Raw genomic sequence first — 576,716 nt, forward strand, 5'->3', positions numbered from 1 at the left:
TGATAGGAATCCATGTTGATTTTATGATGACAATTGAAAAAAACACTGATTTCCATACAAAACCATGTCTGTAGAAGTCTGGCCGTGGAATATTTAATGTTGAATCATATCGGTGAATGTGAACATTCAAAATGTCATTTTGCGTGTTACGAGTGTAACTTCCATGTGACTGTATGACAGCCGGTACTCTCCTCCTTATACTCCCTGTCAGCCTCCTGATCCTCTGAAGGGGCAGTCTGCGCCATTCCTCGTGTAAAGCAGCTTCCAACTGGGCCAGGTTTTATACAGGGGGATCCCTTTGTTGCACACGACGACCAATCATGTCCCAGATATGCTCCAAAGAGTGGCTCATTCAAACGTGGTGAAGGTCCGGGTTAGAATTGATCTTCAGTAACCCATGCTTGTCGTGAGAGGCGACTAACGGGATAGGGTGGTCAGGTTCGCTGGCATGGTTGACACATGTCATCGTATCCCAATTGCGTAGAATGATGCTCATGCTGTTGATCACTGGATTTTTTCTGCGAGTTGGTGAGTGAGTTTAGTTTTACGCCGCACTCCGCAATATTCCAGCTATATGGCGGCGGTCTGTAAATAATCGAGTCTGGACCAGACAATCCAGTGATCAACAGCATGAGCATCGATCTGCGCAATTGGGAACCGATGACATGTGTCAACCAAGTCAGCGAAACTGACCACCCGATCCCGTTAGTCGCCTCTTACGACAAGATAGTCGCCTTTTTATGGCAAGCATATGGGTTGCTGAAGACCTATTCTACCCCGGATCTTCACGGGTCGGATTTTTTCTGTAAACTATATTTCTTACAGACACTAGATTTCAGTCTATGGTTTAACAATTCCTGGTCATACATTTTACTTGTGTTTCATTCATTCCGAGACTAATTTAAGAGTAACCGCCGCTACCTGGCTGAGACAATATCGATGCGACGTGACCCGTGAAGATCCGGGGTAGAATAGGTCTTCAGCAACCCATGCTTGCCACAAAAGGCGACTATGCTTGTCGTAAGAGGTGACTGAGGGGATCGGGTGGTCAGGTTCGCTGACTTGGTTGACACATATGTCATCGGTTCCCAATTGCACAGATCAATGCCCAAGCTGTTGATCACTGGATTGTCTGGTCCAGACTCGATTATTTACAGACCGCCGCCATATAGCTGGAATATTGCTGAGTGCGGCGTAAAACTAAACTCACTCACTCGATGCGACGTCAGATTTTCATCCAAGTACTTTTTTTTATAAAATTGGTTTAACTTCAAACAGAATGCAATGTCTTTTCTTTACCCGTTAACACGCGTGTGTATGAGAATAATCGTCTCTGCTCGTCCTAGTTATTACTAGTGCATGTATATATAGAACATCTGGCTGAACTCAAGTCACGCATACCTTAACCTGTATTGTATTACATAGCGAGTTCCTGGTTCACACATACACATGTTGTGAAGGAATTTTCCAACTGACTCACATGAAGTTGACAAATCATCTTTCAGAGAGTAAAACACATTGTGGTGCACGTCGAATAATCCCTCTTTACAGTTACTTCAGGTTTACTCACTGCGCGCGCACACACACACACACACACACACAAAGACGAGACATGTATATATAAATATATGGGATGTTTGATTCCAGAACGTCAAACGTCACTTCCTTCTGCTCGTGATAAACACCTGGCTATATAATACATAATTTCAGACAAAGACGCAAAATGACAAAAGCCCTTTTCTGTGTTTAATTGTGTATGAGACTTATTGTCTTTTATGGACATGCAATAATTATAACTCAAGCACATGCTGAAAAACGCCATTCCGTGCTGCATGTGCAGAATCTTTTGTATGAACAACATCCTGGTTCAGTTGACAATATCATGACGTAAGGTGGACCTATATATCTCGTCAAACCCTATTTCTAATAATTGTACGTGTTGGTTTGTTTGCATCAGAAATTAAATATAAAATTTAACAATGTGTCATGACATGGCGTAGTTTGGATGTTATCTAAACAAGAATTTGTATACTCTCATTGTGTCAGAGTGTTCGCTCAAGTTTACTCATTTCAAGTTTCCCGACCAATAAAGCTTTTACACTGACGATGGCTGCCTCAACCAGACCGTAAGACAGGAAAAGAGCTGTTACAGTGTTTTACGAAATTCCACTTCCAGAAATCGTCTTCAGCAACCCGTGTCTGCCGCAAGAGGCGTCTCGCCGGATAGGGTGGTAAAGATCGCTAACTTGGTTAATGTCTGTTATAGTATCTATCCCAAATGAGTAGATACAAGCTCACGTTGTCGACCACTGGTTATTCGGTCCAGAGCTACTGACCGACGTTACATAGCTGGAATATTTCTGAATGCGGCGTTACAAAATCAGCTATCTAGAACAAGTATATCATTGAGATAATATGCTGCTCTTCAAAAGTTTAGACTCACTTAAAACACTCACTATGTGTGTGTGTGTGTGTATGTGTGTGTGTGTGTGTGTGATGACATCGAAGATGTATTTCTCCACTAACGTGGGGGATTCAACTGCAAACTTTATGCAGATGAATTGCACGAGGATCATGCATCAAATTGCTGAAAAACATGTGCAAATATCGTGCATGTAAACAGCTGCTTTATGGTGTAAAGTTAAGATTTCGCCAATTTTCACTGATTTTCATCATTTACTGAACCTATGACAATAACCTTTTCAACGTTACGAATATGTTTTACAATACATCAGTTCATGTGTAAACAGTACTCCTAATTAAACAGTATGGAATACTTTGCAAAAGTTAGTTTAGAACAGTTGCCTGAAGTAAGTGGCTATATTTACACTAATGAGTCTAAACTTTTGATGAGAAGTATATATACAAAATACACATTAAAGAAACTGTCTTCTGTTATTATAACTTAGGTTAAACGATGTTGTAGTTCAGTGCACGTTTATCTATGTGCAAGCCCTAACTAAAAAGTTAATGTAATTTGGAACCTCAAAGTCGTTATTTTCTGTTCAGCATTGGAAGCACTGACACAGCACTGTAGCCTCGGGTAACGGTAATCAGATTACGAACTTAACCGAATCAGTCATTCAATTCGTCACTACATGCATGTTCCAGTAACCTCACCTTGTCCAGGAATGGGACAAGTTGGTCACTAGTCTGGTTCTCCTGCTCCAGAGCGCTTGCGCTCCTCTCAGACCCTTGTGCCAGTCTATAAGTTGGCTGAGAAACAAGCTGAACCGAAAGGTTACGGAAAGATGTAAGCCGTGACGAGTTATGCCCCTTAGTTTCCACCAACTGGATTCGAACTGCTGTAGGTTTATGATCTTAGACCTTTGAAACGTAGACACGTGTTTTAACCAGCAGTGGCGAACATCTAAAATACGTGTGGGGCGGTGGGGAAGCCTAGTGGTTAAAGCGCTCGCTTGTCACGCCGAAGACCCAGGTTCGATTCCCCACATGGGTACAATGCATTCGGCCATTTCTGGTGTCCCCGGCTGTGATGTTGCTGGAATATTGCTAAAAGCAGCACACTAAACTCACACACTCACTCTAAAATACGTGACGCTTTGATTTCGCCCCCACAGAAACCCTAACGGCATGAGTGGATCGATATGGTATTATGCGTGCTTCAAATTCCACATATACAACAAATATTATGTTTGCCACGGAAACAACACTTATGTCTGAATAAAAAAAAATCATATCCTAACAAATAAACACGTTGAGTTTTGGTAGAGTGAGTGGGTGACTCTGTTTTTTACGCTGCTTTATAATTTTTAAAATGTGTCATCCTTGTGTGTGTGTGTGTGTGGAATGGGGGCTAATGCATGTGGTAGGCGTTTGCCGTGTAGTCGAAGTCATGAGCATATGGTGTTGAGAAAACAAGAAACATAATTAGGGCGGAAAGGGATTCGAACCCTACTTACTGGTAATGCTTAAGCTCTTAACACACACCCGTGAAGCTCCGGGCTGGAATTGATCTTCAGTAACCCATGCTTGTCATAAGAGGCGACTAACGGGATTGGGGGGTCAGACTCGCTGACGTGGGTGACTCATGTCATCGTGTCCCAATTGCGCAGATCGATGCTCATGCTGTTGATCACTGGATTGTCTGGTCCAGACTCGATTATTTACAGACCGCCGCCATATAGCTGGAATATTGCGGAGTGCGGCGTAAAACTAAACTCACTCACTCCCTCTTAACACACACACAGAGTTGGACTGTGTGCACAACACTTGGTTTTCGTCCACCTACACACACAATGTTAATGTTGTCAGTCCCACGGCTCATACGGACCCCACGCGAGTATAATGGCTCAATGAGCGTGATAAACAGCATGTGTTCGTGTATTACACAATGGTGGGACTTGAATCGACATTAAGTCGCATGTGGTATGCTTGTTTATCAGAACGCTCATTTTTCGTCAACAAGAATGAAACGAAGACAAAAAGCCTGATATTTCAAACACAACATTAAAGAATAAAAAACAAACAAAAGAACAAATACATTGAAGAAAGTTCATGAAACAAATGATGCCTTTTCATCAAAATCAGGTGATGTTAATCATGAGTGTTTGTTGTCGATTTAGAATGTAGGCTTTCGCGATACTTCACGCATGTAAACCAATATGGCTTCATAATTATATAGGGCGGTGTTCCTGTCCTCATTCAGAGGCTGTGGGGTAGCTTAGTGGTTAAGGCGATTGGCCCGTCACGCGGAATTTAAGACCCAGGTTCGATTCCCCTCATGGGTATAACGTATGAAGGCCATTTCTGGTGTCCCCCGCAGTGATATTGCTGGAATATTGCTAAAGGCGGCGTAAAACCCTACTCACTCACTCTCATTCACTCAATGCTATGCACTCTTAGTTAACGGTATCTCCCATTTATATCCACCATACTCTACCTCTATTGTCAACTGCTCCCCTTCAAACAGCTGAATCACTCTTCATAGCGGCTTTAACCGTAGTAGATATAGTAGGTTAGAAGTCACAACGTGATTTACTCTTCTCGGTTTTACGGATTATATGTATACACTATATATTACATCACACTATTTGAAACCCTGTTTTAATTTTTAATTTTATTTAATCGTACTCTGATTTTACGGGCGCTACTCTCAATACAGTGATTGAGGAGCAAGTGTCTATTGTATACTAACAGCATATATATATTGTATATGTGCACCACACTTTGTTAGTGTTTACCTCTCCCTGGTAATGTGTCGTAGATTCTGGAAAGTACGTCCCATTAGTGGAATTTCCTCGTGTCTAGGTTACGTCAACCCAAAGTACTGTGACTATGTGTCCCAGTCCACCCAGCTGTGAATGGGTACCTCGTAAGGATGGAAAAGCCGCAATAACTCGGTGCGCCTTGTGGCAGCAAGAGTTGTATGCTACCCAGGGAGCTGAGATTGGTAATAAGACCTGCCGTTGATATTGACATCCATTGATCGAGGGGAAAATACCAGCGCCTTGAGCATGTACTAGTGCGTGGATATGTGCGCTATATTAATATCCTATAATAAATAAACCCACATGGTATAGAATGTATGGATCGGTGCTTCGACAACGTACAGAATCTGAAAGAACACATTTCCTGGGAATTAACATGATTCTAGTGTAAAATATGAGGAACTTGTCTACAATCATAGTACAAGCATGATCAGCATTGCGTTTCCTATTGTCCTATTTATATAAATCTCGCACAAAATGTCCAAAATAGTACATATGTTCAGTCATACATATCAGATCGATAAATAAAAACAGAATGCCTTTTTCCCCAGCTGCCTATATAACCTCGTTGTATCCCCAGGGTGGTAGGGTAGCCTAGTGGTTAAAGCGTTCGCTCGTCACACCGAAGACCTGGGTTCGATTCCCCATTCCACTGGGTACAATGTGTGAAGCCCATTTCTGGTGTCCCTCGCCGTGATATGGCTGGAATATTGTTAAAAGCGGTGTAAAAACAAACGCACTCACTCGTTGTATTCTCAATATAAAGTCGTCACCATTGACCATATAGGGAAATCAACTTTTGAGTGAAGAGACGGGAACACTTGACATTCTCGAAAGTTCTACCGAAACACCAGATTCGTTTATGTCTAAAGACTTTAGAGTGTGTGTTTTATCCTTCATCGAAAGTTGAAACTGTTCCTTATGGGTTCACACGATACCCATGTTGTAATTAAGCCAAGGTTGAAATCCCCCGACACCGACCTCATCATGTCCTACAGGGAATATCAGAATAACTTGTTGAAAATTCTAAATTCCAGTCGGTAGTCTCTGGATATAAATAATTTTGACAGAAACAAATAATTCCTCTAAACTTGAATAGGGATTGGAGATTCAGAACTTGATTAAATCTAGACTTGCTTCAGTTAGGGCCTTGGCACTTCAGAAAGGGCTGAAAATAACACATTTCAGGGACTGTGAGACAGGCTAATTGTGGCATGGAGACCACTGGAGACGACTGTGACATCGTTCATGGGAGTTAGATTGACTTAATGAGAATGTGACCATGATCTGCCTTTCAGGTTATAGTCTTTGGTCCAGGGTATCATTGGCTTGCATGTGATGAGATCACATCTTTCCAATACGATATCACTCTGCGCGAGAAATTAATCGCGGTATTTATCGGAATTAAAGATACCATTTATTTTGAATACAATGAGATAAATGACCTTGCTCATTATTTACCCGCCGCCATGACGAAGGTGGAATACAACGTAGCGCCATGCTGGATTTCAGTTCGGAAGGAACGACACTGTTTAAATCTTTCCTGCAACCTTTCAGTAAGGAAGTACAGAATTTCTCTGTTCTTTGAAAATGATTTGACTCAAACATCAAACGAGTGAGTGAGTTTGGTTTTACGCCGCTTTTAGCAATATTCCAGCAATATCTCTGCGGGGGACACCAGAAATGGGCTTCACACATTGTATCATGGGTTGGATCCCAAATTCACCTTGATTGTGATTCTGGGTTCGTCATCTCCATATAAAGTGGTCATGAAGTGTCTGATATTAGCATCACTTAAATAGATCACTATTGCTGCTGTAACTGCTATCTGTCTATAGTCACAACCTACACTATTCCGCGATATATTTGAGCAATATTCCAGGAATATCACGGCGGGGACACTAGAAGTGGTCTTCACAAATTGTGCCCATGCCCATGTGGGGAATCGAACCCGGGTCTTCAGCATGACGGACGAATGCTTTCATCACTAGCCACACACACACGCACACGCACGCACACACGCACACACATCCCAGGCTATGCAGCGAAAGGGTATTTGTCAAAGTTGAATAATAACTTCCATAATGTGGAGTGAGTGAGTATGGTTTTACGCCGTTTTTAGCAATATTCCAGCAATATCACGGTGGGGGGACACCAAATGGGCTTCACATGAACCCATTAAGGGAGTCGAACGCGGTAATTTAGCTTCACGGGGGGAACACTTTAACCACCCGGCTAACCTAACGCGTCCAACTGGTAGGAACTTACACAAACTCAGCAAGTTATAACAGCGAAGAAATACAAGTGCACAGCATCTCGCTACAGGCTATCGGTGAACAAGCCATGAGGTAACAAGTTTCACTTTGTTTGAAACATAACACTCACCTCACCACTCGCCTGTTTCCGTAAGCTACAAAGGCGTGTACCGGAATGACACGAGTGATCACGTTTTAACTGTGTGATTTAGTTTTTATATATATTTGAGACTAGGTCGAGATAAACTGTTGATGATGACTAAGTGGCCCATGTGCACGATCTAATAACGTGGACTTCAATTATTTAGGTCCGTTGTAATAATGAATACATTGTATGGAGACAGGCGTACGTGGGGTTAAAGAATATAGTGGCAATTGACACTGTAAATATTCAGTCATGTTTATTATTGCACTTCGGTGTCATGCTGTCCATACAGTACATTTGTTGATGAAGAGAGAGTGTTTATTGTTTAACGCTTCAGTAATATCCAGGGTATATAACGACGGCCTGTGGTGAGTGAGGTAGTGAAATGCGTTTTACGCCACTTTTAGCATTATTTCAACAATATCTCGGCGGGGGACACTAGAAATTGGCTTCACACATTGTACCATGTGGGGAATCGAACCCAGGTCTCCGGTGTGACGAGCTTACGCTTTAACCACTAGGCTACCCCACCGTCTGTAGATAATCCAGTCTTGACCAGACAATCCAGCGATTCAGAACACGAGCGACTATCGATCAGTGTTATTGGATACAACCACATGCATCAACAAGTTAGCTGGCTTGAACACCTGATTCCGTTAATCGCCTCAAGCACGGGGTACTGAATCCCGATTCTAATCCGGGTCTTCACGGGTGTTAAAGGGAGTTGAAGACAAGACTTCTCTGACCTCTTTGATGAGTTTAGTTCACGTGAATAGATACCAAACATGACTTTAAATATCTGTCTATTAGCCACCTAAACGTTACAGCTGTGGTACGAAATAGGCTTAACGTTTAATTGTCTAAGGCGACTTAGTGGATTGGGTGGTCAGGTTCGATGGCATGGGTAATGCATGGATTCGTTCACCTGGTGTCAGTCGTTAGACGGACCCCCGACAGTGGTAATAGTCTACATATGTAGAGATTATTACACTCGAGAAAGTGTGTCATACTACTTATACGAAACGAGTGTGAAATTTGCAATACATAATTTTGGATGCGTTTCGTATAAGTCATATGACACACTTGCTCGAGTGTAATAATTTCTTTATTATCCATTTTATTCATTTACATGTGTGCAGTAAAACACGGTAACCAAGTGTGACGGCCCTCTGCATTGACGTCAGGTTCAATGGTTATCTCCCAATTCGCACCCATTTGACAGACACCCAATTGACAGGTGAGGTGAGGTGAAGATGGGTTTAACGTCGTGCTTGAGAATATTTCGCTCATATGACGACGTGCATGCGTGTGTATGTGTATGTGCGGCTGCTTGTACTAGCCCAGACTTAAGCTGGTTTTATAGTGCTAGCCCACTGAGATACCGTGCCGCAGTGAAGCATGAATACCCCACTCAGACACATTATACTGACTCCGAGCCGACCAGTCCTTGTTGTACCCATTAATGCCGAGCGCCAGGCAGGGACCAACAAGCACCATATTTTAACGTCTTTTGGTATGACGCGGTCGGGGATCGAACCCGCGACGTTCTGCTCTGCGGGCGGACGCTCCAACCACGGAAGCGGTCCCCAATTGACAGACACTGAACTAGAAGGTTAATTAGGGTAACACCTACGGGTATAATGGAACACTCCACTGTCTAGTGAGTAGAGCAGGGTGAGCCTGAAACATGTTCGTTACTTCGAAGTTTGATTGTGGGTAAATAGAACTTTTTTGTGATTAAATGATAAATGATATCTCTTCTCAAAATTGATTTTACTATCAATTATTATCGAATATAAAAACAGGTTTGTCACTGAGAGGTTTGATTGTGTTTATTGATAGAGAAGACCCCTCCCAATAATAGCATATGTACAACTGAAGTTAAACTGAGAAAACGACTTGTTGGAGAGATATAGATAGGTACATATTTGAAAACATTCTGATTTGCAGACTATTCCATTATAATATGTAGGTAACAGGTAGGAGATAATCTGTTCACTGAACCATAAATGTTGTTGTTTTAAGGTGTCTGCGAACTGGCTGTCTGCGTAATGGGAGGACACCCGTTCAATTGTTTAATGACGTCACACGGTCATTCGGGCAATACAAAATTTCACACTCGTTTCGTACAAGTTGTATGACACACTTGCTCGTGTAATAATCTCTATTTCCGAATGCTACGTAAACAGATAATGCATCTGTAGGGAAATGGACCGTAACAGTATCCATGTGAGGACAACAATCTTTGAATGTGACGTCATACAAAATATGACGTCATTTACAGATCACGTCAACAATGGACACTTCATGAAGCCAACAATATTACAGGGCGCAACAATAGTATTTATCACATATTCCTTATTATTGGTATCGATTTATGCTTAACACGCCAGCGGTTAATAAATAATGTATTGTAATATCTCGAAGGAAGACGGAGCGTGCATGGCTGTCTATACAATGCCCGTTTCTATAATTCTGTAAGTGTGACACACTTGTGTTATACAGTGTATATTGTGCATACATATGTTAACATACTTACCCTAACCAACACTGACATGTACCACCACTATTATCATGTGGTTGACACCATTGTTTATATCATTAATAAACACGTGGCTTGACCACAGAGATCATAGGGTCATCCGTACAATCAACAAATATTATGCAAGAAATCGGGATACGCTGACTTATACATAACATGTTTACATCCGAAGTATAGTTAAACACAATTCGGTCAAGTATCGGCTTTGTCTAGATAGCTGTGGCCGCTTTCAACAGGTTGTTACCAGTTATATCTCAATCTGACCCAGACCGAACACTGCCGCATTCCACACAATGAAGTCCTCATAGGCTTCTAATGTTAAACATGTGACTTTCTAAATGCACGTACAAAGACTGTATATCTTTAAAAATATAGGTTTATCTTTGAAAGTGTTTGTTGTATGACATTTCCAGCTATATGACGCGGTCTTGGCTAATCGATCAAGTAATTGATAATTTGATGAGCGATTGATGCCGTCAGGCTTCTGTGGCACGCAATGTCGCCGAACCTGACCACTCGACCCAGTTAGCTCAGATACCCGTGAAGATCCAGGTTAGAATTGGCCTTCAGTAACCCATGCTTGTCATAAGAGGCGACTAACGGGATAGGGTGGTCAGGCTCGCTGACTTGGATGACACATGTCATCGATTCCCAATTGCGCAGATCGATGCTCATGCTGTTGATCACTGGATTGTCTGGTCCAGGCTCGATTATTTACAGATCGCCGCCATATAGCTGGAATATTGCTGAGTGCGGCGTAAAACTAAATTCACTCACTCATTATGCTCAGATGCACAAGTTCTAAGCGAAGCAAGTCTAGATTTCCCTTAGGTTCATGATTCTGAATATCTTATTTCACCGGGAATCATCTTAATAGTTATTTGTTTCTAGCAAAATTATATGTATTTTCAGAGACAAAGCCTTAGGTAAGAGCGGTAGGTTTAATAGTGACTATCCATCGAGTTTGTGTTGGAAGCAAGATCGACAGCTGTAGCAACAACAACAGTAGTAGTAGTAGTAGTAGTAGTAGTAGTAGTAGTAGTAGTACAAAGTTGCAGTAGTAGTAGGGGAGGTTGTAGTCACGACAGGAGTACTTTTTGATGAATTAATAGCAGTAACGCAGGCAGCAGGTGTAGTAGTGGTAGATTTTGTTTGGTTTGTTTGTTGTTTAACGCCGCACTCAGCAATATTCCAGCTATATGACGAGTAGTAGTAGTAGTAGTAGTAGTAGTAGTAGTAGTAGTAGTAGTAGTGGTAGTAGTAGTAGTAGTAGTAGTAGTAGTAGTAGTATATTGTCGGTGTATATTTCTGTACAAATCGAGCACTCCTATTGAATGTAATATTGTGCCAAGGCTTTCAGTCGCTCGCGCTGTTCACCATGAAGTGATAAGGTTTTATACAACCTCATCTGTTTCAATAATGGCTTGGCCCAGATTAAACACCGATTTGGGAAAAACAGAAGCCAACGAAGAACGTCTATATTTCACCCAGAGCAACCTTGACCGACATTAAAGACTGACAAAAACAACAGACGGGACACACCTGAAGTGCATTGAAAGTCGTTCAAATCAATAATTAACTTCCCAGACTCCTAATTAATTCTAGTTATAAAAGAACAAGGCTATCTTATAAAACAATGTCGGACAACGTCAAAATTTACATCATCTGATCAAATTTACGAACATCGGCGGGCTTTCTCCATGTGACCACAGGTCCACTTGTTTACAACAATCTCTGGGAATTGCGATATAGGGCAGGTTAACCCGTGCACTGTCGATACACACTGATTGGTTGGGAGTAAAATGGTGTAATACAATTGGCTGTGTGTAAAGTGCTGACACCGTTTTCGACCAATCATGAAATAGCATGGACACGAGCATGTTATTCAACATTTCCACAAATTATGACATACCCCGTGGGGCCTGTCAAGTCGCGCTCATGCCATAGGGACCTTTAAAGTGCATAGGAAATATTCGTTATCAGATATTCATAATGTATTGTCTTAGAAGATCTGTTGGATCCCGCGCCCCGCTCCCCGCGCCCACGCCAAATCGCTACAGAATGATTGTGTCTCATTCAGAAAACCGCCTGTTATTATATACAGGAAGATGCTATAACAAGCTATAACACATCTGTTAGAATTATATTTGTTGGTGCTGAGGTATATATAGACTAACGCTTAGTCTCTGAATACATATAAGTTTGGTAGTAACAAATAATCCCATTTAAACTGAAAAGAGCCCCCAGTGAGATGGGAGATTGAACCTGAGGAAATCTAGACTTGCTTCATTTAGGGCTTTAGCATTGCAGGGAGGGCTAGGCAGAGGGTTAACTAACGCTTAGTCCCTGAATATATATATAATTTTGATAGTAGTAAAAAGCAAAACATTTAAATTGAAAAGGAGTGAGTTGGGAGATTCTGGGAAAATCTTGACTTGCTTGATTGATCTAGGGAGATCTAGACAGTAGGGGAAATAATGTGGTTCAGGGACTGTGGGACAGATTACGTTGTATACAGAGTTAAAGTGAATATAACTTCTAAGAGGAATTCGTGTAAATAGTAAATAGATTTAAGGTATCCGTTTTCACTACCCTAAACAGAAGGTCAGAATCTAACAAAAGTAAGCTTGTTTGCATCACTCCAGCACTTCCTGTAACAAAGTCCCACATCCTGGTTCTCTGATTATAGAGCATGACAAGCATGTTTGCTAAACGTGACTCCGATTACGTTAACACATTGGGACAAGCCGCAGATAATGCTGCGCTGTTCATACCCTGTGTCATTACAATGAAAGATTTCCAACGAGTTACGAGGTCGTACGGTATATTTATCTCGAGTGAATGAAGGAGTTGGTCACGAGCTGCTGGCGATCTCATTCACCTAAGTTAAACAAAAAATTCACAGTTCCGAGTTCAAGCCCGTGTCACACATTGTATCATGTGTTGCAATCCCAAATTCACCTTGATTGTGATTCTGGGTTCGTCATCTCCATATAAAGTGGTCATGAAGTGTCTGATATTAGCATCACTTAAATAGATCACTATTGCTGCTGTAACTACCATCTGTCTATAGGCACAACCTACACTATTCCGCGATATATTTGAGCAATATTCCAGCAATATCATGGCGGGGGACACCATAAAAGGGCCTGACACATTGTACCCATATGGGGAATAGAACCCGGGTCTTTGGCGTGACAAGCGAACGCTTTAACCACCAGGCTACCCCGCCGCTCCTGATCTAGCAGAAGGTGTTCACGAACATCTACATCCATACAATGGAACACCAAACAAAAACTGTAATCTCTGATCCATTCAAAACATATTGTGTCATTGAAGAACAGCCAGATCATGTATTAGTATCAGTTCAGACAAATGAGAGGCGGTGGCGTAGCCTAGTGGTTAAAGCGTTGGCTCGTCACGCCGAAGACCCGGTTCGAATCCCCACATGGGTACAATGTGTGAAGCCCATTTCTGGTGTCCCCCGTCGTGATGTTGCTGGAATATTGCTAAAAGCGGCGTAAAACCAAACTCAGTCAGTCAGTCAGTCAGTCAGACAAATGAGTGGTTTCTGATGACCGTCACTATGAGCAACCGCCATGCACCTAGTTGCCCATGTGCAGATGGTGTATTCACGTTCTGATTATTTCAACTGCAACCTATAAGATTAGGGAGATGTTTTCGGAAGCTGGTTGTGAATGGCACCTTTAGTGCAACATCCTTGACCTTACGAAGGTCAGGGCGCCACGACAACCAGACATAGAATAATAATATATCTCAATGGAAACCGCCACCGCCCACCTACGTACTTTATGACAGCTGAGTCTGTTGTGAAATAATGGTAAATACAGCCATTATCGTGAGGGTAATTGTTTATTTTTGTCGTCTTGTTGTGAGGTTTATAATGTCTGGAGACCAGCACGACATCAAACCGCCTGTTGACACAGCTTCCGTCGAGCAGTTCCCATTTTCAGAAGATGCCATATGTATAAGTTTCCGGATGTGACGTCAAGAGATGTTATTACATGGCTAGTAAAAGAAAATACACAACAGTTACTGTTAATAATTTGATTTCTTCGTTTAGGACCAGTCAGAGGTGACATGTCCATGGTACCTCTGTCTGTTACGTCACAGTGACGGACACTGACACAGACATGTCCATGGTACCTCTGTCTGTTACGTCACAGTGATGGACACTGACTCAGATATGTGTATGGTACCTCTGTCTGTTACGTCACAGTGACGGACACTGACTCAGACATGTCAATGGTATCTCCGCCTGTTACGCCACAGTGACGGACATTGACACAGACATGTCATGGTATCTTTGACACCTACTCGCTTCACAGAACGCATCGGAGAGCTGTATTTGATGGGAAACTAGTAATATTGAGATAGTGAGTGTGTGAGTATGGTTTTATGCCACTTTTAGTAATATTCCAGCAATATCACAGCGGAGGACACCAGAAATGGGCTTCACACATTGTACCCATGCGTGGAATCGAACCCGGGTCTTCTGTATGACGACCACTTTAACCACTCGGCTACCCCACCGCCCCCAGTAATGTCGATAACAATTAATGTCAACCATTTCAGTACAAATCAGTCTGTGACAATATCCTTTCTCTATAGGTGTAATATATACACCACGTGTCCACGCTCTTGGCCACGTGTAACATACTGGCGTCATACTCTCCCACATCAGCCCTCGTATGTCACGTCAACATATTTTGCCTAGCATGTTGTTTCGCCCTCAGTGCGTGTGCTGACATATATACAGGGACTTCAACACTTGTCGGTGTTGCCACCAGAGTGGGTTGTAGCCGGAAGGGGTGTGAGTGAGTGTGTGAGTGAGTGAGTGAGTGAGTGAGTGAGTGAGTGTGAGTGAGTGAGTGAGTGAGTGTGAGTGTGGGAGTGAGTGAGTGTGAGTGAGTGAGTTTAGTTTTACGCCGCACTCAGCAATATTCCAGCTATATGGCGGCGGTCTGTAAATAATCGAGTAAGGACCAGACAATCCAGTGATCAACAGCATGAGCATCGATCTGCGCAATTGGGAACCGATGACATGTGTCAACCAAGTCAGTGAGCCTGACCTCCCGATCCCGTTAGTCGCCTCTTACGACAAGCACGGTTTACTGAAGATCAATATTCTAACCTGGACCTTCACGGGTTGTAGCCGGAAGGCCCCCTCTGTCGAAGACAATTAATTTCACAACTAACAGTATGCGATGATAAACAATTGAAAATCCAGAACAAAATCCAGAGAAGCAGATAAACGTATGTATATCGCTAGGTCAAGGTCGACGTGCAGATTTCCAGAACGTGTTGTTATGGGACCCGTAGACTTTCACACGTCTGTAAGGTAATAATTAATAGTTAAATGATAACTTCTAAAAAATATAGATATCCCTGGAGTACTGTCCGCTTTATATCTAGATTTGCCTCTCTAAAGGATAGAATTACTATATATTCATGATATAGCCTTCAGTACAGCCTTGGAGCAAGGCTATGAGCCCCGGTACAGACGGACCCTAGTCCATTTGGAAGTTCTGGGTTCGTTCACAAGAAGATATGGCTAAATTCACAAGTTTTATTACAGAAACGAGTAAAATAAGGACAGTTCTAAGAGAGTTATCATTATCAAAGTTCAATCATGCATGGTTGCATATGGTTGTTTTTCGCTCAGTGCTTTTGGGTTCAATTTCCTGTTTCGACAGCTGACGCAGATAGCGCAGTAACATTGCGTCAGAATGAAGGAAACCGGGCGTTTGCGTGTAATAAATATGTACCAGTTTCACGTCAAGGGATGTTTAATGGACTTTGCCCTAAGATATGATATAAGTCAAATTGCACTTTACGTCACAATATCTGGGTTGACTTACTCGCTGTTCACGACGGTTCAACGAACTCGCTGTTGTTGATGTGGGATAGTATGGGCCGTAGTCAAGGTCACAGGGCTTGTTTTGACACTTAGTCTCTGAAAATATATAATTTTGACAGTAACAAATACACCCATTTAAATTGAAAGGGAGCCCCAGTAAGATGGAGATTCACCTGAACCTAAGGAAATCTAGACTTGCTAGATTCATTTAGGGCTTTAGCATTGCAGGGAGGGCTAGGCTGTAGGGAAAATAATGTGGTTCAGGTACTGTTAGACGGGCTAGGCCTTGTTACCCAAAAACTGGCAACGAGGTATATATTGTCACTGACGGGGTCATAGCACTATATCCTTTTATAGACTAGTGTATATTTTAAACAGGGTTCTGGTGTCCAACGGCGTGATATTGCTGCAATATTGCTAACAGCGGCGTAAAACCATACTCAGTCACTTAAAACAGGGCACGTGTCCTGGGGCTATCAGTTCAACATGACGTCACAAACATTACGTCAACAATGAAGATTGTATTACGTAAACAACCTGTCGCATTGCGTCATTTAGCACATAAATAAGTTACAAACTATGTCAACAATGCTTCACAAACCTGGGTTTGCAAACCATTATTACAACTTCATTGTCTATATACATAACATATATTTTGCACACAATATAAATCTTATATTCAGGGGTAAACCTACAGTCATTAAAATATATGTTAAATTGACCTAAAAACACATGTGTTTTGAGGTCAATTTAACTTTCGTCTTGACTGTGAAGGGTCAGGTTAAGATCCTATCGGTTGCTTCGATCCCTAACCAGTTAGTCCTCTACGCTGTTACGACATGGTGTTTGAAGGACTATACGCTTGATCCTGGAATTTGGAACTCGTTATCACTATGCTGTTTCCTTGACCGGAAATTCTACGAAAAGAGTACATATATGTACTTTTGATAGTGGAAGATATATCAGTTCGTACAGTTCTCCCAGATGCAACATTAATATAATATCTCAGTGGGTACATAGTGTCATATAGTCGGTCTCACAGTCCCTGAACCACATTATTTTCCGTACTACCTAGCCCTTTCTACAATGTTAAAGCCCTAAATGATGCAAGTCTAGATTCCCTCAGCTTCTGAATTTCCCATCTGACTGGGGCTCATTTTCTATGTAAATGGGTTTATTTGTTACCATCAAACTTATACATATTCAGAGAATAAGTGTTAGTCTAAGTTTTATAGTTGGTTGGTTGTTGAGCGCCGCTCTCAGCAATATTCCAGCTATATGGCGGCAGTCTGTAAATAATCAAGTCTGGACCAAACATTCCAGTGATCAACAGCATGAGCATCGATCTACGCTGACATGTGTCAACCAAGTCAGCGAACCTGATCACCCGATCCCGTTAGTTGCCTCTTACGACAAGCATGGGTTAGCTGAAGACCAACTCCAACCCGGACCTTCACGGGTTTGTCTAGATCCTGGAATTTGGAACTCATTATCAGTATGTTGTTTAACCTTGACCGGACATACTACGAAACAGAGTACATGTTTGTACTGTTGATCGTGGAAGATGAATCAGTTCGTACAGTTCACAGAGATGCAACATTAATATATTATCTCAGTGGGTACATAGTTTTACAGGAATGTGTTGATAAGGTGGGAAGATGGTGATGGGGGGATCCGTTTAGTAATAATTACAATAATACTGGTATTTGATAAATCAAGCCATAGCGTTGCTGCATGTCCTTTGCGCGTCTCGTGAGCCGCATGTAGGAAAAACTGTAGGGGAGACCGGGGTCAATTGTAACACGGGGAAATTGTAACAAGGGCGATTACTCTAAAAGTTTTCGCTCAAACATAATGTAGGTGAGTAGAGTTATTTCCCTTTGCTTTCCTGCGGTACACATCCGGGCGTTTTTCAGCTGCTCCCTCATGGCGAGATACAGAACACGAAAAATCCTTTTTTACATAAGAGTAAATTTTTCACAAAACGTAATAAAACGTTCTTAATGCAGTAAATGTTGCTTGGTATGAAATTAACTTTTCAAGTGTAAAATTGAGGTATAACGACACATTTTGAAGTAGAAATATTTGATTAGCCCAACGTTGTTAACATGTGACGTGGCATGAAACATGGCTACTAGCATCGGGGGCAATTGTAACACTGTGTTACAATTGCCCCCATGTAATTTTCCATTATGTTATGATAATGAAGCAAATGATGTCGGTTTTATGTTAGTTCTTTACTAATTTCATCATAGTAGAACATTTTCAGTCTTATGTTGATAGTGTCAGCCCTCGGGTGAAAGTTTTTGGTGTTAGTCTTTGTATTGTATTTTGTGCATACGAAAACAAGAATTTTAAACTAAAAACATTTTTAATGTCGATGGTGACAAAGGTTTAATGTTAATCCATATCCACCTCAATTGATCAAGGTAACATCTTTCCACATTTCATTTGATTTTATTTGGAAAATAAACAAATTCTTACATTCGAACCTTCTTTGTTACAATTGCCCCATCCACCTGTTACAATTGCCCCGTGCTCGGGGTCAATTGTAACACCTGCAGTCATTGCATTTGATACGTTATGACTTGGTAACGACATGATCGTGAACTTGAAAGGACTCCGAGGTTTAGAGCCAAGATGCCAATGTATTAGTTAGTACCGATAAACTTTGTGAGCGGTCGACTAATATCGAACACGGGCGGATACAGCTTTTTGAGAAAGGGGGGTGCACACTACTGAGAAAAGGAGGGGTGCACACTTCATTTTCACCCGAGTTTCAATGGTCATTTAACAAACTTTCAGCACAAAAGGGGAGGTGCGCACCCCTGCACACACACACACACACACACACACACACACACACACACACACACACACACACACCCCCCTCTGGATCCGCCTATGTCGAATTACAAGAACTTAAGTAAAAAGTGTTACGACCCGGGTCTCTCCTATACGATTTGTGCTTGGATAATCGCCGTCTTAGCTTAGCGAGTAGCCTCGATCCCTTGTTGTAGCAGACGACCAAAAGGTTTTGTGAAGGATTTTGATGATGGTGAGGTGAGGTGAAATTGGGTTTAACGTCGTGCTTGAGAATATTTCGCTCATATGACGACGTGCATGCGTGTGTATATGTATGTGCGGCTGCTTGTACTAGCCCAGACTTAAACTGGTTTTATAGTGCTAGCCCAGTGAGATACCGTGCCGCAGTGAAGCATGAATACCCCACTCAGACACATTATACTGACTCCGAGCCGACCAGTCCATGGTGTACCCATTAATGCCGAGCGCCAGGCAGGGACCAACATGTACCATATTTTAACGCCTTTTGGTATGACGCGGTCGGGGATCGCACCCGCGACCTTACGCTCTCCTGGCGGACGCTTTATAACCACTACACCACGGAGGCGGTTGATGACAGTGAGTAGATCTGTAATAAAGATGATTAATGAATTATGATACCAGAGTTTTTATATCACATGCATTCTACCTGTCCATCTGACAGGCCGGCTATTAAAGGTGAGTGAGTTTAACATGCGTAACATATGTTATATTTGGGATTATACTTTCTGAGGAGAGTACCACGTCTAGTTATTCTGCTACGGTGTGTCCCACCCGAATTCGAACCCACACTTTCAGAGTCAGGCAGCTGAGTTTCGAACCCCCCTCTGGCTCAGCCAATGAAAGTGATGCAATTCTTTGGTGTTTACAACTTTGTTGAACAACGCGATGATTATAGTGCTGATGAAACAGAAACACAACCTGGGCAAAACTAGGATTCAAACCCATGCTTATAGGTTTCTGGCATGCATAAGGGAGGTAACTCTGGGGGGTGTATTGTGCCATAGATGGGCCTGTCCTTACCCAAGGATGTTGCAAAATGTAAAAGTTGGTATCCAAGGTTAGATTACTGGTTCAATAGCTGATGTGACCATTATGCATTCAAACCCTCAGGAATTTATTCCCCACATGGGTAATTTTGCGAAGCTCATTTCTGGTGTCCCACGCAGTGAAATTGCTTGAATATTGCTAAAAGCCGCGTAAAACCAAACCCACTTACCCAGGAATTTAGTCATAGGAAGACCTGCAGAGAGGTAATTATATATTATCTTATCATAATGACAAGATGACCCAGGAAGATCCGGTTAGAATTGGTCACCAGCAACCCATACTGGTTGTAAGAGGTGAGTAACGGGATTGGGTGGTCATTCTCGCTGAATTTGTTGATGCGTGTCATCTTTTCCCAATTGTGTAGATTGATGCTCATAGTGTTAATCACTGGATTGTCTGGTCCAGACTCGATTATTTACTGAATGCTGTTAAATAGCTGAAAATTGCTGGGTGTGGCGTTCAACAATAATCAAAACCGACAATCATTCGTGCTGATGTTGTTAATCACTGGATTGTCTGGTCCAGACTCGATTATTTACTGAATGATGTTAAATAGCTGAAAATTGCTGGGTGTGGCGTTAAACAATAATCAAAGCCCACAATCATTCGTGCTGATGATGTTAATCACTGGATTGTCTGGTCCAGACTTGATTATTTACAGACTGCTGCCATACAGCTGGAATATCTCTCTGTGGCACCAAACAACAAACAAACAAAACACATGTACAGATTTACATTATATTTCAACTTTTTGTATGAAATTGGGAACTGAGGGGTTAATTATTGTAAAATATATATAATTGCAAATATGTGACACATAGACCCGTTCATCTGTTGAAAGACCACCCGTTACCAGCTTCTGCATGAAAGCCCTATGTCAGCAGTTTGGTAAAGACTTCACAACTATTCAGCAGTTGACCCTCTCAGATACAAGCAGCACTGGTAGTATATTTACAGGATTTCATACCTCTGAGAGAGTCAACCACCTTAAATTTAGCAAACAATGAAATGACCACTTTAGTTATATGGACATATTTCTGTCAATGATGCACCATGAAAGCAAGCAACCTTTGGCATTGGAAATCGTTACCAAACTGACCATGTTTCATAAAATAATCTCTTATTTACACCATCTGTTTCTCTTTTCACAACTGTTCAACAAGATACAAACAATACATAAGGGTGTATATATATACATGTGCAAATGAGGATAGGTAAACACTGAACCAAGGTAGCCAAGGCCACCTAGCAGCCCTGGATGTCTACAAGCAGATACATGTACAGCCATGGTGTACAGGGACCCTTGGCCATCCAGTCTGGGTGTTCTCTTCCGTCAAATTCATTTGAATGTGTCCATTCTGAATTTACGCTAACCATGGTTTTGATTGATTCCACCTTTCTGGATTTTCAAAGATCCACTGTCTTTACAGAAATGATCTGATGAGATGCAAGGACACAAAATACAATAATTCAGTCCTAACAAGATACTGTTAGTCAATAGAAGTGTCCACAGTGAATAATACCTAATTACACTACCTATATTTCCTATCCTGCTCTGTACAAGTTAACATTGCCTTCCTGTCTTTACAACAGTGACTGTGTTTATCATCTTGGTATGATAAACAGTGACTGTCTACCATTCTGATCTGAACAACAATCCCTGTGTCTCCCATCTCAGTCTGAACAACAATCCCTGTGTCTCCCATCTCAGTCTGAACAACAATCCCTGTGTCTCCCATCTCAGTCTGAACAACAATCCCTGTGTCTCCCATCTCAGTCTGAACAACAATCCCTGTGTCTCCCATCTCAGTCTGAACAACAATCCCTGTGTCTCCCATCTCAGTCTGAACAACAATCCCTGTGTCTCCCATCTCAGTCTGAACAACAATCCCTGTGTCTCCCATCTCAGTCTGAACAACAATCCCTGTGTCTCCCATCTCAGTCTGAACAACAATCCCTGTGTCTGAACAACAATCCCTGTGTCTCCCATCTCAGTCTGAACAACAATCCCAATCCTGTGTCTCCCATCTCAGTCTGAACAACAATCCCTGTGTCTCCCATCTCAGTCTGAACAACAATCCCTGTGTCTCCCATCTCAGTCTGAACAACAATCCCTGTGTCTCCCATCTCAGTCTGAGGAACAAATTCACATTACTTACAACAACAAAAGCTAAACGTGATGAGCAGAAGATTTTATCCTACCCACCCCGAGAGTATGCAAAGGTCGGACCGTAAGGGTTTTCTTGTGGCAAGGGAGTTCACTGATCAAAATTCCTGCTTCTACTCTTTCCGAATTAGACTCATTTCAGCTTGATCATAGTGTCACTGGTGGCTACTACGACTTATGTCTCTCCTAGTGACCAATCAGATATAATATATCATATCACTTGCATTTGCTTCAAACAAAATGACATCTCTGTCATCAACAATCAACATCTTTTGACTCTACTCAGCCTTGTGTCATATTTTCCGCCCCACAGTAACAAAACAGGTCTACTGCAAAATGTACCAAGACACTTGAGCACCTTGATTCATAATGGACCCAGAATTTCCCAAGATAACAATGAGAGATACTGGAAAAATGGATGAAATATTCACAAACCATAAATAATACTTAACCCTACTCAGACGGAGGCACATATAATACATAACAATCCTAAGTTTGATTGGAAGGCGACAAGGTGTTGGCATTCATCGTATAGATCAAGTCTACACACTGTACATTACCAGCATTATATCCTACATAGTCTAACAGTTAAGAACACTCCATACAGGGAAACATGGATAGATGGAACAATTATGAAAACAATGCAAGGCAACACTGTTGTTTTAAATTGGTTTACAGATCCAACAAAATTACAAAATATAGGTGAGATCGAGAAGTGAATCTGAAAAACTATTTTACACTTCTTTAAATGTCTCTTATTTTATTTCCACCCCCTTCCAACAAGGATTTTTCACAAAACAAACCTGTAAACCAAGAAATAAACAGTGTGGCCTCAAGGATGTCTTCTAAACACAGCTGGTATATATTGATATAAATGAATCCAATAACAAAACTTAAACCAGTCACAATGTTGGCATCTGGACCCAAAGCAAGCAACATTGATCCAATTGACCTTGTTGCTCCCTACTTCCTCCCACCCTGTACAATACCCTCTCAATCTGGCAACATCATCTTATCAACTTCCCATAGTCTAAGACATATGTTCAAAATTATATTGTCTCTTGCAGTCCTTTTGCCTTCCTCCTCCCAAACATAGCCTACTTATCACGCAGTTGGTGCCAGTCTTGTTTACATCACAGATTCTTCTGACAGTGATACAAAAACATACAGTATTCATATATTTCCAGCAGAGTGGAACCCTTTTTATCTGGACAACTGCTTTTTGGAAATCAATGTCTGCACTGATATGGATATCTGAATATGATTGATGCTGACAGTTCAAAACTTTTGAAGACTATTACGGACATGTTATCTTAATGATACACATTCTGACACTGACTTATTAATCAACTTCACGCTTCAATAGCCTAACAGTTTCTACTTAATGTGAAAATACTGTGTTCTATGAACACTAGCTCCTTTCATGTAGGATGCCAAAATATTTCAAAGAAACAATGTCAAACATTTCGCTGCTTAAATGGACCAGTTTCACACTAGTTAGAACAATTTGCATCCAAAAACTCAAATTGAAAAGAAGAATTAGTCACTTTAAATAGTACAAGCATTGTTTTGAAGTCATATTGTATTGAAAATTATTGACTGTGAAGCAGTGACTGAAAAAATACCATGGCCTTTATCACCCACCCAACCTTTATCAAATGGTGACACCCACAGCTACAACCACGGGGGTTCAAATTACATAATGTGTATTTTATGTAAGACCAGACCAATTTTATTTCTTGTTTTATGGATTTTTGTACTCAAAAAACCTGAAGGCAGGAGGGAAAAAAATAAAAAAATAATATAAATAAATAAATAAATAAATGCTAAAAGTATTTTACTTTTGGCAATCTAAAAAGTGTATATGGGGCAAAACACAATCTAAAAAAAACCTTTTCCTGTAAATTTACATTTTTGACCAATAACCCAAACACCCATAAACATTAGGATTTTATTTTAAGAACGGGGAAAATCAACTTTTATTTTTTTTCTTACCGGTATTCTTGAAAAAATACAACAGGTGGATCCGTGAAACAAGAAATAAAATTGGTCTGGCCTAATGAGTGTTGTGGTAGAATTTTCTAAAATCTTTATTTCTTCACCAAGTTTGTTCAAATTTGAAATATATGTTAATCATAACATATAAAAAAACAATATATGATCGCAAAAGTCTAGATTTTTTGATTTTTTAAAATAAATTATTGTCCGAACAGTGATTTGAACCCCTGTGGCTGCAACCCTTATCCAAAAATGCATAACAATTTCTCCCACTATTTATCAACACACACAATAATCACAACAAAGTTACTTGTGATACACTGTCATATTAGGAATGACAAATCCAAATAAATTAAAATCACGTCTTAATAATCATGTGTAACTGGATAAGAGAGAGTAATTTAAAATGTCTGCTGAAAAACATTTTTTGGTATTCAGTTCCTAAATCTGCCTACAGATTGATAGGTTGTCAGTGAAACAAAAATAATGGACATAAATTGTGAAATTTCTGCTCTTTTTTCAGATATTATACTTCTGGCAATCCCTATTTTTCTCATATTAAAAGAAAGTATGATGTTTGTCCATTTCACCAGGTGTAATGCTGTCTCAGTAAGATCTCACAACACAAGAACTATTTATACATATGTACATATAGCCACATGAGAATACAAGATGAACTATATATTTCAAGCATACAATAATAAAATAAAACAACAACAATCAACAATAGTCTGTACATACTTTTATTGAGATGCATCACACTCAGTGTTTCTTCTTCAATTCAACTGTGTGAAACACTGACTAGTGACGATTATCATAATGAAAATGCATTTCTGTGAAAATAGACGATATTGACAAAACACTTAAGCGCACAATAGATGATATCAAACATACAAATATATCCATACAAAGTTATGTCACAAAACAAATAACAAACAAATAATGGGATTTCATACAAAAGAGGGTTACAATTAATGTTCTTTGGATGGAAAAACATGACCGAAGTAAACAATGCATGCAAGTTCAACATTGAATGAAAAATATTTGTTACCATGGTTACCTGAACATTGCTTCCTTTTGTAATGAAAGTAGCAATTTCTAAAATGGCCAGGTGAATCTAGCAGTTTTCCCATAAAGAGCAACTGATCGTTCCAAATTACACACAAAGTTTATGATACAATAGATCAATAGAATTTTAATAGAACAAACTAGTTATCTAAAGGAGATTGTGTAAAGATCACCTGAAAAGGTACAAAATATATTCGTTTGTGAGTCAGCTGAAAGGATTTAGCCAACTCAACTGACTTTGTCCAGTTGTCCAATATCCTACATAAAAATTAATATTTTACAGAAGGTATTAACACTAAATACTTCTGGCATCGTGATAGAAGATCTACAAGCATTTCACAAAATATCAATAGCAATTAAGAAAAATAATTGATAAAGAAGACAAAGCTGCCAAAATTTCAGATAGGGCATATCAATAAATGCATTGAAATAAATTATGATTACAAATAAAGTAATACATAGCAAACTGCGTTTTGCTTGAGTCAGACTATTATTGAATCGGAGATGCGACTATGCCGTCGATGAAATCACAGCTATCCTCTGCTGACAACTCTGTCAAGTCAACCTGTGGCATCAAATGTCCTTGTTTGAATAATTCACAATGTCAACAGGTTCACATGCTCATTTCTTCCTAATGGGAAGTCCCCCGGACGGATCCCCTTTCTCATAAGTGGCAATCACTTTGTTGACAAAGTCAGTTGTATTGCCGGCAATCATTTCTTCTGTAAAAGAAAATAAACCCATTATTATTTGGTCGTTCTTGATCAAATTCCACTATGTACAAAGAAAGCTGCATTGTCTGTTACATATCTATAACTAGACATTAAAAGGAAACCATCCTGAACATAGAAATGGTGGAGATGAAATTAAAACCAATATATCTTATAATCAATGAACTGAAAACATAGTTCATATCTTCAAGTGATGTGGTGTGCCCCATAAAATTTCTGATAGTCTAAAATCTTCAGTTCAGCATCAAATTCTCTTCATCAGTTGAGAAAGGCACTGGATAAAGAATATAATCTTTGTCTCTCATGTTGACTTTTCTTTGTATTTTAGATCAAAAGACATTCTTCTGCAATTCATCACATCCAGATGCTGCATTTCTTGTCAACAATTTCCTGAATGATTTTCTAAGAGGCAAAATATTGCTTGTTTTATATTTACGATATTGATTCCTATGCTAGTCAACATCACTTTTATTGCTAAGGTAAATGGCACTTTGACATTTAACCAGCAGTTTCTCTAAATAGGTTAGTAGTAGCTCAAACAGATTTGTTGTAAAATGAGAGCTTATCGGACAGATCAAGACAGAATAATTAAATTCTGTCACGATTTCCGAAACACTTATTTCCTACAGCACAATTCCTCCCCCAGTTTCCAAAATTAGTCCAGGTGTGACAATCACAGACGATATAATTCCATTTTGAAATCATTCTTGAAGGACAAAGATTTTCTACTCCTACAGATATTGTGAAATAACAAATACCGATACAGACAAATATTGCGCAGCAGCAGATAGTATTACTTCTCATACATGACTAGTGATAACTACTGAATAGTCATGCTTGTTTGTTGTTTGTGTAGTCTCAGTACCCACATGGTTTAACTGCTATCACACACAACCCCTCTCCCCAAACCTTGCAGTCACTCAATACAAAAGTAAATACGATCCTGTCACCAAAATGGTTTCTTTTGAAAAAATAATAATATGTTGATTCAAATATTGCAACAGATATTTTTGTATGATTTTTGTTATAAATGCGTTTTTAAACACATTTTCACTGTGATGACATACAGAGAAGCACTTACTGAGATGGGTTTTGATGAGTTCTTCAAGTGTCTCGACAAGTGATTGTTGTGGAGTTATCTCCTCCTTCTCTAGGAGGCGCGCTTCTTGAGGTCTGCTTTTATGTGCACCATCACCTCCATCAGTTGTCCTGTAAAACACACAGGTATATAGTGCTTGCTTCACATCAGTTACCTGTACCAAATAAGGGGCGGTGGGGTAGCCTAGTGGTTAAAGCGTTCGCTCGTCACGTGGGTTCGATTCCCCACATGGGTACAATGTTTGAAGCCCATTTCTGGTATCTCCTGTCGTGATATTGCTGGAATATTACTGAAAGAGGCATAAAACTAAACTCACTCACTCAGTTCCCTGTACCTAAATAATGTAATTATGATTGGTGTGTTGTATCAATCTGCATAGAGTCCCACCATGACACTTGAGACTTATAATACTGTGAAGTTCTTTTTCTTCTTGTTATTATTCACAATATTTTACAAGCAGCAATTACAGTTTCATAATACCTTCTTTTTCAAGCTAATTTCATCAAACACAAAATCACTTTTGGCATAATTGATTCAACTCAAGTCTAACTTTTCACTGATTTAATTAAGCAGTGTATAATACACTATTAACATGATCCAGGAGGGTTTGTAACTTAATCAGTTGTCAGAAAACATTTTTCTGAGACACTTACCGTGTTCTTTTTCCAGACCGAACAACTTGACTTTGTTAGCTTCATGCTGTGCCTTCTTTTTCAACCGACAAGCCCTGTAAAAGACAGAGTTACATGAAACAAACAGAATATTTAATTATACATCATCACAAGTGACAGGCAAAGTTTATAATCATATTACAATATTGTTTGTCCCCACATTTTGGCTGATTCTCTACTGTTTATATATTACCTTGTTTACATACTTGACATAGATAATGATGTATAATCCTGACATGTCACGTGACACCACTCACCTTGATGCCAGCTTATTTTTCTCCTTCCTTGACTGGTTCCTTGCCGATGCCGTGCTCTCACCCAGCGATGTCACTTCGTTAATTTTGCGATTGAGTCGCTTGATCTGCATACCGATCTGGACGAGTCGTTTGGGGTTTGGCTGAACATCATTCCCATCTCCCTTCCTGGCTTTACCCCCATGGCGGATACCGGGCCACTTGAGTATTATTGGGGTCAAACACAGGGTCCTCGAAGTTCTTCAGATGGTGTGGATCCGAGCTGTCCAGCTCCAGTCGGAGTCTTGTACCTTTAGGTCCTTTTGATTGCACGTTGTACTGCCAGAAATACTGCTTCTCCTTCTTCTTGCCGTTACCCATCAACGACTCCTCAAGGGGAGACAACTGACTTAGCATACCCTCCTCATCTGAGAGGTCATCGTCAAGGTCGGAGTCTCTGTCACTGAACACATCATTGTCTGAATCCTGATCTTCATTGGATGTCATTGCTGAGCTTCCTGAATCTGCGATTACAAAACATGTAAAATAGAAAATATACTAAACTGCTGAGTAAAACTCAGTACAAGCCAAATTAAAAGTGTTGTTGATGTAAATTTGAGCAGCAGACAGATAATGTTTACTCTGGCACAACGCCAAGTATTCAGTCATGCATATGCCATACCAAGTTACCTCCTCATTATATCACTAACAATCAGGCTATATATCAGACATTATAGAAATTCAAAATATGCAATATATTTTCAGTTATAAACAAAAACTATTTTAATTGGTAGTAAAATATAATACAATTTGTAGACATATGATAAAACTAATTCAAGTCAGAAAGACGATACAGGCAAATGACAAGTTATCCCTGACAAACATCAATGGGTTAAATCGTGACGTGTTTTCCTTTGTCGACAGCAACAACTGGACACATGTTTATGACTGCACAGCTGCAACCTTCACCTTACTCACAAACAACATGCTCATTTAAAGTCTTTTTAAGCCTGAAAGAACCTGTTTGCTCAGTGTTTGCCAAATGAAAAATCCATAAAATAGGTTTATCATATATAAATCTTGGACAGTTCAATACATCAAGGACAAAAACAAAGTCTACATTTTGTACAATTCATAGTAAATCCTTTCATGATAAGTAAGGTATATTTCATAACCTAAAGGGATTAACGTATACAATAGGCTATTTTTGTTGTTTTACTATTAATTTCAAAGTGTATCCTTTATTGAGCACCAAAGTGCTTCATTGTGCCTCTCCTGTTGCACATAACTTTGTACTGTCAGTGTAGACACACAGTCTATAACTAATCCTATTCTGTGGGTGAAAATAACATTCCAAGTTTGGACCATCATCTTTTTATGTGATGCTTTCACTTTTGTTTTGTATGTCTAGGAAACAGCTTTGTGTTCCACTGAAGTCCAGTGCGTCTGATGTATTCAGAGCAGCACAAGGAACAGGTCCCTACTTTCACTTTCTGTTCATTTCCAGAACGGGGATGATTACTCCATCTCATTTCTCATAAAAGCCTGCTTCCTTGAAAACACTCGGGTACAGAAAGTAGGGTTTTCCCTGACTCGTTATTTTGTATTACAACAGCTGAATTCAGCCCATGTCTGTATAAACAAGGCAAATCAACCAAGGCACATATAATACAAGCACATATAAACTCCAGTCACTATTTGGCTGAAAAAATGCTACTGCAAGCTTACATTTTCCACTCACTCACGCACATATACACCAACTTTACTTTTCATGCAAGCATTCTTTGATGCCAAAGTCAACTAACTAGCATACTTATCAATTAAAACAAATATCTGACATTTTCTGCCAACAACTGGATATCATTAAAGTGTTTTAACTACATCATTAAAATATTATTATCCAAAAAGGACAAAACATTTTGGTTGAGATGTTGCAATCTGCCACGACACCCACCTGGTTGCCCATGTTCAAAGAAAGAAACGTCATCAGACAGTTTACCATTGTGAGTCTGTGACCAGGGAGGGTTATTATGGGGATAATCACGTGGCCCGCACAAAACAGTACGTCTTTTCATACATTTTTAGGATTGTAATGAAAAATATATCACTAAATTTGAGTGATTATCATAAAGAATGTTTAGTCACAGGGTGTGATTGAGACAGTATGTTATCTTTTCTTCATACACATAAAGATTGTGAATAACTGATGACTAAGTAGACTAAAGCTTCTCTTACCATGCCTGCTCCTCTTGCTCCGTGCTGAAGCTGAGGATTTGGAATCTTCAGACTTCTCGTGGATGTATTTCTCAATTTCCCTCCATTTCTCCTCCACATCCTCACCAAGTTTGGCGACTGTTGCCGACCTCTTGACCCCTGTTTGTACCCCTGTTCTGCTGGGAGTCTGCGGCGACTGTGTGGGCATCGATGACTGGGGTCTACTGAGTGGGGCCACAGAATTCCGCAACAAAAGTTTGTGAAGTGTGGACTTGTCATCAACTGGAAGCGAACCCGTGACTGTGGACGATGGTACTGAGGACTGGACACTTGAAGAGACGAGTGTTGGTGCTGGTTTCTTGACCTTTGTGCTGTCAACTGCCCATGATGCTTGGCTCTGAGAATATGGTGGAGTGAGGTTCATCTGAGAAGCACAACTGGTTGCCAGCTTTGTCACGGGTTGCTGTAAGTCTGATGCTCTGGGCACATTTGTGGACTGGGTACAAAGCAAAGATGACAGTGACACATTGTTATCTCCCTTTGAACACAAAGCACTGTTTGTAGATGTTGCAAATGCTGAATCAGCGTTCACCAAGCTGACCACCTCGTCCAGTAGAGATTCATCCATATTCAACTCGGCCAGTGTTGGTCCATTTGACATATCACAATTTTCCATTGACATTTCCGGATCAAACATTTCCGACTTAACCCAGAATTTGCTTGAAGAAGGTGTCCCTGGATTTCCACCAGAGTCTGTCAGTGACAGATCCAGACTGTTCATCTCATACTGTGGCTTTAAGTCGAAGTCCTCCTTTCCGTGGGTGTAGCTGGAGAGTGAAGGACTACCTAGAGAGCCGTTGATTGAGTTCTGCATGTCATGCTTCTCTTGTTCATACATGTAGAGAGAGTTTGGACTAGCAGCGTATGCTGCGATGTCGGCAGCAGGGATTGTGTGGTCACCGTCACTGCTTGAAAGGTTGTAGAAGTCAGGACCTGGAATAGTGTCCATACTTCCTTGTAACTTTGCCTGCAAAATTGAAAAGAATAAAGTCTATGGAGCAACACACAACATAATTATCACATGAATCTGAAACAAATTGTCTTATGGCTATTGGATAGTGCATGTGTGATTCAAGTTTGCATTAAAAAATATGGCATTGGATCATTGGAAATTATCAGAATAATATTAGATAAATATATACATTATTTAAAAATGGTTATAAAAAACACCAAAAATACCTGTTTGTTTTTTAAAAATAAAGGTAAACATTATCAAACAATATGTAAAATAGAAACAAAATTCAAAATTCAAAAAATAATAAAAAGGTAATAGCAATAAGAAAGGAAACAAACAGATAACGTCTGAAAAACACAAAACTGTTGTAACAAACATGTGCTCCTAGCTTAGGCCCCCCAGACAAGGAGAAGCCCATCCCATGTTTTTCACAACACATCATATCATTTCCATACATAACACTGATACAAACAATCAATACCATGTGGCAAGCAGAAACAGTGAACTGTAACACAACAATCACTACAGTTCATTAAAGGACCCCAGAATACCTAAATAGTCAGTTTCCATTTTGAGCCAGCCATGTGATGGTACAGCCATACTGGCAGCTGAATGCTGGTCCCTGAATAGCTATGACATCACACACAGCTCCATGTGTCACTGGCCAAGAAACACTCCTTTAATTTTCTCAGTGCTTATTTGGGTCAGCCTGTCTTCATGTTCAACCAACCCTTAGGATTATGGTTACTGACCACAAATATGCAGCTTGAATTTTTGAATTTCAAGAAATAATATTTGAAATAACAAGGATGTATTTCATTTAGATATGCAGTGTCATGAAGTTGCAATAAGGAAGACTTGTTGGAAAATTTGAAGAACAGAGCATTCCCAGGGATTTGTACTCTAGTAGGAATAAGTAGGAGAACAGTAACAGTAGTAATGTATATGTCTATACTAAGCAATGGAGTTAGTAAAACAGCAGAGTCAGCACTTTTCATATCTAATGATTGAAGATTGAGCAATCAGGCACTTTTGTCAAAGATTTATCAGTCAATGAAGTAACAGTTTTTAAATGTTGCAACATATTACTGCAAATTTCAGCAGATAAAATAATCTACTTTCATTAGCCTATTTACATCATCATGATAATGCTTGTAAAACCAGTCACATTCACATTCATCTATATTATTCTTCATTACTTTGTAAAATGGCAAATGCCCCTCAAAATATGAAATAAAATTACAAATGATTTTCTTACAACCTCAATCATGTTAATACTAAATAGTTTTCAAACTTCCGATTAAATCCTTGATATCTCATTACATTGATTGCAGGTAGATTCCTACAGGTACTGTACAGGTACATCAATATTTTGAGACAATCTATAAATTTGACAGACAATGATCAGTTGAGAGAAAAACTCCTGAATGCAAGAATTAAAAAAATCAAGTAAAACACCTTAGAATGTTTCAATATTTTTCTACTTTTGTAAACTATGAAGTAGGCTCATACGCGACAAGAAAAATACTAAGTTTTTCAGTATAGTGGTATCTGATCAGCACCACCTGGCATTGTGTAACACTCTGTGTACCAGCAGACACTTGGACCTTGAACTTCCTGTAGCCTCACACACCAGTCTTGTGTGAATCATACCTACAGAGCCCCTCACAAAGAAGCTAAGTGAACCTACATACACTGTCTACTACAGTAGGCCAACAACTTCCTAGTGGCAAACCTGTTCCTAGTCCGTTGTTGACATAACCACCAGTTCTCAGAAACACACCACCTGCTCATTCACTAGAACAGGGTTGATGTTAAGTACAGCAACACCAGGACGTCCTACACAACACTGCCTGTTTTTATGACTCAGCACTTTTGTCTTCCTAGTTCTAATTCCTGTTAGGAAAATATTTGTAAAAGACATTTAACCATGTTTAGGGACCGTTCATAATTTATGGTATGTGTGTGTGCGTGCGTGCGTGAGGGGGTGATGATGATTGTAAAGGGGTGGGGGGTAGGGGGTCATCAATTTTGTACACATGTACTAGGGGGGTTGGGCAGCAATTTGTACATGACATGCAGGGGGGTCACTTACTTTGTACATAAACTGGGTGTGTGTGTGTTCACATTGTACATGTTTCTCCTTAAAATTCATCATCATCAGCCCCCGCTCCCCACAAGCCATAAATTATGAACGGTCCCTTACTAGAACTCAATTTTTGTTTGTAAAATCCATTTAACCATGTCTACTTGAGTAAGTGTGCACTTAGATTTGAATAAGAAGTGTAATGGCAATGATGTCTGTGTCATAGGAAGCCCCACCATCTTCCAGACAGTATTGCTCAATATACACCATTCCTTAAACAGCCTACAAGCCTCGCTCCAAATGTCAGATCAAATTACCCGTACAAGTATTTTGTAAGATAATATTGTGACTTGCTCCATCGTGGGAATGGATTTCACAATTCCCACATAAACCAGTGCAATATAAACTAACACCATAGTAAACAAAGAGTACATGAGTTCAGCAATCCTGTTAAATGTCACCTCCATGCCTGAAGCAAACACCATACTTAAATTGATGGCCATGACCTTTCCCCTGTCCTGGGCACTAGTCAGTGCTGGGCACCGCAGCATCCGGGCAGGTGCCCCGAGAAGTTATGTCTTAGCAACAGTCTATGTTAAAGTATGGGAGTTATTATCACTGTAGGACTAAGATCGCTTAGTACAATGGGACCCTATGTACTCTTAACATAGTCCAAATAATCTGATATGCCCAAGGCTATTAGGTCATGTAGGACTGACTGTTACTTCATCGTGTTCATGAGCGAGTGGTTGATTATTGCTTAACACCGTAACAGCAATCTTCATCTCATATTACTTCATAAACATACTTATCTGTAAATAGACAATATGACTGACATATGTGTAGAGAGTCATATATAAGACCACACAATTTTGTAATATGACAAAATTAAGAGTCAGTCTTTAAAAATTGATTTCTGTGTATCCAAATTGCATAGATCGATGCTCATGCTGTTGATCACTGGATTGTCTGTCCAGACTCAATTATTTACAGCCAGCCAGCATGTAGCTGGAATATTGCTGAATGCGGTGTAAAACTAAACTCACTCACTCATTCATAAAGTGACACATATAGACACATTTTCATCATGTTCATAATAAACAGAATGCATCTTTCCCTGTTTTCTGCCCTCCTCAGCTATGCTTGGTATGTCAAACAGAGCCTCTTTGCGTCTGGCATCTAACATGTCTACAATCTCAATAACGAACCCTTGTCAACAAACACCCACATTCTCAAACACTGCATCTACTCACCCTTGGGCCGTGGGGGTCAATCGTCATCGGGAAAGGATTTCTGGGAATCCTTGTAAACCCCTGTCCCACCCCCTGATGAATACGCCTCTGTGAAAACGTGTGACCGGGCAGCACTCGACAAACACCAAATTTGGTCCTCACAGGATGGTTGAAAACTTGTGAACTGAAAAAAGAAAGACCCATGACGTTTAAAGCATAACTTAACATTTGATCCATGCGTGACTGTTTCTACCGGACAAAACCCCCAACTCTGTGTGAAGTTTCCTGGCTCACAAATCTGGCAATAGGAATAATAAGTATTCCTAAAATGTTTGATAGTCCTTTCTCAGAAGTTGACAGATAACAAAATAAACATCATTTATGGATAAAAAAACCTTTCTAAATAGTATATTAGAGAATTTGTTATCCATAAATTGTGTTTACCTCATAATGAATCCTGTACAGTCTGAAGATTTTGTTCTGAACCCCTATGCAAGCTAGAGTTCATGGTAGCTCAAACATATTATAGTCACAAATACTACTTCATATTTCACACCTGGTTTGGGTTCGGCCAAAATTCCCCGTAAGACTTTGTCCTGTGAATGTTCTACGTCTTACCGCATATAAAATAGAGAGGTATACATTAACTACATTGGAGGAGAAAATATTCATTTAGTGTTGTACAGTCATGCAAAAAGACCTTTATCATTGGATATTACATGGGTTATTCCCAATCTGATCTATTTATAGAGCTGACTTAGGAAATATTTCAGCTGCCAGAGCAAACGAAACATAGTATGAAATGAGATTTCCACCCACACAATTTAAATCCACTTAGCTTAAACACAATTTATTGATAACTTGAATTTAAACAATAGTTATGAGAGAGCCACTCCTCTAACATTCCTATTGCAGTGTGTGCCTCAGCTTGTTGAACCAGCTGATACTGTGTAGGGGAATCCCCTGATCAGCTGTGGCGGCAGTGCACACTGGCTCATACTCGTACTGGCTTGGCAGCCACCAGCCTACAGCCTTCCCATGTCAACTGAACTCTAGTTTTCCACACAAAGCAATGATTGCTACACTCATGCTTACTAATCACCACAGCCCTCTGGCTCCGGGACATGAGGATCTGATGACTGGCAAAACTGCTACCTAAGACACTGTTTAGCCTAGTCGATTTAGTTTACGTTAACTGTATAATAAACATGATAAACAAATAAACAGAACTGATATGTATAGGTTTTCCCATACATGAAAATAGGTATTTCTTCACGTTCTATGAACATGGTCATGATTGTCACAGTGGCTGCCTCCATAGAAAGAAAGCCGGGCAATAAAGTCATTTCAGCAATAACACTTCATGGAAACAGATTTGAATAGATTAAACAGAATCATTATCCCAATATTTTTAAGTATTTCAATTTCATCTTTTTAAATAAAAACCTTTGTCAGTAATCATGATATGCTATCATAATCTGGCAGCTATTTCATACAATGTAACAGAAAATAACACACATCAAACAGGATTGAAAGATAAGATCGATTATTAATAAATTATTGAGACTTTGTCATGATCTTATTGCTCATCCAGACAAGGAAAATAAGTGTGTCAAGTCCCCTTTGTCCGACAGGCACGCTTTGCTGGCCACTATACTGTGACTCAAAGACTTGAACAATCAGGATCCCCCAACTTGACAAAGTCTGCCTTAGATCACCGGTAGCTTTCCGACATGCCATGTGAATCATGTATCCTGCCGATACAGACAGCAATCTTTATAAATGCATTCATAACTCCATTGCTACAGTTTTCATGATTTAACATAAACGCTAATGGGTGAATTTTTCAGGGTGTTGTTAACATTCTGGGTGTGGGCAATTTTCATTGTTCTCGAAACTTTAGTCCTATCAAACTGCAACAAGTCATGCGTGAAATACCCTTAAAATCACATTATATATTTTTAAGTACTGGGTTTGAAAGGAGAAAAGGGTTTCTAAACATTTCAGGTAGCATGACTTCCTGTGTCATTTCAAAAGGGTGGGTTGGGGTTTGGCACTCCCTGGAGTACCTCAGAACAACTGATTCATAGAAATCCTGTTTCAACCAAATATTGTATTTTGAAAATAATACATAAAATAATATATATTTAGGACAGCCATTTGTTTCAATTTTAAGATTTAGCATAAAACACTTCATTACCTTAGACTATGATTGTAAAAATAAAATACTATCCAAATATTCTTATAAAGTTAAAGTTCTAATTTGGTTGTAGTTATCTTTGAACATGTCAAGTTATCAATATTTTTAAAGTGTTAAAGAAATAAGGATCATATCACATAATAAATATGAATCTATAAATTCAAATGACATTTTCCTTAAACAGGTGATTCCGGGGCAGTCTGACTAACAACTACTTCCCTAAAGCCCCTTTACATGAGTGCCTGTGTGGGTGGAGTCAAATGGGTGGAGTTGAGTAATAAACTTTATTATCACCCACACAACCCATGTTTGAATGTAGTTACACCTTGAAGTAGGTCATGCTTGTCACAGATGTTACCACTAGTGTCTTCCTGGTAAACAACAGCTACTGCTGACCACAGATTCAATCAGAGCAACGCTGTTACACTCTGTTCTCAACTGAGCAGTATTATATACAATGTTGATTTAGACAGTAAATATAGTGATTTATCAAGGATTCAACATGTTGCAGTGTAATGCTCAAAATATGATAATTTCCATGACTCATTAGTCTTTTGATAGTCTCCCTGGTAACATGCAACATTAAAAAATTACTCACATGTGTTATTTATCTAGCAGTGGTATATTGATAATAAAATGAAACATCACATTTTTCAAAACAGGGTCCCAAAATATAGTACGAAAACATGTGACATCACTTACAAATACAATGAAATCATCAATCAAAAACTAATTACTATCTGTGGGAATAATCACATGCGAAATACTATTTTCAACATCCCGATTCATACAAAATGAGAAAAACAAGTTAAAAACACTCTTCGCGTTAGTTTAGGACACCTGGTTAACTCTGATTGAAACATTCAGGTCTATTATTGCTTGCATTCTATTTTATAGAAACTAAACACTCCTATTAGTGACTCATCTAGTTTTAATTCAAGTACTACATATATTTTGAACAACACGACGAAAGATCAAACTGTAGAAATTGAACATTAATTCCAACTCCGACAACAACACGAGCATCTGTCAAAATATGACAGTATGGCCACGTGGTTCCATGCACGTGATATATCTTTAGGAAGAAATCAATGAAATGGACATACCCTGGCAATTTGCCCATATTGTTGTGTCTTTGTCCTAGTACTCTCGAATTGTTTATCCGATATGAGTGAGATTTATCCATTCAAAAGAAAATCCACAATTCCGTGAAAAGATCATATGAATAGTTCCTTAAGGATTATCCACGTGATAATGGTTCAAATCCTGGATAAAATTAGAAACACAACCAAGTTGGAAATCCCAAGCGTGTGTCTCCCTCCGTACTGATCACTAAGGTTGGCTGTGAAATCTGTGTCCCTTATTCCTATTACCACTACTGTCACCCACGGTGAGACGATGTCGACACGACTGACTTCGGACCGTACTGATTCATCAACTCTTTACGGCGCCCATCATAAACTCCCTCGCACTCGTCAACGATGCCAAGGTCAAAGTTCACGCGAACGTAAACAACCTGTCGAGAGGCTGTTGTTTTCCTCGCCATTACCACACTCGACGTGGTGTCTACAGACAATCTGATGTTTTGACAACATGACAACAACGCCACCCCCATCCCTTCATCCTATTTACTGTCATTTAATCATCCAATTTAATCAAAGAAACGGAAGTAGGAAACCACACGTCAGAAATTTCTATGACGAAATCAGGTTTCCGAAGACACCATGTAAACAACATATTTCTGCGAGAAATATCACAAAACGAAGGATTCCTACCTTTATGATGGTGTTCCTTGATGAAGTTAATTCCCTTGGAACACTAATACAGCCAGTTAGATAGTCCTTTTATGAAGATATAATCCAATAATACGTGTAAAACACTATGTCCTTCGGTGACAACGCTGGTTTGTTTTGGTTCTGAAACGAATGCGGGCTGATCACATGCTATGGTGTAGGTGTTTACGTATTCGCAAGGCCAACCAATCAGCGTTCGAGACTCCGCCCATGCGCAACCTGTTGGATAGGAGAACTTGCTAGAAGGGTGTTATATAAAACCACAATTTAGTCCCTTTATTAAGATTTACACTCGGATAAATTACTTTCCCACCATAGTAAAGCATTCGAGTGGTCAACGGTAACTTAAAATCTTCAGGGGATTGTTGTACATCCATTATTTTCAGTATCAGAGAAATGGAATCCAAATCATGTCACGAAACTAAAAATAGACCATGACGTACTTGTCACGTGATCGTGACTCGGGTGAAGGTTGCATCACTTACTGTCATGGAAAATACACACGTTGAATTGTCATGAAAAATATGCAGTTCGTGAAATATCATGAGTCATCAATATAGTTGTTTTTCTAATGACCGAATGTGATTCAAGCAAGTGCCTTTCTACCAAATTTACCTACTGGATTTGGATTTAAAGCAGCGCTATATGTTTACATAATATTGACCTAATTTTCCATCGAGAGGTTTCTACAATGAACAGGCAGAAGAAAAACCGTTGTGGGGAATTGCATTAATTTTGTCAGGCCCAAACACTTTTAACGTACTCTTTGATTATCATATTAGAATCTGGTGAGTTATGTGATCATCGTTATATCAATATCTTTTGTTAAATTGTTAATCCCATTCATGCATATCCTCATACTGTTATTGTTAGTCCATCGATGTTTGAAAGTCAGTATGGTGCTGTCTTAATTAATAACGGTATAAAGATCTAACCCAAATGCCCATCATAATAGAATAAAGAAACTGTCATCCATAAAATATCTTACCTTTATTTTCAGTGTAAATCAGGACGATATACAAACAATGTTTCTGTTCACTGATATAACATTTTCATAAACTTGTTACGAATATACTACAAATGTTCACCGACACAGTATAACACTTACGGGGAATAGTAATTAATTCCATTACTTTGCTTGAAATCCGAAACCTATTACGAATTTAGGACACTTAACAGCACAGCTTGAACGCCTAAACTTTCGATTATTTCATAAAATCGAAACTGTAATAAAGATTAACTACTATTATGTCAAAGTTAATACAAGACGGAATATTTTAAAAGGAATTGCTTCCAAACAGAAATACTCACTGACTGTTTCACTGCTACCCCAATACTGATGAAAGCATGACATTGCACAATTGACATGAAACGAAACCTAAAATAGACCACGTGTCCACGTCCACGCTGTGGCAGTGTCTTGATGAGTGGACAGCACCTCTAATTACTAACATAAACAGTCCACATTTATAAAACAATCTTTGGTGAGAGTTGACTCGGATTAACAAGTACTGAGGATGGACGAATGTATCAACTGTACAATAATGTATTGACCGTACCCCCTTGTGGTTAACCTCGCGAGATCTGTACCCAGTGATGTATCATTATGTATATGCACTAAACCGTTGTTGGGTTAAAAGACTAACACGTGGTGTCTGAATATATATGATTTTGAAAGTCACAAATAATCTCATATAAATTGAAAAAGAGCCCAGTGAGATGGAAGATTGAACCTGAGGAAATCTAGACTTGCTTCATTTAAGGCTTTAGCACTGCAATAAGGGCTAGGCAGTACGGGAAATAAAGCGGTTCAGGGACTGTGAGACAGACTAGGTTGGTAAATTTCGAAGGTTACTTACCTGTTCTCAGCTTGGTTCTATACAGCGATAATGAAAGCAATGTCCAACTTTTCGTACGGTTATTCTGACGAGCAATAGAAAAATCACACGTTATCACTGTACGAGTGCTGTTTATTGAGTACAATTGTGTGACACATAACGTTACACTGATATGTGAGCTGTTCTGCATCGATACTGACAATTAACCCAGCTGATTCATATGCACGTGTACATTTATATGGGTTAAGTATTTTGTAATGAGGCCGTGAACAGCGTTCAGTTAGTATTTGTTTGTTTGTTTAACGCCGCACTCAGCAATATTCCAGCTACATCGCGACGGTCTGTAAAAAATTGAGTCTGGACCGTGGAATCCAGTGATCAACAGCATGAGCATCCGTCTGCGCAATTGGGATACGATGACATGTGTCAAGTCAGCGAGCCTGACCACCCGATCCCTTTAGTCGCCTGTGAAGCCAAGCATGGGTTACTGAAGATTAATTATGATTCTGATCTTCACGGGTCGTTGAGTTAGTGGGTGGGTGAAGGAATGTTCCTTTTCTCCAATATCAGCAAAAATCCAACTTTACCACATCGACCATACCTGCAACGTGACCACTGCGTCAACCTGGGTGTATCGCATCGAGTGTGGACGAGGTGAACCGAGTGACCGATAGCATGAACAACGATAAACGTATTAGGTCAGGTAACACAGGGAATAATGTATAAAGGTTTAATGTTCTTCACGCCTGAGGTCCTGCGGTGCTGGTTGTTTGCAAGAAAATGCTTTTCAAAGTGACGCCAAACGCCAGAACAGTGTTACGTTTTGTTTCTTTCTTACTGAAGGCCGCCCTCGGCAATATTCCAGCTATATGACGGTGGTCTGTAATAATCGAGTCTGGACCAGACAACCCAGTGATCAACATCATGAGCATCGATCTACGCATTTAGGATACGATTACATGTGCCAACAAAATCAGCGAGCCTGACCACCCGGCCCTGTTAGTCGCCTTTTAAGACAAGCATGGGTTGCTGAAGACCAATCATAACCCGCATCTTCAAGGGTAACAGTGTTACGAAGAAATGAATATGACATAAGCCATTGGGCATGAGTGTGAGGGGGGGTGAGTATGGTTTTACACCGTCTTTAGCTCTCTTCCAGAAACACGACAGCAAGGGACACCAGAAATGGGTTACACCTTGTACTCATGTGGGAATCGAACCTGTGTCTTCAGTGCGACGAGTAAACGCTTCATCATCCAAAACTGTGTTCCACAGGAGATATTGCTTGTGCGAGAGCAAACGATATCACCAAGAAGATATCATTTTGACAGTAGATTTTGTACCAAGTCAAAACATTGATTCACAGCAGTCTCGTTTCCTGCTGACGGGGTTCCGTCCTATTGCGCACCTTTGTACTATAACCAGTCCAGGATTTTTAGACCAATCCATTCCAATGGATACATAAATGTTAATCAGTATTATTTGATACATCTAAGCACTTGTATATTGCAACACTACGCTCCTTCTAATCCTTGCAAACACGTCGTGCAACGTGCTCTGGCGTACAGCCTGCTCTGACAAACGGAAATCTGGAAATCGTGGAAATCTCAAAACGAGGCTCTGGCGCTAGAAAACATTGGCGGTCTGGTACGGACGTGATATTATATCAATCACATTGTGCGTTACAAACCTACACTGGATAAGCGCAAAGAATACATAGCAGGTGTAACCAGTGAGCCAGATGAATTCTGAATCATTTTACAACCTCATCGAACAGGGGCAGTCTGTGACGTCTTAGTTAAGGTCATGCTGCCTAAACCTCGACACGAAATATTGAAATACGATGTTATTAAAGTTTAAAATTAAAATGTACTTGTAAATACCATGTTGTTATGAAACAAGGAATTGGAATTCAGTGTAACCATAGTTGTTTGTGGTGTCTCATTTTACTTTCACACGCGAAAATTCGGATCGGCTGAAAAGTAGGTCATTGTCTTAATAGGTTAATGAGACTGATGTTTCGGTTTGATGCCCTGACAAATGCTATGACGTCATGAACTTGAAGACGTCACAATGCTATGACATCGCTGCACTGCAAGTCTAATGACGGAACCGTGTTTAGAGAAGTACATTTTTCATTGAAAACTAATGAAGAGTGATTGGTGATGATAAATAGAATCTCACCATCGTGTCTTCTGATATCAAATATATCAACACTCGTTAATAAAAGTAAAAATATCCTCGGCAAGCCTTGGATATTTGTAACTTTATCAACTCGTGGTGATATATTTTATATCAAAAGACACTCGGGTGAGATTCTCTATTTAACCACCATGCTACCTCACCGCCGACCATTGCGCATGTTTTCCTCAATTTCGTACAACAAAGGGACGCTGCTCCTGAAGGGTTTTTGAATTTTTGTAAGTATGTAAATATTTTTTAGCGCAAAGACTTTTGGAATGTTTCTCTGTTTGTGTAATTGTTTAATGTCATCATTTATACGAGAAATGGTTTTGAAATATTTTACCGATGTGAGAAATCGAACCCCGGGCTTCGGCGTGATAAGCGAACCCTTAAATCACTTGGCTACGCCAACGCCCTCATGGTAACTGTAACATTGAAATGGAGGCTACATGTTAATTATTTACAAATCATGCTTCTGTTACATCTATATTATAAAAGAAATTAAGTTATGTTGCAATGAAAAACAGAAATTGCATTCGAAAGTGTTGACATTATATATAGAAATACCATAGGATGGTATCGTTGTTCGAGAAGTACGTCACACTGGAAGTGGCGGTGGAGAGGATTGTGGCTGACGAAATTCATATACAAACTGCGTCGCAAATCAAGGCTGAGGTATAGAGATAATACATAATAGGTACATTATTGGATCTTAATACGTGGCTACCGTCATACCTCTCTCCGCTTTGGACACCAGATTACAACCTCGTAGTCTTGAATGAATGAAAGACTGAGTTGTATCATGAGGACTCTACAAGTACCACAGTAATTCGTGTTTCAGTTATGCCACGACGACTTAGTGCTGATGCTTTCGGGTCTGGACCAGGCACACCTGTTCGGTCTAGCGCATGAAAATCATTCCATATAGTGAGTGAGTGAGTGAGTGAGTTTAGTTTTACGCTGCTTTTAGCAATATTCCAGCAATATCACGGCGGGGGACACCAGAAGTGAGCTTCACACATTACCCTTGAAGGGAATCGAACCCGGGTCTTCTGCGTAACGAGCAAACGCTTTATCCACTAGGCTACCCCGGTGACCGCCCCCATTCCATATAGTCGTTGATGTAAAGCCAGTCAGTGTGTCTGTTTTGGCTCAATATATTCAAAAGATAACTCATTTGTGCTAATTTACACACGCTCACAAGCACGCACGTGCACACACACATGCACAACCCCCAAATGGCACATGATTGTCAAAGTACAGATCATATTGGTAAACTCAGTGAACAACAGAGATAGATTTAAGGTTATTCAACTTTTTTATTGCAATGGATGCGATGTTTCGGTGTAGTTAGTAATACCTTTTAAAGCAAGTCGCGTTCATTGTAATAAAGACGTTGTGCAGCCATAAAACTCCGCTGTACATCATAGCACCTTCTACATGCCATTTAAAGGATTAACCCATTACAGAAAATAACGAGCAAGAGAGTTCTACTTCACAGGAGGAAGTGAAATACAGATCACGTGTTCATATTGTGGAAAAACGTCACCACATTGTAAGTGAAGAATCGAGTGACGCCGTGAAACATTCTAGTGACGTCATGATGCGGAGGTTTCGAGATGTCACTCTTCTGCGCAGGGAGGCGCAAATATAGGTTGCGCAACAAACCGGAAGGTGGGCTGTTTTTAGTGTCGCAATGGCGGGTAATTCAAAATGTATCGATTCGATGCTAAACCTGAATTAAGATCGTTTCTAATGGCAGGGTGCATGACTGTGTCAAATTACACTTTGGCACAACTGCGTGAGTTGGCGAATAAGGCAGTTGAACTTGGTTTACCAGTGCTAACGACTCCCGATGATACGGCTTAATTCCTTTTGGAGAGATGTACGGTATTTGTTGACAACGAAACAGTGACGTTTCCCGTGGTTGTGTCGCCCAAACTGAAATCGTGGACTGATAACCTGTCTTCGCTTCCGATGTTCTGTCAAGCTGACATCCTAGTTTACTTGCTGGGGCATGCAAGTTGGAGTAAAGAGAGACTGAAGGGGTTCAGGAAGGAGAAGGGATATTGACTGCATGTCGATGGCCATGTCCATACAGTTCAGCTTCATATTATAGTTTGACACACGATCATATCTATGTACGAGCCCAGTGCACCCGTGAGACATCACAGTCTGAGAAGGCCTACTTAACCTGGTGTCTACTGGAGAAGGAAAATGCTTGTATTGTGTCAGCAGGATGTGAATGTACAGGGTAAGTGTTATTTTTATGTGTAGTTTCCTACTAATTATTGAATTTCGTGTGTGTAGTCTACCCAGAATCAGTTGAATTATGTCAAGTGAAGTGTTACAAAAAAACTTTCAAAGCTACAATGTTTTTTAAATCTTTTCCAAAATTCATAATATTTATTAAATAAGTTCTGTTTCATATTTTTTTCAGTGATGATGGTGCTTGTAAGCACGTTGTTGCCCTACTGTTCAGCTTAGTGGATTGGTCTGACAGACATGTGGACAGGAGTACAGAGACTTGCACAGATGTCAAGTGTGTTTGGGACAATGCTAGGAAAGAGTCTTTACCACTTAAACTAGCTGACATTAATACTTCACTACTCCACACAGATACAATTAACAATTATCGTCCTAGTAATGAATGTTGTTTTGATGTCCAGAATGCATTGCATGAATTAATTAAGGACACAGATTGTCAAATGACTGAAGTCTTGGATAATGAGCATAGTCAAGTTAGCATTTCACTTCCCAAAACTATGCTTGAATTTGGCCTTGAATATAAAACTTTGACAATTTCACCTCCCAGTTTCATTGATTATGTTAAGTTTAACATGACACATGACACAACATGATGGTGTTGTACATTGTAAATGTTGTGGTAAGGGCCTTTTAGAAGTTAAATGTACTTACAAATACAAAAATTGCAGTGTTGATGAAATTTGTTCTGAGAATTACAATGTGTATAAAAATGAAAATGGAGTGATAAAGCTGAATAAGTCTTCACGTTGGTTCAAGCAAATACAGTGCCAAATGGCAGTTGCAAATGTGCAGTGGTGTGATTTTGTTCTCTATGTTGAAGGTACCATAAAAACTGGAAAGCATTTGATATATATTGATAGGATTTCTTTTGAGGAAATGGAATGGAAAAAAGAATTTCAGAAAATAACCTCTTTCTATGAATCATTCATTGTCCCTAAACTGTTGTCTTAAATTGATCTGCAGTTGTAGTCTTGTAAATTATTCATATATGAAATGTATGTGAGAGGTGTAAAAGGTTAGTAAGACATGCATGTACAGATAGTCTCATCCCAGTGTCATTTGATGTATGATATTATATCACCACAAGTCGATAAACATAACAAAACTCAGAGTATAACCAAATACTGACTTAATTGTAATACTTACTGGCATACATAATAGTATGTCAATTGAGGAACAAGACATTATGGAAAATAAATTGAAATTTATTTCTGTACATTTGTGCAGCTAATATTCATAACAGAGCTTGGGATTTCAGCATCTAATACTGTTACATCCATCTTAAACAAGTACATGTACATGAAAGAGTAATAAGTATTATTACTATTGTTATTATCATGTATTACTATGACTCCAGGTACTCTACATTTGTTGTATATAGACTTACCAGTATTATTATGATTTGACAACAAAACAAATGTAGGCTACTGTTAAGTGAATTAAATGGGGATAACTGTCATGTAAACAGTTTGCAATCTTTAACAGAAAAAATACCAAGGGGCACTTAATGACAAACATCAAGATTACATTTAGTAACAGGTTTTCTACCTAGCATTACAATGTATTTTCAGTATTTGTCATCTTTTACTCAGAGCTCCAGATAAGATTTAGCTCATGTGGGTACTGTGACGTCATGATGATGTCATGAAACAATTGGATTCTTAGGCCCCGTTTCACAAAGCGATGGTAGGACAATCCATGTAATGGTCAAGTACATGTTCCAACTTGTTGCTGGGCCGAACATGGGATATGATGTTGATTTTTGAGGTACCCAGATAAAAATGCCCGTGAAATAGCGAAGTGTCACTGGCTTATAAAATCTCTTTCCAATTGTTCTTTGAGCCTTCAATATTACATGAATAACAACAGAACAATGTTGAGAGGTCTTTCCGACGACATTAGATCACTGGATTGCGACACTAAATGAGTTGCCAGCTTTGTTAAATATTGTTATCAGTTGCTCTTTATCCCTTTCTTTATATTGCAAACTAAAGTTTCGATTAAATCAGTAACTGTTGTATTGTTTAAATTCAAGCAGTTAAAATACTGGGACCCGTTCCTCAAAGCGATCGTAGCGCTACGACAGTCGAAACTCCCATACTTTAGCATAGACTTACGACTGTCGTAGCGCTACGATTGCTTTGAGGAACGGAGCCCTGGACCCTGATCCACTAAACGTTCGTAGCGCTACAATCTTCGTAAGCCTATATGATAAACTATTGAGTTACATTACGAATGCTGTAAGGATCGGGACCCTCTTCTTTATTATTTTAATGGCAGAATTCTGAAATAATAACTGAGCAACCATATTGCGGTTGGTCTCGTCACATTAAAATACGCCAAGACAGTCACGTTATCCGCTTTTAGTACGTGGCCTAGATATGATTCCGCACTGGTCCGCGACCTGTTACGTCATGCGCTTGTCATGTGCTACAAGTCACTATCGCACAAATAGATCCACAGACACGACTTGGCGAGAGAGGGACACGTTTGGCTGATTCTGCTGAGCCATGAAAATAGGTTTAGTACGACCACTGACGTCAAACCGTCACGCGTGACGTACTACTGGTATCAGTTGCCATGGAACTAGTATCCTCCCGACAGATATCTTGTCGCCCCTGGATATAGCCCGATAGATGTATCTAAAAATGAGCTATTTTGTGAAATATATCCGACCACATGATATAAATTTGAATATGCCTCATGAGTTAAAGGTCACATGCAACCAAGAAATCAAACATAATTAAAACACAATTATCACTTATTTGTGACATATAATATACATTGCTGGTTATGAAAAAACATATAAACAAAATTATAAGCGTACAATCGCAAATCAAAAGTGCAATATTGTGTACTTAGGTTTACTTCCCAAGAAACGAAGCAGCCGGGATACCGAACCCAGTCAGAGCGGGTGGGTGTGCACTTAAGTGTAACGGCTGGTTCATTTGCGTATGCCCTCACGGCTTATTGTGTGTGTATATGTAGAGATGTTGGGTTTTGTAAATACATGCTCATTTTATGTGTATAACATTTTGCAATCAACAGACATCATAAAATGCCAAGTGTTCAACTATCACACCTGCCTGTCTGTGTAATTACGTAATGTGACAGAGACCGAACTCGGGCCATAAATCAATGCATTTTGTTTATGGTGTATAGCCTGATTGGTGTTAAGTTCAAATTGCATGTGGTCAGTGATAGCAGCTGTGTATTAAATATTGTCAATAGCAGACAGGCAGGCAGACACACAGGTGTCAATAAAACAAGACATTGAGTTTTGTCTGTGACAACGACATATCTATATCACAGTTAGAAATTCTGTCAACGCTAAATAATGACATTGCTTTTAAGTATCGAACTGAGAAAGTGACTCGGTAAGAAGAACGTGTGGTGAAATTATATAAACAGTTAATTTACTGTCATAACATATAAAAAGCTCGCGCCTGTGAGATATCAACAAAACATTAGAAAAATAGCTCACACCAAAGCCTTCACCGAGTATTCACCGGACAACCCGCTTCCAAGCTGTGCGAACCTATTTCACCGGCACGTGCTATGAGCGCAGCCCAGCTGTTGAAACCCGTTTTCCCCAGAAAAGTCGGGGGAAAATTAGTGAAACGTTTGAACTCCGATTTCGCGCGTTTTTTTTCATCGCGTTATTTTTCAACTTTATAAGTTGAATTTGCATTTTTGACGATTTGTTTCGGTAAGTCCATACCGAAAGGTATCAGAATCTGCAAAGTTGTGTTTTACGTTGCATGTGACCTTTAAGTCACTCATTCCTGGGTTGAAGAGTGACAGTTTTGTAGATATGTCCCGGTCGATATATATTGCATGTTTTCCATAGCTAAGCTTTATTTGAGGTTATTGAATTGGTGTTCACTTCTAACCTGTACATCAATACTGGTAAATGTATGTCCCCTTATCATCTGTTGTATATTCCGGGGCGGTGGGGTAGCCTAGTCGTTAAAGCGTTCGCTCGTCACGCCGAAGACCCGGGTTCGATTCCCCACCTGGGTACAATGTGTGAAGCCCATTTCTGGTGTCCCCCGCAGTGATATTGCTGAAATATTGCTAAAAGTGGCGTAAAACTGAACTCACTCACTCACTCACTCTGTTGTATATTCCAATAAGTATATCTTTAGCCATAATTGAATAACACGTCGAAAGAATAACTAAACGCTAAATAAGAACATACCATTCAGTGTTAAAAATGTAAGTATGTATTACAATAATTATTTTGTACACAACACTCCACTGTAATTCTATATTACCAACACGTCTTACAGTATCTTACTAAATATGACGTAATCTCCTGCAACCCATGCTTGTCGTAAGAGGCGAATAACAGGATCTGGTAATCGGGTCATTATGGGTAATGCATGTCATTGTATCACAATTACGCAGATCGCTGTTCATGCTGTCTATCACTGGATTGTCTGGTCTAGACGAGATTATTTACAGACAGTCGTCAAACAGCTGGTATATTGCCGAGTTCAACAACAAACAAACTTCAGATGACAATTATTGAAATAGTCTATACTAAAGCCTAATGTCTCTATTTGCAGTATAATTTATAATGCCTAATGTATGAAAATATTACTATTGAAAATGGCAATAACGATTATACAATGTGTGAATTGTATGACACGAGTTTTACAACATAACTGCTATAACTTCAATATAACAGCTCTATTGACCCGCTCACCCGTGAAGGTCCGGGTTAGAATTGATCTTAGTAACCCATGCTTGTCGTAAGAGGCGACTAACGGGATCGGGTGGTCAGGCTTGCTGACTGGGTTGACACATGTCATCGTATCCCAATTGCGTAGATCGATGTTCATGCTGTTGATCCCTGGATTGGTCTGGTCCTGACTCGATTATTTACAGACCGTCGCCATATAGCTGGAATATTGCTGAGTGCCGCGTACGACTAAACTCACTCACTATTGACCCGCTTACACATGAACTTCAAGCTAAAAATAGATAATGTGCGTCCTGAGCGTTTCGGCTTGTGCAGAGCATCACTAATCTGGAGTTATGACACTGGCCATTCAAGACCGAAGTTTTTGCGCGCCGTTGCTTAAATACGCAAACGGAAAACGTGAACGCCAACTTCGAAATTGTTCTCATAAACTGTTATAACGATACAGGCTGTACACAGAGCGAACAGCATATTGGAGCTGGAGACTGAGAAAGGCGGATGCACATACATACCTAAAATATGAATACCATCAACTTTTCAAAGTTGTTACTTGATATGCATGTGTGTATTGACAACAGCAACTTTTTGTCACTGTTCGTGTGAATCTTTGGTACTGCATGTTTATACTGTGTGTACACTGTCGTGACTGTGTATGCATGTTTATACTGTGTGTACACTGTGTATGCATGTGTGTGTGACAGGTGTATCTTGTCAATAAAACTGAATCCTTTCTTATGTCTTTTCCTCAAAAGAGGGCAAGGATTTCCGTGGCAACCACCATGTTCATTATGTTAGCTACATATACACCAATGATTTACATGTTCTAACATCTATATGAAATCCCATGTCTGCTGTACCATATTATATACGAGTGAGTGAATATGCTTTTGCACCGCTTTTAGCAATACTCCAGCAATATCACGGCGGGGGACGCCAGAAATTGGCTTCACACAATGTACCCAATTGGGGAATCGAACTCGGGCCTGCAGCGTGACGAGCGGACACCTTAACCATAAGGCTACCCCACCACACCATACGAAACATGGCAGCCTGCAATAAACGCATACACTCATGCTTCATGTTGGCTGACAAATTAAAACAAGCAAGAAATGGTTATTCGATGACCTATCGGGTGATATAGTCTTTCGGCGTTTGTTTTTGTGTTTTCAACCAAGTAGCGTTTAAAAGAGGTAATTTATTTGTCAAACAAATTATCAAGACCTCTTTTTTACCTCCATTTTATGCAATCATTTGCACTCACTGATAGCAGTTAGCTGTTCCCTCCCCTCTTCGTTCAGCTATACTATGCATATATAGCATGTTGAGCTCTCATTTCTTAGGAATTGACCGCCTCTGTGGTGTAGTGGTTAGAGCGTCCGCCCGGAGAGCGGAAGGTCGCGGGTTCGATCCCCGACCGCGTCATACCAAAAGACGTTAAAATATGGTACTTGTTGGTCCCGCCTGGCGCTCGGCATTAATGGGTACAACAAGGACTGGTCGGCTCGGAGTCAGTATAATGTGTCTGAGTGGGGTATTCATGCTTCACTGCGGAACGGTATCTCAGTGGGCTAGCACTATAAAACCAGCTTCAGTCTGGGTTAGTACAAGCAGCCGCACACACATACGCACGCATGCACGTCGTCATATGAGCGAAATATTCTGAAGCACGACGTTAAACCCAATTTCACCTCACCTCACATCTTAGGAATTGATTTCAGTATTTCAACACAATAATCCACATTTTATTTTCAAATCTAAATCAACTCGAAAATAATATATGCTTTACCCATAATCTTTAAGATTGGCTCGCCAGACACGCATGAAGAAGAACAAATGACACAACAAATCAAATAAATACATCATTAAGCCTCGGGTCTCAGTGGATGACGACTGGAAACCACGTATCCTTTACGTCGACTGAAAGAAAAATAAATTAACTGATCTAAAATTGCGATTTCGTCAAATCTGTCATGTCTTGAGCGGCTGAGATGTGACCCAAATGCACTAAGCCTTGGGTCAAACCGCCCTGACCGAAAGGGTCCCTCATCATAACTAGTCTGAAACAACAGGGCTTCTGACGTGTGGACCGTTTTTTTCACTTTTTGCAGTAATGACACCCCAGACCTCTCCCCCACTAGCCTAGTTTCATGTGATTCAGCAAAACGTTGTCAGACAATACACGAAGTATCCTAAACATGCATAGTTTGTCTGGCGTCACGTTTATTAATAACCAGTTCAGACAATAGGAGGCTAGGTGTTGGACACGTGTTACATTGTGATGTGGATCGAAATTACAATCACAGTGTACATATCCTTTATATATAGAGAATATGTAATCACAGGTTGATGTCGACATTCTGTGCCTTGGTTTTTGTGCATGATGTATTTGATAGTGTTTTCCAAATCTAGCATCCGGTTACATAGGCAACCATCCAGGAAGTCATCATAATGTTCCCCTGGTAACGGGTCACGTGATGGATGGGCTGTGTTTTGATTAGAGTAACTGTTATAATAGTCTCTGTGTTCAGGTATTCCCATACCTGCATGAACGAGAAGGGGAAGGGTCAGCTAATTGCTAATTGTCTATTCCCATACTTGCATGAACGAGAAGGGGAGGAGTCATCCAAATGCTAATTGTCTATTCCCATACCTGCATGAACGAGAAGGGAAGGGGTCAGCCAAATGCTAATTGTCTATTCCCATACTTGCATGAACGAGAAGGGGAGGAGTCAGCTAATTGCTAATTGTCTATTCCCGTACCTGCATGAATGAGAAGGGGAGGAGTCAGCTAATTGCTAATTGTCTATTCCCATACCTGCATGAACGAGAAGGGGAGGAGTCAGCCAAATGCTAATTGTCTATTCCCATTCCTGCATGAACGAGAAGGGGGGTCAGCTAATTGCTAATTGTCTATTCCCGTACCTGCATGAACGAGAAGGGAGGAGTCAGCTAATTGCTAATTGTCTATTCCCATACCTGCATGAATGAGAAGGGGAGGAGTCAGCTAATTGCAATGATTCCCATACCTGCATGAACGAGAAGGGAGGAGTCAGCCAAATGCTAATTGTCTATTCCCATACCTGCAGCCAAATGCTAATTGTCTATTCCCATACCTGCATGAACGAGAAGGGGAGGGGTCACCTAAAAGCACAGAAAGGTGAAGATACATTGCTGTAGAGATATAATGGTAATTAGTTGCTGAATATTGGGATGAGCGAATTCCATTTAAGATTGAATTTCTCGATTTGATTGTTTCTCTTAGAAATAAATTTTTCTACAGAAAATATCTCTTTTAATACCTTTTTATAATTACTGAATTTTGGAATTGATTTTTTTATATTACATAAATTGATATGTTTTTTGGCAGAGATAATGATTTGATTTAGTAATACATGTACATCATTATGCAATGTACCAAACCAAATCAAATATTTTGTGATGTTTATTTTTCGTGGTTTGCAGTTGGTTCCCCGAGTTAGTGGAGAAATTCATCTTCGATGTGACCACATATATATACATACCATATAGTGAATGCTTTAAGTGAGTCTAATCTTTTGATGGGTAGTATAGAAATCTTTAGCTTTGAGCAGTTATCCACAGCTTCGTCTGCACGTAGTTTATAATTCACAGTCATGTTTTGATGTGATATTCCAAAATGCTGTTTGGAAGGCATGTGGAAAACAACCTCTAGGTCCCTTGTCAAAATAAAGAAAAGAGTGGAATGTTTAGGGCGACGTGTAAGGAATGTTCAGATACATGTAAAAGATGGTTGGTAAACGAGACCACGTGCACTGAAAAGTGCATGACGTAGCCACGTGACTGATGACATACAGGAAGTGACACCAACTTCCGAGGTCAAGTGTTACTTTCCTTCAATTGACCAATCAGTGAACGCTTTTGTTTCGATGACGTTCATCAACAGAGGTCTGACCCAGATTGTGACCTCGTTACTTTCGTAGCCAGATTTCTCCGAATTATTGCGTGTTTTAAGCGGTGGGTCAAGTAATGCGGTCATGTTATTGCTTTCTATAACCAGACAACGAGCTATTTAGTATACCACTTTAGACGAGTTATATATTAACATTCAAAACAGAAATGTCCGCGGCGAGCAGATGTCGTAGGCCTAGTTTTTGTCGTACCGCAACCAGCAGGTTGCTACAAACTTCCGATTGTAATAAAACACAAACGTTTACGTCACCTCAAACTTGTCAATCAGCGGTCTTAAAAATTCCTTTCAGGCATTCTTGTTGTCGAAGTGACATGACTTATCACTGTACAATTTATTATAGAATAATCATGACAATAACAAGGTGTACTTTAAAACATATTTTGAAATAATTCTGTCAATAACAGACTGATACACTTTTTATTTCTATTTTAATTGAAGTGTGTTTATTAGTATGGTTTAGCAATATTCCAGTACTAACGAGGCGATGATCACCAGAGGCACGTTATATATATACTGAGGGAAACGAATAAGGGAAAACCACTTCATGGAAGTGTTCCACCTGTTCAAAGGTGGAGATGAAAACTGGAAAATATTACAGGAACGCTTGAATTTTCCTGTGTTCCTTTATTTGTTTCTCTCAGTATATAGGAACGGGTGTGTGTGTGTGTGTGTGTGTGTGTGTGTGTGTGTGTTTCAAGACGAAACCATATCTACCTTACCATAACTACAATTTTCATTTTCATTTTCAATACTTTTCATAAATTAGCCCCCCACTCTGAAAACCGCTCCTACGCCCCTGCGTGTCCATATGTGCGTCTTAACACCCATGGTACAATAGTGAGTGCATGAACGTTTCGACATCCAACCGATTCGGAACGTAATCCGAAGTCAACTTTACCCAGCTGTGGTATTAAGAGTGAGTGAGTGTGCGTGCCTGGTTTAACGCTGCTTCGAACAGTTATATAATGGCGTGATGTGGAAGGAAAACCCGAAGTGATGCAGGTCTTACAGACCTTTAAATTACCATCTTGCTGACAACCGGGCAGGCGCGTATGGTTCTGGCGCGTATGGTTCGGGGCGAAGCATAGGTTGCTGGCATGCTCAAGGGACGCAACTCTGCACATAAAATTGCGGCGCCTCAGTCGACTGAGCTACCAATGCGCTACCCTTAACTATCCAGTGTATGATCTCTCTGTGCCATTATGATAAAAACTCTTGGCGTGGGAGTCCGGAAATGGGCTTCATAGTAGTCCCAATGCAGGGAAACGAAACCAAGGTCTTCATGGGCCACGATCGAACGTGTTCACCACTAGGCTATATCCCCAACGCCCCTTTTGATAGGACTGGGGAGAAAGCGATGGTGATGTATTATGTATTTATCATAAGGGAATCGGGAAATTGTCTTTATACCATTGCTTTAACTCTTCTCAAAACACACACACACACACACACACACACACACACACACACACACACACTCCTCTCTTGGCTATGTCATTATATTGTTATCTTTGTACATTCTCCCATCTTGCGTTGTGTATGCCTGTTTCATCTCCATATATTAACCCTCTGCATTGACTCACCGCCTCCGTGGTGCAGTGGTTAGAGCGTCCGGAGAGTGGAAGGTCGCGGGTTCGATCCCCGACCGCGTCATACCAAAAGACGTTAAAATATGGTACTTGTTGGTCCCGCCTGGCGCTCGGCATTAATGGGTACAACAAGGACTGGTCGGCTCGGAGTCAGTATAATGTGTCTGAGTGGGGTATTCATGCTTCACTGCGGCACGGTATCTCAGTGGGCTAGCACTATAAAACCAGCTTCAGTCTGGGTTAGTACAAGCAGCCGCACACACATACACACGCATGCACGTCGTCATATGAGCGAAATATTCTCAAGTACGACGTTAAACCCAATTTCATCTCACCTCACCTCTGCATTGACTCAGTAGTAACCTGGTGAAGGAGCAAGAGTTAGCTCTGAAACGTCGTGAGAAAGAATATAAAGAAGTTATAAAACGTGTCAAATATTCATATCATATCCTGGACCCTGGACGATGCTTGTACCCAGTGGTATTTACAAACATAACCGGACCTAATTTCAGTTCGTCTAACAAACATCAGCGTGACCAATAAATGACAGTTGGTTTTTAACGACATTTTCTCCCACGAGAAACAGTAGTTCCGGTCATAATAAATAATGTCTGCTTGTATGATTAGTTTTACCCTTCAAGCTCATCACACGTTACGTTTTTCAATGTGTATTTATTGAATGGGAAACAAATGGTTATGCTTGTTAGTGACCACTCAGTAACATTCCATCACGTGACATTCCATCACGCCGACCTAAAAGTTATAATAAAACAGATGGTTGATAACACGAGCACAGATAGGGGTACGAGTGAGTGCATGAGTGAATGTAGATTTACGCCGCACTCAACAATATTCCAGCTATATGGCGGTTGCCTGTAAATAATGGAGTCACCAGACAATCCAGTGATCAACAGCATGGGCATACGAAACCTGCATGTGCCAACCGAGTCTGGACCAGACAATCCAGTGACCAACAGCATGAGCATCAATCTATGCAATTGGGATACAATGACATGTGTCAATCAAGTCAGCAAGCCTGACCACCCGATCCCGTTAGTCGCCACTTACGACAAGCATGGGTTACTGAAGATCAGTTCTAACCCGGATCTTCACTATAGTGATAGGGGCACGATGACACACACATAGTGCGCAAGTGCTATAGAAGACGCCTGCACCACCGGGAAACCGCGCCTTCCATATCTCATTAAACGTTTGTATAAACTGCCGAGAACTTAATGCATCCAAGCTGCAAATAGAAATCTGGTAAGAGTTAAAATTTGTCATTGGTAGTGAATCTGCAGCAAATAGAAAATAAAAAGGTTTCAAGGCCAATGCTTGGTGTTTTGAATTTGGGGCTGATATTAATCCTGAAACGATTCTGTAGTCCAGCCATTGCACTATAGAAGCAGGGCGAGTGCGAATGAATGGACGCCTGTGGAGGACTAATCTCCCGGGCTGGACGTTCAGCCTACACCAGTCAAACTAATGTGTGAAATAACGAGCAACGTTACATGCAGCACATGTTGCCACCCCCAACCCCCAACCCCCGCCACACTAGACCCCCTTTCTCAAAAGCATGCAAACCCCAACCCCTTCTCAAAAAGTTGTATCCGCCCCCGCACCTCATCGTATCCCATACCTGCCTATCGCACACCTGCCTGCCTATAGTCTTTGCCTTAAGACTCACGTTTTTATGACTCATGTCACGCTCTCACGGCAAAACTGATAAATCTCACGCCAAACTGGGTTCATATGAAAACTAAAACTAAAAATCCGGTTATACATCGTCTTCAGCGACTTTTCTGAGAAGGGTGCAGTTATACGTTGGCTTCAGGGGGCCTGCATGTGGCCCTTGGTACCCGGCATCTCAAGTTGGTTTTCTTGCACTGCTGTCGATCACTGGATTGCTTGGTCCAGACTGGGTTACTTACAGACCACCGCCATATAGCTGGCATATTGCGGCGTAAAACAACAAACCAACCAACAGCCAGAGTCGACCAGAAACTCAGTTTCAGACCACTGGAGAAATACGTTTACTTCCGTTGTTTATTTGTCGGGCTTATTTAAATGACATTTTCCAAACAGGAAGGCCTTTTCAGTCATGTTTTATCATTGAGGAGAACTTTAAGACGCATTCCTATGGTCATTTCAACACCTCACAAACCAGTTCTAACCATCCATCGTTTACCATCCATTGGTTGTTTCCTTCATTGACATGTTCCAGTGAGTACTGCACTGACATCGTATTTTGCAGTCTTAACGGGATAACAATTCAGTGGCAGATAACGTTAACCCTCGAGTGAGTGAGTAGGTAAGGTTTTACGCTGCTTTGAGAAATATTCCAGCAATATAAAGGCGGATTCGGGGACACCATAAAGGGATTCACATATTGTGCCGATGGTGGGGAATAGAACCCTGCTCTTCGCCTTGATGGGCGAACGCCTTAACCACAAGGCTACCCCACTCCCCCGTAGATAACCCGTCTAACCCTTTCTGGGAGTGTACATGTATCTCTAGACTAAGGCTTAGTCTCTGAATATATATAATTTTGATAGTAACAAACAAGCACATTTAAATTGAAAAGGAGCCCTAGGGAGACCAGAGATTCAGAGACTAAGAACATCTGCATTGGGGGTGTGGGGTTGGGGTGTGGAGGGTGGTGACAACCATTATTGGCATGAGTATATATGAAGGGTTGCAAAGCAAAACCGCCTATGTCATACTTAGGTCATTTTTGAATAATAGCACAAAATGATTGCTTAAGTTGGCAGCTACCCTTTGATCCAACTGTGGTCTTCATATGAATATTAGTTTTTGAAATATAGCTCTTCAAAGTTTCTTGAAGTATGCTAAAATGGCCTTAGTCAGACTTAGGTTGTTTTGGCAGGAACTTATTTGGCTTTGGTCTTTTTGCTTGGTAATGATTACACAACTCTTCAGAAGGAGGTATGAAAGTGACTTTGTCGACATGTTTTTGGATGCAGAGCTGCCTTGAAGAATGTCCGACTTCTCCATATTCTGGAGAATTTGAGGTGAGTTGTTGTATGTAGACGACAAAGAGCAATCCCGTTTCAACAAAACCCAACCACTTTTGATGTAAGATTAACTTCCAAATGAGAAAATTGGTTTAAACAGATCTTTGTGACTTAGGTTTTTCTGCATGTAATTTCTTTTTCATCATTATTTTCAATTTTATATGGCTACACCTTGATATTAGAGAATCCTAACTGGGAAATATTTCAATGGGTAATACTTCAACTTTAGCTGTTAAATATGATATTGTATTTACTGAAGTTAAACAGTGAAAATGGATTTTAGTGACAAGTACCTTTATTTATCAATGTTAAGATTTTACACTGTAGGTTGGATAGAAAACAATAAAAGAACCATCAAAGCTTTATTTCTCTAAAAAACCTCTTATATTGGAAAACTACATGACAACATTTCTTTTATTATTTCAGTTCCCAAATGAATAGACTGCCTTCAGAAGTTTTGGTTGAGATTTTCCAGTACCTCTCCCCTTTTGAGATTGTTAGGGACGTTGCCTCTGTCTGCAAATATTGGAAACAGATAGCTCATAGCAAATCCCTATGGTCGAGACAAACCTGGTTGGATCTGCAGTTGTGTGATTGTCGCAAAAAGTTGAACCATCACATTGACCTAACTGAATACCTACCCCTTTGTCTGAAAGTTGAAATACTTCTTTTAAGCACTGTACATCTAACATCATTGCACAGTGTCAGTTTACTGAACAATTTGAGGAAGTTAACTATCTCTGGATGGATCGGATATGATATCAATGATGTATCTAACAGTTTTCAGTTATGTTCAGGAGTAACCCACTTGGTAACCCATGGATTGCAAGATCTCAAAGAAGAGGATCAACTCAAGATTGTGAAGTCCATGCCAAAGCTACGGTGTTTGGAAATATGCAATTCTTTACCAGTTTCTCCATCAAAAGCACGTCAAATGTTGGTTCACAGTACATATTTGGCTTTTCTTGTTGTCAACCCAAATGGTGACATCAATCAATGGTCACAATTGGTTAACGATTATGATGGAGAAGTTTGCTTTGGACATTGTATCCTTATCAGTCCTTATCAGAGCCCCCTTTGACACACCGCAGGTGGGTTTACTCCATATCTTACCCAACATGATCCACTCTGAAAACTGAGGAAGGCACAAAATAGATGTAAACATGGAAAAACTTTCTACTGATGATGTTGTTCGCATGATTTTTTATGATGACAGTGGAAGTGATCCGGATAGTTTCTCAGATGTTTCTGACGGCAAAGATCCTGAATATGTGCCGGATACTCAGGACTCATCAGAAGAAGATGAACACCCTAATTGTGAAGAATGTGAAGATAAGGCTCTGTTGGTGGTCGACAGTGATGTTGTTGCTGCCCAAGTTGATGTATCTTCACTTGATGGTTTTGCTGTTACAACAGTGGTTGAAGATTCACAACCATTAGATGGTACTGCTGTTACAACAATGGTTGAAGATTCACAACCATTAGATGGTACTGCTGTTACAACAGTGGTTGAAGATTCACAACCATTAGATGGTACTGCTGTTACAACAATGGTTGAAGATTCACAACCATTAGATGGTACTGCTGTTACAACAGTGGTTGAAGATTCACAACCATTAGATGGTACTGTTGTTACAACAGTGGTTGAAGATTCACAACCATTAGATGGTACTGTTGTTACAACAATGGTTGAAGATTCAACCATTAGATGGAACTGCTGTTACAACAGTGGTTGAAGATTCACAACCATTAGATGGTACTGCTGTTACAACAGTGGTTGAAGATTCACAACCATTAGATGGTATTGCTGTTACAACAGTGGTTGAAGATTCACAACCATTAGATGGTACTGCGGTAAAAGTATTAAAACCTGTCAGTGGTAATGAATGTTACAATCACTAGATGCATTTTAAGTCACATTTTGACAAAGACAGGGGGGCACTTTGGAAGTATTAAAGATCAAACGTAACCTTGGCTTTTTTGGCATAAAACTTTGCTGACTAAGGTCATTTTGCTTTGCAATTTTGATGTGACTAAGGTGATTCTGCTTAGTACTGCACATATGAAATAATCATTTTCTTCATTTTCTGTTACATTTTGGGGAGAATCGGATGGTCAGGTAAGTAATTGCCTTTGCTTAAAGCATGGCTAAGGTTTAATAATGAATATTGTAAAAAAAATGCAACAGATTTAAAAACTCGATTTTTTCGTTCTCCTGAAAAGTTTGAAATTGTGACTAAGGTGTTTTTGCTTTGCAACCCTTCATATAGTGTATACATATAATCCGTAAAACCGAGAAGAGTAAATCACGTTGTGACTTCTAACCTACTATATCTACTACGCTTAAAGCCGCTATGAAGAGTGATTCAGCTGTTTGAAGGGGAACAGTAGACTAAGGCTTAGTCTCTGAATATATATAATTTTGATAGTAACAAACAAGCCCATTTAAATTGAAAAGGAGCCCTAGGGAGACCAGAGATTCAAAACCTGGGGAAATCTAGACTTGCTTTGTTTAGGGCTTTAGCACTACAGGGCAGGCTAGGTTGTAGGGAAAATAATGTGGTTCAGGGACTGTGAGACAGACTAATGTATCTCGTATAGTCCGTGCAGCACGATCTCTCACATCCGGTAATATATCAGCTCAGTTACCAGTTGCCAAGGGGGGTGGCAGCTCGTGCTGCACGGATTAGTGCCAGGCGGAAATTTTACGTGTTGGTAAATACACAAACATGGTGAGCTTCATTTGTGAACAGAATTAAGAAGGTTCGTTTTCAGGCGCTTAATTTGCTAATGTTGGTCAGTTCACGGGGCTTGGTTGTTAGGCATTGAACCAGTTGATAATTGTTTATAGATGGTTGGGTTTTTTTACGGACAGAATATTATTTTGTGCTATTGCGTTAAGATAAACTTTTTCTTACTATAAAGGGAACCTAAAGAAGTTAGGGCACATCAGTACATGTCTTTATCAGGAAAGCAATCATGTCCATTGGGCAATGGTATTTACATGTGATATCGAATTATACCATGTCAAACATCGGCCATAAACACCATACATAATAGTTCTCTAATTAACAGTACTATTTACACATACTTTGTATAGTTGTGCTTGTGTGTGTGTGCGTGCGTGCGTGTGCAGACGCTATGCAAACAAGTCGAAGCGAAGAGTCACATCAGATTGGGTAATGTGTCCATGGCAGAAGTGATGTTTCTGCAACAGACTATTTTGACTGACCGAGATATTAACTGGCACTGTAGCCAGGAAGTCCGGCTCCACAGCGACTCTAAATCCTGGCCATGTCTGGTCCATGCCGTGTGAGTGACGCCTCAAGTGTGTGAAGGACAGCCATTAACAATGCACACGCTGACAAGTGGAAGGGCAGGGACACATGAAATATTCCAAATATACTGTTTTTGCTAAATTTGTCGACGCTGGCAAAATATATTTACACCCAAAACTGACAGAAAATATATTGGGCACCATCCACATGTGAATCAAATTCTTTCTGCACCCTTTGATCCTGCGATGAGCGGAAGGGAAATACCTCGCTGCCAGTACATGTGCACCTGTCTGTTGAGAACAGGATAATGTTAAGATAAGCAAATGCCAAAATTATCAACGCCCTTCGTGGTCTAATTACGAAACGCCTTTCATTAACTGGTGCGTTAATTTGTTCGTGATCAACTCATTGCGAAGCTGTCCCGTTAGTGGTGTTGTTGACAAAAATAAACTGGCCCAAATGAACGCCATTACGCAAAATTATAGTAAGTTATAAATAAACAATAACGTGGTTTAAGTCGAAAACATCACTCACATCGGTTAATTGTGCTTCCAAAAGAGATTTTCATTATCTCTCGATTAGGCAATAAAACATTTCGTCGATTAGGTCTTTGTATAAAATATAAAAGGATGTTGTGCGTGGAGGTATCACTTCCCGATCATGTCCTGGAGCGAAGTAGACCTTACGTTATCACGATTATTCTTGGAAACCATCGGTCTGGATCTTACGTAACGCGCACGTTCTTTCAGGAACCGGATATAAGGCACATACTTTAGCTGATGTGATCACTAACATCCTTTGCGGAATAGTTCAGTTCAAATAAATAACAATTACTTTTCACGGAAGTATTGGTGGACGTGAGTTGACTTGTTCGTCTGTGAGACAAACACATAGCGTCTGAAAACGTAGTGGGGAATGGGGGTGTTGCATGTCGCCTGAAGGTCGCCGACTGGCGCAGTGGGAGGCAACACTGAGTTTTGTTGTGACACGAACTCTCAGACAGTGCCTCTAAACATCTATCTGTCCCCAAACACATGTTCTGCTAAATCAAGTAGGTTACTATCAATGCTTGAAGGAGCTGTGAGATCTGATCAAGAGAGGGTGAATATCTATGCTTGATGCCGATTCTGAGTGAGTTTAGTTTTACGCCGAACTCAGCAATATTACAGCTATATGGTGGCGATCTGTAAATAATCGAGTCTGGACCAGACAATCCAGTGATCAACAGCATGAGCATCGATCTACGCAATTGGGATACGATGAAATGTCTATAAGTCAGCGAGCCTGACCATGCACCCTATTCCGTTAGTCGCCTTTTACGACAAGCATGGGTTACTGAAGATCAATTCTAACACGGATCTTCACGGGTCACTGTATCTGAGTCGGTGAATATCACTGATTGATGCTGTATCTAAGAGGGTGAATATCAATTATTGATGCTGTATCTGAGAGGGTGAATATCAATGATTGAAGCTGTATCTGAGAGGGTGAATATCACTGATTGAAGCTGTATCTGAGAGGGTGAATATCACTGATTGAAGCTGTATCTGAGAGGGTGAATATCACTGATTGATGCTGTATCTGAGAGGGTGAATATCACTGATTGAAGCTGTATCTGAGAGGGTGAATATCACTGATTGAAGCTGTATCTGAGAGGGTGAATATCACTGATTGATGCTGTATCTAAGAGGGTGAATATCAATGATTGATGCTGTATCTGAGAGGGTGAATATCACTGATTGAAGCTGTATCTGAGAGGGTGAATATCATTGATTGATGCTGCATCTGAGAGGGTGAATATCACTGATTGATGCTGTATCTGAGAGGGTGAATATCACTGATTGAAGCTGTATCTGAGAGGGTGAATATCATTTTTTGATGCTGTATCTATCTAAGAGGGTGAATATCAACTGATTGAAGCTGTATCTGAGATGGTGAATATCAATTATTGATGCTGTATCTGAGAGGGTGAATATCACTGATTGAAGCTGTATCTGAGTGGGTGAATATCTATTAGTATTTGTGACAGTATTCATGCAGTTCATGTTCATGAGAGCATGAGAGGGTGAACATTGGTGCATGTGAAGGTAAGAGTGCAACATCAGTGATCAAGACGTTAAGTGACTGATTGTGAGTTGAATTTGAATGATTTTATCTATCAGTCCAATGAGAGCATGAACCTCAATTACTGTATAACTTTGTATTTTAATAAGTGTATGTGCTGCCCTGGTGGAAATCACCACAGATGCTTGTATGGCCTATCTTAAGAATTCATAAACAAACATCGAGGTTACATCAACCCATGGGCCTTTGGGCTGAGGGAACATAAACAAACATCGAGGGTACATCAACCCATGCCCCCTTTGTGACCAGTGAACAACTTATAGTTCAAGGACCAACATGTACAAGTACTCCCAGTCTGGTAAGTCTGGATGTGTGTTGACATGACAACCACCAAACCTCATGTCGGGCATCTGTAGGCATCTCCTACAGGGATGCATTAGAAAATGTCTGGAGACAAATTTGAAAAAATAACACAAGTCTGAAGTACAAAAAATAATGTATTTCATCATGTTTTTTTAAAGATATTTTTTCAGTACTTGAATATTGATATAAGGAAAATCACACAGGAACTGGAGTACCGTTGTATATCATATCACTCCTACATATATAACAACATATCAGTATATGGACAACCATTGGTGTATGAAATGTTTAAGTAAAATATGAAACTCATATACATACATACTATTATACAACCTCCAAAAGAATCATCCGAACCAATCACGTCGACGACTGGTGTGAGGCAAGGATGTGCCTACTTTATCCTACTGTTGCTTCCTAATATGTATTTTATTAAAGACTTAGTGGGCAAGATGGGTTTTACACATGCAACACCTTGTTCACATGCAGGGAGTTGAAATAAAGGTCGTTCATAATTTATGGCTAGAGGGAGGGAGGGGTGTGGGTGTGTGTGTGTGTGTGTGTGTGTGTGTGTGTTTGTGATGATTTTTATGGAGAAGCATGTACAATGTGAATGACACCCCCCCTAAAATTTATGTACAAAGTAAGTGACCCCCCTCCCCCTTTCCATATATTTAAAGCATAAATTTTAAATATTCTTATGTACAAAATTGCTGACCCTCCTAGAAGCATATGTACAAAATTGCTGACACCCAGTACCTCCCCAGAACAAAATGGATGAAGCCCCCCCCCAAATCACCATTCAAACAAACACACACACACCATAAATTATGAACGGTCCCTAAAGGTTGTTGGTGTAACAAGGTAACACTTCAAACCGCAGCTACCCTGGCATCTTTGAAGTATTTCATAATACCTTCAAAGGTGTAGCAAGGTGCAGCATCTTCTAATATGTCTAAGCGTGACCACAGACCATATAGCATGTAACAGTCTATGGTAAGACAGCAGGAGACTGAAGATCTGAGTTTTTGTCTCTCAACATATTCTTTATCCACTGGACTATGAAGGCCATCTTGTAAATTCCAACCCAGGATTTTCATGACAAGAAGCAAACTGTTTCTAGTCAGCCTTAAAAGTATTCTCATCCATACAAAAATAAATTATGACTAAGATTTGCCAAAAATATTTCGACAACTTTCTGTTGTTTGATACACAAAACTAAACCTGTGGTCACATTCCTGGTTTTGATTGTTAGACTATTTAACGTTTCAATGTAGCAGCTTACTGAGAATGTCATGGTAACAGAACACAATAACTTTGTAAACAATAAACTACATCTCTTCAATCTGAACTAATCTGCTTCTCTCTAAGTTCCACCACATGTCTATCAACTAAAACACATATAAAGACCTTCTTCTAAAGCGACCTTAAAACTTTCCCAAAAGGGATACAAATGAACCTGAGACAATAGTCTGGACCTGAGTACAATGTGACCTTTCCAGTAACTACACATACATTCAAGTGTAGGTGAGGTCTCACTGAGATAAACAAAGCATATTTTGGGGGGTCAAAGGGTACTTCGTCTTCAAACCCTCCACATTTCTTTTGATATGCTAGTGTTTAGCCTCTGAATATGTATATAATTTTGGTAGAAACAAATAAATCCTTATAAATTGAAAATTAGCTACAATGACTTGGGAGATTCTGAACCTGAGGAAAACTAGAATTGCTTCAGTTAGGGCTTAAGCATTGCAGAAAGGGCTGGACAGAAGGGAACAAATGTGGTTCCGGGACTGTGAGATAGACTATTACTTTGGGGTCAGTTTGAGTTTCAAATGTGAACACTTCTGAACAGTGTGCAAAATAGCCACTGGCCCGCTAGCCCGTGGCTAGTAAAAATTCACTCGGGCCAGTAAATCTCCACAGTCGGAGTGAATTTTCATGGGGTTATTTTGTAAATATATCACTCTCTCCCGAAGTTATAAGACACTTTTAAATCATGCAAGATTATTAGCAGCTTAATGATGAAAGCTGTGCCATGCTGACAATGTCATATTCTCATCTATTTTTTGTAATCTTTGCTTAGTTTCTACATTCAAATTTCGGGCTAGTGAATTATTTTGTGGGCTTGTAACTTTCATTCATAGCTAGCCCGACTGGCTAGCAAAATATGGAAACTATTTCGCACACTGATTCTGAATGTTGAATATTCAGTTAACATTTCTATACATTGAATATTTAATGAACATTGAACAATGAACTGACATAAAAGCATTTTCCAACCCGATTGCAGCCCCTGGGTCCCTATCCACAAAGCCTTTGTCATGTTATGACCCGTCGTAACTCTATAGTTTGCCATAGGCTTACAAATACCGTAGCGCTACGAATGCTTTGTGGATTGGGACCAGAATCCATTTCTTTTGGAATGCCAAACACTACATATGTCTAGGAACCAAACGTATGTTTCCCCAATCACACAACAATTTAACAAAAAAATGAGCATGTTGGATCGTTTCTCTAGTCTCTGATCTGACCAACCTATTTGACAAGAACATAACTGGTATAAAATCGATCAATGTTTTGATGCACTGCAACTGTCCATAGTTATAAATGGCAATTCATTGACGACAAAAAGAATATCAAATTAAAAAAAAAGCTAATTGTTCAGAAAGTGATTGTCAACTGGTCATCAATACGGTACACCTCTAAACAACTTGAACTTCTAATCTCATTTTCATAAGGAGTTGCTTGTAACTACAAATTTCATCACTTCTTACATTTCTCACACACTGAACATGGATCTGTTCACTTCTAGAGATCCCCCTCAACAACTTGGATATTTCACAAATTTGCATATAATTCAAGGAAATTTGAACCTGGTGTGATAACTTGACCTCTAGTGTTCTTGACCTAACATGAAGGTCACCAAAAAGTTGAATCAGTCAAAATACTGCCTGTGATCTATGTAACTGATTATATTACCCTGATCAAGTTATTTTGAAGAGAAGCTATTTTGAATGACTTTTAAATTGACCTTGACATCTGGCACAACCATAACAAGTACTGGGTCAATTCTTTAATTTATAAGGTCTGGGGCTGGTGATTCTTACCACCAGCAAGTGGTGTATACAACCTCAACCTCATCATTCACCACAAACATTCCTAAATGACAGTTTGAGATGGCAAAAGACACAAAATAGATATCACACACTCTTAAGTGCCAAAAGACACCTGAAAAATAGTTACAGATAAATGAAACAACACATAAAAATATATTCTCAGAAATGCATCAGTTTGAAACTTGGGTGAGGTATTTTTCTGTAAAAATAACTTTTGTAACTATTCAAACATCAAAATCCACTGGCCTAAGACTCAGGTAAGCATTAATGATTACCCACAATGCCCTGTCTGAAGTATTCCTGAACTGATAATTGTTTATCTGAAACATTGGTACCCTAAAGACTGTTTGTGTGAAACATTGGTACCCTAAAGACTGTTTGTGTGAAACATTGGTTACCTGAAGACTGTTTATCTATAACATTGGTACCCTAAAGACTGTTTGTGTGAAACATTGGTTACCTAAAGACTGTTTATTCATCTATAACATTGGTACCCTAAAGACTGTTTGTGTGAAACATTGGTTACCTGAAGACTGTTCATCTATAACATTGGTACCCTAAAGACTGTTTGTGTGAAACATTGGTTACCTGAAGACTGTTTATCTATAACATTGGTACCCTAAAGACTGTTTGTGTGAAACATTGGTTACCTGAAGACTGTTCATCTATAACATTGGTAATCTCTGGATTAATCAGGTAACCTGCAGATTGTTGATTTGAATACGGATTAACTGAAGATTGTTAATATCTTAAAGGGTCTGTAAACTGAGGCCATTCTGAAAGCATTGTTAAACTAAAGCCATTTATTTTACTTCAAGCCTTGTAGAAGGAGGAGATTCTATGTAAGATTTAAATGCTACATTTATACTGTCTACTGCAAAAGTAGCAGAAATCTAAATTCTATCACGGTGTTGACAATTCCATGATGTACAGAACAGGGCCCTTATTCTAGAAATGTTCATAGCCCTAAGAATTCTTAATTTTGATCGTAGTCAATGTGTTAAGAATGGGCTTAAGAAGTTGGTAGGGCTACGAACGTTTCGAGAATAGCTAGCCTGTTTGTTAAACTGTTCAGATCCCCCCATATATATTATGTTTTCACATAATGATTATCATGTTCAAAAGAGGGAGTGAAGTAACAATATCTGAGATATGACTGCATCACTGTACTTCTATACCTAATAAAAACCGAGACAATATCATGCAATTATATCAAATCCCAATTTTTAAATAGTTTTTTATTTTTTCGATAATGCCCTTCTCTTGCACTGAAATTGGTGGCCTCCTATACGGAAAGTACAACCCCACCCCCTCCCCGAGATCTCTAGCTCTGAAGACTCATCTTAAATCAAAATGAAGTGAAATCGTTTATTTGAACCAGAAAGAGAGGACTGACCTATATATATATTATCTTTTCACATAATGATTCACATACTGAAAAGAGAGAATGAAGTAACTATATTTGAGAAATGACTGCATCACTGTACTTACATAACTAATAAAAACTTGAGACAATATCATGCAATTTTTTCAAATCCCAATTTTTTAATATTTTTTTCTCGATTATTCCCTTCTCTTGCACTGAAATTGGGGGCCTCCTAAAATGAAAATACAAAAATTGCGACATCTCTATCTCTGAAGACTCATCATATAAAATGAAGTGACGTTAAATCATTTATTTGAACCAGGAAGAGAGGACTGACTGTTTTTCTGTGGGTACTGGTTCCTGCTTTGCTGGATTGTTTTTCTTCACTTCAGACAACCAAGTCATGAAGAGTCTGTTCATCTTCTGGCGACTCTCCGGGTTAGTGTTGTTTACAGTGGCCAGTATTCTGTCTGGGCGGATGAACTGGGTGAAGCGTTTCATCTCCAGATAGCTGCTATGTTCGCTGTACGGAATACCTGGACAATATAGTGCCAACTCAGTACTCACTGGTATTACAACATTGCTTTCAAATTCAGGAAGAAAAACGACATCAAGATACCACTTGTTAGAAAGTTTTCTCCCACAATAAAAATCATGAAAAGCAATCAAACATACTTGTCAGTTTTGAACAAGCATAATGGGCAAAACAGTAATATTTGATTTAAATAGGCATTCGTTGAGTATTTTATGCATCAACATTGTAACTACAAACGTCATGTCAGTGATGTTTGGCAGAACTCTCTTTCTGCATCAGTTTAAGCAGGCAATCGAAAGCCAATCACATCAATTGATAGAATATTTCCAGCTTTGTTATTTGAGTAATTCTAAAGTCAAAAACACTAAAACTGAATAAATAACTAATTACTCAAGAAAAAGTTGTGCAAAAACTGAAGTAAGAATCCTCAATGGAGAAATTAATGTATATATATATATTCATCATTTAAGAAAACAAATTAAAATTCAATATGGATAAGAGAAGTCAATTGAAAATCATTTTACTTTAAAAGGTAATGGCCTGGGCTTGTGTTTTGGTCAATCAACCTAGGATATTTCGAAACTGAACACTTGACTGTTTATCCTACACATGCTAGTCATTTGACCAACACTAAAAACACATCTGATGTTTTTGTTTACATGCTTGTGGTCAGCTTACCATATATGGTAATGCCATTCCTGCTGTACTTGGGCTTAATCTGGTCAAGGGAGACAACTCTGTTACTGTGCGACCACCCAGTAGGTTCCAAGGCAAGGATGCTGTTGAACTTGGCCTGATCACTCAGGTAGGCGCTGAGATCCTGCACAAAGAGACATAACCTTAGCATACACTTACATCCTGGGATGTTGATCATTCGATGATGACCTTAGACTGACTTTGCCATTGCCACTCCAAAACATGGGAACCCTGTACTCACATTGGGTTTTAGTTTTCCCATGGGCAGAACATGGACCCTAGCTTCTTTGGGGTCAAGAGTGACCATCTTCTGAAGATGTTGGTCCTCCAGACATTCGATGATGACCTTCTTGTCTCTCTTCACACACACTTTGCTCTGTAAGGCATCCGCTATTGCTGGAAACAGTATGTACAGAAATACAGAGTCCTGGCAAAACAGTGATACACGTTGGCCACAAGATTGAACATGTGAAAATGTCGTTCTCATAGTCATAAATGTGTAGCAACTTTGGCATCCAATAAGTTACCATATCCTGAGTAAAGTATCATGATGTGTATGGATCTGAGAGGGAGGGACACCAAACCTAAGATATTCCTGCACGGAGCACAGAGACCGAGAGAAATGTCATCTGACTCGTCCTGAGAGTTTGTACCTTCATAAACTTGTTCAGAATTACAGCCTCAAATTCTACTGATCTGCCATTTATGGAGTACTATTATAATATTTTCACTTTTCCTCAGCACATTTCAGTTGTCTCAGACTAGCATCATTTGACAACAATTCTGCCATATAACCCCTAAAGAGTTATCTCCCTTACTCCTCTAACCCTTCTGCAGGGTATTTCTGCACACTTAAACACATTTTACTGGAAAAAAACCCATTCAAAATGTCTTCCAAACATTGTTACCCCGACTCCTTCATAGCTTGCCTATTAATCTCACTGGTTCACGCTCCCACATAATGAATGACCAGCCCCTGATAAGAGTTCTCTCCCTTGCATCATATATGCACAATACCCCAGACGACTAGAATTTGCCCATGACCAACGGATTTACAATAGTCTGGACTAGTTAAAGCAGCTACCCACGCACATGTATGCTTGTCATATAAGTGCTATAATTTGAATAATTTGAAATCCTTACCTCACCTTACCAGTAAGCAAACTAATATCTTCACTCACCATGTGACAGTTTACATACACAGGTGTTGGCACTTGATGCAACCACAAGATTAAAATGTACATTTGGCATGTGAAAACCTTATCAATTCTTAAGTGGGCATTAGGTAACTTAGTGGTTAAGCGCTCAATCCTCATGCTGAAGACCTGGGTTCGATTCCCAACATTACTGAGTGAGTGAGTTTAGTTTTACGCTGCACTCAGCAATATTCCAGCTATATGGCGGCGGTCTGTAAATAATCGAGTCTGGACCAGACAATCCAGTGATCAACAGCATAAGCATCAATCTGCGCAATAGGGAACCGATGACGTGTCAACCAAGCCAGCGAGCTTGACCACCCGATCCCGTTAGTCGCCTCTTACGACAAGCATGGGTTACTGAAGGTTCCTTCTAACCTGGACCTTGCTGTAATATTGCTACAAGTGGTGTAAAACACGACTCATGTACTCACTAATTATCAAAAGTTAGCTCCCTCATAATGTGAAATTTACCTGTTCATGTAAAGATTGCCTACCACAGAAAATTGGAAAGAAACATGTTGGCACCTCATAACATCAGGCCACCTAATGTGACCGACTATAGCCTGATGCTGACCTGAAAACACTCTCTCCTTCCCAATGGTGTACGTCCCACACACAATCAGTGTGTTAGGACAAGCCTCAACATGCTTCTTCACGAAAGACACAGCAAACTTGATCACCTCCGACTGAGATGGGAATGTGTAGACAGGATCACAATACCTGCAATAAAATCAAACACTTTAATATGTTTAAAACGACAGTCAACCCTGAAGACAAAACAGCCTTTTGGAAACAGACATTCAAAAACTGACATGACATGATTAGATTTGTTATATAAGGGTACTACAAAGTTGCTCTTACATGTAAGAATACAATCGTATTCAAAACTACTTCTATAATCAAAGTTGCTCTTGCAGGACGTTTGATGCCACAACCCTTCTAAAAGATCTGACGAACCTTGAGGTTGCCTCAGATGAATTTTGTACTCAGCTTAAAGTGTCAATTCTCGCATCAATGATCACAGCAGTACAGCTTCATGAATATGATGGGAAATTTCCAATGGAAAATAATAGAGGCAGTGATTTATAGTGAGTGAGTTTATTTTTACCCCGCACTCAGCAATATTCCAACTATATGGCAGCGATCTGTAAATAATCAGGTCTAGACTAGACAATCCAGTGATCAACAGCATGATCATAGATCTGCACAATTGGGAACCGATGACATGTGTCAACCAAGCCAGCGAGCCTGACCACCCGATCCTGTTATTCGCCTCTTACGACATGCATGGGTTACTGAAGGCTCATCAGTGATTTATAGCTCTAAATGTATGAATAAAGTAAATATATAAAGTTGTAATCTTAATAATTATTTCAAACAGTTAAGATAATAGACTATTCTGTAGGACTACTGCATCTGCCCCATACTGACGTGGTGTCGAGGTACAGCTGGTGGATCTTGGTTCCGACCAAGGGTGGGTACAGCTCCATTGCCGGGTCAGCTCGGAAGTCTCCAGTGTGGAGGTACGTCTGTCCAGACTTGAGACGAAACAAGATGATGACAGCACCCGGACAGCTGTAATAAACACAGGAGGTTGAGTGGTGAGGGAGTGTGACAGTTGGTCTAGGAAGTGTAAGAGTTAGTGGCTTGAATCTGACAGGGTGGTGAGTCGGTTCAAGAGGGGTGGTTGGTTAGTTGTTTAATGCCACCCTCAGCAGTATTTCAGCTGTATGGCGGTTGTCTGTAAATAATTGAGTCTGCACCAGACAATCCAGAGATCAACAGCATGAACATTGATGTACGCAACTGGGATACAATGACATGTGTAAACCAAGTCAGCAAACGGATCCTGTTAGTTACTTCTCACGACAAGAATAGGTTGCTGAAGAACAATTCAAACTTGGATCTTCATGGGTTTCAACAGTGGTGGTGAGTCACGTGACTAGGTGGCAAGTGAGGTGTGGTGAAATTGGGTTTAACGTCGTGCTGGAGAATATTTCGCTCATATGACGATGTGCATGCGTGTATATATGTATGTGCGGCTGCTTGTACTAGCCCAGACTGAAGCTGGTTTTATAGTGCTAGCCCAGTGAGATACCATGCCGCAGTGAATCATGAATACCCCACTCAGACACATTATACTGACTCCGAGCCGACCAGTCCTTGTTGTACCCATTAATGCCGAACGCCAGGCAGGGACCAACAAGTACCAAATTTTAACGTTTCTTGGTATGACGCGGCCGGGGATCGAACCCCGCGACCTTCCGCTCTCCGGGCGGGAGCTCTAACCACTACACCATGCAGGCGGTCCTAGGTGGCAAGTGGTAATACAGAGAGGGAGTAGGGAATGAGATGGGTTTCTCACTACCACCTGTGCCCCACGAGTATTGAACTGAGAGAAATGCGTGTTATGTGACATGTCTGTGTTGCTACTCACTGATTGGCTTCCATCAGAGTTAGCTCCACCCCCTCCACATCACATGGCTGGTTCAGGGGAAGGGTGTGTTGTGTGACATGTCTGTGTTGCTACTCACTGATTGGCTTCCATCAGAGTTAGCTCCACCCCCTCCACATCACATGGCTGGTTCAGGGGAAGAGTGTGAATGTACCGTGGATCCACTTTGATCTTTGTCCGAACCAAGTTGCCGGTCACCTAGGACAACAAGAGGCAACTGTAATTGTGCAATTGTAATGTGAACACAACAGTCCACAAGAATTTACTTTGCACATGACACAGCAGCACCTGCATAAAAAAATCACAAAATATTAACTTGACACGAATAGTTCTCCTACATGTTTCTGTATCTGCCGAGAAAGGTAAGGCTAAAACAATCATCCCTAAAGATAAAACTGAAAAATCACATGTATCAGAACTATGTGCATTATGTATGTGTTATAGATAAAGAAATTCAAATGTCATGTCCCCATCCTCCCTTTGATAAGGTGAGTGAGTGAGATAGTGAGTTAGTGAGTGAGTTTAGTTTTAGGCCTCTTTTAGCAATATTCCAGCAATATCACGGCGGGGGACACCTGAAATGGGCTCTAGACATTGTACCCATGTGGGAATCGAACCCGGGTCTTTAGCGTGATGAGCGAATGCTTTAACCACTAGGCTACCCCACTGTCCTTCATTGACTAGTGGCAAGAGGTAGCCCTGAAACACATTATCCATAATGTGTGATATGATGAAGAGAAGAAATTGTTTGCTGACATGTCTGCAATAAGTGCAAGTGTTCATGCTCACACCTTGCTACAGTACAGATGTTGCTTGAAGTGCTTGGTGAGGCCCCCATAGTGGTCGTAGTGGAAGTGGGTCAGCAAGTACGCCTTGCAGCCTGGGATCACACCATGCCTGAAGGCATCCACCGTCAGCATAGTGCCTGAAACACAAGTCTAGTTTTAATGCAGCCTGGTCCAACATTCAGATATGAACACTGTGACCAACAAACCTGAATGGCATCCACCAAGAGTTTTATTAGCTTGTTTTGTTGTTCAGGTGAGAATTACTTTCAGTGAAACACATTCCAGCTCTATGTTTTAATGATAATTATTCAATATTTCTAAAAGCACTTTAACCTGCTTCCATCTCCTACATGGTCCAACATTCAGAAATATATGAACCAAGAATGTCAGGTGTCAGGTATACCCAAGGGAAGCAACTCTGCACAGTGAGTTGCAGCACAATAGACAATTAGGCCACAATCCAATAAAAGACATGGTCCATTAAAACCGACTGGACATGATAACTTATCTACTATCATTCATGGATGTTGGGGGCGGCGGGGTAGCCTAGTGGTTAAATCGTTTTCTCATCACTTCGAAAACCCGGGTTCGATTCACCAAATGGGTATAATGTGTGAAGCCCATTTATGGTGTCCCCCACTGTGATATTGCTGGAATATTGCTAAAAGCGGTGTAAAACCCACCTCAGTCACTCATGGATGTGGATACAGGGCCAGGGCTCCAGATAATTTTTCAAGTGTACATTTATAATGGACGCTTAATGCAGGGTAATGTGTTTCAAGCTTTCATATATCATCTTCATGTTAAAACAGGTTAAACTGGCAGATTCTCTTGATTCTAAGACCGCGGGGTGCAGCTTCTCCCTCCTCCTTTGCCAAAAGGCAGTCTTCTATGGAGCCCTCACCAGAAAATCTTCAGCACCAAGAGTCTTTGATCTTTTTAAATCAAACCTATTCGAAGGCTTTGAGTTACCAAGCAGAGGGGTTGAAGCAATTCTCTCCAAGCCATTCCTTAATTCTTGAATATCAGAGTTAGGATCAGCTTGACTGGTTTTTGTTGTTTCAACCTTGTTACATTTAATGCTTGGTCGACTAAAAAAATTAAATATTGATGTCTGTTTTCTTGCCAGAGAAGGCACTGGCTCTTTTCCTGAGGTCAAGCTTGGGCCTGTGGTCAGTTTGTCTTCAATTGTAACACTGTTAATGCTCAGCTTTTCATCATCATTTATTTTAATATTATCACATATTTCAATGCTTTCTCCGACCCTTGCGTCCCAGTCATCATAACTTGAACCATTGCAAGTTTCATTGTTGTCACTTTCATTCTGATCCTTGTCAATTTCAGATTGCTCCTTCTGATTACAATCAATTTCATCATTATCCTTGTTGATATCGCCTCCATCTTCCTCATCTTCTGATCCTGCCAACAACTCTGTTAACTCTTTCAACGACTCTTCATCACTGCCATGTGCCACGATGAATCCACCAGCTTCATCATCATCAGTCATGGTACTTAATGTAGCGCGCTTTTCTCAGGAACAGTGATGTTTTTCCTGGGTCGGTTCCCACAACTAGTTTCTCCAACCCCATGGTTGACATCCTCTGCCACCTCGTCACTCCCAAGACCATCAATTTCAGTGTAGGCTCGTGAGGTTGATGTTGATGTCACCTTCGACAAAGATGAGGTGGAGGCAGCACTCTTCTCGGAGGAGGTAGATTTGGGTGTGGCTTGCATATTGGATATGTGGAGTTTAACATCTTCACAGCTACTCAGTTCTTGCTTGAGATTGACAGGTGGAAACTCAGTACCTTGTGCATACAAGAAGATACAAATTACTCATATGTAAACAAATCCGGGTTTATCAAGTTAATAACTTTGACAAAAATATGGCAATAAAATAGTCGGAAATTTACTTCTGAGTCCATGATTTTTCCACAAGTTTAATGCACAGCAATAGGAACACATCAAAATTTGTAATTAAAAAAAAATTAGGTTTCATTTCCTTTACCAAGTTAACAGCTGTGATGTAGCACTGCAGCAATAATGATAAAACCAAACACAACAAAGTCATAAGGGGCTGATCATTCATTTTATCATCAGGTGGGTGTGTGCAAGATTCACCACTTGGGTACAATGTGTGTGGCCATTTCTGGTTTCCTCTGCGGTGAAATTGTTAGAATTTTGGAAAAAGCAACAAAAAAAACCCAACTCAGTCACTCATAATATGTCACTCACTCACTATTTCAATCGTTTTAGCTCAACTCATCAAATGTTCACTCTAACATGCCATCTATCTACTCTGGAAGTATACCTGCTGACTTCCTGTTGTGAGTTGTGTCCCTTGATTCTGCCAGCAGTATATGAGTGTACTTCCTGTAGTGAGACGGGAGGCGACTCAAGCAGCACACGCCATTTTTGCATTCTGTAACCATGGGAACAACATGAAAAACACTCACATTCATGTTGAGATGATGTCCACATTCAGGGTCTCCTAACAGGCACCATATTCATTCCTGACTTAACCAAATCGAAAATCTTCAATCATTAAAGTTATTTACAACTTTATTCAATTCTCATAGCCTTTGCTCATACAGTGAAAGCTGACTAAATGATTTTTATCTTTTCATTAATAGTCAGAATATAACTGATTATGCCGATATCCTTTTCTTGCCAGTGTAAGGCTGTCTGTATTTTTCTGTGTGTCCAATCTTCCATCTGCCCTGACATTTTCATTCTATCATTAAATATCAAAATGTTCTCTTATCTCAATTTTCACAGTGGAAATGTATTTATGTAAGAGAAATAAATAGTTTTACCCACTCTTAAAATAGTCAGCTTGACCTTTCTTCATCTATATCAACAAAAACTTTGCTTCCAAATCACATCCACTGGATCTACTACATAGATTAATTTGAAGACTATTACCAACTGATCTGAATACAAATGTAGTAATATTTCATAAAATAAGCCGAACAGTGGGTGAAAAACCTCATATGGACCTGTACGCTTGAAAGCCAGATTTCCTGAGCACTATCATGACTGCAAGAATAGTTCTGCTTCACTTGTCCTGAACCCATAAACTAACCCACAAACTATGTTATCAATCAAAACAAGATTTCCTGTTATCCGCACTGGCATTCAAGGTGGCCATGTCCATGTTCTGCTAAGATATTGAGAGTGTCACAGATAAACATTTTGATGGGGCGCTAATATAGGTTTCAAAATTTGACCATTTAAGTTGGTCAAATTTATCGCATTTTCCAATAAATGAATCACAATGGTGAGCATTCTTTTGATAATTTTAGTCATGCCGCCAGGGCCCATTGAAAATATTTCATCTGTGCCTTTTCAATATTCCCCATGTCATGGCACTCAAATGAAGCTCTATTTCGATCCCTGATGATACTTAAAAATATGAATAGCCTAAAATAGTACTGTTGCAACTTTATTACCTTTTTTCTGGTGTTAATTATATTATTTATATGTAATAACTTCATTTTTCAGTTTATTCACATACAACACCTACCTTCAGTATCAGACAAAAATGGTAAGTCCATGCATTCCATTGTATGAGCATTTGGAGATAAATGGAGCAGTGCAGAAAATGGAACTTGACAAAATGGACAGTATCCTCCAGAGCTTCGACTTGTCTTCTCGTCTGTCTTTGCCTGATCTTTTCTCTTTGTGGTTTTCTTTCCAACTTTCTTCACATCTGTTTTAGCCTTATTTTTGGTTTTACCTATTGTCGAACGTTTTGTTTTCACATTTGTAGTTTTTTGTGATAAGGGAGATTTTAAAGCTTGCAGTGTCTGGCTTGAATCACCTTCATCTACACCAAGCTGCATCTGTACTGCCATAGAAGATTTACTTAGGTGATCATTTGGTCCACTGGATGTCAAAAATGCCCGTTTCCGACTCTCTCTCATATTAGGGTCGTGGCCTTGTGAACTGACAATCAAACAGTCACTGTCATCGCTGTCACTATTATCTATTTGAGATTGTAGGCGCTGTGCAGCAACTTTTGATACAGTACGTTTGGGTCTCGAATCTGCTGAATCAGCATTGTTTTTCTTAGTTGGTGCCTTCTTTGAACGCTTCAACGACTTAAAATCCCACAAGTCATCTTCTTCCTTCATTTCCTTAGCGCTTTTACTTCGTTTCATTATGATGAAAGATTTGCGGTCTGGCGACTTTAATATCTGAAATCACGTCCATATTATCAAGAGACTGACATGGTCAGCACTTTCGTGCAGGTGTACATCCCAGTTCTGGTCGCTACATACGATTACCAAGTTTAGGGGCGGTTTAGTGGATTCCAATTTGATTATGACTAAAACATAGACTACTTAACATAGATCGTCGTTACAATCTTGACCTTAACTGTCGACAGTCCGTTTTAGTTATTTGCCACTATAACTTGCTTTCATAAATCGTTTGTTGAAGTTGCCTACATGTTACATAGGTTCTAATATTGTCCGCCACTCACGCGACATAAACTTCCTGTCTCAGACTCGAAGCACTATTTATCTATGAATACTATGAGGAGCTAAGTGGTTGGAGCTGATTTTTGTCGATGCAAGGAGCTTCCCTGGTATGTGTACAAATTGAGAAGCATTGTTGAAATGAAATATGATTGTTATTTAATAACATTTGACACTGACGTCTTCTTAGTATTTTCTGAGTGATGGATTTATTCAAAGCCGAGAGTTACGTTTGATAGAATATTAACTTCCACCCCTCTCAAATCCCATCTCAGTTCTAGCAACATTTCCGTTATCACCTCTGAGTATTTTGTGATGCTTCCATATTACTGCGAGTTTCTAATGTACTTAGATTTAATTAACCTTGTAGATAATCTATTTCAGAAACTACTGAGTATATTGTTGTCGTCTATATGTAATATTCCAATTCTTTTCGTGTGTATTTATATTGCACTGACCTGCAAGCCAAAGTTCAAACCAGTCATGCGTAAGTAGGGGACTAAAGCACCTCAGCCTACAGGCAATATTCGCATGCTTGGCAAATAACTTATCAGCTTACAAACACTGTTAATCTATATATGGGATAATTTCAACTTCACTACATAGCTTTTAATAATGTCATTTATATTTTTATGTGAGATAAACCTAAACTATAATCACATGCTCCACTGCTTGCGGGATGCGGGTTTATCGCATGGAGACGTCACGGAAGGGTTCCTTTTGCGGTGCAGAGCCTTCTGGCGACACAATCACGCTGTCACTTTCATAGCTTCTACAACAGCACCATTGCGGATAGTCCACACATGCATGTTCGTGGTGACATTTGTGAGGTAATGTAAAGAGGCATCTCTTCCATTTTTGTTTAAATATTTAACCGTCAGACGGAGAACACAACCACAAACTATTAACTCTTAACAGAGACCATATATCTATTATATGGTCTCTGCTCTAAAGTATAGTATATTAGTAAACAAAGTGCATTGTCCAGTGGTGGATGACTAAGTGGGTTAGATGCACATGTTCCTAAAATTCAAAATACGCCTTATACATTGGAAACTTCTGCACATCGGTAAACGGAATATATATAAAAACACGAAATTGAATTTATCGTTTTTTAAACCGCCCAGTTTTGTCGCGTTTCACAAAATGCCATAATGGATGTCCTCTGTGTTTGCATTTGGGATTTCAGTAGTTACACACACGCACACGCACAAACCTGCAGTTATCAATGATACGTCATTGATAACTGCAGGTTTGTGCGTGTGCGTGCGTGCCAACAAATTGCTTAGCAACAGATTAGTATTCTTGAATATATATTACTCAAACGTGAACTTCGCGAAGTTCCGATTCTTTCAAGAAATAATTTCATATGTGTGTGTACGTGTGTGTGTGTGTGTGCGCGCGCGAGTGTGTGTGGTTCCATTTTCGGAGCCGTATATACCAACATAGTCACTTATTCCCATTATAAAGGAGTGACTGGTCATGCCTGTTAGATAAGGGCACTGGCCATCACACTTTGCCCCCATGTAGAGAGACCCGTGAAGATCCGGGTAAGAATTGACCTTCAGTAACCATGCTTGTCGTATAAGAGGGAACTAACGGGATCGGGTGGTCAGGCTCGCTGACTTGGTTGACACGTGTCTCGCGGAAATCGATGCTTCAGCTGCTGATCACTAGATTGTCTGGTCCAGACACGATTATTTACAAACCGCCACCATATAGCTGGAATTGCTGAGTGCGGCATAAAACTAAACTCACTCACACACTCATCAATTTTTATGAACTCTTTTTGCGTAAAGTGCATGCACCGCGATTCGCTCTCCTGCGAATTTGCCAAGCCGTCTTGGTATCTTGCCATGATAGTAAGCACGTCTAACAGCACGACCATTAAGCCGCTAAGTACTGGGATATATACAGGCCACTGGGAAACAACTCTTTCGGAGAGTTCTTACGTAATGGATGCATTGTTTGTTAAAATCCAACTGACTTTGAACATTCATGTGTATATCTGGTTCATGGTAAAATGTCCCTTTCAAAGGGTCTCGCTGTAACTTTGACGCGGTTGAATTGGCAATAGACTGGCAAGTCTCTGAAAATATCCCTGAATTTTGTTGAAAGAAAATAACTCTATTTAAACTTGAATAGAGCCTCTGTGCATGAGACTGGAAGCAAATCTGGACTTGCTTCATTTAGGACGTTCGCATAATTGCATTCAGGGTAAAGGATAAGGTTCATGGACTGTAAGACAGACCAGATTGGTATACTGCATGGATCTCGGTTTGAAGGTACAACACAGTAATATCCCATAGCTCTTCAAGAAGCAGGATACACAACAAGACAGTTGATAAGTATACACACCTCGTGATCTATACACAGCGCGGGGTGTCATGGTAACCTCACTCGTAAATACATGGAAAGCGACCGGTCCAAGGAAAGGTACCGGTGTCGGCGATGGCTGACAAGGATACAGGTGAGTTGGTCATTCAGACAGTGTACTAACGATCATGCAAGAAAACATGCTCAAATGTACGCATGCAGTCATTGTATATTCAGTATCCTTATGAACGACGGTGAGGAGAGGTAAAAATAACTTGAGTTTTGTGAAGGCTGTTAACGGTGCAGCCGCCATTACAATGTTGTTTTATTGTTAGGAGCATTCGGTTAAACATACTACACAACCACGTGGAGTATACCATCTCCGTGCACAACGTGTAGTCTGTATATGAGAGAGGTATTGCTGTGTTAATGTACAGATTTTCCAAGGTGTCAGAGGGGAGAAATGCAGCACAGAAGCAACATGTCGATTCCTCAAGCAAGCTATGCTGTGTGGAGCACCGCAGTGTATAGCTGATCGGGGCCCTGCTTCAAAAAGCGATCTTAGGGCTACGACTGTCGTAACTCTATATGTTAAAGTATAGGAGATACGAATGCTACGAGAAAACTTACGAAATCATAGGCTTACGAGAGCTTTGTGAAACGATGCAGTTCATCAAAGCGACCGTACCGCTACGACAGTACGAGAAAAGTTACGAGATCATAGGCTTACGAGAGCTTTGTGAAACGAGGCCTTCGTAGCGCTACGACAGTCGTAAGTCTATGTTAAAGTATGGGAGTTACGATCATCTTAGCTCTATACGATCGCATTGAGGAACGGGGCCCTGGACTTCGTTTAATTACGATACCAAATCAATTTATCCTGGGTGTGAGTGAGTGAGTTTAGTTTTACGCCGCAATATTCCAGCTATATGGCCGCGGTCCGTATATAATCGAGTCTGGACCAGACAATCCAGTGAGCATTTAATCTTGGGCCCCGTTTGACAAAGCGATAGTGATTATCGAAAGAAAATTAATACAATATATGTGATCCATTGCTTGATTACGGTGTTAGGATCTACACCGAAACGTTGCATCTATTGTAACAAAGAAGCTGTCTATCCATGAAATAGTGTTCCTCTTCAGCGACAAAAAAGACGATTGGCCAGAAAACCTCAGCAAACTAATGACGTTGAGGAACGTCAGCATTCACGTCAACGACGACAAGTCCTATGGAAGACACAACCCTTCTCAGATTCACAAGACTTCCTTACTTCATGACTTGCCGCGTGTTAAAAACAGTGTGGCTTCCACATAATCTTTTGTCCAACAAAACAGTCCAAAATCGCCAATAGATATAGGTTGGGTATAACGCCAGACGACCTATCAGAGGTCCGTTGATATCCCCGGAGCACAAAGCAGCAAGGTTATAGCTTGGTGTCCAGCACGACGTAACTGGAAGTTTGAGGTCATGGGGAGGGTTCACTGCTCCGACGAAAGCCGATTTCTTTCGTTCATGTCTCATATGCATGTACACAACGGATTATCTTCCATTGATGGTGTGGACGTATCTCTCACCAACTTCACCTTGCGATGATCAAACAAAATCTGAATGGATAACGGTACATCACTAACATCCTAGACTGGGTTGTTGTATCACATTTCTTTGACCATCCTCTGAGCACAAGGCCATTCGTGGTGGACGACAATGCTAGGCCACGCCGTGTCGTTCCGTTGGTGATTTCTTACGTCAAGAAACGGCAGCAACTCCGGCATGCCCCCATGAGTTCAGATCTCAATCCCAAAGAGCATGTTTGGGCATTATGGGCCGCAGAAAACTCCTCCAGTACACAATTTGTATGTATTGGGACAATCCCTCCATCAAGAATGGAACGTAATACCTCAACGTCAGAATCAACGTCCGATAAGGAGGTTGGCCAGGGATGTTATTACAGTTGGCGGAGGTTACACCAGACATTGACATCGTGCTAGGTAATTGATACTTATGTGATTTCTTGAAGATTGTAGACCAGAATCTTGAACATGACCGCACTACAAATATGTCCATTTTTGCCATGTTTGCTTCTCTGAATAAATTACAGTTTTTCGTTCTTTTTGCGTTTAGATGTACCGTTTAATTATTAACCGAGTGTCCGTTTGTCCAGATAGTAAGTTAAACTGAGGTTTGTATAAGTTCCTTTTCTATAGTTAATGGCAACTTATAACTATGAAAGATATGGTGTGTTGCGATACTTTTGTTCATGTGTATATATCGCCGCCAAAACGACGGGGCATACAACAAGCAATCAACCGAGTCACACGACGTGCTTTATCAGCCGATACATATTGCCATCTCTTCATATCCGCAAGTAGGTCGCTGGGGACCCTAAAAGAAAATAAGTAAACAAGAGAAGCTTTTTAAAAGACAATGTTAGACGCACCCGAGTTAATTAAGAAATTTAGTGAGAAAGACTTGAGATGATTTGGGAGTGAATCTGATTTCAAGAGCATCACGATGACCATACCTCCGTCTATTAGAGACCTGCTTCTATTACAAGAGCTCGGTATACTCGCATCGCAAATACGGTACACTCGATCATCTCCACTGTATGACATTTCATATCAAAGGTCTTTGTCATGTCTAATCAAATCTGGAAGTGAAGTACTGGTGACAGGAGGAAAGATGGTCGTGTATATTGCTTCTAATCTATTTTATGGCGGATGGTAATGAGTCATCAAAAGATGACACATCCCTCCGGCCCCGCTTACTTGCAAAAGTCATGTGAATGCTATCTCTTCAAAGAAATTCACCCATCTCCGCACTCGCTGGTACTGTTAATGAACACGCCTCTCGAACCGATTCTAGGAAACCAGTCGTCCTTTCGCTAAATTCTAGGGAAACCTTTTGGGCGCTACTAAAATACAAAGAGACTATAGTATCTAAAGTTCATTTGGCTGAAAGTTCATTTTGAATAATCCAGGTGTATAAAGTAGAGAGAAATTTCACCTGAGAGACAAACGCCTCCAACCAATAATAATTACATTTATATGGCGCTGAACTCCACATCGCATAGGGCATGCTCTAAGCGCAAACATGAAATGGATGAACAATTGTCAGTGATTATTAAACAGATGGGCCAGATATTAAAGTACTCAAGGAAGGGGCACATCTAAGGTGAAGGGGAAGAGCGTTCCATAACAGAACGGCCGAGTGTTTGAAGGATCTGGCACCAAATGTCTTTAACGGGCAGGGAGGCACAGAAAGCTCGAATTTGTCAGATGAACGAAAATTTCTGGAAGGTTGATACACTGCAGTAAGAGTTGGGAGATATGAAGGAGAGATTTTGAAGACTGATTGGCAGGCAAGACATGAGACTTTGTCCTCGTTCCTGGACTTGCAGCCAATAAAGAGATTTGATTACATGTTTGATGTGTTCTTTAGGCTTAATCTTAGTCACTAGCCTTTACTCGTACTCTTTGCAGGCTGTGAAGCTGATCCTTAGAAATGCCATATAGAGGAGGTTGTTGCAGTAGTCCAGGCGGGAGAGAATAAGTGATCGCATGAGTGTTGCACTGGCATATTTAGTGAGAAAATGCAGAATAGAACCAATGTTCCTGAAGGGATGCAACCCGTCGAATGTAAGATCGGATTTGAATAAGAATTACGGGGACCTATGCTAACCCGGAGTCTAATCGGTATTTGATCCGTGAAGATCCAGGTTAGAATTGATCTTCAGTAACCCATGCTTGTCGTAGAAGGCGACTAACGGGATCGGGTGGGCAGGCTCGCTGGCTTGGTTGACACATGTCATTGGTCCCCAATTGCGCAGATCGATGCTCATGCTGCTGATCACTGGATTGTCTGGTCCAGACTCGATTATTTGCAGACCGCCGCCATTTAGCTTGAATATTGCAGAGTGCGGCATACAGTTAAACTCACTCACTCACTCTAATCGGTATGTGATATTAGAGACGAGTGGCCGAATTAAGAATGAGACGAGAGGCCGAATTAATAATGTGCTACAGTGAAGTGTTATCAGAGTGAATTAAAAAAAGTAACAATAATCTCTTTCATCTTATATCTCAAAAGACATGTACCTGTGAACATACTTGTGTCATGCATGATATCATATACACTCGTCTACAGCTCAGGGCAATTCTATACGACTTAAATCAGCAGCGTCTATTCATATATACTGATCAAAGTTTTACATTACCCACGGCAAGATACAGGCACATGATATGTGCCACGTGACCCGGATCAGCGATCATCTGGGACCAGGCGACTGATAGCCTTGCTCCAAGGCTGTACTGAATGCTAAGCCAAAGGATGTATAGTAATTATCCTTTAAGTCAGTCGCGGTGGCTGAGTGGGTTAGGCGGCTGACTTAGTGTGCTGGCAATTAGGTGCCTGACCTTGAGGGTGTGGGTTCGAATCCCAGGTGGGAGTCAACCCAACAAAATTACTAGAATCTGTACTGAGAAAGTGTAATCCCAAACATAACATGTGTTACAAGTCTATATTAGCGGACAGTCTAAGGGCGCCAGTCTGTTAGAGGAATATCTATATTTTTTAGAAATTACCATTCAAGCTATTAATTATTACCTTAACTATTTATGCAAGTCTAGGCGACCGACTGCACTTGATACTCACAAAGCCTGTCTGCCAGATCCTAGATATTGCATTAAATAGGAGTCCAACTCACGTCTAGACTGACTGTGCAAGTGAAGGTGTCTGTCTGAAATTTGGATTCATTTGGATTTTTATATTTTGTAGATATGTATTTGATAATATTTCGGGACCCAATATTCTACTATTAAAATCATAAATGAAGCCTTCAAAGACAGGATTGTCGACCTGATGTTTTAGATAAATACTTTAAATACTTTCTAACAAGGATTGTGGATGCCGTTTAAAATTCATAAAAGCCCATTGAATATTGACGTGTAAGCATAGAAGAGGATATAGGCGGTGCACAATTGTTGTCCTGTGAGACGGAACGAGACAATGTACAGGTCCTTATTTTATGTCTGTCACGAAGTCCATGGTTCAGTGGATTGCAAACTGTTTGCTATGCAAGTGTTTAGCTTTAGTATTTAATACTATGTATATTTTCATGAATGTTTCATATGCAAGGTCAGACATTATTTCGAAAAGATTCCGAGAACTGCAGATAAGCTGATATTCTCTTAGATCTGAATGAATCACGGGGAGAGGTAAAGCGAGGCCATTAACCCTAAGGTTTTAGATAGTGTACGAAAGATGGGTTCATCCAGCAAAAAAACATAATGCGAAATGCCTTGGTTTATTGAATGCAATTACTTCTTCCGATATTCCCCCAAATATAGAAGTATAGATCATGAACTTTTTAATGATTATTTTACTGAAGTTGTTTACTTGATAAAACACATTGTTCATTTTATGTTTTTTCGTGTGTGTGTTTTGTTTGTTTTGTCCCAGTTTTGGGACAGAGGTAAATTGTGCTTTTACAATTTGTTCTGAGAGATATTTCCGGCAAGTAATCCCTTATATTATCTTAATATTTGTATCTGTTCATCATCAGAAAATCAACCAACACAAGTGATAACAGAAAACAATGAAGGGGTCTGCTTATAAATAGTTTATTTTGCATTTGCACCTAAATCTATCCTCGTATCACAGAAAGGGTTAACAGATAACATCAGTTGTTAAAAGACTGTGATACCTTGTTCGTATGGCAGCGTCGACAAATAACCTTGTAGAAAGAAATTAAACACAGTGACATGTAAAATGCACCTTGTTGAAACCAGAAGTAATATGAACGGCAGTCTAATTAGGCATGGTTAATATATAAAGTACATGATAAAGACAAGGACAGGGTTCTTAGCCGTCGACGTGGGGTTCAGCTGTGTTTGGGGTTTGTTCTTAAAATATTTTATGCGCGTCTTTCTAAAATATTGAAATGAAAATTAATGTATTGTTTGTAATGTTCTGGAAATAAACAATTCTTTGATGGCGATTACAGCAGCTGGGGAACAAGTAGATCGTTCTAAAAAATATCACCGTGGACAAAAGGATGCTCCCTCAGATTAACTTATTAACCATAATCTGGTAATATATAATTTAACTATAGCATTAATACGAAAGTCAGTATTACACCTTTCTTCCAGGAACACCACCACTAACAACAACAAATTATTCTGGGTACATGGGATGTATGTTTATGCGTAAATATTATTTGTAACGACTCTTTGTATAATCATTAGAATATTTTCGCTTTTCCTATTCCGCTGGCAAAGCCAATACACATTTTTGTATCTCCCAGTCTTCGTTTGCGTTGTCACTAAGTGGAGGCCACAGGTGTTCCAGGGGATACACGCCGACAGGTAAACTGTCCCCGCAACGCGATTGCGGGCAATCCTTAGATATTACTCGGTGTGAAGCTAGTGCATGTACTGCCATTGGTGCTAAGGGTAATTAGAAGTCTGTAGTTTGATGATCCATCGAAGGATATAAGCGCAGTTGTAATGAGGTGTTTTCCTTCCGCAGGTTCAGCGTTGTATTTCATACAGGAACTAACTTGCTTTCAAATTCACACTTAGCATTTCATCGTTGAATTGTGGTTTTATTACATGCTTACCGGTCAATGCAACCCCGGTGCATGAATACGTCAATAAGTATTACAAAAGACTGAGTGGAAAGTCGTGAAGCTTAGTTTTTATGGAGACCGGTTGACAATGAAGTTGATTTACCTGTGCCAGAACGCGTGTTTACATCAGTACATCAATTGTTGATGTAGGGATGGCAAGGTATCACTCTCATGCAAACCTGAAACATTGTACCTGATGAGTGCTGACTGTTGGAAAATATATCTACTGACCTCCACACAAATGATGCCCAAATGATTATTTTTGTATGTTTCTTCTGAGTTACATGCATTAATGCACTTGTCTGTCATCTCATAACTCGTGTACCACAAATGATGTACTGGCTAGCGAACAGTTATCACAGCGTAACAGTTATTGCCATTACATCAGTATCACATGTGCACAGTTCCGGTCAATTACAATTCTGGTACTTTTTCCCCACGGTATTTGACAATAAAGGAAAGTAAAAGAAAATTCTTCACGGTAAGTAACATAAGAGAAAAATTAAACATAAAGTAATGAACCCTATGAATTTTTTTAACTTAGTCGGGGGTGATGTCCATTGAACGGGTTGGACACATCAGGGAATAGCTAATTAAGTATCATAATTCATTCTGAATCATTAATTTAACGAACGGTGGAGTAAATTTATAAATAACGCTAAAATATGGCCATAACTGTTCAGTAGCCAGTACAGTGCTGCTCAGTTTCAACTGACTCTCCTCTAGTACTATGGTCCAAATGAGTGAGTAAGTGAGTTTAATTTTACGCCGCTTTTAGCAATATCACGGCGACTGGTCCAATTGATCAATGGATCAGGTTGATAACTTGTTTAGTTTGATTTTGATGTTTATCTCATTATGTTAAGATACAATCCAGCCTAGTACAGTGAGCACAGACTAGCTCCCCTGTACCAAATGATTGTTGTAAGACTAGTAAGAGCCATCAAATTAGAATTGAGGTTACACAGGTAATTACATCAGGTGTGTGTTAGTGAACACTGACTGTTCACTGCAAATCTTTTAAAATTTGGCACTTGAATAAATAAATTTAGTCTATCAGAAGTTGATAAGTCATTATGGTGGCCTAATTGTGCTAATGCCATTTGTGTCTTGCAAAGTCACTCTTAGCTTGAGGGACTGGGAGTCCCTTGCAAAATTTATTTGGTTGTGTGGTGGTTTAATCTCTTTGAAGCTTAGCTTGTCTGGAGCCCTTATGAGTGCAGATGGGCTGGGACGGGTAGAAACATTGGATTTGGGTAACCGAGGTAGCATTATCTGACCCGGTCATGTTACAGCTTAGTTTGATCTTATTTCCTTCCTTACATGATCGTCAGGAAAGTTAAAACAGTGTTGTTTGGTCACATTTTGATTTTAACTCTACAACCAAATGCAACTTGTTCAGTTTTTGAACTGAGCTTTAGAATGGCGGCATGTCCTCTAGGGGAAACACCCAGCTTCCAAACATCCAATCCTCAACAGAATGTTTTGCCTAGTCATTGGCAGCATGGCCAGTGAAACTATCACAAAGTTTGATTTACGGTCGCCATCTTGGATACATTTTTACAACTTGCAGTCAAGGATAAGATATCTTAAAGGATTTTTAAAAAGGTCACTTCTCATTGTTTAGTTTCGCTCTTAATGAACCCCTGGGTATATATAATATCCACAAAATACAGTTAAAAACGGTAATATTTCATTATACAGCTTGTATTAGGAATCTAAAACGCACCTCCCTCGAAAGCATTTTGCGATTACGCAAGATAATGAGGTAGGTGGTCGCGTGACGTCATACCCCGAGAGTCGCTACATCAACACACGGACAATACAGTGGTACCGAGCCTGTTCGCTCACTGAGGTCTGCTTCTAGTTTAGCAAATAAATCAATCCATGAAGTCAAACCTGGATTTGGATGGCATACGGCCAATGGAGAAGGTTCCGCCTCCACGATAAACAGCCAGGACACGTGCAATCAAGTCCAAACACTTTATTGTCGAAGCCAAGGCAACACACACAGACAACCCGAAGAACCGAACATGAAAAACTGGGAAAGCGAGTTTATGTTTAAGGGCGATAACTCTAAGAGTTGTTGTGTTAACTCGCTAATAACTAACTGCCAACTGGCGTAACTTCTCCTTCTTTCGTCTTAATAAAATTTATGGATGGGATCCACACATGTATCCATATGAAAGGGGAATACCAAATACAACGGGCCCATGCGGTAGAATATGATCACTAAAGTTAATAACAGTAAACAAATGGTAAATCGTCGTTTAGACTCTTTGGAACAAATATGTCCTGTAGATGTGGATTATAACACTGACAAACTGAAAAGGAAATGAGAGACCATCACTGAGTAGACTGCCCTCCAGTCTCGGGGATTATTCTGCCCCATCACATTGCATACAAGCAAATGATATATGTAACACAGTATCACCATAAGATGCTCACACACATTAATCTAGTAAAGGATATAGTCTGAGAGGTGGCATGGCATCTGACGAGTGCGACTGGACCGACGCAACTTTGGAGACATAGAAGGTTCTGATTGATCGATAGGAGAGAATGTTGAAGTATCTTCTGGATAGTCAGTGTTGCCAGTAGTGTGATATGGGTGTGAATTCACGTCAGCATAATAGGGGTCAGCTCTCTCTGCAGGTGTAGGGGGCTCCATGATGACATCTGGTATAGGAGGAGGAGGAGGTAGAGACTTTGGGAATCTGTTATGTTCATCTCCCACTGGCAGATATTGGAGATCAGCCGACAAAGTGGATGCTTGTTGCAGTGAAGGTTTGTAACAGAGTAACACTCCGACTTTTTCACTCTATAGGAAGTGTTTCGAAGTTGTGATCCGGTGAATTTACGAACTTTGTAACAGTCATTGTCAACCGCTGTGACAATGTAACGATCATGGGCACGGGACTTGGAGCCATCGCTGTGAATGTAGACTATGCTTCCCACATCAATGTCAGGTGTCAGACCTTGCTTGAGGGTGGGAGTCTTAGACTTCTCACTTGGTAAATGATTGGACACACGTTGGCCATGTTGACTAAGAATTAGATCCATGTCGTGTATAGGCAACTGAGAGTTTGTGTGCTGGTCGCGTTGTGTCCACATTTCCCTGGCGGAGAAACCTCTGGTTCTGATCCGTGAGTTCAGACGTGCAGTGGCAAGAGAAAGGTTGAGGGGCTTAGACTTAACTGCACTGAGGGTCTTGACGCAGTAACTCAGTTATGAGTTCTTGAACAGCTCTTTCTGCAACTGGGTTCTTATTCTTGTTCTTGACTCGACCGATTTCAATAACTACACCATTTTGTTTCATAAACCTGTCATGAACAAGGGCTACAAAACCGGGAGCTGGATCAGTTCGAATGACAGCAGGTGGTCCATCCATTGGGTGAACTTCACTGCACAAAGCAATAATTGAGCTACGGAGTGTGTCGTGATGCTCGTCATCGAGTAGACAGGACAGTGTAAGAGATTACCGGACTACAAGTATGAATTGCCGGTTGCGGCGAACAACGTCCGCTGCGAAACTGATTCCAATAGTATCAGGCGGGTCTCCAGTGGACTGTTGGATCACTGTATGTGGTAAACTGCGAAGTGATTGACATCTATGGCAACTGGCAGTGGTGTCTTCAATAGTCTTGTCAAGATCCAAGGCATAGAAATAGCGCTGTATGACCTGTTTCATCTGGTGATTGGTCGGATGATTGAGTTGAATGTGTAGGGCAGTCAGTAATCCGCTGACAATTTCACGTGGTACAATGATCCGTTCTCTGTTAGACGTGAAAGGCTCCTCCTTGACAACAAGTAAGCCGTCCCGCGCAATGAATGCGACCTGTAGGTAACGTTTAACAACCCTGATGTTAGTCAACTTCTTGGACAGACGTGTACCTTGAGTGAGATGGGCATGTGTGCGTCGAAGATCACTGCACTCTGACTGGATGGATTTCCAGGCAGCTCTGCTTGCGAATGGTAATCTTGACTCTCCAGTGATAAAGTCCTGAATGGAAGTGGTACGGACAACCGAATCTTCCGTACGAGCCACGAAAGAGCAAATTTGACAAGTAGGTTCATGGCAATCTGGTGCATTTCTGCTCGCAAAATCCGAAGGCAGGTTTGCGGCACCTGAAAGGTGACGAATAGATGCTTGATGGTGGCTCACAATGAAGAGGAATGTGTACACTCGCGGACTGGAAGAGAATTCTCCCCTGCACAATTTCTCAATTGCACACAAGGCTTACTGTCAGTGAGAACACAAGTCTTATGCTTTGACTGGATCATGTAAGGGCTGAAGTGTTTGACGGCTAAAGCGATTGAAAGTGCTTCTATTTCACATGGTAACCACTTCACTTGATGACCTCGGAGCTTGGAGCTGAAGAAACTGGCAAGGAGAGGCTTGTTGTTTCAAGTAACATAGAGGGTAGCACCAACACCCTGTCTCTTAACAGAACAATCGGTGACAACCCATAACTGGTCACCAGTACGTGGAAGAGTGAGTACATGACAATTTGAGAGAGCCCTCTGAGAATCCCTGAACAGTTGGATGAGATCTTCAGTCCAATGTATTCGATCAGTTGACTGCTTTCCGGCAATAGCATCATCAAGGGGTGCAAGGACAGATGAATAGTTGGGAATAACTCGTGCCAGCACTTTGTATGTCCCTACATAGGACCGGAGTCCTTTCACTTTCTCAGGAGGAGCACAAGCAGACAATGTAGAGATCCGGTGAGGGCTTGCAGAGATCGTACCGTTTCTCCAGATCCAACCGAGGATGGTTGTGGATGTGGGTGCAGTAATGGTCTTCGATGCAGAGAGATTGAGACTGTTCTTGTGAAGAGTCTCCAGTAGACGTTTCCAATTGTTGTATAGATCATCAAGCGAATTACCACTACAATACAAGTCATCAGCAAGTTTTACTACCACCCCTTCTTCAAGTAGGTCGCCAAGTACACGGCACATCAACTCCTGCAACGCAGTCTCGGATCCAGGCATGCCCATTGCAGATCTTGCATACATTCGTACACCTGTGAAAGGGGTTGCTACACCACAGAACTTCATGGAGTCACGAGCTAAAGGTATCTGGTAGAAGGCGTTGGTGAGATCCGTGGAAATGAGGAATTGCCACTGAGCAATCTGTCGTAGAGTGGAATCAACATCCAGGAGAAGTGATGGTTGGGGCTTTGAATATCAACCAACATCTGCGAAAGCTGTAACTAAGCGAAAGCCGACCTGAGGTTTCTTCACAAGAAAGGATGGGTTAAGGTACTCAGTAGTTACCCCAACATCTTCGGGTCGAACAATCACTCCTTTAGCTTCAAGATCGTTGAACTTGGATTGCAACTCTTCAAGTTTATCTCTGGCATACTGGGGTACTCTACCTTTCCTTTGAGGAGGCAACACAGGGCCCATGTTGACTGCAGCATATACAGTACCAGAAGCTCCATTATAACCTTTGAAGTTGGGATCAAAGACATCGTCATACTCATCAAGTAAGGTTCTGAACTTCTGCAACGTATCGGGGGGTAGGGCATGATCCGGATCCAACTTAACAGCTTGAGAGAAACCACTTTGCTGCTTCTTCTGGAGCGACACATTTTGGCCAGTGATGACGGAGTCTGGGGGGGGCATCTACGACATGTCTCACCTGGCAGAAGTGTGCATGTTTCAATGACAAAGGCTCATCCGTCAGGTTCGGGATGTGTATCCGTCCGCAGACACTGGGAACGATGTCAACCTCTGGCCAGTTTTGTTTCCCGATGGGAAAGTTCTCAACCCTAGGTTCCAGGGCGAGATGGTCATCATGTGTAGTGAACTCCGGAGGAACTTCCAGCTCGACGTAGTCTCCTGGCCAAATAGTGGTGGGACTGTGCGCAGATCTGAGGACTTGAGCACGTCTAACGGTGTGTTGATCAAGCTTTGACTCCCTCCCTGAATGGCTGTAATCAACGATGACACGTTCACCTCGAAAGATTTGTCGCCTAGCAGGTCTGGCATAAACATCATTCAATTCCATAAAGGGAATGCCTGCTAAAATGTCGACATTCCAAATCCTCAACAACAAGACCCTCGAATGTGAATTCATCCAGGCCTCGAACGAAGACAGCACTAACTTCCCCCCACAACTCTGAGGGGCGAAACACCATCTGCTTGCCTGGCTGACTGGGTGCTAATCTTGACGTCAAGATCCAAGTTCTTTGCCACAGATAACTTCACCATGTTCCCGGTGGCACCACTGTCCAAGGTAATGCGTGCCAAGTGATGTTGGTAAAAGGTATTGAGGCAGGAGGATTGAGAAACTTGGGCTCCCATCACACCGACTGGTTCCTCATACTCTTTAACGTCGCAGTCATCATCATGACTATCGTGGGAATCGTCCTCAAGGGCAAGTACGATCTGTCGAGCCTTAGCTAGATAACGTTTATCACTAGCCGGAAGGTAACTGCAACCACTCAGAAAATGGCGATCAGGTCTGTCAGCCAACTTGCACAAAGGACAAGACTTGTCAGTTTTCTTGTGAGGGAAACGGTTTGAGCGAGAGTGTTGTTGTTTGTCCTGAGTAGGGAATGACGTTGCAGTTCTCATAACTTTCATGTCCTGATTAGTCATAATTTCATCCTGAAGGGAGTGCATAGCTTGAGAGATTTCAGGCTTTATGGATGCAAGGGTACGAGAACATAGTTCAGTGCCATAGCGTTGCTTAACCAATTTGGGTAAGTCCTTATGTATGAGGCTAAGCCACGTGAGCACAATAAAGTTCTCAAGAGATGGGGATAATTCTTCATCCTCAATGATTTCTTCCCCATGGTGTGTGATATTACCACCAGTCTTCATCAAGTTATCTTCAACGAAGGCAACCAGACGCTGGTAAAGGTCTTCAGGACGCTCATCTGGTAACAAAGAAATGTTGGCAAAGTCCAGAAAGTGTGATCCAGTTGACTGAAATCCGTAATGTAAACGTATTTCCTGCCAAATGTTGCTGTGAGAGGTTGACTTCTTGACAATGGTGCTTCTAGCAATAACAGGGCAATAATTGGCAATCTGGCCAAGCATAAGTTCAAGCATTGTCACTTTCTGTTCAGAAGTACGACGAATGGCTATATCAACATCATCTCCATCGTTTACAAAACCACGTCGAGGGTTATCACGAGTTTTCTTCGTCCAGGTCACACCATCCACCAAAAAGTGTGCAAAATTCTGGTCTAGTGACAGAGTGTAATGGAGATTTTGTTTCCAGTTCTCAAAGGAATTAACTGTCTCAGATTTTGTAAGACACCATTGCTTCGGGGCTCTATGTGTATGCACCATTTTGGACAGTTACAACGATCACACGTGCTATCCAACCAATATGGATGACTGACTGACTGACCGTTTACGTTTTTAGTAGTTACCGGGAGGCTTAGGTCATGTAGTTAATCCATATCGCTGCCACCACGCCAATGGAGAAGGTTCCGCCTCCACGATAAACAGCCAGGACACGTGCAATCAAGTCCAAACACTATTGTCGGAGCCAAGGCGACACACACAGACAACCCAAAGAACCGAACATAAAAAACTGGGAAAGCGAGTTTATGTTTAAGGGCGATAACTCGCTAATAACTAACTGCCAACTGGCGTACTAGATACAGATAATATCACATACATGCAACCTTTTCAATTTGAAAGTATTTCTAGCGGCAAGACTAAGAGGAATATTGACGACGATTACACCAGTTGGCAACATACAGCCGTGGGACGATCCTGATCCCGACTATGTTTTGAATAGACCTACTGCAGACTGGTATGCAAGTTACTTGCCTGTCACATGTTCATGGAAAACTGATTAGATACTGAATTAATTTTTCCGTGGTCACGGGTAAAATTTGCAGTCATGATAACGGCAATGTTCGATCAATGTGTTGAGCCTGTCTTCCGGTATACATCAGTATGGGAAGGTAAACACTGAAATAGTTACGTTCGAGGTTCATGATTTTATGATGGTTATTAAGTAACTTTCAGCTTTATTTCATAAAATGCGTCTTCTGCTAAATCTATCCGTAAAGGTTTAAGTATGGTGATAATCTTTTCCATGAAATACGTACCGTTACGGAAGTCGATAAGTTCGATCTCACTACTGTATAGAGAAGTGCCCTAAATTCGTTAGTGTATGTTTTCGGAGAAGTCGGTGTATCGATCGTCTCTGACATGGTATATCAAACATCAGTTTCATTACATTTTTAATTTCCATACACGTATAAAGCATCGGTTATATGTCGTGATAAATGTAAAAAGATAAAGACCTGTAACCTCCTTAACAGCTGATAATAGATATAATAAATAAATATAGATGCAAAAAAATAGAACTGACAAATCCTTATCTATCTCTTTAACTGTCAGCTAGTGAACAAGAAAATTCTTCATTGTGTTCTAGTAGTAACGTGTAAAGTGTGATCAGTCCCAAAGAAAGACCCCATGGTCAAAAAACCAGCACACAAAAATTAAAGCAAATAATTTATTTGCATTCAAACTATTTATGACAAAATAATGAATACAGTGTGTACACCAACATCATGAAGGCAAAGACTTGCGTGTAAATTAACTGGATGGACTTGTAAAAGCCTAAGAAAACAACATTGATCTCCAGTAACACCATGTGACACAGTGGTGACTGCAATTTGGAAACATTTACCATCTGAACAAGTCCCAGGATTTAAACAGACAAATACAATAGACCTTAAGACATCAGGCACAACTGGTTTCAGTTCACACCCTAGACACATATACATGATTTCATTATATCTTGATGTCTGTGAATTCACCAGTTCCTGTTTACTAGTTATAAATGAAAGTGCCTGGCAGAATATCCTGGAAAAATAGGCTGTTTGTCCTGCAAGTCTGTAGGAAGGAAACATGTTTCTTCTCTAGAGAATGGCCTACTTGGTAGGAATTCCACAAACTCTGTGAATAAATTTTACATTGAATTAGAGACATTTTGTAACACAATTTCAGTATATTTTGTTTTGGCAACATAATAATTTTCTTTGAAATCTGCACTAAAAGAGTAAGTACTTTTGTCTTAACAAATGCTGAGAGGGAAAATAGATCTGAGGATTAAAAACCAGTGTCTTTGCAAACAAGACTTAATGTTGACTCATTGGTTTGGGAAAAATATGCAGTTATAGGAACAGTGTTTTGTTTTGTTTTTCAAACTGGAGTGCACCAGTTCAACAAGAGATTATCGATTGTCTGAATTATTTTTACCATGTATTGGTTTCTTGTTCACTGGCTTGGCCTCTTGGTTTAGGCCTAGGGGTAGCTGATTGCCCAGTTGGGTTCTCCAGTCTTGGTCACTTCTAGGGTATTTAGGCTGTTTTCATTGATGTGAAATGCTGCCATGTACATCCTAAAAAATAGCATTAAAGTAGCATTTTCACATTTGCCAAAAACAAAACCCACAAAGAAATACATTATCTGAATGAACATATTTCCCTGATTTCCCATGTTTGAAAGTGGGTTAAAAGTTACCTGTATATACAGCTGCCATGATGTTTTGACAAGGGGTCCATAAATACCTAAGTTTTATGCCAGTGCAGCGCAGTCATTTTCATTTTTTTATTGTACATTTCCTTAAAGAGAAAGAATGAGAGTCAACATTTTAATCATGCCCTAACACACACACGCACACACACAATTCACATACCCATTGTAGGGGACCAGTCCCTGGTGGATAATTATCTGATATGACTTGTTATTAAGTATGTTTTAGTAATTATGAGCTCTCTCTCACCACCGCACCCATATGTTGCAAGTTCTCATTTGTCCATGCCCACCCCCCATCCCAATCCCTCCACACACACCCACACCACAAAACACCCGTCTCGGGAAATAGATGACTTGGCCCTACTGGATACACTAACAGTGGCTGTGAAAATATATCTCTGATCGAAAATAGGACATGAGCGCATATTATGACGTACTTTTTAATCAACTATTGCTTTATATAGCTAGCTACTGGAGTGTTTATGTTGCTCCAAAACAACTACAACTTAAAACTCACCTGCAACCAACGTCGCGTCCGGAATGCAACTCTCTCGGTCTCAGTCCCAAGTTGACATTTCAGCCTCTGTATTTGTTTGGAATGTCGAAAGGAATGCCCGATATATAGCATCCTTATAAAGTTTAAGTCGGTATATGGTCTCTGGTTTTGCCTATTCGTATCCATATTTCGCCAGAGGTTAGGTCTCTTTCATAGCACTTCTTCGAAAAGTGTAGCGAACACAGATGACCGTGTGTACTAGAGGGGTTCACAAAATCCGCGCGACGACAGTAAACAATCTATGCCCTTCCTCTCTTGTCAAATAGAATTTCTCAGGAAATGTACATCCGTGTTGTTTACGCAGTTGGATAATCATCAAAACTCGTAGTGCTGTTGTCAGTTTCCAATACATAATCACAACAACGCTCCATTCAAACTATTACGCCTCTTGTCACTTTCAACTCGATGGCGTATACACTACTGAAATGTCAACACACTGAGCGGACTCTCGGGTATGACGTCACACCCACAGACGGCATACCGCTAAAAATAAAAATATGCATACGAGTGGGCGGGGCTAAAGTGGTTTTAGTTTTGGTGAATAATTATAATTTTTACGACTATTTTTCGTAAATGGATGGTGCAGATGTGGTATATATTCATGTTTGAATGGCATTATGTAATAAGAATGCATAGTGTTTAACCTTTTTAAAAATCCTTTAACTCAGAGATCTTAAGATACAGAGAGTATTTCTTATGATGTGTAAAATGTGATATTTTCACGTCGCTTCCAGTTCACAAAATATGTAGAGTTGATCAACGGGATACGTGAAATGAAAAGTGAAAAAACGACTTAAGAGATGACCCTATCAGGCTTCCATAGTTTAAAAAATAGAGCTGGGATTCCTCCCTTAGGTCACGTGATTATTTTTATTGATTACATCAGCTAGCAGATGAGCGATGTTTGGAAAACTTTGAAGCTGAATAAGTTTATAGAAAATGTTTGTAAAGATTGCACAGAAAGTGCATTACGTGCTATACATAAAGTTGCAATAGGTGAGGTGAGGTGAAATTGGGTTTTACGTCGTGCTTGAGAATATTTCGCTCATATGACGACGTGCATGCGTGTGTATGTGTATGTGCGGCTGCTTGTACTAGCCCAGACTGAAGCTGGTTTTATAGTGCTAGGTCACTGAGATACCATGCCACAGTGAAGCATGAATACCCCACTCAGACACATTATACTGACTCCGAGCCGACCAGTCCTTGTTGTACCCATTAATGCCGAACGCCAGGCAGGGACCAACAAGTACCATATTTTAACGTCTTTTGGTATGACGCGGTCGGGGATCGAACCTGCGACCTACCGCTTTAGTTGCATTAGTATTTAATAGTAGATGACTGTACATACGCAAATTGATGAAAGTTTGAACCGTGACGATCAACTAATGAACGGAAAAAATCGATAGGTGGCACGATTTGGTGGGTGGCTCGTGAGAAATTATGTTATTAGAAAATACCACGGAAACGTAAGTACCACGGAATCGTATGACGGCATGGTATAATGTATTATTTTTCCTTATCCTGACTCATGCTCTTTTGCTTGTCTTCTTCTTCTTGCGAACATAGTGGAACACTTGTATCTCCTTAATTGAAGCTCCCTTCAATGTAAAATCACTAATTGGTACTCACCAAGAGTTGCCTCCCTTGCCCTTTGCGCCGGGAACAGGTGTCGCCACCCTCTGGCCTCATGCTTCACTCTCTCCTTCTTCGCCCAGTGAGCAGGATGTGAGAGCGCCTGTGTCTCCTTACACACTATATCCTTTGGTTTTTTTAGTTAGTTACCTCCTATAGGTTACTATAGAGGTATAGGTAGTATCCTTCATTAATTTGCATTGATAATTAATCGTTATTTCTACTGTTTATTCACGTGAGTTCGCGGATTGTTCAGCTAGTATTACGTTGATGAAAATCTGTACTATTTGTAGATTACGCTTTTCTGTTGCTGACCCGCATGTATTATGCCCTAGTTGTGCTACTTTGCAGCGTTTGATTCACGCTGCAGTTACTGCATTAATCTATCTAATTCTGCTTTTCATAAATATCTTTGCGTCTTGAGACGCACCGCTGATAGGTCACGCAAACAAGGGTTAGACATGGCCGATACATCGGATTCCCTTCCAGTCAGCTGCTGTCGATCAACCCTCCCGCCTGGTGTTCCGCTAGAGACCCTGTCGGAAGAGGGCGGGATGCAGTCCGCCACCTCTAAGAAGCGCCCATCCTCCCCAGACGTCCCGGCCATCGCAGGCAAAGTCCAAGAGGACACGCCTTCTCAACGCAGACTTCGACCCCCAGGGCAGCGCTCTACCTCCAAGGGAAAGTCTACGGTCGCCAAGAACTTTCTCAGCCGAGATCGCTCCAGCCGCCCGAACTGGGCCTCTACGATGATCAGCCGATCATCATCCCTGACGACGCCACAAGAAGCGGCCGGTGACAGCTACAGTGACATCAGCAAAGATCGCCATGCAGCCTGATGTCTCTACACTGATGTCAGACGACTCTGAGGGCCCAGCCGCTATCATCGCAGAGAGGGGCACCGACTACTTCGCTGCAGACCATCCCAGACGAAGCTGTTGCGCAGATCATGACCATGATGGAGGGCCACTACAGACGGGAGAAGCAGCCAGCCCAGGGCCTGAGCAACGCAGACGACACCCCAGAGGCACCCCCCCGCCAGCGTAGGCAGCCACGGCACGAAGCCGCCGAGAAGGAAGTCACAGACCACCTCGGCCGAAGGCGGAGAGATCGCCACCTTCCTCGCCTCATCCTCAGATGCGGACTCAGGACCACCAGACCTCCACGGGAGGTCAAGTCGCCGCTCCCAGGTCCGGACGCAGAGGAAGCTTCACGGGCGGCCCACGGCGGACACCTGACCCCAGATCGCCATCGCCCAGAAGGACATCGAGGGACTACTCCAAGAGCTTTCGCTGGTTATCAACATTCTCCTCGCAGATCTCCGAGAAGGTCATCCCATAGACGCAGATCACCTAGACGATCCCCGCGCCGTTCACCACGGCGATCTCCGCGTACATCACCACGTCGATCACCTCGCAGGTCACCACACAAGTCTGCACACAAGTCTACAATCAGGTCTCCCCAAGCGTCACCCGACATAGAGATAGCAGCACACAGTTCACCATCAGAAGAGCATCAACCTCTCATCACCGATGCTGGAACAGAAGATGATGGAGGCATCATTTTCTCAGACGCTGAGATACGATATTGGATGGTAAACAACCTAGATCTCTCTTCACCGTCCAAGAGTGGCAACTCAGCGCAGACATACGGAAGGAAGGAAGGAAGACGATGCAGACGTCGTCACCCTACCTCCGATCGACCCGATTGCTGCGGTGCCACAGAATCTAGATACAGCCTTCCATAAAGCCACGAAAGTGCAGACACCACATCTGCCGAACTTTCACGCCAAGAAGTTCTCCACGCACAATATGGACCCTTCCTCATATACAAGACATCGATGACAACTACAAGCTGATCAGCCATGTTAAGAACAAGAACTACAAGATTGACGATCGCAGCTGGTGCAGATAGAAACCATGACGAGACGCATGTTTTTGGCCTAAATAGATCTAGAACGATCAATGAGACACTTATCACCAGATTTCTCAGAATACGCACCTCTGAAGATGATAGGATGATCTACTCGGCCTACTGATGCAAAAAGAAGGACCAGCAGTTCCTAACAGATCATCTCACATCTGTCTCAGCAGCTGACCTTAGCTCGTCGTCAAGGCCTCCTCGCTTCCTGCAGCTGGGGTGAGAACTTTACAGCTCCACTCTATACAGCCCCGTGGTCTTCCCCATCCATCTTTGACGGAGGAATAGACAAAGTCTCCAAGGAAGTCACTAAGGACTCCAGAGAAGTCCTTATGATCAAGTCGATGGACACGCTTAGCCAGCCATCAGGCAGACTTCACAAAGATACTCAGGGAGATCGGGTTCTCTGACTACAGAGAGCACGGGATAGGAAGATAGCCAGCCAGGGGAAAAGATTCTTTCGTCGCCTCATATGGCAAACTATAGAGGAGGGTCAGGAAGAGGCAGGACACCCAGAGGTTCCCGCAACTATAAACGCTGAAAGACAGGTTCGAACGACTGGAGTCTTCCACCCCCAGCCGCTCCAGTACAACTGTCACAAGTGGGTGAACGCCCAACTACACTGGGAGAACTGGGGAATGTTACAAGACCCATATGTCTCCAACATTCTTCAACACGGATTTCAGATCCCACTACAGGCCACGCCTCGACAGTCAACCCTCACAAGTTCGAATTTACAGGCACAACAACTACCAAAGTTAAGAGAGGCTGTTACATCACTCCTAACCAAGCAGGCCATAGAAGTACTAGATCAAGTAAACATCGAACCAGGCTTCTACTCCCCAGTTTTCCTAGTACCCAAGAAAACTCCAAGGAGAAATACAGACTCATTTACAACATGAGCTTTTTCAACAGGAATTATCTACGCAAAACCACCAAAGTTTCGCGATGATACACCTACCTCAGTTACGCAGTTGATTCGCTTCCATGGATTACATGGCCAGTATAGATCTGCAAGACGATATCTACACATCCCGATGCATCCCTAATCCAGGAAATACCTACGATTTACACTAGATCGGCTACATTACCAATGGAAAGTACTCCCATTCGCATATCATCAGCCCCTGGCTATTCAATGCAGATAATGAAACCTATTGTCACCTATCTACATCGCCTAGGGCTACGAGTGCGCTCTACCTCGACGACGGGATACAAGTAGATCAAGATCCACAGCATCTCAAACTACAGTTAAACTACATCATAAAGCTACTAACACAGCTAGGATGGTTAGTAAACTTACTCAAGTCGGACCTAGTACCATCGCAAGATCTGCAGTTCCTAGGCATTCGATTTATCACGACTCTCAACCGTGATCGTCAGTATTCAGAAGACCGCTGGCTCAAGATCCAACAGACCATTCCGCCAGCTCTACTCTCTCCGCTACCACTACGACAATGGCAGAGCTTGTTGGGTCTCCTCACATCAGCCCAAGACATGACAGTCAGAGGCAGATTACAGTTACGCTCGCTACAGGTCTTCATCAATGCACATCTCAACGACCTCTACAACCTTTCAGTCTACCAAACATCTCAGACCGCATCTACTATGGTGGACCAGGAGGTCGAAATGTCTCATGGTTGTATTTGTTTAGCAGAGCAGGAATTCAAAACCCATCTATATGTAGACACGCCGCCTCCAAGGTTGGGGAGCTCATCTCGCCAACCGGACGGCATCAGGGTTATGGAATCAGCAAGAAAGCAAGCTCCATATAAACATGTTAGAGATGAAAGCTGTAATCAACGCCATACTTCATTGGAGCACCATTCTACAGAATGCGCACTCTACTGATTCATACCGACAACTCGACAGTGGCTTCTATGTGAACAAACAAGGCTCAACGAGATCACTGAACCTATTGACTTTAAGCTTTCAACTGTTCTCGATCTAATCCACGATCTAAACCTACATGTCAGAGCATGTCACATTCCCGAGCCAAGAATGTACTAGCAGACGACTCTCTCGCCACATCAACCGCCACCGACAGAATGGATGCTCAATACAGAAATATTTGCACAGATAATCAAGCAAATAGGAGCCGCCGCTAGTAGATCTATTCGCCACACGCCTTCAACAATCAGCTACCGACATTCGGTGTCACCAGTCCCAGACCCACAAGCATGGGCAACGGACGCCTAAGCATATCCTGAAGGCCTCAATGCGCACGCGCGCTTCCACCGCCAGCAATAATACCTCAAGTGTTACAGAAAATCAGACAAACACAGAGCCTCCAACTCACTTTGTCGCACCTCTACTGGCCAGCCAGAACGCAGATTTCCCATTCTAATTCAAGAAATCGGTCAACCAACACTAGAGCTACCTAAGCCAAATCTATTAATACATCCACACACCAAACAGGTGCACGGAAGCCCAGAAGTATTCCAACTTCACGATGGACTGTATTAAAATGTGTTTAAACAAGAGAGGATATTCTACCAGGGCGCAAAAGCGTCACGCTTGCTCACGCTATAATTCTACACGTGAACTTGTACGCACGGCAAGTGGCACAGTTTCAAAATTACGCAGCAAATAAGGGATTTACAGCCAGAGATGCTACTCATCCACAAGTGGCAGATTATTTGTGTTACTTACGGCAAAACAAACATTTAAAAGGCTCGACATTGTCAACATATCTTGCAGCTTTTTAGTTCTGTGATTACTATGAGAACGGGTGTCAAATTGACTAAGACTCCAGAGTTACTGGCCTTCCTACGTGCTTTTCCGATTGGAGGACCAAAGCGGAAGTTCCACTTCCAGCTTGGGATCTGAATATAGTGCTACAACACCTCACAAGTGAGGCTTATGAACCGTTGGAATCGACAACCTTTGAATTTCTCTCACAGAAAACGCTTTTCCTGTTATCTCTAGCCACAGCAGCCAGGATGTCAGAAATTCACGCTACTAGATTATGAGAGGATACAGTTTGATGACAATCAAAACACAGCACACCTGGGACTAAGATGGGATTTCATCAGCCAAAATCAACTACCAGGGTCAACCAGACAGGTTATTCCATATCCCTGCACTATCCTCGATTCTCGGATCTCAAGATACACTGGACTTATCTCTATGCCCAGTCAGAGCTCTCAAAATCTATTTACGACGCTCCAAAACAAGGCTAAGATTTCTCAAACGATTATTCATCCCCTTGTCGGCAACAACTCAGACAGAAGTCTCGCACCACCATATCTATATGGATAAGAACTGTCATACTTCGCGCCTACAAGGCAGCAGGACTGGACCCTCCAACAGCATCAAATCCCCATGAGATCAGGGCATTGGCTTCCACTCTCGCCCTACACGGTAACTGTTCATTGAATACAATTATGGAAGGATGCTTTTGGAAATCTAACATGGTGTTTGCTAATCACTATCTGAGCGATATCACCACCGAGGACGTCTCAGGTATTCACCATTTCGGTCCCTTGGTCCTCGCACAGCAGTTGACAGTCCCTCGTAAATGTTAACACATAGTCTTACGAGATTAATATGCATAATTGATACATGCATTATCTAGCTTATAACTCAACGGAGTTCTAGCACTATGTATATACTTAGCTTAGGTCTACTCACCCTTAAGCTTTTACTGATGATTATGTTCAGCTTCTCTATCAGAGTCGCTTTGATATTGTTATTTGATAATATCACAGTATATTATTATTGTAAATACCCCAGTATGGCAATATATAACCTATGGCTTATAACAGAGGAAATATCCTAAGTCTATGCCTTTATGAAGTTCCCGTAGGGGGTTATTACAGTTATATCTATATAAATCACTAATTCTATAAATCCAAAGTATTCTGTTTTTTCCCACCTCCGCTTCCGAGGGATTCTACAAGTTAAAAGAGCATGAGTCAGGATAAGGAAAAATATGTAATTTTAGAGTAAAATTGATATTTTATACTTATCCTGACTCATGAGGTAAGCCCTCCCATCCTCCCCATAAACACTTTGGATTTCCTGGAAATTCAAGTGTTGGGCTCAAGAAAATCAGGAGAGAGGAAGCATGAGGCCAGAGGGTGGCTGACACCTGTTCCCGCCAAAAAGGGCAAGGGAGGCAACTCTTGGTGAGTACCAATTAGTGATTTTACATTGAAGGGAGCTTCAATTAAGGAGATACAAGTGTTCCACTATGTTCAAGAAGAAGAAGAAGAAGCAAAAGAGCATGAGTCAGGATAAGTATAAAATATCAATTTTACTCTAAAAATTACATTTTTCTACATACATATTTAACAATTCATAATATTTCATTTATACTACATCATTATATGTTACAACTTACTGTCAGTGATATTATTTGACATTGATTGAATCAAATCCGATGGTGATAAAATATATGTCATTAAAATCAGTAAGGGATTTCCCATGAGATTCAAAATGTTTCGCTATAACGTTCATTTCGGTTTGAAGCCCCAAATAGTTTTATTTTTATGCCACTTTTACGATGTGTGAAGCCTATTTCTGGTGTCCCCCGCTGTGATATTGCTGGAATATTGTTAAAGCGGCGTAAAACCTCACTCACTCTCACACTGTTGATTGACATCTTATGTTACCATCAAATCTATTGCAAGTGAATGAACCAAGGAGAGTTGTGATGCATCCATAGTTTGGTTAGTCCCAGAGGCCCAGGAAGTTACTGACCTGTCCATAATTTGCACATATTAAACATTCAGGATAAGCAATATGCTCAGGATTAGGGGTAAACAGGCTGCATATCTTGTGAATTATTGAGATGACCTAAATAATATATTGCTATGGATTCACTTTGACTGGACCTTCACTCAGATGATTTTGATGGATAATGCAGGTCAGGGTTTGTTAGTGAATCAATATGCTAGTAGCACAAATACCTCTGTGGTGAAATTGTCCAACAGATTAATCATTAAATCAATTCTGGCAGAAAGCTGTGTATGCAATGGATATAATATATAGCAGGTGTTATATTCTATTGAAGCAACTCTTGCAGAAAGCTGTGTATGAGATGGGTATATATCATATTATATTATATTATATTTTATTTTATATTATATTATATTATATTATATTTATATTATATAATATTATATTATATTATTATTCAAATATTATATTTATTATTAGTCAAACTTTTTATCAAACTGTGGAACTCACAGTTGTCATAAAAGTACAAACTTGCTCCCAGCACATTCAGTTTTCAAACTGTTATGAGTAGGCTTCACCTTTGTTGGTGATTTTTGTTTTATGTGCAGTTTACCAACACACCCAGCAATGTACCAGCCACATGACACAAACTTGTAAATAGCTGAGTCGGGACCAGATAATCCCCTGAGTTATGAACAAACTTGGATACGATGACTCGCAATCAGTGAGTCTGACCACCCAATCCTATCTGTTGCCCATTGCCACAAGTATTAGTAGTCCTTTTTGTGGTTGTGTTGAACCTTGGATAACTTGCAGTATTTGTGGATTCCTCCAACTTGGTCACAACAGTGTTTGACTGTTTATGATGTTTTGTCTATATCATATATCATGCTTGTTGCACTCTTATGGTTCATGTGTAATTGTTTACGTATTTTTTGTCCTAAACTTGCTTCCCTATAACAATTTTTGTAAATCATCCTTATTTTAATACATGTTTGTGGGTAAGGATTGTCTAAACTATCAGTACCTATTAGTCTGAAGATCAGGGGTTGAACAGTTTTTCAAAACTCCACTGGACACAGGTCCAGTAAACTTTAAAAATCCACTTGACCAAATATTAATTTCACTTAACCAGTTAACAATTTGGTTTCTTTTGCAAATAATCTTGATCAGTCATAAACAACAGAACAGCAAATACATCTAAACATTGCAAATGGCGATTGAAGAAATACAATATTCCTAAGAATATGTGAGGAAAATAAAGCACAGGCATTAGCTGGTAGCAACTGCATTTTTATTTCATTATCAAAATACATATATGAACACATTTCAGTAGTTTGGCACTTCTGTACCACGGTAAAGTTTAATGTGGATATTTACTTGACTGACTGGAGAATTACACTCGACCTGGGCATTAGGCAATGGTATTTTTCAACCCCTGAAGATCAATTCTAACCCGGATCTTCACGGGTGTTCAGTACCTAGCAGCCGACATGGTTGTATGGCAAGTATAATAAAGTAATAGTTAGTGTTAATACTTTGGTAGTTAAGAGGCCCTTGTAACCTTGTCAAAAGATATGGGTATGCCAGAATAAAATCAATAGGACAGAGAGAACACAAGAAACCCAAAACCCAACAATACTGGACGCTGCTCTGTCAAACCAGTGTATATTGTTATTGATGTATCAAAGTGCTAATAGAAGGATAATCATTTTAAGCCAACAAAAAGAAATGTTTGTGCTTCTGGTTTCCCAGCTACCGGAATGACCATAAACTGATACTCATGACCCTGAACCACTTTACCATGTATACTGTATGCTTGTTATTCTCCAGTTGCATTAAACCTGTATTCACCAGCCTAGTATTGTTTGTATTGTCTGACACTGGAGTGCATTTCAAGCGTTTCAGTGGACAATATCTAGATAAACCTGTTAGTGTTTTTCTTTTTGTCTGACACTGGGGTGCATTTCAAGCGTTTCAGTGGACAATATCTAGATAAACCTGTTAGTGTTTTTCTTTTTGTCTGACACTGGGGTGCATTTGTTGCGTTTCAGAGGACACTATCTAGATAAACCTGTTAGTGTTTTTCTTATTGTCTGACACTGGGGTGCATTTCTTTCATTCCATCATGTTCAGTTTACAATATGTACATAAATTTATCATTTGAAGAAAAACAAATAAAAACAAAATCAGTGCTAGTAGTTTGAACATATAAAAATTTCACACACACTGTTTGATTTCTGATAATGTAAGCATGATAAATGACATGAAAATTGCAATATGACAAGTTCAAAATGTGATCTACAAGGTGTTAGTGTAAGTCAGAGACATTTTTGTTGTTAAGGCCAGACCAATTTTATTTCTTGCTTTACGGATCCGCCGGTCGTATTTTTTTTAAGAATAAAAAAAGAAGTTAATTTTCCCGCTCAAAAACTAAAATCCTAATCTTGTATTGGTCATATATGTACTGGTGTGTTTTGTCCCATATACACTTCATAATTTGCCAAAAGTAAAGTACTTTTAGTTTTTTTTGTTTTTTTTTCTCTTCCTGCCTATAGGTTTTCTGAGTACAAACATCCGTAAAACAAGAAATAAAATTGGTCTGGCCTAAAACAATGTACCAAAGTCATGAAGATAGCCAATACTTTTTGCTATAGTTTTGCTAGGTTGGCAGGTAAGGTGTCTGAAAAAGATTGGGTCTGGCTGTGTAAATAATGTGGTTTTATCATGATCTGCTATCTTGGTTGTGGTGGATGTTTGAGTGAGTATTCATCCTTATCATCATATCACAAAATAGACATCTTGTATGGAGTAACTGAGTGCAAAATCCTGTTTATGTTGTTAAACTAATGTAACGGGCATCAATTGAGGGAGAGGCCATTAAAATAGGTTTGTATAAACCGTTTTATAAGATTGAATGGGTTCCTCACTATATGTGTCATCCATTTTGAATGAAGGATATAAATGTAAAGTGCCCATAATGGACTGATGTCACTCAATATGAAGTGTCGGATACAGATCTAGTGTGTTCAGTTTAAGTAGATTATTCTGCATAATCATAAAGGTATGTTACTACAACTATTGAAGTGCTGAACAGAGATACAGATAAACTGCGTATCTGTGTAAATTATGCAAATATTTATTTGGAAACTCAATTCCTATTAAGTATTGCAAATTTTTGTAAATGCTCAATAAATTTGATCTTACATGGGTACACACAAAATAGATAAAATAGCTGGTATATTGAGAGGTTCTATTTTAGCACATGAACTTACAGTCTTTCTGATCGTTTCTCATAATACAGATCAAATATAAATAACAAACATGTAAACCAACATTTGAACTTTATTATATATTTACAATTGATGGAAAATGGCAAAAAAAACACAGGATGTTTGGGTGCAGATTTGCAGCTTCATTTTAACTGTTTACTTGATCTGGGTTTCAAGTTTCTTCAAATTGTTTTATTTCATATAAACTATACATTCATTTGGGAAATGACTTCAAATGAGACAATTCAAGGAGAAAACAACTATTGCAATAGTTGGTCGCAATAGACTATCGCTATTGTAATAGAATGTTGCAATAGACTATCGCTATTGTAATAGTATGTTGCAGTAGACTATCGCTATTGTAATAGTATGTTGCAGTAGACTATCGCTATTGTAATAGTATCTTGCAGTAGACTATCGCTATTGTTATAGTATGTTGCAGTAGACTATCGCTATTGTAATAGTATGTTGCAGTAGACTATCGCTATTGTTATAGTATGTTGCAGTAGACTATCGCTATTGTAATAGTATGTTGCAGTAGACTATCGCTATTGTAATAGTATGTTGCAGTAGACTATCGCTATTGTAATAGTATGTTGCAGTAGACTATCGCTATTGTAATAGTATGTTGCAGTAGACTATCGCTATTGTAATAGTATGTTGCAGTAGACTATTGTAATAGTATGTTGCAGTAGACTATCGCTATTGTAATAGTATGTTGCAGTAGACTATCGCTATTGTAATAGTATGTTGCAGTAGACTATCGCTATTGCAATAGTATGTTGCAGTAGACTATCGCTATTGTAATAGTATGTTGCAGTAGACTATCGCTATTGTAATAGTATGTTGCAGTAGACTATCGCTATTGCAATAGTATGTTGCAGTAGACTATCGCTATTGTAATAGTATGTTGCAGTAGACTATCGCTATTGTAATAGTATGTTGCAGTAGACTATCGCTATTGTAATAGTATGTTGCAGTAGACTATCGCTATTGTAATAGTATGTTGCTGTAGACTATCGCTATTGTAATAGTATGTTGCAGTAGACTATCGCTATTGTTATAGTATGTTGCTGTAGACTATCGCTATTGTAATAGTATGTTGCAGTAGACTATCGCTATTGTAATAGTATGTTGCTGTAGACTATCGCTATTGTAATAGTATGTTGCAGTAGACTATCGCTATTGTAATAGTATGTTGCAATAGACTATCGCTATTGTAATAGTATGTTGCAGTAGACTATCGCTATTGTAATAGTATGTTGCAGTAGACTATCGCTATTGCAATAGTTGTTCCCTCCTCAATAGTCACCCCTAGTACAGCAGGGTAAATGGTAGACAGGGTAAATGGTAGACAGGGTAAATGGTAGACAAGGTAAATGGTAGACAGGGTAAACGGTAGACAAGGTAAATGGTAGACAGGGTAAATGGTAGACAGGGTAAATGGTAGACAAGGTAAATGGTAGACAGGGTAAATGGTATGCAATCTCCATCCTCACGGGCACAAAAATTTTTTAAAAAAATATAATTTGAATTTTAATGGAGTTCTTTGTTTCTATTAAAATTATGTTTTCACAGACTAAAATCCCACTTCCAGCATATACCTGTAAGAATGATGGCACAGATATGAGATTGTTCTGAAGTGGGTCGCATTAAATTATGTTTTCTGAAATGGGTCAAATATGTCAATCAATCGGCTTAGTGACCCAGGCAATCCGAGGCACATTTATCTGTCACTGCTGTCCCTCCCAAAGGAAGTTAGGAGAGACTCAGATGTTATTCACAAACTTTTGTTTCTTACTTTGTTGTTTAACTGGACCAGACAGTCCAGTGGTTGAAGTCATGATCTATCTACGCAATTGGGATTTAATGAGCTGCATGAACCAACTGATAATACAGTTCAGCTAACACTTTTTTGGCTAAACCATCTGATAAGTAAATATATGTGTATGACTCTAGTAACAACCTGATGAATGTACTGGTGTATAATCCAGATCTTCTGTGTTAACATACTGACACAAACAACTTCATGCCAAATTACTTGAATACCTAGCTATCCATAGCAAGAAAAGGTCTGGCCTCATGTAGAAAGTCAAGTCTATGGCTAAACAAGTGACTGTGCATTGATGTGTTATATATGTCTATATTTTCTTGCAGATATACATGCGTAGACGACACCGAAGTGGAGGAAGAATCATGTTGCGGGGGAAGCCAGCGTTGGTGGTTCTGGCACTACTCCTGCTAGTCGGGACATTGGTTGCATATTACTCCTGGAATCGGGGCTCCTCGGTCACCTCCAACGCTAGGTTTGAGAAATATCGTCAAGTTAGTGGTTTCAAGCAAAGGAACATGGGCAAGAAGTACAAGCCTCAAGATGGCCCTCAAATGCAGGACCCTCCCAACTTTGAGAATCGGATGTTCAAGGGCAAGAACAAGTTCGGGGGGGTCCATCAGATGCCGCTGGAACCGAAACAGTTTGGATCTCAGGAGGAACTTGAAAGAGGATTGAATGATGATTACAAGTTCAGAGAAGATGCTGACGACAGAGATGGTAGAGATTTTTATAAGGACAAAGACGTAAAGGAAGATCCAAGGAAAGACTTCAAAATAAAGGAAGACGTGAAAGAGGATCCCAGGAGCAATTTCCAAGATTTCAGTGAGAAGAAAACAGGAGGTATTCTTTATCCACAGTTGTATGTCAAGCCTGATGCGGTGTTGATTGAACGCTTCAGAAAGATGGAACACATAGTCCATATCGATTTGAAAGGGGCTCCTCCCAAGATTGATTATCTCATTCGTCTTTTCCCCCTAATGTCTAAGCTTGGAGCTACCGGTTTGTTGTTGGAATATGAAGACATGTTTCCCTATAATAATGAACTCCAGATCCTTGCTGCAAATAATGCCTACAATAGAGATGACATTAGACGTCTGCTCGAAGCTGCCAAGGTGAATAAACTGAAAGTCATCCCACTTGTTCAGACATTTGGTCATATGGAGTTTGTTCTGAAGTATCCCAAGTATCAACACTTACGAGAATCAACAGACACACCACAAGTGATCACTCCTGTTATGCTTGGGTCGTATGAGCTCATCAATAAGATAATTGATCAGGTAATGTCTCTCCATCCAGATTCCCCCTACGTCCACATAGGCTGCGATGAAGTTTATGAGTTGGGGAAAGGCTTGTCAGGAGAGTACATGAAGCAACACAACTTCACCAAGTACCAGTTGTTCCTGCAACATGTCAAGAAGGTGGCAGAGTTTGTGCCAACCAAGTTCCCCAAGACCAAAGTTATCATGTGGGATGATGAATTACGTCATATGCCAGACCGCTTGATTGAGGTAGGGTTCTTCCTTTGTTTTTAGATGTTTTCATGTAATAACAATTGGATACTTCAGTAGGGCATAGCTGGCACAATTGGCTGTGAAGAATTGTGTCACTTTGGAATGACAGAACTTATGATTCTGTGTTCGAATCTTATTGTCCTGATTGATATTTCTGGATTTGTCAGCTCAAAACCTGTGCTCTTAGGTTTCACAAATGAGGTACATGATACAGGTACATACGGTACATATCAATCTGACACACCATGTTATAACTGAAATACGGTTCGAAGTGATGTTGAGCAGAAACACATTTACTCCTCACTTACATTTTACTTTCAGTTTCTGGGATAGCCTAATGGTTTAAGTGTTTTCATTACATATACCGTGTCCTGGTGATAGAATGTTTTTATGATTGATTGACAATGTGAGGACTTGGCACAATGTGTCACATTGCACCAGGGACGGTGGGGTAGCCTAGTGGTTAAAGCATTCGCTTGTCATGCCGAAGACCTGGGTTCGATTCCCCACATGGTTACAATGTGTGAAGCCCTTTTATGGTGTCCCCTGCCGTGATATTGCTGGAATATTGCTAAAAGCGGAGTAAAACTAAACTCACTCACTCACTCTTCCAGATTGCATTTAGTGTGCTACATGCTGATATTATTGAGAAACAAATAATTCTTCAGATGCAATTTTGTTACAGCAATCTGGCTTGGGAAGCAAGGTAGAGTTGATGGTTTGGAGCTACACTCCCCATCCCAGTCAGAGATTCCCAAAGGACATGTGGGCCAAGTACAGCAAGCACTTTCCTGGAGTGTGGGCAGCCTCGTCCTTCAAGGGCGCAACTGGGAGTGCCCAGTTCTTCACCAATGTCTCCTATCACCTTGAGAACCACATCAACTGGATTCAGCTTGTGAAGCAAATCAAGGACATTCTGCCATTGGAGAAGTTCCGAGGATTTGCAATGACTGGATGGCAGAGGTATGATCACTTTGCCACCTTGTGTGAACTGTTACCATCATCAATTCCTTCAATGGCTGTCAACCTAATGGCCATTCAAAATGGTGGGTTCACAGCAGACATACACAATGTCACCAGCAAGATGCTAAATTGTAGTCAACTGATTGAGCTTGATTTTCCAAAGAAAGTGAATAATTCATACATCATATCTCAAGACTGCAAGTTCCCTGGAAGTATGTTCTACTATGCTGTGCAGCAGTTGTGGGGAGACATGGACAAATATCACAGCGATGCTGGCCTTCAATCGAGAATTGAGGGCTGGATGACTAACTACCATGTAAAGAACCAGTTCTCAAACCCGGGACAGATGAAAGTTTTGAAGAAGAAGCTTGGCAAGATTCTCGAGAAGCTTAAGAAGCTTGAGGTACCTGTACGTGACTCTTTGAAGAGTGTTTTTGATGCGGAAACAATTGAGGAATGGGTTCAAGTGCATCTGAATCAGAGGATTAATGATTTACAGGACAAATACAATAAGGCTGACATGCTGCTACAAAAGAAAGTGTGGAATAAACGACCTCCGGCAGCTGGAACTTCACTAAAGCCAATGATGAGAGATTTCTCACACGCTTATAGGGAGCAGCAGCGACAACAGCAACAGCAGCAGCAGCAACAACAGCAGGGACAACGTTTTGCCAATGATGTGGCATATAGGCAGGGTCAGTCAAAGGTTAACAGTCAGCTTGGCAACCAAAATGGATACCAGCGACAGTCGCAAGACAAAAGAATACTAAATATGCAATATAATGTTGGAAACCAGCTGAGTTTCAATGCACGGAATGGACTACTAAACAACCCAAGTGGGGCACAACAAACATTCGGCCAACGCTCTCAAGGCAGTAATTTAAATAATCCTTTGGGCAATACAAACCAAAATCAGAAACCTTTTGGACAGAATGCTTTTCGCCAAAATAATCTCCCACAGAATGTTGGAATAGATGGAAAGAGGCAGTTCAATAATGGAGACAAGTTCGACAAAACGAGAATTCTGATAGGAAACAATACGTTCCAGCAATACAAGGCTCAGAATGGCGGCGATCCAAAAGGACCACCTGATGGTTTTCCTGGAAAAGACAAACCCCTGGGTAACATCTACCTTCAAAGAGCTAAGGGCTTCCAAAATGGAGGAAGTGACCCTTTGAAGAGAGGTGATGAAGTTAGAGGGCAGCAACAGTTTGAGAAGAAGGACAATCAGATGAATGGACTAAGGAAAGAAGGACTGGATGATGCTAAGAGAAAGGATGCTCTTGGCGGGAGTAAGTCTGTCCAAGGAGAAAACAAGTTGTTTGACAACAAAAAAACACTGTTTAGGGAGGTCAAGGTGGAAAAGCAGTTTGGGGATGTAAACAAAAGAAGTGTTAATGGGAAGGGGGTTGATTATAATGATGGAGAGGAGGAGGAGGTCCAGAAGGAATTACGGCGAGGATGGAAGTCGAAGTGACCTGATTATATCCTGTGAATATGTACAGTCTCATGTTTAACAACAATCCTTTTTGGAAGGAGAGACGTTGGTTGTCTTTAAGGAATGATGAATGGATTGTATGCAGAAGAAAGATTGATAAAGATGGAATTTGATTCAGATAAATGACTGGTCATAATGTTATAATTCAACAGAAATTCTATGGAAAATTGGGTAGATTTTCAAACACTGGCGTAACTGATAACACTTAATAGCTGTCAACAACAAATTGTTGGAATAATTGATACTAATGTATTACCATTTGGGTGATTTAGTAATGTATGACAATGTGTAGGATTAAGGTAAATGTGTTTCTTGTGATTGTTTCAACTTGGCTTCTGTCAAAAGAAAATTATTCTATTAAATCTGAATATGGAAATGTAAGCATGTTTATTTTTCCTCATATGTTATCATGTAAAAAATAGTTTTATATCTCTAACGCAAAACAAGGAAACTTTGAATGGTATTTAACAGGATGATGATGATGATGATGATGATGATGATGATGATGACTATTCGTTATTAATATGTCAACTTGTGATAGACAGCTATAATAGAAGCAATATACAGAGATGCCAACACTTGGATTTTCAAATACAACATTTGCTCTCTGATTTGTCTTTAAAAACTATGATTTTTTAGAAACTACAAGTATATGTTTATGAATTTAGAATGTTTGAAATAATTTTAGTAAATATCCATTTAAATATGTTAATTTGAGTTATGTCTTGAGTAATGCAGGAAATTGCTTATTTCCACGCTAAATCTAAAGATTTTCATGGGGGCGGCCCCCAGACTCCCACCATCCAAAGGGGCCAAGACCCTCTCACACTCACCCCCAGGTCGCACCTTCAGGGCTCAGGGCTAGGTTTCAGGCAGGAAGGACTCCGCTTTCATTAGATTCAGGGTTGACGTCTCTGAATATATCCCTGTAGGGATGGCTATCACAATAGATAATAGAGATTGATAATTGTTAACTAAATATCGATTGATTAAAAACTAAGTTTGAGCGAAAGTGGCTGAAGGAAATTTTATGAAAAGTATTGAAAATCAAAATGAAATTGTAGTTATGGTAAGGTAGATATGGTCTCGTCTTGAACTGTTGTCTGTCATCATCAGGGGTGTAGGAACAGCCTTGTTCCTACACCCCTGATGATGACAGACAACAGTTTACACAAGTTTGGAGATGTTTTGTCACGATTTTGATCTTTGTAAACTGGGTTACCATCAAGCACGGGAATACTATGAGTACGTGAGAAGTCGAGCTTCTGCTAGAAGTGGCACAACTTATTCATGGGAACAATTTCTTATATGCATCTTGATATTTGGTCAATGTTATACATCAGGTATTATAAAACATCATAATTGTGGAGGTTTAATCGCTCTACCTGTTTAAAACTGACACAAGGCATGTGTCAATCATCATTAGGATAAGAGTAAATCCTAAATGGTGTGACACATTGGTTAAGTGTTTGTGATTGACAAAACAATATATGCACTCATGCAGTGTGTGAAATAGCCACTGGCCCGCTAGTCCGTGGCTAGTAAAAATCCAGACAGGCCAGTAAATCTCCAGTCACTGGCCTGACTGGCTAGTGAATTTTCATTGGGTTATTTTGTAAATATATCACTCTCTCCGACTTGTTAAGTTATAATACACTTTCAAATGCAAGATTATGGCCTGATAAAAATGTTCATCAGCTTAATGGTGAGCAGCTTAATGATGAAACCTGTGTCTACATTCAGATATTGGGCTAGTGAATTATTTTGTGTGCTGGTAACTTTTAGGCATAGCTAGTCCGACTGGCTAGCAAAATGTGGAAACTATTTTGCACACTGTACTCATGTTTGTCTTGTGTTTATAAGTTGTCACCATGATTGTATTTGTAATTAGGGCAAGATCTAGAAATATACGCAGGAGATGTTCATAAAACCATTCCATCCAGATCAGCTGAACATGTTTATGATACTTCCCTCTGTGAAAATATTTTCTATGATGTGCACAATTATTTGTATATTTAGAGATGTTGAACATTTGGTGAATGAAGTTGCACTGTGCAGACAGAGATACAATATATGGCTGAATGTTTGGATGATTGCACAATTCCTGATTCACACTGTTCAATGTTGTACATAAACATCAGGAAGTTTCTCAATCCTGATTGTGTGACTTCGTAGGTCTTCATCTGCTGCCTTATATGTTGTCTTTTATGATGTTTTTTTTGGAAACTAAAATATACAGCATGCTTTGTTGACCTCCGAACTGTCGACCATCAGACCTGTATAGCATGGGTTTTCAATTGACTAAATGGACCGAAAAACACCCTGAACTGAAAATAGCCATGTTTGCTGAAGATGATGCTACACAACAACTTTAATTGGACCTTGTTCACACTGTCAACTACATATCATAGCCTTCCCACCATGGTTGTTGTTTTCACTCTGCATCACTATTTCATGACAAACATTCTTTGCATGAGTGATTCTGCTAGCTACCAGCTGTTGAGGGTTGCTTTTATTGTTTGCAATAGTCGATGTCCAATGTTTGCTTCAAATTTGACTGATGCACATGAGAAAGTCCTGATTTTGAAATGACCTTGATTTGATATCAACTGTTTTTTGCCCAATTGACTGTAAAAACTGCTTTGTTGACAAAACACAAGTGTTTTTTCTATGTGTTTTCATTTCAGGTATTCATTGATATATTTTCTGTATTCATTTGCTGTTTCTTTTAAATGCTGATGTTAAATCATTTGTTATTTGTTTGCTCAAACTGAAAAGCAGCTGATTGAACAAAAACATTTATAGTTCCAAAACTGTTAATTTGCTCATTCATGTAATAACTAGGGCTTGGACGATACACTATGTCACGATACGATATGTATCATGATATTATACCTGCGATACGATATGTATCATGATACATACACCTTGAAAGAATGACAGTATTAAGATTTAAAATGATTTATTTCAAGGTATTTGTGTATAACAATAACACAATTGTAATAGACAAACAAGTAACTCTGTCATACTTTCATATTTTTCTCTAAAAATATACTTTAACATGTTTAAGATAATACTGTTTTAAAAAAATGTTGTGTATCGTTTTGTATCAATACACCAATCGACGATACGATAGCTGTATCAAACTTAAATGTATCGTGATGTATCGGTGAATCGTCCCTGCCCTAGTAATAACAAATTGACTGAAGGCTATAGACATTAAACCTTGCTGTAGGTATATTCACATTCCTAATGAATTACAAATAAGATGTTTACATTTGTTCACTGTGGACATTGCTGCATATAAATTTATTGATTTTCACTTGAAATATTGCATTAAACACATGAAATATGATTTTAATTTCATATTTTCACAGAATGAAGGTATTTTGTTGGAAATGGGGATTTGTCAGAATGTCAGAGATTAGAAATACTGTATACATATCGTACTTGACATCTATTGGGGAGATTGACATCCCTCACTTCTGCCCCGACAGGTAACAGCTGCAGAAGCAGGTTATTCCAGTCTGAGAATGTACTTTGCAGTTTCAATTCATGTCAGGTTATTTCATGGGTTGTCATGGAAACATAATATCTGGCTTGCTTAATATGTTCACACACTAGTGTTTTCCTGAAAGTCAAACTAGGAATTGAATCCAAATCCCAAGTTTACTAAACTAAGAGGGAGTAGTATAAGAGAGGACTGGATATAATTTACACTTGGTTTGTAGTTAGTTGAAAAAATAACTGTTCTCGTCGTAGGTTTATTCTTAATAACAGACCACCAGCCTTTGGCATTTAGACAAGGACAAATTGCAATTCTTTACAAATCCAGACAATTGTTTCATTAAAAGAACAAATATTTTATTCATTTTCTTGTCAGACATCAGATAATTTTTGAGTGTAAGAAAGTAATTCATATTTGGAATTTATATTGTGTGTGATGAGAAAGATAGTTTGGCCAGTTCATGGCCTATGGAGTTGAAATCCAGGGGATGTTTATTTATGCATCCTTTTGTATACTGGAGCTCCTCGCTAAACCCTCAAACGTGTCTGCAAACTAAGGGGTTTGCTTGTAATAATGTTCGAGTCAAAGTCGATTTAATGCAATGTTGCATTAATTCATTTGAACAATTTAATATTGTAATCTAATAAAATAAATTATATGGTAGCTTCCCATAGGGCTGATAGTGTTATTGAGAGAAATGCATTATATATATTCAGAGATGTGTGGCATCAAATGGTGCCTTTAAGAATTCCAGAAGAGTGACCTTCCCTGAAATAAGTTAACTTACATTGATTTTGGTGGAGGCAAACAACATGAGACACCTTTCTGCCTCGAAATTTTAGGTCATTCTCTTAAAAAATTCCAATTTTGAACAATATCTTCAGATATTTTGAATGACAATAGTCAGTGTCATAGAAAATGAACTGATGCAAAACCCTAACTTACAATTGTTTTACAGTATTTGTAAAATGTATTGCAGTTTTGAGGTAGCAAACAAATTGAGCTTGTAACAAATCTTGGTGTATGGGGCCTCACAGTGACTAAACATTTCCTTTGTCATAGAATTATTTATACTGAAGGGAATCCACATGTCCACATACTTGACAGGTTCAACAGGTGGTTGTAAATAATGTTACACTTTTAAACCAAACAATACAATATTATTTTAAGAGCTGGGTAACAATGACTTATGGCTTGTACGATTTATATTGTGTCTGTGTTGGGAGTATTTAATCAAGGGTCACAGAAAACAATATTTGAAAGAATCGTGCAGCTTGTTTGACAAATGTCTAGTTTTTGCATGTGCACATTGATTAAGTTTGAATTTTCATAGTTATACATGTCTGAAGCCAATTAATGGTATGTTTTATATTATTTTCAGGTTATAGTTCTTTCTACCGGAGTAACAATTTTCTCATTCTACTTCATACTATTTTTATGGGTTCTGCAAGGTTTTGTTACATTTTTTCAGATTTTAGAGCACGTGTTTATGTATGTGAGGGCAAGTTGGTTGTATGTAAGATATACATCAGCATAATTTCAAAGTTGGCAGGAGATTTTTAGTGAGGATAATTTTGTGTAGGAGAATAGGACTCATTAGAGAGTTCAGTGTGGGATGATTTTTGTTTTGTTATGTTAGAAGAATGTTTCCAGTAGCATTTAGTTTTTATGTTGAACAATCTGAGGTTTCAGCAGACATCATTTTCTGAGCATGGTAGTATTTCACTGAATTGAGTGGTTGGTAGATTCGGGTATGTTGTGCTTAAGTAAGCCTTACAGCCAATGAGAATTGTTTCATTTCTCTTTGCTAACAACAGGCACACTGTCACAATGTTGCTCCCAGATTGAAGACAAGCACTTGCTCAATGGCAAAAATCCTATACTGAATAATTGGAACATTAGTTCAAAACATGATCTTTTCAGGGATGGCAACAGGAAAATCTATTTTTAGCTGAAAACTTTGACGATTCACAGAATTGATCAATTTGAAATAAATCCGTGGAAATCTGTGGATCAGCGGAAAATTGCCATCCTTGTCTTTTGTTTCAACCTGAGAAATCAGCCATACACTTGCACAGAATACATGGGTCTGACTAGATGTCACAATCCTTTACTGTATGTTCCCTTGATTGAAATCTGTGCTTTTTGTTTTTGTCTCTTCATGTGATCACCTCTTAGTTGGTGTTTTTTACAGTTAATGTTTCACTTGTGTTTTCCTGTTAACATTAATGCCACCTGTGGTGTGAATAATCATTAATGTTTAAATATTCCATCTTATAAGACTGTGATTTGCAATAATTTCTGATAATATATATGTTGTTGAAATTGTGATAATTTCAAAGTTACAAATCATGAAGACTAGTATTTGAACATGAAAGCCCCCCACCTGTGACATTTTGAAATGTCAACCTGCCTTAGATGGTACAGTTACAATAAGATGTTTTGAGTCATCTAGATATGTGTAAAAGAACAAACATTTATTTCGTGACATATCCCTCACAAGATGAAGACAAGCTTGACTTTAATTTACAAACATGAGTTACACTGCAGGAATTACGCCAAGGAGATTATCACATTATCACCAGATGCATAATGTATTTTATTTATTTTTTACATTTAAAACTCAAAATTCTGATTTATCCAGAGCCTGTCTGCTGCAGTAACAAATTGGTTATGGCATAATTATGAAAGAAGGAGAAGTTTAATTTTATATATCTTTGATCAAAGTATTTTTGGTGGACTCCCAATTTGGTTAACTCTCAGCAAAACTGTCTGTGTATAAATTGTGTCGATGGAACACAAGCAGGTGAGATGATCACGCCTCAGCATTAGATGTTTGGCACTTGAAAATCTGAAAATTGTGTTGCAAGACAAAGTTCACACAATAATATCTTTGAAAAAGGCCCAAAGCAAGTGTGAAAATGACTAACCAAAACCAAGTCAGAGGTTCAAGTTAGGGTAATTGTTTTACACACCAGCAGAAGGGTAAGAAACTTTCTCGTTTCATCTGTTTGAACGACCCACGCATGTACATATGCTCATGCAACTTTGATTGCATGCACTCTCAAGAACACCTGTGACGAAACAAAGAAGCTGATGTTGGTAGACTGAATTATATGGGCTATAATCATGACAATATATTCAGTTTAATTAAACAGATATCATGTTAATGTTTTCAGTGTCACATGAAATGTGATTTAGATGTAAATTGTCCAATTCAAACATCTGTCGTGAAATGAATGTTGTAACTAATTCAGCTCTAATTCATGTTTACACCATTTGTGGGGGTATATATTTGCATTGTACAGTTTTGCATTTTCTCTCAATAAAGCTGTGGTTTACATTCTGTTTTATATTATTATTGCCTTCTGTAGAATGATGCTCATGATGTTGATCACTGGATTGTTGACACATGGCGAAGATCACTGGATTGTCTGGCCAAGACCGCAACCATATAGCTGGAATATTGCAGAGTGTGGTGTTAAATGGGAAAAAATTCGTACATTAGCCTGGAGCTAACATTATGAGCAAAGACCGTTGTCTACAAGAAACAATGGCCTCAAACTTTGTCATCACATCTGACCAAATGAGGTTGTTGACAACCTAATCCAAACTGTAATTTGTTTTCCTCTCTGAAAATAGTCTTTCATCTCCATTTTTTGGGCGGTGGGGTAGCCCAGTGGTTAAAGTGTCTGCTTGTCACGCTGTAGATCCAGGTTCGATTCCCCACATTGGTACAATGTGTGAAGCCCATTTTGGGTGTACCAAGCCATAAAAGCGGCGTAAAACTAAACTCACTCACTCGTCTGCATTTTCATCTCAGGACAAAGACTGCTTCAACAAACACTTCCAGCAATGTTAAAATTGTTTATTGAGTGAGCGCGAGATGACAACAATGGAGACAGGGACATAGCATATATACAATGTTAAAACCATTACAACTATTTTGTACTGCGTCGTGAGGGCTCTGATGCTGTGGGTGGGGAAGGGGGGCCCTTCCGGTCTAAGTCGTCGATGTACTGCATTAAGATCTTCCTTCGTTCATCCTCCACACACTCCAAAACTAGGTAGCTCTTGTCATTCTGACAACAAAAAATACACAAATTATTTCTACTGTGACATACCTGCATTTCATACTCTTATTCCTGTTTTGAGGAATTTAAAAATTTATGTGACTTAATGGCGGGTTCTTTTGTTACTCAAAATTTATTGTTGGATTGTTATTGAATGTCATAAAATATTTCAGCTAACAAAGATGCCTGTAAACTGTTTGTTCTGGGTGAGACAAAGTGAAGGTTCACAGCGTAACATACCACAAAAGCATGGGTAACATGACATTATCAACCATGATAGCGTGACATTCAGATCCAATATAAGTCTCTAATAACAATGGGCAACAGAGCACTATAATAACCAGCCCGCACAACACTTACTTGAAGTATCTTTTCAATGTCCTTGAGATGATGGTCAGTATCTTCCAGCATCTTTTTGGACCTGAACAACACAAGAAGAAAAATATGTATGTATTGACAACAACAGGTAGAAAGTTTAAGGATCAGTGAGTTTACATCTAACATCTCAGCAGTGTTACACTTTCATTAAGTTGGAAAGTAGGCCTAAATGAGGGATACTTTTAAGTCACCAAGGATAATAACAAATCTCTGATGTCAACCCACAATTCGCTGTTTGAATTGGCGGGGCACTACTTATATCCTGTGTACATTATTTTATTTAATGCTTTCATCACTCTCCACTTCAATGCTGAGGTAGCTTTTCTGAAATTATCTTCACTTGGGTGCTAGAAAACAGTAACTCTTACCCCTGAATTATTTGTGCATTTAATTTATTAAATGCAAGATTTGCCGTGGTGAAGCTGGGAGAGACTTACCGGTATGTAATGAGTTTTGTTTCTTTCAGAAGTTCACGGAAGTCGCTTTTAGCCTGGACAAACTTCTCATGCATATATTCATTGAATTCTTTTTCGCGTTTCTGAAACACAGACAAACAAAACTTGACACAACATAACAATTGTTCTTCTATGACAATCTTGTCTGGCAAGAGAGGTTTGACAATAACATGTGGCACTTCTAGTTTTAACAAGTGATGAGGGAGCGCTGTTGTAATAATCCTCAAAGTATAATCTTTATAAAGATTCTTTCACTGGTCATGTGACCCAAAGCAGGGATCGATTTAAGCATTAAGAACTTGCACTGGTGCATCCTGAAACTTCTAAGTGCAAACTCATATTTATCCCAGCACACACCTAGTGCTTCAAATTTAACAATTTACACAGGGTCCTAACATGAAATGCATTCCACTGTCAATCAAGTAATACAGCTAAATTAAAGATTATTTATGTTTGATCTAGCAAACCTACCTACATTTCACAATATCAAGATATTTTTAGAAAATAATTTGCATTTTTCTAACTCATATGAATGTAATAAGATTAGTACAGGTTCAGATGTTCCTTACTGAATGACACCCTAAATGGTTGAAATCACCCACAATCTTTCAAGTCCCTTATGCTGAAATTAACCAAAGTCAACAAACTGTTCTTTGTCCTTGCAATTAACAACTCGATTCATAAACCTGTGTTTGTAGTGGAATCAAGACAATAAGTCTGATGTCATCAATGAATGACAATAAGTCTGATGTCATCCATGAATGGTTTGGCAGCTGCCTGGTACCCACCCTATCACTAGAGGAGAACTTGCTGTAGCGGGGATCCTCCTTGATTAGCTTCTTGGTCTCCTTCCAGTGAGACGTCAGTGAGATCTGCAGCACGAGAACATGTGAGACAACAATGTACACTATCATAGAGCAACGTCTGTGCCCATCAGAAATCACTCTTTTCTCATTCCCCCTCTACATTTATGACAATGACATGAGCATGTATTCAGTGAGAGAGTTGGAACACCATTCTGGTTAGTCCTTACACTGGCAGTGACACAGGTCTTAACACCCCCACCCGCTAGAATGAACGAATGTGGATTGGTGGTGACAAACCTCGAAACATTATTGAGCAAACCGGGGACCACTTGCACAATTCGATCTTAATGGATGATGATTGTAACTCCCATTTTCCAATACAGACTTGTCACAGATATGCTAAGGTCACTTTTTTCAAGTGGGTCCAAGACGCCAACCCATGCAAGGGAGGCAACTGTTCACAGATAAATGTGGTGCATTAGATGTCAGTGTTTTATGTGCCCTTTTACCCCATTAGAGAATTGGTTTCTAATAAGTATATCATTACCAGCATGAATCTGGGATTCAAACACATAAATCATATAACAGATGGTAATACAAAACTCAAAGATATTAAGTTATTCCTTCCCAGGTTGGTTTTCAATCACTCCCTGCAACCTAAACCCCTGACTATTGTGAATAATGCTTACACTTGTTGCTTCATTTTCACTATTTCAGCCCATACCTCGACTGTCTCCTCCAGTAGTTTGTGGAACATTTCCTTGTTTCTCTTAGTCAAATTTTCGATGTGTTCCTCGAACAGCTTCTCCTTCTCATCACGGTCCAACTGATCCGCCTGGTCCCAGCGGTGATCCCTCCGAAGCTGTTTGCGGGTATCTCGCCAGCTGGCCTCAGAGTTCCGTACCTGAAGTGCAGAGGGTAAGAGGATGATCACAGCTGTCTATAACCTGCCTCTGACAGTCCATTATGTCTCTACTTTCTGCAAGTCACTCCATCTTACATGACTCCATGCAATAGAGCTGTGGAGGTCCCACGAGAAATACGAACAAATATTTAGTATGGCATTGTTTAGTCATACAAGGGCCTAAGATTGCTGTCTTTAATCTAACCCTGAGGGTCCTTTTGTACAACTACTAAACTGGATGGAAAAATGTTCAATAATTTAACTCGTATTTGGATTTGCATCCAGTTTCAAGACATAAACCCTATTTCCTCCAAATCCATCATCTAACAGACAAAGCATCACCAGGAAACATGAACAAGTTGCAATCCCATCAATTGGCCAGACTCACCAGATCCGCTAGGAGGGCCTTGAAATGCTGAATAGACTCGTCCTTCTTGTGTTGTTCCCGCTCCTTGTCACGCTCGCGGAGAGAGTTGGACAGTGTCCTCTGTACCTCCTTTTCACGTTCACGCAGACTGTTCTCGATTCTCTCCTGCTTTTCCTTCTCCTTCCGGTCCTTCTCTCGCTCTTTCTTCTCTTCGGAGTCGGAGTCCTATCAGCACAAGGGTAACAGAAGATTAACAGAACATCAGCAATATTCTCCTTATCACAATTCCCTGCTTATCATAGCTATGTTAATAACACCTACTGGACAGCTAGGTTAAACACCAGTTTGAAGAGTTTTCAATATTATCACAGCATAATCATAACTTGTCCTGGGGCACATGACCGAATAATCAGGCAATCAATCGATCTGACTTGTGTCAGTGATTATCAATGGGCTCAGGAGACTAATCGATATTCATAAAAAATGGAAAATCAAAGTAAACTTCAGAAATCAAATTTCTTATTGAATTGTCAATATTTAAATTATGGATTGTTGTTAAGGTCAAGTGTTGTCTTTTATAAATTAGTGACATGGTTTATAGTTGTTCATGCGATTAACGATTGTTCCTAAGTGTCCAAAAACACAAGATGAAGATCCACAACATACACTCTTTCGTTCCTTGCATAGCCGGTTTAGACAGCGTCCTGGATTGTCGAGCTGATACGGTTACGTACGACTAGAACTGAACCAGTTTTGTCACTCTCGTAAACAATGTAAATTGTTGTATCAACTCACTAATTACATGTACAAGTATACCCACACTGAACTAAGATTAAATTATCTTTGTCGGCAACCATGTAGCTTCAACGCAGGAGTAATTGGATACGCATGTACGCATGTGCCGGATTAGACAGCGCTGATTATTGTATAAACACATATTGGGGCGGCTCATTTCATGCCGAGATCTGGAATTGACAGCTGCCGGATTGCAAAGCTCTTAAATAATGATAAATGTACGGGTCTGAGATTTTATGTTGAGGTTGACAATAGTGGTGTTCCGATTAACTGAAATAATCGAAGATTGGTCGCAGTGACCAAACGACCAAGCAATTGATCACATTTTCTTATAATCGAACACAAACGATTTTGGAACTGCTGTTTTAGTCTTTAAAACACTTGACGATGGAACATATCTTCGAAGTTGTCGGGGCCTGCAAACTTGTTAAATTCTTAGAAAACTCCCTTCACTAACTGAAAGGTCATGACTGAATATTTCTTGAAGACTCCAGGAAGTTTATGGTCATGATATATTAGTCATCACTTTAAAGTAGCAAGTCGCATCATCTTATACCTATCTGCAATAACAACCTGGATAGGAAAATCTGAAAAATGATGCTAACCAATTTTTTTCGATGATTGTTCGATGGTAAAGAAGCAATCATCAATTGTGAGATTTCAACCAATTCCCAACACTAGTTAACAACATGCCAGATTGGACAGCTTCCATTGTATTGTGACAACAATACAGGAGGCAACTCTGCAGTGAAGTACTGCACGTGAGAGGCCTCATCTCTGTATTTGTAAGTATAATGACATGGTACGTACAGTGTCAAGATTCCGAACATAGTCCTTGAACCAGTCCTCTCGCCTGGAGCTGCTGTCTACTGCTTCATAACGAGAATCAGAATTGATTTTCTTTTTCACTTCACTCCAGCGAGAGTGCCGATCAAGTCCCGATGTCTCCTTCAACAGACTGATGAAGTCGGCCTTCAACTGAAATATCCAAAACACACCGTTCACATATCGATCCCAAACATCGTGAAGCATTACAAAAAGCCCTGAAACAAAACAATTAGACTGGAAACTGATCAATTCCTGATCATAAGTGGAGCACTCATTGGAGAAATGGTTTAGCAGGAATAAAAAAGGTCTTTCATCATCGAACAAAACAGTTATTCATTACAGAGTTGCCATAGAATATTATACTGTACAATTTATTGCATTAAACTGACTTTTCTTGCAAGATTATCATTGCAATAGATGATGTAATGGCATTTATCTGTCCCTAGAGCAATGTTTTGTACAAAATCTACCCTCACATTTGATGCAGAATAAACCAATATTTTGGAAGTATTACGGCATAAAATCAGAGCAACATTTACTCAAATGTTTCATCGTTATTCTGTCTTGAAATGTGAGAGTTAATTTATATGAAGACATATCTGGACGATCTTCTTCAAAGGGTAAGTTGTGCTAAACTGAGAAGCACAGAGCATCAAGGATTACAAAGGACACATATTGCTGAAGACGTGGACATTTAGGACGTTTTCACAATCGCCCAAATATCTCAATCTGACAATTCATCAAAAGAGACGTTAAAACCCTATTTGAAACATTACATTTCATTTCTATGCTGACATTTTTACTGATTAAAATTCTAGACAAAATACTGATACCCACTTTCAGGCTAAGAAAAAACAACATAAACTCCAAACTTATCTTGTGCTTTAATGAAAATGAGTGTTAGTAAATTTGACCAGCAAGGGACAAAACAGGGAAAATCATTCAGCCTGAAAATGGGTTTGCATTTTCAATTATTCAATCATTAGAACTGATTACAGATTCAGATTTATATCTGATATGAAGTCTTTATAGATTTTCATCCATAGGAAATTCCAAGAGGTCCAGTAACTTCATTGTCTCTTTCATGTGTCGCATATCGAACAATGATTTACAGTTTATTCCAATGTATCTGACCATATACTGGCACACATTAAACAGTACATTAAACTCTGTCTCACATATATGTTACGTCTGTGGCCTATCCATGGGTTGTAAGAAGATCTGAAATTTCAGTCAAAATTGGAATCCGGTCACTTGCAATCTCATGAGAAAGTAGAGACTGAACTAAAAAGAATTCCTAAATGTTTTCCAAAAGGTTTGCCACTGTAAGCCAAAATGCTTGAAGGTAAAATGAACTGAACATTTGTTTCTTCACATGGTGTGAACCCAAATGTATGACATGGTTTCGACACTTGAAGACACAATGAAGCAAGACCTTCCATTTGACAGAATCTTGCATTTACTGATTCATTCAGTTGTGTCATCATTGTGTTGAGTGAGACTTGAACCCAAAACTGATCAATTTAAGCATGTTAAGAGGGACCAAAAGAATCATGAAGAATCTATATATGCATGTAACTGGTCTTTCTCCATTTACCCACAGCAAACAGGAGAAAAGGTTAATCATTCACATATTCAGTTATTGTGTCATTACATCTCTGAAATATTGTGATGTGAAAATCATCACTGTGGCAAACAATGAAACAACTGAATGATCATCTCATGATCTGTGTTGACAATGACATCCATAAATTTTCGTTAACAGAGAAGAGAAACAATATACCAGGCTTTGTGCCTCTCACATACTCAGAGTTTTTTGCACCGCTATTGCAAGGTGGGAAATCCCATAATGCATTGCAACTGAGAGAGACAGGAAGTTGTACATCGACAATTTCAACCCCGGGATCTATTCGACTGTGCTGCTCTCTTCTTTAGGTTGGGACATAAATCGACAATTAATAATAGGTAAACAAATACATTCTCTCTTCAAACAGAATGAATTATTGCAATTACAAATTACTTTTCTCTCTCATTTTTTCTTTACCTTTAAGCTCCATATTTTCTAATATAAGATATAACATTAATTCTGAAATTAAAATCAACAGAAGTTACTGGATTTTTATTTAAACTGATAAAAATCAATCTTAAAATAAAAGGCTAGAATGAAATATTTAAATCAATATGAAATCATTCTAACAAATTCAAAGAGTTGCAAAAATAATATATCATAAATATCTGAACATGCTATACTGTCATGGCTGCCATTTGCATTGAGGCTATGAAATATTACTATTTATATTACACACTGTTGACAATGAATATGTGTATTGTCCCTGACGATATGACATACAATTGCATTACACATCATACAGACATGATTATATGCCATTCAAAGCCTCAGTAATTGGCTTTAACATTTTTTATATAATAACACATTTATATCTGAAAGAAAAAGGATTATAAATCTCCTAGTTTTCATTTCCTATCAACATTTTCAAAAAACATGGAGAGATTTATTTTATCAAATTTGAGCTTCCTATCTAATAACTGCAAATAATATTTAATGTTATACAAATAGACTGAAATATTAAGTCCTGAACAGAAAACTTTAAGCAAAACAAATTTTCCTTATTTCTGCAAGATCATTCAGAAAAATCAGGACAAGTTGTCCCATGAAATGCCATTTTATTAAATAGAAAGCTCAAATAGATATGCTGAAACAAAAGGCATTAGAACTTAGTGATTTATCTTCATGAAATCACATTTAGCCACAGAACATAAATATATAAATCTAACAAGTTTATTTTACAGTCTGATGAAGAGATATCACATTCATGTGTATTTTCTGACAGCTTGAAACACAGGATTTAGCAGCCTATGATCAATGTCTAATTTGTACTTACAATGCTGAAAAAAATCCTTATCAAATTATCGATATGGTCAAACACAGGCTAACTTATTTTCTGCCATTATCACAATTTTCAGCTTAGACAGAGAACTTGACAAGACATTAAAACAGCATTTCAAGTATTCCAACGGTGGAATTCTATGAGAGATGTGGCCATTAGCAGTATTTCAGTCACATCATTGCACCGACATGCTACTGATGGAGTGAGCGAATTTAGTTTTACGCCGCTTTTAGCAATATTCCAGCAATATCACGGCAGGGAACACCAGAAATGGGCTTTACACATTGTACCCATGTGGGGAATCAAACCCGTGTCTTCGTCGTGACGAGCGAACGCTTTAACCAATGGGGTACCCCACCACCCTGCTATAGTCCGTTTGGGTTCAAATGACTGACTGACTGAGTTTGGTTTTACGCCGCTTTTAGCAATATTCCAGCAATATCACGGCGGGGGACACCAGAAATGGGCTTCACTCATTGTTCCCATGTGGGGATTCGAACCCAGGTCTTCGGCGGGACGAGCCAACGCTTTAACCACTAGACTACCCCACCGCCCCCGGTTCAAATGAGAATGATGAATGATTAAATATCTCAAAATAGGGATAAGTGCACAAAACATAAATAAGACACATGACATCAGATTTCAGATCCTGTTGGGTACAGAGGTTTCAAGACCATGTGTCATATTTATGTTTTGTGCACTTATCCCAATTCCGAGTTATTTAATCATTTGTCGTTCTCATTTGAACCCAAACGGACTATACCGCTGGCGGAAACCCCCAAGTGATGCAGGTTGCAATCATTCTGTAAAACCTACACCTTGGATTGATGGACCAAGGATCATAATCAGAATGGATCCGGTATTCAACACATAATCAAATGGATTCTGACAGCTAAGCAGATCAGTGCAGCAAGCCTTAACAGACCTCCCTCAACTGGGATTAAGTAATTGTATGTCAGAATGACAGGGAAAATATCCAATCCCAAAGAAATCTCAAGTAAATTGAATAGGTCAGCCATATCACGATGATTGTCTATCCAGCAATGAAAAACACAAAGCATATAGCAGTGCTTCAAGCAACAAAGCATGCTAGATCACAAATATAAGAATTTTGCTGACTTGTCAAGTCTCTTTTAAGCTGAGTTATCTCCCTTAGCCCCCAGAATGATTGAGAGAAACATGTACCTTTTCCTTCTGGTTTGATTTCTCTTCTTTCTCCTTACGACGGAGATCGGAGACATAATCGTTGAATATAGACTCTCGTTCTCTCGCATTTTGTCAATGCCCTTGAATCGATCGTCTTTACCATACCGAGAGGCGAAGTCGCTGAAGGATGACCTGAAACAAACAGACACAAATAACATGGTGGCACGAGAAAGTGTTCCTATCCACTTATTGCTTGTCAATTTGAACCTCAAGGATGTCATGACAATCGGTCAGGCTTCAGGAACTGACCTTCAGACATTTCAATCACTTACAGATTTGCAGACCAAAATGGAAATAATAGCATAATTTGGGGGGAGAGTTGATTTAAATATCTGAAGAGACTGTTGACTAAAATCAGCACAGAAACATGCTGACTTTAAGTCAATAAACAGGGTGTGATTAACCTTTTGGTTTGTCATTCAAAAGATCCTCTTCTCATTTTGGCTTTATTTCAAACAAAAATTTCCGAAAGTTTTCAAGAGTGAGTTGGGTTTTACACTGTTTTTAGCAATATTCCAGCAATATCATGGTAGAAATAGGCTTCACACATTGTACAAATGTGATGAATCGAACCCGGGTCTTCATTGTGACGAGCAAACGCCTTAACGACTAGGCTACCCAACTGCCCTGCTCAATGTGAGACGTCCAAGCCCATGTCATACACGTCTTAAAATATGGTACGTCAAGATATGGCTGAAAATTGCCGACATGACTCTAAGTAGATGTTAACCCACTCACAACCACTGTCTCCCATGGAGTATAACTGATGGAAGTATTTATCATCATGCTTTAAGCAGCCAAGAGGCAGGTTGTGAAATTGTTTCACAAACATATCATTTCACTGTTGGCATCTCTACAGAAACAGTGATCTACTGACTTTCCATGCAGCTTTGCTTCCTCCAACAGCTGCCCGGAAAGAATCCTTCTTCTCCCGGAGTTTCCTGTGCTTCTCTCGCCGCTCCTCCTCAGCCCGCTCCTTCACGTACTGCTCGAACACCTGCTTCCTCTCCTTGGACGTCAGCAGCAGGTAGCGTGGGTCGAACACGATCTTGTGGAGCTCCTTCTCCCATGTTGAGAACGCTGATACCTGGGTGGGGAAGGTTTCAGGTTAGAAAGGTGAGGTGAGGTGAGGTGAAAAATTGGGTTTAACGTCACGCTTGAGAATATTTCGCTCATATGACGACGTGCATGGGTGTGTATGTGTATGTGCGTCTGCTTGTACTAGCCCAGACTTAAGCTGGTTTTATAGTGCTAGCCCACTGAGATACCATGCCGCAGTGAAGCAGGAATATCCCACTCAGACACATTATACTGACTCTGAGCCGACCAGTCCTTGTTGTACCCATTAATGCAGAACGCCAGGCGGGACCAACAAGTACCATATTTTAACGTCTTTGGGTATGACGCGGTTGGGGATTGAACACGCGACCTTCCGCTCTCCGGGCAGACACTCTAACCACTACACCACGGAGGCGGTCGGTTAGAAAGGTCATCTCAACATTCAAGCATATGCCAAGCATGTAATATCAGTGAGTGAGAGAGTTTAGTTTTACGCCACTCAGCGATATTCCAGCTATATGCGGCGGTCTGTAAATAATCGAGTCTGGACCAGACAATCCAGTGATCAACAGCATGAGCATCGATCTGCGCAATTGGGAACTGATGACATGTGTCAACCAAGTCAGTGAGCCTGACCACCCGATCCCGTTTGTCGCCTCTTACGACAAGCATAGTTGCCTTTTGTGGCAAGCATGGGTTGCTGAAGACCTATTCTACCCCGCATCTTCACGGGTCGCATATAATATCAAGTATACTTTCTTGCTATAGATAATAAATGAATATTGTTACATTTTCCCATTGTGTGAGTTTGGTTTAAATCTGTTTAGAGAATGGCAGCTTTTTCACTTGATGAGAGAGAAATAGGGAAGATTTATGATTACAACAGATTCGCTTGTCCCACTCAGCAACATGACAGTGGTCAGGACTAGACGATCCAGTAATTGTCATCATGAGCATTGATCTACGTAAGTTGGACACGATGACAAGCATTAACTAAGTCAGAGAGTCTGAGCACCTTATCCCATTCGTTGCCTTCTACTACAAGCATACAAGGACCAGTTGTAACCCGGATCATCATTAGTTGATTACAACAAAACATGCCTTTCCACAAGACTGACACAGCGACACTAGGACACTACAACAGTGCTCCTACCTCCTTCTCTGCCAGCATGTCGCGGAACTGCTTCATCCGGATCTCCAGGGGGACGATGGCTCTCTGCCTGGCTGCCTGCACCTCCGCCTCGATGGCTGCCTCCTTTCCAGCGTCGATCTTCTTGGGGAAGCCGGTCTCCTTCTTGTCCTCCTCCTTCCCCTCGTCCTTGTCCATCCTACCATGGAGAGGTGCACATGTCATGGCAAATGTATAAGCTATATACAGCAAGTTTGGTTTTACGTAGCTTTTAGCAATATTACAGCAATATCATAGCAGGGGACACCAGATATGGGCTATGTACACAAGGATAAGTTTGACATCTCTTTTACCGTATAGTTTCGAATAATTCAACACATGACATTTTAATCAGGCAAATAATCCATGATCAGTTAAAATGTGATATTGTCTCTATGTTTTATCTGTTAAACATGTAGAAATGAAAGAGAATCTGATCATTATTTAACACAATGCAGAAGGTAAACACATTAAACATTTAGATACTCTGACACATCTGCCACAAGTTGAATGCCTTGATCTGCAAGATGTCTACCATATTTAAAGACATACTTCTTTTTCTTGGATGCTGGTTCCTCCTCATCATCTTTCTCCTCCTTCTTCTTCTCAGCTGAAAGAATATAAATACAGTGAGTTTGGGAATAAAAAAAACAAACCTAAAAAAACTTCCAAAATAAAGACTTGATGTCCATCATATATATTAATCTCATGTTGCTCCGTCACACGTAGGATATTAAGTCATGTGTATGTGTCATGTTTCTGTATCATGTGTATATGTCATGTGTCTGTCATGAGTGTGTCATGTGTCTGAGTGTTTTGTGTCTGAGTGTGACATGTGTCAGTCTGTGTCATGAGTGTGTCATGTGTCTGTATCACAAGTCTGTGTCATGAGTCTGCATCATGTGTCGTGTCTGTCATGAGTCTGTGTCAAGTGTCTGTCATGTATCATGTGTCTGTGCCATGTGTCTGTATCCCGAGTATCACGAGTCTGTCATGTGTCACTAGTAGGGCTCTGACGTGTACTCGAGTACCCGGCAACGGGTCTGGTACGGCAGGACTCGAGTACCCAACAAAGATAGATAACTCTAAACTAAACGTGATCACGTGTCATGGATGATAAAAGGTCGAACGTATAGGCCCATTTTGATCTTGACACTTCAAAACACAAAACCAAGTGTCGCCTTTGCGGCATTATGCTGAGTTATGCAGGGAGCTCAACAAGCTCAATGAGAAAACATCTTAACATGAAACACCGTCTGTCAGTGTGGACGATTCTTCCCAAAATCCAGTCAAAAAGCAAGCAACCTTGATGCAGGGATATTTGGGGGGTTACAACAAAAATAAGCTTGACTCAAAAACATATATGACACTCACAGGCAAGGCCTGATGATGTGCGTTAGAGACCTCAGACCTTGGAACCTTGTTAAAGGTAATGGTTTTCGTGATTTTTGTCACTCACTGAATCCCAGTTATATCGTACCATGTCCAAAGACCATCCATAGTACCTTATGAAGGAATATGCCGACTCCAAAACTCAGCTTAAGGATATTCTAAAGCAGTCCCCTGGCGTTTCTTTGACAACAGATATATGGAGCCAGCTGTGCCACCCTCGGTTACATCACCGTCACAGGGCATTACATCACAGACAATGGGATCTAAAATCTAAAATCTTGCCACTAGATGCGTGGAGGATCGTCCATGATGCACTTTGTTACAATGCTCAATCTTTTCAAAGAACTTCACATTTGATATTTGTTAAACGAAATGTGCTTTAATAAATGTCCTGATTTTGACAATGGCTTGTTTTTTTCTGAGTTTTGATCTCTGCATTATGGGTTGAACCTCATTGTTACCCCAGTCTCAAAGCTTTTCAAACTCTCGATTTTGTGTATTCATAACCACGTTTTGCGACATGTGACGCTATACTTCACACGAACTGGTTTCTGCTATGAGCTGTTTGCGCCAGTGCTCAGTTAAGTAATGTGGCCCTGCTTAGACCGATGCTAGTCAAATAAATCAATGATATTAGGTTCGTATTTCGTCAAATTGACAACCACGCGTATAAGGAAAGAATTCGTGAAAGTTTTCAATTCAATACAGACGTTATAACTTATAAGTGCGGCAATCTTGTGTGAAATTCCATTGAAAACTACCTAAAACAGACGCATGTTGCTCTCACTAAATTGTATACTATATTTTTCGGCTACTGAAGTCCGGGTTGGGTTTTATCCCCCGGGTACTCGAGTCTGCTTTTTGCTACCTGTCAGAGCCCTAGTCACGAGTCTGTGTAATGTGTCTGAGCCATATGTCTGTGTCATGGGTCATGAGTCTGTGTCATGTCATGAGTCTGTATCATGTGTCTATGTATCATGTGTCTATGGCATGTGTCTATCATGAGTGTGTCATGTATCTGAGTGTTTTGTGTCTGTGTCATGAGTATGTCATGTGTCTGTGCCATATGTCTGTGTCATGTCTGTCAGTCTGCATCACGAGTCTCTATCATGTGTTGTGTCTGTCATAGTCACGAGCCCTAGTCACGAGTCTGTCATGTGTCACGAGTCTGTGTCATGTGTCTGAGCCATGTCTGTGTCATGTTTCTGTATCATGTGTCTATGGCATGTGTCTATCATGAGTGTGTCATGTATCTGAGTGTTTTGTGTCTGTGTCATGAGTATGTCATGTGTCTGTGCCATATGTCTGTGTCATGTCTGCATCACGAGTCTATCATGTGTTGTGTCTGTCATAAGTGTGTCATGTGTCCGAGTCGTGGGTTATGTGTCTGCCATGCATCATGAGTCTGTGTAATGTGTCTGAGCCATATGTCTGAGCCATATGTCTGTGTCATGAGTCTGTATCATGTGTCGTGTCTTTGTCATGTGTCTGAGTCTCTGTCATGTGTCTGTCATGTCTGTGTCGGGTTTGTGTCATGTGTCTGAGCCATATGTCTGTCATGAGTCTGTGTCATGTGTCTGTATCTCGAGTCTGTATCATGTGTTGTGTCTGTGTCATGAGGTGGTGGTCTGATTAATTGAAATAATCGAGAATTGGTCGCTGTGACTAATTGACCAAGCAATCAATCATGTTTTCTCATAATCGAACACAAACAATTATGAACACTTGTTTGCATTAACAATATTTTTCACAAGGTTGGTTTTGTCAGTTACATTTCATAAGCACTACAAGCTCGTTCCAAGTCATGATTGAATTTATCTTAAAGACTCCAGGAAATATATGTTACTAACATACTAGTCATCCTTTAAAGATGTGAAATTTGCAAATGCACATTTTGTTCAGTTTGAACAAAACCCTGAAAGAGTTGAATGTTTTTTCTTTATTTTTTGTGCATGAAGAAACATAACCAGGAAAATTTGATAAATGACGCTAACCAATTATTTTCGATGATTGATCGGTTGTAATGAACCAATCATCAATTATGAGATTTTAACCAATTCCCAATACTAGTGTCATGTGTCATGAGTCTGTGTCATGGGTCTGTGTCATGGGTCTGAGCCATATGTCTGTATCATATGTCATGAGTTTGTGTCATGTGTCTGTATCAGGAGTGTATCATGTGTTGTGTCTGTGTCATGTCTGAGTCATGAGCTTGTCATGTGTCTGTCATGTAGCATGTGTCTGTCATGAATCTGTGTCCTAAGTATGTGTTATGTGTCTGTTTCTGTGTCATAAGTCTGTCATGTGTCCGAGTTGTGATTGTGACAGTATTTAATATTACCATACGGGACACTGGCATGATCCGAGACTTGTTCTGTGTTTCCCAAACAAAATCTAATCAAAATCATATAACCAACTGCGAACATTCGGTCTCACTAATTCTCAATTGAGTTCTGACTTCAAGAAAAATGGTGTAACATTAAACACAAATCTGGGTTTACCTTGTTTAGTGTCAGGAGGGCCGGCAATCATCTTGTCTACATCAGGTCTGTTGAGGAGTTCTTCGGGTTTCTCCCACAGTGACTGGCGCTGACTGGGGTTGTAGAAGAAACACCGCCCATCCCCTGTCCACACAACACACCTGCAACAAGATCAGGCTCAATATACAGAGGCACTGCACATAGGTATGGTAAACAATGGAACTGTACATACAATTGGCACACAAATAAACTACCAGGCAAAAGAAAGTTATCACTTTTAAAGTAATAGTATAAAAAACAAAAACGTTGGTACAGGTTTGAACCCTAGCAGAAAACATTTGCCAAAACGCAACATGGATCTGATAACAACACACCTGTCCGAAAACTTTGTCCATTTTTCAATTCCAGAGTGTCCAGAAGGGAGGTTGGGAGGGCTGACCTCATGAATCAGGATAAGTATAAAATATCCATTTTAGCCAGAAAATTACATATTTTTCCTTATCCTGACTCATGCTCTTTTGCTTGTAGAATCCGACAGGAACCGGTGGTGGGTCAGGCCACTTCTGGATTCATCGGTTGTAGATTTATGTCCTGCATACCCCCCGTGGGAACTTATGATGGCACTTGTGCCGATCCTTTTTTGTTCCAGCTTCCTCTGATGAGTCTGGGGGGACCACAACTTGTCAGATTTCTCTGGAACTCTTCTCCTGACATTAATTGTGGATTTATGCAACTCTATGTCTTGATGCTCGCATCAAGTGGAGAAGCGACCCTTCTTCATGTAAGAGTAAGTCCTTTACAAGTACAGGGTTTATCACTCATGCTGGTCTGTCCTAGACGTGCGCATGGACTCTAAAGCTCTAGCTCTCCAGAGCGTTGGCTTTTACAAGTCCCGTGATAAAAGGGCGAGATCCATCTCAGCATCTTTGTGGAACTGTCAATTGTTGTGCTACAACAAAAGGCCCAAACTGGTGAATGCCGGAGACGTCCTCGGTAGCAATGTCTCTGAGGTAGTGGTTGGCAAACACTGTCTCTGACTTCCAAAAGCAGCCCTCCATTATCGTCGAGATGGAGCAGTTTCCATGCAGAGCGAGTGTCGATGCCAGAGCTCTGACTTCATGAGGGTTGGAGGCTCGTGGAGGCTCAAGTCCTGCTGCTTTGTAGGCCCTTAAGACGACGGATCTCATCCAAATGGAGATTGTTGTACGTGAGACTTCTGTGGTTGTCTCTGTGGATAGAGGGATGAAAAGGTGATTGAATTTTCGTCTCCTCGTGTTAGTTCTTTGTAGGTAGACTTTTAATGCTCTGACTGGGCATAAGGATAGATCCTGGATATCCTGTGGCCCAAGGACTGCCGAGAGAGTGCTGGTATGTGGAACTGTCTGTCTGGTTGACCGGGCAGCTGGTTCTTTGCTATGAAATCCCATTTCAGTCCTAGATGTACGATGTTACCATGTGCATCAAATCGTATTCGTTCAAAGTCCAGAGCATGTATCTCCGACATCCGTGCTGCTGTTGCCAAAGCGATCAGGAACAGAGTTTTGTGCATTAAAAACTCGTAGGATGTCCTTTCTAGTGGTTTGTAAGCGTCACTGGTGAGATGCTGCAAGACTACGTTGAGATCCCAAGCAGGCGCCTTAAACTTCTTTTGTTGGTCTTCCCACTTGAAGGAGCGTAGTAGTGCCAACTTCGTAGTGGTAACAGAGAGAGTAGTGCTTGAGATACCATGGCTTGTATGGAGACCCAACGATCCTCTGAGACGACCATGCTATTCTGTGGTGAGGTGAACATCTTCCCAGAAATCTGCTCATATCCTACGTTGTAGGTAAGTAGACAGTGGAACCCTTGCCATGTCCGTAATGGAAGCGGAGCAATGTCCGGTTCTGGAATCATGCCTTGAAGTTTATTTCTTCAATCTTCCGATAATATGTCAAGAAGACTTGTCCCCAGAATCCCAACAAAGTGCAGTGTTGATGCGTCGTCTCTAGATGTACTGGAACTGCCATCGCTATGAAGTCTATTTATAGTAGACTGGCTGCTCTGAGCAGAAATCGTCAAATGTATGTTGCTGCAAATCGCCGGATAAACAATCTTCAATCTGCTGACAGGGAAGGTCCTTATGACCCGTGAAGACAGTCGAATCATGCTGTACCCTGCTAAATGGACTGTAAATGGAGCCTTCCTCCCACGTTGAAAAGTTTTTTACAACTGTAGACGACTTCCTGGCACGTGAGCTATGCCCGACTTCTGCGCAGGGCTTTGTCTTTCATGGACCAATCAAACTGCAGCATTTGATTCATCTCAGATCCCTGCGATGTGACATCACCGGTGTTGCAGGAAAAACATCCTTGTAAAATCTTGTGCAGTCGTTGATTTCTTCATCAACACTCGGCCTTGTCCGTAACCTCCCGGAGTTACCCGAGTGAACACGTGTACAGCAGGCTGAGTGGAAAACACGCGAAGGATTTCGCCACGTAATACCGATGTAGGTAGACTGTCTCCCTGGCTGTTGTGATTGTTTCCTTCTTCACTGAAGATAATGCAGTCGTCATCTTATACAGATGATCAGCTGAAGTTCCATACTTGCTTAACGCTGTTACTTGTAGACTGTAGTCATCGGTCTCAATGAAGCGCCGTAAAATAACCAATTGTGTTGAATACACAAAGGTTCTTGTAGAGTTGATTCTTAACTACGATGACCGTCACGCTGAGGACTGCGACAATGCCAATGCTAGGCCAGTGATAACTGTAAAGCTGTCCCCTTCCTCACAAAAGTCAAGCCCGCTGATGTTGGATCTGTCTGGCCCGAAACAAGTATGTCTAGTGGTTGTGTAAGTTCTGCAATGGGAGTCGTTGATGATCTTGCAGTTCTCATCAATCTCTTGAGCCTTCATGAAGGGTTCCATGTGAGTAGTGGGAATTTCCTGGCGTTGAACATCGGGAAATGTTGACTCTGGAACTTCGTAGCCTTACCAAGGCTACGCTGAGATTCTCCGGTACTTGAGCTATCAGGTCGATAGGTGAAAGGTGAACGTATCAAATCATCGTTAGATATCTTGTAAGTGAGTGCTTCTGATCCACGACGACGTGAGTCCCTGCCTGCCTGAAGACATGTGAAGACATGTGCGCAGGTGAACGGTTGGAATATGAATTTTCCCTTGAATCTTGAGACATATCCCTCTGCCTTCGTGAAGATGTGGATTCTATTCTCCGTGATGAGGAGTGCCTGCAGGCTTGCGACGAAGATCCGCATCTGAGGGTGAAGATGATCCTTGTGACCAACTTCCGCGATACTGCGAAGAACGTCTAGTCCTGCTCCTGCGCGAAGGCTCCTTGGAAGGTCCTTCCTTCACGCAGACTTCTTCCTTCACGCAGGCTTCCATCTTCGTTGGGATGCGATGTGAAGACTGCTGGTCCTTCGTGCAGGCTCGTCATCGTAGATGAGGTCTTCGTAGCAGACGAGGTCTTCGTAGCAGCCTTCACGCAGGCTTCCATCTTCGTTGGGATGCGATGTGAAGAGTGCTGTCCCTTCGTGCAGGCTCGTCATCGTAGATGAGGTCGTAGCAGCCTTCAAGAAGACTTCCTCCTTCACGCAGGCCTCCATCTTCGTGACTGATTGTCCTTCGTGCAGGCTCGTCGTAGATGGGGCCTTCGCCGCAGCCTTCTCCTGTGTGAACTGTCGTTCCATCAGCTCCAACATCTGCTGAGTAAACTGCTGCATGAAGATATCCGGGTTGAAGTTCTGCGACGACGGCTGCTGCTGCTGCAGATGACGACGCATCTGAGAGTGATGAGGCTTCTTCCAAGGACCGCTGCACTTGTGAAGAGCTGCCGTCTCTGGTACCTGATGTCTGCGTTGATAGATCATCTGACTGCGCTGAGATGACTGCTGACGTCACTGTAGAAGAGGATCTCGTCGTCTTCTTCTTAACTGCTACTTCAGGAATGAGGATGGAGGCTCATCATACACGTCTACTTCATCTGGAGGGATGATCTCTGCAGAGAAGGACCCCGACTTCTGCGCTGCCCCATGGGAAGACTTTGTCGAAGTCTCATCTGCAGACGACTTCTTTTCTTAATTAAATTCAATTTCAGATAAATGCTGACAAAGTTGGCAGCGAAAGCTGTAAGAACATGTAGAAGTGCAATTAGAACATAATAGATGAGGATCAGCAGCAGACAACCGGTACCTGCAACGAATGCAAGTTTTTCATCAATTGTAAACAAGATGAAATATCACGTCAACAACGTGAAGAAACAAATAAATCAGACAACAAAAAATCCCAACCATAATGCCGTATACAGCTAAAATTAGTTGTAAAGGCCTAAAATTAAAAATATATAGTGCCATATAGGGGATCCAGGCGCTCTGACAACGGGTCGAAGAAGGGCGAAGAAGGAGAGAATGACAAGCATGGCTGGTCAGGTGACCAATAAGGGCGCCAAAGGGCAAAGGGAGGCTACTCGTAGGGTGAGTGATCTTACGTCCGCTTTTTTTAAGGGAGCTTCAAAAGGGGATTCAAGTGTTCCACTATCATTCGCAAGTAGGAGACAAGCAAAAGAGCATGAGCCAGGATAAGGAAAAATTGTTTACAATGATGCTCATGACAATCACAAATTGTTGTGACCAGATTGAAGTGCTGGTGTGTGCACCGCAAACAACCAAACACACAAACAAGTTATTTTGATGACCTTACCATGGCGTGCCAGGGACAGGTGTACTGGAAACTGGTCGAGCTTTCTCTGCTGCCTTTTGTTCTTCTGTCTTCTCATCTTCCACAGGCTTCTCCTGAAGGTAAGAATAATACATGTTAATAGATGTTAACATACTACACATAAAGATATGCAAGTAACCAAGCACAGGTCTGAGTCCTCAGTAAATAGTTTCGTTGATAATTACAGATTAGTTAATACCCAAAGCATACCTCCTCCTTTTCTTCTTCTTTTACTTCAGTTTCCATAGCAACCTCCTCTCCATTTGTGGCTCCATTTACATGAACAGGTGGTTCCGTCTTCACAGGTGCTTGCAACTGATTGACTGATGCTGAAACATGAAGACCCAAAATAATTTCATGACCAAAATCATAGAGTGTTGGATACACGAGGAACTTCACAGCTCAACATTCTCTTGCTATATAGCTTCCTTTCACATTTTACAACCTGAAGAAATGCTGTCTTAATAATAATAATAATAATAGAGCATTTGTATAGCGCCTTTCCAGGCTAAATATCCTGCTCAAGGCGCACAAAATTTCAATAGAGTCAAGAGAAAGCTTCACGGAAGAGATGAGTTTTTTTGGAGACTTCTGAATTTGGGATAAATAGAGCAGGAACGGATGTGGTGAGGCAGACCATTCCTCTCTTGAGCAGCAGCGTAAGAGAAGGAACGTTGTCCAAATCGAGTGAGCTTGACTTTGGGCACAGTCAAGAGGTTCTGGTTTTCTGATCAAAGTGATCTAGATGGACAATAAGGTTGTATCAGTTCTGAGATGTAGACAGGAGCCGAGTCGGTCAAACATTGATGAGTCAGGCAAAGGATCTTGAGGTTGATCCTGTGCTTGATAGGAAGCCAATGGAGTTCTTGTAACACTGGAGATGTGTGGTCAAATCTGTGACTGAGAGATGTGATGCGAGCAGCAGTATTCTGTACACGCTGTAATCGATCTGTGAGGCATGAAGGCGAAACCGCCAAAAGACTATTGCAATGGTGCATCAGTCTTATCTCATGAAACCCATGTCGGCATTTTCTGCCTACCTTCCTTCTTTGAAATTTTTGGCGGTTCTCCCATCTTCCCATTCAGCCTGCAGTTTCTTTCCAAATTCCCACTCACCAAGAATCTGGTTCTCTCCCTCACCCCCACCCCTTCCCATTCAGCCCGATGTCCGCAGTGTCTCCTTACCTTCCCATTCAGCCAGTGTTGGAGGTTTCTCCCATGTTGACTCCATAGTCCGAGAGTTGTAGTAGTAGCTCCTCCCATCAGCATTCTTGTGTTCCGACCACTCTGCCACCTCTGGGGGTTTTGGGGGAAGCTATGGGTAAATTACCAGAATATGACAACATGTACGCCTATAAACACAGTAACGTCTTTCATACTCAGTTCTTGGCAAGCAGAGTGCCATAATTATACATCTAATGCATACATGATTTACTACATAGAAATGTGAGAATCGGATTTAATAGACAGCACTAAGAAGCACAAGAATTTAAGCATGACATTATAATTGCTCATTCAGATCACTGAAGTTAAGTCTTTACATTTGTGACTATTGGGGATTTTTATACAAATGTTGACCCTCAGTGGGAATTGTCCTGTAATGAGTTCCTGACTCACCTGGGTCTGTGGAGGTTTCTGTACAGAGACAGCCGATTCCTGGGGCTGACTCTCTATGGGGACCTGCCCCATCATGGGGGGTTGTTGCTGCTGCTGCTGGGGTACAGGCTGCTGGTTGAAGGATGGGGGCATCATCCCTGGGTAGCCTGATGACAAGTAAGATTGTTAGACGTCACAAATGTGACCATAAGTTTATTTACCAACCTTCATATACCCTTGGATAATTACATATTGATATTATGAAACACAACACAATCTCATTACACAGACTAAAAAGCACTGATATCCAAGAGTGACATGCCTGAATATATTATAATGCTACAAAGGTACCTTGTGTTGGTGACTGATCTGCTTGGTTTGTGGCTTGAGCTGAAATTCAAAGGAAAAAAAATCAAAACTCAAAATTGGCAAGAACATAGCATCAGCAAGCAAAGGTCTAGAAGATACTCATTATCATTTTCATATTCAAAGTTCAATGAGGATCATCCTTGCTAAACAAAACGCGGCATGTTGTGGAATGTGGAGTAGTTACCCTGAGCCACGGCAGCCTGGGCTGCTGTTGTGGGCCCTGATGATGTAGTGGCTCCACCCTGTGCTGCAGCCATAGCCTCCACCTCCGACTGAGTTATAATCTTCACATTCTCTGGCTTAGTCCAAGCTGATTCCCTTGTTCGTGCGTTGTAGTAGTACATCTGCAACGGATAAGGCTCAGAATGATTACAAACATCAAAATCCTGAATTGCTATGAAAGGAATGAGGCATGAGAAAATCAAACTGGTTCACTTTCATTTAAAAAATGGTAAAACAATTTGTCTGAAGTGTTTGTGCCCCTTTTCAGTGCTCATATTTAGACTTGCACAAATAAAAACCTGTGTCAATTATACTTCTACTATTATTTTTTTCCATAAATTTTCCAAGTCTAATGCCAAAGTTTGGTCAAGGAGTGAGTGAGTGTGTAGTTTCTTTTGCATTTGACAGCAATGATAAAAAAATACGGACTTTAAGATTGGGCTTCACACACATTGCCAATAAGAGCAATCAAACCATTGACCTTCAATGTTGCAAGCCACTAAAACCACTAAGTTATGCCACAATGCCTCCTGGATGAGAGACTTATGTTGATTATCCCCCACACACCTTGCCCTCGGCCGTCTTGGTTTCCACCCACAACTCGGCATCATTCTGTGCTGACTGCTGGGGAGGTCCGTAACCAGGAGGTGGCACGGAGAAGTTCGGGGGTGGCATCCCCGGAGGTGGCACGTTTGGTGGGGGCATCATAGGTGGTCTCTTGCAAAAGTAAAAAGAAGAATAAACATTTCATTCTAATACTTAATTCAGCTTAAAACAATCCAAATCCATCTATACTTTCAAACTTAATAATGTGACATTAATTCTATATCGAATTGTCTCAACCAAATAAAATCACATATTCTTCTGAAACTAGCTTGTTCTCAAATTGCATACCTATCAACATGATGAAATGAAAACTACATGATAGTTAGTGCTGGTATTGGCATACAACCTGCGATACAATACATCGCGATACTAAAATTTTAGTCACGATGATATATTGCCCAAGTATTGTGCACTGCATCTGGAGATAGAATACGAATCCTGCTGATATAAGGGTGGCGCTAAGATACACATCACGATACTAAAATCTTTAATTCTAACACCAACTATAAAATACCTTAAGATCAAAACAGAACAATTTTAAAGTATTTCGTCAAATTCTGCCAGCGTTTGGACACAGTTCTTGACGCAAGAATTTCCAAGAAAACGTTTACTTATGAAGGGAAAATAAGTAAGTATATATTTTCAATCATCAAACAAAAGTCTTTTTTCGTGACATATATCGCAATTCGGCAATATTCCAAGTTCAACATTGATGTATCGGGGCCCATTTGTCGTATCGTATCGGGATATACGACAATGTAAAACTTTGTATCGATTCCTTGTATCAGCAACCCATGGATCGATGCGTATCGATGAATTGTCACAACACTAATGATAGTATGATGCAACCCATAACACTACATGGGTATTAGTCCCTGATGATTATCTGACTTATCAACATCAACTTACCATGCCTGGTGGAGGCATCCCTGGTGGTGGTGGCATACCCTGATGTGGCCCTGGGGGTCCCATGCCTGGGGGCGGTCCCATCCCTGGTGGGGGAGGACCCATTCCTGGAGGAGGAGGTCCCATTCCTGGACCACCTGGGCCGAAGTTGGGATCAAATGGTGGTCGGCCAAAGGGAGGTGGTCCTCTGGGTGGAGGTCCACGCATTCCAGGTGGGGGTGGACCTCTCATGCCAGGTGGTGGGCCACGCATGCCTGGGGGTGGGGGCCCTCGGAAACGTGGGCCTGGAGGTCCAGGTGGTCTACCAAATGGGCCACCCCTGGAGAAACAATCAAGTTGATTATAGGTAGCCTGTCAATGCTACTTTGTCTTTGTTTGACACCACATTCAGCCATTTTCCAGCTATCATGGCTATACAGTGACAATCTGTAAATAACTAAGTCTGGACCATACAACCCAGAGATTGATATCATGAGCGTCAATCTTTGCAATTATGATATGATGACATGCATCATGATCAACTACTCAATGGGTTTGAACATCGGATCCTTTTAGTCACCTGTTACGACAAGCATGGGTTGCTCAAGACCAATTCTAAACCGCATCTTCTCAGGTCTTATTATCCTTCAGTGTCTGTGATATGAAAACCAATATTGAAACACAATTTTAATAGGTCTGAATGCAGATTTGTAGAGAAAAGCAAGCTGTGCACAAGATGAGGTGTTGCTTACACCCCACTACCAATGGCTCACCAAAATAAGTTGCCAACCAAGCTGTGGGGATTCTGGGTTAGAATAGGCCCCCAGCAAGATATAGTGTTAGGCTTGGCAACACAAGTGATTGGGTGTCATCACATATAGTCATGACAGTAGGTGTGGATCTCTGTTCACAAAATCGTGCACCATGATCACTGGATCGAATTGTTCAGATTAAGGATGAAACCAGTTTGTAAACATGACCAGGGTACACTACCCAGATATTAGACAATCCATCGATTGACAGCATGAGGATCTGTCTACGAAATTGGAATGCGATGACATGCTAAAAAAGCAGTGAGTGTCACGGCCTGATCCTGCAAAGTGCTTCTTGCAACAAGAGCATGTTGTTAGATACAATTTTTGTTGACAGGTGGTGTAGTATTCACGTGCACAACATGTCACATGTGAACTAAAATTCAGAGACTACAGTGGAAATGGTTCGTCTGCAATGTGGTATTTCCACGTTTTCTGTTACTGCACGCAAATGTAGGTCATAAAAAAATTATCCATGTTACACGTTTACAACCCCTCCATGTGTCAGGGATTTTGGGTTTAGTTTAACGTTAGACTAAACGAATTAATGCACTACTTTTAACTTGCATATATAAGAAATTCAAAATACCAATCGGGTCGGAATCGTGGTCCACGGGGACCCATGAAGCCACCTCTCCCTCGAGGCGGCCCAGGAAATCTGTTTTTAGGGTGGAAGTCAGGAGGGTAATCGGGTGGATAGTCGGAAGGATAATCTTGTGAATATCCTGATTCATTATATTCCCCAGATCCCTCCATTTGCTCCATTGGAGCTTCTGTTGAAGCCTCTGGGGCTGGTTGCGCTGGCTGCCCATTGTCGTCCGCCATTGTGATATGATGGGGGCACGCTGAAGTCGGTTACATGTAAAACTTATCAAGATTTCGCACCGGAAACATATTGTTTATCCCAGAAAGTACATTCAATTTTTAAACGTTAGTATTAAAATGAAAGGCGGATACAATGCATTAGCTTGATGCGAATAAATGTATGTTTATACAATATTTCGATATGCAATTAATAGCACGTTGTGGTGAAAGGGATTACAATTAAATTGAAACACATTTCTTGTCCATAGCTACTGTTCAGACTGATGGTTTCAGAGGCTCGGAGCAAGATATTACTTTAAAGACCATAATACTGTTTAAAGGAATATTTTGATCTGAAATACCAAGTACGTAATACTGTTATATAAAATAGCAAAACAATTGTGTTCAAAAGTGTAGCGTGTCATATGACTCGGTACACTTGTTCTATTTATGGAAATGTATGCATACACCTTGAATACGTTCACTGGGTTGATATGGAGAATTCACGGAGAATTCACAATATTCTTGTGTGCGTGTAATATCTTCCTGAGTGTAATTTCTCCTTTAATGTAAAATTTGAATCAACTTATTAAAGAAAAGGTAAAATGTTTTCAATACATTTCGTTTACTAATCCGAATTTTGTAAACTCGACTTTGGGCACCTGCAAATAAGCCGTCTTTTGATTTGACTCTTTCAAAACAAAATGCAGTCAGAAGTATATATAGTCGGTACAACTGTAAATTGCATGCAAATACTTCCAAATGCAAAAAAGCTTTTGATAAAAAAGTGCGAAACTTTAACAGGAAGCTAGCACGTGACATCCGGTTTGTCACGAGATGGCTTTTTTATCCGGACCGAATAACCAGACGGTGTTGGCCTTTTTATGAAAACCATACTTCATACGGACACAAACACTGTCAAGAATTTATTTTATTTCCATGCAATAAATGTGCTCTGGTGAAAGCACAGCAGTATCTGATGTTATGTGATGACAAACTGGACTCGCTCAAACACCAATTACTTAAATGTTTCAATAAAGTTCTCGTCCGTTATAGTTACATGTAAGTTAAGGATCGTGGAACGAAATGGATATTTCATTAAATGAACAGGAACGATATGTTATGGATAGGCAACTTCGGTTGCTTGATAACGGTGTTAGTATCTACAACGAAACGTCGCATCCATTGCAATGAAGATGTTGTCTATCCATAGAGTATTGTTCCTGTTCATCATACCAACTTCCAAATGTCACTCAGAGAAGTCATTTAATCAAATCCCAAATATTTCATTGGCAGCAGATTTTCCTGTTAATTTCAGTTGCACAGGTCTATATGTAGCATGATTAAAATAAATGGATAGATACACGTCGATGAGATTGAAATCCGTCAAAAGAGTGTATCTCTGAAGTCGGAAATAATAATAATAATAATCTGTTTTGTTAGATGGGTTTGGCTCTGTAAACGAGGAATATATACACACAGTTTGGCAGAACAGGAAGTGTTGTAATATCACTTGGCTTTCTGTACAGTGTAAATCAGCGCAGAATATAGCACTATTTTGTCACATGCTTGTCGGAACTGAAGATAGACTTGAAATGAACTCGACCGGATTGACCGTTGCTCATTTAAATGCCACTGGTTTGAGAGTGGAACATTTATATACCACAACAACAGATGAAGATACCCAGGCTGAGATTATATTCCCATACATAACAACGTATGGTATGGATTAACAACTTGTAATTATTTACAACCCGACGTCTCTTGGCTACTTCTTGACCATTCATCAGATGAATGATTTACAAGCAAAATATATAGTAAGCACATTAGGCCAGTGAGATGGAATTAAAAATTGAGATGTACAGAGTTCAAAGTGATTAAGTGGTATGTTTATGCAATTTCATAAGTGGCTTCTAATCAATGTATATCCTTTTCACTGTGTAAACGCTCTGTACATACCAATCTATATCATCGCAGTACCAATCTATTGCATAAACATCTCAATCAAAACATGTCACTTAATCTCCTCGATCTCTGTACATTTCAATCTTTAATTCCATCTCTCTGGCCTCCTGAACGTAATATATATTTTGCTTGCAAATCACATTCTGTCATTCCTGACGAAGGGGCAAGAAGTAGCCAAGAAACGCCGTTTTGTAAATAATACAGAGATTGTACCATACGTTGTTATGTTACCTTCCTTATTCTAAATGCCCATCAAGCATCTATTATGTCACATCGGTATTGTTGTACGAATACATAAAAAAAACTTTGGTCAAACGTACCCTGTAAAGCTTTGCTCGTTTGTTGTTTAACATCAATATTCCAGCTATATGGCGGCGGTCTGGGCCACACAATCCAGTGATCAACATCATGAGCATCAATCTACACAACTTGGATACGATGACAGGACTGTGTTGACCAAGTGAGCGAGCCTGACCACCTGATCCCGTTAGTCGCCCCTTACGACAAGCATTGGTTACTGAAGATCAATTCTAACCCGGATCTTCATGGGTCACCCTGTAAAGAGTCGTCCGTAACAAACAAAGGAATAGGTAATGTTTGCAGGACTTTTGTACACAAGATTTGTTCACCACCAAAACCAGCAAATTTCTTTATATCTCGACTTGAACCAGCTAATTTGAACTACAAATCTTAAACTTACCCGAGGCCTTGGATGCTTACACAAGACACCATGGAGCATCTTATGACATATTTCACCAAGTGTATGTTTAACTAATATGCACAAACGAGTGACAGCCATGCAGTTCCTAAGCTGCTTGTAGTATGGGATATCTGGGTCGGGTTATACTAATAATGCTGTATTGTTCGGCCAACAACAAAATCCTGTTAAATATATATGTCTCCATTCACGGTTATAGTGTAGATATACATTTATGACGTAGGCCTCTTCCAGTGCCTATGAAGAGTGCTTTGTAAAGGCTCTGCTCCGTATATTGTATGGTGAAGTGACATGTTTTAGATACTCATTCTGATTCCTCGATGCGTGTGGAAAAAACCCCCAAAACATACAGGTTACAAAAATGGGAAACCCATTAAACTCGACTGCATATGTAAAGCAACACAAATTGCTTTATGAAAGTTTTCGTTATTATTTACTACCCGTTCCACATTTTCTATATAACTCTCGAACCTGCCCGGTTCGGAATTGTCCGGATCTTAAGAAATCCTAATGGTCACGGAATGAATTGTAAGATGTGTATGCGTATTATTATTGTTGATTACTGACACGGCAGTAGTCGTGTGTTTGTGAAATCCCCCCACCTACGTGTTTGTTAATATGAGTCTAAGTGTACACGCTGACACATCATCAGAGGAGGAGATATCCGCGCTTCATCCCGAAGTTACTTTCGCTCCGAGAGAAAATAACTATCACGAGTACAACAGTCATGGTCCTAGGTCTCCGACTAGGGGGACGGGCACCAAGGAAAGCTCCCCCTTACTTGGACCTAAATCAGAGCACCATGACATAGGAATATGGAATAATTTCCCTGATGATCCTAATTTTCAAGAGACAATACGGATAGCAGAAGACTCGATCGAGCATGGGATGCTACCACAGAGAATATACCAGGGATCAAGTGGCAGCTATTTTGTGAAGAATAAGGAAGGGGTTTGTATTTTGTTCTTATCTGTTTTGGATTTTTTGGTTTTGTAAGTCAGCAATGTCACTATGGCGTGTGCTGATTTCATGTATAGTGCTGTTTTGAGGGGAAGTGTTCCAGATTGAACTTTAACCAGGTGATTCATCTTTGGCTGATCTTGACCAGCTTCTTAACAAACAAGTTTACATTGTTTTGAGTACCAGTCTTTTCTTGATTTATGATTGATTTTGTTCATGTATACTAAGTAAATCATGTCAGAATGACTTCTGTATATCCTTTTTTATGCTGTTTGTAAAATTATCTGTTTCTCATGCAGATATATTCATAGCACTTATAGTCAGGGTGATCATGTTATGTGTAATTTATGTCACATGTTAATAGAACTGACAACAACTGTTTGAAGTTATTAACTGACAAATTCTAAATTTTAATTGTAGTACAATTAATCAATACAAGCAATTTAAAACCACAAGTCAATGTTTCAATTTTACTTGTTTAAGAAGTGTGTCGTAACCATGGTTACTATCAACACTTTTAACTGAGCCATTAAATGGCCTTTCGTGGGATAATTCAATCTCAATAGGTTTGTGATTGTAAATCACTATTACATAACATTGCCATAGTTTAATTACTTTAAAATGCTTATACTGTACTATTGCAGTATACAGCGTGGGTACAGGTTGTACAGCTATAATAATAAGATAGTTTGATGAGTGAAAAAAATTAGGAAACTGAGTTAATAGAGTTCAGGGAGATTCCTCAGTGTATTGCCTGATATAAATTTAAGAAAGTTTATCATGTTTATTACTGGATGTCCACAAAAACAGGATGTATTTTAGGTTTTGCTGTTGGGTTATACACATTTGCAATGGATCAATGATTTGATCAATCATTGCGACCCCATTTATGTTTTCTTATGCACATTTAACATTGAGCATGATGAGTGACAATTCCTGACAAGGCTCACTGAGAACATATAAAGGCAGAGATTCAGAGTTAGAATTTGGCCTTGAGAAGCACATGCATGTAAGAAGTGCCATACTTGGTCTGGTAGTTAGGCTTGGTAACTTGCTAGACTCCATGTAATCATACTCTTATGGCCTGGATTGTTGATCATCATATCAATCACTGGTTCATCTAATCTTGGCTTGACTAGTTCAAGGTTGCAGTGATGTGGCTGTGATATTGTTGGGTGCAGCCCTCAAGGATGTCCAACAGGAGATAACCTTATCTGTGAGAGGTATCACCATATGTTTTGTATTGTTTGAAGTGTACCACAATACACTGACTGCATAGATATGTTTAAGCATATCTGCATAGATATGTTTGAGCATATCTGCATAGATATGTTTAAGCATAGTAAACAGAAGTAGGTAAGCATATACCACTCCGTTCAGTCACAAGTCTGTACTCATGATAACAAGGCAGAACATTTCCATTATTCCAGTCCATCACTTGCGTTACTTCTTGATACCTGAACTGTTCACTTAGACCAGTTTCTGATTTTTTTTCTTCAAATTTACATTTTGACACCAAGCCATGAAATATTAATCTTACTTAGGACATTAACAGTGCTTGACATTTGGATAAGGCTGATATGATGAACTCATATGACAATGCCAACATATTGATCGTTTATATAAAAGGAGTTGGTAGACCAGCTGATGTGCTCATAATTACAAAAATTTGTTAAATGATATGTATTGACCAGTTGATTCAGAGCACGGCATAACACCACTGACATTGCATCAATACTGTCACATTCCTCAGGCCACAATATATTAATTATTAGATTACCATGCATATTTGAAGAACAATGCTCACACATGCATGCGCACCCAAATATTAGACTGCACAGTTATAATATGCACAGGTAGCTTGAATTCTGGTTGCAGTATGAATGTGTATCATATATACCTGATGTATGGCATATTTATGGAGGACAGATGTAATGGAGCACACAGAGATATGTTGTCATCTGTCGGTACTTCGGAATATCAAAATGGTGTGACAGCTAGGGATAGAAATCTGATGGTCAGTGTGCCTGATGTTGGGCCAGTTTTAAGGTGAGTGTAAGGTTATCAGGGAGATACACTGACCCTGTTTTATGTGGGCCAATGGACAAATAGAACACCAATTGTTAGTACTTGTAGGTGCAGAGACAACACAAATCAGCCAAGTCATTGTCAGCAAGATAAGATAGTGTTGAGATTCCTCCTGTTCATTGACGCAATGAGTATATTGTGACACAGCATGTCCCCTATAGCCATGCTTGTCACCAGGGTTTACTATACTTAGTATGAGGGGCTTGAGGTATGTGCTTGGTGGTTTGTGTGTCACTGTGACCTAGGTTTCATGGATTGTTGTCTAAGCTGTCAACCACTGGTTTGTCTGTCTGCAAGGAATACGACATTCACTCATCTACAATGTCTACAATGTGCACAGGACCCTAGCAGAGATTTACCTAGACAGGCTCAGAGGCCAGAGGGTGATAATCAAGATCTTTCTAAGTCTGCAGGAAATCCCTAACTGAATTAATAAATTCAAAATTCTTGAACATTTATAAAATATGAATAGTAGAATATTCAAATTTTGAACATTATGTTTTCATCCCAGTTTTTTAAAGGGCCTTGCACTTGGAATTCCAGATCAATCTAAACTGTGATATACCATTGTCTGGATATTGCCAGATGAGAACATTTGTCAGAGTCTGAAACACCTTGTAGACCAAGTCCCTGAGCCCACTAACGAATCACAGTGTGTAAGTGTACCTTGTATTTATTCCACTAAGCCAGTGAGTGAGTGAGTTTAGTTTTACACCGCTTTTAGCAATATTCCAGCAATATCATGGCAGGGGACACCAGAAATTGGCTTCACACATTGTGCCCATGTGGGTAATGGAACCCGGGTCTTCAATGCGACGAGCGAACGCTTTAACCACTACACAAAGCCAGTTATAAATTTGACAAATACCGGTAATCTAAACTAATGCATGAAAATTAAGATCTCATGAGGAAATGATTCATAGTACGAGCAATAGATTTACTTTCAGAAATTGAAAAGGTATTACTGACTTCAATGAAAATGGAGGGAGCAAACCTTCATGATTAATAGAGCTTGTTTTTATCTTCCTGGAAGTGAAGTGACGATCTACAAATTCAAAGATTGATGATTGTCCCTGATGGCACACCTAAACATGATGAACATCTTTAGGCACACCTGGTTTCATAGGGCACACCGAGCCATCTCAATTAGTATCCTGCAGCACATTAATGTCAAAGGGCATACCTCAGTATCTCAGTAAGCATCACATGTCTGTAACTGTTTGTGATTTACCTGCACCAAACACAAGCTGAAACTAATTGGGAGAGATGTGGAAACAATGTGTTTCTGTTTGCTAAAATTATCACCAAAGTTCACATTGGTCTGTTGAGTACATGGTGTAGTTCTCATCATTGTTGCTTTACATTAATCATGTGTATTACATTGAAGAAATGTTCTATGTAATCAGTTCAAAACAAAGTTGGTTGAATTTCCAACCAATTTCCATCCAATAATGATTAAACATTCATCATTAAAGATTATGTGGTGAGTACAGGGGCCACATGGGAAATGAGTTAAATACAACTTGTGTGCAACTAATTTTAGATTTATGGTTGAAAATCGGATGATATGGGCAGGAATTCTCAACAATTGTTGACAGTGTTTGTTTTTGAAAAACAATAATTAATTAGCAATTCCAAACACTTTTACAAACCATCATTGTCAGGATCATCAGGTGCTGGATACAACCGGGGTAATCATTTTAAGAAGTGTTCATCACAACAGTTTTTACCAGATTCTAAGGTATGGTTTTGAAATTAGCAATGAGGCAATGTTTATGCTTTGTTTCTTCTGTAAACAAGATGTTTAGACGATGGCTGTCGTTGCTGTGGACTGTGCTAGCGTGGTATTGCGGCAACTCTCAACACTGATGCAATGATGGTTTTTACCTGACTACAACTGTAGAAGTGTCCCTGTGATATTGGAATGAGGTGGTTACAACCTGTGACCTGTGGATGTTTTACTCGGATAATAAGTGTTGTTGTTGTTTATGCTGTAAACTTGAGGGACATTTAACAAGGTTATTGTCAGCCTATTGTTGCACAAGCCTTGTACGCTTACTGTGTCATCTGCACACAATCCCACAGGCCTGTCACAGCTGTTCATACATACAACACTGGGAGAATGTTACGTGTTAAACAAGACAATATGACAGGCAGAGATGTATTTGCTTTCATTTGCTATGTTTGTTAACTCTCCAATTTGATATTATTATATTTTGTGTTTGTTCTCTTCATTGATTTTGACCCATGGTAGCAGACAAATAAAAACTGAATATTATATAGTGTGTCCCAAAGACCAATAAACTCGATAATGCACAGTCACCGTGATAACAGATCTGAATCTGAATTTTATATTAGAAACATTTTCTGTAGATGAGACACTTGTGATACAATATTTTTTTATTTTTGGTGGCAGTAGGGTAACCTAATAGTTAACGTGTCCGCTCGTCATGCTGAAGACCCGGGTTTGATATCCCCGTATGGGTACATTGTGTGAAGCCCATTTCTTTGTCCCCGCTGTGATATTGCTGGAATATTGTTAAAAGCGACGTAAAATCATACTCACTCAATTACTATTTTTATTTTTCATTTTGAGACATCTAGTACATGAAATACGAAACTGTATGAATTATTGCATTATGCATATCGCTTGCCTCATGATAATGTCGAAACTAGCAGGAAAATAATGGAAGCAGTGTTACTGTCATAAAGGGCTTTTTTTTTATTAAGTCAAAATGAAAGTTTCAAGTGTAGTCATCTTTTTTAATAGAATTGTGAAGATAAAGAACAACATGTTGTTGATTTAGTATATTTTTTACAAGGTTCGAAGTCTATAAGTAACTTGATTCAAATAACTACATGTGTTCTCTTGTATGTGACAAAGCCCTACTTTAGGTGGAAGTATGAAGTTATAGCCCATGCTTGTAGTGACCGTAACAATGTTCCCCTGCAAGTCAGTCACACTGGGAATGGCTTACACTGAAAAAGGACTCTGATGAAAAAGAAAAATTTGACTTGTTGAAAATGTTTCTCAACAATGTTTTTGAAAATAATACAAATAAACAAAAAGATGTGTTGTCATTGTTGCTGATGGGCATGTCATGAGGAACAACAAGTTAATTATACAAGCCGATTGAATGGCTGTACTTGCCAACTTTCGTTTTAGAAAATGTCATCAGAAAGGAATGTCTATTGACACATTTGCTTGATGTGTGTTACGATGTAGAGTCACGATACTGCGGTTGATTAATCTCAGGTGAAATATATATTCATGGGTGCTTTAGTAACTCTGTACATGGCCTGTTACTGGAATGCTGAAAACTTGTTGACAGATATTTTAAATGTGTGTGTCCATTGTTTCTTGGGTTGCATCATGTTCCTTTGGTGAACATTTACTGTTTGAAGCATTCATAAAATATTTATATTTTGTCAGTGTGTCTGTCAGACCAGCACAGTTCACAGGTTCACAAGAGTTTAAGTCTCATCTTTTGTTGGGGATCCAGCATTGTAGAAGATTTCGCTATCCCTTCCTTATTGTATAGACAAAGTAATTTTTTGTGAAAGAGTATTTGTGGGTTTTTACTAAAGTGGTGTCATTTCATACCTACACCATGTTCATCTTTCCTGTGAAAATCAGCTGACACATCGGAGATGATACTCATTTTTTTCGGTTTCTTTAGTTACAACAAAATACACTGAAAACACATAATGACATTCATGTTTCAGATTAACACAGTTTCAGCAGTACAACTTGAAATACATCAGTCAGATTCAAATACATCTTGAAATACATCAATCAGATTCAAATACATCTTGAAATACATCAATCAGATTCAAATACATCTTGAAATACATCAATCAGATTCAAATACATCAATCAGATTCAAATACATCTTGAAATACATCAATCAGATTCAAATACATCTTGAAATACATCAATCAGATTCAAATACATCTTGAAATACATCAATCAGATTCAAATACATCTTGAAATACATCAATCAGATTCAAATACATCAATCAGATTCAAATACATCTTGAAATACATCAATCAGATTCAAATACATCTTGAAATACATCAATCAGATTCAAATACATCAATCAGATTCAAATACATCTTGAAATACATCAATCAGATTCAAATACATCTTGAAATACATCAATCAGATTCAAATACATCAATCAGATTCAAATACATCTTGAAATACATCAATCAGATTCAAATACATCTTGAAATACATCAATCAGATTCAAATACATCTTGAAATACATCAATCAGATTCAAATACATCTTGAAATACATCAATCAGATTCAAATACATCAATCAGATTCAAATACATCTTGAAATACATCAATCAGATTCAAATACATCTTGAAATACATCAATCAGATTCAAATACATCTTGAAATACATCAATCAGATTCAAATACATCAATCAGATTCAAATACATCTTGAAATACATCAATCAGATTCAAATACATCTTGAAATACATCAATCAGATTCAAACCTTAACAGTGGTATTGTTGTTTGTCTTATGCCTGAATACAGAAAAAACTTTAATGTTATTGTGTTGCCGTTTTTATGGATATTACTCAAATTTAAATTCCTGTTTTGTGTTCGTGGATTTCAATCTTTTGTCAATTATCACCCAAGTTCCACAATACTCCCAGAATAAATTTGATTGAGATTGCCTAATGTCGCAGAATGTGGTCAACTATTTGACAACTGTCAATCAATAATAAAGGCTGTCAACCCTACCTATTCATGGTTTTGCTTGTATTCAGGTAGTGGCTGTCTACATTGATAATCTTGGAGAGTGGAAGATAGTGTCTCAATATAACTATAAAAGGATCTTTTTAGGTAAGGAACCTGTGTTCTTAGCATCTAAATTGGGTAAATATGGTCAAAATTGGATATTTTACTGTTCTTATTTTTTTATGTAAATTATAAGGAATTGGTAATTTTTTATTCAAATTGGGAATTTTCGCTGTCATTTACTGGCGACTTTGTACTGAAATATTCACCTTTGAGCAGATGTATATTAATCCCAGGACTGGCCCTGAAAAATGATTGATTGCTCTGCCTTTGCTTGTATTATATTGCTGATATAGACAGACATAGAGGATATCTACCATCTACCTATGGTCAAGTACCATGTGTGTCTGGTTGAGTGACCTGACCTAATAGGAGTGCAGATGAAAATGTCACATGACGAGATAAGCATCCTATTTGAGAATAAAAGACAGACGTTCTATTTTATATCTATTTTTGTCACGATATTCATGGGCATACTATGAAAGTGTCAATGAGCATGCAGATTGAAAGTAGTTCTGGCATTGACTGTTATTTCACTTGAGTGAAATGTGGAATATTTTTTTTCAAACACATATTGTGTTTCATGTGTTTGAAGTAAATTCCTCACCAGGTATATCCACTTGTGTGAGTAATTTGTTAATAGCACAAATTGGACCATTCCGATTTCTTTGTCGGAAACTGTAGCCTTTGATTTGGACCTGGTCTGTCAAGGATGAGTCTGTTACTTTACTTGTTTTAGACTGACGGCTTGAAGTTGACTTGACTGCTTCAGATAATACACTTCACAAGTGCAACTCCCAGTGTCTTCAATACAGGAAGAAATATTTAATTTCCCTTATGTTCGACATGGTGAAAGTAACCTGTCAGAAAGTGTACTTGCTTAAAAAATTATCAAAGACACAAGAACAAAAGAATTTCATTCTTGTAACTTCCTTCATTTATTTCTAATTTGACCCAAATGTCAAGATTTGTTTGAAGAAGAAAATCAATGCCCTCAGCTTTGGTGTCCTGTGTATAAGGAGTTATCTCCCCTGTTGTGTTTGATGTTGTCACATGACTTAACAGGTGGTTTATTTTCCTTGAGCTATTTATAGCAGGCTACTGGCCACGTTTCATGGAGCAGAGAGGGCAGCTCTCACACAGGTGTGTGGAAGTGTTGGAAGTGGCCACAACAAGAGTCTTGTGGGATATGCGTTGACATCTGTTGTAGATTACAATATGTGATCAGCTGGGGGATATCGAGGACAGGGAAGTGATATGGATGATTTCAGATGGTGGTTGTCTGTGTGTGGATATACTTTGCTGGGACTGAAATTGGCGCCTGATAGTCAGCTGGTACTGAAGGATTATTGACACTTTGTTTGGAGGGACAGTGTGCTGGGGCTTAATGTGAGCTCAAAGTGCAAATCAATTGGAAAAGTTTTTTGTTGAGTTGTGCCATTTATTAGAATGATCTAAGATATGCGATATATTTCCTTTTTTCTTTTGCTTTTCTTAGAACAGCCTTGAGGAAAAAGAAACCAATTTCTCAGAAATGTGTCCTAAATGAGTGTTGGATTAACAGATTACTGTTCTGTAACTATACTGGCTTAATACATTGACTTAACCAGTTATGATCACAAAATGACTTGATATTCACATTAAAAGTGAACATGCTGGGTTAGTGTCTGACAAGGAAACGATCTGTACATTTCTCAAGGGTCTACTTGCAGTTGAATGAGTTTCAGGATTTGAGATATTGACGTGAGTATATGCAACAAAGAAAAATGTCAATTTCAAAAGGTGACAGGACTCAAATATTTGAGAAGAATGAGCGCACAGTGGTGAGGAGAGCTTCAGATACATCTGAATATTATGAGGCAATGGAATCTCTACCAAATGTGATTCAGGAACTGCCATATCGAAACACATTTCCCAACGATCCCGACTTTGGGAGACTTGTTCAAGATGTGGAACAAGCAATTGACATTGGAATACCTCCCAAATTAAGCTCAAAAGGAACAAGTGGCTGTTACTTTGTCATGAATAAACAAAAGGTAAGATTCTAACTCACAGGTTCAAACTAAAACAGCTACTTGTATATGATGTTATGCCGTTATGTCCTGTTATAACATGAAGTCTTGTTATATGGAATTTTAGTGAATACATCTATGTTGTAAATAAATGTTTTTTGCTGAGGAATATATTCTTGGGAACCCCACACAATGGCTGTATATCTGGGGGGTTTCAAGGTGACAGTTTCATAACAAGTTCTTCTAATTTTGAACACAATACATGAAGTTTGAAAGCAAATCCTAATTTGAAAGCATGATTTGAGAAAACATATTGTAAGAATGACTTGAGTGGAAAAAATGGACATGTTTTTAAAAATGTAAAATATTTGGTGTTGAGTTCATTTTAGTGCAAAGATTAATTTTTGTATTTTTTTATTTCTATTGTTGATATTAATTTCACTGTATGTTTGAATGTGAATTCAAATTCAGCTGGGTAGACCCTGACATATGATATGGATCATGGACTGAACTGTTTGTATTGTAAACTTAAAAGTGTGGGCTAGGGATTGGGGATAAGTAGACCAGCTGAGTTAGTAAGGTGGAATAATCTTGGGGTAATGGGTGTACAGACACGGCCATATCACCTCACAATGGTTAAACTTAGCAGCAGTGCCTCAGGCAGTTGAGTCGTGTTCCGATGTGACACCCAGGAAATTGAGGAGGTCGCCTGAGGGGCTGAAGGATGTGATGGCGATGTACATTGCAGATATTGACATGCATCCTGCCGATATGTGCCATGTTATATTTCAGAATGACATCGAGGACATTCACATTAAGTGTTGCTTACAGCCAAGCTGTACAGATATAGAGGGTGTTTTGTAATATAGTTCTGTTCAGCAATGTTTAGATTGAGGTTGCAGACTTTTGTGAAAAGATCACTTTGTACAATGAGTATTTAAGCACTAGCACAAATTAACAGGAAAACAACTGACTTGATTTAGGTTTCATTTAGCATGGAACATCTATTAATAGGGCTGGCTGGAATGATCCATAATTTGAAATATCATTTGAAAGACTATTAATGTTTTATTAATATGGAAATTGTGTCATTGATGATATTTTACATTAACTATTGCAATCATGTTTATAGACTGAATACACAACTCGTTTGTAGTTGTTTGTAATCCATGCATAAACATGTCTGTATTTTGGGAGGTATGTCTTATGGGAAGATACCCCCGAGCAGTGATGTGAAATATTTTGATTTCTTTCTGATTTTCCTCATTTTTGCTTAAAGTTACTTCTCCAATATTTGTACATAATCAATAGACATTTAGTAAACAACTATTGATCTCCATGATCTAAATCGACAGCAAGCAGTGGTATTAACACGGCTAGTGGTAAGCAGTGAGGTTTAAAGGTTGGCAATACTTCAAGGTGTAATTATTGACACTGTTATCCCATGGCTGCAGTTCTACTTACAGTTTGTGGTCCATGTTGAAGTGTGGGTATGTGACAGATGGTATGTAGGAATCAGGTGTTGATATGGACATTGTTCTGGTGCCATCAAGTAGAACCTGATTAACATGGCCAGGCCAGGTCATGCTTGTGTCCACATGGCTAGTGTTGAATAGGGACAGAATGGAATAACTACATTTACATTTTCTGTACTGAATTTTATGTGAATTTGAATTTAAAGTGAAAGTGTTTTTGCTTATATGAACATGTGCGTGTTTGAGGTGGATGGTAAATAGACATTGCTTTGTGCTCTTGATAAGATCCAGATAACAGTAAACAGTCACGCTGAGTGAACGCACAAGACTTCTCATGTTAGGGAGACATTCTATGATGAAAGAGAGACTCAACCATTGAACTAATACAATAAGTTTGAGAGATTTGATAAAAACATGGCTTGGGACATATTGTTCAGTCAAAATAGTTCTTTACATGTAACGTGTCCTGATGATAAAATGTTTTTATTAACGAAGACATGTGAGTACTGGCACAAAGTGTCACATGGCACCAGGGGCGGTGAGGTAGTCTTGTGGTTAAAGCGTTCGCTTGTCAGGCTGAAGACCCGGGTTTGATTCCACACATGGGTACTATGTGTGTAGCCCACTTCTGGTGTCCCCTGTGATATTGCTGGAATATTGCTAAAAGCGGCGTAAAGCTAAACTCACTCACTTACATTACACAAGTTTGTGAATCATGACCCCATGATAACTGTGATGTCCAACCGGTGTACCTGAGTCATCTGATTTTGCTAGCAGGTAACAACGAGCAAAATGTTGTAACATGTCCCAGTCGTTCAGCCCCCGGGGCAAGCCCCAGTCAGTATCAGGGGTCAGGTGCTTCTTGCATCATATCCCATCCGCTACTTTGTCTGCTTGTAATTGGGGAGCAAGGCTGTACAACTGCTTTGTTTACCTTTCATATTGGTCACAATGTAAAGAAATAGGCCTGTGTCATCAAAGGACGTTTAGTACGTCCAGTAAAAAGAGCGTTTTGTCCTTGACTATTTGGGAACTGTGACTGATATCTGTCAGAATTTGGTGTGTCTGTGTATAAATATTGGAAGCATATTTAAGTTAAGGCTAGATGGTGATTGCAGTTTCTCTGAGAACAAGAATCAATATGTTATCATGCAATGGGAAGACAAAATCATTTTGAAATGACGTGAGATTAAATAACGTTAGATTAAATAGGACTGGCTGTTAGTTGTAGTGGTCTAATTTGAAATGCAGCAAGCTGGTTCACTCAGTGTAGTGCCAGTGTGTGCAACTATGGAGTGAAAATGTCAGGAATGAGTGACACTTGTAATTCTGTAGTCAGCTGTTGTTTATATTTAAACTTAACCATGAGGAGTGGGTAGTGATGGTGTTGAAGTCAGCAATATTCCTGCTATATATCGTGGTGAGGTGTAGACATTGAGGCTTGACCTCACAAACCAGTGATTGAGAGCATGAGCAACCCTACACTCCGTCAGGGCACTGGGACAAACGGTTGCATGGCTTGACCAGCCAGTTCATTAGCATGCTCTCCAGTGAGTGAGTAAGGTTTTATGCTAATTATTTCAACATTCCAACAATATCACAGTGGAAGACACAGGAAATGGGCTTCACACATTGAGTGAGTGAGTTTACTTTTAAGCCTCACGTAGAAATGTTCCTGCAATATCGTGGCAGGGGACACCAGAAATGGCATTCAAACATTGTACCAATGTGGGGAATTGAACCTGAGTCTTCGGCATGATGAGCAAACACTTTAACCACCTGGCTACCACACCTCCCCTTCACACATTGAAACCATGAGGGGAATCGAACTTGTGTCATTAGCGTGACGAGGAAACACTTTAACCACTATGCTACCCCACTGTCCCTTCACACACTGAAACCATGTGGGGAATTGAACCTGAGTCTTCAGCCTGAGGAGCAAACGCTTAACCACTAGGCTACCCCACTGTCCCTTCACACACTGAAACCATGTGGGGAATCGAACCTGAATCTTCAGCGTGAGGAGCAAACGCTTTTACCACTAGGCTACCCCACTGTCGGAATGTTCTCACAAGTAAGCCATTGCTGTGGAACAATTCTACCCTGATCCCCCCAAATTAACTTTTGATATTGAAGTGGTCGGGGCTGGTTGGGGTGAATATCATAATATTTTTCTTGTCAAGATGCCAGGATGATCAAATCAAGAGACGACATAAGGGGTGTGAGATTCAGTCTGAATTGTTGCAACAACAGGAGTTAGGACAGACATGTGATTGATTGCTGCTGTGCTGTCAAGTTGGACCACATTTTCGTGGTGAGTCAGTATGTCGCGACAATGTACATGAAGACAGAAACGTCATAAACTGCTTGATTATTGGACAGTCTGACAGCTAATGACATACGTGAAGTCGGGGTTCTGAGGGCAAGGTATGTTCTGACTACTGCCATCATTGACCATGGTGATCAGGTCACATTATGTTCAATCACTGAATCACCTCCAGCCATTGGCTAATTCTGATTAGTGGCTGGAGGTGTCGGTGATTACTCTACTTCACAACTTCCTGTCTAAACCCATGCACATCGATTGTGCAATTATGATTTATTTCTTGATCTCATTTTGATTATCTGAATGTATTTACATCAGATCTTTGATATCTCCAATGTTTTGTATGTCAGCAATTCTTTTCTGTGCTTCTGGAAAAAAAGATGAACAGTAATTATTGTTACTGATCTTTGTAATAGCATTGCTATTGCACAATTACGGATGTCATCTACAGTGGGCAGGTGGTTATGTTCAATACAGATTACTTTATAAATGGTTGGTCTCAACCAAAGAGCTTGGCTTGTGATGTTTGTTTGAATGTTGTTCTTATTATTGAGTGTTACAGATTTCAGTCACGATATGTACCTGGTCCCATTTGCAGCCATAGTTGCATATTTAGGTCTGATTTGAATGACAAAACAATGATGAAAATAAGCATCCAATTAACTTACTTGCAAGTGCCAAGAAATATCCATGGGAAATTCCTGATAAGAAGGGCGATGAGATTAGTGAGATGTCCAGTGGTGGTGTGTGGTCCTGTGGTGGCGTGTGGTCCTGTGCATAGAGCCCAGGTCACAAATCAGTTGAAGTTAACTATAGGATAAAGCATGACCCGCGGCCATTACGAAGAAGTAAGGATGTTTTCCCGAGGGCCGTAGGCGCTACCCATGCCCTCCGCGTGCGCTGCCCGCACTACCCGTCTTGGGAGGAACACACTGTTCATGCTGACAAACAATCTCATTCTTCACAGCGATCCTTCGTAGCCTAGTGGATAAAACCGCCAAGCTAGTAAGCAAAGGGTTGCAGGTTCGATACCGGGTGTCGGCACTACATGTTGGAAGTTTTCAATAAGGTCATATTTTACGATTACATTCAGTGATGGCAAGACAAAGTCGTATCAATCTTCAAAACAAGTAATAATTCAAAGTCAAGGGCTATTCCTCAGAAAATCCCTGGGCAGAGGGACGATATAGAAGTAATACCCCCTAATCGACGGGGCATCGGGATATGACAAGAAATGCTGCCTCGCTAGAATAGAGTGACGTCACTGGAGGTTTATAAGCAATGTATCAGCGAGGAGAGTCATTGGATGGGTGACCGTGTTTCTAATAAGTTTGTTCAAAATTGCCGCTGTTCACCCATCAGAGAATGGGTACCCCGGTTGGATAAGTCATGTTACTATTAACCTTTTAGCACCTCACAGGCAGCTTGGGTTATCAGGAGTGATAATAATCAGATTGTGTGCTTTAAGACGATAAATATTCTTAAGTATTATAATTAATTAATTAATTATTATGTAGCATCACATCCCAAACAGAACTGTGCAAGTAGATGTGTCCAGGGTATTTATCACAACAATTATTCAGTGGACAAAAGAGGATGACCTGTTCTTTGTAAAGATATAGGTTGTGAATAATTCCAACCAACGGCCCAGGAATATAAAGCATGGAGACAGATGCTGTTGGTGTTTTATGTGATGGTATTGTCAGACAATCCATTGCACACAGCGTTAAGTGTTTCAAATACCATTTTTTAAGACCATGATGACTCATTTTGTCATTAACTATGCCTAACTGTCACTGTTTACGTACAGTATATTCAGGACAGTGAAATCTGATCAGAAACTTCTATAAAGTTTTCATGTAAATTTCCAAATTTAGTCAGTCAAGCCATTTTAATGTTTAATGTCCTTGCTGTGGTGTATAGCTCCACAATGTTTAAAGGGATATGGCATAGTGAGGTTTGATAGACCAATACAATTTGCTTAATGTTAGGCATGTCCCTTTGGGGTAGTGTTGATTACAACATTTTGAGATTGGTGAGGTAGATTGTTGTCTCATTTCATTATTCTCCAGCAGATTGTCAATAGTACAACCCGTCTCTGTTTAAACACGGAGCTTTAAGCCTTTCTAGCCATGTTCATCATTGGAAGAGCCATTTCATTACTTGGAAGAGCACGCATATTGGAATTTGTAAATATCGATGTTGAGAATGACGCACACTCCGTTCGGGGTCATTGTTCTCATGACAACCGTGGGTCAATGGAGTCATTGTTTTATTCACCTTCTACCACAATACTACTTGCTGTGCACTTCTTGTTATAATTAGTAACAAAGCCAATCAATAAAAACTTGCTTAGAGATTGATTGTATATCCACTACTGACGCAATGATTAATCTTAGTGCTTTATTTATAGGTGCTACATCATGTCGCATGTTTCATATGTTGTATCCTATTTGCTGTCTTTTCTGAAAATGCTGATCCATTCTTTTTGAATTAAACTAACACTAGACTACGCTATTGCCGACCCATGAAGATCTGGGTTAGAAATGATCTTCAGCAACCCATGCTTGTCGGAAGAGGCGACTAAAGGGATTGAGTGGCCAGGCTTGCTGACATGGTTGACACAATTACGTAGATCAATGCTTATGCAGTTGATCACTGGATTGTCTGGTCCAGACTCGATTATTTACAGACCGACGCCATATAGCTGGAATATTGCTGAGTGTGGCATAAAACTAAAGCTACTCACTCACTCTATCGCCCCAGTATATTATATTGCCAAATCTAAAGTGGCATATATTATAATGTGACCTTCTCAGGAAGGGTAAAGTCTATATAAATGTAATGAGAGGGAAACCACCACAGAAATGACACAAACTTTTGACAGCCTCGTTAAGACAGGTAATCACACTCGGCTGCAGTGCTGTTGGACCAAGGCTTTATTGCTTTAAGCCTCAGGTGTACATTAATACGTCTACATGTGCTTGATCCAAAAGGCAATCTTTCCAATCAGTTATCATTGTTATTCAGCGTAACATCACCATGGTGCTAGGATTAATGTCCTGCATGATCATGACCAGGTAACACTTGTCTTGTATCTCTGTGGGGCATAATAGAGATAATCCCCACATAATTGTCCCTAGATTATAGTCCGTTATCACTTGTGATGTAACATATTCATTCATTTATACAAGTTCCACTGCTTGGCAACACGTATACTTGATTTAATACTGAAATGCTCTGACGTACATCAATAATAATTATTATTTAATTTTTGCCGCAATTTTGCAGTTAGTAAAAAATGAATACAAATAGAATGTTTTCCCCAGGATTTTGTTTTGGAGGTTTGAGTTTTAGTTTGTTTGATTTGTGTAAAGCCTCGTCTCACTAGATCTGACTTTTCACTTTTAAATAATGGATTAGAGTTTTAATATTGTGTTATTTCTGATCCACACTTACTTTGACATTATTTTTATGATCAGACTGGTGTTATTACAGTCAGGTGCATAAATACACTTTTCAATCCTGATTTTATTTTTAGCTACAATATTTGTTTTTAGGAGTCTTGGATTATTTGAACATGATGAACAAGCATACTGTAAGGCGTATAGAAACTAGTGTTTAAAGTATAGAACAAAGTTTATGGATAACAACTTGTTTTATTCGTGAGTGCAACGTTTTGATACAGATTCTTGTACCGTTGTTCAAAGTCCTGAGACTTTTACCAGTTTAGATCTAGATGTTATAAACATTTCCTTGTGATAAGGTTTGTTTCTATGTCCTTTTTTAATCATTTATTTGTAGATATATTTTTTAAAACTCAAATAACCTTTTGGCTTACTGGCAGCTGGGGATGTATACACTGATCAGTTGACCTTGGTAATAATGTAGCGACTTGACCATGCTTTAGCCGGTGAATTTGGCAAATTATAAGTATGCACCATGTTATTATTATTTTTATTTTTATTATTAAAAAGAGGATGTAGATAGGTGGAGTATTGATTGGATGACCTCCTTTGGATACAATGGTTAATCATGCTTTTTGTGGAACCGAACCCATTATTGAGATGATTTTAGGCAAAATGGTTTTAGATTTTATTAACTGTACTTATCTTTCTTTTTTCTTTTTTTTTTGTGGACTTAGGTATGTTTTTTTTATCATGATGTATATATTTTTAACTCAGTATGAATGTGTGGTTTAAAGTGACATGCCAAACTTCACTGCCAGATGTTGGTTCTAGATATCAGTGAAGACAATATCTGATAGTGAATCGGTACTTGCCATAGAACATGATACTATGATCTGAAGTATTAACCAGAAATCTAGACATGGCATTGTATGGGGTCAGTGATGTGTGGTGTGATAGAAGTTGGTGTAGTAATACAAGAAAAATCTTATGGATAACAACTTCTTGATTGCCCACCTGACGAAGGGGCAAGAACTAACCCAGAAACGTTGTGTAAAATAAATCAAGAAGTTGTTATCCATAAGATTTGTCTTGTATTACTGAGATAGTATGCCAAAAGAGTGGGCAGGATAGAACAAGGAACATGTCCATTTATAAGTATTGATTGTTTTGTTTATTTGTTATGCCACACATAGAAACATTCAAACATTATGATGTTGGCCCGTACATATTCTTGTCAGGACCAGACAATCACGTGATTGATATCATGAGCGGCGGTCCATGTCATTGAGGCTGTCACATGATCAGTTACTGAATCTGACAACGTGGTGGGTTAGGCCACCTTGTCCAACCAGCGTAGGCTTTTGAGAAACGTTTTTAACCTGGAATGTGTACCACTTAATCAACATGATGAATAATAAGTTGAATGAATGTACAATTTATTGTGGAAGACATTTTTGGGCTTTATATTTGTGTGAGTGGTATTAGTTTTGTATGTATTTCATTGAAACTCATAAGATTGGTATTTGAACCTCATAATTGTTCCATAATGTTCACATGAGCATAGACTTGTGAAGGTCCGGGTTAGAATGAACCTTCAGTAACCCATGCTTGTCGTAAGAGGTGACTAACGGGATCGGGTGGTCAGGCTCGCTGGCTTGGTTGACACATGTCATCGGTTCCCAATTGCGCAGATCGATGCTCATGCTGTTGATCACTGGATTGTCTGGTTCAGACTCGATTATTTACAGACCGTCGCCATATAGCTGGAATATTGCTGAGTGTGGCGTAAAACAGAACTCACTCACTCACTAAGATGAGCATAAGGGAATATAGATTTCACTGTGCACAAGAAATCTACAATGTTTTAACTTGATTGTAGCATGTGTTGTGTGTTGGCTTTCTGCTCAGACATTAATGTGTAGCCTATAGGTTGATCAGGCCACTGTTCAGGCCAAACCAGCTGTCTTGCCAATAAATTGGGGTTATTGCTAAACCCATTATACACTTAAATATAATTATGTTTAATCCACTAATCTGAACATCTGAACGTTATTGGTCATAGAAAACAATAATGCCTATCTTTGATCTTAAAAAGTGAACTATGTAACTTTTTTTCAGGTTTTGTGTAATATGATCATAAATCAATATATAAGTTGGCAGCCAAGATCTAGATATTCATGTAATTACCATGTTATTATCATTCGTACCATTGGTATACAGAATTACAACAACAAAATCTGATTTGATTTTAATAATTTTATCAAATCAGATTTGTTTGGTGTAGGGGACAGAACAGCTGTGAAAATTCCATGCACGAACCATTGATAATTAGTGACAACACCAGGTGATGGCATGAAGGGTAAGCATGTCTTGCCCAACCGATAACACCCGACATTTACACAAATGTAGTAAAAAAGTTAGTATTTTACTGAAAAGTAGCTCTACACCACTGCTATGCGACGGCAGCCTGCAAACAAGCCAAACAATCAAGTGATCAATGAACTAATAAATCCAGTTGTAAAATTTGAATTCAACTAGGTACTATGAAGAAGTTCAGAGAGAACTTTGAAAGCTGGAGATTACAAGACAAACTGATATTAGCATCAGTGGATTGCTATGCTGAAAACCTTGAAAGCTGGAGACTACAAGACAATCTGATATTAGCATCAGTGGAATACTATGCTGGCAACTTTGAAAGCTGGAGACTACAAGACAATCTGATATTAGCTTCACCGGAATACTAGTACTATGTTGACAACTTTGAAAGCTGGAGATTACAAGAGAATCTGATATTAGCTTCAGTGGAATACTATGTTGACAACTTTGAAAGCTAGAGACTACAAGACAATCTGATACTACCATCAGTGGAATACTATGCTGAAAAACTTGAAAGCTGGAGACTACAAGACAATCTGATATTAGCTTCGGTGGAATACTATGCTGGCAACTTAAATAATAATTGCATCTTTCTTAGCAATCTGGAAATAAATTTAACATTTATAAATGAGAGCTGTTAGATGTATGACAGAGGCAAGTTGCAGTGCTTTGCTGTTATGTGCCTATCTTGGATATATCTCTGGCAACCTTAGTATTGTCACGTAGGCTGCATTGTATTCTCATCTCAGGATAAATATACCTGACATTTTGACTGTGTCCTCTGTTCTATTCTAAGCGTTTAAGAGCCTCAAGTTAGATCATCGATCCACTTGGATGTCAGAGAGCATCTGCTCATTGTAAGAGGCTACACACTGGACTCAGGTGCTTCCATGCGGAATCATATGGATTTACTTATGATAGATTATATCCACTTGATGTTGTTACCCTACATAACATCCCACACATGCTCACAACATTGAGTTGATGGACATGATTCACACTTTCCATTTTGGTTTGAGTTTAACGAATCACTAAAACATAGTTTAGCTGTATAATGGAAGTCTGATAATGATTTGGGCCAGATGATCCAGTGATTGACATCATGAGCATCGATTTATGCATTTGGGATACAAAATTGACATGTGTCAACCAAAACACAGAGTCTGACCACTTGATGATATTAGTCACCTCTAATGTTAAGGCTCTTCTTTCACAGTCTTTTGTTAGATTCACAAAGGTTGAAAGCATACCAAAAAAACAAATAAACAAATGCTGCTTTTGATTGAATATAATAGTATTTGGAAGATGTTTTTGTATGTGTTCATTTGTTCAATTTATAAAAAATCGGAACAGTCTATCGTTTTATTGTAATTTTGTATCTTTTGTTCTATAATCATGATCTTGGCATATAGACACATGATTCATTTGGCAATAAAAACAATAAATGACAAAGAAGATAAAGTCTGTATCTAATAATCCTGCATCATATTAGCATGATAATTAATCAAGCATGATATATTCCCCATAGTTATCTTGCAGTGGCATTTTGGCCATGTTCATGACAGTTTCTGAATCATATCAAATCATGTCAGTTTGTGTCCTTCACCAAATAATCTTTGAGGAATACATTATATATAGTATAGCAAATTTGAAAACAGCCAGAAGATTTAACCTTTGTATTTAAAGTGTGTTCCATTTTTGATGGTTTTGAGTTCATACAGTCCAGGTAGACGCCAAGGCAGTATATAGTCAAGGATATTGCAACAGTAGAAATTATTATTATGGCTGCTTTTCATATGTTATGTAACAGATGCAGACAGGAAAAATAAAGGGACACATGATCTTACCTTTCTGGCAGGCATTTTTTTAAAATACATATATGTATGTTTCCATAATTGCAACTACAAAAACAAATTTTAGAAATGGACTGTTTGTTTCAGCAGATCGATGGGAAGCATGAACTATTTATGTGAAATGAGATAATGATCTGAGAGGAAGCAAGTGTTGCACCACGGGTGTGAAATGTTCCGTTTGTCAAGGATGCCCTGACAATGCCCTATATGATAATGATCATGACCTGAGTTACTGGGCCCTCCCTGATGTTACACACGCTGGACATGGTGGTGATAATATGGCCAGCAAACAGTGACCACTTCACACTGGGGTCACTGACAGCAGGCGACATTTGCCATCGAACCTCCCTACCATGTGACAGCAAATACCACGATTAGAACATTGGAATTCAGCACTCTGGATCTCATGACTTCTGACTTTCATTGTTAAAATTCTTCATTGGTTTGTTTAACATGTTTACCTGGCTTGAACATTTCAGGCCTTGCTAAATGAGAATTGTTTTTTCTCGAATTTTGAGGACAGTTGCGTTGACATTGACATGGAGTGTTTGTTGATGGGTTCAGTAGGTGTGGGTAAGCAGATAGATGATTTTGAAGAGAATAGCCAAGTTTGTATCGGACAATGCATCTTGCAGAAACTTATGGTGCAGTGTTTGAAATGAGCCATTTGCAAGTTCCTTGTTTTGTAATGACGGTAATTATCAATATAGATACTATATAGAAATATCCTACACCATGGTAATCAAAATATATACGTTTCTTGATAACAGTGTTTGGTTAGGAAAATGTCGGGTCACAATGACCCTAACAAACATGATATTTTTGAGCGTCAGGAAATATATTGTGTGTGACTAATAACAGGAAATTCTTAGAAGCCAGAACCCGGTTTCATTACGTACAGCTGGGGTCCGGTTTGTAGAAGAGGTTCCTGTACCGTGTGTGCCCTGTGCTTGAGGACTGTGTGATATAACAGGTACAAATACACACCAACAATGATACATATAGTGATACAATCTGTATGTGCTTGAGGACTGTGTGATATAACAGGTACACATACACACCTACAATGATACATATAGTGATACAATCTGTATGTGCTTGAGGACTGTGTGATATAACAGGTACAAATACACACCTACAATGATACATATAGTGATACAATCTGTATGTGCTTTGGACTGTGTGATATAACAGGTACAAATACACACCTACAATGATACAATCTGTATACAATCAGGTACAAATGTGCTTGAGGACTGTGTGATATAACAGGTACAAATACACACCTACAATGATACATATAGTGATACAATCTGTATGTGCTTGAGGACTGTGTGATATAACAGGTACAAATACACACCTACAATGATACATATAGTGATACAATCTGTATGTGCTTGAGGACTGTGTGTGATATAACAGGTACATACACACCTACAATGATACATATAGTGATACAATCTGTATGTGCTTGAGGACTGTGTGATATAACAGGTACAAATACACACCTACAATGATACATATAGTGATACAATCTGTATGTGCTTTAGGACTGTGTGATATGACAGGTACAAATACACACCTACAATGATACAATCTGTATGTGCTTGAGGACTGTGTGATATAACAGGTACAAATACACACCTACAATGATACAATCTGTATGTGCTTGAGGACTGTGTGATATAACAGGTACAAATACACACCTACAATGATACATATAGATACAATCTGTATGTGCTTGAGGACTGTGTGTTATATATAACAGGTACAAATACACACCTACAATGATACAATCTGTATGTGCTTGAGGACTGTGTGATATAACAGGTACAAATACACACCTACAATGATACATATAGTGATACAATCTGTATGTGCTTGAGGACTGTGTGATATAACAGGTACAAATACACACCTACAATGATACATATAGTGATACAATCTGTATGTGCTTGAGGACTGTGTGATATAACAGGTACAAATACACACCTACAATGATACATATAGTGATACAATCTGTATGTGCTTGAGGACTGTGTGATATAACAGGTACAAATACACACCTACAATGATACAATCTGTATGTGCTTGAGGACTGTGTGATATAACAGGTACAAATACACACCTACAATGATACATATAGTGATACAATCTGTATGTGCTTGAGGACTGTGTGATATAACAGGTACAAATACACACCTACAATGATACATATAGTGATACAATCTGTATGTGCTTGAGGACTGTGTGATATAACAGGTACAAATACACACCTACAATGATACATATAGTGATACAATCTGTATGTGCTTTAGGACTGTGTGATATAACAGGTACAAATACACACCTACAATGATACATATAGTGATACAATCTGTATGTGCTTGAGGACTGTGTGATATAACAGGTACAAATACACACCTACAATGATACATATAGTGATACAATCTGTATGTGCTTTAGGACTGTGATATGACAGGTACAAATACACACCTACAATGATACAATCTGTATGTGCTTGAGGACTGTGTGATATGACAGGTACAAATACACACCTACAATGATACAATCTGTATGTGCTTGAGGACTGTGTGATATAACAGGTACAAATACACACCTACAATGATACAATCTGTATGTGCTTGAGGACTGTGTGATATAACAGGTACAAATACACACCTACAATGATACATATAGTGATACAATCTGTATGTGCTTTAGGACTGTGTGATATAACAGGTACAAATACACACCTACAATGATACAATCTGTATGTGCTTGAGGACTGTGTGATATAACAGGTACAAATACACACCTACAATGATACATATCAATCTGTATGTGCTTGAGGGACTGTGTGATATAACAGGTACAAATACACACCTACAATGATACATATAGTGATACAATCTGTATGTGCTTGAGGACTGTGTGATATAACAGGTACAAATACACACCTACAATGATACAATCTGTATGTGCTTGAGGACTGTGTGATATAACAGGTACACATACACACCTACAATGATACAATCTGTATGTGCTTGAGGACTGTGTGATATAACAGGTACATATACACACCTACAATGATACAATCTGTACAATGTGTGTTTTAGGACTGTGTGATATAACAGGTACAAATACACACCTACAATGATACAATCTGTATGTGCTTGAGGACTGTGTGATATAACAGGTACAAATACACACCTACAATGATACATATAGTGATACAATCTGTATGTGCTTTAGGACTGTGTGATATAACAGGTACAAATACACACCTACAATGATACAATCTGTATGTGCTTGAGGACTGTGTGATATAACAGGTACATATACACACCTACAATGATACAATCTGTATGTGCTTGAGGACTGTGTGATATAACAGGTACAAATACACACCTACAATGATACATATAGTGATACAATCTGTATGTGCTTGAGGACTGTGTGATATAACAGGTACAAATACACACCTACAATGATACAATCTGTATGTGCTTGAGGACTGTGTGATATAATAGGTACAAATACACACCTACAATGATACATATAGTGATACAATCTGTATGTGCTTTAGGACTGTGTGATATAATAGGTACAAATACACACCTACAATGATACAATCTGTGTGTGTTTTAGGACTGTGTGATATAACAGGTACAAATACACACCTACAATGATACATATAGTGATACAATCTGTATGTGCTTTAGGACTGTGTGATATAACAGGTACAAATACACACCTACAATGATACAATCTGTATGTGTTTTAGGACTGTGTGATATAACAGGTACAAATACACACCTACAATGATACATATAGTGATACAATCTGTATGTGCTTGAGGACTGTGTGATATAATAGGTACAAATACACACCTACAATGATACAATCTGTATGTGCTTGAGGACTGTGTGATATAACAGGTACAAATACACACCTACAATGATACAATCTGTATGTGCTTGAGGACTGTGTGATATAACAGGTACAAATACACACCTACAATGATACATATAGTGATACAATCTGTATGTGCTTGAGGACTGTGTGATATAACAGGTACAAATACACACCTACAATGATACATACAGTGATACAATCTGTATGTGCTTTAGGACTGTGATATGACAGGTACAAATACACACCTACAATGATACAATCTGTATGTGCTTGAGGACTGTGTGATATAACAGGTACAAATACACACCTACAATGATACATATAGTGATACAATCTGTATGTGCTTGAGGACTGTGTGATATAACAGGTACAAATACACACCTACAATGATACATATAGTGATACAATCTGTATGTGCTTTAGGACTGTGTGATATAACAGGTACAAATACACACCTACAATGATACATATAGTGATACAATCTGTGTGGGTTAATATATTGAGAAATACAATGTATGAGGATTATCTGAAGAGTTCTAAGTGTAACTATGATTGCTGTAGTTGGAGTTGAACACTACCATGGCCACAACTGTTGCATGATTTATGACTAGTGCAGCATGTCTAGGACACATGGTACAGTGAGTCACATCAGAAATATTTACATTGTCTGCATTGGAGAAAACATTTGTGTAAGAAAAGTTGCCATTCATCCCGATTCTGCTGTCACCAACACCTGGTTGCAGGAGGCCATATTTACTTGGGGAAAAAGTAGATTTGTAAATGGAAAAAGCTTTCATTGTATAATTGGTGAATAGACACAGGTGCCCCAAAAGTGCTTTCCTGCTCCAGCTAAAGAGTTGCATTCTTTAGCTGGAGCAGGATTTGCTTGTCACAGAAGACTGTGATCTGTGAGCAGTCTGAAGATCTGTAGCTGGATACCAGCACCATTAGACAGAAGGACTTGTGCTGTTAGCAGCCTCTAATCTGTGACAAACTAACATGCCTCCAGCCATTGTATGGGTAAAGGAAGTGGGGTAGCCTATTGGTTAAAGTGTTCGCTCGTCATGCTGAAGACCCAGGTTCGATTCCCCAATGGGTACAATGTGTGAAGCCCATTTCTGGTTTTCTCCCTGCCATGATATTGCTGGAATATTGCTAAAAGTGGCGTAAACAAAACTCACTCACTCAGTCAATGTATGAATAAAAACTGGAGGTATGTGTCTTGTTGATCTGGCCCCCAGATGATAACCCTAAGGTGATCGTAACCCCCATACTTTAACAAAGACTTACGACAGTCGTAGCACTACGATCGCTATGAGGAACAGGCCCCTGAAACAGTACATTCTGCTGGTGTACAGGATAATCATAGTGTGGTATGTGTGGAACATTATATATTATGGGTTTTTATCACTCATAAAAGCAGCTGTCACTTGAATGTGCTGCATTCCATTTCATATATCATGGCTTTTGGGGAATTGCGGTGATGTCTATCCAATGTCATGTTTGGCACACCACAGGCCAAACCCTGATTTGGCTTCACTGCAGTTCCAACATTGTACCTGTATGTGTGGTAATGACAAAATGGGACATGGTGGTGTGAAGCTGTAAGATACCATCATTCGCTGTGCAGAGTTGTGTCCCTTTGGTGTGAAAGTATCCAGTAGACAAGGTTTTAATGCCAGGATCTCCTAGTTATATGTCTTTTTTTGTCAGCACCATAACTGTGCTTGTGCACATCTACCCTGTCATCTCTGTCACTGTCTGTTTTTCTCAAACATTAAGATTCTTTTCTGACAGAATACATCCAGATATAATACTGGTAATCTCCAGACAGTTAAATGTGTTATAACAGTGAACCCTGTGTGTAATAATATAACCTTCCCTGTCTGGTCCTGACTAGTGGTGGTCCGATTAATTGAAATAATCGAAGATTGGTCGTAGTGACTAAACGACCAAGCAATCGATCATAATTTCTCATAATCGAACACAAACAATTCTGGAACACTTGTTTTCATTAACAATATTTTTCACATGGTTAGTTTTGTCTGTTACATTTCGTAAGCACTACAAGCTCGTTTCAAGTCACGATTGAATTTATCTTAAAGATTCCAAGAAATTTATGTTCCTAACATACTAGTCATCCTTTAAAAAAAACCCCACAGAACTACTTGTTTTTTACCTTATTTTTATGTGCATTAACAAATTTCATAAATGATGCTAACCAATTATTTTCGATGATTGATCGGTAGTAATGAACCAGTCATCAATTATGAGATTTTAACCAATTCCCAACACTAGTCCTGACATGGTACTCTGCCATACACACTGCAAGGTCAGTGACCTGCACACTTCCTGGTTCTGGTAACTTCAGTTTTGTTCAGTTAAGGTTACTTGTAGACTTGCACAAGTCTCTAAGGAAATAATGAATAGTTTACATAATAATTTCTAAAAAATATATAAATAACAGACTCGGATCCTTATCTACACTTGCATCTTTAAAGGATAGAATTACTACACATGCATGGGCTTACCACTCAGTACAGCTTTAGAGCAAGGCTAGGTTACATGCAGCAGCCATGATAATTTCACATCTCAACCATCATGATTTGTTCCTAAATCTGACTGTCTGATGAAAACATAGTTAATAATCATTCCATTTTTTGTTTATTTACAAACAAACTTGACATTAATAAATGACATGCTGGTATCTAGTTCCTAGTATATGTCTGGAAAATTGTGAAATATCTATTTTATCTATAAATAGGAATTTCAAGTTCTATTGATTGACAAAGAATCAATAAAAGTTAATAATAAAATACAGTCCCAAAATTGATGTATATGTGACCCATTACCTTGATCACCTGCAGCTGCCATGTTATGTGACATTGGATCGGACAAGAAGATGTATCTTTGTCTGTTTGCTAAAACTAAATATATTCTCCGAGAGAAATCATAAAATCCAACTGGCGACATGTGCTTTGTTTCATTGGGTCAGTGAATGTGTGGGAATAAATGGTTTCATAGCTTCTGTGCTGTGACTGCTACTCTATACTGCAGCTGTCATTACGATTAGCGAAAACAGAATTTTAGACTAGGAGCATGATGAATTGGGGTGAGCAGAATGAATAGATTAGAGTATACTTGAGTAGTCAGAATGACGTTCTCAACAGATGTTTAAGCTGATTGTTGTTCCCAAGTCATAGAGATGGTTGGAATATTTGATTATTTCTGATTTTTCAAGCAGTCTGTTTCAGATAATTTGTGAGCATGTGAAGCTTAGAGCATGTGAAGGCCAATAACTGACTTGTTTTTACGGCCAGTGTTTATATGAGAATGTTTGGCATGGTGGTAGGGGGATATTTACTTCAGTGGTATAGAAATGTGACATGGCAATGAAACTTTGGTTTCATTCTTGACTGATTGTGAAAAAATAATGTTTATTCATTGTGCAAATTATTTTCCAGAAAACCATAGGTGTGTTCAAGCCAAAGGACGAGGAGCCCTACGGTCAGCTGAATCCCAAATGGACCAAGTGGATGCACAAGCTGTGTTGTCCATGCTGCTTCGGCCGCAGCTGTCTGGTGCCCAACCAAGGGTACCTGTCCGAGGCCGGCGCCAGCGTGGTGGACCAAAAACTGGGACTCAACATTGTCCCCAAAACCAAAGTAAGTCCATCTGATATCAGCAGCCTTCTGGTTTATCTTCCATGTAAATGGTTGCAGTGAGTTAACGCGAGTGGGAAGATTCAGGAAGTGAGGATACACTAGGAGGATAAGGAAACAGAATGTGTTATTTTTATTTGGTCATGTGGTAATGGACAGCTTTGTTTTACTGTGAGTGCAACATGTGTTGAATTATTATTAGAATGAAGGGAAGTAACTCTTCCCCATTTCCAGACATTGTCATTGTTTAATCAATATAATTAAATCAAATTTGTTGGGAAACAAAAACAGCTGTTGAAGAGAATGTAAAACCTCAGCCATAGAGCATTTACTAATGCTTACATTGTGCACAAACTGTGGGGAAGAAATTGTTTGCACCAGATAAATAAACAATTTTGCTGTTCAATTTAATGCAATATTTAATCATTTAACAGTTTATATTTATTTCATCATGATTCCTCTTGGAATGTTTATTGGGTTGGAGCCAGAATAAACCAACATTCGTTGATCTGTAGTTCTTTGCTCGTCTTCTACCCTTCCTTTCCATGCTCCAAGCTTGAACCCTTGCCCTGCTGTGATTGTCACAACTCGACTGTTGCAGGTTGTGAAGCTAGCAAGTGATACATTTAACTACAATGCAATAGACAGGGCAAAAGCAGTCACAAAGAAGAACATCCGAGATCATGTGCCAGTGGTCGGAAAACGCTTCAAAGAGGATAGGCTTGCCACCGAAGGTTAGTTGTAAATACATTGTACTAGCAGTGAGCAGGTGATGAGGGATGTGGTGACAGTCAGCCAGGTATATGATGCGCATACTTGTATTTGACAGGACTTGACAATTGTATGTCATGGCTGGTCTGAAGAATCCACAGGTAGGGAACTCTCTGGCCATTGGTCCACGGACTTGGGGCTTCACACCATAGCATTTGGATTGAATACACAATGCCATTTAGAAAGTGGTCAAATGTGACACATATTATATTTGGGATTACATTTTCTAAGTCATGGCTGGTCTCTGGCCATTGGTCCATGGCCTTGGGGCTTCATACTATAGCATTTGGAATGACCAAGAACTAGTCGTCCTATGTGGATGCCCATGCACTATCTTCACCATTATCATCGGATTTAAGTGCTGACTGTTACTACTAGGTGCAGGTATTGTTGTATCAAGTATGTCCAGACAGTATATATTTCAAATTCTTATTTGGGCATTGTGTATACTAACACTGTGACATTATTATCAATATCAATCACAGGTATTATCATATCATATCATATCATGTCATATCATATCATATCATATCATATCATATCATATCATATCATATCATTCTTTCTTTCTTTCTCCAGAACGGGTCATTCCAAACGTTTGTGAATGGTTTTAAGGACGCAGATTACTGGCTACGGAAGTTTGACAACGAGCCTCTACCAGAAACCACGTCTAAAACATTCCAGCATCTATTTGAGAAGCTGGTTGTTTTAGATTATATCATTAGGAATACAGGTCAGTTTACAGACAGAGTAAGTATGGAATAGTTGAATATTAATTGACATCCAAAACAGCTGGATGATGCACTCAGTGTAGGACATTTAAGTTGACATTTCTGTCAGAGGGAATGTCCCCTCAACTAGACAGCAACTGAATTGTTTTAAGATATCCTCTTTTCATCTGGAGACACATCTTTCAGTAGAGCTCCTGTTTGGGTTTTGGTTTAAGGTCCTGTTTTGTCTAAGATGCTTAAACTCACTGTGCGGAGATCTTTCACTTAGCCAGAATCCTATGATGAATGGTTTGAATCCCAGCAAGTTTGATTTTTGGTCTCTCCGCATCATATCTTTGCTTCAGGTTTTCCTTAAAGGGTCACCTTGTAACATGTCTGACCTGTGTCATTTTAAGCTTACATCCCATGTTAAGCCTGACAAACGTCTGCCTCCATGCTGTAGTGGTTAGAGCGTCCACCCGGAGAGGAGAAGGTCGTGGGTTTAATCCCCGGCCGCGTCATACCAAAAGACGTTAAATATTGTACTTGTTGGTCCCTGCCTGGCGCTCAGCATTAATGGGTACAACGAGGACAAACACTGATTGTTGTGTTCAGACAGAATGTGAAACAGTCTGCACCCTGTCACATGTGACCACAGATCACATGTCTACCACACGTGCTTCAACTCACTGTAAAGTTTTTTAAATATTGTTGGCAGTGAAGGTTCTGTTGTTCAGCCATGTAATCTTTTGTTGTTATTGTAAAGTTTCAATGTCTTGTTTACAGATCGAGGCAATGACAACTGGTTAATAAAGTATGACATAACAACAACAGCACAAGACAGCAGAGAGGTGGGTCTTGTCGATACATACTGGCCCTGTGCAGCAGGTTGTCATTATCATGGTCATTTGTTGTGCTTCTGTCATGTCCTGAGATAATGGCAGCAATGTGGGGTAGCCAAGTGGTTAAGGAATTTGCTTGTCATCCTGAAAATCCACTTTTTTCTATTCCTCACATCCAATAGTTCAAATATTCTGTGGGGGTGGTGGGGTAGCCTAGTGGTTAAAGCGTTGGCTCGTCACGCCATAGACCCGGGTTCGAATCCCACATGGGTACAATGTGTGAAGCCCATTTCTGGTGTCCCCGCCGTGATATTGCTGGAATATTGCTAAAAGCGGCGTAAAACCAAACTCAGTCAGTCAGTCAATATTCTGTGTATTAGAGTGCCAAGGAAACAACTGAAAACATGATGACCCTATGAACACACTGAAGGCAATGTGATTCACAACATAAACACCTGGATCCAGAATATGTTTATCAATCTCAATGGAAAGGCAGAAGGCAACCTGTCTAAATTACAACTGCTTGTAGTGAGAGTTTGAAGGTGGAGATAAACTGTTTTCTTGTTGGCACACATAAATTTCAAAGGCCCCTACCACTGAACATCTCTGTGAGTGCACTGTGGCACACGTAAAATACATGCTTCTCTATCTGTACATGTGTTTGATGATGGATGAATTAAGCCGAATTCCTGGTGTGCTGCAGGATTGCTGGAATATTATGACAGGACTCACTAAAGTACTGTTGGAAATAGAAAAAGACTGTTTTTTTCGCATTTATATCTACAATTTATGTAGTTAATATGTGAAAGTGTGAAATATCTGTTAAACTAAGTTTGGCCTAGCTACAGTCTCAGTGATAGGGAGATAGGAAACGTAAAAAAGGGTCTTTACTGAGGAGAGATTAGTGCAGAAATGAGCAATGCGATTTTTTTCTAAGTCCAAAGCGGCTTATTTGGAACAAACCATGACTTTATGCAAATTAGTGTGCGATGATATTGTATTACAAAGGACACTTTTTAATTGACCATTTTGAAATTAAACTTAGCTTCATTATAAACGATAGCTGACGTAATAACTAATAACTTTGATACTGAAACTATTAAGGAAGTAGCTACCAGTGAGTCTCACTATCACTATGAAAAGGAAACAGGTAGGAGGGTTTGTTTCAAAAGCAAAACCAGGACGTGTGTTGCAGACGGTGGTTGGGGTCGGGCTGGGGGATAGAGATATCAGCTGGGATAACATAACCCTTTGGTGGAATTAAACTGGGGAAGCAAACTGTATGTCTCACCAATTTACAAATAATATCCAGTCCTGTCGATTTTTGGTGGTCATGCCACCTATATATTTTGGGACATTTAATACGATGGCTGATATAAGCTTGTCTACTCTTTTACATATCTGAACATAAACTTTATTAAAGAAAGACGCGTAAGATGTTAATCAATAGATGAAACATATTCAACACACACGAAAAAGCATCAAATATTTCTGAGATGACCCCTTGTGCCTGTAGGCAGCACATGCATTTCATGCCAGGTGAGTCGACGGTCCATCGTCATACCAGGCTGATGACCTAATTGCCATCTATAGTCTGATCTATTGTTTTTAGCAGCTATTCGTAATTTTTCTAACTTTTGCCCAATTTTACGAGTAAACTTGCTCTTCTGTAGATCCTATTACGCATCCTACTGAACGCCCAGTTAGGCCGATGTGGGTTATTTCGACATATGCTATTTGCAATTGTGTCAATTTTAGGAATACAGAGTAACAGCCTAAACACAGTTTTTTATCTATTTCCGACAGTACTTTAGTGATTGTCTCACAAACATAATGGGGAGGAGCATCATTAAGCTGACCTGGTGTCCCTTTAATTACAAACACTGTTCCCCCTAAATATTAGTTACAGCATGGTAGCAAAGACTGCTGAGTTAATTCCAAATTCTCAAAAACAAATTTTTACTCAAATCTTCATCAGAATTCAATTCCAACTCAGCAGTTGAGATTGGTTGGAGATCATTTCCCCTCTCTGACCTAAGCAACCCTGGCACAGAATTTCTAATGTGAAAATTGAGCTGTTTGTTTCAAGAAATGCAATTACTGAGCTTTCCCTATTTGAGTAAAGAGTGTTGTTTCATGAAATCATGTCTAGACAGTTGAGAACCTTGATAGCATTGATCTTGGCTCATTCTGGACGACACAAACAGGTTGACAAGACTTGCTTACTGTTTACTGTGTTTGCTTGATGTTGTTGTAATATGATGTTGTGTAAAACACAAGCTGTTCCTGTGAACACAGTAACACTATGACATTGTATTTTACTTATTTACAGGACTCGGAATGGAGTTTAGTGGAGAACCCTGAGATAAACATAGCGGCGATAGACAATGGTTTAGCATTTCCCTACAAACATCCTGACGAGTGGCGAGCATGTAAGTCTTTAGCTAACACAGCAGAAGTAAACTTGAACAGACTTCGCCACAACAGATGTACATATCTTTCATGGAAAGTTTTAATGTTTGTGCATTCTATTTCTGCTTTGAACAGCTGCGAAAATGAAACCAAAATGTCAGCCAGGTAGAACATTTTAACATAGCACAATGAAGTTTTGTGGCATCTGGTCACTTGAGCTGTAACTGTATGCTATATAGTTTGGGTGTAATTCTGTCAGTGGAATTTGTCATACAACTGTCAATATAATGCTCGTTAGAGAACCACATTAATGTTGTATCATCATGGATATGATGACAGCCATGTTGTGTCCTGTTGTCAGACCCCTACCATTGGGCATGGTTGCCACAGGCCAAGATCCCCTTCTCCCAGGAAGTGAAGGACCTTGTGTTACCTCAGCTGGCTGACATGAACTTTGTACAAGATCTCTGTGATGATCTCTTTGAACTCTTTCAGGTAGGAGCCCAGAGTGTGTGGAGTTAATGATATAGGATGGGAGGGGGATGGACAAGATGGTGGTGACGGATGAGGGGGGTCTGATGTAGTACTGAACAATGAATGAGGTGGTTGGTTTCTGAAAAATGACTTGGGTGGTGGGAAATGGATGGGGGAAGATGATGATTGCAGGACTAGTAAATGGGTGGGTAGTGTAATGCCTGGGAAATGATTTGATAGGGTTTAGAAGTCAATGGAGGTAATAGTGTAAATTAATGGGAATCTGACAGTATGTGTTTTGTGGGAGTCCTTGACTGAACTATGGTGTGTGGAAATGTGTTTTGATGCAGCTTGTGGAGTTCTTCATGTTTGATGTAATTACAGTGTCACGATTAGTAAACCAGTGCATCGACATGGCGTTTGTACAGTGTCCGTTGTAGCAAGATCCTTGTAGCTATCTGCTGCTAAGAGTACGTCTGGTGGTGGTCAGTGGATCTCAAATATTCTCACATGGTTTTGTCAGAATGCTGTCTACCTCATAAGTGTCAGTACATGTGTAACTAGTATAAATTCCCTCTTGCAGACTGACCAGGGTTTTGACAAGAGCACATTCGAGAAACAAATGTCTGTGATGAGGGGACAGGTGAGTTATTTCCCTTTGATTGTGGCTTGATTTTTAGGCAGTTTGAAGTCATTTCAGGCAGCAGAGTGCGTGGTGTGACTTCTGCTGACACCTTGACAATACCATCATTCCCAGACCTGACAGAAGAGTGTACACAGCTGTAATAGTGTCGGGTGGTGGTGCTTGAATTCCATGAAATCTTCTTTTCATTGAAGTGGGCACAATGGACAAGTGATCTTAGGTTCCTCTATTTGGTGAACATGCTTGTCATAAGAGGCGACTAATGGGATCGGATGGTCAGACTCACTGCCTTGGTTGACACGTCATCGTATCCCAATTGCGTAGGGTTGTGCAGGGTTTGTGTCCCTTGGTAATTGCAGGATCCACTGATCATGGGTTTGAATCCATATTGACACCCTGGGGTCCTTAATCTGTTCATTCCAGTGGGTGTCAGCCATATATATCTACGACTTGCTTAACTTAGGCTTTCCTCACACATAGCAAATGTGATCTGACAAAACTGCTGAATCCAAACCTCTCCTTCTTTCCAGATCCTGAATCTGACCCAGGCCTTAAAGGACGGCAAGTCTCCGGTGCAGCTGGTGCAGATGCCTGTTGTCACGGTGGAGAGGAACCGAGCAGGTCTGGCTCGGACACTCCTTGACAGCGACACATTCACGCAAAGTTTTGCTCACCGAGCACCATTCTTCTCCTGGTGCTGACGAAATTGTTATCCTAAAATACTAAGTCTTGTGATAAAATATCTGTCTACATTAAAATGAGGTATACCTATCCTGAAACTATTCAGGAGGTAAGCTGACTGTCTCTGGTTCAACGTGTGGTGATAAGCTGTGTGTGCGAGTATGCTCAGCATGTTTGATGGACTCAGGCTTCAGCAGCAGAAGCAGTACCAGAGCTTGCTGGACTTAGTATTAGCATTGTACATTCTTGTACCTGGACTCATACCTTCATGCTTTAGCCCCCCTATAACACAAATAATATATTTTCTGCATTATGGCCCTCTAGCATCCCTGATTGTCATTATAATATCGCAGTCTCCATGTATGTAATCTGTAATATGAAACATGTTCACAAGGCTACAACAAACTGATTACTTGTTTGTCAGAAATTGTTGAATCCTCTTTGTCAGACAAAAGTGACTTTTAGGTTTAGAACACAAAATATACATGAGGCTAAACAAATGTTCTTAAAATCTTAGAATAGGAGAACCAATCTAATCAATTTGATCACTGATATTCCATGAGATGATATGATGATATCGTCCTCTGTATTTTGACTTTGGGGGAAATTTTGAAAAACAAGTAATCACTTTGGAGTGCTCTAACTGCCATAATAGTACACCATCTGTATTATCTTAATTTTACAACAATCATTATGTCAAATATTTAAGATGATTTCATTTTCACATGAGTGAAAGTTTTCCCTAACACCAGAAATACATGTAGGTCATTCAAAGAAATACAGGTATGCCTGAGATTTTATGAAACCATTGTAGGATGTATTTGCAAGCGATTTTGTTGTTGATATTTTGTTCAGTGCCAATGACATGCCAAGGATAATAACCTCAAGTTTAAGGGAAAACATAGCAATAGTCTAGCATCACAGTTGCTGCTTCTGCCATATAGTTGAGGGATGTACCTTGACCTGCTCAGAGGCCAATATTAGGCCCCAAGTCAACAGCGAATGTCACTAGAATCATATATACTGTATATTGCCGCATATAAAGAGACATCATGTATAACACATACCATCAAATTCAATGCTAATTTTTATCAGCCATCGGACACATGTTGACATCACCGGTCAGAAAACCGTGAGATCCTGTACCCCGTGCATGAGGTGTCCCTCCTTCAAACCCTTCTAGGTACAAGAAACTCGCCTTATACATACTCCCTGGAGGTATTCACTGAAAGAAAATCATGGTATAAATTGAGGCAATATAGGTTGGCCTTTCATTGTCAGAAGTAATTTGGATGTTTGAAAGAGCTGATGGCCATAGGATGGAATATGTTTGTTCAGATGTATCCTATCTAGTGAAATTATAATGCCCAGAAACAACACATTGAGGTGTGATATATCTGTCCTTCATCATACTTTGCATTTTGAGAGTGGAAGCAGTGAAACTGGTCAAGTTATACCAAATCTTATGTTCTGGTTCTAAGTGTTACAAAACCATGTATGGAGTAGTTTGATATTTGTTGTGAACAGTTTACGTTTATTAGATGTAAGACTTCAGCAAACCTTCAGACATGTTTGCCATTCGGTGCGTCAATAAGAGAAATATACACCAAACTAACAGTGAAGCCATATGACCATACTTAAAATGATAGAAAGCATGTAGCCAATCAGACAATTTTTAGTAACCTTGATGGTAGTGCAATTCTTTCAGATTTGTAAGATATGTTGGGAGAATCCTCCCATTTCTCACAAGAGTTATGTTATAGTGGATCTGGTCTGGATCCCAAACCTATCTATAAAAGATGTGTCTTGGATTAGATGAAGCTGATGTTATGGGAGCTGTGCTCCAATAAACTGAAGGCCTCGGAAAGGGCACAGATATAACTTACGCCAACTTTCCAATCAATGAACTATTGCCATGTTTGAAAGTTCTACAATGTGGTATTATTGCAAAGCTTTTGACCAAAAATTTGCAATAGTTGTAGTAATACTTTCACTTTGTGCTTTGCAAGTATGTTTTCATAAAATGTGATTCAAGATGGCTGTCTAAATAATACCTTTTTTCAGTTTTGGAAAGTTTTAATGAGTAACTCTTCCACCCCAGTTTGTTTGAAGCCACCATATTATGTTCCCCTGGTAACAAGAGACTGCCATGGAGACAAGATTTTGTTTGTACATTTGGGTATTGAAGGTTCAATATGTGTCACAGGGGTGGAAATAACTTTAAAATTGCTAGTGTCTTCCAGTACAGTGGCACATGTAAAATCACTTGCCTTGATAATTTTACCACTATACTGGCAGTTTTCTTGTTGATTTTTTACATAAACAACATAATTAATGTTGGAAAGTCAACTGGACACCGGTACAGTGTAATATACAAATTTGCTTGCCCAACAGAAAAAAAACACTGGACTCGGACATCAGGCAATGGGTTATTTCCACCCCTGTGTAACAATATACTGTGATACACAGGCCGTATTGAGATACTTATCACAATACATTCTAAATTCTAAATTCAGAAGTGATGTGAAATATTGCATAAATTGAACAAAACAAGATGCTGGTGATAATTTTTATTCAATATTTATGCAATATACATTGACAAGAAGTCCAGGAAATGATATCACACTGGTCATCCTTTCACCTCATTGCAACGTGGAAACAATGCATGGACACACCGCAATGTTTGGTTCTTTACACATGATAAAAAATTGCTATAAGAAACCACCCAATAAACCAAGCATTTAGAAATAACATTGTGATATGTATCGTGGAAAGCTTGAACCTCAACATACTGTTACACCAACAATACCAGGAACCCTTATTTGGTTGATTGCATTTCATCATATTAATCAATTGCCGTGATTCTAGTCCAGACTTGTTTTTTACTGAACGCCATCATGTAACTGGAATATGGGGGAGTGTGCCAATATAAAACAACAAACAGTGGGGAACTTGAAAACAACTCCATTATTCACATCAGATAACATTACAAACATTGTACTGTGGAAGATCTTTTCTGATCTGGTTTGAATGTGAATTGTTGTCATATTGTCATTCTTGTGATCTTACTAGCATTGTCAGTTGATTGACTGAGCATGTGATTTAAGGCATAATTGATGTAATAGTATAACAGTTGATTGGTGGAAAGAGATGGCTGTGATGTTTTTGTTCCTGGAATGAATAACACATTTGGTTCTTGAATGGATGCTGAGAGGTAATCTGATCTTGTTTTCAATGTAAATGTATGCTTTAGTAAACTAAGTTCTTCAGATATCAGAAGAGGGATCAATGAAAAGACAACTCCATTTGAAGGGGGTTTCAAGATGTACCGGTATGCTCATAGTAATCATCTGTGTCCTGTCAACCATGAACATCAAGCAACAAGAAACTGGCTATTTTGGAACAAAATGAAAATATTTGACATTAATTAATATAAATAGGACACAATAATAGTGTCACACTTTTAATCTTTCAGACGACATGTTTGATAAATTCTTATCGCTTTGTTTTTCGTGGCAATTTATCTATCATTGGATAAAAATGAATGACAAGTTGAAAGGTTTAGATGTTTGGCAGTACCCTCCTTTCTCTGTTGAGCGTTCTACATTATGAGAGTGTTCCTGGATGCATACCCAGTATGACATAATTCAGGGCTTAATCAATACAAGAGCGGTATGGGGCCGGGTGTAAGAAGTATGACCAGGGTGTCACAAAGAGATCTCAGCACAAGGGGATCATCACTCCCATACCTTAACACAGACTTTTGTCTCGGTCAAGTGCTCTGTGCGAATGAAAGATGTCCTGACCTGAATACATTCACAAATAGTACGATAATTATTCAGAGCTTAATCAGTACAACAGCTGTATGGGGCAGGGTGTAGAAAGTAGGACCAGGATGTTGTTGTACAAAGCGAACTTAGTGTGTTCGTAACTCTTGTATCATTAATGTAGACTTACATTTATAACACTGAGGTAGTTTTGTAGAACGACACCCAGAGCATTAGCAGCATGTAGAAACTGCTTGTGATGGGGTTTGGGGAGCCATCCAGCCATGTATTCTGTTGACTGCCACGTCTTTCACAATGAAACATTTAGTTGATGATTGTTGCCGATGGTTGCATCCATCATGTCTTCAGAGAGGGCGGGATTTGTTTATGTTTGTGATGTTTGTTGGCGTCTTGTTTGTATTATAGCTGATATTGAGTAGTGCACATGAAGGCAGGGTAGGGGAGAGGGTGTAGGTCCAGATGTTGAATTCAGACCAGGCAAGGCAGACATTTTGTTTTGTTATCTTTAACAGTGTTAGCAAGAGCTTTTGTTATTGGGTTTGTCCTGTTAGAACTTGACCCCTTCAGCTAGTGAATAGTACAGTAACACATTAGCTGTGTCTTCTATCTGGCGCTGGCTTCGGAAGCATTTTCATTGTATAAAATCAAATACCTGCCACAATGGTAGATGGGAAGTAGAGACAGATCTGATGCTAAACTCTTCTTCCATGTTGCCATTCGTTGATATTGTCTTGAAATTGTCAGAAAGAAACCAGGATTTATTTCATCATGACTTACGATGAAGTAAGAAGTAAGATTTATTATATATATTGTTATATCTTTAGTGTTCAATTTCATGTAAAAATTTCTGCTTTATCCAACAACATGAATTATCACTAAACCTATCCTGTTCAAACAGTGATCTGGCTATCTCTTATTGTTACAGGTAATAATGAACCATTGTAAACAAAAAGTGACATGGCCACCCCATTTTTATGGATGGCTGTGGAGAAGAAAGAGTCGAGATGAAATAGGGTTTTACCATCATATTAAAGCTTATTGCACTGATGAAGTTCTGTGCATGCATGCGTGCGTGCGTGTGTGGCTGCTTGCAATATCCTTTCCTAGTGGCAGTCTCATAGTGCCAGCCCACTGATGTACCATGCCACATACTGACTCCCAAGCCGACCAGTCATTGTTCTATTCCTTTGATGCTGATTGTCAGCCATGGTAACAAGTACCATCTTTCAATGTCTTATGACAAAGTTGGGTATCAGACCCCCAACCTACCTCCCTAAAGGCAGAAGCTCTGAGGTTTACATGTTTAAATATGGCAATAGGACTTAAAAGTTTGATCTTAGGGTTGGTTGTGCAACAAGAAGGATGTTGATAACTTCCCAGCATGTTCCTGAAAACCATTTCAGTTATTTTCCCCTTGATTGTTTCAGTGTTTTTGAGAAATTTTCTTTTTCACTTTTTCTTTAAATTGATGTTTGTGACAGTGTTGGTTGAAAGGTTTCTCAAGAATTAAGATTATGTTTAAATCTTCAAGGGCCTTTAAGTCCTGTTATTTATTTATATCATGGTAAGAGGCATGCATGGTAGTTATAGGTCTTTTTTTTTTTTAATGCATCATTTCATTACAATGACATGTATTACCCCTGTATGGATATGTAATCCAGGTACCTGATGCATAATTCAACAATAGGGGTATAACAGTGTTTCATAAGCATGTTTTCATTCATGCTGCCAAAATATTTAGAAATATACATGTCACCAATTTTATCATTCCAAGCAATGAACAATCATGCATGAAAACATCTTATTTCTTCTTCAATTAAAAAATTAATTTTTGACATCATGGTTTTGCTAATATGTTCCTTTTTCTAAAAGTCTTTACTTGAGAGCAAAAGTTGTAAAAAGTTTGCCAAATTTGTTCCCTCCCTGACTTCATATCAACTCACCTGTTTAACCGATCCTGCTTGCAAATCATTGTAAATGACTGAGCTGATGTATTTGTCAACTCTGGACTTCTGTGTATGGAGGCCAGGTCCTTCTGCTGTCTAATTGCCTTACAGAACCATGTATATACAGGTGTTCCCATTTCATTGTCACAGTGATTGTCTTGAATATTTGTCTATTTTATCATTCCATGAACCATTTATTGTGTATTGATATATGTATATAAGAACTAAAGCTGTAAATACTTATTGTGAATAATATTAAATGTCTTCCTCATTAGAGAAGTGTTGTGTATTTTTTTCATTAAAAAGAAACAACTTCTGAAATATGTGCTTGCCCAAAGCATGGATTAATAATATCAGTAGTATGGAGTGAGCACCTTTCACATTCCTTCACAAAGGTAATCAGTAAGGTAGGTGGCAATATGGTGTATGTGTAGAGGAGGGGGAAGCATTGGTAGCTCAGTTGTCTGAGGCAATGTGATTTGCTGTACACAGTTGAATGCCTTCAGGGTGCTAGAAATAGATGGAATCCCAAATTTAACCTGATTGTGTTTCTTGACTTTTCTCCAATATACATAACCCTGTGGGGGACCTGTATCACTCAAGGCTTTCTTCCCACATCAAACTAACACAAGGATATGACAAATGCTGTAGACAGTGGCATTAGACCCATCTTACTCACTCACTATTGGTTATTCTACTGCGTGTATTTAAGTACCGATTTCCTTTAATAAGCGTCAGAGTAAAGCTGCGGTTTAAGAAATAAGCGCCAGGTACGTTTTGTTATAAATGTATTCTCCCTTGATCCCAAAATAGAATGGTCCCTAACTTTGACGTAACGTTCACTAACAATTAATTACGGTACACCCAGTAAGCGCCGGGCCTCTAATAAGCGCTGGGTCTGGAAGTCCGTTGAAAAAATAAGGGCTCCTGGGGCTTATCAGAGGAAATACGGTACTATCAACATTTCAAAACAATGGTTAGGTTCTCATACCTATTCAATGCACTTCGACAGAGGTTTACTGTCAGCTGTAATGCATTTGACTGGAGCATGCCTTACCTCCTTCAACTGTGCCATCAGGAAACCAAGAGCCATTACATGTAGATCTTTTGGCACTCCGAACATATTTTATTGCCAGAATGAAGAGTCAACTTTATCTTCAGGCTGGTGGAACTGATTTGCAGTAAAGGTACCACAACTGAAAGACAAGGCAATGCCCGATTCTTGTGTTTGCTGCTAAATGTGAATGTTGCTGAAAGAAATATTTTCGTTTACAGTTCAAGAATGACTTATACTACAGATCTACCTAGGAAGACATTATTTCGAATAGTTGGTTATGTAGACACGTGTGTATTAATTCAACGTAACTGTCGCCATACATATTCCCAGTACAACAATAATATGTATGACATAACGTCTCTGTCACGTCTTGTGCGTGTCTGAAGTCTTACCTCTCAACTGAACGTGACTCGACTCGGTCTTCCTCTTGATATTCGTGGTCATCGTCTGATCTCGAATTGAAAGCGGGTCAGTTTGTGTACCGACTACCCTTGGCACTTATTTGGCATGCTGCACGTAGTTCACGTGCTAAACGTCAGGTCACAGGTGCACACGTCGAATTGACACTGCCAGGATTTTGCTTTGGAATGGTCCTACTCATGAGAAGAGGGTCGGTGGAAAATGGATAATGTTCAATACCAATAAATCAACTTTCCTTTGTTCCCTGAGTTTGACAATCTTAGGTCTACTAAATGGTGCCACCGTAGCCTAGATTCAAATTATTACAGGTGTGTGAAAAAAAACGATCGAAAGCATGTATCCTTATATGTGATGTCACCTATGAAAATAGGGGCTCGACCGGCATCTAACAAGCGTTGCACGTGCCACATGATTTTATTGCTTGTCAAGCACTGACATCCCACCTGTCTCGCGTATAGCAATGTCAACTTGAAATATTCGTTGTTGAAGTGCAGTTGTTTATAAGAAAAGACTGAAAAAGATGTTTCACATACATTTATGGATTATCAGTCGGAAGTATTTCTATAGATCCGTCTTGGACTAAAGGCCTTGCCGAAGGTAGGTACACTTTCTCTGAACCGTGAACATAATCAGCCCGTTTGCCATGACAAGATACTTTCAGGATGGAAAGGAAGCATTTGTTTACATCGCGAATAGAAGAACGTAAACCAATGACGTCCCAAAAGACTGCAATGTATTCTGGAGCAAGTTCATTGTAGCTCGAGCGGTATGCCACTTTCAGATGTGACATCCTGTAATAGACCACATTAATTCGTTGAGATGTGACAATGGAAAGCCAGATGCACAGAAAACATACACAAGTTTGTGAAAAAAAACATGTCTTCTCTTTATTGAGGCGACCTATACAAGATTACACACTGAAAACAGACCAGCCGTATAAATCCCGTCTGTTGTGTCAAACACAAATATTTGTGAAACCATTGCCATATAACATATGTTAAACAGATTTATAGGCACACTCCGTATATGCAATTTCTAAGCCTTTAAAGTGTATATCAGTGAGTAAAACTGTTAATAATAGAATTTTGTAATATACCATTGTAAATATCTACAAATAACCGGGTCCAGTGTAAAGACAATGTTCTCTGTATTAAAAATTGTATCAAAATAGAATGCTCCATGAAATGTTTCAGAAAAGATCATGAGAAACTCACATGTAAATTATACAAGTTGCAATATTTGGATATAAAATATTAAGTTACATCACAAACCACTGAATATGCGACACTCAGAAATTATTTCAAATACATTCATTTGTACATTCAGTAAAGGAGTACAAAATAGTACCATATACAGAAAACACGTTGAAATCCACGTAAGGTTACAATGTCATGGCATGTTATATGAAAGTTTAAATGTCTTCCAATTTGATCTTTAGTAAAATTATCAATTTCAAATCATTCACCGAAATGAAACGTCGTATAAAAGCCACATTATGCGGGTTTAATGACAACAGAATAAAACAGATGTATTGCGAAAGGGTTCATAAAAAAATATGTTTTCAATTTGTTATTTGTGTTATTTTCACTTTGAGATCAAGTGAACTGCATCCTTCCGCCATTTTTAATTACTTTCTACTTTGCCGACGTCGACGCCCGAGTCGTTTGACACGTTGACTGTGCTGGTGGTGTTTGTCTCTGCCGGCGACTTGGTTTCCACATTACCTGGGACACAGGTAGTAGCAGGGCAAGTCTTTACACCAGGTGAGCTACTGCTCAAAGAAGAGGGACTACTTTTTGGCCGCGCAACACCACCAGTATACGTGTCTTTATATGTTGTTCGGAAGCACATGCTTTTTAGCTGGTTGAGCCGCCGGTGCTCCGAAATGTGTCGACACAGTTCTGCTCTCTTCGTCTGCTCCCCTGTCAACACAAGACATATACTGATGGTAAATGAAAGGGAACAATAAACAATCCACCTATTTAACCTTGGCTTAAATAGGCGCCCATTTGCCTTTCTGACTGTATGTAGTACTACTTAATTCAGATTTATGGCTTTGGCTCAAAACAGTCACTTAATAACAACCTCCAGATTATCTGATCAAACAAATGCTTCAAACGTCTGTCCCTCATTTCAGACTATCATTATTTTTTTAGTGATATTGGGAAACTTATTCCGGAAGATTGTGTCTTTAGTCTTCATTGATGTACTAAATTTGTTCATTAATATATGTCAAGCTGTATATCAGAAACAGAAATAAACTGGTTCCTTTACAAGGGCATCACAGGTTTCTATCACTATCTGTCTTCAGAACGTCTTCATATAGGTTATTAATTGGTATGTTTCTATCTATAAAGTAAAGTCAGGATCGGATGCAGTAATAGGTAGAGTGAGTGAGTGAGTTGGGTTTTACGCTGCTTTTAGCAATATTCCTGCAATATCACGGCGGGAGACACCAGAACTAGGCTACACACATTGTGCCCAACCAACGCTTTAACCACTAGGCTACCCCACGACCCCCAGTAATGGGTTGAGGTCCATCATTGACAGGGTCTTGTTCTTTGATGGTTAAGCTGTTCATGGACGTTTCCAAGTTTTGAATCCAACAGATGTTAGGGAGTTGACAAAACAAAAGTCGTTGTCAATCTGGGATTCCAATCCTCGATCAGAGGATCACGGCAGCTTAGTTTGTCGGTTTGTTGTTTATGGCTGCACTCAGCAATATTCCAACTATATGGAGGCGCTCTGTAAATAATCGAGTCTGGACCAGACAATCTAGTGACCATCAGCATGAGCATCGATCTACGCAACTGGGATACGATGACATGCGTTAAACAAGTCATTGACCCTGAGCACTAGTCGCCTCCTACAACAAACATGGCTTGCTGAAGACCAATCCTAACATTTTAACCATGATCTTCGCGGCGGCAGCTAAGGGAGCTAACTGCAGTGCGGACTGCGGCACTCTTCTGCCTGAGAACTAAAATTGCGCAGACTATTTTTAAAGAGGTGAACGCGTTCTTTCAGCGTTCTTTCTGGGTACCTATGGTAAAATACGTATCTAGTTACCAACATGTGTCCTTGGGCCAAATAATGAGGATTGGGTGGTTAGATTATGACATGTCTTGGCCCAAGCAAGATGAGCATTTACAGTGTTCATCAGTCTTAGCAAAGTAGCCCGGCGTTGGTGATTATTTGTTGCTTGGCCAAATGCTGCTTTCTCACCCCGATAGTGACTCTGCTGTGTTGATAAATTGGCCATCTGCTCTTTGGGTGCTTCATACTCCCTCTTGGGGGTGTAGGGTGAGGCGGGGCGTGTATTCTGCCACGCCATATAGCTCCCTGTACACAGTGTTGCCGTCCCCACTAGAGTCACCATTCGCGTGCTTGATCATGTCCTGGCCGGCGCCACTCGGAACTCTAGGATAAATATCTACAAATAACCGGGTCCAGTGTAAAGACAATGTTCTCTGTATTAAAATTGTATCAAAATAGAATGCTCCATGAAATGTTTCAGAAAAGATCATGAGAAACTCACATGTAAATTATACAAGTTGCAATATTTGGATATAAAATATTAAGTTACATCACAAACCACTGAATATGCGACACTCAGAAATTATTTCAAATACATTCGTACATTCAGTAAAGGAGTACAAAATAGTACCATATACAGAAAACACGTTTAAATCCACGTAAGGTTACAATGTCATGGCATGTTATATGAAAGTTTAAATGTCTTCCAATTTGATCTTTAGTAAAATTATCAATTTCAAATCATTCACCGAAATGAAACGTCGTATAAAAGCCACATTATGCGGGTTTAATGACAACAGAATAAAACAGATGTATTGCGAAAGGGTTCATAAAAAAATATGTTTTCAATTTGTTATTTGTGTTATTTTCACTTTGAGATCAAGTGAACTGCATCCTTCCGCCATTTTAATTACTTTCTACTTTGCCGACGTCGACGCCCGAGTCGTTTGACACGTTGACTGTGCTGGTGGTGTTTGTCTCTGCCGGCGACTTGGTTTCCACATTACCTGGGACACAGGTAGTAGCAGGGCAAGTCTTTACACCAGGTGAGCTACTGCTCAAAGAAGAGGGACTACTTTTGGCCGCGCAACACCACCAGTATACGTGTCTTTATATGTTGTTCGGAAGCACATGCTTTTAGCTGGTTGAGCCGCCGGTGCTCTCCGAAATGTGTCGACACAGTTCTGCTCTCTTCGTCTGCTCCCCTGTCAACACAAGACATATACTGATGGTAAATGAAAGGGAACAATAAACAATCCACCTATTTAACCTTGGCTTAAATAGGCGCCCATTTGCCTTTCTGACTGTATGTAGTACTACTTAATTCAGATTTATGGCTTTGGCTCAAAACAGTCACTTAATAACAACCTCCAGATTATCTGATCAAACAAATGCTTCAAACGTCTGTCCCTCATTTCAGACTATCATTATTTTTAGTGATATTGGGAAACTTATTCCGGAAGATTGTGTCTTTAGTCTTCATTGATGTACTAAATTTGTTCATTAATATATGTCAAGCTGTATATCAGAAACAGAAATAAACTGGTTCCTTTACAAGGGCATCACAGGTTTCTATCACTATCTGTCTTCAGAACGTCTTCATATAGGTTATTAATTGGTATGTTTCTATCTATAAAGTAAAGTCAGGATCGGATGCAGTAATAGGTAGAGTGAGTGAGTGAGTTGGGTTTTACGCTGCTTTTAGCAATATTCCTGCAATATCACGGCGGGAGACACCAGAACTAGGCTACACACATTGTGCCCAACCAACGCTTTAACCACTAGGCTACCCCACGACCCCCAGTAATGGGTTGAGGTCCATCATTGACAGGGTCTTGTTCTTTGATGGTTAAGCTGTTCATGGACGTTTCCAAGTTTTGAATCCAACAGATGTTAGGAGTTGACAAAACAAAAGTCGTTGTCAATCTGGGATTCCAATCCTCGATCAGAGGATCACGGCAGCTTAGTTTGTCGGTTTGTTGTTTATGGCTGCACTCAGCAATATTCCAACTATATGGAGGCGCTCTGTAAATAATCGAGTCTGGACCAGACAATCTAGTGACCATCAGCATGAGCATCGATCTACGCAACTGGGATACGATGACATGCGTTAAACAAGTCATTGACCCTGAGCACTAGTCGCCTCCTACAACAAACATGGCTTGCTGAAGACCAATCCTAACATTTTAACCATGATCTTCGCGGCGGCAGCTAAGGGAGCTAACTGCAGTGCGGACTGCGGCACTCTTCTGCCTGAGAACTAAAATTGCGCAGACTATTTTTAAAGAGGTGAACGCGTTCTTTCAGCGTTCTTTCTGGGTACCTATGGTAAAATACGTATCTAGTTACCAACATGTGTCCTTGGGCCAAATAATGAGGATTGGGTGGTTAGATTATGACATGTCTTGGCCCAAGCAAGATGAGCATTTACAGTGTTCATCAGTCTTAGCAAGTAGCCCGGCGTTGGTGATTATTTGTTGCTTGGCCAAATGCTGCTTTCTCACCCCGATAGTGACTCTGCTGTGTTGATAAATTGGCCATCTGCTCTTTGGGTGCTTCATACTCCCTCTTGGGGGTGTAGGGTGAGGCGGGGCGTGTATTCTGCCACGCCATATAGCTCCCCCTGTACACAGTGTTGCCGTCCCCACTAGAGTCACCATTCGCGTGCTTGATCATGTCCTGGCCGGCGCCACTCGGAACTCTAGGGATGGCACGTGGCTTGGGAGGGATCGGATTTTGGTAATCCATCTGAAATAAAAATGAGTATTTCTCTACCGAAGTGTTTTTCAGCCCATACTTTACGCTTTGGTCAGTGCAACATCATAAACACGTGTTCTTTAGGTATTTTATTAACTTTATTTTGTTCTTATTGGGCAAAACAGAAGTATCCTCCACATCCTTATTCACAATTAATGATTGCACCCTGACTTAGAATTCTTAAGCTGTATTGCAAATTTAAACATGTTAGAGATATATGGTTTTATAAACGATAATGGAGGAATACTCGTATTTTCAAACACAAGTTGGCACACATTGAATTCTGCTTTCTAATACAATGTCAGATGACTGTTAATGGTCGATTTTAAATGATGCTGGAAATTGAGAAAAAACCAGTATTATGTACAATAGATGTCACGAGATACAAGAATGTGAATGAATAAAACATGCATTAATATTAACTCACTGACCGTATATGTAGTGTTTAAAAGCAGCTTGCCGGGAGGTAGCTTGTACTCGGCCTTCTTAGCCCACGTGTGGTTTTCTTTGGGCTGGACCGGCCACGACTTGTATGTTGTTGACGTCGTAGTCTCTTTCGCGAAGGGAACGTCGGCGACGACGACCGTGGCCTCTGGGGGTCGACAGCTCGGCTCCCGCCTCGCGTTCTTATGCTGCTTGTAGTCGGCCATGAATGTTGACACAGCCTCAAATGGTGGCTGCCTTTTTGGGGTAAGTATCTGGCCTCACTGGAACAAAATGCATTGGTATACGGAAATGTGAACACTTGGGCAGCCGAAATTCCGTTCAGGGTCGCGTTCCACAAGCGTTCTTAGTTTACGTAATGTACAGTTTACGTTAACGTATGGGAATTATGATCACCTTAGCGATTTGTGGAAAGGATCTCAGTAACACATTATCCTTACATCCCAGTATGAAGACGTTTAGAAAATATTAAGTGTTTTTAAGTCCCACTGCTCCGAGGATTAGAACGATATATTTTAGCGTAAAGTGTTCTATGATGTCTATATTGGCATAGTTCTAGAAACAACTGATGCTTACATAACGATTGTAAGGATCAGTGACTGGAGTCAGAATATACTAGGCACATAAAGAAACTGTGCATACAAAATTTAAAATCTAAATCTATCAAACCTGTGTAGACACATAAGGTTATTAAACTCAGAGATTAGTGACATGTATCCAACATGCATGCACGTGCCACGTTCCGTGACGTCAGTGGGTTCGTCCTTGAGACGTGCAATACGTTGTTGCACGTGCATTCCGGGAAAGAGAAACAGAGCAAATGAATGCCACACAATACTGTCACTTTGGAAAGCTCAACCCCTGCCCTTGCGATCGTTCAAAAAATTAAACGGCTATTGAAACGCATAGCATGCCAAGGCTCACGTCTGCACAACGTCATCAGGCCATTGGGATGGTCCGTGGGGCGATGTCTCAAGGACAAGTGGCTGCACATTTTCACTGCCACCGGAACACCATTTCTGCACTGGTGAGACGCTACCAGAACACAAATGACGTCATCGATCGGCCACGTTCTGGACGTCCACGTGTAACAACGCCAAGACAGGACAGATGGATAAGGGTGACCCATCTTCGCCACAGGTTTCAGACTGCAGTGATGACTGCCCGAACCATCCCAGGACTTCGCCGTATCCACCCCAACACAGTTCGACAACGTTTACGTCATCACGGGATCAGACCACGACGTCCCGCCATACGGCCTATCCTGACACAACGTCATCGAAAAGCTCGCCGAATGTGGTGCCGAAATCATGTCCGCAGACCCTTGTTTTGGTGGAGAAATGTTGTTTTCACAGATGAGTCCAGGTTTAACATTTCCCATAGTGATGGACGTCAACGTGCCTATAGACGCGTGGGAGAACGTTATGCACAGGTCTGTGTCTTGGAGTGGAATCGCCTTGGTGGTGGTTCCGTGATGATTTTGGGTGGAGTAACAGCACGCCGAAGAACACCTTTGGTGATTGTTCAGGGCAACTTAACTGGTGTGGGCTACAGGGATCAGATTCTTCGACCTGTGGCAATTCCTTTTCTGCAACGTCATGGCCCATGGTTAACATTCCAACAGGACAATGCCCGCCCTCATACGGCAAGGATTGCTATGGATTTCTTGCAACACCACAACGTTGACTTACTGCCTTGGCCTGCAAATTCACCGGATCTCTCCCCGATAGAGCATGTTTGGGACGACATGGATCGACGTCTACGCCGTCTTCCTCATCCGCCAGATAACGTCCTTGACCTTGCAACAGAACTTGAGAGAATCTGGCGTGACATCCCACAAGCCTTCCTTGCACGTTTGATAGGCTCTATGCGTCGTCGATGCACCGCTGTTCTCAATGCCGATGGTGGACATACCCGTTATTGAGCTTGTGACATGGTCGTTTGACCCCTGCCCCGCTTGTGGACTCGTGACGTCATTGTGATTGACTTTTCATTTGAAATTCTCCCGACTTGTTATGGTCTCATGATCCCTCCATTAAAGTTTATATGTACCTTTGACATTGTTATCATACTTATCAACTGGGATAATATTTTGACAATGCACATTTTCTTTATGTGGCTAGTATATATATGACATTATCTCTGCAACAAGCACATAAACAACACCGTTCGGTGAAGTGGTCTTACTATATAGCACTACGCCCTGTCGTAAGTGTAAGTTACAGTATGGGATCTGTCTAATTTTTTACCTCTAGTTCTCCATGACGAAGGGTTATATATGCCATGACGTCGGTGGGAGTTCTCCGATGTTATAGGGAGGGATATATAATTATGGAAGCAGAGACCAGCCAAGTGGCAAAGTTCGTTGCTTCTTCAACAGTTGTGAGGCTACAAGAAGCTAGGAACTGTAGAGACATCAACTGCATATGAGAAATTCCGTTCATTCTCTTCGGGTAATACCGTAAATTTGTACCTGCTCGATGCGTACGTTATAAAATTATAATTTTATTTCGTGAATTGAAATAAAGTCTAAACGTGATAATCTTTGGGGAGGCCTGAGATAACGTTTAGACTTTATTTCAGTTCACGCAAAAATAAGTACAGTAGTCCTACCGTTTGACACATCGATTTGTTAGAAGACATGACCATTCCTTATCAAGGCTCTCTATTGGAACAGATTTTGTCTGTGTCCTTGCAATCTTTTGTGGGTGACATAGACAACGAATCAATATGTACCTGACAGGCCACTACATCAGCACCTAGAACGGAGTTTTCGTCAATTTATGACGCGGGAGCCGCCATGTTCTCGATACTGGAGGTGAAGAACAACTGACGGGCTGACGTCATAGACGATAATGACGTCAGAGCATGGCGCTCTGAAGAGACACACATCGTCAGCGAGCACAGATTTGATCTGATTTGAACGAAATTGGTGTCACATTTTGCCATATAATTACTGTGCGACATTACTGTGTTCCTGAGTAAGCTAGTTGTCACTCCCGGATACACAGCTGGTCATAGACGTCGTGCTTTGCGTCGACATTCTCAGTCACTCGTTTGTTGAGTTTAATATATCTGACACATACTTTGTCCTGACACTCTATCCTGAAAAGAAAGCGGGCGGTGTAGCCTAGTGGTTAAAGCGTTCGCTCGTGATGCTGAAAACCCCGGTTCGATTTCCCACATGGGTACAATGTGTGAGCCCATTCCTGGTGTCCCACGCCGTGATATTGCTGAACTATTGAGGCGTAAATCTCACTGTTCAAAAAGAAAGTGAACATTGCACGAGAACTGCGCGTGTGTCGTTATTCTACAGTTAGAGTATCTAATTTAAACTTGTGGTTCGTCTGATCCAGATTATTTTGCTGATAGAGACATTTTATTAATGTTTTAAGGTTGTTAATATCAATTCATATGTAGACCAGTAAATGCAATTTACTTAAACTAAAGAAAATGTTTTAATGGAATATTTCCAATGGGACATTATAAAACAAAGTAGAGACGTACATTGAACCACTTTACGGTAGAATATATAAACCCAAACCCTGTGTGTATCATGTGGCCAGGTAGTTTGAGGTAAATTGTTTAATTTCAGTTCCGACACATATATGACCCTCTGGCGAAGCAAATGCGTTGTGTGTGTGTGTGTGTGTGGGGGGGCAATGAAATTGAGTGAGTGAGTTTAGTTATACGCCGCACACAGCATAATTCCAACTATCTTATTTCCTCTAATAAGCGCCGGGACTGGAAGTCCGTTGAAAGAATAAGCTCCCGGGCGCTCATTAGAGGAAATACGGTATATGGCGGTGGTCTGTAAATAATCAAGTCTGGTCCAGACAATCCAGTGATCAACAGGATGAGCATCGATCTACGCAATATTGGGATCCGATGACATGTGTCAACCAAGTCAGCGAGTCTGACCACACGATCCCGTTAGTCGCCTCTTACGACAAGCATGGGTTACTGAAGATCATTTCTACCCCGGACCTTCACGGGTCAATGAAATTGAAATAGCAGTCATGCAGGAGCTTATAGAAACTTTATCTTCGTAGCAGCAATCCCACGTCATGAACCACCTGTCTCATGACACCTAACTGCAGCCTAAATAAAGCTTTAAAATGTCCGTGATACAAAGCATGGTATGTGTGTGTACCAAAGCATGGTATGTCCGTGATACAAAGCATGGTATGTGTGTGATACCAAAGCATGGTATGTCCGTGATACAAAGCATGGTGTGTGTGTGATACAAAGCATGGTATGTCCGTGATACAAAGCATGGTATGTGTGTGATACAAAGCATGGTATGTCCGTGATACAAAACATGGTATGTGTGTGATACAAAGCATGGTATGTGTGTGTACCAAAGCATGGTATGTGTGTGTACCAAAACATGTTGTGGCTGCACATAAACTGCTCAAAAGAAGGAATCAGGAGTTCTGTAACCTCTTTTGAGTTGAATATATATTTACACAGATAACAGATCGCGTGCCACATTACAGGTGCTGTGAAAATTCATCTTAAATCTGCACCTAGCGTCCTTAATGTCCAGTAAACTCAAATGACTGATTTGAAGAAGACAAAGGGTGGTATTGGTGCAAATGAAACTGATAAATATGTATTTATGTAGGTTTTATGGCTTTTGTAAAGAAAGTAAATATTAGTGTCTCACCTCACCATACACGACACGGACGCGGCAGAAATGTACGTATGTGCTGCAATCTAGTATTGTCAATAGCTTTGGGGGGCAGCTGGCCTGTGAGATTTGAACAAAAGCGTCGTGATGGACAGTATAGATCCGTGTCTTCGAACACTGACTACGACAGCGGGCGAATGATTTACTTGTAGGTTTACGACCGTTCGAATATTTACCAATGTCAAGGTCACGTTCGCTGTAAGAAGCTGTCGCACTCACGGTGATCGTTATTGAATGGGGGAAGTTTTAGGACGCTCTATCACGGCAGATGAAGCAATTGTGAATTGACTTCACTCATTGTGCTCATGATGTTACTGGAACCGGGTCGTCCTCACTTGGCGAACGTGTTTTCATAATTTTGGCATAGAGGGAAGATTTATGCTATTAAAGGGCACACGTGCCACTTAAAACACTACCCTGTGATTTTTGAAAGTGGACCCTTAGTATTCCCTTGTCAGTACCATACCAGTGCTTGTCTGTTTTACACAGTATATCTCCGAGACATGCATCACTTCGGGCGTCCCTCACACTCTAAGCTGACAACTTACGTTATTTACTCAGATTATAGATTATAGTCAGCTTGTTAACATGTAAAAAGATCCAGACAGCCCCATTCAACGACCAAACCCAACCAAACCTAAACAATGGTACACATTTTATTTGAACGTAAGTCTTGATATAATTGATCAGTTGAAACAAGAGTGAGATTCTCTTTAAGATTTCGAAAGCGTTGACAGCGTTTCACCGTGCCAACCTATAGCTTTTCGACTGTCGTAAATGTGTATGTTAACGTATTGGACTTACGACAGACCAATAGCACTACGACAGCATTGAAACCAGGCACCTGCGTGTGCGTGTGAATTAATCAACAATTCGCACAGGCATTTGTCGTTTTAGTAACAAATTGGAATTGTGTGCCTTTTTGAAATTTTCGATTATAAAGACAAGAAGAGACAACATTTGGTGTTATTATAACTTATACTCTTGTTAGGTCACCAATTAATGGCTTCTTTGACATACGATATCGCGCTTAACACAGGAATGGCCTTTTAGGTAGCCATTGCGCAAGTCAAATTCTTAGTGAGACCGTATCCTCTGCATTATTGTCGATTGCATTGCACCGAAATGCGACAGGGATAGGATTAGTAAAGATGGCATTTCACGCTTCGTTTATTTACTGCTCTAAAGAGGGGCGGTGGGGGGGAGTCTAGCGGATCCAGTGTGTGTGTGTGTGTGCAGGGGTGCGCACCCCCACTTTTGTCCTCAAGTTTATTAAATAACCATTGAAACTCTCGAAAAAGATCCTTCCTTTCTACAAAAGCTGTATCCGCCCCTGCGGTTAAGCGTTTTTTCGTCACGCCCAAGACCAGGGGTTCGATGGGTACAGTGTGTGCAGCCCATTTCTAGTGTCCCCTCGTTACATTGCTGGAACATTTCTAAAACCGGCATGAAACCATACTTACTCACTACTCGAAAGAAGGTAAAGAACACAAGATTTTTCCATATTACCATTATCAATCTGTGACGACAAATTAACAATAGCCGTTTGGAAAACCGATGTCCTTTAGTGTCTCTTGAGAAGTACCTAGGCTTTTGATAAAGCAAATGACATACAATTCCATTATTTCAATCTGAACTCCTGATACCAGTAGATTCCCAGTCCTGTCACAGAAATAGCCTCGACGTCCTGTCAAAGACACCATGCACACGACGTTAATCTTAACCTTACCTATGGCTTTTCGTGGTGCCTTCGTTGTTGTCTTGGTGTAGTTTGATTTATACATGGTGGTGCTGTCGAACGGCCCGTCGGGCTGGATCTTGTTGTCATCCTGTATGATTAGAGACGGGCGTTCCACGTTCTTGTGCGCTGGGTAGCTGTCCTATAGAGAAACATGGTTTGGGTGTTGTTTACGTTATAGTAAGCGGTTAAATCTTTTAACAATGTGGCTTATTCATAATCGAATCTCGACCAGGACAACCAGTGATTGATAACATGAGCACACCCACTCAGCGGTGTACGATGACATGCAACCGACCAAACCTGGTGATATATTGTCGCCACGTGGGCGTGAAAATCAAGTCTGTGCACGCAGGGTGATATGACAGCCATTTTTGGAGTATGACCCAAAAAAATCAGAGGTACAGATAAGTTGCGTATCTGCGTAAATTACGCAAATATTTATGTGAAAACTCTATTCTGATTAAGTCTATTGCGTACAAGTACGCTTGAATTTATATAAATACTCATTGAATTTGATCATACATGCGTACACACCATAGCTTGCGTACAGGTGCATAGATAAAATAACAGGTATATTCAGAGGTTCTATTTCAACACATGAACTTGGCAACTTGCAGTCTTTCTTATAGTTTCTCATATTTTACAGATCCCAATTAAACATTTAAACTTTATTATATTTTTACAATTAATGGCAAATGGCAAAATACCCAATTGAGTTTGAGTGAGGTGGGTACAATTTATTTGGTTACTCAAAGGAAGACTAGGATACCCAACTGAGATGAATACAAGCGAGTACATAACGCAATGACCCAAAGAGTAGCTCTGAAAAAAACGTAAAGCGATCGTAAGACAATAAATCGGAACGTATTTTCAATAATATGAAAGCATTGTAAATACGCAGGAGAGTATCAACGTTATGGAAATTGTGAAAATATACTGATGGAAGGAAATACGTGAACGGTAATATAATGTAAAACGCGCTGGGATGAACCTCACTCTTGTTGTACCGCTAAGTGCCAGATATTTGATCGACCCGTGAAGATCCGGGTTAGAATTGATCTTCAGTGACCCATGATTGTCGTAAGAGGCGACTAACGGGATCGTGCATGCGGTCAGGGCTGCTGACTTGGTTGACACATGTCATCGGTTCCCAATTGCGTAGATCGATGTTCATGGTGTTGATCACTGGATTTTTTTTATCCAGACGCGATTATTTACAGACCGCCGCCATATAGCTGGAATATGTCTGAGTGCGGCGATATACAACGAACAAACCAGAGACTTATTCGGTAATATGTTATTAACAACACAATGATATTTTTCGGTAACTAAATTTTGAAAATATGAAAAATACTTCTGAGCACAGAAGTAAAAAATATGCAATATTTCTGCAGAGTTGAAGTATCAATTTTACACCGACAGCACCCAGAAAAAGAACAAAGAAAGACAGAACACTCAAGCACATATTTTCGTACCTGGCAGGTAGAGACATTATTGCCATCTGTCGCCTTGGAGACCTCAATACCTTCAACTGGCATGATGAGGGATGGCCGACATGATCGTGCTAGTTCCGCTTCGTAAGCCTCGTACGCACTCTGGTAAACAGACTGACCTCTGAACTTGACCTTCGGGGACTCGTAAACCGGGTTTGGCTTGAACGAATTGGTTGCTGAAAGTTTCTGGGAAAACATAGTACAATGAATGATGAATAATTCTTCTTCTTTTTTGAATAACCTTTTGCAAGGAGAAAAATGACAATTATTATTGATATACAACTTCTTTTATTCTGTGGAGGCTACGTTTCGACATAGATTCTAGATTGTCAACGACATTAGAATCTATGTGGAAACGTCGCCTCCACAAAAACAATCAGTTGTATATCCATAATAATTGTCATTATTCTTCATCAACTCAACTGCTAAAATGCTCACCAAAGAAACCTTTTATAAATTTAAAATGTCTATATCTTCAGCATAATTTGCTTGGTTTACTGTTTACATTTCTGCAGTTTAGCGTGAATGAATATGTTTGTGTTTAGTTTTACATGAGAAAATCCTGAAACCTCTTTTGTTTACGCTCATAATATACATTACCGATATTGGGCCCTTCACTATCCGAAGTGAGTGGCCATTCTTGTAACAGGGTTTCAGCAATAGCATATCAATATTATAAATTGAATAAATCCATAGTACAATGCGCGTCTTCACTATGCAGGTGGCTACCTGTTGTTACCTGTATATATACGCTACCCTGGCACCTGCACAATAAAATTACGTCATGTGGTTTGCACCTGCGCCGATCTTGGTTAAAATTGGTCTTCAGCAACCCGCGATTGTCGTGGGTTGCTGAAGTGGCGACTAGCGAGAAAGGGAGGTCGGGGGCCCGTTTCACATTGCGATCGTAGCCCTACGACTGTCGTAAGTCTATGTTAAAGTATAGGAGGTACGATCACCTTAGCGTTACGATCGTTATGTGAAACGGGGCTCAGGCTCGCAGACAAGCATGTCTTCGTAACCCATTTGTGTACATCCTCATTAAGTCAATTACTGGATTGTCTGGTTCAAACTCGATTATTTACATCACAGTGCTTGAATATTGTTGTGTAGTTAGTTAAAACATTCTAAAGTCAAGCGATTGCTGCCAGGACGACCGAGTTTAGTGTCCAACTTTACTGTTTGTCAAATATCTTTGACACAAAGAATGGCTCTGTTAATGGGAGGTAACCCCTCATACTTTAGATCTGCACATTTTCTTAACCACAACACACGAAGCGTCCTAAACTCGTCATAGATGCTTCATAGAGAGAGCGTGTTCTAAAGAACAGAAAAATATATACATGAATTCATGTGTTACGTTAAGTGGGAAATGACCAACTGATCCAGGTTAATGAAATTATAATTATGAAATCATGCTTCTTAATCCGTTCTAGTTCTGGCTTCACAAGATATTAATACTACTTCTTAGATGTGCCGAGCATGTTAAACGGATGCATCATGGCTTTGTATGAGTGTGTGGAGGGTCTTCATACAACATATGCTACTCAGCGAAGTTACAGAACACGCGATTCTTTCATCAAGAAGTAAATCCGCCGCGACGTCATTGGTGCACGACATTTCGTAAGTGTGTGAAGCGCTCCTACAATCACGTTGACACTGTATTTGTTGTTTCGTACCCGGCTATAGTCCGGCCTGGACCATACAATCCAGTGACTGATCAGCATCGATCTAGCTGGTATACGATGATGTCCCTCAACCAGGTCAGCTCACCATACGAGCACTGGTTGTTGAAGATCAATATTTACCTGGATTCTCACGGAATTAAACATCCCGTGCGGCTCACCTGTTCGGTATAGTCCGACCGGTATGTGGTCCTCAAACGGGCCTTGGGTCGAGGGACAATGTACTCATCTTTCTGCTTGATGGGTGCGCGCTGGAAAACATGACAAGTAATTGATGAGTTTATCTGTACCAACACTATGGATACTGAGTGAGTGAGTGAGCGAGTATGGTTTTACGCCACATTTTAAAACAATATTCCCACAATATCACGGCGTGGGACGCCAGTAATGGGCTTCACAAATTGTACCCATGTAGGGCATCGAATGTATGTCTTTGACGTGACGAGCTAATGCCTTAACCATTGGGCTACCCCACGCTTGCTCGGTGAGAAGGGAGTGTTAATGCTGCTTTAACAGCATTTCAGTTATATTTCACGGCGTGGTGACTTCACGTGGGGGGATAGCCCAATATATGGCGATGTAGACCTATAGGCCTACAGGATAACGATTGGGTGCTGATAGGAAAGGGCAAGAATGGGGAAGAATCTGCGGATCCTTGTGGTGGCGTGTGGTCCTGTACATAGAGCTCAGGTCACGAGTCAGTTGAAGTTAAGCAACGTCGAGCTCGGGTAGTCCTTGGATGAGTGACCGTGTTTGTTAGCTTGACTCCTGAGAGTTTCTAGGACTTCAGTCCTGCACCACAACAAAGCACATGTGATACATGTGGTCTCACCTTAGTCAAGTGAGTTTGTTCAAAATTGCCTCTGTTCACCCAGCAGAAAATGGGTACCAGGTTGGATGTGAAAGTGACTATAACCTTCTAGCGCCTAACAGGCAGCTTGGGTTATCCGGGGTAATAATAATCAGATTCTGATTAAGCGCCGCGAGTAATCACTTGGTGTTTGGAGACTGTGCGCTATGGAAGATGACTTATTATTATTATTAAGGGGGACAAATACACATCTAGGTAATGTGCATATTGAGTATTTGACTATCACCGTCCTGACTAAGAGAAATCGGCTCGAGAAAGAATAATTATCGTACCTTGTTTTGCTCTCGAACATATTCTTCTCGTGTGTGTTTCAAAGTACACATATATATCATGACTTTCAGAGAGCGAACACTATACCCAATAAGTTATATAACACTCATTTCAAATTTAAGCCTGTCTCTGGTTGTTTACCTAAAGAAGAAATATCAGTCACGACATACACTAATCCTTGCCTAGATAATCACACAAACACTTCAACTGGCATGGTTTCAACTCCGAATTACGTTATTAGTTTCTGTTCAGACCAACTTTACAGGGAAACAAAAGGTTGTATATTAATATATTATGAAACAAACCTCCCTCCTGTTTAGTGTTCGCTCCAACACCTAGCATATTTCATTGATAAACACGCTGACCCCGATCCACAAATTGCGACCCCGTGTCCTTGAATATGTAAAACGAACTCCTGGTGTATAGTCAGAGAATACAGAATATTGTACAAATACGCTCCCATTTGACTTAACGCACGATTTTTCAAGCTCTTTCAACAACACGGCAAATAGTGCAATGTCTAGATTATCTTACCTGTGTTACAGAAACCTCTGTAATTCACACTGAAATCTGCCCCCGTGTTAGTGTAATGCAGGAAATATAGATTCCGTTTAGTCTTTGTTTGCACAAGCCCACCTGGCGCCTAAAGCGGCACAATCGATACTACGTCATTGAACACCAAGCTGTGCAAATTCAGGAAATATTCTGTTTTGGAGAAGAGGAGAAACTAGTCTCCCACACATGGATAGAAAAGTAACCTTTTCACTTTTCTTTCTATATGTCTGTAAACATATACTTACTTCCCTGAAACAAGGAAGTCTAGGGCTAGGACCGATATCTGGGAGTGGTGGTCTTTGATAACAATTGTTAGTTCACTCCAGAGAGGCTGGTATACAGGTAGCACTGTGACGTCTGATGACTGTCCGATAACGAGGGCAGATTTTATACCTGCTCATGTTAAATTCACATTATTGGCGTTATCTTCATCTTGAAGGATGGTAAATATTATAACGAAAACACCGGGTGTTGAGCGTGTTTTCTGCAATATGACACCAGTGGATACAGTCATATTACACATGGACTGGCCAAATGGGGTTCGTCTTGTGATAACGTTACATATATTGACACATGACACTGTTAAAAACCGGTGTTGTTTCTTCAAATATCACATTTTATCAAAAGAAAACGTTAAAAAAGAAAAGTAATAAAGCTTTCTGTTTTTGTAAAAACAATCCATTGCTTTAGAATTATGAAAAAACGGCAATGTTGTTTTAATTTTCGGCTAAAAGTAGTTTCAAAAGATTGATCGCGAACAGTATCTTGATCGATACATTAAAGTGACGTGACGTAACGCAAAAACATCTAAGAAATATAGTTGACACGAATACGGCTTCATCAATACACTCGGTATGCTCTCTGTCATGTCGCCTACCCAGTGCATTATATGTGACCCGTGAAGGTCCGGGTTAGAATGTGCATTCAGTAACCCATGCTTGTCGTAAGAGGCGACTAACGGGATGGGTTGGTCAGGCTCGCTGACTTGGTTGACACATGGCATCGTATCCCAATTGTGTAGATCGATGCTCATGCTGTTGATCACTGGATTGTCTGGTCCAGACTCAATTATTTACAGACCGCCACCATATAGCTGGAATATTGCTGAGTGCGGCGTAAAACTAAACTCACTCACTCGCATTATATGTACGTCCTTTGTAGAAATGAGACATACACTGGATTACTGAGGCTGGTAGTTTGTGGGGAACGAGAAGTATAGCTGCGCACATGATTCCATAGCGTTGTTATTGGTGGGACTGGTCATAACTGTCTGTATGCTACCGGGGCTGTGGGGTAGCCTAGTGATTAAAGCGTTCGCTCGTCACGCCAAGACCCGGGTTCGATTCCCCACATGGGTACAATGTGTGAAGCCCATTTCTGGTGTTCCCTGCTGTGATATTGCTGGATTATTGCTCAAAGCGGCGTGACACCCAACTCACTCATTCACTGTATGTTACCCGTTATGAAGTGAAAGTTTCGGCATCAGAAATATATAATAACAATGCGCTTAAAATACATAGGCTATAGAAATACGGGCAATTGCTATCTTGCCGCTTGAGAACCATATCTGCATTTGGCATGCCTACATGTAAAGCCTGTACAATACAGACAACATGGCTAATACATGACTAGTTTGCTGTAAACCACATTCCTACTTTGCTTTCTTTCACTGAATGGGTGACGAAGTCCTTCCTGTAGAGCGACTGCATGTCCGTGACGGCGTTGGTCTCGTGGTTGGCCGTCACAGGCTTCAGGGGATCCCTCGGGGGCTGGAACTCCCACCACTTGTACGCCTGTCACAGACAACATAGCTCACAGAATAATTGTCTTGTCACCCTTTGTGTCATTTCTAACAGACTGCTCTCAACACTTGTGTCAGATCTAACACACCGCCCTTACATCCTGTGTCATATCTAACACACTGTTTACATTCCTTGTGTCAGATCTAACACGTTGTCCTCACCCCTTGTGTCAGATCTAACACGTTGTCCTCACCCCTTGAGTCAGATCTAACACGTTGCCCTCACCCCTTGAATCAGATCTAACACGTTGTCCTCACCCCTTGAGTCAGATCAACACGTTGTCCTCACCCCTTGAGTCAGATCTAACACGTTGTCCTCACCCCTTGAATCAGATCTAACACGTTGTCCTCACCTTGAGTCACTAACCCTTGAGTCAGTCTAACAAACCTCAACCCTTCTGTCAGATCTAAAAACCGTTCTCCTTGTCTAACAAACCTTTCAACTCTTGAGTCAGATCTAACAAACGTTGTCTTTTCACCCCTTGTGTCAGATCTAACAAAAACCTTTCAACCATGTAGTCAGATCTAACAAACCTTTCAACCCTTGTGTCAGATCTAACAAACCTTTCAACTCTTGTGTCAGATCTAACAAACCTTTCAACCCTTGTGTCAGATCTAACAAACCTTTCAACCCTTGTGTCAGATCTAACAAACCTTTCAACCCTTCTGTCAGATCTAACAAACCTTTCAACCCTTGTGTCTTTGTGTCAGATCTAACAAACCTTTCAACCCCTTGTGTCAGATCTAACAAACCTTTCAACCCTTGTCAGATCTAACAAACCTTTCAACCCTGTGTGTCAGATCTAACAAACCTTTCAACTAACAAACCTTTCAACCCTGTCAGATCTAACAAACCTTTCAACCCTTGTGTCAGATCTAACAAACCTTTCACCCCTTGTGTCAGATCTAACAAACCTCTCAACTCGTGTGTCAGATCTAACAAACCTCTCAACCCGTGTGTCAGATCTAACAAACCTCTCAACCCGTGTGTCAGATTAACACACCTCTCAACCCGTGTGTCAGATTAACACACCGCCCACACTCCTTGTGTCAGGTCTAACCTTCACTCACACACGACCATTCGGCGTTATACAACACTCATCCCTTCCCTTCAAGTGGGTACATTGACATTGCTGTTGATGCATCATATTGTGTATTGTCCAGAGTGAAGTATCGGCATATTTAATACATTACTGCAACATCTCCCGGAACTCAGTGTGGCATGAACAGTTGAACCGATCTGAACCAATATACCCCAATCTGACACAACACGTGTCTCGGGTCACGTACATGTAACTAAACTAAACAAACAACGTTGTTATGACATCATACTTTACCTCCTGATATTCCGAGCGGAAGTCTGCCGGATGGGCTTTCTTGTAGGCCTTCGACAGACGCCATGGAACTGGGTTGACGATCCGGTTGTGGAAACTGCAGGAAGATGGACAAAGAGGTGATCAGCCTCATGTTGTTAGTCACAGTCACGTACATAGACACACGTATCACTAGACTAACAACTAGTCTCTGAATGAACATATTTTACTGAAAAAAGTTCATAGTAAAAAAAATTATATATAATGAAAAGGAGCCCTGAGACTAATCTAGACTTGCCACATTTTCTAGACTTGTGTGGGCTTTCTTGGATATATTTGCTTCAGGGTCTGTATGACAGACTAACGTATCACTAAAGTAAAGAACACGAGTATAATCCGTCGAATGCGTGAGTAAACTGGGTTTCATTCTGTCACGGCCGAAACAGATGACATCATCTATATCTCCAGGGCCAGCAATTCGGGAAACCTACAATAACTGTTAGTGTTTGTTTCCCGGAATGCGACTCCTGCAGATATAGAGGATGGACAGATTACTGTCAGGAGTGATCCCAAAGAGAGGCAAGATCGTAAGCGAGCACAAATTTGGCAAAACCTTCAAGCGTGTGTATAATGGCGTCTGACAAACCAAGCATCATTATCAAGATCCTCGTATAACAGGGGACGCAACTGCGTGGTAAATTGAGGAGCTTCATCTAGAACTGTCTGCAGATGTATGCATAATTCATTTGACCCATATATATGATTACTGGTAATGTAAACTCGTAATGTAAAAGATACTTTGACCTTGTTTTTTTTTATCTAAAACATCTTAAATAAAAGGATACACACTTTATTTCCGCAAAATAAAAGCGTTGTGGTGCCGATTGAAATGGTCTGTCTGCCTCCGTACTCAGCATGTATACAGTGCATATTTACCATGCCCGCACATCCCTGTTTTACGTGATGATGATGATGATGATGATGATGATGATGATGTTGATGATAATGATCTACCATCACACTTTTCCTAAGACTGAATATTTCCTAACACCAATGTTTCAGGTTTGTGGCCCTTTATTTATCTATACTGTTGGGCATTGTATGTTCCTTCGCATACTATGATTGATCTTACTGCAGGGCTGTTGTATGTGGCTTAAAATGGAGGGTCTGGCTCTATTTTCCTTTTACTTTGAATTTTATAAAAAGAAGTTTAATATTTAGCATGCGATCAATAATTATTTACGCACTAGAATGAGGTATCTTTGTAAAATTAGTTGGACATAGGGTAGGATGTGAATTTTATGTTCGACGTAAACGGCAGTTGTCAGTGAAATTTATGAGATAAATCATGGTGAATTATTAATGACTGTATCAGGGCGAGGCAAACCATCGATACGTGTTCCGACCTGTATCAGCTCCACTTTTTCCCCAAAGGTGTTGGGTGGGGGCATACTCTGTCCTGATGACTACAGTGCTGGACAAAAGAAAGTGTCCCCATGTTTCATGGTAGCTCACATGAAACCAACAAAACATGGTTTTGTGATGGTGATGTATTTCATACCGGTATCATACCCGAAAGTAGATATGACATGCGTCAACAGGTGACGTGTACATGACACCTGAAGGGATCACATAGGGTTAGGGTTAGGGTTAGGGTTAGGGTTAGGGTTAGGGTTAGGGTAGGGTTAGGTTTAGGGCTAGGGTTAGGGTAAGGTTTAGGGGTAGGGTGACGTGACACTAAACAATATGGCTGGTAGGTATCTGGTATTCTGTAGGTGTACCAATAAGTCTTGCAATTTCACACTACATAGTGAGTGAGTGAGTGAGTTTAGATTTACGCCGCACTCAGCAATATTCCAGCTACATGTATATGGCGGTCTGTAAATAATCGATTCTGGACCAGGCAACCCCGCGATCAACAGCATGAACATCGATCTACGCAATTGGGAACCGATGACATGTGTCAACCAAACAAGCAAGCCTGACCACCCGATCCCGTTAGTCGCCTCTAACGACAAGCATGGGTTACTGAAGATCAATTCTAACCCGGACCTTCACGGGTCCACTACATAGTAATGAGCAGAATGAATGTGACTTTTTAAGTGTATACTGTCTTTTGAATAGCAGGTTATGTACATGTATCTCCGGAGAGTACCATCTCTTAGGGTTGGGCCATTTTCCACACAGAACCCAGATTTGTTCTGAATTAAATGTCTATGATAAAACGTGAACCGTGAACCCTGTAGATGGTACAACACCATATCCTCTGTACTCCGAGCAACCTACCACATTTGTGTTTCCGCTCCCAGATCGCCGCTTGCCGGTTCCTCTTTCATTTATAACGGGAGAAGGGGACTTTCATTTGGGATTTGTATTAGTTCCTACTCCTCCATTGAAGCCGTTGCGAGGTGCCAACTGTGACGTCATGGCATTGATTCGTGTACATTTCCTAGCGACAATGGGTATAACGTCATTGATTTGTGCAACCTCAGTATGACGTCACAACAGCACATAAAATCCAACGTTCTCATTCGTGGCTTGTGCCCATACTTCGGCCGATTGATAACTTGGCATAAAATGTGAACGAATTTTCTCTTGCTTGTAAAACGTTTATTCGGAAATCAGAACAGCCAAAAGCAAAATTTTCTGTGCGTTTTACATGTTGTCTTGCATACTTGTATAGATATGCTAATAAACCTGGAACATTGAAGTGCATGATAGTATGTATTTATTCACCAAAGTCACTGTATAGCTAGCTATTCGTACAACTTCGAAGACAGAATGTGGAACCGTACAACCATTTTGGATTTCAGCAATTTTGTACATAAAATTAGAACATTCTGGACAGCATCATACTTTTGACAGTCATTAGGATTGGCTTGCTCTATCCATTCCAGTTCAAGACCCGTGAAGGTTCGGGTTAGAATGAACCTTCAGGAACCCATGCTTGTCGTAAGAGGCGACTAACGGGATTGGGTGGTCAGGCTCACTGACTTGGTTGACACATGTCATCGGTTTCCAGTTGAGCAGATCGATGCTCATGCTGTTGATCACTGGATTGTGTGGTCCAGACTCGATTATTTACAGACCGCCGCCATATAGCTGGAATATTGCTGAGTGCGGCGTAAAACTCAACTCACTCACCCATTCCATTTCAAAAGGGCGGAGTGATTAGTACTATCAAAATGCATGCAATCAACAGTAGCTTTACAAGGAACATAAATTATTATCTTGAATTTGATTATTGATAACCATCTCGTTTCATGACAAACTAGATAACAAGTTAACTTTGAGGTCCAGTAGTACGTGTTGTATCAAGCTGTACCAGTTCCTGTATGCCAGGTAATTCAACAAAACAACCTCCCCAAACTTCTGCTGCCTATTTTACAGTTGTCTTTATAAAGTGATATAAACTACATGTTCAACAAGGCTTCACGGAAGTACATAGCGGCCATGGGCGCCGCAATTCGATGGGGCACACCAGAAACCTGTGGTCGTGGGTTCGAATCCCTGTCCGCCCTGATTATATTTCGAGGTATCTCAGCACCATACCCCTGCTCATGGGTTTTGAAGTTGTAAACGGCTGAGACCTGCATCACTCGGTTTCTCCCCCACCCCCATTCACCACCATTCACCTGGACGCACCGTGATGTAACTAGAATACTGTTCAAAGCAGCGTAACACCAAACTCACAAGATAGTACAGTAAAACCAGAAATTATTGAGAATTTAAAGATTGTAAGTTTTTATTTTTTTTCACTCATTACTCACGTATTAAATGTGATTATTAGCAGAACATAACTCCAGATTCAAAGACAGGTGAACAGTTAGTATTTTGTCAAGTCACCATGGGAAGCAATGCAGGCTTCAATGCGGCGGGGCATACTACTGATCAAAGAAGTTAGAAAGTCCTGGACCATGCTGATACAAAGGTTTTTCAGTTTGTTTGGTCCAGAATTTCAGTGTATTAGGAAACAACCACACAGAACTTTCATCTGAGAAAATCACATTGTCCCAGTTAAAATTTCTATGCTGTAAGCACCAGTTCAACCTTCGCTCCTTTTCTTCAGGTTTCATGATCGGTGATGGAATTCCTCGACTTTTCTGCCAACCCATTGCATGCAGCTCAGTTCTAATTGTCTCCTTACAGACAGCCACACTTCCTCTATCAATCATATCCAGCCGTAAGTTTTCTAAACTCCTTCGTTTGTTTTTAGAAACAAGAATACCAAGCCGCCTCTTGTCACCGACAGTCAATTTTCTGGGCCTACCTGCGCCTCCCTGGTGCTCAATGCCATATCCATTTGCAATATTTTTCAAAACACTATAAACAGTGGACAAAGGGATGCCTGTTCTACTTGAAATCACTTTAGCTGATCTGATGTCCTTGCTATAATACTCTAAAATCAACTTCCTCTTCTCTAAATCATCCATACTGAGGATCACTGAAAATGTCGTCTGCTAGCAAGTAAACAAAGGGGGATAACTCTTCACAAACTAATGAAAAAGGATTAACGGAGTTGTCTCTCTTGAATGAAACCAAGCACTTGATAGCTGTCAAGGTTGTTTATACTAGAAATCCAATTAAACATATTCCTAAAATTCTCAATAATTTCTGGTCATACTATATATACTTAGGTTTACTCATTGAAGATTCCATTTTACCACACCATATGTTACACCGAGGTGATTGGGGGTATTTTCATGCTCAAAGTGTTGATTATTCTCATTCAAGTAAGCTACCAGGGGTTTAGTATACCTTGAAATTTTGCTAGTAATGTCTGTTCCCGGTCTTCTAGTTGAGTCAAATAGCTGTTAAGATCTTCACATATAAATTCTACACGTGGTGCAGCAACAACGTCTGTTTCAGATAATGTCTTAATTGCCAATCGGCGGAAATGTGACATGGTAGTCATTCCTGCTTGACAACGCTACAATAATCTGTATCGAAACGTCGGACTCACGAAATAAAAGAAGTTGTTATCCATAAAGTTTGGTCAATATTGATAATTATTTCATATTACGTCGTGATCTTCTTGCAAAATTAAAAGCAATGGTTGAAGGGTATATTGGATATATTTAATGTTCAACTACATAGATTATGAATACGATAACAGGATATATATTATTTTGTTCAACTATATAGATTATGAATACGATAACAGCCAATCCGTCAATATACACGGCGCTGTCCGAAGTTAAGCTGACGGAGTGGTTTATTTGCCTTTATAACTGAAGTTTCTCATGTCTTATATATTAATGTATATTCATAGTAATATACAGCTGCACGTATAAGGACAACGGCAACTTGCTGTGAAGGATTGTGTCCCTTTGTCGTCTCAGGATCCTCTGAACTTGAAATCGACTGGAATCCGATATCCGCCAGTTTACGATCGTGTGTGTACGTGTACAGGTCGTCGTTCTTGTGTTCAGAGTGATATATGTTTTTGAATTAAACCTGCACATCGTGACAAAAAATACAAATGTGCTATTGAAAGCGGGTTAACATTCTTGTTGGGACATGTATTGGCAGGGGTGGAAATAAGTTTAAAATTGCTAGTGTACTCCGGTACAGTGGCACATGTAAAGTCACTTGCCCTGATTATTTTCCCACTATACCAACCGTTTTCTTGTTGATTTTTAAATAAACAACATAATAAACATTGGAAAGTCAACTGGACACCGGTACAGTGTGATATACAAATTTGCTTGCCCGACAGAAAAAAACACTGGACTCGGACGTCGGGCAATGGGTTATTTCCACCCCTGATTGGTAGTACATCTCGAGGTCTGGTATCAATTTCTATCAAAATGCAATTAAATGTCTGGAAACGGTATGTTTACTTTGAAACAACACGGAAATCAATAATCTCGCACAAAAACAGAACTGTATTAAAAGAAGGATAACACTGATCTTGACGATATCAGATTGAGAAACGTTTTCACCCGCAATTAAAGAGACAATGGATCAATTATCCCCTTTCATTGAGAGCCGGAGGTAAGCATCACTCCGGTGTTAGAAGTAGACGCGGCGAACATGAAACACGGACTTAAGTAGCCTAACAATTGAGTTCAATTTAAATTCCATTAAAATAATTAATCGTGTTAAATTGTACAGGATTAATTCAATGTACTCTTCATTACGATGCTCGAAAGATCAACGTTTGTACTTCAGATTATGTCGACTAAGTGCTAAAAACACACGCGACCATAAATCCGAATAAATGTAATTAAACGTTTAAGAACCTCGGTGCTAGACAGTTTGAAACAATACTGTCTGCAGAGTCATAATACGTATGAAAAATATGCTTTTGTGGGGAGGATGCCTTGGCAAAATACTGACTCTACCGGTGCGAGTGATGTTGTGAGGTTTTGCTCAGTATTTAGCGAATCAGGGGGCCTTGTTTTCGGAGACCTAACCCCAGACATGTAATTACGTTATATGATGGGTGTAAGTGGAATTATGATGGGGAAATTGGGCAGTTTAATTTGGGAAAAATTAAACATTCCTTTAATTTTAGAACACCTATGAAGCGGATCCAAATATTGAACTAACACGTTTGTTTTATGGGTACTGATCAAAGGGACGGTTATTTTAGTTTTTCATTATGGCCGTCGGTTACAGTTTGTAGTATGAATTATTTATATGTTAGGATGATAAAATTTAAATTACACTCTTGGTGTGAAGTAGGTTGAATCAAAGGATGGGTCAGACACCGTCAATGGCCACTTTTAAATTCTAATAAATTTGACTCAGTTTACTTTCTGTAAAAAATGTTCTTACAAATTGATTGAGAGATTCCCCCTGAAGTGAAATTTACGAAATTATAGCATTTTTATTCAGTCTTTCGTTAACTGTGTACAGTTATTTTGTTGAATACGCAAAGTCGATAAATAATCATTAATATTTGGAATATAACTGTGATTACCTTCCTGCAGTAATTACATGTATACAGTCCTATTTGGTTTACATTGCAAGATGACTGTTCAACGCAATTGGTCGTCAAAGCTTTAATTAAATTATTTTTTTTTAAAACAACAGAACAATGTTAAACACCAAAGGAGATTCAATTACATTCCGTATATAACTGCAATATTTCCACAATCATATTTTGCCTTATTTCGAAATCAACCTAAGTTCTAAACTCCCATATAGAAGACGTAGTATGGAAACAAATATTACCGACAAGGTATCCTGATATTGTCAAGGCTCATTTACGTTCCCGGAAGTTTAGAATCATATCACTAACACAACACTTTTGAAGACATGACACTTGTACGTAGCGTGTGTGTTCAGTGATTGACAGTGACAACACTGAAATCGACACTACTCACATGTCAATGAAATCGAGCAGCTCGTCACTTGTCAGCGGAGAAGGATCTCTGTCAAGTACTAACATGTTGCTTCACTAATTATGAATCTCACTAATTGCAACGTACACGGATTATCGAAACTCCATCGGTGGGAATTAAGATGCAAGATCGCTATGTGATACGATTTAGAATTGTCAGTGTCAGAGTTAAGTAGTTGATATCGTGTTGAGATCTGATCGGAAGTGTGTAGGAAATTAGCGTCAAGGATTTCAGTAATATTCTCGTTCTCACTAGGTGTCGAAGTAGATATTTGATCCAACTAGAAAACCAATGTTATTTTTCCGTTCATTAATTACTTTTGTTGAAACTGTTCTTCTAAATCTACTGACTGAAGAATACTTGAATATTGCGAATTTATGTCAAGTGTTTTAACCCCGTAATTAGCGCTCGTGACTCTGGTATCTATCTAAGCATTATCTAACATAAGCAATACTTTAGTATTTTTTCCCTCGCGAATAATTGTATTATAAAACCAAGTACATCAAAATAGACTCTGAAGTCTGACCATTTGTAAATGGTTTGGCATACAGACCCTGAAACAAATATACCCAATGCAGCCCACGCAAGTCTAGAATATGTGGCAAGTCTAGAATACCAGTTTCTGAAAATGAAGAAAATCTCTGGGCTCCTTTTTAATGTATTTTATTTTAATTTTAAAAAAAGTCTGTAAAAAATGTTCATTTCAGAGACTAGCTGTTAATCTTAAGTTTAAACTATGCTATAATTAGAGAAATGAATGTATTATTATAAATAGATAAAACTTTTCCTTAACCTAACCATTATAGCGGTAAATTCAGAAAAAAATCAGGCCGTTCCTTAAAAAAATGCCATGTAAACAAGAATGTCATTAACTTCACACTTTTTCTGGAGTGACTGCGGTTGTCTTTTAAAAACTTTGACACCATTTTGCCCCGAACAACAAAATAATCAGCTCCTTGAAGAAACAATTAATTTACAACACCACCGCCTTGTACTCCCAACATCAGAGAGGCTTCCACAATGTCATCGGAAGCCAGTACAAGGGTTTTCAAGACGCCTGCACTCATATAGGCCCACACTGGTCAAAACAATCAACAGTTACAATGTAAACAAGCTTCTCGTGTCGGATATGGATGATGAGAAAGGACAAGTGTAAGGTCCAAATATAGGACATTTACAAATGGTCATTAAACGGTTTTCCTGTATTGGTCATTTCCTATGTGTTCCGCGGTCAAGAGGACACCGGACGCTATATGGTGGTCCACGGCAAGCTGCACGTGCTGTGTATTAAAAATGGGAATATGAGGTTATATGAAAGATGAGATGGTGATTTTCCTGGTAAATAAGGTGAAGACTTGAACAGAATACCGTGAGACGGTATACGGTTTAGAACCAGAATCGTGAGAACCGGTATGTCAAATCTGTGTGAGTTGGTTTTTACGCCTCACTCAGCAATATTCCAGATATATCGCGGCGGTCTGTAAATAATCGAGTCTGGACCAGACAGTCCAGTGATTAACATCATGAACATCGATCTACGCTATTGGGATACGATGACATGTGTCAACCAAGTCAGCGAACCTGACCAACTGATGCCGTTAGTCGCCTCTTATGACAAGCATGGGTTCGTGAAGACCAGTTCTGACCGGGATCTTCACGCCTTGCACCGATGTGAGGACAGAACCCAGGTCTTGGGTGTCAACTGCAAACGCTTTATCATCTCAGCTACGTCACTACCCATGTCTTTAAAAGAATTTGTGTTCTGAGTTTCATTTTGTCTTTTGATGTAATAACTGAACATATATAGATGCAATATACGATAGAGGACAGCTTAACACATACTCATGAGATACACGTTTTGATTTTAAGGGGCGAAAAGTAAATACAGGTAACCCTGAAGATTATTGTTGACGACACATTACAAAATAAGACCGGCGAGTGTAGCCAAGTGGTGAAAGCGGTGTACGTCTGGGTTCGTCTCTCTATATCGGTTAAGTCCTATCTTGCTATATCTGTCCTGATAATGGGCGTAGTGCCATACTGAATAATGTCATGAAAATGTCTTATACATAGGTATGAATCAATCGGGAACGGGTTTTGTGATGCTTTTGTTGAACTAATAACCTACTAATATTTAAGTCATCTGAACCTAGTGAGAGTTTTAACCCCGAGCCCACTACAACGTGATGGATATGTAGAAATCTACATGGAAACACCTGCAAGGCGTCTCTAACTGCAATCAATCTCAAGTTGTTATCCATGTACGTTTTCATACTGAAGATGGGCAGTAAACTCTGACTCGAATATTAATGAAAATATCTGGATACAAAACGTTTACTTTGCCAATGTGTAACCTCACTAATTAAAAACTGGATTTTTAATTTAAAACAAAAATCAAAATAAGTCTATGCTGATTTTGGATGTACCGTGGCAGATATAGACATATCCTCGATGCTGATGATGTGGAGATTGGGTTTAAACGTATTTATTCGTGAAACGAATGGATTGGCAAACAATCTACAAGCTTATTAATGCAGCTCCAATACAATTCATAAAAGGTAAATAAACCAAAATTATCCTACAGGATGCTGGTAATCACATGACAAACCACAAGGTTAATGTACAGTCAGATGATAGTTAATAATTCAACAGCAATTTCATTATTACAACCGATATATTTCTTAAAGCTAATAATTCTTCAACCATATTTGGTACCAAATCTACAAGAAGCAGTGATGAAGAGGTAAACTGATTTTAAACTGATTTGGAGATTTAACGTGCGTTTTCCGACATAATGCATATTTCGCACATGGGATATATCCCCGTACATACAGAGTATATATATCTACCTATGGCTGTAATACACAGCATACATTTAATCAGTATAATGGTTTCTACACTTGAGCATACTTGAAGAGGCCACTTGAATATGCCAGCACCTTATCTACATTCAATATAGATGTAAGTCACGTTAGACGACATATTAAAGGATAATACGCAACATGTGTTGAGGACGTTGTACAAATGAATCGTATTGTGCGTATTATGCAGAACTGTAAACATTGACGGAACCTGCAGATTACGCTGCTCTGAAATAGGTTTAATCAAAGCCGATTTTGTGATTCCACTGGATCCCATAGGTAAATATGTACTCTAGTATCAATGTGACTAGTGAAGGCGTTTTGTTGCATTGCGTTGCATTACCTCACGGCCCAGGTAATATCGTTAACTATTGAATGGATGACCATGAGCGGCTTGAAAGAAGAAATCCAATCTTGTGACATGGGTTTGACACGTGCTTGAAGCAGATCATCCCTTCTTGAACCAAGAAGTCATTATGATTGACTAAAGAACAAGCTCCAGAAAACAAACGTTTTTAATTTCAGCCTCTTGCCAAAAACCGCGGGGAAGGGTCACTGGGGCGTGGAGCTACTGGTAGCAGGGCAGTGCTAAGAGGGGATGTAAATATTGCGTGCTGTTGGCCGTTAAGTGATTCTTTCATTCATCAACTTACGCCTTTACATAAACACTAAACACGGGGTGAAAGGATCGCTTAATGAAAGAATTATCAAGAATTAATCAACCCATTGAATTGCATGTCGCAGCTGTAGAACTGTCAAAACATCCCCAAAATCCGCAAATTGGATACGGGAGGCTTGGATCACACTTACTCCTGCCCATTGTGTGTCTAGTTAGGCTAAGCCCCTCCTTAACAATGATCCCAACAATGCTTCCATAAAGACTAATTACTTGTCCATTGTCTTAAAGAACACGACTCCCCGGGTGTGAAGTCCACCCGTATTAAGGCTCTGGTTGGAGGATTTGAGTATATAAGGTCAAGGAAGAGTTGACAGAGGCACTTCAGCCTTGGCCTTCTCAGTGTACACATCTACCTGTATATAACACACGCTTGGATTTCTTACATCATTCTGTGATTCGGATTTATACCATCATGATTCTTGAAGGAAGTATCCCTGTGAAGAGGCATTCATTCTCTATTGAGAACCTTGCAAAGAGCAGTCGTGACGAGGAACGGGCTCCCAGGCCTATGGACTTAGGGGGTCGGTTTCCCATCACCCTGCCTCTCCCCCTCCCACCCGTGGATTGTAAACTGTCTCCTGGACTTCCATATGAACGTGCCTCGTCCCCACAGGATGTGAAGGTCACCACGGACGTCACCCCTGCCACCAGGAAACGCCCCCGGTCGGACAGTACAGGGAGCCCTGATTTCATGACAAGCACTCCCAAGGGAGGTGACAGGTCACCCTTTTCCACCCTCAGCGAGAGGAGCTTCACCCCCTCTGTTTCCGGTATGTACAATATTTGGATTCTTGGATTCACGATTCAATCTCAAAGCATAATTGAACTTTATAAATCTATTGTTATAGGACAATATTCAAATGGTTGTTAATTGTTTAGTTTTGATATTTGATTGATGACAGTTACAATTTTGATTCATCAAATATTTTAACTTAATGTTCTCGACGTTTGTTATTATTTAAGCAAAAGGACTGTAATTTACGGTCTTGTCACTTTCCATAGTTTATATTGGATATTCCACGCTCTTCTTCCGATGTATATTTTATACTCCATTCTCTTCTCCAGATGATGACTCGGATGGAGAACCCTCCAGGAAGAAGAAAGCCCGCACTGCCTTCACGAATGACCAGGTTACTGCCCTGGAGAAGAAGTTCCGAGATCAGAAGTACCTGGCGGCCAGCGAGAGGGCTGACCTCGCTGACCAGCTCCAACTGACAGACCAGCAGGTGAAGACTTGGTTCCAGAACCGACGAATGAAGGAGAAGCGCCAGCTTAACCATCGGGAGGAACAGGCCCGATTCCCCTTCCCCACGGGCGGAGTCGACGTCACCCAGCTTCAGGGACTCAGGTTCCCACCCTACCCCCAGAGCCACGACACCACCGCCAGTTTCTCACCCACAGGACTACCCCACCCTGGGATCAACCTCCGCCCTCCCATGATCCCTGAGCTCCCACGGCACACAGGACTTCTACCACCTACACTGTCGCCCCACCCCCTCGGATCCATGTTCTCACCCCAGGGGAGCTACCCTGCCATGTCGCCACTCGACCACATGAGACAGATGAGGTCTCCTATGATGTTTCCCATGTATTAGGGAGCGAAACTCGACAGCCGTTGCTAGTGGCTGTTCAATGAAATCCACAAACAGTGCCAATAGGACAATTGTGCATCCAAAGTGCTATTTGTATATACTTTGTTTTGCTATGAAACTTTGCTCTGGAATGTGAGGCCGAATGTGTGTACATGCTAAAGTATGATCCATTTGTGATAGTGTGTATATTTTGTTTTGCTATGAGTATCTGATCTGTGAGGCCGAATGTGTGTACATGCTAAAGTATGATTCACTTGTGATAGTGTGTATATTTTGTTTTGCTATGAGTATCTGATCTGTGAGGCCGAATGTGTGTACATGCTAAAGTATGATCCATTTGTGATAGTGTGAATAAATGTTTGACATTTACAGATTTGTGTTGTCTTCATTGACTGAACACCTTGAGATATCGAGGTCATCAATGCAGTATAACAGAGGTTTACCACTCTCTCTGCCTTGATGATTTACTCGGTTTGGGAAGGTGGGCGTTCAAAATCTACATTGTTTAGAGCAATCTGAACAACGAATGCGGGTTCTTGGGTTGTCTTCTATGTAACAATCCAACCGAAATCCAATTTCGCCACAACCGTTGGAAGGACACTTCAAATACATGTAATAGCTTCTCACGTCTGTCTGGAAGGAATCTTACATAGTCCTAAGTTATTTCTGTTTGCCATCGATACTGCTCGATGTCTTTGTTTGGAAATGTTAATTTTGATTGTTTTTAAACATATTAATTGCATAACAGGTCAACGTGATTCTGCACAGTTTGTTTAAGCATCTGTAAAATATGTTTTTTGAGTTTTTGTACTCTATCACCGAGTATCTTCATTAGCAAGACACGCTGTCAGTTGAGAAAAGCGTTATAACCTTTTAACATTCTGGAGGTATTTGAGGTACGATTGAAATTCAAAGCCACACCGCCCACCATTGCGAAATATTATTTTCTAAAAACAAACGCCAGGTCAGTTCAGGAACTGTATCATCTAATTTTTAATCCCTGAATGTCCGAACACACAACAGTTGCAATCATTCTCTTGAATATATTTCTAGTGACTTCCAGATACTGTGTCAACAAAACGCGGTATTTATGGCACAATACATGTTCATCTTGGCGGTCCGCATTTTTGTCTGTGAAAGGTATTTCTGGCCAAAGGATTTTACCCGTGCTTGTAAGAGCCGCCTGATGGTTCTGGGCCCCGTTTCACAAAGCTCTCGTAAGCCTAAGATCTCGTAACTTTCCTCGTAGCATTCGTACCTCCCTGTAACATAGGAGGTACGACGCTCTTACGAGAACTAAGGTCAAGGCTTTGTGAAACGGGGCCCTGGTGGTCAAGGTCACAGAGTTGGTTGATGATTATTATCAAGTTACGCAGATCGATGCTCATGACGTCAATCACCGACCCAGATCATTTACAGACCAAGGTCTTACAGCTGATAAACAACAAACCAACAAAAATACATATATTATGTCGATAAAACCCCTCATGTATGCATATGCCCATGCACAACCCAAAATATGTTGTTGGTTGCACCTCCTTTATGCCATGCAGGTCATATTACAAACAACCACGGTATTCAAGGAAACCAGAAATTGGCTTTTGTGGGGGGCTCGTTGTTAAGATTACTCATAGATTTCCTCTATAAAATACGTCAATACAACAGTGAACGTGCATAATGAAACCGGCCAAATCACGAACATGATATCCGAGTGATAAAAGTGTGTGAAAACATTTGAAACAATTCGTTTCAAAATCGAGTTGATCATACTGTGTCAACCCACACGTTCTTTGGAGCAGGTTAAGAGGAACATTTGCTGCATATATCCAGACGAACACAATGATGAATGCGTACTCCTCCCATTTAATATGACTTTCCTTTATTTGAAGGGAAAACAGCCAATCTACCTGGCTTGGCTGGTCTCTGCATCGTTTATTATATTATGTTATGAAAGCAAGTCTTTAGGTATCATTCTCTGATAAAACACTCCACAAATTGTACTTACGGCAGTTTATTTTGTATAATTGTTTTGCTAATTAGGCTGTATAGTCAGGGAACCAGCCCTCGCAATTTGAAGCTGTATTTATGATGAATAAAACAGTATGCGGGCAATGGTAGGGGAATAGGCTTCCTCGATAGGTGTCTACAAGAAAAAACAAACAAACACACATGGACGAACAGCTATTTCTGATTTCATACAACGTGTATATAATAACGAAACAAAATGCACACAATTAATTGTGTTGACATCCGTGTCCACCCACGTGCTTCCATATATGGTCACTTGGTAACATGGTTATGCATCATAAATAGGTCGGGATATTTCTTGTTTACCGGTTCTCCTCTGTTAAAATGCCCGATGTATTATATATATAAATTCTTACAATACTAGTTAAAACGAAGAACATGCTTTACGCCGTTTAAAGAACCGTCGTTAAACTGTTCCTAGGTTTTTAAGTTTGTAAGCTGTCGAGAAAGCCATGTCTGTCAGTAATGCCCTTACACATACTGCAAAATGGTTACCACTGATGATAGGAACGGCGTTTGATCAAAACAACAACATTCCTTGCTTCAGTCATGTTTTAGGGTAGACGTCGAAGATATTTTCCAAATTTGACGCATTAGTGACAAAATGATGTGCGATGCAATTCCCTCATGTTGTTTCCCAGAACGACTGGTCTGTTTGAGCGTTTGTTTATGTCTGGTGGTGCAGGATATGCTCACTTTTTCATGAACACCTGGTATCATCACTATTGGACAGTGTTTTATAAACAACTGCTTCGGCCAAGGGTTTAGTCGGAATCGAACATAGACTTTTAACAGAGATTTCTTTGTTGCTTTTCATCCCATCAATCCCGTCTATATTACAACTAAAACTGTTCTAAACAATGAAAACAAAATAAGCAGATATTGACACGCTTCTCATATAACGCTTTGACTTTGTACTTGTAATAAAAACAAAATTACTGCATGTTCTAATGAATGAAAATAATGTTATTATTAAATGACAAGGAGAAAGAACACTTCCTTGCATGCTTGCATGTTCGCATCTTTTGAATTTTCAAATAGAGTTTCAAGTCGTATCAGCTCGACATTCTTTCATTGTAATTGCCTTCGAATTAACCTCTGTTCAGATCAACCCTATAGTCAATATTGATGTAAGGTCTTGACTGTCGTTTGAAACAGGAAATTAGATTTAACACGCATGAAAAATACCTTTAATCTCCAACAATCGGAAATGGATTTCTCCTCGTTAACATCTTATGGTCGACAATAGAAGTACTGAACTGTGAAAGAAGTTAAACGTTACAGTATTAATCCTAATCGGCTAAACCTGACCCCAGTAATGAGGTCACACACATATCCTGGGAAGGGTTAATTAACACGGACGCGAAAACAATTGGTGTTACTATTATACTGCCTTATATCACCTAGGTGTGAGAGGGACTTTAACATCACAGTTAAGGGTTCCTGTCTCACACGTAGGGAGAAAATATACGGGAGGCAATTGCTTTGATGAAACTGTAAATGGAGCAGACTCGTTAATTTCAGATGTGTGTTATCAGAGCACAAACATTGTAACAATTGAACGATAATTGCAATCTTTACGTTTTTATCAACGTTTTCGTATTCAAAGATTTTTAAGATGTGCTGCCATATAATTGGTATGAAATTTGTAATTTTGAACCTTTCGAATAAACCTGAATGCATTGGATCTTGTATCAAAGACAGGAAAAACTGACACCAACATGTGTCTATTAGTGAAGGTGTCCCTGTGCTTTCTCATAAGCTTTATTATGTCTACGTGCGTTTTAACTTGGTAACAAAGTAAGAATCTATGCCGAAATGTGAAACGTCCGAATAAACAAGAAGTTGTTATCCATAAAGTTGTATGCTTCATTATAGTATTAACCAGAGAATACCTATTAAATAAACAAAAAATTAAAAAACGTTCGTTTCATATCATACTGTTTCCAAGCTAATATTTGATAAATTTATTCACTTCTAATCTTTCTTGCAGCTGTTTATAATATCTATCATCTATATACATGTATATGCATGTACAGCTGCTTCAATTTATCCATGGATACTTAAATATATGTTACATTATATATACACTGAAAGACAGTACCATTCTCAGTGAGGTAGTACAGACAGATCTCTGGATTAATGAATGTTTAGTTCATAACAGGAATTGTTGGGAAAGTAGTATTCGTGGACCAAGGGATTCTTGACTAAATTTCACTTGACTTTGCAGCATGAAGTCTAACTGCTATATGATCAATGGTAAGGAGGAAGGGAGTTGTGCTTGGGGCTGTTTTGTGAAGTGTTTGTTACATCACAGCATGTAAGCTTAGTTTGGGAGGAAATCCTGAAGTTAAGCAGGTTCCAGATGTTTGTCACTTACATTGTGACGAATCAATGATCACAATGAGGCAAACTCAATGTTGTATGATTCTGGTCCACCAAAAGGGATGCAACTCTGCAAATAAGTACAACACTAAGAGTCTGGGTCAACCAACTCAAAGATGAGGTGAAATAGGGTTTAAGGTCCTACTTAAGAATATTAAGTATGACCACGTGCATGTGTGTGTGTCTGCTTGTACTATCCCAACAATAGTGTTAGCTCAGTGAGATACTATGCTGCAGTTAAGCATGAATACTCCACTCAGACATTATACTGACTTCGAGCTAACCAGACCTTGTTGTACCCATCAATGCCGAGCACCAGACAGGGTACAACAAGTAATGTTTTAATATCCTCTGGTATGAGGCAGCCGGGAATCAAACCTGCGACCTTCCTCTCTGGGTGGACACCAACTCGAAGACATACCTACGAAATAATTACAAACTGCATCATAAAACTTCATTCATGTTTATTTTGGCCAAAGCTATGTTGGTTGTAGAAATATGGATTATAAATGGCAGGCTGTAACAAACAGCCACAGGAGGACAAGGCTATGTACAGACTTACGCATCTTGTAATGTTTCATTATAATCAGTGTTCAACAAGGACGGACAACTCCCTGCAACACTTTTACACTGAAGTTAAAGACTTGAAGTTGTTGGATACATATACCTGACAGAGTGAGGAGAATTCTCATACACACAGTAGGATACCTCTGAGATGTAGAATATTCAGAAATATCCCAGAGTGGTACCGACCAGTCTGTCTCTTCAGCATCAATGCAGGTGAAAACTGTACATTCTTGACCCATCACAAACTCCATTGCATTATAAAAGTGGGAAATTGCAAACATAAAGTAAAATATCACAGCTATGGTTTTAATATGGCATAAAATAATTACTTAAATATATAATACATTAATAAATGGAAACAATAGACACTGCCTTTGGCAAAGTTAGTAGCTTGAGGTCAATGCTGGACATGGAGGCAAGTGAAGCAAACAACACACTAGATCATGTTGCATAAGAAAAATATGTTTTCTTTGATTCCTGTCATCAGTGACAAGGAGAAGTAATATGTGGAGTTCCACAATGGAAACATTTCACAACATACTTTGTTTCCAACAGAGCAAGTGTGATGGGTTTAACACTGTGTTGTGCAGTATTTCAGTTATAGTATGGTGTGTCAGTTTGACAAGGGTTGGTTGGTTGGTTGTTGTTTAATGCCACACTCAGCAATATTCCAGCTATATAGCGGCAGTCTGTAAATAATCGAGTCTGGACCAGGCAATCTAGTGATCAACAGCATGAGCATCGATCTACACAACTGGGATACGATGACATGTGACAACCAAGTCAGCAAGCCTGACCACCTGATCCCTTAACTTACGACAAGCATGGGTTACTGAAGATCAATTCTAACCCGGATCTTCATGGGTCATATGACAAAGGGATGCAACTCTGCACAGCAAGCAGCTGTATTACTGTACTACAGTATTACTGCCTGTGTCCCTTGATTTCTGAAGAACTGTAGGTTGAAATCTTAAACATGAACGGTCTCCAACCAAGTGAAATCTCAAACAGGCTCACCATGTGGGTATAAACAGAGTGTTACTGTAGCACTTTGATGTAATGTACATAGATTGGTCATAACTGTAGTTTCATCATAATGTTCTGAGAATATATCGGCATGACTGCTGCATTGTCAGTACTATGACAAGACTTGTGCAACAAAACTGACTGATGAGTTACCACCCAGATGGACGATGAGTCAATGGACGCACAGCACTTCTAGAACATTGATATTGTTTACTCAAATGTGGATGTCACTGAGACCAATCTTGGTCTGGTGTAAGACACAGAGCAGTACCAGTGTACAGCATATTGTTTTGTAGTTATATGAATGAAAGATGAAAATTTTCCAGGGTGTGTTACTCTGACTCCTCGAGACTAAACTCTGTCCTGAAGCAACCTGCTGTATTGGTTCCTCTAGTATGGAAAGGATTTTCAAGAGCACATATTTGTGAGAAATGCAATTCTGAATGAACCATTTACAGATGGATTATTATCCTTCATTTTCAATGACAACTATTTCCTTGTCTTGGTAAATATCACAACAAATCGCCACAAAGACTGTGTACACTATGGTAAAGTAATTAATGCTGTGAAACTGGTATTATCCCCTGAACTTTTCAGAGAATCACAATGTCAGCAGTAAGGTTCTATAACAAGTTTTATAATATTTTTTAAACAAAATATAATGAATCATTCCATGTTCTGAACATCCTTCTGAAATACATGATTGAGAAACCAGCACAAGGTCAACACATGACCATGAGTGGCCAGCACAAGGTCAACACATGACCATGAGTGACCAGCACAAGGTCAACACATGACCATGAGTGACCAGCACAAGGTCAACACATGACCATGAGTGACCAGCACAAGGTCAACACATGACCATGAGTGACCAGCACAAGGTCAACACATGACCATGAGTGACCAGCACAAGGTCAACACATGACCATGAGTGACCAGCACAAGGTCAACACATGACCATGAGTGGCCAGCACAAGGTCAACACATGACCATGAGTGACCAGCACAAGGTCAACACATGACCATGAGTGACCAGCACAAGGTCAACACATGACCATGAGTGACCAGCACAAGGTCAACACATGACCATGAGTGGCCAGCACAAGGTCAACACATGACCATGAGTGGCCAGCACAAGATCAACACATGACCATGAGTGGCCAGCACAAGGTCAACACATGACCATGAGTGACCAGCACAAGGTCAACACATGACCATGAGTGACCAGCAAAGCCTGATACAGGTTCCTTACAGACCAACATAAGGCCAACAGTGGACCTTGAAGGGACAAACGCAAAGATATCTTTATGGACCAATGCATGGACAACAGTTGAAGTTTCTGGACTTCAATCACAATTGCTTCACAATCCATGATGACAGCACATACAGATTCCTGGCACAGAAACCATGTAGGCTGCCACAGATACAATCCAAACCCTACTCCATATAGGTAAGTTCAACACAAACCCTACTCTGTATAGGCAAGTTCAACACAAACCCTAGTCCATACAGGTACATTCAACACAAACCCTAGTCCATACAGGCACATTCAACCCAAACCCTAGACCATATACGCAAGTTTAATGCAAACCCACAGCAACCTACCTGTGATGAATTGTTAATAAGCAATTTGATGGAGTGGTAAAGCCACAGTTTGTGATAAAATCAATTTATGTGTACTTGGTACATAAAAACCGACCTTGCAGAATATAGACTTAAATATGTAAATAATTTAAATAAATTTATTGGCTTAAATACTTGGATCACGTCAGCCAGTGCCATCCATGCCAAAATGGAAAAGACACATGAGGTTCAAGATGTACATAGCAATGGCTGAAACTTGTGAAAATAGCCCAAATTGTCTCTTAAACCAAACTTGGGTCAATAAAGGATCATATCCTAACTAATATCATCACTTCCATAACAAATTGTACCTAATATTCATAATCATTCATGAATGTTTACACAAGTTTATATTACATACTGTACATATTCATAGACTAACAATGCTTGGTATGATATAAATAGTTAATGCTCTCCATACAAATATATATTACATTCATGATAATACTTATATAACATCATATACTCTTCGTACGGTGACATGTGATGATGAATACTGGAATCAGCTACCTGTACCTATGGAAGTGGACAGACAACACAAGGAGATTTATCGCACAAATTTTTTGGTAAAGGCTGGTTGTGGTAGAGGCCTGACTGGGTTGAGGCGCTCATCATGCAGTGGGGAGCCTGGGAGGGGGTCGAGACGTTGGTTGTTGCCGGACAGGCTGGGGGCACTCGAATGTTTCGCTGGGTTCTTGTCACCCTTCCTCTTCTGCAACAAAATCAGTTATTCATGAATATTTGACACAGCAAGTGCGAATATATATTATGGCTGAGATCTGAATACAGACATGTGCCCCTGGCGTTTAGGCCCCAGGTGATTATTGCATAGCACAAGTCATTGGTCAAGTGTGAGTAGAGTTCAACACATCTTTGAAAGGTATCTCAGTAACATCATAGAGATCCCAAAGGCTGTGGATATTTACCACTTGAGTACAAACCCACATTCACAGGCATGGTACCCACAAACGAAGGATGATATTCATGAATCATGGATCTGAACCAATCACCAGTGGATCAAGGCATGGTTATGAGCTGGAGGACGTCAGTCCACTGGGCCAACATGTAAACAGTTATTCTTCTTTTTCAATGATGTGCCAGTATATTTCAAGATCAGCAATGGGTCATTCTCAACAATATTAAAACACACATAAAGTCCTACATCAATTATACTGGAATTAGACAACTCATGGAGAAACATTATGCCCAATAATTCAAACGCTGAACAGACTTGTGAGATATGACACGGGTATATACACTTGCTGATTAACTGACCTTGACATTGAGAGGGTTGAGGACGCCGACATTAGGACTGCTGTTGAAGACCTTGTTGAAGTTTGTCTCCCTGTTGACCAGCTCCAGCTGATAGAACCGCTTCTCATCCTGCAAATACATGAGACGTCAGCACAACTGCACCACAATCTACTCCAGACATTGTTAAGGACTAGATACCCTGAAGCTACTGGTGAGTAAATCTCCCTTGAAAATCAACACACAATAACCACATGTACTTGTGAAGCAAGTATATTTTATGACTGCTTCACATGATACTAACCATCGTGGCATCAGAGGTTGGATGAGAAGGAATACTGTCTAACAGTAAATTCTGAACTATTCATTGCAGTCTACATATATAGTGACAGCTAGGACAGGTCAACTAGTAGTCAGTTCTCAGCACATTCTTGGAGAGATATAGTCGTATAGTGATACAGTCATCAGGTCATACCATGATCTCCTTAAGGCGCTGCTCTCTCTCTGAGATGGCATCTCTCAGCTGCTGAATCAGCTCCAGGTCTTCAGGGCGAGACTCACGGTTCTCATATCTCTCTTCTGCCTCCTCCAGCCTATAACACAAAACATTAGATTGGATTAAACATGGGAACCACAGAGTCAGCAACTGTAGACAATCATCAGATGATATTCTGGAGAGGAGACAACCCACTAGAGAGAACCTGGACCAGGTACACCCTTGGTTCCTTGTACGAACAATGATACATACTGCTAGACTGCAACTCCTCACAAAAACATCAAAAAGAAGTCACCTGATCATTCTTGACAGCCACTTTTAAAAAAGATCACACCAGCAGATCACACCATTCTAAAATGAGACACCTTGCATGGATTCTTCATGGATCAACATTACATGGCATGCCTTATCCAATATGATGTCAACACAACACACCTAGGGAGTTGGCATTGGTGATGCAGTTAGCTAGAAATGTCTTTCATGGTGGCACAGAGGATGCAGTGAAATCGGTGTAACCTCCCACTCACCATCTACCTTGATGAATGTGAATTACATTCATATCAGTACTAACATCCTTTTGAAGAACCCACTCCTGCACTAACTTTTGAAGGTGATAAAGAATGTTATGTAAGTTTTAAAACAAATTCATTTTCTAGTAAGACTTCATAGATAATACATAAATCAAAACTTCTCCTTTGGCAGTTATCATCCACTATCCCATTCATACATGTGCAGTAGTGGAAGATGTCTACGTGCTAGCCTGTTTGAGTACATGCTCCTCAAAAGTTCAACTAAATGTCTGCTTAAGTGTTAGTCCATTCACAAGGAAATATATTTTTTACAGTCCACATTTTCACAATTGATGGATTCAAGCTGCTTTCATTCTAAACAACAACTCTCCACACACTTATTAATGTTAACAGCAGGTTGGGCAAGTAATGACCTTCACATCCTGGTCAAGAGAACCAGTAACCTGATGAGGTCCTTCAGAGCAATCGAGACTAGGACACAGTGAAGTTTGTTATTTTTTTCAGTTGGTCTACGATCCACTTACATCACTCGTGTTATCAGTCAGATGGATCTCATATTTTGCTTTAGGGCAGAATTACGTCACGACTCACTACTTAAGTCAAGTGACCAGCTCTCACAGAGACTCAGAGGCTGATCAAATGAGTGATTTGTTTCATGACAAAAAATATGTATTTCATTTTATTATTTGGGCTTGTATTTGTTTATTGATTAGCACAACACACAGTAATACTCTTGCTTTCATCCAGCAGGCAGTAGATAAACAAATCTGTCCAACAAATGTTGGTGATTGATATTACAAGCAATGTCCGTTGTGACCGGGCAGGATGACACGCCAACAACCACGACCAGTTCTAACTTGGAATACCACATGATTGAGTTGAGGATGTCAAATATGAAATTAAATTTCAGCTTTATTGATGGTTCTAAATTGCCTTGATGAAAAATGGAAAATCAATGCAATACTTCATGAATGTGTGTGAGCTCAAACTCATATTTGTTCACCAGCCATAAGTGGTCCTGTGGCTCCAGGCACCTCAATCCATTGCAGCGTTGAAAGCATGACCATCAAAAGGTCCTTCTCACCACCCTAATGTTAAAGGTTAAAGATTCTTGGGGTCCTTACATCTTAATACTATAGCTACAAAGCACATAGCGCCCCTTACACTGCACACTACTGGATGGTGCCCAGGATCTGTTCAAATTATAGATTTGCCCTGACAGTGATTTGTGTCAGACAAAAGGAATGAATGTTTACAACTGGGTCAGACTTTCTTCCTACATAGAAAAATATAAGATAATATGATCAAACTGCTAAAATTATGGTGAACCTGACATGTAACTCTCTCTTGGTGTGTTTGAAAACAGATTACTGCCTATGAAGATGCAGCAACACACACCTCAGTACACACACACCAACAACCTGTTATTATGACACCTGCTGGTTTTGAGGCAACAATGTTTTAGAAAGAAATAAACAGAGAAAAGGAGACCTTAAGTCAAGTAAATGTTGAGAAACAGTCAATGTGCCTCACAGTCTGTACCACATGGAACCAGAACTAGATTGGCACGATAAGCGAACACATTAACCTCTTGGCTACTCACAGCCATTAACGTTTAGGAAATGAATCCAGATTCATACAACTGCACCATATGAAATGCTGTTGGCATTCTTAGAGGAACCATGTGGCATTATATAGATGGCATTACATGTGGTAGACTCAGTGAACTCTTGTCATTTGCTGAGATGTAATTTGTCAGAAATCCGCCATCCCTGACTTACTTACTTGCAGGCATCGTGCCAAACAGGAGATGACAGACATCTTGAACATTCCTTCCTAATACAACTAAGACCAGCTCCAATGTTGATATATCTAAACAGACTGGGTGTGTTGGTGGAATCTGACGTACACCTCATGAACTACTCAAGTGATGACACCAAGAGAAACAGCTTCTTATCTGCACTCCAGGTCCTGCCAAGCATCTTTATGATCAGTATTTTAGTAGGGTGTTCAGCTCTAGACCTTGGTTGCCATTTGGGGACATGGTGTTCCTATTTTTAATACATAGACACACATTTGTAATGCAAGATAGCAGAGATAATATGTCAATCATAAGATGAGATTGTGTGTGCTTGTTACATTGCCTGAGTATTGGTTGTCCCATGTTAGTTTCCACGTCCCACTTTCACAGATGTCCTTGATGTCATGAAGAAGTCCACTGGTGCCTACGTCCTTATCAATAAGGGAGGGAGAAGGGTTGCATGAACGGAGCTTTGAACACTATTACATGCAGTGTGAGCCTAGTGTGGGGGGGAAGTTTCAGCTGTCCGAGGTTGAAAATATTCACCACCTTGGTGAAACCTATGAAAAAGGGAATAGCACCTACAATGATAATAAGAAGAATCAATAACATGAGATGAGAACTAAACAACCTGCAACCAGCAGATCCATGTCTTGGTAAGGGAAACAACTCTGCACATGAACCATAAGCTACAATGACTGCTGAGCCACAACACCTAACTCCGTCATCTGAGCAGTCAGTCTCACTACAGTCTTCCCTGCCCACACATCTTCACCTCAAGTTCTGCACTATTATGACTACAAGTTGGTTGTCACTCCTTGTTAGATGAACAGTCACAACACTGTACATTACAACATGGGGCGTAGTGCCACTAGTTAGCTCCCACTATTTAGCTCCGCTTTGTGCATGTATGCTGCTAACCACAACAGGTACTTTACAGTACGAAACAGCCACGAGTTCATAGCAGGGTAAATATATATCCTGAGAGGAAAAGAAACCAATGTAAGTGTTGGTATTTAAGTCATCCCCCTAAAAGTCAATTAGAAGCTTCCTTCAAGCACCTTCCCTTGATGTATTTACACAACGGTTTCCAGTTACGTCAAGCTTCGTCTATTATCGATGCCCCACTAAAAATAGAACCCAGGAGTGTGTGGTCCTTTCGGTACTTTCATGTAAGCAGGACCATTAACATTCAGCAAAATGGAGTTCCCAGTTAAAAAAACCTACAGCATGATCTGCTAACTATGCACTTTCATGCATATGGAGGGGATCATATATACCATGGTCCAGCCTACTTTTTTCAGTTTGGAAAAATACAATCCACCGTTTCTTGGCCAAAAAAGAAAAGCTTCATTGTAATTTACTGATGTGAGACAAACATTATTTTGATCAGCCTAACTATGTACTGTTTGGGTTACTGCCACAGACAACATCATGAAATGAGTCAGTGATCCCAGCCAAGGGCTCTCTGTAAGGTGGTGTGGAGTATTTCCTCTATACAATGGTGTGTGCACTCACTGTATCTGCAGCTCGGAGATCTTATCCTTCAGCATTTCCTGGGCCTGGTTGAACTGCGCCACCATGTCCTGCATCTCACGGATGTGGTCAGCAGACAGGTTGTCCAATGACCGCTGGTGCCGACTCTGGAGCTGCTCCTCTTGAGACCTGATGGAGAGGAAGAGACATGCTAGATGCTATCACCAGTAGCAACCTGCGCGTGTGACAAGCTCGGGCACATGAAGAAACCCTGAGAGAACTTTAACTAAGCAGGAATCTATTGATAATTTCCCACACTATGAATAACATGTGTCATTAGATAGGTGAATGAGATTTTATGAGTTAATGATCATGTAAAGCTCCACACAAAATCTACAAAATGTCCCAGTTAAAACTTATTTACTTTGAAAATGATTGTGTGGTAATTAGATCAATCCTGTAGCCCTCCCACAGTCAACCTTTTCAATTATGACTGTGGCATCAGAATGTCTGTACAGGCTGCCCTAATGACTTTAATGAATTCTTACAATTTCTGCAACTGGTATATAAAGACTACAATTAACACCAACTTGGTGAGTGAGTGAGTGAGTTTAGTTTTACGTCGCACTCAGCAATATTCTAGCTATATGGCAGCGGTCTGTAAATAATCAAGTCTGGACCAGACAGTCCAGTGATCAACAGCATGAGCATCGACCTGCGCAATTGGGATCCAATGTGCAACTTGGTAACTGAGATGATTAATTCTCAGTAACTGTTTTAAATTAAACAGAAATGTTTGTGCTATTTAGCTAAATTTACAGTACCTGAAAACATTTGAGCACTACTGTACCATATCTACATATAGGTGATCATTGTTTAATGTCCATCATCAAGCTTCCATATATTACACAAGGACTACTTCGTGTGAGCTGGCTACCCAACCAACCCTCTTGCCAACTAAGAAACATCCAACCTACTTGAGTCTGTTGTTAGCTTCACTTCTAGCTTTGAGGATTTCCTTTCCTTTTACAGTGATTTCTTTCTTCAGTTGTTCAGTGTCATTCTGCCACTTGCGTATCTCCTCCTCCAGGTTCTTGATATGGCGCTCCCGCTGAGTTATCTCTCCTTGAAGTTCTTCTATCCTCAGTGAATGGTCATTGTCCTATGATTGGGAAAGTCAGTTAGTAGGGTGCGATTTCGTTGTTTTTGCAGTACCTGCACTGAGTGCAACATGGCTTATAGGTTTGGCTGCATAATCAAAATTTTGGCTGCACCCTAAAATAATGTCACTTGTTCTAAAAAGTAACATAAATACTTGTTCAGCAATTTTCATAACAAATCCTCTGTATCAGATACATTCAACAGAACCTGACCCCTTGATGATAAATGATTTATGATTCGGTTTCAATTTTGCCTTACCTTCTACGTAACTCATTTATGAGTACACAAATGTTTATGCTTGTAACAAGTCATGCGAAGAGAAACATATTACTTACTGTCACTTACTTCCCAATTAAAACACATGATGACAGCTAAAAGATGATGGATGATTTATTGCTACCTGCACTGAAGGTAACCTGCACCAGCCAACATGCCCCAGTGCAGGTTGTAAATAGCGAAATCGCACCCTGGTTAGTGAAAGTTGTTCCACCTACAGGCCCTCGAGTCTTTGCGAAGATTAAAGATTTAAAAAATAATAAATTTGGAGATGACCCCGACTCGAAATGCTTCACAGTACAATACATCATGACAAGGCCGGACACTTCGGTGTACCCCACTCGCCTGCTTTGCCGATTGTTACGCTACCATCGATTGCAATCATTTAAAACTTAATGTAAACATAATCATGGATGATTGGCCTATCAATCACCACTTATGACACCTACTAATTCTTTATTGTTATTTCTGCAAGTTGAATGAAACCCGTCAACTAAACGATCTTGACACAAATTGATGACTATATGTCCGGACAAAATGGTTGTGTGGTCGAAGCCATAATATCATAATGTATTGTACTGTGAAGCATTTCAAGTCGGGTTTTTTTTAATCTTTAACTCATTAAGCCCGAGAGCCCCATCACTACTCAATACCTGGAAGCCCTCGCTGATTGCCCACTCTCTGTGCCGAGACTAATTAGTGCTAGTCACACCTGATTTCCCTGGCAGGTTTCGGGGATCACAGGAAACTGTCTAGTCGTACAAACAAGTCCTGATTGTTTAATTGTGTCGTAAAGATATATGTTGAAAGAAATCAGGTGTGAATACATGTCGTGTATTGCAAGCTTTATGTAATTTTATTGCAAGTTTCTCTTGTAGACCTTTTGTCGGCTTGTACATTTATATTTTATCACAATATGCATACACATGTATTCTTTGTATGTAACAGATGAGACACACGTTAACAAATTCTCTCTTATATCATTGTGTGAGGTTTAAATTTACAAATCATCTATGACAATGACATACTGTAAAGAAGAATTTACTTTCATACTTTATAATCTTCGACCTAAAATAGCAGTTTTGCCGATACATTTCTAGTGTTTACTTAATTATTTTAATGAAAGTACTATAACGCTAGTCTGTGACTAGCACAAAGCACATTCATAGCATTGCACTTTATTTCATACAGATTTAATGCAGAAAACATAATGTGACCATACAAACATACATATAAAAAATGTATACTACATATTCCTTGCATAGACATAAAACAAAGAGTCACGTGATAGGGCGTCATCAAATTTCCCGAATAGAACGTTCGGTATCTCAACTGTTCAATGTAGTTGCTCGTCATATGCTATCTGCGACCAATCGTATCATGAGATACCTGTCACAGAGGAAAGGACAGGTGATGGGGCGTGGGCAAAATTTCTGAAGAGCACGTTTGGTTACTCAGCAGCTTGGATAGAGATTGGTTATTGGCTATATCCTTGACCAGTTGATATGCTGGGTTTCGGGCTTTATCAACTCAAACTATCATGTAACAGTTTGTGTATTGTAAACATACACACTGGTAACGATGTATGAAATACACACATAAGGAGTAGATAGGAGTAGATAGTCACTTTGGCGAGTTTATTTGTCCTCATTTTAGTGTTTTTCGATAAGTAAAACAAAGCGATTGAAATCCAACCACTGAGTAGAGGTAGTATTTATTTTCATATACATTTTATGCACACAACTAGTACATAAAACATAATGGTTTGCTGTACATGTAAATATAATCTTCACCTTGATACGAATGACTATCCAAACTAGAGTACACGCATTACAGAATTCACGAGGTGACACTATACTGAATTATTATAGTGTATAAACTTGCAGTTGACACCCCCACCCCCAATATTTATGAAGGTGGGCGTGCCTATATCTTTACTGAATGCAAACGAGGTTCATAAGATTACAGATGTGCATGCATGTATAAACATCACAGAGAGGGGCGTGACTCCATAAAGCAAGATGTCCAATGATATAACAGCGCATCTGTTTATTTTACACTTGTCACGGGACAAACCTTTCAACAAGGACGTAACTACATATATGCATTCTAACGGAGGCTGTTATTTCAAGGTCGAAAGAGGCGTTCAATTATCTCATTACTGTAATCTGCTTGAATGATTATACGCATGTGTATCGATACCGTAACTGATATACTATCCAGCTTTTATTGACGATGGATCAATAGAGACTGAGTTGATTGATACACGTGATAATTGCACCGGATTTGATAATTACACAGATCAAATACAAATTTTACAGAATGCTCATGTAAATTGCACAGAAAACCGACAATTCAAATCAACAAGAAACTTTCAACAGCTTGAACAAAAATGCTTGAAATACCTTTGTATGGCTTACATGTAATAACTTATGATATTACTTCTGTCCATGTGTAACAATGTTTTGAATTACCAACTTACTGTCTTTTGTAACAAACGTAGTAAAACATTTCATTGTTGTAATAACACTGACATGTATATATGTATTCGATGCAAAGGCTGACTTATCACTTTATATTCGCTTAGGTAACATTACGAACTTTAGATTATGGAAAACAACTAGTTACAATTCAGTAAACTTCAAATTAGTAAGTTCAATTATGTTTAATCTATTCGAGCTTGGATGTATAATTACTTGTGTTTATACATTATGTTTCAGTATATGAAACATGACAACGTAATGATGCCTAAAAAGTAAATTCAAACTATTCTATTGTGTTTGAATTCTTTGTATGTCCTTGAAATTTCGTATATTGTTTCCTATTTATTAGGTAGTTGAAGGAAATATAATTTTTAGTAACCTCTAAACCATTACATCTAATTCAATCAAGGTGCATACGAAGTATTTTAGTATCCATTCCCAAGGAAGAGTACCAGGCACTTACCTCTGTAAAAACATCATAATCCCCTTTCTAGCCGACATGCATTCATTTGCTAAACGCTGTACAAGCCTATGATAATGATTAGCAATTGTTATCAAAACACTTTAAATACTTCTTCTGATTGATACTAAAGGTGGGATCTCTCGTAAGAAAAGCTAACATTTGCTCAGTACTGCTAAATTGGTTGAAATAATAGGTACAGTGCGATTTTTAAAAGTACAACACACATGTGCGTCTCTTGCTGAATAAGAGGTGCTTTCTGTTGACGACTGTATGTGGCTCTCGCTGTGAGAAACTGCTAATTACCTGCCCCATAAACACGTCACTCGCTGTGAGGAGCTGATTAATTTGCCCCATATATGCGTCTCTCGGCCTTAATGAGTTAATCTTCGCAAAGACACGAGGGCCTGTGGTTCCACCCTGCAGTGAGTGATATTCCACCTATATGACTGTGGCCTAGTAACCATGGCCAAACAAACCATTGATTGAAAGCACGAGCACTAACCCATTCCATCAGAACACAGGTAGAGAAATAGACACACAGGCAAACATCTTTATCAGCTGGACCCCCACTTATAAACCTCCAGTGACGTCACTCTATTGTCTCGCCAGGTTCTCCTTTCACCAAGTAAACCTCTACAGGCAGTTTCGCGGGCATTCTCCATGAAATCCCGTGGATTTTCTACAGAATTGCCCGCATCCTGGGGATTTTCTGAGGAATAGCCCTTGACTTTGAATTTTTACTTGTTTTGACGATTGATATAACTTTGTTTTGCTATCACTGATTACGTTCGTAAAATATCACACAATTGAAAACTTTCAATATATAGTGCCGAGACCTGGTTTCGAACCTGCAACCCTTTGCTTACTAGCTTGGCGGTTTTATCCACTAGGCTACGAAGGATCGCTGTGGAGAATGTGATTGTTTGTCAGTATGAACCATGTGTTCCTCACAAAACAACCCTCCCCAATTTCCCTCTGCTGCAAGCTTACTTTTTGAAACAAATCCTCGGAGTCGGTTTTGATCCTTTACAAAAAGCTGATCAATCCTGATCGTGAATCCCACATGGGATTGCTACTATTATTACTGTGAGAAAAATATTATAATGAGATTATACATCTTTAACCATTTCTGACCTAGAAAATGAAATGACAAATACTCTCCATAAATCTTATAATACCATTTACTGTTTGACATCAGATATATCATATTCAGCTTTGGTTAACTATGTGTGATCTTGTGTTGTACCTTTTGTTTGGAGATCTCTACAGCTCTCTCCAGCTGCATCCTGGCAGCTGTCAGCTCCCCCTGGTGGCTCAGCTTCAGTTGTTCCAGCTCCTGCAGGTGGGTGCTGGTCAGCTCGTCACGCAGCTCGGCTGTGATGCACAGAGGAACCGGTGTGGTCACCGTCATTGTAATATAAGTGTTATCACTTAACACTACTGAATATGAAGTCCATACTAACACATACTGTGATGCATGGCTCCATCAGGAATATTAAATTGAAACCTTTTGTCCATTGAAACATTTGTCCTCTAAATACAGAGCAATTACTACCAGTGAGAGAAATGTGTGTTTGATTATCAACATAATTTTGTCACATATACTTAAGCAGCAGTGCTAGAAACAAAGTATTTTGCCAAACATATAGTCAGTCCTGTATCAGGTCATGTAATGCTGTTGTAGAGATGTTGTCTACCTAGAGCAGTCTTGTGTTTCTCTGCCATGTCCGACACCTCGGTGAGTCTGGCCTTGTCGGCCTGATCCTTGATGTTTTCCACCATAACCCGGTGAGCTGTTGTCTGGGCCTGCATGTCCTCAATGTGCTGTGTCCGCAACTTCTTCTCTATTTCCTGTAACACACATACAGCATGACATGGAACTGTATATGATACACACGTATACATGACGTACACAACTACAACATGAAACACACCTGTACATCATGATACACCTGTACATTACACACAAGGGTACATTTTGATACTCAGAGGTTCATCATGACACACCTGTACATGACACCTGCAACTACAGCATCAAATACATCTGTACATCATGACACACACCTGTATATCATGACACACACAGGTACATCATGACACACCTGTATATGACAAAAATACAACTACAGCATTAGACACACCCATACATGACATACCTGCACATGACATCATGACCATCATGACACACCTGTACATGACACACACCTGTATATCATGACACACACAGGTACATCATGACACACCTGTACAGGACACACACCTGTATATCATGACACATACAGAGGTACATCATGACACATACAGGTACATCATGACACACCTGTACATAACACACACCTGTATATCATGACACATACAGAGGTACATCATGACACTATTATGACACACCTGACACACAGGTACATCATGACACCTGTACATAACACACACCTGTATATCATGACACACACAGGTACACACAGGTACATCATGACACACCTGTACAGGACACACACCTGTACATCACACACTGTATATCATGACACACACAGGTACATCATGACACACCAGGTGTACACACCTGTACACACACCTGTATATCATGACACATACAGAGGTACATCATGACACACACAGGTACATCATGACACACCTGTACATAACACACACCTGTATATCATGACACACACAGGTACATCATGACACACCTGTACATATCACACACCTGTATATCATGACACACCTGTACATCATGACACACACAGGTACATCATGGTACATCATGACAAACACCTGTACATCATGAACACACAGGTGTACATGACATACACACATCACAGTACATCATGACATCACACAGGTACATCATGACACACACCTGTACAATAACACACACCTGTATATCATGACACACATCAGGACACACACCTGTACATCATGATCATGACACACAGGTACATCATGACACACCCTGTACATCAAACACACACCTGTATATCATGACACATACAGGACACAGGTACATCACCTGTACATAACACACACCTGTATACATGACACACACAGAGGTACATCATGACACACACCTGTACATGTACACACCTGTATATCATGACACACCTGTACATAACACACACCTGTAGTCAAGAGGTACATCATGACATTACATGATCCTGTACATCATGACACACACCTGTATATATATAATGCCAAAGTCAACATCATTCCATCTTTATGACAGCAGCCTATAAACACTCAAGGCTCAACCAGACAAAGTAGTGACTGATGCAATAGCCAGCAGTGTCCCTCACCACCTCTCAATACTTGTCTTGAGTGGGTAAGTGAACTGGGTGAAGGCATGTCAGCTGCATGTAAGTAAAGGGTGAAGTCTTCACATATTTACCACTATGGTGAAGCCCAGGAACACAGGGTATGGTGCTGCCAAACCAAAGATCCTGATCAGGTTCCCTTAGTCAACACGTACACAGTCAGGGCACCAGTTGTCATCCCAGGATGCCCATAGGGCATGACAGAACACTTAGAGTGACTGAAAACCTAACTTAAGACGTGTCTCTCATTTCTGTGGAACATTTTCAGATTGAAAACTAATTCCAAAGATCGCTAATTGATGCAACACTGTTATATGTCATTTTACATGATTAAACACACACATTTATCTGAAAAGGAACAGTAATTCCATTCAACAGTTCCATGCATAAATGTATCTGTCCCAACAGTTCTTAATATCATCTATTTCAATCCCATCCTCATAATGTCTTGTTTCTTACAATGATAAAGCAGTGATAGCAATTTAATGGATGCCTGGTCCTTGAGTTTGCTTCAAGAGTGTTTAATCTAATTACAACCTCCAATTTCAGTTTTCAGATTTACAGGGTTATGACATGGACCATTTCACTCTAAATTTCATAAAATGTTAATCACTGATCAGTATCTTAAAACAGCAACACCTTGTCTACTATTAACCTCAACAGAAAAACCACACCCCAACCACTACATAACTTACGAGATTCAGTTTTGATCTGCACCAAGAAATCTCAAACCACTCCAAAAAATCAATTTTGGATGGACTCCAAGGAACCCAGAAAAAGGCCATGATTATTTCAGAAGCCAACAAACTGGTGGCGAAGCATGTTTCATCAGAGGCGTGTACCTCCTCCGCCAGTGTGGCGGTTACACAACTCTATCTTCTAAAGCAATAACAATCTTACCATTTCTCAAGATCATATTTCATCTTATCACAGTAAAAGAACAATTATTGTCTTGATGTACTGACTATCTCTTCCGATACACGTCTTCATTGGCACATTTTTATTTTTCATTTAGTTTGATATCCTGAAGGCGACTGTTGTACTCTATGTGAATGGCGTGCATGGAAGATAACTCATCTTTGTTTTCCAGATTTAAGAGGACATTCATCTCCATCAGTTTGTGCTGAAGTAATCATTGGTTCAAACCCATCAGTTTGTGTTGAAGTAATCACTGGTTCAGCCCATCAGTTTGTGTTGAAGTAACCATTGGTTCAAACCCATCAGTTTGTGTTGAAGTAATCACTGGTTCAAACCCATCAGTTTGTGTTGAAGTAACCATTGGTTCAAACCCATCAGTTTGTGTTGAAGCAATAATTTGTTCAAACTTAAGAGCTCATGTAAATTAAAATACACATGGTCAACAGACTTCACTGTCCAAACCTTCTTGTGATTTGATGAAATATTTATTTCTACCTTCTTAGATTGTTTCTGACAATGAAACATTTGTCGAATACAGGAAAATGCCAACCCATTACATTGCCATAAGATACACAGTTCATCTATATTAAAGGGGAACACTACCAGAGACAACCTGATAATGATACATGACCTGCTGCAGCTGTATTGAATTATCACCAGGATGAGATGAATGGAGTTCTGCATCATACAAGTATACATGTTGCCACATTAATTCTCTGTGTTCTCGAACATGTGGATGCAATATCGACTGTGTAATTTAATGCACTAGTTATCAACACTGACAACATAATCTAATCAAGCCCTCATAACTGCATTCAAAGTAAAGGAATATCTTTATTATTTCTTAATTTACTTGAAAAAACCATAGATCATTTTTTTCCATCTGGATGCCTGTTGGTCTGTCCTACAGACCGGAAACAAACATATCCAAGAAAGCCCGCGCAAGTCTAGAAACTGTGGCAAGTCTAGATTTCCAGAGCTAATAAAAAGGTTGCAAGGCTCCTTTTTCATTTATATTTTTATTTTTTTACTTTTTTTTACGTTTTTTTCTGTAAAATATGTTTCATTTCAAGAGACTAATTGTTAGTCTTGATGCAGTCTGACTGTTATTTGCATTATGACATGACTGCAAGTTAACACACTGCTTTAGACAGCTGGCAGAGTCGCTTCAAGACATTATACCAGTAATACACACTGTGCTGTCTACCAAAATATATTCAGTTACAAACTGTTCCACATTAAGCGGATAAAAGCTTGAATACTAGATTTTGAGTACTTGCCATGTATTCAGAAATATGGACAAAAGAAACATGTATCTACATAACCCATTATATCTAAGGCTGAATGTGATATTTCTTTACAATCCCAGATAGTACTAAATATTGTAGTCATTAAAGATACAATGAAATGGGCACATGTTCATTTCAGGTATTGTCATATGAAGAGCCAACTGACAAAAGAAAACCTGATGTCAGGATCATTGAAATCCGGCGCCACTTAGTCACACACAGAAACTATATTATTTATCGAAGGCACAATGCAGCAGCGGGACGTTATATTAATTAACATATGCGGCTTGTGCGATAACAACCTTCTCCATAACATTACAAGCATGACTGTACTCATTCAAGTAGTGCAACATCTCTACGGCGCATCTGATAAGAGGCTGCTCAATCACTCCAACTCTCCATGGGTCCTCCCACCTAAAGATTAGTGACATCTCCATTATAGTTTATTTGTTCATGCTAGGACACCAGAAACGCCGTCACCTGGTACATAATCTTGGAAGGCGTTTTTTCCACATTTGGAGAGGATCCATAAATTCTTGAGGTGGCTGCTTGAATGTTTTGAGACCATTTCAACTTTATAACCCCAAAACCTTGCGGCTCAGCAAGGCCACAAAGAATTAAAGGTTAGCCGGTTGGAATTTCATTTTGAATTTCTGGGACAAGATTTCTGGAATCAAGATTATCCCAATTTACGTCCAAGAAAAAGCGTTTACATTTCTTAAGAACAAACCCTAATTTCATATTATATTCTTTTAAAGTCTATTTTGAGTGACGAAGCGGATATCAGAGAGCTAGGAGACCGAATTCCAAGGAGGCTCACTGACATTTCCAAAAGAGTGGGTTCATAAAATTCAAATTAATTTTTCTTCATAGAACCCTCGCATTCCAACATTTTTTTGGAATGTACAAAATGCCATGAAACGTTTTTTCCATGTTCTGTGATATTTCAAACAGACGAGTATCATCACAGACATGTCAAAACGGCTTGAATAATAATTTTTTGTTGAAGTAATCACTGGTTCAGCCCATCAATTTGTGTTGAAGTAATCATTGGTTCCAACTCATCAGTTTGTGTTGAAGTAATCACTGGTTCAGCCAATCAATTTGTGCTGAAGTAATCATTGGTTCCAACCCATCAATTTGTGTTGAAGTAATCACTGGTTCAGCCAATCAATTTGTGCTGAAGTAATCATTGGTTCCAACCCATCAATTTGTGTTGAAGTAATCACTGGTTCAGCCAATCAATTTGTGCTGAAGTAATCATTGGTTCCAGCCCATCAGTTTGTGTTGAAGTAATCACTGGTTCAGCCCATCAGTTTGTGTTGAAGTAACCATTGGTTCAAACCCATCAGTTTGTGTTGAAGTAATAATTTGTTCAAACTTAAGAGCTCATGTAAATTAAAATACACATAATCAACAGACTTCACTGTCCAAACCTTCTTGTGATTTGATGAAATATTGATTTCTACCTTCTTAGATTGTTTCTGACAATGAAACATTTGTCGAATACAGGAAAATGCCAACCCATTACATTGCCATAAGATACACAGTTCATCTATATTAAAGGGGAACACTACCAGAGACAACCTGATAATGATACATGACCTGCTGCAGCTGTATTGAATTATCACCAGGATGAGATGAACAGAGTTCTGCATCATACAAGTATACATGTTGCCACATTAATTCTCTGTGTTCTCCAACATGTGGATGCAATATCGACTGTAAATCCAGAGTGTAATTTAATGCACTAGTTATCAACACTGACAACATAATCTAATCAAGCCCTCATAACTTCATTCAAGTAAAGGAATATCTTTATTGTTCTTAATTTACTTGAAAAAAACCATGAAGTCATTTTTTTTCCATCTGGATGCCTGTTAGTCTGTCATACAGACCCTGAAGCAAACATATCCAAGAAAGCCCACGCAAGTCTAGAAACTGTGGCAAGTCTAGATTTCCAGAGCTAATAAAGAAAGTTGCAAGGCTCCTTTTCATTATATTTTATTTTTTTTACTTTTACGTTTTTTCTGTAAAATATGTTCATTTCAGAGACTAATTGTTAGTCTAGATGCCGGTCTGACTGTTGCATTATGACATGACTGCAAGTTTACACACAGCACAGACAGCTGGCAAGGAATTACTTCAAGACATTATACCAGTAATACACACTGTGCTGTCTGCAAAATATATTCAGTTACAAACATTCCACATTAAACGGATAAAAGCTGAATACTAGATTTTAGTACTTGCCATGTATTCAGAAATATGGACAAAAACATATCTACATAATATATCTAGGCTAGATCTTGATATTTCTTTACAATCTGGTTAGTACTAAATATTGTAGTCATTAATTACAATGAAATGGGCACATGTTAATTTCAGGCATTGTGCCCATATGAGCCAACTGACAAAAAAACCTGATGTCAGAATCGTGCAATCCATGCCACCAGTCACACCAGGGACATGTGTTATCAAGGCACAACCCATGCAACACATGTAGGACCGTTGTAATTAACATGTGCGCTTATCGATAACAACCTTCTCACAACATTACAAGCATGACTGTCTCATTCAATGTACAACATCTCTACACACATCTGATAAAGCTGTCAATCACTCAACTCTCCATAGGTCTCCCACCTAAGACTAGTGACATCTCCATTATCGTTTATTTGTTCATGGAACCCTAGAAAACAATCACCTGTTTTACTCGTCTTGGGCGTTTTTTTTCACATTTGAAGGATCCCATATTGCGAGGTGGCTGTGAATGTTTTGAGACCATTTCAACTGTTATTAAAACCTTGCAGCTGTCTATCCCTGAAATTAAGGTTATGGTGTTCATTTCAGATTTCTGGGACAAGATTTCAAAATCAAGGTATCAATTTCGTCAGAAAAAGCATTTGTTTCTTGAACAAACCTAATTTCTGTTATATTCTTCCAAGTCTATTTTGAGTGACAGCGGATATCAGAAAACCAAGACCAAACCTAAAAGGCTCACTGACATTCCAAAAAAGTGAGTTCCTAAAATACCATTAATTTTTCTTCATAGAACCCTCGCATTCAACATTTTTGGAATGTACAAAATGCCATGAAACGTTTTTCCATGTTCTGTGATATTTCAAACAGACAGTATCATCACAGACATGTCAAAACTGACTTGAACAACTGAAGGAACACTGAATTAGAAACTTATCAGTTAAAGCTCATGTAGTTTTGTGAAAAAAATATTGTTTTGACGTAATATTTCATATGTTGAACATTATGTGCCAGTTGTCACGACTGTTTTAATGGCACCTTCTGATTACTTGAATTACAGCAAGATATTTCCTTTCATTTGCTGATAAAAGAATTTGGCTAATTCAAGACGTAAATAACTCTGACAGAGAGCCCTGATAAGCCCATAGGTAAAATGTGGTTTTGATGGCTTAACATCTGTGCTGAATCATGAAGAAAATATAATATTTGTCAATGGACACAGAATTTCTGTTGTTTTACACTGAAGCAATTTCTTGCAGTGTGAGGCAATGCCTTGCCACATGTACATGATTTAGGTATGAGGGTGTAAACTGTTTCACCTAGACTAACACTTAGTCTCTGAATATATATAATTTTGATAGTAACAAATAAGCCCATATAAACTGAAAAGGAGCCCCAGGGAGACCAGAGATTCAGAATCTGAGGAAATCTAGACTTGCTTTATTTGAGGCTTTAGCACTGCAGATAGGGCTTGGCAGTAGGGAAAATAATGTGGTTCAGGGACTGTGAGACAGACAATGTTTCACCTTCTGATTTGCAAAACAAGCTATATCACAGCAGCCGGCATGTAGTGTCTGAGAAGGACGGGTACTGACCAACTAACCATGAAAACTTGAGAACTTTATATTTTTCAACAGGTCTGCCCCTGCTTATTTTCTGTCCACTACACTGTGACCACAGTGAGCACAGGACAGAAATACTCACAGCTAATTGGTTGCTTTTTTGTGCATATGTTAGTTAGATCTAAAAATGCGCTGTAGAAAGTCTAAGTTGCTATTTTACGTTAGTTTTTTCAGGCGAATGTTTGTAGATTTGTTGATTTAAACAACTACCAGAGTAGTGGTCATTATTTTTTTCCAAATTGCATAGAACGATGCTCATGCTGTTGATCACTGGATTGTCTGGTCCAGATTTGATTATTTACACACCGCAGCCATATAGCTGGAATATTGCTTAGGGTGGCGTAAAACAAGAAACCAAAATCATTATTTTCTTAAAAATACTGTAAATACTTAATCTGAATACAGACTTGATAAGGAAATAAATTGTGCCAGTTATGATTCATATCAATAGTTTTCGTGAGTTTTTCAGGAAATGATCATGTCAAATTCTCAGAAATAATGAGTCATGTATAAACGTTAACAGAATGTCATCTTGGTGTGACAACACTTCTATAAATGGTAGCAGGACAAATTGGAGGAAAAGCTTGCTAACGAAAGTATTGTGATAATGCCAGACATGAGGAAATGATTGGTGGAACAAATATGTACAAACTCCAAAACCAGTCACACACAATCTGTCACCATGAAAATACTGTCAATGCCATCATAATTATGTGAGACCAGTATACCCTTCTAACTGACCTTCCTACCACATACAAATATAATGTATGTAAGAATATCATAAGTACTTCACTAACAAACAGAAAATGGGAAAATCTTCAAGGATAAAAAATACCACATTCACTCACTGTCCGTGTCTTTCCCAAGGAAACATTTTGACAAAATCTTAAAATTCAAATTATTTTTTTGCTGATATATGTCACAAACAACTGATTGGTGAAATGGTAATTATGAGTATGAAAATAACAATGTCATCATTCTCAAGTAAAGTCTGCAAACACCCTCAAGAGAACTTGTGACCTATCCAGGAAGTTGTATGAGCACTGAGATTGTTGTAAAGGTATCACAGCACAAGATCTTATCTGATCTACATTGTACTCAGTCTCTTAACCTTGTCTTAGGAACTTGACAAAAAAAGATGGTGGACAATAGATGCAGGGTTTTACCTTGATTTGCAAACATGGGGGCCCCAGGGACCCCCAATCATTGGTTTTAGGGGCCCCTTGCAGGCAATGTAACGGTCCTGTGAAGTAACGGCATAGAGAACAGTACGTTTTGATCATTTCTTTAGAGCCTGGAATGAATCATGGATCATATGGACTGGTGGATGAAATGATGCATGTAACTTCCATGAAACAACCAAACACTTAGCAAAGTCATTGATATATATGTTGTCGGTACAATGAATAATATTGTGCGTCCTCAGGGTTTGAGGCAATGTTCAAATGTGTGTCTAGTACGCACAACATGACCACTCATTCATTCCAGGCTCTGAAGCAATTACCTGAACGCACATTACATAACACCATATGTCAATACTTACAGGACCCTCATATTACCAGCAAGGACCTGTAACATTTATTGATGGGGGCCCTCTGGATACCCACGTTTGTAAGTCAAGGTAAAATACTGGCATCCTTCAGGATGCAGTGATTTTCTTTTTCTGTGTCCATTGTCTACATTTGTGCGTTCATTTGCATGTCGCATAAAACACTGAGATGTCATGTTGAAGAGAATAATTCAGCAGGATGGGTTTCCTGTGTCAGTTTTGCTACAGAAACCTTTTACTTTGGAACTTTCAAAACACGAAAAAACGATCTTAGAAAAGAAGCCACAAACAAAGCATGGACTGAACGTAACTTATTCCTAAATGTGACAGCATAACAATAATCCCTTACAAAATGTTATGTGCAGCAAGTTACCTTTTCAAACAATTTAGCTGAAACATAAGCAGCATGTTTGTATGTTATTGCAACAATCATGACCCTTTCTTGTCAAGTGATGTAATACTACATTGGCAGTGAGAGTGTATCAAATACATTATGTATGAAATACAGCCATGTGGATATGTATGGGTCATTTAAAAACGTGGCCAGTATTTTCGCAATAAAAACCCCCAAAATGTATGAAATACAGTGTCTCATCGATTGAGCACCTTGTTCATGTATAGCTGGACTGCATGCTGTTTACATGTCAAGTTTATAAATGAATATTCCATTACAAACGATAAAAGAAATAAATGACACTTTTTCTCTCTGTGTTGTGTAAAAAATAATTTGCTGACAGAAACATAGTAATAGTAGAGTGTAAACTGACCATACATATCTAAGATAGTCGCAAGTGCCATACAATAACATTAACTTCGAAAATCTAGGCCCAGTCCAGATGTTAGTAAAATGTTTCCAATTCAAGTCAACTACATTTGCTGGATTTTTCCCTGTGTTAATGAACTGAGATCCCCAGATCCTGAAACAGTCATCATATTAGAGTAAAAGATCTTAGTTTAACGAAATTGCAATATTGTTTTTAAACTCACTATCATATCTTCAAGGGTGCAGGATGTTTTTTCCATGTGACCATACAGATAAAGTGCATGCATTTCATATCCTGGTAGGTGTTTCCATAGGTACTAACAGTTGACAGGAGATAGCTTACAAGATACCACAAGGGCACATACATATGTACAGGATATCTACAAAGTGCTGTTCACTTAGGTCTCAGTGATTTTTCAGTCACAACTTCCTTCAGATTTGTTTTGCTGTTGAAATATTAACATGCTCTAGAAGATATGCAAAAATAACCTGATTTAGTTAGTATTGCCACAAATATGCAATCAACTGTCATAGTGTCCAACCGTATGTTTGTTTTCTTTTAATAAAAAATCAAAATGCATTAAAAAAAACTTAAAAAACATTCATATAAATTACTAATTTGGTGCAATGTTTAGATCAGATGTTGCTTGCATTGAACATTGGTGTGGTGTTCTCTATCATCCTAGTTTTATATATAAATCATTTTAAAGTTGCAGAGGTGTTTTTAAACTGAAAAGAAAAACGACAAAATATGTAACTCTGCATATGTATTGGAACATTAAAACCCACTTGCAGTGTATTCCAACATCCTGCTACTGTGAAGTCAATTATTCAATGCTACCAAAGAGCTACAACAGTTTTGCCAGGCATATGTTTTATAGCTGGCATCTTCCTTTTCCAAAAATACTTATAAAGGCAGTTGCAATTGTAGTGGTAAGTCGCTAAAGTTGAGAATAGGGGACCTTAGTGAAAGGCTGCCTTGGAACCTAACTTAACCAAATCCATGCCAGGCTACCAAACATACACTTTTGAGGGGGTGACCATGAACACATTAGTTTTAAATTCAATGTTTATATTTAATGTTTTCACTTAATTTAAATAAGTCACCTTTCAAGGATAAATCTGCAGGCATCTGATGTCTCCGTGCCCAGTTGTCGGCATCCTAATGGGAGATACAATGAACCTAGGCAGTATACACATCTCCAGTATCTACAAGCTGCACACACATAGATAAAACACTCTATAAATCTCAAAGATCATTTCATTGGGGGAGAGAAGTTTAGCTAGTCTGTCTGGACTTAATGACAATGCAATCATTCTTCATGTTGTTATCATCCTAATTACAGTGTTGTCCCCGGAAACAGGGAGGAGAGGTGTCCACCCTCGCTGAATGACACACTCTAATGGCCAACACCTACACCAGTTTGGTAACACGATTTCATCTGAAAATACAGCATTCTATGTCTGTTTGAAAAGGGTTTACATTGGGAATGCCACCTTGAATATGAACCTTTATGGACATCACAAAATATATATCATACGGAATATATATTGGTTAACACTTCATGATCGATATGATCATGCCAAGTCTGACCAGTACTGATAAAGCTTAACAACATGGTTCTAACGTATCACCAGTGTTTATGTGCCCAATTATTCCAGTATATGATGGCGACCTGTAAATAATTGAAACTGTTGACATGTAACGATGTTGACATGTAACGATGTTGACATGTTATCAGCTGGATCACTGAGCCTGAACATACAATTCATTATGATGCCTCCTGTGCCAAGTTTAGGTTGCTGGGGACAAATGACAACCTGGAATCATTATAGAGTCTTCAGAGTGAGTGAGGTATTAATTTGACACCGCTTATAACAATATTCCATCAATATCACGGTGGGTACACCAGAAATGGAGGAGTCTTCAGAAGGTCCTGATACTAAGTTCCAGCTTTGAGACCAATACTAGCATGATCTTTTCCACAGAGAAGGAAGCGATTGTGTCAAGAGGCTTGTATGCACTCTGCCAACACTTGATTAGTTATGACTGACACACTGACCAAATATGACAATCTAATATATTTACACCTTTGACACATATGGGTAATGATGAGGTATACTTTAGTAGGATTCTTGTGATCAAGGAAATATAGCACATTTTTGCAGCCATAAACAAATATACACACAAACTGAGTATAGAATAGGAAATAGAAAAGTAAAACACTTTAACGGCCTATGACTTAGTTAGTTCTAAGCAGGTCAGGTAAATTTCTGTTTAATCTAGAAGGGAATGCGAGTCTGTATCACAACACAAGACCCTTCTGAAACCAATGTTTATACTTGATGAATGTAGTGGATTGAATAAGTTTTGGCACAAATGCTATTTTACCACCAAACAAACACTTTTGAAAATACTAAAAATCCATTTATTTTGGTACGGTAAGAGATCATGGCAATCAATTGTGATGTAAGCTATGTCATAATCAACCTGGCCTCAAGAACAAATACACCTGACATAGTCTCTGATGTGGTGTATAGTTACCCAAAACAACTCTCCTTCAACATCGCATATCTTGCCAACATACCAGTCAGTACCACCCAACCCACATCACCCAAAACATCTCTCCTTCAACATCGCTTATCTTGCCAACATACCAGTCAGTACCACCCAACCCAGATCACCCAAAACATCTCTCCTTCAACATCGCATATCTTGCCAACATACCAGTCAGTACCACCCAACCCACATCACCCAAAACATCTCTCCTTCAACATCGCTTATCTTGCCAACATACCAGTTAGTACCACCCAACCCAGATCACCCAAAACATCTCTCCTTCAACTTCGCTTATCTTGCCAACATACCAGTCAGTACCACCCAACCCACATCACCCAAAACATCTCTCCTTCAACATCGCTTATCTTGCCAACATACCAGTTAGTACCACCCAACCCAGATCACCCAAAACATCTCTCCTTCAACTTCGCTTATCTTGCCAACATACCAGTCAGTACCACCCAACCCAGATCACCCAAAACAACTCTCCTTCAACATCGCTTATCTTGCCAACATACCAGTCAGTACCACCCAACCCACATCACCCAAAACATCTCTCCTTCAACATCGCTTATCTTGCCAGCATACCAGTCAGTACCACCCAACCCACATCACCCAAAACATCTTCAACATCGCTTATCTTGCCAACATACCAGTCAGTACCACCCAACCCACATCACCCAAAACATCTCTCCTTCAACATCGCTTATCTTGCCAACATACCAGTCAGTACCACCCAACCCACATCACCCAAAACATCTCTCCTTCAACATCGCTTATCTTGCCAACATACCAGTCAGTACCACCCAACCCAGATCACCCAAAACATCTTCAAGATCGCTTATCTTGCCAACATACCAGTCAGTACCACCCAACCCACATCACCAGATTGTCTGTCATGACCGATAGATTTGTCTTGGTCAGTGAAGATATCCTTCAGATATTTGACATTACTCTATATTCCAACATTGGGAACAGTAGCTGTATCACAAGTGGTTAGGGAGAAGCAATCCCTTTTTCCTGGAATGCTAAAACCACATTGATATTTACAAGGAAGTTGGACGAGGAGAATCACATCATGTCGCACCTCTGTCCCTAAGAGGCCTGCATAGAAAGTCAATCAAAAATGCATACAAAAAAATGTTTCTAAAAACAGTTCTAAAACTAGTTCTCAAAATAAAATGACATATTCCCTTAATTTCCTGAAACAAAACAAGGTATCAGGGGTAGCTGCATAATTTTGAGGCTACCTATGATGGCCTGAATTGGTGGAGTTGGATGCTAGTTAATTTTCAACATAGTCATTTCCACAGTTCACACATGCTTGACTGCATGGATCTGACTGGTATAGGAGACTTCCTACAGCTGAAATGACACTAAAATTATTTGCATATTGCTTGCCAATCAGTTGTTTCAGTTTAGGATGAGGTAGAAATCTGACGAATATGGAGTATGTTCAATGAGTTGAAACCAGGTCATGCATTGTAGCCATATCATTCTGTTCACATCTAAACTGTCCTGGAGGAACAGCACACCTGAAGTGAGTTTTCCATGATGTATAGTCTTTGAGGGAGTAGTCCACCAGTAGGTTTCCTTTGGAATCCCAGGAACACATAGCCATCTTCTTGTCAGCTGACAGAACAGACTTTGGCTACTTTTTCTAGAGTAAATGTTTCCACTTCTTCGTCTCTGGTTGACAGTGGTGAACCAATGAATTATCCATGGTTACAGATTGCTCTGTAAAATCAGCTGTGTCTGCTTCGAAATTCTTATGAGAGATGGTGAACTTGGAGTGTTTCTGATCCAGAGTCAGGAGCTTCCAAACAGCATGCTGAAACCTTAGTCATGCCCTGTTCATTCTAACTCCATGTTCTAAACATGAGAAAAGCCTACTATATAGGCTATGTTACATGTGGTGAGACCTTAATCATCCATGATCTTATGCATTTTACCATTGCCTTCCTTAGTGGTGACAGCTGAAAGTCTTCCTGATCTTAGGTCATCTCTGAGGGGGCTTCCCTTCTGACAACATCCATTGCTTCTGGAGTTAGACCTTTCAGCTGGAGATACTTGACAAGTGCAGTAACCAATTTTTGTCATTTTCATCAACAGTCAGTACCTAGCAACTTTGATGCCTGCAATAATATTTGGTGAGGTTGTTCATGTGGTTCCAATGCAGCCTTTAAGCATGGACAGTCCTATACTTGATACATGCAAACTGTTACAGATGTACTATACATCCTTCACAGTTGGATTCAGAACCTTTCAGCCAAACTGTAATTTTCTAGAGGTCTCAAAAGTCAAAAGAAGTCTGTGCCCATTTTTCTTTCTCTAACATTCTTATACGTCAATGCTACAGAACTTGATTCCTTTACTGTGATCCCTGCCAAACACTGCACCCCCACACACCTTCTTCATACAAACCGAAGTGTCCTGTACATCCTGGTACACTTCAGAGAATGAGAGAGCTATTACCAGTAAAACACATGAAGCATGTCTGTTGGTTTCTATTCCCAGTATTCAATTTGAACTAAAGTGGAAACGTTTTCATCTGGACAAATGAATCTACCATAGTGGGCATATTTCTAAGTAAACAAATAAAAACATGCACATATACTTATGTCTGTCAATTTTTAAACGTGCAGCAACATTGCACTGATGACGTCATACAGTGCGATGATGTAGGAAACATGACTACAATTGCGATGAATACAAAAATCCTGCCAGCTGACTTCCTCAATATGTTTGAAGCATGACACACAAGGTATGTGTATTAAGAAGAGTTCCATCCCTAATAGTCCAGGAGTAACGGGAACAAAGCCAGCCTGTGTGGGGAGCAGACAGCATGTGGTGTGTTATGAAGTGTGTACATTGCTGTGATGATATTAGCAGAGTGTCAGTCAAATGTTATGCTCTCTTGCAGCTGAAGCTCGTCAGTGATATCGCCATCTCTTCAATCCCATCCTAATCACCCTGGCATGTCAGCTCACTGTTATAAACACATGGCTGATTAAGCTGATAGTGCAATATACTCCTCCTCAACACACAGACACACCTATACACAAACAGGGATTGCATTAGCCACGTCACATTTACTTGGTAATCAACAATGTTTTACCTATTCATGCACAGATCTACATGCTGATGTGTCGCTGTGTGACACTCCACTGAAAGCTATGTAACACAGAAATGGACAATCTAGCTAATCATTCAAGACTAAACAAACTATTCTGACAAGCTTGTTACCTTATGAAATATGCACTGCGAGAACTTGACAAAAAATGTTCTTCTTGAGATCGTACAGGTAATCTTAATTTATAATTCTTGGCATTTAGCACGCTTAGTTCCCAAAATAAACTCTGCTAAAAATTTATGACTAAATAACAAATGAATAACAAACATACATCAATGTTAGAACTACATGATTCTAAAGAACATACACAGACATTACCATGCTTTGGTTTTCAAACCGAGGAAGGTTGACCAGTACCCAGATTTCAGCAATAACTAGATAATAATATTAATTACCACCCAAATCAGTCCAACAATACGATATAGCAATGTGCTATACCCCTAATTCTGTTAATATTAATTCACCTTCATCACCTGGAAAATGATCAGTAAGGACGCTTATAATTTGAAAGATTTTGTTCATCATCTGTTATTATCCAGCATCATATCCGTTTAACAAGTTTAGAACTTGCTTGCCCTTGTTCACAGATTGCAATGCTATATATGATTAATATCTCTGCTTTTAAAGTACAAATATTGCTTTCTATTTGAGTTTTAAGCATAGTGTCTCCTGTCGTTTGATGCTGACATAAGTATGTTCTTCCAGGTTCACAGGGCTGTGATGTAGACTAACACTAAACCTCTGAATATATATCATTTTGATGCAATGTAGTAACAAACAAAACCATTAAACTGAAAAGGAACCCAAGGGAAACCAGAGATTCTTAGGAAATCTAGACTTGCTTCATTTAGGGCTTTAGCACTGCAGAGAGGGCTAGGCAGTAGGGAAAATAATGTGGTTCAGGGGCCATGAGACAGACTAGGCTGTGACGCAACCATCACTGGAACCAATGGTGGACGAAACACATCGTATGATGTTTTGGCTTACATAATGAAACAGCTTTGATGGTCTTACATGATCAATTATTGTGAGGAAAATATACATGTTCTGTCATGGTCTTACAGGGTTGAGTTGCAAGTATTTTAAAGTTTTCACCACATACACTATTTCGCAATACAAGAAGGTTTTTCTTTCATGTGACATTTCCTATTACACTCAAGAAATTTTCAAATTTCTAAAAAGGAAATATCAAGCCCTGAAATACATAAAACATCTAGCTAGAAGTAGAACATGTTGTATTAGCTGATTTACCAAGTTTATTATACTGTAATGTCACATGAAGTCATGTCCTCCTTTATTCTCTAATTACTGTCTGGTCAACATTCCATCCTTAAATAAAGATAAACCCTTGTTGTCCATTGTTGGTTTATGAATAAGGTATATGAATAACACTAGATGAAACATTAGCCATGCTTTGTGTTTCATCAACATTTTCAGTGAGTGATTAGAGATGAACACTTGAGCAGTACTTCAGTGACACCATGGCCTGTGGGTTACATATACCAGGAAAGGAGGAACCTATGAGCCATGACCATAAACCAAGGGTTAGTATCAATGGAAATTGATAAATTAACCCATGACCAGGTCACTGTTTGATCTTAGCGCTACGTTGATCATATGTCTATGTTTAAGAATGGGAATTGCGATCACCTTAGCGCTATGATTGCTTTGAGAAATGAGGCCCTGGCGATCGTGGCATTTCGGTGGAAAGCAACTGTGAATTGTTGGGAATTTGATCAATAGCCCTTACATTTAACACATTCAAAATCATCATGCTTTCATGCAGTCAATCCCTAGGTCACTGCACACAGTGGTAAGAGAGGATGCAACATCAATCCATCAGATGCAGATCTGCCTACTGTCTCACAACCCACTAATCTACTGGGCAACACTGATGCTGGCCTCCAAACCTTAGGTAGTGAGTCCCCACTGGTGGCCTCTGCAGTCTCCTGATTCACAAACAGGAAATAACTACTGCATGAGAACTGTTTATAAACATTATTACACTAGGCAATGGTGATTTCATCAATTAGGAGATATCCAGCCTGATCTACCTTAGCTGAGGACAGGGGCTGGTTGTGAGAACTGGCGTTACTCATCATCCTTTCATATCTGGGAATCAAATGACTTCAAAAGAGGTCACTTTCACCAAGAGTAAGTTAGGCTGAACGTTTTGAACACCTTTCCAGTACTGTCATGGAATTGCAGTTTTACCAGGAGAAACCTCACTTGATCGCTATGCTGAAACCCATGGCACAGGTATGGATATAACATGGATCAAAGTGAATCTTTGACCAGTGGAAGTAGAGATCTTGGATACACAAATCTCCATAGCGAATTCCAGCCTCTTAGACCCCTTGGACATCCATGCCTCCCAGTGTCAACTGAACTGGTTTTTAGACAAACAAACTCAATATTTCACACAACCATTAATTAACTGTAGCTGTTGACGCTACTGTATTGTTGCCTCGTCTAAAACATCAAATGTTTTAGAGATTTAACACTAAAATAAGTAAAGTAACACATGGCAATTCATACTGATTTCCCACTCTTTTGGATGCCCATCAACATCAACACAAGAACGCATGACTTACCATTGCCTCGGAGTTCATCGTGGAGGTGAGTTTCTGCATCTGGTCTTGGTGAGCTGCTTCCATGACTGCTATTTTGCTGGCATAGTCTTGAGCAGCATCCAGCATCTCTTGCATCAGCCTCTTCTTCTCAGCATCAGCCTCCGACTTGATGGCGTCTAGGGCACTGTTGGACTTGGACTCAGACTGCTGAACACTCTGCACAAGCAGCGCGATCTGAAATCAGGAACAAGAAGTCACTGAAATATGATCATCAGACTGCCATGCTGGGTGGATGAGTGAAAATGAGTTTGCAGACTGTATCCTAGTGGCCTGTATCAAATTAAAGAGTTGGAGCCAGACAAACAACCTGTTGATAGCATGAACAACCACCTCACCCTGTGAGTTTACAATCAGCCATCAGCACTTTGTAACCTCCTATTTCCCAAAGGTTGGTCCTTTTAAAAAGTGCTATCTGCAGTTTGTAAATGGTAAAAATGTTGAAAACCTGTTGAAAAGCTTCTTCACTCTGCCTGCACCCTGGGCTTTTGACCTCACCTGCTTCTGTAGGTCCGATATCTTGGTGTCCAGGGCTGACCGCATGGTGACCAGCTCATCATCTTTCAGCCTGGTCAGCTCAGCCAGAGCAGACTTCTTCTCATCTTCCTTCTGCTCCACCAGCTCCTCTCTCAGCTTCTTACACTCCATCCTACAACAAGATGAACACCTATACGACTTGCTGGTATGACTGCATCCATTGGAGTTCACTAAGTCAACAGGAGTCCTCTACTGTTGATATAAGAAACCATCTTTGCACATATTGTAAACCATCTATGATTATGAACATATTGTATAGAAATTTGATATAAATACAACAATAACTTCATCTTGACAACAAGAGAAACATGCTCTGGCCTGATTTTAAAAATAATTTGCTTGGCCCAACACAGCAATGAAATGAAATCCTGAGTTGCGGTTCAGTAGTTCTGCACAGAGAGTGAATATGTTTGACAGTCCTTCTGTGCCGGAACTTACCTCAAGGTGTCTGCCTACTTCTTGTCCAGCTCGGTGGCCAGTATATGTGTGACACAGTACATTATACCCCAGCTTACCTCAAGGTGTCTGCCTACTTCTTGTCCAGCTTGGTGGCCAGTATATGTGTGACACAGTACATTATACCCCAGCTTACCTCAAGGTGTCTGCCTACTTCTTGTCCAGCTCAGTGGCCAGTATATATGTGACATAGTACATTATACCCAAGCTTACCTCAAGGTGTCTGTCTACCTGTTGTCCAGCTCAGTGGCCAGTATATATATGTGACACGAGTACGTTATACCCCAGCTTACCTCAAGGTGTCTGCCTACTTCTTGTCCAGCTCAGTGGCCAGTATATATGTGACACAGTACATTATACCCCAGCTCTCACCTCAAGTCTGTGTCTGTGTCTTCTTGTCCAGCTCAGTGGCCAGTATATATGTGACAGTATGCAGTACATTATACCCCACTTACTTCAAAGGTGTCTCTGTCTGTCTTCTTGTCCAGCTCAGTGGCCAGTATATATGAGACACTGAATCTAGCGTTATACCCAGCTTACCTCCAAGGTGTCCTGCCTCTTCTTGTCCAGCCAGTGGCCAGTATATATGTGACATTACATATACCCCAGCTTACCTTCAAGGTGTCTGTCTACTTCTTGTCCAGCTCAGTGGCCAGTATATATGTGACACAGTACATTATACCCCAGCTTACCTCAAGGTGTCTGTCTGTCTACTTGTTGTCCAGCTCAGTGGCCAGTATATATGTGACACAGTACATTATACCCCAGCTTACCTCAAGGTGTCTGTCTACTTCTTTGTCCAGCTCAGTGGCCAGTATATATGTGTGACACAGTACATTATACCCCCAGCTTACCTCAAGGTGTCTGTCTACTTCTTGTCCAGCTCAGTGGCCAGTATATATGTGACACAGTACATTATACCCCAGCTTACCTCAAGGTGTCTGTCTACTTGTTGTCCAGCTCAGTGGCCAGTATATATGTGACACAGTACATTATACCCCAGCTTACCTCAAGGTGTCTGTCTGTTGTTGTCCAGCCTCAGTGGCCAGTATATATGTGGACACAGCTCCCCAGCTGGCCAGTATATATTGTCCAGCTCAGTGGCCAGTTATATGTGTGAGTACATTATACCCCAAGCTTACCTCAAGGTGTCTGTCTACTTCTTGTCCAGCTCAGTGGCCAGTATATATGTGACACAGTACATTATACCCCAGCTTACCTCAAGGTGTCTGTCTACTTGTTGTCCAGCTCAGTGGCCAGTATATATGTGACACAGTACATTATACCCCAGCTTACCTCAAGGTGTCTGTCTACTTGTTGTCCAGCTCAGTGGCCAGTATATATGTGACACAGTACATTATACCCCAGCTTACCTCAAGGTGTCTGCCTACTTCTTGTCCAGCTCAGTGGCCAGTATATATATGTGACACAGTACATTATACCCCAGCTTACCTCAAGGTGTCTGTCTACCTGTTGTCCAGCTCAGTGGCCAGTATATATGTGTGACACAGTCATTATACCCCAGCTTACCTCAAGGTGTCTGTCTACCTGTTGTCCAGCTCGGTGGCCAGTATATATGTGACACAGTACGTTATACCCCAGCTTACCTCAAGGTGCCTGTCTACTTCTTGTTCAGCTCAGTGACCAGTATATATGTGACACAGTACGTTATACCAAAGCTTACCTCAAGGTGTCTGTCTACTTCTTGTCCAGCTCAGTGGCCAGTACATATATGTGACACGAGTACCTTATACCCAAGCTTACCTCAAGGTGTCTGTCTACTTGTTGTCCAGCTCAGTGGCCAGTATATGTGTGACACAGTACGTTATACCCCAGCTTACCTCAAGGTGTCTGTCTACTTCTTGTCCAGCTCAGTGGCCAGTACATATATGTGACATGAGTACGTTATACCCAAGCTTACCTCAAGGTGTCTGTCTACTTCTTGTCCAGCTCGGTGGCCAGTATATGTGTGACACAGTACGTTATACCCCAGCTTACCTCAAGGTGTCTGTCTACTTCTTGTCCAGCTCGGTGGCCAGTATATATGTGACACAGTACGTTATACCCCAAGCTTACCTCAAGGTGTCTGTCTACTTGTTGTCCAGCTCAGTGGCCAGTATATGTGTGACACAGTACTGGTACCCCAGCTTACCTCAAGGTGTCTGTCTACTTCTTGTCCAGCTCAGTGGCCAGTATATATGTGACACAGTACATTATATACCCAGCTTACCTCAAGGTGTCTTCTTCTACCTGTTATATGTGACACAGCTTATACCCCCAGCTTACCTCAAGGTGGCTACCTGTTGTCCAGCTCAGTGGCCAGTATATATGTGACACAGTACATTATACCCCAGCTTACCTCAAGGTGTCTGTCTACTTCTTGTCCAGCTCGGTGGCCAGTATATGTGTGACACAGTACGTTATACCCCAGCTTACCTCAAGGTGTCTGTCCACTTCTTGTCCAGCTCGGTGGACAGTTGTTCCAGGCGGGTCTTCATCTCAACCTGATGTTCTGTCAACTTGCTGTTATGCAGTAGCTTCAACTTGTCCAGCTCTGCCTGCAACAACATCAGAACATGAACAGTTTAATGAACATAGAGATTTTTTCTGGGTTACATCTTCTTTCCAATCAAGCATCTAATGAACAGTTTAGTTTGGGTGCCATTACAGCTTATTCCACTTGACCAACTTACGCCTGGCTCTGTAAGGTGGCCCTTGCGATGGGACAAATTTATGATGAGCTATGTAGTCACTTTGCCAAAAAACATGAAACTACAATCATATATGTTCATGGACACACTTTTGTCAGCAAGTCCAATCTGACACTATCAGTATTTCATAACTGAGACATATAGATATATGTCAGTAAACTCACATCAAAACTTTAAAGAGAAGTTAATTTTAAATCAAATATGGCATCTTTGTAGTGTTTATTACACAAAACAACAGATAAGCCTGTGTGACCATGGCTAGGATGGAGGAACTTTCACCACTTTCACATACCATTCACACAGTCCCTAGCCTGTCACATCTACATGAACAATCTGGGATAGGTCGGCTGTGGTGAGCACTGAGACAACCTGCCAGTGTACAAGGGTACCTGGAGATTTTTACAGTTGTTTTTTTGATAAAACCTATACCCTAAAACGAAAATATTTAGATTTGGTTACTGACAAAGATCCTTTGACTTTCCATTCTGTATTTCCAACACAGCTGAACTAGGGGCTGGGTATTTACTACAAGAGGCTGATTGTGTATCATCATGCCATGGGTCACCATGTTGTAGTTTCTATACAGGGCAGGTGGGATGATCTTCACTGAGACATTAACAGCGGCCAAACACAGAAAGGTTTTGTTAAAGTGGCTAAAACAATTCTGAACAAGAACTCTTCTGAGAACGCCATGCTGTACATAGCCAGCAGATTCGTAGCATTTCAAACCTATCCAATTCAAGGAAAAGGCAGATCTTTGCAACTTAACACGAAGATATTGTATTCATGATCACGTTTTCAGAACCATAACAGCCAACAAATGTATCCTACAGATGGATTTAAGTGTGTGCTTTTCCACATAAACATGATCAGACAGAATTCCATAAATTCTCCCACAAACATTTTGCATTAATTACCAATAAAAACATGGATGTATACATGGAAATGTCAGTGTGGAATGTGAAATTTCATGTTTTACGTAATTCCACAATTCTTTGTCAAAGAATCTCATAAACAATATCAATAGGAAAACAGGTTCCAAATCTACCGATATGAGTTGGTGCCAGCAAACAGTTGCCTGGTACAATTCACCTGAGCCCTGAGCATCAAACACTGCCTCCTTCAAACTTCTCAACTGCCACTGATGTGCACTCTGTAGGGTTAACAACTTGTTGTTTTTTGACACTGACTGTTGGATGTTTACATTGCAAGATAGACAAATCTATGTTCAGGTGCTAGACATACTTGCAGGCAAATATACCAGTGATATCAAGCTATGCTCATACAAATACAATCACAAAGTGATCTTGGTGAAATATCTTCTGTAATATTCCTAAATAAACAAATTATTTTTTTCTTTTTTATCATCCAAAATTTGTCTGCACAAACACAGATAAGTGTATGTCTGTCATAATATGCATAATTAGATGATTGAAATACACAAAGAGATTCGTCTGTTTGAAAGAGAAGTATGCAAACATCAGATAAGGATTGATTTTTACAAAAATAGACTTCGAATCACACAAAACATAAAAACTATCTAGCCATTTTTTCATAAAAAATCAGATGAGAACTATCTAGTATGCAAAAGTCTTGCTATGTTTCAAAATAGACGCAGTCAATTAAAACTTATTTCAGTCACATGAAAATTGGTCTAATTTCTTGCAAAAAGAATATCAGTAATTTTCATGTTAGATATGTCATGAAAACAACAAATATCAATGAAGCTCTGCAGTATTCAACCACCATTAAACCAACTCAGCTGTAAAAAGTACATTTTCCATCACCTATCACACATAAACTGTTCTCTTATCATGAAGCACATTGTATTGATGTGACTTGGAATAAGCTTACGTTTGTTTCTGAAGATAGTCAAGAGTAGGTAATAGAAGAGTGCTCAGCAAATCAGAAAGCGAAATTTATGTGTGTGGTAAGATAAAAGGTATAATACTCCTTCTGATTGTGTTCTAGTTGTTTATCAGCTGTTTATCAGAGTGGAAGGAGACACAGGTCGTGATGTAAACCTATGCCGTCAATCCCGCCATGACCAGTGGTGTCAAACGGCTGTGTAAAGAGCTCTGTATGATGTGAAAGGGCAGTATGAAAGGTATTGTCTCAATGTAGCAGCAAGGACAGTATGGTAACAAGATTCATGTACAGTATCCATGTATTTCATTCTGACACTATATCAATAACTGCCAAAGTTGAGAGCAGAGAGGGTGGCTCACAGAAACGAAACGTTTCACTGAGAAACATGAAGCATGATCGCTGTGATAGAGGGAGCGTTTATAGGCCCTGGATGCAATCATGACAAGATGGGACTGTGTTATAGATAACAGCTTCCCTGTAATGCATAAACATAAGCATAATAAATGCTTGTTATCCATAATAATGATACTCTTAAAAATTAATTCCTTTCAATACACTTAAAAGAATGCTCTGATTAAATCTGAGCCCCATTGTCATTGACATAACCTGCAACCAAGGTATCAGATCTACAAGCCTTTGTTATCTGAGACTGTCCTCAACACAAACAGCTGAGCATTCATCTGGTATCAATGCTGTTAACTCAACTGCCATGTGACAACTGCAGGGTTCATTTTGTGCAACCAGCCAAAGAGACAACGTTCAATCCATTACGTTTTCAGAATATATCAGAAGAATATAATTGAACCAAGGTGTTTAGCTGTGCTTAATAAATCGCTGATGTCTTTCTGTACCATACACTCACATTATGTCATTTTCCACCACAACAAACACCCCCCTTGTCTCTAATTAAAACCTTCCTGTTTGATGTCTGTGTTGTTTACAACTACCAAATTTGGCAGACAGGAACCATTCAACTTTGTCTCCAAAATGAAGGATGAAAGAAGGTTCTTTGCTCTTAGGTCCATAAAAAACCATATTACATAAGTATTCTCTTGTAGATCAAACATTCCTCTCCTTCTTTTTAAGGCTGGGCTATTTATAAAAACAAAGAGGTGGGGACAATTAAATGCCAACGGAAATAATTATAAGGGAGGTGTATGAAGTTCAGGGGCTGATCTTGACATGTTTAAGTACAATGCTTTTTAATGAAGAAAGCTGACCTACATGTCTGTCTAATGAGGTGGGGGGGGGGCGTCTCATACTGGAAATCAGATAATAATCTTCCAATGGTACTCAAGGGTTATTGGGCTCGCTCTGACAAATGATCTTGACAGTTGACAAACAATTGACTTTTGAAGAGTAAAATCTTCAATTTTCTTTGAGGACACAGTACTTTGTGTAATTTCAATTATCCATAGTTTTTTCTTTCAATATTTGACACCCAAACAGGCCTAATACAGTAACATTTCATCTTACCGATGTAAATGTAGAAAATGCATGTAGATTGAACTTGATACCACATCAGTGTTTGTCTTTAAGGTGATTCTGGGCTCTCTTTTGAGTATAGAAACCATCTGTATTTTAACATTCAGCACTTTTAGTATTATGGTTCGGACAAGGAATTTCATTCTATATTTTGAAACATATGTACTTTATAGATAATTGTGACATCCTACAAATGTGAAACTATTGGTTTCAACCCATGAAACAATGTTTACATCAAAATCATATTTCCAGAAAACCTTCATGCATGGATCAGAGGAGACAAATCTTTTAAACACACTTATATGTTTCAATAGGCTTCACAGACTAGATTCTTCTTGATATTCTTCCACTATAGCAAGGGCAACAAAACAACATGAGAATGTGAAAATATGAGACAGATAAAAAAGCTCAACATTATTGATGCAACAACTGTACGTCATACTGGCGCAACCAACTCATTTGTTAGGAACATGGAAACGTATTAGCTGTTGGGAGAACTGTGTGATCAATACAACATATCTATAAAAGACTTTGTAGGAAGCAACAAACAGAATTATGACTATATTACGTCCTGGGAGGCTTGACTCTCCTTCTGGCCTCTTTTCATGTTACATGAAGACTAAAATGCCGAATACTGATTCCATTGCCTAAAGAAATGAGTTGATTTTAACTCAGGCTTTGAATACAGCAGTCACCTAACTGCTTCTCTTGTGGCCATCATGAATAGAAGATGTGCTATTAAATACATCAGTGGCTTGTTTGGCCAAGGCCATACACACACATACAGTATGTAGGAGTTGGCTTGCCAGACATGTCTAGAAGCATTGATGGCTTCTGGCTGGTCCTGCTAGCCTGAGGATGTTCTCTTCACCAACAACCTCCCTTAGGGGCAGGCTTCATCATTCAAGCAGAAAACAAAGGAGCAACAAGGCACAGGTTGTTATACCAAAATATCTTATAAACGGAGGAGCACAGTACATGATGGTGCTTACAAATATAGAATCTGGGATTGCTGGGAATATGTTTGGCTTGGAACCGTGAGTGAGTGGGTGAGTGGTATTATTAGCAATATTATAGCAATATCACGGAGGGGACACCAGAAATGGCGTTCACACATTGTAGCCATGTGGGTAATCAAACCCGGATCTTCAGCATTAGGAACGGATGCTTAACCATGAGGCTACACAAAGAGCGCCCTAACACATGAAAAGTATGTAACTTGCCACTGAGACACACAAACCACCAGGCTTGTCAGTGAGTGAGTGAGTGAGCTGTGCATGCATGTGTTACATGGGTTAAAAAGGGTGAGGTGGGGTGGTGAAAACTGCCATGAACAGTATTTTGAGGTGTTAGCTAACGACTTTAGTGAAAAGGTATGGTGCTTACAAAACCCAAACGTAATGAGGGCTTATCTGGAATTCATACTCAGGGTCACAGACTTATGTCATGCCTGAAAGACACAACGCTGTACCATGAATTTTGGCACAAAAGAGAACAGGACTACATGATCAACTGAGAGAAAAGATGCAGTGTTAATTAACAGCCAAATGAAACTTGGCATAATAACTTAACCTCTTAATTCTTACCACAGACTTCTCACAAAAACCTGTCAGAGGATTCTGTTCTGCATATGACCCCACGTGCAGCTTCAATACACCTGTAAGCGCAACCATCTTCTATCTCTATATGGCAGATCTTCAAGAAGTTTACTTACACCACTTGAGACTAATTTCTAAATGTGTAAAACAATACATACTTTTACAAAAAACTGTTATCTCAACCTCCACATGTCATTACCACAGTCAGTGACCAGAAAGTCAGACATTATCTTTTTACACCTCTTCAACACTGACATTTGCCTACAGAAGCCTACCTACCGCAAACATCCCCACTCTCACAACACACGGATCCAACCAGTCAATGTATTCCCATGGCGCATCAAATGGCAAGCCTTTGGGTTTTTTTATATAAAAACCACAAGCATCTGCATATGATTAATACAAACAGCTACACAGAAAAAAAATACAACTTTTGTTCTCACATTTGTTTTCATTATTCAGGACACATACGAAATATGTTGTGAAGAATTTAATTATGCCCTGAACTGAATTTCCTCAATAGCATATTTCTCCAGAAAAATAAGGTGAACATTGTCAAATATGAATAAAAGCAAATGGCACATCCTCTGACTTAGCCTTGCTGAAACTGGGGTTGGGGGTTTAGTTGTGGTGGGGGGGTGAATTGGGAGGATATTTCAGTTTATTCCATAATGAATTACAGATGGCCAAAGGAAAATCAAATCCTCTTTTAAGTATTTTCCCAATGAAACATCAGTAAACCTTGTCACGTAATCTGTGAAACACAAATTCAGTTGCAAGAGACAAATGAAACTACACTACATATCATTAACCATCTTATCCATGCAAATGAAATATTACTGTATCATTCCAAAACTGAGTACCTTTAAAATGTGTCATGTGGAAGTAGTGTTGTAATATGTTGAGGTGTCTGTATAGTATAAAGCTTGGGTAGTGACCTTGACAGCTAGTAGTTGGGAGTTACCTCCCCTAATTATGGTTGTTTAAATGAACCACCATCCAAGTGATTGACACCTCTATGACCCTCTCAGTATAGTGAGCTATTCTTGATGAGCCTGTTTACAGTTATAAACTCACAACATGATTTGCGATGCTTTAGTGTAGCAGTTTCTACAATGTTGGATATACCTATATAGGAGCAAGATCAATGCAGTTTGTGATCCCCTTCCATGATAAGACATGCACATTTATCTGCTTGCCCTGTGAGGACAGGATAGATATCTGAAATAGCTGACTTTTCTACCTGCCTCAAACACTGTTTACTCGATTCAAGAATGAAGCATGTGCCTCATGGATGTTATTGAGTGTACTGTGCAATATCTTAGGGTCTGTTATTTATAGCTGGTGCCACATATTTGACACATTATACTGCCTTGATTGACGGTCAAATAATCCAGTGTATTTCTACATAATTTGTTGATTTTTCATTAGGTAATTATTTACTAATTTCAGAGTTTAGGTAACTCTGAATGTAAGGAACTTATCTTTGAAAGGGTTAAAGTTGCCTGCTACCCGTCAAGATACACTGAATTCCTACAATTCCTAAAATTGAAAACTTTAAATATAACCTGTATATTCATAAATACTTATCCCATCTAACATCTTGAACTCTCTCCCTCTCTCATGATCGACAGCTGAGTGGAAACAAACTGCAAACAAAGTTTTTGGCCTATCTTGTTTTTTACACATACTGACAAAGAAATTTTAGATAAATGGACGTAAATTGTGACTGTTAGAAAAATTCATTCTCAGTTGGTACTCTGTATGTGGGCCTACTTAGATCCTCGCCAATGGCTTGGGCACATAGGCTCATACACATCCACTCAGAGGGACTAGTTGACAAGTAATATTAGTTAACACTTTTATTGTAGGCTGTTGAAAATTTTCATTGCCAAAAGATTAAAGCTGGCAGTTTGTAACCTTCTGAAAGATAAGACATTTCAATGCAGATGTACGTCATACCCCTGTACAACTGATCTAGTTTCTTGACGGCTGATGTCTTTTTTCACCTTTCACATTGAATGTGGCTGCTATTGATACATGAATGAATTGTCCCAACAACTAAATACTTCATTAAACTTGGTCTCAACATGTTTATAGCAAATGTTAAAGCAACAGCATCCAAACGATGATTATTTGTGTAAGAAGCAGTCCTTGGCCTCGATTTTGGCATTTCTTTTCAAAGATTCTTGACATTAACACACCGTTTTTCTCAAATGTCTCCATCAGTTCTAGGCAATTTTCAGTGAGTTTCACAACAAATGGAGCCTCATGATGATAAGAGAGATCAGGAAGCACGCAGTCTCACATATCAACACTTCAAGAATTTGCCATTTGAAAGCCTCACAATGCACTTTTGTAACCACGCAGCCTTCAGGAATTTTTTCCTCGGCTTGAAGAACATATGTGACGATTTTCACATACAACTATATAATGAGTGAGATACAGCCATGTGTTAGAAAGCAGAGACAATAAACGATATATCAGACTGTCTAAAAACTATTTCCTAATTAATAATGGGTGCAGGGTATGCTATAAGTGTTTCTGCAAACTTAGCAAGGCTAACCCTTGGACATGATTGTGAAGTTTTAAAGGGGTAATTGTTTGTTGAAAGAGCATCTGTAAGGAAAAACCCAACCTTTTTGTTCCTTTAGTGTAAATATTTACTCAGAAGAATTTTACCAGAGAGCACTCGTAAATTTAATACCTTAACAACATAAGAAGTTGTAGTAACACTGATGTACATGGATACGTAGCGTAAAAGTCATGTGCATGCCATAAATCCATTCATTTGGTGGCATGTTTTAAACATAAAGTTAATTGACTAATGTTTTACCAACAACAGAAATTGTTTCATGAAATATTTCCATTCAGCAAAAATATTTTGAAGTGCACAAGTGAACTTTTCCAATGTGCACGTGCCTTTTCCAGAGGTGAATCTGTACTTAGAATACAAAGCAGCGACCTGTTTGAATTACTTCCAGACACTCAAAGCTATGACATGCTTCACCAGAGAAACTGCTCAATCCTGAACATATGTTATGCATCCATGTTGCATGAACTCATTGTTACAATTGTCCTTTGTGACACACATGGCATGGCTAACAGACTAGTCTGTGGCAACTAGCCATGCTGTAAAATTCACCAGCTGACTTATCTCTCCCATGGACAAAGCATTCTAAAAACCAAGAATTTGTCCGCTTTTAACAATCACTGAAGCCAGCCCTGTGTTTCAGAGTAATCACTCACCACACAGAACACTGTTGTGTTTGTCTAGAACACAGAAATATACCAGCCTCTGTTTTCAGGTTTGTATATCAAAATAGCCTCAGATGTCAAATACAAGATGATTATGATCTTACAGTAATGTGACTGATGATCTGGTAGAGTGATAACACACACAGCTGACTCAAAAATATATATTTCAATAAATATGTATGACAGCCCTCCAACTATCATGCTGGTTCATCTTAGTGAACTCCTTTGTACTGCACCAAGACTGCACTCATCACTGCAGTACCTCCTACACATCTGACCTGATCTCATCTATGTACCTCCGACACATCTGACCTGATCTCCTCTGTGTACCTCCTACACATTTGACCTGATCTCATCTATGTACCTCCTACACATCTGACCTGATCTCCTCTGTGTACCTCCTACACATGTGACCTGAGCTCATCTGTGTACCTCCTACACACCTGACCTGAGCTCATCTGTGTACCTCTTACACATCTGACCTGATCTACTCTGTGTACCTCATACACACCTGACCTGATGCCCTCTGTGCCTCCTACACATCTGACCTGATCTCCCTCCCATCTTTCCATCTCCCACCCCCCCTATAACAAGAAGCCTAATCCCTTCCTAGAACCACCTACACATCTAACCTGATCCTCTTCATGAACTTCCTACACAGTAATAATTCAGATAAAACTCCCTCACAGAACCTGGGGGTAAGACTGTCAGATCCAGGACAAGCCTCCCTGCAGCCCTACACACTGCTGACCTCACCCCCTCCCGTTCATACACACCTACATTATTCTAATGCAGTTTCCTTGTTTCAATTAGTGACAAGTCCTTTGATCAAGAACATTCAGACCTTAAACTCTTCACTCAACAGCTTGCACACATAAATATATCTTCCCAAAATAAACAGATTAGGCAATTACAGCACATATTTATTTATAATTCCAAGAGGACATGGGCACTTTGTGAATTGAATTACATAAAGGTCGTAGGTGTGTGGGAATCGAAATTGAAATTGAAATACAAAAGGAAACATCAAAATTCAAATCAGGCAAATTAGGAGGAGGAGTAATTCTACTCTTCTTGTTCTGCAATGTGATTTGACTTGGGTGTGGATTGCACTCTATGTAATGCTTCAAAACAAGTAAATTCATATCCTAATTACTTTCAAACCATATCTTATTTCACTTTCAATAAACAAACTACTGTTCCTTCATCACCACCAATACTGCCATCTAGTCATCAATAAATCAAACCTCTAATCTATTTTGAAACTTCTCCGAGTTTAGATGGCAAGTTCAACCATTCAGACAGTAAAAGCAGTTCATACAGTCTCTCGGCCAGCCATGGAGGCTGGGTTACAACTGCATCTGGCTGATTACAGCATTAATAAAGACTCTAATGTACAAATTATAAATATTTAAATAGTAAATCACTGGCCTTGTGTCATTAAGGACAGTTGTGAAGCCTAACATACAGTGACATGGGCAGATTGTACTATACTGTGAGAAAGAGGGCAGCTGTGCTAACATGGGGACACTTCCAAGACACTCACTTGAAGAGATCTGGGTCCATTTTCATAAACAGAAGCTGTTTCCCTGCTAAAATAATTCACAAAAAGACCTCAGTTTGGTGTTTATTATTTCGAGTAAAGCAGAGCACCTGGAGTGCCCCAGTGAAGAGATTAATCAGTGGAGATAGAGAGGACTAGAACTACTTTCTCACATATGCTCTCATGGCAGGTATATGTCATGGAAGGAACGTGATGTTCTACATGTAATGTGTTGGATAATACTGAATACCTACAAATATGGGTTATGTGGAAGCTCAGCAGTAAAAGCATTTGCTTATGCCCCGAACAACCTGGGTCTCCTTTCACGAAGCAACCTTTACTAAGATTAACCGTTACTCTTTAACATTGAACTAAGGTTACCTTAGTGACTTATGATCACCTTAGTGCTTTGTGAGAGGAGGCCCAGCTTGACAGACTAACATCTAGTCCCTGAAATTAACATATTTTACAGACAAAAACCAGTTCCTAAATTATAATAATTAAATATGATAAAAGGATCCCTTTCTTAGATATATTTGCTTCGGGGTCTGCATGACAGACTACCAGATCGATTGTACCCCACATGGCATTACCCCTGTAGGGGTACAGAGTGCGAAGCTCATGTAAGCAGGCATGATATTGCTCATAAAACCATACCACATATGTATGGTATTTTGATAATTCCAATAGTTAAAAAGATGGGTTTGAAGGGCAGTTCATGCTAACAGGCTGTTAGGACTGCTAATAGGCTGTCACTTTGACAATGCCAGTTCATCTAAAGCAACTGAACAATGGGCAAGTCTTAATGGAGCAATGTGTAGATCTCGGTGAGTAGGGCCCCATTTCATTAAGCGATCGTAGCGCCTTCCTTTAACATACACTTATGACAACTTCTTTGAGTGGCATTTTAGAAGTTGGGAAAATAAAATATTGAACAAACTTTATGGATAACAACTTCTTTAAGTTGTTATCCATAAAGTTGGTTCAATATTGCACTTACGACAGTCGTAGTGCTACGACTCCTTTGTGAAACGGGCCCCAGGTCCACTGATAATTTCCCCAATTTCCATGGATATAAAGAAACTTATCCACTCCTTTGCTAGCATTCACTCGTCAAAATTGGCAAGCCAATGAATCATGGCATTTACAGTCACATTCAAATGGCATTTACGAGGAAAAATACACAGCTAACTTTGTCCCTTGCTGTTAGTGTGGTTATTTGAGATATCTGTTTGACGCACCCATCAGACAGAGCTTCAGCATAATTGTCTTTTACATAATGGGAAAACGTGAACTATTTCTAACACATCCAGCAGATGTAGATCCAAAACCACATCACTGCACACTGCAACATGAAACCTTGATTTATTGTCAGCCTGGCAGATAAAGAAACATCAGCTTCTTTAGAAAAAGGCCTTAATTGACCCAACAAGATTTAGGAAAAAATGGAGTCTGAAAGAATTTTAAAGAATTTTCTTAACTGCTTATTTTCTTTATTAACGCCCAGCTTTGTGTTATGTCAGAATAATCTAAATCTGTATCCTACTGTGTAGATGCACTGTGTGCCTTCTCCAGAGATGAGCTAGGCTGGATGCTAACATATCACATTTTATTTAATACATACTTCAGTCATATGTAAGTATGAAAGTATTTCAAGTATCTGTACAGATAAGATTGCATACACAATGTATACTAACCCATTGCAATTCACTGATTGGCCATATCTAGTGATTATGTAAAAATAAAACATTTTTCAAGTGTGAATGAATTCAACTTGTTGCATTGCTCAGTCCAGCCATTTTGAGGTAAGGAGGAAATATGCAACCATATCCTGGCAAGTGTTTGCATGCAAGTTTACATCACAAATACCTACTCCAGCCAGGACACAGTGGAGTGTCAAGGAGCTAGTACTCTGATAGTGAAGAAGTAGAAGAACAGTGTAAGGAGGAAGATGAGAAAGAATAGCTAGAAGAAGAGGAGTGAGCTTAGCAAGGCAAAGCACATGTGGTGGTGAAATCTGGGTGACATCAGTCTACATGGAAAGTGTGGATATACCTTGGACATCATCAATGCTTCCAATATTTGTGACCCAAGGACAGGACTTTCACCATCAAGTGGTGGTTAATTAGCATTGCTGACCACATCATTACAAGTCACGTGTACTACAGGATGGTCATCTGCGTAACCGCGCTGTAAGTCCCAGGCAGAGGAAATGCTACTGTTACGGCGTGCGTAGAGGGGACGGAAGTTTAGATGGGCAAATGAGGCTTTAAGTGTACAGCTCAAGAGGCTAGAGTACACCATAATTTGCCCTAAGTGCCCAGTTTCACTCGCTGAGTTACAGTTCCAACCTTTACATAAGAGAAGATTGGGAAATGTAACTTAGATCATTGCCTACACCTCTGACATGTCTGTCTAAAGAATATTTTGGTGAACAGCGGGAATACTATTCATGGAAATGGCACCTGTAAGCCAATGCCTATTTATGAATTGGACTGACTGACTGAGTTTGGTTTTACACCGCTTTTATGAATTGGAAATTGATAGCAATGAAAAACATTAGATTCTGAAAATCCTAAGAAGAAAGTTTACTTTCTTCATGCAAAAAAGGCCTGATCAATAAAATTTCTAGTTATAATTTTCAGTCAATATGCTAAGAGGTACATAGTAAAAAAAATAAAAAATTTAGAGCTGATTTGAGGATAATATCTGAAACACATTTGAAAAACAATTTTACATATAATTCCACACATATTATATAATAATATGTACAAAAAATATGGTATCATTATCTTTGAAAGCACTAAGCAACAAATGAATAATTAAGACATACCAGTAAATTTGTTAAACAGGAGTCAGTGAGTTAGTTTTACGCCACACTCAGTAATTCCAGCTATATGGCGGTGGTCTGTAAATAATTGAGTCTGGGCCAGACAATCCAGTGATCAACAGCATGAGTATTGATCTATGCAGTTGGGATACGATGACATATGTCAACCAAGTCTGCAAGCCTTGTCAAACAGGAAGCACTGAATGCAAAGAATTATTGATAAATGTCAAAAACCTGATGGCTGTCAAGACCCCAAATGAACACTTCTAAAATATGAAATAAGCATGTTTTGTAGAGTTATACTTATGGCGCTGTGGCAGCGTCAACAAATGTACATTCAGGGGTCATCTCAAAAGTCATAAGTCATCTAATCTGCAATGTAGATTGTTTGATGCAGCTATACCTCCTGTCTAGATTTACTCAGCTTGAAGGAAACCCATTCAATAAATCTTTGTAAAGTAGATGATAATGTGTGTATGATATGTTAAAAAAATCCAGCATGTCACAAAGGGCAATTGGCCAACCATGGTCAACTAATCAGATAGTCCACCCATCCTATTCCAGCTAGTGATAACCCTTGAGATTATCCAATGTACCATCCTGCATCATCACTGTACCCTGTCACAGGATTGGTTGGGGGAAGAGTAAATAACATCCTGGTTGGACATAAAGTCCGGGACCAGCGTTCCTTACAGAACAACCACTGCGCTAACTATTACCACCGATGCAGAACAAAACATCTATCATTACAACAGGCACAGTTCCCAAGTTATTATTCTCTTGCACAAAATGTCTCGGAGATTACATCACAATGCTCTCTTGTCAACTGCCATATGAAAATGCTATCACATTTTTCCAAAATAATTCTGCACACATGATCAAATATCCTTTCCTATTTTCTCCTATCAGTCTCATTACTCACAACGGACATGCTTGTAGCAGTATGGCTATTTCATCTTACGTACAAGTGTCTGCATGTGAGTCGGTTCAGCTAGAGTTTCTTCACAATTATTCAGGAAATGCAAAAAATGACTTTGCATGTTTCTCTGAATCTAATTAGATGTTGTACATTATGATTCACAGTGTAATTATGTTATTGCTCAGCCGGAATCTCTGTGATGATAAATCCCTGGTATCCATTGTATGTAGATGAGCTCTGGGGAAAGCTGGGCTGATCAACATGGCTCAAGATGCATGGAGGCAGTACACCTGTTCATACTTATATAAACTTGCAACTGTATTTTGTAATCCATTTCTCACATTCCATTTTCTTTCATACCCTTATTTAAAGTATTTTTACCTATTTTCAAATGAGCTATTTCTGTCATTCTTACTCTTAGGATAGAGGCATTGAGGGTGTATATCTTCAGAGGAACAGTCAGTATATAACATACTTGTTCCCAAGACATGGCTACATACAATGAGTGAATGTGTTGGGTTGTGTATATAGTGTGTGAATGTGTTGAGCAGTGTATACAGTGTGTGAATATGTTGAGCAGTGTATACAGTGTGTGAATGTGTTGGGTTGTGTATACAGTGTGTGAATGTGTTGAGTTGTGTATACAGTGTGTGAATGTGTTGGGTTGTGTTTACAGTGAGTGAATGTGTTGGGTTGTGTATACAGTGATTGAATGTGTTGGGTTGTGTGTATACAGTGTGTGAATGTGTTGGGTTGTGTGTGCTGTGTTGGGATGTGTGTATACAGTGTGTGAATGTGTTGGGATGTGTGTATATAGTGTGTGAATGTGTTGGGTTGTGTACAGTTGTGGATGTTGAGTGTGTGTATATATACAGTGTGTGAATGTGTGTGTGAAGTGTGTGAATGTGTTGGGTTGTGTATACAGTGTGTGAATGTGTTGGGATGTGTGTATACAGTGTTTGAATGTGTTGAGTTGTGTGCACAGTGAGTGAATGTGTTGGGTTGTGTGTGTACAGTGTGTGAATGTGTTGGGATGTGTGCACAGTGAGTGAATGTGTTGTGTGCACAGTGAGTGAATGTGTTGGGATGTGTGTATACAGTGTGTGAATGTGTTGGGTTGTGTATACAGTGAGTGAATGTGTTGGGTTGTGTATACAGTGTGTGAATGTGTTGGGTTGTGTGTACAGTGTGTGAATGTGTTGGGTTGTGTGCATAGTGTGTGAATGTGTTGGGTTGTGTGTACAGTGTGTGAATGTGTTGGGTTGTGTGCACAGTGTGTGAATGTGTTGGGTTGTGTGTTGTGTATAGTGAGTAAGTGGATGTGTTGGGTTGTGTGTACAGTGTGTGAATGTGTTGGGTTGTGTGTACAGTGTGTGAATGTGTTGGGTTGTGTGCACAGTGAGTGAATGTGTTGAGTTGTGTGTACAGTGTGTGTGAATGTGTTGGGATGTGTGCACAGTGTGTGAATGTGTTGAGTTGTGTGCACAGTGTGTGAATGTGTTGGGTTGTGTGCACAGTGTGTGAATGTGTTGGGTTGTGTGTACAGTGAGTGAATGTGTTGACAATGTGTTGGGTGTGTATACAGTGGGTGAATGTGTTGGGTTGTGTATACAGTGTGTGAATGTGTTGGGTTGTGTATACAGTGTGTGAGTGTGTGAATATGTTGGGTTGTGTGTGTGTACAGTGAGTGAATGTGTTGGGTTGTGTGTACAGTGTGTGAATGTGTTGGGTTGTGTGTACAGTGTGTGAATGTGTTGATGTGTTGGGTTGTGTGTACAGTGTGTGTGTGCATGTGTTGGGTTGTGTGCACAGTGAGTGGTGTTGGGTGTGTATGTGTTGGGGTTGTGTGTACAGTGAATGTTGGGTTGTGTGTACAGTGGGGTTGTGTAATGTGTTTAGTTGTGTATACATTGTGTGAATGTGTTGGCTTGTACATACAGTGTGTGAATGTGTATACAATGTGTTGGGTTGTGTATACAGTGAGTGGATGTGTATACAATGAGTTGGGTTGTGTGTACAGTGGGTGTATGTGTTTAGTTGAGTATACATTGTGTGAATGTGTTGGCTTGTACATACAGTGTGTGAATGTGTATACAATGTGTTGGGTTGTGTATACAGTGAGTGTATGAGTTAGGTTGTACATACAGTGAGTGAATCTGTTGAGCTGTGTATTAGTGAGTGAATGTCATTAGCTTTGTATACAGTGAGTACACATGTTTGTTAGTGTATGCATTGAGACAGCATTTCAAAGCCAGTTTGAATATTAACGACATTGTGCAACATGAGGTTGAGCCTCTGATATATTGTGTGATATGCAAGGAGAGGAACCCAGAGTAAATACATCCCTGACATAGCTACTTCAAGAAGGATGTTCTGCTCAACATCAAAGCTGAATGTCCACGTTGTAAAGGGGATCTGCTTATTAGAATAGTACAGTGATAATTAATGGGATGAAACATAGTTAGGTTCACTAAATCTGAAATGTCAAGATTGTGTGGTACTGTCTAGTCTCATTAAAGTATTCATCAAAACCATTAAAAACATCATTTATATGTTTCAACCTTGATCTAAATGGGCATCAGGTTTTTTGTGTGCATATTTCTTTTTTAAACATTAAGAATTGGCAGATATTTTTACAAATCTTTCAACAAAATTTGATTTTCCATATCTCAACAATCAACCAAATTAACAAACCCACCCAAAGCATCAAGTGATAAAACACATTCTAACCATCTCCCACAACACATCTAAAAAGAAAAACGTCACTGAAACAGTTCACAAGGCAGGATGTAAATTAATCAGGGATGCAAAAGTGAGATATAACATACCTTGACACATGTCGAAACATTGTGTCTCTAAATATCACCACTGACATACTAAACTGCTGCTAAACATTACCACACATTGTGACTGGCTCTTAAGCTTTAAGGAAATAAAACAGTGTCTACAATAACATATCATGACAAGATGCAAGAAAGTCCTTATTTAACTCCCTTTCCTCTAAAATGAATAACTTTCTCACACTTACTACCACTGAAAAATTTAACCTCCTTTTTAGAAATAATGATCCAAATAGTATAGAAATTATTTGCTACCACATGTACAACTTTAAACAAATATAGAAGATCTGATTGCCCTAGGCCATTATTATTATTATTATACACATCTGTATTATTATATGTTTTGTTGCTCATCATATATATGTGATTCATTATATATCTTGTTTATGTAGTTTATAGAATATCGTCACTGTTTCTGTATGGAACGTTTGCACAATAAATTTTTTTATTTGATCTCTATAGCAACCAATAGGCAATGTAAATAGTAGCAATAAACATATATCTGTCCAAATCGCAGTCCAGGACTTCCATAAAATGATACCAACACTTACATTCAGACAATGTATCAACCTCCTCTTTATTTTATCACATTTCATTATTACCATTTCATGAATCACATCTTGCATATATTCAAAATAAATCCCATCTGTCTTCCTATACACCCTAACATCCTGATAACTCCTAATAAACATCTTTCTGAGTAAAATCTGCAAGACGTAAAGAGAGACAGCCACATTTATCAAAGGAGGCAGATGATTGGAGTATAGAGTTATCAAGCCTAACTTCCTCACAAACAAGCACTGCAGTGTGCCTCGGACAGGTTGAGAAAACCTTGCACAGCCGCAGAGGGACGGATGAGACTGGTTAGGTAATTGTGGCTATGTAGAAGGTGATGCTGAACCACAGGGGCAGTGAGTTAATGGCAGGCAACAATAAGGAGCCGGATAGTTTAACCTTATAATTGGCCGTAACCCGAAGCTTCACGCTCCACCCCCTTCCTGTCAATCTCTCTTGTGTATATTTTTGACTCACAGGCGGGCAATTGTCTCAGAAAGTGTAGAAGTGGAGGGGCCAAGGTAAACATAAATATACAGCATACTCCTCTCAGTGTTCATAGATGGGACTCAGTTTGTAGTTGCTGTCAACTGAATTTCCCTGACTGTTTCACCTATCCTCAGCAAACACTTTTAGTGTCTGAAGAGAAAAAAAGTGGACATCACTTGTACATTTTCAAATTTAAACTAAGAAGTTTATTCCCTGTGGGTGTTTCTCTTTGAGACTTTGCACTGTGAGATTATTGTTTTACCTAAAGGAACTGTGTGAATCACGAAGCAAAAAGGATCTGGTTGATGTCCAAGAATCTGCCTGGGATTGCTCCAGCAAGCCTACCCAGAAGCCGAGGTTCATGATCAGCTGTTAAGAGTGAATGGCAAACCTATCTGCCCAAGAAGCGTGGTCTGTTGAGACAATGTCCACTTTGACACCATACATGATGAGTGGAGGGGACAATTTTACTTCCACGACAATGGCACCTAGGCCACCATCGATGATAATGCCAGAATATGTGCAGACAGTAGAATATGTTTGTCTCCAGGTGCTTGTTCCACTGATTGTCTGTTTTGGAGTTTTGGGAAACGTCCTAAGTTTGGTGGTTCTAACCAAAAAAGAGATGGTGTCTCCAACCAACTGTTTCCTGATTGCTTTGGCAATATCTGACTTGCTACTTCTTGCGATTCAGATTCCCCATTTTCTCTCCTTTCACCCGGACTGGAATAAGGCTTCATCCTTCATCACCTTCCATAGGCATTTCACCATCTTCAGGTAAGAATCTTAAGTTTTCTTTCATAAGGGTTTGACAAAATGCTAGTAAAGCTGTTCAGCGACATTGTGTCTACTGGTTGTTTGAATTAAGAAATAACTAGTTATCGTTTTACATTATATATAAAAGTATGAAAAGACACATTTTGTGAGAATAACTGAACTACAAGCAATAATTAGAAATCAGTATAAATGTTTAAACTTGTAGTTGTCCAATACTCTTATATTCCTGTTGCACCAGTCTAGAAAACACACGTTTGTTTTTTTTGCTCACTAGGATCATATTTAACAGACGAAATAATAATATGATTGGAAAATATTCCAATATACTACTAGCAAAACTCTGAAAGTCGGATAATATTTGAGGAATAATGTTATTTTCTGAAGTTGAACATGTTAAAATGGTGCACAGTGCACTATAGATATTCATTAAGCTATCATCCGAAAATATTATTTTTTTAAATGGTCAGTCAGGTTAATCACAGCAAAATGAAATAAATAAAATAACATTTAAAAAATGACATTTCCCAAGAAGGCACTTCATCAACACTCAAGCCACTGTTGAAATGGTCCCGATGTTAAAAAAGAAGTATGGTGGTCCCACTGGCTTTTCTTGTTACACCAGTTATGACACCCATAAAAACACAACCCAAAAATGCTAATCTGATAAAATGTCCAAAAATGATGAAAGATCTGATGACAAAAGAAATGTGAAGAATGTTTTTTTACATCCATATTGTGAAAAGAATGCATTTAATAGGTTTGTGATGGATAAAAACTATCCAACAGCAGTCTAGCCATTCACAAGATTCAAGAAACTGATGAAAAACGAAGCTTGACAAAAGTGATAAATATGCCACTGATGTACATTGGGAGCCAGATACAGAACATACAGCCATTATTTCTGTATGGCGACACATTCCATTGAGGGTTACTAGACATTAAGTTTCAGTTTACAGAACAAAGAACTACAATTAGCATTTCTTTTGAGCATTACTACACCCAAATCCTGTTTTTCTTATCAGCAGTGTGAACAGATGTTATCATCAAGATCATAAAAAGATATGTCATGATTATACATGGAAAATAAGATACGAAAATCATTCAAAATAATTCAATATTCTGTGGTAAGATAAGAGCTCTCTGATATTATCACAGGTTGTCTTATATGACGTAAATTCCCATCACATGCAGACGATATCCTTAGTTTACATCTCCCTGTCAGCAGTAACATTGTGGATGTGCCATTTGTCTTGATTGTTTGGCCTAAAAGGATATTAGGTAATGCAGAAGAAGATAAGGGCATTTGAACATGTACTGGTACCAATTTAACAGCTTTTATGGATGATATACAGTGCCGATATACACAAGGATACAGATATGTTTTTTGGAAGTGAAGGAAGTAGGGAAGGGACATTCAGTTCACAGAATGAGCCTCTACAAACTGAGGTCAATGTTACGATCTCATCATTAAGCTACACTACACCTTTATTCCTTTTTAAAGATAAATTTATAAATTTTGCCAAAGTGAATTTTAAGTATATAGAAAAAAAATGGGGTGTGTGGCAGGGTGTGTGAAATACTGCTTTGTCCTGCAAATGCGTCTTTCAAACAGTTTGTAACTTTGTATTTGTTATCATATCATGGGTTTGTTTCAGGAAATGAATCTCAACACACTGTCGTAACTATAGTTTTCCCAGTCTGATGTATCATAGCAGTATGTTCAACCAATAGATCTGTAAATCAACAAACATGTGCATCCTCTAGGTACAGCTGGTTGCATCCCATGCTCGAAACCTATGGCCATGGCTTCAAATCCCAGACTCAATCTGACTGTTTCTAGGTTTGACAGCAACATACTTGTGGATGTCACCAAAGTAGTATATTTTTATCACTTTGAGATTTATTCGTATATTAAAGTTGAACATTGTTAAAAGCGACAATTCCACATTTACTTGTCCATGGTATACATGTGTTTGTTCTATCACCTCATCAGGAAGTAGACTGGAGCCTATCCTGATTGCATGTTGCTAGTGACTCATGCACTTCTAGATGAGAACTGGGTAGTGTCGGAGTCCACGGACATCGTACTGCACTGAACATGCTTAATACTGTCCATAATTACATATTACATGAGTCACCCACTGCAGCCAACAGTAATGAGGAGAATATTCAGTGATGGTCTGAATAATGACTGATGTCAATAATTTGCCAACAAAATTGTAGTGTGCAATGCCATTATATCAAATTGGTTGTGCTTTGAAATGACACTGAAAGTTTCAGGAGAAAGAAATGATATATATGTATATTTGGGTTTTAAGGGCTTTGTAAAGACATACTGATTGTCAGTGTTAAGAATATGAGAGAGTATTTGAGTTTTGAGTGCACAGGGTATTGGAGATTACAATGCAAAGAACATGGCCTGTATTTCAGGGAGGTGTTTGATCTTGACTATGCAAGATATTGGATGGGTTAGAGGTTTAAATATGAAGGACACTTGAATGTAATGTAGGAAGCATAGCAGTTCTGAGTGAAAATATACTTGAGGGTATTTGGGGATTGAGGCTTATTCAGTGATTGCAAAGTCCTGAAATCTATGAGACAAAAAATCTTGATGGAGCATTATTACAGGTCTACTATAGACCCAGAGGAAGTTCACACATCGGGAACAGTGTTTGGGGATTACAGGATGTTTTCACTAACTGTGTTGAACAGCAAAGGTGTATTTCTTTTCACCATTACCATGTGTAATCTTGGCTGTATGGCAAAACCAAGGCAAGGGCATGCATGACATAGAAACAGTTTGCTGCTGGGAGCACAGTCATGCTGGGCTGTTGGAGCAGTCGATGCTAATGAACCCTATACAGCAATATTCCAGATATATGATGGCAGTCTGTAAATAACCGAGTCTCAACCAGAACATCCAGTGATCAGCATTGTGAGCAATGATATATCAATCAAATAGCTGAGGCTAAACACCTGACCCCTCTTACCACCAGTATTAGTTGCTGGGGACTTTGACCCTCAATCCCAACCAAGGGAAGGATAAATGTGTATGCTGCATGATTAAAGAAAGATTTCACCTTAGACATTCTGAAGAGGGCATATCCTTCCCATAGGAACACACTGAGCACCTCTGTCATTGCTATGTTGTTTCTCATGGATACCAATGAATTTATACAATGAAAGTCTTTACAAACATTTGGACCTTGTGCTATATATATGTTATAGAGTGAACCAGATAATAAAATTATTCAAGACAGAACACCAGTATTAAGTAGAGAATAACATTTTGAAAAATAAGGACAAACTGATGAGATTTCCAAATATAATTGACCATGATTTACAAAATCTAATAATGAGACACTGAGGACCTATATACATTATGAGACACAATTTGACTTCTTAGAATAACAGAACATTGTCACATGATGGAAGAAGTTCTGACTGCAAATATGAATTCTTTTAAATATATAGTCACATGACCTATCTTCCTTGTAAGAAATTGCCAGATATGGATTAAGGATGGTCATGGTATTGATGTGTAGGATTCAGCTAAATTGTCTGTAGTGGTTGATGTGTAGGTGGTCTACACATATACAAGACAACAGTATTCCTGGGTACAATGAGCCCCTTGATAACACCAGTCCTTATCTGTATGAGGAAAAGGATCCCCACCCACACATTATTTCTGTCCTTGTCAACGACTTATCTCGATGATGCAGGATATATATTCTTCCTTGTACACTTGTAATACACAGTTCTTCACTGTCCAGTATCCACACGGATGTACATGTTATTCCTCCAGTATTGTCTATGGGACTAGAATACGGAATACTTTCAGTGCAGATAAGTGTCATAGGTCCTACTTACAGTGCTTGAAAGTGGCATAAGTCCTACTTATAGTGGCATAAGTCCTACTTAACAGTGCTGGAAAGTGGCATAAGTCCTACTTACAGTGCTGGAAAGTGGCATAAGTCCTACTTATACAGTGCTGGAAAGTGGCATAAGTCCTACTTACAGTGCTGGAAAGTGGCATAAGTCCTACTTATAGAACTGGAAAGTGGCATACGTCCTACTTACAGTGCTGGAAAGTGGCATAAGTCCTACTTATAGAGCTGGAAAGTGGCATAAGTCCTACTTACAGTGCTGGAAAGTGGCATAAGTCCTACTTACAGTGCTGGAAAGTGGCATAAGTCCTACTTATAGAACTGGAAAGTGGCATAAGTCCTACTTACAGTGCTGGAAAGTGGCATAAGTCCTACTTGGCAGAACTGGAAAGTGGAAAGTGTCATAGGTCCTACTTATAGTGCTTGAAAGTGGCATAAGTCCTACTTACAGTGCTGGAAAGTGGCATAAGTCCTACTTATAGAGCTGGAAAGTGGCATAAGTCCTACTTACAGTGCTGGAAAGTGGCATAAGTCCTACTTATAGAACTGGAAAGTGGCATACGTCCTACTTACAGTGCTGGAAAGTGGCATAAGTCCTACTTATAGAGCTGGAAAGTGGCACAGTGCTGGAAAGTGGCATAAGTCCTACTTATAGAACTGGAAAGTGGCATACGTCCTACTTACAGTGCTGGAAAGTGGCATAAGTCCTACTTATAGAGCTGGAAAGTGGCATACATCCTACTTATAGAGCTGGAAAGTGGCATAAGTCCTACTTACAGTGCTGGAAAGTGGCATAAGTCCTACTTATAGAGCTGGAAAGTGGCATACATCCTACTTATAGAGCTTGAAAGTGGCATAAGTCCTACTTACAGTGCTGGAAAGTGGCATAAGTCCTACTTATGGAGCTGGAAAGTGGCATAAGTCCTACTTACAAAGGCTGAAAGTGGCATAAGTCCTACTTACAGTGCTGGAAAGTGGCATAAGTCCTACTTACAGTGCTGGAAAGTGGCATAAGTCCTACTTATAGAGCTGGAAAGTGGCATAAGTCCTACTTACAGTGCTGGAAAGTGGCATAAGTCCTACTTAAGCTGGAAAGTGGCATAAGTCCTACTTACAGTGCTGGAAAGTGGCATAAGTCCTACTTACAGTACAAAGTGCTTAGGAAAGTGGCATAAGTCCTTATTACAGTGCTGGAAAGTGGTATAAGTCCTACTTACAGTGCTTGAAAGTTGCATGACTCCTGTAAGCTGCAGTCCTCACAATCATTGAGGAGTTTTACATTTTTCCAACATCATAAGGAACAGTGAATAGAGATTACTTTCTGCAGTTGGATGTGCCCCTGAAACTTTTCCAAAAGCTACAACAGATATAATGTTTGACAAGCTTCAACAGATTTAAAGGCAACACATCACACCAAACAATAATTTCAACAATCTTGTCATTCTACTTTTGGGTATAAATGGCACCCAAGAGGTCAGGTTGAGGGTATTTTGAGCTCTCTATCTGCTGGTTTAATCTTGTGGAGTAATTGTATAGGTGTCAAGCAAATAGGATTCCTATTCCTGTGTGTACGTCAGCTCACTGCAACAGCACAACTGACAAACAACTCCACACCTTGTGCTTCCACAACTGACATCACCACCTAATCAGTTTGTAGGTGGCACAAAATAACAAACAGTAAGTTGGGTGGTTGGCCTCTATCACTGTCAGAGACTGGAATGTAATGAGAAACTTGGTTTGTGGGTTGGACTGGGGAGGTGTGAATGAGGACTGTCTGCAGCTATTGTTAACGGATTCACATACTAGACATCACAACCCCACCAGTCATCTGCTAAAGAAGTGTTGTGGGGAGTGCTTTTGGCATTGAGGAACTGTTTAGAAACTTGTCAAAGACACCATACACATGCCGTTGTGAACAGACTTGGTGCAGCCACTTGGGCTCCCATTGAGTTGGGGTTTCACCATCACTCACTGCTTAGTCATTTTGATCAAATAGATCAATCATCAATTATATTTATAAGTGACAAATTACCCACGTTCATCATCATTTGAAATACAAGAACCAATTCTGAATGAAACTGCCAAGTTGTGCTGCAAATTGTGAGTGGTGGTCTAAAAATATTAAACTAATTTGCTACAGCACTCCCTTCCAATTTAACATTGGTATTGATTCTACATGACATGACCTCAAATTTCAAATCCCAGTAGGTGCATCTCCTATAGATTTGTATGAAAGGAAGAACATGTATAGGAACCATTTCACATCAGATAACGGTTTTAGCAAACATTGATTATAGCCACTTGGTTTATCATCAGATCAGTATTACTTAACATATCATCAATCAGTGGATATTCCTGGAAGCCAGTGGTTTAATAAACCATTGAAAATTTGTCTGGCCACAGAACAAGGTCGCCATTGAACATGATTCAGTTTCTGTGATATACAAACATGTTCTAACATGAGGCCTGTTGAAGATAGGCTAAAATACACTGAAATTTAGTGAGAGAAAACTACTTTGGCATCAGTGTACCCAATTGCCTAGCCTTGCTCCATGGCTGTACTGAATGCTGAGCTCATGGATTTGTTGTAACTCTATCCTTCGAAGAGGCAAGTCTAGATAAATGGACAGAAAGGACCCCAGTCTATTAATAGTATTATTTATTAATTTTTAGAAATTATCATTTAAACTATTAATTTTTACCTCAGGGACTTGTGCAAGTCTACCATGTGACCTGTATCAAAATAACCTAGCAAGAAACATCAGTAACAGTGTCAGTATCCCGGAGATGGGATCTGAAATATTGACTGAACCAGTCTCCCTTCATGTCCATCCCTTGGCTAAAGCTTGAACGTTTTTCACAAACACAGCATACAACCATCACACTCATTTACCAGAACATCTTCCCACATCACCATCACGTTTACACTCCCTGCCATCAGAAAATACCATTTTATCAAAATTCTATCAAAATATTTATTTCCTCAGTAGCTCCTGCACAAAAGCCCCTAGTGAGCGTTATTACGCCATATTCATTAACAGACTGACGTAGCAATGTATCTGCGAGCAGGTGCAGGTAAATAAACATTGGATGGTGAAGATGCAAGGGACGGGTCGCAGCATGATAGTGCTGCACTTGAAATCTGGCTGATATGTACTGATGAGGGAGGATCTTTTTATCCAGCTTTTATAATGAGGCTCTGTCTTTGAAAATGGCAATCAAAGTTGTCTGGCTCTTAAAGTGCATACAAAACTGAAAAATCATACAATTTTCACTGAGCTTCACCTTGGAAGAAGAAGATTTCATGACTGATCCTTCAAGAATAACTCTGTGTAATAGTTCACTGGGGAGACATCATATAAATGCAGCCATTCCTCGCTATAATGTAGGTTTCAGGGTCCATGGGTCACCTACCCCCCATCCCTGTGTTATCAGACATATGTATGGGATTGGCCTAAAATTTTGTTATCTTTTTATTGACATGTTGGTATGTGATGGAAATCTTGATTACATTTTTAAAATCTGACATAGGTGGTAAAACATGAATAATGCAATATCACAGCTCAGGCCTGCATGGGAGTGGGTGATTGAGAATTGTTTCATGTCACCTTAAGCAACAATCCAGCCATTTTATGGTGGTGTCACAATGTTCTGCAGACAATGTACACATGCTGGCAACCAAACCGACCAAGGTGAGAAGGGCAAACACGTGAACCACTTGGCTAAGTTGCTACATATAAGGTTTCTAAACTTGAGAGACTGGTCAAGAATATAATGTCACTTTTGCTTGTGGGTAGAAGCAATAGACCTGTGTTCTGTCTAGTTCATTGTGCTCAGTAACTCACTACAGTAAATGAATAAACAAATTTGAACTATGACATTGCAGTCAATACACAAAGTGACATTTTTAAGCTCAGAGCAAGACATACTGTGTGTGAAAAACTTCGACAAGTGAATCAGTGGTTTAGATATATGATAGTATACAATAGAGCACATGCAAAGAAAGTATACAAATAGAGCACATGGCGAAAGATCCCCTGGCCTGTTGAACCAGATGTGTAACAAACCAAGAAGGTACTTTTCAAACCACTTACAGGCTGTTAGGCAGAAACTAAACATATTATCACCAGAGACACACAATGAACAGCATTTGGTAATAGATGAATAGTAGGCATGACTTAACTATGGTTCTCATATACCTCATGTAAACACAAACAAAAATTGATCCCAAAATGTGATAATTTTGTTTTGAATTGAATGAAGAAATGCATTATAAATGAAGAACATCAGTTTAAGTAAAGAATTTGAGTTAAGTTCCAATTTACTCACAAGAACTATAGATATCAATACTGCCATCAAAGTTTATGTAACATTCTAAAGATATATAACCAGCTTTACTATTTCGGAAACATGCTCATATCTGATCTTATATGCTGTAAGAATTAGGCAAATGTAATTAAATAGGATATACTTAATAGTTCTTCAAATACTTTATCTAAATTACATCGTAATTTCATTGCGATTAATCCTTCACTGAAGGTGGTAACTGCATCCTGCTTAAACCACAGCAGTCATTTAAACCACAGTGCAACCTGTGGTTCGAGCATCTCTGTAGCTTTCAGGAATATCTGATGGTAGAGACAAACTAATCTGTTATATTTTAATACCTTTGCACTGGAGAAACCTTTCTGGTTAATGTTAAATCTGAAAGCAGAATATTTGTCTGTACTAAATCTACAGATATGCACAATCCTGGAGGCTGTCAGAATTGAGACAACACAGTACAGTATTGCGATGTAGATACTTCATGAATCACCACTTTTGTATGGGTCTGCCACCACCAGTTGAGACAGAACCACTTGTTAGCTCTGCTAAACATAGATATCTCCTTCTGCCAGGATTTGGAGTTGACCCAATGTTTTCCCTCATGATTGTTTGAGTGGAAACCCTTTGCAGGTGCCAGGAGATAATATACCCATCCAGGACACCATTATGTAAGATGCATTGTTTGGATTGGAGGATTTTCCGTACGAACATTTTCGGGGTAATGATGTCTACCTGCAATTGGTTATGTAGACAGAGTATTCAATCTGTCACAGTCCATGAGGTTTGGTTGGAGATGATAAGGGGAGTGAGTCATGCATGTTTTGTCCTCAACTGTGAAGCTATTGAAATCATACTTAAACATTAATAAACCTCCAAAATCATGTTTCCTTTGAAACCTGACCTGCCTACAATGATGGATTCTTCTTTCTTGGTGGTGGTCATGTGAATGGGTGCTTGTAGCAACACATGTATTTTAACCATAGGGGATAATAAACATAGGTTCATCTATTTCCACTCACCAACAATGGGTGAATGGGTGTCACATTGTCCCTACGGTATTGGACATATTTAGTGCCTCCTCCCTGATATGCAACCCCCAAATTGAATTACGTAGCACGCAGAGCCCTTCCACTTCCCCAGTTCATGAAAGCTCTTGTCACTGAATCCTACTGTGATCAAGAAATGAACAAAGTAATCAGTACAATATTATGTCACTGAGGTAAGCATGGACCCAGAAGTAAGTCGGTGTTTGTGATGCATGGTACCTGTTGATTGAATGTTTGGTGTGATTTTAAACCTCTTCCTAACCAGCAACCCAACCAACTCTGTAGGTATCCTAATAAGTGCCCCTCTCAGATTTTTATCACCAAAGCGCCTGGAGTCCTAAATATGTCGAATATGGTATTTAGCAGATTCAAACTTGGAATATTCAAACTGACTCATTCCTTGAGATTCCTTATATCATGAAAGTTATTTATTAAAAAGACACAACAAATGTTTACTTTAGTTTCAAACATTGACCATTAAGAAATATTTGTCTGAAGCAATAACCATCATAGAGAATGTATCATATTCACAAGAAGATCCAAACAAATGGCATATCCTGAACTACTAGAATAAGAAACTTACTAATATTTACATTTGAGTATTACAGTGTATGGAGACTTTGAAACAAGTTTAAGATATCAACTTGTCACTGATTGATAATCCAATTAACTGTCCCCAAGATTGTTGTTCAAGATAAAGAACTATTTATAACTGACCAGTCTATAATAGCCTGAGCATAATTACTGGCTAGTGTTTCGCTTCCTGCAGTTGGGGGCACATGGAAGCAGCTCCTCAGTCAGTGGAAGCCACCTCCACTGTGACATGTCTCACCTTACAATGACAGACAGTCAACACCAGCTCCCAGCTTCATGGTTCCAGACAAAGTGTTACTGAAATAGTCCTGACTTTCTCAAACAGTGAAGTCAAGTTATTCCATTGCCTATATATCACTACAGGTATTTCAATAGTGATAGAGCTGATGGAAAACATGGCTCAACAGCAAACGTTCAGAAAAAAGGACGGAAAAACAATACTTCGGTGCTGAATATCAGCTACATATCATTCTCTTATTGTGGCCATAATACTGAATTATGAGACACATATAGAACAAACCCTCAACTTGCAAGAACATTGGCTGACCTTCAATTCAGATGAATAAAAAAATAAAATAAGTAAAAGACAAATAATCCTTAGCTTACATGTTATAAGGAATGTCTGCAGAAATCAAGTTTAACATACAAGGTCATTTGACCTTCACACAAAATAACAAACTTTAATTCATCCAAAGACATTCGAATTAACACTAAATCCTCCTCATTCATCTACCAGTGACCTCCCAGGTTCAATACAAACATTACAAACAGATGACAAACATATCCTTGGTCTCTATACCTGCACCAACCTACACACACTTTGACTCTTAAATCAGGATTCCAAAAACTGCAATTAATGGCTTTCAATAACTAACATGGGCATCCACTTTGTAAAAATTATAGATATTTACTCAAGAATTTGTAATTTAGGGCAAGTGCCTCCATTTAAAAGAAGACTTACAGCAAAATCTGACGTACTTGAAGTGCTTGGGACCATAAAGTTATCACAATTTCAACAGCATTCGCAATAAAACCTAACATAATATCCAAGACGTGTGTAGATCATGAAGGGGAATAACTACTCATACTTGTTCTTATCAGTTTATTTTTATCTACCTTCAAAATGAATCCATAAATCAATGCTAACTGATGCCAAGGTGACAACATTGACACACTGAGGTGAGATTACTGTATGGTTTGCTGCTGAGAAACAGAAAGTCCCACTGCAGTATCTCTATAGATGCTCATGTAAGCTAGTGTTAGGAACAACCACATAGTGATAAAATAAATAGATAACTGTCACACCATAAATAAGAATCTTTTTAAGTTATTCTTTGTTGCTTAATGCCCCACTCAGCAATATTCCAGCTATATGACAGAGGTTTGTAAACAATCTGGACCAGGCAATCCAATGATTGACATCATCAGTGTTTAGCCCATAAGGGGCGAGGCAGACTTGTGGTTGACAGAATGAGCATGAATACATTCCATTCTAGGGTGCCATTGTACAAAGCGATCTTAGTACTAAGGTAATCATAACTCCCATACCATAACATAGACTTAGGACTGGCTTAGCGCTAAGGTTGCTTTGTACAGTGGCACCCTGGCCTGAACCCTAGATCCCTCAGGTCCCAGGATTATTATTTCCTGCTGAGGAACTCACAGCCCTGGAATCATCACTCAGAAACCAGATCTGGGATACACTTGAAGACCAATACAGATTTGCTTTTCATCGAATCTACTCAGTTGCAGAGACAAGCCAAACAAAGATTATCTTAAACTCTCTATGGCAATGAATTGAGATGCGCAGTAGCTCAATCAGTCCATTACATCTAACCAGTGTTACCTAAACATACTGGTGAGAAGCTTTTACTCCAGACAAGACTTGTATCATATGTGACATGTTCGAGTGGTCTTATCCTCTAAACAGAATAATATTACAAATCATATCATTCTGTGATAACTTGTGGTGTTACATTTAGGCCCCCTTATCTTTGAAGTAGGTATTAATAGTAACAGAAAACGTGCAATGATTTGATACTGATAAAAGAGGAGTGTAGTTGCTGGAGACAGTTGGGGATAATACCTATCAGTTCTTGTTTACAGAAAACACCTGCATTACTTCTAGAAGTTTCAGTTACTTGAAAAAAGTTCCTCATGTTCTTGCAAGTCTGTCTTCATGTCTGTATTCAAGGGTATCAATAATATCTCTTCCAGTTTTTACGTACTTCTTTTTGTGCTTGAAAAAACATTTACCATGACCCACAGGAAGCTGCTCTCAGAGATCCCCATAAATCATGTATTAACGGTATCCATTCATCATCCATTTCATTTCCCAAAGTGTCTAAAATCACACACTATTGTTAGTTGTATAATTTGTTTTTAATAATAAGCACTTGCACACTTTGTGTAGAGCTAAGAAGACAATATATTTGCAACAACCTTGGTTCACCAACATAAAAGCAGTGCTCTTGAGGTTGTAAACACAGAAGTAGTAGTATAGTAGCATTGATTGGTTGATTGTTGTTTAACGCCGCACTCAGCAATATTCCAGCTATATGGCGGCGGTCTGTAAATAATAAAGTCTGGACCAGATAATCCAGTGATCAACAGCATGAGCATTGTACTACGCAATTGGGAGCCGATGACATGTGTTAACAAAGTCAGTGAATCTGACCACCCAATCCTGTTAGTTGCCTCTTACGACAAGCATGGGCTACTGAAGACCAATTCTAACCCGGACCTTCAGGGGTCATATATAGCAGCAATTTTAGTGGTAAATGTCTACGACCTGCATCACTTCAGGCTTTCCTCCCACATCAAGCTGACCCAGTAGAACTGAATAATACTGTTGAAACGGTTTAAATGCAACTCACACACTACCTCATTGTTTTTATAGTCAAATAATCAAGAAATCCAGTCATGTTTGATAGCTGTGAGTTTGATAACATGATATCGGTGGCGGTGTGTGGTCCTGTGCGTGGAGCTCGGATCACAGAACAGTTAGAGTTCAGCTATGTTGGGCATGGAGAGTCCTTGGATGGGTGACCTGATGTTTGGCAGCTAGACTCCTGAGAGTTTCTAGGACTTTAGTCCTGACCCACGAAGAAGCACATGTGACACATGAGGTCTCACCTTAGGCAAGGGAGTTTGCAGAAAATGGGTACATGGTGGGATGACTATTAACCTTCTAGCGCCTTCAGCTTGGTTTATCCGAGGTAATAATAATCAGATTGTGGTGCTCTGAGCATGCGTCTCCGTGGTGCGGAGTTGAGCACATTACAAATGCCCTGATTGTTATTATATTTCTTACCAAGAAGGCATAACAAGGTTTTCAAGAGAGTTTCATACACACATAAAGATTGTTCTGAATACATCATCATTAATGCAGTTAGTTATAATTGAGGCTTATTTAGTACAGACTATTGGATCTACTGGTGTTTTACAAGAGCAAACAGATGAAAATACCTCTCCCAGTATTTCACAGAATGTAAATTGTTCTAACACTCGATACAAAGATTGGTTTCTTTCCAAACTGTGCAGTGATTTCAAATGAGATCACTACTTTTTTCAAGGTACTTAATTACAAAATGCCAGCTAAATATAGGCCTTAATGTCTTCCATTAGTGTGGAATCTTTTTTTTAAATTGCGAATTACAAACATACTGGGATACTGTTCCAAGGAGTGATGTTAGTGCTTCTTTACCCCTCTGGTCAAGATTTGAGAGTTGACTACCAGTGTTGTAGCCCAGGAGTACTGATGTCAGGTGTTAGGCAACTGATAAACAGCTATTTATACCAGCTAAGTGAGTGGTATTGCTAAAACTTTTTGTTGACACCTGGTGTCATCAATGATTTCCAGAGTCAGTTCTCACAATTTTCTCCCTAATTTGCCTATAATGCCCAATGGAATATTGTTTGGCAGATAACTGAGTGTGATTATTCTCTGGTACTTAAGTTTCATATTTAGTCCTACCTGCTCCTGTAAAATAATTGAAGTCATGACACTATGGCAGTTTACTTTGGTACACCTTTGGACCTTGAAAGTTCACTCTTCAGGAATGGAAAGTGGCACCATGAGTAAGTTCGTGTCCCAAAGGCTAATGTATAATCTTTTGGAGGGACCTTCTGGTGTTATCACTATTTGGGTTATTGAGTGTTTCAGGTTCAGGTATATCCCTCATAATCAGTGCAAACTTCCACTAACATGTTGTATCCTCCTTTGTATATGACATGCATAGCACAAGCTGACAGAAATATGATGGCATCAGTGATGAAGTGGTTCAGATACTGACGGAACCACCGACTCTCTTCCATCATAAAACAGTAATATAGGGCTGTAACAAACTAGCCAAGGCAGTAACGTTAACCTTAAACAATCAATTCACACATACTGACTTAAAACAAGTATCATCCTCTGTGAAAAATGCATCTAAAACTAATAACAAATTGAAAAATAAATTACACGATAAAATGTAGTTCATCAGATAGTAGAAATGGAAAAGGCCACTGTGATAGTGTTTATTCCCCATCTGGACTCCTCAATGTGGAAAGGTTGCTGTCAGTTTAACATGATCGGGAGCAGTTGGTGAAGGAGAAACAATTTCTCTTGTCTTGAAGTGATTTCTTTTCAATTGGGTTAACATCCTGGAGTTCAGACGTGGAGGCTAACAGACAGGATGTTTTGTTCTGTGACAGGAAGTGTGAGAGATCGTGGGAAATATGGACCACATATACAGATACAATATACACTTCAAAAATCGAAACACAACAAACACCAGGCCAATATTGGGTATTATATTATGGGAGTTCACTGAAAATTTGAAATATTTTTCAAAAGACTTTCTTGTTACCGTAACAAATCACTTCCAGAAAATGTTTTCATACCATGACAACTGAGTGATTTGAATATACAAGCTTTTCTCATTTTAAGATGGAATTAGAACATAACACATTGGAAACAGAGTTAATCTCACCATTAATCTCATTACAATGTCTGTATCCTGTGATGGGTCACAGATTAAGTTGACTTCAGAACATTTTCACCTGAGTGTGTAAAGTTATGTTTATGGAAAAGAAAAGCAATATAAATCTTGAAACTATTTCCATAAAAGAACACGAGTGAAGGTGTAATTGACTAGCATGCATGCTACATGAATGTTACTGCTGTATATCAACACCAGCCTGTGTGTAATACCTGCCATGTGTAAGTGGTTGACATACAACATAATTGTGTCGCATAGCAAACACTAACACTCATTGTTTATTTGAAGAATGGAAACCTATCTCAATGTTTGGACTGAGAACACTTGCATGTTCTCAGTGCATTGCAACTTGAGCTGTCATACAGCAAAGACCACTTACTCTTAAATTACCTCTTGTTGAAACTCCCAATGGAGGGTGTTGTCATTTCCAAGACATCCCTTTATGAAGTGTGTAGGGTTGGGTTTATAATTATCACTTTGCTAACAGTATTACAACACAGATAATATTTACTAATGGTCCTTGTTTCTCTATGTAGCATAAGGCTTGTATTGACATGGTAAGACTGGCGTGGTGCGATAAAGTATTTGCAGATGCATAAATAAATGATAAGCTAGCTGAGATGAATTAGTGGTCTGAGGCAGGGAGGAGTTTCCAAACTGAGAGCCTTTGATTCAGAACCCGATGGCTTATTCTGGAGAGGAAAGACTTAATCATGCTGTGAGATCACTCGTGAAGAGATGAAGGAGGGGGCTGGCATCTACTTAAGATCATTTAACTGTTCTGTGTCAGCTTCAGTTAACTATTGTGTTAACAGGTTACACTACTTGCATCATCAGGTATCTTCAGTCAGCATCCAAGTAACCCAGATAATGTGTCTGGATTATGTATCTGTAAATCTGATTTATAGAGCAACCTGTGCAAGACTAAAGGCAGTCATGATATATTTTCACTTTCACTGCCTAATAAGCCATACATCATTTTTGTTTAGATAAATTATTTTTCTCTCTTCCTGGTCTGTAATCTTGAGGACACGTTTGAAATGGTTTGCCCCTAAAAATAGAATTGATAAGAATAGCCTCTGAGTGAATTTCCTAGGCTCTGATCCTCACTTGAGGTTGATATACAGGTCTTAGGGACAAGTGTGGTACTTCTTGGAAGACTGGAATTTTTCAAATCCACAGTTACTAGTATTTGTTTATGTTTTATTTGCTGTTTAATGCTGCCCTCAGCAATATCCAAGCTATATAGTGACAGCCTGTCAATAGTAAAGTCTGGACCAGACAATCCAGTGATCAATAACATGAGCATCGATCTACGGAATTGGGATAGAATGACATGTGTCAACCAAGACAGCGAGTGTGACCACTCGATCCTATTAGTTGCCTCTTATAAGAATGGGTTGCTGAAGACCAATTCTAACTTGGATCTTCATGGGTCAGTGCTTATGTAACTAAATGGGAAAGTTGGTACTTGAGTATCTCAGACAAACATTTCAGCAGTGATTTTGAACTATATCGCCCCTCATTTCATTGCAATATTGACCAACTGATTTACTTCCATGACATTTCGTTACATATCGATCAGACTGACCACCACTGAGAACCTGTTTACTTGGTGTCATATATATTTTGAATATACATCCAAATACACTGTAATTACTGATTTTTATTTTGTGTTTTTCAGGTACGTGATGACCAATATCTTCCTAACATGCACCTGCTGGATCACGGTTGCTGTGACGATTGAGCGCTTCATATCACTTCGATTCATTGCCTTTCCACACCTTGCCTGTACAATATCTCGGGCAAAGATTGCCATTGCTGGTATTTTTGTGGTTTCTGTGCTCTTCCACATCACAAAGTTCTTTGAGTATGTCCCCAACCCTGACCACCACAAAGGACCAACACTGCTCCTGACTGAACTATCCAAGAGCAAGTCCTATGACAGATACGTGCACATCAGCAACATCACACTGACTGCCATCATCCCTGAGTTTCTCCTCGTGATCGTCAACAGCTTCCTCATCTACTTCCTGATGACCCATCACCGCCGTATGAAGCGTCACCGCACTGGTGTCCACTCCAGTGTTGACATGACCCACATCACTATCATTGTCATCACGATGGTCCTCGTCTTCATCGTGTGTCACTCCTTCGGTCTGTTCCTTGCACTGGCCATTGCTGTCCATGGTCGCAGGCATGTGTTCATGAACCCTCTGTATCGAAGCTTTAAGCACATAAACACCCTTCTTGTCACAACCAATTCAAGCGTCAATTTTCTACTCTATTCAACAATCAGCAAAAAATTCCGTACTACCTTTCTGGCTATTTTTTTAGGAAAGCTCCACGACAAGAACCTGTCGTGGAGCATGCAGAATTCCAACTCGAATTTCTCAAGTAAAACTAATGCCACTGCTTATATCTCTCAAATATCCACCGACAGCTCAAACGGTAAAGTTGGTGAACACTCTGAGGTGTAGATGACTGGACCTCAGTTCCACAAAGAGATTGCAGTGCTAAGGTGATCATAACCGTTAAACTGTAACATAGACCAAGACAGGCATAGTGCTAAGATGGCTCAGTGGAATGAGGCTCTGAGGCATAAACACTAGAGATCCCATATGTAAAGCCTGTATTTTCTAGGTGGAAATGTTCTGATCACTGAAGACCGATTGTCTCAGGCCTCTTTAGTGTAAACACACCAGAAATCAGACCTGAAGTGTTAATGAACTTTAAGGTGTAAAAGCCCTGAACCTTTCAGAAGCAAATGCCATCAATCAATCCCAAACACCATCAATATATACTACTCAACATTTCCAAGGACCAAAATAATCATCTTTGGTCAAAGGTGTGGTCCCTGGCAAACACTGAGTAGTATTGTGACTAATGGTAAGGTTGTAGAAGTCACACCGATATTGACCTTCCATGTTCTCTATCAGGTCAACAAGGGCATGAGGTAGTACAGTTCCAAACCAGGAATAATATGTGGAATGTATGTCATTTCTTTTGTGGTGTCCTGGGTCAGTGTTGAGCTTGTTGTTTGATAGACCTGAAGCTTGTAGTGAGGATGTAAATACAGCGAGAAAGGATGTGAAGAGTTGTAGAGTGTGTAGGTTCAGAAGTCGAGTAGATACCATTATCATATAGCATAACAAGCAGCACATCTATATCATTACATCATTTCATATCTCACTCTTTGCATGATAAGTGAAAAAGACTTGATTGGTCTGTGACTAGTTGCCCTATGATACAACATACAAGTCTTCTGCTCAAGGCAACAATGATAGGGCAATGGAAAGACGAAACCAGTGCATTCTGACCAATCCTCAAACTAGATGTTCCAGGGAAAAGGAACATTAGCCATGCTGACAAGGCAACAATCACTGATTTCTTGGGATTTCTGGAGATGGGCCCCTGTGAAACTGTTACATTGAATATGTAATACTCCTGTGAGTAACTCACAAATATCGACATGAATGTGTGGAGCCCGGACTCCAAAACTTGTATTATCACAACATCCTTGTGAGAGTAAAGGCTGAATGACTGACCGGTGACACTTTAACACATCATACTGGACTCAGCCACTGACCTTTGGTCTTGATATTAACCTCTTTATTCTGTCCTATGTCTTCATATAACCTGAATGTTTGTACCCATATTTATCTACATGTAGTCATGCTAGTATTGGTTTGTGAATGTTAAATGCTGCGATATATTGCAATATTGCTGATGCAGCACAATGTGTTACACTGTTTGTGACTATAACATGTTTTCAACTGTCCCTGATAGATATTGAAATCACACATGGGAGTTACGTATATAGCACTACCTATATACTATTTTAGACGATAGCCTTTCTCGCCTCATTCTATAATGTTTATATACATCTACATTTTAAAAAGAAATACCTTTACACAGACTTCTGTTGGAAACTAACAGAGCAAATGAAATTCAGTTACAATGCCATCAACCCTCTAAGCTTAAATTAGGTCTGTCAGCCTGATCAACTAGGAAATCAGCATTCTGTTTTCCTTAAGAACCCATTACAGTAATGTCCCCCAGATGTATTGAAGCCAAGTAGTGCTGAGTGATAGATTCCAGTGGAAAGTGACAAGTGTGGTAGGTTGATGCTGCTGCTGCACACAATGGACCTGGGTCATGGTGACATGTCGTGTTGACAGAGGCAATGATGCTTGCCAAGGAATCCCAAACACTTGTTGATTTCTTTCCCCATGAAATACATCTTGGAGAAACAACAAAGCATTGAAACCTAATCCTTCTCTGTGGGAAAAACATAAGAGCAGGCAAGCCAAATCTGTACATACATGAACGAGAGTTTCACTTTTTCTTGCATCTCTAAGTGCTATTTCCCCCTGCCTATAGCAGAGACATGACTGAAAGATTTTAAACATAAAGGGACTTCTATATTTTGCTGACAAAGAACTAAATTGTCAATGAAAGCAGCATTTCATATCCTGCTACATCTTCTTCAGTGTCTTCCTTCTAAAGTGTCTTGATCATGTATCCATCCATTGTTTCCCAAAATCTGATACTTTGACCAATCCAATGGTTCACACAGAGGGAATGCTTGAATGTTTACATACAGTCTTCAACTTTTACCAAAATCCAAAGCCGAATTCTAGCAGAATTATTATGATCTAGTAAGCTAATAATTGCCAATAGTATTGTGCTAAAATCCTGTGGAATTATGCCAAAATGTTGTGTTCTGACAAATTATACTCCAAAGTTTGGCACAGACTGTAAATACATATGCCACTATGTGAGTCCACAACATTAAAGTGTGTTTATGTTTAATGTTGTCAGTTAAAGATGATACTGTATAAGAATTTTATTCATAGGCCAGGACTTGAAAACCTGTGAATGTGTTTATCCACAGACTGAGTTGACAAAGCCTGCTTCCTGTACCTTGTCTGGTGCCTTGCTGGTTGGATAGTGCCTATTGTATCTTTTAGCCTGAGCAACCTGTTTCCTGTATGCTATGCAACTGGTTGGCGTAATCATTTATCACTGTACATTGTTCTTGCAGTAAATAATCTGTAGTTGATCCTATTCATAGCAATAAAATATTTTACATCAAATTCCTGTCTCCTTCCTTCATAGTTAGTATACACAGGGTTCCATATACATCCTTCAGCTATTGAGTGATGACTCACAAGTCATAATTTACATAGGGTATTGTTGGTTTTCTATAGGTATTCAATATATTTTACTCCTTGGGTCTTGTCCTTTGGGTATTTTAAACCAGTGAGTCAACCTGTTTTAAAATAATTCTGAGTAATAAACTTACGGGCAAGAGAAACGATACCAAGTTGAAATCACTGATATTACAAAATGACACACCACCACTGTGAAAAAGGAAAGTGAATTTCAATAACAGGGCCCGTTTCACAAAGCTCTCGTAACGCTACGACTATCATAAGTCAATGTTACAGTATAGGAGGTATGAATACTACGAGAAAAGTTACGAGATCTTAGGCTTACGAGAGCTTTGTGAAACGGGGCCCTGGTGTATAGGCAACATGCACATGGATCTTGCCCATACACCTGCTATTAAAATTCACTTTCCTGTTTCACAATGGTGGTTTGTCGTTTTGGAATAATAGTGAAAGTGTGTCACATCAGCTCAAAAGGATCACAGCAATGAAGTTAGTGAGACATGTCTTGAGTGCATTATTGACAGTAAACACAGATCAGCATCATGCCATCCAGAATGACCTGAAGCTAGATGTTTTGTAGTCAACAGTTTATAGCATGTACTTGGATCTCAGCAGGTGATAAGTGAGACATCTCTAAGATCTATTCTTCCAACTGCCTCTACATGACAGTATCATATTTTAATGCTGTGCCTATTTACAAAATGTAATTGTTCAGTGTTGCAATAAGGCCAGACCAATTTTATTTCTCGCTTTATGGATCCCCCAGTCGTATTTTTTCAAGAATAAGAAAAAATTTAAAATTGTTGGGGATTGTTCTTTGCCCCATATACACTTCATAAATTGCCAGAAGCAAAATACTTTTAATATTTAGAAGGAATATTACTTTAACTGGTGATTTTATTTTTATTTTTTTCCCCTCCTACCTTTAGGTATTCTGAGGACAAAAATCTGTTAGACAAGAAATAAAATTGGTCTGGCCTAACCAAGGTTTATAACTTCTGTGGGTAGCTTTGACTTACCTTGCTACAAAATACTAAATCTGATTGCATAACACTAGAAGAACGAACCTAAGCTAACTGATTGTGTAAGTTAATGCAAACTGGCTGATGCACAAATATCTTGCCACACTGAACAAAGAGAATTTCACACAAAAACAACAAAACAAGTGTGATGGTTGATTTCAAGGTGGGCATTTTGTGACGCATTGTAGTTTTCATATCTTCAATCTACCGTTCACAAATGCGAGGCTGTTCAACATTAAAACCATCCTTGACACTTATATTGCTGAAATGTAGCAATGCAAGCCAAATTGTGTTAGAGCACTAGCTTTGATGAGCATCTCTTAACACTGGCACCCTGTGGAGACTGGAAACAAGATACTGGCTCATGGCCAAACCACTGCCCAGTTTTGTCATCTGATTGCATATTTCCCTAGGTTTGATGGGAACTAACTAAATTAGAAATACCTCTCTCAATACAACATGCATCATTAGAACATCTTATTCTCCCCCCTCCCCCCCTTCCTTTATAGTTGCTTTCACAGAAATGTTGCTGTTTACCACCATGCGGTTCTTCTCTCATGTCATTCTTTTCAACTTTAAAGGCTTATTTGAGTTTGTGAGATTGAAATTACTGGCCATCACTGAGTTTGCTTAATTGAATCAGGATATGTCATTAACAAGGGATGTTACAAGACAATTGGGTTCCTATGAGAAGTACATGGCTGCTTTGTGACAGATATCAATATTCCATGATATATTTCCCTGTCTTGCATCAATTTCACATGGCATGTGCACATGATATCAGAACTCAGATTCAAAGATTACATAACTCAAATATTCAAAGATATCTGTTTCATTTCTAACTTTTTATTTTAAATTATTCAGAGTGGTTTTATGTCGTCATCAGCCATATCATTAAAGGGGACCCCAAGGGTCTTCACACACTGTACCTATGTTAGGATCCAACTGGGGGCCTCAACGAGATAAGGATACATCATTACCACTTTGAAAAAATACTTCTTAAAGGATAAAACACACTCCTAGTAGCTCCTATGGCAACAGTTCTATAAGTGCATGAGTAAAAGCATGAGTAGACTTGAACTGTAGTGGCTCAGGCACTGTATGATCACTGAGCACCAGAAAAGTCCTCGGTCAAAAAGTCCTTGGTAAATAAGTACCGGTAAAAATGTCCTTGGTAAAATAGTCCATTTGTAGGAAAAAACTAATTTAGTTATTTGTTTGACAAGATTGACAGTCTAAGTAAACTTAGGCTCAGGATAGCAGTGTAACGAATAATACTGAGCCTAAGTTTACTTAGACTGACAAGATTGACATCAAATATTTAAAATTCTAAGATGCCTATCGGTTAGAACAATCGAAAAAAAATACATTATCAGACAATAAAGGTATAGTTTTTTTGATGACATAACAATTGAATGACGTTATCCCATCACTGCGCCATTCTAGTGTGCCCCCTCGTAATCGAACCATTTTACATTACGTCACAATGTAAGCAACGTCACGATGCATGTCAGTTGTCATCGCCTCGTACAGTCTCCTACAGTAAACTACTGCGTTGCATCCTGTTTCTTGGTTTGCAGTTGCTTCACTCACCTAACATCACTGGTGGAAACATTACGTTTATGTTTTCTGACGTTTAAAATGTCTCAATTCGACTCACAAGTTTTCAGCGACACGGTAACGTTCGCAATGTTTACATTCCCACAATGCAATCGTGGAATGTCGCTTGGCTATTCAGCTAGTCCTCGTGCTTTAACTATAATAGTTCAGGGCGAAAGTTTGTTTTATTATACTATACATGGTGGTAGAGCGAACTGTATTTCTAAAATAACCATTAAGAAATCACATATGATGACAGATAAAATTTTTGAATTGATGTTTGATCTTTTAAACGACATGCATCTAAAAAAATTATTATGTGATGCATTATGTAACTTATAACTTATAATGTTAACTGTAGTCATTACATATGATTTGTATATAAATATGATCACGTCATAAGACCTATAACTTGGTTGTATGTGTGACAATGAAAAACTAAAAACTAAAAACAAACATTGTTTTTCTATACATTTCTTGTTAGAAAATGAAAAGGGGACTTTTAATCTGGAGGAAAATGGGGACTTTTTTACTGGTACTTTATTACCGAGGATTTTTTTACAGACCCCCCCCACAATTTGCCAAACATCAATGACAGCCATCAGTACCAACAGCAGCCACGCTGACCAGTAACTGTTGTCATCAATTAAACACTCAGCGTCTCATTAGTATGCTGTGTAGTCAGGAAGTGATAAGTTTTGTGACCTATCTTGCACTGAGTGATACTAGGTCTTTAACATGGGAATGGCAGGGGTGCACTAATCACTGACATCACACTCAAACATAGATCAAACACGTACAATACCAAACATGCACATATGAAAGTTAGTCTGTCGTACAGACCCTGAAGGAAATATATCCAAGAAAGCCCACACAAGTCTAGAAAATTTGGCAAGTCTAGATTTCCTCAGCTTCAGGAATGAAGAAAGTCTCAGGGCTCCTTTTCATTATATTTTATATTCTTTTACTATGAATTTTTCTCAGTAAAATATGTTCATTTCAGAGACTAGTTGTTAGTCTAATATGAAAGTCACAAGGATATGGTGCTTTGTGGAATGAGACATCTTCAATATGACTTGTTTGCACTTCCAGTTATGTTAGTTTCCCTACACCAAACATGGGGAATGAGGACTATTTTTATGGATATACAACTTCTTTATTCTATAGGCGACGTTTCGACATAGATTCTAATGTTGTTGTCAAGCAAGTGGTGACATTAGACATTAGAATCTATGTCGAAACGTCGCCTATATAGAAAAAGAAGTTGTATATCCATAAAAATAGTCCTCATTCTTCATCTCTCCATTTTCTAGAATGCCAATCAAAGAAACCAAACATGGGATTGTGGGCCTGCTATACCTCACATGAACACACTGGGACATTGATAACACACTGGAGCTGATCCATCAACCATCACTAAAATAGCAAGTAAAATCATATCTATATATCAAAATCAGTGAACAAAATTTGTAAATTCAGGTTCATAAGCCACTCATGATGTGTTGCTTGTGAAGGTACGTTGCTGGTCCTACCTTCAGATTGGCCTCCGAGACCTTGGTTGCCTTCAGCTCTGCCCGAGTAGTGTCCAGCTCATACTTGAGTTTAGTGGCTGCCTCCTTCAAGTTGGTGATGTGGGTAGTAGCTGACCCCAGGCCGTGCTCACTGTCATTCACCAGCCCCTCTAGTCTCTTCACCTGCACAAAACAACATGCATCATCATCTCACAACCAGTTGACACACTCTTAACACAGGTCAGTTTCTCATAGGTCTATCATACAGCAAGTGACTTAGAGTATGAACGGCTTTACACTGCATTATTAGAATACTACAGTGATATGGCAATGGTCAGCTGAAACGTTCACATTGTACTCAAGAGGACGGGGGAAATTGAACCTGGATCTTTAGTACAATGAAGAAATGTTTTAACCACTAGGTTATGGTCATGAGAACAAATCACTGTTGATTTGCCTTTTGATGTTTACACTGCACTGAGGTTTATTCCAGTTAAAGGACACGAGCCTGTAAATAATTGTGTCTCGACCAGACAATCCAATGATTGGAATTATGAGAAATGAACCACAGCTTCTGGGTATACAATCAGCTAAGTCACCAAATCAGACCACATGATTCATAAAGTCATCTTAAATGACAATTAGAGCTTACAGGGGACTAATTACAGGCAGGAATTCCTGTGGGTTCAAGTCTCTGAGAGTGTGAAAGAGGTTAATATATGAATACACAATGCCTTATCACAGTTCAGTGCCTCTGTGAAGCCAAGGAGCAAGGTATGACTGGCAAACAAAGTATCATGACTGGGATGACACAGGGAACTCATAATCAAATAAGGTACACAACTCTCCACATCACATTGTACTGTATTTAACCATCATGATTTACAATAATTAATATTGAATGTTGATGATATTTTTCTTAACATTCACACAAAACAAATGTGGATTTCTGATGATCACTTAATGATTTTGTAATGTGCTGAGATAAAGTCATGACAAAGGTTTTTGAAAAAATGATAGAGTTATGAGACAGAAATGATAGCTTGCATAACAATACTAGAGACAGAAGACTGCACAGACTGTCAGTCAACTGTGTAAACAAACTGATGCAGCAAGTTCTGCACTAATATAACTGACACACAGAAACCTGTGATACTGCCCGAATAAGAAATCTTTGGAGGAAGTGAACAGCAAACTCATTTTCCCTTTTGATCTCACAACGTTTCACTACCAAAATTTGATAAGGAATTAAAGTGTTCAGCCAGGTTCAGCCTTGATGTAAACATGGGCTATTTTCAGACTGGGGCCCCTTGAATCTATTTACAGACGCAATAAATTCAGAGATATCTTCTCAATAGATGCTAGATGGTCTGATTAAACCGCTAAAACAGATTTCAAACATCTGCACGGTGATTCCGTGACCATTAACAGGAATCATTATAGAATGCACATCTTTGAAGCAGGGCAATGGCCACATTACAAGGATTGCTGCCATTTACAATTACAATCAAACAAGCATCAAGAACCTAAATTCAACTAACTACCAGCAAAGCTTCCTCTCTTTCACTTTTTCCTACCTGGTATTAAGAATATTTCCTTGATTGTTTTAGTGCTGATATTCCTGCCACTGATGATCTACCATGCCACAACCAATTTAGCTTATTTCTTTCAGGGATATGGGATCAAGTCTTTGCATGTCACGCTGAAGACCTGGTTCAATTCCTCACATGGGCACAAAATGTGAAGCCCATTTCTGTGTTACCTGCTGTGATATTGATGGAATATTGCTAAAATCAGCATAAATCCATACTCACTCATGTGTTTAAAAGCAACAAAGGTTTCAGTTATCCTCCTTGATCTTTCAGCATTTGTACTTGTAAGAAAGTCGGCTCCAATTTACTTCATGTATTAAAGACCACCTCCGTGGTGTAGTGGTTAGAGCGTCCGCCCGGAGAGCGGAAGGTCGCAGGTTCGATCCCTGACCGCGTCATACCAAAAGACGTTAAAATATGGTACTTGTTGGTCCCTGCCTGGTGCCCGACATTAATGGGTACAACAAGGACTGGTCGGCTCAGAGTCAGTATAATGTGTCTGAGTGGGGTATTCATGCTTCACTGCGGCATGGTATCTCAGTGGGCTAGCACTATAAAACCAGCTTAAGTCTGGGCTAGTACAAGCAGCCGCACATACACATACACACCCATGCACGTCGTCATATCAGCGAAATATTCTCAAGCACGACGTAAAACCCAATTTCACCTCACCTCACCTCATGTATTAAAGACCGCCTCCGTGGTGTAGTGGTTACAGCGTCCGCCCGGAGAGCGGAAGGTCGCAGGTTTGATCCCCGACCGCGTCATACCAAAAGACGTTAAAATATGGTACTTGTTGGTCCCTGCCTGGTGCTCGGCATTAATGGGTACAACAAGGACTGGTCAGCTCGGAGTCAGTAGAATGTTTTTGAGTGGGGTATTCATGCTTCACTGCGGCATGGTATCTCAGTGGGCTTGCATTATAAAACCAGCTTCTGTCTGGGCTAGTACAAGCAGCCGCACATTCACATACACATGCATGCATGTCGTCATATGAGCGAAATATTCTCAATCACGACGTTAAACCCAATTTCACCTCACCTCATGTATTAAAATTCAGATAGTAATGTTTTCTACTCATTTTAACAGGGAAAACATTTTCATTGCCAGAGTTTCCAAGAGGAAGCTTTGGTCTATGGTAAACACTTCTTTAAATTTTAATAGGCCACATTTTTCACCATTGATGAAACCTATTGACTTGACAGACACGTTTGTTTGTGTTTTCATTAACAATCTAGTGTTTGAGATTAACTGTTCAAGCACAAATGTCCTGTTATATCCAGCTGAAATCTTTGTTTTGATGCTTGCCGATGTGTGGTGTGGCACAACTATCTTTTAAATAGGTATCATACATGATACGGAATGAAAATATATTTATCTGAAATTAACTATGATTCACTTGATTCACTTGAAGACTTGAAATGGTTGCAATATAGAATTATCCACAATATCCTCCCAACAAAACAACTACTTTATAAAATGGGATACACATCCTCACCAATATGTCCATTTTGTGAACAAGAAAGAGAAACTATCCACCATATGTTATGGGAATGTGAATTTGTTTTTAAATTATGGAAAGAAATAGAATCATGGTTGAACTCGGTACAGTTACAACTGGAACTTACAAATAAAATCGTTATATTGGGAATGAAAGGAAAAAACAATAATCCGATTAATGAAATCATTTCAGTTGTCAAACATTATATCTACAGATGCAGCATAAATGGTTTCAAAGCAAAGTTAGAATATTTAAAAAATGAAATTGTCCGTCACTATGATATGTCAAGATATGTTTACTTATCTGCGGGAACTGAACAATTGTTTTTTCAACATTGGTCAACATTACATCTATTACTTGGAAGATAATCCAGCCAATTATACTTTTTCAGCCAACTGTCCATTTTCATACATGTATTCATATACCATTGTATTATTATGAAACTTATCTATACATGTTTGCCTGTACATAAAATATTGAAAATAAAAAAAACAAAAAACAAACAAACTATGATTCACCTGAAATAATTTTCAAGTACAATCCAAGTATTTTAGAGCTACACAAGATAATCCCTGCTTCCCTAGTTTATATGCTGTATCTCTCAGTAGTTTATAGTTGGGCACCACTAATCTAGCTGGGATTAGTTAAAGAGAAGACTAACTCTCCAGTGCTAAAATTTCCTCTCTCACGAGTCAAGGGGATAAAACAACATTTATGAAATGGAAGAGAAATCTTTTGTGGAACTCTCCTGTGTTTGAACTAAAACAAAGGGAAGAGTGCAACTCTTAGATGAAAGGGATTGTAAATGTCATAACAACTGATGTCGGTTCGGAAAGTTGGGAAGAGGTCAACCGCCAAATGTCCCTTGGCAAATAGCTCCCTAGGAAAGACCGATAATGGACGCTAAGACACAAAAGGGCAGATGTGCCAAAAATATAAAAAATCCAAGCAGTCTTATTCAGCTTATGAAAAGAGTCATCAAGAACATTTTGGTTAATTCTATTTTATTTTGATACAATATATTGCAAATTCACACAAACCAAGAACCCTTCTGCAGAAATCAACCAGGGCAGTAATCAGTGTTATCTCCCCTTGAACCCTCACTCCTTGTCATTAAGTTGTAGTAAATCACAGCTGAAGCCCAACAGCCCCCAACAATTTTTGCTATGCGCTGATATTTCTGGTTCTGCTAGTTCTAGTTGTTTGAAGGGATCAGTGGTCAAATGATGTAAAACCACACCCAGGTCCTACACAGGTCAACACGGCACTTTTGATCTTTAAGATGAAAGCCCTTAAGCTCCAATGTTATCTCGTGAGCAGTACCAATCTGCTTTGAAATGATGCAGTGAATGAGTTGATGGCAGCTACATATACAGCAACTGTACATACATACAACAAACAAGCATTGTCACTAAGGTGACATAATCCCCCACCACAAATTATCAAATCAAACTTATAAAGTAATGAAAGTTTAAGATGAAGTTAAATGTCAACAAAAACATTATCTTGCTCTTTAGTTGTCCAAACACACACATATTTTCAAGACTGACTTTGACCTTGACATGAATGTCATAGTGTATGAAATATGCAAAACTAGTACTAAAGAAAGTGCTTATTGAAAAACATTCAAGGGAGGTCTTGAAAGTCTATGAAGAAAATCCAGCGAACCGTTCTTAAAATATCTTGCTGACAATTCAGGTTAACATTCTAAAATCTTCATAGTGTCTTCGTGACCCTACAAATTATGTGAAGGTCACCAAAATTGACTGGGCCCTGCACCTTCCCTGGATGAAGCTTGGTGTCAAATATGAAGAAACTCCAGTGAATGGTTCTTGAGGTATCTTGCTGACAAGCATAACATGTAGTTTAATATGGTGAAATCTTCATAGTGTCTCTGTGACCTTGAAAATTAAGTGAAGGTCACCAAAATCGACTGGGCCCTGCGCCTTCCCTGGATGAAGCTTGGTGTCAAATATGAAGAAACTCCAGTGAATGGTTCTTGAGGTATCTCGCTGACAAGCATAACATGTAGTTTAATATGGTGAAATCTTCAAAGTGTCTCTGTGACCTTGAAAATTAAGTGAAGGTCACCAAAATCGACTGGGCCCTGCACCTTCCCTGGATGAAGCTTGGTGTCAAATATGAAGAAACTCCAGTGAATGGTTCTTGAGGTATCTCGCTGACAAGCATAACATGTAGTTTAATATGGTGAAATCTTCAAAGTGTCTCTGTGACCTTGAAAATTAAGTGAAGGTCACCAAAATCGACTGGGCCCTGCGCCTTCCCTGGATGAAGCTAGGTGTCAAATATGAAGAAACTCTAGTGAATGGTTCTTGAGGTATCTCGCTGACAAGCATAACATGTAGTTTAATATTGTGAAAACTTCAAAGTGTCTCTGTGACCTTGAAAATTAAGTGAAGGTCACCAAAATCGACTGGGCCCTGCGCCTTCCCTGGATGAAGCTTGGTGTCAAATATGAAGAAACTCCAGTGAATGGTTCTTGAGGTATCTTGCTGACAAGCATAACATGTAGTTTAATATGGTGAAATCTTCAAAGTGTCTCTGTGACCTTGAAAATTAAGTGAAGGTCACCAAAATCGACTGGGCCCTGCCCCTTCCCTAGATGAAGCCTTGAAGAAACTCCAGTGAATGGTTCTGGATGAAAGCATTGGTGTCAAATCTTCATGTCTCCATGACCTTGAAAATTAAGAAGGTCACTACAGCCTTCCCTAGATGAAGCTTGGTTCTTGAAGAAACTCCAGTGAATGGTTCTTGAGGTATCTCTGACAAGCATAACATGTAGTTTAATATGGTGAAATCTTCAAAGTGTCTCTGTGACCTTGAAAATTAAGTGAAGGTCACCAAAATCGACTGGGCCCTGCGCCTTCCCTGGATGAAGCTTGGTGTCAAATATGAAGAAACTCCAGTGAATGGTTCTTGAGGTATCTCGCTGACAAGCATAACATGTAGTTTAATGTGGTGAAATCTTCAAAGTGTCTCTGTGACCTTGAAAATTAAGTGAAGGTCACCAAAATCGACTGGGCCCTGCGCCTTCCCTGGATGAAGCTTGGTGTCAAATATGAAGAAACTCCAGTGAATGGTTCTTGAGGTATCTCGCTGACAAGCATAACATGTAGTTTAATATTGTGAAATCTTCAAAGTGTCTCTGTGACCTTGAAAATTAAGTGAAGGTCACCAAAATCGACTGGGCCCTGTGCCTTCCCTGGATGAAGCTTGGTGTCAAATATGAAGAAACTCCAGTGAATGGTTCTTGAGGTATCTCGCTGACAAGCATAACATGTAGTTTAATATTGTGAAATCTTCAAAGTGTCTCTGTGACCTTGAAAATTAAGTGAAGGTCACCAAAATCGACTGGGCCCTGCGCCTTCCCGAGATAAAGCTTGGTACTGAATATGAAGAAAATCAGCTCTTGAGAACGGCTCTTGAGATAGCTTAACATGCAGGTAAAACGTGAAAGTCCCCTTGTGACCTTGAAATGAAGGTCAAGGTCACCAAACCTGACTTGGACCTTTCTTATAGTGTGATGAACCTAGGTACCAAATATGAAAAGAATCTAGTGAACGGTTCTTAAGATATTCCAATTCATACGTAACGTACCATATTTGGTCTGGTTAAATCCATTTTGGGCTGGTAACATTTTGAAGTTACCAGCCCTGATGTCTGGCTGGGTTTTTGGCTTATTTCATACACTGTTTGTAGCCACCACTGGATTCACTCTTTTACAACAGGCTCTAAATGAATCCCATGTAGAGTCATAAAGGGCTCATGTTTAAGAATGAGTATGGTTTTAAGCCGCTTTTAGCGATGCACCAGCAACGTCATGGTGTGTGACACAAGAAAGCCTGTTGTGAAGAATAGAAACGCAGAGCAAAGACTTTAAACACTAGGCTACCCCTCATGCCTTCCATTTTGGAAGAATATCCCTCAGATCATAAATGTTGCAGGTAGATCAAGCACTTATGCTTGTGCTTGTGCCTGATTTTGTGTAGATTGATCAAGTTCAAAAGTTCAAATCTGGCAGCTGAGAACCAAAGACAACTGGGCCAATGTGAAAACCCACAGTCAGCTATACAGACCAGCTGCAGATTGCGTCTTACTGAGCATGCTGTGGGAATCTTGGTCACAGTGCTGGAGTTAGCGAGTGAATGAGTTAAAATTTAAAGTCACATCGGCAATATTTCCGCCATATCGTGACTAAAACACGTTTCACAGTGCGGGAAGTGGTGTAACCTGATCCAAAGTTAATGGATCTGAGACTGATGACACAAATACTAGAAGCAGGTGAATGGATCTTGTAACAACATCACCACCACCAACTACCTTTGACACTCATACATTTACTGACTTCATCAGTATATGACCAATGACAAAAACACACTGAGTGAAGCATCACTAAAATACTCCTGCCAGAAACTTAAGTTAGTGTGTGACTCCACATCAGGCAGGGCTGTAACAACACACATTATACATTGTTTATAAATAAGATATAAACAACCAGAGGTAAAGTTGTAATGATACAAGATTTATGACAGACACTAAAGTCTGTCACCACCATCAAACAGTTATGCAGTCAAAAGTAGCTAAGAAGTTTGAAGCTTAAAACAAATTTAGGTATTAATGCATGTGGTAACATTAACGGAAAGGATTACCAAAATGCATCATAATATCAAAATGTATTGTGACGGATATCAAAAGATACAAAAATCAGCCAAGAAAATGAGCATTGACATTCAACTTGATAGAATAATAGTTCAAGGGGAAGTAACTCTGACAGGCAAACTTCTCAAGAAGAGAGGCAAGTTTTGGTTTCTGTTAAGGGATTCCATAAGAGAGGGAATTAGTGATACCTTGCATCAGGATGACATATAATTTACATTCCTAACTTTACAGAAAGAAAAAGTCTTTGACATGATGGAATACTCACAAACAGTATCCTCATAGCACTAAAGTTGTGGTATAATCTGCCAACCTTTCAACTGAATATATTATCAAAATGGTTCATACAATATTACGTGAAAGATATGGTGCACTCATGAGGATTAACTTGTAGTTTCTGAGGAAACATTTGTTGAACTGTAGTATGAGTGCTTCAGTACTGACATGTTGAAATTGATTGAAATTTGTTTGGAAAAGATTGCCATGAACATTTTTGGAGTTTAATCAGTGGAGAATGAGGAATAAACTGTTAAAGTAAAGGTACAAAGTGATGAGTTCAGGTAAACACAGATGCTAGTTTACATCCAAACAACCCTTTTAAGCTTTATGACATGTTTAAAATGTATCAAGAAAATTTGACAAGTGTCCACTGGTGACAATTTGCTAGGTACAACAGTTTACAGGGAACATTTACATTGTTATACAATTTTCCTATTTTCGATGAATTAATCTTTTTGGTCATGTAAGGTCTGAAAGGACATTATTCAAGACACCTACGATGAGTGAGGGTTTAGATGAACACTACCTAGCTACCTACTATCTCCAAGACTTCCGCAGATACTGATAAGTGACTCACCTCGTTCTCTGTAATCTGCAGTTTGCTGACCAACTCTGCCCTGACCCTCTCAAACTCCAGCATGACAGCAGCTTTGTCTGTAGTCAGCTGCTTCACATCCTCGTCATACTTGCACTGGTACTCCTGGAGAGAGAAGGGAGGGGTCACACACACATACACAGTGTCCACAACATGAAAGTATCCTGTACACATGCATCCACCTGCTCCAGTATTACACCAACATTACCCAGTTGTCAAACATATCATAACAAACAGAGATCAGTAGATGTGGAAACCAAACTAAAATAGAAGCTGACATGAGCAAAATCTTCAATAGAGCATTAAACAAGATCAAGTGGTTCTTGAGAAGAACTGTTCATACTGGATGATGACAAATTGAAGAGAACCATGACCAATGACGTATACATTTTCACAAGTTTCATGGCTGCAGTGGTTTCTGAGGAGACACCCTATTTAAGACATAACTACTTTGGAGGCCATATCACAAGATCATAACCTAAATTATTACCCACATGGTCAACGTATGGGTAGTTGCATACTAATCTCGAATGTCACACGAGTGTCGTATCGCGTTGGCCTGTGTCATAAACTGACTTGACCTGAGATTTGATTGGATAACCGATGACCTCTCAGTTAGGTCACGTTGTGACGGAACTACTTGTTCATTAATAACAAACGCGTGAATTCATTCATTCTACAACTTAGATGCATTCTGGGAATGTAAACATTGCGAACGTTGCTGTGTCGCTGTTTAATTGTGACTCGAACTGAGACATTATATCCATTGAAAAATATAAATGCAATGTTTCCACCAGTGATGTTAGCCGAGTGAAGTAGTTGCAGACCAGAATGGCGTAGTGTTGTCAATACAGTGTGACGTCATGCAAAAGTGTACTACAGAACAAAATTCTTCCATAACCTCTTTATGAAACCGCATAACAATAACAGAAATACGATATTTTGTCAATTTAATGCATGTAAGACGTGGGTAATAAATAAAATACCACACTCGGTCTCATTACATACTAATTATACGAAACTTGTGACCTTCTTATGGTTTCTGACCTCGCTTTCGCTCGGTCAGACACCATAGGAAGGACACTCGTTTCGTATAATTTGTATGTAATGAGACCGAGTGTAGTATTCTCTATATATGTGAAAAAATCTTTAAAATGTGAAAGGTCAAAACTTGGCAAGATGATCCTAATGACTATCGATTCCCTTCATTGACAAATTCCATGTCAGGGATGTTAGGGGCTTAGTGTACAACCACTGAGCTTCTGAATTTGGACTTTCTATTTTTTCATTGATCATGTTCTTTCTAACATCAGTCTCATCACATGAAACAGATCTCATGGCAACACCTGACATGTTGTCCACCCACCTGTTTAGTCTGTTCCAGGACCTCCACAGCAGCTGTCTTTTGTTGGTCCATCTGTTCCTGGTGTTCTCTTTTGAGAGTACTGATGGCAGCGTCGTGTGCTGCCGTCAGCTGCTTCTCCTTGTGCTGGTACTTCTCCTGCAGACTCTGGATCTCACGCTCCAGTCTCTGCTGCAGGGTCTGCTTCTCTATAGACAAGTCTTCCAGGGACTGCAAGACACCAGTAACATTTGGGTAGTGCTCCAGTGGATTTGGCGTCTAACTGCACAGTTAGACATATTACAGCTTTATCATCGTGGTCTCTAGTCAGGGCCAGTGAGAACTAGTGGTCGACAGCATGAGCAACGATTCATGAATACCACATTGGGATGAAGGCCAAACATTTGTTGGCACCGGATACTAGGGACTCATATGTCAGCAGCGCTGATTTAATAAACACACTTAAACAATTATGTATACACCCATCAAGCACTGGGCCAAGTCGCACAGCCTGGTACTCAATGCAAATTAGTTGCCTCTAACACTACCACTGGGTGATGGAGACCTATTGTAACTCAGGTCTCAACAAGGATTTCCACTACCAGGTAATGCAATTAAGAATCATAGACCAGTAGTCAAAAACTGCAAAAATACCACACTTTACACCCCCTTTCATCTGCAATTGTGGACAGGCTATAATGGATTGATCTGACCTCTAAGTTTGCGAATTTAATGCTAAATTTACATGTCAGTCACAACATAAACAATTCATTTTGAAAACTAAAATTCCATCCTACATCAAGGAAAAAGTATTTTTAGTCAAATGACTGTCTTATCAGTGATAAAAAATAATTTCAGTCAAAATTATTCATCCAACATGTTTCATTGTGAAGGCAACTGCAGCAAACAGTTACTAAGGGAGATAACTCTGCTAACACTACTGCAATCATTCTACAATCTGCCTCCAATAAGATTACACATTTCTCATTAGAGAATGCCCTGTTGCATCAATCACCATTTTTTGGCCCCCTACCTGTTCTAAAGACTTCAGCTGTGACTGCTGTTCTTCTGAAAGGTTCTGTTTTTGACTTTCTAAGTTCTTCCTCTCTGACTCCAACCATGCCAGTTTGTCTTTCAACTTGGAAACTTGTGACCTGAGCTCGTCTATTGTACTACTCTTCTGAAGGATGGTGGCTTCCAGCTCCCCGATCAGCGCTGCAAGGACAGAATGTCACTATTAATCATTCCACCACCTGTGCACATTATTTCCATGCACACTTTTTTGAAAGACGTACATACCTACCTGTGAGAAAAAAAGGGTACCAGAACTAAATCCTGTTATCACTACTATCAGTAGATATACAGACATACAGCATTATCATGGATGATTAGGAGATACATTTAGTACTTGGAAAGAAATTTTCTTCACGTTGGCTCAGGGTATCAGTTATTGGTGTCACGACTTGACATTAATGCAGCTAAATACAAGATTAAAAGTTCTAATATTTCCATTTAATACTCAACATATCTATATCTGATATTTGTGATGAATTAAAGTTATGTCTCAGATCTAAATTTTACCATGTATACAGTCTATTCCATGTGGATCAAGTCATCAAGTGATATAACCAAAGGGGCATAACTCTTGCAGTCTTAACAGTAGAGAGTAGGAATGTTTTTGAAAATTGAATAGGGCTAGTACCATAAAATAATATCAGCTCTTTGAGTAAGAAGGGAGTTTGAGAAAAAGATCAACATGCATGCTAATTTTGTGTGTATCCCTACTGTGACATGAACATGTCTGTCTTGTATGACTGATTCACTTACTTGACTTCCTCAGCATCTCGGCAGCCTGTTCCGTACATCGTTCTGTCATTGCGGATAGATCTGTCTCAACATCCCGTAGCCTTGTGGACAACCTCTCCACCTCAGCCTGTTGTTCTGACAACTGAGAGACAAGGCTTATAGTTATCAAACAGAGTGTTGTTCATCTGTCACGGACACAAGATTTCATAACTTCAAGATCATTTCAACATGTTCGATGGATTTAATCTCATGGTTTCCTAAATCATTTCATTGCTTCCAAAAATATCTATTCATCTGGCATATCAAAGTAATCTGTTTGCTCCACGAAAAGATGATATGTCAAATGATCTAATGATCATTTAGTTTGTCAACTTATTTTGTAATTCATGATTAACAGATCTATGGTAGTAGAAGTGTAAAAATTACATTATGGAACGGAACCCTAATTGTACAGTTATCAGTACCTGTGTATGTTCAATTTTTGAGGGGAGTAGCCTGTGTGTATCTAAATGTTTTGTTGCCCATGTATATATTAGATGTTTATTCATCTAATGTTGCTAGAATGTATTTACTTGTTTTTCAACACATTACTTTTGTACAACTACTTGTTTGTAAAACACTGCGCATGTATATTTACCCATTTTATAAAATGTACAATGTTTAAGATATATTTACTCATTTTTTAAGGTAAATGTATATGTTTGCTTGTCTGTGTAACAAATGCTGCCTATGTGCATATTTTCCTTTTTAGCATGTGTACTTTAATTGTTAAACATACATACCTCTGTCTATTTACCTATGTGTTTCACTAACATTACCCATGAACATACAACCTGTTTCTTCAAAGCAAGTTACAACTGTATATTTACTTGTTTCTTCAGTGCATGTTTACATGTTGTTACCCATGTGTATTTGTCAGTTAATCCAACCAATAATGACATTGTTGCTGTTGAACATATACTTATTTCATTTACAAATGTTTCTCATATTGGACATATTGCCTGTTTCATCATGTTTCATCATCAAAGCAGGTTACCAGTATATATGAACTGTTTCTTCAAAGCATGTTACCATGTAATAATACCCGTTTCTTCACAGCAAGTTATCAGTTCATATTACCTGTTTCCAACATTGTTACTGAATACCTTTCCTAGCCAGTCTAAGTAAACTTAGGCTCAGTATTATTCGTTGCACTGCTATACCAAGTCTAACAAACCCTAGTAGAAGGTTGCGTCAGCTAACCTTTTGGATTAACCAATCAGAACACAGCCTACCAAATCGCGTAAGTTAACATTCACACATACTGTGTGAACCTTTATCTAAAAAACTCGAATGATTCTGAATGCTATTTTCCGCCCGATCGCTTCCGAGTGATACACATGGAGGACGCCATTATTTGCAACAATGAGTAAACAGTCGCTGAAAATAGCGTTTTTGTCAATAGTCCAGGATGTCATCTTGCGGAAATATAAGCTAATAGTAACCATGTCATTAGAAACCCATAAGCGTATATACTGCAGGTCCAATATTTGTGTTTTATACGGATTTTGTTTGTTGAGATCAGTGTCAGCGACTGGGGAAGAGAAAATCCAAAAACATTTTGTAAGTCCCGCCGAACCTTAACAAGTAGCCGTTGTCTGATTGGTTAAATTTGTTCGACAGTCTTGCGTTTGATTGGACGGTCATAGGTCACTCATAGGTTAGATGACGCGACCTTCTACTAGGGTTTGTTACATTCAGTATAGCTGTGTGACGAATAATACTGAGTCTAAGTTTACTTAAACTGCTTTCTCAGCCCTGCTATGACCAAGGAACACATATACAGATATATTAATATTTTCACTAAAAGCTTAGGCAAGTCAAGTTGAAACTTAACCACTTTTCTTGATTCCACTGCAGAGGAGGAATGGTTCTTTTGTAAACACAAATAACAATTGTTTCGACAAAAAGGCTTTCGTAGACTAAGGATCAGTCTATACATATATGTGTTTTTCAAAACTAATCAAGTTATTACACCATGAATATTAACATGTTTGTTCAACTAGTATTTCATAAATCATGTGTACCTGTTTGTTCACGTCATGTGAAGTGCTGTCTTTGTCCCTGAGACTATTCTGTAACTGTAGAAGTTCATGTTTGTGTTTCTCCACCAACTCCTCACTCTCCGAAAGTTGACTGATGAGCTGATCAATCTGTATCTTCAGCTCCTTCTCTAATGCTCCGAAATCCTTCACCATTTTCTCCTGTTCCTGCCGAAGCTTTGCCACATCCCCTTCCAGTGCAGCATTCTGAGATGCTTTCAAAGCTTCAAGCTCTTTCTCAAAAAAGGCTTGTGCTTTGGACATTTTCAGTTCATGGTCTTCCTCCAATTTGACTTTCTCATCCTGCAAAACATCTATTCTATCCTTCAACTCCTGAATTTCCGTTTTGAACTTGTCCTCAACTTTTGTACACTCATTTAACCAGTCACTGTTTTGAGATCGTTGAAATGTTCGTAATTCATCTAACTCAAGTTCATGTTTCTGTCTAATTTCGTCCAAAGCTCTGGCTTTGTCAATGTCTACCTGCTGCATCCATTCCTCAAATTTAACAACCTTTTCTTCGAACTCTTGCTTAGCCTTCAACACTTCCTGCGAAAGGTCTAATATTCTTTTGGAATGTTCTGTCTTCAGCTCACATTCTCTCTCTTCTGCACGCTTCTTAAACCTCTCAAACTCATCCAAGGCGGAACTTTTGTACTTCTCTTGTTCTGCCAGGGATGATTCGAGTGTCTGTATTTTCTTCCGATGATCAGCATCGGCATTGATTTTGTTTTTGTAGAGTTCCACTTTTTCTTTGGTTTCTGACAGCAGCTGTTGCAACTCAGACTCATGCTGCTCCTTGATGCTCTGAAGGACCGCTTCGTGTTCATCGTTCTTGGTGTTGAGAGCATAGATGACCTGGCAAGACACAGACATCATTTACACAGGGCATCAACACTTGATTTAAGAAACTAAGGACTTTGAGATACATGTAGTAACTTTTATCAAAGTTAAGCAGACAGACAGACAAATTTTTCCACAAATATGATGGACAACATTAGAACATTTGCAGCACAAGCCCACCATCAGAGAGTAAATGTTGTTTCAATATTGAACGAATAATATTGTAGCTACAACATGGACAGAGAAACCCTGTCAGTCTGATCGAGTAAATTTTGGAGATCCCACCTTTAAAACGATTACCCCAGGGAATTTGTTTACAAAGTACGTTACTATGCAGCTACAGTAGCCAGGAATGAACAATCTGTCAGTTCATTAATCTGGACAATTTGGGTGGGACATTGCTACTGTCAGGATTGAGAGGGTTCCACTGTATTTCACAGTGGTTGGGAAACAATCAAGTCTCCGCAGGGCTAATGAAAAGCAACAGTCCAAGACAAGGCTGCTATTGCTCTAAGTGAAATAGACCATCCCTTTACCATTAGGCAGATGGCAACACTGTGAAAACTAACTAGAAGACTAGACAAAATAGAGATTAATTTTTAAGATCTATCAGCAAATGCAAACATGATTGCTTACTCAGAAATGTTAACAATATAATTTTATATTAAATTATTTTCTTTAATATTTCATACCTTTCATGATATATAATAATTGTCAAACCATACAAAAACCAAAAACATAAAAACACAACTTAACAGCTACTCTGTAACTCTTCAGCATTCACCATATACATATTATCATGTCCTTTTCAAGCCCTAATGGCTGACAACTCTTCATCCTTACATAAAACCTGCTCCTGCTGTGACCCACATCGTGATCCCACCCATCATCTGTGCATTCATCATCCAGTAATGATGGTGGGCCATGTTTTATATACTTCATCCCCGTGGCCCACAAACCAGATAAAGCCCAGCCCTTATCTCTCACAACAACCAAACTCCCTGTTCAAAGCACAGATCTTGTACCAGGCTATTTATACACAGTAAAGGTGCTGATTGTACTACTGGAAAAGAGATTTATAAACATTCACTTGTTCGCCAGTTTCAGTTGGACGCCTTTTGACATTTCTCTTTATGCCAGGTCAGACTAGCCTCCCTGGTGTTGTTGGCTCTCAAAGATCACATGTTGAATTGTGATACTGACAAGCAATTTACCAGTAAGCCAGGGAGAATACCAGTGCTATTTAAAGCAATGTACGACTGACATACTGCAATGCACATCACATACATACTGGCGCTGTGGTCTGCATGAACAGATCGCATGTTTTTTGGCATGTAACCGTTCCATGAGAGCAGCTATCATGAATGACTAAACATGGGTCATTATCATATTAAAAGGCTTACTCATCTAATTTTACCAAATACATGTGTGACAATAATTGGGTGGAACCTAATACATGTGGGAAACGTTGGAACTTCAAACAAATACTAGTATAAATCATAGCATTAAATAAAGGTCATTTCATCTTCTGGAACATTGAAAACAAGTTCTACTTTGTTCTGAAGAATTACCCTTTGATCACAATGGCTAAGTAAAATGGTTTAATTACAAGCACCAAGACAGATTTAAGACAGGTTCAAATTTTGAGCTTAACGGATATATTTTTACTAAACCATACACATATAACTATATTTCTGGGACTAAATGTTAGTCGTAGTGTTCTCTTCTAAATGTAATAATGACAAGTACAGTTTTCATGTTGAGAAAAAGCCGAAATTGATGCAGGTCATAGATATTTACATCACTGCAGTGAGTGAGTGAGTTTAGTTTTACACTGCACTCAGCAATATGGCAGTGGTCTGTAAATAGAAGAGTCTGGACGAGACCATCCAGTGATCAACAGCATGAGCATTGATCTATGCAATATCTAGCCCAGCAACAATCATTATCTGCAGGAATATTTGTTTATATACTACATCATGTATAGGACCAGGCAACATTACTGCTTGTATGGTTGATCCCTGGATTTTCTGGTCCAGACTCGATTATTTACAGACCGCCGCCATATAGCTGGAATATTGCTGAGTGTGGCATAAAACTAAACTCACTCACTGCTTGTATGCTTCTTTGTAATAAATATCATATACTGAGTATATATAATACATACACTATGCTCACCAAAACCTTGTATAATACTATGTTTATACTAGGCATATAATCTCTGGAAAACATACAGGACTAATAATATCCATATATCCAATCTAAACAAGAAGGGCATCTAGAGCAACCAGCTACCAAGTGCCAAGCTTCAACACAAATGCCACCTAGCCCCTTTCCCTCCCAGATGTCAAACACAAGGTGACTTTGATGAACATATAGCTCTTGTATCATTTGCCGGAGAAGTCAGTGATAGATTCCAACAGCTAAAACAGCTGGTGGAGTACACCTCTATTCTCTGGTCTTCTGTGTATGATCCTACACACCAGCGAGACCAGCGTTCTGTAGTCTGCTGGCACACATATTCTTGAATTACACCAGACAGCTTCACCCTCAATGCTGGGACTACTTTTTCTCTTCACAGCCATGCTGAGAAAACATTAAAGCCTCTAAAAAACCTGCAGTATTAATACTAATATCAGGCTGCTAAATTAATTTTTTATTATAAAAATTAGGTCTTCAGGCTCAGATATGCATGTCAGCAGCTGGGGGAAAGAAACTAATTTATAAGGATTAGACTAATATGATCTTACCTCACATGTCCTTTGCTATATTGAAGTCAGCTGTTTAAAGTTTGTGTTGCCGGTGGTGGCCAACACATTTAACTTTATTGCTTTAATTAATCACATTAATCTGATGGACTGTGTGAGTGACAACATCCAGGGAAGTCAGTGTTTTGAGGCACAAGTATCAAGCATTGTTTCCAACTGTATAAACCCGTGAAGATCCCCATGCTTGTCGTAAGAGGCGACTAGCAGCATTGGGGGGTCAGGCTCGCTGACTTGGTTGACACATGTCATCGTATCCCAATTGTGTAGATCGATGCTCATGATGTTGATCACTGGATTGTCTTGTCCTGACTCGATTATTTACAGACCGATGCCATTATAGCTGTAAAACTGCTGAGTACGGCATTAAACCAACCAACCCATCTATATAACCAGTAATTATGAATATGATCCATATCACAAATTGGATTATGAATACAAATATTGTGTAACAAATACAATAACATATCAGCGGTTGATATGCTATTTATTATACTCAGTGAACCAAAAACAAAATAGACTATTTGACACATGTTGACCATGTGGACAGTGTTAATTTATCAGGACAATGACCAGTAGCCACATTATGGTCAAATCAAATATATATGATTGTTGACTGTTATACTGCCTGGCTTGGATATATTCCATCTTGCATACCTCACTTTGATAATTAATGCCCACACTCAAGTAAAAACGGGGCGGTCCAGGGGTAGCCTTGTGGTTAAAGCGTTGGCTCGTCACGCCGAAGACCCGGGTTCGAATCCCCACATGGGTACAATGTGTGAAGCCCATTTCTGGTGTCCCCCGCCGTGATGTTGCTGGAATATTGCTAAAAAGCGCTGCGTAAAAACAAACTCAGTCAGTCAGACTCAAGTAAAAACACAAAAAAGTAGAATGAATATTTGATTGTGGTGATCGTGAATAACAAACTGAATTCATTAATGTGAGTGAAATGTAACAGCCTTAGTGATGACTGCATTTGGAAAATCAAAACTAAATACAAAGAAACCTTCAGTGATCATGCTTATACCTAGACATCTCTCTAAAGTAGATTACCCTCACAAGCCAACACCTGCACACATCAGGACTAGATTATCTCAAATGTGAGCATCAAGTCACTAGTTCTGTGTATACAAAACTGTTTGTTTTACAACAAATGTGAAAATACCAATGACATAAAAAGCCAGCAGCTCAATCATTATGTTTGCCTAATGCCTCATAGATTACCTGCAATGCCATGAACTATCATATCATCTTCAGTCAATCAACAAGGTAGTGCTATAACTTAAAAAGTCAAAAGGTAACACTAGTATGGTGTGCTTCCAAAAAAACATACAATACATGATACAAAGCAGTGGAACAGGCATGAATTTTATGTGAAGTAATAAACCATATTTCTCAGTGATCACATAAAGGTGAGTATTACTACTTTTCCAGCACATTAACACTGGGTAATACAGGGTAACTTGTCCCTCTACCAACAAGTACAAGAACTCAAGAAGTGATATAGTATCAGAGCTTCATTATGGTAGACACATCATTCATATTGCCTCAGGAAGTCAATGAGACAATGGAAGAAGACAGCAGTGTCGATGAATGATACTTGTATGGGAACAGATTGCTTATAATAACCTAGGACACTACAACCTGATCCTCACTCTGCTGGGCATGCTTCCAAATTCCTCTCAGTAACCTAAACTATTGTGAAAACATGGCTGTCATAAAACATACTGTTTATCTGAAACTGTACTAATCAGCAGACATGGTAGAGGGAAATCTCAACATTCCTGTCCAACATGTTGAAGCTGAGAACCTACTGTAGTTAACCAGATTTGTTCCCCGCTTCTTCCACACCTTGTGTGTACCCAATGTAAATATTCAGCAAATATCTAATACATATAAATTGTGCAAAGCAAGATACTGGTTCCCATTAACCAACACTTCAAGCTTTAAGAGTTGACTTGGATGGATGGGTTCAGTGATAGCAGTGTACATTGCTCATTACATTGACCACTGGTTTTTCTGGTCAAGACTTGATATCTACACCCCCTTGATACAGCTGGAATACTGCTGACCATAAGATTAAATAACATTTATTCACTTCTTCTATTTATTTCTTGTTTGTCTTAAAAATACGTACCATGTGCTTACTGAAGTCCTATATATAGTTTTAAAACAATATAATCCTGTACTAAAGTTACCAAAGTCATTTCGTTATCATGGTAATAGATGAACAAAAGTTACAACTTCAGTACCGTGTGGCAAAAATCACAAAATATATTTGTTCAAGTGTCCTGCAACACGTGAAGCTGTTACCCATGCATGACACCTGAGATTGCATTAGAAACCAAGTTCAGTGTGATTGTTCCTATATAAAAACAAAGACACTTCATCCCATAACACCTTTACCTTCAATACAAATAAATTCTAAAATCTTATTTCCCTTATCATTTTTGAGAAAGGAATGACCTAAAAATATTTTGTATGCATCCTATTTTAACAAATCCTGTTTGCACCAGCAACACTTGTCATGTTAAGTCAAAAGAATATCTAGTTTCTTTTGACAATGTAACACAGATAATTTTGGTATTCTTCCAAAACCTCAACACAGTGGGTGGCATAAAACAACAACTATTTTGTGAAAAGGCAGATACATTTTCTAAACAAATCCCTCCATGTTTATCTTGCTGAAGTCACCCTCTCTCAACAAACCATGGAAAAGCATGAAGAATCCCCATGTGACTTGGTGTCTACAATGGAAATGACTGCAAGGCATTACTGTTTGATAGCAGTGGGATGAGAGAACCTGACAGCAATGGTTCTGGCTGATATCCATGCCATGGTTTTGTCAAGAACCTGGCCATGGTTCCCTGTCTTCAGGCAGTAAATCATGGCCAGATTTTTCTTGGTTTACAGATATATATGTATATACACATGGACCTTTTGGGTACCATACACTTAACAAATACACTGAAATGTGGGTCCTCCTTCCTTGATAACAGCTCAAAGATGGCAAATTATTGGCATGCGGAATGCTTGCATGTCATTGAGGGCAATTGTAAGAGATATTGGTTGTCATCCATTGAATCTCATCTTGAATGGTATGAAAACACCTGCAGACTAATAAGGAATGTCAGTGTCAACCAATAGTGACAACTCCTTCAGAAAATACAGCTCTTCTCAGAATCAGAAGACTTTATAAAACAGAACTCTCCGAAATCACCTAAAATTGGCTAAGTATAGGGCCAGAAGACCTATCAACGTCTGTTGTTATCCCCAGAAGACAAAGCAGCATGACTAGTTTGGTGTCATTCTTGATGTCACTGGAATATGATGTCATGGGAAAGGATCCACTGGTAGCATGAAAGTCGACGTTTTTCTTTCATGACCGATGGCTGAGCTTGTGTTTGGTGCCACAAAAGCATCATATATCTTGGGACAAGTACCATTTGGCAGGAGTTTATCGATGGTTTGAGGGTGCCTCTTACATGACTGTAAAATTGACTTGTGACATTCAGACAGATTGAACACAATGTGAGTCAGGCGGTAGCAGCTATACATTGGTCTGCCTGGAGTCCACACCTCAATCAGCATGTTTGGACATTATGGGTTGCAAAATACACCAAAGAGATCCTCCAGTACAAATATTGGATGCATTGGAACAAGCCCTCCATAAAAAATGGAACGCAATTCAACCCCTGTTACAGTCAATGAGGATGAGTTTCAGGGATGTTATTGCAGTTGGCAGACATTACACCAGATATTGACATTGTGATCGGTTATTGATACTTTTGTGATTTCTTGATGATTGTATGCCAGAATCTTGAAAAGGACCACACCGGTTAACATCAAATGTCCATAGTTATCAGCACTACAAAATTAATATTTGGCCATGTTTGTTTCTATGAATAAACTATGTGAATACATATAATAATAATAGTCAATTTATATTGTGCATTTATCCATGCACATTGCATGCTCAAAGTGCTGACATACTACCCCTGGTCAATGCATACAAGACACTCCATATAAGATTACTTTTTGTTATTCAAAATCTTATTTACGATACTGCCATTTGACTTGGTGGACGTGCAGTTATCAAATTCACATTTGAGTTGGTCAGCATTAGTTTAGATTCAGATGAAGATTATTTTGCATTCCCCTAAACATTTGTTTTAGTTACTGCATTTGTAACCAAATTTAGCTAAATTGTATTGCTTCAGTAGATTAGTTAAAGAGGCAGCAAGTGCCAAAACCTAGGAGGACCACAGCTTTTCTCCAAAATTCTAAACTGTGTGAGTGAGGATTGTTTCATGCAGTTAGGCTACAGCAGCCAGTGACCAACATTAATTTCTATTCAGAAATAAACAGTGGCTGATAGCAAGAGCAGCTATCAAAGATCACAAGGAACCGCTACAACAAATCAGCCAAGGGAACATTGTAACCAATCGATTTTGGTTGATTTTTGTCATATGCATATGTAAACAATAGTAAAGAGGCTATGGCAATTTCAATAGTTCACTTGAATATCAAACGGTCAGTTATAACTTCATATTTTGAGATAAAAAAGCAGGATCGCTGATCAGAAAGCCAAAGGAAGTTCAGTGTTAATACATGATGGCTTCATTCGTTGCTGCAGATTCCATGTCTGCCTGTCTACATCTTCACACTGATACTGCCCCAGACATCATGCAGATGCACCGAAACACCAAAATACCAAGTATTACGACTCCCTTGACTGGGACATGTGTTGGAATCAGCAGGTTTATAGCGTGGAGTTCCCCATCTGCATCCAGTAGAGGCCAAGCTTCTGTACAAGGCTGACGCAAGCCAGCCTCTTAGAGAACACCAGTTTCATTTGCCTTTTCTTCACAACGAATAAGTGAGAACTGCCATAACAGTGCAAAATATTTGTGTACATGATTTACAGCTACTGGCTGTTATTTTTCGCAGTTATTCCCAGAAATTAAACAATAATAATTCCACTTTCACAACATATCTTTAAATATAATTAAGCAGTGGCAGCTGTCAATACATATTTTTTCTTATTACTGGTAATCCCTTTTCAGACACTTAACCAAGATTTCAAACATATGTCTCCAAACTAAACAAATTCTTAGTATTTATATCAAATGGAATGTATTCTCCGTACTTATATTACAAAGAAAACCGAATATTAAAAAAAAAAAATGTCCATGTAAGCATGGTGAGATTTGGAAATACTGAGCCTGTTTTTTTAGAAGCAATTTGCACAGTAATGGAATCTGACTTCAAGCATGACCTGGTGCAGATATCGTTATCTTCTGTCAGCAGAGTAAATGACTTGATTTCCTCCCTACCCATCGCCCCTGGTAATTTACACACAGGAGTATGATGTTACAGCTCACAGGCACACCTTACCATATCTGTCTGCATCTCTAATAACACCAGCAGTTCATCTAACTACTGGGAATCCTCATTTCGGATTTTTAAAGTTTGTGTTGAGGAATACTTCTGACTTGTTTCAGGGCACATAGTTCAAGGTTGTATTCTAAAAAGCGAGCGAGTGAGTAAATGAATCATGACACAGTTATCAAGTGTTCACAATATGTGAGTGAGTGAGTTTAGTTTTATGCTGCACTCAGCAATATTCCAGCTATATGGCAGCAGTCTGTAAATAATTGAGTCTGGACCAGACAATCCTATGATCAACAGCATGAGCATTGATCTGCGCAATTGGGAACCGATGACATGTGTCAATCAAGTCAGCGAGCCTGACCACCCGATCCCGTTAGTTGCCTCTTACGACAAGCATGGGTTACTGAAGATCAATATTCTAACCCGGACCTTCACGGGTCGTCCACAATATGTGTTAAGACATATACTGTAATACATACAGCCAGTCCACAATCTGTCAATGTCATGAACCCCTTAAATATTTAACTCGACCCATAAATGACTGATATTATGAGCAATGTCCCACAACTTTGGGGTACATTAGCACAGAATCATCAGTGCATGACCACACAATCCTTTACAATTTACGCTTTAAGATTAATGGTTACCTATTCTAACCAACAATAAAAACAAGTAAGCTGTCACTGATACAGATGCCTGTTAATGATTGCTGTAAACAATTTTCTTGCATTTACTTTACACACGTTTTTTCCTGACTTACAGAATATGATGTACCTCATATAACAATGTACCATGTACTTCGTATAGTGCAATTAACAATCACAGAAACATGGTCAATTCCTGTTGTAGTAATTTAGAATACAAGCCGAAGTTCAGATTCTAAATGAGTCCAACAAATATTGACACTTTTAACGCATGACTGTCATCATGCTTCAATCTCCAGGGATAGTTCAGCCACTAGTCAGCCTCAAGACTTACATCAGTGTATGAAATATGGCCTGTCCGACCACCCAAGACGGGAAACATGTTCCATACATTGAGTAAATTCACCATATCTTCAAATTTATTTATCAAATTGAGCATTACATTTACACTTGACATTAGTTGACAATTACTGTTTGAACATTGAACTATTGTATTGCAAGCTCAAACTAGCATTGAAAATATTATCACCAAAACAGTGACACCTATCGATGCGTGGAGATCTGTAAACTCGGAGTCGAATTTCTTTGAAAATGACTGTTGTGAATAGACTGTTTGTCAGTAGATATACTTTTCAGGCTCATTAAATTATTCATTGTAACTAAAAATTGAGTTATTTTCTTTGGATTGTCTGGTCGGGTTAAATTTTGAAGTCACCAGCCTTTGTGTCTGGCTGAGTTTTTGGCTTATTTCATACACTGCTTACATGCTTTTTGTAAGTCTTTAGAGACTTTATTCAAAGAAGAACCTGGTTATGTTACATAAACCACTAGTTAACTCCTGCTGTCTATCCATGGTTTCCTAAGTCACACCTGAAAACATTACATCACATACATATGTTACAAGAAGTACATTCCACCCATGCCACAGCAATATGTTCCACATATCAACCTGGTTATCAGTGATGTTCTTGGTTCTGTGCCATCAATAAGGATGAGACACTGTGTCATGGCACACTTAGCTACAGGCAATACGCCACTGCTACTATCACAGTCCAAACTGGAGTAGATCCGTACCCGGATCTTCGTGCATGAATCATACATTTCATGTCATACTTGCCAAAATAAATAGGGATAAACAAATGCTCCAACACTACTTTCTGCCAATTCTGAGCTATACTTTTGGCTAAACTATTGGTACTGAACTATTGGCTAATGTCACAGACTGTATCAGTGTCACCAGGCTTCATTGGGAACCAGAGACTTTAGAAGGTGCAGGCCTTCATTAATGAAAACTGCAGTTCATCATGACAAAAAATATTAACACGTAAATTTACTGCAGGCCATAAAAAACAATATATATATGAAGCTATGTCCCTGACATGAGATGTACCTGGTAAGGGCCTCCAGGTGCTCATTTCAAAGACAGGACAGAAAACATATCATGGAGTATACACTTGTAAATTTAGTATTTAGAATATTTAATTCTAACCTTCAATTTCATTGCATTAATTCCTTCTTCTCCAACAGACAGATCTACATGTTCTACTCTGGTAAGAAATACAGTCAAAATTCAAAGTGTCATTGTTGACAATAACCTGAAATCACCATCCATGATAAGCTAAAGGCCATATGCAACCACATTACACCAGTGAAAATCTTTGACAAGTGACTCATGCCATACATGTACAATCCTTGACCCACCCAAAAATAATAGGAGGCAATTGTGGAGAGACCAGGGTGGACTGGATTATAAACAGATCCAGGTAAACCCCTGTTACATCACTAGATACACATTGTCATTGGCAACCTATTCATTTACTGGTTTCATATATTAATATCTACTGAAACATGTTTTCTTTCAAAATCTGACTGACTGACTGAGTTTGGTTTTACGCCGCTTTTAGCAATATTCCAGCAACATCACGACGGGGGACACCAGAAATGGGCTTCACAAATTGTACCCATGTGGGGATTCAAACCCGGGTATTCGGCGTGACGAGTCAACGCTTTAACCATTAGGCTACCCCACCGCCCCTTTCAAAATCTGAAAAAGCTTCTTGTCCAACTGCATGAACACCTGGACTGTGTTCCCAAAGAAAAACATGAGTGGGTTTGTGAAGTTTCTTATTTATGTCATGGTGAGAAATCTTACACATGGATCACAGTAGTCTATAAATAATCATGTGTATGTCACTTAAAATAGTGGTTGATAGAATGAGCAGTAATCCCAACTGCTGAGGCACAATGACCCACAATGAACTGAGGGAAAGAAACCTTTCAAATTTCCCACTAGACCACAGGACCAGTGAGTGGACAATAATTAGTGGTCCTGTCTGTACTGAATCACTGGTCCAAAATAACATTCGTAGATTTACTTAACTATCAATACAAAATTCACTAGCCACTAGGGAGTAGGACCACTGCAAACTTATCATTTAGTGGTCCTGATGAATGTTTACTAGCCAGGGACCACAGGCTATCGATACAGGAACTATAGGAACTATAGTAGTATAGGGGCATATCCTATGTATCGATAGCCTGTGCCAGGGGCCACAGGACCAGCATAAATTTCGTACACTGTTAGCCCGATTGCACTTTGTGTGTGATGAAAGTAGTGACAATCAAGATGTCCAACACAACAACAATCAATGGTCGTTAACTGTGATACTGTCCATCTGTTGTCTTGATCTGAACCATCGTCCTAATCTGGTATCAATAGCCTGCTTAAAAATATTACAGCATATAATACAATGGTAAGTTGATTGATAGATTGTTGTTTAACGCCACACTCAGCAATATTCCAGCTATATGGCTGAGGTCTGTAAATAATCGAGTCTGGACCAGATAATCCAGTGATCAACAGCATGAGCATCGATCTACGCAACTGGGATACAATGACATGAGTCAACCAAGTCAGTGAGTCTGACCACCTGATCCCGCTAGTTGCCTCTTAGTCTTAGTAGTTACGACAAGCACGGGCTGTTGAAGATCAATTCTAACCCAGATCTTCACAGGTCTAACAGTTAGATAGTACACAGATATGGAGTTGTCACTGATTGTCATTGTTGTAATATATTAACAATAGAATTCTGGTTTCTCTTATTCCTTTCATGGTTTTTCACAGCTGACGAGATACAGAAAGTGTATGCTTAGATTGCTTAAAACCTCACTTACTGTAAGTCATAAAAAATGCAATACCAGTTTTTAATTACAGAATTGACTCATCTCTCAAATCTGTACTGATATGATAAATTCTGCCCATTACTAAGAATATAATGAATTTGTCATATACAGTGTCTAAAATAGCTGCCTGGTATCCCATGACTGGTAACATTTCTGTTGCAGAGGTAAACTTATTCCTACCTGCTGAGCCCTCTGGTAGAACATTTGAACATCACTTCTTATAGTATTTATTTTGACAGTGAGTGAAGATTTACAGTATAAAAATAATATTTGCTAAACTGGTGAAAGTTATTATGGGGATAGGATACTCTTGCATATATATACAAATGCAGGCCTACAACTTTCTGGAAGACGGGCTAATTATATTTACAAGTCACCAGAGCACCTGGCTTGCCGCAAGTAAGGATTATTTCAGACATGAATCACATGTTGCAATATGTGCTGCTGTAATACAAGGGATGCCATGTGCAAAGACGACTTGCATTATGCTGGTAACAGTGTCTCAGTCTGTGAGACAGACTAGGCTGTTCTTGGGCCAATAGAGCTCAGTGCTATGAGTATGACTGCTGTAAGTGGACGATACACAACGTGATCTTAGCACTTTGAGTGCTGTACGTGTGTGCCTTTAAAGTTTGGGATGTAGCACTATAACAGCTTTGTGGAACCTGACATTCAGAGCTTCATTTGCAGCAGCTTGTGGTTCACATTGGCGGATCCAGAGGGGGGGTTCAGGGGGTTTGAACCCCCCCCTTTTGAAAATGACTTAAGACCGCATTAAAGATTTTTTTTGCGTTGGCGGAGCCAATGGGGGGGTTCAGGGGGTTCGAAACTCCTAAACCCCCGCCTTTCAAAATTCCTGGATCCGCCCATGGTTGATATATTTGAAACTACAAGCCCAAACACAGCATTTAATTTTTGGACATATTTTCATGAATATATTTTAGTAACAATATCAAACGATTATTACCTGAGCATACAACACCGAACAGATCGTTACTTTCGGCTAAATTCACAGACAAGATAACAGACAAAGTAGTGTTTGGTATTGGTTATAATGCTACTTGTTTCAGTCATTTCAGATCAGCATGATTATAATGGATGCCTATCTTTAATGTCTTTTAATTCTAACTGGACAACAAAGGTTCAATGATATTCATCATAAAATACATTGGATAACTGGAGAAGGTTAAGAGAATGATAGTAAGCACCTGATTCTTCAAGATACATCAAGATTGTATGATGTACACATACTTTGGGAAATAAAAATACATAAAAAAATAATAATCTAGCTTATGGAGAGTGTTCAAGGTTTTGTGAAACAAAATACCCCAAATTTACTAATTACCATGATTATATTCTGTATGCATAACTGTTTTTTATAAAACAAAAAAATAAAGAATATAATGATAATAAATATATAGTCCAAAAACGTTTTTCACAAGTTGTTACGTGGTTCAATTTCTTCATTATTTATTCTTTCGTGATACCATTCCTCATCATGGTTCATGTAGAGAGTATTATTTGCATGTAAACAACGAAACAAAATTATGTGTCTGGTACAATTTAATACACACGAGTTGGGAAACATACGATCACTTGTCATGACACGATATTTTACATCTCTGAAACGAGCTCGCACTGTGACTGTCAAACCAAAACAAGATATATAAACACGTCTAGTCGAGGATTTCAATGTCCGATTCTCACTCGAGATATAAACATACAAACCTTTGTGAGCTGAGCGATCTTCTTTGACATTTTAAGGTGCATGTCTTGTGTAACTTCCATGTCTTTCTGGGGATTTTGTGGCAACGTTCCATATTTTCCATTTTGGTAGTAGTTGAAAGACATTTTGGCACTGGTCGCCATCTTGGTCCTTGCACCTCCCTTTCAATGTTAATCCGCGAAATTCTAAAGTTCTAAACAGCCAGTCTTCACGATGGAACAATTAACACCTAAATAGTATGACTAACACCCAAATCCTTCGGACAACACATCATTATTCATTTGGATGAAGATGTGAAGCTTGTTTGTTGTTTGTTTGTAGTTATCCAACACGGTGTTACTCAAGCGCGTAACACTCCGCGAGAGTTAGTTTACTGGTTGCCATGTGCACACCGATAGAGGGCACTCTCCTCTGTTATCGCATAGCAGACGACGCGTTCTGATTTGCGGTCGATAGTGGCAAATGCAAGTTATATATTTCAGCTAACAGCCATGATACCGTGTCAGGTACAGTGATAAAACCATAACAATGATAACAAATTGCATGATTTATTGTTGTTATGACAGCAGAAACCACCCACAAACGTTTTGGACAACAAAGCATAAATATACACTACAGCGTCTTGATGCCCCCACAGACAGCATCCGGGGCGGTGGGGTAGCCTGGTGGTTAAAGCGTTCGCTCGTCACCCCGAAGACCCGGGATTCGAATCCCCACATGGGCACAATGTGTGAAGCCCATTTCTGGTGTCCCCCCGCCGTGATATTGCTGGAATATTGCTAAAAGCGGCGTAAAACCATACTCACTCACTCACTCACTCACAGACAGCATCCGGCGTTTTAAGGAAGCGATGGTTTTTACTTGAAGCACAGACGCCTTCAGACAGGATACTGGTACAAATGCCAACACAGGCAGGTTTCCTTTTAGAATAATATGTTTATGTTATTATTTTGTCCAGCTTTGATATTTTGTTTTTAGTTTAGCATAATATATCTATGTTCACAAAGTGAACGATCGGGGACAAGTTCTCACAACTTATATATCCGCTCACCAAGAATAGTTACAATATCAAATTACATGTACACCACAAGCAACTATTACACATGTATAAACTGGCACAATAAAAGGAACTATCAAAAAAGCAAAAGGTATATATACAATGTAAGAAAGCGGAGTTGCAGTTTAAAAGTTAGTCAGATCTGCAACACCATTTACCATGAAGATCGAAACTTACTCTAACAGTCGTATGACTTATATACCTATGCAGTATATTATGTTTTCTAATACCACATGAAATGTACAGTGGAGCTGAGGGATTGGATGTTTTCATGCTCCATTTGAAGTTTGGTAGAACAATTTCTGAAGATAAATCGTTCCACAATGAGATCGTTGGACGGTTCTCTTGAATTAGGGAGAGTTCAGGCACCCAGTTGTCAGGCAGTGAAAATGATGAATGATTCAGACACTTTTGCTGCATTTGATCAGTCCTATCATTCAGCTATCCAAGGAGTAGTGGTGTCGTCCAGTGGTTAAAGTGTTCGCTCCTCACACGGAAGACTCGGGTTCAATTTTCCACACCACGAAGTCCATTTCTGGTGTCCCCGCCGGATATTGTTGGAATATTGCGTAAAACAATACTCACACTCAAGTAACCACCCTGAGGTGATCCATTGTGCATTTAACAGACAACAGAACAGCGTGCAGTAACAACGTGGGTATATAATTCAGTGACATTCTGCAAGACAGGCATACATTGTGGCATTTTGTTAACTTTACATGTCTCTTTGGAAGATAGTGAGTGAGTTTAGTTTTACGCCGCACTCAGCGATATTCCAGCCATATAATCGAGTCTGGACCAGACAATCCACTGATTACTAGCATGAGCATCGATGTGCGCAATTGGGAACCGATGACATGTGTCAACCAAGTCAGCGAGCCTGACCACCCGATCCCGTTAGTCGCCTCTTATGACTAGCATTGGTTACTGAAGATCAATATTCTAACCCGGACTTTCACGGGTCCTTTGGAAGATAACACTTGAAGTTTTTCCTTTGGTGGGAGAGTGGGTCAGTGAGTTTAGTTTTACGCCTTTGTTTTAGCAATATACCAGCAATATTCCACAAAAGGGAACATTGTATCCATGTGGGGAATGGAACACCTATATTTCTGAAGAAACATGACTTTGGAATTGCCGGAGTGTCATATAGTTTACTATTTGTTTGTTCGTGGTAGACATGTTCTCAATACTGACAGGGACCGTGCCAATTCCACCCCATGTCTAGACCTTGAAATCAAAGCCATATGTGAAATGTGAGGTGAGGTGAGGCGAGGTGAAGTGCCATGCGGTGAGGTTCGGTGAGGTGCGTTGCTGTGCGGTGCGGCGGTGCGGTGCGGTGAGATGAGAAATCTTTAGGATGTAGATTATTGCACTTACACAGTGACGTGAATTCTGTGTGTATGTGATTGTACTAGTCCCAACAAATGCTGGTTTTATAGTGCTTACCTATACGGAGACCGCAGTTTACCCCCCAAAGACTATACTGACTGAGAGCCGACCGTTCCATGTTCTCTCCCATAAATAGGTAAGAACACGTCTCATCTTGTCACGTGTTTGGGTACGACGCGGCATTGGTCGAACTCCGATCTTCCGCTCTTCGGCAAACTATCTACCCACTGGGCCACAGAGGCCGTTGTGAAGTGTGAATACAGATATTGAAAGGACAGAAAATAGTAATGCTAAATTCTTAAACCCGTGAACACCTCCTGTATGAATATACCCTCATTAGAAGCCAACAAGCAAACAAACCCTTTTTTTCATAACGTCATAAATGTTCGAAGACAAATACGCTGTATTTCTATTGACTGGAGTCAGACTTGCAAGGACTGAATAGATTGGCCCGTCATAAAAAAATAGACTGATTATTTCTCTTATATTACTCTATGTTCTCTTCTCATTTGTTATGAAAGATTTGCTTGAAAATAGTACTTGTATGTATCAATCAATGCATGGTAAGTTTGTTTTAGCGGATATTCAAAGGACAACAGACAGGTATACATATTTTATGAGAGGTGTTAAAGATTTTATGTGCGCTTTAGGAAACCTATGCTAGGGAGGGAAGCGCCATCAAAATCCTGGGCGAAAAGTATACAAACAGATCGACATGACTCTTGTTTAAGCACACCCTACAGCACTGCCATGGGAGTAAATGTTAGGCGTGACTATTGAGGGGGAAACAACCATTGCGATAGCGATAGGCTATTGCACCCAACTATTGCAATAGTTTTTTTTCGATTTGAATTGTCTCATTTGAAGTCATTTCCCAAATGAATACATGTATATAGTTTATCTGAAATACATACAAGTTGAAGTAGTTTCAGTATCCTTTAATAACTGACAAGAAACGTGAAACCCAGATCAAGTAAACAGTTAAAACATAAACTCAATCAAGCTGCAAGTCAGCACCCAAACAGTCTGGTACTTCCTGTATTTTGCACTGCGCATTTATCAACGTAAGTCAATTACTAAACTATTGATAGTCACACATACTATCGATGCAGCGATAGTTTTTCGTTTCTACCATTGGATAATTGCTATCGGAGACTCAACAATTGCAATCCATCGATGCATCGTTACAGCCCTAGTAAATATAGTAAGAGTAACGCTAAATCTATGAAACACATTGTATCCATGGATGTGGGGAATCGAACCGGGGCCTTCGGTGGGACGAGCAAACGCTTAAATCACTAGGCTACCCGCTATTTTGAACTTAAATAAATACACCACACCAATAACGAATTTGAACATTTGGATTAACTCAACCTCTTTACAAAAGAAAACTTTTTGATATGTATGAAAAGACGGGCAACTGTATCATACATTATGCTGAACCTGAGGAGAAGGTAGACTTGCTACATGTAGGACTGCCAGGGGGTGCGCCGTTTGTCCGGTCGTCTGAAGTGTCGCAGTTGCTGTCCGAAACCTATGATCTGGGGTTCGAATTCCGGTTCGATCTGATTATGTTTCTCACCGAGTAACGTGCTTGTGGTTGTATCACCTAACGAACACTTCAGGCTTTCCGTTATTTAACTGGAATACTGTTTAAAACTGCGTAAAAACTCAATCACTGTACTGTCCGAGAAACGTGTGGCCCAATTGTAGACTGCTTCTTGGTCCTTCACGTAGAGCTTCTTCTCTCCGTGTCGCCAGCGCCGATTGACCGGAAACCAGTCTATGTCCGGCTGCTAACTGGTCTTACTAAACCCCGGGGCCGGTGAGGTAGCCCAGTGGTTAACGCGTTGAATAACCTCTAAACTAAGCTGATGACCCGGGTTCGATTCCCCACATGGGTACAATGTGTGAAGCCCATTTCTGGTGTCCGTGATATTGCTGGGATATTGCTAAAAGCAGTGCAAATACCCACTCACTGACTCACTTGCACACCGCAGTCTGCTTTGCAGAGTTGCTTTTCTTAGCCGCTCAAGGATCTTCAAGATGTTGGTTAGATTCCAGATTCGAACCTAGGTGTGTCTGCACCATAACAATGTTGATGGGAGACATCCATGCCCTGTGTCACTGTAGGCTTTCAGCTGGCGTTGTGCTGCCACTTGTTAAATGCTGTGTACCTAAATTACCGCCAGAAGTGCTCAGGACCCATCTACCAACTGACTGCTACTAACGTTACATCCATGGCAACGGCAGTGCAGCAGCAGCTTGTCGGATGAAATGTCAAACAATGAAAAAAAAACCCGGAGTGCTAAACAAGAAGATATATACATCTGGGTTTAAACATGTGATTTAAATTTCAAATTCATTAATGTACAAATATCTTCAGAGCGATTACAATACTGAACATAACAGAAATGCCATTATAATAATAATTAGGCAGAATGTACTTTATGGTCTTTTCAAGATTAAAAAACATATAAATACACTCACAGATCCCAAGTGCCTCTATAAGGAAGGACCGAAGGATGGTCCCCACATAATGTACCCATTATACCCAAGTTGTGAATGGCTTGTGACGACCACCTGGGAATGTTCAATGTCCAACATACAGTAGTTCCAGGAACCGGTGTCACGTGGTATGACATGAATTGCTGCGATCCTTTCACTTCACTATTGTACTGGATATGCGAGCTGGATCATGCCTTGGGTGTTATAGAGTCAGTTCATATTTATATAGTACGAGAAGGTTCACTCCTTGACTTATCATGAATTCAAAGTGTCATGCCCCGTATAGTTATTATTTGAAAGGGAAAAAACACCCAAAGTGTCACAGGTAACGGATTTCACTGGGATGTGCTAGGGGAAACTGTGGAAATGGAGGTGTCCATCAATGTTGTGACAATCAAACAAACAAACAAGCAAACAAGCAAACAAATGAATAAATAATGTTTCAATTCCTTAGTAGGTTGTTCACCGGCCTCCCCGTGACATCAGTAGTCAACCTCACCTTGAAAATGATAGAAATGCAGCTGTTTTTATGTTTTATTTTTCTACATATTATCTGTCAACCACAAGCAAATGGGCTTTGCTATGTTCCAGCCTCGCGATCCCCATTTTGATTGACTTTTTATCTTGGTAACCCCCCCCAAAAAACAAAAAAACAACAACAAAAACCAACAACCCCAACACACAAAAAAAAAGAAAAGAAAAGAAAAAAAACCAAACCAAAACAAAACAAACAAAAACACACACAACACCCCGAAAAAAATAAAAATAAAATAAACCCCACAAAAAACAAAAACCCCCAAAACAAACAAACCCAAACAAACAGGAAACAAAACAAAAAAACAAACAAACAAACAAAAACCCACAAAAAAACCACAAACACAAAACGCACTTCCACATATTAAACATGTCCATAAAGACAATATGTTAATGGTAAACTTATTAAACTCACAAAACTCTCTGGTTATACGTGTAGTTGCAACATTGTTAAAGCATATATTTATTGCTAGATAATTACTTTGTGCTCACGTGACATTATAAATACATGATATATTAACTGTAAAATGGGCCATAAGGCCGTATATTACCGACTTAAGTGTCTGTCTGTCTGTCTGCCTGTCTGGAACTCATCCAATACTATACTGAACATGTTTTATATGATATTTTCAGGGCATACCATTATCCAGTAGGTACCAAATGGTTTTTCACTTTCTGCACCTTCGTATGTTACTTTTTGTTTCTAATTATATTGGGTAAATATATCATGTATGAATGCTGTGGTCCGATTCAAAAGGATTTCCACAAGTAGGATCTTTTTCCCCTTCGTTAATTTTTCACACGACAGAAAACCAACCTAGAGTTATTCTGCTAGATGTGTATCATATAGAAAATATTGCAAGTCGTACATATTAACGGTGTAGAGGTATAGTGGAAGTTACAGAACTAATCTCAGTCAATCTGAATCCGCCATCCGTGTAAAGTATGATAACATGAAGTGTCAGTATAATGAGGCGAAAGGACTGGCCGTACTCGCGGGTCAGTTTGGGACTCGGGCCACTCTCCGCAGATTCCGAGGGTCCCCTAGTCGTGAGCGAACAACTGCACCACCCACAATGAGTTTAGCCTGAGGCAGGAATCGGCTTTGTTTTATTCATTACAAATGCCCGCATGTATTGATTTCTTTACGCCGATTCTGTTAAAACTTCGGATAATACTTAATATATAGAACATATAATGTTCATGAACATATTCAGAAGTATACAAGTACTTGCTAATTGTGAAGGAAGGAACCATGCTTGTGGCATCCATTGATTTGCTATATCAGTTATCAACAAGTTCAGTTTGCAGGCTGGGTTGGCCCAGTTGTCTGAGGCGTTGTAGTCTACAGGGCATGCCAGAACGGCCCAGAACACATGATTGTGGATTCAAATCCCAGTTCGCCCCCATTATGTTTCAAACTTTGTCAGCAGCATACCCTTCGTGGTGGTTTCACAAAAGCGGTAATCATTTGAGACCTGCATCACTTCGGGCTTCCTCCCTCATTTAGCAGACCCGCTGTGATATAACTGGAATGCCGTAAAACGATGCGTTGAAACCAGCTTAATAATTCCTTCAGTCAATTACAGTTGAATTGTTAGAGTTATGCGTTATATTTAAACTTCAGTGGTGACAACCCTCATGCATTAGTGTCAGTGTTTGTGATAGTGGTAATCCTGTTTAAAATAACGGTAATATGTTAACTTTCTGTCGTTTCATTATGTCATTATCCAATTCCAGCGTCAGCCCCAGATTTCTCAGGATCTTACACTAGGAACGCCACCGTAAGGTCCCTCCGAGAAGGAATACCTTCCTTGTGTAACTCGACAGACAAATGACACAATACCTTGCATAGAATACCCGAATACCAATACAAGCTACACATGATCTACCAGCTATATGGCCGTACCAGTCTATGACTTTTGTTTGGTTGACCAATCTAACGGCTTGGTATAGAATGCCCGGCCATTAAGTGACTGGCAGAGAGAGTCTATACTTTATTGTATGACATACCAGGACACAGGGAAATCTAGTAGCTATATCTATATCAGGCTGATATCAGGACTTCACAGAGTTTGGGCTGAAAGTTCCAGTCGTATTTTTGGATAGAGTTTCCCCACAGACTACTATAAGAACAGCCACAAGAAGCAGGTAAGACATACGATCTGAGACATTGATACGTCTGAAATATTTCATACTTCTAGCTATAACATGAAAGGTAAAGCGTTACAGGAAATGTTTGATCGTTTGTCATGTCATACAGTAGTCAATCATGTTTGTTTTCACAGTTTGACTTATCTGATAACCTAAAGGTTATGCAACTTCTTATGTATTTTTTTAACGTATTATTTATATAAGTTTATTTGAAGTACAAACAAATTGGTGTTAGATGAATCTTGTATATTTTGTGTGCTATAAATTGGGAACAATTATCATGTAGACATGCCTACTGTGGATTCTTGTCCCCAGTGCGTATACAAAACATGTCTATAGTGTTCCTATTAATGTGTTAGACCTGTGAAGATCCGGTTTAGAATTGGGCTTGACTAACGAGATCGGGCGGTCAGGCTCGCTGACTTTGTTGACACATGTCACCGTATCCCAACTGCGTAGAACGATGCTCATGCTGTAGATCACTCGATTATCTGCAGACCGCCACCATACAGCTGGAATATTGCTGAGTGCGGCGTTAAACAACAAACAATAACTAATCAATCAATCAATCAATCAATTAATGTGTTAAGTCTTCCCTGTACCAGGGCTATTGTTCCTTGCTGTGGTGTACATCAACCTACACCAGGGACTCTGCAGGACCCTGTCCATCACGTCTGACCACTGTCAACCATGTGGTGCTCCATCTACGGATGGGAGAAGAACTCACCTTCACAACCGTTCCCCTGGTGACATCTGCACCATCGCCAATGAATTCACCATCAAAATTGGCATCCTTAGGCGGACTGTCAGAAACCAACTGGATACACTTGTGAGTTTAATCGGATTATTTTCCTTGAATTTCGTTGATTCGTTGATCAGTCCTAAGTAACGTTTATATGCTGACACATTAAGTGTCATTTGATAACACATGTATGCACTATGACTGATTAAATTAAGCATACAACGTCTTGTTTATTGCACAGAGCGACATTTCGATGTAGATTCTTAAACCGCTATCAATTGTCATTTTTGACCAACCAAGTTCTAGAATGCCGATTAAACAGTATAATTGATTCATGAAGAAAATGCTGGACATACGAAATAAATGTTGGGAAAAGAAAAATATGGTGTTTGAAATGTTGAAATTGTTTCCTCGGCAGGTCAATGGTTTGTTTGATGGAGATGCCGATTACTTGGAGTGGCGTTACCAACAGAGACGACATTTCCTACAGTGTGCTCCATCAAGTGATACATCAAGGGTAAGGGTTCTATGTGGTCATGGTTACATATAACAAACAAGTACACACAATTGTCTTCGTAGTTGCTTGATAACCTTGGTAAGAATAATTGTACATCTGATAGTTGCACCTTACTATTTAGGTATGGTTTGGTTTTATTTGGTTAACGCAGACAGTTGGCAATGTAAATATGTTTATTAGACAGCTGCGTATGCTGGCTATTGATATGTTTAAGCAGGAATGGCATTCAACTATGATTGGAAGTTCTATTTAAGTCGTTAACGTTGCTTGAGCCAGAATCTTATTTAGCAAACTTACGCTACAGAAATGTTTGCAATGTCTCTATACGTTTTAGATAAGGCCTTGATGATTTAGTGATTAACCGTGGGCGATATTTTTCTATTGAAAAGACCCAAAGACTATGTCCATTATGTAACAATATTGAATATGAATTCCATTTTATGTTTATTTGTCCTGTATATGAAAATCCAAGAAATAATTGTCTAACGCAATTGCCTTTATCTCATATCAATGTCTTACCTGAAAAGAACCTTCAAAACAACACAAAGTAGCCCTATTTATTTACAATGCATTTTTGTTGAGAACAGAATTGGTTAGTTGATCATATATGCCATTGCTAATGTATATATCTTTTGTATATGGACCTATGACATTTCATGTAATAAAGAATTGATTGATTGCTACAAGTAGATCAGTGAATTTGTTTCTCGTTTCAGATGTCAGCAATGGCGTCACTCTATGATCGACTTGTTGGCCTTCATATCTATGTCAACTTCACTGAAGGGTACCGCCGGTCTTGTTCTGTGACTGTTGAGGGGATCGCTCACCAAGTGTCCCTGGCGGTTTGTGACCTGCATCACATGATGAGAGTGACGTCCCAGACGCAGGGTCATGAAGACGTGTGTCGCAAACAATGCGGTCTGGCCATCGGTGGGTGTGTGTCGTTCCAGAGACACGCCTTCAATGCCTTGCGGTATGCATCGGATGTACTGGAATCCATATTCCAGGAGGCTGGACTTTTGAAACAGGATTGGGGGTGCTAGAAGCAAGGTTGGAGTGGTTGAAGCAGGATCGGGGGTTCTTGAAGCAGGATTAGGGTGCTAAAAGCAGGATTGGGGGTTTTAGAAGTAGGATTGGGGTGCTAGAAGCAATACTGTGGGCGCAAGAAGCAGGATTGGGGGGTGGTGGTGCTAGAAGCGGCATTGGGGGAGCTGGAAGCAATATTGTGGGCGCAAGAAGCAGGATTCGGGGCGCTAAAAGCACGATTGGGGTGCTAGAAGCAGGGTCGGGGTGCTAGAAGCAATACTTTGGGCGCAAGAAGCAGGGTCGGGGTGCTAGAAGCAAGAGTGGGGATGCTAGTAGCAGGATTTGGGGGTTAGAAGCAATATTGGGAGTGCTTGAAGCAGGATTGGGGTGCTATTAGCAATATTGGGGATGCTAGAAGCAGTATTTGGGTGTTAGAAGCAATATTGGGGGTGCTTGAAGCAGGATTGGGGGGTGCTATTAGCAATATTTGGGTGCTAAAAGCAATACGGGGGTGTTCGAAGCAGGATTGGGGGTGCTATTAGCAATATTGGGGTGCTAGAAGCAATACTGGGGTGCCCGAAGCAGGATTTGGGTGTTAGAGGCAATATCGGGGGTTCTAGAACTAGGATTGGAGTGCTAGAAACATATTTTCTGTAACATTATTGGTGCTTATTTCGTTATTCACTGAAACAGGTCAATGGTTAGTAGGAGTCAATGCAACATTTTATGAGTGTGCAATACCTTGGTTTAATAATTCTCATATTATCTCATATTATCACTGACTACATATTTTAAGATTTGATTTGACATTTGTAATTTGTCATCCCATTAGTTGTGGGTTATTTAATACATTCCGGCAATAAACCTTAAACATCCCATTGTTGCCAGCCACATACCACAAGAATTCAAGAACAACAGAAAAGGCTATACACTGTTCTGATTGTCCTACTTTCATGTGGATAAAGTATTTTGTACATTAGATAATTTATTGTTGATGTATTAACTAAGTTATTTAGAAGAAAATGTTCATATACGTGTATTATGAATTTATTTACATGTTTACTTAGCTATGAAGGTCATAGTATGCTACAGATATTCATACATATTTCAGCTCAAACATTGTTTACATTAATATCGTACTTTAAATGCAATGCCTCTTGATGTGTTTAAGTTTGTTGCCATTTAAGAGGGCCGTTTTAAAATATCCGTTCCGTTGCTGATTGTTGATTTGTACATATGATTGTATGTATTTATTGATATTTTTGTACATTGTTTTTGCTTAAAGGATGTTACAGTTTTGCTGAAAGTACGTTTAAAATGTGAATAATTTTGCTATTAAATGTGACAAAAATATCCGTTGTCTTGATGTTTATAATTCATTTTATAGAACGAGTGTTGTATAATCCAGCGTTCCGTTTAAAAGGAACAACTGGAACTGGCTATTCTTCAGTAACCCATGCTTGTCATAAGAGGCCACTAACGGGATCGGGTGGTCAGGCTCGCTGACCTGGTCGACACATGCCATCGCATCCCAAATGTGTAGATCCATGCTCATGCTGTTGATCACTGGATTGTCTGGTCCAGACTTGATTATTTACAGACCGCCGCCATACAGCTGGACTATTGCTGAGTATGGCGTAAAACCAAACTCGCTCACTAATTGAAAAAAGTATTCGTTTGATAAACTCTTATCGAAACGATAGCGTAGATGGACGCTCATGCTGTTGATCTCTGGATTGTCTGGTCTAGACTTGATTATTTACTGATCGCCGTCATATAACAAACTAAAACTCGTCTCGAAATGTGAACACATACCATATGTCTTCAAACACATGCAAAAGGCAAAAAGTTCAAGAATTTTTAGGAGGGAATAGGATAACATTTCATCCTCATATTGTTATCTGCATGTGAAGAAAAAGAAATAAAACTTTAGAGAAACGGTCATGATGAAATTGTAACTATCAACATTCAAACCATGTACGTACAGCGGGAGTATTATCACGTTTGTGATATTACATACCTGTGTGTAACATTGCATGAATGGCAACTGCGTCATGTGGAGTAACGAAGCAGCATTTCCCGGAAATCGTCCTTTCCCTGCTAAGGTGCCATTGTGCTTGGATCAACAAAAGCAGTGTTACACAATTCACAACAGTGAATGCAGCGACTATAACGGCTGTGTTACTCACTTCGACTGTGGTTCTAGCAAGACAAGTTCTTTGTCAGTGAATGAATATGACGAACCTCTACACACCGAATGTCAAGGTTATGACGCTTGTATCTATATTTGGTCTACAACGTAGTAAATATCTAGACCATGGCCTAGTTTGTATAGTGGTGTATGTGACATCTCAGCATGCTCATTTTGAAATGCTGAGAAGATGCCATCAATGTTAGTATATGAATATTGTGGATACAACGGAAGGTAAAGCCCCGAGAACTGTATTAGTATAATGTAAAGTGTGTGTTCAATTTGCAATGAAATGCTCTGAAACATTGCTCTTAACGATCTGTAAAACATTATGATTCAACATTCACCCATTAGGCGCACAGGATTCGAACCCGGGTGTTCGGCGTGACGAACCAACGCTTTAACCACTAGGCTACCCCACCGCCCCCTGAGTTATATTGATAACAAGACATATATTCATATAACTGAAATCACACAATAGCTATCATACACTATTGCACAGATATCTAGATTGGGTCGGCAGTGATTCATTGGGTCGCTAAGAGTGGGGGACATGCAACTGAATGCTCGTGAACTACGATCACACATCTAATATTATATTCTCTCTCTACATATATGACATTTTAAACGTGCAATATGTTTGGAGGCCTTTAATAATAGTGATCACTGTATGTTTATCGATTTACACGTGGCGCTGTACTTCCTTTAAATATTATGTTTTATGTAATACATTTGACACATACGTTGTGTTACTTTCGAATGTATGGACTTACGAATGCTTCTAATGGCGCTTTTAACGTTCAACACCATTATACCATAATTGCGTGAGTACATCTTTACATAATTATTTTCATAATGTATTTCTGTCAGGCTGTGATGATTTGAAGTATGTGAAGGGGTGAGGAAGTCCAACGTCATACCGTTTGAACACTGGGACAAACCGATTCTTTATACAACCAGACAGCACTAGGACGTGTATGTAGACATGTAATGGCGTATTTGGATGTTTTACTGTGCAGTGTACATGTTGACTTCCATTAAAACCTTTTTAACGATGGTTTAATTATGTGTGAGAGTTTAAATAGTTATTGTGCAATTATGCTGTGAGGTTCAACAAAATATATCGTTTGAACACTCACAATGCGTGTGTTGTGTATTTGTCATGTGATGATTTGAAGCTAGTGAAGGGTTAAGGTGGGCCACAAAATGTACCGCTTGAACAAACCGTGTCAAATAAATAAGGTCATAAGTAATACCTTCTCACACACACACACACACACACACACACACACACACACACACACACACACACACACACACACACACACACACACACACACACACACACACACACACACACACACACACACACACACACACACACACACACACACACACACACACTTTATATTGTTGATTGGGAAACATTGCAGGATATAATGTAAAGTTCGTTGGAAATTCACTATGATATTGCCATTCACCATCATTTTGATAATTAGTTGTAACATGTTTATATTAATTTTGCGAAAACAAACATATGCTAATGAATAAATTGTGGTGTCAAATTAAGGTGATTTTGAATCCTTAATGAGACCAATTGTTCACAGAAAGGATACCGTAATTTTCCGGCATGTCACAAACACACGGAAAGGCGACTCAAATGTTCACCTGAACAACCAGTGATTTTAGAATTAGTGCGTATGTTCATAGAAATAAAAGCTGTTATGTTTGAGCTGTTGTCCTCCGGCACAATTCAGCGTATCTATACTAAATGCCACTGTTATTTTTAAATTCAGGTGATAAATAATGTATTGCATTTTCTCTGAAATTATTGATATCGCGTTGAAATGCAACCTGTCCGTGTTCATTTTAAACGCATCAGTTTATAAATTGCTGTAAATCTAGGAGATTGCATATGAAACTTAGGTGCTCTTCTAATTTTACCTTTATGTCCGAACTGTCAGTTTTCGGAATAATAAAATTGACAAATCTCAAGAGCCATGAAGTGAATGTAAAGCACGGGCATGCTTCATACTTCAAGTTTTCACATTTCAGCACTGTTTTTGTCTGCGATATTTGGCATCATCGTTACATCCCAACGACAACGACAGGTTGTTTCATACTTAAGAAAAACTACATAAACACGAGCGTTGTTTTGGCAGTCAATAATTTTAATTCATAAAAAAACGAGAAAAATACATTCGACATTTCACTTTTCAACGATAATGAAAAGATTGATTATACATTTGAAAGAATATGAAAGATTAATAGTTTCACTGCTGCACGCATACAGTGTAATACAGCCCATTTGGACACTGAGGAATGTAACGTTCGTTGAAGACTGTTGATAACCAACAAGGGAATACAACATGAGAAATACATATGATTGACATGAAACTTGGTACATGACATGGCACAGTGGAGAGATTATTGGGCAACGTAGTGTACGCATTAGACACATATATGTGTTTCCGTGTTTTTTTGTTTAACGGACCCGTGAAGGTCCGGGTTAGAATTGATCTTCAGTAACCCATGCTTGTCGTAAGGGGCGACAAACGGTAAAGGGTGGTCAAGCTCGCTGAAGTGGTTGACAAATGTCATCGTATCCCAGTTGCGCAGTGCTCATGCTGCTGATCACTGGATTGTCTGGTCCACACTAGATTATTTACAGAACGCCGCCATATAGCTGGAATATTGCTGAGTGCGACGTAAAACTAAACTCACTCACTCTTGTTTAACGTGGCACTCAGCAATATTACAACTGTTTGCCTGCATATAAATACCTTAAGTGACAATTAGAAGTTGGTAAACAAAGAACTTTTATGGACTGACATCTTCTCTATTGCAATAGGTGGGTGAGGTGAAGTTGGGTTTTACGTCGTGCTTGAGAATATTTCGCTCATATGACAACGTGTCTATTGCAATAGATACGACGTTTCGGTGTAGATGCTAACACCGTTATAGACATAATTGTAAAAGGTAAATCAACTAAGGCAAGAAATAAATAGTATCATTGTAAATATGACTTTCCTGAGATTCAGTTGTCGTCGCATGAAGTGAGATCATGCCCTTGTGCTTCTGTTATGAACAGTTACGTCTCCTCAACTCTCCTAGGATCTCGTGAAATGTGTGCGCTGCCGTTATAAGAACACGTCTGGCAAAGATCTGGAAGGATGGACATCCAGGAGGGATATGTCCCTCTTTTATACATATGTCTCTGAAGTGTGCAGTGTGTGGCATCATGCCAAATACGTGGCACAGCGGAATATGGTCGGCGATGTTGTTGATGTTCACATCGCATCCACCTCTCATCTCAATGAGTTTCAGGTTCAGATGAAGGAATGAAAGCTTGTTGTAAATAATTTCCATCTGTGGCGAGAAAGTGATGAAATGTTTTTAGAGAATGTAAATTATTTAACCTTTAAAACCAGTATTACATTAGCTGTATTATCAACGTTCTGTAAAACGCTAGATTCAATACCCTATAGGAACGACGGAAAATATCTTTCTAAATGAAAACGACACTGTGGTTATTTATGAATATTGTATAGTTATGCATTATTTTCCCCTATTCAACAACATCTATTCCAATTTTAACGTAAACGTGTTGTAAATTCTGTAAAAACTCAGATTCAATACCCTACAGTAGAGTCAGAAACGGTTTCATTCTGTAGCATGAAAATCATACTATTATTATTTATGAATAAAGTATAGATTACGTATTATTTCTTTTTCATATGCTGCAACATAAATCCAACGTTAACGTAAATTATTTTATGTTTGATGCATATATGGCTTACCCATGAAAGATTTGTTGGAGTTTCAATATGGAGACGGTCAGTGCCGAAGTCATCGTTGTCAAACACCATTTGCTAGGAAAAGATTAAAACAAAAAGATTCATAAACATACGGCGATGTGAACTGGTATAATATTTCCGTTTAACATTACTCCGCCTATAGCGACATGCATGTAGGTGCCCGTGTCCGTCTGTGACTGCTTGTACTGGTCATTATCTAATCTGGGCCTAGATTTTCGAAGTTCTCTTAGCGCTAAGATAGTCGTAAGTTAATGTTAATGTATGGCACTTACAACTATCCTAGCGCTAAGAGGGCTTCCAAAATCTAGGCCCCGGTTTATAGAGCTAACCCACTGTGATACCAGGTCCCAGTTTATACTGATTCCTTGTCAACCAGTTCTTGTTAATGTACTTCCGGTTGACTACTAGGGTGACAGCAGGTATCATCCTTTAACGTGAGTTGGTATAACGCGATCGGCTCTCGAACTACCTAGATACTCTATCTACTAGATGCGGTTGGAGGAATGTGGAGGCACTAAAGTACTAGTTTTCTAATTCAGACAAAGGAAAATAAATATTTGTTTTGAAAAAACGCATTGATGATCTGAATTACATTGTTTCATTGAAAACGTGGTTAATCTGTAATGATGAAATTTCCTTATGATACCAACCTTTGATTCTCTAATTGAATGTGGGTTCACGAAATACCGACAGACCTGCTATTATTTTTCGTGCCAGTAGACCTAATGATTAACATATACACTAAGTATTGGCCTTATTGCAAGATGCATGTCCTATGCACTTGTCTCTTTGCATATAAAATATTAATAAATATAAATAAAATATAAATATAATATAAATACAATATAGATATAATATAAATACAATATAGATATAATATAAATACAATATAAATATAATATAAATATAATATGATATAAAGAAAAGTACAATCAATGCACTTTATCGTACTTGCTCCAGCACCACCTACTGATGGCAAGTCGTCCATGGACGTGTCAGCTAAACATACCAGGTGCTGCCTTGATCGATTCACGATTCTGTGAAGCCGTCGTATCTGGGCGATGAGTTCATGGCGGTCGTGGCAGTCGAGCGTTAGGTCTTCCTCAGACAGGTTGACGAGTTGACTGACCGGCTGTAGGACACGGCCCGAACCTGTGCATGGTTGACATGTGTCAGACAGGTAACGGTTGACCACACACAAGCCATCTTGACTGACCAGGCACAGACACAGGGCCATAGCGAACACTGGAAGATAGTGTATAGAGAAAGGTGTTTATAATCTGTATAAATAGCCTTACAAAGTAACTTAGCGCTGTCGTAAGTCTATGTTGAGGTCAAGAATTACGATCATCAGAGCAAAAAGATCACTTTGTACAACTCGCTGTTGTGGAATAATACATCATGTAAGAAGACTTGTACACATATGTGTTAGAAGAAAATCCGTTACGTACATAAACAAATAAATGAAATAAAATGGCCTACATTTCATGACTGTAAAGTGAAATGATCTCTGGTACAGTGATTCAAAATTAGTTATGCACTTACCAAAACAACTCTTGCTTTATAAGCACTTTGGACCTGAAACCTGGAAATTACTGAAACTTGAAGTCTCATAGCAAAAGTTTTGCACAATTTACATTATTACTAATAAGATGCGATCCTACTGGTCAGTTGATTCAAGATCTGGTTTATCCATCAACAACTATCAATTTCTTGAACCAGACAGAGTGCATTTAAATATAATATTTATTATACCCACAGTTGCATATAACCGGTGACCCATTAATGACATGGTTCAATGTTTCACAAGTAGGGTCCCATTAACAGTATGGAAATTTATATATTCAAAGTTCACAATTCACAATAAAATTGGCAAATCACTGTAATCTCCATCGGTTGCAGCATGCACTGGCTGTGTGGGAACGATCGTCAATTCCTGATTCAGTGTTATCGTTGGTTTTAGATTTTATTACAAAGAAGAGGATTAGAAACCAATAGTTCTATTTTTATTATAATCTTTGGTATTGAAATGAATATTTGAATGTTATCAACAAACCTGATAAAGCCTTATAATATGTTATTTCGTTTGCTACAAAGTCAGTAATCGCATGAAAACGATTTCTGTGGTCCCAGCTAACATATTGGTGCTTTCGTTTATTTTTCGTACAATTACTGAGTAAGGTCAGGGCAGATTTGTGGTTGCAATGACCGCTTTATCAAACCCCCACATTGGTACAGTGTGTGAAGCCCATTTCTAGAGTCCCGAGCGGTGGTATTGTTGGAATAATGCTTAAAAATTTAACAGTCCACAACCACACAAACTTACATGCGCGCACACAAACAGAACATATATAACGATATTGTCATATTACTGGTTGTAAACTGTACGGAAGTGTGTGTTGCCTTGTTGGAAAGCTCATTAAATGGGGTTAGGTAAAGGAATTATTTCTGATATTTTTATCATTTACGGAATATTAAGATTTAGCAATAACTACAATTCGGATGCCACGTTAATTAAAAAAAACACCGTGAAGATCCGGGTTAGAATTGATCTTCAGTAACCCACGCTTGTCGTAAGAGGCGACTACTGGGATCGGGTGGTCATGCTCGCTGACTTGGTTGACACACGTCATCGTATCCCAATTGCGTAGATCCATGCTCAAGCTGTTGATCACTGGATTGTCGGGTCAAGACTTGATTATTTACAGACCGCCGCCTAATAGCTGGACTATTACTGAGTACGGCGTAAACAAATGATAAAACTAAACTCACTCACTCACTAATTGAAAAAATATCCGTTTGATAAACTCTTAGCGAAGATTTCGATTAAACGTACGACACATTCCTCTTAGATAATAAACATGGTACTTCAGAGTGACGTCATGTTTAATAAATTGTCTGAGAAGTTTGAAATACAGGCTGAACAGAATATCACTTGAAACTATGTATAAATCATTTATGTTGCCTATCTTGGACTACTGTGATACCATCTGGGATTATTGTACCAAGGAGCAGGCTCATCTGATAGAGAAGCTACATCTAGATGCCCTTAGGACTATTTCAGGTGCAGTGAGAGGCACAAGTCACGATCAACTCTATGCTGAGACAGGATGTAGTTCCTTAGTGGAAAGGCGCCACTATCATAAATTATGTATGTTCTACAAAATGGTAAATAGGTTAACCCCACAATATCTCTCAATATGGGTACCACCAAATGTTTCTAATCAAAGCCACTATAATTTGCGAAACTCCGATAATCTCCAATGTAATGCAGGGCGTGTATCTTACTTAATAATTCTTTTCTCCTATCTACTGTTAAGGCATGGAATTCGCTTGACATCAATATTAGAAATGTAGAGTCATTATCAAAATTTAAGAAATGTATATCCTGTGACATGACATTCTCCCCAACATTTAAAAATTATATATCGTATGGTCCCAGGCGAGGTCAAATTCTTCCCTTTCGTTTGCGCCTGGGCTGCAGTGATCTCAACTCTCACTTGTTTGATAGATGTTTGTCAGACAGCCGAACCTGCTCCTGTGGAAACACTCGAGAGGATCCTCTCCATTATTTCCTTCAGTGTCCTCTATATGACAGGTTTAGATGTAATAAATACTTCCTTCAAACTAATATAAATTTACATGCTATTCTAAGCGGCGATGAATCTTTGTCTCAGTATGAAAACGAATTGATAATAAAATCGGTTTATAATTTCTTAAGTGACACCAACCGGCACGAATGCGACCAATTACATCAAACATATATTTCTCTTAAATCAGGCCATTTATTTGACATATATTTGGAGGCCCTAATGTGTATACTTGTAAATATTTATTCGTTGTTACAAAATTATACATGTACTCTTTGAAGAAATGATTCCTTCAGTGACTTCTCTGGTAAAAGCCTAATTATATACAAGGAAAGTGGAAAGTTGTTATGTATAATCTAGAAGAAATAATTCTGTAACGGTTTGAGATCAAGTGACACATGCCTGAGTGCCGAAATTCTTAGCAATTTCTCTAAAGCATTATCCAGAGACCTTTTTCATTTTAGCCGTATGAACTTGAAAACAGAAAAGGTATTGGTGGTAGGTGTTGAAAGAATGGCCAAATAGAACTCGAACTTATGAAACTATGGCACACAATCACCACTGTCATCCTCTTATATGAAGGATATGAAGAGCACATGCTATGAAACCCTTGTTAATATCTCAGTGTCGTTGTAATTGATGTACACTAAACGCCAAAAGAAACCCTTCTACCTTAATGAATTACTTAAAAAACTATCAAAGATATGTTAGAAGGCATTAGTTAACAAGAAAGCTTAACAACACACTTTTATGCAAAAACATTCTCAAATGCATTCATATTTCGGTGAAATGCATGTTTTTGCAGAAGAGTTAAATTGTCCTATTTCCGCCCATGCCAAAATAAACTAATAACAGTGATTTAGATGTCCAAAAGAAAGGTTGAAATAAAATTCTGCTTTGGAACAAAGATAAACCATTTAAAGTCACCATTTTTAACTATTAAAACAAGAAACAACCGTTGTAGAGTGTGTAAAATTGTAAAATAATAATTCCTATGATTTTAGTCTTTTAAAACTTTTTCTGATGATTTGCATTAGTGAAAACAAGTAAAACGTGTCTTTGATATTGTGAAAAAAATGTTTATTAACATCTACAATGATCTACAATGATCTTGCAAAGTAGCATTTTTCCATTTTCTGTTTACACATAGCAATATCAATCGCCAAAACGCAGCAATATTCAAGCAGTATTTGCATCCATTTCACATGTAGAATGATTCTATAGGGTATGAAGAGGGCCTAGAAAAGATGATATGATGGAAAATTGCAAGTAGTACGAGAAATATTACAGCTGAAGAGAGAGAAAGAGCCATTGGGATGGTGCAGATGGGGTCGACATACAATGCTGCTGGCAACGCCCTCGGATGCCACCGTATCAAGGTTATAAGACTTATTCAGGACTTCAGACATACTGGGGTCACCCTAGACAGACCAGTTACAGATAGGTACCTCCTTCATTAAGGAAAGAGGGTAACCTTTCTTTTGGCGTTTAGTGTACATGTAGATATTGTTGTCATCCATCTTGGCAAGTAGGTGAATTGTAGAATTAAAAGCGACTAAACCATTTCCATATTCACAAGAAATGCAATTCCATTGTACGATTCCAATCATATGACTACATGGCTTTTGAATCACCTTTAAACAGTGTTTGTTTGTTCCATGTCTTCCAGCAGTGGTGTGTAAACATTCGAAGCAGTCCAGTGGAATACGATGACATGTGTTAACAGTCCAGTGGAACCACACGACGATGACATGTGTTAACATCAACCAACCCCTCAGTCAGAGATGACATATGTTAACCAAGTGACCACCCGATCCCGTTAGTCGCGATGACATTTACAAGTCAAGACACCACACGACCCCGTTAGGCATGGGTTGCTGAAACCCAATTATAACCCGGATGTTCACGGGCCCCCACCAAACAGGGATACTACCAGATGTCCCCTGAAACAGTGAGCGTATCCTGCCCCACCAATGGGACAGTCGCACGCGATTTCTTACAAATCGATAGTTCACCACCGCCCCAGGGGACTATACGATAGTCAACTAAAGGATGGTATCGGTCATCATTATGATCATTGTTATTGTTATCCTCCACATGTCTTCAATTATTCTTTTGAAAGCTTTACTGAGGCCAAGAATGTGATAAACTTCAACACAAACGTCTGAGCAAGAGCCGCATGACGTTATTTGACGTCTGTGTAGAAAGTGCATGTTCGATTTTACTTCAAAAGGTGTGAAATGTAATCTTCAAAGGATGGACCTACTGAAATCCTGCTCGGTAAAAAGACAAGGTTGACGATTGGAAAGCAGAAGTCCCACTTGTCATACAGACTTATGGATATTTCACTTTCCTAACAGATCGATCTATGAAACAGACGAGACGATCTCACTTGTGTCCTTTATTTCTACCTCAGATGGATTACTCAGTAGAAGAGAACGGGCTACTTGGTGGCTATTGAACGATGTAACTTGATTGATATACCCGAAGCTGACGTTAAACTGATTGGCCAAATCACCTTGTTTTGTCTTTGTCAATCCGAGCGAAAATTCCGATTCGTATGCTTAAAGAACCAGACCTGCAAGAAATGGAGCATTATGGGTGTCCATCGGGATGCCTACTTCTGGACTAAATGTTGTCAGTCTAAATTTGACACTGACGTCAACTCTGAGCATTTCACGTAGTTTTCAGTGTCACGTGACATCGAACCATAAACATCATGAATGAATAACATAACTTTGTCATCAGTTTTTGCAAGGAACATTCTTTTAATTCATAACGAGCAAGTAAAATGCACATTGTTTAAATGAGGTGAGGTGAACTGGGGTTTAACGTCGTACTTAAGATTATTTCACAGATATGATGACGTGCATACATGTGTATGTGTGGCTGCTTGTACTAGCCCAGACCTAAGCTGGTTTTATAGTGCAAGCTCACTGAGATACCATGCTGGAGCTAAGCATGAATACCCCACTCACACATTATACTGACTCCGAGCTGATTAAGCCATGTTATACCCATTAATGCCGAGCGCCAGGCAGGGACCAACAAGTACCATATTTTGACGTCTTTTGGTATGACGCGACCGGGATCGAACCCGCGACCTTCCGCTCTCCGGGCGGACGCTCTGACCACTACAGCACGGAGGCGGTTTGTTTTAATAAGAACTGTTTGATCATCAATATAAATAATAATCTGTCAACACCATTGAATTAATTAATAATAGAATCATGGCAACACAAAAAAACATCATCACGGAATCCTCAAGAAAGTGTTCATGCTAAACATAAATTGCACCTCAATGGAAATTGGCATTTAAAATATGCTTATATGTTGGCTTGATACATCATGATTATCCCTGACAACATACACTCCATATTCTCACACGCAATATTGTATGGTTGACAGTGACAAACAACACTCACACACTCACTCACAATCATTAACAAACAAGCTCAACCATTATCAATGGTATACAGTTAATGATACGGCCAATAAATAGATATACAAAACAACAGCGCATGCATTGACCCAAAATATTAATATTGGGTAATACACTTCAAATGTACAAATACACTAGTAAATTGATTTGCCATGTAGGCATAGCAATGGGTCATGGCACCATCGAATAGAGCTGTAGCTTGTCAGAATAGATCTTCAGTTCACTACCTTGTGAAATCTATGCACACTAGCTGCAACACTACAATCACGGATAAGTCAGATCTGTCAGACAATTCCAACTGAATTTACTTTCTTTTCTGTAATAAAGACAACATTCTGTAAATGAGGAATTCTTGAAGCTTGAGGTGAATATCTGACATAGTGGAACTTAGCACAGAAACGGTATTTCCTTATTCAATAACAATGACGTATTGTGTATCTCGTCAATTCACCTAGGATCTCGTTAAATGTATGCACTGCAGTTGTAAGGACGCGGTATGCAAATAACTGAAAGGATGGACAAATTCCTGAAACGTGTCCATCTTTTCTGCATATGTCATTGAAACGTTCCGTCTGAGACGACCGGGCCATCATGTAGTGCATGTGACACAGGGGAATACACTGGGCTGTGTTGGCCGTATTCACTGAACATGCATATTTCCTTGGATGAGTCTCGATGAGTTTCAGGTGAAGGTGAAGGAAAGACAGTTGGTTGTAAATTCTTTCCATCTGAAATAAGAAAATGATAATTAGAAACGGACAATATAGGACCATGTCTATTACAGGCTACACCGTTTAGTTAATCAGTTGCGTGTCTGCAGGAGCACACCTGTTAATGGATTTGACTTACCCATGAAAGTCCTACAGGAGTGTCGATGTTTAGTAGGTCTACAGCAATGCCATCCCCATCATATACATTAATGATCTGAGAATGAAGAATATACATACAAGAACATTCAATTAGTAAATTAATGAATCTTGATGCAATATCATTATAAATAGCGAAACAAGTGGAATATTAGTTAACCCATCTACAAACTGTATTATGATGAAGCACTAATACAACATTTATAAATAAAGCTATAACGTGTTTGGGTTCAAATGAGAATGATGAATGATTAAATATTTCGAAATAGGGATAAGTGAACAAAACATAAATAAGACACATGGTCCTGAAACCCCTGACCCAACAGGATCTGAAATCTGACGTTTTATGAAAAGTTGTTTAAGAAACCATCATGTAATATTGTGCTATTTTCACGCTTCATACCGATGGGTGACAAACGGCTGGTGGAACAGCAACAGCACACATTCAGATGCAACTCCGCACAGCCAGGTGAGATGACCCCAGCATCAGCCATTTGTCACCCTCCGGTGTGAAGCGTGAAAATAGCAGACTATTACATGATAGTTTCCTAAACAACTTTTTCCATGATCGATCAAGAAACGTCAGATTTCAGATCCTGTTGGGTACAGAGGTTTCAGAACTATGTGTCTTATTTATGTTTTGTGAATTTTCGAGTAATTTAATCATTTGTCATTCTCATTTGAACCCAAACGGACTATAGAAGAGAGATATAAAGCCCCCAATGGCACTTAACACAATGACACAATGGCTACACAAAAGGAATAGGGCAAGTAAACGTCATACAAAGCTATGGTTTACCATGACACGGTTCTGTTAAACACAATGAAATAATGACATTCCAAAAGAAATATAGCAAATAAACGTCATACAAAACTATGGTTTACAATGACACGGTTCTGTTTAACACAATGCAAAAATGTCTTACCAAAAGAAATATAGCAAAAAAATGTCATAAAAACCAAGCTATGGCTTACCATGTCGTACCTATCCCGAGACACGGTTCTGTTGAGCTCTCTAATCTGGGGGACGATGTCCTGAATATTCTGACAGGTGTTGGGCTGATCGCTCCCCGTCCAACGTGATCGTTGTTGTACCGGGTCCGAACCTGTGCACGGTTGGCATCGGTCAGATATGTAACGGTGACCCAACACAGTAGAAGAGACGAGGCACACGATGAGGATGAACACTGAAGACACAATTTATTAATCAGCTTCAAAACATTCTTGTATCATTGAAGAAACCTTTTCCTCTTTCAAAGATTGACATACATGAAACAGACCCACGCGTATTCTTTAAACCAAACTTATTCGTTAACTTCAAATTTAGAAATTGTTACTTTTCGTAATCTAATATTTATATAGAAATGTCTCTATGACAATCACAAAACGCTCTCTGAAGTAGAAAAAAACATCATTTACTTCATCCACAATTCTTGAAAACACGTTTACCTTTCATGACCTTTCAAGATTTCAGTTATTAGTTACACCTTGCAGTTGTATATTTGAAATCAGTGACACACTTACCTTGGACAGTCGGTACTTATAGTTCAACCATGTCGGAAGTTATTCTGAAAAATTGGAAATAGCTGTATGTTTACAAGTCTCATTATTCTTGTAAGTTCTTGCCAAAGTCAAATATGCAATTGTGTTGCTAAACCCCATTGGCCTTTTTCTTTGTGGTCATGGTTATCCGTGTCATTTTTAATTGAACTAGTACTTACCTCCTACCGTTTTCTCAAGGGGGAAGTTGTCACAATGAAAAGAAAATTCCCAGGTGTGGTCATATTGGTCACCTGTATGAGGTAGATCTTATTCCTAAAACATGCGTACGAGACCAAACTCGTACAGTTACTCATCTGGGTATCATTAGTTTAGGTAACGTGTCTTATTTTGTACATGAAGGCAAAGACTCTTAAATGTTTTAAAGTTTGCTAAGTGATATTAAAAACAAGCAATTATGAACTAAATGAATTGACTTTAACCTTGTAGAATATCGATTATGTTGTGGTAATCCCGAAATATAATTGTGTTTTCCACATTGATAATGCTTACGGAACTCTTTCAAGGAAGTGCGAGGTTGTCGACCGCTGTATGAATGGATGTCTGTTGTCCATTCAGACAATGTTCACAGCTACTCTGCCCTTTACACCATTGAATCTGTTTGAGAATAGTCAAAACTAGGTATTCTTTGCACTGACGTTTCATATTTTGCTGCTGTACTGTTTGGCTATGTTCATGTGATAAATCTAACATCTCTATCTGTTAATAATGGAGACTTAACACATGAATCGAAAAAAAGCGACAAAAACTGACCCTAAGCAGAGTCCACTGTTCGATTCCGACTACAGCATGAGCAAGCTTTTATTTATCAGTATCAGAGACTGTTGATAGCAAGTGTTCGCGAAACGATCAGCGTATCCTGAAACATCCATGTCACCCGTTACAAAGGAAAGTAAAATTATCAACTGAAAAACACCCCCGTTGGGACTTATGGCACAAGTCAAAATAGGGAACTGCATCGGACATCATAACTATTGTTGCAGATTTTTTTCTGAATGCTTTACTAAAATATAGAGCATGATTATACAACGTTGAGAGACGTGTTTCAATCTTTGTACAAAAAGCATGCATAACAAAATATAGTCCAGCTGCTTGAAACTAGCTGAGAAGGTGAAATTTGAAGACAGGAAAACTGGTCATTCCACACGTCATACAAACTTTATACATAGATCTAAATAAGAAACCGATGCGACGGTTTGAGTGGACTCGTCTATTTTTATCTCATGTTGGAACATCTGTGGAGGGGACATTCTTGGTCAAATTGACTTGATTTGATTTGCCAAACCGAGCAATTTCTTTGGTCCGTATGTTCAATGCCCATTGAGATGTCGTCTACTTGTCTAGATGTCTCATCAGCTTTCACAAACATATAATCTGTGAGGAAGTCCTGCATTTCACATAGTGTTTGTTTCGGTAGACTACATAGGGCAGTTGCCATCATTTTAGACAAATTTTCCTCAACTCTTAGTTAGATGAGGATGGAACTTTCGTCATGAAATCCCCATGGATCAATCCAATCCTTTGAGTTTTTAAGAATTCTACTTTTCTCAAATACTTTCTGCGAATATATAGAAACACTTCCTTTTTTATGGTTAATCATTGAAACAGGAATTTGATGGCACATTTACTATACCAAGCAACAAATATCTCTTTGTGTGCCTTTGAAGAGTGTTGGAACCTGTACAAAAGCGCATTACATGTTTTCAGGTAATAAAGTAAAGTCAAAATGTGTCAGTTGTGATGTGTGTTTAACAAACAAGCCTTAAATGTTTCATTTTTCGGTATCCTACCGACACCATATTATTTGATCAATCAATTAAGGTTTACTTATAATGGTTATGTTATTTACAGCCTTGTCGATGGGAAAACATACACAAAGTAATGACAAAACAATATTAAAATATTTTCAGATGAACAGCCGCTCTTTGCTTCAACACACGCAATGTAAGTATTGACATGAAACTATATTTATGAAACTATGGAACAACATGAACTCAAATATTTGTTTGTTCAGTGAAGATGTTTCTGCTTTAAACACAACTGCTTTAAAACGTGTTCATCTCTTTTAGAACCTCAGCACGTTACTTACCAGTAGGACATAATTGTAAGACGTAAACAACATGCCCATCGACGGGTATTTCATGAAGTTATGTAGCAGCATTTCTATCGTGAAAACTCTGAAATGGTGCACACGTTTTCGATTGCGCTTAAAAAAAAAAAAAAATATCAGGAAAATTCTTTTTTTGCTGCCACAATTATATTACTTTGCCGCAATGAGACATTTCATATCATAACTAATGTTGACAATACCAAGTAAAGGTTGTGGAAAATTGAAGATGGAAATGAAATTCCTTTCTGGCAATTTGGAAATGACCTTTTCAGTAAAATCCACATTGATCATCATGATCTCAAGAAAGATAAAATGCTTGATGCCACTTGATTATAATAAAATATGTCGAATTAACATTTTCAAATAATGGATTATTCACATAACAACTGTATAAAGCATTTTAATTCCTTTATGTACCAATTCATTTAGGCAAAGGAGATACCAAAATTATCAATTGGATGTAGATGCATAAGTTATATGTAACACGGATTGAACAACTATTGAAGTTACAGACACGTGGCAATGAATACTATAAGTGATGTATTCTGATAGATAGAAGCAGAAAGTTTGTATCAGCATTGTTGTACCGAGCAGAACAGGATAAACCTGTTGTTGCTTTGTTTTCATTTCAGACGTTTGTAAAGTAGATTCAATACCTGTACACATGACTCAAAATATAGCACGTACAGTGGCTATTCGGTAAACGATTGCCAACAAAACGTCCCTGGTTTCAGGGAGTACATGTAGGGTGACCGTGTTTCGCAAGTTCGAGTTCTTCGGGCCTCGGTCATGGCAATCCTTTAGTCAGACATGTTACTATGTGGTGACTCCACAGACAAAGTACCCATGAATTAACAGCAAGTTCTGGCGTCTTAAGATGTAGCTTGTGTACTCCCATGGACTCGAGAATAATACGAGGGCCTCCCAGCCTATTTCATGATAATTAGGTAATGCCATAAACATAAAGTTGATGGAAATGGAATCTGGGCATTGTCAATACTAGGCTTTTTAAATTATTGTTTATTCGGTGTCGAAATATTCTCGTTAACAAGGTAGGATGACCTATTACCCCATCTATCTAGAGACAGGAATGCCCATGGAACATTATATCACCAGTAAACTCCTTTTATACAAAATCTCAGTCAATTCTCAGATACTAGGACCCGGTTATCTCACAAATAATGTGTGTACATGTCTTGATGTTGTAAATGTATCTTAGCAAAATTATTTCTGTAGATACGGCGACAAGGGAAACTCTTCAACAGTATTTTACTACCTATCAACGGTTCATGTGACTGCTATATCTTAATCATTCCAAAGAGAAAGTTAGGTTATTCCCAAACATAAATTTACTTTCATTCATTGTCGATAGCTACAATAAGATTAAGAGTTTCTGAATGAGATGTCCTCTTCAACGCCACTTCATATCAACACACATTACACCAGTGCAGTTTTTGTACTTCGACAATCACTTCCGAGCCCGAGAATTTAATGGTTATCTCTGAATGACTGCAAGTTGTATGACCCATAAATACCCGAGTGACATTTAATCTATAATTCCAGAGGCTTTGGTATCTTTATTAGCCGAGATTAATTTTTATCCAGCTCATAAAATGCGCTAACTACTAAAGCCTAATTCTGGGAGCCATTTTCGTATCTGGCATTCGAAGGATTAGCGTGTCGTCATGGTGACGTCACAATGGTACATGTGAAGTACGTACACGATGTGAAAATATCGTCAAACCACTTGTCACGTACCCGTCCTGCTCTGATATTCCCAACACGGATAGCGGTAAAGCCCAGTATGTATTGAAAGTCAAAATACAGCCAAATCTCCGCTCCGCACGGTAATAACAACACAAAGGCACATTGAATGTGAGAGAGGGCATGCCTATAGTTCACCATAAAACGCCTTTCAGTTTGTCAATAGCATTATGATTTATTCTAATAGTACTGAGCGTGGTATTCTGGGTAAGGTTAATCTGTGCTTGTCAAACGAGGAATCTGAAATCATTAGGTTATGAGACTCAACCACTCACTTAAGGCTATAGTCAAAATATCAATCATCGGGTTTTTTTCTGATCCAGCTGTCATGTGCAGGTAGCCGGGATATAGTTGAGCAGTGTGCTGAACGTGAACAACAATATACAAATTATAGATTATAACTTATGAAGTGTGTTATAGATAAAATACATGTTAGTGTTTTTTTATCAAACTTCACGTGAAGGCAGGTTTATCAAAGTTTATTCATTGAACACATGTCTATAAAAAAGACAATTTTGTTCCAGTTAATGTAACAGATGTGTCCTTTTGTGCAGAACAATCATTGATCAATTGAACGGTTTTAGCTGTAGCTAGCACATAATGAAACACGCTGATTACTATGCGTTATTGTTCAAAAAAAAGAGAGAAAAAAAGAGGATATTTACTTTTATTTGTCTTAAGATCCGAATACATACTGAGATCAGCCTTGTAACATACTGTAAGTGAATGATAAGTGATGAACGATTATGTTAACACATACGCATAAGTGTTTCGAGAAAACAAAACGCTAATGTAATTTCCCTACTTGAGTTTCCAACTTAGTAGCATCACTGATGAAGAATAATAATTTTTGAATGAAGTGTAACCATATATAAGCGCGAATATAACAATTATCAAACAATAAGCCATGCATACCAAAACCATGTATTCCAATGATGACTAAAAATTACGTATTTCATCACAAGTAGCCCCCAAAAAAATTCCAAATTGAATAACCCCCCCACACACACACACACCCACAACAACAACAACTGTATGTAAAGCCATCTGCAACGAGTAACATTCAGAATTACTGGAAATAGCTCAGTTGTAAGAGGTGTTTTTCTAACGTATTACACTGTGAATAAAAATATGTTTGGTTTCCTTTAAGTTAGAAATGTTAAATTAGGTAGATGAGCACTTGGCATTCATGAAATAATCTTCCCATTATTTAATCAATTTCACAACACTTAAACTTCTAATCTATCAATACATTTGCCCTTTGTGTACAATCGTATTTACTACCTTAAACAATTCTCAGTTAGTACTGGAATTGTACATAGAATTAGAATGTAACGAGGTAAATCACATAAAACAACCGCCCAAGGTTTGGAGGAACGATGCACGACCAGCATTTTCCTAATGCCAAACCTCTGCCCTCTGTTGACACACACTGATTGCATTTGGTCGCTTTTTGATTCTGTGTACACTAGCGTTTACCCGAGGCTGGTAGGAACAGGGTGATAATTTGCCAGCCAAAGTTCACCATCAGGAAGTTTAACGAGCTAACCGTGACGTACACACAGTCCCACATGCACTAGGTTGTCCTGAGGTAATAACTCTCATGCTTCCTGGTTCATTTAAGTTTAACCATTTCCACTTTCAGTCTACTCAGATAATACGCACACGGACGGTTTCCTTGCATAATGAGGAGACTTGTTTTTCTTATTTTTGAATTTTCTGTTGTTTCGGTAGTAAAACTGACAACTTAACATGTAATGAGGTATTGTCACATTTATGCACGCATCGATATACTTTTGAAAAATAACGTTTTATGGATTCTTTGTAGACAGCATTCTTTGTAGACAAAGTTTAGAGCAACTTCTTGTCTCTTCATCGAGTATCATTCATCTTAGGACAGGACGAGATGAAACTCTAAGTTTATAAAGACTACATACCTTGTTTTGCACGAATGTTATGTATCCTTGTTCTTCCAGCTTTTAAAAGCCTCTTATCATGCAAAAATGTTTTAAGGAGACTTAAAAGAGCCTCATAAAGCTTCATCAAAGCTTTAAGATAATTTTATGGTACACATTTGGAGGACATTTTTTAACCAGAAGTACGATACAAGTACCTTTTTCAATGTGTACCATACATTCCCTTGTTTGTGACGGGTGCCATAGATGGGAAAGGATAGTCTCACGTTTTCGCGAACATTCATTTGAAGGCGATTTATAAACGCATGCTTGCGGATATAGTCGGAAAAGTACAAAGGAAAAGTTTCATGTCAATTAAAAATGGGTTTGTCTCTTTCATTTAGACGAACCACATATTCAACGCAGAGGTATTGCGAAAGGACTTCGTTGAGCAGTGACTTTAACTGAGTATAATGGAGATAGCATGTACCTGCACTTTTAATCCATCTGTGCTGAAAATGTAATCTCCGCAAATACTTGTGTATCGTTGCAACATTTCTCGTTACATGTACCGGACGTACGGCTGTGTGTTCCATTTATAAACGAAACGAACTTTGGGTAAAAAATATTTGACTGTATTTTCCGGCATGGTATGTGCATGCAAATGTAATCACTGAATGGGCATGACAAGTTTATAAATATACAAGTACATGCATTATAACATGCGACACGGATTGTGTTGCAATAAACGAGCACATGCTCACTTTGGTGATGATGATCCTATTTGAGGTTGGAGTGAGTGATTGTGAAATTATGTTGCTTTTAGCAATATTCACGAAGTTGGAAACACGATTTGGAAAAAGATGACCTACACACATTGTGCCAGATTTGCGGATCGAGTACCTGTTGAATACTTCAATACCATATCTGCATTACTACTGAAACAAATATATACTCATGATATAGTCACAATTGTACAATCGACTGTTTCTTATGGATGTGGAAAGGGTTTTGTCGCTTCTATTTACAATGAATACACTTCTTAAATGTAAGTTGTATAATGCGATGATTGCAGTCGCTGCATAGCATCATCTTCAGATATAGCAGCTATGTAGAAAAGAAAATGAAAACAACATGAGAAAGTATTTTTAAAAACTACACAGAAGATGGTCATAGTTTTCGCTTATGTTGGATGTGCCTCGCAATAGGTTCTCGTATGGTCAATATCCCTCATTCGTAAGTGGCATGTATATTAGATTGCAGACCTGGTTGACAGTCTGTCTAGCAGGGCGGGGCGTCGCTCCTTATATCAATCACTGGTTTATCGGGAGAAGACTCCAATCCGAGATGACGGCGGCAGCGTTAAACAACATTCACTCATTTGGTGGTAAACAAAATGCTGTATAAAATCATAACAATGTTGAATTATGAGCTCCGTCGTTTAGCGGTAAACAAAATGCTGTATATAATGATAACAATGTTGAATTATGAGCTCCGTCATTTAGCGGTAAACAAAATGCTGTATATAATGATAACAATGTTGAATTATGAGCTCCGTCGTTTAGTGGTAAACAAAATACTGTATATAATGATAACAATGTTGAATTATGAGCTCCGTCGTTTAGTGGTAAACAAAATGCTGTATATAATGATAACAATGTTGAATTATGAGCTCCGTCATTTAGCGGTAAACAAAATGCTGTATATAATGATAACAATGTTGAATTATGAGCTCCGTCATTTAGCGGTAAACAAAATACTGTATATAATGATAACAATGTTGAATTATGAGCTCCGTCATTTAGCGGTAAACAAAATGCTGTATATAATGATAACAATGTTGAATTATGAGCTCCGTCGTTTAGTGGTAAACAAAATGCTGTATATAATGATAACAATGTTGAATTATGAGCTCCGTCGTTTAGTGGTAAAAACAAAATGCTGTATATAATGATAACAATGTTGAATTATGAGCTCCGTCGTTTAGTGGTAAACAAAATGCTGTATATAATGATAACAATGTTGAATTATGAGCTCCGTCATTTAGTGGTAAACAAAATGCTGTATATAATGATAACAATGTTGAATTATGAGCTCCGTCGTTTAGTGGTAAACGAAATGCTGTATATAATGATAACAATGTTGAATTATGAGCTCCGTCATTTAGCGGTAAACGAAATACTGTATATAATGATAACAATGTTGAATTATGAGCTCCGTCATTTAGCGGTAAACAAAATGCTGTATATAATGATAACAATGTTGAATTATGAGCTCCGTCGTTTAGTGGTAAACGAAATGCTGTATATAATGATAACAATGTTGAATTATGAGCTCCGTCATTTAGCGGTAAACGAAATACTGTATATAATGATAACAATGTGGAATTATGAGCTCCGGTAAACAAAATCATTTAGCGTAAACAAAATGCTGTATATAATGATAACAATGTGGAATTATGAGCTCCGTCGTTTAGTGGTAAACGAAATGCTGTATATAATGATAACAATGTTGAATTATGAGCTCCGTCATTTAGCGGTAAACGAAATACTGTATATAATGATAACAATGTTGAATTATGAGCTCCGTCATTTAGTGGTAAACAAAATACTGTATATAATGATAACAATGTTGAATTATGAGCTCCGTCGTTTAGTGGTAAACAAAATGCTGTATATAATGATAACAATGTTGAATTATGAGCTCCGTCGTTTAGTGGTAAACGGAATACTGTATATAATGATAACAATGTTGAATTATGAGCTCCGTCGTTTAGTGGTAAACAAAATACTGTATATAATGATAACAATGTTGAATTATGAGCTCCGTCGTTTAGTGGTAAACAAAATACTGTATATAATCCTAACATTGTTGAATTATGAGTTATATCACTCAGTGGTTAACTTAAAACTGAGATAAAATATAATCTTAAAAACGTTGCAGTATGTGCTCCATCGCTCAGTGGTAAACAAAATACTGCAGATAATCCTAATAATTTTGCATTTTGGACTCCATCACTCACTTAGCGGTAAACAAAATATTGTATATAATTCTAACAATTTTGCTTTTTAAAAAAAGAAATACAGGTATATTATGGCTAATTAATGCAGCTTTTGATGCGTTAAAAACTGCTTCCTTGCAATAAACATCCATATCCTTTTCTCATGGATGTGTTTTCATTGTAACTACAGTGTTACATGCAGACTATGCTTATTATCAAGTTAAGATAACTAAACACATATTAATTAATGGTGTTGTTATACGCGTATCATTTGACAGTGACAGCATAAATTCAGGAAGCTAGTGGGGTAAAGGAGTGTTCTCAGTTTGTAGCCTGTGAGTTCCCGTTCGGCAATGTTTAACAGAGGCGGAGCAGAGTAAATGTTGGGTCCTCATGTCGCCATCGTCACATGGAACATTTGGCCAATTTACAACTTAATTAGTTATCATTGTTATGTGACGGACGTCACAGTAGGGGTCGAGGTGACTTTGCCATTAAATACGTATCGGTTACAGGGAGGCCTGCATTTTGGCGAAGCAACTGAGGCCTGGACCGTTCGTTCTAATAGACGCCGGTAGTGGGAGGTCTGTGGCTTCACGAGGGGCACACTTGCAATACCTTCGTGGAATTAGCTGGTTTTGTGTGTGTGCTTGATGTAACACATTGTTTGTGTATCAAATATTCAGGCACCGGTTACATTGATTCTGAGTTCCAATGAAGGATTTTGTTGTGGCGTTGGTGGTGACGCTGCTGTTCTTGGACAATGTCGGGACAGCCTCGAGCCAGGCCGATATGGTCGGCATCATCGTCCAAGACCCGGGCATGTCCAACACGGTCAGGGACATGGCCATGTCGTCCATGAATATGGTCAAGCAACAGGATATGATGTTCCTGAGAGCAGGTAATGGTATAGTATTATCATTGCACTTCGAGGGTAACCGACACCTCTTTATCAGTGGTTGATGTTGTTAATAAAACTGAACTCTGGTGATGTTCTGACACTCGTTCAGATTGTCCATTCTTGATATTGCTATATTCATTAAAGGGAAACATCGCCATATGTTCATAAGTTAAAGGTAGACTCCTCGGGTTCTTGAAATGTCGACCAACGAATGAACTTCTCGAATAAAATGTATTTAGCTGCCGTGAATTATTTCAATACACAAAACCCTCCTTAGTCCAGAAGCACCGGACATTTGTTCCAGATGATGAGTACTAATAAATACAGTTGATGCATGATCCGTGAAGAAAATCGTAAACGGTATTAACAACAGCAATACCGAAATATGTAACTTGAACACAGGAGAAAAGCAAGTGTCAGATATCACTGAAAGAAATGCTGTTGAGCTCCAAAGGCTTTGTTTTCGAATCAGGGTAATCCGCGATATGTTTCTAGCTTTCTAAGCACCATACAGTTGACTTACATCAAAGTGGCAAACTTAGCTTATGGCGTTTCTCCAACATCAGTTTGACACGCCGTGATATAACTGGAACAGCGTTAAACGCAGCTACCCAACTACGAGTTTACAGGCATGTAAAATACATCTGTTACATCACTTTATTACTTTAAGTAGATCATATACATTTATGGAATGTATTTGTCCATCATTCCTTAATTGTTGAAATCAGAAGGTACCGAAGTAGTGTGATTATGATACCATGGCTTACTGTGTACAACCTTCTCCATATATTTCGTGTATTGATGTAGGTGTTGATACAAAGGACATGACGTCAACGACAGGAATGAAGGCGATGTTCACACCGACCAAGAAGAGGGGGGTAGAGATGGGAGAGGAAGAGAGGGCTAAGAACATGCTCATAAAGGAACTGGCAGGGATGTAAGTGTAACGTGTCTGTCGCAACGTGTTCACACTTGTTTCTGTGTCTGTTCTCTTCTTGTTACGTGTCTGTTCTCTTCTTGTAACGTGTTTGTTCTCTACGTATTGTGTGTTGTCTGTTCCCTTCCTGTTACATGTCTATCTGAACGTGTTAAGTGTCTGTTCTCTGCTAGTTTCGTGTCTGTTCCCCGATGCAATTTATTATTGTTACATGTTCTTTGGGGGTGCAAGTGCATGTGTTTGTGCTGGGTGCCACGGATAATGCAGAGTACGCTCGACATTTCGCGAACAACGTGTATAACCACTACATGTGTTTGATCGTGCTTCATTAGTCGTGCGAATGACCTGTGAAGGTCCGGGTTCAAGTTGGTTTTCAGCAGTCCATATATTTTGTAAGATTGGGATCAGATGGCCCGGCTCGCTGACTAGGATGCAAATCGTGTCAATGAAAAACTTGACTGGGCCAGACTAGGTTTTTTTACAGACCGTCACCATAACGCTGGAATATTGCGGAGTGTGACGCTAAACAAACTTACAAACAAACAAATAGGATATAGTCGGAATCGATCAATAGTTTCTGCTTCCCATTATGGAAATGATATTATTTATGCTATAAATGGGAGAAGAATGTTGGGTCTAACTGACGATATATAATTACAACACCATAACATGTCCTCCAGCTTGAACGTCTCCAAGACCCGGATGGCAAGTGCCGTCAACACCTTGTTGGGGACGCTAGGGGTAGAGGTGCAGGGGCTCGGGACCCAGGACGACAACTGTGACCAGTTCCTAAACATCAGGTGTGACCCCTCCTCCAGATACCGGACTGAGGACGGCAGCTGCAACAACCTCCGGAAACCACTATGGGGCAGAGCCTTCATCCCGATGAGGAGGTTTCAGGCTCCAGAATATGATGACGGTAACTCATCTCTCACTGTATAACAGTACATTATCACCCCTTCACCTAGGGTCCAGGACCCACAATATGATGACGGTAACTCATCTCTCACTGTATAACGGTACACTATCACCCCCTCACCTAGGGTCCAGGCTCCACAATATGATGACGGTAACTCATCTCTCACTGTATAACAGTACATTATCACCCCTTCACCTACGGTCCAGGCTCCCACAATCATGACTAACTCACTGTCACTGTATAACAGTACATTATCACCCCCTCACCTAGGGTCCAGGCTCCACAATATGATGACTCATCTCTCACACTGTATAACGGTACATTATCACCCTCACCTAGGGTCCAGGCTCCACAATATGTAACTCATCTCTCACTGTATAACAGTACATTATCACCCCTTCACCTAGGGTCCAGGACCCAATAAATATGATGACGGTAACTCATCTCTCACTGTATAACAATATGTACATTATCACCCACTCACCTAGGGTCCAGGCTCCACAATATGATGACGGTAACTCATCTCTCACTGTATAACGGTACATTATCACCCCTTCACCTAGGGTCCAGGACCCACAATATGATGACGGTAACTCATCTCTCACTGTATAACGGTACATTATCACCTTCACCTAGGGTCCAGGCTCCACAATATGATGACGGTAACTCATCTCTCACTGTATAACAGTACATTATCACACCTAGGGTCCAGGACCCACAATATGATGACGGTAACTCATCTCTCACTGTATAACGGTACATTATCACCCCCTCACCTAGGGTCCAGGACCCACAATATGATGACGGTAACTCATCTCTCACTGTATAACAGTACATTATCACCCCTTCACCTAGGGTCCAGGACCCACAATATGATGACGGTAACTCATCTCTCACTGTATAACAGTACATTATCACCCTTCACCTAGGGTCCAGGACCCACAATATGATGACGGTAACTCATCTCTCACTGTATAACAGTACATTATCACCCCTTCACCTAGGGTCCAGGACCCACAATATGATGACGGTAACTCATCTCTCACTGTATAACGGTACATTATCACCCCCTCACCTAGGGTCCAGGACCCACAATATGATGACGGTAACTCATCTCTCACTGTATAACGGTACATACATTATCACCCTTTCACCCAGGGTCCAGGACCCACAATATGATGACGGTAACTCATCTCTCACTGTATAACAGTACATTATCACCCCTTCACCTAGGGTCCAGGACCCACAATATGATGACGGTAACTCATCTCTCACTGTATAACAGTACATTATCACCCCTTCACCTAGGGTCCAGGGTCCACAATATGATGACGGTAACTCATCTCTCACTGTATAACAGTACATTATCACCCCTTCACCCAGGGTCCAGGACCCACAATATGATGACGGTATCTCATCTCTCACTGTATAACAGTACATTATCACCCCTTCACACAGGGTCCAGGACCCACGTGCACTAAGCGATCATAACACTAAACCTCCTCTAAGTCCATGTTAGAGTGTGGCAAGTACGATTGTCGTACCGCTAAGATAGCTTTGTGCAAGTGTGCCCACATGTCGGTGATAATCCCGATAATCCAGACTATAATGTTTATCATTTTCAGAGGCAATCCTTAAAATATAAAGAAGCCTTATTTGGGCCGATGAGTACATACAAGTGTCTGCGGCATTAGGGGTGGTAACCGAATATGTGCAGTTGTTAAACCAGTACGTAAACACGTGATAGTTTATGTATTGTTAGAACCTTAAAGAAGACTATAATCGATTTGTAAAGCAAACATACCTTTGCCCTGCCGTAGCGTGTGTTTATAATTGTGGGTCAGGATACGCTCGTCTTTTAACAAATACGAAATATAGTGATAAGTCCCATATTCTCTACAATTCTGACAAAAACAGAATGTGTGCCTGTGAAAACAATGAAAAGCGATTATACAATGTGTTTGTTAAAGGTTTAACGGTAACTATCGTGGATATTTGGATATTTACGTCTCGTGGTTTTGATACTTGTACAGGCGTGTCAGCCCCCAGGGCAACGGGCCAGAACGGCCGGCAGCTACCCGGGGCCCGCACGGTCAGCCTGACGGTTCATGAGACAGACAACAGGGCCGGGTCCACAGCCGGGGCGACGACGCACATGTTGATGCAGTGGGGGCAGTTCCTCGATCACGACATCACCAGCACCCCCATACAGTCAGGTACATGCATATTGACTTGTTCTGGGGTAAAGTTTGATAAAACAGGAAAAGACGAATACTTCTCATCTCATGCTTGGTATATAAGGTAAATAATGAGAACAGTGAAACCTTCTGCTACTACTACAGCAACCACTACAGCAACTACTACAGTAACTACTACTACTACTACTACTACTACTACTACTACTACTACTACTACTACTACTACTACTACTACTACACTTACTACCCGTCAATATCCAGGTTTGATTTTATTCTTCAGTAACCCATGCTTGTCGTAAGAGGCGACTAACGGGCTCGGGCTCGCTGACTTGGTTGACACATGTCATCGTATCCCAGTTGCGTAGAACGATGCTCATGCAGTCGACCACTGGATTGTCTGGTCCAGACTCAATTATTTACAGACCGCCGCCATATAACTTGAATATTGCTGAGCGCGGCGAAAAACTAAACTCACACTACAGCAACTACTGCTACTATAGTTAACTACTACTACGACTGCTGCTGCTGCTACTACTACTACTACTGCTACTACCACTACTACAACTACTGTTACCACTACTGTTACTACAACATTACCTGCACGCACTACAGTAACTACTATTACTTCTACAGTATACTACTACTATCACTACTACTACTACCACCACCACCACCACCACCACCACTACTACTACTACTACTACTACTACTACTACTACTACTACTACTACCACTACTACTACTACTACTACTACTACTTCTACTGCTACTACTACTAAAGGATGTTATGCTGTCTCTCCAGGTGCTGAAGGTTCTAACGTAGGGTGCTGCATGGACGACGTGAGTGCGACCGGCAAGTCCATGATCAATATGACTCCAGAGGAGAGGTAGGAAACATCTCTTTACTTGAGGAAACATGCAAATCTTCATATTTGTTAAACAGTGTAATGGTTTTCATTTACCTTTATAGTGTTGGTTCTATAGCTGTGTATTTTGGCCATGTCGTTACTTTATAACGTGTTCTTTTTTTCAAGAGATATCTGTTTTCCCATTAAAATCGAAGCGAACGACCCAAAATTTCGTCGTAGAAGTTGCATGAACTTTGTGAGGTCAATCCAGATATCTAACACGGACTGTATGGTGGGTAAGTTAAACACAACCGTAGAAGGCAGGCATCACCTGTCCCACTACTTTCAACCAGCATTTACTAAGATCTGCACAAGCACGTCTGAGTTGCGTCGCATAGGCGTGACAGGATCCGCTGGTCGTTCATGAATATTCCAGATCAGGACGGGACCCTTGATCTTAAAGCACAGCGTTGATGCTCCTTGGTGAAACATCGGCATCTCTGAAGGCTTTCGTCAAAACTGAAGCTAATTTGTCCTCCTGTAACATAAACAATTAAACAATCACGTTACACATACATTTCATAAAACGCTTTCCATACTGCCATTTGTTTATATGGTCGCAAATGAATAAAGTGGGGATCTAGAATTCGGTGTTTGGGCTATGTAAGTAGATCAAGAATTGTCATACCTTGTACATTTTAGTACTGTTATGGATACAATCTCTGTGCAGCTCCAGTGGAACAGATGAACCAAATCACAGCTTACATCGACGGCTCAATGGTGTACGGGTCATCTGAAGAGGAGACACGGAACTTGAGATTCTTCAGGGGAGGTACGTCAACTCATTGCCAACTGAATGAACGAACTCATTATAGCTGTACGCCATTGCGTGTCGAATTCTCGTTAGTCGAACCGATGCCCATGTTCCGGCGAAATGCTTGGCTTTTATATAATGTGATCTTCTAGTCGAACTGGATGTGTCTAACCTTAGGGTGTATGGAATATATTGTTGTACAGCTTTTCAACACCTTCACTATGCATGGTAAGATGCAAGTTGTTAGGTATTGAAGATGTATGAGACAGCATACGATGCAGTTCCTGACATCATTTTGTTCAGTATCCCAATTAAAAAGCGACATGTTAAGATGATTTTAAATTATTTTCAAGGTCAACTGAGAACATCACGCAACAATCTACTTCCCGAAGACTCGGAGCCATCATGTCTTAGGACTAGGAGTACCGATTTTTGTTTCAAAGCAGGTAAATGGACAAGCAAAACGTATTCGGTGTTTACCGATCCTGATTCATACTTGTCTAACATTCAAGTTCTAAATGGCTTAGTGTCATGTTCTATAAAAAAATACATTTCACAGTCAAAGGATTTATCGGATATGATAAAACGCTTCCCTAGCTGCTATGCGTCTATTTGTATGGAGACTTTAGGGCGTATCGGGCTAATAATGATGGTCTTTTGTTTTCGAATACAAGTGCAGATATTGTGTATTGTGTACTGTTTCGGTAGTCACCAAAGTGAATATTTATACCATGTCTTCAATGCAATTTAAACACATTTTAATATGCATATATGTTATGGTGAGAGGGGACATCCTTGTCTTACACACAGTCCTATACCACGATTATAGGAGACACACGGGTGAACGAACAGATGGGCCTGGCTACACTTCACACAGTGTGGATGAGAGAGCACAACCGGATGGCCCGGGAACTCAGCCGCCTGAATCCAGCCTGGGAAGACGAGAAACTGTTCCAGGAAACCAGGAAGATCGTAGGCGCAAAGATTCAACATATCACGTATAATGAGTTTCTGCAGATTGTCCTGAATGATGACATAAGGAGACAGTTTGACTTGATGTCCAGGAAGCAGGGTTTCCAGGACCAGTATGATCCAAGCGTGGATCCTAGCATCAGGAACGCGTTTGCAACGGCGGCATATAGGTAGTAGCAATGAGTGGCAGAAATATACACGCTAGAATCCTTTCGCTAGAATTGGTATACTCATATATATACACTTAGGCTGTGAGTATGCGATAAAGGCTTTCTAAAACGAGACCCGTGAAGATCCGGGTTAAAATTGATCTTCAGTAACGGATGCTTGTCGTAAGAGGCGACTAACGGGATCGGGTGGTCAGGCTTGTTGACTTGGTTGACACATGTCATCGGTTCCCAATTGCGCAGATCGATGCTCATGCTGTTGATCAAAGGATTGTCTGGTCCAGACACGATTATTTACAGACCGCCGCCATATAGCTGGAATATTGCTGAGTACGGCGTAAACCTAAACCCACTCACTCACTTACTAAAACGGCTTCGTAGTGCATGTATATTTCATTGATTAATCGCTAACCCTGGACCCGTGATGATCCAGATTAGGGTTAGTCTTAAGCAAAAGGCGACTAACTGGAATGGTTCGTCGGGTTCTCTGACTTGGTTGATGTATGTCATCGTATTCCACCTATCGATCGATGCTCATGATGTCAGCCACTGGATTGTCTGGATCAGACTCGAACAGCTGGAAAATTGCCGGGGCGGTGTTAAACAACAGTCACACAAACTTTATAGCTGTATCGTTGTTGATCGCAAAATTTTCTTTCAAGGTCATTGAAAGACATCTACGCGATTATTCTGAATGATACTTAAGTATTTGTTCTTTAAAGACCTGCAAAACATACTACAGGTTAAGCATCGTAGCTCACCTTCAACTGTTTCAGATTTGGACACTCGCTGGTACGGACGATGTTCTCTCAGTATGGTCGGAACTACCGAAAGAAAGAGGACCTGAAACTAAAATGGAGTTTTGGCAATACTTCTCATATCATCAGGAACAACGGTAATGGCGTGGAAAGATACGTTCGCGGGCTCGTCAGTGACGCCATGGGTGACGCCGATAGATATATAAGTCCCCAGATAACCCAACACCTTTTCGAAGACATAGAGGGCCACAGCCTTGACCTTGCAGCTCTCAACATCCAGAGAGGTCGTGATCACGGGTTGCCTGGTTACAACCAATGGCGGAGGTGGTGTGGTCTTTCAACAGCTAGGTCATTCGGGAGTGGCCGAGGAGGCCTTGTGGACCATCCACCCCATGCAATCAAACAGCTGAAGAGTGTTTACGAGTAAATGTATACTTTGTTTGCTGTTATTATCTTTATAAAGATCTTTATGATCTCTGGTCTGTGTACTAGCCTGTTACTTACCTAAACGTTAAAGATTGTTTCTCCAACATTGACCCAATGCTCTTAAAGAAAATGGTAACCAGAGCTGTATCAACTATCAAACTCTCACCAAATCCTCGATATTTCCGAAATATTTCCCCTCGGTATTAGGTTTGAAACCTTTATCTACTGTTTATCAGGTTCTCTGAGTTGAAGGTGTTGGTGGTGGATATCACAGGGGTAAAAGTGTACCTTTGTTGGGTCCAGGTTAAGTTACGTCTATGGTCAAACGTTTGAAGACAGGTGAACGTATCCCAGTCGTGATGCCATGATGTCTATCACTGGATTGTTTGACACAGAGTTATTTACTGAACACTGCCATATAGGTGGAAAATGTCTATGTGTTTTTACAAGAAACAAACACACCTTTGTTCGGGAGATTTTGAGAACTCCAACCGCCAAGACCAGACGTCCTGGTCAGGTGACCAGATAACGTCAGGACGCCATGTTGTCATGTTGAAATAATAGGTAAAGTGATATGACACCCATGACATTAGGATTCAATGGCCATTATATATCTAACATTTTTCCTTTCAATTTGAAGCCGCCCTGACGATATCGACCTGTTTACTGGCGGCATATCCGAGAATAGGATCAAGGGTGGTCTTATTGGTCCCACGTTCGCCTGCATCCTTGCAAACCAGTTCAAGGCCCTCAAGGTTGGGGACAGGTTCTGGTACGAGAGGAATGACAGAGTTACTGGATTCACCAGAGGTTAGTTCGAAATCAGCTGTTTTTGTAGGGAAACTGACAAACGAGTGCGTGGAAGTTGTTTTACGCTACAGACAGCATGGCAGCTATATCCTGGTAGCCTTTAACGATCGAGTGTAGATCGGGTTTACTAGTGGTTGAAAGCATGAGCATGAAACACCATCAAAACACGATGACCCGTATTTATCAACGTAACAAAGCATGGTCAAAGGAGTTTTATTTGTCCTTAGATTTGATTTGTATTCCTCTTTACGACAAAACCACACATTAAACCACGAATACAAACAGAGTGTGTTTCAATAAAAAGATGAAAAACCTAATGCATCAGAGAAAACTTAATTCGGCCATTGAATCAGCGGTTTGGTGGACACTCGGTTTACTTCAAATCCATGGGTAACCAGAACTGTCCAGAATCGAGAACCTCAGAATCCATTATGGAAATGTTTCACCAGTGTTTGTAGTTCACCTTAACGAAGCATGGTCAATAGATACAACTCACTCGCCACTTACGACATCTGAACAGGCACCCCAAGGGGGCGTAACTGGTGTGGTGTGTCAGTGTCGACGAGAGGTATGGTTTTTGAGTAAAATATCTGATTTTAATAATGGGCGACATTGAATTGCATCACCGTCATTGTTCCTGCAGACCAGGTGAACGTCATCAAAGAGACCACCCTGGCTAAGGTTCTATGTGATAACACAGACATCGGCAGTATGCAACCTGCCGCTTTCAGAATGGTCAGAAACCAGTGAGTACAAGCGTGCATGTTATGATAATCAAAATAACTTCTAATTGCATCATCTAATAGTGAACTAATACATTGATGTAATGCTATGACTTAAGATATACAAACCTAGAAAGCATGCGTTCACAACTCATATTCCGAATTTTAAAAGGATGTTGCCAGACATGAATGGGAGGTAAATTTGTAATGAAGTGATTTTTAAAGAATATGTCATGTATATTTTCTTCATGCAAGTTTTATGAAGGGAATGCATACTTAGGGACCGATCTTGGTATAGTCGGGAAGGCCTGGGAGTTTGCTCTGTTTTAAACCATGCAGATTGTTATTGTGAAACATGGAACTGAACAATATTAATATTTTCACAACACGGTTTGGTCAGGTCATCTTGCAGGGAACAATTTCTTTTGGATTCACCTGAAGATGAATGGAACAAATAGTCTTTTCAGAATATATCCCAGGGCCCTTCCTGAATATCAATAGTCGGTGCCTGAATTCAATTAAAGGAATGGAATAGTTCAAATGTTTTCAATATTCTTAAAGGTATTATGCACGTATATGCATGTTATTGTTCTAATCATGCCTGTACGATATATAATGCCTGTTTATAGGGCTTGTTCTTTTTAATGTATCCTGGAATTGCACGTTGAATGTATTTCCAGGAACCAACGACAGGACTGTGAAGACTTAACTCAGCCCCAATTAATCCCCTGGTCTGAGAACTAAGTCGTCAATATCAACGTATATATCTACTTATATTGCATGCAAATATATAATGGCAAACCATATCAACATCCCCGAAGGACGGATTCTGTAATGAAACTTATTTGCAGAAACCAACGGTTGAGATGTCAAGAATTAACTCAGGCTCCCTTAAACCCGTGGTCCGATGATCCAGCAGGTAGGGATCTGAATGATGGAAATAGCGGAAATGGCAACAACGGCAATAATGGAAATGGCAATAGTGGCAACAACGGCAATAATGGAAATGGTAATAATGGCAACAATGGAAATGGTAATAGTGGCAACAACGGCAACAATGGAAATGGTAATAATGGCAACAACGGCAACAATGGAAATGGTAACAATGGCAACAATGGAAACAACGGTAGAGCATGGAGTGCTTGGGGTCAGTGGAGTAACTGCAACGGTATAATCAGCACAAGGTCAAGGTCATGTCTTCCCGGGTCAATATGTCTTGGAAATGGGTCCCAGAGGAAGCCCTGCGGGGACGAAAGCAGCTGGTCAAGGTGGGGACAGTGGTCCTCATGTACCAACGGGATGCAGACGAGGAGGAGGCGCTGTACAGGGGGGTTCCTGTTGTGTTCAGGGAGGGACAGTGAGGCGAAACAGTGCACAACTCCCCGGGACTCTGGCTGGGGACCCTGGGGGAGGTGGGGGTCATGTACCAATGGCAAGAGATGGAAGAAGAGGGTTTGTCTATCTTCTGTCGTGTATGGACAACCCTGCGTTGGACCAAGTTCAGAATCTCAAAACTGTGGAAACAGGAAATCAGACTGTTCTAAGAGCATTTATAGAATTATTTCTCATTACGTCTGTAAATGAAACAAAAGACGTTTTCTTGATACCTAATACTCGTACAAGTCATTGTTGCAATCTTTTAATGAATTGTAGTAATGCTCTGAATCAAATATGCCGGGTTGGAATGGTTCGCTTCTTGTTTTTTCCGAGTTGTGTGAGTAGGAAAGGGTAATAAACAGTATATCCCAGATATTGTAGAAACTGTGATTTCTATTTTTTCGGTAGAACTTAAATGCTTTCAACTTTCCCGCAAAAACATTAAACAGCGTGATGAATAAGAGAGTGGGTTTAAAAACTAAGATGAATCTTCCACTGAATCAGAACTGACAAGAATCGGGGAACCTCAGGAATCCATAATGGAAATGTTTGACCAGTTTTTCTAGTTCACGTGACCATTACTATATATCACAAGGCTTGGCGGCATTCGCGACCCTTTAGATGGGTGTTGTTTGATATCTGGTGATCGTTACTAAATTTAATACCATATTCTATCCGAACTTTATGCCGAGGTATTGGTAGGCATTCGGTTTACCAAATTTATAAGGAAAAGAAACATTTATGAATTCTAAGACAACCAGATGATCTAAATAGGCATTGGCAAATCAGTGATTATACTGCTTAATAGATAGAAGCGTTGTGACTAAATGCATACAGTTTGAAATGCAAATGTTTGTCAAAGTTATGATGTGTTTTAAAAATCACCAGTGGGTGGTCGAAGGGAAATATCCCCGAACGAACGAACCTCCAAAACTGAAGACCACCATATCCTGTGGACAGGGTTGGGCGTATGCGTACTAGGGCTGTAACGGTGCATCGAACTATCGATGGATTGCGAATGTTGAGTCTCCGATAGCAATTAATTGATAGTAGAAACGAAAAACTATCGATGCATCGATAGTATGTGTGACTATCGATAGTTTAGTAATTGACTTCCGTTGGTTAATGCGCAGTGCAGAATACAGGAAGTACCAGATTCGTTCACTTTGATTTAGAGTTATCCGCCCCGGTTACCTGTTAAACAAACATGACGGAGTTTAAAATTATAAATAACAATAAGTTTATGTTTTATCTGTTTACTTGATCTGGTTTCTTGCCAGTTATCAAAAGAGACACTACTTCAACTTGTTTTATTTCATATGAACTATACATTCATTTTGGAAATGACTTCGAATGAGACAATTCAAAGAGACTGACTGACTGACTGAGTTTAGTTTTACGCCGCTTTTAGCAATATTCCAGCAATATCACGGCGGGGGACACCGGAAATGGGCTTAACACATTGTGCCCATGTGGGGAATCGAACCCGGGCCTTCGGCGTGACGAGCCAACGCTTTAACCACTAGGCTACCCCACCGCCCCAATTCAAAGAGAGAAAAACTATTGCAATAGTATTGCAATTGTTGGTCGCAATAGACTATGCTATCGCAATAGTGCTTTGCAGTAGACTATCGCTACCGCAATAGTTGTTTCCCCCTCAATAGTCACCCCTAATATGTATCGTGGGTTATCGCCAGTACTGTTTAGATACACACAAGTTCGATGATTTAACAAACGTTTGAAGGGAAACCATGAGGGTGACCGACCTGTCAATAACATGACTTTTGAGTTACGTTGTATACTTGGAAGGGGACAAGGAGCGTTTCAACCCTTCACTTGCCCTGCCGTTCCATATGTATTATCAGGGTGTCGTTGTAATAAACAACCATAGCGCTACGACTGAGCATGAGGTCAGAGGCCTGTGTTTAGGTCTGGGAGTTATGATCACTAGCTAGGCGCTAAGACCACTTTGTACAACGGCTCCCTGTTCTTTCGCGTTTCCTACATCCCGCAACTGACTGATGGTTGGCTATGTGGGAACCCGAGATGCAAATATCATCTATGCTCTGGGTGCAGTGTTCAGCACACAACAGAAAATGTCTCCAGGTGTTGTAGGAGTGGAGGTAAACACAGTGTTCCTGCATGGGATGAGGGAAACCCTACATGCATCATTGCAAAACATGCTAGTAGAAAAATAAAATCTCTAATGCTGGTGTCCAGTCCAACTGTATCCTACGTTGATGCTGCTCAACAGAATTTTAATTCCTTTGCAGTCTGCTACAGTGAGTATAGTTTTAAGCCGCTTTTAGCAATATTCCAGCAATATCACAGCAATATATTACACATTGTACCCACGTTGAGAATCGAACTGGGGTCTTCGGCGTGACGAGCGAACGCTTTAACGACTAGGCTACCCCGCCGCCCCGCAATCTGCTAAAACAACACTGGAATCCTGCACTGCTCCAGCGCTTCATCTGACCAGACTGTTTGTTCAAATGTCAGTTGATTGTTATTTAACGCTGCACTAAGGCCATTCGAGCTATATGGCGGCGGACCAGACAATCCAGTGATCAACAGCATGAGCATCGATCTACGCAATTGGGATACGATGACATGTGTCAACCAATTCAGCGCCTGACCACCCGATCCCGTTACGTATTAAGGCAGAATTGTGGGTTCATTGTCACTGACTGTATTGCAATGGATTATCCAATGTCGTTTTGCGTAAAAAGATAATTTAAAACTTATTCTATGACACGTGTTGTTAATTCATATGTCATTTGTATACAAGAAACACGACCACGAAGAATTATCCTTACACATTTTATCTCAACAGTTACAGAAACTAGTGCAAATGGATTCACACACGGCATTATTTATGGGATGCCGAAAAAATAAACACGAAGTACATTTACAGCGCTATTGTTTGCATTTCGCACGTTGGATAACCAGGAATGAGATCGCATATAATTTGCCCAAATGTAGATTACGATATCCTGGTAAACGAACTTGGATACCTGACCAACTGTTACAGCGACTACTGCTGTAACTCACTTGCTGCCAACACTGAACTGTAACCAAGAGTAACGACTTACGGCGGCAAATTTCACCTCACACACTACTGAAAATATGTCAGTGCAAACTGCAAATATGACGGCCCAAGAGCAATATGACTCTCGAACTACTACAAGTATGACAGTGCATGCAACTGAAAATGTGACTATGCATGCTACTGCAAATGTGACCTTGCATACTTTAAAGACATTCTGCGTATGCTCGATATGACGTCTGAATATTCTTCATGTCGAGAACATTTTAAGCAAAACGGATACGTTGCTTCAATGTTAAGTTGTGGTTTTACTGTATGAATGATGACCTAACGATTCTGTTATGTTAACATTTAATTAGAAAGAAAAGTATTTAGATATGTTTATTACGATGACAAATACAAAAAGTGTTTTTAAGCAGCTCTTTGATATCTTTCGCTGAAATTTTATGCATCGCCAACAGAGGTTCTGGCTAACTCAAGTTCCGTTGGAATAATCCTTGACAAGATTCCATAGTTTTTTGTATTTAAACCCTTGCAGCGTAAAACCACATGGAACGAACAGTGTTGAGGATGCATTGCGTCGTCACTGAGCTGATAGTCACCCATACGTCACTATGTTAAATTAATGTCATGTTCCGAAGTGTACATCAAATTTTGTGTCGCAAAAGATCAAAAGAGATCTCAGAGCAAATCTGAATCCAGGGATACGAAAGTTAGTTTTTTTAAGCATTTAAACTTCTGAACATAAATGGTGCACACTTGTGTAAACTGCTAAGGTGAGAAACCAAGGACTGGGTTCAAATCCCGGTTCTCCCCGATTGTTTTAGGTTTCTCAGTTTCATATCCGTGCTGGCAGGTTTCACCAAAGTAGTCAACGTTTGAAACCCGCGTCACCTCGGGCTTTCCTTCTACATCAAGCTGACACTGTAACTGGAATACTGTACTGCATCTCACTCACTCATGCCAAAGGATTTCACTTCAACAGCACACGTGATTATATATTATTCATTTCGTCTTTTTCAAACAACCCGAACGTCTTTTCGAAGCTACCAGGATGTAATTAGTTTCTTCTTTCTCAATGTGTGGGTGGATATAGTTTACATTACTACAGACAGGATCGTGTGTTAAATGTCAGTTATTTTTGGTGAATTTACTAAATGTTATGGTGACATTAACAGATACATGGACTCGCGCTTGAAAATTCTATGAATGACTTGTATCTGTACCCCCTTTCCGAAGTACTACGTCATAACAACAAAAACTATTTTTACCAGTTCAAAAAGTTTAATGTTGCTTTTTAAAGTGGCATTTAGACGCTTGTTTGATGAGGAAGAACAAGATCAACAACTTCTTAATTAAAAGAAATGCGACCTTTCATTGTAGATGCTAACACCGTTACTACCTTGCTTGCTTAATAACGGTGTTAGCATTCACACATATTGAATGTGTGTGTGTTTATGTATGTGTGTGTGTTTATCTGTGGGGATGTGTGTGTATGACTCTACGTGTGCATGTCCCTCTGTGTCTGTGTATGTGTGTGTTAATCTGTGGTGATGTGTGTGTATGACTCTACGTGTGCATGTCCCTCTGTGTATGTGTACTTGTGTGTTTATCTGTGGTGATGTCTGTGTATGACTCTATGTGTGTATGTCCCTCTGTGTATGTGTGTGTTAATCTCTGGTGATGTGTGTGTATGGCTCTACGTGTGCATGTCCTCTGTGAATGTGTATGTGTATGTGTGTGTTAATCTGTGGTGATGTGTGTGTATGACTCTACGTGTGCATGTCCCTCTGTGTATGTGTGTGTGTGTGTGTGTGTTTTATCTGTGGTGATGTGTGTGTTTGACTCTACGTGTGCATGTCCCTCTGTGTATGTGTGTGTTAATCTCTGGTGTGCATGATGTGTGTGTGTGTGTTAATCTCTACGATGTGTGTATGACTGTCCCTCTGTGTGTGTGTATGTGTGTGTATGTCCCTCTGTGTATGTGTTAATCTGTGGTGATGTGTGTGTATGACTCTACGTGTGCATGTCCCTCTGTGTATGTGTGTAATCTGTGGTGTGTGTGTGTGTGACTCTATATGTGATGTGTGTGTTTATCTGTGGTGATGTGTGTGTATGACTCTACGTGTGCATGTCCCTCTGTGTATGTGTGTGTGTGTGTGTTTATCTGTGGTGATGTGTGTGTATGACTCTACGTGTGCATGTCCCTCTGTGTATGTGTGTGTTTTATCTGTGGTGATGTGTGTGTATGACTCTACGTGTGCATGTCCCTCTGTGTATGTGTGTGTTAATCTGTGGTGATGTGTGTGTTAATCTGTGGTGATGTGTTTGTATGACTCTACGTGTGCATGTCCCTCTGTGTATGTGTGTTAATCTGTGGTGATGTGTGTGTATGACTCTACGTGTGCATGTCCCTCTGTGTATGTGTGTGTGTAATCTGTGGTGATGTGTGTGTATGACTCTACGTGTGCATGTCCCTCTGTGTATGTGTGTGTGTGTGTGTGTTTATCTGTGGTGATGTGTGTGTATGACTCTACGTGTGCATGTCCCTCTGTGTATGTGTGTGTGTGTGTGTGTTTATCTGTGGTGATGTGTGTGTATGACTCTACGTGTGCATGTCCCTCTGTGTGTGTGTGTTAATCCTGTATGTGTGTGTTAATCTGTGGTGATGTGTGTGTGTATGACTCTACGTGCATGTGCATGTCCCTCTGTGTCTGTGTATGTGTGTGTTAATCTGTGGTGATGTGTGTGTATGACTCTACATGTGCATGTCCCTCTGTGTATGTGTGTATGTGTGTGTTAATCTGTGGTGATGTGTGTGTATGACTCTACGTGTGCATGTCCCTCTGTGTCTGTGTGTGTGTGTGTTTATCTGTGGTGATGTGTGTGTATGACTCTACGTGTGCATGTCCCTCTGTGTCTGTGTATGTGTGTGTTTATCTGTGGTGATGTGTGTGTATGACTCTACATGTGTATGTCCCTCTGTGTATGTGTGTGTTTATCTGTCGTGATGTGTGTGTATGACTCTATATGTGCATGTCCCTGTGTGTTTGTGTATGTGTGTTTATCTGTGGTGATGTGTGTGTATGACTCTACGTGAGCATGTCCCTCCGTGTGTGTGTGTGTGTATGTGTGTGTGTTTATCTGTGGTGACGTGTGTATGACTCTACCTGTCCGTGTGTATGTGTGTGTGTTGTATGTGTGGTGATGTGTGTTTCTCTGTGGTGTGTATGTGTGTGTATGACTCTGATGTGTGTGCATGTCCCTGTGCTGTGTATGTGTATGTGTGTGTGTGTGTTTATCTGTGGTGATGTGTGTGTATGACTCTACATGTGCATGTCCCTCTGTGTGTATGTGCATGTCCCTCTGTGTGATGTGTGTGTGTGACTAATCATGTCCCTCTGTCTACATGTGTGTGTGTGTGTGTTTATCTGTGGTGATGTGTGTATGACTCTACGTGTGCATGTCCCTCTGTGTCTGTGTGTGTGTGTGTGTGTTTTATCTGTGGTGATGTGTGTGTATGACTCTACGTGTGCATGTCCCTGTGTGTCTGTGTATGTGTGTGTTATCTGTGGTGATGTGTGTGTGACTCTGTGCACGTGTGCATGTCCCTGTCTGTGTGTATGTGTGTGTATGTGTGTGTTTATCTGTGGTGATGTGTGTGTATGACTCTACGTGTGCATGTCCTCTGTGTGTGTGTGTGTGTGGTGTGTGGGTGTAAACTGTGGTGATGTGTGTCTGTGTATGACTGTACGTGTGCATGACTCTCTGTGCATGTGTATGTGTGTATGTGTGTGTATGTTTATCTGTGGTGATGTGTGTGTATGACTCTACGTGTGCATGTCCCTCTGTGTCTGTGTATGTGTGTGTGTGTGTGTTTATCTGTGGTGATGTGTGTGCATGACTCTACGTGTGCATGTCCCTCTGAGTGTATGAGTATGTGTATGTTAATCTGTGGTGATGTGTGTGTATGACTTAATCTGTGGTGATGTGTGTGTGACTCTACGTGTGCATGTCCCTCTGTGTCTGTGTATGTGTGTGTGTGTGTGTGTTTATCTGTGGTGATGTGTGTGTATGACTCTACGTGTGCATGTCCCTCTGTGTCTGTGTATGTGTATGTTAATCTGTGGTGATGTGTGTGTATGACTCTACGTGTGCATGTGTGTGTGTGTGTGTATGACTGTGGTGATGTGTGTGTACGTGTGCATGTCCCTCTGTGTCTGTGTATGTGTGGTGTGTGTGTGTATGACTCTACGTGTGCATGTCCCTCTGTGTTTAATCTGTGGTGATGTGTGTGTATGACTCTACGTGTGCATGTCCCTCTGTGTCTGTGTATGTGTGTGTGTGTGTGTTAATCTGTGGTGATGTGTGTGTATGACTCTACGTGCATGTCCCTCTGTGTATGTGTGCATGTCCCTCTGTGTGTGATGTGTGATGTGTATGACTCTATACGTGTGCATGTCCCTCTGTGTTGTGTGTGTGTGTGTTTAATCTGTGGTGATGTGTGTATGACTGTGTGTGTGTATGTGTGTGTTTACTGGTACGTGTGTGTATGTTTATGTCCCGTGTGCATGTCCCTGTGTGTCTGTGTGTGTGTGTTAATCTGTGGTGATGTGTGTGTATGACTCTACGTGTGCATGTCCCTCTGTGTATGTGTATGTGTGTGTTTATCTGTGGTGATATGTGTGCATGGCTCTACGTGTGCATGCCCCTCTGTGTCTGTGTATGTGTGTGTGGGTTAAACTGTGGTGATGTGAGTGTATGACTATACGTGTGCATGTCCCTCTGTGTATGTGTATGTGTGTGTATGTTTATCTGTGGTGATGTGTGTGTATGACTCTACGTGTGCATGTCCCTCTGTGTCCGTGTGTGTTTATGTGTGTGTGTGTGTTAATCTCTGTGGTGTGTCTGTGTGTGTGTGTGTATGACTCTACGTGTGCATGTCCCTCTGTGTATGTGTATGTGTGTGTTTATCTGTGGTGATATGTGTGCATGGCTCTACGTGTGCATGTCCCTCTGTGTCTGTGTATGTGTGTGTGTGTTAAACTGTGGTGATGTGAGTGTATGACTATACGTGTGCATGTCCCTCTGTGTATGTGTATGTGTGTGTATGTTTATCTGTGGTGATGTGTGTGTATGACTCTACGTGTGCATGTCCCTCTGTGTCTGTGTATGTGTATATGTGTGTTAATCTGTGGTGATGTGTGTGTATGACTCTACGTGTGCATGTCCCTCTGTGTATGTGTATGTGTATGTTTATGTGTGTGTTTATCTGTGGTGATGTGATGTTGTATGACTCTAGGTGTGCATGTCCCTGTGTGATGTGTTGTGTATGACTGTGTGTGTGTGTGTGTGTTAATCTGTGTTGATGTGTGTGTATGACTCTACGTGTGGATGTCCCTGTGTGTTTGTGTAAGTGTGTGTTTATCTGTGATGATGTGTGTGTATGACTCTACGTGTGCATGTCCCTATGTGTATGTGTATGTGTGTTAATCTGTGGTGATCTGTGTGTATGACTCTACGTGTGCATGTCCCTCTGTGTCTGTGTATGTGTGTGTTAATCTATGGTGATGTGTGTGTATGACTCTACGTGTTCATGTTCCTCTGTGTCTGTGTATGTGTGTTAATCTGTGGTGATGTGTGTGTATGACTCTACGTGTGCATGTCCCTGGATAATCCACCTGACGAAGGGGCAAGAACTAGCCCAAAAACATTGTGTAAAATAAATCAAGATGGTATTATCCATAAGATTTGTCTTGTATCACGCGTTTAACGTTTTCCATATTACAACAGTTTGGGATAATATGTTTATGCCTGAATTAACTTGTGCAGTGAATGTGCACATGGTATTGATGGAACTGATTTGTTTGAACAGTTAGGAATATGATTTGAAAGCAAGTGTTGCCAGAGGGGCCTTTACTCACTATGTATAACTTCAGGAAGTACAATATTCAACCTGGTTCCCAGCGACACATGAAAATGGAGTGGAAAGTAATATTATTATATATAAAATTAACGTAGCTATTTTAAAATCTTTATATAATTCTGATTTGCTTACAAACCCTACAATAATGTTAAGTGCCTTGTAGCATGCACTAAAGATCACAAGAAGTATAATTACCAATGGCCAGGTGAACCCTCTCAGTCCCTTTTTAAATCCTGGATCTCGCATAAGGCCAGTGCCCTGTCCCTGAGGGGCGTTGGGGTAGCCTTCTGGTTAAAGCGTTCGCTCGTCACGCTGAGGACCCGGGTTCGTTTCCCCACATGGGTACAATTTGCGAAACCCTTTTCTGGTGTCCCCGTCGTGATATTGCGGGAATATTGCTAAACTCACTGACTCACTCACTCTGAAGTTTTTTGATCATTGTGCTTTCAGATTTTACTTAAAAGCAACAACTCGAAAGGGCTTTTTACCAGTTGATTAGAACTGCATCAGGTGCAGTTCCAAATGTTTAGCAATATGGTCTTTGGCACAAAAAATTAGAAGTATTATACAGATCATCCCACAATGCTTCTTACCCGTTGATAGATCTGCATTCGCTTCTAAACAGTTAGCAGCTAATTATATGTACTTCCGCCAATATACTAAATCGTTACGTCAACAATTGTACTCCGTTCAAACAGCCCTTGTTTATATAAGTCCTCATTGACATGCAGGGTCACTACAGGGAAATGTCTGTTGACGTTACCGGGTTTGACGTTACGTCGGCGTCTTTAGCACGCACTTGTACTATTTGACAGGGGCGGCGAAGTGTAAACAGATCGGCTACTACGCTTCAGGGTGCAGTTTGCAGGGAAACTCTGGCATTATCGTCTGATGGAGGTTATAATGACTGTCGAGTTGACATAAGCATAAAATAGTTGTCCACGCAACGTATTCTCCCATTTGGATTTAACGCGCGTCGTCAGACGTTGGCTAGGCTTGTCAGGGAACGTTGTTCCTGACACGCACGTGTGGACTATTTATGCTGATTCAGTTATCCAGATTCTTTAAAGAGTCGACCGGGTTGTTGGAGTGTATTTCTGTGTTGCTGCTCCGCAGAAAAAACGTCCATTCCATTATTTTTGCTATATTTTATAGATTTGATTAAGTCATAGTGTGTCAATGAAGGATCGCAATCCTGTGTTGGTAGCAGCTGTGCTGGCGCTGCTGCTTCTTGACACTGGGCGGGCACAGTATTTTTTGGGTGAAAATGGTCAAGATCCGATGAATCAGGGTCCAATCGGTCAAGGTCAGTTTGGGCAGGATCAGAACGGTCAAGGTCAAGGTGGAACGGGTCAAAGTCAGTTTGGACAGGGTCAGAATGGTGAAGGTCAGGTGGGACAAGGCTGGACAGGTCAAGGATCTTTTGGACAGGTTCAAAGCGGTCAAGGATATTTTGGGCAGGGTCAAAGCAACCAAGGTCAGTTTGGACAGGATCAAAACGGTCAAGGTCAAGGTGGAACGGGTCAAAGTCAGTTTGGACAGGGTCAGAATGGTGAAGGTCAGGTGGGACAAGGCTGGACAGGTCAAGGATCTTTTGGACAGGTTCAAAGCGGTCAAGGATATTCTGGGCAGGATCAAAGCAACCAAGGTCAGTTTGGACAGGATCAAAACGGCCAAGGTCAAGGTGGAACGGGTCAAAGTCAGGTAGGACAGCCAGGACAAAACCAGAATAATCAAAATCAGAACTATCAAAGTTTTTTTAACCAATATCAGAATAGTGAGGTTGTAGATCTTGGCCAGATAGGACAAAACATCAACCTTGACGACATTGGTCAACAACTTGCTGGACAGGGTCTGGATCTTGGACAGTTAACGCAAACCCTGAATGGTCAGAATGGAAACATCCAAAACGGTCGTCTCGTCAACACTCAGATCGTCAGAGGAGAGTTAACACAAATCCGTGGAACCAACGCATTTGCTATTATTGTAAACAACCCAGGGATGACTGTGATGATCCAAAATATGGCCGTTGCTGCGGTGAATACCATTAAGGAGCAGGATATGATGTTCTACCTGGCGGGTAAACAGGTTTTATTTAATCTTGTATGTAAAAACGTTTCCACAAAGATTGAAACCTATAGCATAGGATTGTTGCTATTGTTATTGAAATGTTTGTACAAACAATTCTGTCATTCTGCCTCATTTTTTATCAATGCAAATGTGAATAGAGCCTTATTGTTTTATGTTGGGAAAATGTAATATTTCTTAATGATAAAACAGCAACAATTGTAACGACTTATCACAGTTTGATATTTGATATATTTTGATGAATAAGAAAAATGAAATGCACCTATTCGGAGGAAACTATTGTAAAACATTTGCTTAAAGCATAGTTCAGTACCATGTTGTAGCATGATGTACAGCTGAATGGATGCCAACTGTAATGTGAAGGACATTCGGAGAATTTGCTTCTTCGTCGAATTCACTTGAAGGAGTAAGAATATACTTCCAGACGTCGTATTCCTCATATTACAGGAGATGACATCTATACATTTCATCTTTATGTGTACGCCATTTAAAGATTAAATGGGCTTGTATACTTGGTTAAAGCCTTCGCTCGTCACGCCGAAGACCCGGGTTCGATTCCCCACATGGGTACAATGTGTGAAGCCCATTTCTGGTGTTCCCTGGCGTTATATTGCTGGAATATTGCTAAAGGCGGCGTAAAACCATACTCACTCATTGTATACTAGGAAAACAAACGGTTCAGGGCTGTACACAAACGTTTGGCATGTAGAATCCCATACACTTCGCTGTTGACATATCGAATTATGATTACGTGCATAGTTACGGGTGAATAAGATCTCGTTACGCCTGTAGTTTTGTTAATGGTAGTTTAAGATGTGCATGGCCATTTATGCAGTGACAGGACCATGACGTCATATAAAACACGTCGCACCTAATTAATGGTCAGGGTATCATCAGTTGTTGACTTAGTGCTAGGGCTGCGCAATATAACCGGTTTACCGGTATTTACCGGTTCAGAAAATGACATGAAAACGATACGTATTGCGATACGCTGATCGAAAACTGGTATTTTGACTTGCTTTCCGAAAACTTCGTAACACTCGGAAATCTTCGGATAATTCCTTGTTTCATGTGTGCCAAATAATATTTACATTTTTATTTTGTTATGATTGAAAGTTGTTATTAAAGCTTAATCAAGCGTATTGTTTTGTTGTGTTTTAGCTTTATAAATCAAGCATTAACTCGATTATAAGTAGTTTTTTTTGTTTAAGAATACTTCATGCAATATATTGCAATACATATCGCATATAAACTTTCGCATCGCAATATTTCGCAATGTGAAAATTCTCTGCAATACCCAGCCCTACTTAGTGCAAACGTAATGAGTGAGTGACTAGGAGGTTGTTATCAACAGGTGTTGACACAACGGAAACGGCATCAACTACAGCGATGAAGGCGAGGTTCACGGCAACGAAGGAGAAGGCTGTTGAGATGGGGAAGGAGGAGAGGGTGAAGAATGTTCTCATGGACGACCTTATTGGCATGTGAGTTGGATGATAAACCATAAAAGCTTTTCCCAATTTAGTTGGTAAGGTCCGTTCTGACGTGGTAAGTGATAACAACAATAACCAGTTTCGAATGAACGAAGATTGGTTATGAATTTATTGATAACTTGTCAGAAACCATGATTAAATAATGTTGTTTTTTTACAATCACTGGATTGCGCATTCTCTTCCCACACAGGTTACTCCTGTCATGTCTTCCTACGAACCTCTGTTCTAATACGGCCTTTTCATGGTGCGAGTGTTCAGGATTCGTGATTGGTTGCAATCAGATTTAGTTGTGCAATCAGCGACGTTGTTTCAAAAGTGATCATGCGCAAGGCCTCGGTTATTTCCGTATGCTTCGGGAAAACTAGAACCTCTTTCCTCGCGCATTGCGCAAACGTTTATTATAGACAGAACTCAGTCATGTAAATGGCGGATCAATGGCGTCTCCATCGCCCTCGTTGACAACGGACAAGCTAGCCATTAAATGTCTTGTGTGTCACATCAACACAAGTTCCTGGCAGAGGAAGGATATTTGTGACCCAACATTTGCTTGTATTAGTCAAGTTGATGTAACACGTGTTCTGATTGGACAGAAAGAAGGGAGATAATTCGTGTTGCGATTTTTTGCCGCTAGGAGATTTTACGAGAACCGGGAAATATGACCGTATTAGAACAGAGGTTCGTAGGAAGAAATGACAAGTAACCTCAGTGGGAAGAGAATGTGGATTGTGTAGACGAGACTCAATTATTTAAGTCAGTTAGAATGTCCAAATAGAATGTACAAAAAACGAAGTGAAGCAGGTAAGAATCGTTGACCGGTGATAAAACCATGAAGACAAGTATGGTACTGACAAAACTGGAAACAGAATCAGGGCAAATTAGGAATTTGAACTCGAGAGTCCAAACCGAACAGCGGATTGAGGCGCCCAACTAACCCATGCAATTTAAAATGGAAAGAGGAATTTTCATCGAGAAAAATACTGCGAGATCAGCATGAAACTGTTTTTGGATGATGATGTTGCTTTAAAGTAACTTTATAGCGAATTTATGGCAGTATCGGTCCATAAAATATATACGATTTTTCACGTGTGTTGCTTTTGTTGAAATGTCTGTCCAGCATGGTGAGATTGTATTTGGTGGATCATTATCGTTGAACTACATCAGTGACTACACTGGGACTACATCTGTCGTACCTCACCCGAAATTCATAAGGTCTAGCGAATAAAAAATATGGGCAAAAGAAATATACAGCTATGCCAACTAAAATAAAAGTAACTGGAAATAGTTACTCTAAATTGATGTATTTAATAGGGCAGCTTTCCACCTTCAGTTTGCAGTGTCTCGGTTAGAAATACGAATGTGTCACAAAATGCAATGATCCCCATCCATCCGTTGCTGCCCGATTACCCTTTTTGGTGGCCTCATCCGACGAGGATATAGTTTCATGGAATCTTCAGAGAGGTGTAATTGTTCATTGTTGTGTTTCCAGACTGAATGTCCCCAAGGTTCAGATGGCGAGTGTCATGGACTCCCTGTTAGGGCAACTAGGGGTCGACGTGAAGGGTCTGGAGACACAGGATGACAACTGCGACCAGTTCATTAACATCGAGTGTAACGTATCATCTCCATATCGCACCATGGACGGCAGCTGTAACAACCTCAGGAAGCCTCTGTGGGGAAGAGCGTTTATTCCCTTCAGGAGGTTTCTAGAACCAGCCTATGACGATGGTGAGTGAATGAGTGAGTGAGTATTGTTGTACGCCGCATTTGGCAATATTCCAGCAATACCACGGCCGTGGACACCAGAAATGGGCTTCACACATTGTACTCATGTGGGGAATCCAACCCAGGTCTTCGGCGTGACGAGCTAACGCTTTAACCATTAGACTACTCTACCGCCCCTACGACGATGGTAAGAGTCGAGATGCATCACATACATGAGTCTGTGATAGGCACGTAGGTATGCTGAACATTTGGCAATACATACATGCAATATACAACTGTGGATCATTCAAGGGGATAGTTTTTGTCAAATGCTGTTAAATTCCTATAATGATCCCAAACCTTATCCTTAAAATAGGTTTACTGCAGACTGCCTTTCAGAACAATATACCAGTCCTTACCTTTACATATTGTTCACACTACTTTCAGTGACTCTTTCACTTATCTCGAAACTTGCCAGCATCACAGGGCATCTAAACCCCTGTACACATTGTCTTATTATGAAGAATATACAGTTTCATAGAGGAGACATTCTAATAATGTCAGTTCTAACTATCACTCCTGCGGACAGAACAAACAGACGGCTGTAACGAACCCCGTCTGTCAAGAAGGGTAAAGTTATTGCTCGTTTGAATAACGAACCCCGTCAATCAAGACTGGTAAAGTTGATGTTCGTTTGAACAACGAACCTGTCTGTTAGGAATGGTAAAGTTGATGTTCATTTCAATAACGAACCCCGTCTGTTGGGAATGGTAAAGTTGATGTTCGTTTCAATAACGAGCCCAGTCTGCCCAAAGTGGTAAAGTCCATGTTCATGTGAACACAGTCTAAAAGGAATGGTAATTTCATTGAACAACCTGTCCCAAACAGGTTGTCTGTTATCAGGCTTAAACCCTAGTATTGTTGGGAAAAGATGACTGTTCGCATAAGTTGAAGCGACGGGTGCATACACTACTCTCCATTACACTGACTGCGAATCAGTGTTTGCGAGACGAGCACATGCAATGTACATTGTCGGTGACAAAAGCAGATAAATAGAGCACCGAAGAGCTACAAAAATGAACGTTTATATAATATCTAAAACAATATTTCAAATGTTTGACAGCGTTTTTCATGAACGGTCATGTACGTATGTACTGCAGGTGTTTCCTCCCCGAGGCGAACTGCTAGGAGTGGAAATCTGTTACCCAGTGCAAGAGAAGTGAGCTTCATGGTCCACGAATCTGATGAAAAAATCGACGTCCAGGCTGCAGCGTCGCATCTGTTGATGCAGTTTGGGCAGTTCCTTGACCACGACATCACCAGCACCCCCATACAGTCGGGTTAGTATACGCATACCCCGTCTTTAAATACACATCACAAGCACCAATATTATATGCAAGTGAATATTTGCATACACGTTTTGAATTAGCCATTCAATCTTTGTAAATGTATCTACAGTTGCTTGGAACTATGAGTAGACTATACCCAGACTGTAACAATTCTGGAAAAAACTGTAATCAGTCTGTAAGCAGGCTCAACCAAAACTGTAATGAGTGCCTTACTAGGTTTAATCAAGACTGTAACCAGACGTTTAAACCAGATTGGAACCAGGCTGTAACCAGACTGTGACATGATGTTTTCAAGAGCTTTCTAGATTTGATTTGATTTAAACATATTTTATTCAGTGAAGAAAGGGATGAGGAACAAGTTATCCAACTTAGGTAACCATCTCCCGAGTATTTACAACATGATAAATATACAACAACATACATGTAATATAGAAAGAAATATAGTACAGAAATGGTAGAGACCTATGTACGGAGATAGTTATTAAGGCATATGAAAATATTTACAGCATTCAAGAAAAACGCTTGCTATTTGATATATAATGCTGAACTGCTTTAAATATTGCATGATTTTGAATATATGATAAGTTCTTGCTGCCATTTAATAATAAATCTAAATTTAAAGCATCATCATGTACTTGTAATTTTAAAAGGTTAAACATTTTCGTTCTGTGTTCGTTATATAGAGAACACTCAAACATGAAGTGACAAACATTTTCTCGTAAATTCCCACATTCACATTTTGAGTCTGACCTAATGCCAACATTAAATAAATCGTAATTCAATTCACTTACATGAAATCTTAAACGAGTATGAATAATATTTTGTTTGCGGATACCTGTAGAAAAATATGCTGGTGCCATGACAATAGGTTTCTTCAAATATGATTTAACCGTTTCTGTTGATAGTAACATTCGCTTTTTTCTAATGGGATATTATTCCATAATACTGTCGTTGGATAAAAGATTGACATGAGTGTTTAAGTCTATATGATGGTCTTACAAAATTTTCAGAGTTTCTAAGGTCATAAGTTGTAGAGTCACGAACAGTCTGAGGAAGTGGTGTATATTTTGGTAAACCAGTTACAATACGGGCTGCTTCCAGTTGTAGTTGTTCTAGATTTCAGTGCTTATGGAGGGAATGGTTTCCTTTACATCTAAATCCAACCCGCATTCCTAACTTATCACAGCCTAATAGAAAAATTATCTGCAAAATGGGGGCGAGCTGTCTAAAGCGCCAGGCTAGTAATCCAGTGAGGTTGAGGTTCCTTGGATCGAGTCCACCTGTGTCCGGGTGTAAAAACCTTGGAGTCAACTTTGTGTGCAGACTCTTTCAGTGTTGTCACAACCCCTAGTGTACAGTACACAACCCTGTGCACTTAAAAGAACCCACGAATCCGTTGGTAAATGACCAGATGGTGGCCACATGAATACGTGCAAACACCTAGTTGCGGGTACAGCAACGTGCAGTAAACTTGGACAAAGTACTGTGACTGTGTGTCCCATTCCACCCAGCTGTGAATGGGTACCTCGTAAGGACGGGAAAGCCGGAATGTACCAATTTTGGCCCTCCAGGTTTCAATTGTGATACCCTTTGTGTATCAGACCATCAAAGTGATCTTCGGAAACAAGTGTACAAACTTTACAACTTCGTCCGATAAATAGTTTACCTACAATTTCCTTTTTTTTAACACAGCCGTGAACATGGCTTCTTTCAACCTCGAGGTTAAAAACGCTATGCGTAAAAAAAATTCAATCTCACCTGAATGTGCATAGCATATAAAGTACCAAAAATGTCAAAATTACTAAAAATATAGCCATATTTTTTAGAAATGTATTTAATTTACGTCTAACGTGGCTGTCACGTGATACTTAAATGTATTTATTTAACTTTAATGTACTTTAGGTCATGAGGTCCTCATACTGAATTAATTCTGTTCTGTTCAGTTCTGAAAGCCGCAATACCTTGGTGCGCCTAGTGGCTGAAAGAGCTGTATGATCCCCAGGGAGTTGAGATTGATAATACGATGTGCCGTTGAGATTGACATCCAATGATCGAGGAAAAAACCCAGCGCCTTGAGCATGTACTAGTTGCGTGGATATGCAATAAAATAAAATAAGTAATTTTAATAAAATGTCTATGATACAGTTATATGTATTTATCAAATGCCGAGGAAAACAAAGAAGCTAAAACTACATGAATGCAGTGACCCGTTATTTATTCCCATATTTTCACTCAGTGCAATACAAGGCTTGCAAAGAAACTTGGAAAAGAATAAAGGAACACTTGTACCCATAATGTGTTCCCTTATTTATTTCCCTCAGTATATAATCATCTTACCATGCTGTAACCATGTATTACGATGTGTGTCAGGTGTCGACGGGTCCCATGTCCGTTGTTGCACAGAGGACCTCAGTGAAGAAAGCAAGGCCAAGATCAACATGAATCCTGAAGACAGGTACACAACCATCAGTGAACCTCATGGTGAACATCATACACTGTCTTTGTAGACACATGACATTGTTGGGACATTTGGGCAACTTGGCAATTTCGAGACCACTCGATTTTAGTCCGAAGGATTGGACAACATTGAATCACTCGATGGGTCTTTAAATGTTGCATTGTAGATGTGTGAGGTTATATGGGGTTTAACGTTGCCTTCGAGAAAAGCCTCACATATAAATGAGTGAGTTTAGTTTTACGCCGCTTTTAACAATTTTCCAGCAATATCACGGCGGGGGACACCATAAATGGGCTTTACACGTTGTACCCATATGGGGAATCGAACCCGTGTCTTCAACTTGACGAAGGAACGCTGCAACCACTGGGCTACCCCACCACCCCTCTCAGTTATAAAGCGGCGTGAACAAGAAAGTTGTTATGAGATCCCGAGGACGTCATCCTCGATAATCTCCTGGGTATGCGTTCCGATAACTCTCCACTACCTGGATGCATCTACGGCTTGGCCCGATGATTTCATTACCTCCCTTGGTTGGCTTTTATCCAATCAGGTGTCTACGATGGGAAGTTGAGCGTACCAATCACAACTCACTTTCGCTTTTTAAATTATCTAACTGATAAAACTTGGCAACACAATAACATATTGGCAGAGGTACTCTGAAAGAGATTGACACTGGCAAGCTCGGTTGTAACGGCGGCTTATCTGATTGGCTACTGTGAGAATGCGGAGCCAGCAAAGGGAGGTAATAAAATCATCGGGCCAAGCCGTAGATGCATCCAGGGTATAGATGAGTTATCGGAACGTATACCCTGGAGATCATCGAGGATGGAGGACGTACACAGGTCTTCATGATGACTGATGTCGCAGTGTACACGCGTTCTTGTATAGTGAAACTGTGTATAAAATAATCGTGTATTTTGTTTGGAATATGATGCGGTTGCATTACAGAATATGGTTATATATATCTGTGGTAATGATCTTCATGGAATCATGGATTCAGTTCAAAGGTACCTTTATAATTTTTCTTGCAGAGATATCTGCTTCCCCATCACTATCCCTGAGAATGATCCTATGTTCAAGCCCAGGACATGTATGAGCTTTGTCAGGTCCATCCAGATATCCAACACCGACTGCAGACTGGGTAGGTAGTGTTTGTCAAACCTGATGATTCGCAAAAACTCTCCCTTAACCAACGGGGAAAACTACCACCGATAAATGAGATAATAAGAAAATTTCATTTCAGTTCATTATTACAGTAATTAGTATATCCTTAACTTCAACTCTTTCATAAACAAATACATTTTCTGAGAACGTACAAGCACATTTGGAAATATCTTAATTTTCATTCGAGAAGTCTCTCAATTAAAGCAATTTTGCTTTGTAGCGGTGGAAATAGGGGAGGATGCAGGTTTATATTGAATATCAATACTGAATGCATATGCTCACATGCAGCAGTTTAAGGTTCTAATTAATATTTGGTAATCAGAATGCTTTCAACTTTCTGTTTAAATGCAACAATTAGTAAATACATTCTCAATGTATTTCAGCTCCAGCAGAACAATTAAACCAGATTACAGCCTACATCGACGGTTCTATGGTGTATGGTTCTTCCTTGGCTGAAATGAGGACTCTCAGAGCCTTTGATAGGGGTGAATGACCTAATTTATACAGCACACATTGTATATATATATATAAATACATTTCAAAATAACATTCTAAATATCTAGGCTACAAGGGACTGTATAATCCTTTTGGTCATGAGCCTACACTTTTTTGTATGTATGAGCTGCAGAACTTGAATACATTTACAGAACCAATTTAGTTTGAAACATATTCACAATGTCCCACCAGTAACAAGAATATATCATATGACTTGCAGCATACAGCCAGTGCGTTTTATGGGAACTATTGACTTTCTTTCCACGTGTTTCTGGCGGGTGTCACCTAGTATCATCATTATTTGATGATGTTTCTTAAACACAAGCTCATGACATAGTCAGAATCGTAAACTGATTCTGCCTTTAGCAGACAGTTCTTGTGGTTGTTAGGATACTCACGGACACTTTACAATAGGGTGTGTTTTACCAACAAGATGTCTGTTTCAAGGCCTGCTAAAGACGTCAGCCAATGACCTTCTGCCGGAAGACAAAGAACCAAGTTGTCGAAAGGAGAGTGCAAAGGATTACTGCTTTAAGGCTGGTAAGTTCGTCTGGAAGACGACAGATAGCTATGAATGGTTCCATTAACACAGGCCTTGGAACAACTTGCTGAGACACACTATGATAGGTTGTTATACGTCTTAGATGCAACACAATCCGTGTTCCTGTTGATGGTGTAACAGTAACATTTCCAAAGCATAAAGGCAATAATTTATGGATGTCAGTATATTCTCACTCCTTCATCAGATGAACATCAACATCTGTATTAATGATTTCTTTGGCGTGCATGTGACAGATAACAGACACGGTTCAACAAATGCTCGTTCTATCTGCAGGTGACACCCGCGTTAACGAACAGATGGCCTTGGCGACCCTCCACACTATCTGGGTCAGGGAACACAACCGTATGGCGAAGGAGCTTGGCAGCCTCAACCCTTCTTGGGATGACGAGAGGTTGTTCCAGGAGACCAGGAAGATCGTGGGCGCCAAGATTCAACATATAACCTATAAAGAGTTTCTGAGGAAGGTTCTCAACGGAAACATTCTCAATGCATTCGATATTAACCCCAAAATTGTTGGCTTCCAAGACACGTATGACCCGAGAATAGATGCAAGCATAAGGAATGGATTTGCTGGTGCAGCTTTCAGGTAAAACCATAAATTATGTATAGATTAATCCAAGTTGTATGAGACCCGTGAAGTTCCGGGTTAGAATTGATCTTCAGTAACCCATGCTTGTCGTAAGAGGCGACTAACGGGATCGGGTGGTCAGGCTCGCTGACGTGGTTGACACATGTCATCTTATCCCAACTGCGTAGATCTATGCTCATGTTGTTGATCACTGGGTTGTCTGGTCCAGACTCGATTACTTACAGACCGCTGCCATATAGCTGGAATATTGCGGAGTGCGGCGTAAATCTAAACTCACTCACTCACCGAGGTTGTATGCTATCTAAACATTTGACAATAGTTGGTTTGCTGGATGGTTGGTTTGTTGTTTAGCGTAGCCTAGTGGTTAAAGCGTTCACGCCGAAGGCCCGGGTCCGATTCACCACATGGGCACAATGTGTGAAGCCTATTTCGGGTGTCCCCCGCCGTGATATTGCTGGAAAATTGCTAAAAACTCACTCACTCACTATACTTAATGACTGCAGGTTCGGACACTCCTTGGTGAGGACCATGTTTTCCCAGATGAATAATGACTATCGAGGACATGAGGACTTGATGCTCAGCCGGAGTTTCGGCAATACCTCCTACGTCATCAAGGACAACGGCGACGGTATCAACAAAATAGTCCGTGGTCTTGTCACAGATAACATCAATAAGTTTGACCGCTACATGACTCCACAGCTGACTCAACACCTATTTGAAGATGGAGTTGGTCATAGGCTTGACCTCGCGGCTCTCAACATCCAGAGAGGCCGTGACCATGGGTTGCCTAGCTACAATGAATGGCGGAAGTGGTGTCAACTTCCGGTGGCTAGAAGTTTTAGTAAGGGCCAGGGCGGACTTGTGGATCTTCCCCAAGATGCTATAGACAAGCTCAGAGATGTTTACGAGTAAGTATATACGTAGATTGATAAAGTGTTCTGAATCTCTCATCAATATATGTCACATTCAGATATATCAAGGAAGTTGAGAAGAATGGAAAGTAATTCTGTCTGTGAAACCATCAATAGAAGTATTTAATACTTAAATAACGAACGAACGAAGCAATGGTGATAAAGTTACATGTAAGATCAAAGTACATGCAACTTACGGTGACTAGGTGCTGTCCGCAGACTTATAGTGTAGCCCCATGGCCTTGATCGCAGCTGTCATTCGGCTGCCTTGCCTAGCTTTGATTTCTTCGAATCCGACATGATGGATCTGAAACAGTGTCGACGGTGGTATCTGAGAAACAGTGGTGATGGTGGTATCTGAGAAACAGTGTTGACGGTGGTATCTGAGAAACAGTGTCGACGGTGGTATATGAGGAGCAGTGTCGACGGTGGTATCTGAGAAACAGTGTTGACGGTGGTATCTGAGAAACAGTGTTGACGGTGGTGTCTGAGAAACAGTGTTGATGGTGGTATTTGAGAAACAGTGTTGATGTTGGTAGTTGAGAAACAGTGTTGACGGTGGTGTCTGAGAAACAGTGTTGACGGTGGTATCTGAGAAACAGTGTTGACGGTGGTGTCTGAGAAACAGTGTTGATGGTGGTATTTGAGAAACAGTGTTGATGGTGGTATTTGAGAAACAGTGTTGACGGTGGTATCTGAGAAACAGTGTTGACGGTGGTATCTGAGAAACAGTGTTGACGGTGGTATCTGAGAAACAGTGTTGACGGTGGTGTCTGAGAAACAGTGTTGATGGTGGTATTTGAGAAACAGTGTTGATGGTGGTATTTGAGAAACAGTGTTGACGGTGGTGTCTGAGAAACAGTGTTGACGGTGGTTTCTGAGAAACAGTGTTGACGGTGGTGTCTGAGAAACAGTGTTGATGGTGGTATTTGAGAAACAGTGTTGATGGTGGTATTTGAGAAACAGTGTTGATGGTGGTATTTGAGAAACAGTGTTGACGGTGGTATCTGAGAAACAGTGTTGACGGTGGTATCTGAGAAACAGTGTTGACGGTGGTATCTGAGAAACAGTGTTGACGGTGGTGTCTGAGAAACAGTGGTGATGGTGGTATCTGAGAAACAGTGTTGACGGTGGTATCTGAGAAACAGTGTTGACGGTGGTATCTGAGAAACAGTGTTGACGGTAGTATCTGAGAAACAGTGTTGACGGTGGTGTCTGAGAAACAGTGTTGACGGTGGTGTCTGAGAAACAGTGTTTACGGTGGTATCTGAGAAACAGTGTTGACGGTGGTATCTGAGAAACAGTGTTGACGGTGGTATCTGAGAAACAGTGTTGACGGTGGTATCTGAGAAACAGTCACCCAATCACTGTATGGTACATTGTGACTATCCATGCAGTGTAATACAACATAAGTCACACAGAGTGAAGTACCGGTTGCTTATCACTACAATACAGTACAGGAGATAGTTACAAAGCATGACATTCTGTTCACCCATCAGTATAATGCGACACAGAACTGAGTTACAATTAGTGATATACTGATTACTTACAAGACGTAGTAACTTTTGTGGCCAACATTTATAACAGTTAAACAAAAAAGTATATTACACATAATGACATCTTAGTGGTCTACCCGCCAACTTGCTGCTGATAAAAGTGTTCTATTCACCTGGTTATTGCCTGAATGTGATAGTTTGTTTTCGAATCCTAGGCACCCTGATGACATTGACCTGTTTGCTGGTGGCATGTCTGAGAATCCCATCAAAGGTGGAATAGTTGGGCCCACCTTCGCTTGTATCTTGTCTCACCAGTTCAAGGCTCTCAGGGCTGGCGACAGATTCTTCTATGATCGGGATGATGAAACCACGGGGTTTAAAAAAGGTAAGTCGCTTTGTATTTCATTGCCATCTGTCAGGAGAGGCCGATAAGGTCGTCTTTATGCGAAGTGTGTACACTTGACCATCCACGAATTCGAATCGAAAGCTTGCTGATACATGCTGTATCTTACTTTAGGTTTTCTTCGCAAATGACTGCATAAAATAGGGTAAATAGAGCTATAAACAGTTCAGTATAATTATTTTCCAATATCTATCAATAACGCCTCATGTGTCATTCTATATACTTGGTCCTTAGGTGTTCCCGCTTTCTTATCCCTGCCCTATAGGAATCTTCTCCCTTGCACCATCGCTCGCAGTCTTATTAACGTTACTGGCAAAAGTTTTACCACATAGTTAATGAATTATACTGACAACATGCCATGCTAGGCTAGGAGTTAGGGACATACATAGTCTTTGTTTCCTCTTGGCATTAATAGCAGGGCGCAGCGCCCGACATTTTTTTTTTGCGCCCTGCTCTTCTGACAAAGTTGTTGCAAAATTCATGTCCGGGAAGAGTGGAGGAAGATGAGACTGAACTCCTTCAGTGTGTTCTTCAAAAGATTTCTGAATACAATAATTGATATCAACACTTTTTACTTTTTTATGTTGAAGTTAGGTGAAAATAATGTGATCTTTGAGCCTTTAACAATCATATGCATGAATAACTTGATCCTTGGAAATCTGTCATTTCATGCCCCTATTGGAATAGGGGTGACCCTTTCGTCATTCTGTGGCCCTGTCCTGTTTAGATCCTGGGGGAAACACTAGGAACATGTAAAGGCATTTCAAAGCTCTATCTGCAGCTTCGGCCAATGACACTTCTAATACTGTGCCCAGGCCTATAGGTTCTAGGTGCTTTCTCGAAAGCTTCTTATCTCTCAACCGACGTAGTTCTGGGTATAGGAGACTGCATCGACAGCCTGACTTCATTCCAGGTAGTTAATCATGGTTCTCCCAGTATCTTTTAACAACACCAAGCACGACTTCTTTGGCTAAATGTTTGACTCTGGATGAAGTGATGTACCCTTGTTTAATTCTTGGGTACAATTCTTGTAAACATCCATCAATGTTTTCCAACCAAGCCTGTACCCATGTGGGGAATCGAACCCGGGCCTTCGGCGTGAACGCTTTAACCTCTAGGCTACGCTAAGCAACAAACCAACCATCCAACGAACCAAATATTGCCAAATGCTTAGATAGCATACAACCTGGATGAGTGAGTGTGTTTAGTTTTACGACGCACTCCGCAATATTCCAACTATATGGCGGCGGTCTGTATGTAATCGGGTCTGGACCAGACAATCCAGTGATCAACAGCATGAGACTGGCCTTGAAGTGGAAAATATAGGTCGAATCAGTGATAGAGACTGAAACTATAAGCTAGGCCATGTGAATGCCGGTATATTGCTTTATATCGATAATGTTTTACAGATATTTATGACAATGATGTACACGTTCCAGATCAAATTAACGCCATCAAGGTGACCACCATGGCCAAGGTTATATGTGACAACACGGACGTTGAGGCAATGCAACCTGATGCATTCTTTGTCGTCAGAAACAGGTAAGTTTCAGATACTAATACGTATTTGTGATGTCTTAAAGGATATAGTGGCACTGGAAATCGAATGTGTGTCCTCATCTGAGTCCAGCGACGATATCTGTCCATAACAACCACCTACCCTTATTAAATGTGTACCAATGTGGGAAATGGAATCCGGGTCGAACCCGCTTTAACCTCTAGGCTAATCTTCCGTGGAAGAGGGGTGTGGATTTAGAATTGACAGCTCTTCCGATGAATTGCTGAAGAGTGAGGCAGAACCAACTGTGCAAAATATTCTTTGTTTGAACATATACACAGCAGTTTAGCATTTCTGCTGTATGAACACATTCGTTACATTTAAAATCTGACGCAAACAGGAGAACACGACAACAAAAAATATATTTAAGCCTAATCGATTTTGCGCAGACGAGATGTGACTGTCGATTCTGTTCTTTTCCAAATATTTCCCCCCCTGGTGTTAATTGGTTCAATTCACCTCAGTGAATTTGATTTTACCTTTGTGCTCTGAACTGTCTGAAATGCACTTTTGGTTGTCTGTCGATTTATTGCCCTAAACGAAAACACCAGAAATACCATGGGCGAAATGCCACTTTGATGATAATGATTGTTATCATTGCTGTTATTTTGCAGGAATCAGCGAGTGAGCTGCGATGAGCTGACCCAGGCGCCATTGGTGGCCTGGGCTGAGGACCCGGATGTCCGGAGGCAGGGATCTCAAACATGGCAAATCAGCAACAGACTCGCTGAAACGAAAAGAAATAACAACCTCGACTGTTCAAAGAGCATTTATAAATTGTTTTCGAAGTACCTTTGTAACAAATGAACTCGTACTGTTCGAAAACCCTTGCCGTTGAGCATTTCAAAAATATATAATATTACATAATAAATGTGCATTTCAGAGAAATTTTGTTATTTTCTGGACGAAATCGATGTTATATACAAACGTATCACAGGTAATGTGAGAAATATGCCTACGATGTGTCATTCGGTCGAAGGGAGGCAACTCTTGTTACCTTCGTCACACATGCACTAAAAAATGTTTGTGACTTCGTGATCTTCTTCATGACAAAATTAGTTCAATGTTGATGTGATTATTGGATTGAAAATTTATTACTTGGTGTGATTAAAAGACGTTTCGACTCACATGTATTGTCCTTTTCTTTTCTTTTCAGTGTTTAAAGAATGAAATCAGTTATACAAAATATCAAATATAAAAATAACCGATGATCACCTTCACTCCTTCAGAATCATTTAAACAGTTCAAAATACCCGTTGGAAATATAAACGAAGAGCATGTAAAATATCCATGGGAAGAACGTAATTGTGTTTAAGTATGTTCTAATCATTTCATTATTAAAACGGATTATCCAAAGCCAAGGATAAGGGAGTGGTGGGGGTGGGGGTGGGTCATATGTTCGCTCGTCACCGAAAATACAGAACAGAACAGAACAGAATTTTATTTCAGTAACAGGCCTCCGGCCCAAAATACATTTACATAAATTGATGATAAGTAGAGCACATGTATATTTCATTTAGATTTGTGTTTCTTGTCAACAAAGTATAAAAAAAGACATACATCCTTGATAATATTAACATTTTTACTCTGTAATATTGATATAAAATTAATAATTGATGGACATTTACTAAAATATTTTGATAGGTACTTATTTCTGATATGAGAATATGCATCACAGATATAAAACACCGAAAATACCTGTAAATGTGTTCGATTCCTTTGACGGGGGATTTAGTAAATCTGATCATTCCCCTACCGTTATATTGTCCTGCTTCTAATCAGCCTAAATCACACAGACTAATACTTATCATGATGATTGCAGAGATATTCTCCAACACCAACCGTTACAATGAATCCCCAAAACGTAAATAACGACAAAACACGCAGGAACAATAGTGACTGACTGAGTGAGTGTTATTTTACGCCGATGTGTGAGGTTAGATGGGGTTTAACATTGCCTTCGAGAAAAGTCGCACTTTTAAGTTTGTGAATGAGTTGGGTTTTACGCCGCTTTAAGTAATATTCCAGTAATATCACGACGGGGGGCATCAGAAATAGGCTTCGCACATTGTACCCATGTGGGGAATCGAACCCGGGTCTTCGGCGTCACGAGCGAACGTTTTAACCACTAGGCTACCTCAACCTCACGCAGAAACAATAGAATATGTTCTGTAGAACAAGCAGGATCATGCATCGTTGCGACAATACAGACACAACAGACTCAAATATGGGTTCCATGCACTTCACTTGCTGACGCCCGAGGGGCGGTGGGGTAGCCTAGTAGTTAAAGCGTTCGCTCGTCACGCCGTGGTACTATTCCCTTCATGGGTACAATGTGTGAAGGTAATTTCTGGTGTCCCCCCGCCGTGACATTGGTGGAATATTGCTAAAAGCGACGTAAAACTAAACTCACTCACTGCAGACGTCCGACACACAGAACCAAAATAACTCCTTGTTGAGATATACTTTCTGGAGTCGAACACAACAGCAACAACGGGTGGTTGTGCACGTAACAAATAATTAACTTGTTAAATACAAATTATCATTCATGTATACTAGGCACATAAAGAAACTGTGCATACAAAAATTTAAAATCTAAATTGATCAAACCTGTGTAGACACATAAGGATTTAAACTCAGAGATTAGTGACATGTATCCAACATGCATGCACGTGCCACGTTCCGTGACGTCAGTGGGTTCGTCCTTGAGACGTGCAATACGTTGTTGCACGTGCATTCCGTGAAAGAGAAACAGAGCAAATGAATGCCACACAATACTGTCACTTTAGAAAGCTCCACCCCTGCCCTTGCGATCGTTCAGCATGCCAAGGCTCACGTCTGCACAACGTCATGAGGCCATTGGGGTGGTCCGTGGGGGGAATGTCTCAACGACAAGTGGCTGCACATTTCCACTGCCACCGGAACACCATTTCTGCACAGGTCAGACGCTACCAGAACACAAATGACGTCATCGATCGGCCACGCTCTGGACGTCCACGTGTAACAACGCCAAGACAGGACAGATGGATAAGGGTGACCCATCTTCGCCACAGGTTTCAGACTGCAGTGGTGACTGCCCGAACCATCCCAGGACTTCGCCGTATCCACCCCAACACAGTTCGACAACATTTACGTCATCACGGGATCAGACCACGACGTCCCGCCATAGGGCCTATCCTGACACAACGTCATCGGCAAGCTCGCCGAATGTGGTGCCGAAATCATGTCCGCAGACCCTTGTTTTGGTGGAGAAATGTTGTTTTTACAGATGAGTCCAGGTTTAACATTTCCCATAGTGATGGACGTCAACGTGCCTATAGACGCGTGGGAGAACGTTATGCACAGGCCTGTGTCTTGGAGAGGAATCGCTTTGGTGGTGGTTCCGTGATGATTTGGGATGGAATAACAGCACGCCAAAGAACTCCTTTGGTGATTGTTCAGGGCAACTTAACTGGTGTGGGCTACAGGGATCAGATTCTTCGACCAGTGGCAATTCCTTTCTGCAACGTCATGGCCCTTTGTTAACCTTCCAACAGGACAATGCCCGCCCTCATACGGCAAGGGATGCTATGGATTTCTTGCAACACCACAACGTTGACTTACTGCCTTGGCGTGCAAATTCACCGGATTTCTCCCCGATAGAGCATGTTTGGGACGAGATGGTTCGACGTCTACGCCGTCTTCCTCATCCGCCACATTACGTCCTTGACCTTGCAACAGAACTTGAGAGAATCTAGCGTGACATCCCACAAGCCTTCCTTGCACGTTTGATAGGCTCTATGCGTCGTCGATGCACTGCTGTTCTCAATGCCGATGGTGGACATACCCGTTATTGAGCTTGTGACATGGTCGTTTGACCCCTGTCCCGCTTGTGGACTCGTGACGTCATTGTGATTGACTTTTCAATTGAAATTCTCCCGACTTGTTATGGTGTCATGATCCCTCCATTAAAGTTTATATGTACCTTTGACATTAGTATCGTACTTATCAACTGGGATAATATTTTGACAATGCACAGTTTCTTTATGTGGCTAGTATATATGTAATACTGAGAAGAAATGTCTCTTTGAAGTTTCAAGGATTTATTGTTCAGAGCACATGGCAAGATAATGTTGTGGAGGCTGCTATCTTGCTTCCTGCCAAAACTTGAACCTTGAAAATTAGGAATGGTATTCGCAAGTCAGAATTACAAGCGGAACCAACTTAATCTGTAGGACTACTACCCTTCATAACAAATACAGAATTAACATTATTCAAATATACAAAAAAGGAACAAACTTGAAATATGGATACTTACATACGCACCACAAAATAAAGATTCCAAATATTATTTTAATTGCTCTGCAGCCCCAAACAATTCCAGCAAGCAATACCCTGAGTGCTGTAAATAACAAATTCAACAAAATCATAATATACTAACGGAAAAAGTAACTGTGCATGACATACAATTTGAAAACTTATAAAAATAAGCCAAAATAAACATGTAGCAAAACACATTGCATGAAATTTGATGTCACCTATCGCGCCTGGCACGTGGACTTCGTGCACAATGAACTTACTCACTTCTTGTATGCTCTTTGAAACCTTAAGTTCACACACCTGATATTGAAAATGAAGTACGGTTGATTATTCTCTAGTCCCTGAATATTGTGGAAAACACGATAAATTCAACCTAAACTGCGCGAACGGAAATTCAGCGTCTCCGCGCCGTGGTATGCTGGAGACTGGATTGGCCCAAAATGAAGTGGCCGGACAGTTTGCTGTTCAACGAAACACGATCGCATCTCTATGGAGACGTTTTCAACATAATGGAAACACGAAAGATTTGCCTCGGAACGGCCGTCCACGCGTGACTTCACGTCAGCAAGACAACCACATTCGGCTGACCCATCTAAGGAATCGATTCCAGACTGCAAGTTTAAATGCTCGGACCATTCCTGGCTTTCGTCCAATCAGTTCCAGGACTGTCGGGAACTGACTGAGGGAGCACTACATCCGGCCCCAAAGGCCGGCAATACGTCCAGTTATGCTCCAACGTCAACGACAGGCACATATTGCCTGGTGCAGACATCATCTACGGTACAGGAGACACGATTTGGATGGTGTTTTGTTCATTGATGAGTCGAGATTTCATCTGGACAGCTCAGATGGTAGGGCAAGGGTATACAGACGGCGAGGTGAACGCGTCAATGGCAATCTGACAGGCCTGCGATACAGAGATCAGTGGACCTCATGGCAGCCGTTCATTCAAGGACAGAGACGTAACTTCACGCTTCAGGAAGATAATGTCGCTCGTGTTGTGACAGATTTCCTGAGACAGCAAAACATTCCGGTACTCCCCTGGGTAGTTGTTTCTCCAGACCACTATAGAGCATGCTTGGGATAAAATGGAGAGACGTTTACGTCAAGCCAAGAATCAGCCATTGACGTTAGCTGAATTGGGTCAAGCGTTGGTCAAACGTGGAACAACATTCCAGAGCTTTCTTCAATCGATTAGTGTCGTCTATGCGTCGTCGTTGTCAAGACTGCATCAACACCAATCAAGGAAAACACCAGAAATCGTGTTATTATAGTTTGGCATTAAAAATGGCATAACATCAAATAATGCACAGTTACTTTATTCCAGTAATATATGAAGTTCTTCATCCCTAAACGCACAGCAGACAATGCTTAAACCTTCGTTATATATGGGGTATTAAAACGCTCTGAACTCAGCAATTATAGGGAGAGAACATGAATAAATCAAACATCATTAAGTACCCCAAAATGCAAAGCCCCCTATCCAGGAAGGATAACCCATGTTACAGCGACATACCGCTCTGAAAACGTTTCCAGCAAATTTCTACTTCAAGCGAAGGAAAGGTTTCCTACATATACTGATTCATATCCACATACAAAACTACAGTATTTGGCTATAAGTGATTCATCATAAATAAAATTCCCATAGACTTACAAGAACTTTTTTCATAAATATAGTTTCGGTCGAACTGCTTTCAATATTTATCTACCAGCTGGGAAATGAAATCCTCTCAGCTACAAACACATAATTTCCATTCAATTTTCCGATGATTATTCAGAAAACTGCAACTATTTAATCAACATATATTAGACATACCAGTCAGGTTTATCATGGCTGTGTATGGGATAGATTAAAATTAATTTGTACTTATGGTGCTTAATCGGGTAATCAACGGAAAGATGAACGAAAATTATGTACTCGTAGCTGAAGATGACTTCCAAGATGTTTGCAAAATATCAAAATAAAATGACTTCTACTCAATTTATGAAAATAATTCTTGAAAGAGTTAATTAATATGTAAGTCTATGGAAATTTCACTAATGATGACTCACTTATGGCTAACTACTGTACATAATACGATTCAGCAATGGAATACGCCATGCAGTGCAGTACAGAGTAATGTAACCATCGTTTTCACATGTCTTTAAAACGGCCTCGGGCCAAGATTTCCTCCCGTTTGATACAACCAGAGACTGGAAGAAAAACTGGAGAGAAAATATAGAGAATATAATGCCCTGTTAAAATAGGTTGTGTTTATGTCAGTTTTAGAGTGTACTTTTTGATATTGTTAAAATCCACAGCCTGCACATGATACTGACCCCCGCCTCCGATGATTAACCCCAAGACCAAGGCCGTCCTGTGTTCGAAACTTCCAGTGACCTACTGAAGTTAATTGCAAAATCGAGATGGTGGACCCAGGTTTATTTTGCGGTTTAAGAGACAAGTGGCAGGTTGGTCAGCTTGCGACCGGTGTTAATTATGGTGCACTGTCGTGTAACTGTAGATAGCAATGAAGGATAATACTTGTGGTCGGAAATCAAACGTTGTGGTTTGCGGAACTGCTTTTGCACGCCGTACTTCCTAATGTCACATATCTAAGGTTGACAAGACTTAAATAATAGCCCTCTTTACCCCGTAATGACCAAGGGGAGTTGTCCTACAAGTCTACATAACCAGAATGACATTTATTGCCATTTCTAAACCATAAAAGTCAGAGTCGGGATCTAATATGCATAACAGCAGCCGAGGGAATGTATGTGTCCAAACAAACCCCATTTCTCCACGGTGTTTGTGTTCTTCCAATTACAACCAGTCGCCATCCGAATGAATCTCAGTGTTAGACTTTTCAGTGACGATCCACATATGTAATTGGATGACTGTGACAACCTGCACTTGTAGCCAGACTTCATTATATACTTCTTGTAAAGAACGCCAGCAGTTATCAGACAAGATGATACACGATGCAGCTACATACCACCTGGAGAAAGCAATTCTGTTCTCTACTACTTGCTCGTTTTTTATTTTGTTCCCCCGCCATGATACTGCTTGAATATTTCTATACTGCTTAGGACCGCGTATAAAAAACAACCAAGGAACCTTCAATTGTATATCATGACACAGGACAGGAATTTTCAGGTAATATTTGATATTAAAATGTGTGATCTTTTTAACAGAATTGTGTGCATCTAATCCGCTGTCAAAATGTACAGTGGCGGGATCTGGGGATACACCGTTACAGAAATCATGTTATGTGCATGGCTCCAGTGATGCTCCAGCTTTTGTATCGTATCCGAGTGTAGACGAACGAATAGTCCATGGAATCTGTGATTCCACACTTAAAATTCTGATTTCATGTGGAACATATTTTTGGATTTTCGCAAGACACCGGGTGTTTGTTCGGTAACTGCTCCAAAATACGCATTTTTCTGTGAATGTTAGAGCAGGTTTTTTCACCATTTTGTTTTTCGATGATTTATTTCCAATTGTTATATATATCATATAGAAACAGATAATACTGAACAGAACACAGTTTGTAATGTTCTACCCATGAGAGTTGTAAACAGTGTGAGTGCGAGTTTTAAATAGTAATTTAGAATCTACTCATTGATTTGTGTAACAGAAAGTCTTTTACACGCACAGAAATACGGCTGATCCGTAGTTTTTATCTGTACGCCCCCGAGCGATGCGATGCCGGTTTCTGATGTTATAGTCCCAGGGTAATCGTAATTCATAAGAAAAGATAAGGTTTATACCACATGGATACGCTTAATCCTCATATTGAACATTGTAGGAAGCATTAATATTCAGAGATATTGCTTTCAATGTTTGATAAGGCAGGCTATTGACTATAACTCTGCTTCTTGTTTCTTACATGAAGTCTAATTGATTTAATGCATGTTTTCACGTATGTCGAGCATTTGTTATTTAATCTTGAGGAAATAATGCTTTTATCATTTGGGATTGTGCGGTCACCAGATAAGTGAACCCCAATAGCCTTAAAGTTTCGTTTTTATTGGTGGAAATACACACCGATTTATATAATAAGTTTCAGACGGGATAAAGTTTGAACTTTTAATCTTTTGATCATTAAGTTAGTAAAAACGCATTGCTAAAATCGAAGACAATCGAAATATAAAATGAAGTTTAGAGGATCGAAACATATGGGTATAACTTATATGTTTGAATATTTGACCTTGGTTTGAAAATGTAGTGTATGCTGTGTTTCGTTCATTTTGTGAAGAACGTTATTTTGGGACATAAAGTATTTTGTTTGCCAACGGCAGAAATCTATGTATACACATGAATGCCGTTTAGAAAGTGGTCAAATGTAACATATTATGCTGTATATTTGGGATAACACTGTCTCAGTAAAGTATAGGTTCCAGTACTTTTGTTAGGTATGAGTCCCATCCGGGAGTCGAACCCACACTCTCAGAATGTTTTGAGAAAAGAATCCGAGAAATGCCGGGCTTCCTCTTTGGTAATACCCCCGTCAAATTTGGGGGATACGACATTTGTGTAAGAAGCAGGCATTAGTTGTGCTCCACTTCCTGTTGACCTGTTTCTTTAGCTGTCTGATTGAGTTTAGTTTTACGCCGCTTTTAGCAATATTCCAGCAATATCACGGCGGGGGACACCAGAAATGGGCTTCAAACATTGTGCCCATGTGGGGAATCGAACCCAGGTCTTCGGCGTGACGAGCCAACGCTTTAACCACTAGGCTACCCCACCGCCCCCTGTTTCTTTAGGCTTATGAAGCCAAATGGATTGGAATAAACAAAAGAAGGTAATTTGAACAAAACTAATTGAAATTACAATAATTCAGATATATCCATGATCTGATATGATCATACGAATGAACAAGGATCAAATTCCACTGATTCACTCGCCTTATGATGTGTACGTATATGTGGTAAGTTTTTTAGATGAGTTTAAGTGGCAGCATATGGATTGAAGCGCTCGTACAAAGTCAAGGTTTGCCAGCTGGTCATGTTTGAGCAACATCTCCGCAGTTGTTGTTTATCGTCTAAACTTCGTCCTTGCGCTTGTCAACTTCGTTACCTGGTAGTCTAGACTGCGGACTTTGTGATAAGTGTTAATTGGCACGGCTCCTACGGCTGAAAGCTATGAAATACACAATGCCATTTTTGAGAGTGGTCAAATGTAACATATGGTATATTTGGGATTACAATTTCTTAGTAAAGTAAAGATTGTGGTACTTTAGCCGCGGTGACTGAGCGGTCTAGGGGTCTGACTTTGTGTGCTGGCGATTAGGTGCCTGACTCTGAGGGTGTGGGTTCGAATCCCGGATGGGACTCAACCCTAAAAGCACTAGAATATTATTATGTGCTTTACTAAGAAAGTGTAATCCCAAATATAACATAGTCCTGTTTATTCAAATATAATTTCGATATCACTGATCTTTACAATTTAGTTCTGTACGTACCGATTGTTGTGTCAACCTTCGTGTTCAAACTTGGCATTCAAATACATCAAACAGATCCACCTGTTTTATATTTAGGTCTTTGACGAAACATTCTTCACAAAACTGTATGACAAGAAGAGTGACTTCAACGTTCTCTTGATGCCAATCAATATTCCAGCATTGCTCTTTCAGTTAAGACTTTACTTGTGCTCAAAAGTTATTTGATCAGTGTCGTTCAAGACCTAAGCCAGACTTTCAAAAGGTTTTATGGTAGGCATGTGGAGAGCAGTTCAAGTTGATATCTGTGCCAAAGACATATAGTTAAAAGCTTAGATGCAACCCAAAAAATAAACATAATTAAAATACAATTATCATTTATTCATGACATATAATATACATTGCTGATTATGAAAAAACAAATAAATAAAATTATAAGCGTACAATCGCAAATCAAAAGTGCAATATTTTGTACTTGGGTTTACTTCCCTCGAAACGAAGCACCCGGATACCGAACCCAGTCAGAGCGGGTGGGCGTGCACTTAGGTGCACATTGCTCATTGGCTGGTTCATTTGCCGATACACTCAGGGCTCTTTGTGTGTATATAGAGATGTTGGGTTTTGTAAATACATGCTCATTTTCTGTGCATAACATTTTGCAATCATAGATATCATAACAGAGCCATAAATCAATGCATTTGATCCAAGTTGTGTATTGCATATTGTCATTAGCAGACTGGCAGGCAGACACATAGGTGTCAATAAAACAGACATTGATTTTTGTCTGTGACAGAGGCATATCTATATCACAGTTAGAAATTCTGCGAATGCTAAATAATGACGTTGCTTTTAAGTATCGAACTGAGAAAGTGGCTCGGTAAGAAGAACGTGTGATGAAATTGTCAAATGAAATTATATAAACAGTTAAATCGGTAATCTACTGTCATAACATATAAAAAGCTCGCGCCTGTAAAGTATGAACAAAACATTAGAAAAATAGCTCACATGAAAGCCTACTCCGAGTACTCACCACCAGCGAAGGTTTTTCTGTCTTGAAATGTCGAACGCCTCACTGGTTGACACATAGCTGAGTTCATCTAGATCTTTAACAAGGTTCTTTTATGCTATGAGTAGATTACTTACTATTTGTTGTTTGTGTACACATCCAAGATTAGACTACCCCTGCTCACGACCTTATAATTCGGCTGCGCATGCGCTTGAGCGCAGAGCAGCACAGCTGTTGAAACCACTTTTCGTCCCAGCTGGGGTGAATTTAGTGAATCGTTTGAACTCCGATTTCGCGGGGTTTCTTTCATCGCGTTGTTTTTTAACTTTATAAGTTGAATTTGCATTTTTGATGATTTGTTACTGTAAGTCCATACCGAAAGGTATCAGAATCTGCACAGTTGTGTTTTGCGTTGCATGTGACCTTTAAGATCCCCTCACGTATACTATTCCTGACATGAGTTCTTCTATGAAAATATATACATTGTCATATTCCCTGTATGATTTTGGTGAAATTGTTAGATTGTTGATTAAAGATGAATGTTTGTTTGTTTGCATTTGAACGCTGCACCGAGACTCTCAACCCTTACAGCTGTCTGTGTCTTATGTTAATCTCGATTCCCCGCGGGTCGTGAACGTGTGGGTGATGTTCTCCTCTGAAACCCTTTTTACTTTTATCATGCCATTATAGTCAGGAGACTTAATTTGATTATTTGGTTTGTTTTCAGATAAGATAATTTTGTTTTGAAGGTAGAACAAGGAAACCAATAGATTGAACACGCTGGGCATAAAACAAACTGTGGTCTGAATCCCGAGCTCTTTTTGTAGACAAAACTGCATAATTGAACTTGAAACTGAAATTGTTAAATTTATATCCTGACTATCTCGAAAAATGTATCACTTCACAATACAGTTGTTGTAGTATCCGAACCTTTGTATTTTGTACGCTATAATTCTATATATCATTAGTTCAAAATGACTTTCGACAATAACTGAGTAAGAACGGCTTGTCCATTTTTAAAATGCGAACACGTATGAACACTTCAGAAGGCAGATCAATGAAATCAATGAGACTTCGTCAGCTTGAATCTGATACATCGTTACACAACGTTATTTGCTACGTGTGACGTTATTGAAGTAATCCGATGACATTAATTAATTCCCTGATTCAGACTTGATAATTTGTAGTCCGCCGTTATATAGTTCGATATTAGCTCGACGCGTCAACATCAAAGTCAAAGATTACCATGTTAACGAGGTGTTCCAACAAAGCCATCATATGGCAGCAAGATGATGAAGACCAGTAACTGACATTATCTCCAGACAGGTATCATGCAATGGACTTATTGAAACACTTATGTTGCTTATTTTACACAAGTATCAAAGATCATATTCTTTATAATACAACTCGATTTTAAATTTGATGAAATATATTTTATTAATTAAATTAAAGTCATGGGCTCTTAAGGTGTGATCCAGATTCGATTCAATAGCCATTTGTTTGTTTTTCCTGACGGTTATATGGCTAAAGGTGGCGTACAACAGCAGCAGCAGCAGCAGCAGCAACAACAACAACAACAACAACAAAACAACAACACGTATCCTTGTTACTATGCGGACATTTGTAAACAGTCGCCCGGTACTAAGCATGTTTCCTTTGTGTCTTGTAAGACAAATACTGTTACTGCATGCTCTATCAATGACCGCTGACAAGGTCAGGCGTCTATGCATTTTTCAGGCCCGCCTATTGCTGACGGTTACAGTACCCCTGATAGACAAAACGATTACCACTTTCCCTTGGGACGTTGGGGAGGTAAACAACTGTTCCAAAGTATAGACATATTATGTCAAAATGAATACATGTTCTGAGACCTTGAAGGGGAAGTTAGGTTTCACTGGTACTGAAAGAATGTCACAAGTTCGCATAATCGTACTTGCAGGTCAAGTAACGGTATAAAAGACAGATAGGTCAGTAAACGGTTTTAACTCTCAGACGAGAATCCGCCCCAAAAGTAAAAAAATCAATATGGACGAAACCACGAAGATATAAAATATAACGGTTAAAATAGATATTAAATGGAAAGGGACTTGCAACTAAAATTACCAACATCTTTCACATAGACGTTAATATAATTAAGTTATAAATCATATAAGTTGCCCAGGTGGTACATATAATCAATATTTGTTATATTCTCAAATGATTGCTTTATAGGATCTGAATCTCATAGCACGTGTATGCCTGTGTGTTGACAATTATGGCCGATACGAAGTCATATCATGGTCACTACACAGCACTACGTAGAGTCAATAAATAACGTGAAAAGAACGAGAAAGTTTATTCATGTGATCGCAGCGTTACGTGACCCAAAAGCCCTTGACACAATCAACAAGCTGACAGTCAAACACAGTCCAGCAGCCAGCGACCAAAGGATACCAGCCCGAGCTGACCAGACAGTCTGGTCACCTCGATTTGATCTTCCAACTACGACATTCCTTAGTCAGAATGAAACTGACTGAAACATCACAGACGCAATGTCTAGAAATTGTTTGTTCATTAACGGGCGGGGAGCGACGACTGGATAAAGGTGGCGTACAACAGCACGTAAAGCTAGCTACTATTAGACCATCACCCCTTGCTTGTACACAATGCAGATTGGCATCATTTATGCCACCAGGCAGAGAAGGTGGTGTATTGTATGTTTGTAAGGAGAGTTGGTTTCACGCTGGACTCCAGGGAATGTCTTGCGCTGATCGGAAATGGAGGGTTGAAAATGAATGTTGCTTTCTTTGAATCGTTTCTCACTTCGTGTCATTAATTTGGAACCTTAGAGAATATGAGTACAATCTAGTTCATTGACCAGGCTAATATATCTTGTACATGTACTTGAAAATGTTACCACCACACTGTGTGGAGTACAGTATTGTTATGGTAATTGTGAAGAACTCGAGATAAACATTATTTGGGTAAATATAAATATGTTAGCTCAACATAAATTCCGAAAGTTAAACTTACAACGAACCAGTTTCCTTTTTCATGTGAAATTATCTTTTGTTCTGACTTCAAGACCTGGAAACGTGCCCATTCCGTATTTGTACAGGATTTCAAAGTTCCACAAAATCAGCACAATGAGATATATATTAATTAGCCAAGTAAAGTAACATCCAAATGCCTGCCTTAAAGATTTGATTCTTGATTACTGTCAATCATAATCCTAAATACGTCACGGAAAGACTATATACTCACAGAAAGTATTAACGACAAACAAACATTAATAACATGTGGATTGTCAAAAGCTAAAAGGATTTATGTACCTTTTACAATCTTAGAAACGAACCAAATTCAGCACGTGGGTTTTTCAACTTGGTACACCCCTATCTCACAAGATAAATTTAAGGAAGACTTAATTTATTAATCCTTGGAGCTTTTGTTCAACTGTGACCACAGCCGTAAGCAAGAACGTGGTATCCCTATGGGCACCAACTGTGATCCTCTTCTTGCTGATCTGATTGCTTTAGTCAGTATTTCTGCTCGGATTGGCAAAATCAAACCAAGTTATATCAGCCAAAACAGTCAACTTAGGTTCACGTCATCGCACCGTTAAAACGCCACTCAAGGATGTTAGCTCCACGTGTATTGCCAATCCCATGCGTACAATAACCATCAAATATGTGTAGCTAATTACATTCTGAAATTGGAATTGTTTCATATCTAGACCATACATAAAAAGTGACCTCAACGTTCCAAAATCAACTTTCCCTTTATCTCGAGCAATTTCCCAGCAGCTCCAGTGTGTGTTTGAGCAAGGTTACAATTTTCAATCCCTGAGTTTTATTTCAAAACTTTAGAAAGTATTTAATTGTGATTCATAAACACATACTCATTGTATGGTCGGAATCGTACACTTGACACTGCTATTGGCAGCCATTTCCTATGAAGATTGAAACAGGTTAAATTAATCATTTTAAATTAATGAGACAAGTTTAAGTAACTAATGAAAGCCCACAAGGGAGAGTAATCCTCATTTAATAATAAGTTCCCTGAAGAGCAGATAATTATATTGTGTCAACGACATTTTTGTGATGAAATATAATAATCTGTTACGTTCTTATTGGCACTTTCTGTCAGCCTATTTCGACTTCAGTCCAAAAAGTGATGGTTCTTGAGGAATGAATACAGTTGAGTTACATAATTAACCGTGGCAGAAAGACGTGATAGAAAACATCTTCAGGTTATTTATCGAGCAAAACAGTGGAATGATTGATATATTCAAAAGATACAAATGTGAAAATTAGGTTTTAAAATTATGCCATTTCTAATGATATCACAGATAATATTCAAATAGGTCGTTACTTGTAGAATATTCCAAAATACGTTTCACATTTGCACGTATATTGCAACACTGTAATGCATCAATTGATGTTTTCCCACTAAACGTGGTACATGTAATAACCACACACCCAACTTTGAGTCATCCGTAGAGACAAATGGTCTCCGTGCTAAAGGCCGTGTTTGCCAAAAGTTGTACACGCGGCTCTATTTATCCAAATGGTCTATGTGCGTTCAATGTTATAAAGGCATATGTACATGTGTATTCAATCATATGCTAAGCATACATCTAAAGCACTGTCGGAAATAGAAAAAACTGTTTTAGGCTCTTACTCTGTATCCCTAAAATTTACACAACTGCAAATACCATATGTCGAAATAACCCACTTCGGCCTAACTTGGCATTCAGTGGGATGCGTAATAGGATATCCAGAAAAGCATGTTTACTCGTAAAATCGGGCAAAACTTAGAAAAAATACGAATAGCTGCTGAAAACAATAGATCAGACTATAGATGGCAATTAGGTCGCTCAGCCAGGTATGACGACGGACCGTCGACTCACCTGGCATGAAATGTATGTGATGCCTACAGGCGCCCAAGGGGTCATCTCAAAGATATTTTGTGCTTTTTCATGTGTGTTGACTATGCCTCATCTACTGATTAACAGCTTAAGTGTCTTTCTTTCATAAAGTTTATGTTGAGATATGTAAAAGAGTTTGATACCTGATAACCATAGAAACGCATCGTATTAAATGTCTCAAAATATATAGGTGGCATGACCACCCGATCGCGAAGATCGACAGGACTGGATATTATTTGTAAATTGTTATGACATGCCGTGTACTTCCCCAGTATAATTGCCCTAAAGGATTATCCTATCTCAGCTGATATCTCTATCCCCAAGCCCGACCCCAACGATCGTTTGCGAAACCCGTCCAGGTTTTGCTTTTGAGACGACCCCTCCTACCTGTTTCTTTTAGTGACAGTGAGACCCATGGTAGCTACATCCTTAATAGTTTCAGCATGAAAGTTATTTTTTTTACGCCAGCTATCGTTTATAATGAAGCTACGTCTAATTTCAAATTGGTCACTTAAAAAGTGTCCTTTATAATACAATATCGTCGCACACTAATTTGCATACAGACATGGTCTGTTCCTAATAATTCGTTTTGGACTTAGAAAAAAATCGCATTGCTCATTTCTGCACTAATCTCTCCTCAGTAAAGTCCTTTTTCTACGTTTCTTGTGTCCCTACCATTGAGACTGTAGTTAGGCCGAACTTAGTTTAAGCGATATTTCACACTTGCACATATCAACTACATAAATTGTAGAGATAAATGAGAAAATACAGTTTCTATTTCCGAAAGTACTATAGTATGGTACAGAAATATGTTTTTCGTGATTACATATGATACAACCATATGCGTATCGAGACATTCGTCATCTTAAATGAAAGAGGTAATTTTACTATTCCATAAACGTAGGGGATGTTGAACACGGTGTCACAACTATTGACATTATGCATCTTTAATAAGGGAAATAGTTTATCATAACAGGGACACCTGACAGAGATTAGAATATGAGATGACCATAGATTGTATTAGCTTTGTTATATATATCTTCCATGAAGTGAATATCAAATATATTTATCTTTCTATATATATGTTATATTACATGTGTGGAGATTGTTAGTGATATAACAATGACGCTCTGTTTACCAGAGACTTTCCATTGTCCATTTGAGCTGAGAAGAAGATGAGTTACCTAATTTGTCTTTTCCAAGCTAACATCTCTTGCTAGATAACTGTGTTAGCATCTACACCGAAACATAGCATCCATTGCGATAAAGAAGTTGCCGATCGATAAAAATGGTTCCTGTTTTCCAACAGGTCTGGGTGTTATTGACGGAATGTACCAAGCCGGCAGGGAATGTAGCTGAATTGAATATGCCACATCGTCATTATGTGAATGAAGTACTTTGTGCTTCACATTTCGTATGATGGATGTATGTGTTGACATGCAGTGGATCTCATGGGAACATGGAAAACTGTTTGACTGTTCTCAATGATATTTGCTTTCTATTTTTGCACCTCGTGTAAAATATAGTTTGTATGTCAGAATCCATTCCGGGTCCACACGTAACAACAGACTGGCCAAAGCGACTAACTGTCGATCACGTCATTTACCATGAAAAGTCAATCTCATTAACGTCGCATAAAGCTGCCTCTATTCTCAAGACAATACTCTATTCGACGAAACAAAGTCCTTACCAAACGTCCAATAACAATTTTGTTCTTGCAGGGCAACCCCAAGTTCGATGAGAGATGTCGGCGGTTGTTGACGGTAACGTAGACGCCGTCCAAGGATATCCCCGACATTTACGATGGGTGACTAGTCTGGACTGAGTGCTAGCCGTGGTAAGATGATTATGTTTTCCTGTTGGAGGTACTCTCCTGAAACACAAAACAACGTCCATGTCGGCGCGCAAACGGCACCACGTGTTCCTCCAGGATGTTGTCACAGTGGCACTGCCCAGTGACACGTCCGTGAATAACACATATAGGAGTTCTGCTAGTCATAGTGATCCTACACCATTACTGAACCACCCCAAAACGACTGCTTTGTCTGGCGTTAACGGCAAGAAAACACTCATTCTGTCCATGCCACTCTTTGTTGCTATAATGCGACGGTCCGCCAGTCGTGGGATGAAGAAGTGGACGTCGCACCTGCAGGTTCCATCTGAGTAACCGATCGTGAATTGTTTGTCCACTCACTCTAAAATATGTAGCTCTGTGAAACTCATCTCCAAATTCAGATGACCACGGTTTCGTAACACAGTCGTTCTGATGAAACGTCATTGTGCGCCAGTTGGTCGACCAGATCGACGTTTGTCATCAAGGTATTTGTCTGTCGATATGGTGATTTAAATTTTCTAATAACCGACCTAGAAACGTGAAGTGCTCGTAAAAAGACCTGTATAATGGAGTTTAAAAGAATATCAGACTAGCTTTCATTTTGGTTTTTATCACTGAAATGTACAGCAACACACTGACACGTTTCACTGTAAATTTCGATTTTTACCCAGACCATGTTCACGTGCACATCATGAAAGACGCTTGCACGAATTTGTCATGTTTGCACGAACTTCATAACATGGTGTGGATTCATCAATCATTTCCTCAATCCATGCACATCTTACAACTTGGTTCCCAAATATCCCCCCAAACCCCTACCCTGTTTCATAGCACATATTTTTAATTATAAATTTGGGATTATATGAATGTCTGTAATATGATTATTCTCTTTGTATATACTCTGTTTTTTGAACATATTTCGAATGTGATATTATATAAGGCTGGTCATGTTAAGGTATTTTGGGGAGAGGGCAACCTAAGTTTAAGAAACGTGCTCAGCCCTTTTACGCAATCGTTTTAAGTATAAATCATAGCATTACAAGAGTCGTGATGGAACAAAATGAGTGTTCTCATGGAACAAAATGAGTGTTCTAATGAGAAATTATGAACTTCATTTTAGTCCTGTGTTCAGGATTACCCATTGCCAACTCCGTGTTCAGACTCTATACATGAAGATGGAGGAGATCTGGGTGAGAATTGATCTTCAGTAATACATGTTTGCCGTAAGAGGCGACTAACGGGATAGGGTGGTCAAACTCGCTGACTTGATTGACACGTGCTATCGTATCCCAATTGTGTAGATCGATGCTCATGATGCTGATCACTGGATTGCCTGGTCCAGACTCGATTATTTACAGACCGGCGCCATATAGCTGGAATATTGCTGAGTGCGGCGTAAAACGAAACACACTCACTCAATCAAGATGGAGGACTGATTGCATGTTACTCTATGGAGAACTACTAAATATATATACTTCCTCCACATGTTGACATTTGATGAAGACAACGTAATGTCCCATGCTCGCCAGACGGTCTGGATAATCGATGACATATTGTAATTGTATTGCATGGATTGAGAGGATGCAAAACAGCCAGAGGTCTTGTATTTGCAATCACTTGTGGTCAGCAAATATCCACCAGCTGACCGTCACGGATATATCAGAATGGAAAGTAATCAGTCGACATGCAGGGTATATCGATAATTTCCGAAATCATGTATCCATCATGTAGATTTCAGTAAACAAAAAGAAGTCAACCTCCCTTTCTACTTGAGACTCATGTCGTTATTCCCTTCAGATCAGACATGCCCCATATGGAAAAAACGCTTCACCTTAACGACAGAGTAAAATTGGTTATATATTTTCAGACGATTATATTTTTCATCACTCTCATAATACATGCCACTTTATACAAATGCTTATCTGTCACTTTTTCATGGATAAAGATAGACAGAAAATCCCAGAAAAATGTACAGATGCTTTGTAGAACAACTTCAGCGAAGCATAAAATACAATGATTATAGATCGTGTTTTGATTGAAGCTACATGTACCCTTCAAGGCGTAATTTACTTTTACCATTAAGGATTTTGTCGGTCTTTTGGTCGATCAGTTGGTATCGTTTCACCAGCCGTCATGGTCTAACATGTTCCTGCGCACTCACACGCAAACACACACACACACACACACACACACACACACACACACACACACACACACACACACACACAACACACACACACGCACGCACGCACGCACACACACGTAGGCACACACGTACGCACACACACATACACACACACATCAAAAGAGTGCATATCGATCGTCAACTGATCGTCACTTGTTAAGATGAAACGCGGGCTAATATTATCTTGGTCTTTTACCGATACATGGACTCAACCTACTACTGTTAACTGGTGGCGGAAACGACTGGTAGTCTGAGTAGTGACTACTGCCAAATGAGTATAAACGATTGATGTTAATGATTATGTTGGTGATTGTCTGTTGGGGCAGTTCCACAACGTATAATACTCCGTTTTATTACGAAGACAAACATGTTCTTATAACGTAAGAGACAATTCTATGATATATACTAGTTATTATGTTATTACTGCAGTTTGGCATGTAGTTAAATTCACGTAATGTAATATGTATGGATAGTTACTTTTATTCTTACTGGCAATAAATACATACTTACATAGCCTATATATTTGGGGGAATGTCAAGTTGGTAGTAATTATGCAGTCAGGCTCATTTAACATTGTGAAGAATATAGAACAAAACAGCATAATTCAAAGTGTACGTGGTAGGTAAGAAGGGTACATGTGCCATTTTTAGTTAGCAATGAAAGGCCCAGCAACATGACCACATGTTGTCTTGGAAGCTTAAAACAATGGTGTTTGACAGCAGGACCAAGATACCATGTTGTGCCGTAATGATCTCTGAAGCGACTCTATTCCTAATATTATCTCAGAAGCATCTCTTGTAATTGCAGTTTTAATGAACAAGTGGAAATGTAGCCAAGACCTGAAGAGTTCTCACACAAGAAACCATTGTGAAATACGATAGAAGAAAAGTAGTTTAAGATACTTGGAACCTTCCGAAAAATGTTTATACTGATAACATTTATCAGAAGTGTTCGTTTAAAGGACAAAGTGTGGTAAAGTCCATATATTGCAAGACGGGATCTGTAAAATTGTAAATCATCAGCACAATTTTCAGAAAAATGTCAGTTGTCAGACATTTGAACATCATTGTATAATGAAATGGTAAATTAACAAAAAATGGCTATTTCCTACCTCGCCCATTCTGTTATACGCGTTCATGTTTCAGAATAAAAACAGATAAGGAAAGGTTAAAATGCCCAAAGCCCAAAACAAAGTAATCTGTGGTAGGAGATTTTATCAATATTTTAACACATGTAAATCCTGCATGGAAGCAGATTACCTCGTTTGATCTTTAAAGACGGTCGAAAATTAGATAACGATGGACATACTCCTATTCTGATTCATACAGAGCTTTTCTGTACCAACCTGGCTTTCTTCAAATTTGCGGTGGATTGAATGAAATATAATTGTCACAAGTAATACCAAGTTAACACATTTTACATTTTTTAAGTTTCTTTACATTTAAAAAGTGGTATTTGAAGAAAGATATGTCCCCATAACACTTATTCGGAATGGTAAATACTCCCTCTCAGACATTTCAATTTTTTTTCAAAGAAGAGAATGAATAACAACAGGATATATTACAGAGTGCTGCGTGTCAGCCGTTGTAATTGGTACACAACGATGCTGGGGCAATACTATTCATGTGTCTGTCTAGAGCAGGGGTGAAGTGCAGTCTCTCGCTCTTATACCAATAGTCACAGCATTGCATGAAATATTAACGATTTCTAGTGGCACCGGACGCCGTGGTGTCTCCTCATGAGCGTGCGAATGGTATATCTGTGGCACATTCATCAGTAAGACCAGACAATCCTCTGTTGAACCCATATTCTACATATGTCAAGAGGGAGAAAAGGATGCCACAGGGTTCAATGGCTGGCCAATATGAAGGAAAGATCAATACAGAGCTTGCCTGTTGATTAAAGGATATTTGAATCATATTCCTCAATATGGGTTTGATTGCCAAAGATGAAACAAAACAAGTACCGAATAGAGTTTGAGATGAGCATATTGGATATAACATTGCATATTGTTGTTACTGAATGTAGGCAAGGTTCATCTCTAAAACCAGATATATTGTCTGCCTTTAAGGTACATGTAGAACACACCCCACACCCACACACACACACACCCCACCCACACACCCACCCCCACACCCCACACCCCCACACACCCCACACCCCCCACACACACAGAGAGGAAACACTCCCCACATTATCTTGCTGTTTTGTTAACGAACTACAACAGCGTCTGGTACCTCAACCCCAACACACACAACTAACAGACACAAGTCACAACAATTTTCTTTTAAAATGTTGCAGATCCCAAAACGTTTTAACACTAACTCTTCCTTACTTTAAATACTCTTCCAGTGAGAGTTTTCAAATTGAATGATGCGGGCATTTTGATACGTTTTGGACGGTAGTCATAAGATCAATTTTATTAGAAATTTGTCTTATGTGTTGAAATCCCTTCGGGGTCATTCATGGACTGTAGTCTACTTTTGAACCTCCTGATACTGCCCCTCTACCAGGGTCAAACACTCTTTCACTGATTCTGCGGTGTCCTCCCATTTGTGAGACACATTAATTAATGGTTCAGTGCACATAGGTGGTGTTTCCACATCCCTACAATGAAAGTGGGATCAGCCCAGTTGTTGAAGAGTACCCACAGGAGGCATAGTTCATTGATGAGTTGATTAATGAAATAGATTATCCAAGATTTTATTTACAAAGAAGAAATAGTTCATTAAATATTATATTTATTCAGAAGAATATGTAATTATGATAACACATTTTTATTGAATATTATGAAGTTTGAAAGTCATTTTGGTTTAAACATATGTTATTATCATGTATGAAATTGAATTGGGATTGGTGAACAAGCATTACTGCTTATGTTAACACCGCTCTCATGCAAAATAAAATACAAAATGAAATGGAGGATGTGACGTCATCGATATTGACTGCTGCATAAATATATTTTAACTACATATAAACATATACAGATTACATCAAATACAACTATTCTCTAAGTAGTCATAATTAGAGAGTTACAGTTGTGTGTGTCTAACAAGCTATTGTAGGAAAATACATCAATCATGAGACGGTTGAGTTAATTTAAGTATTTTCCTGAGAAAATTTGAAGCGTTGTGTCTTGATGATGTAATCGTGGACGAATTCAACTATTTTCTGCTGGTTTACACAAGAAGTAAATTCTTGTTTCCGTTCAAAATGGTATCCAGGTTATAACGGGTAGTGTAACATACATATTAATTCTTATCAAGTGAGAAAATAGTGTAGGGCGTTTTCACTCTGATATCGACAAGAGCAACATGGACTGTCTGTTAAATGTCTGTTATACTTATCGGCGTTTAGGTCGCTACATCCGAGCCTGAGGCGGCAGTGGACGATTTGCCAAAAATAAGATCCATAATAAGGTCAATATAAATCTTGTTTTGGTTTTTGTAATTATGTTTTTAAATTCTGTGACACTACATGACGCTTGGTAGGGCGTTCCATAAATGTATTGTGTCGGGTAAAAAGGATTTGGCATAAGAGGCAGTTCGACTGTATATTCCTTGTATTTCAGAGTTATTTCTTAAACTATAGCTTGTAGTTTCGGAGACGGAGTAAATCTGAGTAGGTCAATAAATTTCTCTTTCAAATGATCATGAAGCTACCAACACAAAGTGTTTAATTTTTAAGGACATTTACCGGAGTATGTTAATCAATTTATCTTATAAAGTTTCATTAAGTTATCTCCACAAGATTCAGTTACATAGCAAATCAGTAATTAGCTAGGGTTAATCTATTCTATCAGGCAGGGGAGTATGGTGTGTTTTCTTTGTTAATTACCTACTCCACTGTCTCATAACTGGGAGTCTCACAATTGGGGGTTCTCACAAATGGGAGTAGACCGATTTTGCATATCACATTACCGCTGCTAATTGAAATTTGCCATACGATCGCCTCGTACAGACACAATACACATTAAGTCCTCGTTGGTTCTTGTTACAATTGTAACCTTCTCGTTAACATGACTTACAGTTATGTGCAGAGCGATACTCGGATGTGGTGGTTCTTAAAACGTGTCCAGTATCTGCAGAAAAGATGTATTCAGTTATACTGGTATAAATCCCAAATTCGTCCTGGGTTCGTCAACACTATGTCTCGTGGGTTTAACCAAAGCTGTGCACGTCTAAAACCTACATCACTTCTCTGAGGTGACAGGTTGTGATATAACTGAAATGCTGGAAATGTCATTGAATATAGACCGTTAGTGCAAGAGAAACATATTCCCTTTGGTGTAAAGGGGAAAAGTAAACATTGTATGAAGAGCTCACTGGAAATCAGTGATGACACGCTCTGCTCTATGGGAAAGTGATTCTTTTTTCCCTGTTGATTCGTTATGGATTGGAAAAGGTCCATATATGCATACGCAAACAGCAAAGTATCCTCTCGACCGTATTGGATCAGACAGGCTTACGACACGTTAAATAAGTGAAAACACCGAAGGGAATGACATGTTGTTTAGGGAGAGGGTCACTGATTTCCAGGGTGCCTACTGCCTTCTGTGTTCTCCCGCAATTTGTGAAAATGAGACAAATAGTTCAAGACAAATATTTGTATTTTTGAAACATTACAGCAAAATCGTGGCGGATGACAGAGAAATGCAGTTTACACATTCTACTCATGCATGGAATAAAACCAGGGTCTTAGGTGTGCCGAGCGAATGCTTCGTCCATTACACTACCCCAGCGCTCTTTGGGTCATTCACCATATGTAATGACCTCTTAGTCTTTGAACTGAATAAGGAGTTATCAGCTAGCGTTAAGTTTCAGACAAGTTGAGAGTATTATAAAACATTTCTAGAACAGCAACTGAGAAGTGTGCCTGGATCTACCAGCCCAACAACTGAACATAGTAGTTATACAATTCAGATCAACTCACGATGGCGTGGCACACATACAGTTGCAGAAGGTTGCTACGTGTTCCAGACTAAACGTTAGTGCTTCAGGCGGTTTTGTATTCACCTACCAGGCCATGTAATACCTGTTCCAGGTGTATTGTGTATTGACAATAATATGAGTATTATGACAGCGACCTTGAACGCTGATACTCCAGATCGATGTTCCAATATAATGACCACGGCCTGTGAATAATCGATTTTGGACCGGACGTGCTTAATATTTTAGTATAAATAGCGGTCAACACCATCAGGGTGACCGGGTGACCACATGATTGATGAAATCGCCCCCTTCACCTCCGACTCCGACAATGCTAGTTTATTGGGACGTATTCTAACCCGGAAATTGAACACTGTCGCCAGTATTGATGGTGTGCATGTGATAATCATGCATATGCGTTATAACATGGCAGTTTGCTAGTTGTATCGTTGAAGTTTACTCATTTCTTAAGCCACGTGAAGACTATTATGTTTTCTGTAAATGTTTGTTTTTAAAAAAAATAATCCTCATGTTGGGACAAGGAACCATTGGTTGAAGCATCTTGAGGTTCTCACCTTTGTATCAGAGAATCGTACCTGATACAAATAAATCTGTTCAAGAATCAGAATATTTGACTTGCCTTTGCATGTGTTTGTGACCACCGATTGTACAGGATACGGTTATTTTTGACGAGCATCTGGTGTCATCACTAGTTGAAAGAGACTCAGAAACACAAGTTTCTGTTATAGTCGAAAAGGATAAAAATTGACTCTGCTTAATCAAAGATTTCTCAATGGAAAATGCTTTTGTCGCATTTCATTTATTGTGATGGGCTTCTCGGATGATACTCCAGAAGTGTCATATTTGAAAATTACCTGAGAGTGTTGTAACCGTAATGTCATGAATAATGTTGAACTAGTAATGGTTCCTGTCATGCTATACTCCGGAGAAAATTGTTTTCCAACGAAGATGAGTGACATTTAATGAAGTAGTTACAAATATAACTTGCCCTCAACTATTTCCATTATTATGAAGTGTTAACGCTGAAAGCTTCGAAGCTAATATTTAGAATGGGAAATTAGCTTTGACGAATAGTATGCCCACACTAGAGTCTTTCGGAGAATCTTTCAAAACAAGGACTAGAGATTAATCAATGAGCGTTTCTCAGGTAATGGCTGTCATAGGCAGCTGTGAGATAAATGTTATCTGACGCACACGAGTACCCTAATCTGTTTCTTACTCACAATAAAATCGCATAGCTTCAGGATCGAATAGATTTAGATTTTTATATTAGTAACGTTCATGAATGACTGACTGACTCACTTGATTATCCAAAAAGTGACCCTCCACAAAAAAACGCGTTTCTGCCACATCTGCTCAGAGAGAGAGAGAGAGAGAGAGAGAGAGAGGGAGAGAGAGAAGAGAGAGAGACAGACAGAGAGAGACAGATAGAGAGATAGAAAGTAGAGTGTGTGTGCGTGTGTGTATGTGTATGTGTGTGTGTACAAGGGTGTCCCCTTTTGTCCTTAAAATTTATTAAATGACCATTGACACTCTTGTGAAAACGGTGCACCCTCCCTTTCTCAAAAAGCTGTATTCGCCTCTGAAACTAGATAAGGACATAGATATTTACTTAAACAGTCTAAGGCATTCATGTTGCAACGTAGGTAATTTTCCTTCTTGCAAGCTTAAAATAATTGAGAGTGTGACGTCATTGTAATTATTTGGAACATTTGCTGATGTCGCTCATTGAGTTTGAACAAAATTGTGGTCATAGTTTTTTTATACCTTTGCACATCTGCACTTGTGTTAAGGTTTACCTTCAGTGTCTCCTATAGACCGAAGCAAAAAATATTGTGAATGTATGTTATTAAGTGTAACCCATGTGATAAATGTTGCATTGTTAAGGTTACGTTTGCTATCGAGGGGTCTACTCTTCTTGGCTACAGCCTTCCCCGTTTTCAGCAGGTCAGACTAAGTTGTCTCCATAACTCAACAAAGTCACCAATATCAAGTTGTATGTGATGTTAGGAATAGCTGATGTCAGATTTATCCAGGTCATGCATGCAGCGCTTTGCGTTTCACACGCACGTCCAGTGATTCAGTGCTGACTCCATTTACCGCGGATTACATAAAAAATTATCAACAAATAACTGCGATTACATAATTACATAACCATCCCTCTCCTCGTGATATATATCATTGTTTGTGCTTTATTACACTATAACAGTATTTCAATGTTAGGGTAACACCTCTAGCTCAGTGGTCTAAGGCCACAAATAGCTGTTGCGTCCCTTATGATATTAATCCAATTTAAGATACTAAGTCTGTGAGAACGATAACCGGACACATGATCATCACCAAGGTGAAAGACATCTGGCGTGGAGTTGCATCCCTTAGCAGTGATAGTATCTGTTGTTTAGTGATTCGAATACCACTATGATATTAACACAATTTAAGATCCTTATTCTGTCAGTACGAACCGGGTTCATCACCAAGGTGGAAAACATCTGCAACACATAGATTGGCTTCCCTACCCGACGTTAACACTCCGTCACTTTAGAAAAGTTTGCAATATTGTCTCCAGTTCTGTCATAACAGTAATTTCTACGATTTATATTTGTTGAAGCCGAGCCGTTCAATTATGACGCATGATGTCAGCAAGAAGGTTGTGTATATTGTTTTTGTAAAATGTATATTTAACTCAACATATTTGGCTTAGTCTTGCAATCTATCGATTAACTTAGTGAAGTCACAAATATCAAACTGACGCGACACAGGAGTTCTGATGTCAGTGTAGATTTAACGTAAGCTTGTATGGATTAAATTAAATGCGAAAACTTCTTTACGTGCAAGAAAGAAAACTGGTAACATGTCTTACTTGTCAGCGTTACTGGATACGCTGTTGGTCATTGGCACTGGTTAGGATGTTGTATTAAATGTAATATGCATAAATACGAGGTGGGACTGTTTCCTTTCATCACATGTCAGGTTCTTGTCTACAAATCAGTGTCATGTATCCATATATTCGGGCTCAGGGAACATAAAGAAACATCGTGGGTACATCAGCCCATGCCCCCCCTCGTGACCAGTGAACAACGTATTTATCTTACCGAACACCTTAATGTTAATTTTGAATTGTTTGAAGCACGGGTACAAATCTTTTTGTAGCCATCGCTAGATTTTGCTGACAAGAAAAACAGATTTAGAGTTATCTCCCTTCAATCAATTTGCATTTGCAAAACATCGGTAATTTCCGTACATCATACGTGATGCAATGTTATTCGAGATAAAAGAATTACTAGCACGAAGTACCAAATGAGTTGCCATTGACAGCGGGGTACATTGAAATGTTACTCGCTTGTTAGCGGGGTACATTGAAAATAATAGAAGAGCGCTCAGCCAATCAGAAAGCGACATTTATGTGTGAGGTAAGATAAATCTAAATGTAAATCACTTGGCAGAATAATAGTAGTATACACAATGGGGCTTGGTGTACGGGTGGCTGGCTGGCTGGCTGGCTGGCTACATTAAGCAGAAAAATAGGCATGCAAGACTGATAAAAAATCATGACGAGAAACTATCATCACACGGTGGGTGATGTGTAAGGGACTGTGTCGATCATCAACTCCTCTCTGACGAATGCTCTCGGCGATCCGTCTTTCAAGTAGTACAAGTTCGGTTCGTCTTCTTTGATGTCGACAAGGTCTACGTTGTACGTTTTCATGGACCATATCGGATCGGTGTCGCGTTTTCTGCTGTCAGTTAAATGGTAAACGTACTGTACAAATAGAACCTTTATTAAAAGTTGAATCATAAAGTAACTAATTATAGTAACCGTATAAACTAAATGTATTAATAGTCAGAGTATAACAGTTTCAGTATAATCTAGCTATATAATATTTACAGTAAAAAGTACACATATTCACAGCATAAACGAGTGAGTGAGTTTACTTTTACGCCGCACTCAGCAATATTCCAGCTATATGGCGGCGGTCTGTAAATAATCGAGTCTGTACCAGACAATCCAGTGATCAACAACATGAGCTTCGATCTGCGCAATTGGGAACCGATGACGTGTCAACCAAGTCAGCGAGCCTGACCACCCGATCCGGTTAGTCGCCTCTTACCACAAGCATGGGTTACTGAAGGCTTATTCTAACCCGGACTTTCACGGGTCCACAGCATAAACGAACTCTACAGTGACAGTAAAATTAACTGTATCAATATATATTGTATAAACTAGCTTTATTAACGACCAACTAGAAACTATCAACACAAATGTCAAAAGTATAAAATAACTATTAACATTCATTAGTAGTCCGCATATATGGCGTTCATATCCAGGCACATTACCTGCTGACGGCGCTACGTTCATTACTATCCCCGGTCATAGGACACTATCATACCACCCGATACTCTTTCAACTCCCTGGGAATCATACTGCCATGCTGCCTGTTGGGCGCAATGAACTTATCACTCACATTTCCAGAACATCAACATGGGTACCCATTTTTAAAGCTGGGTGAACTGAGACATGGTGGATTTAAGTATCTTGTCCAAGGATACTACGCAAATGTGCCTACCTCGGGACCCGAACCTAGGTGCCTCCACCGGGGATCGAACCCGGGCCTTCAGCGTGATAGACAGACGCCACACTATTGCAAGAGCTTCATACCACGGTAAAATGATTTGCGTAAGCAATATTTCCCATATATATATTCCCGAATATTTTGAATGATGTCCAACAGAAAATCCCAGTAATAATTTTAGATTAAGACGCTAGCCAATACAGAGAAATATCTAATCGATTCGAATCGGGCAAACCAGTGAGTTTAGAATAGATCATCAGTAACCCATGCTGGCCGTAAGCTGGGATTATTCTGAAAGTCAGGCAAGTTAATCTTCAATGAAAGGTATTGTGAGTACAACAAGTCTTCAGTGAAGGTTAATGAAGGAGATAATCATTCCTCGGGGTAGCTTGGAAATGTGATGAGATCTTCGTGATTTCACAGTTGTTGGCACAATATTAACCTTGAATTCTGACGTTATATTTCGGTTCCAAAACACATGATGAACCAGAGGGAGAATCGGCCTCAGCTCTTCATGCCTCGGGTGAGAGCTGAAACCGAAAAAGATGAGGTTGTAACAATGTGTTTTACATAACTGATTATGTGTCATGTTATCCTGGCATGTTGATGAAACTGGAACATAGCTGAGAGAAAGATACCTTCGATTTCTCAATGTAGTTTGTAAATAAGTATGACTTTCAGAAAACTTTTGACAATCTTTTAAAAAGGCCCTTTTAAAGTTTTTCACTTTTGCAGTGTTTCTGACAGCTTACGAAATTGAATTTTCCGTTTCGTAAACAGGCAATCATTTCTCTTGAAAATGTCTCTTCCTATTTTCTTGCAATGAAAGGTCCACGGAATCTTACACTTTTACAATTATCTAAAATATATAACCTCAAAGAAACAAATTCTCTGGGTGATGTACAATGATTGAAATGTCATTTCTGTTAAAGCCAGATCGTTCTTAATATAATGGAAAAGTCAAACAAATTACGCGTTCATTTGTGTATCGTAATTAAGGATCTGTTATAAGTTTCAGATATTCCCTTCCAAATTTGTACAAATATATCAAATCCCACTTTTTCTCGAACTTCGTCAGTTAAGTTCCGCTTCAGGTATTCGTTCTATTTTTATCTAGTAACCAATATTCTATGAAAGATATTGCGACAAGTTACACGTGGTAATATTCTGATCACCGTTTTCGACAGGGTTCCGTGCCACAAAGCAATCATAGAGTTAAGCTCCTTTCTTTATCGCTAATATCTTTGCCGCTCTAAGGGGAAGCAATCCTTGCGCTAAGATCATTAGGCGTCGTAACTTCCGCACTTTTACATTTCGACTGTCGTGGCGGTGCCATCGCTTTGTGGAACGTTTCTCATGCACACACTGGTGGCATGATTACCTTGAGGGTAAAATGCAAAGTAAGCAGCTGTCAAATACAATTAGACTCTGAATTTACAACCAAGAGTCCATACTAGTGCTAAAACGAGCTTCAAGGTAAGGTTGGGTCATTTTTGGGTACTTAATCGAATTATACTCCTAATGCCAGATGTATGTTTTTACATAATAATAATTTAAATTTTTTCATTTATCAGTACACGCTTGGCCGGGAACTCATCCACAAGCTTATTAGTGCCGTAGTCTAAAAATGTAACATCTACGTAGAATATACTAACATCTACGTAGAATATAGTAACATAGCAAGAGATACTTTGCTTCAGCGTAGAAAACACATTATTGACATATATCGTAACGATATTTTCTCGAGTACTCAACAACAGTTCTAGGTCTTTGTAACCTTTGCCTCAGTATATAATGACGATTTGTTGGACTTTCAAACGTGATTGAAGTACAATCTTAACGATATAATAAAGTAACTATTCATTTACACCAAGCTAATGCTTATGACATCATTATAATCTCTGAAAGCGGAGACGTGTTCACTCATATTTCATTCTCAGGGCAAGTTCGGTTTAAGCTGTATCCGCCAAGAGCCAAGCTTGACCAACACTATCACTCAACTACAGTGCATTTGTGAACACGTGACCTGTTCCATGTTCACGTTGTGCCGCAACCTGTTGTGATGTAAAGTAATTATTTACTTCATTTTAGAGGTGAATCAGATTGAATCATTTTATAATGTCACGGCACTGATAAGCATCATTTATGAAACGTGTGACTGTTACTGTTAATGAATTAGATGCATGCATGTATCTACTCTTCAGTATGACAATCAGGCTAACAGAAAGATTCAGATGCCATCACGCCTGACATTAACGCTTAACGTCCCTCTCTCAGTGTTGTTCCTGTTTTGACCGATATTTGAACTTATGCCCCACTCTCATTTTGCTGTGATGGAAAACTTTCACCAGATGTAGTGTTGACTAAATTGAAAGTGCAAACGTGAAAATATTGCCCTGGAGGGGATGTCCAGAGTACATTGCACTTTTTTCATAACGAAAGTGGTTATTATTGTGTGTTTTCATGTTTTTAAATATGATTTTAAAACCTTTTTTATTCTGAAGTACCAGGAAATATTCGTCACAGTCACCTGTCATCAGATTAATTTGATAAATGCTTTAACTCAAAATAGCTCATCGGCAAATGTCCATGGATGTTAATTTTGAAGCTAAGTAATCAGAATGTTTATTGACTTCAACTAATAAATTAGAGAAACTCAAGAACATTTACAGAAATGCTTTATTCTGTCGTCGATGTGGAATTGAAATGTTTTAGCTTAAACTTAATGCATTCGTGTATAAAGAAGCGTCGACTTTTAAGCTTTACGTCAATGTCCTATAGATAACAGGTAATGTTCACGACACACATCATTACGCTTACCGTTGAGCACTTGACACGTTCAAACGATAGAATCACGGGAGGAATCTTACCCCATTTTCAGACTCATGCTTTAAATATAAACATTCAGCTTTTACTTTTTTGATCGGGTGGTCATCGTAACCATCGTTGATCATAACATTAATCACTGGATTAACTGGTCCAAACTAATGCAAATACCGCTTTCAAATTGCAGTTACAGAAATACGTAAAATAATATACAAAACTTAGATTTAAGGTACAACCGAAAATATTCATGGACACTTGCACCTGATATAAAAAAAAAATCCAAAATGTTTGCACCAACACTTTAAAAGTACGTTTTTATTGTTCCCAAGAGTACACCGTTATACAACAATTCACATTTTCGGAGTTTGTCACACAGAATTCAAGAATAATTACCAGTAGTGAGTCTAGTTTTACTGCTGAGTTCGGAATATAGATAGCCATTTTTTGTCATGATTCTGAAGGCTTTTATTTTCATTGCAATGCATCTTTCTACATTGAAAGTATCTTTCAAATCAGCCCAAAATCTTTGACGGTTTGGAGCATGTTGTTTAATCCCAAATAAACGGATATATTTGTTTTAGCAGATAAGATAATAAAATTCAATAATCTATCAATGTATAATATTCCAAACCAAACAAAGTATTTTGTTATTTCAATTGTGTTCTGAATATGATTGTTCACCCAAACTTCAAGCTCATTCCAGAATGTTTGTGTTTCTCTACATTCCCAATAAACATGACACATATTCAGCTCATTACAAAAACAGCAAACTAAATTGTCAACAAGTTTAATTTTTAACAAATCTTTTTAGTATAGGTAATGCCATGTAAAAACTTGTATTGGAAATCAAGTAGCTTGACATCTTTCAAACTATATCTGTAAGTAAAATAAATCCTATTCCAATCAAAAGTATCATTAACAAAAGTTGCTTGCCATTTAAGACACACTTTATGTAACTCTTCATTAGAAATCAAGGCATCATAAAAAAATCTAGAGCCTATTCATGGTTGCAGTAAATTCAAATGGCATTCAGTTATGAGTAAGTTGTCAGCTCCAACTTACCACTGCAATTCACAATTATAACCCGCTCATACATCCGCCTCTGTATGGAAAAAAAGACTGATCATGACATTCCCAACATTCCATCGCGATGATGTACGTTAACTTGGTACCCATATACAACCGAATCATTTCGTTCTCTCAACATATACATTCGATCCTTTGGTAAGGGTCCGTGAACTTTAAGCTATATTTACCGAGAGGGCATATGATCCCGTGTGGACATCAAAAATTTTGACGTTACAGTCAAGCATAATGTCGAAAACTGATTTAGTGATTTTCCCTTTGGCAAAAAGTAATCAACTTTGTTCTTCTTAAATATTGGTCGGCCTCTTGAAGATACTCAGCAAACCATGCTTGTCGTAAGATAGGCAATCAGCAGAAAATGCTTGTCGTAAAATAATTATACAATCCAAAGGACCGGCAACACAACCACATTCGGTCGACTCATATAAGGAATCGATTCCAGACTGCCACTTTGACTACCCGGAACATTCCTGGCTTACCTCCAATCAGTTCCAGGACTGTACGGAACCGACTGAGGGAGCAAAACATCCGGCCCCGAAGGCCTGCAACACGTCCAATTTTTCTCCAACGTCACCCACAGGCACGTCTTGCCTGGTGCAGACAGCATCTACGATACAGAACACAAGATTGGGACGGTGTTTTATTCACAGACGAGTCGAGATTTCGTCTAGACGGCTCCGATGGCAGGGCAAGGGTGCACAGACGGCGAGGTGAACTGTATGCTGACGCATGCGTTGTTCAACGTCAACAGTTTTGTTGGCCGAAGCGTTGTGGTATGGGGGGTCATCACAACTCATGGTCGGACACAACTTGTCATTATCATTGGCAATCTGACAGGTCTGCAATACAGGGATTAGATCATTGGAGCCTCATGTGCAGCCGTAACTTCACGCTTCAGCGAGATAATGCCCGTCCATAAGCTTGTGTTGAGAGAGAATTCCTGAGACAGCAGAACATTCCGAACAGCAGAACGTTTTCGTCAAGCCTAGAACCAGCCATTGACGCTTGCTGAGTTGAGACAAGCGTTGGTTCAGACATGGAACAACATTCCCCATGCTTTCTGCAATCGCTTAGTGTCACCTGTGCGCCGTCGTTTCCAAGCCTGCATCAACGCCAGTGGCGCACACACGCAATACTTAATTTGTGAACTGACTTGTGACACCACATCTTTTCAAGGGTGTGTCACGATGCCTAGTGTCAAATCAAACAGATTTCGATATCATCTTGTCAACAGTTAAACAGTGATAAAGGAAAACACAAATCATGTTGTCATCTATTTGCATTAAATAATGGCATAACATCAAATAATGCACAATTACGTTATTCCAGTTGTATATAAGTAGCTCTTCAGTCCCAAACTCACAGCAGCGATACTTAAGACCTTTGTCATCAAATGGGGTATTATAACGCTCTGAACTCAGCAAGTATAGTGAAAGAACATGAATAAAAAAATCAAACATCATTAAGTACCCCAAAATTCAACGCCACCTGTCCAGGAAGGAAAATTCATGTTACAGCGACATGACGTTCTGAGAAAATTTCCAGGAAATTTCTACTTTAAGCGAAGTAAGAAAATATTTTCCTCATACACTGAATCATAACCATATAATAACTACATGGAATACGCCATGAAGTGGAGTACACAGTAATGTAACCATAGTTTTCACTCCTCCATGTCTTTCAAAACGGCGTCAGACCAAGGATTCCTCACCTTTGATATTACCAGGAAGTGGAAGAAAAAATAGAGAATATAATGCCTTGTTAAAATTGGTTATGTCCCTGTTTCAGTTGTAGAGTGTACTTTGTTGCCATTGTTAAAACCCACAGACTGCACATGATACTGACCCCAGCCTTCGATGATTGACCACAAGATCATGGTCGTTCTGTGAGTTTCGGCTCTCTCTCGAACGGTATTAATTATGGTGCACTGTCGCGTCACTGTCGATAGCAATGAAGGATAATACTTGTGGTTTGAAGTCAAACGTTGCTGCTTGCGTAGCTCCGCTTCTGCACACCGTTCTTCCAAATGCCACATATATGCAGTTGAAAGGCTTAAATAGTAGCCCTCTTTACCTCGTAATGACCAAGGTTGGACATTGCCCTACATGCCAACATAGCCAGAATGACATTTATTGACATTTCTAAACCATAAAAGCCGGAGTCGGGATTTAATATGCATAACAGCAGCCGAGGGTATGTATGTGTCCAAACAAACCAAATTTGTGTTTGTGTTCTTCCAGTTACAAGCCAGGCGCCATCCGAATAAATGTCAGTTTTAGACTTTTCAGTGACGATTGACAGATATAATTGAGCGACTGTGACAACATGCACTTTTAGCCAGACTTCATTATATACTTCTTATAAGACAAGATAATACCCGATACAGCTACATACCACCAGGAGAAAGCAATTTTCTTCTCTTCTACTTCAGCCGGAGGAAGTATAACCGTGCTATAAATATGTTTGCTTGTGGCTAAACTTTTGCTGAGACACATGAATTCTGTATGACATTATCTGTAGGACGCATAGACTGCCAGTAATTGAGTTTGGGCATGACAAACAATGGGTTGATACTTGATAGCATGAGAAACGACCTCGACGACACCAAGCCCCGTATTAAATAGCAGCTGTGTCGTCTCAGTCTCTTATGTATCTCAGCCTGCACTGGGAAGGTCTTTTTTTAGATGCAGTTAGCGTGTGAAAGAGTGAGTTTAGTTTCACGCCGCACTCAGCAATATTCCAGCTATATGGCGGCGATCTGTAAATAATCGAGTCTATAACAGACAATCCAGTGACCAACGTCATAAGCATTGATCTACGATGACACGTGTCAACCAAGTCAGGAGCCTGACCTCCCGACCCCGTTAGTCGCCTCTTACGACAAGCATGGTTTGTAAGAAGTATCAAAGCAGTGTGGGCTTTTTCAGGTTTTCTAATGCCTGGATGGTATAATGACTGATCCAAACTGATCCCATTTCTGTGTTTTTTTACCTCGATATTTAATCATGTTATGTAAAAATATGACGTCTATTACGTATGATATTAAAAATTGACATTTGATTTATTTGAATCCGTAAGCTAAACAACCTTACTTTGCCATTACTAGAAGAATCTGAAAATTTACTTAGGTAAATACGTACATACAGTTTTAGCACACAGCAAATGCTTATATGTATTTCTTGTGCAACAATGAAGTTCTGTTTGTATTTTCAAAACAGTGTCGGACCATAACTTTTCACATGCAATTAACATAATTAAAATTGCATGCAATACAGCAATAAATACTCCCTTGTTGTAACCCGTGTTAGGTGGTATAAACCTACACATGTTATTTGTCATCATTCACTTGATGGTCAGTTAATGAATTTATAACAGGTATAATTAGTGGTAACACCATTTAGATTACCCGACAAAGGTTCCCATTTGGCTTTTCTTGTGTCTGGAGTATATACTCAACATTATAAACATCGATCAAAGGATTAACTGATAACACGCTGATTGATTAATTACTTTTATCTTACACAGCGGATTTGTCAAAAGGTAGTCTTTATGTATGTAGATTTACTAATCTATACTGAATACACTCTGTCGTGTCTGTGTCTGCGTAAAAACAACGTCCTTCTTTCAAAGGATTAACCGCCAATACATTGATTGATTGCTCATTATTGGCTAACTAAATTAATTTTTTTGAAGAAAGGCGGACATTATGCAATTAGTTGCCAGGTGTGCTATCTTCAGTGACCAATGAGACTATACACCAATGTGAAATACCTGAAACGATATATCACTTTTTCGTATATTAGACTGTTTTGATTCTTTAACTTCCGTGAAGCGATCTGAACACAAGTAAGATATCGTTTCAGGCTTCCACAACGCTCGCTTCGCACTCACAAACATAGCCCATTTAGCACGAACTGAGGGGTCCTGTGGAAATCTGTGCATGGTGACACCATCGCCCGACCCCTAGGAGCAATTGACGACAACACAACGAAATCATCAAAATGACGAGCTTGCTACACACTTTCTATACAACTAACTGAAAATAATTCCTTATATGACGTCACTGCAGTGCTCTGGTTAAAGAGTTAAGTAACCTGTCTCTGGTTTCGTTGGCGGGCGAGAGTGAAGCAGGCGACGTATGGCAACATTTAATCGCTCGGTATTAATTAACCACAAGTTATTTAAGAATGAATTTGGAGTTCCGCATAAGACTAACCACAAATCTTTCATATGTAATAAATAGTTAAAAGAGTACAAAAAGTTTATTTGTTCTTTAAATATGAGGCTGGAAATCTGTGAGCACAACCCTGCGAGGAAATGGGTGTCTACCTTTGATGGTGGCGATATTTTATTTTGATATTAAAAATATTTTTCGAACCGAAGCGACGGAAGCACATTGCCAACCTTTGCTGCTTCGCTCGGAAGACTGGTCGTTTTCTCTTTGTTGCGCAACGCTATTTGCTCCACAGTTTGCCTGTGGTTAGAGCAACATCTCCACAGTTGTTGTTTACAGTCTACACTCCGTCCCTACGCTTGTCAACTTCGTTACCCATCAGATATGGAGAGATATAAATTGTGAAATCTGTTGATTCACTTCCGGAACTGACTACAGTTTTCTAGGAAACTTTAGAAGGCTTTCTACATATGCAAAAGAAGGAGGCTATGGCACCTTCCACAGTCTGACTTTTCTGTTCAGTGCGAAGGGGATACCTGTCTGAAATCGAAGACTACCTACCTCCAACTCTATTTCCTGGAATTAAAAAAACCCCAAAAAGGCTCACTCAAGACATTCGACTGTAACGAATACTCGACATCAGTTGAGTGCACCGAACAATATAAAAGGGCCTGTTGTCTACAGCTGCTGCCACATATTTGACACATTGTATTGCCTTTTATAACTGTAAGCGTTCTCCTGTGTGTTCCAATATAATTTCGTGATTGCTCAGTGAAATTGTATGGTTATTCACTGATCTTCACAATTTAGTTCTGCAAGCACTGATTTTTATGTTTACGTTCGTGTTCACGTTGGCATCGAAATTCAAAACATGAACCATATGTGATCCGTAACACATATGTTTTATATTTAGGTCTTTGATGAACATTCTTCACAAAACTGTATGTCAAGAGGAGTGATTTCAATGTTCTCTTGATGCCGATCAATATTCCAGCCGCTCCATCGTGTCTTTGTTTCACAACATTGAGCTACAACTAAGCATAGTTCTTTCCGTTACGACTTTACTTTTGCTCAAAAGTTATTTGATCAGTGTCACATCGTTCAAGTTCCAGTCGATATCCGTTTTTGATAAATAAACACTTACATATGAAATAAAATATGTTAGTAAAGCATTGTAGAACACACAGACGGCGAAATGTGCTGTATACGTTAATCGTGTTGTTGTGGCATAGATAATAACTGACTGCACTTTGCCTGGGGGTATTTAGACAGTCATTATACGAGTCCACCCTGTGCCAAAGACATATATTCAAGATTCCCCTCACGTATCACTTTTACTGACATGAGTTCTTCCATGAAAATACATACATTGTCATATTTTCTGTTTGGTTTTGGTGAAATTGTTAATTGAAGATGAAGGTTTGTTTGTTTGTATTTTAACGCCGCACTAAGCCATATTTATGCTATTGAACACCTTCCTGTAATGTGATCGAGTCTGGACAAGACGAACAACTGACCCATATTGTAAGCAACGTCGGGTACGGTGTCGCGCCGTCGACCAAGTCTCAACTCTTCCTTATAGTTGCCTCACACGACCAGTATTAGTTGCCTGTGTCGATTCCCCGCCGGGTGTGAACGTGTGTAGGTGACGTTCTCCTCTGAAACCCTTTTTACTGATATCATGCTATTATGGTCAGGAGGCTTAATCCCTTATTTGGTTTGTTTTCAGATAAGGACTTTTCGTTTGAAAGTAGAACTAAGTTACCTATAGATTTAACACAGCACGTGGACATAAACAAACTGTGGTTTGAATGCCGAGCTCTTTTCGTGGATAATTAAATTTGAAACTGAGCGTATTTTTAAATGTTGAATTTATATCCTGCCTTTTTCGAAAGATGTATCTGCACAATACAGTTTCTGTTGTATCCTGTATCATTGTGTACGCTACAGTTGTACATTTCATTACATACAAATGACTTTCGACAACGACGGAGTAAGAAGTACTTGTCCATCTTTGAAATATGAACATAAAGGCACATCAAGGTCAGCTTGAATTTGATACATCGTTACACAACTTTATTTACGGGTTATAGTACCCTGGCCACGTGTGACGTTATTGAATAAATCCAATGACATTAATTGCCAGATTGTCTGCTCCAGACTTGATTATTTGAAGTCCGCCGTTTATAGTTGGATTTTAGCTCGACGCGTCAAACAAGTCAAAGATTACCATGTTAACAAGGTGCGCCAACAAGCCATAATATGCCAGCAAGATGATAAGGACCAGTAACTTGTGCGTGTTGTAGAGCCCTGGCCACCTGTGACGTTATTGAAGTAATCCGATGACATTTATTACTAGACTGTCTTGTCCAGACTTGATTATTTGAAGTCCGTCGTTAGATAGTTGGATTTTAGATCGACGCGTCTAACATCAAGTCAAAGATTACCATGTTAACGAGGTGAGCCAACAAAACTACCATATGCCAGCAAGAAGATAAAGACCAGTATGTGACATTATCTCCAGACAGGTATCCTGCAGTTGACTAATTGAAACACTTATGGTCCTATTTTACCAAGAGTTTCAAGGATTCATATTCTATATAATACAATCAAATATAAATTTGACCAAACATATTTAAGTAATTAAATTAAAGTCATGGGCCCTTAAGATGATGTCCAGATTCGATTCTATACCCTTTTTTTTGCATTTGCTCATGGTTATATGACATAAATACTGCTAAAGGTGGCGTACAAAAGCAGCAACAAGAACGACAACAGCAGCAGCAACAACAACAATAACACGTCCTCGTTACTAAAGGACATTTGTAAACAGTCGCCCGTTACTGAGGATGTTTCCATTGTGTCTTGTAAGACAAATACAGTTACTGCATGCTCTATCCATGACCGCTGAGCAAGTCAGGCGTCTGTGTATTTTTCAGGCCCGACTATTGCTGACGGTTACAGTACCCCCGATAGACAAAACGATTACCACTTTCCCTTGAGACATCGGGGAGCCCCTCAACCGCCAGGCTTCACGAATGAGGTGTCTTCTTCCTGGTGGATTCATGTGATACTCTGTACACAGTCTAATAATAATAATAATGTCACTTATAAAGCGCAAATGTCCACACACTTATGAATGCTCAATGCGCTGAAAAGAATTGAGTAAAAGAGTCAATCATAGGCACTTTGAAACAGGTGAGTTTTAACTTTTGACTTGAAAGTTGAGAGAGATTCACATAGTTTGATTTCTAAAGGTAAAGAGTTCCAAAGAGTTGGTGCAACATAGGAGAAAGCCCTTTTCCCATACGAAACTAGGTCTGTTATAGGTGACAACAACTGTTCCAAAGTATAGGCAAAGTATAGATTATGTCAAAATGAATACATGTTATGAAACCTTGATGGGGAAGTTAGGCTTCTTCACCGAAGAAGGCAGAGATGTAATGTAAAGTTCACATAATCGTACTTGCAGGTAAGGTAACAGTAAAAAGACAGATAGGTCAGTAAACGGTTTGAACTCTCAGAGGATAACCTCCAAAACAATGCAAAAAGCAATATGGACGAAACCACAAATATGTAAAAATATAACTGTTCACATTCAAGTTAGATTACATGGAATGGGCCTTGTAAATAAAATTATAAAATTTAAAGCAAAATGAGAGAACCTTTCATATAGACGTTTATGTAATGGAATAATGGAGTAAATCATATCAGTTGCCCGAGTGGTATATTTAATCCATATTTATTATATTCTTAAATGATTGCTTTATAGGGACTGAAACTCATAGCACGTGTACGCTTGTGTTGACAATTATGGCCGATACGAATTCATACCATATACAACGTGAAAAGAACGAGAAAGTTTATTCATGTGAGCGCAGCGTTACGTGACCCAAAAGCCCTTGACACAATCAACAAGCTGACAGTCAAACACAGTCCAGCAACCAGCAACCAAAGGATACCAGCCCGAGCTGACCAGAGAGTCTGGTCACCTTGATTTGATCTTCCAATTACGACATTCTTAAGTCAGAATGAAACTGACTGAAACATCACAGACGCAATGTTCAGAAATTGTTTGTCCATTAACCTGCGGGGAGCGACGACTGGATGTACACACGTAAAGCTAGCTACTATTAGACTCTCATCCTTGCTTGTATACAATGCAGATTGACATCATTTATGCCACCAGGCAGGGAAGGTGGTTTATTATATGTTTGCAGGGAGAGTTGGTTTCACGCTGAACTTCAGGGAATGTCTAACGCTGATCGGAAATGGAGGGTTGAAAATGAATGCTGCTTTCTTTGAACCGTTTCTCCCTTCGTATCATTAATTTGGAACCTGGGGAGTGAAAACGTATTTCCCTCAGAGAATATGAGTACAATCTAGTTCATTGACCGGGCTTATACTTGAAAATGTTACCACCACACTATGTGGAGTATATTATTATTATGATTGTTATGGTAATCGTCATAAAGAACTCAAGACAACATTATTTGGTAAAATATAAACATTTAACTAAATTTAAATTCGGAAAGTTAAACTTACAACGAACCAGTTTCCTTTTTTATGTGAAATTATCTTTTGTTCTGACTTTAAGACCTGTAAACATGTCAATTCCGTGTTTGTACAAGGTTTCAAAGTTCCATAAAATCAACACAACGAGATATATATTGATTGGTCCAGTAAAGGTACATCCAAATTCCTGTCTTAAAGACTTGATTCTTGATTCCTGTCAATCATAATCCTAAATACATCACGGAAAGACTATATACTCACAGAAAGTATTAACGACAAACATGCATTAATAATCATGTGGATTCTCAAAAGCTCAAAGGATTTACAATCTTAGGAAAGAACCAAATTCAGCATGTTGGTTTTTCAACTTGGTACACCACTATCTCACAAGATAAATTAAAGGGAAGACTTAATTTATTAATCCTTGGGGCTTTTGTTCAACTGTGGCCGCAGCCATAAGCAAGAAAATGGTATCCCCATGGGCACCAACTGTGATCCTCTTCCCACTGATCTGATTGCTTTAGTCAGAATTTCTGCTCAAAACCAAACCAAGTTAAATCGGCGAAAACGTTTAACTTAGGTTCACGTCATCGCACCAACTTTTAAACGCTACTCAAAGATATTAGCTCCACGTGTATTGCTAATCTGATACGTTCAGTAACCATCAAATATGTGTAGCTAATTACCTTCTACTGACATTGGAATTGTTTCAGATCTAGACCATACATAAAGAGTGACCTCAACGTTCAAATAATCAACTTGTGTGTGTTTGAGCAAGGTTACATTATTTAGTCCCTGAGTTTTATGTCAAAACTTTAGAAAGGTTTGATTATAGACAAGTGGAGGGCAGTTTCAAATTTGACACATTAGTGAAACATCGAAGTTCGATGTAGTTCCCTATTTTGGTATTTAGCATATGTTCCGTGTTCTTCAGGTGAACAATTGACTTGCCATTGCCCGTGTTTGTGATAAAGTTCACAGAGGGGCACGGACACCTGGTTACATTAGTATTTAATTGTGATTCATAAACACATTCTCATTGTATGGTCGGAATCGTACACTTGACACTGCTCTTGGTAGTCATTTCCTATGAATATTGAAACGGATTAAATTAATCATTTTAAATATTAATGAGACACGTTTAAATAACTAATGAAAGCCCACAAGGGAAAGAAAACCTCATTTAATAATAAGTTCCCAGAAGAGCAGACAATTATATTGTGTCGACGACATTTTTGTGATGAAATATAATAACCTGTTACGTTCTAATTGGCACTTTCTGTCAGCCTATTTCGACTTCAATCCAAAAAGTGATGTTCCTTGAGGGCATGAATACAGATGAGTTACATAATTCACCGTGGCAGTAAGACGTGGTAGAAAACATCTTCAGGTTATTTATCGAGCAAAACAGTGGAATGATTGATATATTCAAAAGATACAATAGTGACATTAGGCTTTACAATTATGCCATTTCTAATGATATCACAGATAATCATTCAAAAAGGTCGTTAGTTGTAGAATATTCCAAAACGCCTGTTTCACAATTGCACGTATATTGCAACACTGTAATGCATCAATTGATGTTTTCCCAATAAACGTGTTCCATGTAATAACCACACACCCAACTTTGAGTCATCCGTAGAGACAAATGATCTCCGTTCTATAGGTCGTGTTTGCCCTAAGCTGTACACGCGGCTCTATTTATCCAAATGGTCTATGTGCGTTCAATGTTATAAAGGCATCTGTCTATTCAATCATATGCTAATCATACATCTAGTATGGTACTAAAATATGTTTTTCTTGATTACATATGATACAACCATATGTGTATTGAGGCATTCATCATCTTAAATGAAAGAGGCAAATATACTATTCTCTTAAAAGTAGGGGATGTTAAAAAAGGTGTCACAAATATTGACATTATACATCTTTAATGAGGTAAATAGTTTATCATAACAGGGACACCTGAGAGAGATTAGAATATGAGATGACCATAGATTGCGTTAGCTGTGTTATATATATCTTCCATGGAGTGAATATAAAGCATATTTATCTCTCTCTCTATGTTGTGTTACATGTGTGGAGTTTGTTAGTGATTAACAATGACGCTCTGTTTACCAGTGACTTTCCATTGTCCATTTGAGCTGAGGAGAAGGGGAGTTACCTAATTGTAGCTCGGCTATTTGTCTTTTCCAAGCTAACATCACTTGCTAGATAACTGTGTTAGCATCTACACCGAAACGTCGCACCCATTGCCATAAAGAAGTTGCCTATCCATAAAAATGGTTCCTTCTTTCCAAGCTAGTTGAACACAAAGTATTCAGTTCCAGGTCGGGGGTGTTATTGACAGGATATGCCATGTCGGCAGGGAATGTAGCTTAAATTGAATATGCTACATAGTCATTATGTGAATGAAGTACTTTGTGCTTCACATTTGGTATGATGGATGTATGTGTTGATATGCAGTGGATCTCAAGGGAACATGGAAGATGATGTTTGATCAGGAAGTAAGACTGTTTGACTGTTCTCAATGATATTTGCTTTCTATTTTTGCACCTCGTGTAAAATATAGTTAGTCTTTCAGAATCCATTCCGGACCCACTCATAACAACAGACTGGCCAAAGCGACTAACTGCCGATCACGTCATTTACATGAAAAGTCAATCTCATTAATGTCGCATGAAGCTGCCTGTATTCTCAAGACAATACTCTATTCGACGAAACAAACTCCTTACCAAACGTCCAATGACAATTTGTTCATATCATCACACTCTTCTTGCAGGGCAACCCCAAGTTCGACGAGAGATGTCGGCGGTTGTTGACGGTAACGTAGACGCCGACCAAGGATATCCCCGACATTTACGATGGTGACAAGTCTACACTGAGTGCTTGCCGTGATAAGATGATTGTGTTCTCCTGTTGGAGGTACTCTCCTGAAACACAAAACAACGTCCATGTCGGCACGCAAACGGCATCACGTGTTCCTCCAGGATGTTGTCACAGTGGCACTGCCCAGTGACGTCCGAGGAAATAACGATCTCTTTGTTGTTAACGCCGCACTCGTTAATTATATGTAACCACCCTATCCCGTTACTCGCCTTTTACGACAAGCATTGGTTACTGAAGACCAATTCTTCCTCAGATCTTTACGTGTCTGATAACATGTGCTCAGGTGTGGCAGAAAACCTTCCGTTATGTCTCTAAATCGAGTTAAGACAGAATAATAGCAAGCCTAAAGGTCATCGCCTATCATACGCATACCTATGATACAGACAGAATAATAGCAAGCCTAAAGGTCATCGCCTATCATACGCATACCTATGATACAGACAGAATAATAGCAAGCCTAAAGGTCATCGCCTATCATACGCATAACTATGATACAGACAGAATAATAGCAAGCCTAAAGGTCATCGCCTATCATACGCATAACTATGATACAGACAGAATAATAGCAAGCCTAAAGGTCATCGCCTATCATACGCATAACTATGATACAGACAAAATAATAATAGCAAGCCTAAACGTCATCGCCTATCATACGCATAACTATGATACAGACAAAATAATAGCAAGCCTAAAGGTCATCGCCTATCATACGCATACCTATGATACAGACAGAATAATAGCAAGCCTAAAGGTCATCGCCTATCATACGCATAACTATGATACAGACAGAATAATAGCAAGCCTAAAGGTCATCGCCTATCATACGCATACCTATGATACAGACAGAATAATAGCAAGCCTAAAGGTCATCGCCTATCATACGCATAACTATGATACAGACAGAATAATAGCAAGCCTAAAGGTCATCGCCTATCATACGCATACCTATGATACAGACAGAATAATAGCAAGCATAAAGGTCATCGCCTATCATACGCATACAGAATAATAGCAAGCCTAAAGGTCATCGCCTATCATACGCATACCTATGATACAGACAGAATAATAGCAAGCCTAAAGGTCATCGCCTATCATACGCATAACTATGATACAGACAGAATAATAGCAAGCCTAAAGGTCATCGCCTATCATACGCATACCTATGATACAGACAGAATAATAGCAAGCCTAAAGGTCATCGCCTATCATACGCATAACTATGATACAGACAGAATAATAATGTTCCTAAAGGTCATCGCCTATCATACGCATAACTATGATACAGACAGAATAATAGCAAGCAATACACACATACCTATGACACAGCCCGATGTGTTCTGTAAATGATATTTGCTCTCAAGTAGTGAAAATCTGGGTTAGAATTGGTCTTCAGCAACCCATTCTTGTCGTAGGAGGCGACTTACGGGATCGGGTGGTCAGGCTCACCGACTTGGTTGACACATCTGTATCCCAATTGCGTAGATCTATACTCATGTCAAGCACTGGATTGTCTGTTCCAGGTTCGTTTGTTTCAGGAAAAAAGAACCTCTATGCATGACATGTATTGATTGATGTTAACTAGATCATATAATTTGTTTAATTGACAAGCAGATTTGGTAGACATATTCGTTCACTGAGAGTTTTCCTTGAGCATGCGTTTTCATATAATGAATAAATGATGCACGAATGAATGAATTATCATGCATGTCGATTAACCACTTTGTGCATTCAGCAGGTACACTATAACCATAATAAATCTATATTCATCAGGCCCGTTAGATACTGATTTTGTGGATATGTGATCATCTTAGTGATCGCAAATACACCGCCCACGTCGATTCTACGGTGCGTTGTTTATACAACGCAATGCAATTACTTAAGACGTTGCTTCTTTAAAACAAGAAAGGGTACACCAGACATTTATTACCCATAGGGGCTAGGATACACAGGTGATTATTTTTGTAATAATTGCACATGTGCTTTTCAGTGATTCTCAACGTTGATTGGTCAGCTAAGCAGAGAAGAAATATGATTGGCTGACGAACTACTTTTCATGATCCAAGTTCATTGACAACTTTTACCGTTTCATTGATAATTAGAACGCGTTGTAAAAAAAGAAAACATAAAGGTTAAAGAATATGAATACTCTTTTTATTAGACATTCTTATTTTGCAATAAATTTGTGTTATAAGTAGTAGTCTTTCTAAATAAATAACCTTAAAAAAACACCAAAATCCAATCGTTTGCATTGTTTATAAACAAACATGGCCGCCATTAGGCTAACCCCGATCAAGGCCAACGACCTAGTTAAAGCTGACGGGGACCTAAAAGGACGCGTGATAAGAATTTTACAGCCCTTGAATTCCTACAACCTGTTTGTTGTTAAAACTGAATTCGGGAAAATAGAAGCAGCAACAATCCGACTAAAGACGTTACCTGAAAGTGTCACTTGTAAGTGAGTCTGCAACGGCGTCACAGTCTTTGTCGCAAGCCGTAAATCTTCATTCTGTACAAACACTATTCTCAGGTACAATTTATGGTGCTGTATTCCACTTCAACATCTCGAATGACTCCTCTGTCAGTCGACCATCTGCTCCAAAGAGGCGTATTCTTCCCATTGACTCGGATTCCGACTAGGGTTATCCTTCTTGGAACTGCTGTACTCCACTGGGACCAATGACGTGACTGTAACACGCCTTCCACAGAACAAAATGTTGTTTAATCTTCAAACCTGTTGAGTTTCTTGACAGAAAACTTTTTCTAGATGTATTCGTGGGATGGTTATCTTCTAGATTTCCCAACTTTTAACCGTAGACTTTCCCAAATATTGACAGGTTTTTGCCAAAGTGTGTTTCAACACTACGCCGTCACTAGACGCGCGTCAGTCGTGAATGAACGATGTTCCGGCGCACTGACTTGATCAAATAAAGTTTTAGCTGTTATTAAGTTCAGTGATATTGCATTTAAAAGATCATTTTTATCATATTAACAAATGTTAATAAATTAGTCCATAGAAATATTTTTGTTGTACTTTAAAGCGATTTTACGAGGTACTATTTTCAAAAGCGTAGTTATGTTATCACCGCTGGAGAAGTTAGGTTTATTACGCGCATGAATACGAATTAGCTGTTTGAGGTCACAAGTCCTGTCTCCGGGTGTTTTTTATTTCGTGGTTCTTCTTTTTAAATTACATTATGGGTAATAAATAGAATAACCAACTCGGTACGAGTGATTACGGGAAATACCTCGTTAAAATAATGTTCAGTGAACATTATTTCAACTCGGGCATATTTCCCGTAATCACTCGTACGTACCTCGTTGGTTATTCGCTAAATATTACATGTGTCCTAACATATTAGTTCTTGGGGCAAGAGGTGCCACAACTTGCTGCACAGTGTGGCGTCCCTTGGTCATAATTGAAACCCGCAAAGGTGGGTTCAGATCTCAGTTTTCCCTGTTTCAAGATGTGTCAGCCCCATTTAAAGTGGTTAACATCTAAGACATCACTTTAGGCTTTCCTCCCCTATTGTATCTGACAATCCCTGATATTTGTGTGTTTGGTTTTTAACGTTGCACTCAGCAATGTTCCAGCTTTGTGACCGCGGTCTGTAAATAACAATCCCGTAATTGATATCGTGAGCGTCGCATTAACCACGGCAACGAGCCAGACCTCCTAATCTAGATAGTCAGCTCTTACGACAATAGATTACCAATTATAACCCGGAACTTCGTGCGTCGCCGTGATATATAACTGGGATACTGTTCAAAGCGGCATTAAACTCAATTTACTCACTCACTTATTATATTACCCCATGCATATACAAATGTATTACAAACAGAAATGCAAAATCTTAAATGAGCAAAAAAAAAGCAAAAAAAAGCATGGATTACCAAAATACTAGAGACGATGTTTGACGTGAAAAGGTATGTTTCGTCGCCATCGGGATCGAAACCACATCGCATAATTTGCCGACATCGGCTATGACGAAACATAACGGAATTTGAAATTTGATATGGAATATTTTGAAACCTTTGCATAACAGTTTCAGTTCCAGTAAATGTAATGCCTGGCGCTGTTTATGTTACCTTTAGTATGGTACCTTCAACGATGATCATACCGAAATAAAGCCATAACTCCTTGAAGAGAACAAAAAAAACCCAAACAATAATCAAACAAAGAAAGACATATAGAAACAAACAAACAAACAATAAGGAGAAGTGCCCTTTATTTCCTGTCAGCATGAAACGTACAGGTGTTTGAGAAAGAAAATAAAGTGCTCCACTAGGCTCTCATAAAATGCCAAAATGCCATGTACTTGATTGGGCTTGTTGTGAAGATCAGCTTATGACGCACCTTGTCGCACGTGCATCATGGTCATCAGCATGTTTCTCGAGCTGCACGCAAGGTTTTAGACTGCTTGTAATATTTTCAAAATCTTTTCCACTATGGAATAATTTTGTCAAAGCCTGAATGGTGGATATATTTTAAATTGAGAAAGTATAAGCATACAAATTGTCGGCTCATGCATAACATCCATCTCACCCTTGATGCTTCAGCAGTTTTTTTTCACGAACGAAAAGAACAACCCCAAAATCAACCACAAACCCAAGAGCATTATATTGTTTTTATAATATATCTGTTATCATACGCCTTCATATTCACTGACAGAGAAAATATCTACCTGACGCAAAATTATACAAAATGAGTGTTCTCATAAGAAATTATGAACTTCATTTCAGTCATGTGTTGAGGATTACAGATTGCCGACTTCCTGTTCAGACTCTATAAAAAAGGAAATAAAGATGGATGACAGATTGCATGTTGCTCTTTTGAGAAGTGCTAAATATATATATCCTCCATATGTTGACATTTGATGAAGGACAGCAGAACTTCCTATGTTCATCAGACGATCTGGATAATCGATGCCACATTGTAATTGTATTGCATGGATTGAGAGGATGTAGAATAGCCAGGGGTCTTGTATTTGCAATCACTTGTGGTCATCAGATCATCAAATATCCACCAGCTGACCGCAGTGGTGTGATATCGATCTCTCCGTCACAGATATATCAGAATGGAAAGTAATCAGTCGACAAGCAGGGTATATCGATAGCTTCAAAATCATGTATCCATCATGTAAGTTTCAATAAACAGGAAGAAGTCAACCTGCCTTGTTACTTGAGACTCCAATCGTTATTCCCTTCAAATCAGACATGTACCATATGGAAAAGATGCTTCAGTTTCACGTCAGTGGAAAATTGGTTACATATTTTCACACGAATATATTTTTCACCACTTTCATAATAAATGCCACTTTATTCGAATCATGCTTATCTGTCACCTTTTCATGGATAAAGATACAGTCGATAGAAAATGCCAGAAAAATGTACAGATGATTTGTAGAACAACTTTAGCGAAACATAAAACACAATGAATATAGATCGTGTTTTATAACTGAAGCTACATGTACCCTTCATGTCGTACTGTACTTTTACCATTAAGTGATATGAGTGAGTTAAATTTTAAAGTCACTTTGGCAATATTTCAGCCATATCGTGACTAAAACAACATATATATTAACGAAGGACAGTAAAACAACTAGAATATCACAGATATTAATGTAAAACTAGTAATTAAATCTCAAACAATTTAACTATAGAGGACAACACAATATATAAATAGGCTATAGATCACCAGCAACTGAAGGTAGTTCACCATACTAGGGACCATGGGGACTTACAGTACCTTTGCTACCTGCATGGACCCCAGCTGGATTTACACCATCCCTTCTAGCCGCTGGCGATTGTAGGAAAATTTAGCCGGAAGTTAAAAGAACAAAAATACTATGATTAAAATGTGGTAAATTTACATTTTACTTTGAAAGTTTTGGGACTTACGTACCCTTTTACCATTAAGGATTTGGTCGGTATGTTGGTACCTTTACCACCAGCCGTCATGGTCTAACATGTTTTGGCGCCCTCACACGCTCACACACACGCACTACATCAACAGAGTGCATATTAACTGCCAATATACTCATATTGTTAAGATGAAACGCAAGTCAATATTATTATGGTCCCTTCATGCTACATTTGATCAACCTATTACTGTTGACAACAGTTTCGCAACAGATTTCTGGGTTATGCGTTTCTTATTTGGGATAGTATACAATGCTTCTATACTACTGTTGATTATTGCCGGAAACGAATGGTTGTCTGAGCAGTGGCTGCTGCAATATGGATATAAACGATTGATGCGAATGATTATATTGGTGATTCACAACGTATAATACTCTTTTTATTACGAAGACAAACGTGTTCTTATAACGTTAGAGACAATTCTATGATATACGCTAGTTGTTATGTCATTACCGCAGTTTGGCATGTACTTAAAGTCGCCATATTAGTGGCAATAGATACATACTTACATAGGCTATATATTTGGGAGAATGTCAAGTTGGTAGCAACTATGCAGTCAGGCTCATTTAACATTGTGAAGAATACAGAACAAAGCAACATACTTGAAAGTGTAAGTGGTCAGTACGAAGGATACATATGCAGTTTCTAGTTAACATTAAAAGGCCCAGCAAAATGACCACATCTTGTCTTGAAAGCTTAAAACAATGATGTTTACACGAATAGCACAGCAGGAACAAAATACCATATTGTGCTGTTGACAATTATGAATTCTGAAGCAACTCTATTCCTAATATTATCTCTAAAGTATCTCTTGTAATTGCAGTTTTAATGAACAAGTGGAAATGTAGCCGTAAACTGAAGGGTTCAAACACAAGACCATACCATTGTGAAATGGTTGGAAGAAATGCATTTTGGCCCAGTAGAGACGCGCAATTGAAGAGTTCACACACAAGACCATACCATCGTGAAATACATCGGAAGAAAAGACACACAATTTAAGATACTCGGAACCTTTTGAAAAATGTTTATGCTGATGACATTTACCAGAAGTGTTCGTTTAAAGGACAAAGTGTGATATAGGCCATATATTACACGACAGGATCTGTAAAACTGTAAATCATCAGCAAAATGTTCTGAAAAAAAAATGTCAGTTGTCAGCCATTTGAACATGTCTCTGCATCATTGTTTAATGAAATGGTAAATTAACAAAAAAGGCCATTTCCTACCTCGTCCATTCTGTTATACGCATTCAGGCTTCAGAATGAAATCAGATAAGGAAAGGTGAAAATGCCCCAAAGGAGGTTTTATCAATATTCGGACCAATGTAAATCCTGCGAGGAAGCTGATTTCCTCGTTTGATGTTGTAAAGACAGTGGAAAATTAGATGCAGAATAAAACGATGGACATGCTCCTATACTGATTCATACAGAGCCTTTTTGTCCCAAAACGCCTTTGTTCAAATTTGCAGTGGATATAATTAAATATAATTGTCATAAGTGATACAAAGACATTCTATATCTATATTCTTTAGATTTAAAAAAGTGTTATTTGAAGAAAGATAAGCCCCTGTTACACCTGTTCGGAATGGTAAATACTCCCTCTCAGACATTCCAAATTTTTTTCAAAGAAAAGGATGAATAACAGCAGGATATATTACAGGGTGCTGCGTGTCGGCCGTTGTAATTGGTACACAACGATGCTGGGGCAATACTATTCATCTGTCTGTCTAGAGCAGGGTGAAGTACAGTCACTCGCTCTTATACCAATAGTCACAGCATTACATGAAATATTAACGATTTCTGGTGGCACTGGAGGCTGATGAGCGTGCGAATGATATATCGATGGAACATTCATCAGTAAGACCAGACAATCCTCTGTTAAACCCATATTCTACATATGTCAAGAGGGAGAAAAGGATGCCACAGGGTTCAATGGCTGGCCAATATGAAGGAAAGATCAATACAGAGCTTGCCCGTTGATTAAAGGATATTTGAATCATATTCCTCAATATGGGTTTGATTTCCAAAGATGAAACAAAACAAGTACCGAATAGAGTTTGAGATGGGCATATTGGATATAACATTGCATATTGTTGTTACTAAATGTAGGTAAGGTCCATCCCTAAATCAGATATGTTGTCTGCCTTTAAGATACATGTAGAACACACACACACACACACACACACACACACACACACACACACACACACACACACACACACACACACACACACACACACACACACAGACAGACACAGAGAGAGAGAGAGAGAGAGAGAGAGAGAGAGAGAGAGAGAGAGAGAGAGAGAGGAGAGAGAGAGAGAGAGAGAGAGAGAGAGAGAGAGAGAGAGAGAGAGAGAGAGAGAGAGAGAGAGAGAGAGAGAGAGAGAGAGAGAGAGAGAGAGAGAGAGAGAGAGACACACACACAGAGACACAGACAGACACAGACACACGCATTGCGGAAACACTCCCCACATTATCTTGCAGTTTTGTTAACGACTACAACATCGTCTGGTACCTCAACCCCAAACAATGCAAAAACTTAAAAGGACAATAATAACAAGTCACAACAATTTTCTTTTAAATCAGTCAAAATGTTGCAGATCATAAAACATTTTAACACAAACTCTTCCTTACTTTAATACTCTTCCAGTGAGAGTTTTCAAATTGAATGATGCGGGCATTTAATACGTTTTGGGCGGTAGTCATAAGATCAATTTTATTAGAAATTTGTCTTATGTATTGAAATCCCTTCGGGGTCATTCATGGACTGTAGTCTACTTTTGGAACCTCCTGATATTGCCCCTCTACCAGGGTCAAACACTCTTTTACTGATTCAGCATATCACATTACCGCTGCTAATTGGAAATTTGCCATACGATCGCCTCGTACAGACACAATACACATTAAGTCCTCGTTGGTTCTTGTTACAATTGTAACCTTCCCGTTAACATGGCTTACAGTTATGTGATGTGCGATACTCGGATGTGGTGGTTCTTAAAGACGTGTCCAGTATCTGCATAAAAGATGTATCCAATTATACTGGTGTAAATCCCAAATTCGCCCTGTGTTCGTCAGCACCATGTCTCGTGGGTTTCACCAAAGCTGTGCACGTCTAAAACCTACATCACTTCTCTGAGGTGACATGTTGTGATATAAATGAAATGCTGGAAATGTCATCAAATATAGAACGTTAGTGCAAGAGAATAAGCAGTCTTAACCATCCCCAGAAACATATTCCCTTTGGTGTAGAGGGGAAAAGTGAACATTGCATGAAGGGCTCACTGGAAATGAGTGTTGACATCAGATGTTCGCTCTAGAGAAATGAGGTTTACACATGCATGAATCAAACCAGGGTCTTAGGTGTGCCGAGCGAATGCTTCGTCCATTACGCTACCCCAGTGCTCTTTGGGTCATTCACCATATGAAGTGACCTCTTAGTCTTTGAGCTGAATTAGGAGTTATCAGATAGCGTACGTTTAAAGTTTCAGACAAGTTGAGAGTATTACAAAACATTTCTAGAACAGCAACTGAGAAGTGTGCCTGGATCTACCAGCCCAACAACTGAACATAGTTATACAATTCAGATCAACTCATGATGGCGTGGCACACATACAGTTGCAGAAGGTTGCTACGTGTTCCAGACTAAACGTTAGTGCTTCAGGCGGTTTTGTATTCACCTACCAGGCCATGTAATACCTGTTCAGGGTGTATTGACAATAACTTCAAATATATCAACAGTTGGTGTCATGAATATTATCACAGCGACCTTAAACGCTAATACACCAGATCGATGTTCCAATATTATGACCACGGCCTGTGAATAATCGATTTTGGACCGGAAGTGATTAATATTTTAGTATAAACAGCGGTCAACACCATCAGGGTGACCATATGATTGATGAAGACACCCCCTTCACCTCCGACTCCGACAATGCTAGTTTATTGGGACCTATTCTAACCCGGAAATTGAACACTGTCGCAGGTAATGATGGTGTACATGTGATAATCATGGATATGCGTTATAACATGGCAGTTTGCTAGTTGTATCGTTGTATTTTACTCATTTCTTAAGCCACGTGATTATGTTTTCTGCAAATGTCTGTTTTTAAGAAAATTAATCCTCATGTTGGGACAAGGAACCATTGGTTGAAGCCTCTTGAGGTCCTCACCTTTGTATCAGAGAATCGTACCTGATACAAATAAATCTGTTCAAGAATCAGAAGCCACCATGGCTGTAATATAAGTGTCACAGTGATGACAGGAGGTAGTTTTGAAACAGCTGAGATCTCTCTGACCTACATATATCCCATCAAGGTCAAGATATTAAGTGAAGGTTAAGGTCATGACGAATCGTTGAAAATATTTTACGACTGTCAGCTTTACATCAGATTCAGTTCAGTCCTCTGCATAATAGTCGGACTAAAAGCCCTATGGAACTAGCATTAGGTAAGATTGCATAATACATGGTTTAGACGCGTCAGAGATGAATGAGTTGACGCAAAGCCGATTGAAATTTGCTGCTTCTAAAGGAAATGACGAAATAATTTAGGTAATTTTCTGAATGGAGGACGAATCTTTGGTCATTTCGACTTCCTAGCCTTGGTCGGGAAAATCGGAACAGGTTTTTTGTTTTGACCTTGTGGTGTTAAACTTCATTCAGAAATTTGACGTGTCAATATAATTCTGTACAATGCAATTGCCAGTTATGACTACCATCTACCATATATATGGTCTATTGTTTTTTTCCAAGGGAATATTTGACTTGCCTTTGCATGTGGTTGTGACCACCGATTGTACAGGATACGGTTATCTTTTGACGGACATCATCACTAGTTCAAAGAGACTCAGAAACAAAAGTTTCTGTTATAGGCGAAAAGGATAAAAATTGACTCTGCTTAATCAATGGAAAATGCTTTTGTCGCATTTCATTTATTGTGATGGGCTTCTCGGATCATACTCCAGAAGTGTCATATTTGCAAATCACCTGAGAGTGTTGTAACCGTAATGTCATGAATAATGTGGAACTAGTAATGGTTCCTGTCATGCTATACTCCGGAGAAAATTGGTTTCCAACGAAGATGAGTGACATTTATTGAAGTAGTTACGAATATAACTTGCCCTCAACTATTTCCATTATTATGAAGTGTTAACGCTGAAAGCTTGAAAGCTAACATTTAGAATAGGAAATTAGCTTTGACGACGAGAGAGAGAGTAGTTTGTGTGTGTGTGTGTGCGCGTGCGTACAAGGGTGCCCTCTTTTGTCCTTAAAGTTTTTAAATGACCATTGACACTCTTGTGAAAACGGGTGAAAATAAACTGTGCACCCTCCCTTTCTCAAAAAAGCTGTATCCGTCCCCGAAACTAGCTAAGGTCATAGATATTTACTTAAACAGCCTAAGACATTCATGTTGCAACGTAGGTAATTTTCCTTCTTGCAAGCATAAAATAATTGAGAGTGTGACGTCATTGTAATTATTTGGAACATTTGCTGGTGTCGCTCATTGAGTTTGAACAAAATTGTTGTCATAGAAAGTTTGTTTGGATACCCTTGCACATTCGCACTTGTGTGAAGGTTTACCTTCAGTGTCTCCTATAGACCGAAGCAAAAAATATTGAGGAATGTTTGTTATTAAGTGTAACCCATGTGATAAATGTTGCATTGTTAAGGTTACGTTTGCTATCAGGGGTCTACTCTTCCTGGCTACAGCCTTCCCCGTTTTTCCGGAGCCTGAAACTTTCACTTTGGATGTTACGGTGTTGGGAGGATAACACGTTACTGTTACGAAGACATGGGATTTGCATATCATGCGTTGAAGGAATATTTTAACCGTGAATGGAGATGTAGCACAGGGTCTGGAATTGAATCATCATGTTTATCAGAAAAAAATCATAAACCTGTTTACGGTACAATCGCAAAACTAACAGGTCGCCATAAAGGTGTTTGACTCGAGCAAAAGGTCTGTGAAGTACTCCGCCGTACTCTGAACTTAGGTCATGACAACTGAGTAGCCAATAGCGGACCTGGAAATATAGCGCGCACACACGTGTGGGTTTCTCACCCACAGGTGTGTAAGATTTTCTTCGTCTTGTGTCAACTAATAACTTCCTGTTTGCTCCATGACAAAAAAAACTAACGAAGAGACTACTTTCTTCTTTTGAATTATTACAATGGCTTCTTTAATCGCCTCTAACGACTTGCCACAGCCCAACGGGAGCACACACGCAACAAATTAAATAAACGTAAAATGAAATACAAACGAACGTCAGTACAACACTTGAACCACATGAATATAGGCGCAGCCAGCTGACGTTGAGACATTCCCCACGGACCACACCAACAGCCACATGACGTTGTGCGATCGTACGTCAAGGCTTGATGAGCGGTTCATTACTATATCCCTTTAATTTTTGTAACGTCAAACAATTAAGCTTCCCAAATCATCAGCAGGTTTGATACCCAACGCCTGTACAATATGTATACACACTTCAGCACACGGTTGTTAACTTAATATCTGTTGACGTATTTACACATTAAAGGGCCACTGATCCAGAGCAATTTCCGTGGACTGGTTGTTGCTTTTTGTTATTGTTTTCTCCAGTGAGTACCCGGATGATATCCCAGAATTCATGACTGGTTCGTTACCTCTGCTGTGCCACCCTCATGCGCAATTGATATTATAAGTATAGACTGATCAACAAAGATGAAATCTATTTTACTCGATAATCTTATGTTGATTTAGTTGTAAAATTATGTCGACTTTGATGAATAATTTGGTTTCTTATAAAAGAATATTCACTTTGATAACAATGCTGATTTTGACGTAAAATTTTGCTTTTATAGTAATGTAAACGTAAATGGATGTAGAATTTGATTTAAGAAATAGTTTGACCTTGAATTTGGTGAGAAGCCTGATACAATAGCATTTTTTTGAAAGTAAGGCTAAATAAGTACATGGGGAGTCTCTGGGAGAGTAGTGAGCTTGGGTTCACTACTAGTCAATCTGAATGTTGTATTAAATGGCATTATTTTGATAACAAATGAAAACATTTTAAGTTTAACCATCTGTCAGTGGTAAAAAATGTTAGGACTGAAATAACGAAGTCAATGTACGTCTTTATATTTTGTCGTATAATCCTAATTAGTTTATTATCATATTTGTATGCATTTTGAAACTTAATAAAATGCACACGATCTGCTTATACTTAGTGAATTTATAACATGATTGTAAAGTCTAGACATTTTATAAATTGCCAACGTGTATCATATTTCACACACACGCCCTGAGTGCAACCTAGTGTATTTTGTCTGTCTCATTACACTTCACGGCAAAACAAGAAGAAGATTCTGTTGAATGCCATAACAAATAAATAAAAACAAAATGCAAATATAAAAATTAAAACAGACTAAAGTTATAGCAACAATATCAGGCTATTACCTTGTTCGGGGAATGTATCCATTAATACCTCATAAAGGAATGAGATGCCATTCATCTGCAGCTCACAAAGTATCCTGTTCCATGCCATGTGTCTTTTAACAGTCTTATATGCGAAAAAGTGATCTATCGTTTCAGCAGGTTTTTCACATTGGTGTATAGTCCCATTGGTCACCCAGGATAGCACACCTGGCAACTAATTGCATGATGTCCGCCATTCTTTAAAAAAGTAATTTAGTTAGCCAATAATGAGCAATCAATAAATGTATTGGCGGTTAATCCTTTGAAGGAAGGACGTTGTTTTAACAAAGAGACTTTACGACAGGGTGTATTCAGTATAGACTACCTTTTGACAAATCCGCGAGTACAGAGTATTTCCTGATAAAATTCATTTGTTGGGACAAGATAGAGTGTTATCATACAAGCTATTACACTTCAGTAGCACTTTAAAACATTTACAACGTATTGATTTACACTGGTTAGGACAACAGTTACCTCCACAATTCGACTCGAAAATCACAGCTGTGTGGAGAAACAGTTCTTTGTCCATTGTCACATCCTTCGTAGAAAGAAGACGCTGAGGACAAACATGAAATATATGGTTTGAAAAATACCTTTTCCTTCCCAAACCCATATCCCAAAGCTCTTCTTCAACAGCGTTATGATGTATATTGCAAGTTATTTCTATGAATGGTCTAGTCTGTTTAAACTTAAAAGTCTATTTTCAATAAAGAAAACAAAATGTTTGAAAAACCTCGCTAATTTTTTAAATGCTATATCACAGTAAAATGTTGAGCCATTCCGTACGGAATTATTTGGGACACTTGTGCCACAATATACAGAGTATAATATAGGAATATTAAAAATGCAATAATAAGGGTAAACGTTACATTAAGAAGATATATACAAATTTGCAGTACGCTTTTTAAGAATATTAAGGCAGGTTTTGGCAGATAAAAACGATACACCTGGACAAGCTAGAAGAAAACTAACTTTTCACATACCCAGATTTTCAAAAAAACCCATCTAAAAGACTTGTACATTTAGATAAAAGTTGCAATCGCTCATCAGCATACAAGAGACAATGCAATAAAACATGACACTCATCTTCAATAAAATCTTTACAGTTTCGATTCTAAGCGGCGCTACCGCACATCTAAACAAAGCTATTGCTTTTTTCATAGAGCGAGATATTACAATTAACATAAAAATCACTGCAAAAATCCACCTTTAAAGTACAGTACGTGTGTAACTTATTACCTCCCTACCAGCTAAACTACCAACTTGTAAAAGGTCCTGTTTCCATTTATAAACGAAACCGCTAAAAACAACGTCTGTAACTTTTGAAACTACAAAAGGAATATTGATTAAATTATTAATCATAACAATAAGATGCACTAGTGTGATGCTGCGATAAGACATTGGGTCTCTCAGGTTGTCAGCTCCAGACTTAGGGGTAGCGGCAATGATCCCCTGGGCCCAGTTGGAGGGTACATGACCATGTAGAAAACAGTACTCTATACAGAAGTCATTTGTCAAAACATCAAGTGGAATATTATCGAAACCCGGTAATTTCCCTCTCTTCGCATGACTTAGTGTCATCAGTAAATAGTCAAAGTTTTCAACTCCAAAGAACTAAGGGATGAAATGAGACTCAACAGTAAAGTTTTAAGTTACAAACATTAATTTCACACATTCACTGATATCCTAACAGGGAATGTGTGTAATGGAACACCAATAAAATCAGTAATTTCATGAAATCCCTGGAAATTATAGGGAATACATGAAATCCCTGGGTGTCACAGTGATTTCGCGAAATCACTGAATCTTTCAGGGATTACGTGAAATCCCTGGTTTCACACATTCCCTGTAACATATATACCTATGATTAAATATCGAGGTGAAAAACACAGAAATAGGATCAAATTGGATCAGTCACTTTTCCATCCAAACATTTGAAAATCTGAAAAAGCCTACACTGCTTGGATACTTTATTACAATCAGACAAGAACTACCGGGGATATTTTCAAATAACGGCATCTGATGGGCATCCACCCTTCCTAATGTCCCACTGATTAGGTTGAAGAAATTCTGCCAGGGTGGACAGTAGCCCAGTCCCCGTGTCCGTCACGGTCGAGGGAGCAGAGGCTGACCAGTTTCGTAATTAGACTGTTGGCTGGAAACAATAATCGCTCTGGATGTAATGTTTACTTGTTTCCGATTCAGAATTCTCACAAATAAAAATATGTTTGAACCAAAAGCATTAACATACAATAACCTGATGCTTGCTCTCTCAGCACTGGACAAAAAGAAAAACAGTCAAATACTGCTTAACAATATAAGGACACTTTTTAATATGGCTTAATCCGTGGATTCTGTAATGCCATCCTGATGATGAATTGATCCTAGACTTGTTCATCAACGTCAGAGGCCCTTAACTCTTGCTAAGCTATACGAACTAACATTCTGATCTCAGAGTCAAACATCAAAACTACAGCCCGCTTTCAAATATTCTTTACCTTGTAATCCAGCATTATGATTTCCACTCTTTAATTCAACGAGGAATGGGCTCTTAATGCATCAAATGTGATTCAAAGCTTCGACATTTGTGCAGCTTAAAGCCGTGCGTTCGACTTCGCTTTGTACATAAAGCCAGGAATTAACAGATGATGCCAATGGCATTGTCTCCGCTGTCAAGATTAAAATTTAAAAGAGGACTATGTTGTCTCCATAACTCAACAAAGTCACCGATATCAAATTGTATGTGATGTTAGAAATAGCTGATGTCAGATTTAGCCAGGTCATGCATGCAGCGCTTTGCGTTTCACACACACGTCCAGTGATTCAGTGCTGACTCCAATTATCGCGGATTACATAGCAACAAACAAATCACTAAGATTACATAATTGCATAACCATCCCTCTCCTCGTGATATTTCTTTGGGTGTGCTTTATTACATTATACAGTATTTCAATATTAAGGGAACACCTCTAGCCCAGTGGTCTGAGGCCACACTTAGCTGTGTGGAGTTGTGTCCCTTAGCTGTGACAGTATCCGTTGTTTCTTGATTCGAGTATATTTATGATATTAATCCCATTTAAGATAATAGGAATGATTCGAGTAGCACTATGATATTAATCCAATTTAAGATACTAAGTCTGTCAGAACGATAACCGGACTCATGATCATCACCAAGGTAAAAAACATCTGTGTGGAGTTGCGTCCCTTAGCAGTGAATGTATCTGTTGTTTAGTGATTCGAATACCACAATGATATTAACACAATTTAAGATACTTAGTCTGTCAGTACGAACCGGGTTCATCACCAAGGTGGAAAACATCTGCAACACATGGATTTGCTTCCCAACCCGACGTTAACACTCCGTCACTTTAGAAAAGTTTGCAATATTGTCTCCAGTTGTGTCATAACAGTAATTTCTACGATTTATCTTTGTTGAAGCCGAGCCGTTCCATTATGACACATGTCGTCAGCTAGAAGATCGTGCATATTGTTTTTGTAAAATGTATATCGCAGTATTTTAACATTTCATTGTGAATTTCACAGTTGTACTGTGACTATGAACCTAACTCAACATATGTTGCTTAGTCTGGCAATATATCGATTCCATAACTTAGTAAAGCCGTAAATATCAAACTGACACAAAACAGGAGATCTGATGACAGTGTAGATTTAACGTTAACTGGTATGGATTAAGTTAAATACGTAAAAATGTTCGCTTGAAAGAAAGAAAAACTGGTGTCATTTCTTCCTTGTCAGCGTTATTGGATATGCTCTAGATCATTGGAACTGGTTATGGCATAGTTTTAAATGTAATATGCATAAATACGAGATGGGACTGTTTCCTTTACTCCCATGTCAGGTGGTTCTTGTCTACAATCAATGTCATGTATCCATCTAACTGTCAAACATCGACCATTTAATACCATCAGGTAGAATAATAAATGATGAGTAAAACTCAAGCTTCGGGTACTGCTCAAGACGGTATGGTTTTGCGTATCCTGGGCAATTCTAACTGTCGTGAATGGGTTGCGTATTAATGGCATGTCGCTGAAGTAAGACGTTGAAGGAAATACGTATAGGTAACTGTAAAGTAATGTATTTTTCAACATACACAAAACCATGCACACTTAGATTTAGAAATTGTCATGTTTTCTTTTCCATCAAAGTAACTTTTTACACATATGTCAACCCATGATTCTTTATAGCTGGAACTGTTATCTAATTAATTTATAAAAATACGTTTCTGATAAAAGTTTATTCTCTTTGATTACAGATCCGTCGACATTATCAATCAATAACGATCATGTACATGGAGACAATACCAATACAATGTCAATGTAGGTGCATGAAAATATTTGTTGATTCTTTCATATGTATGACCATATACTATTTTGTATTTATGTCACTAAGACACATACGTAATTGAGTTCGACCCCGAAACCTGTTGTTGAAAGCATGAACATCTGTCCTAAGGCTTGGTGCCTGAGTGGGATGACACATCTTCGCACGAAGTATAATTTACTTGGTATTGACTTTTCCAATTGACCAATCACCTGGTTTGTTTGGATGTAATATCATGCCGCTGAAGCACACATGTGATAGCAATCGAGTCCGCGTCAGAAATACCAAACGTTCATAGAATATAGCAGGAGCAACGCTGTATAGGAACAATGTCAAACAATCATCGGGTCGTTGAGTGTGATCTTTCATTCTCAAATCAAGTTTACACTAACGGCAGGCATGGCATACTTTGTCCGGGAACAATGTTACACAATCATCGAGTCATTAAGTGTGATCACTCATTCTCAAATCAAGTTAACACTTACGGCAAGCATGAGGTGTTTTGTTCTGGACCGCCTCGGGGTACTATTGATTTTAAAGCAATTACATGGACGAAAATAGGTGACTGATCGTATTGCTTACATGGATTAAAAAGAACATGGATTTACTGCCTCGCTGTGTGCAATCAAGGCTATCAGTTTCATGCAGAGAAATCCTTATATGAAGCTATTTCCTTGAATGCTTGAAATAACCTTTGATAAATCTCTACTGTCAAGAGACTTTGTTGTTTGCTTCCAAATATATCACATTTCTCGTTTATGGAGAAAACAGTCGTGTATGCTTCAGTCATTACACAAATCTGTGATCTGTAAAACACATTTTCCAAAACATATTTATCTGTTGCATCTCACAGTCATATGAATGGCATACACTCCAACTTTACAGGATTTTATAAAAGATAAATTGTTCATGTAATGAAACAAGAACAGAAATGTTCTTGGGTTTACTGTAGAAATCAAAATAAGCCATTGGAATTGATATAATGTTGCCATTGAATTTGTACTGGGGTTGTAATTGCTTTGTAGCGATCTGTATTAAGTTTTAGTCAATTTTAAAATACAATTGTTACCTATATCATATCTATGTCACACCGAATTCATTTACGATCGTATTTCCGGTTAGCGGATAGCTTCTATTTATGATTCAACTCGTAACAAAAATAAAATTTCAGATGGCGTGATCAATAATAAGTCCTGATCCTAAAATTTGTCAAGCATTTGATTATATGGCTGGGTATAAAGGCATTGTCCGAATCAGTCTCCAAGTGACAATTTTAGTACTGTGTACTCCTCTTCAGTGCTTGATCCAGTTAGGCTAACGTAACGTGACCTTTGATGTCGCTGTACACGCCACCCTTTTATGTCCCAGACGTCATCTGTAGTGGAAGGGTCAGGGATGATGGCTTTCTGTTGTGTGATGGATAGACGATGGAGGTAATCAGCTTCCATACGAGAGCGTAGAGAAGGAACGTCATTGTGTTGAAAACGTCGAACAGTCTGAAATGACACAACTATTGGTCCCAGTATTTTCGGCAGTACTGTTCGCTGACCTTTCCATGGACGATGTGTAGTGACTTTTCGGCAGTAGTGATCCCACCTCTTAATCTATCACACAAAAAAGTTTCCCAAGTTTCTACGTTTACAACATCACTGGTGTCTTGTTTGAATGTGACAATATGTTACCAATATGAAGATTAGAGATGCATACAGACAATTTCCAATTGTCTGGTCAGTAACTTGAACTACGGTTAAATGGCTGTTTGGGCTATATTTCTTGTTTCCTATAAATCGATCTCGGACTTGTGTTACTGACCTTTAGCACCCTGCATACCCTCGTTAATATTTGGTGTCCGCGAGTTCCAAAGTCCGTGAATAAGAGACTAATATACATTGATAATATATTGGCTGAAAAGTACCAAACAAATAAACATTAAAGAAAAAGTTTAGCGTTGACGTGTTGACCCCGAAAAGCAACAATAAACACATCTCTGAGACATTTAACAACTTTTCCCTGATATGTGAAAGCGAAGAACGACCTCCTACCAACGTGCTAAACCGAATGGCAAGGCACACATGCAATGCTTCTGCAATGTTTGGGGGAGTTAGGCATTGGTTCCGAAACCGAAGATCATTTATCAATGACTTTGAGTCAGGAAAGTCGTCCGTGATAATCTCAGCTGGGGTCATCACCATGGAGTAGCCTGTATTTCGATCTAACATACACTAAACGCCCAAAGAAACGTTACCCTCCTTCCTTAACGACGGAGGTACATATCTTCAGCTGGCGTTGTGATGCGTGGACATCCACTTCTTGGTCTGTCTGTGACCCCAGTCTGTCTGAAGCCCTCAATAAGTCTTATAACCGTGATACGGTGGCATCCGAGGGCGTTGGCAACATCATTGTCTGTCGACCCAATCTGCACCATCCCAATGGTTCTTTCTCTCCCTTCAGATGTTAATCGTGGCACATTTCTCGTACTTGTATATCAGATCACGTATTTTAGGCTCTCTTTATACCCTATAGAATCATTCCACATGTAAAACGGATGTAAATGCTGAATATTGCTGCGTTTTGGCGATTGATATTGCTATGTGTAAACAGAAAATGGAAAAATGCTACTTTGCAAGCAAAAATGTTAACAAAGATCATTGTAGATGTTCCTAAACATTTTTTCACAATATCAAAGACACGTTTTACTTGTTTTCACTAATGCAAATCATCAGAAAATGTTTTAAAAGACTGAAATCATAGGAATGATTATTTTACAATTTTACAGACTCTACAACAGTTGTTTTTTGTTATAGTAGTGACTGGTGACTTTAAATGGTTCATCATTGTCCCAAAGCAGAGTTTTATTTCAACCTTTCTTTTGGACATCAAAATCACTATTATTGGTTTATATCGGCATGGACGAATATAGGACAATTTAACTCTTCTGAAAAAAATGCATTTCACCTTAATATGAATGCATTTGAAAATTTGCATAAAGCTGTGTTCAGTACTTCATAAAGGTAGGAGGGTAACGTTTCTTTTGGCGTCTAGTGTATGTTTGATATTAATCTCAAATGCGTTTTTCACTCTGGTTTGGTGAGTCAGCGCCCAAACACTATCCTTTTGGTGAACGCCTATAATGCACTAATAATGCTCACGTGCCTGGTACCAGTAAACCATGTACATACCGATTTCAGGCATGTCGTCAATTTAACCAGGTTATAACGCCGAACAATTTATTATACGAAAGGAACATTTCAATCGTAATGAATATTTCTCGCAGTTTGTGATGCGACTCCACTACTATCAAAATTCTTGAACGTATGTCACATAAACTTTAGAGACATATCAAAATAAGCAAAAATAGTTCAATGTGGCAAAAAATATATATTGAACACGGTCAGTATATTGTTGTCGAAAATAACAAGAGAATGTAAATTAACTCGTGCATTAAGCGAAATGCTCTGAGGTGTTCCTCTAATGCACAGAGTAAATGTACAGGGTAAACATCATTACTGGTGGTATCTACACAACGAAACACAAACAACGACTGGGAGTGTTTCTTAGGCACGTGCTTCATTGACAATCTATATTGATTTCAATTTTTACCTTATTAGTATTCAGTCTGTGTGCTTATTTACATGTGTACGTGCTTGTTCAACTCCACATCCGAACAGCTGCACCTGTATAAGTTTAGTGTTAAATTTCTTAAGAAAACACCATGTAAACCTTTGTATTTAAATTATTAAAGAAGGATGCACATAGTTACCCTATTCACTATGATAAAATGCTGAAGCAGCTTGATAAAACGGCCAAGAGCAACTAGCTGCCTTCATCAACGGATGTAACTAGTGCATGATATTGATGCCAAAGAGCTGTTGTTGTGCCCAATAAAGATATGTAGAACCAACGTAGCATCAGCAGGTAAAACCTTCAGATGTTCTCTCTAATTCTCTGACTAAACTCGGGCAAATGATAGCAAAGGTCGATATCACTATTATTAATTATTCCATGCAGATGTCTCCATATTCAGACCTCTTCTTGTAACAGCTTATTTACTCTGTGTGATGAGAAAATACATTTTTAATTGCGATTTAACGTACACCCGTGGGGGTGTGAGACAAGCGAAGACTGAACCTGTATATAATTGAGAGTGTTTGACAGACGATTATCAAACTGTGCCATGGGACGTTTGCTTTCCAAGTATTAACGACCAGTGTATTCTTAAAATATCACTTTACTGGATCTTGTCATTTATTTACGAGCCTAGTTTCTTTTCCCTCACTGTGGTCCTATTTGTTCGAAAAATACCCGGAATATATAAAGAATAACGTCTCTGTGTTGCACTTTCGCTTTGTGGGCGATTAAGTCTTCTTTTGGGTTTTGTCAGGCTGACCCGTGTATGTTTTTGTATTTCTACAAAACCGCTGTTTATATCCCGCATATGTGAATTGTCGTTATGTATCAGCTTCTTATCATTTTACCCATGTGACACTAAGATTTACGACACATCTTGGACCTTAGCTATTTCTTTAAATGATACACAAAGCATTAAACACATTATGTACACAGACATGAACAGATTCGAGTGACGTCTAGGACTTACATCATATCAGCGTTGAATTTACACTCACTGTCACTATACAAAATGATCTTTAATGCAGCAGACAGCAGTATTCCACTTATACACGTGTCGAAGTTTCATAAGGTAATCGACGCTAAACAAGAGCTTGATACCACGGTAAAATGATTTGCGTCGAGGCCTTTCAACTACAGTAAGCATTATTTCCCATATATATATTCCCGAATGTTTTGAACGATGTCCAGCAGAAAACTCCAGTATGAATACAGATTGAAACACTAGTCAATACAGAGAGTTATTAAATCGTATGGTATGCCGCTTCGAATCAGGGAAAACCAGTGAGTCTAAAATATATCATCAACATCCCATGAGTCGTAAGTGGCGACTAACTGCATAGGATGGCCAGGCTCTCTGAATTGGTGGATGCAAGTCATCGTATGCCAGTTTTATAGATGCTCATGATGTTAATCACTGGATTATCTGATCCACACTCGATTATTTACAGATTGACGTCAAAACAAACAAAAATAAAATCGGGCAATACTTTAAAGACAAGAATGACAGTTTAAATGCTTGAGATAGAGATTTGTGAAAATTAAATCCCACAAAAAGAACCTAGTAGGTATTTTTGTGATTATGTTAGTTACTGTATCAGAAAGTGAGAAATATTTCATCAAAGTAAGCAGGGATTATTCTGAATGTCAGGCAAGTTAATCTTCAATGAAAGATATTGTGAGTACAACAAGTCTTCAGTGAAGGTTTATGAAGGAGATAATCATTCCTCGGGGTAGCTTGGAAATGTGATGAGATCTTCGTGATTTCACAGTTGTTGGCACAATATTAACCTTGAAGTCTGACATTATATTTCGGTTCCAAAACACATGATGAACCAGAGGGAGAATCGGCCTCAGCTCTTCATGCCTCGGGTGAGAGCTGAAACCGAAAAAGATGAGGTTGTAACAATGTGTTTTACATAACTGATTTTGTGTCATGTTATCCTGGCATGTTGATGAAGCTGGGACATAGCTGAGAGAAAGATACCTTCGATTTCTCAGTGTAGTTTGTACATAAGTATGACTTTCCGAAAACATTTGACAATCTTTTAAAAAGGCCCTTTTGCAATTTTTCACTTTTGCAGTGTTTCTGACAGCTTACGAAATGATTTTTCAGTTTCGTAAACAGGCAATCATTTCTCTTGAAAATGTCTCTTCTTATATTCTTGCAATGAAAGGTCCACGAAATCTTACACTTTTTACAATTATCTAACATATATAACCTCAAAGAAACAAATTCTCTGGGTGATGTACAATAAATGAAATGTTATACCTGTTAAAGCCAAATCGTTCTTAATATTATGGAAAAGTCAAACAAATTACGCGTTCATTTGTGTATCGTAATTGAGGATCTGTTATAAAATACACTTGTACAATTCTTATGATTTTGTTTAGTCATCGTTTTAGATTATCAACGCTGAAGAAATTAACTTAGATATACTCTTTTACAATGAACTTAAAAATACAAACGTACTTTATTATAAAAGACATAAAAAGTGCACACTAAATAATACGTAAAGAAAACAAATAGGAGAGGCAACATTAAACAAATGTGACAGAGAAATTTGAAGTCTTTGGAAACTGTAACATTTACATAATGAATACTACTTCACAAAAAAACCCATTCGGATAATTGTTTTGGGTGAATACAACAGTCCGCTTTAACCTAAAACGTCATGGGAATAAAGTATGTCCAAGCTGGCTGATTGTCATCGCACCTGAAAGTAGTCACGTCCGATTCATACAATTCAAATTGATACTGAACACGCTGAAATCCATCAGTCAACTCAACATCTTCTAACATGCCTTAATCATAGCAACAGTTTGATAGTATACCTAACACTCCACACGGTCGGGGTACTACCACAGGCTTGCATTAGAATCACGGTTTGGGGGTTTAACATTTGAGCTAAACTGATGTCTCTCTGTGAAAGCAACTACCAACTTTAACAGCAAACGCCATCTGTCCATGTTTTCAGCATAACGTCTATACACTGACACCTGCCAGTGCTTCTTCAGATATTGCAATTGGGTGGACACAAGACAGGTGGACTTAAGAAAGGACAGAAAAGTCATATAGTAGCTTGAGGTAACGACGACAAAATAATCTTTAAACGACAGAACATTCCGTTCACGAAAAATCAGTGCAACAAACATTGGAAATCAATGCATTTCATGAGGCATTGTCACTTTCTTGGGAATGTGTTTGGGCATTGGTGCAGAAAACATTTAGATTTACCAGTTTCAGTTCACATTGAAATTTTTGAAGTCGTACATATATTCCCTTCCAACTTTGTATAAATATATCAAATCCCATTTTTCTCGAACTTGGTCACTTAAGTTCCACTTCAGGTATTCGTTCTATCTTTATCTAGTAACCAATATTCTATGAAAGATATTGCGACATATTACACGTGGTAATATTCTGATCACCGTTTTCGACAGGGTTCCGTGCCACAAAGCAATCATAGAGTTAAGCACGGGAGCTCCTCTCGTTATCGTTAATATCCTTGCCGCTCTACGGGGAAGCAATCCTTGCGCTAAGATCATTGGGCGTCGTAACTTCCGCACTTTTACATTTCGACTGTCGTGGCGGTGCCATCGCTTTGTGGAACGTTTCTCATGCATCAACAACTGGTGGCATGTGTACCAGAGTCCTTGAGGGTATAATGCAAAGTAAGCAGCTGTCAAATACAATTAGACTCGAAATTTAAAACCAAGAGTCCATACTAGTGCTAAAACGAGCTTCAAGGTAAGGTTGGGCCATTTAAAAAAAACCACACAAACATCGAAATACAAGTACTTAATCGAATTATACTCCTAATGCCAGATGTATGTTTTTACATAATAATAATTTTGATTTAATCTTGATTTATCGGTACACGCTTGGCCAGGAACTCATCCACAAGGAGTCACGTCACATTAACGTTTTGAAATATATTAAGACTAAATGAAAAGAGGCTACAGATTTCAAATATGTCAGGAACATATGGAAGCTTATTAGTGCCGTAGTCTAAAAATGTAACATCTACGTGGAATATACTAACATCGCAAGAGATGCTTTACTTCGGCGTAGAAAACACATTATCGACATATATCGTAACGATACTTTCTCGAGTACTCGACAACAGTTCTAGGTCTTTGTAATCTTTGCCTTGGTATATAATGATGATTTGTTGGACTGTCAAATGTGATTGAAGTACAATCTGAACGATATCACAAAGTAACTATTCATTACCACCAAGCTAATGCTTATGACACGACATCATTTTAACCTCTGTCAGTGGAGACGTGTTCACTCATATTTCATTCTCAGTGTACATGCCAAGTATTTTTCCTTTGAACATCTAACTCTCACCGGTACCTGCTCGGTGAATGGGGGCATATTTCGAATACAGTAATTTGGCACAGACGCCACATGTTTAAGTTCGGGACCGAAGCGAATCGCTTGTATCCACCAAGAGCCAAGCTTGACCAACACGATCACTCAACTACAGGGCATTTGCGAACACGTGACATTGTTCCACAACGTATTGTGATGTAAAGTTTAAATTATTTACTTCATTTTAGAGGTGAATTAAATTTAACTATTTTATACTGCCATGGCACTGAAAAGCATCACTTACGAAACGTGTGACTGTTATTGCTAAAATGTGATGCATACATGTATGTACTCTTAAGTATGACATCTGGCTAACAGGAATATTCAGCTGTCATCTCCCCTGATGTAAATGCCAAACAAGTGAAGGCTTAACGTCACTCTCCCAGTGTTGTTCCTGTTTTGACCGATATTTGAACTAATGTCTCCACTCTCATTTGGATGTAATGGAAAACTTTCACAAGATGTAGCACTGGCTAAATTGAAAGTGCAAACGTGAAAACATTGCCCTGAAGGGGATGTCCAGAGTACATTACACTTTTTTCATAATGGAAGTGGTTTTTCTTGTGTGTTTTCATGTTTTTAAATATGATTTTAAAACCTATTTTTCTTAAGTACCAGGAAATATTCGTCACAGTCACCTGTCATCAGATTAAGTTAAACTCAAAATAGGTCTTCGGCAAATGTCGATGGTTTGGAGCAAAGTAATCAGAATGTTGTTTCACTTCAACTAATAAATTAGAGAAAATTAAATACATTTACGGAAATGCTTTATTCTGTCGTCGATGTGGAATTGAAATGTTTTCGCTTAAACTTAATGCATTTGTGCATAAAAAGCGTTGAATTTTAAGCTTTCCTTCAGCTTCCTATAGATAACAGGCCATGTTCGGCACACATAGCATTACGCTTACTGTTGAGTACCGTTCAAACGATAGAATCCCGATGCTTATACAAATGTTATTCACAGATGCTTATGTTACATACGTTGGTTCAATGTGTTTCATATAGTTGTAGCCCTGTAGTGATTCCGGGCTGGTCGAAGAGAAGATGTTTTTGGATCGGGTTGCTATCGCAACCATCGTTGATCATAACATTAATCACAGGAGTTTCGGGTCCAAACTAATGCAGACACCGCTTTCAAATTAAAGTTACACAAATAAGTAAATATACAGAACTTAATTTTAAGATACAGCATTTTAAAATATACAATATGGCCATATGCACCTTATATAGAAAAATCCAAGAATGTTAGCTCCAATTTACCACCACAATTAACCATTATAACCCGCCTCTGTATGGACAAAAAAGGCTTATCATGACATTTACAACATTTCATAAATTTGGCACACATATACAACCGAATATTTTCTTTCTCCCAACACGTATATAGGATTCTTTGGTAAGGGTCCGTGAACTTCAAGTTATATTTACGTAGAAAGCATGATCTCGTGTGGACATCAAATAAATATTCCCGGTTTCTGACGTTGTAGTCAAGTATTATGTTGAAAACTGATTAAGTGATTTTACCTTTGTCAGAAAGAAAACAATTTGTTCATCTTTACTCTTGGTCGGCTTCTTGAAGGACATTTGGTCCTCAGCGGACCATTCTTGTCGTAAGATAGGCAACCAGCAGAAAATGTTTGTCGTAAAATATACAATCAAAAGCATATGCGTGTCGTAAAAAATACAATCCAAAGAACATGCGTGTCGTAAACTATACAATCCAAAGGACATGTGTGACGTAAGATAGGCAACAAAGTGAACATGCGGGTCGTAAGATAGGCAATCAACGGAGCATGCGTGTCGTAGGATAGGCAGTATTCTTTGAGAGGCATTTAGAAAGGGACAGCAGACAGCAGAATATTCTGGTACTGTTTGTCCGGACTGTCCCCTATCGAGCACGCTTGGGATGAAATGGAACGACGTATATGTCAAGCCCCGAATCAGACATTTTCGTAAGAACATGCGTGTCGTAAACTATACAATCCAAAGTACATGCGTGTCGTAAACTATACAATCCAAAGGACATGTGTGACGTAAGATAGGCAACAAAGTGAACATGCGGGTCGTAAGATAGGCAATCAACACAGCATGCGTGTCGTAGGATAGGCAATATTCTTTGAGAGGCATTTAGAAAGGGACAGCAGACAGCAGAATATTCTGTAGCTGTTTGTCCGGACCTGTCCCCTATCGAGCACGCTTGGGATGAAATGGAGCGACGTATATGTCAAGCCCCGAATCAGACATTTTCGTAAACTGAATTGGGACAAGCGTTGGTTCAGACATGGAAAAACATCCCCCAAGCATACATCAACGCCAGTGGTGGACATACACGATACTGAATTTGTCAACTAACTTTCGACACAATACCCAGTGTCGAATCATACAGATTTCGATATATCCTGTCAACAATTAAACAGAAATTACGGAAACACCACATTTCATATCATTTTGCATTAAAAACGGCATAATATCACACAATGCACAGTTACTTTATTCCAGTAGAATATATATGTAGCTTTTCAGCCCCAAACTCCCAGCATCCAATGCTTAAACCTTCGTTATCAAATGGGATATTATAACGCTCTGAACTCAGCAAGTATAGTGAAACAACATGAATATAAAAATCAAACATCATTAAGTACCCCAAAAGACAACGCCCGCTATCCAGGAAGGATAACCCATGTTACAGCGACATACCGCACTGAGAACATTTCCAGCAAATTTCTTCTTCAAGCGAAGGAAGAAAAGGTTTCCTACATGTGCTGAATTAAAACCACATATATTAACTGCATACCATGGTTAAGCAATGGAATGCGCCATTCAGTGCAGTATACAGTAGTGTAACCGTCGGTTTCGCTCCTCCACCTTGCATGTCTTTTAAACGGTCTCAGACCAAAGTGTCCAGGAACTGGAAAAAAAACTGGATAAAGAAAGAGAGAATATAATGCCCTGTTAAAATGGGCTGTGTCTCTGTGTCAGTTTTAGAGTGTACCTTTTGACATTGTTAAAATCCACAGACTGCACATGATACTGACCTCAGTCCCCGATGATTGACAAAAAGATCAAGGCAGTTACGTGGGTTTCGGCTCGAAACCTCCAGAGATCATAGTAGACAAGTTAATTGTGAAATCGAGTTGGTGGGCCCAGGTTATTTCGCGGTGGCAGGTTGGTCAGCTTGCAACAAGAGAACAGCCTGCGACCGATATTAATTATGGTGCACTGTCGTGTCACTGTAGATAGCAATGAAGGATAATACTTGTGGTCGGAAATCAAACGTTGTTGTTTGCGGAGCTGCTTTTGCAGGCCGTACTTCCTAATGTCACATATCTAAGGTTGACAAGACTTAAATAATAGCCCCTTTACCCTGTAATGACCAAGGGGTGTTGTCCTTCAAGTCTACATAACCAGAATGACATTTATTGCCATTTTAAACCATAAAAGTCAGAGTCGGGATCTAATATGCATAACAGCAGCCGAGGGTATGTATGTGTCCAAACAAACCACATTTCTCCACGGTGTTTGTGTTCTTCCAATTACAAGCCAGGCACCATCCGAATAAATGTCAGTTTTAGACTTTTCAGTGACGATCCGCATATGTAATTGAATGACTGTGACAACCTGCACTTGTAGCCAGACTTCATTATATATTTCTTGTAAAGAACGCCAGCAGTTATCAGACAAGATGATACACGATACAGCTACATACCACCTGGAGAAAGCAATTCTGTTCTCTTCTACTTCAACCGGAGGAAGTATAACTATGCTATAAATATTAGTTTGCTTGTGGCTAATCTCTTGCTGAGACACATGAATTCTGCCATGACATTATCTGTACGACGCATAGACTGCCTGTAATTGAGTTTGGGTATGACAAACAATGGGTTGATACTTGATTGCATGAGGAACGACCTCGACGACACCAAGCCCCGTATTAAGTAGCAGCTGGGTCGTCTCAGTCTCTTATGTACCTCAGTCTGCACTGGGAAGGACTCTTTTTAGATGCAGTTAGCGAGTGAAAGAATGAGTTTAGTTTCACGCCGCACTCAGCAATATTCCAGCTACATGTATATGACGGCGATCTGTAAATAATCGAGTCTAGACCAGACAATCCAGTGGCCAAAGTCATGAGAATTGATTTACGATGACACGTGTCAACCAAGTTAGCGAGCCTGACCTCCCGATCCAGTTAGTCGCCTCTTACAACAAGCATGGGTTAATGAAGATCAATTCTAAGATGCAGTTAGAATGTGTTGGCCTGTGTTGGCCCATGGTAAGACCAAATTGATACTGTGACATGGCTAAGTCCATGTCATCGTGTGATCGTACATCAATGCTCATGATGTCAATCACTGGATTTTCTGGTCGATCTAGGACAGACCACTGTGATAATGCTTGAAGACTGCTGGGGCGGTGGGGTAGCCTGGTGGTTAAAGCGTTCGCTTGTTTTTTGGTTACCCCGCCATAATACTGGGTGGAATATTGCTATACTGCTTAGCACCGCGTATAAAAACCATCCAACGAATCCTTCAATCGAATACCATGACACAGGGCAGCAATCTTCAGCTAATATTTGATATTAAACATGTGTGATCTCTTTTAACAGAATTGTGTGTATCTATTCCGCTGTCATAATGTACTGTGGCGGGAACTGGAGATACACCGTTACACAGTAAGTTGACTTTAAAAAACAATTGGTGTTACGCAAATTGTCGGATCTGGAGCTGCTCCTTTTCCATTAAAGATTAAAGGTGCTCATGTGTACTGAGAGAATTGATCTACGAATTCTATGATAAGAAATTGTTCTACTTCTTTTCAAACAACAATAGTGTTTTTTGATTCAGTGAGATTTAAACTAAAGTTTCAAAGGGTTATATATTTGTCAGTCATCTTTCTTATGTAAATATTTCACATGTCACGATTGTCGGTGTATTTTACATAAACCAACGTCCTCTTGAAGACCCGGATTAGAATTGGTCTTCATGAACCAGTGTCTGTAACAAGAGAGCACTATAAGGGTCGAATGGTTACTTCAACTCAACAGGAGCATGTCATCGTATTCAAAATTGCGAAGATCATTGGTGTTGATGTAAAACACATGATGACCTTGTACAGAATCACTCATTCACAGTGCAGAGGATGCTTGAGTTCGATGTTACAAGAACTACAAGAAACACAATAAACTCATGACCCAATTCTCATAGCAACAGGCATCTGAATAATCATTCCGGTTTCCAAGAACTCCCAAATCGGTCTGATATGGCGCTATATACAACATTGTATGCTTGGTACTGCGCTATATACAGCATGATATGTCGGAGGTGCCGCAATATACAATACGATATGTTGGACGTGACGCAATATACAGCAGGAAAGATCAGATGTGGACCTATATACAATATGATATGTCGGATATGGTGCTATATACAACATAATAGGTCGTATGATATGGTATATACATTACGATATTTCGGCCCACATACAACACCCTATACAGGCTGATATTTCACTGGTCTAACTATGTTAGATCCAGGTATGTTGGATATCTGATTATGTTTCATGTATTTGTATATATCATTATGTAAGGACCGTTTATGATGGAAGACTTGGGTTTCATGAAAAATAAATAAATAAAAACATCAACTCTCAAATCGGTGGAAGGAGAAGGATAGGTAGAGCAGTTGTTCTTTCACAATTTGTAACTTAACCCATACAGAAACAATATGAATACACCCATAACTACTTAACCACACAGAAACAATATAATACATTCTTAAAGACTTAACCACTCAGAAACAATTTAAATACATCCGCAGCAACTTAATCACACAGAAACAATATAAATACATTCTGAACCACACAAATTGTTTTGTGAAACAGAAAGTATACAAGCACAGTGAGTAGTAGATATACTGCTGACCCGAAGTTTGTATCTGTTCGCCCCCGAGCGATGCGATGCGGGTTTCTAGGGTTATCGTCCCAGGTTAATCGTATTTCATCAGAAAAGATACGGTGTATACTATATGGATACCCTTAATCCTCATATTGGAGATTGTAGAAAGCAATCATGGATATGGCAGTGAATGTTTGATAAAGGCAGGTTATTGATTATAGCTCTGCTCTTTGTGTATTACATGAAGTCTAACTGATTTAATCCATGCTTTCGCGTTGAGCGAGCATTTGTTATTCAATCGAAGACAATCGAAGTATAAACTGAAGTTTAGAGGGACGAAACACATGATAGATATAATAAATTATATGTTTCAATGTTTGACCTTGGTTTTAAAATGAAGCGTATGCTGTATTTCGTTTATTTTGTGAAGAAAATGAATTTGGGACAAAGCATATGTTTACTTCCATATCAACTGACATGATTGCAAACACATTCATTCGGCATACAATCGTAGCTCAACAAAAATAGATACCCTTTGCACATTAATTAATACTGTATATATTATTTTCGAGTTATATATTAAGTCATCTTGTCACCTTTGATCTGAATGAATACGCAGTGCACGTGCCATTTAGAGAGTGATCAAATGAAACGTACATGTATGCTTATAGTTAGGATTACACTTTCGCAGTAAAAAATGTATTTAAGTGCTTTTGTTAGGTTGAGTCCCATCCGGAATCGAGCCCCTAATCTCAGAATCAGGCACATACAATCAGTAATCTAACCCACTCAGCAACCGCGGCATAAAAATGGAAGCCGGACAACCGGTAGTGTTGATCACAGACCTTGCGTATCCCTCTGACAAGTGTAAATTGGCGTCAGCTGGTCATGTTAGAGCAACATCTACGCAGTTGTTGCTGGCATTCTAAACTCTGTCCCTGCGCTTGTTAACTTCGTTACCCATCAGACGTGGAGAGACAATAATTGTGAAATTTGTCGATGTGCTTCCGGAATTGACTACAGTTTTCTAGGAAACTTTAGAAGGCTTTCTACACCTACAGAAGAAGGAGGCAATGGTACCTGCCACAGTCTCACTTTTCTACTCAGTGCGAAGGGGAAACCTGTCTGAAATCGACGACTATTCTGCCTGCCTTCAACAATATGCCCTGGAATAAAAACCGAAGCACGAGGTTCATTCAAGACATTCGACTGTAGCGAATACTGGACATCAGTTGAGTGCACCGACCAATATAAGGATCTGTTATCTACAGCTGCTGTCACATATTTGACACATTGTATTGCCTTTAATAACTGTAAGCGTGCTCTTGTGTGTTCCAATATAATTTCGTGATTGCTCTATGAAATTGTATGGTTATTCACTGATCTTCACAATTTAGTTCTGCACGCACTGATTTTATGTTAACCTTTGTGTTCAAACTTGGCATTAAAATTTAAAACATGAACCATATGTGATCAGTAACACAGATCGATATGTTTTAGGTTTAGGTCTTTGATGAAACATTCTTCACAAAACTGTATGACAAGAGGAGTGACTCTAACGTCCTCTTGATGCCGATCAATATTCCAGCAGCTCCATCGTGTCTATATTTCACAACGTTGAGTTACAACTAAGCATTGCTCTTTCCGTTAAGACTTTACTTTTGCTCAAATGTTATTTGATCAGTGTCACATCGTTCAAGACCTAAGCCAGACTTTCAAAAGGTTTTATGGTAGGCATGTGGAGAGCGGTTCTAAAGGTTCCAGTCGATATCCGTTTTGACAAGAAACACTCACATCTAAACTAAAATATGTCAGTAAAGCATCATGGAACTCACAGACGTAGAAACGTCCTGTATACGTTAATCGTGTTGTGTCATAGATAATAACTGACTGTACTTTGCCTGGGGGTATTTAGTCATTATACGAGTCCATCCTGTGCCAAAGACGTATATTCAAGATTACTCTCACGTATACTATTACTGACATGAGTTCTTCCATGAAAATACATACATTGCCATATTTTCTGTATGGCTTTGGTGAAATTGTTAATTGAAGATGAAAGTTTGTTTGTTTGTATTTTAACGCCGCACTAAGCCATATCTATGCTACTGAACACCTTCCTGTAATGTGATCGAGTCTGGACAAGACGAACAACTGACCCATATTGTAAGCAACGTCGGGGTACGGTGTCGCACCGTCGACCAAGTCTCAACTCTACCTTATAGTTGCCTCACACGACCAGTATTAGTTGCCTGTGTCGATTCCCCGCCGGGTGTGAACGTGTGTAGGTGACATTCTCCTCTGAAACCCTTTTTACTGATATCATGCTATTATGATCAGGAGGCTTAATCTCCTTATTTGGTTTGTATTCAGATAAGGACTTTTCGTTTTGAAAATAGAACTAGGTTACCTATAGATTTAACACAGCACGTGGGCATAAACAAACTGTGGTTTGAATGCCGATCTCTTTTCGTGGATAACTAAATTTGAAACTGAGCGTATTTTTAAATGTTAAATTTATATCCTGCCTTTCTCGAAAAATGTATCTCTGCACAATACAGTTCCTGTTGTATCTTGTATCATTGTGTACTCTACAGTTGTACATTTCATTACATCAAAATGACTTTCGACAATGACAGAGTAAGAAGTACTTGTCCATCTTTGAAATGAGAACATATACGAAACCACTTCTAAAGGCACATCAATGAACTCAATATGATTTCGTCAGCTTGAATCTGATAAATCGTCACACAACTTTATTGCTGTGTTGTAGTGCCCTGGCCACGTGTGACGTTATTGAAGCAATCCGATGACATTAATTACTAGATTACCTGATCAAGACTTGATTATTTGAAATCCGCCGTTATATAGTTGGATTTTAGCTCGATGCGTCTTACATCAATGTCAAAGATTACCATGTTAACGAGGAGAGCCAACAAAGCCATCATATGGCAGCAAGATGATAAAGACCAGTGAGTGACATCATCTCCAGACAGGTATCCTGCAAAGGACTAATTGAAACACTTATGGTGCTTATTTAACCAAGTGTTTCAAGGATTCATATTCTATATAATACAACTTGATTTAAATTTGATCAAATATATTTAAGTAATTAAATTAAAGTCATGGGCCCTTTACTAAGCATGTTTCCATTGTGTCTTGTACGACAAATACTGTTACTGCATGCTCTATCAATGACCGCCTATTGCTGACGGTTACAGTACCCCCGATAGACAAAACGATTACCACTTTTCCTTGAGACATCGGGGAGCCCCTCAACCGCCAGGCTTCACGAATGAGGTGTCTTCTTCCTGGTTGATTCATGTGATAGTCTGTACACAGTCTAGTCTGTCATAGGTGACAACAACTGCTCCAAAGTATAGGCAAAGTATAGATTATGTCAAAATGAATACATGTTATGAAACCTTGAAAGGGAAATTAGGTTTCACAGGTACCGAAGAAGGCAGAGATATAATGTGACAAGTTCACATAATAGTACTTGCAGGTAAGGTAGTAGTAAAAAGACAAATAGGTCAGTAAACGGTTTTAACTCTCAGAGGATAACCTCCAAAAAAAAGGCAAAAAACAATATGGACGAAACCACAAATATATAATACTATAACGGTTCACATTCAACTTAGCTGCATGGAAAGGGCCTTGCAAATAAAATTACCAAAATTTTAAGCAAAATGAAAGAACCTTTCATATAGACGTTTATGTAATGGAGTAAATCATATAAGTTGCCATAGTGGTATATTTAATCCATTTTATTGTATTCTTAAATTATTGCTTTATAGGAACTGAACCTCATAGCACGTGTATGCTTGTGTTGACAATTATGGTCGATACGAAGTCATACCATGGTCACTACACGGTACTACGTAGAGCCAATAAATAACGTGAAAAGAACGAGAAAGTTTATTCATGTGAGCGCAGCGTTACGTGACCCAAAAGCCCTTGACACAATCAACAAGCTGACAGTCAAACACAGTCCAGCAACTAGCAACCAAAGGATACCAGCCCGAGCTGACCAGACAGTCTGGTCACCTTGATTTGATCTTCCAATTACGACATTCCTTAGTCAGAATGAAACTGACTGAAACATCACAGACGCAATGTCTAGAAATTGTTTGTCCATTAACGGACGGGAAGCGACGACTGGATATACACACGTAGAACAAGCTACTGTTAGACCGTCACCCCTTGGTTGTACACAATACAGATTGGCATAATTATGCCACCAGGCAGGGAAGGTGGTTTATTATATGTTTGCAAGGAGGGTTGGTTTCACGCTGGACTTCAGGGAATGTCTAACTCTGATCGGAAATGGAGGGTTGAAAATAAATGCTGCTTTCTTTGAATCGTTTCTCCCTTCGTATCATTAATTTGGAACCTGGGGAGTGAAAACGAGAATATGAGTACAGTCTAGTTCACTGCCCAGGCTAATGTATGTTGTACTTGAAATGTGACCACCACATTATGTGGAATATAGTATTGTTATGGTAATCGTAAATAACTCAAGATAAACATTATTTGGCCAAATATACTCTCCCCAAAAAGAAACGCATATAGGAATTTCAACTGTATTTTTATGTTTATTTTGAAACCTCTTGTAGGCTTTATGAGTCAATGAAATATAGCGAAATTGCACACTGGGAATGCAGACTTATCCGTCTTTGGCACCAACTCGAGGAAAGTCAGTTTGAGTGCCACATGGAGACGTGTGGTGGCGCTGAAGTCAATACCTCGTGTGACCACCGTGGGCATCCAGAACTGCACGGCATCGCCTCGGCATCGAACGAATAAGTCTCAGAATCTCGTGTAGCCCAATCGCAGCCCACTCTGCCTGTAGTGCCTGTGCGAGTGGCTGAAGTGTCTGGGGCTGAGGGTTACGGCGTCGCACCCGTCTGTCCAGGGCATCCCACAGCTGTTCGATCGGGTTTAAGTCCGGTGATCTTGAGGGCCAGGGGAGCACATTGATGTTGTGGTTCTGGAGGAAGTCTCTAGTGTGACGTGCTGTGTGGGGCCTGGCATTGTCCTGTTGAAAGAACTCCCTCTGGCGATCAATGATTGGAAGGAGGTGTGGGCGTAGGATTTCGTCACAGTACCGTTGAGCTGTCAGGTTGCCCTGGATCATCACTTCTCCTACGGCAGGTGATCCTACGGCAGGTGATTCCACACACATAACATCATAACACTTCCCAGGCCGAATCTGTCCACCTGGGGAACGCAAGCGTCGACGTCTGTACACACCCATTCTTCCATCGCGTCGTTCCAATAGAAATCGTGATTCATCAAAGAACCAGATTCTACGCCAATTCGGTAGGTTCCAGGCCTGAACGTTAGTGCACCATTGAGCTCGATGTCGACGATGTTGTTGTCGAAGCACAGGGCAAAAATAAGGTCTTCTGGCACGTAAACCAGCTTCTCTCAACCTGTTCCTGACGGTCTGTGCAGAAAGCCTCCTCAATCCGGGTATTTGTCGAGCGGTACTGGTCGCTGTAGCTGTTCGATGACGCAGGTGATGTACCCGTATGTAGCGATCCTGCGCCGGAGTGGTAGCTCGAAGTCGCCCACTACGAGGGGCATCTGTTACCGCATTCTGCCGGCGATATCTCTCCCAGAGCCGTGAAATGGTGCTTTGGTGAACATTCAAGCGTAGGGCAACTGCACGTTTAGACTGGCCAGCTTCAAGCAAACCAATGGCGATATGACGGTGGGCTTCACTAAGACGTGGCATTTTGCGTTCGTCAACAATATTCCAAATACAGTGGATAATCGACAGACAGCGATCAACCTTTTATACCCATCATTGAGGCTATCTGATCCCCAACTTTCACGTGCTTTGCATGTGAATTGTGTATTCTGTGACACTACACGCCGAAATTGAAAATCATGATTTTAAATACGGGTATTTTACGGATGGTGCGCTTTGTGGTGATGTTTCAAAACATAAACACCATAGGACTCATAAACAGAGCAAAACCTTTTGTAAAATGAATCACGTTTTAATTCATTGCTACATGAAATTGCTATTTTAATGATGCGTTTCTTTTTTTTTGAGAGTATATTATTGATACAGTAAAGGTACATCCAATGCCTGCCTTAAAGACTTGATTCTTGATTCCTGTCAATCATAATCCTAGATACATCACGGAAAGACTATCTACTCACAGAAAGTATTAACGATAAACATGCATTAATAACATGTGGATTCTCAAAAGCTAAAAGGATTTATGTACCTTTTACAATTTTAGAAAAGAACCAAATTCAGCACGTTGGTTTTTCAACTTGGTACACCACTATCTCACAAGACAAATTTAAAAAAGAACCTCTATGCATTATATGTATTGGCTGATGTTAACTGGATCACGTTGTTTAATTAACCGTAGGATTTGTAGACAGATTCATTCACTGAGAGTTTCTCCTTGAATATGCGTTTTCATACAATGAAGAAATGATACAAGAATGAATGAATTATCATGCATGTCAATTGACCACTTTGCATTCAGCAGGCACACTGTAGCCATAATAAATCAATATTCATCAGGCCCGTTAGATGGTGCCATCTTGGTGATCTCCAATACACCACCCACGTCGATTCTTCAATCCCTGATCTTACCTATGCACTCTTGTGGTGCGGAACCACTTGTCTATACAACGCAATGCAATTACGTAAACCGTTGCTTGTGTGGCAAGATATACATACAAGAAAGGGTGCACCAGAAGTATATTACATGTGCTCCAACATTATATTACTTCTGGGGGCATGACTGGCTTATTTGTGTGAACTGCCACAACGTGCTGCACAGAGTGGCGTTCCTTGGGTATATCGGAAACCTGCAAACACTTCTAGATGTATCAACACCATACAAAGTGGTTAACGTCCAAGACATCAGGCTTTCCTCCCCTATTGTATCTGACACGCCCTGATATTTGTGTGGTTGTTGTTTAACGCAGCTCTCAGCAATATTCCAGGTTTGTGACCGCGTAAATAAACGAACTATTTCCAAGAACTTCATGTGTCGCCGTGATGTAATTGGGATCCTGTTCAAAGCGGCGTTACACTCAGTTTGCTGTTTTTACTTACTATGTTACCCCATGCACATATTACATTTGTATACACAGAAATGCAAAATCTTTATTGGGCAGAAACAAGAATTACCAAAATACTACAGACGATGTTTGACGTGAATAGTTATGTGTCATCGCCTTCGGCATCGAAACCACATCGCATAATTTGTCGACTTCGGCTACGACATAACGGAATTTAAAGTTTGATATGGAATATTTTGAAATCTTTGTATAACAGCTTCTGTTCCAGTAAATGATATGCCTAACGCTGTTTTTCATTTTGTTATCTTCAGCCTTGTTCATAACGAGATACAGCCATAACTTCTTGAAGAGAAGAACTTGAAAAACATACAATAATCAATCAAACAAAGAAACAAACACAAATAATGAGGAGAACCCTTTATGTCCTGTCAGCATGAAACGTACAGTTGTTTGAGAAAGAGGAAATGCTCCACTATGCTCTAATAAAGTTGCAAAAAGCCATGTACTTTGATTGGGATTGTTGTGAAGATCAGCTTCTAACGCACCTTGTCGCCCGTGCATCATGATCATAAGCATGTTTTACGAGCTGTACGCACAGTTGTAGACTGCTTGTAATACTTCAAAATATTTTCCACAATGGAACGATGTTGTCAAAGCCTGAATGGTGGATGTATTATAAAACTGGGAAAGTATGGGCATACAAAATGTCGGCTCATGTATCAGATCCATTTCACCCTTGTTGGTTCAGCAATTTGTATTCACGAACAGAAACTTACTCTCCATAACAAAAAAACCCCAAACCCCAATCATCTTATTGTTTTTATTAATATATATCTTTTATAATACGCTTTGATATTGGTTGACAGAGAAAATATCTAGCGGAATCATAAATGTAACATATGTTATATTTGGGATTACACTTTCTTAGTAAAGTATAGATTCTAGTACTTTTTGGGTTGAGTCCCATCCGGGATTCGAACCCACACCTTCAGACTCAGGCACCTAATCGCCAGCACACAAAGTCAGATGCCTAGACCGCTCAGCCACCGCAGCTTTCACACCAATGGAAAAAAATGAGTGTTCTCATGAGAAATTATGAACTTCATTTTAGTCCTGTGTTCAGGATTACCCATTGCCGACTCCGTGTTCAGACTCTATACATCAAGATGGAGGAGATCCGGGTAAGAATTGATCTTCAGTAATACATGTTTGCCGTAAGAGGCGACTAACGGGATGGGGTGGTCAAACTCGCTGACTTGATTGACACATGCTATCGTATCCCAATTGTGTAGATCCATACTCATGTTGCTGATCACTGGATTACCTGGTCCAGACTCGATTATTTACAGACCGGCGCCATATAGCTGGAATATTGCTGAGTGCGGCGTAAAACGAAACTCACTCACTCAATCAAGATGGAGGACTGATTGCATGTTACTCTATGGAGAACTGCTAAATATATACATCCTCCACATGTTGACATTTGATGAAGACAACGTAATGTCCCATGCTCGCCAGATGGTCTGGATAAACGATAACATATTGTAATTGTATTGCATGGATTGAGAGGATGTAGAATAGCCAGACGTCTTGTATTTGCAATCACTTGTGGTCAGCAAATATCCACCAGCTGACCGCCGCGATCTCTCCGCCACGGATATATCAGAATGGAAAGTAATCAGTCGACATGCAGGGTATATCGATAATTTCCGAAATCATGTATCCATCATGTAGATTTCAGTAAACAAAAAGAAGTCAACCTGCCTTGCTACTTGATACTCATGTCGTTATTCCCTTCAGATCAGACATGCCCCATATGGAAAAGACGCTTCACCTTAACTACAGAGGAAAATTGGTTATATATTTTCATGGATAAAGATACAGTCAATAGAAAATCCCCCCAAAATGTACAGATGCTTTGTAGAACAACTTCAGCGAAGCATAAAATACAATGATTATAGATCGTGTTTTAATTGAAGCTACATGTACCCTTCAAGGCGTAATTTACTTTTACCATTAAGGATTTTGTCGGTCTTTGGGTTGATCTGTTGGTATCTTTTCACCAGCCGTCATGATCTAACATGTTCCTGTGCACTCACACGCAAACAAACACACACGCACGTACGCACACACACATACACACACACATCAAACGAGTGCATATCGATCGTCAACTGATCGTCACTTGTTAAGATGAAACGCGGGCCAATATTATCTTGGTCCTTTACCGATACATGGACTCAACCTACTACTGTTAACTGGTGGCGGAAACGACTGGTAGTCAGAGTAGTGACTGCTGCCTTATGAATATAAACGATTGATGTTAATGATTATGTTGGTGATTGTCTGTTGGGGCAGTTCCACAACGTATAATACTCCGTTTTATTACGAAGACATATATGTTCTTATAACGTAAGAGACAATTCTATGATATATACTAGTTATTATGTTATTACTGCAGTTTGCATGTAGTTAAATTCACGTAATGTAATTATGTATGGATAGTTACTTTTATTATTACTGGCAATAAATACATACTTACATCGTCATATATTTTGGAGAATGTCAAGTTGGTGGCAACTATGCAGTCAGGCTCATTTAACATTGTGAAGAATATAGAACAAAACAACATACTTCAAAGTGTAAGTGGCCAGTACGAAGGATACATATGCAGTTTCTAGTTAGCAATGAAAGGCCCAGCAAAATGACCACATCTTGTCTTGAAAGCGTAAAACAATGATGTTTGAACGAATTGCACAGCAGGACCAAGATACCACGTTGTGCTGTTGACAGTTATGAGCTCTGAGCCGACTCTATTCCTAATAATATCTCAGAAGGATCTCTTGTAATTACAATTTTATTGAACAAGTGGAAATGTAACCATAAACTGAAGAGTTCACACACAAGACCATACCATCGTGAAATACATCGGAAGAAAAGACACACAATTTAAGATACTTGGAACCTTTGAAAAATGTTTATGCTGATGACATTCATCAGAAGTGTTCGTTTAAAGGACAAAGTGTGGTAAAGTCCATATATTGCAAGACGGGATCTGTAAAATTGTAAATCATCAGCACAATTTTCAGAAAAATTGTCAGTTGTCAGCCATTTGAACATGTCTCTGCATCATTGTATAATGAAATGGTAAATTAACAAAAAATGGCTATTTCCTACCTCGCCCATTCTGTTATACGAGTTCATGTTTCAGAATAAAATCAGATAAGGAAAGGTTAAAATGCCCCAAAGTAATCTGTTGTAGGATAATTTATCAATATTTGAACACATGTAAATCCTGCATGGAAGCAGATTTCCTCGTTTGATGTTGTAAAGACGGTCGAAAATTAGATGAAGAATTAAACGATGGACATGCTCCTATACCGATTCATACAGAGCTTTTCTGTACCAACCTGCCTTTGTTCAAATTTGCAGTAGATTGTCACAAGTACTACAAACACATTTCCTATCTACATTTTTTAAGTTTCTTTAAATATAAAAAGTGTTATTTGAAGAAAGATATGTCCCTATTACACTTTCTTGGAATGGTAAATACTCCCTCTCAGACAATCCGATTCTTTTTTCAATGAAAAGAATGAATAGCAACAGGATATATTACAGGGTGCTGCGTGTCAGCCGTTGTAATTGGTACACAACGATGCTGGGGCAATACTATTCATACAACTCTCTAGAGCAGCGGTGAAGTGCAGTCTCTCGCTCTTATACCAATAATCACAGCATTGCATGAAATATTAACGATTTCTGGTGGCACCAGAGGCTCTGGTGTCTCCTGGTGAGAGTGCGAATGATGTATCGGTGGAATATTCATCAGTAAGACCAGACAATCCTCTGTTGAACCCACATGCTACATATGTCAAGAGGGAGGAAATGATGCCACAGGGTTCAATGGATGTCCAATATGAAGGAAAGATCAATACAAAACTTTCCCGTTGATTAAAGGCTATTTGAATCATATTCCTTAATATGGGTTTGATTTCCAAAGATGAAACAAAACAAATAACGAATGGAGTTTGAGATGAGCATATTGGATATAACATTGTATATTGTTACTGAATGTAGGTAAGGTTCATCCCTAAACCAGATATACATGTATATTGCCTGCCTTTAAGGTACATGTACAGCACACACATATTGCTGAAACACTTCACACAGTACCTTGCAACATCGTCTGGTACCTCAACCCCAAACATGGCAAAAACTTAAAAGAACAATAATGACAAGTCACAACAATTTTCTTTTAAATCAGTCAAACAGATCCCAAAACTTGTTAACACTACCTCTTCATTACTTTAAATACTCTTCCAGTGAGAGTTTTCAAATTGAATGATGTAGGCATTTAATACCTTTTGGACGGCAGTCATAAGATTATTTTTATTAGAAATGTGTCTTATGTATTAAAATCCCTTTGGAGTCATTCATAGACTGTAGCCTACTTTTGGAACCTCCTGATATTTCCCCTCTACTAGGGCCAAACATTCTTTCACTAATTCTGCATATCACATTACCGCTGCTAATTGGAAATTTGCCATACGATCGCCTCGTACAGACACAATAGACATTAAGTCCTCGTTGGTTCTTGTTACAATTGTAACCTTCTCGTTAACATGGTTTACAGTTATGTGATGTGCGATACTCGGATGTGGTCTTTCTTAAGGACCTGTCCAGTATCTGCATAAAAGATGTATCCAATTATACCGGTGTAAATCGCAATTTCTCCCTGGGTTCGTCAGCACCATGTCTCGTGGGTTTCACCAAGCTGTGCACGTCTAAAACCTACAATACTTCTCTGAGGTGACATGTTGTGATATAACTGAAATACTGACGTCTTTCAAAACGTCATTAAATATATAACGTCAGTCTTAATTACAGCAATAACCAGTCTTAACAATCCCCAGAACCATATCCCCTTTGGTGTAAAGGGGAAAAGTGAACATTGTATGAAGGGCTCACTGGAAATCAGTGATGACACCAGGTGTTTGCTCTGCTCTACCGGCAGCACACACTCTTCACAACCCACTGTACTGTGATTCTTGTAATAAATCTGGTAATATTGCAACACGGGTATGTATAGAGTCATATAGTTGTGGAACAGTGATTCTTTTCTCCGGTTTATACGTAATGGATTGGAACACGTCCATATATGCACAAAGTATCCTCTCGACCTTTGTATATTGGAGCAGACAGGCTTACGACACGTTAAGTAAGTGAAGGTCATCCAAGGGGAAGGACAATGTTTGTGAGGAGAGAGGGTGACTGATTTCCACTAAGCTTACTGCATTTTATGTTCATCTGCCCCTGTTGACTTCCATCGCTGCTATTTGTGCGGTGTGAATATGAGACAAATAGTTTGTTTTTGGCAACCTTTTTAACAATATCTGTTTTTTCCCCACCTTTTTATCAATATCTGTTTTTTATGAATGTCATGGCGGATGACAAAGAAACGACGTTTACACATTGCATTCATGCAGGGAATCGAACCAGGGTCTTAGTCTTGGATAGCGAATACTTCATCCACTATACTACCCTAGCGCTAACCTCGTAGTGTTGGAATTGAAGGGAGCACCAAACGTGCGTTAGGAGACAATTCAGGCTTTAGAACTCATTAGGAGTCATCGGATAGCGTTACGTTTAAAGTTTCAGACAAGTTGAGAGTATTACAAAACATTTCTAGAACATCAACTGAGAAGTGTGCCTGGATCTACCAGCCCAACAACTGAACATAGTTATACAATTCAGATCAACTCATGATGGCGTGGCACACATACAGTTGCAGAAGGTTGCTACGTGCTCCAGACTAAACGTTAGTGCTTCAGGCGGTTTTGTATTCACCTACCAGGCCATGTAATACCTGTTCCAGTTAGATTCTGCAGAAATATATATTGTGTATTGACGATAAGTTATATATATATATATATATCTATCAACGGTTGGTTTCATGAGGTTTATCACAGTGACTCAAAACGCTAATAGTCCACATCGATGTTCCAATGTAATGACCACGGCCTGTGAATACTAGATTTTGGACCAGATCATGAAGTGATTAATAGTTGAGTATAAACAGCGGCAACCACCATCAGGATGACTACATGACTGATCAAGTCGCCCCCTTCACCTCCGACTCCGACAATGCTAGTTTGTTGAGGCCTATTCTAACCCGGAAATTGAACACAGCCGCAAGTAATGATGGTGTGCATGTAATGATCATGCATAGGCGTTATAACAAGGCAGTTTGTTAGTTGTATCATTGTGTTTTACTCATTTCTTAAGCCACGTGATTATGTTTTCTGTAAATGGTTGTTTTTAAGGAAATGAATCCCCATGTTGGGACAAGGAACAATTGGTTGAAGCCTCTTGAGGTATTTACCATTTTATAATAGAATCGTACCTGATTACAATGATAACGGTAATATAAGTGTCCCAGTGATAAACAGCTGAGATCTCCCTGACCTACATATTGCCCATGAAGATTAGGGTATTGATTGAAGGTTAAGGTCATGGCGAATCGTTGAAAATATTTTACGACTGTCAGCTTCACATCTGACTCAGTTCAATCCTTTGTATAATAGTCGGACTAAAAGCCCTGGCATGAGGTTAGATTGCGTAATACGTTGTTTAGACGCGTCAGAGATGAATGAGTTGACGCAAATTTGATTGCTTTGCCACTTCTAAAGGAAATGAGGAAACAAGTCAGGTAATTACCTGAATGGATGACGAATATTTGATCATTTTGACCTCGTACCCCGGGTCGGGAAAATCGGAACACGTTCTTGTAACCTTGTGACGTCAAGCTTCATTAAAAAAAATGACGTATTAATAACATTATGTACGATGCAATTATCTATTGTGACTACCATATATATGTTCCCGTGTCTTTTCAAGGGAATAGATGACTTGCTTTGGCATCTGTTTGTGACCACCGATTATACAGGATTCGGTTAACGTTTGGCGAACACCTGGTGTCATCACTATTTGATAGAGACTCAGAAACACAAGTTTCTGTTATAGTCGAAATATATAAAAAATGACTCTGCTTTAGCAGAGATTTCTCAATGGAAAATGCTTTTGTCGCATTTTATTTATTATGATCGGCTTCTTGGATGATACTCCAGAAGTGTCATATTTGTAAATCACCTGAGAGTGTTATAACCGTAATGTCATGAATAACGTTGAACTAGTAATGGTTCCTGCCATTTAGAATAGGAAGTTAGCTTTGACGAATAATGTACCTAAACTAGAATCTTTCCGAGAATCTTTCAAAACAAGAAATAGACATTACTAAACGAGCGTTTCTCAGGTAATGGCTGTCATAAGCAGCTGTAAGGTAAATGTTACCTGACGGACACGTGTACCCTAATCTGTTTCTTAATTACTCACCATAAAATCGCATAGTTTCAGTGTCGAATAGATTCAGATTTCATATTAATAGATTTATGGAAGTTGCGCAATAATACACAACGTAACGTTGATGAATGAGTGACGTCACTTGATCATCCCCAAAGTGACCCTCCACAAAAAAACGTTTCTGATACATCTGCCCATATCAAGGCGATAACTCATAGGCGGAGCCAGTGTGCGTGTGTGTTTGCGTTTGTGTTCGTGTTTGTTTGTGTGCTCGATGTTGCAACGTAGAAGATTTTCCTTCTTGGAAGCATAAAATAATTGAGAGTGTCACATCATTGTAAATGTTTGGAACATTTGCTGGTGTCGCTCATTTAGTTTGAACAAAACTGTGGTCATAGGAAGATTGTTTGGATACCCTTGCACATCTGGACTTTACCTTCGGTGCCTTCCCATAGACCGGAGCAAAAGATATTGAGGAATGTGTGACTGTTATTAAGTGTAACCCATGTGCCAAAATGTGGCATTGCTAAGGTTACGTTTGCTATCGAGGTGGGTATACTCTTCTTAGCCACAGCTTTCCTGTTTACCCGGAGCCTGAAACTTTCACTTTGGATGATACTGATGTTACGTTGTTGCGAGGATAAAATGTTACTGTTACGAAGACATGGAATTTGCATATCATGCGTTGGAGGAATATTTTATGCAGTAAACTGTGAACCGTGAATGAAGATGGGGGGATTGATTCGATAGGTCGTGTGTCGCCATTTGCTATCATCAAGAACTTAAAACGTTTCATTTTGAACATTGTTTCGCGCAGTGTGTTTTGGTTTTGACAGTCATGTGCGAAGTTGTTGATATACGCATATATCACATTGTAGCTCAGGGTCTGGAATTGAATAATCATGTTTATCAGAAAAAAATAATGATTTAAAATCTGTTTACGGTACAATCGCGAAAATAACAGGTCGCCATAAAGGTGTTTGGCTCGGGTAAAAGGTCTGTGAAGTTCAATCAGGAAAATACTCCGTCGTACTCTGACCTGAGGTCATCACCACTGAGTAGCCAATTGCGGACCTGGAAATATAGCGCGCACACACGTATGGGTTTCTCACCGACAGCTGTGTAAGATTTTCTTCGTCCTGTGGCAACCAATAACTTCGAATTCCTGTTTGCTCCACGATAAAAACTAACGAAGAGACCACTTTCTTCTTTTGAATTATTACAACGGCTTCTTTAGTCGCCTCTAACGACTTGCCACAGCCCAACGGGAGCACACACGCAACAAATACGTGAAATTAAATACAAACGAACGTCAGTACAACACTTGAGCCACATGAATATTGGCGCAGCCAGCTGACGTTGAGACATTCCCCACGGACCACACCAACAGCCACATGACGTTGTGGGATCGTACGTCAAGGCTTGATGAGCGGTTCATTAGCCCTTTAATTTTTGGAAAACTTCAAACAATTAGCTTCCCTAATCGCCAGCAGGTTTTGATACCCATGTGCTCCGCACTATTTATCAAGATTCACCTGCTCAAACTTGTTGCACGTGATCATTCCGGAACCACTGACGTCACGAAACGTAGCGCATGCAAATCAGTTCAGTTCACTAATTGTTTACACCTTGATTTGTGCACACATATAGTTTCAATATACATTTTGATTTCCTCTGTTGACACTTTCTATTTGAGGGTAGTATATTTCACCTCTTTGTATAAACTTTGTAGATTATGTTCAGCATTGTCTTGCATAAAACACACGGTTGTTAACTTTATATCTGGTGACGTAATTACATATTAAGTAATGTTTACTTGTTTCCGATTCAGAGTTCTCACAAATAAAAATATGTTTGAACCAAATACATAAGCATATAATAGCCTGATGCTTGCTCTCTCAGCACTGGACAAAAGGAACAGTCAAATTCTGCTTAACGATATAAGGACACTTTTTATTTTGAGTCAATCCTTGGATTCTGCAATGCCATCCTGATGATGAATTGATCCTAGACTTGTTCATCAACGTCAGAGGCCCTTAACTCTTGCTAAGCTATACGAACTAACCTTTTGATCTCAGAGTCAAACATCAAAACTACAGCCCGCTTTCAAATATTCTTTACCTTGTAATCCAGCATTATAATTTCCACTCTTTAATTCAACGAGGAATGGGCTCTTAATGCACCAAATGTGATTCAATGGTTCGACATTTGTGCAGCTTAAAGCCGTGCGTTCGACTTCGCTTTGTACATAAAGCCAGGAATTAACAGATGATGCCAATGGCATTGTCTCCGCTGCCAAGATTAAAAATTAAAAGAGAAGTATGTTGTCTCCATAACTCAACAAAGTCACCAGTATCAAATTGTATGTGAAGTTAGGAATAGCTGATGTCAGATTTATCTAGGTCATGCATGCAGCGCTTTGCGTTTCACACGCACGTCCAGTGATTCAGTGCTGACTTTATTTACCGCGGATTATATATCAACAAATAACTGAGATTACATAATTACATAACCATCCCTCTCCTCGTGATATTTCAGTAGTTGTGCTTTATTACACTATAACATGTTTCAATATTAAGGGAACACCTCTAGCCCAGTGGTCTGAGGCCACAATTAGCTGTGTGGAGTTGCGTCCCTTAGCAGTGATAGCATCTGTTGTTTAGTGATTCGAATACCACTATGATATTAACACAATTTAACAATTAAGGTGGAAAGCATCTAAAACCTGCAACACATGGATTTGCTTCCTAACACGACGTTAGCACTCCGTCACTTTAGAACAGTTTGCGATATTGTCTCCAGTTCTGTCATAACATACATTTCTAAGATTTATCTTTGTTGAAGCCGAAGTTCAATAATGACGCATGATGTCAGCAAGAAGGTCGTTCATATTGTTTTTGTAAAATGTATATCGTAGTATTTTAACAATTCATTGTGAATTTCACAGTTGTACTGTGACTATGAACCTAACTCAACATATGTTGCTTAGCCTTGCAATATATCGATTCCATAACTTAGTAAAGCCGTAAATATCAAACTGACACGACACAGGAGATTTGATGTCAGTGTAGATTTAACGTTAACTGATATGGATTAAGTTAAATACGTAAAACTCTATACTGGTTTGTATTATGTATTTTGTATTATGTCACTAAGTCACTTACGTATACGTAATTGAGTTCGAGCCCGGTAAACCTGTGGTTGAAAGCATGAGCATATGTTCTAAGGCTCGGTGCCTGAGTGGGATGACACATCTTCGCACGAAGTATGATTTACTTGGTATTGACTTTTTTCTAATTGACCAATCACCTGGTTTGTTTGGATGTAATTTCATGCCGCTGAAACACACATATGATAGTAATCGAGTCCGCGTCAGAAATACCAAACGTTCATAGAATATAGCAGGAGCAACGCTGTATAGGAACAATGTCAAACAATCATCGGGTCATTGAGTGTGATCACTCATTCTCAAATCAAGTTAACACTTACGGCAAGCATGGCATACTTTGTCCGGGAACAATGATACATAATCATCGGGTCATGAAGTGTGATCACTCACTCTCAAATCAAGTTAACACTTACGGCAAGCATGAGGTGTTATGTTCTGGACCGCCTGGTGGTACTATTGATTATATAGTATTTAAATAGACGAAAATAGGTGATTGATCGTATTGCTTACATGGATTAAAAAGTGCATGGATTTACTGCCTCGCTGTGTGCAATCAATGGCTATCAGTTTCATGCAAGAGAAATCCTTATATGAAGCTATTTCCTTGAATGCTCGAAGTAACGTTTGATAAATCCCTACTGTCAAAAGACTTTGTTGTTACCTTCCAAATATATCACATTTCTCGTTTATGGAGAAGGATAGTGGTGCATGCTTCAGTCATTACACAAATCTGTGATCTGTAAAACACATTTTCTAAAACATATTTATCTGTTGCATCACACAGCTCTGACTGTCATATGAATGGCATACACTCCAACTTTACAGGAGTATAGGAAAACAAACGTAGCTATTGAAATCGTGTGTGGATTTTCAGTATGGTCTCACCCAGAATATTATTCAAAGTGCAGAACAGTTGCCCTTTATGTCCGGGGCCGTTTTTGCCTTAGTTCACGTCACATCTCACTTTAAAAGAAGACAAGCAGTTGTGTTATGATCACTTTTCACCCTGGATACTCAGCTTTGACCTATTTTGGAGGCTTGACCTGTGTTGCAGTGAGGTGAATATTAATATCACTCTCTTTATTACTATAAACATTGATGTAATATTGCCATTGAATGTGTTATGCCGTTGTAGTTACTTTGTAGTCATCTGTATTAAGTTGAAATTTTAGTCATTTTTAAAATACAATTGTTAATCATACCACATCTATGTTATACCAAATTCATTTACGAACGTATTTTCGGTTAGCGGATAGTTTCAATTTTTTATTCGAAACGTAAAAAAATTGAAATTTCAGATATCGTGATAAAAAATAAGTCCTGATCCTAAAATCGGTCAAGCATCCGTTTATACGGCTAGACATAAAGACATTTTCCGAATCAGTCTCCCAGTGACAATTTTAGTACTTTTGTCCACTCCTCTTCGGTACTGTTCAGTTACCCTTCCATGGATGATGTGTATTGACCTTTCGGCAGTAGTAGTGATCCCATCCCTTAATCTATCCAACAGAAAAGTTTCCCCGAGTATCTACGTTTAACACACCATTGGCGTCTTGTTGGAATGTGACAATGTGTTAACGGTATGCTGATTAGGAGCATGCAGACGATTTCCAATTGTCTGGTCAGTAACTTGAAATACGGTGCACTGGCTGTTTGGGCTGCATTTCTTGTTTCTGATTAATTGATCCTGGACTTTACATGCTTACATGCAATACAAAACACAACTCAACTTTGCAGATTCTTATATCTTTCGCTATGGACTTAAAATAACAAATTATCAAAAATGCAAATTCAACTTATAAAGTTGAAAAATAACACGCTGAAAAAAATCCCGCGACATCTGAGTTCAAACGAGTTACTTAAAAATCCCAGCTGGGGTGAAAAGTGGTTTCAATAGCTGTGCTGCGCTGCGCACATAGCGCATGCGCAGTGAATAGGTTCGCGCGGCTTGCACCGGGATGCCCGGATTATAAGGTCGTGAGCAGGAGTAGTCTAATCTTGGTTTTGTACACAAACAACAAATAGTAAATAATCTACTCGTTACATAAAAGAACCTTTCTAAAGATCTAGATCTACTCAGTTATGTGTCAACCAGTGAGGCGTTCGACATTTCAAGGCGGAAAACCTTCGCTGGCGGTGAGTACTCGGAGTAGGCTTTGATGTGAGCTATTTTTCTAATGTTTTGTTGATATTTAACAGGCGCGAGCTGTTTATATGTTATGACAGTAGATTACCGATTTAACTGTTTATATAATTTCATTTGACTATTTCATCACACGTTCTTCTTACCGAGTCACTTTCTCAGTTCGATACTTCACAGCAACGTCATTATTTAGCATTGTCAGAATTTCTAACTATGATATAGATATGCCTCTGTCACAGACAAAACTCAATGTCTGTTTTATTGACACCTATGTGTCTGCCTGCCTGTCTGCTAATGACAATATGCAATACACAACTTCGTTCACTAACCACATGCAATTTGAACTTAAAACCTATCTCAACAACAGGGTGCAAGTGCTGTCGCCGCCATGCTTCTCCTAAACTTCATTAGCAAATACTATTATCAGTATGGTTGAATAAGGGTACCACCCTGGCCAACATTCATCACGCATAAACAGTCCAATAACCTAAACAGTATATTTGTTACAGCTACGGTAATCGGTCAGTTTGAAATGTTCGTTACTGTCGCCGGTAACAAAACCTTACTTTGCAGTTAAACTGAATGCATTTTGGATATTACTACATTTTGATATTGGTCAAAAGTTTCATTTTCTGCAAATTGTTAAGCCAATACATTCTTTTTAGACTAATAAATGTGTTCTAATGCCATGTCGCCAGTTTTGAGGAAATGTCCGTGACTAATTGTCAGCTTGACATGTACATGTTTAGAACAACGCATAATCTCACCCATTCACTTTGAATGGATACACTTTATGTTTACATTAATGGTACTTGTCAATGATTGGAAGATGAAGCTCATGTTATATATGTTACGGGGAATGTGTGAAACCAGGGATTTCACGTAATCCCTAAAAGAGTCAGTGATTTCGTGAAATCCCTGTGACCCCCAGAGATTTCATGTATTCCCTAAAATTTCAAGGGATTTCATTAAATTACTGAAATATTGGCTTAGGGATTTCATGAAACCCCTGGCAGCCTTTTTTTTTAAATAGAGAACACCAAATGTATGATGCGAGTAAAGAGTATATGCTGATAAACTTCATTTATTTGGACAAGAAAGACTGTTATGACATCGGCTATTACACTTCAGTCCCATTATAAAACATTTACAACGTCTCGATTTACACTGTTAGGACAACAGAATCAGTTACATGTCTTGAAACCCTGACCACCACAATTCGACTCAGAATTCACAGGAGTCCGGAGAGATACTTCTTTGTCCATTGTCACATCATTCGTGGAGAGTGAACAAAACTTTGAGGATACCTGATTTCACGCCTTTCTATAATTGTCATTAGCTTGATCGTGATGCATACCTATTATATATACCAAGTATGTTCCTAGGGTCACCCCTTCCTCTGTCCACGTTTGTCATTTCTCGTGTCTGGAGTAAGTACCCAACATCATAAATTAAGGTCTGATGTGACAAATGTATTACATGTTATGTAATATGCGCTTGGAAGTGCAGCAAGAGGAATCATCAGATGGGTTTAAAACAAATCGATGAAAGGATTAACCGATAACACACTGATTGTTTAATGTATTCTGTCGTAAAGTGCCTGTGTAAAAACAACGTCCTTCCTTCAAATATATGTATTTTGTTATTATTAATTTTTGTAGCATTCAGCAGAATCATTCCACTTCATTTTGCTATCTGTTTTTTAACTGTAAGTTTTATGAGAGTCTTCGGCAACGTCTTATTCCAAAGACATCAAGTGGACACAACGTCTCCATTCAAAGTCTCTGTACATCCGTAGATATTAATATCATTAACAACTTTATGAAATATTTGAAATATGTTTATTCTGAGAAACATTGTTAGCAAACACGTTCCTTCGATCCATACTATGTACACATTTGGTAACTCAACAACTATATTATGTATTATTTTGTACTGTAGGTCGTATGGTCTTGTATGCAAATATGTCCAAATACATCAAGTGGGCATTACATCTCCATTCAAAGCCTCTGTACATCCTCAGATATTAATATCATCAGCTCAGTGAAATTTTTGAAATATGTTTATTCTGCGAATCATTGTTAGCAAACTCGTTTCTTCGATCCATACTATGTACATATCTGGTAACTCAACAACTATATTATGTACTATTTTGTACTGTAGGTCGTATGGCCTCATATGCAAATAAATCGCTCTCTCTCTCTCTTGGTTCCGAAACCGAAGCTAATTTATCAATGACTTTCAGTCAGGAAAGTCGTCCGAGATAATCTCAGCTGGGGTCATCACCATGTAGTAGCCTAACATATATTTCATATCTGTCTCAAATGTGTTTTTTACACGGGTTTGGTGAGCTATCAGCGCCAATGCTCACACGCTTCACACGCCTGGCACCAGTAAACCATGTACATAACGGTTCCATTCACGTCGTCAATTTAACCACGATATAACATTATATATATTATAAAAAAAAAATAATTTCAGTCTTAATGAATATTTGTGATAAGACACCACTACTATCAAAATTCTTGAACGTATCTCACAGACATTTAGGCGACATATTAAAATAAGCGAAAAATAGTCCAATGTGGCAAAAAATATATATTGAACACGTTCAGTATATTGTTGTCGAAAATAAAAAGAGGATGTAATTTAACTCGTGCATTAAGCGATATGCTTTGAGGTGTTCCTGTAATGTACAGGGTAAACACGATTACTGGTGGTATCTACACGACGAAACACAAACAACGACTGGGAGTGTTTCTTAGGCACGTGCTTCATTGACAATCTATTTTGATTTCAATTTTGTTCCATACTAGGATTCTGTCTATGTGCTTTTTTGCATGTGTACGTGCTTGTCCAACTGTAAACTCCACATCCAACCGCTGCACCTGTGTAAGTTTAGTGTTAAATTTCTTAAGATAACACCATGTAAACCTTTGAACTTAGTCTATCAATTGTTGGGTGAAATTTTTAAAGATGGATGCACATATTTACCCGATTCACTGTCATAGAATGTTCCAGCAGTTTGATGAAACAACTTAGAGCAATTGGCTGTCCTCATCAACAGATGCACTTAGCACATGATATTTATGCTAAAGAGCTGTTGCTGTGCCCAATAAAGATATGTACAGCCAAAATAGCATCAGCAGGTAAACCGTCAGATGTTCTCTCAAATTGTTTGACCAAACACAGGCAAATGATAGCAAATGTCCAAATGACCATTAATAATGATTCCATACAGGTGAGCCCTGCTTTCAACAGCTCATTTACTTTCGATGATAAGAAAATATGTTTTAAATTACGATTTAACGTACATCCGTGTGTGTGTGAGACAGACGAAGAATGAACCTGTATATAATTGAGAGTGTTTGACAGACGATTATCACACTGTGCCATGGGAAGTTTGGCACCCAAGTAGTAACGACCAGTGTATTCATAAAACATCAATTTAATGGATCGTGTCATATATTTATGAGTCGGGTTTCTTTATCGTTCAGCGTGGTCCTATTCGTTCGGAAAAACAGGAATATATGGAGAATAATTCATGAAATGTTCTGTTGCACTTTCTGAAATGATTTGGTAACCTTATAATTATATCTTTTAAACAGTCGTATCTATATTAGTTTACACAAAACCCGTGAAGATCCTGGTTAGAATGAACCTTCAGTAACCTATGCTTGTCGTAAGAGTCGACTGACGGGATCGGGTGGTCAGGCTCACTGACTTGGTTGACATGCGTAGATCGATGCTCATGCTGTTGATCATTTGGATTGTCTTTTCCAGACTCGATACGCCGCCATATAGCTGGGATATTTCTGGGTGCAGCGTAAAAATAACCTCAGACTCTCACTTTACCCTTTTTGTTTGAGAAATCTTTGTAAGGCATGACTAATACTTGAGATAGTCGTTGTTCACATTGTGGGTTCTTTTGTCTTCTTTTGTGTTATGGTCAGACCATTTACCTGAGTATGTCTTGTTTATAAAGACGCGATCCTTGCGCTAAGATCATTAAGCGTCGTAACTCCCGTACTTTTACATTTCGACTGTCGAAGCGGTACCATCGCTATTCGGAACGTTTCTCATGCATCAACCACTGGTGGCATGTGAACCAGAGTCCTTGACGGTACAATGCAAAGTAAGCAGCTGTCAAATACAGTTTACTTACAGACTCGGAATTTAAAACCAAGAGTCCATACAAGTGCTAAACGAGCTTCAAGGTATGGTTGGGCCATTTAAATATCCACACAAACATCGAAAATCAACTACTTAATCGAATTATACTCCTTTTGCCAGATGTATGTTTTCACATAATAATAATTTTAAAAATCTTCATTTGTCGGTACACGCAGTGGTCTCGTCATGTATATGTTTTGATATATATTACGACTAAGTGAAAAGAGGCTACAGATTTGAAATATGACATGAACATATGGAACCTTATTAGTGCCGTAGTCTAAATATGTAACATCTGCGTAGAATATACTAACATCTACATAGAATATACTAACATAGCAAGAGATGCTTTACTGCGGCGTAGAAAGCACAACATTGACATATATCGTAACGATATTTTCTCGAGTACTCGACAACAGTTCTAGGTCTTTGTAACCTTTGCCTTAGTATATAATGACGATTTGTTGGACTTTCACACGTGATTGAGGTACAATCTGAGCGATATCACAAAGTAACTATTCATTACCACAAAGCTAATACTTATGACACGACATCATTTTAACCTCTGTCAGTGGAGACGTGTTCACTCATATTTCATTCTCAGTGTACATGCCAAGTATTTTCCCCTTGAACATCTAACTCTCACCGGTACCTGCTCGGTGAATGGGGGCATATTTCGAATACAGTAATTTGGCACAGACTCCACATGCTTAAGTTCGGGACCGAAGCGAATCGCTTGTATCCGCCAAGAGACAAACTTGACCAACACGATCACTCAACTACAGTGCATTTGTGAACACGTGACCTGTTCCATGTTAACGTTGTCCCACAACGTGTTGTTGTGTAAAGTACATTTACATTTGTACATTTGTAATAATTTACTTCATTTTGGAGGTGAATCAGATTGAATCATTTTATAATGTCACGGCACTGAAAAGCATCATTTATGAAACGTGTGACTGTTATTGTCAATGAATTAGATGTACGCATGTATCTACTCTTAAGTATGACAATCAGGCTAACAGAAAGATTCAGCTGTCATCATACCTGACGTAAATGCCAAACACATGAAGGCTTAACGTCACTCTCTCAGTGTTGTTCCTGGTTGACTGATATTTGAACTAATGTCCCCACTCTCATTTGCTGTGATGGAAAACGTTCACCAGATGTAGTGTTGACTAAATTGAAAGTGCAAACGTGAAAACATTGCCCTAAAGCTGGTGTCCAGAGTACATTACACATTATTCATAACGAAAGTGGTTATTATTGTGTGTTTTCATGCTTTTATATATGATTTTAAAACCTTTTTTATACTGAAGTACCAGGAAATATTCGTCACAGTCACATGGCATCAGACTAATTTAATAAATGCTTTAACTCAAAATAGCTCTTCGGCAAATTTTGATGGATGTTAAGTTTGGAGCAAAGTAATCAGAATGTTGATTTACTTCAACTAATAAATTAGAGAAAATCACGAACATTTACAGAAATGCGTTATTCTGTCGTCGATGTGGAATTGAAATGTTTTCGCTTAAACTTAATGCATTTGTGTATAAAAAAGCGTCGACTTTTAAGCTTTGCATCAATGTCCTATAGATAACAGGTCATGTTCACGACACACAACATTACGCTTACTGTTGAGTGCTTGACATGTTCAAGCGATAGAATCCAGACTGCAGTAATTAATATTGCACGTGGGAGTAACTCCCATCTTCAGACTCATGTTTTCTTATATAATATAATATATCTGCTGTTTATACAAATGTTATTCATTGATGCTGATGTTACATACGTTGGTTCAATGTGTTTCATATAGTTGTAGCCCTGAAGTGATTCCGGGCTGGTCGAAGGAGAAGACGTTTTTGGATCGGGTTGCCATCGTAACCATCGTTGGTCATACCATTAATCACTGGAGTTTCGGGTCCAAACTAATGCAAAACCGTTTCCATATTGCAGTTACACAAAAACGTAAATCTACAAAACTTAGTTTTAAGATACAGGCGATCCAAATTTTAAAATACACAATATGGCCACCTGCACCTTATATACAAAATATCAAATTATGTTAGCTCCAACTTACCACTGCAATTGACCATTATAACTCGCCTCTGTATGGACAAAAAGGCTGATCATGACATTTACAACATTCCATAAACTTGGTACCCATGTGCAACCGAATCTTTTCTTTCTCTCAACACGTCTATAGGATTCTTTGGTAAGGGTACGTGAACTTCAAGCCATACTTACGTAGAAAGCATGATCTCGTGTGGACATCAAATACATATTTCGAGGTTCTGACATTGTAGTCAAGTATTATGTTGAAAACTGATTTAGTGATTTACCTTTGGCAAAAAGAAAACAATTTGTTCGTCTATGGTATTGGTCGGCTTCTTAAAGATATGGGTTACATTTTACCCTCAGCAGACCATGCTTGTCGTAAAATAAACAATCTAAAGGACATGCTTGTCGTAAGACAGGCAGTCAGCAGAACATGCGTGTCGTAAGATGGGCAATCAACAGAACATAGGTGTCGAAGGATAGGCAATCAACAGAACATACGTGTCATCTGGGGACCTTGCTTGCATTAATTACGCACTCAATAGGGCATATTGGAGGTGTATTGTGAGGGTGTCAACAACCAAGAAAGAAGACATGAGTTTGTTGTAAAAGTAGGAATCGTTCATGAGAATGACTTGATCAATAATGGTTCATGCCCCCGTTATTGTTTAAACATTCATTTGTACGGCGGGACATGGTCCGAATCAATCTCCATGTTTCCTTTTGTTGCCGTTTTCATGACGTTAGGACCTGTCTAGACACGTCAACGTCTGTCCGGAATGTACAGAGTGAACCTGAACTGACAAGAAAACACAAAACACAAAAGCGTCCATCGGTCATTTCGCTGTAGATACAAATGGTGCCTGGCTAGAATGTGTTGACTTCTTAATGGTGATTCAACACGTGGTCGTCGAGACCAGCTGCGTTTGGACGATTTCTCATCAACTCTGGTAGCCTGTCTCGATTTTGAGGTTCCAAAACCTGCAACTCACAGACGGATACACCGAACACATTGGCATTTAGAGGATTCAAATGTACAAGTGAAGAAGTGAGCATAGCTCACATACCCATGCTTCCTACTTTGGGACATGGCAATGACTGATATTGATATGTAATGTGACAAGGATCAGCAGGATCAGAAGCTGACAAGATTCCAACAAATAATTATTAAACTTTAGATAAATGTTAGATAATAGTTTTGCCATTTACGGATTACATCAATATTTGAACCTAGCATGTATAGGTTCAGATATATGCTCCGGACAAGATAACCATCAAACACACTTTCCACCAAGTCATGTTTCCATGGAAACACCAAAAATAATGTTTTGATAAACTTCAAAATAGAAAAAGGCAAATCTATGGGTAATGATTAACATGTGTGTGAACCTACATGTAGCATGTAAACCTTTGAGATATAGTCCGGACAAAGTTTCGGAACAGAAGGATGGACGGAATGAACGCTATAATATTACTGATTATACCACGGCTACAAAGTAACGGGTGTATAATCAGTAATATTAAAATGTCTCAGGACGAGATAACGACCCTTCACTGAAGTGTTAAAATTAAGAATGCACCCAACCCAACCCCAACGTGCTCGAGGAAATTGCACGGTCGACAACGTCCAATGTGTTTTGAGGCGTTATGTGTCGGTTCCGAACCGTTCTTTCTCTGACAATCGTTTCTGAAGACATTGTCACAGACTGTTTCTCCTTACTGTCAGATCTAAGAAACAGATTATGAGATATCTGCATTAAAACTCCACGAGGAAAATATGCACGGAAAAAAACGATAAAACAGTGATGCGTCGATTGTTATGGAAATGTTGGCTTCCGATTCAGAAACGGGCGATTGATTTTCAATTTCCGCTCCTTGAATGATGTGTACTAGATTCTTATTACTCATCCACGATGTCTGGTGCGTTGTATCCAGGAAACCTGAAAAAGATTCACTTCAAACGGGTTATTGTGCCTGATTGTACATTTATAATACAATATTATGTAACGAACTGGGGAAGTTGTCATGTATAGTCAAAATATTCTCTCCATGTCCCAATACATGTCATCAGGAAGGCTTGCTAGTAATGGATATTAACACATATGTCAAACTGCTTTTGATGGTTCAAGTCAAGGCTAATATAAGCACTTGTTAACACTTTGTCCACGTTAGATCATCCTGTATTCTCTCAATTCATACACTATTCCCGGATATCCAATGAATATATTACTTTATTTGGTACAACTAGATATACTCAATTATTTCAACATTCACTTTTTTCGAGATAACTGTAGTAGTTTTAACTACACTCTGTTCTGGTGCGTAAATCGGTAGATCTGGCTGTTTGATGGTTATTGAACGATATTAGGACATCAATATACCTGAAGCATAGGTTCAACTTTCAGACAAATAACCTTGTTTTGAATTTGACTTTTTACAAATTCAAAATTGCAAAATACACAATTCCATGACACCGATTTTCAATAGCGATACAAATGTTTTATCAGAAATCACTATTATGAACTCAGTTTCGTTTTAATTTTTAAGAGAAAAATTCATGTAGTTGAAGTTATATATGAATACTGTTGTAATGTTGCTGAAGATGAATATACTTTTCTGTACTCGAAGGTGAAACAGACAATCTTCCCCCGAAATGTACTAATTGTTCAACCAAGCAAACCTTATGTATTCTCATGTCAACGTCAAACTGAAGCCTATGATGTAACCTTGTTTTGTTTGTTCAGTATGGCTCGTAAAGATAAAAAAAATCAATCACTCACTCGATGTTACACTGTACAATGGACATACGGGCAACAATTCAGAGATATAAAACACAACTGATTTATATATCACTCACGGTATGTTATTTAGCAAATTTCAAATACTTCGTCAGTTGGTCGATGACTTTGGCAAGCCTAAAGTAGTGTATTCACCCAAGCGGTAGGGTTATAATAGATAACAACACGACATTTTCTTTTTTCAAACTTAAGATATTTGTTTAGGAACAAACGTTAGAACGTGAAAAGAACCCAGTTATGTTAGCTAAACAAAGCGACGTTTGTTTAACTACAAGTTCTACATGACTATTGAAAATCCTTCCAAGTATGTTTTCCCTTAGACGAGCATGTTTCAATACTTCAGTTCCGTTGTCTTAGGCAAGCATTGATTTCTTGGAGTTCTACAGGAGGATGCTATTGTGTGCTGTCTGTCACTAGAATACGAACTGAAGTGGATTTTCTAGCACCAAACACTTATATACGTTTTCTGTTAAGCTTGTTTGTAAATAGATAACTGTAGGTGCAGTTCCAGAGTTTTAAAGACCATTGATTTACTGTGAATAATACACGAGCTTAAGTGTTGTTCTGTATTGACCTGACTTAACAACCACTGCTCCTTCCTAGCTTTCACTGAACTGGTTCTGCATTTCAATGTTCCGAAAGGTCTTCCACATAGAGCCATATTTTTCGAAGATATAATCGTAAAGATGCACAAGGACACATGCTTATAAGGCAATGTGTTTATAATTCTCAGTAAGATAATCTAATTATTTTGCCCATGCGTTTTATGACATTGTTTTACAGTATTAGAGTATAGCTACATTTAAGCCAAAATACTCCGTCCTATTTATTGCTTTATGTGGGATTTAGGCCCCGTCTGTCACTGCTCTGAGACATGATATTAAATGTGAGTTGTTCTTTGACTTACGTCCGATGAATATTCGTTGGAAAAACACTAGCCTTACACGTTTTGCGTATTTTCTATGTAAAGAATATTCATATAAAAAACATTCACTTTTGCAAATGAATATTTTATGCATATTTGAAATTTAATTTTGTGCTTGTGACTGAAGCTCAATTTGAAGGTATGTACGGAGGTGTTTTCTTTTCTATGTCTATCTATAACAAGCATATATGTATCTATGGATCTGCATCTATGGCCACAAGCGAGATGCGTTAAGCAGAACACATAATGTATATGGATCCTGACGATTCTTCAAAGAACACACCACGCTCACGATATAATATCTTTACATCTGACAAAAAGTTTAAATGGCTGTGCTGATCCCGGCATTCAAGACTAATATTGTTCAAACGAATAATTATTGCTCTGGATAAAATATATAACGTTGATCATCAAAAACAACGAAGGTAGGTTTCTGGGCAACATCTGTCATCGTAAAAATGAAATCTTGACACTTAACATGTTTGCCTTGGTTATTTTCCTTCACATATTGTGACATATAATCCTATTTAATCCAAGTCTCCCTCGTCCAAACACCAATCACTTCAAACAGCCTCTGTATACCTTGTCGATATATGAATTTCAGTGACGTTGAAATATTGCAGTATTCAGTTTGGAGTGAGGCATTTCAAATAGAAAAAACCCCGGACATTGGCCTTAAAGGACTAGCTACGAACGCAACTGGCACCACAAGTACAATCAATATTACAGGAGGAGATCATATGAGCTCGTGCCCGAGGTTCTTTTCAGGGCTAAATTCTTGATAGAAATGCCCCTGAAACATCTAAATGAAACATTTAAATGACAATCCTTATTTACTGAAGGAAGAAAATACACAATCATAATAATATCTTTTTTTATATTTCATGAACGAGGCAGTCACCGTTTCACCTTGACTAGGTTCAAAGGACCCCTAATTACTCAGTTTGAGGGCAATTGCTGTAGTGTACTGAACAGACCGTAAGCTGTTATTTAAATTAAAGGACTATTTAAGTCTTATATTTCTTGTCAAGAATCTCGTACATTGAATACTTTAGTGCATCCCTCGGGAGGAGATATATACCTTTTCAGGGTCCATTCTGCGCGTTTGTGCGTACTGGACGCACGTCTCTGTGTTGCTGAAAACCCTGGTCAGTGTGTGGATGTGCCAGCTGGTCATCTTGGTTTCACACTAAGTTCTCATGTTGTTACAAACGAGGCAATGCATAGGTGACATTTACGGGGAGATGTGTCCTGTGATACCAGATACAGTAGTCGATGCATACTCAGTATGTTCCAGTATCTATATGTTTAGCTTAACTGGAGCTTACAGGCGTGCAATTGTATTACGTCAGTTTAGAATAATTTGGAAGGCCTAAAATAAGATATATGTTTACTATATTGATATGAAATTCTTCAAATTTGCATGATAATCTAGTGTTGTGTGGTCTTGTGCATAGAACGCAGGTCACAAATCTGGGGGATGCATAGAGCGCAGGTCACGCAATAAATCTGTAATGGAGCGAACATCTATGTTACGTAATTAGGTGTAGCAGCTGCATTACAAGGAATGTCATAATTCTACCATGGATGCACGCGTAAAGTTATCTGAATGCCCGCAGCTTTGGCCTTGCATATGTCTGATCATTGGGTGGCATTATTGCCAGACCTCATTAGAATAGCATGTTATTACGCAACGTTTGCTCTGTAAATGGAACTCTACTGCGTATGGCTATTTCATTAAAAGAAAATATGTTTGTTGCAGAAGGCGAAGAAAACCTACTGCGATAGTTGAAAAAAAAATCAATTTTATCATTCCAAACTGGTGTCGATTGGAAATCTCAATTTAGTGAGATCAGGCGATATATCCGTGGCTGCATTTTCAACATTTATCGGCGAGTGTTGGTATGCATAGCACCAAACTAAGCTCTGTTTATGGGTATCCGTTGTTTTCTGTGACTGGTGTGGAAGTACCAACAGTCCAATGCGGTCGTATTATCATTTGTGTTACTATAGAAACTGACAATAGTAATTCGGCACTTAAATTCTACTACCCCTCATCTTTGTTCTAGGGGATACTCTCAACATTGTGGGGCGACAGTGTTCATTTAAAATGTGTAATAGGGGCGGTGGGGTAGCCTAATGGTTAAAGCGTTGGCTCGTCACGCCGAAGACCCGGGTTCGAATCCCCACATGGGCACAATGTGTGAAGCCCATTTCTGGTGTCCCCCGCCGTGATGTTGCTGGAATATTGCTAAAAGCGGCGTAAAACCAAACTCAGTCAGTCAGTCAGTAAAATGTGTAGTGTCTACATAAATGTACTTTAACAAAGGGGCAGTACAGTGCATCCGTATTAACATCAGGAATGTATTATTATTATTAGACTTACAACTGGGAAAGCATGTAGACCCCATAGCAGCAACACCAAGGATCAACAGATAAAGCAAGATTCCAAATTCTTCATCTCAGGAACACCACGACCACAGATCCAGTTGACCAGCTCCATCATCCTGGCAACCAGCCTAGAAAAACAAACAGTCAGTAAACTAACAGCTGCCTTTCAAATCAAACGATTCACGACGACCATCAACAGAGATGGAGGCCATTTCATCCTTCTGCCTACAATCACCTCATCAACCGGATTCACTGTGTCAACACACTGAACTGAACAAACCATAAAAACACATTATAACTGCATTCAGTATCCGATCACCTTGTTACAAGTTCATCGACTGTCGTCATTTGTCGCCATTTGTTTGTTGCTTGTGGTAATACAAAGTAGAATTTATCTTATTTATATAATCATGGCTTACCGCTTGCATGGTGAAGGTACTGTCTGTTCTGAAAGACCAAAGAAGTTGAAATCAATACGTCATTGGTCTTTGAGGATTGGATATATTTATATAACCACGAGTCCGATCGGTTGATATTTTGACAAATAATGAAACAAGTCACGAGGATGACAACCCGTTCCACTTAGACCGTTTGGTATATGTTTCTTGCGACCAGTTCTAACCTTGATCCAAACTGGGCTATAGGCAGCACTTTATAACGCATGAGCATATCTATCTTTGCAGGAGAAGATTATACATGTGTAAATAACATTATTCTGATATTCTATAAAGAACCTTTCGATACATGATAATAAAGACACATGTCCTCAACTTTAAGGTCGTGATTAATGATTTCTACGGTAATGTTTATTGAAACCCACTATTATGTCGACGTTATCTGAAACAGGGCAACCTTGCGTCAACACGGCAACCATATTCGGTTGGTGCATCTACGATATCAGTACGAAACTGCCACACTAAAAGCCGTTATTGAGCTCGTTCAGTTCCTTGGTTGAATTGGTGTGACACAGTTTATACTTTTGAGGTAACATAGCATTGCTCTACTGCCATGGAGGTCTGGTCATCTCTTGGATGAGACCGAATGACAGGTACGACAATGCCATAAACACCTGCCAACACAAGTTCAGTGGGAAATTTTGGAACACCATCGCCCAGATTGTCATTCATCTGGAGTCTTGAATTGCAATGCTCCGCCGCTCTATCGCCTCTAACCAATTATGGTCACAACCGATACTGACATTGGTAGTGCTAATGCTGACATACTGACATGCCCCTTTTTGGGGTCAGTTTACCAGGTTACAAGGTTTCTGTGTTTGTCATAATAAAACTTCGATGAGCAAATGAACAAGTTATATGATATTTTCAATACAATACATTTATCACCCATTTGTATTAAGCACATTTTCCACCAGTATATTATTATATATAGTATATACATTGATATATAATATCCAGTAATTGGCGCTAGTTGTGAATATGAATGCAGCATCATGACTTCTAACGCCCAGGACGGAGGCGCGACATGGTTTCAACACCATTACAGAAAATGCGTTTGTTGTGCGTTTGTTAGTGAATTCTGTGTGGACCAGCAATATGGCCTCTGAGATTCCAAATTCATCACATCCTGATAACAATGTGAAGTCTTGTCATGCAACTTATATCCATTGACCAATATATAATAATTGATTCAAATCGCCATGGATTGCTTCAAAGTGTTTCCGTTATTGACGCACACACAATGCCATGATTTACTTATCAGCCTCTTACAACCGGTTATGTATGTCGATACATACTCGTGTTTATTGATTGGATGTACTTATCAACCTCACACAGGACGTTAAGTATCTAGATGCATCCAACTAACCCTATCATCACCCTCACATTCAAGTAAATATCGTATACTGCAATATTGTCCTAGGAGAAGAACATCGAGTAAGTAGATTGTTTAGGTTTAGTCACGTTGTTTGATATTGATTGGCTCTGAAATCTTGGTAATGACTCGCTTATCTTTCAAGAACAGAAACCTACCTGTGCTGTGTACCATAATGTTTACCTTGGATTATTTATTCAAATGATAAGAAAACAAAGAAAACATGTCTTTATAACAATGAAGCAAGCACTACATTCATGTCTCTAGTTCATTCTGTTTCACAATAGATATTTCATACTCAGAGAAATGTTTCTTGGTCTATTGGTAAAGCTCTTTTGACACCAATTTCACGAAGCCTTTAGATTCATCTTCGTTCTCGGTTTGGAGAAAACCCTAAAAAAGTCTGAGCGGAAATATGAACAGTAGCAAAGTCGGGAATGGATATAATATGGTTCTGCCATCGTATATTACTATAAATGTTGTACATGTACTTGTACTGCTCTTTCAGGTCATGACAAGGCATTTTCATGCTCGAGACATACATGTAATTGGTATTATATATTCTCTACCAAATAGTCACAGAACAACTACATCGGTGACTAAGGACAGTTTTAAGACTGGCTCTTATCTGACAACATAACTATCTATTTTATTTACGAGCCGAAAATATAATGAAACAGCTGCCGTAGTTTGATTTAGTTAAAATGAGAGATTGAATGTGAATAATCATGTATTTTTGATTGTTGAAAAATGGTTCGTATAGTGTCAGTGTCACAAGTTATTATTTCTGAAGTAATAAAGTTATGCACCTAAGTATATGCTAAAGCAGAAATCACAACTATTCAAAAAGAAACATCAACACGTGCAACAACATCTTACGTCAACATATAATTGATATCCCCCTGTGATGACCGGTCAAAGCCACAAAAGAATTAATCCTGTTGATATGGAACCTGGAAGTTAGTACTTCTTACGAAATGCCAGTTGACTGATGAAGCAGTACTGAAGCAGTATATTATGACCTGTGTATTTATAGCAGTGATAGTCTGACTGGAGGGACACCCACACATGCAATACATGTTGGCCATTCTCGTCTACGTGTGCCAAATACTAATTCTGCGTTTAATGTCATTTCGCCAAGTGAAGTCGTATCTTCTTAACTTTCTCATATGGGGTAACAATTGTTTTTGACAATCTATTTATTTCATTGTTCATCGTCAGTAGGTTTTATATATTCCAACAATATCTTATTCTTGTCATGATATTGGTAATCTTGAGGTACTGTCGATGTTACTTCAAATTACATGTACCATTGTTTGTAAATTTATTAGTTTGGTTTAACAAGGGGTTGAAAAACAAGCCGCGAGGGAAACATATGTATAGTGACAAACAGACCTGACATTTGAATGTTGGTCATTACAGTTGTTATCACAATCATGTTGCCCATATCTTGCTGCAACCCTCTTTCAACACCCAAAAAGTTCAGAAACTCTCGCTTTTGTCAACATATCAAGCCTGATAGGTATTACATGGATCAAAAGTAGAAAAAGTGTTGTGGTAATATTCTACACTTTATTGGGAATATTTATTTATTTTCAGTTCAGTCTGCAACCTGCGTATACATGTATAAAATAGGCATGAATTAATTGTGTTATAGATAATGCCCAATCTGTTTTGAGCCTTAATTTGGAACTACGTTATTGTTAAAGATAGACCAAGACTACTGCGAAAAGAACCGTCGGACAGTAATGTTGACATTTAATAAGATCATTTGAATCACGCACAAAAAAGACAATTACAACCGTTTGAACTCATTAGGAATGAATCGCCAGCACCAAATTGGCGATTGTTGACAGTCGATCACCATTACGTGGATAGTACAATGCATCAATCAAGACTATTATAAACAATTTTCCCCAGAATCTTCCTGGGTAAACGATTTATCACGGCTCGGATAGCTGTCGTATTTTATGCCGTTTGAGACACCAGAGACCTTCTTGCACCTAGTCAACTGTGAGTCAACCTGGTTCTCAGGATTTCTTCTGAGTCGTCAATAGATCGCCTTTCGTCAGAAGAAGCGGTTCCAAACAGTCTAACGTCTAAAGAGAACTATCTTTTGTTTTCTTCAGAACTCATTAATGTCTTGATTTCTTAAATGAATCCTCTATTACACGTTGTGAGGAAGAATTGATAAGAACCTTGTACCTCGCAAAATATATCCATAACTCGAACCTTTCCCAGGACATGTGACCCTGCACTATAAACTCTAGTTTTATTCGCAATAGAGAGTGAATGAGTTAAAATAACACATCAGTTACATCACTCTTGCTTGTCAACGTATGGTTGGAGGATAACGGATGCTTACAAATGTTACAACAGCAGCAGCAGCATCGTCTGGCATATGCAAAAGGGCATGGCAATTTGACACAAATATATATTTGGAAACAGTCAAGGTGTTGAACGCAAAATATGTTCTAAACCTGAAATTGTTTCCTAATTCCTCTTAGTGTCTCAAATAATACATTGTTTTATCGTGTATCGCTTTAATTAAGGTAAAGTGAAAACATAGATGCACAAGAACAGATTACTGAATGTCTGGCAGATGCACTCATGTTTATGGAGCTGTGAGTTACAGTGACATGTGTGAGTCACTCTTGAAACTAACACAGTTATGAATATGAGAAAGTGGAAGTTGTATTTGGTAGGGTGCATAAATTCAGCGTACTACATCACCCGGTGTCCAAATGCACGGTAGTTTGATATTAATATGTCGTTGAAGATAAATGTATGCATATTAATTCGGGACCCATGTGCGCGCATTCATATGAATTAATTGTTGGAGGATGTGTCTGACTGTAGTCTAATGACTGGGCTTCCTATTCCAGGTGCCTGGATCTCTTCCTTCAACCTTCCCTGTGCTCATATATCTTCTCAAAGATTCAAGGTGACGCGATGAAAAATATTCAACCAGCCTCTTCATCAAATAGTGCACCAGTCTGCACTTCCTTTTATGCAACGGCGCAAAAACAAGCAATGTTTAATAGCCTTTAATAGGGATTGATGAGGATAAAACATTATTGGTGTTGTCGTTGAAAAAACATAGTGAACATCATACGATGTAAAACACTTTAGCGTCTGTTTTTCCGGAATTGGACTGGGAGTGTTTTGTTTTTAAAATATGCTGTGATGGAAACGAATATTTAAATCTCATTTTGTGTTTATTGCAACAGAAAGTGTTATGCTGTGCAAACACCTTTCAAACGATTCTTAGCTTGATGAACACCATTTCTAATGAATGTTTGGATTATTTGTTTTATTGAAACAATGAAAACAAGCACTGTACGTTATGGTATGAATAATGTTTTAAGAATTCAGTACTCACCCATATACAACGTATAGTATACGTACACTGTAAATATCGAAATTGGAATCGTCGGAGTAGCAAAATACTATACTGACATCGCTTTTTGTAACGTGAACAATCAGTTGAATCAACACAAAAACCATCTCACTCACCTGAATTTACTAAAAATTCAAACTACACTCGAACTAAAAACTTTCTTTTGCGTTTCGCAATGAACATTGTTTTTTTACTGAACTGAACCGGATCGGACTAATTCTACCAAACGTACTTCATTTCTAATCGTATGACCTGCAACTCGTACTCCTGATAAAAGTTTTCAGCAGGTTGAATCACGTTTTAAGCTCCATTTCGTAGACCCTGGTTTTGGATTTATTGATCTTGTCTTTGTGTCTTTGATCTTGGACGCCCTGAAATCGATCGAAAGTATATTTTGGTTTTGTGGGTACCTAATCCCAGACTGTGAAAACCTGAACCTATTTGCCCCTGCACGCTTGCTTGTACCAGTTGCCCAGCATGACAATCGTCTATGGAAGCTCAGCGCAAATCTCTATCAGTAAGACTGACATACATAATCGCCCACAGAGGTCGATCTTCCTTGAAACTATCGGGGTGTTTTTATGCTAAATTTTACAGATACAAACATTCGTGCACAGTATGTTTGTCGTAAATGCAGATCATCCGGAAGGTGAGTATAGCTGGGTCACCATGGTAAAGCCTTATCTCCTTGGCACATGTTATTAATGTGAAATTAGAGCACTTCACATAGAGTTTTCTCAATACACATGTATGCTAATATTTTGTTTTACATTGTGCATAAAACAAGTCTGAGACTACATTGATTAGATATATCAAGACTTTTGTAGATGAGTTAAAGAGTCTTCCAGGTATTTAACAAAACTGATTGTAAATAGCCATACATAACGTTAATACACTTATCTGGACATTGGAATTGATAACATTACCCTGTAATGTGTTTCTTGCCGTTCGGTCAGCTGCATAAATATCCGTCAACACATCAATCTCAAGGATTATGGAAGGATTGCCTCAGCAGCTACAACATTAAAACGACTTATCATGGGGAGATTAACTCTCGCACTGTCGTTAAAATGGCTGAGACACCGGTAACACACACACAAACAAACCCCCCCCCCCTACACACACACACACACACACACACACACACACCATGTAAGAGCTGACCAAACCTTAGGATTTTTTTGAAACCATCTTTGTATCCATTCATCACACAGGCTGTTTCAAACAGTTTGACGTCAAAAGAAAAAGAATATCAGTTGTCTTCAGAACCGTTTGACGACTTTGCACAAGTAGGAATAAATCTATTACACGCTATGACTAAGAAATAACAATTTCTCCAAACATGGTTGATTGCCTCTAAAAGGAATCGGAAAGTTGTTCGGTGTTTGAGAATTTTTTTCAAATGATTTTGAAGGTTGATTGAACAATTTCTCTCTCCAGTGAAGGAATACCTTCTCGAGATGAAAAATTTGAGGAAAATAATAACAGCCATTGCTGATGACTAATTCATCAATTGAAGAATGGTGCGTTTTTCCATGTGATGACCATGTATTAGCGACATCTCAGAATATTTCCTATCCCAATATTCGTATATTAACCAAGATTAAAAAGATAGAAGTGTTTTGCTTACATATGTTTGCTGTGTTGTTCTATGTCAGTCAGACAGACAGACAAACTACCATATCATGTATGCTACAATACTGTTTTAAGTATTAAGATAAACGTTGAAAACGTTGAGTGCTTGTTTCAGACGGTAAAGCGAGTGTATGACTGTGGTCGAAGGATTGATGTATATATTTGACAGCAACGACAGTTACTCAGATGATCGACCATCGTGTCGAAGTCAAAAGAACATGTCAGTAAGCAATGAACTTTCATTCTTCTCAGTTGACATGTACTCATCAAAGAAACAATGCGAGATAGTTAAGGTTCCGATCTATAGAGTTAACATAATAATGTAGCTCCACTGTCTATTTGTCATATTTTGACATTTTTGACAACATCGCATATATACTTTAAGGTTGACAAAAACTCTGTGTATATATTCGGAAGTATAAAAAAGTATAAAAATAATTCCATTATGCGATATAAACAAACTTTCATCCTGCACACATCTCTGTTAAAAATATCTAGTTTTTCCTGTACTGAAACTGATCAAATATATATGGTTTACTCGCTTGCAACATTAAGAGTGTTTCCGTAACTGTCAGAGTAGCCGAAAGCGTTTTGCTTACTGATCACTTAAGATTACGAAGGAATCATCGACTTGGTTGTGGCGTATTGCCTGGAAGAGGTTCACAAACATTGTGGAAGAAGAGATGTCATAGATTGGATAAGAACACTATTTGAGAGCAAACAACATTTCTATGGAACATTGCAGTCAAGCAGTCTTACAAAACTGGCTGACAGCACGAAGTAGTCTTTTCAGGAAACGGATTCAGATTTAAAAAATATGTTATGCTACGATGTGAATTGTTATAAACATAGTCAATTCTGTATTTATTGTGGAACAATGTGCTCTGTTTTGTGACAAAAAAGTTTTGTATGTAAAAATCCTTATGTATTATACTTTAGTACGAGTAATAACAGAAGTGATATAATATTACAGAAGTTTAAATTGCATTACTCACTGTGTCCTCATGGGGAAATATAACAAAATACATTACTTTGAAACATATCCGCTGCATGTTAACATTTCAAGCATGAATATCAAACATTATGTTGTATTCTTAATCAAATCCTTGTTTGATCATGGTTTCAAGTACAAGACACTTGTCATGTCATAATGTGATGGGCATTAATTGCTGAAACACTATCGCTTTGGTTTTGTAACCGTATCTCGTTGGCACCAGAGGGTCGAGAGAGATAGACGACGTTGTTACAAAACAGCCATATAAAGATGTAGAAGTCAAACGTTAATGGCTTAACTAGTGGAATCTGTATGCCAGAACACATCCCATCATGGTCCAACGTTAACATTCACGTCTCACGTTGCTGGTGTAGATTTCATGGAGAACATGTTTCTCATACATTGACGGCCTCAAACTGGTCTATTGACACCTGATCAATTTCATTTCACGTTAGCCGGTAATGAATGTAAACCCGTGATGGAGTGTATGTGTTTACCTGCGGGTTAAAAGGAAGCACCTGACTGATGAAAATGTTTTTTTGTTCAGTTGCCATGCTGAATTCGTTATCAAGATATGAAGTGGCACAATGATACATTCGGATAAAAACAAGTCTGCGGACTATTTTTTATGGATATACAACTTCTTTAATCTATATAGGCGACGTTTCGACATAGAGTCTAATGTCGTTGACAAGCAAGTGGTGATGGATATACAACTTCTGTATTCTATATAGGCGACGTTTCGACATAGATTCTAATGTCGTTGTCAGCAACGACATTAGAATCTATGTCGAAACGTCGCCTATATAGAATAAAGAAGTTGTATATCCATAAAATAAGTCCTAATTCTTCATCTTCCCAACTTCTTGAATGCCAATCAAAGAAGTTAACACAAGTCGTTCGTAAGTATTGAAGCGACAAAAGCATTTCAATAATATTCTGCCGGTGGAACATGTCATGGTCACATACACATGCAAAGACAACCCAAGTGTACACAAGGACACACTCGGGAACATATTGCAAGTACAATTATGTCTTGGGAATTGTATATATCATCATGATGGTAGCTGGAGTATCAAATTTGAAAATATATTCCGTGTGTATTCAAAATGTAGTTATTTTTAAAGGCTCTAAAGGCTCTGAAGTATAATAGATATAGTATATTTGACATTTAGGAATGTATAAAAGATATAGTATATTTGAAGTTTGGGAAAGTATAGTACGTGTAAGAGCGTCATACGGATTAGAAGTAAATTCCATTACAACTTCCACATTGTCATCGTCTTTCAAGAGATGCCGTCCAAGAAAATAACAAATGAAGACTTCAGTCTTTACGTATATAGTGTCTCGGCTTGCAAGTGATGTCTTAAATATAGTATCCGTTTCATCATTAGAAAATAAATTGATTCTTCAATGGTGTCTTTTCACTTTGCTTCGTCATTTGAGGCGTCTCTTTAGCTCTTCACATGTGTACAATACCGGAAGCCCATTCTATGTGCATGTAAAGTGGCATAAAAATGTTCTCACTCACTTCATATTATGGGTTTCTTCTATCTAATCAGTTGACCCTTTCAGTGTTCTGTGCAACATGTGCATAAAGGAGACAAGCAGCTAAGAGGGTTCAATGTTTTGTTTAAAATTTCAGTTTAGTATCTTGAAGGAATAAGCCACAAATGATTTTTATAAAACCTGGGTATTCGGAGGAATTTGATATTCAATAAACTGATGTAAATTTAAACATAAATTATATCAATACCTCATGTGCCAAGGAAAAACAATGACGGGAACCTTGTTATACTTTAAGCTCTACTTTTTCACAATCATATATACATATCAAGAGTCCTGAATGAGCAAAATTACATTACTTTCAGAACTTGGAACAAGATATTTGCAGTCATGATGCTCTTATGATCACAATGACTCCATTGTACAAATACTTATTAGTCATACAACCAAACAAAAAATGTTGATCGAAGGCTGAAAAGCTAGACGGATGCGTCTTACGAAAAAACATCGCTTAAGCTCTTTTCTTGAAAGCATTTCCGACGCACCTTCCTGTGGATGTTGGTGATTCACTCCAAAAGAAAATGTACTTGACAAAGCGTGAAACGTTTTTACCGTCAACCACTGTGAGTGATTTTAATGTGTTCTATATGTCCTCGCTGAGAACATATTGTTCAGTACTTTTTAAAATAATCATACAGAACCAAATGGCTTGTGAAGTTTTGGAAATGTCTTTTCAAGGCTTCAACAATTATATAACTTTCGCTAAACATATTTTTTCCCTATTTACCAGAATAACAGAGTACTCCGCACATCAAGTTACAAGACATTAAAGATTTGTCAAGTTCAATCTGCATTTTGTAAAATCATTATTGATTCTAAAACACTGAAATCTTTAGAAAGTTGTATGCATCTTTATATTAAATGTTAGGTCAAATGTACATTTATTCTACCAGTATATTGATATAAACGCATACGCACATACACACAGACTAGACCAGACCACGCCACGCCACGCCACGCCACGCCACGCCACGCCACGCCACGCCACGCCACGCCACGCCACGCCACACCACACTGACTCAGAGCTGACCGGTAGTTCTATTTTCCCCTTTATACTGAGAACCAGCCAGGGTAACAAATGCCATGCTATTTCAACGTATTTTGGTATGCTAGGGGATACAATCTACCGGCATAATCAATACAGTTCAAACAATAAAACTGTTTTGATGTACATATCGTTCAATTTGTTATCTAAATAGAATGTGATAGCAGTTACATTTGTGTTCCAGTTGCATATCATGAATACGATATGTTTGTCATTCACCAATGAATTATAACTATCAATAAATACATTGTATCGCTCTGATAAAGCATCAGTGTAAGTTGGAGTGTTTGCATATACTTCGAAATACATGAACTGCTGGGTCTCGGGTTGAACACGATTATGACCAGAGTTTTGAAAATATATGACTATGACTATGACTCGGGTTGAAAATAACCATTATGACTCGGGTTGAAATTAATGATTTTGACTATTCCTATCGGATAAGTTTTTCAAAGATCCAGATTGGGCTACAGCCCTACACATACTCGTTTCATCATTAAGATTATCCCCCGACACTTCCAATATATATGTGTTGGGATTATAGAAGTGAGAACTAAATGTCTAATAGATTTCTTAGCCTCTAATCTCTGAATATATGAGCTTCTCTGCCTTTAAGCTTCTGCAATACTCTTCCGATGGATGAGGCATTCGGAATATACATCACCATACAGATTAAAGTAGCCAGGTCTGTATTGTGATCTCTCACTGGCTGATGAAATAATATATTTTCAAGCCCTTTATGGGGATTTCCACCATGTTTCTATTCAGTTTACTTATGCTCTCCATATAATTGTCCCAACATAATCCACACCATTCCTGTATACCTGCTCACCTTCTTAAGCCTGATGCGCATATAAGGATGAGGCTTAGAGACAGAGATCAAGGTCTAAGGAAACCGCGAACAATATCAGGATCAACAGTGATATTACGGTAGATTATAAAGTCCCAATCTTAATCTCTGCAATCACACGAACTATGCAAATGGTTGACGTTGATCTGGCCTGTAAGACTTTGGTATCACGCATACTTCCGTGGTTATGTCTAATGGGTGAGGGGAATATACAACAAGGATCGTGGTGACTGCGCTTCCGTCATACTGAATACTGCAATGTTACATATGTGCAAGAGCACAGACTTTCGAATATTTGAGTCCCACTGTAACCATGACGCCCTCTTTACCGCCCTCATAAAGCAGACACTGCTACTGTTGAAATCAGGAAGCACAGGTCACTCGATTTCTTGAAATCGCTTAAATGAGACTTTTTTTCCGTGACCTGTTTCGTGATACTCTTTCATTAACAAGAACCATGCATTAGCCAAAGAAACACGTCTATGTCCTTAATTAACTCTAGGAATGTTATTGAAAATAAATATTGGATCTTTGTGGAAAAGAGGTAGAGGTCGAACGAGCAATTAGTTAGCTGAGACTGTTCAACACCTTGTCCATGGATTTCCTACTTTTGCACAAACAACACATCTGAAATGATACGGTGGCATGACTAATTGCTGCTATTACCGTTGTAAGTTAGCACGTTCCTCATTTGTCATCTCCTACGACGAACAAGAGATACAGAGGACATGGACATATCTTGTTCCAGAACCGAGTCGGTGTGTTATGATGACGAAGCCAGAAACAATCGCTTTGTATATACGCGACAAGACAAAATATTTACTTTCCCCCAAGTGTCCTATTACAAAGACTATTTAGGTTACCTTTTGTTTCTGAAAGTATATGGATGACACCAAGTGTTCTCGTAATGGTGAATATGAACTCAAGTCTGTAGGGCGTATAAGAAGTTAAGTACATTATGAGAGATATCCGGACACGATCGTCAACACATATCACACTCTCAAGTGCTAGACTTGTCGGCATTTCAAATTTGCAAAATAGTCCAGTTTTGTGACGTGTGCTGATTAATGAACAAAAATTTTCAATAAGGCGACATCTATTACATGCAGTGCAGTTACAATTCAAGATGGCCCTTGCCGATGCAATAGATTGTCTGGGCTGGTGTCTTCATTTCGTTTCTTGGAGTATATTTTACGTTTATTTGAAGACGGGTTTTGTAATATACTGATGGTATCAGACACATTAATGGGGATACATCGAAGCGTGTATTCAACACGCTTGTGTCAATGTTCTTTTACGTTGGGTCGGAATCTGGTCAGATAAACCATTGGTGCTGCGGAACGACAATATTTCAGATATGATGACGAATGATAAACTACGTCTCATATTGTAAACACCACTATACTGATGACGTAACCAGAAAATGACCATTTTGTAAGTCCATGTAATGTGACAAGACAAAATACCGACTTTTGCACAGCGTCTCTTCTTTTAATGATATTAGACATTTAAAATATATGGTCCATTTTCTGTGGTCCAACGGTCCTTTCAGATACCTTTTACATCTCTATTGCACTCATAACAATGGAATATGTTCTAGCGGATAACATTGAATGGCCTTTCTCTGAAGTATGATCCATTTTCAGTGGTCCAGTTGTCCTTTCATATACTTTTCACGACTCTATTGCACTCTTAACAATGGAATATGTTCTAGCGGATAAGATTGATTGGTCTTTCTCTGGTGTTGACTATATATGTTTACGTTGCTACAGTGATACTTCCATATAGACGTGATGGCGTATTACTTGCACTGAGTACATTTTAAGAATTGTGATTATTTAGAAAATGAAATATGTCTTCGGAATTGTATTCCTGCAGCGGTCACACTTTGGAAAACAATTAACTGAGTTGTGGGAGATGTAGTAATAGCTTCAGACATTTTTATAGGATTTTGAACAGTAAGACGTCCTTTAGATATAGATTGTGTCTTATAGATGTGACTTATATAATTCCCTACTTATTTCACATAGATTTTATTACCATTCTATTTTATTACAGTTTGGTTGGACGAGCGTCTGACATCGACGTATTGATTGTGCCAAGATATTTTGTACTAAATCAATCCAGGATTGTTTATATACATTTTGTCTGACTGTCTTCAGTCGTATGTTTTTAACACAAGCTAACATCGTTCTAGACAGCAAATTAGGATTACAGAAACTGATAGTGAACATGTATTACTCTGCCCTATTGATATGTCCCAAATGAGAACATTTATTGTAAATACAAAAATAAAGCCCTTCTATAAACATTAAATTTATGCATTAAACGATTTGGGTTATAATATGTAGGAAAATACTTATCATTAAAGTTTTCGCTCTGCCACAAATATATGTAAAGGCAAGTCAAGTGTTCTCTTGAACAATTACGTGAATTCAAAATATGGAATTGTCACCTATGCGTCGCATTTGTCCCCCATAGGAAACATTTTAAAGGCGTCGATGGCGTATTTGTTGTGCTGGAACTTGTCAAGTGCGTTTGGGCAGGAGTCCAAGGATCCTTTTGGGAATCTGCGTGGAAAGGGTAAAAATGCCTGTGTCGGAGTCAGATATTTTTAAATGTAAACAGTTCAAGGGCAATTACGGGTCCTGTAAAGTAATGAAATGCTGTAGTGTACTGAACAAACCGTAAGCTGCTACTTAAATCTAAAGGAACCTTTAACTCTTATTTCTTGTCAAGCATCTCGTACATTGAATACTTTAGTGCATCCCTCAGGAGGCAATATATATCGTTTCTGGGTCAATTCCGCGCGTTTGTGAGTACTGGTCACACGTCTCTGTTTCTGACAACCCTGGGCAGCGTTTAAATGTGCCAGTTGGTCACCTTGGTTTCACAGAATTTCTTGTGTTGTTACAATTGAGACAATACGTAGGAGACATTTACGGGGAGATGTGTACTGTGATACCAGATTACGATGCCCAAACAGTAGCCGATGCATACTCAATATGTTCCAGTATCTATATATTTAGCTTTGATGAAGCTTTACAGGCGTGTAATCGTATTACGTCAGTTTATAGTGCTTTGGAAGGCCTAAAAAGATCTGTGTTTACAGTATTGATATCAAATTCTTCAAATTTGCCTTGAAAAGCTAATCCATTTAGTGATCTTGTGTATAGAACTCAGGTCACAGATCAGTTGAAGTTAAGCAACGTTGGGAGCGGAGAGTCCTTAGATTGGTGATCGTGTTTGGCAGCTTGACTCCAGAGAGTTTCTTGGACCAATGTGCTGCCCCACAACGAAGCACACGTGACACTTGTTGTCTCACTTTAAGCAAGTGAGTTATTTCAAAACTGCCGCTGTTTACCCACCAGAAAATGGGTACCATGTGGGATAAGTCATGCGACTATGAACCTTCTAGCGCTTCACAGGCAGCTTGTGTTATCATGTCCACCATGTTGTATGCGCTTTGAGTATGCCCGCACGACGTTCAGCGAGTTATAAGTGGCCTTATTATTATTCTTATTATTAAACAGTAAAGCTACAAATACACTTATTGGAAAATGTTTAGTAATAATCAAGCAACACCTGATGTTTACGTTTTTTCGTACGCCACTATTTTTACTAGGCACATAAAGAAACTGTGCATACAAAAATTTAAAATCTAAATTTATCAAACCTGTGTAGACACATAAGGATTTAAACTCAGAGATTAGTGACATGTATCCAACATGCATGCACGTGCCACGTTCCGTGACGTCAGTGGGTTCGTCCTTGAGACGTGCAATACGTTGTTGCACGTGCATTGCGGGAAAGAGAAACAGAGCAAATGAATGCCACACAATACTGTCACTTTGGAAAGCTCAGCCCCTGTCCTGTCAAAAAATTAAACGGTTATTGTAACGCATAGCATGCCAAGGCTCACGTCTGCACAACGTCATCAGGCCATTGGGATAGTCCGTGGGGGAATGTCCCAACGACAAGTGCCACCGGAACACCATTTCTGCACAGGTGAGACGCTACCAGAACACAAATGACGTCATCGATCGGCCACGTTCTGGACGTCCACGTGTAACAACGCCAAGACAGGACAGATGGATAAGGGTGACCCATCTTCGCCACAGGTTTCAGACTGCAGTGATGACTGCCCGAACCATCCCAGGACTTCGCCATATCGACAGTTCGACAACGTTTACGTCATCACGGGATCAGACCATGACGTCCCGCCATACGGCCTATCCTGACGCAACGTCATCGACAAGCTCGCCGAATGTGGTGCCGAAATCATGTCCGCAGACCCTTGTTTTGGTGGAGAAATGTTGTTTTTACAGATGAGTCCAGGTTTAACATTTCCCATAGTGATGGACGTCAACGTGCCTATAGACGCGTGGGAGAACGTTATGCACAGGCCTGTGTCTTGGAGAGGAATCGCTTTGGTGGTGGTTCCGTGATGATTTGGTGTTTAATAACAGCACGCCAAAGAACTCCTTTGGTGATTGTTCAGGGCAACTGAACTGCTGTGGGCTACAGGGATCAGATTCTTCGACCTGTGGCAATTCATTTTCTGCAACGTCATGGCCCTGGGTTAACATTCCAACAGGACAATGCCCGCCCTCATACGGCAAGGGTTGCTATGGATTTCTTGCAACACCACAACGTTGACTTACTTCCTTGGCCTGCAAATACACCGGATCTCTCCCCGATAGAGCATGATTGGGACGAGATGGATCGACGTCTACGCCGTCTTCCTCATCCGCCAGATAACGTCCTTGACCTTGCAACAGAACTTGAGAGAATCTAGCGTGACATCCCACAAGCCTTCCTTGCACGTTTGATAGGCTCTATGCGTCGTCGATGCACTGCTGTTCTCAATGCCGATGGTGGACATACCCGTTATTGAGCTTGTGGACTCGTGACGTCATTGCGATTGACTTTTCAATTGAAATTCTTCCGACTTGTTATGGTGTCATGATCCCTCCATTAAAGTTTATATGTACCTTTGACATTGTTATCGTACTTATCAACTGGGATAATATTTTGACAATGCACAGTTTCTTTATGTGGCTAGTATATACACGATAACTGTTTTATACACAATGAAAAATGATTTGATATGAGAAGGAACTATTCCAAAAACGAAACGCATGACCCAGAAATCTGTTGCGAAAATTTTGTATTTTCAAACATGTATTACTCGTCCACAAAATAGACTTTAAGAAATGAATTTTTACATCAGTTTAGAAGGTAATGTCTATACAACCAAGTGAATAATTTTAGATAACGGAAACGTTGAGCGCGATGGTGACCAAGTAGCATGGTCCCGACGTCGGGTCTCCTGGCTCTCAGTTCAATCTCTCTCAACCTGTTCCGTACAGTTTCACCGGATATCCTCCGAAGTCCAGGCACTCTGGCTGTTGTGTTCTCACGCGTGGCAGTACGATCACGCAAATGTAGTACCCGGATGTACCGAACTTGGGCTACGATGGTGACTCGAGGTCAGCATGTACGGGGACGGCCATTTGTTATACTTGTTGGGAAATGTTTACAACCCCTCATCTTTGTTTCAGGGGATGCGCTCTCTCTCTGGGACGACAGTGTTAAAATGTGTGGTGTCTACATAAATGTACTTGGACAAAGGGATAGTACGGTGCATCCGTACTAACATCAGGACTGTGTTATTATTATTATTACTATGATGATACTCACATCTGGGAAACTTGAAGATTCCATAACAGCATCACCAAGGATCAACAGATAAAGGAAACTCCAATTCCTTCTTGTCAGCAACTCTCAAGCCATAGATTAGGTAGACCAGCCATTGCCCTGGCAACCAGCCAAGCAAAACACACCATCAGTAAACAAACAGCAACCTTTCAATTAAAACGATTCACGACGACCATCAACAGAGACGGAGGTCATTTCATCCACCAGCCTACAATCAACTCATAACTGGATTCACTGTGTCAACACACTGCACTGAACACACCATAACAACACATTGTAACTACATTCAGTATCCGATCCCCTTGTTACAGGTTCATCGACTGTCGTCATTTGATGCTATTTGTTTGTTGCTTGTGTTAATACCGAGCAGAATTAATCTCATCTATATAATCATGGCTTATCACCTGCTTGGTGAAGGTACCAGATTCTGTACTAAAACGTTGCATTAAAAGAAAAAAGAAGTTGAAATCCATATGGCATAGGTCTTTGAGGATTGGATCCATTTATATAACCACGAGTCCGAGTGGTTGATATTTTGACAAGTAACTAAACAAGTCACCGAGGATGACGACGCGTCCCACATAGTCCTCTTGGTCGACACGCATATGTTACTTGGGACCAGTTCTAAACTTGATCCAAACTGGGCTATGGACAGCACTTTATGACGCAAGAGCAGATTCATCTATGCGGAGATATATGTTCTCAACTTTAGGTTAGTGATTCATGGTGTCTACGGTAATGGCATATATAAACCCAAGTTGACAGACATTCAAATGGTCATTGAAACCCACTGTTATGGCGACGTTATCTGAAACAGGGCAACGTCGCGTCAACACGGCAACCATATTCGGTTGGTGCATCTACGATATCAGTACCAAATTGCCATACTAACTAACAGCTAAGCTCGGAGAGTTGATTGGTTGAATTGTTGAGACAAAGTTAATACTGTTGAGGCAACATAGCATTGCTCTACTGCCATGGAGGCCTGGACATCTCATGGATGAGACCGAATGCCACGTACCGTAACGACAATGCCATAAACACCTGCCAACGCAAGTTCAGTGGGAAATTTTGGAACAGCATCGCCCAGACTGTCATTCATCTGGAATCTTCAATGCTCTGCCGCTGTATCGCGTCTATCAAATGATTGGTTACAACCGATACTGACATTTTTAGTGCTAATGATGACGCACTGACATGCCCCTTCTTTGGGGTCAGGTTACCACGTTACCAGGTTTCTATGTTTTGTGAATTAATTTGTTAAAATAAAGCTTCGATCAGCGAATGAACAAGTTATATGATATTTTCAATACAATAAAACTTTAAAGTATTATATTAAGCACAGTTACTTTTTCCATCAGTATATTATTATATATAGTATATACATTGACATGTAATATCCAGTACTTGGCACTAGTTGTGAATAAGAATGCAGTATCATGATTTCTAACGCCCAAGAACGGAGGCGCGACATGGTTTCAACACCATTATAGAAAATGCGTTTGTTGTGCGTTTGTTAGTGAATTCTGTGTGGACCAGCAATATGGCCTCTGAGATTCCAAATTCATTACATCCTGAATACAATGTGAAGTCTTGTCATGCAACTTATATCCATTGACCAATATATAATAATTGATTCAAATCGCCATGGATTGCTTCAAAGTGTTTCCGTTATTGACGCACACACAATGCCATGATTTACTTATCAGCCTCTTACGGCCGGTTATGTATGTCGATACATACTCGTGTTTATTGATTGGATGTACTTATCAACCTCATACAGGACGTTAAGTATCTAGATGCATCCAGCTAACCCTATCATCACCCTCATATTCAAGTAAATATCGTATACTGCAATATTGTACTAGGAGAAGAACATCGAGTAAGTAGATTGTTTAGGTTTAGTCACGTTGTTTGTTATTGATTGGCTCTGAAAACTTGGTAATGACTCGCTTATCTTTCAAGAACAGAAACCTACCTGTGCTGTGTACCATAATGTTTACCTTGCATGATTTTTTATTCAAATGATACGAAAACAAAGAAAACATACTTTTTATAACAATGAAGCAAGCACTACATTTATGTCTCTAGTTCTATTTCACAAATAGATATTTCATACTCAAAGAAATGTTTCTTTGACTATTGGTAAAACTCTTTTGACACCTATTTCGCGAAGCCTTTAAATTCATTCTTATTCATTATTATTAATATTGGATATTTATATAGCGCACCTATCCACCAACTGGTGCATGCTCAAGGCGCTGGTATTTTTTCTGTCGATCATTGGATGTCAATATCAACGGCACATCTTATTATCAATCTCAGCTCCCCGGGGAGCATACAACTCTTGCTGCCACAAGGCGCACAGAGTTGGCTTTCCCATCCTTACGAGGTACCCATTCACAGCTGGGTGGCCTTGGACACATAGACACAGTCACTGAAAGAGTCTGCACACAAAGTTGACTCCAAGGTTTTTACACCCGGTCACAGGTGGGCTCGATCCCGGCACCTCATGCTCGCTGGATCACTAGCCTGGCGCCTTAGACAGCTCGCCCACCGAGCCCCGTAATTACATCTTCGTTCTCTGTTTGAAGAAAACCCGGAAAAAAGTCTGAGCGGAAATATGAACAGTAGAAGAATCGGGAATGGATATGATATGGTTCTGCCATCGTATATTACTATAAATATTAATGCTGTACATGCACGTGCACTGTTCTTACAGGTCATGATAAGGCATTTACATGTTCGAGAGACATAATTGTATTATATATTCTCTACCAATTAGTATTTATGAGCCGAAAATATAATGAAACAGCTGCCGAGTTTTGATTTCGTTAAAATGAGAGAGTGGTTTGTGAACAATTATGTATTTTTAAAAATTGTTGAAACATGATTCGTATAGTTGTGTCAGTCTCACAAGTTGTGTAAGATATTGTTTGCAGTAATAACGGTATGCGCCTAAGTCCATGCTAAAACAGAAATCACAACTATTCAAAACCGAAACACATAAAAGTTAAAAAGAAAACATTAACACGGGCAACAACATCTTACGTCAACATATATTTCGCTACCAATCAAAATAAAGGTTCATTTTGGCTCACGTGATGATATATCTGACGCTGCCAGTGAAAGTGGTTCAGCGGGTTAAGAAAGGTAATTCCCTAAAGAGCACCAGACAACCCCCTGGTTATCAATGAATATCAAAGTACACATTTCTAATGCTACATGAAAAAACAAAATGATGATTTAGATCCCCAAACGGTTATAGGAACGTACTTCAACACTATTCTTCGTCAAATAATGGTCACATTGATATCCCTCGTGTGATGACCGGCCAAAGCCACAAAAGAATTAATCCTGTTGATGTGGAACCGGGAAATTATTACTTCTTATGAAATGCCAGTTGACTGATGTATAGCGAGGTAGACTGAAGCAATCCGTTATGACCTGTGTATTTGTAGCAGCGATAGTCTGACTGGAGGGACACCCACACATGCAATACATGTTGGCCTTTCTCGTCTACATGTACCAAATACTAACATCCACACCTGGAGGGATGGTGTTAATTCTGCTTTAAATGTCATTTCGCCATGTGAAGTCGTATCTTCTCCTATCGGGTAAGAATTGTTTTTGACATTCTATTTATTTTACTGTTCATCGTCAGTAGGTTTTATATATTCTAACAATATCTTATTCTTGTCATGATATTGGTTATCTTGACGTACTGTCGATGTTACTTTAAATTACTTTAAATTCTGTCTCATCCTCTCTTTTTCTTGGCGCTATTAAGGAAATGCCACTACGGCAAGAAATGTGTTCCCGTTCAGTAACCATTGTTTGTATTAGTTTGGTTTAACAAGGGGTTGAAACACAAGCCGCGAGGGAAACATATGTAAAGTGACATCCAGACCTGATATTTGAATGTTGGTCATTACAGCCCATGTCTTGCTGCAACCCTTTTTCAACACCCAAAATGTTCTGAAACTCTCGCTTTTGTCAAAATATCAAGCCTGATAGGTATTACATCGAACACAAGTAAGAAAAGTGTTGTGGCAATATTGTACACTTTATTGGGAATATTTGCTAAATAAGGTAAAATATCACAATTAAAGTTATCAATAAAAGCCTAGCAATTAACCCACTTAAATTAGTTTTTATTTCTTTCTTTTCAGTTCAGTCTGCAACCTACGCATACATGTATACAATAGGCATGAATTAATTGTTATATAAATGCCCAATCTATTTTGAGCCTTAATTTGAAACTATATTATTGTTATATATAGATCAAGACTACTGCGAAAAGAAACACCGGACAGTTATGTTGATATTTAACAAGGTACATTGAAACACGCACACAAAAGACAATTACAACCGTTTGAACTCATTAGGAATGAATCGCCAGCACCAAATTGGCGATTGTTGACAGTCGATCATCATTACGTGGGTAGTACAATGCATCAATCAAGACTATTATAAACAATTTTCCCCAGAAGTTTCCCGGGTAAACGATTTATCACGGCTCGGATAGCTGTCGTATTTGATGCCGTTTGATACACCAGAGACCTTCTTGCACCTAGTCAACTGTGAGTCAACCTGGTTCTCAGGATTTCTTCTGAGTCGTCAATAGATCGCCTTTCGTCACAAGAAGCGGTTCCAAACAGTCTAACGTCTAAAGAGAACTATCTTTTGTTTTCTTCAGACCTCATTAATGCCTTGATTTCCTAAATGAACCCATCTGTTACAGTTTGTGAGGAAGAATTGATAAGAACCTTGTACCTCGCAAAATATATCCATAACTCGAACCTTTCCCAGGACAGGTGACCCTGCACTATAAACTCTAGTTTTATTTGCAATAGAGAGTGAATGAGTTGAAATAACACATCAGTTACATCACGTCTTGCTTGTCAGCGGACATGTATGATGGGTGGAAAACAGATGCTTTAAAGTGTCACAACATCAGCAGCAGCATCGTCTGGCGTATGCAAAAGGGCATGGCAATTTGACATAAATATATATTTGGAAACAGTCAAGGGGTTGAACGTAAAATATGTTCTAAGCCTGAAATTGTTTCCTAAATCCTCTTGGGTCACAAATAATACATTGTTTTGTCGTGTATCGCTTTAATTAAGGTAAAGTGAAAACATAGATGCACAACAGATTACTGAATGTCTGGCAGATGCACTCATGTTTATGGAGCTGTGAGTTACAGTGACGTGTGTCAGTCACATCTGCAATTAACGCAGTTATGAATACGAAAAAGTGGAAGTTGTATTTGGTAAGGTGCATAAATTCAGCGTACTACACGGTGTCCAAATGCACGGTAGTTTGACATATGGCGTTGAAGATTAATGTATGCATATTGATTTCGGGACCCATGTGCGCGCATTCATATGAATTACTTGTTGGAAGGATGTGTCTGACTCTAGTGTAATGACTGGGCTTCCTATTCCAGGTGCCTGGATCTCTTCCTTCAACCTTCCCTGTGCTCCTATATCTTCTCAAAGATTCAAGGTGACGCGATGAAAAATATTCAACCAACCTCTTCATCAAAAAGTGCATCAGTCTGCACTTCCTGTTATGGAACGTCGCAAAAACAAGCCAAGGATTAATAGCCGTCAACGCAATTTTCATTCTGAAAGTATCTATGCTAAAAATATCTACCTTACCTCCACCTGAATGTGAACAAATATGCTTGTTTACTCGCTTGCTATATGAAGCGTGATTCCTTAACCATCCGACCAGCCAAATATTTTTGTTTACTGATCACTCAAGATTATGATGGAAACATCGACTCGGTTACATTCGGTTTGACTAGAAGAGGTTCACAAACACCATGAAATCCAAGAAGAGACGGGATTGATTAGGTAAAAGCATTATTGGTGTTGTTGTTGAAACAATATAGTGAACATCATACGATGTAAAGCACTTAGGCGTTTGTTTTTCCGGAAATGGGCTGGGAGTGTTTGAATTTTAAAATATGCTGTGATTGAAGTGAATATTTAACAATCTCATTTTGTATTTATTGTAACAGAAAGTGTTATGTTGTTCAAACACATTTGAAACAACCTTTAGCTTGATGAACGCCATTTCTAATGAATGTTTGGATTATTTGTTTTATTTTATTGAAACAATGAAAACAAGAACTGTTAGTTATGGTATGAATAATGTTTTAACAATTCAGTACTCACCCATATACAACGTATCGTATACGTACACTGTAAAGGTCGAAATTGGAATCGTCGGAGTAGCAAACATATTATACTGACATCGCTTTTTGTAATGTGAACAATCAGTTTAATCACACACAAAAACCATATCACTCACCTGAATTTACTAAAAATTCAAACTACACTCGAACTAAAAACTTTCTTTTGCTTTTCGCTTTCCTTTGTTTTTACTGAACTGAACCGGATGAGACTAATTCTACCAAACGTACTTGATTTCTAATCGTATGACCCGCAACTCGTACTCCTGATGAAAGTTTTAAGCAGTTTGATTCACTGTTTAAGCTCCATTTCGTAGAGCCTGCTTTTGGATTTATTGATCTTGTACTTGTGTCGTTGATCTTGGACGCCCTGATATCGATCGAAAATATCTTTTGGTTTAGTGGGTACCTAATCCCAGACTGTGAAACCCTGAACCTATTTGCCCCTGCACGCTTTCTTCTACCAGTTGCCCAGCATGACAATCGTCTATGGAAGCTCAGCGCAAATCTCCATCAGTAAAACTGACATACATAATCGCCCACAGAGGTCGATCTTCCTTAAAACTATCGGGTGTTTTTTATGCTAAATTTTACAGATACAAACATTCGTGCACAGTATGTTTGTCGTAAATGCAGATCATCAGGAAGGTGAGCATAACTGGGTCACCATGGTAAAGCCTTATCTCCTTGTCACATGTTATTAATGTGAAATTAGATGAGTTTTCCCAATACACTGTCAATGTATGCTAATATTATGTTTTACATTGTGCATAAAACAAGTCTGAGACTACATTGATTAGATATATCAAGACTTTTGTAGATGAGTTAGAGAGTCTTCAAAGTATTTAACAAAACTGATTGTAAATAGCCATACATAACGTTAATACACTTATCTGGACTTTGGAATTGATCACATTACCCGGTAATGTGTTTCTTGCCGTTCGGTCAGCTGCATATATATCCGTCAACACATCAATCTAAAGGATTATGGAAGAATTGCCTCAGCAGCTACAACATTAAACGACTTATCATGGGGAGATTAACTCTCGCACGGTCGTTAAAATGACTGAGACACCGGTAACCCCCATACACTATGTAAGAGCTGACGAAACTTAGGATATCTTTGAAACCATATTTGTATCCATTAATCACACAGGCTGTTTCAAACAATGTGACGTCTGAAGAGAAAGAATATCAGTTGTCTTCAGAACCGTTTGACGACTTTGCACAAGTAGGAATAAATCTATTACACGCTATGGCTAAGAAGTAACTATTTCTCCAAACATGGTTGATTGCCTCTTAAAGGAATCTGAAAGTTGTTTGGGGTTTGAGAAATGATTGTGAAGGTTGATTGAACAATTCCTGTCTCCAGTGAAGGAATACCTTCTCGAGATGAAAGATTTGAGGAAAATAATAACAGGCATTGCTGATGACTAATTCATCAATTGTAGAATGGTACGTTTTCAATAGGATGACCATGTATTAGCGACATCTCAGAATATTTCCTATCCCAATATTCGTATATTAACCGAGATTAAAGTGATAGGAGTATTTAGCTTACATATGTTTGCTGTGTTGTTCTATGTTAGAAAGAGATTTTTCCTGTATTTTTTAAAATACAGACAGACAGACTACCATATCATGCATGCAACAATACTGCTTTAAGTAAGATAAACGTTGAAAACGTTGAGTGCATGTTTCAGACGGTAAAGTGAATGTATAAATGAGGTCGAAGGGTTGAGGTATATATTTGTCATAATAATGTAGCTCCACTGTCTATTTGTCATATTTTGATATTTTTGACAACATCGCATTTATACTTTAAGGTTGACAAACACTCTGTGTATATATTGGAAAGTATAAAAATAAGTATAAAAACATTCCATTATGCGATATACACAAACTTTCATCCTGCACACATCTCTGTTGAACATATTTAGTTTGCCAGTACTGAAACTGATCAAATATATATGGTTTACTCGCTTGCAACATTAAGAGTGTTTCCGTAACTGTCAGAGTAGCCGAAAGCGTTTTGCTTACTGATCACTTAAGATTACGAATAAATCATCGACTTGGTTGTGGCGTATTGCCTGGAAAAGGTTCACAAACATTGTGGAAGAAGAGATGTCATAGATTGGATAAGAACACTATTTGAGAGCAAACAACATTTCTATGGAACATTGCAGTCAAGCAGTCTTACAAAACTGGCTGACAGCACGAAGTAGTCTTTTCAGGAAACGGATTCAGATTTAAAAAATATGTTATGCTACGATGTGTATTGTTATAAACATAGTCAATTCTCTATTTATTGTGGAACAATGTGCTCTGTTTTGTGACAAAAATATTTTGTATGTAAAAATCCTTTTATATTATACTTCAGTGCGAGTAATAACAGAAGTGATATAATATTACAGAAGTTTAAAGTGAATTACTCACTGTGTCCTCATGGGGAAATATAACAATATACATTACTTTGAAACATATCCGCTGCATGTTAACATTTCAAGCATGAATATCAAACATTATGTTGTATTCTTAATCAAATCCTTGTTTGTTCATGGTTTCAAGTACAAGACACTTGTCATGTCATAATGTGATGGGCATTAATTGCTGAAACAGTATCGCTTTGGTTTTGAAACAGTATCTCGTTGGCACCAGAGGGTCGAGAGAGATAAACGACGTTGATTCAAAACAGCCATATAAAGATGTAGAAGTCAAACGTTAATGGCTTAACTAGTGGAATCTGTATGCCAGAACACATCCCATCATGGCCCAACGTTAACATTCACGTCCCACGTTGCTGGTGTAGATTTCATGGAGAACATGTTTCTCATACATTGACGGCCTCCATCTGGTCTATTGACACCAGATCAATTTCATTTCACGTTAGCCGGTAATGAATGTAAACCCGTGATGGCGTGTATGTGTTTCCCTGCGGGTTAAAGGGAAGCACCTGACTGATGAAAATGTTTTTTTGTTCAGTTGCCATGCTGCGCTTCAATTCGATATCAAGATAGGAAGTGGCATAATGATACATTCGGATAAAAACAAGTCGCTCGTAAACATTAAAGTGACAAAAGCATTTCGATAATATTCTGCCGGAGACACATGTCATGGTCACATACATATGCAAAGACAACACAAGTGTACACAAGGACACACACGGGAACATACTACACAAGTAAAATTACCTCTAGGGAATTTTATATAACATCGTGATGGTAGCTGTAGCCTCAAATTTGAAAATATTATTACATGTGTATGCAAAATGATGTTATTTTCAAAGGCTGAATTCCAGTGTTTTGATTCTTCTAATCCAAGCTGAACGAATTAATGAGAATGAGTTATATGTGGTCAATGATTTAAAGATAATTTGAAGTTTTGAAATGCATAATAGATATAGTATATTTGAAGTTTGGGAATGTAAAACAGATGATTATAGTATATTTGAAGTTTAGGAATGAGTATTAGACATAGTATATTTGAAGTTTGGGAAATTATAATAGATACATAATAGATGCAGTATATTTAAACTTTGGGAAAGTATAATACGTGTAGATCGTAATACTGATTAGAAGTAAATTCCATTACAACTTTCACCTTGACATCGACTTGAGATGTCGTCCACGAAAATGACAAAACTTCCCTCTTTATGTATACAGTGTGTTGATGTAGCCCTAAAGGACTTGCAAGTGATGTCTTAAATAGAGATGGTCCTCTTTGTCATTCGAAAATAACTGATTCTTTAATGGTGCCTTTTTCCATTGCACCAGCACGAAATGAGGAAATATTTAAGACTTTGGTATCACGCATACTTCCGTGGGTGTGTCTAATGGGTGAGGGGAATATACAACAAGGATCATGGTGATCGCACATCCGTCATACTGAATACCGCAATGTTAATGTTACATGTGTGCGAGAGCACAGACTTTGGAATATCTGAGTCTCATTGTAACCATGACGCCCTCTTTACCGCCCACACAAAGCAGATACTGTTACTGTTCAGGCAGCACAGCCGACTCGATTTTTGAGACCTCTTAATGAGAACTTTTCCGTGACGTGTTTCGAGACGCTCTTTCATTGAAAAGGACATTGCATTAAGCAAAGACACACGTCCATGTCCTTACTTAATTCTATGGATGTTACAGTACAACGAGAAATTATTGAGAATTTAAAGATTGTAATTTTCTTTCACTCATTACTCACGTATTAAATGTGAATATTAGCAGAACATAACTCCAGATTCAAAGACAGGTGAACAGTTAGTATTTTGTCAAGTCACCATGGGCAGCAATGCAGGCTTCAATGCGGCGGGGCATACTACTGATCAAAGAAGTTAGAAAGTCGTGGTCCGTGCTGTCCCAATATCGGACCACCTCTTCTTTCATTTCAGCAATATTTGTCAGATTTTTCTTATTGACACTTTCCTTCATAAGTCCCCAAACATTTTCTATTGGATTTAGGTCAGGGCTATAGCTTGGCCAATCTAATAATGTCATATTTTGGGTCCAAAACCAGGCCTGTGAATGCTTTGAACGATGTTTTGGGCCGTTGTCCTGCTGGAAAATCCAAAAATGTCCATAGAACACGTGAGCAGATGGAAGTAAATGTCCCTCGGGAATATCTGTGTACCGCTCATTGTTCATATTCCCTTCATATACACAGAGGGGCGTTGCCCCTAACACAGATATGCCACCCCACACGTTAAATTTCGGACTGTACTTTGGGCGCTGATACAAAGGTTTTTCAGTTTGTTTGGTCCAGATTTTTAGTGTTATAGGAAACAGCCATTCAGAACTTTCATCTGAGAAAATCACATTGTCCCAGTTAAAATTTCTATGCTGTAAGCACCAGTTCAACCTTCGCTCTTTTTGTTCAGGTTTCATGATCGGTGATGGAATTCCTCGACTTTTCTGCTAACCCATTGCATGCAGCTCAGTTCCTCTATCAATCATATCCAGCCTTAAGTTTTCTAAACTCCTTCGTTTGTTTTTAGAAACAAGAATATCAAGCCGCCTCCTGTCACCGACAGTCAATATTCTGGGCCTACCTGCGCCTCCCTGGTGCTCAATGCCATATCCATTTGCAATATTTTACAAAACACGATAAACAGTGGACAAAGGGATACCTGTTCTACTTGAAATCACTTTAGCTGATCCGATGTCCTTGCTATAATACTCTAAAATCAACTTCCTCTTCTCTAAATTATCCATACTGAGGATCACTGAAAGTGTCGTCTGCTAGCAAGTAATCAAAGGGGGATAACTCTTCACAAACTACTGAAAAAGGATTAACGGAGTTGTCTCTCTTGAATGAAACCAAGCACTTGATAGCTGGTCATGGTTGTTTATACTAGAAATCCAGTTAAACATATTCCTAAAATTCTCAATAATTTCTGGTCATGCTATATATATAAAGTGTATCTTTGTGTAAAAGAGGAAGCGTATGCCACCTTGAGGTTGAATGTGCAATCAATTAGCTGAGACTGTTCAACACCTTGTTCGTGGATGTCCTTCCTTTGCACAAACAACATGTCTTAAACGACACAGTGGCATAACTCATTGTTGCTTTACCGTTTTACCATACAATATTTATGTAATTTGATTTTTAGCCCCCTTTGACAGCAATTTGATTGGCAAGAATGAGGACACCTTTCTCACTTTCCAGCACATTGCATATATCCTGTAATCAACACTGTATATAAGGTGAGTCCTGATTTCTTCTTTCGACAATGTCAAGCTTCCATTGTTCATTCCCATCATGTAATATTATGCTTAACTGTATTTAGTGACAAGGCGTCAATAAGTGGTGCACTTGTGAACAATACCTTTGTCTTTTGGACAATAAAATATGTTTATTCAGACCTCACTTTTGAAGAGACTCTCTTGCATCCCATGTACACTATCATTAGGCTCCCTGTTGATCACTGTGCCCTTGTTTGGTAGCTAATGATCTCTTGACTCAGATCAGGAGTGTGCCAGGGTTCTCCACCAGAAGCACATCTCTTCTGACTCTTTGAGTAATGTCTACATAATCTCGAAAACTTCGATTCGGCAGCGGTTCCTGGAAGAAGTCCCTTCCGCTGTCTGGGATTCGCGCAAAGGGGTCAAGGGCCCTGATCTGATGACGAGAACCACCCTGCCTGTGCCAGGATGACCTGAGGCCTCTTTGCTGCATTCATATACTTAGGTCTGTGAGGCATAAGTATTGGTGTCAAGGGTAGAAGATTACAGTAACAATGTAAATGGCAAAACAAGTTCGCTATTGTATTGTTAATTACACATCATTTCCTGAAACATGAAATCAAAAAGTCAAAATCTAATACGGGGCCAGAGCCTGATAGTATTTGAAACAGCTATTTGAAACTGCTTCATTGTATCCAATATACTTACCTGTTTTGATTTTTCTCTTGGATACATAGCATGCTCCGGCTTTGTTGTGCAAATATCGAACAATACTTCTGTAAACGAAAGGTGATCTGACTGATCCTAAAATATCCGCGTTAAAACATGTCTAAATACACAGGCTCTAACCGTCAGCAATAAATATTAACGGGGTGTCCTACAGATCGTGTGTCATCATACTGTAACTCCAAAGATATTATTCATTTGGAGCAGAAAGGACACAGAACAGGATGTTTGGTTGCAAGCACCAGTCGGTAGTTACAAAAATGTATCATTGAAGAGGCATACAGTTTTCAGATGATCCTCTTGTGAAGCATGTAAAGTCTTATTATGAGAACAGGGCATTCCAATGTTTTCTTATGAGAGCCAAGGATGTTGGGGATAATCTCAATGTCAGATGCCTTTTTACTTCTGGAGGGAACAGAACTATATGTGTCAACCAGGCCGAGGGCACAATCTCGGTGGTTGAAGGGAAGACTGTGCAGGATGCTGAGAACAGAAACCCTGCTTCGATGAGGTCGCCTGACCTGAAAAGTGAATACAAGGTTTTCTGTCAGCTACCAAAAACCAGTCACAAGTGCTATTTTGCACCCGCATGTAAATGTGAAAAGTAGATTTTGCAAAGAATTAAATGAAAGTACCCAACACACTTGTAAAACATGTCAGTTTTCAATATCGCTTCATTAATACGTCGTAAATAGGAAAGAGATCCAGCCTTGACAAAGTTCTTGCCCAGTTTGTTTAACATACTTACTGCAGTCATTTCAGTTCTCTGTTATCGGCGTCCAATCACGAGAGAAATCAATCAGGGGATAAGGTCTCGCTGATGACACAGGTGGCAGAATGGCCGGGTTAAACACTTCTGACTTCTGCTTCATCAACAGCTGACCATATCTGTACGGGCGAGTGGTACCGTTTCCTTGGACAAGCAAGTTATGACAGAGAATGGGTGATAGTGTCGAATTATACAAGCAATCTTAGGGATGTTCAAAGCTTTTATTTGTCTTAGAAACAAACACAATATAACCGACATTCTGATTCTGAAAGTATATGGAAGACACCAGGAGTGCTCGTAATGATAAGTATGAGATTAAGTCAGTAGGACCAATGATAAGTTGAGGACATTAGGTCGGTGAATCCTGATCCATGATATTAACGCATCTATCATTGTTGAGCACCAGATTTATCAGCTTTTCTGCTTTGAAAAACATGTTTTATCACATGTGCTGGTGAAGGAAATGTTTTAATAATGAACTTCCCGAAACGACACGAATTACACACCGTGCAGTAAAATTCGATAAAAGACGGGATTTCTTGCCTAAAAGACCCGTTGCAGACCAATGATCGTCTGATGCAGGGACATTTTTCATTTTTTCTGAGACGAAGACATGTTGTGAGGTCGGTTTAGTAGTAATACGGAAAAGAAGAAAAATGAAATGGGATAACTTGACACGAGTGTGTCAAGGTTCTTTTTCACGTTTCGCCAATATTTCAACTGCACGTATCACACTGAGCTGTTATTTATGGAATCTGGTCAGACAAACCACTGCAGCTGCGGAACGACAATATTTCGGATTATAATGACGACTAATTTCCACGTCTCACATTGTTAACACAACTATTCTCTTTTGTCATCTCTTACAACGGCCAAGAGATTCAGAGAACATATCTTGTACTGGAATCCCATACGCGTGATGACTAATAAGGTAAACAGAAAACGACCGCTTTGTAGGTGCATGTCTTGTCACAAGACAAAATACTGACTTTTCCCCACGTGCCTCCTTTGATGATATGAAACATTTACATTGAAGTATGATCCATGTTCAGTGGTCCAATGGTCCTTTCAGATACTCTTCACGGCTCTTGACAGTGGAATACATTCTGGGGAAAAACATTGCCTGTATTTTCTCTGGTGTTGACATTTCATGTTTACGTTTGCTATACTGATACTTCCATATACACATGCCCGCTTATTACATGCGATAGGTATATTTTAATAATTGTGATCATCGAGAACATGAAGTTATGCCTTGGGAATTATATTCGTTGAGCGAAAAGATCACACTTTGGAAAATTATTAACTGAGTTTAGGGAAATGTAATTATAGCTTCAGACATTTTTATAGGGTTTTGAACAGTAAGACGTCCTGTAGACTTTATATGGAATGTGACTTATATAATTCCCTACTTATTTCATGTAGATTTTATTACCTTTCTATTTTATTACAGTTTGGTTGGACGAGCGTCTGACATCGACGTATTGATTGTGCCGAGCTATTTTGTACTAAACCAATCAAGGATTGTTCATATACATTTTGTCTGACTGATTGCTCTCAGTCGAACTTGTTTGAGAGGCATTAGGAAATTGGAGAACTAAGGAAGGATAACACTATGTGGATGAACAACTTGTTTATTACTATGAGAGCGACGTTTTGGTGTATGTTCTAACACTTGCTTTTATAACGATGTTTTTAGAACCTACATCGAATCACTGTAAACAAAAGTTGTTCAACCATACATTGTTGTCCTTTCTTACTCTCAGTCGTATGTTTTCAACTTGTGTTGGTCGATTCACAAGCCTACATCACTCTGGACAGCAAATTATTATTACAGAATCTGATAGCGTTCATGTATTACTCTGCTCTTTTGATATGACCGTAATTAGACCATTTATCCTCAATGAAAACGAATAAACCCCTTTTATAAACACAATGATCTTTGCATTATACGATTTTGGTTACATAACATAAGTATCTGGTTAGAGATACAAGAACATACTAATCATTAAAGTTTTCGCGAAACTTTCACGTGCTCGTCACAAACACATGCAAAGACAAGTCAAGTGTTATTTGACAATTACAAGAATTCAGAATCTGGAATTGTCACATATGCGTCGGATATGTCCTTCGTACGAACCTTTTGAAGGCGTCGATGGCGTATTTGTTGTGCTGTAACTCGTCAAACTGTGTTTGAGGAGGAGTCCTAGGGTGCTTTTGGGAATCTGCGTAGAAAGGGTAAAGTATTTTTAAATGTAAATACCAAACATTGGAGCTGCTGGAATATAGCTCGACATTAGTTAGTTAGTTGAATGTTGTGAAGAGCTTACTCCAGTCTGAATTAGTTTGTATTGATATAAATATGATACAGACAAAGCGGTTCAAATGGTCTATTTTATTTCTAGTTCAGGTAGGTAAATAAGAGGACGTCTCCTTTATATAACGATTAAAAAGTGAAAGTAGAAGAGTGTTTTATAAACTAAAAACATAAAGTCGAAAAACTCGAAAGATTCAGATTCTATTACTTTTACCGATTTCATATACTGTTACTGAAAGTTTAAATGTTTATTTAACATTAATGCATCATCTTTATGGCACAAACACTTACAGGGTTAACTCAATTAGACCGTTATGACTGAACTTTCACATTCACTTCCACTTTGTGTGTACTTAAATTCATTGCTTAAATTCACCGGGACTGATCATGAGAAAAATATTAATATTTACTTCTGTCTCGTGTGATGAACGGTAGTATATAGAAGACTATTACTGATGCAAGTTGACGTTGATCGTTTTAACACTCATTTTTTCAGACATTCATTCATTTAATGTGACAAAATAATTCTCACAGAGTATGCTGTTTGTACACTCAGTTGTTTTATGAGTGTGTATTTTAAGAAGCACCTCAAAGGCATTACTTCAAGTATCATAATGTATTAAACTTGCAGCACTTACCGATCTCCATGCATCGATCACTACAAATACATGTACATATATCATACGTGGATGGTTAATACATACTGATGCACTTTAGGTGTAAAAGGCTGAAACACGAGATGACCACATGCTTCAAAGTCCGAGTTTATTACATGTATTTGCATTTGGTATCTAAGATAACCATAGTTTCGAGAAAGCAGAAATTGAAATAAAACAGGGACTATTAATCGGTTCGACACATCAGAAATCGAAACATGAATGTTCAATTGTATTGTTTTTAATACAGCTCAATTCGCAAACTAAGTCTGTTGTTTTTCTTGGCGTTTTTCTTGTCGGACAACGTTGTTTGTCAGTCCGCAATAAACATACGCTACACTTAAGTACATGTTTGCCATGCGTCATAATGACTCCATGTGGTAATATGCCTGAAAACGTTGTTTGTCAGTCCGCAATAAACATGCGTTACACTTAGGGCATGTTTATCATACGTCATAATGACTCCATGTGGTAATATGCTGGAAAACGCGTTACACTTAGGGCATGTTTACCATGCGTCATAATGACTCCATGTGGTAACATAGCATGTGGAATGAAAGATATCTCTAAGAGCAATATTCACTTCAAGACCACATTAATGCTGTGTGCCTCACCTTCCGCTTATCATAAAATGTTACATTACATCAGTTGTTTAATGTCTGCCTTAGGAAAGTTCAAGCCGGCGGCATATGGACCAGACAGTCGATATTGATATTGTCAAGAATGGTATACACCGGGAACAATAAAACGATGTAAAATACTCTATATGTATGCTCTTGTCGCCAACACAGGTCACTTGGACCTGTTCTTACCCGGGATTCTCAAGAGGGTTATTTACTATTCAATACTTAATATTGATTAGCAGTACTGCATAACAATAATACGATATTGTTTTACCATTATCACTTATGCTTTTCTATGTAATGACACTATGTTGTATTCCTTGCAATTGCTTTATTCTGACTGTTTTAGATTAAATGTACAAGTACAATGTACAAGTAGTCTCAGTAGGCTACTCTCTTCATGCACTGTATACGTGACCCTGATGTCACCACAAAGAGGAAACAAGCTGATTGGTCGGTGTATCTAAGGGTCATCGTTGTATACGTCATTAGTATATATTGGGGACCTCGGTGTATCATCAACAGGGGTATGTTTGGCTCGTGGGTGTATCGTTAGCTCGTTGGCGTACCCTTTATACATGTACACTTTAAACATGCATTATTGACAATGTCAGTGTATCCCTGACATATTTATCCTCGGATGTCAATGCAACTTTGACACGTGTATCTTAAGACGTCTGCTAACTCCGTCGGTGTATCCTTGACAGATAGATCTTCGGACAGGCGATGTACCTCCGATGAGTATCATGAGCCGTCGATCCGCTCTTGACAGTTGTATCCTCGGATATCTTATCTCTTTGACGGATGCATCCTAGGATATCTTATCTCTTTGATAAGGTGCATCCTCGGATATCTTATCTCTTTGACAGGTGCATCCTCGGATGTCTTATCTCTTTGACAGGTGCATCCTCGGATGTCTTATCTCTTTGACAAATGTATCCTCGGATATCTTATCTCTTTGTCAAATGTATCCTCGGATGTATCCTCGGATATCTTATCTCTTTGTCACATGTATCCTCGGATGTCTTATCTCTTTGTCACATGTATCCTCGGATGTCTTATCTATCTCGGATCGGGATGTCTTATCTCTTTGACAAATGTATCCTCGGATATCTTATCTCTTTGACAGATGCATCCTCGGATGTCTTTATCTCTTTGTCAAATGTATCCTCGGATATCTTATCTCTTTGACATGATCGGATATCTTATCTCTTTGATCTTTATCTCTTTGACACATGTATCCTCGGATATCTTATCTCTTTGTCACATGTATCCTCGGATGTCTTATCTTTGACATGTTTGACAGGATGTATCCTTTGTCAAATGTATCCTCGGATGTCTTATCTCTTTGTCACATGTATCCTCGGATATCTTATCTCTTTGACAGGTCGGATGTCTTATCTCTTTGATGTATCCTCGGATCTTATCTCTTTGTCAAATGTATCCTCGGATATCTTATCTCTTTGACAAATGTATCCTCGGATATCTTATCTCTTTGACACATGTATCCTCGGATATCCTCGGATATCTCTTATCTTTGACAGGTGCATCCTCGGATGTCTTATCTCTTTGACACATGTATCCTCGGATATCTTATCTCTTTGACACATCCTCGGATATCTTATCTCTTTGAGGTGCATCCTCGGATCCTCGGATCTTATCTCTTTGTCAAATGTATCCTCGGATATCTTATCTCTTTGACAGGATGTATCCTCGGATGTCTTATCTCTTTGACAAATGTATCCTCGGATGTCTTATCTCTTTGACAAATGTATCCTCGGATGTCTTATCTCTTTGACAGGTGTCATCCTCGGATGTCTTATCTCTTTGACAGGTGTATCCTCGGATGTCTTATCTCTTTGTCAAATGTATCCTCTTATCTCTTTGACATGTATCTTATCTCTTTGACACATGTATCCTCGGATGTCTTATCTCTTTGACAGGTGTATCCTCGGATGTCTTATCTCTTTGATCAAATGTCCTCGGATGTCTTATCTCTTTGGATATCCTTTATCTCTTTGACACATGTATCCTCGGATATCTTATCTCTTTGACAGGTGCATCCTCGGATGTCTTATCTCTTTGATCTGTATCCTGATATCATCTCTTTGATGTATCCTCGGATATCTTATCTCTTTGACAGGTGCATCATGTCTTATCTCTTTGTATCCTCGGATATCTTATCTCTTTGACACATGTATCCTCGGATATCTTATCTCTTTGACAGGTGCATCCTCGGATGTCTTATCTCTTTGTCAAATGTATCCTCGGATGTCTTATCTCTTTGACACATGTATCCTCGGATGTCTTATCTCTTTGTCAAATGTATCCTCGGATGTCTTATCTCTTTGTCAAATGTATCCTCGGATGTCTTATCTCTTTGACAGGTGCATCTCTTTGGATGTCTTATCTCTTTGTCAAATGTATCCTCGGATGTCTTATCTCTTTGTCAAATGTATCTTTTGTCAAATGTATCCTCGGATGTCTTATCTCTTTGTCAAATGTATCCTCGGATGTCTTATCTCTTTGACAAATGTATCCTCGGATGTCTTATCTCTTTGTCAAATGTATCCTTTGTCAATCCTCGGATGATATCTTATCTCTTTGACACATGTATCCTCGGATATCTTATCTCTTTGACAGGTGCAGGTGCATCCTCGGATGTCTTATCTCTTTGTCAAATGTATCCTCGGATATCTTATCTCTTTGACAGGTGCATCCTCGGATCTCTTTGTCTTATCTCTTTGACAAATGTATCCTCGGATGTCTTATCTCTTTGTCAAATGTATCCTCGGATGTCTTATCTCTTTGTCAAATGTATCCTCGGATGTCTTATCTCTTTGACAGGTGCATCCTCGGATGTCTTATCTCTTTGTCAAATGTATCCTCGGATGTCTTATCTCTTTGACACATGTATCCTCGGATATCTTATCTCTTTGTCAAATGTATCCTCGGATGTCTTATCTCTTTGACAGGTGCATCCTCGGATATCTTATCTCTTTGTCAAATGTATCCTCGGATATCTTATCTCTTTGACACATGTATCCTCGGATATCTTATCTCTTTGACAGGTGTATCCTCGGATGTCTTATCTCTTTGACACATGTATCCTCGGATATCTTATCTCTTTGACACATGTATCCTCGGATATCTTATCTCTTTGACAGGTGCATCCTCGGATATCTTATCTCTTTGACACATGTATCCTCGGATATCTTATCTCTTTGACAGGTGCATCCTCGGATGTCTTATCTCTTTGTCAAATGTATCCTCGGATATCTTATCTCTTTGACACATGTATCCTCGGATATCTTATCTCTTTGTCAAATGTATCCTCGGATATCTTATCTCTTTGACAGGTGCATCCTCGGATGTCTTATCTCTGTGACAGGTGCATCCTCGGATGTCTTATCTCTTTGTCAAATGTATCCTCGGATGTCTTATCTCTTTGTCAAATGTATCCTCGGATATCTTATCTCTTTGACAGGTGCATCCTCGGATGTCTTATCTCTTTGTCAAATGTATCCTCGGATGTCTTATCTCTTTGTCAAATGTATCCTCGGATGTCTTATCTCTGTGACAGGTGCCTCCTCGGATGTCTTATCTCTTTGTCAAATGTATCCTCGGATGTCGATGTATCTTTGACCGATTATATTCAGATCACTAATGTACCCTTAACAAATGTATTCCCAGTGTGGGTGTCCTTGGGAGATTATCGTAGGTCCGTCGGTGTGCACTTGACAGGTGTATCATTGAACCGTCGACTTGTCTCTGACCACTTAATCCTCAAGGCATCAGGGTCAGTGAACTTTCATTCGGCCCTCGGTCATATATAGAAGTTCAAAGGACCCCCAAATGGGCTCAAATGTCACTGACAGACGCGGTATTGCCGTATATATACATTACACATTAAACCAAATCTATCAATGCGATAAACAAATGAATCCTGAAAGACTAAAATAATCCCACACAGGTTCCGGATAATCAAGTTCTGTGAAAGACACATTCGACTCGTTAATAACAGGGCACAGCAGTGTCTGGGTTTGATTTTCAATTTCAGAGGGAATTCAGCAGACAAAGACAAATAGGGATCATCAACGGCCAAATGGAAAGACAGTAATTGAAGAATTGCTTCAATTGCAAAAAGAACATAAAAACTATGATGTTGCAATTATCGACCTCCGGATGTTAACATGACTTTGGCGACGCCAAACAGTTCACAAGAAATTGAAAGGTTTTTGAGTTCATTCGTATCTGCTGAAAAATACTACGATAATGAATGTACTAAACTTTGTAAACATTATCATCACCACCATCCTAACCACCACTACTATCATCATCATCATCATCATCATCATCATCATCATCATCATCATCATCATCATCATCATCATCCGATGATGTGCTATCGTACTTCGATAACGTGGCATATTGCTCGTTAAGTTAATCAGACTCGGTAATTGCATGCTATCACTTACAGCAAAATCTGCCAAAAGAAACAGTTCGGAAATAAATAAAATAAATACACAAATAATTGAAATCACTGAGATCGCACGACCATAAGTGCGTCTTTCATGAGATCATGAACGTCTTGACTGCCAGTACACATTCAGATCCATTATGACTTCCATGACAATTGGTTTCCTGCATAAATGAGCTTGTCCAAACCTATCGGAAATGACCATCATGGCTTGACACCTGAACTGAATATATTTGTTATCGAAGTCCATATACTGTATTTTCGTCTTACAGTGATCCAAATTATTTCCTGAGATAAAAGCTAATGGTAATGTAGAGAAACAGAATGTAGCTTAATGCAAGCCGTCTTGAGCAATTGTAGCAAGATGGTTGCCAAATGAGAATCTAATGTTCTCCAGAGTTTGTTTGGAACATATTAACTTGTCACCAAAAGGCAAAGAAAAACGTTAATAAAGGTGGCATTTCCACAGATAATCGACTTATTGCTTACCGGTAATGTTCGTGTTAATTAAACTATAGAATATGTGTCCTGTCTTTTGGGGTTAATGTTTCATGAGCACGGAGGACGATAGTGAATAGTAACTACCAGCAGATCTCCTGGTGAAATGAGGGTCGTTGGGACGGCATAGTGGTAAATGTTAGTTCGTCACGTCTAAGATCGTGGTTTGATTCCCCAAGTGGGTACGACAGGTGAATATCTTCATGGTGTCTCCCACTTTGATTAAGCTGGAATATTGCTTTGTTTGTTTGTTGTTTAACGCCACTCTCGGCAATATATGGCGGCGGTCTGTAAATAATCGAGACTGGACAAGACACGCACGTGATCAACAACATGAGCCTCGATCTACGCAATTGGCATACGATGACATGCGTCAGCCAAGTCAGCGAGCCTGACCACCTGATTCCATTAGTCGCCTCTTACGACAAGCATGGGTTGCTCAACACCAATTCTAACCCGGATCTTGGAATATTGCTACAAGCGATGTACAACCCTAATTATGTTTCTGCAGATGTCGTCGATGTCCAGAGTCCCGGTCCCATATTTGTTCTGATTACATTTCTCCATTTGTGAGCACCATTCCCGTGCTCCATCTATTACTCCAAGGATCCATCAAAGTGATAAACGTCTTGTTCTGCATCACTTCTATATTTTCAACCACATGAAGCTGATATACTGGTATATAACTGAAATACCGTCGAAAGCGGCGTCAAACTATACTCACAGAGTATAAACTGTGCATGCTGCTGAGTACGACGTAAATGACTACAGATATTGAATTATTCACGCTGATTGGATCATGATTATTTATTTCACACCTTTATATGTTCCACATGCCTTTCGTCCAGGGGTGTTCTTGAAGCAATCCCCTTGATAAAGATTTAATTGATGCATTTTTGTCCCAGACTGTCTTCCCAACATCACACCATAAGCTCATGGTTTAAAAATTTGCGTCGACGTCGTATGTTTTCCATGACGTCGCAAAACATATTATCTGACGTCGTTTGAAACAAAACAACAGAGTGGGTAAGATATTTGAAAGATGCCATTTTGCGTTTTTTAGGAATTGCACAGAATAACCTTTTGTTGAACGACATTACTCGGAAGAGTTAATCCGCAATTCTCATTTACCTCGTTGATGTGGGTTGTATTTTGCTTGTCATCTCGCCAAGAGACATGTTCAATTCCCAGCGTTGGTAAAGAACGCGTAAAGCCATTTTTGGTGCATCCGCCGTGATTGCTGATATAGTTTTAAAGTAAAGTATTCATTCAGCTCCCATTTTTTTCAGCTCACGATTATTTGATGTGTTTCTGAATACGAAAATCATTTTGCACTTAGTTGTTGTTTTTAACTTAAAGTATGTAATCACTCGTCGTGAAAGATTATCCAAAGTTCAAGAAGAGCAAAAATATAACTTTTGAATTGCTCTGGCTTGTGAATGCTGTCTGTGTATGTAACATGAAATTGTAGCTATATAACCAACGTTTGAAAGCATAGATATATACAAAAAATATAATTATATCAATTTGAAAAGGCTCAACAGTGGTGAAACATTGTTTTTTTAATGTAACAACCACGTGTCTAGATGATCTCGAACATAAATATAAAAAGGCACATGGTAAGTACGGTGTCCCCCATTAGCCCTACACTCTCAATTCACCTACATTTTGGAGGGTCAAAAAGTGTAGGATTAATGGGTGGGTCTTGAATAAACACTGTAGATGGTGTACACCCCTACAGAATATAGGATATTTTATGGACCCTTTCAATCTGTATGTAAAGCAAGCAATAAATATTGCTGGACAAAAGAATTTTATAAATAAATCGCATGTGTTAAGATGTATTTTTTTTGTCATATACGTTGTACATGTTTCTCATTAAAACATTTCGTTTGTGTGTCCATTTGAAAGTCGCCATTTGAGTCTATCTATCCTGCTGTCAAGTCCTTGTGTACTCGTTTGCGTGGTGGGCGGAGTGACTACGGGTCTTTAATGATTCCAGTCACTGAAAAATCTCCCGACTTATTACCCAAAGCCCATACAAGTAAACCAGTCATAAGCATTCGCTAGCCTTCAGTGTTATGCTTCATAGATGCACGACTGAGCAGATAAAGCCCTTTAACGCTCCTCCTCTCCTCCTCTCGCTGGATGCTGACGTACAGCAGCCAATAGTGAATCTCATTGTCATTTCGCCAGTAATCTTCAATCTCACCTAATCCCAACCAGCAGGTCATTTCAAACGAATTTCGCAGTAATAGATAGCGGCGAATCGCACTATCAAGTCATGGCAAATCTCGCTAAATCTCGAAGTTTCGAGGGTTAGCCAGGACGAGCAACGCGACAGCTGTTTGTGCCGGTAACTAAGTTCCCCATGCCTCTCGATGAGAAAATCAATTTGGATCGTACAGTTTAGTGACTGCGAGCGTCACATCTTGTTTTCTCGAGGTGATTGTTGGAGGATTTCAGCTGGTCTATGCAGTCCAGTTGGGAGCGGTGTTATTGGCTAAAGGTAGGTAGGTAATGTTGTTCTTAAGCGAATTTAGCTTGCTCTTAAAGTTGAGTCGACATTACTTTTTTACCTTGTGTGTTCTTCCTATGTTATTCGATTGTTGAATTACTGATTTATTCCGTGTAGTTTAGTTTAAAGTGTACTTAAGTAGAGGTTTGCGTGTTTGGTATTCTTAATCTAGTAGGTAGGAAGATTTTGAAGATTCGTTAATTAAGGTGACTATCCAAATTGTATTCGAATATACTCAACGACAGATATGTGTGGAATATGTTCAGTTTGTTTGTACTTGATTTATAAGAAATCTAACTGAACTGATTGGAAACGAAAGTGGCTATGCTGAAGAAATGAACAGCAGCAGATTACTTCATTATATTGTTTATCACGGACTGTATATTAGCATCGACGCAGAGTTTAGCATTCTAATTATCCATGGAACTCAATTATTCTGGCTTGGTTCGTCGAGAATATCGAATAAGTCACGTAGGAGACAAGGATATTTCTGTAGGCCTATTTATTAAGGTACATGAATCATGCAGTTTCTGTAAGATACTATAATCATGTCAAGACTAGTATTAGGATATTAATGAACAACAACACTTATGTATTCAACTTGCTGGAAGTTCTATTAGTTCTACACAACTGAATATTTCATGTACTAGCATATTCTCAAATATTTGCACCCACCAAGAACATCTAATGACATTGTGCTTTCGCCTTTGCTGGAGGTTCTGTACACCTAAATATTTCATGTACTAGCATATTCTCATATATATGCACCCACCAAGAACATCTAATGACATTGTGCTTTCGCCTTTGCTGGGGTATTATTTCTGTACTAGCATATTCACCCCACCAAGAATATTTCTTTCATGTACTAGCATGTATCATATTCATATATATGCACCCACCAAGAACATCTAATGACATTATGCTTTCATCTTTGCTGGGGGTTCTGTACACCTGAATATTTCATGTATTAGCATATTCTCATATATATGCACCCACCAAGAACGCCTAATCACATAATTATGCTTTCATCTTTGCTGGGGGTTCTGCACACCTGAATATATCATGTATTAGCATATTCTCATATATATGCACCCACCAAGAACACCTAATCACATGACCGCTTCTGTGGTGTAGTGGTTAGAGCGTCCGCCCGGAGAGTGGAAGGTCGCGGGTTCGATCCCCGACCGCGTCATACCAAAAGACGTTAAAATATGGTACTTGTTGGTCCCTGCCTGGCGCTCGGCATTAATGGGTACAACAAGGACTGGTCGGCTCGGAGTCAGTATAATGTGTCTGAGTGGGGTATTCATGCTTCACTGCGGCATGGTATCTCAGTGGGCTAGCTCTATAAAACCAGCTTCAGTCTGGGCTAGTACAAGCAGCTGCACATACACATACACACGCATGCACGTCGTCATATGAGCGAAATATTCTCAAGCACGACGTTAAACCCAATTTCACCTCACCTCACCTAATCACATAATTATGCTTTCACCTTTGCTGGGGGTTCTGTACACCTGAATATTTCATGTACTAGCATATCCTCATATATATGCACCCACCAAGAACGCCTAATCACATAATTATGCTTTCACCTTTGCTGGGGGTTCTGCACACCTGAATATGTCCTGTACACCTGAATATGTCCTGTGCATCTGAATATGTCCTGTACAGCATATTCTCATATATAGGCATCAATCAAGATTACAGGTATCTCGGAGCTGGAAGAAATACACACTTAGGATTTAATTGCATCTATCGATGGCAGATTAAATATCAGTTATCAAAAAAGGTTTATCATTTCATGATTAAAACCGTCCGTGTTCTTTTAGATGTAACACTGGGTTATCTGTTCACATATTTGACGACTGGGCTGATGAGTGGAATGTTATTGAAAACTCTCTCCGTGTTTGATCTCCCCCAACCATTGTTTACATGATCAATGGAAGGCACATCCTTGGCTCCTGCAAGTACTAGTGAAGAGTTTATATAGCTATACCTCCAGTTCTTGGTAAACTGTGCATTATTACAGATGTAAGGGATAGTTCTTAAATATGTGTGGTATCTCAAGTTTGATAGCAGTCATGTCAAAGCTACGTTTGATTAAGAAAGTTTAATTCGTATTAAAAGGGCCGTTAATATGCAGTAAGGCCTCTTTGATTGCATATGACTTAATCAGTAATTGTTGTACCGCTATGCCTGTAGTTTGATAGCTGTCATGTCAAAGCTACGTTTTATTATGTTTAGTACAACGTACGCTGGAACCCCCCTAAATACCCCGATCGAATCCGGATTAAGAAAGTTTAATGCGCATTAAAGAGTCGTTGATATACAGTAGTGCCCCTTTTATTGTATACTCAACAAAAAGAGTGAAGGACCACCCCAATATTCAATATTCAAGTATTATATGGATCATAATATGAACTATTAGATACTAAAATATTGGTAATTGGGCTGGTCCTTGACTTTTTTGTTGAGTTTATATGGACTTAATCAGTGATAATTGGGATGTCCGGATTAACAGGGTTCGTACCATACAGGACACTTGATAGATTGAACTCCTTCATCTTGGTCTGTCGTATAGGTTGGTGTCACGTCATGGTTCTGGGATAATCCTTTAAAAATATAATAATCCTGACAAATTAAGTTTTCTGTTTTTTTTGACGATCAGACTCTGCAATCAACGACTTGTTACACAAATCATTTTTACTGTTGCTCCTTTAAAATAAGACGCTGACAAAGCAATATATAAATTGGATATTAATCGTGTGCGAGAAGGTATGACAGCAATATTGCTTGATCTCTGGAAATGTTTTATTAAAACATCAATCATAGTGTTATCTGTAACGAGAGGCAGAAAAAACGGCAGCACAGATCCCGTAATCGTTTTCATTAGCGACGACATGAATAGCACGATCGCACAAGATGAAACGTGTTGGATAGCAATATATCAATGTTTTTAACATAGCCAGTTCCGAGGAAGGTCATTTATTTGGATACATCATGCACACTGTTGGGTGTTGTGAAACTGGGATAAACATCGCGCTAAAGATTACTGTATCTGTCTGTTATATTGTGCTTGCCTACTAAGTCATCATGCTGTAGTTTGACATGTATACCTGTAATAGACTAGGAGCAGATCCCTACGGGCAGACATTCTTGTCTACTGGATCCTGGGGTGTTGTCCACACTATTAAAGGCACACGCATGGGCATAGGAGTCATACTTGAAACAGTTGTACGTTTTGGACTCTTGTTGAAAATAGTATGGAGAATGAAGTGCTATACATGCACTTCCACCAACAAGAAACACCAGGTGTTAACATCAGGTATGAAGTGTGAACCCCATCTGTTACTGCTTATGTTTCACACTCCAAATATAATTACTTGTTACTCAGGGGTCATCACTACACGGTCTATTATCTCATAGCAGTGTGTCTTAAAGAATGGGGGGCGGTGGGGTAGCCTTGTGGTTAAAGCGTCGCTCGTCCCGCCAAAGATCCGGGTTCGATTTCCCACATAGGTATAATGTGTGACGCCCATTTCTGGTGTCTCCGACCCGTGAAGGTCCGGGTTAGAATATTGATCTTCAGTAACCCATGCTTGTCGTAAGAGGCGACTAACGGGATCGGGTGGTCAGGCTCGCTGGCTTGGTTGACACATGTCATCGGTTCCCAATTGCGCAGATCGATGCACATGCTGTTGATCACTGGATTGTCTAGTCCAGACTCGATTATTTATAGACCGCCGCCATATAGCTGGAATTTGCTGAGTCCGGCGTAAAACTAAACTCACTCACTCACTCCAGAGATGCCATCCTCTACAATTTTATCGTAGTCACTGCGACTTTTAGCCTCAGACTACGCCAATACGATTGCACTAGAAATTCTACGAAATTTGGAGAAAATTCGGATAGATATACAAAAACATATTTTTTCGTCGATTAAATACATTTTCGCCGAAAAGGGATGATAAGATGACAGGTAATGCTGATAATGTGGAAATCTGCAGTTGGAGGTATGTGAAATTAAAGCTTCACTCTTGATTAGTGTCATATTATTTTTTTCAGAATCCATCATGATTTTAAGTCTTTAGTTGACTACTCATATTATGATCAAAACTACTAATCTTGATCCTCGAAACTACTATTTGCAACACTTTGGGGTGGGCATCTCTGCTCACTCTAGTGTCTCCCGCCGTGATGTTGCTGGAATATTGCTTAAAGCGGCGTAAAACTAAACTCACTCACCTTAAAAATGGACAAACATACTGTATCTAATGACATAAAATTTTGGCTCACAGTTGTTTGAAGAGCATGGACACAGAGTATCTATTGAAGCTCTGATTCATGGCGTGAGACAACCTGTGATGACTTACAGAAGTCATCAACAGTCTATGTTTGAGTGTACTGCAAAGGCAGGTGTCTACCTTGGACACTTTATTACTGGCAAATCCATGATGATAATAACAAACACAAAGTAACACATGTTACACTTTTTAGCAAAGTAACGATTCTAGTACTTTTGACATTGGCATTTTTGTGGAAGCCGCAGTGGCTGAGTGGGTTAGATGGCTGACTCTGAGAGTGTGGGTTCGATATTCCCGAATGGACTAAACAAAAGCACCAGAATCTGTACTTTACTGAGAAAGTGTAATCCCAAATATACCATGTGTTACATTTGACCACTTTCGAAATGGCATTGTGTATTTAAAGACAAAATAGTTTTGAAATTCTTTGTAAAACTCTTCTGTCTAGGTTCTTTAATGTTGTCAGTAAATATTGTTGATGACACTGGGGAATACGAGAGCTAATTTAACATTATTACTGTCTGGAGTGACCCCACAATGTCATCGTTACTCTGTTGGTTGAGCTTAACCTCACATATGCTGAATGAGTAGTCAACTATTTAGTTAAGGACAATAAATAATATCATAGAGGTAAATTCCCCCAAAATATAGTCAACTGAGCAACCATTTTCGCTGCGATAAGTAATAAATTCGGTAAATGTCTGTAATCAAAATCCATTATCACAGAAAGTTTGGCAGTGAAGAAAGCTCAACACGATAGGATTCCAAGGCTTCTGAAATATCTCAAATACACACTAGGTACTACATGTGCATGTCTTGTTATAATCTAGCTCTGTTCGAAGCTGACACAGAATGATTCTTGCAAGGCTGTGTTAGCAGTACTGAAACCTAGGTGTCCCAAGTCCAGCATTAGTTCAAGCAGTAATCAAAACAGCGGAAGGATTTGGCATAACCATCACCAAAGACGGTAAAGGTTGATTCATCAGCTGGAAAGGTTTATGACTTCCTAGTCCTGTGACATTTCATTAAAGAGGCACTTTAGCATGGACGTGGAAAGCTGAGAAAAAGTGTCCTCTTTTAACTGCACACCGTGTAACTCCACAAACCATTCAGTGCGTGGCTACAATCAACAAGAGTAACTTTTAACTCCGTTTGCTCTCATCTTCCCCTTATCTGGCACCTTCAGATTTCCATCTGTTCCGAAACATGACGAAAGATCGTGCCGGAACCAATTCCGACTCTAAATATAGAGTAATAACAGCAGTGAATTACTTTTTGGACAGCCAACAGAAGGCCTTCTGGATTAAATCCCCCAGTCTTCACTGGCAAACGTGTCTCAATATGGAAATAGAATACCTTGAAAAGCACATCATTGTAATGTCTGGAGGACTTATTCAGATATGCCTTGCTCACGATTATAAACGTTCAAAAATTTCGATATAAATGTTAGGGATAAGATGAAAACTTTTACACATGCTGCAAGGAAGGTTTGATGAGAGTCACTTCCCATATGCGGTGAGTGAGTGAGTGAGTGAGTGGTACGAACATTTAGATGGGAGACTTGATATAGAGACGTTCACACAGGCAGCTAGAGAGACAGCCTCGTTGTCTGAAGACGTCCGCATATAGTTCAGGATGTTCACATTGCAGAGATAAGGAGGGTTGTGTTGCAGGAAGAGAGTCCCACATGCCCTTATGAGCTACGGCTCCAGGACGTAAACACATGCTGAGACTTTGGTATGAGGACGTTCTTACATGCAGCTGGGAGTATATCTACTAACTAACACACTTACATGTATATTAAAGCACTTAGACATATTTTGTTCGGATATTGCGGCCCGTAGCCGTGCCAGGATCCGATGATCATGAATCAAACCACGCACCAGTAGTAACTTGAGTATGTCTTACCCGTGCTCGAAGGTTTCACTACAGTAAAATAATATTGGGCGATTGTCTCTGCGCACACGAAGCGTTCGCGTCGTTACATTTCGCTCGAAATGACATTGAAACAACTCACTAACACTTCACCCTCCTTATCAAGTAGTTTGTGTTTTCATGATCTTTGATACGCCTTTTTGTTTTCGTTTCGTGTGTTTATCAGATCTAAAGAATTAAACTGAAGCACTGTATGTGTATTAAGCAAAGTATGCGAGGCATTCACTTATAAGGAGTCAGCGAGTTGTTTGGGGCGCCGGTTTGAATAGGATTTCAGTTATATCACGACAGCTTAACGAGGGAGGGAAGCGTGGTGTGATGTAGAATTCAGACAATTACTGCTTTGGCAAAACCCATGACCTTGGATATGGTGCAGACAAAACCAGAAACATAATCAGGGCGATTCGGGATTCGAACACACATTAACAGGATTGTGGTGTGTCCAAGTCCAACTGCAGCGACTGGACCACCCATGTCCCTATCAACGTAAAGCATATCCATAGTACATGACAAAAACATACGGCATATCAGTTTGAATATAGATAATTTACATAAAGGAATCCTCAAGACTCGTAATTTTCTATATCCGAAAAGGGGATGAGTGTATGTTTCTATATTTGTGAAGGAAATGAGATTTGAGGAGGAAATGAGGAATGAGAGGAAGAGCAGTGCAGGAACAGGTGCATTCACAAGCACAGTTTTTACTCTGATCTCGCTATGCCAGTCAGACTGGTGTGAAGTGGTCAATAGACACAACACTGTGTACGTTGAGGTCTCGACCGATTTATGGGTCTCTTAAAGTAATAGGCTCGGCTGTTGGTCTGATACTGAATCTCTCAGACAATCTGTACATGGTAGCGGCGTTAGGAAATATACGGTCCCTAGAATCTAAGTACAATTTTACCATGAGTACCTATTTGCTTGAGGTTTCTCTTTGTTGATGGAAGCAAGCGCGATGCCTGGTTTATGCGAGATGGAACCTTCTTTAAGTCGTTGTAAACTAATTCTGTTGAGTGGGATGGTGTTTGGTCTCGTTCCCTGAATGACAGCTCTGTTGTTATTGCATTAACGCTTCTAAGCGTGAACCAATGACTGATGTTCTTTGGAGCCCAGGTCGTCGTTTTTAGAACTGAACACATAAATGTCACTGGTGCTTGTGCTTTTTATCGAGTTAACATGAATAAAAAGAATTGAGCCGACTGTTGAAGGTACCAATCAACCTTAGGACCATATTTGAGTTAATGAAAAAAATACAGCTGCTAACCTCTTTGTAGATGTCGACAATTTAAATCGGTTACATGAAGGAGGCTATCTATATTTGTCATTTTGTTTCATGTTTAGTTTCAAGGTGCAAACATATTTGCGTACCTACATGTAACATGGGAGATGTGAAAAAAAGGAACCATCATTCCACACCAAAAACATCATTTGACGATGATCAAAGCAAATAGCGACACGATCGTAAAGAGTTACGACTAGGCAGTGGCATCCGGATATTAGTGTCTGTCTCACTTGGTGAAACCATGTCCCTGAGGAAAACTGAAAATGTAGATTCCCATCCTGCTATATTGGTTCTCCCACGGTAAGGGTTCGCAGACTGAAGCAATCAGTTGCAGTTCGAACGCGTGTGTGCTTCATGCTGTGACATCGTGAAGGATCATCTGCTCAGCCCTGATGCTACCAAATGATGAAGCTGGGTTGCTACTAGACCAGACAGTTTAAGGAATACGTTTTTTTCATTTGAGTGATATATGAATATGCGTTTTAACGTGTTGCGTCCGTAGGCTATGGGTAATCAATATATTTTGATCTAATGATTGATCGGTTTTGTAGTCGAAGTGTAATGATCAGACACGTTTGCTCGTTTCATAACACGTTTCATTCTATGTCCTATACATATAATGAGTGAGTGAGTATGGTTTTACCTCCGCTTTTAGCAGTATTCCAGCTACATCACGGCCGACGACACCAGAAATGGGCTTCACACATTGTACCCTATTCGGCGTGACGAGCGAACGCTTTAACCACTAGGCTACCCCATCGCCCCCTATATGTATAAACTGACATACAAAAGGAAGTACATACCTCCTGTTATAGGATTAGTTTCTTTACCTTGTGTACGACGTGTTGCCACGTTTATGAACATTATAGTCCGATGGGCGGCAATTTGCCGAAAATGTTCGAATCTTACATGTCGACAATCATTTATATAAGTATGGCTTATTTGATAAGGGCAGCATTTTTATTTTTTGTGTTTCTCATCGACCGACCGACCCTTCTATTTTTATTGCCGATACCCCCAAAAACTTTTTTTCCATTCCAACACCGCCGACTCGAACCTAAAACGTACCGCCTCGTCATATAAAATGTTTAAATATCTATCTAAAATGCTTTAATCAGTCGCTGCCACAAGTCCAAAGAACGCGAGAAATTGTAATACGAATTACAATTATGAGAATCAAGAACATTATTCGGATAATTTTGAAACACAGACCATAGAGTTAACGTAGAACCAGGAGAGGGGGGCATGCGGATATCGATCTAGTTTATAATCGTTGCTACGAGTACTTGCATGTAAATTACAAATACACTAAATGCAATGTGGATCGATTGTCACAGTGAGTGAGTGAGTGAGTGAGAGAGTGGGTAAGTTGGGTTTTACGCCTCTTTTTGAATATGCCACCAATATCACGGCGGGGGGACACCAGAAATGGGCTTCACATGTTGTACCCGCTTTGGGAATCGAACTCGGGACTTTGCCGTGACGAGCGAACGCTTTAACCACTGGGCTACACTGCCGCTTGAAGTACAGAACACCATCAGCTGACATGCATTTGTGTCCGATACTTCTTTGTTTCTGATACTGCGGTTGCCTTGTGACTAGAGGATAGGCCCAGGGTTGATTAAGCACATGAGTAAAATGTTTCAGGCCCATTTCTGATGTCCATTTTGTGTTATTGCAAATAGAAAATACATCAATTTAAAAAACACACACCAAAATTACTAACTTATTTTACTAAGTTCAAAGCGGCATCAAAACCATATAGTTATGAAAGCTTGATATTTAATGGAAACTTCATACCACCATTAATTTCTCTTTAATTAGTGTCGTACTTTCAAGATAAAACCACGAGGCACTTGGCAAAGAACAAAATTAATGTGCAATATTACGTTTTACACAAAAACTGAAATTTCTTCCGTATTTTCAGCTCATTATCCTTTTTTCAAAAACATCATCTATTAGGACCCTGCTTATTCATTTCATCAAGGAAGATAGAAGTCAGCTTAATTTAATATCCTGGTTGAATATGGCTGTATTATAAATGACGCTGGTTTCCACATCTAATGCATGCGCAAAATACCATATTTAACATCATCTTTCACACACAAAGTACAAAGATACCAGGTCACTAGAAGCATAAATGTCTGAAAAGGAGAAAATTTCGATTTGGAATGTCATATTTTAACTTTGAATTTTTGCAATGTGAAATGTTAGGCCACATAATGAAACAAAAGGCTCTGTTTGAATTATGACGTGACTGGTTTGCATAATTGAGCAATTTCCCATCGCCCACGTGTATTTGGGAAGAACATTTTGAAGTTTCAGGATTCATCAATAATTATATCCCCCCAAAAATATTAGTTTTCCACCTAAGATTAAATTATGGCGGTCATCACTTAGGCATCAAATGGCGTTCTTTATGGGCATGTTGTGATAGTTCAAACCATTTGTAAATTATTGGTTAATTGCAGGATTATGCAGTTTAATGTTTGACTGTCTGTGATTAGCAGACTAGCGAACTTGTATTGACTATCCCAAAGTGCTGACCCCATTTAGAGCTTCAAAGATCAACGACAGGAATAAAGGATCGATTGATCCAAAATGGAGGATAAACGGTGAATCTAAAAGGAGCAAAATTTTAACAGGTTACTTCGAAAATTCACGGATCAGATTATTAAAACCGCCCCAATGATCGATGGTTACGAGTTGTGCCACCACTTAAATATCGTCATTTTACCAACAGACATCTGTGGTGCTCATATCGTCGCAAATCGGTCAATCGTCGGTGGTCACGTATTATGGTCGAGTCTGTCGAAATCATAATGAACGATGAGCCGATGTCACCCTGAGACCTCATGCCAGAGTTGGTGGCGAATCATGTATCATGTGGGAAGGAATATCTATGACTGACCCAACCCGATCCTTATTGTTCAGGAAAGGATTACTGGACAGTACTATTAGAATACTGACCTCTGTCCTCCAGGACAACAACGCTGGAGCTGACCGTGAATTAATACTAAATCTTCGATGCTCACCTCCAGCAGCAAAACATCCATACAATGCAGGTCATGTGCCAAAAGCTCTCGTCCAGTGAAAGCATCGCAATGCCTCAATGTCTTCAGGCACCGACCACGACAGTTGAACTTGGTCAGGCTCTGCAAACGGATTGGAACAGTGTTGCCATTAGGAGACGCATACACGATATGCCTCGTGGAGTGAACAGTTACCTTAGTTTAGTTTTATTCTCAGAAGAACCCACCAACGAGCGTACAAATTGTGGTTTTATTACGCACTTCTGATGCGAAAACGCCAACTATATATTTTCAGATGTTCTTTGCAATCGTTTGCGGTTATGACGTTTGCTGCTTGACTACCGGTTGTAATGTGTTTCAATTCGTCTTTTATTATCACACAACCATTACTTGAAAGTAATTTTTCTTACAATTTTGGAAATATCAAGTTATTCCCGTGTATCTCCTGCCTGGCTTGAAGAACATATATCTATTAGCCACCGCAACTATACACAGTTTGGTTGGCAGCTTCAGCGGTTATATTCAAACGTCATTAACTAATGGATTCATAAAGCACAGGTTGTTCATTAACTTCCTAATGTTGCATTTTATACTTGATGGGCCCTACAAAGTAGTTCTTAAACTGCCATTAACTAAACATACTTTATGTGTAAAATATCCACTAACGTGTTGTTATAGTTTATCTATCAGGAAGGTTTTTTTCTTGTCAACTGCAGAGTGGCATGAGTAGGAACAGTTCTCACGACTCGAACGTTTAATAAACCACAAGGGCATCACTTCTGACATTCATTTTGTTTCGTACTTTACGCGAGTTTTCAAAAACAATTAAATAACTACACACATTGTATTCTTCTGCCCTACATTGTATCGACGTCATAGCGATGGTACCACCACCCCTCCATTTCCTGCACTGGTAGATGCCATTGAAGTTACAGTTAAAATTTAAAACCATATTAATTAATATACATTTAATTACGTAAAATCGTTACGAGTTGTTTCCTTAAAGTTTGAGACAACCGGGTCCTGGTAAGTGAGGTTCACGGTCGATGTCTATAGAGAGGTAGATTGGAATAATCCTAGCAAGTGTACTATTTAGAAACTGTTCATGTGTTATAGCTGCATAGTTGGATCGTGATGCTACCTGTAACTACTGCTTAGAACGGTTGCGGGTGGTTCAATGCAGACAGTAAATAGCCACGTCAGTATTCGGTCTCGATTATTGTCACAAACGACTTTGACATTTAACGGAAGTATCCATGTACGAAAATACCGACCAAAGTCTTCAAGGTTTAATTGGTTTAAGTACAATTTGTCTTTAGTAAAGACCCATTCAACGGAGTGCCAATCATATTGTTTGATATCCAGCTATTGGAAGCACCTCATACATTGTACGTGATGTGACGATTCTAGGTATTTCTTTTACACAGTCCGGGCAAGAGTTAATGCTCTGTCGGTGATAACACCAATTAATTGGTATTTGGAGGCATTTCATGCTAAGGTCATTGCAATACCAAGTTCAAAGACATAATTCCTAGCAATTCTTCAGAAACGAATGACCTGCCTATAACCATCAACACGTTAATTGGTTGATCAAAGACCACGGTGGCATAAAACAATCTGTTCCAATGCTATTGCCAAGTTGAAAAGCAACGGTTGACACACAAATCCGTATTAACAGAACTGCTTTGGAATAAAATCATTATTTTATTAACACAAATTCAATAACTGATTGACAAATGAATATTGAAACAGACAGAATTTCGTTTCAATCTTAAACTGCAATATAATTAATCACAAATGGGAAAGCTTCAATAAGTAACGGACTCTGTTATATGGTTTACAGCATCCACGAATGTCTTCAATTAGACACAGTATATTAACGACTAGGTAAGTATATTAATCCAGGTCTAATCCGCCAGAGCATCAGCACTATCAACTTTTGGCAAGAGGTTGACATCACCATGGACAACAATGTGGTTCCAATCTTTGTTAACCTGCTCCGAAATGCATTTGTTCCCGGATTGGCCAAAATCAAATAAGGGCATCTGATCAAGAAGTTGGACATATTTTTCAGCTATATCGTGATATGGGACCGTTCCATACTAGTCAAATAGACAACTCCCTTCTACTGGTTTCCCCACCTAAACTACAGGTTATCTCATCTGTTTGACATTTTGATCTATGCATAAAGGTTCAGGTGACAAAATATGTAAACAGCAAAACCGTACACGACTGTATCACAAGAGGTATGACTCTACGTCCCAATAGTCTACTTTCCCTGCAGCAGCAGCAGAGGCATCAGCATCAGCAGCAACAACAACATTCCAGCTGCTCCTGACTTTTGATTTCACATCTTATAACCTTATATTTACAAGGGAACGTACATTTTCTAAATAAGTAGGCAATACTTTTTACAGATGACTGTTTATTCACGGTCGATCATAAAAGATGGAGATCTGCAATGAGAGTAAACACATCAAGTATAACATGGATAATTAAATAACATATAATCCTCTATTTTCTACGAAGGTTTCCAAGAGCGAAATATAGTTCTGGTTCAAAAGTTGTTTAATCACAAAAATCAAAGCCTCCGTGTCGCTAAAGCTTTGCACAAGTTATATGGCATACATATTGACATTTCCAAATGTGACGCATCAGCTGCCAACAAGCTGTCCCACATAATTGTCTGGGCTTGTACCAGGACATGTTGTTTTCAGTTCATGACTGGCCTTTGTGACGAGTGCCCCGATGGAGCAGGGTAGTTCACCTTTCTAAAAACTTATAAACCTCCAGTGACGTCACTCTATTGTTCTTGCAAGGCAATATGTATACGTTAGCACCCTCCTCAAGGGTTGGGGGTGGGGTGGTGGTACTGACCTACTTACACCACGTGGGCGCCGAATGGACTCGTCCATTGCTTGTTGCACGTGCGTTTCCTGCACCGCCAAGGTTGTTATCCACATATCAACCTCTGCACGTGCAGATAGAAGGTTGATACGCGTGCAAGGCAAGGTGTTGGCTGCCAGTCTCATCCCAGTTGATTTTAACAGTAAATACCAAATATTGAAATTATATCTCCTGTCGGTTTATAAGTTGGATATAACATGACCCGTGGGCATTATTGAAAAGTAAGCCCTCTTCCCTTGGGAAATGGGCTTACTTTTCAATAATGCCCACGGGTCATGTCATATCCTACACATATAGTCTCATCACTCTTTGATAGTGATTCATTGAAACCTGTTTATGATGTAGTCTGAACCCCGTAAAGGATCCTGCTTAAAACGTTTCTTACGAACCTGAAGATAGACTTTGCCCTTTCTACTTGATACTGGTAAAACGTCATACGAATACGAAAACAAAACGAACGGCATCTGAATCAATATTTACAGAAATATGAGTAAAGGCCGGGTACGATGCTCAATGGACCAATTTTTGTCAGTGAGAGTGCATGCAATTATAATTTTTAGGTTTCCAGATTTATTTCTATGTTATAACCATGATCAGAACAACATGAAACCGACAGATAATTATTTTAATATTTGAAAAATTATCTGTTCTATATTCTAATACGTTTTGTTATATATATTTTGTCAACATTTCATTATGAACAATATATATTTTCTGAACAAACATGTTTTGGCCAAAAAAATATTACTCAAGTCAGGCAAATAATTATTTTTATGACGATCGATTGATTACTAAATGTATATATATAGAATAGAGAATAATTATTTGGCACTATTTCCATATTCTCAGAAGCATCGTAATATAAATTTTCTGAACAAATATGCTCTGCAAAAGAAAATAGAACGGAAGTCAGATCAATAACTCTCCTGATGACTATATATACTAATTAACAACTGTAAGTATATGGCATGGACGCACATTGATGTCACGGGCTTTGTATAGTCCATTATATATTCTGATCAAAGAAGAAGAATGCAAATAATATGGAGGTAAGATCGATAACTCTTTTGGTTAGGAGGCTGTTTTTTCACCCGATAATTAGCAATAATACTGACCGCAGAGGTAGCCCGTGGGGCATCTTCGTTTCCATGTCAATACTTCATCATAAAGGGGCACCAGTTACAACCAACGTTGTTGCTGTTTTGTACTTGCAAGGAACCACCCACTAGTTTTTGCCTTATTTATGTGATCCTAAAATGCTTTAGCCTTTTTTTTTCTAAATCTAAAGACCCCCATCCTAACCCTCACCACATTTACCTTTTCAGAAACTCGACCTTTGACGATAAAACTTATTTAATTTCAAGATAATTTTACTTCATCTAAAGCTCCATGTTCCTTTTGAACTTTTTCATTTTGCATACATATGTATATCGATTAATCTTGATCCAGATGTCTCAGACAATTCATGATACGTGCTTCTGGAAGTGCATTTCTAGCAGTGCATAAAATGAATTGCTGAACATGTATACTCCTACAGTCTCGGTCACAGCGGAGAGACAAATTATCAGACCATCGTATATTTTATCTAATAAAACCAACCAAACATATCCTTCTCCTTGGAAACCCGTGAATAGCCGGGTAGGAATTGGTCTTCAGCCACCGATGCTAGTCGTAAGAGGCGATTAGCGAGACTGGCTGGACATATCATCGTATTCGAAATTGCGTAGATCGATGCTCACGATGTCAATCACTAGATTTTCTGGTCCAGACCCGATTATTTACAGACTACTGTCGTATAGTTGTACTATTGCTGAGTTTGGCGTTAAACAACAAAAACTAAACAAACAAACAAGCCAAATCTCCTTGGAAACTTAAAGTTTCGTTGTATTTTTAATTTTAAGACTTTTGTCCACCATAATCTTCATATATCTATACATCTGTATCCTGTATCATAGAGATATTGCTTCATTGCAAATTTGAACATGAGTTTACCACATCCAATTTTAGAAAGGAATTTTAGATAGGAATTTTAGAAAGGAGATCTTCAGTTTCGCCCTGACGGTGCTTGAGTTCTTAAGCGTGTTTCCGTTTGTACATGTAGTCTTGAGAATGTGTCGGATTTAATGACGAGGTTTAGATTTTTCCGATTTTAAGTTGGAGCATGCGATGAGAGCCTCTATATATTCTACATCTCTGTATAAAATCTTGCAAGGGAAATGCCAAAGATGAGGAAAATCTGTTTCTGAGTACACCCTTCGGTGGTTTGGAATCTTTCTTATGTATGGATGTATGGTGACATCCTACTGCTCATTAACGTTTCCTCCAGTTGTTGCTGAGGGGAGCCAATGCTCAGAATGGGTTCAGTTCACAATTACAAACTTAAATAAAGGTGAAAAAAGTTAAGAACAAACAGTGCTTGCTTGCAGTTGCCCAGAAATAAGTGTTCTCTGCTCCAACACTGGTGGCTCTGCCTTTCTGCATGAAAGATCCGGCCCTCCTTTTCCCATTTCCTACTCTGGCTTATGTCTTTGAACAGTGCGTTGATAATGAACGTTATGTGGTACATTGTATCTGAAAAGGGCACTGTAATTTGTGCTTATCGATCAGCTAATTCATTATCTTGCATAATCTACAAAGCTACAAGTTTTCAGCATACCAGTAAATTGTAATGTCTTTGTGTATCAACAGTGACGCATGGGTACACTCTACTGATATGTTAGACTGCAAATGTTATTATGTAGCACCTATTCGACGTCGAAAGACAGTCCTGAATTTAGGTCATGCCTATTCTTTGTCAATATCTTCAAGGGCAATGTTTAAACGTCAATGAAGTATCACTTGTGTATCCAATAAAAACAAATAACCTTTAAAGTACTTTATGTTGTGACTTTTCGTAATGCATCTTATACAGTAATCCAATGCAATGTGTCAATGCCAAGAAAAAATAAACACGAAACAATGTCTTCTGTCGGCAGTGCTGTTACGTTTCATGAGCAAGAGATAAAAAGACAGAATTGAATACGTACCATTCTCTGTGAACCGTACTGTGTTTGAAGCGGTAATATGTCACTTCAAAGAAGTCGCCATTGATATTACAGACAATTAAACTCTCCGTGAAGTACAACATTTTCATATTATGTCAAATTGTCTCAAATTAAGTATCTTTCAATTTCCTTTGGGAAATCAACATGCTTTATCTAAATATATATGTGTAACATCGCTAACAATAATGAATGACATGATGGATCTGTAGGTGGTGGTCCTAGTCCAGCCAAGTCAGTCCGGGGCAGCAATTCGCTGTGAAGAGTTGCGTCCATTTGGCATGTCTGAAACTTGTGATCGTGAGGTTGAATCCTTGATAGCGATCATTGAAAGGGTTAAGGGTTTTGATGTGACATCTCACATCATGGGTAGAATGTGAGTGAGTAATAATTATTGCTATTCGACGCTGAAGTCAGTTAATCTGCAGTTTGATCGCCGGTTCGAATCCTTAATTATCATTTCAATATCCTTTCACAGCAAGAAACAATTTTAAGTCGTTGGTATTGTATAAATGAGTCAGTGTTCTGTATTCTTTACCACACTAATCAGCGGTTGACAACATGGGCAACGGTCTACGTCATGGTTACACAACATACAATTCCCATGTAGGCACCAGATTCCCATGTAGGCAGTGTAAATACGTTACACAAAAAACGAATGTTTTCCCATAGACTTCTATAGTAACGTTATACCTTTTTGGAAAATCCTCAAGGGTGTCAACAGCCATTCCATGTACACATGAATACAGTCAATTTCCGAGCACAGGAAGCTGAACACATCAACCCCAGTTCCGCACCAAATGTCACCTACCGGAGCATATCTGTACACAAAATGTAAGCATAAGTCATGGTGATAAAAATGACAGCACTAAACACGTAAAATTGTGGTCAATTTTAATTACTGGATGGATATGCTTTTCCAAAACATGAAAATCTTATTATTTCATCAAATCACAGCTGTCACGTGTCTTTATCTCTTCAGATGTTTACAACTCGCTCAGGAAGCACGTGATTCTGATTTAGTGTAGTAGAACCTATATTGAGTCCTTCACCTACAGTCTAAAATAAAGTAAACTCCATGCACTGCGATAGAAAAGCGTTACCTAAGCGTTCCCTTCGCGAGGGAGACGCTTACCGTTCGCGTTTCAAGTTCATGATGCAGCCTTCCTCATCGATACATCATACATGAGGACGAGTAATTTACGTGTTAAGGTGTAATGTATAACCAGTCCTGGATACCGATATCATGATATCACCGATAATTAAATGCAAATCAGATACCGGAACCTCATTGCCTTTTGTCAACCTTACAAATAACGTCATCCTCAGAGGAACATAAACGATATGTTCACGTCAGTGTTCACAATTTGAAGAATATAAAAGAGGCAGTCGTGTAGACCATGTTGACATTCCAATTGATCTTATAAGATAATGAATCAACGTGATGCTTTTTGGACAATATGAGAGAGCATCACAAACCGAATTACGAGACGCCCAGTCTAGAAAATATAACTATCGGATGTAGAAAATGAGATTCTGAA

At 39.4% G+C, this 576,716-nt stretch overlaps 11 protein-coding genes and 2 long non-coding RNA genes across 19 annotated transcripts; 7 read left to right on the top strand and 6 right to left on the bottom strand.

Moving 5' to 3' along the window:
* Positions 1-24,838: 24,838 nt before the first annotated feature.
* On the bottom strand, positions 24,839-35,010 carry LOC124258269 (CREB3 regulatory factor-like). Its single transcript, XM_046692336.1, is given in 9 exon segments — positions 24,839-25,903; positions 26,994-27,072; positions 27,075-27,121; positions 27,665-27,738; positions 27,940-28,137; positions 28,139-28,439; positions 30,151-31,156; positions 34,484-34,646; positions 34,907-35,010. Coding segments are annotated over 9 exon segments (1,974 nt in total). The 5' UTR covers positions 34,912-35,010; the 3' UTR covers positions 24,839-25,802.
* Positions 35,011-68,421: 33,411 nt separating this feature from the next.
* On the bottom strand, positions 68,422-78,390 carry LOC124258326 (DNA cross-link repair 1A protein-like). The gene is made up of 10 exons (XM_046692411.1): positions 77,413-78,390; positions 76,198-76,308; positions 74,705-75,694; positions 73,890-74,023; positions 73,178-73,296; positions 72,075-72,218; positions 71,218-71,363; positions 69,686-69,840; positions 69,427-69,568; positions 68,422-68,749 (listed from the first exon to the last, which is right to left on the bottom strand). The coding sequence occupies exons 4-10, from the start codon at positions 74,016-74,018 to the stop codon at positions 68,523-68,525; spliced, it is 1,062 nt and encodes a 353-aa protein (XP_046548367.1). The 5' UTR covers positions 74,019-74,023; positions 74,705-75,694; positions 76,198-76,308; positions 77,413-78,390; the 3' UTR covers positions 68,422-68,522.
* A 706-nt stretch (positions 78,391-79,096) lies between these two features.
* LOC124258300 lies at positions 79,097-115,747 on the top strand. Of its 5 annotated transcripts, none has more exons than XM_046692373.1 (3): positions 79,097-79,197; positions 111,052-112,236; positions 112,925-115,747. In XM_046692373.1, the coding sequence occupies exons 1-3, from the start codon at positions 79,171-79,173 to the stop codon at positions 114,677-114,679; spliced, it is 2,967 nt and encodes a 988-aa protein (XP_046548329.1). In that variant the 5' UTR covers positions 79,097-79,170; the 3' UTR covers positions 114,680-115,747. The 5 variants fall into 5 exon arrangements, with proteins under 5 accessions (XP_046548329.1, XP_046548330.1, XP_046548328.1 ...); XM_046692374.1 differs by lacking the exon at positions 79,097-79,197 and adding an exon at positions 80,536-80,652; XM_046692372.1 differs by lacking the exon at positions 79,097-79,197 and adding an exon at positions 80,666-80,837.
* A 6,314-nt stretch (positions 115,748-122,061) lies between these two features.
* On the bottom strand, positions 122,062-147,080 carry LOC124258353 (transcription elongation regulator 1-like). Its single transcript, XM_046692443.1, is given in 23 exon segments — positions 122,062-122,290; positions 122,642-122,702; positions 123,097-123,197; positions 123,903-123,986; positions 124,645-124,824; positions 125,213-125,416; positions 126,797-126,964; positions 130,909-130,992; positions 130,995-131,061; positions 131,807-131,838; positions 131,840-132,016; positions 133,142-133,316; positions 133,709-133,766; positions 137,050-137,189; positions 141,726-141,817; positions 141,954-142,072; positions 142,929-143,058; positions 143,361-143,506; positions 143,691-143,729; positions 143,893-144,052; positions 144,498-144,647; positions 145,446-145,761; positions 146,823-147,080. Coding segments are annotated over 23 exon segments (3,060 nt in total). The 5' UTR covers positions 147,059-147,080; the 3' UTR covers positions 122,062-122,149.
* A 3,124-nt stretch (positions 147,081-150,204) lies between these two features.
* On the top strand, positions 150,205-191,160 carry LOC124258268 (phosphatidylinositol 4-kinase type 2-alpha-like). The gene is given in 10 exon segments (XM_046692334.1): positions 150,205-150,671; positions 178,422-178,622; positions 179,221-179,328; positions 179,330-179,353; positions 179,970-180,123; positions 180,887-180,951; positions 183,275-183,374; positions 183,716-183,849; positions 184,412-184,471; positions 185,002-191,160. Coding segments are annotated over 10 exon segments (1,350 nt in total). The 5' UTR covers positions 150,205-150,338; the 3' UTR covers positions 185,173-191,160.
* A 2,071-nt stretch (positions 191,161-193,231) lies between these two features.
* On the bottom strand, positions 193,232-215,455 carry LOC124258279 (stabilizer of axonemal microtubules 1-like). The gene is made up of 9 exons (XM_046692344.1): positions 215,309-215,455; positions 213,047-213,140; positions 211,564-211,701; positions 208,374-208,463; positions 206,510-206,713; positions 205,023-205,173; positions 198,588-198,859; positions 197,904-198,147; positions 193,232-194,285 (listed from the first exon to the last, which is right to left on the bottom strand). Exons 1-9 carry the CDS (start codon positions 215,356-215,358, stop codon positions 193,987-193,989), a joined length of 1,542 nt encoding a protein of 513 aa, XP_046548300.1. The 5' UTR covers positions 215,359-215,455; the 3' UTR covers positions 193,232-193,986.
* An 8,871-nt stretch (positions 215,456-224,326) lies between these two features.
* On the top strand, positions 224,327-225,509 carry LOC124258280 (homeobox protein ceh-30-like). The gene is made up of 2 exons (XM_046692346.1): positions 224,327-224,684; positions 224,980-225,509. The coding sequence occupies exons 1-2, from the start codon at positions 224,327-224,329 to the stop codon at positions 225,507-225,509; spliced, it is 888 nt and encodes a 295-aa protein (XP_046548302.1).
* Positions 225,510-231,708: 6,199 nt separating this feature from the next.
* Positions 231,709-337,913, bottom strand: LOC124258301 (protein FAM184A-like). 2 transcript variants are annotated; one of them, XM_046692377.1, is made up of 18 exons: positions 337,553-337,913; positions 322,978-323,850; positions 320,933-321,053; positions 320,139-320,320; positions 319,130-319,336; positions 317,746-317,868; positions 309,141-309,302; positions 266,535-266,656; positions 263,604-263,754; positions 263,070-263,282; positions 262,386-262,424; positions 244,769-244,922; positions 244,318-244,445; positions 239,666-239,850; positions 238,731-238,877; positions 234,861-234,978; positions 234,410-234,517; positions 231,709-233,846 (listed from the first exon to the last, which is right to left on the bottom strand). In XM_046692377.1, exons 1-18 carry the CDS (start codon positions 337,691-337,693, stop codon positions 233,682-233,684), a joined length of 3,339 nt encoding a protein of 1,112 aa, XP_046548333.1. In that variant the 5' UTR covers positions 337,694-337,913; the 3' UTR covers positions 231,709-233,681. The 2 variants fall into 2 exon arrangements, with proteins under 2 accessions (XP_046548333.1, XP_046548334.1); XM_046692378.1 differs by lacking the exon at positions 262,386-262,424.
* On the top strand, positions 283,965-304,909 carry LOC124258303 (FMRFamide receptor-like). The gene is made up of 2 exons (XM_046692379.1): positions 283,965-284,972; positions 301,495-304,909. Exons 1-2 carry the CDS (start codon positions 284,578-284,580, stop codon positions 302,288-302,290), a joined length of 1,191 nt encoding a protein of 396 aa, XP_046548335.1. The 5' UTR covers positions 283,965-284,577; the 3' UTR covers positions 302,291-304,909.
* Positions 337,914-337,974: 61 nt separating the features above from the next.
* On the top strand, positions 337,975-346,441 carry LOC124258325. Its single transcript, XR_006893570.1, has 4 exons — positions 337,975-338,056; positions 344,779-345,189; positions 345,798-346,021; positions 346,353-346,441. It is a non-coding gene; the product is annotated as an uncharacterized LOC124258325 (long non-coding RNA).
* On the bottom strand, positions 343,715-362,034 carry LOC124258324. Its single transcript, XR_006893569.1, has 3 exons — positions 361,939-362,034; positions 349,718-349,721; positions 343,715-343,741 (listed from the first exon to the last, which is right to left on the bottom strand). It is a non-coding gene; the product is annotated as an uncharacterized LOC124258324 (long non-coding RNA).
* Positions 362,035-372,294: 10,260 nt separating this feature from the next.
* On the top strand, positions 372,295-383,938 carry LOC124258334 (peroxidase-like). Of its 2 annotated transcripts, none has more exons than XM_046692424.1 (13): positions 372,295-372,615; positions 373,423-373,552; positions 374,233-374,471; positions 376,505-376,687; positions 377,472-377,556; positions 377,704-377,813; positions 378,248-378,349; positions 378,685-378,777; positions 379,161-379,473; positions 380,247-380,651; positions 381,295-381,464; positions 382,108-382,210; positions 383,038-383,938. In XM_046692424.1, the coding sequence occupies exons 1-13, from the start codon at positions 372,429-372,431 to the stop codon at positions 383,768-383,770; spliced, it is 2,853 nt and encodes a 950-aa protein (XP_046548380.1). In that variant the 5' UTR covers positions 372,295-372,428; the 3' UTR covers positions 383,771-383,938. The 2 variants fall into 2 exon arrangements, with proteins under 2 accessions (XP_046548380.1, XP_046548381.1); XM_046692425.1 differs by having other exon boundaries at positions 382,867-383,128.
* Positions 383,939-393,523: 9,585 nt separating this feature from the next.
* LOC124258319 (peroxidase-like) lies at positions 393,524-409,932 on the top strand. Its single transcript, XM_046692403.1, has 13 exons — positions 393,524-394,618; positions 395,981-396,110; positions 397,606-397,844; positions 398,981-399,160; positions 401,540-401,624; positions 402,659-402,768; positions 403,175-403,276; positions 403,734-403,826; positions 404,122-404,434; positions 404,941-405,345; positions 407,060-407,229; positions 408,687-408,789; positions 409,420-409,932. The coding sequence occupies exons 1-13, from the start codon at positions 393,718-393,720 to the stop codon at positions 409,610-409,612; spliced, it is 3,024 nt and encodes a 1,007-aa protein (XP_046548359.1). The 5' UTR covers positions 393,524-393,717; the 3' UTR covers positions 409,613-409,932.
* Positions 409,933-576,716: the final 166,784 nt, after the last annotated feature.

This window comes from Haliotis rubra, unplaced genomic scaffold (assembly GCF_003918875.1).
Source record: "Haliotis rubra isolate DU_JTF1 unplaced genomic scaffold, ASM391887v1 Scf69, whole genome shotgun sequence".
NCBI lineage: Eukaryota > Metazoa > Mollusca > Gastropoda > Lepetellida > Haliotidae > Haliotis > Haliotis rubra.

Coding starts and splice junctions, on each gene's coding strand:
- LOC124258301 (XM_046692377.1), bottom strand. CDS start 337,693: ATGGCGACCAGTGCCAAAATGTCTTTCAACTACTACCAAAATGGAAAA. Junction 262,425..263,069: donor CGATGAACTCCGAGGCAATG/GTAAGTCATGCG, acceptor TTTGTGAATCAG/GAGACTGCAGAGGCCACCAG. Junction 233,847..234,409: donor TCAACCCTCTCAATGTCAAG/GTCAGTTAATCA, acceptor ATTTTGTTGCAG/AAGAGGAAGGGTGACAAGAA.
- LOC124258280 (XM_046692346.1), top strand. CDS start 224,327: ATGATTCTTGAAGGAAGTATCCCTGTGAAGAGGCATTCATTCTCTATT. Junction 224,685..224,979: donor CTTCACCCCCTCTGTTTCCG/GTATGTACAATA, acceptor TCTCTTCTCCAG/ATGATGACTCGGATGGAGAA.
- LOC124258334 (XM_046692424.1), top strand. CDS start 372,429: ATGAAGGATTTTGTTGTGGCGTTGGTGGTGACGCTGCTGTTCTTGGAC. Junction 380,652..381,294: donor CAGCTGAAGAGTGTTTACGA/GTAAATGTATAC, acceptor TTCAATTTGAAG/CCGCCCTGACGATATCGACC. Junction 381,465..382,107: donor AGTTACTGGATTCACCAGAG/GTTAGTTCGAAA, acceptor TTGTTCCTGCAG/ACCAGGTGAACGTCATCAAA.
- LOC124258319 (XM_046692403.1), top strand. CDS start 393,718: ATGAAGGATCGCAATCCTGTGTTGGTAGCAGCTGTGCTGGCGCTGCTG. Junction 396,111..397,605: donor ATGGACGACCTTATTGGCAT/GTGAGTTGGATG, acceptor TTGTGTTTCCAG/ACTGAATGTCCCCAAGGTTC. Junction 403,277..403,733: donor TCTCAGAGCCTTTGATAGGG/GTGAATGACCTA, acceptor GTCTGTTTCAAG/GCCTGCTAAAGACGTCAGCC.
- LOC124258300 (XM_046692372.1), top strand. CDS start 80,778: ATGGAAAGCGACCGGTCCAAGGAAAGGTACCGGTGTCGGCGATGGCTG. Junction 80,838..111,051: donor GATGGCTGACAAGGATACAG/GTGAGTTGGTCA, acceptor ATTTTCTTGCAG/ATATACATGCGTAGACGACA. Junction 112,237..112,924: donor TGCCAGACCGCTTGATTGAG/GTAGGGTTCTTC, acceptor ATTTTGTTACAG/CAATCTGGCTTGGGAAGCAA.
- LOC124258303 (XM_046692379.1), top strand. CDS start 284,578: ATGGCAAACCTATCTGCCCAAGAAGCGTGGTCTGTTGAGACAATGTCC. Junction 284,973..301,494: donor AGGCATTTCACCATCTTCAG/GTAAGAATCTTA, acceptor TGTGTTTTTCAG/GTACGTGATGACCAATATCT.
- LOC124258279 (XM_046692344.1), bottom strand. CDS start 215,358: ATGAAAGAGGAACCGGCAAGCGGCGATCTGGGAGCGGAAACACAAATG. Junction 206,714..208,373: donor GGTCGGACTATACCGAACAG/GTGAGCCGCACG, acceptor ATGTTTTCCCAG/AAACTTTCAGCAACCAATTC. Junction 194,286..197,903: donor ACAGCAGAGTCACTATCGGG/GTGAGAAAGCAG, acceptor TTGTGTTGACAG/GGGAGCAGACGAAGAGAGCA.
- LOC124258326 (XM_046692411.1), bottom strand. CDS start 74,018: ATGCTGACGGTGGATGCCTTCAGGCATGGTGTGATCCCAGGCTGCAAG. Junction 69,841..71,217: donor GAAGGAGAGAGTGTTTTCAG/GTCAGCATCAGG, acceptor TACTGTTTCCAG/CAATAGCGGATGCCTTACAG. Junction 69,569..69,685: donor TGGGAAAACTAAAACCCAAT/GTGAGTACAGGG, acceptor CTCTTTGTGCAG/GATCTCAGCGCCTACCTGAG.